The following is a 576,716-nucleotide window of genomic DNA, read 5'->3' as shown; positions in this document are numbered from 1 at the left end:
TATTTGAGCTACCACCAATTCTTAAAGTCTCCTTCTATAGACTTATCAGGGACTGTGGATGGTCCTATAGGAATGGCCACTGGGTCAGCGATATCCTCCTCGCCACTTGATAAACAGGGCTCCCCCAAAGTACCTTCCTCCTCCTCACCTGAAGAAGATTAATAGTTGAGCTTCTTCTTCAGTCTAGGGTGTCGCACTTGAGTCTTCTTTTTGGAGAGCAGATACGGTCTGCCTCGAAAGGAAACCACTGTGACCCTACACAGGGAAAACCACGGTGGCCCCTCTCCGCGACAGCCAATAGTATGAGGAGAAAAAGCCACCAGGCACAAAAACCCTCGATGCCGATGTAACTGGACAGTGGAAGACAGTCCGTTAGCGAAGTCCAAGCCGGGAGGAATACAGATATCCGGAGGAGAATACAATGGAAGTGAGAGGAATGCAGGCGAACAGCAACGGTAACAGATGCGGAAGGAGCGAAAATCACAGGGAGAACCAGGAGAAAACCAGCCGAAGGAAGGCAGGTAAGACGGGAAACAGGAGAGGAAAAGGGCGACTGGAAGGGAGCAGAGAGGGGCGAAACAGGTCGCAAAGAAGTAGAACTGGGAGCGCTATAGCAACACGGGAAAGCACAGTTGCAACGCGCTGAGCCGGCGATATATCACTATACTGAATAGTGATATACTCAGGCGGTGGCCATGATGGAAAAAGACTAGACCGCAGATACTCGTTTCCGAGAAAACATGGCGGAACAGTCTAATGGTGTCGGAGTCTCCATCGCCGCCAAATTCGCCAGGCGCCTGTGGTCATGACAAGACTACTGTATTATTCCAACTAGGATGAAGAAATGGAAAAGCCACAACAAATCCACAATATCTGATTGTTAGTAATAGTTTTAGTATGCCATTTGGTGCAACCAATTCTTCAGCTAAAATCTCACCAATTACACAGACTATCCAATATTCATGACTGATTTGCCTTTCTTTTGAACAAATAGTGAACAACAGACTTAAAAGGAACATAAATAGCATAGGATCTGTCCTTTTCACCATTTTCAGTATCCTGAGGATTGATTGTCTGCAACGGCTGTCAGCAAGGTCTAAGAAAAAGAAAGCAGGCTTAGGTGTTCCTCATTGTATGTGCTCCATGCCTTGTGACTTTTGCTAATCAGCACAGTGCAGCTCATGCAGTCTGCTCTGGCCTGCTTTGTGCTCTCTCTGCAGAGCAGTTCAGGCTACTAGATTGGGAAGGCAGAGAGCGCCCAGCATGGTGCTGTGCCTGCATAGGGCCATACTTATCTGTCACTGGTGCGTGGCCAGGGAGGATCGAGGTGGCGATGTAGTCCCAAGCGGGTTTGCCCCTACAGTCTGGTAGCTCAGAATACTGCATCTGCTTGGGAGAGAGTTTCGAGCACAAGCAATGTGTGAGGAAAAGTTGTGCACGCATGCGCGTTGTTGCCGGGTAACTCCCGTTGTCAGTGTAGTGAAGGATTGAGGTTTCCTTTGGGTGCAGAGATTCTCAAGTTCTTGTGTGTGTCCTGCCAGCCTTCTGCACCTGCATAGCAGGCAAATATAGCTTCTAGTGCTTTTCTAGACAGCCCTGCCCACATCCTTGCTACCACATGAACTATTTCTGCTCCTGTCCTGCTGTTCCAGACAAAGGGCCTCATTACAAGTTTGGAGGTAGCCATGCCGCTATTTGCGGCATGGCTGCCTCCAAAATCGGGTCCGGGCCTGGGTTCCTTGAATGAAGAATTACTGGGCCATTCCAACCTTGGAGGACCCGGTAATTCCTCATTCAATTTGCCCATCCCCATTCCCATTTGAGCCCCCATAGAGTTCAATGGGAATGTGGAGGGAGCTAACAACAGGCCCATTAATAACGGGCCCTTTGTTAGCTCCCCGGTCCTTTAGCGGCTCCCGCTAAGGGACCTTGTAATGCAGCGGTAAGGAGTTAATGGCACCGGCATCCTTACTGGCGCCGTTAACCCCTTACCACCGACCTCGTAATGAGGCCCAAAGAGGCCCAAAGAGTATTAAATGCTAGAACTGCAGAAAAACTACCACTGTATGCAAAGCAAGCCACATGAAGTTACAGATGCATTTTCAGAGTGCACGCTCAGCCAGAGAGGTGGCTCTGAGCATTATGTGTTACACAACTCAATGGTACATTTGAAGGGCTGATGGGATATGAGTCCAGATCTGATGTCAAACACAGATCCTGGTAGGAGATGAGATAGTACTTTGAGCAATAGATCCAAGAACAATGTGAAATACTGACCCACATTCTATGAGTGGAAATCTGCCCTTGTCAATTTCAAGATTTACAATACATGCTTGGCATTGTCTATTGACTGGGCCAAAGTCAGGGGAACAGGCGAGTGGACAACACCCACCTACTGTTTTCAGAGAGCTCACAATGACACCCCGTAGACCTCCCTTGGTGTTTGAGGATTATTTTTTTTTAACTTGCTCTCTGTAAATAATGTAATGTAATGTAATGTAATGTTTTTGACTTACTCCTGAACTGAAGCCAGGATTTCAATTAACATGGTCTGGATTTGGGTGTAAACACTCATCCACTTATCGACTTGAAGGTTCCTCATCATCTGTGAAATATTTCATTAGGGCTTTGACACATTTTCTGGTCTACCAGGTGCACATACACTTTCATAGGCACATTACAGGAAACTGTTAGGTCATTTTTGATCAGGTGTTCACAATTAATCTTGTAAGTTGCAAATAGGGGTGTCCGGAAGTTCCTCTTTGACTCAGTATTTGGCTGCACTTTGGTTGAAATACAGGCATTCGGCTTCAGATTAATACTTCCTGGTTTCCTGACTTGATGCCTAAGTTCATTGAGGCAGGTGCAGGCTTCCTCAGTCTCCTTTCTATGATTAGCTATCTCCTCTCAGTTTGAGAGAACACAGCCAATCATGGATGGCAGAAACATAAGAAAACAGCAAAAAGGCTGCCAGACTGCTGTCAGGGCTCAATGGCCGAGATGGGAGATAAGTAGTTGGGAACAGAGCTCCTTAGCTTCTTATTTCAAGCGGAGCGGAGCAGAGCGAGTAAGACCCTTTTCCTTCTCTTTCCCTTCCATTTGTTATTTGTTACATTTTGTATAAATGTGGTCCAGTGTGGAGCTGACGAGAGAGGCCGGTGACCCACAAAATAGTTTATGGGGCCGGCAAGGTCACAGACCTTTTTTATAAAAAAGTGCCATCTTCCTGGTTCGTGGGGAAAAGACCCAGCGACCCATGTTTCACATGGGTGAAAAAAACAAAACAATAAGGTAGCTGCCCTGTCAAGGCCCAATGACCTCCAAAATTGTTGTATGGGGGTTACGAATTGATAATAAAGTTTCTAACAGGGGTTGCGAGGACTTCTTCTTGTGGCCCTAACCACATTATTGTATTAAAAAAGATATTTATCGGGTTGCCAGGGCAGGGCCCAGCAGATAGCACAATTGTTGTTGGAGGGGGATCCTCGCCAGGTCAAATTGTTAAGTCTCTTATTACAAACAGAATCTATAGGAGCAAACAAAGAGTTCTTGATGTTATTGTTAGACTTCATCTCAACACATTCATGTTTTGAATATAATGGCACATATTATAACCAATTCTTTGGTACGGCCATGGGAGCCATCATGGTACCAGTGTATGCTAACAGCTTCATGTTCGATTTCGAAACCACTTACATTACTGGCAATCCACAATGGAGGGATCAATTTAAGAAGTTGATACGTTATATTGATGACGTTTTTGGAGTATGGTCAGATAGCCATGACGAACTTGATAACTTTCTGGTCTTTTTGAACAACATTGACAGCCGCCTGCAGTTCACCACGGACGTAGGCAACGCGAATGTGCATTATCTGCATGTACAGATCATCATTACAGACTTGAAGATTTCCACGACAGTGTATACTAAACCTACAGACAGAAACAATCTGCTTCACAGGATGAGTTTTCACCCACCCAGCATCCTACGGAATGTATCTTTTGGACAAATGTTGCATATTAAAAGAATCGTAAGTGATCCAGTAGAATGCGACATTGAATTAAATTAATTGCATAAGAAACTAAAGGAAAGAGGCTATCCGGGGGAAGACCTCCAAATAGTAAGAGAAAAGACAGGCATGCGTGACTGTACACAATTGTTAATCACAAAACAAAAACAGGAGAGTCCTGATTTGGTCTTCGTCACCAAGTTCTCCACACAGAGTCGGCAAATCAAAGACAGCATTCTTAAAAGATGGAGTGTGTTACAGAATGATAATAGAACCAAGTAACTGTTTGCTAACCCCCCTGTGTTTGCTTATCAAAAAAGTAACAAATTATGGAACCTGCTAGTCGACACGCACAACAAAATGAAGGGACAAGCAGAGAATACCTGATAAACATCCGGGCACATATCCGTGCATGAGTTGTGGAACCTGCAACAATATAATTAAAGGACCATTTATATCCCATCCTCGGACAGGAGAGCAGATTAAGTTGAAATATCATGCGACATGTCTGTCAGAGAATGTTATATATGCCATAAAGTGTCCTTGTGTCCAGTACTATGTGGGAGAAACAGCACGCAAAGTACGCGTTCGCATCAATGAACATAAATCTTGTATCAGACTCTATAACAGAACAACATCAGTAGCGAGATATTTTCATGACAATGGACACACAGTCGCCCAGCTCAAATTTGCAGTTTTGGAGGTTATACCAATCAAGGGTCCAAGCAACAACATGAAGAAACTGAGAGCCCAAAAAGAGGCACAGTGGATAGAAAGAATGGGGTCCATTGCTCCAGAAGGGATGAACGAGGAGCTAGATTTGAGTTGTTTTTCATGAATCGCCTAACCGGTTTACTGATGGTTTGTTCACGTGACATTGTGAAACTCGGATGCACAAGTATTACATTTTTTATGAGACCATTTTTTTATGAAATGTACGTCTGGTTTTCAAGGTTTATTGTTTTTTGTGTTTTATGGAATTTAGTGTATTTGTGTATTGTTTTTCTATATATATATATACATATTTTGATATGTATCATAGCCGTTTTGGTATATAGGTTTTTTTGCTTACTTTTTTTCTGAGTTATTTTCCATTTGCCCTTGTCTAGCTTCTTTGCATTTATTTTTGAACAACCTACACTGAGTGGTAATCATGTGTCCTATAGACATTTGGTTCCGTAGACTCCTGATGTTTCAACATACTTAGCAGTAATCACATATAGTTTTCGAATGGTTAAATGAATTGGCACAGCATTGTACTTATTTCATAGACTAAAACAAATTTTTAAAACTTAGGTGACTCTATTTACCTTCGTATCATTCCAATATGGCTGCCTAACTAGCTCCATGAAAATAAACTAGTTTACCTGTTCCAAAATGGCCGCCACGTACCAAGCAACGGTTGCCTAGGTGACTGGCTGCTGCTACAACACTTTTATAGGGACACTGTCATGCACGCGCGCGAAAGCGTTCGGCACCGGCGAAGTAATGCAAGTCAATTTTTATGTAAGTTTGCACTTATCATGACACGCACGGTTTAACTTCTTTTATGATGATACATGTCTGCTTACATACACGCGGTTGATCTCTCTACAGAGACCTCAGCCGATCGTGGATTTATCCCGCGGGTTGGACCGTTGGTGAACGTACAAGTCAGTTTCAGCATTCACGCTAATTGAAGGTTAGTGACACTGTCTCAGTATATTGATTAGAGGCATTATGAAACTGCAGAGACGTATGTTAACATGATTTCTATTACACTGATTTTTTTTTTGTTCATTTTTTTGATTTTGTTGTTTATTTTCTTTTCTGTTTTCTATTCTTTGTTATTTTTTATTGATTTTTTTATTTGTTTATGTGTGATCTCCTTCTGCATCCACGATAATGTTTTTCTTGCTATATCATATGGCGATTTTATTAATAATCCATTACTGATGGTATCTTCATTTGGTGTTCATTATGTAATGACTTTTGTGACCAATGATTGTATGAATAGGTGGGATGAAACAAGGGTTTCGACCCGAAATGCATAGGCCATACATGTGATTAGTTCTGCCGAAACAATTTGATTTAAAGATTGGTGTATTTTGCAAATAGAACTTTATTAATTAAAACTTTGGAAAAAGAAAATAATTTGGCATTACATTTACTTGAACTATACCACTTAATAGTGGCATAAGGGTGTGCAGTCCGCACCGCTGGCCACACGGCCAAGGTCTCTTTACCAAATTGTTAAGTCTCCCACTGTCAGAAATGGTGTTTCATTTTATTGGTTCTTAATTTTTATAATGTGCCTCATGCCCGTAGGCATCAGGGTGCCCATAAAACAAAACAAAAAACAGGGGAAGCATAGCAGTCAGTAGGGAGATGGGAGTAGTGGAGAGAGGGAAACAACAGTTTAATCTGGTTCCGTGGTAAACAGACAGATCTTAATGGATCTTTTAAACTCTGCCAGGGATGGGGACATCCTGATGGTGAGGGGGGTGGCAATCCTTTCCCTGGGTGCTTGTGCCTAAGCTGGCTTTGCCAAATTTAGCCCGTTTGAAACATGGCTGAGCCAATGTGTGATATTAACTAGAGTCTAATGTACGCTTGGGCTGCTTAGTAATCAGCTAATCAATCAGGCATTGGCGAGCTAACGTGGTCGAGCATTTATACATTAGAGAAAGTACTTTGTGAAGGAGCCTCTGCGTGACGGGTAGCCAATGCAGAGTCTTTCTGGACGGGGTCTCGTGGTTACGTTTAGATAGACCAAAGATACCTCTAATCGCACCATTTTGTGTAGTTTGAAGATGGTGTAGAAGTACCAATGAAAAGACTATTACAATAGTCAAGCCGAGAGTTCACTAAGGCAGTTGCAAGTCGGGCTCCATTATTGAGAGTCAAGTAGGCCCTTATTTTGTGTAATAGCTTGGCCACATATCCATAGGAGGAGCATATGTGTGAGGCCTGTTGCTTCATAGATAACTCTGTATCCAGGAGTACCCCTAGTGTTTTTACACATCCAGCCACGTGGATCTTGTTATCCATAAAAATTAAGTGTTTATACAGTGGGTCTAGTTTCTTAAGCTGAGAGTCTGATGTGATGATGAGGAGCTTGGTCTTATCGCCGTTATGGTCTGAGGGAGTTTAATACCATCCAGGATTTAATTGCATAGTATACTTTATTCAGTGCTTTGGAGTCTTCTACATAGTTACCTGATAGCTCCAGGAGGATCTAAGTGTCTTCAGCTTAGTTAGTGTATTGGACAACCAGGCTATCCAGGAGGTCAAGTAAGGGCCCGATATAAATGTTAAACAACGTAGGCTATAGGCATGATCCTTGTGGGACTCCATTGGTGGTGATGATAGGGAGGGCCTGAGCATTCTCAACAGATACTCTTGACATTCTTGGGCCCAAGAAAGATACACTCCATTGGGAAGACTTCTCAGAGCAGAGTGCAAAGCCTTTCAATCTTTCTTACAGGTGATTGTGGTCAATGAGATCAAATGTCTCTGAGAGGCCCAACAGCATCAACAATGCTGGGTGACCCCTTTCAACAATTCCTGTAATGTTGGACTTAAGATCTATTAAGGCAGTTTATGTCCCATTTTTCAAAAAAGGTAGCAGGCGCCCTTCTCCAGAAAGAACATGGCATGACAACCTGTTTTTTCCCACTTTGAGAGTTCACAGCCATAGATATTCTGTCCCATGCCTTGCTCTGAATCCAGACTGATGGGTCCCTAAAATCTTATTGCCTTCAAAGCATTCCTGTAGCTGTAAATACGCAACTCTATCTAGAATTTTATTGTATGTTGGTTATTGGTCATCAATTTCTTGCCAAAGAGGGGTCCAAGGAACTTATCTGTAATAAGGGCGTGATCCAAGCTTCCTTTAGGGACGATGTAATTATATCATCCCTAAAGGAGATGTTCACCAACTTGATGATCCATGGGACGAGAACATCTAAAGAATCTTTCAGGAAGTTAGCTGGGCATTTATCCCCCAGACATGAGGTAGGTTTAAGATGAGAGACTACGACAAGGATTTTAGCCGCAGTGCATTGTTGAAAATCAAGTTTTGGTGGTGTAGAATTAGGGTTAAGAGTGGTTGGGGTGTGTGAGACTTCAATCTTGGTGCAAGTGTTTTGTAAGCTAAGTTGCCAATTGGCAATTGGCCATTCGTGGCCGCTGATTTTTTTGACCAGCTTGCTCTGCACCTCCTTACACCACGCTGCATCCCTGATGATTGAAGGAAACATAGAAGTTTTGTTCTCAAATTCTTTAAGAATTTTGAAGATTTCACTTGAGCTGGATCTTGCATTTTAGATTCTTGCATTGCAGGTCTGAAATTTTGCCTCAGTAATAGCGTTCTTAACAATGTGCGCTGATTCCTTATACTTGCTCAGGATTTAAGGGCTGGGGTTCCTATGGCTGGTGTTCTTACGCCACTCCCGTTCTATTGCCCTTTTTTTGTTTTCTAGCTTATAAATTGCTGTCATCGAATCAGGAGTTTTTTATGTTGTCGGATTTGACCTTTTTGTTTTTTCAGATGCTAGCATCTCAATAGTAGAGGTGATGGCGTGCTAGAGGAGCAATGCCAAGTCAGAAGAGTCATCAACGGATTCCAGGGGATCCGATTTAGTCAAGGTTGTGGAAAGTTTGATTGCTGTAATGTTTTAGAAGTTCCTGCATTTTCTTTCTGTTCTTAGCTGTTTATCTAGCCTTGCTAGTGCAGTAGGTAAAGGTTCTATGGCATTGACCATGACATGGACTGACCAAGGACATGCAAGTATGGCTATAGATTTGCTTTGAAGATTATCAGCCTGATTCATGGAAATATTTGTGTGAAAAACGGTGATCTGCACGCCTTTCTGCCGGAAAATCCCTATACTTCAAACAGGGATTTTCGGGCAGAAAGGCAAGCAAATCTACGTTTTTCACGCAAATAATTCCATGAATCAAGCTGCACGTGTTAATATACAGTCAAGGATATTACCTACACTGTGGGTCTTTTCCCCGACTAGTTTGATGAAGCCAATGGCCTTGATGGATGAAAGTAGCGAGAAAGTCTGAGTATCTCGCTTATCCTTTGCCCAGAGATTGAAGTCCCCTATAACGATCACTGGAGTTTGGGGGTTGGTTATGTTGTTAAGGAGGTCAAGGATCTGCTCTTCAAACTGGGGCAAATTCTTTGGTGGTTTATAGAGAATAAGAATATTCAAGGATGAGTTAGCATTAACTTTAATTTGTATTAAGAGGCTTTCACAACCCTCAAGGATGGAGGAGTTAATTATATGGGAGTCCAGATGCTCTTTCGCAATGAGTAACACCCCTCCACCTCTCTGTCCAAGGCGGTATTTTCTGAATATTCGAACCATGCACCTTTTCAAAGTATTTTCTTGATTCTGTGTGTACTGTGGAGTACATCTTGCAAACGTTTTTTTTAAATGTTTGGGGGCATAACCTTACATCTTATTAAAGTATTCTCTTAACATTTTTTAAGAACAACCGTACACTGGCTGAATGTTGATTCAAAGCCTGTGTAATATTGACCTTTTCCAGGAACTGTTCAGCAGTGGCTTTTGCCCGTGTCAAAGGCAATTTTGTTTTCTTTTATAATGTTTGGAGTGAAACCGTAAACATATTTTTGAAAACGTTTTTAAACCTTTTTGCCAGTTAAACCACGAATTGTTTCAAAGTGTTTCCTTTTATAATGTGTGGACTGTTAATTACATCTTCAGCCTTTTAGGAGTATAACCATACACCTCATCAAAGTATTTTCCTAATGGTTTCTTAGTATTTTGAAGTGAAACCTTACAGTGGCTGAATGCTGATTCAAAGCCAGTCTTGATTAGACCCTTTCCATAAACTGTTCAGTTGTGTGACTTTTGCTTTACATTTTATTTTGGGCACCGTGGATTTTTCAGTGTGTGCCAACATCCCTGAAGGATTGCTAAAGCCCCGCCCCAGACGGCACCCCAGGAAAAGCTCCAATACCCCAAGTACCTCTAGTGGAAGCTCCAGGGTTTTTGTTGTCATCGTGTGCAGGAACAAGGAAACGATGGCCCTCTTTTGGATAGCTCACAGTCAAGCTTGTTGACAGTTCAAAAGCTGTGGGTGCAGTGTGCCCAGCAATTTTATCTCATGGGTCAGCAAACTAAAAACAGTGTGGCAAATCTGCATTAACAAACCACTGCGTGCAAAGCAGCCAAATGACTTTGCAGAGTGCGAATGGAAAAAGAAGCAGTCGCAGGGAACACCCATTGCACCCCAAGTGACAGCAAGAAAAGCAAAATGTCATTTGCCCAGCTTACCATCCAACACTGCAAAGAAATGAAAAACCTGGTCTCAGGACATGCCCTCTGCACATGCTTTGCAGCAGAGCAATGGTGAAGTGCTTGCATTAGACCTGAACCCTTCTTCTATTGTAGAAGATATAGCCATGGTGCGTTTAGTCAATAGGCTGGAGCTGTGTTACAAACTGCAATTCTGAAATCATGTTTCCACTCGTTTAAACTCTGACATTTACCAAAATATGTGCCATAAAATTGAGTTTGACTGGCCACTAGCTGGCTAGCAACATGGGAAGGCATGGTGTTTTTCTTAAGTGCAAAGTATTTGATGGAAGCCATTCTGGGGCCAAGATAGGATAGCGTTCCAGGAAATGCTCCTGAAATTGGAAATTGCCCATTCCTAAATGCATGTTGTTGTGCAAGACAATTGTGTTTATTAAGGAACAAGAGATTGCGTTCACTTGCTTTACACATAAACCACTAACATGTGAAACCTGTGGGAAATTACAGTTAATGAATACCAGGGGCCAGATTACAGAAATTTTGCACCGGTGCAAGTGCAAAGTTGCACGGTATTGGCACTAGGGCAAAGTTTGCTCTATTTTTAAATACACTGGGGCACATTTGAAAACTGTTGCACCATGACAAGTGCATTTTGACATATTAAAAGCACCAGGGCTAAAATTGCCCTAGTGAAAAAAAGAACATTTTTTGATGCATTTGTGCATCAGGGCAAAGTTTGCCCTAGTGCTAATACCATTCTGTATTAGCACTAGGGCAAACTTTGCTTGGTGCAAAAATGCAGTAGAAATGTATCTTTTTTGCAGTAGGGCAATGTTTGCTCTGATGCTTTTAATATGCCAAACTGCCCTTGTCATGGTGCAGTAGTTTTCTAGTGTGTGGCTACAAGCACTGCCGTCATTTCTAAAGAAAGACTTGGCCAAAGTCCTCACTGACTTATGGACCACCAGTCCCTATGACGGGGGGCTTCTGAAGGGAATAGGAGCAGTAAAGATAAAACTTAAGCCCAGAGCCATTCTACCAAGAGCCAAGCAATACCAGATGAGGGCATTTATGAGACAATTGCGGCCCCAGTGAAGCAAGGCATTCTAATACCATCAGAGTCACCGTGCCTCACAGCAGTGTACCGTGAAAAATACATGGTATTTTTTACAAGATTTGAGCCCTTTGAACCACATTGTCGAGGCAGAATTTCCACTAGTCCTGAACCAAGTGACAATTTTATGTAGCATTCCACAGAAGCTACCCACTTCACGGTTATAGACTTGAATAATGCCTTCTTCACTATACCACTCCATCCAGACTCACACAATTTGACTTCATTTCTAAATAGAAATAAGAAGTGGAAACACATTTGTCTTCCACAAGGGTACTGAAAATCCATGTCCATATTCAACAGGTACCTCAAAAATGGGCTTAGGCAATGTACAGTTAGAAAGTGTTGTTATACAATACGTAGACGACATATTGATCTGTAGCAAAACAGAAACACTATGTAGAAATGATTCCGTGTGCATGTTGACTGTACTAGCAAAGAAGGAGGACAAGGTGATAAGTCCAAACTACAATATTGCTAGAAGGAAGTGTTATATACTGGGCAATTGATATCGCAAAACGGGTGGTAAGTGACACCAGAAAGAACAGAGGCAATTCGCAAGACCCCAAAACCCATGACCATAAGACAAATGAAGCAGTTTCTATATCTCTGCAATTACTGCAGAACATGGGTATTTGACGACAGCACATACACCAGACCCTTGTTAAGCACACTGAAAGATGCACAGAGAGGGGAATGTTCATTACAGTGGACAGAAAAAATGACCGATGCCTTGAGGAGCTGAAGATTGCAATATGCACAGCTCCAGTGTTAGGAATCCCAGATTAGCAGGATTATTTTGACCTATTCTCGCATTTTAACAGAGTGGTAATGACCGCAGAATTGACACAGAAAACAACCATGGGGCACAGACCATTAGCATATTACAGCGGGAAACTAGTCCCAGTTATGACAGGACACTACTCTTGTGAGCAGGCACTAGTTGCACCGCATTTGCAGTGGAGAAATCAGCGAGTATTGCCATGGGATGCAAGACCACTCTTTTTCTGTATCATGCTCTCTTCACAATAGTAGAGTGACTTAAAAGTACGTTGAAAACACAAAGATCTTTGGGATATGAGGTGATACTGTTAAATACAGCTATCAAGGTAGTGAGGTGCCGACTTGTGAACCTGGCAACATTTGTCAGCAAACTCATAGAAGAAGATGACTAAGTACATGACTGTGCCACAAACATAGAAACCCATGACGACATCCCAAAGGTAAAGGAGAACAAACTTGAGGGGGGAGAAGTTCTTTATATTGACGGGTTGTCAACAATAAACCAGACAATTTGAGAAAGACATAAGAGTACGGCAATAGTGAAGCTAAAGGAGGATGGGACAAGCGAGGTGGTAGTAAGCACACATTAATCGTCACATTTTGCAGCACAAGCTGCGGAACTAGTATCTCTAATACTGGCGCTGGAGCGAAGCAAGAATACGGAAGTGACAGCATATTCAGATTCAGCCTACCAAATGTCTGCAGCGCATTCTGGGCTATCACGCTGGCTAAGGAGGGGCTTCCGATGTGCTGACGGGTTACCAGTGCAGCAGGCGCTTTTATTGGCAGACTGATAGAAGCTCTCCAATTTCCAATGCGCATAGTGGTCACGAAATGCCAGGCCACACAAAGGGGGAGGATCCCGTCTCCAGGAGCAACGAGGCAGCATACGCAGAAAGCAAAGTGCTCAGAATATTTTGATGACATCACAGACGCATAACTATGTACGCACAATTGTGTTGAAGGAAGTGTGCAACACATTACCAGTGATCCAAATAAAGGAATTGCAGGGAGCTGCACCAGAGGAGGAAAGGGAATTATGGTTGAGATGGGGGTGCTCTATATCTCTCTCGACAGATGCCCAATGGCGGCAGGAAAACAAAAGGAAGGTAGTGATGCCATTACCATTGTTACACACAGCACTGACACAACTACATCATCCTACCCATATGGGGAAGGATGCACTTGCTGCTCAAATTGGAAAAGATTGGTTCTGTCCAAGTCTGGTGGAACATGTGGCAGAATGTATGACCAATTGCATAATCTGTAAGAGTTTCACTGCAGTCCATACATTGAAAGTAGTGAGAGGAACCATACCTCATCCACTGGGCCCATTCCAACATCTCCATATCGATTATGTAGACATGCTTCAAGTATGCCAGGGCAACCGCACATGATAGTGTTTGTGTTCACATTTTCCTGATGCTGGTCCCTGCTCCCATCCTGATGCCATTTGAGCGGCAACATTTCTGGTTAGAGAAATGTTCCCACAATGCGGTACGTGTGTTGTCCTGTGATCTGACAGCAGTCCTCAATTCACCAATGAGATGTTGCAGTACATCACCATTTGCTAGGAATCCAACACAAATTCTCCTATGCATACCACCCGCAGGCAAACGTGGGTGTGAGCACCTCAATGGATAAAAGCTGGCTACACTGTTTGCCGTTAGCTCTGTTTGCATTGTGCAACAAACCAGGGTCCAACCACCATTTAACCCCACATGAGGTGGTAACTGGGCGGTGCATGCAACTACCCCTGGCTCCTCCCACTAGGGCATTGACAGATGCGGAAAACATGTCTGATGTATTGGGACAGGAAATGTATTAGTACACTGCTGCCTTGATGGCTAGTGCCTCTTTTGTTTCTCGCCAATTGTAGGCACAACGGGATAGGCCCAAAGGAAAGAAAGCAACAATACAGAAACAAATGAGGAACGACTAAAAGCACCAAAACTTTATCCTGGCGACACTGTCCTCTTACGCGATTTTATGAGGATGTGGTATAAACCCAGATTCCCGGGACCCCATCAGGTTGAAGAAGTAACTGATTGCGCTATAAAGATAAGGGTTAAAAAAGCATTGAATATCCCTGTGGACATCAAGCCCTGTCCAGCAGCGGCCCCTCACAGCGATGACAGTGTTAGGCGGAAACCTGTGCAGTTCCCTCTGGGACCACTGCAAAAGATTTAGGACTACAGGTGTTGCGATGAACCCACTTGGTAGCAGTCTGTACCACACAGATTCAATTGGTAGCTGTGGCTGAGCAGTCAGACTTCTCTCAAGAAAAGTTGGTCAGTATAGGGAGTATACAAGATAGGGTAATCCTTCGCAGCAAAACGAGTAAACACGCAACCAGGCTTTAGTATAAAGATAGTAAGTTATTTATTAATAACAGAACGTCTACGAAAAATACTAAAGTGAACCACGGCAAACAAATCAAAATACAATTACTCTGCAGAATGGAATAAAGCTCAACCCCCCGAAACACAATATCGACAACTCTAGGTTCTACGGCACCACTTATTTTCAGACAGAGGTGTATACCTCAACCCAGATGACACTCGAATATTTAGTGAGGAAGGGAGAGAAGAGAAAGGCAGGTAATGAAGTCAACACGGTTCGTACTGAAGCGGGTAAAAATGCAAGGCAAGAAGGCATTAATCACACTAGATCATACAGTTCGGCGGCCAGGCCCACTCGGTGAGAGGCAAGGCACGATGTCCTGGAAAGTCTCTACGGATGATGCACTCAAGTCTTGTTTAGCAAATTGGTTAGCGACAGGTTGAACCAGTTCAGAACAAAGAGTGAATAAAGCTTGGAGGCAACCCAACGGAACGGAGAGGAATCAGATACCTCACACGAACCGATCGAAAAGGGAAGCCAGGCGGTTACGGTACCTTGTTGTGGAAGACAGCTCCGACGGGGGCAGTTGTTCCTGGTGGTGGATGCACGACGGGTCTTGGCCAAGAGAAGAGATGCTCTCGTCGTCGAAGAGAAGATGTCCGGTGCACCACCAGGGAAGAAACCAGCCGCGGAGTGCTTCGTCACAAGGCACCACCTTTCGATCACGGTGCAGGAGTAGTGGCTATCCGGTTGCCGGGTGCTCTGCACGGGCAATTCGACCACTGCGTCCTGGGCGACCAAAAAGCACAAAGAAGAAGAAGACTGGTTGTCCCCACCAGCCAGGGAAAGAGACTCTCCGGCAGGGAGATCTCTTCTGTCGTCGGGAGATTGTGAGACGATTCCGCAGGGCTTCACCGGAGGTGTTGTCGTGCAGGTCGACTCAGCGTTACCCTCGTCGGATTCTTTAGGTCCAGTGGCGACTTCCTGAAGATCCAGTCCCAAAGCCCTGCTTTTATGCAGACGTCCCCCATTCATTCAGCCTAGCTTGTCAATCAACACATGCTAAGTGGTGAGCGGGAAGGCTCACCACCTGGGCCAATCACTTCAGAGTGCGACCTGAGTTGGCAAGGCAACTCGGTCCAGGGTGTCTAAACCCCCCCCACACCCCTGAGGTAACCCAGACAGAATGGCACCACTTTGGAGGGTCTCTGTCCAGAGGCCCGCCAAAAGTGGAACAAAGGGCTCAACCTTTGGTTTAGGAGTCACAGAGGAAAACACAGACGCCATTTTACAACCCGAGTTCTGGCAGAAAATACCGCTCGATAAACCTATTTAAGATAAGTAGATCGGTGGTACGTTGGAGATTAACGAAAAACAGTATTAATCTTCAACAATGGGACGGATCCCATAGGGTTATGCTCGGGGTCGAACATAACAAGTAGTTTCCACTGCCACCAGCCAAAACTCGACGAGGAGGGACGGGACAGTGCCCCCTCGAGTAACAGATCCAGGAGTAATCGAATTACCCCTACTAGCACGTCCACAATAAGATGGTTGGTACTAGTTCTGTTAGCAAATTTAGTTCTAGTAAAGCCAATGGTGACTTTACATGCCCGGAGAGACGGTAGTCAGTCCCCGGGTATGGAGTCTATGGTGGGGGGACCAGCTAGGGTGCCCCCGTGTCACGACACGTAAGGTGCGGGGTGACACACATAGAAAAACTTATGAGACCCTATGGAGTAAAAGACCCCATAGCCCATCGAACACATTGACAATTCAAAGGAATTCCACACATACATGTCCAAGAGTGAGAGGAAAAGGGTCACACTCTTGGCAGGATGGAAAAAACAAACTCCAGAAATCCAGCAAAGCTGCTGGGGGACTCACTAGGTTAGGAAATTCAGCCTAAACAGAGAATTCTCCCTAACACTCGCCCCCCCCAGACTAAGGGACAGGAGGATTTAATCCACTCCTGGATGAATCTCATACCTCTAGTCGATGATATACATCCTAGAGAGACCATCAGCATTTTGGTGGTGACACCCTGACCTGTGCTCAATGGTGAAATCGAACCCTTGCAGGCAGATCGACCATCTCAGTAGTTTTGGGTTTTCCCCTTTCATTTGCATTAACCATCTCAAGGGTTGGTGGTCAGTCTGAATAACAAAAGTAGAACCATACAAGTACGGCCTAAACTTCTTCAGAGCCCACACGATAGCAAAGCATTCTCTTTCGATTGTTGCCCACCTTGTTTCAGGATCCTTCAGCTTGCGGCTGATGTAGCAAATGGGGTGCTCCCTACCTTTCCCATCCAGTTGACTGAGTACGGCACCTATCCCTACATTGGAAGCGTCTGTCTGCACAATGAAGTGTTGGCGGTAATCAGGAGCTCTGAGTACTGGGGCTTGGCAAAGAGCCTTTTTCAGGTTTTCAAAAGCCTGATTGCACTCCTCGTTCCATTTAACCTTTTTAGGGAATTTGGGCGAGGAGATGACATTCAGTGGAGAAGCTATGGTCCCATAGTTCTCTATGAAATTCCTGTAATACCCGGTGAGGCCTAGGAAGGCTCTCACCTGAGTCTGAGTAGTCGGTGTTGTCCAATTTTGCACAGCTTCAATCTTACTGAGCAAAGGCCTTATTTCTCCACCGCCTACCTCATGCCCAAGGTAGACTACCTTACTCTGTCCAATTTGGCATTTACTCGCCTTTATGGTCAGATTGGCTCGTCCAAGAGCCTGCAAAACATCTCTCAGGTGGGTTACATGTTCGTCCCAGGAATTGCTGAACACTGCTATGTCATCCAAGTATGCCATGCAGAAGTCCTCCATCCCGGTTAGAACCTGGTTTACCATCCGTTGAAACGTAGCAGGTGCATTTTTTAGTCCGAAAGGCATTACCGTAAACTGGTATAAACCAACGGGCGTAGAAAATGCAGTTTTCTCCTTGGCATGGTTGGTCAGGGCTATTTGCCAATAGCCTGACGTCAAGTCAAATGTGCTGAGGAACTTGGCGGCGCCAAGTTTATCCACCAACTCATCTGTTCTTGGCAAAGGATGGGCATCAGTCGTGGTGACTGCGTTAAGAGCTCTATAATCCACGCAGAATCTAAGTTCTTTAGATCCGGCCTTTGGTACTAACACAACTGGGCTAGACCATGGACTAGTAGAGGGCTCTATTACCCCGAGATCAAGCATCTTGCTGACCTCACCTTTGATGTGGGTTCTTACGTTTTCTGACATGCGATATCCTCTGCTTTTGACAGGCAGACAGTCACCAGTGAGTATCTCGTGCTGGCCCCAAGGGGTCAAGCCTGGTGAGAGCGAGAACAGAGAGGCAAACTGATTCAACATAGACTTGCACTCTTCTTGTTGCTCGGGTGTCAGATTGGAGGAGAGATTTACTCCTTCAATGTTTTCATCTAAAGGTAAGCCTCTGAGGAGATCCGGAAGAGTTTCACTCTCTTCTTCTTCCTCGGCTGATGCTAGAAGCAACGCTCCTACGTCAGGTCGTGAGACATACGCTTTAAGTCGGTTGGTGTGAAAGACTGTTGGAGTCTCCTTGGGGTTGCCCAAGTCCACCAGATAGTTAACCTCACCGAGCTTACCCACTACTCGGTAGGATCCCATCCATTTATCTTGCAAGGCCCTCTGCCTTGTGGGGATCATAACAAGAACAAGCTGGTTTTGAGCGAACTCAACCATGTTAGCCTTTTGATCGTGCCAGTGCTTGACCAATGCTTGTCCAGCTTTCAAGTTATCGCTTGCTTCTGTCATCAGGTGCGACATTCTCCTCCGGAGACCTATCACGTAGTCAGTGAGTGGAAGCGCCCCCAAGTTAGCACGATCCTCCCCGCAATGGGAGACAATAATGGACACTCCCGTAATGGGAATAAGGCCAAGACAGAGTGCGGGTGAGCGTAAGTGGGAGTTTATCCAAAGAATATGGCATGCAAAGAACTCTGCAACCTCCGAGAGCGCTCTGCCTGACAATCGCAAAGGCAGGCGTATTTCTAATACAAAAAACGTCATCAGAACCTACACACTATAGGGGGCACAAGTTAATTGGGATTGGGTGGCGTCGACTAACTATAGGTGTTGCTGCAGCATGGTTGGTCCGGGTGAGATGTCGTCACTGGTCAGCCTCGTGGGTTGGGTTGGGCCTGGCAGGCCGGCTCGAGGTCATCCGGGCGGTGTTGGTACGCTGGGGCAGCCTGTGACAAAGATGAATGCCTTCCCTGACTTAGGTACCCTAGATCATGCACATTGCAGTTACTTGAAACCCCATATCTAACTTCTACAGTAAATCTTTCAATCAATACAACACAGGAGGAATGCACCTTGTGAGGGGTCTGGTGGTCATCTGTTGGATTTACCGGGGTTCTGACGTCTGGTATTTCAGGTCGAGGGGCTAGGCTCTGGGGGCTTGTGCCGGGTGGTACATGTTTTATTACTACGTTAGAAGCTACTATGAAGGGGGCTCTGTGTCTTGTCCCATTGTCGGGGGTCTCCTTGGGGTGGTCTGGGGGATTGTGGGATTTACGAGAGGGTGCTGGTAGATCAGTGGATTCAAACGTAAGTTTTATTATCGTGCTGTAAATAACACAGGTGGCGGCCGGTGGCCTTGGATGCTGTGTTGGGGCCTCTGACTCTCTGGAGTAGTTCCAGCTTGGCCGGGGGAGGTGGGGGAGCACGGCACAGGCCTTAGCTTTTTTCTACTTGGCAGGCTTCGTAGGGCGGGAGGGAGAATGGCCTTGCATATATTCACAAAAGGTATTTTCCTCGTGTGTTGCCTGATTCTGAATACAAAACTTTTATATCATTTGTCTTCTTTAAACTATCATACCATACATATATACTTCGAGTTCATTAATCATTTCGTTACCTAACATTATATTCACTACAGTACATGAGGTAGTTCTAGGTTATGGCCTACAGAGATTGATACTCGCCGCTTGGGGTGATTAAGAAAACATATACGAGTTCAAGTTTCTTCATAAAATTGAGAGAACACTTATACAGATAAAGGTTATACGTTTTGTCGGCATCTTTCTCTGTAGTTATAGCAGCATTAGTCCAGACCTGGGGTGACATCATATAACGTTACATCTTTATGGTTGATTCATAGTTTACAAAATCTGTTTAAACAGAGGTAGTTCGTCAATACCAATACTTGAATTATTTTCTACTTTCTTCAGAAAGTGATGCTTCAGCTTTTTACCCGTCACCCCGGCCTCGCGGACCAGGTCATGCGAGGTGCAATATTACAATGTGAACGATAAAATGTTACAGTGTTAGCATCTCGGGTTAGCTCATACCCGACTTTCTCATGGGAACGCGCTCGCAGCGGATCTACCAGGGCTGCGGCGGCAGGGATACTTGGAAAGCTCTCCAAAGGTGGGGGCCGTGCTACAGCGCGCTGAACTCACGCCATCTTTGCTGGGCAAGAAGGCTTCTAGGCCTATCTAAACGTTAGTGTGAGTGTATGATGGATATGTGGGGGCAATGTCATCGGTGGGCAAGCCCTCCTCCACCTGGGCTCAGGTGGCATGGGGGGACGCTCGGCGAGCCAGGGTCCTCACCTGGGGAGAAGGATGCAGGAGAGGGGGGCCTTTAAGGCCTGTCCTCCCTTACATTTCCCCCCTTTCGTTACTAAAGTAACGAATTCTTCAGGTCGTCCAACCTTCTGCACTCTTGTTCCTCTACTATCGCGTCATCCCATGCAGGTGTTCCCTTGATGGGCATCCATGCCCTACACACCCCCCTTAAGCTCTCTCCTCTTCTGGCATATTCGTCTGGTGTGCACGTTAAATATATACAGTCACCACTTTCCTCCAAATCTACCCTAACCTCTGTGTACCATTCTAATTCCACGTTTCGGGGCTCCTTGATAGTGGTATGCCATAGCTTGTCTACTATGTCCTTGTCACGGTACATAGGTACTAACCGGTACTGGGGGGTGTTATCTATCCCTGTCTGCACATATACTTCTTGTGTTGCCCTCATTGTACCACCAGAGTTGCCCATTGTCACCATCATCATTGCGCCGTTAGGGACCACATTTGCACAACACCGGAGGCCCAACTGGCACAGGCAGAACGCCACGAGGAGGAACACCACAGTTGGTACCAGAAATTTCATTGTTATTCCAAGCCAAGAGGGAACCCAGGAGAAGATATTGTCGAACCACGTGCTGGCTTCTGCTCCACCTTCCATCTTCATCTTCTCTCCCAGATTGTGTACTGCTTCGATCACGTGGGATAAGGAACCATTTTCCGCGTCTTCAGAAGGTACGAAAGTGCAGCAGGCACTTCCTATTTTTCGGCAAACACCTCCGTCAATCGCTGTCAGTAGGTCCAGAACATACCTGTTCTGCATGGTCATCAGGCGTAGAGCTCGCAGTTCTACTTTTATTATGTTAAACCCTTCTTCAGTGTCATTGGCTAACTGAATCAGTTCCCACCGTGTTATCTGGAGCCATTTTGCATTCGCCCTTGCTTGGACACTTGAAATTAGCGAGGCAAAGAATGTTTCTACAGAGCTGAACAGTCGGTACCTGTCTGGGATCTGTGCCAATAAATCAGACGAGGCTTGAGATATGTAATTTGATGCCCGTTTGTTCCGTGATAGCTCTTCTCCCTTCTCTCCGGAGGACAGGACATAGAGGCGTGATGTTGCAGTGGGAGGAACCACACCCTGGTGCATGTTCCCTGGCATCCTTTTATTTTCGTCAACGTGGCTTTCTGGAATCACCATTAGGGCCGAGTGCAGAGTGGCCATGGAGCAGCTGCCGCTCCATGCCTGGGAAGGTGCAAGTAGGCCTGGTTCCCACATACCCAGTATGTGTCCATCAATGCGGCTGTTCCTTTTCTCATCTCTGGGATGGTGAGGGTTTTGTTGCAGTTTTTATTCGTCCCTATTGCCACTTTTCCTTCTCCCTTAAAACATAGTTCGTTCTTGATCTCACTTTGTAGCTTGAAGGGCTTTTCCATTGCTGTTACCCATGTCAGTTTGGAAATGTGCTCCTTCCATACTGGTGTGCATGTTTCTTCCATCCATCGCAGTTTGGCTGGTTGGACACCTCTCAGTGCTTCCGCTTTGCACAGTACTTCTTCATATTTCCATTTGTTTTCAGAAAACAGTGTCCCTTGTATCGCAAAAAATGGTTCTTTGAGACATACCACTCCAGCTGCTTTTGGGTAGCACGTTTTTTCAGTCTGTATAATCTTGAAAGTGACGTCGTGTGCCTGGAAGGTGTTTTTTATACGGCATAGAGTGAGATGAAGGAGACACTGGGCATCTATAATGGGCAATTCTCTGGGCAACAACACTTTAGGTGTGCCTGATGCATGGGGAATGAGCGAGCAGACATAACAACTCTCATTTGTAGTTTGTTTGGCTGTGGCACTCATATCAGCATACCATTTATTTGCTTGGTGGGGGTGCCGAGGATCTTCCATTTTATCTAACCCTAACCCATAGTACTCGTCATACCCCCTCCTGCTTGTCTCTCTTCTCCACCTACTATCCTTGCTTCTCCTTCGTCTGCTGTTTTTGATAGAAGAAAAAATGGGCCCCCCTTCCTCCTTCCCACCCCCCTTGTCAAGTTTCTGATATGTTTCCTTATGTTCTTTAATAGTTATAATATTCCCATCTTCCTCAATAAACAACAAGTCACTTTCTTCTGATGGGGTGGGGAGGGTGTTGGGGCCGTTATATAGTTCAGGTATGGACATTGTGTTATTTTCCATTTCTGTTTGTATACCTCTTGGATCTGACAGGGCGACAGTTGGTGGTTCAGTGTAATAACCCCATACAAAGTGTGATCCATCCCACACCAGAAAATCACCTTCTTTAAAATTTACAGTTGTGGTTGCATTGCTCCCAGGAGCTCGGGTGATGTTACTCCCCCCTCCCCCCTCGGTCATCTCGAAAGAGATGAACGCTATAAACCAATATGTTACCAGACAAAACATTGATAGGAAGAACACAATAACACAAATTGACAATCCACATTCATATGAATATGTAAGTCTATCTATTAACATTTCTTTAATTCTAAGAAATCTATTAGTTGCAGGCTGCCCATTAGATGCCATGGTAATTCCTGTTTGAGATACAAAAGTACATTAAGTACAGACATGTAAACATTTCCAACGTTGGAAGCTCTTTTTTTTTTTTTTTTTTCATAAAACATGGACGTGGGTGGGGGAAGGGTTTGTTTCCACAGACACGGGTATTTACAATCAATACTTTTAGATCATTGTATATTACATAGAAAAACGTCTTCAAAAGAAAGAGATATTTCAAAAAATGAGAGAACAAAAAAAACCCATTCAATTAAAAGAGCAAAAATATATTCTTTTTTTTTTTTTTTTTTTTTCGTACGAATGCCATGTCATCAGTTGCATTCATTGTCAATCGCTGCACATACAGAAAATCACCTTCACTCATTCTGCACAACTCCACTGTCCGCTGTTGCCTGTGCCTCGTCCTGCGCCTCACCTTCCACGGCGCTATAGGCTCTACGCACGTCTGTCAAATGCACCCAGTATTTTAGGCCCTTCACCTTGACTGCCGTGGGCGTGCAAAACACTACCTCATAAGGGCCATGGAAACGTGGCGCATTCCACCTTCGCACAAAACTTCTGACATATATAAAGTCACCGGGCATTAGCTGTAATGGTTTGTCAGGCAGTGTTACTAATTCTGTTGTATTCCCCTCCTCTCTTGTAGAGGGGGGGCTAGTTGCTTCGCTATTATGCGCGCTGCCCTTGTTAGTTTTTTCAAGTACTCTGTGAACTCCTCTCCCAATACCGCTGCACTTCTGTGTGCATCAGAACGTTCACGGAGAGGCGAATGTGTTGTGTTCATTCTCCTTCCCGTGACGATCTCATGCGGGGACAAATGGTGGTCTTTACTTGGCTGATTGCGCAATTCGAACAGGGCCAGAGGTAGGCAGTACATCCAGGTCTTTTTGAGGGAAAAACATAATTTTGACAATCTGCCTTTTAACAGGCCGTTCATCTTTTCCACTACGCCATTACTTTGAGGATGATAAATCGAACATAATTTGTGCTTTATTCCCAATAACGTAGTCACTTCTTTGAATAGTTCATTGACAAAATGTGTGCCGTTGTCTGAGCGAATGACTTCGCAAATTCCCCAGCGCGGGAATACTTCCCGCACTAGGAACTTTGCGGCGCCCTTCGCATCAGGGCGTGCACAGGGACCTGCCTCCACCCACCTCGAAAATGGACATACAACCACAATCATGTAGCGAGCCCCATTACATCGTTCTCCCATGTCTACATAATCAATGTGGAGCTCTCTGAATGGGCCATTTGGTTTTGGTATCGTACCTCTTAGTGTGCGCAATGTCATACCTGAGTTATAAATTTGACATGTTGTGCATTCCAATGCCAACCTTGTTATGTGTTCCTGGAGGCAAGGTGCAAACCAATCTTCTTGTATCTCTGCCATTATGTGCTGTTTTGTGTTATGTGCGGGAAAGTGTAGTTGTTGAAACGCTGTTTCTAACAATGTAACTGGCATCACCGCTTTTCCTGAACTTTCTTGTCGCCACAATAAATCAGTCGGCGATTTGCTGCATCCCCTCTTAGTCCACAGCAATTTTTCTTCTGCACTAGCTCCCTCTTGCAGCTCTATTATTTCCTGTGTGGGCATCATGTTGTATCCTGTGGGGACCTCGTGGCTTGTTGTGTGGTGCAATATGTACTCTCCTACTTCACCTTTCTGCAAATATGAAGCGTCTTTGGCAGCGGCGTCTGCTGCCGCGTTCCCTAAAGATATAAAATCTGTATTTGTGGTGTGGGCTTGGCATTTTACGATGGCTACTGCCGTGGGGTCTTGCAGGGCCTCAATCAGTTCTTTCAATAATTCTGCATGCTGAACCGGTGTTCCATCTGCTCGTCGAAACCCTCTCCGCCCCCACCGTGCCAGCCCGCCGTGTACTGTTGTTGTCATGTATGCTGAGTCTGTATATATTGTCACTGCACACCCCTTGGCGGCATGCAATGCTTCTATTAGCGCTATTAGTTCTGCTGCTTGGGCTGAATAGTGTGATGGGAGGCGGTGTTGCACTAGTGTCTCGTATTCATCTTCCTCTAATCGTACAACTGCCATACCCACATGTTTCTCTCCTGTCTCCATGTCTATTGATGCTGACCCGTCCACGAAATACACCTCTCCCTCGTTCAGGGCATTCTCAAAAACCACCTGGTCCTGACCTTCGTCACCTGTGTGCGTTGCGCAGTTGTGGTTTTGCATGTCTTCTATAGTGCATGCCTCTGTGATGAATGTGGCTGGGTTCACTGTTTTACATCTCACTATATGGATGTTTGCGCTCGACAATATTATTTCATATGCTGTGGCGCGTTGTGTTGTCAATGTGCTCTTTGATCGCTCTAATATTGCAAAGAGTGAGTGTTCCACAAAAAGTGTCACAGAACAGCCCATTACTATCGTGGCACTTTTCTCAATAGCGAACGCAGCTGCAGCTAGGGATTGCTCGCACGCGAAATGCCTTGCATTACTGCGTCTAGGGTGCCACTATAGTAAGCCAGTGGCTTGTGCCCTAACGATGTTTTTTGTGTCAGTACTGCTGTCATCAGTGTTCCTTTGCAGTGTGAAAATAAGAAGAATTCGCGCCCATAATCTGGATTCGCAAGTACTGGAGCGCTTGATATCAGTTCTTTCAGTGAGTTAAATGATGTGTTCATTTCTTCTGTCCATTCTACGTGTTTGTTTACCTGCTGGGCCTCTTTTAGTGCCTGTAATAAGGGCCTTGTGTATGCTGCATAATCCAATATCCATGCACGGCAGTAGTTGCACATACCCAGAAATTTCTGCATCTCTTTTACTGTTTTGGGCTCCCCAACTGCTCTAATCGCCTGTGCCCTGTCTGGTATGATCCGCTTACCATCCTTTGATATCAGCTGTCCCAAGTATAGGACCTCTGTCAGACAGTATTGTAACTTCCCCTTGTCCACCTTGTACCCTTTATTGGCCAATAATGTCAGGAGTGTTATTGAGTCCTTTCTACACTCCTCCTCAGTTTGTGCACAAACCAATAAATCATCAACGTACTGAATCACCGTGCTTTCTACAGGCAAATTCCCCAGATCTTCATGTAGTATCCTGTTGAATATGCTTGGGCTCTCGCAATATCCTTGCGGTAGTCTGCAATGTTCGAACCTCCTCCCCCCTAGTGTAAACGCTGTTAAGTACCTGCTTTCTTCTGCTAAGGGAATCGAGAAAAATGCATTTTTCAAGTCAATGACCGTGAAGTGGGACGCTGTTTTTGGAATATTGCATAGTATTGTCGCCGGGTTCGGCACTAAAGGGAACTCCTTCTGAATCACATCATTGAGTGGGCGTAAATCTTGTATCATCCTCCAGGAACCTCCCTTCGCCTTTTTAATCGGGTAAATGCATGTGTTACATGGGGAGTTTGAGGGCACTATTATTCCTTGCGCTAGCAGTGCATCTATTGTCTCTCTGATCCCTTCTTCTGCTTCGCGTGACAATGGATATTGTTTTACCCGGGGTAGAATTGCTCCCGGTTTCAGTTTTATTACCACAGGCTGAACCCCATGTAATAACCCCACATCATGGGGGCCATTTGTCCATATGTTAGTGGGTACTAACCTCATGTCCTCATCAAAAAATGTATGTGGCGCTCCTACTACCGCCATCAATTCAACTTTAGTTTTTCTCGCTGTAACTACAATGTCGCACGGCATTGCTAGTTCCATCACTATTTCGCCATCTGTCTCAGTGTCAGAAAATAGCTCCTCGTCCGATAGCTCCCGCAGTGGGATATTTGCATTTGTACACAGTACTGTCCGCCACTCACATCCTTCCATATCAACTCCAATCACACATATTCTGTTTGCTGACACGTGTACTGCGTGTAAATCCAATGATAGCACTGACCCGGGAGCAGTGTCGGGGCTCACTATGGGGCGGAAAAGGAATTCGGCTGGGATCCTCCAATCCGTCCTTTTTAGTTCTGGTACTATGAGAGCCAATGTTCTCATGCCCTCAACAAACATCTCCTCGTTTCTTGGTAACCCTCTGATCTCTTGCATGATTGTGTGGCCGTGTATTACTGCTAGTACGCGGAGGGGACATATGCCTGGTGTTGAACATACGATACCGCTTTCTGTGAATGATATTGTCATATTTAGTTTGCCTAAGAGATCCCTCCCCAGCAAATTAATGGGAGAGCGTTCATAGTACAGTAAGGGTGCTTTCACTGTTTTACCCCCCACTGTCACATCCAATGCTTCTGTGTAAGGAACTTCAATTACAGCCCCAGAGAACCCCTGCGTCTCTAACGTTCTATTAGATAACGGGAACCGGCCCTCTCTAATACATGATTTCTCCGCTCCCGAATCCACCATGAATATGAATTGCTTGTCTCCTATCTGCGCTCCTATCAATGGTTCCTCTGATGCATTGTGGGTCGTAGATAGTACTGGACACGCAAGTGTTCTCTGTGGGCTGTCCTATGCGGGGTGTCTCATTGCCCCCCCTTGATCAAAAATGTTCCCCGAAACTACCGACACCCCGCTATAAGGTGCGGGGGCAGGCGCTCCATTAGCTACTGTGGCGAAAGTGTTCCCTGGCGTGTATTGCATATTGTCATTATTCTGTGGGTGGTTTTGTGTTCTGTACTGATGTCCGTGTAGTTGTGCGTTACTTCTTTGCCCTGCATTTTCTGGTTGCTGGTATTGTCCCATGGGGAGGCCGTATGGGCTTCCTGGGTGGGGGTGACCGTACTGCTCTGTCTCCTGGAACCCGTTGTTTTGTCCGCTCCTGCACTCCCTTGAGTAATGCCCCCATCTCCCACAATTCCAGCAGCTCCCCTGTGGACCTCTGGGACCCTGCCACCCATTTCCTCCCATTCCTCCATACCCTTGTCCTCCTCTTCGGCCCCTGTACCCACCTCTTCCCCCTCTTGGGGCCCACTCTTGCCGCGCCAGACCTCCGTTCTGCTCTTGCTCGTTCCACTGTCGCTGGCCTTGTCCGGCCCAATTAGCTGCTATTCTCCCTTGTATTGCTATCTGCCCCTCCTCTCCTTCATCTCCCTCCCTCATGAGTGGGAGTCCGGCTACCGCTGCTGCAACCTTCACTAACTTTGACTGTACCAACTTCGCTTCGTCTGCCAACCTTTTCTGTGCTACTTCCCTCTCTCTTTCTTTGATTCTTTTGCAATGGTGCACTATTATGCTTTGGATCTCCGGCCACCCCTTCGCCTCAACCCCTGCTATTTTGTCGAGCGCCTTCTGCACCTCTTTTGGGAGCCCTCTCTTGATGATAAAGTAAAACAGAGACGTTGACTGATGCCAGGGCGTGCCCGTTTCCGCTCTCCACATCTCCTGCACCCGGAGAATGTAATCCATAGCATCCTCCCCGTCATTCATTGTACATTGCATTACTGACTGTAAATCAGGGGTATCTGGGAACGTCTCCCGCAGTGCGTCCCACACCCTTGCTCGCACTGTATTAAAAGAAGCCCCGTCATGGCGATCACAATTCAACGCCACGCCTGGGAAACCAGCCTTAGCCCATACTCTGTCCGCTTGATCTCCTACTGCGGATACTAGTAGGCTTTTCACATCACCTACTGCCAACGGTATGCCGGCGGTATGTTTCTCAAATGCATATATCCACTTGCTCGCCCCTCCTGACAACGGGGGCAATAATTTCATTAAATTAGCCTTGTCCATCTGGGCCCACGGTATATAGTTTGGTCTCCCCCCCCCTCTGTGTATCAATGGAAGTTGTAACTTCCCTTTTGCAGTTGCACCCTCCCCTACCTTAGTCGCTGCTGACTCCAATGACGCCATCTTTCCCACTCTATTTCTTAATCGTCCCATCCATTCATCCTCTATAGTCCCTAGCGAACATGCACCGTCCATCTCCTCGCTTTCCCCTCCTACTGCCATACTCAACCTATCATTCTCATCCAACCCTCCTCTGACATCGCACAACAAGTCCTCTCTGATCCCTCTATCTCGTGATACATCACCAATGCTCCCTTCTACTGCTCCTACCTCTATTATTCGTGTCGGCTCTTCCTCAATTCTGAACAGTATTTCCCCCTTTTTCCATCCTTCCTCAATTTGTCTACTTTCGCTTGACGCTCTAGACGTGTGTCCTGATTGTGTAGGGGCGCACGCTGTACGCTCACATATGTCTTTTATTCTTGAGAGTTCATCCCTTGCCACAAAAAGCCTCGACTCTAAGTCACTCGTTAGCTTTTCTATATTCACCCTCTGTGTGCTTCCCTGGGCGCGCTCTCTAGTGCTTTCGTATGGCGGGGGGGCTGTTGGTCTCGGTGGTGTAACAGTTGTGGGGGGAGGCACATAAGTAGGGTCGCTATATCCTGCTGCGGGGACTGGTTTGTTCAATATTGGGTACAAGCTAATCACCTCCGTAGGTTGTTCTGTATTTAGCTGGTCCTTTTCCCCCCTTGGAATCATGAGTGGGTTGTCTGTTGTGGGCGGCAGATCGACAGTTGGTGCCGGATCTTTGGGTGGGGGTACTTCCTCAAACAATCTCCAGAGGTCTAATACCTCCTTCCTGTTTTGCCATTGTTTTCCCTTATACTTGAGGCTAATGCATGCTCGTACCATATCAAGAACGCTTTTGTCAAAAGATCCTCCCTCTGGCCAAATCTGGGGCAATCCCTCCCCTTTCAATTCTGTTACCCATTGATCGTGATATTTATTTATTCGTTCAGCGTACCCCGGTAAGCTCTTACAAATATGCGACAAGGGAGTTTCCGCCCCCATATTCTAAATCACTAGCAACGACCGTGTCCACCTTCTTTACTTTTAGTTAGGTGTAGATATATATTTATCTATATCTTTATGGCACAGACAAGAGCGGACGTCTCACCGATATCACCCAAAGTTGTTCACTGCACAAATGCTTTCTTACTTACCACGACTCATCCCCTTCCCATTCACATACACTCTCATGTAATTTCACTTACAACCAAGCAACTACTAGTTATGGCCAACACTCTCTAGCACCCCCTCGCGGTCATCCGTTCGTCTCCACTACTCGCACGGTGCGCGCACCCCTCACAATACTTTCTCACTCACACCTCTTCTTTTTTCCTCCCTTTCCTCCCTGGCCAGCTGTCCCTGTTTTTCTGCTAAGCTTACTGTGTTCACGTCTGTACGTGCCACTACTTAATCCCACTCCTAAAAAAGTGCTCCCTATTTTATAGTTCTTCTACAAGTATGTCTACCTTATACCCTTTTCACGTTCACCCCTTGCCCCGTGGACTGGAAAAAAGAAATAGAAAGAGTAGCAATCACTAACAGTATCCTAAGTGTCTCCCTTTGCCAGACACCAATAACTTATTTTTTACTTCTTCATATATTCCCAGTACTAGTCTAGATAGTACTATGCGGAGCCGCCTTCCACCCCCTTTCGGAGCTAGGTTTCCGTCACTTCTACCTCACTTACTTCTTACTCCTAATGGCCATATGCAAAGAAAAGATAAAGAAAGTTTTAAGACCTGTCTTTAGTAGACTCCCGTAATTCTCTCCCCTACCTGCCCACGTTCTCCTATTCACAAGTTCCCCTCCCTCCCCCTTTATGATCGCTCGCACTCGGTACTCACGTGCCCGTCTTGAACCGATAGTCTCCGAAACTGGGTCCGTCCAGGCGGTGTTGCCTTTCTGCTCAACAGTCAGCCCCGGCTCCGGCGAGCGGTACTCAAAGGGGATTTTGCAACCGGGATCCCGTACCACATCTAGTTTGAGTGCGCACTTCTAAGCGTACCGGTCGCCGTTGGCGGGTAGCTTCCCGGAGCCGGCTCACCGTGCGTTTCCCTTTCTGACCGGAGATTCTCGTGCCAAAAGGGGGTCGTTAAAAGGAGTTCAGGAAAAATAAATTTGGAAATATCACGCTATCGGGGTCACCACTGAGTGGAAGCGCCCCCAAGTTAGCACGATCCTCCCCGCAATGGGAGACAATAATGGACACTCCCGTAATGGGAATAAGGCCAAGACAGAGTGCGGGTGAGCGTAAGTGGGAGTTTATCCAAAGAATATGGCATGCAAAGAACTCTGCAACCTCCGAGAGCGCTCTGCCTGACAATCGCAAAGGCAGGCGTATTTCTAATACAAAAAACGTCATCAGAACCTACACACTATAGGGGGCACAAGTTAATTGGGATTGGGTGGCGTCGACTAACTATAGGTGTTGCTGCAGCATGGTTGGTCCGGGTGAGATGTCGTCACTGGTCAGCCTCGTGGGTTGGGTTGGGCCTGGCAGGCCGGCTCGAGGTCATCCGGGCGGTGTTGGTACGCTGGGGCAGCCTGTGACAAAGATGAATGCCTTCCCTGACTTAGGTACCCTAGATCATGCACATTGCAGTTACTTGAAACCCCATATCTAACTTCTACAGTAAATCTTTCAATCAATACAACACAGGAGGAATGCACCTTGTGAGGGGTCTGGTGGTCATCTGTTGGATTTACCGGGGTTCTGACGTCTGGTATTTCAGGTCGAGGGGCTAGGCTCTGGGGGCTTGTGCCGGGTGGTACATGTTTTATTACTACGTTAGAAGCTACTATGAAGGGGGCTCTGTGTCTTGTCCCATTGTCGGGGGTCTCCTTGGGGTGGTCTGGGGGATTGTGGGATTTACGAGAGGGTGCTGGTAGATCAGTGGATTCAAACGTAAGTTTTATTATCGTGCTGTAAATAACACAGGTGGCGGCCGGTGGCCTTGGATGCTGTGTTGGGGCCTCTGACTCTCTGGAGTAGTTCCAGCTTGGCCGGGGGAGGTGGGGGAGCACGGCACAGGCCTTAGCTTTTTTCTACTTGGCAGGCTTCGTAGGGCGGGAGGGAGAATGGCCTTGCATATATTCACAAAAGGTATTTTCCTCGTGTGTTGCCTGATTCTGAATACAAAACTTTTATATCATTTGTCTTCTTTAAACTATCATACCATACATATATACTTCGAGTTCATTAATCATTTCGTTACCTAACATTATATTCACTACAGTACATGAGGTAGTTCTAGGTTATGGCCTACAGAGATTGATACTCGCCGCTTGGGGTGATTAAGAAAACATATACGAGTTCAAGTTTCTTCATAAAATTGAGAGAACACTTATACAGATAAAGGTTATACGTTTTGTCGGCATCTTTCTCTGTAGTTATAGCAGCATTAGTCCAGACCTGGGGTGACATCATATAACGTTACATCTTTATGGTTGATTCATAGTTTACAAAATCTGTTTAAACAGAGGTAGTTCGTCAATACCAATACTTGAATTATTTTCTACTTTCTTCAGAAAGTGATGCTTCAGCTTTTTCCCCGTCACCCCGGCCTCGCGGACCAGGTCATGCGAGGTGCAATATTACAATGTGAACGATAAAATGTTACAGTGTTAGCATCTCGGGTTAGCTCATACCCGACTTTCTCATGGGAACGCGCTCGCAGCGGATCTACCAGGGCTGCGGCGGCAGGGATACTTGGAAAGCTCTCCAAAGGTGGGGGCCGTGCTACAGCGCGCTGAACTCACGCCATCTTTGCTGGGCAAGAAGGCTTCTAGGCCTATCTAAACGTTAGTGTGAGTGTATGATGGATATGTGGGGGCAATGTCATCGGTGGGCAAGCCCTCCTCCACCTGGGCTCAGGTGGCATGGGGGGACGCTCGGCGAGCCAGGGTCCTCACCTGGGGAGAAGGATGCAGGAGAGGGGGGCCTTTAAGGCCTGTCCTCCCCTACATCAGTCACTCTGACTGGCTTGGGGGAAGGAGCACTCTCCAACCCCTCCTTAATCAGGGCCAATGGACCTCTGACGGGATGACCATAGAGCAGTTCGAAGGGAGAGTAGCCTACTCCCTCCTGAGGGACTTCTCTATAAGCAAAAAGAAGGCATGGCAATAGAAGGTCCCACTTACGCTTAAGGGGTTCTTCTAGAGCACCTATCATGCTCTTCATGGTTCGGTTGAACCGTTCTACCAACCCATTGGTTTGTGGGTGGTAAGCCGTTGAGAACTTGTAAGTTACCCCGCAGGTTTTCCACATGGCTTTCATGTAGTGGGACATAAAATTTGACCCCCTGTCGGAGATAACTTCCTTAGGAAATCCGACCCTAGTAAAAATACCAAGGAGGGCCTTAGCCACAGCCGGAGCTGTAACAGTCCTCATAGGAATTGCCTCAGGATACCTAGTAGCATGGTCTACTACAACAAGTATAAACCTGTTGCCTGAGGAGGTTGGAGGATCAAGGGGACCAACGATATCAATCCCTACTCTCTCAAATGGGACTCCCACAACGGGAAGAGGCACTAACGGTGCCACATTCTTGGACCCAACCTTACCAGAGATCTGGCAGGTATGGCAGCTTCTGCAGTGTTTTTCTACTTCGGCCCCCATTTTTGGCCAATAGAAGTAGAGTGAGAGCCTTTCCTTAGTCTTCTTGAAACTCAAGTGACCAGCCAAAGGAATCTCGTGGGCTAACTGCAAGAACTGTGGTCTGTTCTCTTGGGGTACTACAAGGCGTTTGTAGTCTCCAGGTGTAGACTCGGTCGGTTCACTATAGAAGAGGCCATCTTCCCAGTGCAACCTATGTTTCCCAGGCTCTTGCCCTTCAGCCTGAGTTACTGCCTGACGGCGAAGACCTTCCAGAGTTGGACATTCTCTCTGTCCCTTACTGAAGTCTGCCCTGCTGGGTCCACCTTCTGCCAGTAACGACTGCAGCTCAGGATGGTCAACAGGATCCAGATCTCCAATGAGTTCCTGGCCTTCCATTAGCTCTTCTTCAGAGTCTAATTCTACCATACAGGGTTGTACTTCCCCCTCAGCCTCAGCTGGAGGTGGAGTTACGGGTGTGACGTTGGACAACCGCGGGGAAGTCCGTGTCGGCTGCATCGGAATGTGGGCTGTTGGTTTCGGTTTAGAAGTTTTAGGTTTCCCTTTGACTTCTGTGTTCCTAGAGACAGCGGCCGCCATTTCCAATGGAGCAGGAGTGATTTCTTTCTTCATCATCTCCCCGAGAGTACCGCGCAGGGTCCTCTCTCTTGCAGGTCTGGTTAGCTCCTGTAACCGTTTACTAGGAGGTCTGGGAGTATGCGATACAACTCCGAGAGTTTTCAAATCGTTACCCAACAGTACGCGTCCTGGTACCTCACTCTGTATGCTGACAGGTATCTTTACAGTCATGTCGTTACACTGGATGAGAACTGGTAATTGGGGAAGCATCTGCACAGGCCCTCCAGCTAACTTGGTGAGGCGTTTGGGTGCCTTAGCAACATCCTCAGCCTGAAAAAACGATTTATCCACCACAGTTATGCTGGCCCCAGTGTCCCTAATGGCAGGCGTCTCCTGACCATTCACCTGGACACTGTCCTTATAATACTCTTTAGTATTATCGGGGATAGAATTATAGACATCTAAATTCTGTTGTTCCCACAACCCCAGAGATACTAAAGAAACGCTGGCTGAGACTCCAATGGGTTCGTCAGCTAGCAGTAGAAAGTTTCCACTTGCCATTTGGACTTCCTCCTCTGGAGCGAAGGCTAAGGAGACAAGCTGGACCCCTGAAGGTTTACCCTTACATCTGGGATCTCCTTTCACGTGATCAGTCGAGCCACAAACAAAGCATTTCCCGAATGCTTTCTGGAATGGTGGCTTGTTCTGACCTCCTTCCGGTTTGGCACCAGAAGACACACTATTCTGTTGTGGTTTTCCCGGTGGCTTACCCTTCTGGTTTTGTTTGGGGCCCTCTTTGGAATGTGAGTTATTCGAATTCTCCTTTGAGTCTTTTTTAGGCTGTTTTCCCTCGTCCTTTTTCTGAGTTACCCCAGAATCCTTGTGAGTAGCCCTGTTGGCAACCCACAAGTCAGCAGCCTTAGCTAGAGCCCTGGAATCTAATTCCTTTGAATCAGCCAAGTGCTGTCTGAGCTCAGGAGAACAGGCATCATAAATCGACTCCAACATAAAAAGATTTCGCATACCCTCGTAAGTGTCAACTTTGTAACCCTTAATCCATCCCTCTAAGTTTTTCAACCCTTCACTCACCCAGGTAGCCCAAGGGGTACCATCATGCTTTTTGAGGGTTCTAAACCTCTTAAGATACTGGGAAGGGGTCTTCCCGAATCTAGCTATCAAAGCTAGTTTCACACTTTCGTAATCCGTCTTATCCACCTCCCCCAATTCCATTACCACATCAGTCGCAACAGGAGGAAGCCTAGAGAACAACCAGGGAAGCAACGCATTCCCGGTGATGTCCTGGAGCCCATGATTGTATTCAAACAGTTTCAACCAATCCAACACATCCAATCTCGGTTCGTACATACCCACTAATTCCTTCGGCATCCGGGGTCTTTTGGGACTGGAGCTCCTAGAGGAACCAGAGGAGAGAGAAGCATTTTCCATAGACAACTTTTTCATTTGTAACTCATGATTAAGCTCTATTTCCCTGAGTCTTAACTCAGCTTGCCTCTGCTCAGCCTGGGCATTCATTCGTTTGAACTCGAGCTCTTGGTTTCGTTCAGATTGAGCCAAGAACCGTTTATATTCTAATTCGAGCTTCATTTTTTCAAGTTCAAAATAAGCAGGGTTACTTGTGGGACCTGGTATTGGCCCCGTAGGCACAGTTGGTAAGGCAGGTAGAGGAACAGGTGAGACAGTTTCGTTAGCCTCGCCGTCCTCGTCAGCCTCTTCATCGCTATCATCAGAATTACGATTCAGATCAACACCATTACTGTTATCTACAGTTGCTGGAGAGTTTGGTTCCTCTGAACCAGTACCCAGACTTTGGTTCGCCAGCAATCTCTCTATCAGTTCTAACTTCTTGCCTTTTACAGGAAGATTCTCTTGTCTACAGAGAGCTCGCAGACTCTCAGTATTTTTATCCGACAAAGACTCTTGGCTGTAAATTTCCATTGTAGACATGTTTTTTGAAAGTTGCTTTTGTAAAGTTTTGTGGTTAGTCGTCCTACAGCGTCGAAAAACACTCTAAACTGTATACTCGATACTAATCCCACCGCTGTACACCAGTGTTAGGCGGAAACCTGTGCAGTTCCCTCTGGGACCACTGCAAAAGATTTAGGACTACAGGTGTTGCGATGAACCCACTTGGTAGCAGTCTGTACCACATAGATTCAATTGGTAGCTGTGGCTGAGCAGTCAGACTTCTCTCAAGAAAAGTTGGTCAGTATAGGGAGTATAAAAGATAGGGTAATCCTTCGCAGCAAAACGAGTAAACACGCAACCAGGCTTTAGTATAAAGATAGTAAGTTATTTATTAATAACAGAACCTCTACGAAAAATACTAAAGTGAACCACGGCAAACAAATCAAAATACAATTACTCTGCAGAATGGAATAAAGCTCAACCCCCCGAAACACAATATCGACAACTCTAGGTTCTACGGCACCACTTATTTTCAGACAGAGGTGTATACCTCAACCCAGATGACACTCGAATATTTAGTGAGGAAGGGAGAGAAGAGAAAGGCAGGTAATGAAGTCAACACGGTTCGTACTGAAGCGGGTAAAAATGCAAGGCAAGAAGGCATTAATCACACTAGATCATACAGTTCGGCGGCCAGGCCCACTCGGTGAGAGGCAAGGCACGATGTCCTGGAAAGTCTCTACGGATGATGCACTCAAGTCTTGTTTAGCAAATTGGTTAGCGACAGGTTGAACCAGTTCAGAACAAAGAGTGAATAAAGCTTGGAGGCAACCCAACGGAACGGAGAGGAATCAGATACCTCACACGAACCGATCGAAAAGGGAAGCCAGGCGGTTACGGTACCTTGTTGTGGAAGACAGCTCCGACGGGGGCAGTTGTTCCTGGTGGTGGATGCACGACGGGTCTTGGCCAAGAGAAGAGATGCTCTCGTCGTCGAAGAGAAGATGTCCGGTGCACCACCAGGGAAGAAACCAGCCGCGGAGTGCTTCGTCACAAGGCACCACCTTTCGATCACGGTGCAGGAGTAGTGGCTATCCGGTTGCCGGGTGCTCTGCACGGGCAATTCGACCACTGCGTCCTGGGCGACCAAAAAGCACAAAGAAGAAGAAGACTGGTTGTCCCCACCAGCCAGGGAAAGAGACTCTCCGGCAGGGAGATCTCTTCTGTCGTCGGGAGATTGTGAGACGATTCCGCAGGGCTTCACCGGAGGTGTTGTCGTGCAGGTCGACTCAGCGTTACCCTCGTCGGATTCTTTAGGTCCAGTGGCGACTTCCTGAAGATCCAGTCCCAAAGCTCTGCTTTTATGCAGACGTCCCCCATTCATTCAGCCTAGCTTGTCAATCAACACATGCTAAGTGGTGAGCGGGAAGGCTCACCACCTGGGCCAATCACTTCAGAGTGCGACCTGAGTTGGCAAGGCAACTCGATCCAGGGTGTCTAAACCCCCTCCCACACCCCTGAGGTAACCCAGACAGAATGGCACCACTTTGGAGGGTCTCTGTCCAGAGGCCCGCCAAAAGTGGAACAAAGGGCTCAACCTTTGGTTTAGGAGTCACAGAGAAAAACACAGACGCCATTTTACAACCCGAGTTCTGGCAGAAAATACCACTCGATAAACCTATTTAAGATAAGTAGATCGGTGGTACGTTGGAGATTAACGAAAAACAGTATTAATCTTCAACAATGGGACGGATCCCATAGGGTTATGCTCGGGGTCGAACATAACAAGTAGTTTCCACTGCCACCAGCCAAAACTCGACGAGGAGGGACGGGACAGTGCCCCCTCGAGTAACAGATCCAGGAGTAATCGAATTACCCCTACTAGCACGTCCACAATAAGATGGTTGGTACTAGTTCTGTTAGCAAATTTAGGTCTAGTAAAGCCAATGGTGACTTTACATGCCCGGGGAGACGGTAGTCAGTCCCCGGGTATGGAGTCTATGGTGGGGGGACCAGCTAGGGTGCCCCCGTGTCACGACACGTAAGGTGCGGGGTGACACACATAGAAAAACTTATGAGACCCTATGGAGTAAAAGACCCCATAGCCCATCGAACACATTGACAATTCAAAGGAATTCCACACATACATGTCCAAGAGTGAGAGGAAAAGGGTCACACTCTTGGCAGGATGGAAAAAACAAACTCCAGAAATCCAGCAAAGCTGCTGGGGGACTCACTAGGTTAGGAAATTCAGCCTAAACAGAGAATTCTCCCTAACAGACAGCAAAAGGGCTAACGTTCCATAAGAGGGAGAGCAAAAAGATCACTGAGGAGCATCCAGCCCAGCAGAGATCAACCCATGACTACTCGCTCCCATGTAAGAGAGATAGGAAAAGGAATTCCTACATATCCAGAGTGAGGATACAGTGTTTGTTCATTTTCTTTTCACACAGTGACAGTGTTCATCATGAAAGTAGCAACTGTTATCCCTCCATTGTCCCATGCTTCCCAAAGACCCTCCCCACGCGACCTTCCAAGGCCAATTTGTCCTCTATGTTAGGAGATCCAACCATGTAAGAAGACCCTCTCCCAGTTCTTGAAGTACTTGGTGACTCTAGAATACGCATTGTGTGGGAACAGTAATTCTTGATTGCCGTAGAACAACATTGCAACCGTACAGCTTAAAATAATAAGTACTAACAACAAAAGAATGCATTTTTTTGTGCATTTCAGGCAGTTCGTCAATATCTTCAAAGCTACACAAAGTTCTGAAGTGGAGTAAGTAATGAATGCCATTATTAAAAGTGTGATAATGCCGACTTGAGTCTTCTTTTCGCTTGGTATTTTTGCCCTTATTTTTGATGTAGATAATAAAGCTGTGACCCCTACTAATGCTACCCCAATTCCGGCAGGTGTGGCTACCATGTCAGGTTGGGAGATAAGCACTGCCAGACCAGTAAGGAGAGGTAGAAGAAGTGTTGAGTATCCAATAACATGTGGTACAAGCACATGACTAAAGTAGATAAACAGGTCACTGGAGAGATGCTGTGTCTGCTCTCTCATCCCCTATGCCATGAATGCCTCCAGAACATGTGTAGCAACAGAAATACCAACAGCAAGAGAACACAGCACAGTGCCTTATGTACCTATCAATGTTTACCACCCGAGGAAGGTTTGTAGGGAAAATGGCAACCTTGAGATGGATGTCTAAAGCAACATTTCCCTATGAAGACAGCTATATCAAAACACTAGACATGATGGACAGTAATTTGAAAGTAAAATGACAAGTCACACTGGGGAGACATGCACATGTGAAGCTAGCATATTGATATGTGGCCACATTCACATGGCAACAATTCATTTCACATCTCAATACAAATGATGGAGTGACCCAAATGTATCCAGCAGGCAGGGCCATGGATAGGGCACCTGGCCACATGTGTCTGTAGTACCATTGGCACATCTCCATCCAACCACATCTACCAAAATGCACCGCTGACAGTCTAACATGAAACCATAAAACACACGCATGCACCCGTTGCTGAGGATCAATCAGCAATGCAGTTGCTCCGAACCCCAACACTTGTCATGATGACATACCATGTATGGCCACTCATCTACTGGCCTGGCAGATCACAATGTCATACCAGATAGCCAAATGCACACAATTGCCATTAGCACACATTGAAACACATGCGTTAGTCTCAGCTGCTGAGTGGGGATGATGGAATCATCATAAACAAATGAACAATGGATAGAGGAGGTGAGCATGAATGTACCTGACATGCCCGCAACATCTCAATCTGTCCACTGTTCCTGTCTGAGGCCTTGCTGACAGCATCTCACAGAGCATGCAGATGAGTATACTTTGTCACCAAGATCTGACAGAGCTCATCCCTAGAAACACACACTTTAAAGCCCTCAACCTCTAATTCTCTTTGGAAATTATTCAATAGGTGTTTTTATGGAGCAATTTATCTCATCAAAGCATCAGTAAAGGTGAGACACCTATATGTAAAGGAGTGTCTAACCTTCCTATTGCAACAGGTCAAAAACCATTTAATTATTCTGTTTATTCAATACATAATAAATAACACATAATAAAGGCATCAGAAAGTGACCTGTATTTCACAAAGTGTCCAGTGCATCCCACCACAAAAGTGACGTGTCCTTTTGCAAAATGCAGCAATAAGCAATACATATCATGCACAAACAGCCCAAAAGTTGGGATTTCACAATCAATTCCTTACAGTAAAAACATACATAAACACAGTTTCACACTATCTATTGCAATCTTTCTATCAGAGCTATTGATCTGGATTGTATGTAAGAGACATGTTCTGTACTGCTTAACAACTTCACATGGATTTATTATTTTGCAACCATATCAATGAGGGTGCTCATATTTATACCCAATATGTTTTGTTCCTTATATGTTTTAAATTCACAATTAGGAACTTCGGTGGAATTATACGTATAACAATCTCTACGGCCTGTGACCCCATTCAATCTTTCAGTCATTCAGAGCACAAATGGTTGTATACGCTTCGTTTTCCTTAACCGGTGCTTCACGTCTGCAGAGTTTAGCTGAGTCAACTGCGAATATGTTTCCTTAATTCCAATTCAACAATCTTCATATATTTCATTTTCTGTTATTGGATTTCTTTCCAACACAACCTATATCATAGAGAGATACACAGTAACTAGTTAACTGCTGTTCTAAAGTCTATTAACAGTTACCTCTTAGTAATTAAAGTAAATGTCGAGCTGCTTACTACTTTCTCTATGTGGTTATTATGCAGCAAGTCTAGTGAAGATAAGTTTCATCTGCACGTAACCCTACAAACAAACATATCCACACATTACTCGTTCGCCCTATAGGCTCATTGGAAGTTAGTCCAATCTGACCAAGAAATCACTCAATGTCCATAACATATAGGGCCTCATTATGCGGTAGGTGGTAAGGGATTATCCCTTACCACCCTATTCCGAGGTCCCTTAGAAGGTCCCTTTCTCAACGCCTGGTTTTACCAGGCGTTATGGATGGGACCCGTTAAGGGACTTCATAGCTAATAACGGTACCGCAAATTGCAGTACCGTTATTAGCTCCATCCCCATTCCCATTGAGCTCTATGAGGGCTCGAATGGGAATGGGGAATGGTTCCCTATTTCGGGTACCCGGACCCGGAATGCTTATTGCACCATGGCTACCTCCTGCTGCGTAATGAGGCCCATAGACTTACTCATCATGAGTACAGTGTCTTATGCGCTCTGAGTGACGCCACAACATTTGCTTCATATGGTCTACAAATGTGAGGCAACATTCATCATATTGAAAAACCACCCACTGGCATCTGAAATATACAGAGCACAGTAGGTGTGGCATTAGTGGTATCCTGTCATATCTCCTCTAGTTTATCAACGGTCAACACCATCACGGCACATGTCACAAAACAAATTATAATTGCCAATGCTTACTTTGATCAGATTTTGTCTTATGGACCAACAATTGCTTCACAGTAGTTTATGACAACCCACGTCCACCATACAGGTTATGATCCCAGCTGGGTCTGACCAAAACTAGGCATGTAGCCCATATTCATAACGCACCCTTCTATATGGATACAATTTGTATAAAGCGCTCCTATAGGATGTTTAAAATCCCCAAAGTTCTTACTTTTTTGTTCCACAGCGTGGTGCTTTCTTGTCATTCTACACTGCACAGGCTTTCTGACAGCCGCCATTCCGCTGCCAAACCTTATGTGGAGAACAGCTAAGGATGCTGCCCTGTGCATCACGTAGGTGTACGCGGGCTCACCCGTATAGTCATTGCAGCCTTCACTGGCTGTCATATTGTAATGTGGTATTCGCCCACTCATGACACACTTATGGTCACTCTACCCTCCACTATTCGATCCCTTATACGGGTACAAACAATGTAGTATTATGTAAAGTGAAATTCATCCCCTACATAGTGCAACACTAATTATTAGAACTCATTCATACAATGGGTTATTAAGGTGCCACATCACACTCTTAACACTCTACTTGCGCAGTTCCTAGAGACAAGGCTGCTTGTGAGGTCTTACTACCTGGGTGTACTCTGTACATCACATCCTCTCTCGGATGTATAAATAAGGGGGCAGTAGTAGTCACTAGTCTTTAGTCTTTAAAATCATCACTGGGTAATCAAAAGAACAATCAGAAATTACCCTAAATCTGATGTCACAGGGGGTTCTATAACAATAAAGACATTTCATAGTACTCAGTGTTCACTTGTGTCATACATATCAAAATGATCCCTGTGTAGACAACTTCTTCTTATCATTCTCTTTATTATTCATCAGGGTAATCTTCATAAATACTCTCCAACGTACATCTTTAGCTTTATGGTCAGCTGCTATAAAGTGTTCTACCATAGGGGCGGTCAACGCTTTATTCTGTATGCAGCTTTTGTGCTCACCTATACATACTTTTAATTTACGTTTAGTTTTCCCTATATACAATTGTGTGCAAGGGCACCAGATCGCATAAATAACCATGGCAGTATTACAGTTGGTAAATAATCTCTGTTGCCACAGGTTCCTTAAGCCAATATCAACCTCTTTGCTTCTCGTAGTTTGTGAACAACAACTACATTTTCCACACAAGCTGTGGCCTATAGGTCTCTCCATCCTCCATTGTTGGTCTTTCAAGTTTTTACCCCTGCAATATACACATCTGGGTTGTTTCAAAGGGCATAAACCCCCATTCAATACATGCCAAAATTTTTTTGATGATCTTACTGATCTGGTTTGATAACAGGTTATAAGTGCTCACAAACATAATGTTTTCATCTCCATAAGTTTTGCTTTTGGACCCTAACAATGCTTCTCTATGATTATTGGATTCACGTTTGGAGGATTTGTTTATTAACTTTTTCGGTATCCCCAATACAACAAGTTCTTACTTAGTGTCTGGGCCTCATCATTGAATTCCAATTTGTTGTGCTATTTCGTTTAAGCCATAGAAATTGACCATTTTCTCTTGTATGTCTGGGATGGAAACTTAAATACAGTAGGAGTGAGTTCCTATTGGTTGTTTTGTGGAAAGGTTTTACTTTCAATCATTTTTCACTTGTATCTGCAAATATTGTCAAATCCAAAAAATGAATAGCAGTTTTGTCATAGCTCGAAGTGCATTTCAAAAATGGATTTTGATTATTCCACCACTTCAAGAATGCATCCAAACTCAATATATCTCTGTGCCAAATCAACAGGACGTCATCAATAAAAAATTTCCACAATTTAATATGATGTTTGTATGGATTCATAGCTGCAAAGATTTTACTTTTTTCTAGTTCTTTAACATGCAAGTTGGCCAGTGTAGTGGTCACTGCAAAGACCATTGCTGTTCTGTGCTGGGGGTCGCCTTGTAAAACTCACAAAAATATTACAAAAGTAATCAAAAAGGAGTGTATGCTGGTGCAAGCAGTAATGCAGTTTTATTCAGGGAGCCTGGGGCAGCTGGGACAGCAAATTCAAACAGAGCGTGGAACAGAACTGCTTGTAAAGGCACTGCCAAAGAAATGCCCCTAAAGTCAGAACCTTTTTACAATGCAAAGTAATTAGTATTCATACCCATGTGACATGATAAAATCTCCCCACACAAAGCTGATTGCACTTTGAACCCTCATAGAAAAACATACATTGCGATCGATAATTGGGTCCACAATCCTTCCCACACTGCCCTCAATTACAGCTTGTGAAATCACAAACCACCCCCAATTCCCACAGCGTAAATTTAAATCATTGAAACATTTGAGAAGACCAGCAGAACTTTAATAAACTGCGTGGTAGCCTCATCCAGATTCTCATGAGAATTGCTTTCCACCATGACACCAGCAGAGTCTTCAACCACAGGCATACTGCTGTAGAAATGTTGTATATCGAGGACACTCTAACCCTTTTCTCAGGGAAAATGTTCTACGGGGAAATTTGAAACAGCTGTGGTTCTTTTCGGCTCCATTTGAAAATCGCATTTCGTAAATGATTTTGAATTATAAACTGGTCATGTTTTACTTATTCATTAGCGGAACCTGTGAGCTCTAATCTGTGACCTCAAACAATAACAGCCACTGTGTACTTCACTCAGCATTGGCCTGGGATCACAGACTCTGCAGTAAATCATCAGCCACAGCAGCCTTTGCCGTACCTAAAACATTAACACACATTTTTGACAAAATCAAGCTTTTAAGGCATATTTACTGTGTTTCGTTCTACCACTAAGTTTGATTTCACTTACCTTTGCCCCAGTACTTATGGATTCATTTTATTAAGTATTTAAGTTCACAGACATCAGAAAGAGCCCACTCCCCTTTTACAGTGCTACTCTCACAGCTGATAAGTGCATTCCTTCATACTGTGCTGAACTTGAGGTTTTATTACATTATTCCCCCCTTTCATTAATGTATTAATAACTAAATCTTTGTGGGCCTCACGTTCCTTTTTTAGCAACTTCATATTTATGTATCCAAATATTTTCCAATGATGTCATGTCTCCCCTATCTCCTCCCAACCATTCACTCCCTGGACCAGCCTTTAGACATTGAATCCAGAATTTTTTCAACATCTGCAGCCTGTGTTAAAACCCATCCACCAGGATCCTCCTCTTCATCTTTCCCCATTTTTTTATTCCTACTCTTCATCTAAAAACTGTTTTTGTCAACACTAAATGGTAACATCGACTGTCTTTTTGCTTGTTAAAACATACTTTAAGAATGTTCTTAATAAAGCAGAAGGTGATGAGAATGAGCACCAACACTGGGACAGTCACTCAAAACAGTCCAGAATGCCAGATGCGTACCCATGTGAAGATGCTGTCCATCCAGTCTTTTACTTGCACTCCATTAACCCTTCTTGTCATCTTTCACTTTAGTGTCTGTATCCTTGTATTGCTGCACTTAGAGTTCCATTAGAGGCATCACTGTCAGATATCATGGTGTAGCAGTTTGTCCCAAGCTTAATGGAAATACCTCCTTCAATGACTGTGAGGAGGTCCAGCACAAATTGATTCTGAAGGGCCACTAACCGCAGAGCCCTCATATCCTCCTTAATTGTGTTTAAACTTCTTGCTGTTGAGTTTTCCAGTTGCAATAATGTGTATCTGCTTAGCTGCAGCCATTTCAAATGTGGTGCAGTCTGTACTCCTGGAAACAACAGTGAAGTAAAAAAGTAGCAGCTTTAGAGAATAAATTATACTCATCCCAGATACCAGCTTAGTTTTGGTGCTCTTTTTTGAGAAATAATTATTTTCACGTTTTCTCCTTCTCATGAGTTTTTGTTGCTCTTTGCTGCACCACTTTTCCCTGCAGTGCAATCTTCATGGCAGTGCTATTTCAAGGAACCAATAATGCAGGCTGTGTAAGTTGACAAGAGTGCACAATCCACTCCAGTCAGGCAGAAGCTGGACCTATGCATTGAATCCACTGGCCCACCATAAATCCATTATTGCCGCTGTTCCCTGCATCAGCACTGCATTCTTCAGCACCTTAGCGAATAAGTCCCCAGGAAAATGGAACTACTTGACCTGAAACACAAAGGAAATCATGTAAATCTCCTTATATCGACTGTTTGATGTTTTTCATGTAACCAGGTTAAGGCTTACATATATTTTCCCTAAATTGCTCGGCAGCTGTCATTGGGCCTCATTACACGGTAGGCGGTAAGGGTTTACCGGTACCGGTATTTTACCGGTAGCGGTAAATCCTTACCACCTTACTACGAGGTCCCTTTGCGGGTTGGGGAATTTAACGCCTGCTTTTTGCAGGCGTTAAAAACCAACCCGCAAAGTGACCAGTGCAGCTAATTACGGTACCGCAGTTTGCGGTACCGTAATTAGCGCCTTCCCCATTCCCATTGAGCCCTATGTGGCAAAAATGGGAATGGGGAAGGGCAATTGGTGGAAGGGGGAATTACCGCCCCGCCAACCTTGGAATGGGTTGGTGGGTCGGTAATCAGGAATCAAATTATGATCTCCTCCAGGGGTATTTCTTTCCACCAAGGCGGTGCCGGTATTTTACCAGCATGAACCATGGCACTAATAGCGCCATGGTTCTCCGCCCACCGTGTAATGAGGCCCATTGACTTTAGCCACCACATTTTGTTCCAAACCCACCAGTCCCTCAGGCTGCCATTGCATTATTCCCCCGCACGTGTCCCCATATCATACTTCTCCCTCCATACTCATCAGTGGCCTTGTGTAACCCCAGGCAATACTTTGTCCTTCTTTAGTTGTGCACTTCAATCTTGTATGGTCTCTTATTTGTAACTCCCCTTCTTCAGGACCTGCTGTTGTGTATTCTATTACCTGGTATCACATTTTCTTTATATCTGTCATTTTTGTTAATTTCACAAAATGATCTTCAAATACCTGTTCCCCTTCATCCACCCACTCAACTGTAAACATTTTTAATTGAAATAGACTTCTAGTTTTGCATAGGGACAGGTGCATCTGGCATCCTGCTTCATCAGAAGACACTCCCTGGGGCAACAAAATCTCCTGTGCTCCTACTATTTGTGGAATGAGAGAGCAGACGTGGCATGTGCCATTTACTCACTCTCTCTCCCCACATTCATCATTTAATCATATCAGAGAGGACCAGCTTATCCATTTGTGTTTCACCTTTTTTTTAAAGTCAAATATAACAAAGCTATTAATCCTACACTAAAACATATTAACATCATTAAGGTAAAAAAACGGAAGAGCTCCACGACAGTGAAAAGTTATTTTTCATTGCTACACAGTTTCCATTAAAAATGTTATCATCACTCTCTTTTGCCTTTTTTTTTGTAAGTATGGATAGCTGTAAAAAATGGAAAGAAAACTAAGAAATGCTAACCTTTACGTTGTGCCTTGAGAAGCAGGGCTCTTGTCTTTGTGAATGTCGGTGATGTGGACTCATCCTCGCTATCCTACGAGCTTGACAGCAGTTGGTGTTGAATAGATGACGGTATGTGAGCCAGTCAAGCACTCATCTTTCCTCATTCTTACGTGGTTCTGAAGAAGGACGTGGTCACCCGGATGAAGAGGTGATGCTTGTGGGAAATGTCATTTTGGATCACTTGGTTGTCCAGATTTGTTTTTAGGCCTCCTCTGCAGGGAGATATATTAAAAGGACTTTGTAAGTTCTTTGAGGTACATATGAAATTCCCCCACCCCAGAATAGCAGAGGTAGACCGAGCATCAAAGATAGTACACGACAGTGGAATTGGCGCATGCATCCTCTCTCCTACAACAATCTAATGAGGAGTCAAATTATGATCTCCTCCAGGGGTATTTCTTAGTGAAAACAAAACAAAAGGCAAGCAGTGCACCCATGATTTTTCAAGCGTTTGTGTAAGCTTAGCCAATCAAATCTTAAGCAGTCCATTAATCTTTTCTACCAAACCATTGGCTTGAGGATGGTAAACTGTACATAGTTCTATCCCCAGGAGTGTTTTGATTGCCTTTATTAAATCATTAGCAGAGTGCTGCCAATTATCAGAACACATTTTATCTGGAATCTCCCACCTGAGGAACACCTCCCTCACCAGAAATGTAGGCACAGTGTGGGCATCATTCTGGGCACAGGGACCTTCCTCAAGACAGCGCGAGAATGTACACACAACTACAACAGTCACTTGTAAGAAATACCTCTTTCTTGCATATCAACATAATCGATATGCAAGGGCTGGAAGAGGCCTTCTGGTGGCGGCCAGCTCTCAATGTGTGACCTGTCAGAAACCTCTGCCAGGTCATACACTTATTTACATACTCATTAACATATTCTAACAGCTTTGGCACAAACCAGTCTTCACTTATACTTGCAGCCACATGCTCTATTGATTTATTTGGCATAACAACCGTTCCTGTGTTATCATGTTGCCAAACCAGGTCAGTTGGGGACAGAGAACATCGTCTCCTCTTCCACATCTCCCTTTCAGCATCTGATGCTTCTCCCTGCCACTCAGTTATCTGCAATATTGGGGTTGCATTAACACTTTCTGGTAATGCATCTTTTTCTTTGCTTACTTTCAATATTGTTATTAGGGGTATCTTTCTTTCTTCCCAGGGAACAGCATATGCTATCCCTCTGGCATATATGCTGCTTCCTTTGCTTCTCTGTCTGCTCTTTCATTTCCTAGTGATAGAACATCTTGCCCTCCTGTATAGGCATTGCACTTTATTAATGCTGACTCTACTGGGAGTGGTAACATTTCCAATAGTGTACTCAGTAATGCTGCATGTTTAACGGGAGTACCATCACTTCTTTTAAAACCTCTCCTTTCCCATGATGCTAATCCTGAGTGCACTGAAGAGGTGAGATAGGTAGAGTCAGAGAATATGTTCACTGCTTGGCCCTCTGACATGTTTAGTGCTTCAATCAAGCCTAATAGTCCCCTGCTTGTGCAGAGTTACGGTTTGGCAGTCGTGTCTGTGAGTATACTATCAATTACTCCCCTTTGTTTGCTCCTTGTCTGTGCTCTACCACTGTGCAACCTGAATGCCTTTGCCCCATAGTCTAGTCAATGCTGGAACTTCATCAATGAAAGTCATGCCCTCCCTTCTACCACTTCTTTCTTAACTAGGTGGTTACCTCCGCTCCTGTCGGTGCATGCTTTGCAGTCATGTACATAATCCCCTTCTTCTTTTAGCTCTGCAATGAACTTTGCTGGGTGTATTGTCCTGCACCTCACCACTTCTATTGCTGGGTTGGTTAGTATTACCTTATACACTGAAGACATTTGAGTTGTCACTGTTGATTTTGTTTTCTCCATTATGGCAGCTTTCTCAATAGTGAATTCAGCAGCACCAAGTGCCTTCTCACATGGTAAATGTCCTTAAATTATTGCATCATGTGACCCACTGCAATGTGCAAGTAGCTTCTGTGCATCTCCCTTTTTCTGTGTCAATACTGCTGACCTTGCCTTTCCATCTAAATGTGAGAAATGTGTCTTTGTAATCAGGAGTTGCTAACACTAGTGCATGTGCTAATTGATGTTTTAGCTCATCAAAGCTTTCACCAATTTCAGCTGTCCATTTTATGTGGGCTTTGTTTTTCTGTGCTTCTTTTAGTGCTTGTAACCATGGTCTAGTGTACGTTGAGTAATCAAAAACCCAGGCTCTGCAATAGTTGCACAAGCCCAAAAACAACTGCATCTCTTTCACTGTTTTTGGTCGTAGGGTCTTGCATATGGCATCTAGTCTTTCCGGTGTGATTTTTCTCCCATCTGCTCACACAATCTGACCCAAGTACACCACCTCTTTTTGACAGTATTGTAATTTCTCTCTGTCCACGTTGTATCCTTTGTCTGCTAGCAAAGTCAGTAGTGTCACTCAGTCCCTTCTGCACTCCTCTTCTGTCGGGCTGCTCTCCAGTAAGTCATCTATGTACTCTATCACTGTTCTAGCAACCTGCAAATTGCTCAAGTCAATTTGTATTACTCTGTTGAAGATGCTTGCCCCTACGAGGTTCCCCTGAGGCATTCTGGTATGTTTGAAATGGGCCCTGAAATATATGTAAAGGTGGTAAAATAACACTAATCTGGGTGTAGTGCAATGGAGAAAAAGGTGTTCTTTAAATCAACTCCTCTGAAATAGTGTTCCTTCGCGGGATTGTTACAAAAGATTGTCGAGGGTTTGGGGAACAATGAATATTCTGCCTCAGTAATGTCATTTAATGATCGTAAATCCTGAATGAAATGCCACGCCCCTCCCTTTGCCTTCTTAATCGGATAGGTAGCTGTTTTATAAGGTGCTGAGCTCACCTGTCTTGTGCCTTGCTGCCATAGGGCATGCAGTGTCTCATTTATGCCCTTGTCTGCTTCTTGAGAAAGTGGGTACTGCTTTACTTGTGGCAATAGTCTCCTTCTTTCCATTTGTATGTGTACTGCCCTGACCCCTTTAAGTATTCCTTCATCATGGAGTCCTTTTGTCCACAAATCTTTGGGCACCTTTTCCAAATCTTACTGCAAATATTGTGCTTTCTTTTATGTTATCCGGGTCATCTGGGGGTCTGCCTTTTATTTTATATGGACTGGACAAGATATGCTTAGTTCGAAAACTACCTCCCCCTCTTCATTGGCCCTCATTACGACCCTGGCGGAATTCGGAAAACGATGGCGGAAATGCAATACCGCCATCGAATAGCGCTCGGTGCGACTATGACCCGTCACCGCAAAGTACGATGCCATTAGCGACACCGTAGTGAACGCCAACGCTAACTGCACCAAGCACGCGCGCGCGCGCCATGCCAAACCGTAAACACCACCATGGCGCAACGGTACGCCAATTCCGACCCCAGCGGACATGTACCTAACGCCATCAAGCATGGCGGAATGCACCATTCCGCCATGGTGAGAAGTACGGCATCGCGAATCAACCGTAAACGGCCCCACTGACTGCCCGTACACCGCTCCCTGCCCACAAAGTACAACTCCCCGTAGGTGCAACGAAGCCACAATGCAACCAGTGAAATGCACAAGTCACCCATGCATGCCAACGAACAAATGAACCTCAAGAGGGGCCAATGGGAGCTGCAGGGCACAGATGGCACGAATACAGAAGCCATCCCAATGGACATGACCACAGTCCCCCACCAAGAAACGCACGCAAACACAGGCACCTGTGACCAGCAATATTCAGAAAATCACAACATTCCACCAGTCCACCTGGCTGACCGGCATCTGTCACACAAAACCCAATCCCCCGCCCCTGAGCATGACAACATTCAAACTGTCATATTGGCAGCCCCCATCCCTGACCTCACGGGCTTCGTAGGCAAACGCGCCCAGTACAGGACCACGCAACAAAACTCCGAAGCTGGAACCCAATGCAGATCCCCTCACAATACATCGCTCCCCAAATAGGAATATGCCACATCACTTGCAAAGAAGAACGCTACACGGCCCATATCAGAATAGAATTTTAATGCACATCAATATCACCAAGCCCATACAGCCATCAGGCCATGAACTCCAAAACACATTTCATCATTGTGGGCTGCATCCGCAAGAAATGACCAGCCACTACTTGTGTGACGCCCTGTTCCCTCATGGTACACAGAGCCACATTCACGTACGAAAAGGCAACATGGAAGCGCACAGAACCGCAGGGCCGTCCCAATGGGGAGGCACTAGTCCAGCTGAAAGGCCGAAATGTTGCTCCGAGCCACCAGTACTGCGTAAGGGCATGTGGCCCATTGGCGATCGTCCCATAAGATCGTAATGCTGCTCCACTGATTAACACGAAGCAGCAGGTGTCGGGAGTAAAACCCATCTGCAGGAGTGGCATACAGATGGCAGTGGCAAAAGGGGAGGAGATACCTGTCAACCAAAAGAAAAGAAACAGAATAGAATGGCCATCAGAACTACATTCGAACAACTCACTTCAATGATCACACTAGATCCACAGCCATATGCATGCAAGCCCACTCCAAAGGATCATCACCACCCCAAAACCACTTGCGAATCATAACTATCTATATCGAGGTGAAAACACCATCACAAACGAGTGTACCTGTGCATGCGTCTGTGAAAACAGAATCCTTCAGATGGGATTGGTAACGTGCATGGACACAAGTGTCTGAAGGCGCGTCGAGACAGGGAGGGCTCAACAAGGCCAGATAGACGATGGTCCCACTATGGCAGCCCTGCATCACATAGCGCAGGGGGGGCGGACAGATCCCAAGAAGCCCTGTACATGGCAAACTCTGTATCAAATCACCTGCCCATGCATCCATTCATCATTCCCTCATCCCGTAATGAAAACGCCTGGATATTTACTCACATAACATTAGAAATATCCATTGAGTCTGTGCGTTATGCAGCCTGCAAAATCCACAGTGCCCCAGCACGTAATTCCAGTCTAGTGAAGTAACATGTATTTGGGAACGTCCTGCCTTATCGTCCACTACGCAATTGCGCATCCCATACTATTCATATCAATCATAGCATTCTCGCCATGGCCCCTGTCCCAAGGACATTGAACAATAGAACGTTATATTTGCAGTCAGACCTGTGGGCATCTCCTCGCCGCTAGCTGAAAACCGAAAGCGCCGCCCTTCGAATTCCTCATTTGCAACATCACGTCGAAGAGGCATCTGTGGCCGTTTGAAAACACTAATTAATCCATCGAGTGCGGCTGTGTGTGAAAATGGCAACTGCCTTCACCCACGAATGGGACGCCCCGCCCGTCGTTGCAACTCGGTACAGTGATGAATGAGGGCCCACCGTTACTCGAGTACTACGTTCCACTGACCCTTCACAACTCTGTTCGCGACTGCACAGATAGTATGTGAAACAATGGGACCACAGCAGAATGAACATATCAACCAATGTTACACGGCCATCGGGTACAAATACAAGATTGCAATAGCAAGATGCCATTCCACGAATTGCAGCGTTGTGCGCGGGACGTGCTCGGCCAAAGGGGAGAGCAGTTTGCACAGGTGGAATGAATCACCACAGGTGGAGGCCATTCAGCCTGGAAACACATAAATTGCACAGCCAGTCTCCTCCCACAACCACACCGAAATGCTACCGGCAGGACTCGCGATGTTGGCCCTGGGGGACCTGATAGCACTGCAAGTACTCCAACTCCAAGAAGAAGACGAACACCAACTACAACCGGCCGCACGGAGGAGACGCAGGAGGAGGAGGAGGCCAAGGCAGGGCCAGCAAGGGCCGCCAGCACAGCCACTACCACCACGCAGGCAGCCCGCAATCCCACGCCTCCGAGCACATCCGTTCAACCTCACTGATGAGCAGATCCACACCCTCTACCGTCTGGACCGGGACACCATAACCGCCATTGTGGACATGACACAGGCTGACCTTGTCAGCATGATAGATAGCCCAACCGCCATCCCACCCCTACTGAAGGTGGTGTCTGTACTCCACTTCCTGGCCACAGGCACCTATCAGCACACAGTCGGACAGTTGCATGGCATTTCTCAGCCACTGTTCTCACGGACACTATTGCAAGTGCTCGATGCCCTCCTGAAGCACGCAGACGACTACATCTCCCTACCACGCTCGGAGCTGGAAATTACCAACACAAAAGTGGGATTCCATGCACTTGCCGGCATACCGGGTTGCATTGGTGCCATCGACTGCACCCATGTGGAATTGGTCGTCCCACATGCCATGGAGGCCCAGTACCGCAACCGAAAACAATTTCATTCTCTGAATGTACAAATGGTGTGTGACTCCAACAGGATCATTACACATTGTTGTGCCCGATTCCCTGGATCAACCCATGATTCTATGGTCTTGAGGAACTCTACAATACCACGCTACATGGAGCGACATGCAGGGAACAGATCCTGGCTACTCGGTGAGTCTCATTTCATGCATGATGATGTGGGGTATGTGATTCGGCAATGACCTGGCAGGAAGGGGGCGGGGGGGGGGTGTGCGTACGTAGCAATGGCATTCCACATCATACGTTTATCGTCCACATACAGGTGATGCTGGATATCCACTGAAGAGATGGCTCCTCACACCAGTCCGGAACCCACGGGACCAGCATGAGGAGGACTACAACCATGCCCACTCACGTACCCGTGTAGTCATTGAACAGGCATTCGGCCTACTGAAGGGTCGTTTCCGCTGCCTCAGCAGGTCTGGCGGGGCACTCCTGTACCGCCATGTGAAGGTTGCAAAGATGGTGATGGCATGTGTCATGCTCCACAACATGTGCGTACGTAGAAATGTGCCCATGCCCCCTGACGCAGAACTGCAAGCACCTGAAGATGGTCATGATGAGGGTGGGGATGTGGCAGCACCTCAAGGAGTCTGCGAGGCCCCGGAGGCCCGTGACATTCGTCAGCATCTCATTGATGTATGCTTCTAGCACTCACGCCTGGTGGCTGATACATGGACACGGGACTCGTGGCACTGTGTGTGTCTGGGACATGCACAATATGGACTGTACGCCTATGATGGCCTAGTACACAAAGATCAATGTCCACACATCTCATTGGTTGATCGTGCACTTTTTATGGCATATGTGATATCATGTTGTACACCCTATCGACCCGCCACCCAAGTGAGCCCAACACACCCCCTCCACCCTCCCACCTCCCCCCCGAACACCAGTGTCCAAAGATGCTCATCGTCAGTGGGCAGTCGCTATTGCAAGCCCCCTCTGCGGGTATCAGGGGCACCCCTGCCTGTGGAGCACAGGTTCCTCCCAGATCTACGTTGGGGGCTGCCCTGGACGGAACTTGCAACGGATGATGTCTCTGCCTGCTCACGTCCATGCATGTCCCTAAGGGTTTGCGAGAGCTCAGTGAGCACACGGCGCACTGCGGCAAGTTCACCACATACGTCTTTGGACGTCGCATGCAGTTCCCCCCTCAGGCTCTCGGTGCTTCTCTCCATTTGGACTCTCAGGCTCTCGGTGCTACTCTCCATTTGTGCCCTTAGTGTCTCTGTACCTCTCTCCATTTCTGCCCTAAGTGTCTCAGTTGATGTTTCTATGTCTGCCTTAGTGCCCCCACATTCATCGGCATGGTCCTTGAGGAGCGTGGCCAGTTGCTGCTGTTGCACTATTAACTGGTCGAGGGACTGTTGCCTCTGCTGGGCCATGGCCATTTGCGGGGGTGTCACAGAGGGGCTGTTGTCCTCATGTTGCCCTGCCACAGGGCTTGTGGGGGATGGCCAGTCGTCGTCTTGTGGGTGCCCCTGCGTGGTATCCTCATGTAGTACGGGATGGAACAGACAGGGGGATTGGGACAGGTCATGGATGGATCTGACTTCGACATCCCCGTCTTCTGTGTCGGAGCATGCTGCCATCAATGGGGTGTCACCTATGGTGCTGCTGCCACCGGAGGCAGTGCCTTCTGTGGCATCCGTTGGGGGGACCTGTGGTGGTGGTGTTGTGGGCATGCTGGCTGCTGGGGTGCCTGTTGATGTTCCCTCCTCTGTGCTGCCACCTGATTTGTGCTGCTGCCGTGTCTTGATGCGTGCAGCTGAGGTGGAGGGTCTTTGGCCGTTGGTCTTGGCCCTCTTTGCAGGTGTGCTGGTAGGGGTGTCCTGCAGCTCGTCGTTTGGATCGGACCCTGTGGTGGAGTAAAGGAGGGCGAGGGTTATTGGTGGGTCTGTGGGAATTGGAATGGCATTGTATCACATGCATTGGGGTGGTACCTGAGGGTGATTTGGGTCGGGGCCTTGGAGGTGCTTCCATTTGTGTGTGGAGTGAGGGTGCAGTTGTTTGGCAGCCTGCAGTTAGGGTGTGCCTGCTGCACGTGTAGTGCGTGTTTTAGGGGTTTTTAATTATTTATGTATTTATTGTGGGTTTTAACGTGCGCTATCAGGACGATGTGTGTGGACGTTCTCCTGGACATGTGTTTCTGTTGCACTATGGGGACACATGGTGCTTCACATGGATGGACTTTGTGGTTTTGGCATTGTTTCATTGGGCCCACCTACCTGATTCTTCGGATGTCTGCACTCCTTTCTCCATCCCTCCGACTCCCTCTATGCTCTCCATTCCGATGGTGGAGGCACAGATTTCTTCCCAGGGGGTCAGCTTGATGGGTGATTCCGACCCTCCCCCGGTGGCTGTGGCAATGTTGCGGTTGGCAGAGAGTATGCTGCGGACGCGTATCCGCAGGTCGTCCCATCGCTTACGGCATTGCTGTGGGGTGCGGGGTGCGGTCCCCACCGCACTTACCCGCTGTGCCACCAGAGCCCATATGGCCTTCTTGTTTGCGAGTGCCGTCCTGGTCATTTGCGTGGAGAAGACGACGGCAGCATTCTCCTGGAGGGTCTCTGTTAGCACGGTGAGTTCCTCACGGGAGAAGTGGACCTGTCGCTTGCGGTCGCACGCTTTCTTCGCTACTTTTCCCATTTTTCTTGGTTTCGCTAGGGTGGATGACGGGTTGGGTTGTGTCTCAGGGTAGTGATTTTAGTGGTTGTGTGGTTTTAGTGGTTTTATAGGTGTACGGCGGGTTGTTTCCCGTTCCGGGCCCGTGTTTTAACTTCCGTTTCCGTATATTTCCGGTCACCGTACTTTACGGTAGGCGCACACTTCGGTGTCCGCTGTGATGGGTGGCGGTATTGCACCTAGGGCGCCGTACGGCGGCGGTGTGGGCCGTTTTGGGTTCATTTCCGCCATCGCGGACTTTGCACTTCCGCCATGCCGTGGTGCTCGTGCCCGATGGGTCGGAATGGGCCGCACTTTGCTCCTTCTTGCAATGGCGGAAACGCTATTTACGCTGTGGCGGTCCGGTCAGTCACTTTCCGCCAGGGTCGTAATGAGGGCCATTGTCTTTTATTGCAAACAACTCTGTATCACTTACTCCTGTCAATGTCAATGTGAGGTCAATACATAATATTGAATGCCATTCCATGTTGTTCTCATCAGTGGCAACTGGTATAACCATGTCTTTTCGTACCACTACTTACTCCAAGTACATTAGAGTGTGTGTGCCTGAGCTAACTGAGAACGGATACTGAGGCCTGAACAAGAATTTGTTGGACAGCCAGAATACCTTCCATTAAATCCCTTGTGTAAGGAACTCATGGTGGCAACAGTAAGGACAGACAAAGTGATCACAGTTCAAGGGTGTTTATTAAACTTTATAGGTAGATTGGAAAAATGTCTTATCTAAACCTAAACCTAAGATGGGAGCAAGCTACGACTATTAAATAATAATAAGGCAGTCCTAGTGGTGTCTTATCAAATAAAAGGGGCCAACTAAATACAAAAAGAGTGTGGATAGGGTTCACAAGAAAGAAAGAAGAGTTCACAAATGATAAGTCAGGATGTTACATCCAGGGGTCTCCCTTCCCACATTTTGAACATGGGACAGAGCAGGACTTCTGATCACAGCACACTCTCAGGCTTTCCCAGCACAAGTCCACAGTTCCGTTCTCAGGTATCAGGATCTTCAGTGGTTAAGTCTCTTTTCTACAAAAAAGTATCTTGCCTCTGTGTACCTGATGTGTTCAAAATAACAAAACAAAGGTTTCTCTTCCATTCACCCCTGAGTCCCCCTCTTCCGGGCTCAAACCCTTCTCGAATTGCAGCCTCCCTCCGTCGGGTTCACTACTGCTTTTATTCGGAATATATCTTGTATCGCGTTTCGTTGGGTGATGGTTTTCACCCTTGGGTCCCCCTCTTCTGGGCTCAGACCCTTCTTGAATGTTAGCCTCCCTCCGTCGGCTTCACTACGGGTTCTATTAAAAAGATTTCCCATGTTGCATTCACAAGTCTCAATGTATTTTTAAACAATCCACTGTGGACATCCCTCCATCGGGTTCTCTCTGCCAGGATCTCTGAGGTAGAAAATCTCTGAAAGGGGGGTGGAGATTCCTGTAAGAGAGTAGAGAAGATGGGGAAGTCCCGCCGCATAATAACTTCTTCGGGGAGCGTGGTTATTATGGATGATAATATTTCACAGGATTCGCCTCGGATTTTAATGTGTACTGGTATTTTAGGGTATACTTCACTGTCTCCATGTACACATGTCAATCTAACTAGGGCTGCGTTGTCTAGGTCTTTTGTTGTAACTAAATCAACCTGTATAGTGGTTTGCTTACTACCTGAGTTGATCAAGGCCCTTACTTGCCTTCTAGTCACCCAAGCCTTTTCATATGTGAACTCAGTAGGAGTTTTGCACAAACAAATGCTAATGGTCTCTAGCTCTTCCTCTGGTTCTTCCCTTTCTTCGCCCTTCAAACAGCCTCTTTCAATAGGTTCGTCTTTTATATTCTTTGGACATAGTATGGCTAGATGCCCTGTTTCTCTACAGGAACACAGACCAGAGGAGGTGGTCTGCTTCCTTTTAATGCCTTCTTTCGACATTCATCCTTAGCCTTCGGATCAGTTTTCCTGATTTCTACTCTCTCTCGGTATCCTTCCTTGATCCTATGTAAGGCCCCTTGTTTAGCTACTCCCGGAGGTTGAGTCAATGGATGGGCTTATGTTCCTTCCATTCTTCCCATTAATGGGCCAAATGAAAGTGTTTATCTTCATCCGAGTGGTTTTGTCCAGTCTCAATGGCCATGGCTAGGGTAGGTCAATTTAACTGAAGAACAGTTTTTTGCAAAAAAGGGGGTAAGGAGTTTGAAAATTGTTCTAAGGTAATCTTCTCTGTCAGTTCTTCTAAAGACTTGTTATTAATCCATAGGGCTACCGTGTTTTTAACACATTCACCTAGCTCTAAAGGAGTTTCTCCCGGGTTCAACCTAATGGCCCTTAATTTCTGCTGATAGAAATTAGACGTCTGCCACACTCTTTTTAACAACCCTTCCTTGATGGATAGAAAGGTGGCCCCCTGTGCAAGGTTAAGTAGTTGATAGGAAGTTTGGGGTTCGCCTTTCAACAAGGGAATCAAATAGAATCTTTCAAGGTTCTCTTCCCGTCCCAGTTGTTCGAGAATGCATTCGAAGTTTAGAAAAACATTTTGTAGATCTTCACCTTCAAGATATGGTTAAAGTATGCCCTGTGGTAATAAGGGGCTCGCTTTTAATTCAATTAGTCTATTTACATTTTCTTGTAGTCTATTTTCGGCCCGTAACTGATGGGCCATTAATTGGGCGATGGCATTGGCTAGGTCGGCCATTTCTTACGGGGGTGTAAGGGTTCCTTCTGTGGTGTCCGAATCAGAGAAGAAACAACTCTCAATTCCTTCAGATAAGGTTTCAAAATCTTCGCAATCCTCTGATTCTGAGTCTGTCGAAGGAGTGGACTGGGGTAAATTAATTTTTTTCCCTGATGATCCCGCAATGGATAAGGACTGGGTACCATGAAAATAATGGGCTCAGAGCCAGGGAGATTCAGAGCGCTAGATCTCATAAAAGAATACACAGGTCGAACTTTTAGGATTGTTAGGACCCAAGGCTGTATGTTGTAATGGGAGATAGGAAGGGTGTCTAGCAACACTTGTGTTTTAAAGAACAAATACTGTTGGCACCTCTTTCAGTGTGGATATGCGGTCAGAATCTAGGAGATCAACTATTTTACACTCCCCTTCCGGTGGTACCACAATTATTAACATGGGTTTCAATTTGTATCAGTTGAATCATATCCCACTGCTGATACCATATGTAAGGAACTCATGGTGGCAACAGTAAAGAAAGACACACGTGATCACAGTTGAAGGGTCTGCATTAAACTGTATAGGTAGGTTGGAAAAATGCCTAGTCTAAACCTAAATCTAAGATAGCAGCAAGCTACGATCATTAAATAATAATAAGGCAGTCCTAGTGGAATCTTGTCAAATGAAAGGGGCCTATACTAAATAAAAAGTATTGCTAATCCTTACAACTAAATACAAAAAGAATGTGGTATTGGGTTCACAAGAAAGAAAGAAAGAAAGAAAGAAAGAAAGAAAGAAAGAAAGAAAGAAAGAAAGAAAGAAAGAAAGAAAGAAAGAAAGAAAGAAAGAAAGAAAGAAAGAAAGAAGTGTTCACACATGATAAGTCAGGATGTTGTAGCCGGGGTAGACCTTCCCCATGTTTTGAGCACGGGAAAAGGCGGGACTCAAGAGCACAGCACACTCTCAGGCTTTCCCAGCATGAGGCTACAGTTCCATTGTCTGGTATCAGGATCTTCGGTGGTTGAGTCTCTTTCTACACAAAAGTCTCTTGCCTCTGTGGTCCTGATGTGTTCAAAATAACAAAACAATGTTTCTCTTCCGTATGTAGGTTCAGTGATAGCTTTCACCTCTGGGTCCGCCTCTTCTGGGCTCAAAACCTTTGTTCCTTCTACTTTATCACGATACAGGATTTTTCTCTTAGCTTTCCATTTACTTGCTGGTCAAACACTTTCGACTGTACATGGGGTTTTACTCGACGCTTGTATGACCACTTTAACCATTTCCTTGCAGCTCTCCAAAGGCCTTCTGGTATCAGTAGTTGCAACAATAAGGGGGATCAGCCAGAGTCTTTTGAGTGAGCACCCACGTGGCGCCAGACCCCTCTGCAGTTCGTTTTCCCCTGTGGTGTTAACAGTTCTTCAACTTCCCTTAATTTGCCATTTGTGACTTTCGCTCAACACAAGTCGGTTTCTTAACAGTTCTCCCTTCGACTCACCTGCTGTGATGAACCGCTTGGCTTTTCTTGTCTCTGGAGTCAAGGATGGTACCACGCTATCAAGCTAAAGTGGGAGAATGGAAGACCAGGCTCCCGCCCTTCCCCTCTCGCGCTTGGCCTAGAGGATCACGGCCTAGACACCCGCCACGAGAGGAGTTTGCCTATCTACCAGACGACCAAATACCCTGGTACAGGAACATACGGATGTGCCCATCTACCTGCCCAGCAGCCCGCCCTGTCCATGCCGACACCTGCGGCACGGATCAACTCGACTAAACCTACATGTCGTTAGAGATGCCATGACGACCTAGCCAACGGTCAGCACACCTGTGCAAATATACACACCGGACACTCCCACACCAATCCACACGAAGAATATACTCAGTGCTATGACGTAGGCGACAGACATACTCATGAACGTGCATATTTATTATTTTCCACATAGGCTCTCAAAATGCAGAAACGCAAGACACATCATGAACTTATCTAAAAAGGCTTGCTCACGCTTCTTCTAAGAACCATGTACCATAATGAAGAATATAACGGAGACACGATACTGAGGATAGAGCAATATGATATCGTAACTTAAAGCGCTCTGCATCAAACGGTTCCACCTATGCACCAGGCCCAAGTAGGCCGTAAGCAAAAGCTTCCATGAACATTGAATGAGCAAGAACTGGGTTGCTGACCCTGCAGAATGAGCCCGGCGAAAGCACACCGCCAAGGGCACGATGTTGCAATCTCACACGCTGCAAGCCAACGCCAAGGTCGCACCTGCAAGATAAACCAGGCACACAGTAGGAAAAACAATATTAATTATGTTGAATTTTGCCTCAAACACGGTCCCACCTCACGTGACAGAGCCAAACCTGACAAGATGCCAAGCCCAGGAGGAAGGACACGCCTGAATCCCACGTTTCAAGACACAGGCAGATACAATTAAAAGACTCATTGGACATCTGCAACAGTGGGAGTAGTCGACCTCCGAACATATGAATAAATCCTCACATTGTTTACACCTACCCATATTAAAACATTGTTGCAAATTATAGGTGCACCGCGAGCTGGGAACAGCGATAGTCCCAGACTGGGAGGCTCGCGAGCGGACCAATTAGAACATGGGGTTCTTATCACTGACGCCATTAACATTGACCAATCCTCAGAGGTCTTCATGTAACAATTTTCATGTATCAAATTGAAGGGACAGCTCAGGTATACCACCTGACTAACCCTCAACCACTAACACCGTTCTCTATATGTGCGCTATACTAACCCTACCACTCGAGAAACCAATCCAGAGTGGAGATAGGTTTTTTGCTAAACTTTCCAAGTGACGCAAGTAGCGCGTCATACTAAGGTAAAAAGGGCCTGCGAGCACCACGATTGTGTGTGTGTCAGGACGGACGCGTACGCTCCTTGACCCATCCCTGCCGTTTGTCTAATAAACAGCAGAGTCACCTTGCTTCTTGTGTGTGTCTCATACTCTATCTCTTTTGGGATATACGGGAGGAGTTGGGGCCTCCCTGCCCGGAGGTCTGCGGACGGCCCGGCCGACCCCGGCAGAATTTCCCCCCGACAAAGCGTCTCTCCCCATCCTGGTTATCATCGAAGGAAGGCACCATACACCATTGACATCTGCTACAGCACACATCAGCTATTGTTCGCAGTCTTATGATTCCTTCTATGAAGGGTTCACAGGTCTGGGTCGAAAAGGCCAAGGCTGCTTCTCTCCTTATGGCCCCTTTGGTTCTCAACACTTTTCTCCTCCTCCTGAACTGCAGTCCAGGTATAGCTCTATTGTCGTGTGGTCTGCCTTGCTCGTAGCGTGCTCTCGTGCTCTACCTTTTATCCCTGTGGGGAGGGGAAAGGGCTGTCAGGTGTGTGTGTGGTTATTATTAATTGCCTGACTCTGCCTGACTCTTGTGTTTGGACATGTCAGGTAAACAGCTCTGGTGTTAGTCCATTGTCTTTCATAGTGTAAGAAAGTGTTTGTGTCAAAAAAAGGGGGGGTCGGGTTTCTGAATATATTATGTAGTAAGATGGGGAAAAGGAGTTATGAAAAAGGAGATACTGCATCTAACCCGTCGGTGTCCCACTTCCACTCCCCGAGGACACCCCATCCATGTGATACTTCTGCATTGGTCCACCCCCAGGAAATTGATCCAATAGCGATGACCATGTCCTGGCCACCTGGATGACAGATCCACAGGGACTAGTGAGACACCTTCAGGTTTCTCACACTGGCAACCAACCCAACAACATGTGTACCCCATCCACAAACACTTCTATGCGTGTGGGTAACCCTCTCATTGTGCTGTGTGCATAGTATGCCTGAATCAGTACTGCCACCTGAGCTGGTTTCATTCCCGGTGTGGTGCACACCAACCCATTCTCTTTCAATTTGCTGAGTAGGTCCCTCCCCAGAATATTGATGGGTGTGTCTCTTGAATGCAGTAATGGTGCTACAATATGCTGTGTCCCTGTTGTCAGTGGTAAATCATTTGTCAGAGGAACTTTCAAAATTGTCCCGAAAAGCCTTGTCTGTCCAACCTTTTGTTATATAATGGAAATCCTTCTTCCTTGATGCATGATTTGGTTGCACCAATATCTATAAGAAAGGCAAATCCCCTCTGTCCTATCTGAACTCCTACCTCCGGTTCCTCCATAAGGACTTCAGTTACTGCTAGCACAGGACACACTTGCACTCCCTGTGGTTACCCCTATCGGGAAAATGTGTTCACGGATGAGGCAAATGGGTTTACGCCCCCAACATTGTCACTCCTGTGTATTGGAATATGGTATTCTGTCCCAGTATTGTTACCCCTTCTGGTTTCTGTGTCTGCGCTGGTGCCTGAAGTACGCTCACTGTACCTTGAGTTCCTGTCATTTCCCCCCCTTGTACCTGCACTTGTGTCTGTGTGGGCACACCCTGTGTTTGTGCGGGCTGTATCTGTAGTTGCTGCAGCTGTGGCATTACCTGCTCCTGTTGAGGAGTCTGATGCATGCATGTCTGCTGTTGCCGCCCTGCCTGTGCAATAAAAGGGCATGTTTGTGAAAAATGTCCCTGATACTGTCACATGTACCCATTACCTCTGCCTGTCTGCATAACCCCTGGCTGCTGCTGCTGCAAGTTTATGAATTTGGGTTGCTGCTGCATTTGTACCATTCCCCACTGCTGATTGGGTGGCACCTGAGTGTGACCTCCCGGCTGCATTACGGCAGCCACTGGAAGCCCTCCTTGCTGTGCTTTTGGAACAGCAACTGGCCCTTTGAGTACTGCTCCCTCCATATGTATCTTCGCCAGTTTTTTCTAAACAAATTATTTTTTCAGCCTTGGTTGCATTATCGACTGTCTACTTATACTTCTTCTGCTTCCTTTTGTAATAGTGTAGAATTGTTGTCTGTATCTTAGGCCAACCCTTTGCCTCAATTCCCACTATCTTTTCTAAAGAGACCTGCTCCTCTGCAGGAAACCCCCTCAATAAAATGTGGTAAAACAAAGGTATTTGTTTGTCCCATGACTGTTAATTTTCCTACATTCACATTCTTTTATGGGTCATATGTATTCTGCGGGATCCTCATCAGGCTTCATTTTATGAGCCAATATGAAACTCCTGTGTGACATGCCTGGATACTGCTCCCTTAGTGCCTTCAAAACATGTGGTTGACAGTTGTTGAAGGGTGCTCCATCGTGTATATTAGAGTTTAGATGTACTCCAGCGTATCCAGACTGTTGCCATATTTTGTCACTTCTCTCCCTGACCAATGCTGCCAATAAACTTGTTATATCTCTTATGGCCAATGGGATTCCTGCTATCTCTTTTTCAAAAACATAAATCCACTTGCTCGCCCCTGCCATTAATGAAGGTAAACTGTAAACCAAATTGTACCTGTCCATTGTCTGCCATGGTATGTAATGAACCTCGCCCCTCAGTTTCTGTAAAAGGGGCATGTGTGTGCGTGATCTGCATTTATTGCCACTCTGTGGTCTTTTTGCTACTTCTATTCTGGTTTTCCTACTTCAAAGCCTATTTCCCCAGTCACCCAATGATTCTTCTCTTTCCTCCTCTTCTTTCTCATCTCTTCTCCTTTCCTGTCTCCTGCCGTCAAATTGTGTGTATCTGTTTTGTCATCCCCCTGATCACTATCAGCACTGTCTATTGGGTCTGACATGATGTGCCTTTCTTCTGCTAAATACGTTTTGCTATTGTCCCTCTCCTGTCTCCAATTGTCAATTTTAAATTGTAAGCGTCCCGTTGTCCACCCCTGTTCATTGGCTCCCTTCTCATGTTCCTTTCCTTTCTCCTCTATTTCCCTTTCCATTGCTTTTTCTCCTTCCTTAAACACACTGTTAATTTGTTGCTGTGCGCCCTTTTTATTTCATTTAAATATTTCCTCCTCCATTTCTCGTCCTTGAAAATAATGCTTGTGTCACTCTCCTCTTTCTTTTTATGTGTCACTTCCTTGTTTTGATACACTCGTTTAGTATTCGTATACCCAGCAACTGGTTTAATCAATTTGTATATCGTATAAGGAGGGGGCTGTGCACTTCCCTGTTCCTCCTCCTCTTTCCCTTTTTCTGTCTCTTTTTCTTTTCTTCATACAACTTCCAAAGCCCTAAGATATCCTGTCTCTTTTTAAGCTTTGCCTCTTTGTGTGTAGCTACCAAATATGATTATATAATTTCCGTAATGTCTTTATCGAATGTTCCCTCTCTGGCCCATTCTTTATAACACTTTGCCACTGTATCGTGTACCCACTCAAAATGTTACTTTGATATTTTATTGCGATATTGGGGTAATTTCCTGCACATGTGATTAAAGGGAGCATCCATCCAATAGGACGTCATAGTCTCCGCCTTAGACCTTTCTATTGAAATATTCTTCTCTACCTTCCTCTCCAAACAATCCCACTCGCTCAATTATTATACTTACCACTTAGCTAGATCGCCCTAGTTTCACTCACTCAGACCTCCTCGGCAGGCCCCGCCCTTTCACATCTTGCACACAATGCTTGCAAACAATGGACTTCTCCTCAGGGCGGTCTTGTCATATTGTATTAGTACAGAAATGGCCTTCTCCCCAGGCACACCACGTTAACAATGAGGTGCTGTGTTAGTATGTTAGAAAAAGCGGTTACTTCTCCTCTCTCTCAACTGCATCAGTTACTCGTGCTATGTAGCAAACTGTTTTTTTTGGCTCTGACTCTTCCGTTCTTTCCACAACAACATAGAACAAACACTATGGTCACTTTCCTCAACACTACAAAACAAAACTGCTGCTACTCACAAACACGTGCGTGCATATACCCCAAAAGAAATAAAATGATGCAACTATGCCAATTGCCAGCACTCAGCACAACTCTCATCTAACAAGGTCCGCCACTTACTACACAACGCTCTGCTCTAGAGCAGATGTGCCACCGTCTACCTGCTCCCTATCGAAATAGCAGACCTAACATCTAAGACTACTACAGTACATCGCCCTCTCCACCACTAATGAGGGGGCGTCCTATACACCATAAAAATAGTCCATCCTGTCCTTAGCACTTTCATGCACGGGTACACTCACATATCCGTTTAGGAGATTCTTCACTTCTCTCGACTTTGGAGTCTCCCTTTGAAGGCTTGCACTTCAGTCAGAGTGAAGGCAACGCTGGATAAGGTGGACCTTTGGTTCGATATTATATGATATGATTTTTTATTTAGATTGTGCCCGTACACAAGTGTTTCAGGGCGCAATGAGGCAAGGGAGAGGTACAAGGGAGGAACAAAACAATGATCTTGCTAGGCCCAGTGACATTGAGAACGAGTAAGTGCACGGTAGAGGGAGGGGGAAGTGAAAGTGCAAGAGGCAGGGGAGGAGTGGAACGTGCTAAACATGTGATCAACAACAACAGGTTGTGCGGCCAGCAGGTGCAAATGCAAGAATAAGGAGCAGACCACTGGTGTGCAGCTGGGTGAGCAGGGATCTGGGCCCGACATTAGAGAGTAGCCAGGTGCCCGGTGCTCTCTTCCTCTCCTCTGTAGACAGACCAGCAGAGGAGAGGAAGGGAGAAGGCAGAAGCAAAGAGGAAGGTCTTGAGCTGCTTCCGGAACCGAAGATGGTTCTCTTTAAGTTTCAGAGAGTCAGGGAGGCTGTTCCAGAGGGAGGTCCCAGCCGAAGAAAGAATTCAACCCCCAAATCGTTGCTTAGAGAAGAGGCTGACCCTGAGGGAGTGGGAGGTGGTACAGGGAAGAGCTCGAGTAGGAAGGTATTTCCGAAGGGAGAGTTGAAGGTATTGCGGACCCAGGCCCCAGAAGGCCTTGTGGACAATGCAAAGGGTCTTGCACGTAATCCTTGCAGCTAGAGGGAGCCAGTGAAGAGATTTCAGGGCTGGAGAGATACGATCCCTGGGCTTGAGGCCAAGGACAAGTCTCGCAGTCCTGTTCTGGATGAGTTGCAGAGGGCGGAGAGTAGAAGCAGGCAAATTTAGGAAGAGGCTGTTGCAGTAGCCCAGCCTAGTGAGAACCAGAGCTCTAGAGATGTGAGGTTCTCGGCGAAGAAGAGGAAAAGAAGAATACCTCTGAAGAGGAGCAGTTGATAATTTGACTTTTTAGAGACATCAGAGATGTGTGGAGAAAAAGAAAGCCTCTAGTCAATTATGACCCTGAGGTTCTTAGCCACACAGGTGGGTGCAGGAAGAGGGTCGAAAGGAGGCTGGCCAGAGAGTGACAGGAAAGGGAGGTGCAGGAGTGCCGATGAGGAGGATCTCTGTCTTACTACCTGAAAATGAGCTGACTGTCATCCGAATAGCACTGAAAATTGGAGCAGAGAGCAGCAATGCAGTTCGCGTGGGGTGCCATGTATTGGTTTAAAAGCCAGGGAGAGAATTTAGACCCCTGGGCAACACCACATGTGGCGAGTGAGATAGAGAAAAGGAAGGACCCAAGTTGGAACTGGGCAAGTCGGTTGGAGAGGAAGGAGGTCATCCAGGCCAGGGCCTGATCAGTGATACCCAGATTATCATGGAGGCGGTTGAGCAGGATGGCATGGTTGACCGTATCAAAGGCAGAAGAGAGATCGAGTAGGATGAGGACAGAGGGGAGATTAGAATCGAGGTTGGAGAGGAGGTTTTCACAGATGCCAGGAGAGAAGTTTCCATGCTTCTGGCTGCTCTGAAGCCAGACTGATGGTCATGGAGACAACCAACAGAATCAGTGTGAAGATTAAGCTGGGAGATGGTTGGCCTTTCCAGGAGTTTGCCCAGGAAAGGTGTGATAGAGATCAGGTGATAGTTAGCAGGGCAGGAGGGGTCGGCAGGGGATTTCTTTAGAAGATGGTGTACAAGAGAGTGCTTCAGTGGGGAGGGGAATGCTCCACTGGTGAAGGAGTGGTTGCAGAAGTCAGCCAGGGCAGGAGCGAGGGTGACAATATAGTCCTTGGTGGTTTTGGATGAACAGGGAAGAACCTGTTTTGATGAGACTTTCAAAGATCGGACTTGTCTGGAAATCTTGTCAGGGGAGAACAGAGGAAAGGAAGAGAAAGAGGGAGGTGGATGCAGGGGAGCTGGAGGAAGTGGAGAGGGAAGAAGGAAGATAAGGAGAGGACGAGAGGGTGGACAGGATATCCTGGGTTTTAGAGATAAAATGAGAGGCCAAGGCCATGCAGAGGGCCTGGGAGGGTTAGGGGAAGTAGAGACTATAGCAGGATTGGCTAGCTCCTTGCAGATTTTACAGAGTTTGTCCGAGTTGTTAGATGCTGCAGATTTGATCTCTTTGTACTGACCAACAGACAGTGTCCTGCACTCCTCCCCGAGTACGGCTGGAATTCTCACTCTTCGGTCAAACAGCAGAAATATCTCGCTGGGTCCAGATGCAGCTGCGACAGCAAATTCAAACAGATCGCAGAACGGAACTGCATAAACAGATGCTGTCAAAGGAACGTCCCTAAAGTCAGAACCTTTATACAATGCAAAGTTATTAGCACTCGTACTCATGCGACAAGAAAGAATCTCCCCACACAAAGCTGATTGTACTTCGCACTTTGAACCCTCAAAGAAAAACATACATCGCGATCAATAACTGGGTCCACAAACCTTCCCACACCCTCAATTACAGCTTGTGCTGTCGCAATCCACCCCCAATTCCCACAGCACAAGGTTAAGTCATTGAAACATTTGAGACGACCAGCAGAACATTAATAAACTGCCCTTGTCACCTCATCCTGATTCACATGAGAATTGCTTTCCACCATGACAGCACCAGTCTTGAACCACAGACATACTGCTGTACAAATGTTGCATATCAGGGACACTCTAACCCTTTTCCCAGTGAAAATGATCTATGGGGCAATTTGAAACCGATGTGGTTCTTTTCTGCTCCATTAGAAAATTGCTTTCATAAATTATTTTGAATAATAAAATGTTCATGTTTTACTTATTCGTTGGTGGCTCTCACCGCTGGCCTGGGATCGCAGACTCTGCACTAAATCACCAGCCACAGCAACCTTTGCTGCACCTAAAATGTTAACACACGTTTTCTGCAAAAGCAAGCTTTTAAGGCCTATTTTCTGTGTGTTCTACCACTAATGTTGATTATACTTACCTATGCCCCAGTGTTTATGGATTAGTTTTATTAAGCATTTCATTTTACAGACATCAGAAAGAGCCACCTCCCCTTTTACAGTGCTACTCCCGCAGCTGATAAGTGCGTTCCTTCATAACACGCTGAAATTGAATTTGTATTACAGTGCCATGAATTTGGCAGAATAATTTGCTGTTATATACAAAATATTTCTGTCATTTACATCTCCGTACACCAGAGAATGAAGCAGTTAGGGTTTTGGCCACCCTATCGTTTCCTGAGTAAGACGTTTTCTACCAGGTTTAATGTCGCTTCCTGTGGGATTTTTGTGTACAATGAAATAATGTCCAAATCTACTAACAGTTCCACATCTTCATTAAAGGGATTATCTTCAATGATTCGGATAACTTCAGTGGTATCCTGTATGTATGCCTGCATTTCATTAACATATAGGTTTGAAAAAGGTCAGCACATTTTTCCAGAAGTTCTAAAATGGACCCTCTACCCGATACTATTGGTATTCTGTGGAGTTTTACTAGAGTTTTATTAATTTTTGACTAAGTGTAACATTTAGGGATGTTAGAATTGGTAGTAATGCAGCATTCTGCCTCCTGTTTTAATATAGACTGTCGTTCTTGGGAATTCTCAATCTTGTTGGTACTATTGTGAGTCTTTCAGTAGGATCATTAAGGATTTATTGGCGATTACATTCTTCTATATAGTCTTGCCTATTGAGAATCAATATTGTGCCCCCCTTTTCTGCTTTTCTGAGGATTATATCCTTATTAGATTTGAGGGAATAGATAGCCTGACATTCCTGTGAGGTAGTGTTGTGGAAAACCTGTTTTTTATTGTTGTTTTCCAACCTATTGATTTCCGCAAATATTCTTTTTCTAAATACTATAGCTTCTGCAGTGTAGCTGGCCATAGGTGGACACAAGGTGGAAGACCTATGAAACCCACTCAGGTTTCCAAACTTTCAAATGTAGGGTTCATAAAATATTGCTTCAAATGTATTTTGTGGAACAGTTGTTGAAGTTCTGTTTTCATTTCGAAGCTGCTATACTTTTGGGACAAAACAAAACCCTTTTTCTAATAAAGTAATTTTGTCTTGAGTAGGGGAGTATGTTGATAGATTGATTAGCAAGTTGTTCTACTCCAAGTATGTCTTGGCTCGACGTCGCAGTCTCAGTCCAGCCTGTCTTGGTGTCTCCCTTAAAAACGGCCTGTGTGCTAAGTCTGCCCCGAAGGCTTCTCATCCCTACACCTGTCCACTACACCGATGTGTGTACCATCACATACTTGCAGCGTCTACATGAGGCTGCATCCCAATTAACAATTGCGCAACACACATGCCTTGAAAAGATGTGACTTGCTCAATTCATGCATCCCTGTGCAGGACACACAAACGCTGTGGTAAATTACACCCTCTGAGTACCCACCAGCAGCTTAGATCCGTGCCTGCAGGTCAAGGACCTGGACATGGATGGCTAGGTTTATCCTCTCCAGGATCCAGAGGTGAAGGGGTGACACCTGATGGCGGCCTGCTGAGTGCACTTCCACGGAAGCACCTGCCTCGAAGGCTGCCTTTGCCTGGCTCTGAATCCTGAGGTTATCCCAGCACTCCTTAGCATGGTCCATAGTACGGCCTGCCACCCTCTCTGCTGCCACCCCTGCTACATATATGCAGCGGTGATGTCTGCCTAGATTCTTTGATGCCCATACATCCCAAACTGCTTCTGCAGATCGAAGTGGGCATCATAATGGGCCAGGCCCTGGTTACCCAAGATGCCAACTTCTGCAGCAGTGAAGTTGACAGCCCTCAGCCTCAACATGGAGGTGCTGGTCAATGTTCAGGGCATGGCTCCCCTTGAGGCTGGTAGGGTGAAGGTGTGCTCTGATGATGTGTGGTGTGGAGCTGTGGCAGTGATTCTAAAGAGTGGAAGTCCTAATATGGCAGATGAGGTGGTCACAGAGACTGACAGGTCAGTCACAGGAGAACAGGCTCAAAGGGAATACCAGGCACTCCAAGGCAGTGCTAGCAACCATTGAGACACTACCAGGCAGCAAAAGATGTTGAGGCAAGATATGGCACCAGGCAGAAGTGGCATTAAGAAACATGTGTCCTCCGTACATGTACAAGGCAGCAGTATAAAAATCAGATGAAGGGTCCTATGTGCATAATTTATGCACCACACGCAGCATCCCTACTCGTGTAACTCTGTCAATGACGTGCCCTCCCTTCCGTGTGCAGAGGTGGTGATATTTAGGGGGTGCAACATCCATTTCCTGGTGTGCGCAGAGGCAGAGATTCTTAGAGGGTGCAACGAGGAACTTGAGCCAAAATTCGTTGGTACCTTACCATGAACCTGCTTGCACCATGAGTGGGATGGCTCTGTGGTGAGCGAGAGGATGAGGACTGGGAAGAGGGGAGAAGAAGTGTCCACCTGCTAGATGTGGTGGGGAGCCTACAGGTGCCCCTTTACTATCAAGGGCCACTAAGCGAAGGAGGGGCCAGCCAGCAGATCAGAAACAGGCATCACCCCATGAAGAGGCACAGTTGAAGGAGAAGAGGCCACCAATGAAGAGATGCTTTACAGATGAGGATCTGACAATCCTCACTTATTGCATTGATGAACATTTTGATGACCTGTACTCTTGGGCTGGCTGTGCCCTTTTTGTGACCCAGTGGTAGAGCATGTGGAAGGAGGACAGAGATCACAGAAATGCCTGTGTTGTTAAGATGAGCACTACAGAAGAGGTTTGCAAGAGGATGGGGGACCACATGCGATGGACCAAGGAGAAGCTTGGCAGAAATGTGGCCTCTGACCATGTTACTGGAGTTGGATCACAACATGTGGATGAGTTGACTCCATTTGAAGAGGTGTCCAGTGGACTCATGTGTAGTGAGCAGGTGGTTGGTGTGGGAGGCATGGACAACTATACAGCCTCATCAGATAGGTGCCATGTGTGCATGCCATGTATGCCTCAATCTTCACATGATATGCTGTCAAATATGGTACAGTGATGCTTCCATGGCCACTTCCATCACTTGTGCATCCTACAAGGTGGATGCTTGAACTCTGTGCAGTTGACATTGATCTCACATTGATCTCACAGCACAGTATTCATATTGTTTAACAATGACTATACACCTATTTGTGGCAATGGCATGCAAGACACATGCCACTGACACACTCACAGTGTCGTGCATTGTGAACACAAACTCTGACTCACATGGAACGACACCAAGCAGTGGATGATGTCAGAGTTATCCATGCTCCGGCCCTGGAAGCCAGTGGACATGGTTGAGTGACAATGTCAGTGCAAAGTCGAATGATGGTGTGTTCCAGGCAGGTGTTGCAGTGGTTGGCCAATAGATGCTTGAGTGATTTTCATTCTACATGTGGGCTGTCAATTCTTCAGTGGTGATGCAACACGGGTCATATCCTTGTTGCACTCTCCTCACACATTTTTGCAATGTATGGGAGCATGTGTAACCACAAATCTGGCCTTGGGAAATGTGGGTAAAGGGGGTATGGGGATTTTGGCTACACAAATGCCTGAATGCAGGTTTGGTCAGCAGGAGTAGTTGTGATACTCGCATATATTGAAATTAGGCATGGTTGAAGTAGAGTAGGGGTTCCACAATGGAACAGAGACCTCCATCCATCTACAGTTAGACCTTCCACTCTCATACATGTCTGTATGTATGCATGGTCGCCTACTCCTCCAATCCATGGCATGATGCAGAGCCCAATTTCACTGACATTATTGAACGTGCCATTGGATATCAGTCACATGTACCTTACATATGTCAGAGTGCCTAGTTTCAATGTGTCATGTATGTGCGGCTGGCCCTGTGTGTGTATGGATTAGAATTCATATATGCATGTGCAGTCAGTTAGGTAGGCCTCTAAATATTGATGTCTGACTTTATGCAGATGAGGACGCAGCAGATGAGGAAGTGGAGGAGCAGGAGGAGGAGGAGGCGTATGAGGCTCAACCATCCACCAGTGCAGCCCGGGTGTTGTGCCTGGTAAGAATCCCCTTGTGTTGCAGGCCAACATCAGTAGGTCTGCCTACTCTTCAGATGTTGCTGCCAAATATGATGTGGAGGAAATACTGAGGGCCATGGTGGAGGGTACATCACTGAGTAGTACAGATGCCATGGAGCTCCTTGAGGCTGCTGAGTTGGAAGAGAAGAGCCAGGAGACCCTGGGCCTGGCATTGGGAAGCCCTGCGTCAATGGGTGCTTCATTGTCTACAAGTTTGCCTTCACCCATCATGGAGCCAGCAGCGAAGGTTGGTGTCAGTCAGAAGGTGGTAGACCACCAGCCAATTACGGGTCACCATGAATTATGACTCTTTGGCCACTCGCGACATCCATCCCCAGGACTTTGTAACAATTCGGGCACTCATGCATGCATCCCTCTCACGTGTAGCGTAACCAATGAGGACCAGGTTTTGGCATTGTATGGTCAGAATCCACCACCCCAGGATCCACCACAGGATGGGGGTTCAAGATGAAACACGTATGTGGTGCCATTGGCCAGGTCCCCACACACAACACTGCTCTTGTCACAAACACCCCTTCGTCATGCACCCTGGTATCCATGAGCCCATGGAGGGAGCATGTATTTTTGCTAATTTCTTTTTACCTCCCAGCCCCTCCGCTTTCCCCTTTACAGGGTCAGCATGTTTTTGTGCTTGTTTTATTGTTTTTACCCCTGTCCAAGGTCGACTGTTTTTAATTTTTAACCTGTTTCACGGTGGCCTGTGCCTGATTCTTTCCCCCGTCGGAGGTGGACTGTTATGTTTTTTACCCCCATCGAAGGTGCACTTTATTTGTTTTTTTCCCCTGTCCAAGGTGGACTATATTTTATGTTTGTGCTCTTCCAGGGTGGAATGTATTATTTTTGGTGTCCTCGTGTCAGGGTAATTGTGCTCACGAGGGTAGTGAGTCTAGTGCTCATGGTAGTGGGCACAATTCCAGACTGGGGGAAGGTACATGCGGCCATGCTCCCTGGACTGATGTGGTGCTCTGGTCTGCTACAGCTTGCCTTATGCAGGTGAACATTCCATTAAACATTGATGTATGTATGTGCAGTCTGTCAGACATAATCTTTTAGCTGGTCCAAACAAATGTCTGATGTTATTTCAGGTATGTTGCCTCATCCAGTGCCTGCACTCCCTGACAGGAACCCTGTTAGGACAGTTTTTCTGAAGTCCAACTAAGGGCTTAGTAAAACCATTCAACTGAGGCAGTACAAGACTCCACTCTCAGTATAAGGCTGTACCACCTGAGTATATGGAAGCGTAGACAGAGCAGCCAGGCTTATCTTAGGAGGGAGAGAGGGCTGTTGAATCAGTACAAATGAAATTGTCATACAAATGATGCAAAGAAACACTGAAACACTTTGTATTGTAAAAATAAAGGATTTATTAAATGCAGGTAGGCCCAGATAACTCTAGGGGTAAGTAAGTACTAGCACATTATATGAAATCACAATATAAAAACACAACACTATACTTGAAAGTACACAGACCCAAGTATAGACCTTATTTGAAGTACCTAACAGTAGTTCTAAGGAAGTCAAAACCTTTTCATACATATTTAGTATAGGTCAAGCCTATTCTTGGGAAGTAAAAACCAATGGCTACTTTTTACAATTACAGTCAGTAATGCAAGGGCAGTAGACCCTTCCAGTTGTATAATGATTCTCGGCACAAATCACGTAATCAGTCAACTGGACAATATACTTTTGATGAATAGTGAAACACTTATTCTAGGTGCAGTAAAGACCTATAACTACTTTTGTCATAACACACAGTTATACTATGTGAGTAAAACCTAAGGATGTAATATACAATTACAGGTGCTTTTGAAATCAGGGAACCCCAGATTGAGGTAAGCAGTAACTCTTGTAACTTATTTTGGATGGCACACAGCTAACACAAGTAAAACCCACATACTTTGTTTAACCTCACAATGGAGGGGGAAAGTAAACCCCAATGGTACACTTTACTGAATAGTTATTATAGGGAGGCAAAAACCTAATGCAGACTTATTAAGGACAGGCTAGCAGCAAGTCAGGGAAGCAAGACCCAGTTGGGGGGCACTCATGCAATTATCCTCAAAGGACTAATCTGGTGATATCAACACTTTACTTTTGGGAAGAGGCACAACCTAATCAAAGGAGAATAAAATACCTTCACATATACTTTGTATTAGTCTGGCAAAACAGTTGCTAAGGAAGAAAAGATGTTAACCATACTTTTAAGAATAGTGCATCACACATTTAAGATCTTTAAGAACTTTTGTAACTGTTCACTCTTAGAATTACAGTTACCAACCAACTCTTTACAAGTAAGTAACCTTGAAACACGTATTTTCTTTTCTAGGCAGAAGTCACAATCCCTTGACAGTCTTTCCCTTATTCTTGGAGCATGAGTGTTCTCAGTGGCAGAAGGGGGGTCAGTAGGACTAGTGACCAACAGGCAGTGTCAGAATTGGTTCTTTAGTAGCAAAAGTCAGAATTCCTTAGGACAACTGGGCAAACAGGTAAGTACTTCACTTTGGAGTTAGAAGATGGTCCAGGGGCTACGCAGAAGAAACCCTTGCAGGATTCTAGCAGTGGGGCTCGGTGTACTGGACGAGGGACCTCCCAATCACAGAAAACAACACTTAACTACAGAGAAATCCTAACAGGCTTAAGGTAAGTACATATCCAAGCCATCACAGTACCTCAGCATTGAAGAAGCGTTTGCAGCAGGAGAACTTCAGGGTCTACAGCCAAATACCCGGTCAATGGATTCCTTGTTGTGGAGACTGAAAACAAGAACACAGGAGGGACTTTGCAGCAGGGATCGATGAAGAAGGCTCTAGGCAAGGTTCCCCTTGTGGATGAATGTGGTTCTGCAGATTTGGCGCCTTTTCAGGGAGCACAGAAGAAGACAGAAAGTTGTGGTTGAATTCTCATCGTTTTAAAGGTCCAGCAAACTGGTGAGGGGACTTTTTGGACTCCATTAGTGTCTCTGGAGAACCACTACAATGCCTACAAAGTTTCAGCAAGATTTGGAATTGAGAAGACCATGCATCGCACAATGGCTTGAGATCCCACAGTATTGGGGTATTCCAACAACGCAAGCTCTCAGCAATGCGTGGGATGACTCAAAATGCAGGTCTTCTTGAGTCTAGTAGGTTTCACCAGGCTCTGCATCAGAGTCATCGTTTTCGGAGTCCACAGGTGAATTGGAAGGAAGGGCTACAGCAGGCTCCGGTTACACAGCAGTCTTTCCGGTCGCTGGAAATTGTCTCAGCCACTTTTCCTTCATTGTCATCTTTGGTTTAATTTCCAGTGGTTGACATATCTTCAGCTTCCAGGTTTGCAGTATTTATAAGGAATTACAGCACAACCTCTGCATTCTCTCCCCGCATTTTACAAGAAGGGGCGGTCTGGTTGTCCAATCAGGACAGCCAGCCCCCCACTGGGATTTGTCCCATTCAAGAAAGCTGTAAGACAAAGGACTGGGGAGTTTTGGATGCCTCCCTCACTTCCTGCTCTTACAGACAGACTGGAGCCTGGGCAGGGAGTCCAGGGGACTCCCGCTGAAGATAAAAATCACACGAAGGAATTTCCCACCATGAATGTCAGGGGAAGGAACAAGAAATGGCAATAAATGTTAAAATGGCAAAAAAGAAGACAGGGGCAATTTCGGTAAAAATGGACACCCTTAAGTCCCTTTACTGCAGCTGTGAACACAGCCCGCGGTAAAGGTGCACCAGATTAATACAAGGTATCACTGCCACGAGCCATCGAATGTAAGCTTGTCCTTTAACAGAATTGTTACAGTTTTAGTGTGAAAGGGGATACATTGTGTCTCCCCAGCACTACACATAAGGTGGGGTGTGCTGGTTTCACTAAATAAAATGTAAAAGGGATCCAAAGATCCTTTCTACCCTTGGGAACTGTAGTTCACTGAAGGTTAGCACAAGAAAGTTAAAAGGGGAGCCCCTAGGTCAACCCAGCAACAACAGGCACTTATTGTCAATACGTTGTTAAAGAGGATAACTTTAAAAAGACACTATGCAGAGTCTTAAAAATGATACCCATAAAAAGAGTTAAAGATTATGAGAGTGTGGAAAAAAGTTCCCACTCACTGAGGTGTTATGGAAAAATATCCCACTTGTACAGCAAAAAGTTCTGAGGTTGACCCAGGAAAGAAAGATTTATTTGTTCTGTGCACATCTTACCTAACAACCCTCCAGCACCCTAGTTGCACCCATTCCCATCAGCTTTACACTGGATCTCTTAGCGCCAATGTGGATGCCCAGTGTTAGGTGGAGGTGACAAAGGATTCACAGCACAACAGCTGTACCACCAAGTAAGGTTGTGCACTGTCATTCATTTTCATGGCTGGTGACATATGCACCCCAATTGTGGCATGATATGGCACACATAGGGTTTGCAATGGATGATGTGATATGGTGATGATTGGGTGATCATCACTGTCATTGAAGATGTGAGTTGTCCTACATTATTGTGGGTGTGCATGTCTCCTTGATCAGCTAAGCATGTGCTTTGGGTTAGTGGGTGCACATCTGTGATTTGCTGTTTGGACTCAGTCTCCTCAGGATGTTACTGTGTATATGTTTTTGGTGAGGGCTGATGCAGTAGCTTCATTTTTAGTGTGGCATTACATTTGCACTCATGTCATGTCGGCCTTGCATGCCATCTCCAGACAGGTGTCATGTCAAGTAGCCACTTCATGATTAGGGGTGTACTGGACTATTGGGAACTCTGATAACTTCATTGTAGAACTCTGCATCATGTGCCTCTTTTGTGTGGTGTTTTCACATTTTCTCATGGGCATAGGGTTGGCCTTTTTCATAGAAGTGTGATATGGGTCCAGCTTGAGTATTTTTTCCAGGGCCTCTTTTGGTTCCCTGTCCACCCCTATCAATGTTGCATAGGCATGCTAAACACCTGACTGTTACAATCCACATAGATGGATGATCCAGTTGACAAGTATGCATGTGAGTCATTTGTGTAGTATGTGGTGCATTGATGGTGAGATGAGTGTGTCGAGGCCGACAAGTCTTCCTAATGTGTCATGTGTAATGTTGGTAATGTGTTTCCATTTATTTGGTCAGGAGTTGTTGATGGAAAGGGGTGTGTTACCTTGTCTGTATTTACCAGTTTGTGTATCCTGTGATTGGCTACTTTGCTTTCTGGATTTTCTGGAGGGCATCTTCATGATTGGACAAGGTACATGTTGAGGGTTTCAGAGACATGTATGCGGAGGGGTGGGTGGGCAGATGTGGATTTTCCCCTTTGCAGGGGCATGAATATGGCAGCAGCAGTGGTGCGGAGGGACACATCATTAAGATTCCAGTCAGGTGAGCACTTCTTTGCACTAGATACATACCACTCAGGGGAGCACATAGTTTTAGGACATTGTGCTTGGTGCTGGCTTTACTTTGTTTTGCTTTTTGGATCTCTGACATGGTAACACTTTATTCCACTTGTAAGGACTGTGGCAGCGGCAGTAGTTTGTGCACTCCATGTGATGGATATCATTGGGGTGGAAGTGTACTTTTCATGTCATGGGATGCACATAGTTTGCCATTCGAGAGGGTGTTGTTATGGGCAAGCTGGGTGATCCTGATTGCATCATTGCAAACCATCAGGGATGTGGCTTTACTGTGTGTGTTCCAGGAGGGTTGGTATTCCTGAGAAATAGGATTGTAATACCTGGTTGCTTGTGTTCTGTTCCTGTGCCTGTTGGCCTGATAAGGGAATGGGTTGTGGATGTGAATGAGGGCAGAAGCCTTCCTGCACCTCTACTTCTATGCCACAAGGTGTGACAATATTATGCAGGACACAACATGCAACAATGAATGATTTTGCATACTACAGTGGTGCATATAGCAATACACCACCTGAGTGGCCAAGGGAGTGGAAGTGTGACTTTAGCACTCCAAATGTGCAAACCGTTATGGCCCTAGTGTTACATCTTCTTATCAGCGCTGGTCCCTGTGGCATCGCGGCCGCCTTTGCCATTCATTGTTGGTTTCTTCCCCCAAGATGGCTGACAATTGGCCCAGGCGCTCTTGGATGGATTGTGCAGCTTATGGACGTACGTTTCTGACGTCTTGTGCTGATCATGTGACCACATATAATGATCGCATTTCCGACAGTCAGTGCGTCGCTACTCTTAGGAAAGACGCTTCGTAAATTACTGATTCTAGGTGTTCAATATCCTTTCTCTTTATTGTTCTTCATTCTAATCCTCTCTCTCTCTCTTGCTGTGAATTAGATCTGCGCAACCCTGTCTCCAGCATTTAGCCGTCCTGAGCGCCTATCCAACTTCTCTCACGACAGACTCGCCTCTGATGTCTACCTTATTCCCATACGGACTGACTTCTCCGCCATCTACCAGCACCTTTCATTTGGCTCCCAACCCGCCAAACCTAATCTCTTCTTCGGCTTCGGACCTACTGAATGATACTTTTCATTCTTCTTCCATTTCAGATTGGGGCTTGTAGGTACCTTAGAACAGTCCGTCCACATTCCCATCTCTTTATCTTGCTTGGCATTAACTTTTCCCTTAGGTTTGCTAGGAGCCCTTCTGCTCTTATCGACTTCCCATAGATCTTACCTGTTACTGTTTCTCGGTAGGTCCACTTCCGATTGCACTTCTTTCTTTCCCCAAAACTTGCTACTTTCACTCACTTACCTGTTGTCTTATCTTCTCAGTAAAGCTCATTCGCTGGAACGGTCCCGGGAACAACGCAACTCATCATTCCGAACCCGGGGATTAGCACCGGCATTTCACGTCAACCAGGTTCCAAAGTCCTCCAGATCCTCCGACACATCAGGGTTTTCTTCCCCAGAGGGTTTCCCTGGGAACACTGCCTTCCCTCAGTCTGTAAGATTCCCTATTCAGGCGGAGGGAGGTAGAATTATCAGGGAAATCTTCTACATCTGCAATCTAAAGTCACTGCTGTCAGACCAGGTTAGTCTGTTTCTATATCTGCAATACCAAATATATTCATTGATTGTGTTTTACGATATCAACCGTAGTCAGAGTTAACACCTAGTGGCTATCTGTGCAGAGTTGTAGTGCGCCTCACCTGGGGTGGCTGGATTCCTGATCAGTGCCAATGGGAATGTTGACAGCAGGTAGCCATTCTCCCATCTAGAGGAGGAAATGGTTGTTAATTGCATGTATTGTCATTTCTTGTGTTTCTGTGTGTCAGATGACTGCTTGTGTGTGCGTGATAGTTGATACTCATCCACCGGTCAGGTGTTTTTCGAAGGCTTCAGATGCAAAGGCCTGGTATATGGGGGAATGCCGGAAGATGCAACTGTCATGCGTGCGTCCCTGGTAATTGGAATTGACAAGCATGAAGTGTCCTCCTTTGCCATCACATATCACCTGCACATTTCCTGTTGCAATATATGTGCTCAGTCTCTCGGGGGGTTGCAGTGCTACGTGGGTGCAGTCAATGGCTTCCAGAACCCGGGGAAAGTATGCAAATGCACAGAATTCCTAGCACACTCACTGTCTTGCCTGTAGTGTGCATGCCATGTGTATGTACTTATGCACGCATGCTAGAATGCAGCACTAGGCCTGGTGGAGGCACCTTGATTGTGTGGGCTGTGATACTCCGCCCACAATGGCTGTGGTTTGCTGGAATGATCCTGTGGCCAGGAAGTGTAGGGCTGACAGCACTGTGACCAGAGGTGGCACAGCCTTTGAGCAAATGGTGGGTGATACCAGGTCTTTCTCCCATTCCCTAACCAGGTCTTGAATGACATGGGGAGGGAAGCGGGATCTTCCATGCACCTCCTCATCTGGTATCCTGAATAATGTTGTTTTTGGATGGAATGTTCTGGGCTTCCTCCTCATCCTTCTCCTTTGATGTAATCCTATCAGTGTTAGCAATGCAGCATCTGGTATTGTGGCAGTCTATGTTCATTGGGATTGCATTGCAGGTTTATGCATGAAATTTCATTGTGCTTTGCGATGTGCAATGGGTGGAGGTAAGATCGCGAGATGTGCGTTCTCCTTTGGACTCCAGATATTTGCACAATAGTTTCTGTGAATAGGGTTTCCTTAGCGCTTGTTGGGGCATTTCTGTCGTGTTGTATGGTACCTCCATCCCCACGCCCATGTTCTTCCTCATTTTCCTCCTTGAATGGGGACTTTGCATTTTCCGACCCGTATTTAGTTCTTTGTGATGGCGCTTCCCTACTGCTGCGTTCTGTGTTGAACAAAGCGCTCCTGCACAGCGCAAAGTGAGAAGGACCTGCTCAAAGTCTGATCTGAGAATTGAAAATTGTATTTTTAGGTGCTGCAAACTCTATTTTTTCAGCACAAAGTCACTTTGCACCACACAAACGTTTTTGTAAATGAGGCCGCTATGTTTTCAATAAAAATTTTGCATAAAAAACTTGGCTCCGCAGGAATACCTGGACCAACTATTCAGTATTTGGCTGAACAGTAAATTCACTATTTGGTTCACCCCTAGTTGCAAATGCGCATTTATCGTGTATACTTTTATTGATTGGGAAAGACCTGCAGAGTGAAATGTGAATTTTTCACATTCACATATGCTTACTGTGATGTCACTTGTCATTACATACACATATTTTTTTTTAATTAGTACTTGTGCCCTGCTATTGGCACGTGCAATCTTTTTTTTCACATTATGTATATTTATGTTATTTTGAAAAGGGAAGACTTTTTAATGCCAACATCATCTTTGAATTAAGATGTTGCAGTCGCTTGGGCTCATTACATGTTTACTGATCCGGAAATAAGGTGCCGGTAATAACGTATACCGGCACCATTCCGGACTGGCAAACTACAAGTATGCTGGTAGGAGCTGTGATCAACCAGCAGGCCTGACCTGCAGGTAGCTCAGGCCCCTACCGGCACACAATTGATACAAAAACCAGCACCGATACTACCAGTGCGTGTGATTGCGGCATCCACATCCCATGGAGTCCTTTCAAACTCTATGGGAATGGGGATTTACCGGCATCTCCGCCTCCTGTAATATCCTGATAATACTGGGTGGTGGGGATGGTACGGTAGTCCCCTGGTATCCTGCTGGAATTACCGGCGGGATACCGGGGGACATGTAATGAGCCCCTCTGTCTTGGTTTGCCTTTTTGCCTGCCTCCATCTGTTCTGTCTCTTCACAGAGCTAAGTCACGCACTGATGATTCACAGCATTTGTAGACTGTACGCTGCAGGACAAAACATGTCTTGCCCCATAACTGTTTTCTGGTCCTTTCTGAATGTGATAAAATATTTAGAGCACAAACAGATTTGAGAAGCTGATGTACGTCATTCAGCGAGTCAAGTCATGTCCACGGTGCTTTGTTGCGTGAAAGAAAAGTCATGTCGGAGTCTTTGATCGTTACCAGACTGTGACACAATAAAAAAAACTGTCAGATTTGGGAGCTCATCCTTTCCCAAGCAGCCCTCAGACAGATTTCTTGTGATTCCGCTACTGATAGCATGAAACTAGGTACAAAGCAGAAATAATATGCAATTGCTGCAAATGAGCATTTCATTTTACATTGCTTTGGTTTGACATTGTAATGTACTGTTATGTTAGATTCTTATTTTTATATAGCAGTTTGCCACTATTCCTAGGGCGCACTGGTATAGGGTGACACGACGTCCCGGTTTTGTGGGCACTTTCCCGCAGTATGGTGCTCTGTCCCCCTTTCTGTAGATAATTTTTCCGTTAGAAAATCCAACGGTTTCGGTTTTTGGTTATAGGTCTTCATAGCTGACAGGCAGGAATGAACCATCTAACACAGAACATTTTATGCGTTTTGCGAATTAAGATAGTAGCAGTTTGTGATAAATGAATTATGATATGTGTTTATTCCACCAGTAAAATGTTAACCTCATTCTCCTCCAGCCGCTACTGAAGTGTTGTGCCTTGACAGCCACTTTCAAGACTTAGGGGGTCATTACGAGTTTGGGGGCAGCCATGGTGCTAATGGCACCATGGCTGCCTCCAAACCCGTGTCCGGGTCCGTGGTGTCGGAATGCGGACTTACCTGGACATTCCGACCTTTGCGGACCCAGTAAGACCCCATTTCGAAAACTATTCTCCATTCCCATTCGAGCCCCCATAGGGCTCAACGGGAATGGGGAAGGAGCTAATAACGGGCCCGCAAACAGCGGGCCCGTTGTTAGCTCCTTGGTCCATTAATGGGTCCTGCTAAGGGCGGCTGGTAAAACCAGCCGGCCCTAGTGGGACCCGCAAAGGGACATCGGAATGCGGCGGTAGGGGGTTAACGGCACCGGCCTCCTTACCGGTGCCGTTAACCCCTTACCGCCGCACTCGGAATGAAGCCCTTAGTCCTACTTTTATGTTAGATGCCCTGCCCCGGTTTTTTACTTTTTAAATCTGGTCACCCTGCACTGGTATCTAGGTGCTGCAAGCAGAAGGCAGGTACGTGGGAACAGAGGCAGCCAAGCAAAGCTGTTAGGTCTGATCCCGTAAAGCAGACCAGAGCAACTGTTTCCCTTCGTGGAGGTGATTGTACACCACGTGTGTGGTATGTGCTGCAATTTTCTAAGGCCTGTGTCCATTGCCCGAGTGTGGGTTGGGGTGCAGCATGCGTGCAGGGTCTCAGAAGACGTAGCAGGTTTCTGAGGACGTAGGCGTGGGGGTTACAGTCCAAGAGGGCTGTTCGTTAATGTGTAGGCAGTAGGTTTGTGTAGTGCCGGATGCGGTTAAACTAGTTGGCAGCAGATAGGTTGCAAGAGGTATCGTCCATCTATCTTGATCAAGGTGTGACAGTGAGAGTTTGACGTTGATCACAACATGCATCGTTATGTCACATAATATAGTTGCACTGCACAGCTATGTTGCGGCTTGCTAGCAGTCAATGCTGGGCCTTTTAACAAAATTAGATTGTATACCTGACAAAATAGTGAGTGAGAATGAATTGTGCTGATCACTTTCCTCCGTCACAATGTTTTTGCCTCTCCACATGCTCATATTAACTTCACTTTTCCTTTCTAGTCATTCCTGGCAAAGCAGTCAGTGCGTTATTTTATCACCGAGTGAGGGTTGTCTGCATTGTGTCCAGATCTCAGACAGCACCATTCCTTCTTATGGTAGTTTCTTGTGGAGTGCTCTTTTCTCTTCCTGGAAGAGCACAGGCCTCTACAAGCCTCCAGGTCTTCTGCGCCACTTCCTGTTTGGCTGCACTCTCGGGAGCTCCACGCGGGTGCTTTGTTTCTGTTTGTGTTTCACTTGACATTCTGGGAGCACCACACAGCCGGAAAGAATGCTGGCCTTGCTAAGCCACAATGGCGCCATTTACAGCTTTGTAAATCAAGAAATCCTGGGACTGGGAGGAAGCCCCACATTTTCCCAGGCACAAATACACAACAGAAAGTGAGCACAACACTCGAATGCTTTGTTTCGTGTCCCAACCTAGGGGAACACGTCTTTGTGAATTTTCCCTTCATAATTCAGTTGTCCATTCAAGGCCTGGCAGAGGGTTCTTCAGTTGTGCCCAAAAGGCAGATCTGAGGGCGTTAGTGGGAACGTTTCATCAGCTACGGTACAATCGTGAAGTACTGCTTGCTGCACACGTCCTGGCCCTGCAATATCGAGAGCTTCTGAACCGCATGCATTATGCTCTGGGCTATTGTTTCCAAGGATTTGCATATCAATTACGCAAATCACGTCACGCGAACCATGGAACACCAAGTACTTAAGTCACACAAAGGAATGGTTATTTTTTCAAGGATGATGCATTTTCTACAAACAAACCCACGTCAAAACCTCAGAACTGCGCCACCTGGGAACCACTAACTTACTTTATAAGAACACGATGCTACACTGAAGGACACTTTAGACACTGAGTGGATATAGGCATTTTACCGTCTTACAAAACATCGATTGAAATGATTAGTCTTTTTTGCTAACGCTGATATCTGTGTATGGTATGCAAAGGACTGGTCTCACACCTGAAGTTTTTTTTTTTTACCTTTTACCCGTTTGAACTCGAGGCACTAATAAGTGCCTTTAAGATGGGATCATAGTGCCGCCCAATATTATCAGCACGTGGAAACTGCATGGCCGTGGAGAAGGGGATATCTCCAAGGGACGACATTTCAGCAAAATGCCAGGGGTAGTGGAAGTGACATCACGCCACCCTTGACATCTGATGACATCACAGGAAGTGATGTCATTTGATCCCACCCCTAAATGTTATTTATGCCTTGACAAAATAGGAAGTGGCATCACATAGCATTGCACCTGAGTACACTACGAAAAATATGTTTACTATATCAGTATAATATGATATACATTTCATACAAAAATGGATTGCCATATGTACGGTAAGATCAGTGTGCCTAGGCCCATATTACCAAATTACTGTGAATGCAAGCAGACACCCATGGCCAAATGATAATGATGTGTTATTATATAGCACGTATGCTTAAGCGCTTTATATGGAACAAATATACATACACAATCACCCAACCGGTGTTGGTACTCATTTATCGACCTCAGAAGGATGAAAGGCTGGGTTGAGGTGTTTAAGAACAGACTCAATCAGTGACTCAACCCCTGAAGTGTACCTGAAATAAACCTTTAATGAGTTTAGCAATTATTGTACAGAATTCCAGAAAGACAAATGATGTGTTATTCCTATTCTTTCTTATTTATGATCACTGTTGAAAGTGTTAGACGTGTGGAACCCGTTATTTTATTTTAAAAAGGCCTGAACAAGAAAGTCAGCCAGTCCTGAAGAAAAGAGCCACATGGAGCTGGCCACAGGAGCTTGCAATAATAAAAAAAAAAAAGTTTTTTTTTTCTTTTTTTTCCAAGGGTAGCAAGGAAGATCACAGGGGTAGTAAGGAAGATCTCAGGGGTCGCAGTTGCAACCCGTGGCGACCCCTAAATGACGTCCCTGATATATCCATCCGATCTTAACATCAGTGTCTAAATTACCAATAATTATAAAAATCTCACACTTTCATGAAGTGTTTCCTGTTGGATTTGTCTGGCCTTTCAGTGAAGCAACACATGTTATTACTTCCCAATGTAAAGGTACTTATTTAACAGTGGTCCAAGTGGGAGGGGGGGGCAGTTGGGAGAGGTGCTGCTCTATGTTTTTTAATTGTATTTTACTGTTCCTATACTTTTATTGTATAAATAAACTGTTCCGAAATGGTTTCCCTTTAAAATATAAGTTTAGGAAGAAATTGAAACTTGCATATCAGTGCACTGCACTAAATATTCCCTTAAACATTAGGTGCATTTGTTTAGGGGGTTTGTATTGCGCATGGGAGGAGATGTGGCAGTCGGGTTTGTGGGGAGCAGGACAGGCCATCAGGGAGTATAGTTCCACTAGTCTTTTTGTACACTTCAACTACTATACATAAAAGCATGAAGGTTAGAGTGGGCTTTGGGCCTCATTACGACCCAGGCGTTAACCATGGTTGACGCCGGTAATTTACCGATTCCACCATGGTGAATGGCGGAATTACCTCCCCAAGGTTTGCGGGGTGGTAATTTCCCATTCACCATTGGCCCTTCCCCATTCCCATTTTTGGCCCCATAGGGCTCAATGGAAATGGGGAAGGTGGTAGTTACGGTACCGCAAATTGTGGTACCGTAATTACCTCCGAGGTCCCTTTGCGGGTCCAATCCTTAACGGCTGGTAAAACCAGCCGTTAAGGTAGGGACCCGCAAAGGGACCTCGTAATTAGGCGGTAAGGGGTTAACGGCGCCGCCACCTTTTACGGCGCCGTTAACCACTTACCGCCTGGGTCATAATGAGCCACTTTGTCTGGATTCACTATTGCGCTTTTTAAACTTAATGCACATCTGCAGGACAAACTATGAACTTGCCGAAATATCTTCTAAGCATACAGGAACCGATTCATGGAAATTCACACAGAAATCCTGCAAGGGCCACGCGCCGAAAAGGGCACGGTGCAAAGAAAGTAAAATGCACACTCTGCGTATTCATGGAATCTACAGCGCAAAGTAACCGTATTTGCAAGTCGTGCACGGAATGCCCTGACACGCCCACACGCAAAGCATAAACAGCCAGAACAGCTACCTTTGCATGCTCCACAGGCGCGAATACACGCACCCTTCAAACAGTTTGTACGGTCCCCCATAAGAACGCCTGCGACTCGGGGATCCTGCGCATGATCCCCCGTAACTGTATCCCGCACCCCGACAACATGCATATGAAAAATCGTAACTCAGCAATAACTCGGGAAATCTGCATGTGTACCCCCGTAAAACGTTCCTGCATCCTGATATACTGCTTACATGCACCCCTAAATTACATTGGAACCCCAATTGAGCACACCCACCCCCAAATATGACATGAAACATCACCTGCACGCTGCAAATCCTATGTGCTAGTGTATTTATGCCTGCCTTTGGGTAGTGAATCGTATGAAGTACTTGTGTGGCCATTTCCCAGCTCTGAGGTTGCGCAATCGAATCCATGAATATGTCTCATGCTGCACAATTGTGGGCGTGCGAAGGACTGCCTGCAGGACCTCCCTCCGAAAGCCCAGTTTTTTGCAAGTTCTTCCCAATTTTTGTGTTCTGCGCCATTCCCAGCCCACTGCGCAAGCCACACCCATGCTCTGCTTGGAGACTCACGCAAGTCCCTAGATGGCACGCACAGACGTGCTGAGCCAGCGCAAACTCCACGCAAGTCCAGGAAAAGTACTGCGCATTCGATCCCATGAGTACCATTTTTTCTGCACTGATAATTCCATGAATCAGGCCCACAGTATTTATTACTGCCAATTGTGAATAAAAGAAATTATATTACTCCAACTCTGTTGTACAATATCTATTTTCATTGCAATTGTGTATACCATTCTTTTAATTTTTAAATAGTTTTGTGTAAACTTTATTTAACACAAATCTGGTTCTGCCATAATCTTGCCTTGATAACGACTTAGGTCTAAACACATGTCGGCTTGAATAGGCATTTATGGAATGGAATTTGAGATGTGAACTTGATGGATTTTTCAACTTTGGAATTATATAATTAATGTTTTAATTGAATCCATTAAAGTTCATTCTCTCTCTCTCTCTCTCTCTCTCTCTCTCTCTCTTTATATATATATATATATATATATATATATATATATATATATTACATGGCCACGGTAGTGGCCATGTAGTTATGGTTAAGTTGCTGTTTCCATAGGAAGAGCACTTTTTGGGTGGCTTATAACTTTGCTCTCCCTGGGCGGATCCTCACCAAACTTTGCAAAAAAAGTATTCGGGTCACTCTGAATTTTTTTGCAAGGTTTGGTGAGGATTCGTCCAGGGGGGGCAAAGTTATCGGGGGGGGTCCCAAAACTTTTTTTTTTCCCTTAGACTGAATGAGAAAATAATTATGCTCGCGCCTACAGCCCAAACCGCTGGACGGATTTCCACCAAATTTGGACCAGGAGCAGCAGCTTGGTCCCAAAAGCGTGCTTTTGCAAATTTGGTGAAAATCCGTCCAGTAGTTTTTTTTAAAATGACCAAAAAGTAGGTAAAAAAAAATTAGTGATATCTGTGTTCGGTTCGCGGACACACTTCCCTGTTCGCTCCGCGGACAGTGTCCTGATTGGCCAATCGTCTTGGTGATGTTCGCGGACATGCAACGTGTTCGCTGATTGGACGCCGTGGAGCGTGAAGCGCGTCAGACTTTTCGGTAGCGCCCGCAATCTTGGATTCGCGGACGTCCGCGGACAGCGCGGTGAAACTTTGTTCAAAATGTGTATTTAGTAGAGTGTGTTGGTGTGTAGGAGTGTTTGGGGAGGGTGGGAGTGTATGAGATAGGATGAAAGTTGTGTTTTTTATGTGTTAGACGTTCTTTTTGTGTTCGATTTGTTTGCGGACATCACAGGTGTTCTGAAATGTTCTAAATAAACTGACTGGGGGGTGTTCTAAGGACTCAATATGTGTCCGTTTTGTTCGCAAGCAAAGTGAAACTGTTCTAAGAACACTCGCGGTGTCTGGGGAGTGTTCTTAGGGGGTGTCCTGAGGACGCTGTCCGTATTGTTCTCTGTCAAGTTGAATGTGTTCTAAGAACACCCGCGGTGTCCTGAAATGTTCGCAAATAAACAAAATGGGGGTGTTCTGAAGATGTTTTTGAGAACACTCCCGGTGTCCTGGAATGTTCGTAGGGGTTGTCTTTAGGACGCTGTACGTATTGTTCGTTGTTAAGTTGAAAGTGTTCTAAGAACTATTGCGTTGTTCTGAAATGTTCGTAGGGTGTGTCCTGAAAATGGTGTCCGTATTGTTCGCTGGCAAGTTCAAAGTGTTCTAAGAACACTCACATTGTTCGTGGACATTAAATGTTTCCCATAGATCATAGTTGAAATGTTTGACTCTATGGATGTGATATGCTGCGGTGGTTGTTGCCAGGGCAAAGAGTCTTGGGTGCATGGCCATTTGGCCATGCACCCAAGACTGTATGCCCTGGCAACAACCACCGCAGCATATCACATTCATATTTGCTTATAACTTTGGGTGAAAAAAAAATGTATAAGGAACAAAGGTATTAGATACTATGGATGTGATATGCTGCTATGGTTGTCCTTATTATTGTATACTTACTGTTTGGTCTAGTAATGGGAGTCCATGTTTTTCTTCTTCATTTCTGTGATAAAAGAAAATAGCATGTTAGTATTAGTATTTTGTAATGACTTATTACTTTGTATAAGCAATATACTTTTATTTTTTTTCGACCCTCATATTTAGTAGAGTACAAATCAGAGTACTGTGCAATTTGCTCAGTTTCTTTATTTGTTGCTAAAATCATTGGGTCTGTGGGAGAAAAAAAAATCCATGTTGGATTAAACAAAAACCTTTTTCTGTTATGCTACAGTTTATTTGTTTGTTTGTTTTCAGTGTTCACTTGTTGTTTCTGGCTAATGCTTTATACTTTGCTTTGTTGTATTTTTTTTGGAGCAGTAACAGATTCTTCATTTGTTTTGATATTATAAAATTTTGGAGCAGTTAGATACCAATTGGCGTATTCTAACTGTCTATTTTTTTAATATATTTTAGTGGTTTTGATTTATCTATTTGGATATTGTTAAATTTTGGGACAGTTAGATACCAATTGGCGTATTCTAACTGTGTATTTTCTGGCCTAATTTAGTGGTATTCATTTATCTGATTAGTTGTTGTAGAATCTTTGAGCTGTTAGATAGCTTTTAGAGTATTCTAACAGTTTATATTATTTTAACACAAAATTATAATTTTGGGACAGTTAGATACCAATTGGCTTATTCTAACTGTGTATTTTTTGGTCTAATTTAGTGGTATTCATTTATCTGATTAGTTGTTGTAGAATCTTTGAGCAGTTAGATAGCTTTTGGAGTATTCTAACAGTTTATATTTTTTAAACACAAATTTACTTAAAGGTTTAAATAAAGTTTATTTATCAAATTTTGGTTTTAAGAACATCAAATAAGCGTTTGTAAGATTTGCTGGTAATCTCTGCTTTAGAGTAATGGTACTATCATTACATTCAAACCATCCACATTTCTTTTTTATATATGCCGTGTAGTGCCCTGAATTGTTTGTGGCTCCTGCGTGGTAGATTATACCTATTGTTGTGAAGGTTTTCTTACCAAGTGATATTTGACTATGTGTGAATCCAGTCAGCTTGCAATTGTTTTTGGTACCATCTGCATTGTAACGTAGAAGCATTAGTATTACGTATTTACTATGTGTTTGTATTACTAACGTGGAGCGATTATCTGAATTGCAGGTAGAGCATAATCTACCATGGTTTGCATTTTGTACAAGTTGCTGAAATGGAATGGATTCACAATTTGGTATTGATATATATATATGAAGCGTTCATTGGGAATTTCTTCTTGTGTCACATTGTTGCACAGAGTGCATGTATGTTTCCACATGTATGAAATCTGGAAGATTTCCTTTATAGGTATGTTTTTGTTTTCCAGTACTTGTAGTAAGTACATTAAACATTCTTGTGGATCTTCCTGTGAGTTTATACTGAATTTCACCATTCCAGCACAGTAGTCCAATTGTTGCCTTATTCCATAAACACTATATGTGTTGTCAGGATTGTTTTTTGCGTTTCTATGAAGTACTAACATTTGCATACACAATGGGTCTCTAAAGTGTAATTGGTGGTAATTGAAATAGAATATTCATTGCTACATTTGCATAGCAACTTACACCAACTATATTTGCGAATTTAAATGGTCCAGGTAGTTCTGTATCTAACTGCTTTTTTTGGAGTTTGTCTTCCTTCTTTAAAGAAGTACCTGGTTTACTTTCTCTAATTGATTCTTTTTTGTTTGTGGTACTTGATGAAGTATTAGTTTCTTTTACTCTCTTTGGAGGATTTGCAGTGACGTCCTGTTGCATTTCTGTTTGATTTAGTTTTCTTTTACAACGTTTTAGTTTTTGTGGAACAGAATATGTGTTTAGATGGGTAGTGTATAGTGAGCGAAGTCTATTATATTCTAAAATGCAAGGAATATCAGCGTTTACTTTACTTGCATCAAAGTTGATTAGAAATAGACCGTCAAATGTACGTAAGCGTGATATGAACTTGCTACGTAGCTCATGCCTTCTTTAAAGACTGTGTTACCAATATCTATCATTGCTTTGTCTAGGGTAAGACCTTGTGATTTATGAATCGTGACCGCGTATGCAAGAGTTAGAGAAAATTGTTCTCTGCGTACATACATATCTTTGAAGAGAAGGAATTTAGTTGTTGAGCGTCCTATCCGTTTTACTTCTGAAAGTTTGTCAAAGAGTATATTGACAAACTGAATTTTGTTGTCACATGGGTATGTTTGAAAGCCAACAACTGTACCCAGTGCTCCATTAACTAGTCCTTGGTCCACGTCAAGGTTACGTTTAAGCATTACTCTGCAATTTAAGGATAATTTTAACATCTTTTCTAAGCCTGCTGTGTTTGAGATTGATTTTTCTAAATTATTTAGTCTTGTTGTGGCTTGGTCACACATGGGTAGTGTCATACCATGTACATCTAGTTTATCTGTGGCGCTAATTTCCATTATTGGTTGCATTTCTTTACTTAACATTATTTCATTGAATTTGAGACAGCTTGCAAGAGTTGGCATTAAGGCCATACAATTGACATTTTTGTGGGCTAATTGTTCCATAACATCTGTAGCACATGCATTATCGCCATAAAGTGCATTAATGTGCCGGGTTTTCAATGTTGCTTCTGCTTCTTTAGAAAGTATACCAACTCTCAAACTTTTTAAAATGTTGGCATAAGTTAGATCTGCAGATTGGCACATGTTTTCTGTTAATTCTCTGTATTGGAAATGTTGCCAAAGGTTGACATTTCCAATGCTGCCAACAGTTTTACGGCAGAGTTTGTGTCCTAATGTTTTAAAAATAGGTTCACCTTTTACTGGTGTTAATTGAAGCAGATCTCCAAAAACAATAATGTGTTTTCCTGCAAAGAGCTCTTCATAGTCTGTTTTTAGTACTTCTTGTAATCTGAGGTGGATCAAAGCTAACATCAGGTTGGAGACCATGCTCACTTCATCTATCAGTAGCATTTTCATTTGTTTCAATACTCTGCGTAATTCCATTGCAGCTTCTGCAAAAAGTTTGTAATAGTCTAATTTGTTCTGGTGTTCTACTGGTAATAGTAGTAATCGGTGTAATGTAACACCACCTATGTTGTAGGCAGCTAAACCTGTGGGGGCAGTGACAACAGCTGACAGATTGTTGTTTGTCAATTGTTGAAGGAACTTACTAATGATTTTGATTAGGAATGTTTTGCCAGAACCAGCTTCACCACTGACGTACAGTGGTGTAGGTTTTCTAATTATGGCAGGAACATTCTTTATTTTCATGTTTTACACCATGTGCAATTTGTTTTGTTACTTCTTGAAAAATGCTACTTTGCTCATTGTTTAGTTTTGATTGTAGTATAGTAAGTCTTCCTTATCTTCATACTGACACATGGTGTTTTCTACTTCTATCATAGCTAATTCTGCCTCATTTGTTATTAGTGGTTCTCCCAGTGGTTCTTGGCTTCCTGTTACAGAAGGTTGACTACTGTCAGGAGTATCCTTATCTAGTTGGGCTTGGAGTTCTTCTTCATGTTGCTGTTCATTGTGCAACATTGTTGTGTACTGTGTAAAGTTTACATCAGTTATAGTGCTTTCATTTGCTTTGAAAGCATCCTCATATGAGTCATAGTTATCTAGTAATTGTTCTTCTTTTCTCCATGGTTTGAAGAGTTGCAGCAGGGACATGTAATATATTTCTTTATGTTGAGGAGTCTTCAATGAAAATTTGATATCATTAATTACATTTGGTTTAGTGAGTTTAACTAAGCTGCCTTCACAGTCTGTCACTCTATATTTACCTTTTTTTTTCATCAGGTTTCATATTATTTTTGTATGTGTAGTTTTGGGCTATTTGGTATAGACACATGTTTTCCAAAGTATTACTTCTGTTTGGGTAGTATGTGTCCAATAAATTGTTTTTCAAAATGTCTTGGCTGTTGGGATCATGTTTGGCTATTGTTTCTATATCTTCATATGATTTTAGAACTCTTTTTCTAGATTTAACTGGACCAAGACTTAGCCATACTATATCTTCAGATTTACCATACAATGAAGTACCAGTTAAACGATCAGCTGCTTCATAAGATCCACATTCTCTATGGGTGAGCATTTTTATGCCCAAGCTGTATAATTTCTGAGATACTGTTTTATCTGATGACAGGTCATTCCAGAGGTCTTGGAGCTCTGTCTTTTCTGCTTTAGTTAAGTATGCTGTGACAGATCGTGCAACTGCAGTAGAATTGTCTGCAATGTACTGCACATCTATGTTTGCATTCCATAAGTGGGCAATGATTGCATTATAATCATTGATATATTTTTCTTCTTCTTTTCTTTATATGTAATATGTATTTTTAGGTGACTTACCTTTAACACTATGGCCCTCATTACGACCCTGGCGGAAAGTGACTGACCGGACCGCCACAGCGTAAATAGCGTTTCCGCCATTGCACGATGGAGCAAAGTGCGGCCCATTCCGACCCATCGGGCACGAGCACCACGGCATGGCGGAAGTGCAAAGTCCGCGATGGCGGAAATGACCCCAAAACGGCCCACACCGCCGCCGTACGGCGCCCTAGGTGCAATACCGCCACCCATTTTAGCGGACACCGCAGTGAGCGCCAACCGGAAAGTACGGTGACCGGAAATATACGGAAACGGAAGTAAAAACATGGGCCCGCCGTACACCTATAAAACCACAAAATCCACACAACCACTAAAAACACTACCCTGAGACACACCCGTCATCCACCCTAGCGAAACCAAGAAAAATGGGAAAAGTAGCGAAGAAAGCGTGCGACCGCAAGCGGCAGGTCCACTTCTCCCGTGAGGAACTCACCGTGCTAACAGAGACCCTCCAGGAGAATGCCGCCGCCGTCTTCTCCACGCAAATGACCAGGACGGCACTTGCGAACAAGAAGGCCATATGGGCTCTGGTGGCACAGCGGGTAAGTGCGGTGGGGACCGCACCCCGAAACCCACAGCAATGCAGAAAGCGATGGGACGACCTGCGGATACGCGTCCGTAGCATACTTTCTCCCAACCGCAACATTGCCACAGCCACCGGGGGAGGATCGGAATCACCCATCAAGTTGACCCCCTGGGAAGAAATCTGTGCCTCCACCATTGGAATGGAGAGCATAGAGGGAGTCGGAGGGATGGAGAAAGGAGTGCAGACATCCGAAGAATCAGGTAGGTGGCCCAAATGAAACAAAGCTAAATCCACAATGTCCAATCATGTGAAGTACCATGTGTCCACATAGTGCAACAGAAACACATGTCCAGGAGAACGTCCACACACATTGGCCTGATAGCGCACTTTAAAACTCACAATAAATACATAAATAATTAAAAACCCCAAAAACACCCACTACACGTGCAGCAGGCACACCCTAACTGCAGGCTGCCAAACAACTGCACCCTCACTCCACACACAAATGAAAGCACCTCCAAGGCCCCGACCCAAATCACCCTCAGGTACCACCCCAATGCATGTGATACAATGCCATTCCAATTCCCACAGACCCATTAATAACCCTCGCCCTCCTTTACTCCACCACAGGGTCGGATCCAAACGACGAGCTTCAGGACACCCCTACCAGCACACCTGCAAAGAGGGCCAAGACCAACGGCCAAAGACCCTCCACCTCAGCTGCACGCATCAAGACACGGCAGCAGCACAAATCAGGTGGCAGCACAGAGGAGGGAACATCAACAGGCACCCCAGCAGCCAGCATGCCCACAACAGCAGCACCACAGGTCCCCCCAATGGATGCCACAGAAGGCACTGCCTCTGGTGGCAGCAGCACCATAGGTGACACCCCATTGATGGCAGCATGCTCCGACACAGAAGACGGGGATGTCGAAGTCAGATCCATCCATGACCTGTCCCAATCCCCCTGTCTGTCCCATCCCGTACAACCTGAGGATACCACGCAGGGGCACCCACAAGACGACGACTGGCCATCCCCCACTAGCCCTGTGGCAGGGCAACATGAGGCGAACAGCCACTCTGTGACACCACCGCAAATGGCCATGGCCCAGCAGAGGCAACAGTCCCTCGACCAGTTAATCGTGCAACAGCAGCAACTGGCCACGCTCCTCAAGGACCATGCCGATGAATGTGGGGGCACTAAGGCAGACATAGAAACATCAACTGAGACACTTAGGGCAGAAATGGAGAGAAGTACAGAGACACTAAGGGCACAAATGGAGAGTAGCACCGAGTGCCTGAGAGTCCAAATGGAGAGTAGCACCGAGAGCCTGAGAGTCCAAATGGAGAGAAGCACCGAGAGCCTGAGAGTCCAAATGGAGAGAAGCACCGAGAGCCTGAGGGGGGAACTGCATGCGACGTCCAAAGACGTATGTGCCGAACTTGCCGCAGTGCGCCGTGTGCTCACTGAGCTCTCACAAACCCTTAGGGACATGCATGGACGTGAGCAGGCAGAGACATCATCCGTTGCAAGTTCCGTCCAGGGCAGCCCCCAACGTAGATCTGGGAGCAACCTGCGCTCCACAGGCAGGGGTGCCCCTGATACCCGCAGAGGGGGCTTGCAATAGCGACTGCCCACTGACAATGAGCATCTTTGGACACTGGTGTTCGGGGGGGAGGTAGGAGGGTGGAGGGGGTGTGTTGGGCTCACTTGGGTGGCGGGTCGATAGGGTGTATAACATGATATCACATATGCCATAAACAATGCACGATCAACCAATGAGATGTGTGGACAATGATCTTTGTGTACTAGGCCATCATAGGCGTACAGTCCATATTGTGCATGTACCAGACACACACAGTGCCACGAGTACCGTGTCCATGTATCAGCCACCAGGCGTGAGTGCTAGAAGCATGCATCAATGAGATGCTGACGAATGTCACGGCCCTCCTTTGCCTTGCAGACTCCTTGAGGTGCTGCCACATCCCCACCCTCATCATGACCATCTTCAGGTGCTTGCAGTTCTGCGTCAGGGGGCATGGGCACATTTCTACGTACGCACATGTTGTGGAGCATGACACATGCCATGACCATCTTTGCAACCTTCTCATGGCGGTACAGGAGTGCCCCGCCAGACCTGCTGAGGCAGCGGAAATGAGTCTTCAGTAGGCCGAATGCCTGTTCAATGACTACACGGGTACGTGAGTGGGCATGGTTGTAGTCCTCCTCATGCTGGTCCCGTGGGTTCCGGACTGGTGTGAGGAGCCATCTCTTCAGTGGATATCCAGCATCACCTGTATGTGGACGATAAACGTATAATGTGGAATGCCATTGCTACGTACGCACACCCCCCCCCTTCCTGCCAGGTCATTGCCGAATCACATACCCCACATCATCATGCATGGAATGAGACTCACCGAGTAGCCAGGATCTGTTCCCTGCGTGTCGCTCCATGTAGCGTGGTATTGTAGAGTTCCTCAAGACCATAGAATCATGGGTTGATCCAGGGAATCGGGCACAACAATGTGTAATGATCCTGTTGGAGTCACACACCATTTGTACATTCAGAGAATGAAATTGTTTTCGGTTGCGGTACTGGGCCTCCATGGCATGTGGGACGACCAATTCCACATGGGTGCAGTCGATGGAACCAAGGCAACCCGGTATGCCGGCAAGTGCATGGAATCCCACTTTTGTGTTGGTAATTTCCTGCTCCGAGTGTGGTAGAAAGATGTAGTCGTCTGCGTGCTGCAGAAGGGCATCGAGCACTTGCAATAGTGTCCGTGAGAACAGTGGCTGAGAAATGCCATGCAACTGTCTGACTGTGTGCTGGTAGGTGCCTGTGGCCAGGAAGTGGAGTACAGACACCACCTTCAGTAGGGGTGGGATGGCGGTTGGGCTATCTATCATGCTGACAAGGTCAGCCTGTGTCATGTCCACAATGGCGGCTATGGTGTCCCGGTCCAAACGGTAGAGGGTGTGGATCTGCTCATCAGTGAGGTTGAACGGATGTGCTCGGAGGCGTGGGATTGTGGGCTGCCTGCGTGGTGGTAGTGGCTGTGCTGCCGGCCCTTGCTGGCCCTGCCTTGGCCTCCTCCTCCTCCTGCTTCTCCTCCGTGCGGCCGGTTGTAGTTGGTGTTCGTCTTCTTCTTGGAGTTGGAGTACTTGCAGTGCTATCAGGTCCCCCAGGGCCAACATCGCGAGTCCTGCCGGTAGCATTTCGGAGTGGGTGTGGTTGTGGGAGGAGACTGGGTGTGCAATTTATGTGTTTTCAGGCTGTATGGCCTCCACCTGTGGTGATTCATTCCACCTGTGCAAGCTGCTCTCCCCTTTGGCCGAGCACGTCCCGCACACAACGCTGCAATTCGAGGAATGGCATCTTGCTATTGCAATCATGTATTTGTACCCGATGGCCGTGTAACATTGGTTGATATGTTCATTCGGCTATGGTCCCATTGTTTCACATAAAATCTTTGCAGTCGCGAACAGACTTGTGAAGGGTCAGTGGAACCTAGTACTCGAGTAACGGTGGGCCCTCATGCATCACTGTACCGAGTTGCACCGACGGGCGGGGCGTCCCATTTGTGAGTGAAGGCAGTTGCCATTTTCACACACAGCCGCACTAGATGGATTAATTTGTGATTTCAAGCAGCGACAGATGCCTTTTCGACGTGATGTTGCAAATGAGGAATTCGAAGGGCTGCGCTTTCGGTTATCAGCTAGCGGCGAGGAGATGCCCACAGGTCTGACTGCAAATATAACGTTCTATTGTTCAATGTCCTTGAGACAGGGGCCATGGCGAGGATGCAATGATTGATATGAATAGTTTGGGATGCGCAATAGCGACGTGGGCGATGAGGCCGGACGTTCCCAAATACATGTTACTTCACAACACTGGAATTACGGGCTGGGGCACTGTGGATTTTGCAGGCTGCATAACGCACAGACTCAATGGATATTTCTAATGTTATGTGAGTAAATATTCAGGCGTTTTTATACCGGGATGAGGGAATGATGAATGGATGCATGGGCAGATGATTTGATACAGAGTTTGCCATGTACAGGGCTCCTTGGAATCTGTCCGCCTCCCCTGCGCTATGTGATGCAGGGCTGCCATAGTGGGACCATCGTCTATCTGGCCTTGTTGAGCCCTCCCTGTCTCGACGCGCCTTCAGACACTTGTGTCCATGCACGTTAACAATCCCATCAGATGGATTCTGTTTTCACAGACGCATGCACAGGTACACTCGTTTGTGATGGTGTTTACACCTCGATATAGATAGTTATGAGTCGCAAGTGGTTTTGGGGTGGTGATGATCCTTTGGAGTGGGCTAGCATGCATATGGCTGTGGATTTAGTGTGATCATTGAAGTGAGTTGTTCGAATGTAGTTCTGATGGCCATTCTGTTCTTTTTCTTTTCTTTTGGTTGACAGGTATCTCCTCCCCTTTTGCCACTGCCATCTGTATGCCACTTCTGCAGATGGCTTTTACTCCCGACACCTGCTGCTTCGTGTTAATCAGTGGAGCAGCATTACGATCTTATGGGACGATCGCCAATGGGCCACATGCCCTTACGCAGTACTAGTGGCTCGGAGCAACATTTCGGCCTTTCAGCTGGACTAGTGCCTCCCCATTGGGACGGCCCTGCGGTTCTGTGCGCTTCCATGTTGCCTTTTCGTACGTGAATGTGGCTCTGTGTACCATGATGGAACAGGGCGTCACACAAGTAGTAGCTGGTCATTTCTTGCGGATGCAGCCCACAATGGTGGAATGTGTTTTGGAGTTCATGGCCTAATGGCTGTATGGGCTTGGTGATTTTGTTGTGCATTAAATTTCTATTCTGATATGGGCCGTGTAGCGTTCTTCTTTGCAAGTGATGTGGCATATTCCTATTTGGGGAGCGATGTATTGTGAGGTGATCTGCTTTGGGTTCCAGCTTCGGAGTATAGTTGCGTGGTACTGTGCTGGGCGCGTTTGCCTACGAAGCCCAGTGAGGTCAGGGATGAGGGCTGCCAATATGACTGTTTGAATGATGTCATGCTCAGGGGCGGGGGATTAGGTTTTGTGTAACAGATGCCGGTCAGCCAGGTGGATTGGTGGAATGATGTGATTTTCGGAATATTGCTGGTCACAGGTGCCTGTGTTTGCGTGCATTTCTTGGTGGGGGACTGTGGTCATGTCCATTGGAATGGCTTCTGTATTCGTGCCATCTGTGCCCTGCAGCTCCCATTGGCCCCTCTTGTGATTCTTTTGTTCGTTGGCATGCATGGGTGACTTGTACATTTCACTGGTTGCATTGTGGCTTCATTGCACCTACGGGGAGTTGTACTATGTGGGCAGGGAGCGGTGTACAGGCACTCAGTGGGGCCGTTTACGGTTGATTCGCGATGCCGTACTTCTCACCATGGCGGAATGGTACTTTCCGCCGTGCTTGATGGCGTTAGGTACATGTCCGCTAGGGTCGGAATTCGCGTACCCTTGCGCCATGGTGGTATTTACGGTTTGGCATGGCGCGCGCGCGTACTTGGTGCAGTTAGCATTGGCGTTCACTACGGTGTCGCTAATGGCATCGTACTTTGCGGTGACGGGTCATAGTCGCACCGAGCGCTATTCGATGGCGGTGTTGCATTTCCGCCATCGTTTTTCGATTTCCGCCAGGGTCGTAATGAGGCCCTATGTCTAACTGAAGACATGAGGTTGTTTACTTGACCTGTATTTGTAACTGGTCTAGGGAAACCGAATCGGCATTTGGTGTAGTATTTGCCTTTGTTTTTGTATTTGCGACGACAATATTTTCCACATTTGTGTCTTTGAAATTGTAAAATTTGTGCATGAAGATCACTATTTGTGGCTTCTGATGGAATTTCACAAGTGACATATTTTTCAATAAACTGTAAAACAGTGGCATCACTGTCTTGACCAAATTTAGGAGCATCTTTAATCCATAAAAGCATGTGGATATGTGGTGCTCCTCTGGCTTGGTATTCTTTTCTCCAAAAGAAGTGTTGCACTTCTCCAAGGGGAGGAACAGTTTTATTACAAATAAAATGTAGCATAGCAATGAAGCGATGGTGAAAATATCTTGAAACATTAACAGGATCCAAAGAACAAAGTTCTCCAGGTGTTAGAATATCTATGTTTGTTTTGTTTTTATTTGATATGCGTAGGAAATCATGTAAATCTTCCCATGCATATTCTGCACAACTTAATGTAACAAACCAAGTGGGTGGGCCAAGGTTTCTGATCATACAACGTACATCTCCATGACGTCGAAACCAGTACTCTTTAGTACCACGCATATTTGCTAATAGATTTGTAATATTTGATTGTAAAACCTCATCCTTTTGTTGCACTTTCTCTAATAATTGTGTAGCTGTCATATTTTGAAAGTGTGATCCTGATTTTAATATGTGTGCAACTCCGTAACATAAAGTTGCTAGTTCACTTTCAAAGAGTAGGTGGAATATGTATTCCACATTTTGTCTAAATCTGGGATCTTCAGAATACATCTGTAATGAGCGGTATTCTGAAGCTGATATTTGAATAGGTCTATCATCATACCTTCCTCCTTTGCCAGTAGGAAAGAGTAGAGGAAAAGCACGTGCTTCTATAGTTTTTTCCCATATACTGATTGGCGCTCCTTTTGTTTGACGCATTTGGTAAGTTTCAAGTACATCTTGTACGGTGTCATTACAGTGCAAAGGATGAATTGTATAATGGTCTAAAGTATTTGATATTGTAGCAGGATCTAGTAGCTCAAATTGACCAGCTTCTTGTGTTTCTTGAATTATTTCAGTTGTATCTTTCAAGTTTTCTTCAATATTAATTTCTTTGTAATATTCATTATTCTCTTTAAGATATTGGAAGGCTTGTCCAACTTTATATAAACCTACCAGCTGTTGACATATTTTTTTGTCTTTTGTAGATACTCCATTTACTAATATAATTAAAGATTGCTGCATTGGACGTTGCACTCCTAGAGTATGCACATTTTCTTTTAAATTTAATGGTAAATAAACTACTTTTCCACGAATGCCTTTTACCAATTCAGAGGGAGGTAATTTTGCTGTTTTTGGTTGAAGGCGTATTATTGCTTGAAATGGGTGTACTGTTTGAATTATGATGCTCTCATATAAATTAAGTTGTTGTAGAGGTTTTGGTACTGGGTATAATTCCAAATTATTTGTGATAGAACGTGAAGGAGTTTGGTTGTTGTCAAGTTTTGTAGTGCAATAACTGCAAAGTATTAAGGGCTCGGTTATTTCATATTTGTTTTCTGCTATAAGGTAGAGAGCTAATTCAAACCATTTAGAATCTTCATTGTCTTCTATTTTGTATGATAGGTCCACAGTTTTTGTGTTACTTTTATAAAAAATTCTACGGCAACATACACATACATGGTTTGGTACTTCAGCTGATGTACTTTTAAATTTTAGTATTTCTTTTTTGTATGTGTTTAGCAAAAGGTTGCCATGTGTAGAATTGTTGCTTAATTGGTTTAAAGCTATTTCATTCTGTAAATGGCTTTCACTTCCAAAATATTTTTTCTGGATATAGTGAATTTCTTCAAGTAGGTCTTTTGCTGTACCATGTAGAAGGATGTTATTTAACTTTGCTAGTGCTAAAGCAGGACTTTTAGCATAGTAGTTTATAGACTAGATTTCTTATAGTTGAATGATGTGTTGATATCCTTTTGATATCATGGAAAGTGGTTTTACAAGTAGGTCCTGTAATGCAGGCCAATGAATGTCCTTGTAGTCCTGTGTACTTGCGCACTGGACAGGTATCTATATTTTGCAGTAATTTAATTTTGATTTTGTCTTTGCTTTTTACATATTTATTGATGAATTGGCGTGAAGATTTGAAACATTGTTTGGGAATATTACACATTGACGTGCATGGCCATTTGTACACTAGACGTTCTTATTCAGTTGAATGGAGGGGTAATTCTAAGTTTTCAGGGCATATTTTTGTAAGAAGTACTTCTTGTTCCATTATGGTTTTATTCACTTTTTCATAACCTCGACCACTGCTATGTATGGCAATTGTATTTGTTTGCTTTTGTTTGTACACTTCTTCATTAAAATATGGTTCTGTGCTTGTAGTGTGATTCCATTCACCTCCGCTGATACTTTCTTTCTGTTGATATTTCGCTTATTAAGAAGTCTTTTTTGTAATTTAGTTATTAGTTTTGTTAGTGGTTTCATTTTGTTTAACTGTAAAATAAATCAATTTCTTTTGAGAAGAATTGCACTGTCCATCAATGCTTCTAAGATTAATTTCCTATGATAGGTTTTAAGCTTTGAACCTGATTTCTCTCCTGTTTTTATAATATTTTGAAGGACTTTGTGACGGTATATTTTGGCTAAAATACTTTTCTTGGTATGCTTACTTTGCACTATATTAAAATTTGAAGAAGTGGTTTTATCTGTACTGATAGCTGATTTTCTGTTAATTGTTTTTTGGTTTGTTTTACATTTTGATAGAGGAAGCGAAGTTGTTGTACTTGAAACTTCTTGTGTTTCACTAAATGATTGTATTTGCTGTTTTGTTTCAACTTTTTTTACAAATTCTGCTAGAGATGGATGCTTATGTTGGACACGTTTATTTTCATTTGCTCTACTTTTGCGTTGCTTTCTACAGACTTGACTTTTGGTAGGCATTCTTTAGGGTCTGTTGAAAAAAATAAAGAAGATATGGGTTGGGGTGTTCTGGAATGTATGTGTGCTGTGTGCATGAGTGTTTGAGTAAGATGATAAAGATGTATGTAATGGTGTGTGATTGTGCATTGGGAACTAAAACTAGTAGGGATAGGTATTCTTGAATTTATGTGTTACTAAACTGGGGTTCAGATGACAAAAAAAGTAAGCTAGTGGTGCGGAAAAGTACAAATAGTAAATCTAATGTATACAATTAAAACAGTTGTTTGTTCTATAATATGAAAATTGTAGTGGTTCAGTTGGGTAATTTGTGTGTCCAAAAATAGAAATTTGTGGGCCATTCTGGCTGTAAATCGCTGTTTAAGACATGGACATTTTTGGACAAAATGGTACAAAATCTCTATTTTTAGAAACCGAAATAGCTCGTATTAACGTTATAGTATATTTGATTAATAATACAAATATTATGGTGATATTTTACTTACTTTTTTTTTAAATTAACAGGTAACTTCTTAGTTTTTCTTTCTTCTTCGAATTCAGCTGCTTCTTTTCAGGAAACTGGTCTTCACTGCAATTGTAAAAGCTTCAAATTAGTAACTTTGTTTGTATAGAGCACTGTTTTTAATTTAATATTGTTTTTGTTAATTGAAATCCTCAGTGCCTTCTTTAAAACCATTAAACTAATTTATTTACATAAGATACATTGCATCAGTTCAGTACATATGATATGTTCTTAATGAACAAATTGTATTGAATGACTAACTGTAGCAAAAAAAAATATCTTTACTATGTCTTGTGAAATTTATAATATATTAGTGAATACCACTATTTCTGTAAGTAAACTGTTCTAGGTAATAGCGCATCAATGTCATGTCTAATTTAAAGTAATTAAGTAAATAAATAAATAAAAACAAAAAATATGAAATTGTATAAGTATTTTTATAAAGGTTTAAACATAGATTGTGTTTGCATGCAATTTTGTTTGAATATAAGTAGTCTATATATTTCATTTAAAAAATGTTAGTTTAACATTATTTGAGTGTGTGTGTATAAAGAAAGTAAATAGTATAAAGGTTTATAAGTGATAGTTGATTTTAGGAAATTGAAAAAAGTACAGTAAATTAATTTTACAGATTTTACAAGGTAAAAGTGTGTTTGAAAATGTGTTCATCTACTATACAGAAAATATGCATACCTGAAGTTTGTGTTCATGCATATGGATATGCATGGAGCTGCAAGTAGAAATCTTGAAGACTTGTACAGTATTTCTGGTAGATGCTGCTTGCCAATGATATGACACTTGTACTCAGAGAGATTCAGAGTACATTTGCAGTGCTGATCTATGATGATGCAGTTAGATGTAAAGGTCTTGAATGTGATTGGTGCATGGTCATGTGATTTTTGAGGTACATCCAATGAGGGAATGGCAGAGAGAGTGTAGTGGAAATGGTAGAAGGGCTGTTCATGTTACGATATGTCCGCGGACATGGCGGTAGTTCGCGGACATCGGGAGTTACATCCGGGGATTTTTGGGTTCAGAAGTCATGCAAATGAGAATAAGCACTGAAAGGGATTGGTCAGGAAAGTTTGGTGGGTGTGTTGTGCCAGGAGAGATTTTCTCAGATACTCTTTTTGCTGAGAGAACAAAAGATAGCTATGGCTGTGTGTTTCAGAAAACAGATTGTTTGGATTTTAAGAGATTCGTGGATACATTGGTTGAAGGTGCATGCAGAAAGCTGTGGAGTAGCTTTAGATCTTGGATTCCCACATGTGGAAGTACACTGGCATGGAGTACGTGGAATGAAGTGGTTGGACTTGCTACCTCTCTGTGCTACTTTGGAGACAGAGCAACATCCAGACATAATTGTAATTCATTGTGGAGGGAACAGTTTGGGACTTGTGACTAGAATATTTTTGCAATTTGCTATGAAAGAAGGACTTAGGAAGGTTATGGACATGTTTCCTAATTCTCAAGTGATATTTTCACTGATTGCGCAGAGACAAATGTGGCTTCGTTCTTCTTCATTTGGTCCACAAATGGAAAAAGCAAGGCGCAATGTTAATAAGGCTGTTTGTGCCTTTCTAAGAGATTTTGGCATGTCCTCTTTTCACAATGAAAATATTATGTTTTGTAGTACATACATTTTTCGCAGAGATGGAGTCCATCTTACTTATGCTGGCAATCAGATTTTTCTGAGAAATGTACAAAATGCATTGCAACCTTTTTTGGAATTACAACAACGATTTTGAAGTAGATGTTAAGCATTTACAATTTTTGACTTACAAACACCACCCAAAGGCTCTTTTCAGAGCCCCCACTTCCTTCCAGAGAAAATTACAATGTTTGTGATGGAGTAGCAACCCAATTTTTTTAATGTTCGCGAACTGTCCGCGGACTTCTAAAAAATACAAAGAGCCCTGCTTCATTTATTTTCACTTCTATTTTTTAACTGGGAAAAGCGGCTCTGAAAAGAGCCTTATTTTTTTTTTATTTTTGTAATTTTGTATTTTTTTTGGTTTTTCAGACACGACACACTAGGAGAGGAGGGTAAAGGAGGGTAAAGGGGGGGACACCAACCACAGGGATAAGAAAGGGCGAGCTGAGAGAGGGAGAGGAAGATGTAGAGTGGGTTTTATTTGGGTAGTGAGCAGGTCTTCTCGTGCTCTGAGACAATAGTCTCAAAAGCACTGCGAAGTTGCTCCCCCCTACAGAGTACTGTGTCACAGTACATACATACAACTGTGACCCTCGAAAGGTAAGGGTCATCAGCATTCTGTATGGCCTGTGAGGCAGCTTGAGGAAGACGCTGTCCCACAGAGGTGGTCCTTGTGGTGACAGGATCAGAAACAGAGGATGAAGTAGAGGAAATCAACCTGCTACGTTCTTCGCAAGGTACAACCCTGCAAATAGCCCCAGAGTGACATGACCTCAGGTGTCGCTTCATAGTAGTGGTCCCAAAGCTGTACTTACCGTGCTTCCCGTGACTGAGTATCATTTTGCACTCATTGCAGGTAACACGGTTCGCACGAGCCTTAGGAACATTACCATGAATGGTAAATAAATGCCACACCCAAGACTCACGCCTAGTGCGGGTAGTAGGGTTTTCCTCTACCTCATTCTGATCATCCTCTTCTTCCTCCTCCGCATCCTCACTCCTGTTCCCCTCTTCAGGCCCTTGGGGAGGTGGTGGTGGAGGGGGTGGGGGTGGTGCTGAAGCAGGTGCAGCACCAAGTGGCAGTTCAGCAGCCAAGGATGCCATCTCGATGATGGTGTAGTCTGCAGGTGGCAGCAAAAATCACTGTGTTCTGAAGAATAGCCAGAAACACAATGAGAATAAGCTCTTGGGCGTGGTCTTTTATAGGGGTGCTTGTGCGCGGTTCGCGGACATGCGCACTGTCCACGGACAGATCAAACACAAAAAAAGGATTGGAAAGTTTCAAAAGGTATATAGAAACTCAAGATTGCTATGTGGGACTTGTGCCATGGTGAGATTTTATTGAAAAATATTATGGGTTAACTGAAAATGTACTTTTAAATTGTTCGGGGACACGAACAGTGTCCGCATTTCAGGACACACGAAGAGCGTGGGCGCGGTCATATGATCCGTTCGCGAACTAGTCTGCGAAGGAAACGCTTGTCCGCAGGACACCAAGTGCACGGAGATTGGTTAGCGCATGCGCATTGATGTCCTACGGATACTGTTCGGGTTTTGAAGTAATTAAAAGTGCGTCACACATGAAACGAACATTTCAGGACACCGCGTGTGTTCTTAGAACAGTTTAAACTTGGTAGCGAACAGTAAGGACAGATATAGTGTTCTTCAGGACACGTGTAATTTCGTTTATGTACGAACATTTCAGGACAACAATTGTGTTCTTAGAACAGTTTCAATTGGGTAGCGAACACTACAAACAGGTATAGTGTTCTTCAGGACACCTCCATTTTCATTTACGTACGAACATTTCAGGACACCAATAGTGTTCTTAGAACAGTTTGAACTTGCTAGCGAACAGTACCGGACAGGTATAGTGTTCTTTAGGACACTTTAATTTTTGTTTGTTTACGAACAATTCAGGACACCGCGTGTGTTCTTAGTACAGTTTCATGTTGCTAGCGAACACCACGAACAGTTGTACTGTTGTTCAGGACACATCATTTTCATTTATTTACGAACATTTCAGGACACCAATTGTGTTCTTAGGACAGTTTTAAGTTGATAGCGAACATTACAGACAGATATAGTGTTCTTTAGAACACTTTAATTTTTGTTTCTTTACGAACATTTCAGGACACCACGTGTGTTCTTAGAACAGTTTCAACTTGCTAGCGAACAGTACGAACAGGTGTGGTGTTCTTCAGGACACCTCCATTTTCGTTTATGTACGAACATTTCAGAACACTCGCACTGTCCGCGGACACTTTTATTGTTTTTTTTAAAAAAAAACGGAAACTATTCACAATACAATATAAAAATTTAACTTTACTTAACATATATTAATAATTTATGACAGAGAAGGTGAGGCAGAAACAGAAACAAAAACAGGAGAATTTGGGGTTTCAACATGATTGGTATTAGGTGAAGAAGGGATGGAAGACTCATCAAAACGTTTTGGATTATGGAGAGTGTTTGGGGATAATTGACTGGGATATGGTGAGGAGGGACAAGTACATGTGGGGCAATGGTACGAGGTTTTTGGTTTGAAATGATTTTCTACAAAAGTTTTAAAATTATTAAAATTAGCCAACAATACATCCATTTTTTCTTCTATATTGTGAAGACTGTTATCCATAACAGGGTTTTCTGAAGTTTTTTCTATTTTGGTATGCTCTGTACAAAAAAATAATATATATGTTAAATGTATATAAAAAAAATAATAAATAAATGGTTCATATTATAAAGTGTCTACCATTAGGTTCACTATCTTGTGACATTTCTTCATGTGGGAAATTGTCCTCTAGCCATTCCAGAGTACTAGACATTTCTGTGAGAAAAAAAAAAAGATAATATATTTTTCAATCTAATACAGAAAGTTTATAAATATATGAGTAAAATGAAGTACACTTACTATTTCTGGTAAGATAAGTCCTATGTATTCAGTGGGTCTGGTCTTGTTCTCAGTTCTGTTGTGCCTGTGAGGTAATTATGTTGGAAGCCAATTTATCTTCTTGTGGTATATTCCATTTCAGAACATATTGTATTTAAATGAATGGTTAGTGTGTTACATATATGGGTTACATTTCTTATGTATTACTATATATAATGTGTTTGTGTGCTGCTTTTTGAATTTGTTAAATGTTCCTATATTATGATATAACAATCAAACATACCCCCCAACCCCCCCCACAGTTTTTAGGTAGTGGTAGGTACTGTTCTCCGAACATGTCCGCGAACATTAAATAAGTTTGCGGACATCAAGTTCATAAGAAGAGATCTAGTCAGTTCCATATGACATGTATATAAAGTCAAAGTCATTATTGTTAAGTTGCGCTACTAAAAACCTATGAAATTCAGTGAAGGGACGTTATGGTTCCAAGTAAAACCGAAAAAACCCTTGAAATTCGCCAGTTATGGTAAGCTAAGCAACTATAACCCGCGCCACCACCGTGCACTGCTAAGTCTAACACCCAGGACATCAATGCTGTAGCATTAGCTAATTCTGAGAATGTAACTGTTGCTAGTTTTGAAGATGCTGCAGCATTAGCTAATTCTGAGAATGTAACTGTTGCTATTTTTGAAGGTGCTGAAGAATTAGCTAATTCTGAGAATGTAACTGTTGCTAGTTTTGAAGGTGAGACTAATACGGCCATCTCAGCCATTGTTAACATTTTAGAAAACCTAGCTAATGCAGCAGTTAAACCTGTCGACTCATCTATTCATTCCCCAACTATTCACCGGGGCAAGCTTTCACCGCATCTGCAGGAAGACACTTAGGTGGTGGTGAATGAGAGGATTGTGGGGTGTGTACAAACGGGTATTATATCTGCTACCCATAGTGACACAATGAGTGAGTTTGATGCATTGATGACTGCTTTGCAGGGGAATGGGGTACAATTTAGTACCAGGCAGCTGCCCCAGGAGTTTTCAGATTATACGTCTAATAGCTGTTATATATCCCTTAATGCGCTTCTTAAGGATGCAGGCATTGTTAATATTTTCAGTGAAAGAGGTGCATGTATCTATACTACTGACACTCAAGATTCTGGTGTCATTAATATTGTCTCTGTTGATGCTCATAAGGTGGTATGAACAACTATGGGGAGGGGTACATTGCTGATGTTATTAATATTGCTTCTGTTGATGCACAAGAGGGTGGTATGGTCGTGGATGGGGTGGGGTACAATGCTGGTGGTATTACTATTGCCTCTGTTGATGCACAAGAGTGGGTATGTACAATTATGGGGAGCAGTATATTGCTGATGTTATTAATATTGCAAATGACCAGGCGGAAAGTGCCCAACCTCAGGCCGATGCTCTCTCTGAGCTTGAATCAACATCATATATTAGCGACAATATAGCCATTAAAACACATTCTACCAAACCCACACCAACCCTGGCTAGTGATACTGTTGGTACAACTGAACAGCAGGGTTATGTGACAGTGCCTGTATTTGATGTTCAACAGACGGGGGTTAGTAATATGGACAGTGAAACAGGTGTATGTATGATTGCCAATGCAAAAAATCTGAATGGTGGTGGTCATGATGCAGGGACGGGTCACAATGTTTGTGTCATTAATATTTCAATTGACATCGGCACTAGCGTTACTATCTTAGACAATGCTGAGGGTGAATAAGGGTATACAAGTGTTATTAAAAAGAATACAAATAAAAAAGAAAATGTTGGCCATTGTCAAATGTTTAAAACCATACTGCAAAAAGAAAGTGACTGTGCATTCTGTGGCTTGGGGGGTGGCTCGGGGTGCTTTTGAAGATATGGAAGGGGCAGTTTGTAAGCTAATAAAATATTTGATGGTTGATACTGCCGCTTTATTGGCAGGGGATTGTAAGTCAACCATAGGGGTGCAGAACGATATTACGGTAGCCAATGGAGCAGTTGTTGAATCCAACATGCCAGTCACAGGGTTGTCTTATAATGCATCTTGTGAAACATCCACAGGGATGTGGCCTGACACCACACTAGACACGTCTCTGCAGGTTGAACACAGTAGACTAACCCTCGAGCCACACATAGGGCCTCATCACAACCCAGGCGTTAAGGGTTTAACGGCGCCGTCGGCGCCGTTAATCCTTAACGCCTGATTACCATTTTAACGCCTGCTTTTAGAAGGCGTTAAAATGCAAGGCGCTAACCCGCCTTGGTGCTAATTACGGCACCGTAATTTACGGTGCTGTAATTAGCGCCTTCCCCACTCCCATTATGCCCTATGGGGCAAAAATGGGAATGGGGAAGGGTAAATGGGGAATGGGGATTTACCGCCCCACTCACCTTGGAATGGGGCGGTAAATCCGCCATCCACCATGGTGTAAACAGAGTTTACACCATGGTGGTAAAGTAGGGAACTTACCACCTGGGTTGTAATGAGGATTTGAAAAATTAAACCACAACTGATATCGCACAGAGACCTGTTGTTTCTAGTACAGCCACCCCCATTACCTCCTTCCCCGGGCCTGGCCCTGTTATCAAACATACCAGGTGAGCGCAAAGACTTGTGACTAGTAACTAACAACCCCCTTCAAACCATTATTATTAGAAATTATTAGAAATTTAGAAAACTGAAATCAAAGAACAAGCACACAACCCCTGTACCCCAAAGGCACTGGTGAAATTAAAAATATTGGTATTGTCACAGATGAGGTGATTGTCCAAAGCGGGGGTGGGTATCTGTTTCAGTGGTGCCCCAAAGACACAGCACAAAACTTAAAATGGTGCAGAGCACAAGCTCAGATCTAAAAATCTTCAGTCTTCAAAAAGACCTGCTTCGTTATATCTAAACGCGATCAGCCTAGCACGCCACAGGCACCAACCTCCCAGGCACTGATTGCCCCAGTTTATTTGGAAAGGTTGAGAAATTATCAAAGAAGTTATAAAATATGCTCAGCCATGGAGCATTAAGAGGAATTTAGATTTGTGAACATGGACAACTTGCGCTCCCTGGGGCACAGACCAATGGTCATAACAGATGCTGTGGAAACACCAGTGAGTCAGACATTGGAAACTGTCAGCCCCAATTATTTTGTTTAAAAGAATCGAGACTGAGGGTTTAAGTCAGTGAGTCAGTAAAGCTTTATTCAGACAATTTGCCTTCAGCACTCACATTCAGCATTAAAATTAAGGGTCTACCGAATAGTAGATTTAGGTATTCGGCCGAACACCGAATAGTTCGATACGTATCTCCATCCATCCGAATACGGAGCCAAATAGTTGCTTTTTTAATAAATAAAGCTATGTAGACAAGAAAAACACTTTGTAAATTAAAAACACACTTTACGATATGTATATCTGTTCTTTATTCCATTTAGTTTCTTTGTTGTCTATGAAAGATGTGTGTGTAAACCATTATCAGAAAAGCAACTGTTTAATAATAGCAGTGTTTGTATTTGTGTGCATTCATAGGTTTCACTTGTTGGGCAGAGCCCTTGTAACTAAGACTAGCCCATAAGTATAATAGTCATGTATGCAATCACTGTGAGGGGCAACTGGGATGTGTCTACTTGTACTTTCAAATGTTCCTTTTGGCCCTGCCCATCTTTAGAGTTCTGGGTCCAGCAAGAAACTGAAACACAAAAGGTGTGATTACATCCATTAGCACCCTGCTGCCTGATAAAGTGCTGTCTAACAGAAAACATTCAGACTCAAGCCATGCTTTCCACTTGTGGTACTGTGTGTGGATGAGGCATTTGAAAAATGTCTTTTCATTAAGATACATTTACTTTTTTTCTTTTTTGGGTATGGTATGTGTGTGGAGTTTTGGGGCATGGTAAACAACAACAGATAAAAATATATAGGGAATGCTGAGTCCTCCATGGTTCTCGGCTGACCATATAGGGAAGTGACAGGGCTGATTTTCAGATCTTTAATTGGCATGTGCATGTTGATTGTAATTATTTGTTTCACTTGTACATCCATTTGGTCCAATGTTTCTACATTTTAATCTCCTCTTCTTTGATATTATATGGCATTTATAACACACCTGTACACAAGTGTTTCTAGGCGCAACAAGACAAGGAGGGGGAAACAAAGGGAGGACAAAACAACAATCTTACTAGGCCTTGTGTCATTCAGATTGCGCAAGTGCAGGGAAGAGGGATATTAATAACAGAAATATCCCTCTTTTTTATCTCTCTAGGGTTAGGAGGAATATTTCAGGTGCTGCAGACGTGGGCATTTTTGTTAAAAAAAGAGATCTGTGTACGTTAGTATCATCAGCCACTTTTGCTAATTTTAAGCGAACTCATTTTGGCAACATGAGGAAGTTGGAGCCATCTTACATTCTTTATAACCTTGTTTAAAGATGTGAAGGCAGGCACTCTGTTGCCAGTCTTTAGCTTCTCCTCCTAACACACGTTTTCATGACTTCATCAATCTTCAGGAAGGCTGAGTTTCTGTGTTTTTTCAGGTGGGTCGGCATTTCTGTTTCAGGTGTAACAAATGAATCCAGTCACCTGCCAGCAAAATCAAGTGCGAAAAATACAAGTACCAGAATCCTCAGAGCTAATTAACTTGTCACACCTGAAACAGAAATGCAGACCCGCCTGAAAAAAACAAAGAAACTCAGCCTCCCTGAAGATTGATGAAGTCATGAAAACTTGCGCCTGGGTACAAATTAGACTATCAATATTGTACAACAATAAGACAATGGGCCTTATTACGAGTCACCCGGTTTGGAGATAACGGTGGCGGTAAAGCGTTGTTTCCGGACCGGGTGATCTCGAGTTGTGCAGGCAGGCGGTGTCATTCCCTCCAGGTCTGACCTGGCGGGTTTAACCCCACCCGTCTGCAGGTGGACGTGGAAACACCGGCACCATCAGGAGATGGTGCCGGTGTTTCCACTTCCCTATTCCCATGGAGTCCTGTGGGACTCCATGGGAATGGGGATTTACCGAATTCTGCCTCCGGAATTCCGGGGTCACCGTGGTTGTAATGCCCCGATGATTCTGGGAATCAGGGAGGCGGAATGGTAATATGAGTCCGGCAGTAACCTGCTGGAATTTCCAGCACGGTTACCACCGGACTCATAATGAGGCCCATCTTCTGTTTAAGTTTAACCTTCAACCTATACTGGAAGTGTTGGGCAGGAAATTGGGTATCACCAAAGATGAACGATATTGTAGACTATGTGGAATCATAACCATAGAAACTGCTAAACACTTGTGCTACTGTGAAAGCCTTCATTTAATGAGAGTAAAATATGTGAAAGCTTATAATAATAGTTTTGAGGTAGCAAATATGCACAGATTATAGAAAATTGTATTGCAAGAGAATGATCTAAATGCTGTTTACCATATGATGACATTTTATGAAAAGATTTTAACGCTAGTAATGGAACTGTCTATGGACACATTGTTTTAAAGTTGTTATCATGAATACTTGTATTATTGTTAGTACTCTGGTGATGATATGTTTTTGAGCAATGTTCTAATTTGTGGAAATGTGTTAATATGTATAATGGTGTTTATATGTAAAGCCTAACTGGCTGAATACATATTCTTAAATAAATAAATAAATAAATATTCGTTGCAGCATTCACAACTGCTCATGCCTGCTTGAAGCTGTATGCTGTGATGGAACAATTGCAAGAACAATTGCAAGAACGTTTTCTGTACCACAATACCATTATTTTTGTCAGCTGCCCTAGCAATGTCAACCTGCCCACTAGTGATTTTGTAGGGGATCTAACTTCGGAGTTAGCACCTGATGAATACATTTTAGAGTTTGCATCTGTGGGACCTAAAATATACGCCTATCGCAAATCTCTAGGAACTGTCAATATGAAAGTAAAAGGTATCACATGGAATGTAAACAACACTGTTGCAAAAAATGTTGACAGTTTGAAAGATCTGGTAAAAGAAGACGTGTGTAACAACCCTGTGTCGATCGTCATTACACATCCGGGCATAGTGTTACTCTACAAAAGATGCTCAGTGTTGTGTTTAATAAACAAACTTTGGTACCAGGTGGATTGACACACCCTGATGGTTATTAACAATGTTGCTGTTAATCTCTTACCCACCCCCTCACTATTTCACAGCGCCTCTGCCATCTATACCTTTAAATCATCTAGGTCACACAGGCCTTGACCCATCCTAGCTGAATGTCTGAGAGTTGGTTGTTTGAATCTGCATGTTTATTTTGTATTTTGCATTAAATGTTTTTCTCTATGCATTGTACTGTGCATAACAGGTCTTTCTTTCCTTTCTATATTAAATGTGCCTTTTTTATATAAATAAAATGTGTTCCTTTCATAAAATGGTCTGGCTCTTTATTACGCAGTCCTAGTTGTTATGTATAATGATACCCATGTTTTGATGATTTAATAAAAAAGTTATTTTTTTCATAACTGTAGCACTAGACTGCGGTGGGAACCAACGATCCAAAATTTGCTTAAGAAACAGTTTCAATGTTTTTAATCACACACTGTAAGTTAAGTCACAGAGTAGAACTTTGTTGTTGTTCCAGATGTTGACTTTTTTTATTTTCACAGGTGATGCTACAAACTCTTAACACGCTTTGACTAATATGTTTCCAACAACTTTCTTCCTGGACACGTTTGACCCATAAACGCTCAGCATAAATACATAATTAGGTGTTATAAACAACACATTTTTATTAACAATTAAAACAGCCATTTTTATTCTGATTTTCTTCACAATAGTTTGGTTTGTCAGATTTGCATAGCGATCCTTTCAGCTGCAAATTATGCAGTATCAGAAATGACTTCATACAATACACAGACGGTCTTTCACTGCATCGATAAGCAAACATACACAACATCGCAATGGGTAACAAAAAGGTATAAAGTTCCCTGTTAACCTGCCACTGTCCTTTAATGCATCTGAAACTCTGTTGCATGTTGGTCACCTTCAGTCGCAATGAGGGCCCCATCGGCGACCTTAAATCGCCAAAGCCTCCATTTCAGTGTTTTTGCCAGTAAGTAAAAATGTGTATTGGTTCGTGCCCGTGAGAGTGCGTTTTAACCACTTCAAATTTAAAGAATGGAGAGCTGCATCACCAATTTCACAAGGTCTACCCAAAAGACCTTCCATGAATGAGCAGAGTATTGGATTGGAAATGGTGATTTGCGCTCTGCCTGCTTAGAGTATGGGTTCAAAATATTAATGACAGTAAAATAATATCTTCACAATTCTTCTTTCTTAAATGATTTATTCTAATATGGTCCATATTGGAATACTTGTGAAGATATTATTTTACTGTCATATTAATATTTTCTAAACCATACTCAAAGGAGGCGCAGCGCGAATCACCATTTCCAATCCAATACTCTGTTTTTGCCAGTAGTTGTCCATTAGCAGATAGATGTTGTTGGAGCATATGTTTGTGATAAATAAAAGATTGTTACATTCCCGTCTGAATATCTCCACTGGTGCTAAAAGATAACACAACAGCCTTGGACATATAGTACTCAAATGCTCTTTAAGTAAATCCAGCAATAATTGTTGTACACACCCAACGGTGGGTTTCACATTAAATTGATTGCTTTCCGGCAGATGTTTATTTTTTATTTGCTTTAAATAAGCGCAAATACATATGAAAACATCTACAGTCTCATTCCTCGTAGGTCAGTTGACAGCACCCCATGCACGTTTGCTCTACCATGCTGTTTTTGATATACTTTGTCCCCCCACTTTCAAACTGTTTTCTCAACAATACTTATAACACACATTAGACAACTCTGCCTAAACTGCTAATTTTCAGAAGGGGATTATTTGTTGATTGTATAGCCCGCAATGTTTTAGACATGCATTGTTCAGTCCCTACACCAAACCTTAGCTGTTTTATGGACTGTATCACTTGCATAATTTCTGCAAGTTGTTTAGGGCTCAATATGTGACATTTTATATGTAGCAAATTACCTGTGTAAGATATTTCCAAACATTTGTGAGCATCCTGCCATGGGTGACCATTTTGTGCCCTGTCCACTATCTGTATAAATGTTGTTTTAAACATGTTTTCAGCACAATGGCCGTAAAACCTTGAATGGGTATAATATCAATCCATGTCACAGAATTTGTGAGCATGTCATCTTTAATGCTTTCAGTCTCCATTAGCGAAACACAGACCTTATACAGGCAATTATCGTGATCTCCCAGATTTTCAATTTGGTTTGAATGGCAAACACAGTAAATATTGACAGACTACAGCTTAGTTCTCTTCACCACCATCCACGTTATCAATTACAGGCTGTAAATAAAACAAAAATGCATAGTTTTAACTGCAGTTAGTTCTTATGCCCTACAGAATACAAACAATTGCTTTAAAATATACCCACCGGATAACAAGCCATCCAAAAGCCAAAGCAAATGAATCTGCATTTTGCCCGCGGCCAAGTGAAATGGATTTACCCCCCAACGACATGGCCACATCCACCTGCAGAGCCATAGATTCATATCTACTTTCTTCAGAGCATGCATTGGCCACAAATGGTCACCCAGTCACCACTGTTTCCTGAATATCTCACCCAATAGCCCATTTAAAGCTGAAAGACCACCTGTGTTTTCCATCACTACAGCAAAACTATATATCTGGTTTGTATCCCCCCGCCCTCATCATAGTCTTAGAACAAGCCCAAACCTGCTTATAGCTTGATCATTTTATATATAAAAAAGATATACATTGTGGCCCATGCCCTTTAAATTATAACATCATCGTGTCATCTTTGCTCTCTATAAAATGTATATCTGCTTCCTATCGCATTAAAGGGCAAACCCACTTTGACGTCATTGCTGCATAATGCCGCAAAATGCTACGTACACAGTCTGTGTCTTCAGAGCCCACTCCGTCCTCCATAGTCGACCAAGCAGCACTGTCACTGGCTGCTCCCATCTTTCTATACATTTGATATTAAAAAATATCAAACATTTTTGCTCGCATCTTTCTATACATTTGATATTAAAAAGATATCAAACATTTTTTTATACCTTTTTCAGATAACATATATATTTTATATCAAATTGATATTAAATCATACCTGCTTCTTATCAACTATACATTTTCTATCAAATCAATATCAACACAATTTGATATCCCTTTATATAAAATGTATATTAAGTTATTATCAAAACACTATCAAAAGGGAGTGGGGCTGAAGACAACAAGAGGGCATGGCCACCTTTCAAAATTAAGGTGATGTGAAAGGGGGCCCCATTAACTACTCGAATGTCTTAGAGCCCTATCCATCAGGAGATCTAAATATATGGAATATGTGTATTTACTCTTTAGTGTTTCACTTTACAGAGGAATAAACACTAATTTAATGTTCCTCCAGAGCAACAATCCCACCCCACAATATGGGGCAAAGAACAGGCTGTTTTAACCTGAATGTTTTGCTTCATTTAAAATAATAATTCAAGGAATTAAAAGTGGTCCTCTAATTAAAAGCTCTGCAGAAATCACCCACAATCTATAAATGAATGCAGTCAGTTTGTCTACAGAAAGGAAAAAAAAAACAATCTGTCGTTATCTCACTAACCTTTTCATTGAAATTCACACAAGCATCCATACATAAGTGAACTAATACAAATTAGTTAACATTTCTCATAATGGAGGCACATAAACTGAAAAAGTTTGATTTTGTTTTTATGAGACAACCAATCTACAGAATGGAATTATTGTTAGAAGCACAACAATTTAGTTAGTGTTCTCTGAAAACCTTAGCACGCATTGTCATCAGAGACACATTCTGCTTTGCTTTAGTTCATCAATTCTTGGACTGATTCAAATATGAAATGTTGGACTTTATCTGTGACAAACTATTGGTTCATAGCTTGTGCAGCAATAGTATTTGGCATATGTTGTATTGTTGGATTGGTTGCAAATAATTGTAATGGTTTGGATTTCCCTGTAATTGTGTTTTTTGTAATGGTCAGAGAGCAGGTCCTAACTATTTTTGAAGAATCAAGTTCATCCTTAAGGCATCCCTGTTCAATTTTGTCATTAAGGAATTGATTTCAATTACTTTATTGACTATTGCAGCATCAATCAAAATATTTGCCATTCTACATTTCAATTTGAGATGTTGAAGGCCAGCAGAGATCCCAAATTACAGGACAAACCCCTAGTGTTTCAATTGTATTTATAAATCACACAGCACATGCATGTTTTACTGTATTGCCCATTCAATGATATAGCTTTTAAAAATTGTTCCCCTAAACACGTTTAATTGCTACCTAGGTTTTAATAAATTTTTTTGTAAAATTGTCTAAATAATCTGGAGTCAAATTACTCACTTTTACTTTCTCTTTCAGAGGCCCAGGACAGAAATGGAAACCAACCGGCTTTCAACAGCTCAACCTGGTCATCTCTTCTTAGTCTGTGCACCAGCTCCCAAAATCAATCTCAAATAATCTGGTTCTGCATTAGGGAAGGCCTCTGCAATATTTCTAATGTGGGAAAAGACCCTTTTAAGGAGATGCCCCCATTAGTACCTCTAGTTGTTATACAAATCTACTACTCTCATGTTGGATGGTGCCTCTTGCTCCTTTCTTTTCCCAAGCAAGTGTATTCTGTGCTGGTTTGAGTTTAAGTACCCTTGAGCATGCAGGTTCATTTATTGAATGTTAATTTATTGAATAATGATCTACATGAACAAGTGCCATTGAAAATAATTATATATTCATATTTGTAGGATTGCTCTGAATCAAGAGACATCATTTATATTTGTGTAAAGTCAGGCGTGATGGAGTTATTCAAATATGCACATTATGCATACATTTTATGATTGAACCTATCATTGTATGTGATTCTTATTTTTTCTGCTGAATTTGAATCTGTATTTGGTTTTCAAAGCAGATAAATGGTTCTGAAACTACAGTTGATACTGTATTTCCAATTGGCATCTGTCCACCATCAATTAAAGCAGATAATACTATACATCAGATCTATTGGAACTTGGTGTTTGTCCATGTGTGTGTTTGCGAGGGGTGGTTGTGTCCCTCTTGCATTAACAGAAACATATGTCATGAGCAACTTTTGATTGAATACATTATAATTGTAATAACCTGCCTAATTGCACAGCTGGACAATCTTCATGCAGCTTAATACTCCCCAAGGTCGGAAGTGAGATGCATGTGTAATCATCTGCCTCTTTGAAGTTGTACTCAATGTTTAACAAGACATGCATCAATTGATTGCTAGGGTGGCCTTTCAAATTAGTTTACAAAAATAAGAGCATAAAAACCTGACCCTGGAATTTATGTTTACTAGTTTTATTGTATTTACGATGGCCAGGCATTACTTTAGATATACACAGAAAATCTGCATATGTCTCATATATTGATTTAAGTAGTATGTAATTGGGTCTAGAAATTCCTGCTTTGTTCAAGAACCTTATTAATGGTTGTTTTGCCAGGCATGTATATTTTGGATCATTTTAAGTTCATGCCTTGTGATGTAACCTCATGTAATATGCTGTTCCATGAAACAGAATTGTCGAAAACCCAAAATATAAGTATATTACTTTAGTAGTAGTTCCCTTACCACAAATATAGAACATGTCATGTAGGAGGACAACTAAAACACTACTTAACATGACCCTGCATGAAGCAAAGTAATTAAAGCTGTGTCTCTAGCATAAATGCAAGCAAATCCTGTATTGAGTTAAAATTGAAAATAGACTGGTTATTTATGGCGGACACTCACTAGAGCAACTATTAATGTATAATATTTTCTGCGAAATGTCCTGATAAAATAGTATTTTAAATATATGGGTTATTCATGTTGAAATTATGAGTTGTTTTGAAGGGAAAAATTGTTGTTGTTTCATGAGAATTTTACAGACCCAGCAATTTTACTTGATTTCATGCCATGTTTTTCGCAGATGCTCTTGCCCTCCCACCCCCCTTTAATTGTTGTGCCATTTGTTTGTCCACCTTTTAATATTTTAGTGTATTTGTTTCTTCTGGTATTTGTATTTATTGTCTTTGGTATGAAGCTGAAATAATAACTCAGATTATTTTAATTGTGATGTTGTACGTTGTCTCTTGAACAGCTAGAAAAAGAGTCAACATTCAGATTCAAGAAGCAGGATCTGAAAGTCGCTCCTGGATGTTGAGGATCATTCTCTGACCAGGAGTTATTCATCTGACCCAGGAGCTGTTAGAGTCCCACAAAATGTTTCTTAGGATGGTGTACGCATTAAACATTTGTTGAAAAAAAGATCTGCAGAAGATCAAAAGATTTGTGGTGATTATATAAGGTAAGCCTATAAAGTAACTGAAATATACTAGATTCCAAGATGTTTTCTACAGGGACTACAGGACTAAAGCCAAAGTCTATCGCAGGGGTCATTCAATCATATTTAAAAGGACCTCAGGAGGATGAATGGTTGAGTTATACGGGCTATGATTCCAACCTGAGACCATAGATTATACAGACATCAAACCTCTGCATCTAGCGCAGTAACCCACTATGAAATTTCATTATTTAATATAATATGTTTCACATTGGTTGATGTCTCAGTGTACTCCTTGACATTCCTATTGACATGCATTAGACTTAATGTATATTTTGGAGAGTCACAGAAAGGAAAAAGGCCACTTATGGCTAAGTGTGTTTTACAGCAGCTCGAATGTTTTTTCCAGAAAAGAACACTGCTCTAAACAAACTGATTTATACAAGGTTATAAACAAAATGACTAACAAAAGGTTAGTCAACTTCATCAATAGCCTCCGTTTAATGTTACAGTGCAAGGTCTCGTTAAGGCCGTCCAGATGAAATTGCAGGCATAGTTTGTAACTGATTTGTAATTGGCATTATCTGTACCTTACCACACTCAAATAATATAAACGTCAAAGTGCAAGTGGAGATATTTGCAAGCAAAATCCACATTGCTACTTTTAAAAAACTGTATTCTGCATTTAGTGCTATAGTCTACTCAAACTTTACCATACACAATAGGACTTCTTGTAATTCTTATTTGGGTGGCCTTGTGTAACATTTTTTTATAATGCAATTTTACAGCCTCTAGGTGTTGCAAGAAACGACGTTGTTAGGCCCTATAATAGAATGGGCCTCATTCCGAGTATGGCGGTAAGGGATAGCGGCCACCGGTAACGAGACCGGTGGCGGTAATCCCTTACCGCCATACTCCGAGTTCCCTCTGCGCCCTCGCCCTTAACGCCTGCTTTGAGCAGGTGTTAAAGTCGAGGGCGCAAAGGGGCCTCCAAGCCAATAACGGTGACCGTAATGAACGGTCACCGTTATTTGCATCTTCCCCATTCCCATTGAGCCCTATGGGGGCTCATTTGGGAATGGGGAAGAGCCTTGGTGAATGGGGAATTACCGCCCCGCCAACCTTGGAATGGGGCGGTGATTCCGCCATCCACCAAGGCGCTGCCGTTCCGGGTACGGTGTCAACCAAGGCGTTAATAGCGCCATTGGTTAGCGCCGTACTCGGAATGAGGCCCAATGGCTTTAATAGAAATATCGTGTTGTCATTGTTTTCCTGTAAGAAAATGAGTGAAACTGACTCAGCTTTCTTTCAAAGGCAGGGCTGAATGAAAAGCATTTTAAATTATACAAACATTTAAAATGCTATAAAGGAAAGTGTCACTTGTGCACAAGATGTACATATTTTCTTGGTGTGTGATGCTTTTAAGAATGATTCTGGTGGCACACTTGCTTTGGTTAACTTAGAAATAACCTGTGTCCTAGCTCATGGCTGAGGCGGACAAGGGTGATTTATGTATTTTCCCAAGAGGCCAATTCAGCAGGAGCAAGTGTCTTCATTGGACTTTCAAAGTGATTACCCAGACCACTCTTACCTCTGCCAGGAGCTAAATAGTGCCCAGTGCCCCTCAATTTCAATCCCTGTAGAAGAAATAAGCCAGTAGGGGCAGGAGGAATAAACAAAAAGCAAAGGCACCAGAACAGATATCCATCAAGGATAACTTAGTTATCAATCTTTCGAGAAGAGCATTGAGCAGTGCAGCAACAAATATCTTACAGAAAAGGTTGAACTTTGCTTCTTCACATTGGAATTCTCTATTCAAATCCAACATTAAACTCTTTAAATGTATTCTTAAAATTAAACTCAAATTTGTTTTTGCTACTCTGGACACTTAAGAACATGAGATTCTGTATAGAAACGATATGGAGTATCTCAGTTGAGTGTTAGGTAGGAATTGGTGCTGTCACTCTGTGTGAGACTACACAACATTATCTGCTTGGTATTAGACAACCCACCTTTTGGTTTAGGTTTGTACTACACAAGTTGGTAGTGTGACTGAGTAGCCAGGCCTATCTCAAGAGGGGTAAATGTGAGCTGTAGAGCTGTACAAATATAATCCACAAATACAAGTAGCCAAGTAACAATTACACTCAAGGTTTCAGTTATAAATATTTATTTATTTAATAAACACCAATTTTTAAATAAGCATTCTTCAATAAGGCAATTCGTTGTAACAATGTAAATATACTTTAACATTACTTTTCAGAATCAAAACAAGTTGGTGGATAATATTTGGATATACTTCTTACACAGTTCCTACACCCAGAGATGACTTCAATCATAAGGACAGTAATGGCATTTATATATCACACTAGTACACTTCTCAAATTCTCAGGTTGTAGAAAGGAAAGGTTAGGTAAGGAAAAAGGTTAGACAGTTTCTCAGTATATGTGAGGACAACTACATCCTCCAATGAAGTATAGATAAGCCTTTCCCAGCAGTAACAGTATACAACAAGCTAACACATATAAGGGACAAACAGTATCAAAGTCAATGGATTAGAAGCGTGCCTTTAGGGAACAAGGACAACCAAAAGTAATTTGGGACATGTTCTATGGATCTGATATACTTTTTGGATCAAAGTTAGAGAGTCTTAGAAACATCACTTGTAGGGTCACACGCTATTAAGCCTGTGAGAAGAGAGTTGGAATCAACTCGTAAAAGGTAAGCCAATGCAATTCCCAAGTAAGAAGAGCGTGGCTAAAGGCAATAAGGTAAGTACCGCAAGCCTAAACAGTGCCTCTCGTTAGAAGAAGACTGGTCGAGCTGGATTCTGTCTTGCTACAGCCATGCAGACCCTTATTTCTGAGCCTCAGACGGGGGGATAAGAAGGAGGACGTCTGGAGGGCTCCTGCGGCGGTACTTGGGAGGTCATCAGCAGCTACGGGCTCTTTTCAATTCAGCAGCTCTTTGCGGTTTCAGCGCTTAGCAAACAGCACTTATTTGGATCTCGGACACCAGTTGGACTCTCTTTGCTCTCCATCAGCCCTGCACTCTGGTGAGGGGACTCTGGGATCTGGAGGTCCTGCTTCGGGATGGTCTTTCGGAGTCTCCTGGAGATTCAGGTCACATTTGTTCTGCAGCAGACGTTGCACAGCAACAGAAAAGCACAGCAAGTCGGGGATGGTGGTACAGTGGAGTTTGTCTCGGCGTTAGTTGGTCCCACTAACCCAAGGGGAGAAGTTGTTCCGTCTGAAGTTTTGTCTGTCAAGGTGAAAAAGAAGTGCAGCGCAGCAGGGCTTCACTGGGCAAGTCAATGGTCCAGGAGGTTGCAGCAAGCTTTGTTCATGGTTTCTATGTGGGGTGTTTCTCCCAGTGGACGATTCTGCCTCTAGTCCCAAATCCCTCGCCTTTTACTTAAATGCATCCTTATTACACACTACACTAGTGGGACGTAGTTTTCTCATAGTTTTAAATTCTGCACTTATTTGATCAGACAATCTTTGTGACTTTCATTGTTTTACTTGTCCATATCATTACATATGAAAAACTGTATTTGTTTGGCGTATCTAGATATTGTACAAGATGCAAATGGAAACAGTGAAGTGGTTCTATTGGAGGTTTGGTGAGTTTTGGTGAGTTTGGGGTTCTTTACATGGGTGTGGAATAAGTGTCAGTAGGAGTGATAGTCTGTATGGTTAAGTTCAATAAATGAGTGGGTACTGAAAATGGAGGGAGTCCACAGTGCAGGCAGGAAGGGAGACTGTGGGGAGCATGCAGACTGCTGAGAAAGGGTGAGGCATGATTTGTTGGGAAAAATAGAGGGACAGAGTTAACTGTGGCAAAATGGGCAATTGAAGAGAAAGTGAAATATCCAGACATGGGGATTACAAAGCCTTTGGGAACACACTTCATGCCACATATAAAGAGGATTAAGAAAGTGTTTGTGGACATATATAGCTCTTACATTGGGAAGGAAGAAGAGAAAAAGAGAATGAGTTTGATGACAGGCCAAATGTCCCAGTGACAATTGAGAACTGAACATTAGCATTTCTGATGTGTACTAGTGTGGTTTCAAACTAAATATCAGATGTTGTTTTGAAAATACATGTATGTAATATGGAAGACAGAAATTGAATGTATTTAGAGTGACTTTTGTATGATAGCACAAGGAATTTCATAAAAGGAATAAAGGATGAAGAGACTGTCATATGGGGCAAGTAGGGTATGGATTTAGAATTGATGGATGACACCAACTCACCCGGCTCCATTGTTGCACATAGCTAGTGGCATTCAGCTACCTTACCAGCCCATTCTTAGGAGGTAGGTTGTGTTTGCCGATTACAGCAGATGTGTACAATTATTTAATGAAAGAGTTTGTAGAGGGGAGCTGGTAGCAGGGACTCCTACACCAATGAGGTACAGGTTTTACTAATGTTTCTTCAATTTTTGCCAGCCATGGATTCAGTGAGGTTGTGTGGAAAACAATTTCATGAAGATATTCGGTTGGGTGGAAAGTGCTTGAAACGGTTGCAATGAGCTGGGAATTTGAGGACAGATAAGGAAAGACCAGAGCTGTTGAGGACAAAGATGGAAAGGAAAATGTGCAGATGAATATAGCAGGCTGTTTTGGGTGTAAGTGCTGCTGTTAGCAGGATTAAAGGGAGGAGGATAGGGAGTTCATCCATACCTTTTCATGGCACAATTGGCAGCTGATGAAAGTCTGGATCTCTCAGGAGGCCTACACCATGGTGTATGCTAACAATGACCTAGTGGTGTCAATGGATCAGAGTTATGGGAAAAGTGGCAATACCAATGTGAAGGAGGCATTCCCATTCTTGGTGATTTATCGTGAGGATGTTTGGTTACGATGCACACAACTGTAAGGGTGCGGAAGTAAGACTCTGGTAGACAGGGCTCTTGATTTGGTTTGGTTTATTTATTTGTATTGCACTCCTTGCCTCTTGGTGGTTAGCATAATCTTTTAATAAAAGTAAAAATGAAAATTCAACTCTATCTTGCCTTAGCTCTTTGAGGGGCATTCATGCCTCAACCAATATTACTAATGCTATAGAAAAGATGTCCAAAAAGAAAGAGTCCACTGTCCAGAGTCAGAATCCTAGCTCTGTCCCTCACACTCTATGTTAAACTAAATAAAAGTAGATCTTCTCAGTCCAGAGAAATGACTCTCTCTGGTTTTCTCAAGTATTTGGGAGAATGTCTCCCATTCCCAGCCTTCCCCATACTTCGTGTACAGTTCATCAACTGGTGGGGGGATGTCTCCCTTCCCTAGCTTTAGGCTTACAACACAGTTCAGCAGTTGGTGGGCAGATGTCTCCTTTTCTTTAACCAGCCCTTCCCAGGCTTATTCTCTGTATTTGGGGTCCCAGACCCTGATTGGCAGACCTGGTTTCCTTCTACCAGGCACTGCAATGAAGAAGAGTGGCTTTGATATTCCTCTAAACTGTGATGGGTTCCGGGCCCTCGTTGGTAGTCATCGCTTTGTTCTTCGAAGCACTACAAAGAAGAAGAGTGGCCTGGATACTTTTCCAGGATGTGGTGGGTCCCTGACCCTGGTTGGTAGTTGTGATGAATCAATGATAATTTCTCCCAGAAATCAGAGGTTGGCTTGGTCTCTGCGCACTTCAAATACAATTGCTGATTGGATGTTCAAAAAACTGTGGTGCGTCATAATTTTTTGAAATGGTAGCCACCTTAGATACACGGACAGCTGTCACTGTCTATAGACAAAGCAGTATGAAAAACATCTAGAATTAAATTTGGGCTTATTTTGAGGCCAAAAGAGGGCCAGGAAATTGAGGGTAGTGAGAAAAGATTGGATTGATAGGGAGCTTTTTTGTAGGTGAAAAAAAGCTTTGCAGGTGCCACCAAGTCAGCGGTCAATTTTACTGTCCGTGAATGTCATTAGGAATGGGGAGGTTCAGGGGGAGTCTTTTTATTTGCAGATGTATTGTACATACTTTGTACATGGTTTAATTCTATTGTGGTGCTTGTGGCCACCGGCCATGGCCATAGTAATATGTGTATAGTAATTAAAAGTACTGTAGTGGGAGCATACAGCATTTGTAATATTGTCGACTGATATAATTGAAGTGTATGTGGCATTTATGATCGTAGAAGAATTGCTGATGGTGCTTATGGAATCTGTATTTGTGTCATGGTGAAGATAAAAAATAGGATAATACTGGGTATGGTTACTTAGTTGCATATGATCATTAAGGTGGAATCGCTTCTTCTTTTTCTGTGAGAAAAACAGTATAATTTGTTAAAGAAGATAGTTCAAAATCTGTAATTGCATACAATTGTACATATAAATTTACTTTGTTCACCGTCATAAATAGTACATTCTATGTACTATGTTTGGTGCAACATGAGTGTGTGGTACACTGTTGTTGTATTGACATGAAATAATCATTGGGTCTCTGGGGAAAAAAACTACTCTAATTACATATAGTTGTTGGTATTTACATAGTTTTAAAGACTGTACATGTTACAGATCACTTGTGTGTTGTAGCATGGATATAATATTTGAGTGTAAGTATGATAGGATGTTTGCTTGAAGTGTGTTGTAATTAAGGTATATTTAAATTAGGTAGATACTCATTGGTGTATCCTAACTATATTGGACTTGACAAGACGTTTTACTGTAACAATAAGTGTGATGGCATGAAGTGTATTACAATGAAAAGTATTTTTTAAAGTAGTTAGATACCCCGCTGGTGTATTCTGACTGTCTTGGATTTTAAAATACTTTTGTAGTATTATGGATGTAGTTAGATATCCATTGGCACATTCTAACCATGTATTGTACTATACTTTTGTGAAGGAATACTAAGTAAGCATTTGTTAGATTTGCTTGTAGCCTATGTTTTGGAGTCGTGGAAGTGCTGTTACATTCAAACCAACCACTTATTTTTTGACATATGCAGCATAGTGGCCTGAAGTGGTTGTGGCACCAGTGTGGTAGATTATACCTACTGTTGTGAAGGTGCTCTTGACAAGACATACTTCCCTGTGTGTAAAGCTAGTGAGCTTACAGTTATGTTTGGTACCATTTGCATTGTACCTTACATTGTACCTGTACATTGTGCATTGTATTTGTATGCTGGAATGATTGAATTGCAAAAAGGGCATAATATGCCATGATTGGCATTCTGCAGAAGCTGGTGAAATGGAATGGATTCACAATTTGATATGGACATACACAAATAGTTCATTATGGGTGTGATCTTGTGAAACATGGTTGCAGAGAGTGCATGTATATTTCCCTGTGTATGACATCTGGAAGATTTCATTTATCAGGATGTTTTTGGTTTCTAGTACTTGTAGTAATTAGATTAGGAATTCTTATGGATACTCGCACCTTGAAATACTTGTGTATGGGGGTGCTACAAATAACATTCCATATCATATCATGTCATACTCCTGTGAGTTTATGGTGAATTTTACCATTCCTGTACAGTAGTCCAATTCTTGCCTTATAACTGAGACACAGGGCGTCATTACGAGTTTGGAGGTAGCCATGCCCTTAATAAGGGCAAGGTTACCCCCAGACCTGGGTCTGGGTTCCCTGAATGGGGAAATACCGGGCCATTCCGACCTTGGAGGGCCCGGTATTTCCCCATTCAGGAAACCCAGACCCGGGCCAACCCCATTCCCATTTGATCCCCCATTGGGCTCAATGGGAATGGGGAGCATGCTAACAACGGGCCCATTAATGACAGGCCCATTGTTAGCATGCTGGGCTGCTCGCGGGAACCGCTAAGGATGACTGGTACAACCAGGCATCCTGAGCGGGTCCCACGCGCGGACCACGTAATGGGGCGGTAAGAGGTTAACGGCTCCGGCGCCTTTACCGGCACCGTTAATCCCTTACCACCCTCCTCATAATGAGGCCCAGTAAGTGGTGTCAGGATTATTTGTGGTATTTCTATGAAGGATGAGCATTTGCAAACACAACTGGTGAGAGCCGTTTAAGTAAATGCTGTGAACAATTGGTGGCAATTGGAAGAGAAGATTGATTGCTGCATTTGCATAGCAATTTACACCAGTTGTGTTGCTGAATTTAAATGGACCAGAGAGTTGTGCCTCTGTATTCTTTGATGGGCCTGCATTTGCTTTCTGAGAAGATACATGCGTCTCTCTGTCTTCTGATGGACGTGCAGTTGTTTTTGGACTAGAGAGTTTTGTGGTTTTATTATTTGATGGAGCAGCAGTTGTTCTTTGTTTTTTCATCAGTATTGCTGGGAGATCATTTTGAGGTACATGATACATATCTAGATGGGGTGTGCAGTGCACATAGCCTGTTGTATTCTAGTATGCACTGATTGTCAGCATTGACTTTGCATCAAAATTAACTAAGAATAGACCATTGAGTGTACAGAGACATGAAAGTGCTACGTAACTCATACCTTCTTTGGAGACTGTGCTGCCATTGTGAATCAATGTGTGATCTAGGGTTAGACCTTGTGATTTGTTAATAGTGACAGGATATGCAAGAGATAGAGTGAATTGTTCTTTGCATACCTACATGTCTTTGAAAAGAAGCAAACGTGCTATTGTGCCAACTATTTTGTTAACTTTGGCAAGCTTTTCAAAGTGGATGGTGACAAACTGATAGCTGTCATGTGTCGATGTTTGGAAGCCAACAATTGTACCAATTGCTCCATTGACTAAACCGTGCTCCATGTCAAGGTTATGTTTGAGAATTACTCTGCAGTTAAGCCACATAGTTAATACTTTTTTTTGCTGTGCTCTGTAGCTAATTTATTAGTTTAATTTAATATACTCATAGCCTTACGGCTTTGTATATACATGACACACACATAAAAATAGACATTAACACTTCATGAACAATACATTTAAAAAAATCACCTTCACCAAAATGTCCTGGGGAACATATATAGTAGTGTACGACATCCAATGAACAGAGTTAAAAGGTAGATACAGTCTAAATACAACTTAAACCAGTCATTCACAACCATACGACAATTCATCTAAAATAACTATACACTTCAAATAAGATTTTACCATACAAAATATCGAATTTGGGTAATTAGCCACCATGAATTTAGACCAACACAAAATGCTGTATTAGCGCAATCAATGTTGCTATTATAAGATTTGACAAAACGTTTGCATATAGACTTTAGACTCACACAGTGGGAAATTATGTGTTCCAATAATTCCATTGTGTTCTCGCTGCATAAGCGGCACAATCGCTCAGCTCCAGCTAAGCCAACCCTTGCACCTTTAATCTCAAGGACATCACAGTCATTGCATTTTAGGAGTAAGTACTATCTAATAATACTACAACTGGGATATATCATGATGTATTTTGGTTTACTTGTACAAGCCATTCGATACTGAATAAAAGGTCCACTGTTGGTATTAGTAGAGAGCTCCATACAATTATTCTCATAACTAAAATCACTCAATTTATGTTTGGCAGTATATAGGTCTAGGCTTAGGGCCAACTAGCAACTGGTTGTATAAAACTAGAATTTTTCCTATAGTGCCCATGGTAGTACATCTATCAAGACTCAAAAGGGCCTTTACATAACATACCATTATTGTGCCATTATCTAAATTCTACAATTTTTCAAGACACATGACTGTTCTAGAGATAAACTCAGATTGTATCGTATTCATGTCAAATTCTAAGTACAAAAATTCCACAGATACATTTTGAGGCAACCTAAATGGTTCATGAAGGATTTTAGCTTTACATTTTCTCAATTCCTCTGTATAAATATGGCCCCATATCTCTATATCATAGGTCAGTATCGGTAATATTTTGGCAGTATACGAAATTACATTTGTAAAGACTGAATAACCCCAATCTATTCCAATGACAGAGCTTATGGCATTGACAGTTTTCATACATTTCATTTTCATTTCTGCCAAGTGCATATTCCACTTCAGTTTTTCGTCAAGATATACTCAAAGGTATTTGTATGATTTCACATGTTCAAATTGAGAGCCATTCAAAGACCATACAATACTTTTGTTCTGTTTACGTTTCCCTGAGAACAACATGATCTTACTATTCTATATGTTGACTTTAAGACTGTTATTTTCAGCATAAATTCTCAATGCATCAATCATAATTTGTAGCCCTTTATGTGTGTGGTCCAGCAAGAGCAGGTCATCTGCATAAGTCAGCCAACTCATGAGTCTCGGAAGGATAGCTCAGGGGGCAAAATGCTTACCGTGGAAGCAAGACGACAAGGAGCAACACAGGTTCTATCATCAGGTCTGCACTTAAAAACCTCTGGGTATTAAGCATGTTATAAATAACCTATCATATCATATCATATCATATCATATCATAGTTTGACTACCCACTTTCACTGGACAACAATTAAAATGTGTTAATACTTTTTCTAATCCACCTGTGTTGGAGATACATCTTTCTAAGCTATTTAGTCGTGCTGTTGCTTGTTGACACATAGGGAGTGTCATGCTGCACCCTTCTAGTCTGTCTGTGAAGCTGATATGTAGTATGGGTTGCATTTATTTTTTCAACCTTATATCATTGATTACAGCTCGCTAGGATTGGCATTAAGAACATGCATTTTATATTTTGTTGAGTTAAATGTTCCATGACATCAGGGGCAGATGTGTTTTGCCCCTATATCTCATGGATTAGTCTAGTTATTAAAATTGATTTTGCATCTTTTGCATCTTTAGTAAGCTGAGCATATCTAATGCCTTTTAAAATGCTAGCATAGGCGAGATCTGCAGACTGACACATGTTTTGAGTTAGTTCTCTGTAGCAAAAATGTTGCCAGAGATTTATATTTCCAATGTTGCTGAGTGTGTTAAGGCATTGTTTGTGTCCTAATGTTTTGAAAATAGGTTGACCTTTTACTGATGTTGACTGTAGGAGGTCTCCGAAAACAATAATGTGTTTTCCTCCAGACAGTTCTTCATTGTCGGTTTTTAGGACTTTTTGCATTCTGAGATGAATTAAAGCCAACATGAGCATGTACATTTTTTCATTTATTTATTTTGTATTTGTAAGGCGCTTATAGATCAAGTAAATTGTGTTTCAAAGTGCCCACAGAGCAACAGGGAGGGATCATGGGAATGAAAGCAAAGAAAACAATAAAAGATAGAGGTGGACCTGCTAGGCCTTGTGAGCATTCAGAACGTGCAAGTGCATCAGAGAGAGAGAAGGGATGAGGGGGTGGGAGGTAAATGCTAGGTGTACCCAGTGGGATGTGCTATGGAGTGAGCAGCTGTTAAGTGCATAGGGGGGAGTATTCACCTGCCAATAAATAGATAAGTGCAGGCCTGTGGTGGTATAGGCCAGTGGGTACCGAGGCACGACCTGGGAGCAGGCGGAGGCTGAAGGCGATTGCGTGCTTGAGTCCAGGACCCAAGAGGATACATAAGAGCCCTTGTCACCAATCTCAGCAACTCTGAAGATTAGCAGGGAGGAAGGGAAGGAGGAGGTGAAAACTAAAGTCTTGAGTAGCTTTAGGAATTTGAGGAGCTCCTGCTCAAGACGAAGGGGAAGGGGGAGGCTGTTCAATAGGAGGGAGCCTGCTGAGGAAAGAGATTGGCCACCCATTCTCTGTTTAGCAAAGCGCTTGACACAGAGTGTTGGTGCCGGAGGAATATAAAGATCTGGGGGAGAGGATTTGGTGAGAGCAAGTTGAGGGTAGCATGGTCGCCGGACAAAGACAGTCTTATGGATGATGCAAAGGGATTTGAATTTGATCCTTGCAGCAACCGGGAGCCAGTGGAGAGTTTTTAGGGCTGGAGAGAACCATAAGTCTTGCAGTCCTGTTCTGGATTAGCTGGAGACGAAGAGGGTAGATTAAGGACAAGCCTATTGCAGTAGTCTACCCTAGAGCAAACCAAGGCTCTAGAAACATTGAGCTTCTGGGGGAATGTGAGGAAAGGAAGAATTCCTTTGTGGAGGTAGAGTTGAACATGAATGTGAAAGAGGAAGGAAAGAGAGGAGTCGAAGATGACTCCAAGGTTTCTGGCTTCAGATGAAGAAGAAGGGGGAGAACCCATAGAGGCCAGAGTGAAGGGAAGAAAGAGGGAGCAGGAGTCCCAACAGGAAGGATCTCAGTCAATTGAGGAGAGGGTCAGAGGAAAGTTTGAAGAAGAGTTGTGTGTCATCCGCTTAACACTGGAAGTTGGGGGAGAAGGTAGAAATGAGGTTTGCAATCGGAGCAAGATAGTTGTGAAAGGGTGGAGCCCTGAGGGAGGCCACCGGTCGAGATAGAGGTAGTCAAGGAGAATGAGCACAGAATAACCTGGTATGGGCAGTCAGGGAGGAAGGATGTCCGCCAGTCCAGTGCCCACACTGAGATACCTAGGGTATCATGGAGCCGTTTTGTGAGGATGGAGTGGTTTACTGTTTCAAATGCAGAGGAGAGATCAAGTAGGATGAGAACAGCTGGAGAGTTGGAGTCAAGAGATGCAAGCAGTTCCTCATGAGTGTTCAGAAGAGCAGTTTCCGTGGCCTCTGGATGCCCAGAATTCAGAATGATGGTCGCAGAGGCAACCAGCAAGGTCAGTGTGCTTGGTTAGTTGGGGGGAGAACAGATTCTCCAAGAGTTCCCAAGGAAGGGAGTGATAGATATAGGGCAGTAGGTGGCAGGACAAGAAGTGTATGCAGAAGGTTCTTTCAGGACATGGCGCACAAGGGAGAGCTTGAGGGAGGAGGGAAACGATCCAGTAGCAAAACAGAGGTTGCAGAAATCAGCAAATTCAGGGGCAACAGAGCCAATATTGTCCTTAATGGTTCTGGAGGAGCAGGGGAGACCTGTTTGGAGGAGACCTTGCTGGAGTGGACAACTCTGGTCAAAGGGTACCCAAGATGTTCCATGTTTTTGCAGTGTAGTTTGTGGCCAGTGTTTTGCAGAGGTCCTTGGAAGGAAAAGATGAGGAGGAGACTGCAGAAGGGTTGGCTAGTTCCTTGCAGATTTGAAAGAGTTCAGCCGTGTTGTTGAATGCACCAGAGATGCGAGCCTGGATGTGGGCCCTTTTCTTGGTGCAGATGGAAAGTCTGTAATGCCTTTGGAGCAGGCGACATGCCAGTTTGTCAGTGGGTGAGCCCGAGGTCTCCCACATCCATTCTGCAGCTCTTCACTTGTGTTTCTGGGGTGCACGTTCAGAGTCGTTCCAGGTGTTACGCTTGGAGGCATGTTTCAGGTGGTGTCATGATCTCTGCTTCCAAAAGATCAGGACTTGCCCGACTCCCTTGGAAGCAGACCCATAACCCCGGTTCCGAGTGCCAGCCAGTCCCAATTGGGACCTTTTGGACCCTGTCCTGGCGCCAGTGGCACCAGGCTCATAAAGATGCCCAGTCCCAGCGCTGGAAGCGCCGGGCTCATAATGCTTGGGTGGACTTACCTGCAGCAGACCATGCTGCTTACTTACCTGCCAGTTGAACCCCTGATCCTCTTCTGTTTGGGACTACTTTTCCTGTTGGGTGGGGCAGGAGCCACTCCCTAGGTTCAGAACACTGGAACTCTTCTGGAAAGCAGGAACTCTTTTCTTAGGCGTGGCTGTGGAAGGAGACACCTAAGCACTACAGGAGGCTATTTAAACCACACCCGATGGATGAATCTTGCTTTGCGTTATTCTGCATTCTCTGCAGCAGAACGCTCATCGTGTCTTCTGCTTCTGATCCTGGGCCTAAGGGAACAAAGGCTTACCATCCTGGAATCCAGTCTTCAGCAGCACCTGTAAAGACAAAGAAAGAACAGGTTAGCACTACGGTCTTCAGTGGCAGCGCATCTCTTAACTGGTCCATCGGCTGTCACCAACACCTCGCGCTGCATTCCGGCATCTGAAAGACAAAGGCTTACCTACTCTTCGCATGCTCCGGAGGTCTTCGCACTGCATTCCGGCATCTGAAAGACAAAGAGGCCGATTCATGGAATAATTAGCGCGGCGCAAGTGGGCAAAAACGTGCGAATCGCAGTGGAATAGCAAAAATCGCAGTGCAAGTGAGAAAATCGCACGAAAAGCAGCGCACGTCGATTCATGGAAGGCCGTGCGCGAGAAAACCAGCGGATGTGCGAAAAAAAAGTGCGCGGCGCACGTTGGCGCACGTTGGCGCACAGGCCATCTAACAGCGTGCGCCAGGTCACAGCGAAAATCGCACAGGCCACAGCGAAATTCGCACATAGCGCGGCGCACGCAATAAAAGTAGGCGGAACACGGGCGTAACACTCGGAATGGGGAACAACTTGCCAAAACGTGGGCGTCACGGGGGAAGTACAGGGCACAAGTGCGCGGAACGCCCACACGCTCGCCTACAACACGTATTCATGGAATAGAATAGGGGAAAAAAGCGCACGCTCAAACCAGCGCACAGGCACAAACACGACCGCCACAAGAAAGGAGGCGGTAGCGTCTCTGCGGCTGTAAGAAATGTGCGCCAAAAGGTGCGCCAACAAATAGCACCTATATACTGCCATGATGAATGTCCCATACTGTGGCCCTCCAGGAAAAATGACGTGCAAAGGGGTACCCACAAACACAGACACCCGCTGACAAAAAATACGTGTGCATGTATACCGGGGTGCGCGGGAAGTGTCACACGCGATTTGCAGGGTACGTGCATCACAGGGGTTCGCGTGAAGTAATTCACGCGATCGGGCCTGGGGGAGCGGGCTACGTGTATTACAGGGGTTCGCGTGAAGTTCCTCACGCGATCGGGCCTGGGGGAGCGGGCTACGTGTATTACAGGGGTTCGCGTGAAGTTCCTCACGCGATCGGGCCTGGGGGAGCGGGCTACGTGTATTACAGGGGTTCGCGTGAAGTTCCTCACGCGATCGGGCCTGGGGGAGCGGGCTACGTGTATTACAGAGGTTCGCGTGAAGTTCCTCACGCGATCGGGCCTGGGGGAGCGGGCTACGTGTATTTCAGGGGTTCGCGTGAAGTTCCTCACGCGATCGGGCCTGGGGGAGCGGGCTACGTGTATTACAGGGGTTCGCGTGAAGTTCCTCACACGATCGGGTCTGGGGGAGCGGGCTACGTGTATTTCAGGGGTTCGCGTGAAGTTCCACACGCGAATAGCCTGGGCGCGTGAATTTGAGGGGTGCGCGGGGAGTTCCTCACGCGATCGGGCCTGGGGGAGCGGGCTACGTGTATTACAGGGGTTTGCGGGAAGTTCCACACGCGAATAGCCTGGGCGCGTGAATTTGAGGGGTGCGCGGGAAGTTCCACACGCGAATAGCCTGTGCGCGTGTATTTCAGGGGTGCGCGGGAAGTTCCACACGCGAATAGCCTGGGCGCGTGTATTTCAGGGGTTCGCGGGAAGTTCCACATGCGAATAGCCTGGGCGCGTGAATTTGAGGGGTGCGCGGGAAGTTCCACACGCGAATAGCCTGGGCGCGTGTATTTCAGGGGTTCGCGGGAAGTTCCACACGCGAATAGCCTGGGCGCGTGTATTTCAGGGGTGCGCGGGAAGTTCCACACGCGAATAGCCTGGGCGCGTGTATTTCAGGGGTTCGCGGGAAGTTCCACACGCGAATAGCCTGGGCGCGTGAATTTGAGGGGTGCGCGGGAAGTTCCACACGCGAATAGCCTGGGCGCGTGTATTTCAGGGGTTCGCGGGAAGTTCCACACGCGAATAGCCTGGGCGCGTGTATTTCAGGGGTGCGCGGGAAGTTCCACACGCGAATAGCCTGGGCGCGTGTATTTCAGGGGTGCGCGGGAAGTTCCACACGCGAATAGCCTGGGCGCGTGTATTTCAGGGGTGCGCGGGAAGTTCCACACGCGAATAGCCTGGGCGCGTGTATTTCAGGGGTGCGCGGGAAGTTCCACACGCGAATAGCCTGGGCGCGTGTATTTCAGGGGTTCGCGGGAAGTTCCACATGTGATTTGACAGTGTGGCTCCTCCCAGGTGTACCCTGTACACCCTCCACGGCCCCTGCAGGCAGCCCACACCACAGGGGACTACCCTGCATCCCTGGTCATGTCCCGCAGGCAGCCCACCCAACATGGGCATGCCCCCCAGCAAAGGCACATGTCTCCTTGAACTAATGAACACCAACACATGTCCCCTTGCACCCCCACCCCCCAGCACTGTGGGGCACATGCCAGCAGTCCCCCACCCATGTCCAACTCATGTCCCCCACCACCCCCACCCCCCAGCACTGTGGGGCACCTGCCAGCAGGCCCCCACCCATGTCCAACTCATGTCTCCCACCACCCCCAAACCCCAGCCACCAGGGGCACCCTCCACCAGGGCCCCACTCATGTCTCCCACCACCCCCACCCCCCAGCACTGTGGGGCACCTGCCAGCAGGCCCCCACCCATGTCCAACTCATGTCTCCCACCACCCCCACCCCCCAGCACTGTGGGGCACCTGCCAGCAGGCCCCCACCCATGTCCAACTCATGTCTCCCACCACCCCCAAACCCCAGCCACCAGGGGCACCCTCCACCAGGCCCCCACTCATGTCACCCACCACCCCCACACCCCAGCAGTGCAGGGTCACCCTCCACCAGGGCCCCACTCATGTCTCCCACCACCCCCACACCCCAGCAGTGCAGGGTCACCCTCCACCAGGCCCCCACTCATGTCTACCACCACCCCCACCCCCCAGCCACCAGGATCACCCTCCACCAGGCCCCCACTCATGTCACCCACCACCCCCACACCCCAGCAGTGCAGGGTCACCCTCCACCAGTGCCCCACTCATGTCTCCCACCACCCCCACCCCCAGCACTGTGGGGCACCTGCCAGCAGGCCCCCACCCATGTCCAACTCATGTCTCCCACCACCCCCACCCCCCAGCACTGTGGGGCACCTGCCAGCAGGCCCCCACCCATGTCCAATCCATGCCCCCCTGCACCTGGGTCCCAACATTCCCCAATCATGTCCGTAATGCCCATCCTCCCCTGCCAAAAGGCCCAACCAACTATCACACCCACCCACATATCAAAGGCAATTACATGTTACACCCCCAATGTAAATAATGCAATTTAACACATGTCTGTCACACACAATGGCTGCAAGTGAATGACAAAACACCCAACATGACATGCCTGAAAGCAATGAGATGATACGACACATTGAAGATTAAAAAAATAATATGTATTGAACAGCAAATAAGAAAAAACACAAAGCAAATCAAACAAAACAAGATGAATGTCCAAGAAAAAATTATGAAAAATTAAAATAAGCCAATCAAGAAGATCATCCTGGGTCCATGAGCCCTACCAAATTAAACCTAACTGACTACTAACTAAAAAGGGAACTATATACAAAAAAGTGGTGCATTGTCCAATCGCAACCAAAAAAAAATTCAAAAAAACAAAGGACACCTAACCCTAACTATACAACTATATACAAAGGCAGCGGGCTATTCGGACGGCTCACTGGTTGTTGTCATGGGCCAGGGCATCCTCGAACTCCTGGTCAATGGCTTGGAGGCGGGCATGTTCCCTGGCCCCGAGGTCCCGCAGGGATAACGCAGTGTCAAGCTCAAACTCCCTGCGAAGACCCTCGAGGCACTCAGCCCGCCTCAGCGCCCTCCGCATGGAGTCCTCCGCCCTGACCATCGTGAGCCGTTCCTCCTCTGCCCGCTGCCGCTCCGCACCTATCCGCTGGCACAACCTCTCCCACATGGAAGCCACTCCCATTCCAGGGTTCTCCTGCCCTCCGGCCGATGCCTGCACCCCTGATGTTAATGGCCCCGAGCCATGATGCCTCCCACGTTGAGCCTGCTGCTGCCTCCGACGCAACTGCCTGTGCCAGCACGACGGCATCCAGGCTGATGGAAACCACCGACGCCGTCGTGCACGTGCCCTGCCCGATGATGCCGTCACATCCTCCATCTGCTGGGGTCCAGTTGCTCTGGTGTCCACCCCTGCTGGATCTCTGACTCCCGACTGTGGCAGGGATGGGATCCCCACCGAGCTGGCTGCATTGGTCGGGGCAGGTCCACAGGGGGCCCTGGTGGCATCTGGGCTGGAAGACGGCAAGGAGAACGACTGGTGGATAGCCTGCACAGAGGAGGAGAGGGCCGCCACATTGGCCAACACATGCAGGAAACCCCCGAACATGGCCGATCCCAATTGGGCCACGTCGGCACGGTGCACTTCGTGATGACGTGCGTGCTCCTCCCGGGAAGCACACACGGCATCACGAATCACAGCCGTGCGCAACGCGACCCCAATCAGGACCTTCTCCGCACGGCCAGGGGTTCCCACGTCCGCAGGTGGAGGGGAGTCAGGTGACATGGACATCCCCTCTACCTGCGGACAGGCCTGGGACGGGGCATCCCTGCTGGTGCATGGTGGTGCACTCACAGGGTCAGGGACAGCGACATGCACAGGCCCCTCCACGGTGACCTGTGCTGCCTCCTGCCCCTGGCCCTGGACTGCACCACTTGCACCAGCAGGGATGCCCCCACCAGGCCCCATGTGTGCCCCAGTGGCGGCCTCCTCCTCCTCTGTGCAAACCACCAACCTGGATGGCTCCTCACCGTCTCCCACCGTAGCAGGCCCCTTCCGCTGCAGCCGTGGGGGCATCCCCGCCGCCTTGCTCCACAGCGCCGTCTCCGCCCTCTTCTTCACTAGCCGCTGCGTAGAGGGAGACAAAGAACACAAGCATCAGGGCACTGTACAATGGTCCCCTAGACAGGAAGCAATAGCAGATGAGCACCACTGTCAAAGTACACTTCCATCATGTCCCTCCACAACACAAGGGCCAGTCCAGGCAAAACACACACAGTAACAGGCATGGTGCATGCCATGGACATTTCCATGCATGTCCAATGGACTCTTGAAACATTCAATGATATGTAACTCACATGCATCATGCCTCATGCCCATCACATGCACACACTTCACCTCAGTCACATCCATCTGGCCCCAAACACACCAAACACAGCGGATACAAGGGTAATTTTGCTGCTTTACTGAATCTCTGCATTGTCACACCCATGTGTCATGCATCCATGGCATGCACAAGTCACAGACACGCAGGTCAGGCACACAGACATGGCTACCATATATGTACCTGGCATCAGCACCCATCCCTCACCCCCACCCATGTTCAGGTACAGAGACTGGCATGCTCTCATGTTCATAATCTGATTAGGGCTCCCCATGCGGCATTTCAACACATGCAACAACCATGTGCATCACACATCACTGGTCGCACATGCATTACCATGATGTCCCTGCACACATACATGCATACATGGGCTATGGCACACATACAGGCAAGTATCATAGAACCAGCACACCGCAACATGCCCTGTCTCACACAGTAATGCATGGACACTTACCGCTCAACTCCAGACGGGCCTCCCTCTCAAGGATCTGGGCGCGGAGCGCTGGGCGTACGCGTTCCAGGACCCTCATCTGGATGGTACTCATGCGGCCCCGGCCCCCCTCCACGAGGCGCCGGGCCTTCACAAGGGTCCTGGACCTCAAGTCCTCCCAGCGCTTCTTGATCTTCAGGACGTCGCGGGTTGCCACCCCCTCCGCGTTGATGGCAACCACACAGTCGGCCCAGATCCTCTGCCGTCCTTCCTTGCTGGCGCGGGACGATCCAAAGAGGGCATCATACTGCCCCAGGACATGCTCCACCCGGACACCAACTTCGGTGACAGTGAAGCTGGTGCCCCTCTGCCCCTCTGGCCTGGGGTTGCCACTGGTGCCAGATGTGGAAGTGCCCCGACATGGCAACCCCAGAGGCAGGTGTGGGTGGGCAACTGGGTCCTGGGGCTGGGCTGTGGAGCGATGTAATACCAGTCGGGAGTCTTCAGTTCCAGCAGGGGTGGACACAGCAACTGGACCCCTGCAGATGGCTGATGTGCAGGCACCAAATGGCAGGGCACGGTGGCAGCAGGCAGGCAGGCAGGCAGGCAGCAGCAGATGGCACGTGGGAGGCTGCTCGGGGCACTGGGGGGCAGTAACTCGGCCTTCTGGGCAGGAGCGTGGGCTTCCGTGTGTTTTCGCGTGGCCAGCTTGATACGGAGTGATTTGGCACGTGAAAATCCTGCACGTCAGCGTGAAATCCGAGGAAAGGCCCTTAGCGCGTAAGCGCGTCAGCACGCATCCGCGATTCTATTGGACCAGAGTCCCTCAGCGCGTAAGCGTGTCTGTGACGTGACCCGCACGGGTGTTCCCCACTCAGGACGTGATGACGGGGCACACGTGGAGATACTGCACGTCAGAGTGTCATCGCGTGTAATTGGACAAAAGTGCGCGTACACGCGATTGGCCTATGTACGTGTATTTAATGGGTGCGCGGCCACTTACACACGCAAGTACGTCAGCGAACCTGTATCCCGTGGTGCGTGTGAATTTCCACACGCTATTGGACTGGGAACAGGATTCCAGGGCTGCGCGGGTCACACGCTGTATCCCGTGGTGCGTGTGAATTTCCACACGCTATTGGACTGGGAACAGGATTCCAGGGCTGCGCGGGTCACACGCTCGCCTAGAACACGCGCTAAGCATAAATTGCGGACTTTAACAATAACAAGCTCAGACGCCAGGATGAACATACCGTTCCTAGCAGCAGTGGCAGTGGGCTACCAAAGGAGGAGGAGGAGGATAGTCAGGGCCAGAATATTCACACCCAGAACCAGCCTTTTCGGGATGCCTGATGACCAGGTGTATGGGAGGTACAGGTTTCCACCACACATCATACTGGACCTGGTGAGTGAGTGGGAGGATGACCTCACATCACCCACCCTGTGCTCCCAAGCACTCAGCCCCCTGGAGAAGGTCCTCAATGTACTGCACTTCTTAGCCACTGGATCATTTCAGCGGACAAGTGCCATAGTGGGTGGGGTGTCACAGGCCACCCAGTCACGCTGCCTACACCAGGTCTTGAACATCATGACTGCACGCCCATCAGTCCGCAGGCACATATACCTGCCCAGAACACCTGCAGAAAGGCATGCTGCCGCCCTGGATTTTTACGCAGTGGCACGATTCCCCAAAGTGCTAGGTGCCATCGACTGCACCCATGTGGCTCTACGTCCCCCCAGGGCATCTGAGCACATCTATAGGAACCGCAAGCACTGGCATTCCATCAACGTGCAGGTAGCATGTAATGCCAAGGGAATCATCACCTCAGTATATGCCAACTATCCCGGCTCCACCCACGACAGCTTCATTTACCGAATGTCCACCCTAAGCCGGGACCTAGAAGCTGGGCGGCATGGCGATACATGGCTGCTTGGTGAGTATGTATGCCACTGCACATGCATGCATGTTGGATACTGAGCAAGGTCACAACCTCACCAATGATACCAATCCCCACCTCCACAGGGGACAGTGCCTACCCTCTCAGCCCCCACATGATGACGCCAATTCGGAACCCCACCACGCCACCCCAGGTAAGATTTAACACAGCCCACATTACAACCAGGGGCATAGTGGAGCGCACATTCGGAGTGCTGAAGTCACGCTTTCGCTCCCTTGACCGTTCTGGCGGGCAGCTGTTATACGCTCCCCCAGTAGTGTGCAGGATCATAGTGGCAGCATGTGTCCTGCACAACATTGCAACACGCCGGGGCCTGGCCGTGGACATGGTGGTGGCCCCACATCCCCAACCACATGCACAGCCGCTGCGCATGGGAGGGGAAAGGGCACGGGGGGAGGCAGCCCGTACACAGCTAGTGGCTAATTACTTCACATAGAAATCACACCCCTGTGGAGTGCACACTGCCCTGGCACATTCCATCTGACAATCAATGATGACTCAACCTGACACTGATCCTGAATGTGTGGAGAATGAACCGGGAATTCCATGTCAGCCTGAGATTGTTCACCTGGAAGTGTCACAATGTGTGCATCCCTACCCACACAGACACCACCAATGCAGTTTTGTGAAGTTACACATTGAAGCAGCTAAAATGAATACCCACTTGCAAAATGCAACAAGAGGACAGTGCCATGTCAGCCAACCCAACCCCAGCACTGCCACACGACACACCGTGCCATGTCATGCTAATTGCAGGTAAACAAAGTAATCCCCACAACATGACATCACTCTCACTATGTACAGTGGCACTATTAGAAACCTGCAACACCTGAAATGCTCACAGCAATGCCGGACCAACAACATACTTGAGCACGTAGTACCATTAACATGACATCAAAAATGTTACATATTAGTAGTCTCACCACCTGGAAATGCCTGCACTCCCACCACTACCAACTGTGCAGTGTTGGCGCCATGTAGAGTTGTAGGTGCACTGCTGCCAACATGGTCCCCATCGCCAGACTAGAGGTCCTTGTGTGGACTTGAGGAAGGGACCTGCAAATTGGGAGGTAGACACAGAAGAAGAGTTACACATCAATGCAACATGCAGTGTACAACACAACAGCAATATGCACTATGAATGTATACACAGTATTGACTACAGACTGGCCACACAGCTCATGGGAGTCCAACGTCACTGTGTAATTCACTGTCACTTGGGCACACCCTTTGCAAGCCCATGGAAACGGGAAGCAGGAGGGGTGTGTGTGACTCAAACCCAAGCATCTGAACCAAATACATTACAAGCCTGCATGTGCCCAGCCACAATGCAGCGTATGCCCACAGGAACCACGGAAGCCAACAGATCGGAGCCAACAGATCGGAGCCAACAGATCGGAGCCAACAGATCGGAGCCAACAGATCGGAGCCAACAGATCGTCCCAAAAAAATTGGGAATAAAAGAAATCAAAATAAAAATAAAAATAAGAAACAATCAAAAATGGCCATTGATGGGCCCGGGGGGGTTGGGGAGGCCACCCAGGAGGTCCGAGGACAGGATGCACACCAGAACCCACCTGCGTGGATCCTGGGAAGATAAAACACCTCCATGGGCTCATGGCCCACACGGCTACCCTATTGTGGGAGTGTCACTGCTGTCGCTATTATCACCCTGTGCAGCTGCATCCGGAGGTGGTTGCACTATGGGAGGCAGCCCACGCAAGGCCCTAGTCTGCTCCTCCATGGCTGCAAGCATGCGGGTGTGGTAGGTCTGGTTCTGGAGGATGAGTGTGCGGAGGTCCCCATGCAACAACTCACGGGATGCCCGGACCTCCGCCCTCGTTGCCTGCATCTCAGCTGAGAGCGTACGGGTGAGACGCTCCAGCTGCTGTTCTGTCCTTTGGTGTGTTGAAGCCTCAAGCTCAACAAGAGTCGTCCTGAGGTGTAGGAGCTCCTGCCTCAGGGCTTCCCTGTGGCCCTGGGACTCAATGGAGATGGCCTCCTGCAGAGTCGCCAGTGCCGCCCGCCTGTCCCTGTTGGACCCCAACATGTCCTCCCTGTGTGACTGGCAGATGGAGTCGGTTGCCTGCTCTAGTCGCTCCATCAGCCTTTCTGGGGGGACAATGGAAGTGGCCACCCTATCCATGGCCTGAGCCATCATCTCGGATGATGCAGCCTGTTGGGTAGCCATACCGTAAATGGATTGCTCCCATGCGGTATTGCCGGGTGGCGTACGGCCACCACGTCGGCGGGCACCACACCTGTCTGGGGCAAGGCGAACTGCGCCTTGCTGTGCCGGCACTGCCTGAGGCTGCAGGACTGCATTCCCCCTCTGATCTGCTGGCCCAGGAACAGGATCAGATGTCGCGGAGTGTGACCCTGCATCCGTAACCACCGAAGGCGTAGCTGCCAACACTGACATCCCCATGGAGGGTACTGACCCTGGTGCAGGTGGGTGAGACAGAACAGAATCCCTCCCTGGAACTCTCACCAACGACGGCACGTAGGTCTCATCCGAATCAACACCTGAGTACAGCTCGGGGGAGGTGCAGCCAGAGACACCCCTTGAGAGCACGACCTGCAGCACTTGTGGGTTCTCCCCCACCACCACACCACGTCCCTCACTGGTGGTTGGTCGGCCCTGGGACACCTCCTGGGTCTGCACCATCTCCACAACCCCAGCAGTATCAGGTGCGTCTTCCCCTGCAAAGACATGAAAACAAAGTAATGGAAACAGGCATTAGCACCATGGCACACATTGAGGGCTGAGAAGCAAGAGAACCAGTACTTGATTGACACATGTCCCACATGACTAAAACCCTCCCATGCATGCACCCTCACTGCGTATGAAGTGCAGGCAAATGGCACACACTGATGACACCAAGATGGAAGATGAACAAATTTTCTGCATGCTGCCTGGCAGTGGCATCACACATTGGCCTGTGATTGGCAGGTGAAACACACATGCCATCACACAGATGGCATGTACCATTGCTATTGAGTGAAGATGGAGAGGAGGGCAGCACCTATTCATTCAGTCCAGTTCCCGCATGTAATAGCTTTTCTGATTCTAACAGGTCAGATTTTTCACCTGGAGCTGCCAGTCTGAAATGGTCAAATAGCACAGGGACATGTGTGTACAAATGATATCCAGGTAACAAAGTCACTCCACTTTACCATACCCATGTCAGACATGTGACTAGTGGACAGCGACATGCCTAGTGAAAGTGGTGGAATGCAAACAAACTGACTGAATGAACAGTGAAAAATAAGCAAATATGTTGTGTCAAGGTGACACTTCAAGGGCAACTGGCGTGCAGTTGTGCTAGATGTCTACTGTTGGCAGAAGGGATACTGCTATGGCCAAATGCAGCTGCGCAGGAAGTATTGCATGAAGCACATGGCTGACCCATACGACTGAGGCGCACACACTCTCACCTGGCACCCAAACAGAAGCCCTCACACACACACCATGCACATGTATGACACACACATGCATGTGCACTCACCGGACAATGCCTCGTAATCAGCCAGATCTCCCACGCCTTGGATCTGTTCCTCCGTGACGTAGGTCCCAGTGACTGACTCATGTGGAGTGAGTTCCATGTCTACTACTGGAGACCCACCTCCAGTCACTAGAGTTGCGGCATGACTTGAGGCCAGCTTACTCTTTGCCCTGCGCTTTAGGTCATTCCAGCGCTTATAGCAATCATTGGCTGTGCGCCTCACGATTCCAAGGGCACTTACGATGTCCGCAACGGTCTGCCAGTGTGCCTGGCGTTGTGCAGGTGTGGTCTTGGATCCTGCAACAATGACCATCTCGTTGTCATGTCCGGACACATACTCGACAAGTGCATTCAGTTCGTCATCCGTGAAGCTGGGCTTCCTGGACGGGCCGGACTGTGTAGCCGTGTCTGGGGCATCAGCCTGTGCCGGACGAGCACTCTTCCTCTTCCGCTTGGAAGGTGGTGGTGATCCTGAGTGTCCTGCGCCGCTCTGGACACTAGGGGCAGGAGCCCTGGTGGACTCTGTATCAGGAGTGTGGGATTGCACACTCAGCATGGGAGTTGGTGCAGGCATTGGCTCTAGTGTGATGGTGTCAGGGGGAATGTCAGCAGCATGGACTAGGACCGACACTGTCCTAGCTGGGTGTGTGAGGGCTGGGGTGGATGGAGCCGCAGCTGCCCCTGCAGCCACTCCGCCCTGCCTCCTTGGTGCAGCAGATGACCTTGCTGCCCCAGATCCACGTGGCATGATGGCATCAACGTGCACCAGCGCACGTGTCGTAGCCCTGCTGACCTGAAAGTCAGCCATGGAGTCAGCCAGGTCTGGTGCCACAATGGGCTGGTCCAACAAGGGCTGAGCATGGATGGTGTCAGCCACTTCAGCCTCAACGGGAGGGGGGGAGGGGGGGAGGGGGGGGATGATGGGTGCCCTTGACTGGTCCTCCACACATGGGGGGACAGGCTCACCCTGCAAGTTACGACCACGTCCCCTACCGGATCCACCACGGCCACCACTTGTGGCTCTTCCACCTTTGCCACCCTTACGGAATCCTTGCCTCCCAGCCATGGCACTGATATTAATGTGCGTATGGGAGTGGCTGTAGACAATTGTCCTGGGCAATTGGGGGTCAAAGGGTTTGGGTACCAGATGGTAATTGTACCCTAGTGCTCTAGCACGGCTGATTGTAACCCCTGGGGAAAGATGACGGGTCACGCAACGCACAGGAGGCCCAAAAAAGGGAGATGACGTGCACGCAACCCCTCCTAGACCACGTGTGCAGAAAGAAAAACCTGCACTACGCTGTGGCACCCAGTAACACAAGAATGAACGTATGCGTGTCACACGCAGCCTAGAATGACCTCTGAAGGGGTAGGCTACACACGGGGCAAGCACAGAAGTTGGATACGTGCGTGACTCACCGTCTGCCAGGTAAAAGAGCGTGAAGAATGAGCGCGTTTGGCTGGCTAAACCCCTGCCAAAAGAAGATGTGTACGCTGTCTGAGAAGACAGGACAACAGTAGAAGGAGACACTGTTTGAGGGAACAGGCCCAGGTAAACCAGTAAAAGAGAAAAAAGAGAAAAAGCTGTCAGAGGTAACAGGGAATACGAACTGGAAACGCCGTGAAGTAAATCGCGTGTGAACCGACAAGAAGTACAGAATTCACCCACTCGCTCTCCACGAAAAGCACGTACAAGGAAATGGTGTTCTACATGTACCTTATATACAGGCCCACACGTACAGCGTCACTTACGCGGCGTGTACGTTCACCAATCACACGCTTTGTCACTTCTGCGTGTAGATCCATTTTCACCATTCACACGCTTTGTCACTTCTGCGTGTAGATCCATTTTCACCAATCACACGCTTTGTCACTTCTACGTGTACATCCATTTTCACCAATCACACGCTTTGTCACTTCTACGTGTACATCCATTTTCACCAATCACACGCTTTGACACTGGGACGTGTCACGCAACAATTTCCTGCACGTGCAGGTGACTATAGGCGCGCATATGCTGTTGACGGGTTTACGCGCTAAGGGCCTTTGCTGACGTGTGGGATTTCACTACCTATCAGGCTGTCCACGCGTTCACACACAAGAGACCACGCTCCTGGCCAGGAGGCCAAATTACTGCCCCCCAGAGCCCTGAGCACGCTCCCACCTGCCATCTGCTGCTGCCTGACTGCCTGCTGGCCACGTGTCCCACAGTGCTGGTGGGTGGGGGTGTTGGGAGACATGGGTGGGGGCCTGGTGGAGGGTGCCCCTGCACTGGTGGGGGTGGTGGGAGACATGGGTGGGGGCTTGGTGGAGAGTGCCCCTGGTGGCGGGGGGGTGGGGGTGGTGGGAGACATGGGTGGGGGCCTGGTGGAGGCTGCCCCTGGTGGCGGGAGGGTGGGGGTGGTGGGAGACATGAGTGGGGGCCTGGTGGAGGCTGCCCCTGCACTGCTGGGGGGTGGGGGTGCAGGGGGACATGAGCAGGTGTGCAGGGTAGTCCCCTGTTTTGTAGGCTGCCTGCAGGGGCCGTGGAGGGTGTACAGGGAACACCTGTGAGGACCCACCCAGCCTAATCGCGTGTGATGATTCCCACGCACCCCTGTAATACACGTACCCTGGCCAATCGCGTGTTAAACTTCCCGCGTACCCCTGTAATACACGTACCCTGGCTAATCGCGTGTTAAACTTCCCGCGTACCCCTGTAATACACTTACCCTGGCTAATCGCATGTTAAACTTCCCGCGTACCCCTGTAATACACGTACCCTGCCTAATCGCGTGTTAAACTTCCCGCGTACCCCTGTAATACACGTACCCTGGGCAATCGCGTGTTACACTTCCCGCGTACCCCTGTAATACACGTACCCTGGCTAATCGCGTGTATAACTTCCCGCGTACCCCTGTAATACACGTACCCTGGCCAATCGCGTGTTAAACTTCCCGCGTACCCCTGTAATACACGTACCCTGGCCAATCGCGTGTTAAACTTCCCGCGTACCCCTGTGATACACGTACCCTGGCTAATCGCGTGTATGACTTCACGCGTACCCCTGTAATACACGTACCCTGGCCAATCGCGTGTTAAACTTCCCGCGTACCCCTGTAATACACGTACCCTGGCCAATCGCGTGTTAAACTTCCCGCGTACCCCTGTAATACACTTACCCTGGCTAATCGCGTGTTAAACTTCCCGCGTACCCCTGTAATACACGTACCCTGCCTAATCGCGTGTTAAACTTCCCGCGTACCCCTGTAATACACGTACCCTGGGCAATCGCGTGTTACACTTCCCGCGTACCCCTGTAATACACGTACCCTGGCTGATCGCGTGTATAACTTCCCGCGTACCCCTGTAATACACGTACCCTGGCCAATCGCGTGTTAAACTTCCCGCGTACCCCTGTAATACACGTACCCTGGCCAATCGCGTGTTAAACTTCCCGCGTACCCCTGTAATACACTTACCCTGGCTAATCGCGTGTTAAACTTCCCGCGTACCCCTGTAATACACTTACCCTGGCTAATCGCGTGTTAAACTTCCCGCGTACCCCTGTAATACACGTACCCTGGCCAATCGCGTGTTAAACTTCCCGCGTACCCCTGTAATACACGTACCCTGGCTAATCGCGTGTATGACTTCACGTGTACCCCTGATATGCACGTTACCCGCTTTGCGTTCCTTGTTTGGCAGCCCTGTAAACTGGTCCAGGGTTAGCGCAGCCCTTTGCGATGATTTAGCGATTTTGATGGCTTTTCCTTGCGCGAGGGCGTTCTTGGGGGCGTTACTGGCGCTGCTGCAGGGTCGCTGCGATACTCTGCGCCACGGCTGGTTTGGGAGCATGAAATCCATGAATACGCTGTGCGCGGAAATCGGTTTTAGCGCACGTGCCTGGCGCAGTCAATCGCACGCGGACACTCTGCGCCAGCCGCTTGCGACACTTTTCAGCGAAATTCTATGAATTACCCTGAAAAGCTTACCAGCTCTTCGCACGCTCCGGAGGCCTTCGGCGCTGCATTCCGCATCTGAAAGACAAAAGAAGGTGCGTTTAAAGACATTGGGCAACTTTATTACTCACGTGCCATTACTCCTTCCCACGCCGAATCCAGTGGGTATACCAGCACCCTTCAGCTTCTCTAAAGCTCCGAACTTGTACCTGCAAGATAAAAGGGACAGTTAGTGCGCATCGTGAAGCAGGCTACAAGCGCTTACTTACGTGCTTCCAGGCGCTTCTATTCCTCACGCGGGTTCGATCCTCAACTCTCATCAGCCCGCCATCCGCCATCGCCGGAACCCTGCAAAACAAGAGATATCATTACAAAAGACTTTTAAGACATTTGAAGTGCCCAGAACTTACCGTTCGTGCAGTTAACGACGGACAGCAGTCCTCTGAGGTCAAGAGGCTCCAGTGAAGAAACTGGTTACGGCACCCTGCCCCGAGGCAGATGGAGAGCTCGGCGTCCACTTACCTAAGGTGAGGGTGTTAACCTTTGGGGTTCTACAGGAGAAGAGAAAGGGAAGAGGAGAGAGGCACCCAATAACCCCAGTTCATTAATCCCATATTTTCTAATTGCAGACATCTTACTCTTCGAGTCAGACATACAGTGCACAGAGGTCCAGCCCAAAGAGCCAACCGTGTGTTACACATCACCTTTGAAGATACGGCATTCACCCAGTCAAGACCGGCGCCTCTGCGGGAATCAGGTGAGCGTTACAGGTGGATTCTCATGACTGGGGCAAGAATGTAAAAGTTGTTGGTATTGGCAAGATGGAAGTTTCTGAGAGCAGTGTCAGAGGTAGAGTCTGTAGTGGGAAGATGAAGGTAGATGAAAGGCAGCGGCTGACACTCGCTCCATTGGAAAGATGTTTAGGAACAAGGTTGGCAAGGTTGGGGAGGTGCAGTCAGAGGGCTGAGAGGACCCAGGTGAGATTAGAGTAGAGAGTGGCTTGACCACGAGAGTGCGGTGAGAGTGAAAGATCGGTGTGGATGGAGGCATCAAGAGGGTGTCCATCTGAGTGGGTAGGACCAGAAGGGAGAATGGAGAGGGAGAGCCAGGTGCAAAGGTCACAGAAGAGAGGAGTCAAGGTGGATGTTGAAATCGGCCAGTAGAAGCGGTTTAGAGCTGGTTGTGAGGAGAGAGGAGGAGAAATCAGCCCATTCAGAGAAGAACAGGTTGGTAGAGTCAGGTGGTCTCTAATTGGTGGCAATGGTTACAGAGGAAGCAGGAGAAATGATCAGCTTGCAATAACTTTTTTTTAAGGAAGAGTCAGGCTTGGTGGGTATGAGGGAAGAAAGGACCCACTCAAGGAAGATCAGAAAAACCCCACCGTCAGTACAGTTATGGAGAGGTTTTGAGATGATCTTATAGCCATCAGGAAGAAGGGCGTCAAAAGCAGTGACTAAACTGGCATTGAAGCATGTCTCGGTAAGAGCCAGGATATCAAAGTCAATGGCCCTCATTACGAGGTTGGCAGAATGGGTTTACCGGCACCGGTAATGGTGCCGGTGGCGGTAAACCCATTCCGCCCTATTACGAGGTCTCCTCGCAGGACCCACAATGAGCGCCTGGTAAAACCAGGCATCCTTACCGGGTCCCACAAGGAGACCAGGGAGCTAACTACGGGCCCATGGTTAGCTCCTTCCCCATTCCCATTGAGCCCTATTGGGGCCCGAATGGCAATGGGGATGGACTGGGCCCGGGTTCCTCGGACGAGGAATTGCCGGGTCCGCCAAGGTTGGGATGGCCCGGTAAGTCCTCATTTGAGGAACTCGGGCCCGGTATGCGGTATGGAGGCAACCATGCTGCTAAATGCAGCATGGTTACCTCCAACCTAGTAATGAGGGCCAATGTCTTCAAGGAGGAGGCAGATGTCGGCAGAGTGTTTGATGGCAGAACGAGCATTGAGCGTGGCTAGATGCAGGAGCTCTCCACCTTTGGAGGTTTTCTGAGGCAGAGTACAGGGGGTGGTACACTGGCCAGAAGGGTGGGACAGAGAGAGCGGAAGAAGGAGTAGCAGGTAAGGGAAGTAAGTTAATGAGGGATGGCAGGCACTGGTCAAAGAGAAGGAGTTTGTGTTGAGGACCCTGAACCAAGATAGTGCCAGTGCGATAATCAGTAATGGTACACCTGGATAATGCAAAGCCTGTCAAGAGTACTTCCCATTTATTGCCACCATTAATGGGTGAGGATGTGAGAGGAGAGAGAGTAGAGATAGGATGAGGAGTCCAGAGATACAGGAAGGGGACAGAAAAGAGTATATCAGTGAAAATCTGTTTGGAAGGTGCACTAACATAGGTGTCTGCAATTGACAGGCCAGGGTAAGTGGTTAGGATTACTTTTTTAAGCTTTTACCTTCCAGACATTGTGAGAGATGGCCATATACGTAAAGGGTGTTTGTCCTGGCAGGCAAGGAGCTATAAAGCTCAATCTCTCTTCATATTATTTCAAGGTTGTCTCTATGGTACAGGAATCCAAGAGAATTGTGGATAGCCTCCAGTGGGAGTGTATATTTACCACCCGGTTGGTATCCTACCGCAGGGTCCTTGTTAAATAAATTAAGGAACTCCTAAATATGTGTTCAATATTTACACATCTCTCACTGTCTATAGAAAACATTCCTTGAAGTCCAAGGTTACAACTACGTTTAATTCAATTAGAGCATTTAAAAAACAAGATAGATTTGTTTTTTATTGTGAGATATGGAACATAGGTGATGGTGTAGCAGTTAGAGAAAATAGGGGAGATGGTGAGTGCTATAGGGGCGGTGGAGGATAGTTGGATGAAAGAGGAGAAGCAGAGAAGCTGCACTGCACAGTCTGAGCATAACTCACCGGGCAGCTTAGTTGCCACGGGAAGCAAGATAACAGATGCACTGGGAATACTTTCGTAATGCAGATGGGTGCAAAGATGTTCAAAACACACACCTGGCTACGAAATTGCAAAAGGAGACACAATGCAGTGCAATGGGATGCATAGATGTTCAAAACACACACCTGACTTCCAAATTTGCTAAAGGAGACACAATGCATTGCCATGGGGTTCAAATATCTCTAAGACATACACCTGGCTATGAAATAGCAAAAGGAGACACAATGCAGTGCAATGGGGTGCAAAGATGTACAAAACACACACCTAGCTTCGAAATTGCAAAGGGAAACACACAAGTCATGAAGTAAGAATACGTGAGATAAAGTAAGGCAATGAAGGCAGATTGGTATAAGCACACCTTGGTTCAACCATCGTTATAGATGGTGGAGGGGCGATGAACAAAGTCCAGCCATCACTCACAGGTATTCAGAATTGAGTATAGAGTTGCAGAGGCCGACGTTCGTGGCATAACTGGCAGGCATCCTGGGGACTCTTCCATGATTTGTTGCAGGGATGAAAGGAGGAGGGGGCCTTATGCGCCCTCCTAGGGCTGGACAGGCACAGGCAGGGCCTTAGTTGCAGGCCTTTCGGTGCTTGGGGCAGGCTTAGCCGTCTGCCGGCTTCCGATTGGTTGGAAGTAGTGCACAGGGGCCAATCAGTGCCAATGAATAGGGCGGCCATGATGCCCTAAGGTAATCACTGCCTTGCGCTGCAATGCATGCGTTCCTCCTGAAGTTTGCTGGGCTAAACAGACTTGCTGGCACCCGTGACACGTGAAGTGGCCGATGTACAAATGTGGATATTGCACACCGTTGAACAAGCAAAGCACAGGTGTGCCCCAAGCCAAGCCCAAGAGGCTCATCTAAATTCTTGGCTCCCCTGCCATAGCGGGTTCAGATGCTGGGAAGGCGAGGAGAGGTCTGCGCTGCACCCGCCATGCTTGCAGTCTTGATGGAGAGGGCCTGGCTGTCATGATGCCCACTCCCGGGGAGCCGGTTCAAGCCCTACGTCCCCGAAAGCGAACATCCAGTCCCCAAGGAAGGACCCAGCAACCCCATATAGGGGCCCTTTGGACAGTGTCCTGGCGCCTATGGCGCCAGGCTCATAAAAGACATCAGTCCTGGCGCCATAGGCGCCAGGCTCATTATGGGAGTGCTTGGGTGCACTTAGCTGATGCAGACCATGCTGCAGGATCCCGGCCTCCTTGAGGCCTGAAAGGAACTACTTTACCTGTGGGACTAATTTACCACCCGGGCGTGGTCGGGGAAGGGTACATACCTGATTGGAGGAAGGATACATACCTGGAACTTCTTCCAAGGCTATTTAAACCCCACCCGAACAGCCACACGTGCTTCGCGTTGTTTTGCATCTAGCAGCTGGACGCTCACCGTGTCTGCTCCTGCATCCTGACTTCTGCCACGCCTGCCAGCATCCTGGATCACCTGCAGAGGAAGAGAAGAAGAGAACAGAAGAAGGAAAAGTCCTTACCTGCTAAAGCCGCATCCCGGAGACATCTCGCCGACAATCCTGAAAAGGAAGACTTTTATTTAAAAGCTCATTGTGTCGATCGCTGCAGCGCCGCATTCCACTCACCTTTACAGGGCGCCTCCATGTTCAGCAGCGATCATCCGGATTCACAGTCACGCCCCAGCACCTAGGGAGAAAAAGACCAGAACAAAAGGTGAGAGAGAGAAGGGAATAAGGAAAGCTAAATCTCCATGTTAAGACTTACCTGTTGATTCATTCCCTCTTCATTTCGGGTTCGCGCCGCATCCTGGCATTTACGGACCCCGGCCCCTAAGGGGAAAAAGAGACATCAGCATTAATGAGCGAATGAAAAGACATTACCAAAAAACGCTCTTTAAAGACTTACCTGATTTCTACAAGGATTTCACCTCTCATCTCGGGTCGGTGCCTGTTCCCCGGCATTCCGTACCCCGGCACCTATGGGGAAAAGACACTAGCATTAGTACATTAATAGTAAACTACCTGGAAGCCAAGCAAGTTTGGTTCTCACCAATCCGAAAATCCAGTGAAGTAACTGGATACCAACGCGCCCCTGCATCAGAAGCAGGATGGAGAGCTCGTCCTTCCAGACCCTAAGGTGAGACGCTACGAGGAATCACATAAGGGTTTCGAGGAGGGTGAGAGGGGAAAGTGGGAGGCCGATTGCATTACCCCGCAGACAGTTAATCCCCTATTTTCGCCTACAGAAGGATACTTCTGCAAGCCAGACAAGCCAGATTTGGGGGCCCGGTCCAGTCCGTCTTCCGAACCCTGCGCATCACCTTAGAAGAGGTCACAGCAGCGCGAACCAGGCCAGCGCCTCCGTGGGAGTCAGGTGAGCGTTACAGAACGCGAAGCCTTCCTACAAATTCCCACCGAGTCGCTATGGAAAGTTCTGAGACTGATCAGTTGGCCCGAATACTGGGGGAATTACGGGCCGAAGTACATGTCGCTCGTCAAGAGACTAATGCCCTCAGGAGGGAATTAATAATATCAAAGGAAAGAACTGATGACCTGGCCAGACAGCTTTTGCAAGGTCAAGCTGGGCAAACTCCTCTACCCGGTTCCGGAGGGAACCCCGCTCCTGTGGTTTCCAGTAACCCTGTGCAGATTAATCTACCTGGAAACATGCTGCTGGCCCCACCCGAACGCTTTGCTGGGGACCCCAAATGATTCGCCGTATTCATGAATCAGTGTTGTTTGCACTTCCTATGCAGACCTGGGGCCTTCCCTAATGATCAGACCAAGGTAGCCTTTGTATTGTCATATCTCAGCGGCTGGGCTGCCGATTGGTCAGTTCCACTGGTTATTCAAGATGACCCGATTCTCCGTGATTTTCAAAGGTTTCAAGCAAGCATGGAAAGGTTATTTGCTCGACACTCTCAGGGGCAGGCTCTGGATGACGAACTTCTATCCCTGCGACAGGGCAATCAGGACCTCCTATCCTACATTGCAACCTTTAATAGACTAATTGTGGAAACGGGATGGCCAGAGGATAAAAGAGTCACGTTGTTTTATCGAGGCCTACGCGGAGAACTTAAAGATGTCTTGGCCCAAGTTGTAAATCCGCCCCAAGAATGCACAGAGTATATAGACTTAGTGGTCCAAATGGATCACAGACTTCAAAACAGAAAAGCAGATCGGTCCAGGTTTGAGACCCGGGTGTTGGTCAAGACCCATGCTAATCCCAAGGGAGTTGATGTCTCTGAGCCTATGCAAATTGGAGGGGTTAAAGGACCCTTAACTCAAAAGGAACGTGAAAGGAGGCGGCAGTTAAAATTATGTCTTTATTGTGGGAATTCTGGACACTTTCTACGAGATTGCCCGGCAAAACCGCCCCGAAAGGCGGTAGGAGCCGCTGATAAAAACCATGAAGACTCTGTTTCGGGAAACGACTCCACCCGACAAGTGTAGGGGTCCGCTTGCCGAGCTTGAAAACTAACTCTTAGACCTCGCATTTCATTGTGCCAATGGTTCTCGTAGATCCAGAACAGCGAAAGCGGGTGCATGCAATAAAGGCATACATCGATAGTGGGGCTATTGGAAACTATGTGGATCGTGAATTGGTCTCTAGGATTAACCTCCCTCTCCGTCCTAAAACAAGCAAAGATGTCATCACCACAGTCGATGGAACTGAAATTGCCTCTGGACCGGTAACACATTCCACTACTGAGGTGACTCTTATTGGTCCCGACGGCCATCGGGAGGGTGTTGTGTTTGATGTAATCAAGGCTCCACACTTTCAGGTTATTCTTGGAATCCCTTGGTTAGAGACACATAATCCTCGAATTGATTGGCGAGCTAAGAGAATAACCTTCCCGGATTGTACACAAACCTGCTACCCAGAAAACCTGAAGATTAATCTAGCATCTGTAACCTCTGCCTCCATGCAACTACCTCCGGAATACCAAGACTTTCAGGACGTCTTCCAAAAGGAACAGGCCAACACATTACCTCCTCACAGATCGTGCGATTGCCAAATCGATCTGGTGCCCGGTGCACAACCCCCTTGTAGCAGGATTTATGCCCTTACCGAACCTGAGAATCTGCATTTGAGACAATATTTGGATCAATACCTAGCTAATGGTTTTATTCGCCCGTCAAAGTCCCCGGCATCCTCGGCTTTGTTCTTCGTGCCCAAAAAAGAAGGCGACCTTAGAACTTGTATCGATTACCGCGCATTGAACCAGATAACGGTTAAAAATCGTTATCCTCTGCCTCTGATCCCTGAACTCCTTGACCAGGTGAAGGACGCTTGCATATACACCAAGTTAGATCTCCGGGGGGCTTATCATCTGGTACGAGTTAAAGAAGGCGACGAATGGAAAACTGCCTTCCGTACTAAATACGGATTATTCGAGTACCAGGTGATGCCTTTCGGATTGTGTAACGCGCCGGCTGTCTTCCAATACTTCATGAATGATGTCCTTCGGGAACTCATCTATGTTTGTGTTGTCGTATATATCGATGACATTCTGGTGTACTCCTCTTCGGAATCTGATCACAGAAAACACGTCAGGGCAGTACTAGAAAAACTGCGCCAACACAAACTATTTGCTAAATTGGAGAAATGTGTTTTCCATACCACAGAAGTCGAGTTTCTAGGTTTCATCCTGACACCCAAAGGAGTCCGAATGGACTCAAGAAAAGTGGATGCCATCCTCAGATGGCCATCACCTAGCTCTGTAAAAGGGGTTCAAAGCATGCTCGGCTTTGCCAATTACTATCGCAGGTTTATCCCGGAATTTTCATGCGTGGTACAACCCATTACTGCACTCTTGAGGAAAAATAAACGTTTTGAATGGTCTGAAGAAGCCGAGCAGGCCTTTCAGGATTTAAAAGCTAAGTTTACCTCCGCACCTATATTGAAACACCCGCGTCCAGATCTCCCTTATGTCGTCGAGACTGACGCATCCAGCCTAGCCATGGGAGCTGTCCTGTCCCAAAGAGATCCCGAAACCAACCAACTGCATCCCGTAGCATTTTGGTCCAGAAAATTCTCGGCACCCGAGGTTAATTATGCAATCACGGACAAAGAACTGTTAGCCATTAAGTCCGCTTTTAAAGCCTGGCGGCATTATCTGCTTGGCGCTCGACATACCATCACAGTGATCACTGATCACCGGAATTTACAGTATTTGAAAACCGCCAAGGCTCAGTCATCACGGCAGCTCCGATGGGCTTTGATTTTCAATGAATTTGATTTTGTGATTACCTATCGACCTGGCTGCAAGAATGGCAAATCAGACGCCTTATCCCGAATTGCAATGGGAGAATCTGATACAAACTCAGAACCAGTACCAATAATTCCCGAACAGAGGATTCTAGGCATGACTTCGTTACAGACGCTTGAAGACATTCAAGTCAGAGTGAAACAACTCCTCGACCCTACAACCTTGCAGGATTGGATACAAAAGGGATCAGACTTTACCATAGATAATGGTTTACCTTATTTCCAAGTACGCTTATTCCTGCCACATAAGGAATTACACAAACTAGTTATTTCCGGTTATCATGATACTTTAATAGAGGGACACCCCGGTATTGCCAAGACAGAGGAAAAGGTGAAACGACAATTTTGGTGGCCCTCTTGGCGAAAAGATGTTAAATCTTTTGTGATGTCCTGTGGTGTTTGCGCCCAAAATAAAAGTCAAAAGAAAAGACCAGCCGGTCTCCTTCAACCTCTAGACATACCGCCAGCACCCTGGCACACCCTATCAATGGATTTTATTACGGACCTGCCTCCTTGTTCTGGGTACAATACTATTCTGGTAATTGTGGATTTGTTTTCCAAAATGGCCCACTTTATTCCTTTGAAAGGTTTACCTTCAGTTTCTGTCCTAGCCAAAGAATTCCTCGAAAATATTGTTCGGCTACATGGATTCCCATCTATACAAATCTCTGACCGGGGAAGCCAATTCATTTCCCACTTCTGGCGCAAATGTTGTCAAATGGCGCAGATCGACGTAAGATTATCGACCAGTCACCACCCTCAGACCGATGGTCAGACCGAGAGGACAAATCAGACCCTTGAGCAGTACTTACGGTGTATGTTACAGCAATCTGAAAGCAACTGGAAAGACATTCTTTGGATAGCCAAATACGCATATAATAATTCGGTACACTCTGGAACTGGCCACAGTCCTTTTTATACTTTGTTTGGGCATCACCCTCGAACCTCAAACCTTGACTCACCTCAGAACCTCGGAATGCCTGCAGTAGAACATCTGCATTCTACAATTACCCAAGCCTTCAAAGAGGCAACTACGCATTTACAACAAGCCAAGAGAAAATACAAGGAGAATGCTGATCTACATCGGAGTGAAGCACCTCCGTATCAGATTGGGTATCAAGTGTGGTTAGCTACCAGACATTAACCACTCAAAGGGCCTCGAACTTTTAAACCAAAATATCTGGGACCTTATTCTATTACAGCAATAATTAACCCAGTGGCTGTTAAACTTGATTTACCAGCTAGTATGCGAATTCACCCTGTTTTTCATGTGTCACTTCTGAAACCAGTGGTACCCGGAACCCGACTACTCAAACCTCCAGAACCTATTCTAATAGATGGGGAGCCCGAATTCGAAGTGAAAAACATTTTAGACTCAAAAATGTTTAGGTCAAAACTGTTCTACCTAATTGATTGGAAGGGGTACGGACCTCAGGAGAGGTCGTGGGAACCCAGCGACCATGTGCATGTACCTCGATTAGTCAGGAAATTCCACCGACTCTTCCCAGACAAACCAAAACCCCCGGAGGGAACAACCTTGGGAGGGGCCTTGGGGGGGAGTGCTGTCATGATGCCCGCTCCCGGGGAGCCGGTTCAAGCCCTGCGTCCCCGAAAGCGGACATCCAGTCCCCAAGGAAGGACCCAGCAACCCCATATAGGGGCCCTTTGGACAGTGTCCTGGCGCCTATGGCGCCAGGCTCATAAAAGACATCAGTCCTGGCACCATAGGCACCAGGCTCATTATGGGAGAGCTTGGGTGCACTTACCTGATGCAGACCATGCTGCAGGATCCCGGCCTCCTTGAGGCCTGAAAGGAACTACTTTACCTGTGGGACTAATTTACCATCCGGGCGTGGTCGGGGAAGGATACATACCTGATTGGAGGAAGGATACATACCTGGAACTTCTTCCAAGGCTATTTAAACCCCACCCGAACAGTCACACGTGCTTCACATTGTTCTGCATCTAGCAGCTGGACGCTCACTGTGTCTGCTCCTGCATCCTGACTTCTGCCACGCCTGCCAGCATCCTGGATCACCTGCAAAGGAAGAGAAGAAGAGAACAGAAGAAGGAAAAGTCCTTACCTGCTATCTCGCCGACAATCCTGAAAAGGAAGACTTTTATTTAAAAGCTCATTGCGTCGATCGCTGCAGCGCCGCATTCCACTCACCTTTACTGGGCGCCTCCATGTTCAGCAGCGATCATCCGGATTCGCAGTCACGCCCCAGCGCCTAGGGAGAAAAAGACCAGAACAAAAGGTGAGAGAGAGAAGGGAATAAGGAAAGCTAAATCTCCATGTTAAGACTTACCTGTTGATTCATTCCCTCTTCATTTCGGGTTCGCGCCGCATCCTGGCATTTCCGGCCCCCGGCCCCTAATGGGAAAAAGAGACATCAGCGTTAATGAGCGAATGAAAAGACATTACCAAAAAACGCTCATTAAAGACTTACCTGATTTCTACAAGGATTTCACCTCTCATCTCGGGTCGGTGCCTGTTCCCCGGCATTCCGTACCCCGGCCCCTATGGGGAAAAAGACACTAGCATTAGTACATTAATGCATGGCCACAAGGGGAACCTCTTATCAAAAAAACTACCTGGAAGCCAAGCAAGTTTGGTTCTCACCAATCCGAAAATCCAGTGATGTAACTGGATACCAACGCGCCCCTGCATCAGAAGCAGGATGGAGAGCTCATCCTTCCAGACCCTAAGGTGAGACGCTACGAGGAATCACAGAAGGGTTTCGAGGAGAGTGAGAGGGGAAAGTGGGAGGCCGATTGCATTACCCCGCAGACAGTTAATCCCCTATTTTCGCCTACAGAAGGATACTTCTGCGAGCCAGACAAGCCAGATATGGGGGCCCGGTCTAGTCCGTCTTCCGAACCCTGCGCATCACCTTAGAAGAGGTCACAGCAGCGAACCAGGCCAGCGCCTCCGTGGGAGTCAGGTGAGCATTACACTGGCACAGACAGGGCTTTAGATCGGGACTTCGGTGCTGGGGGTCGGATTAGTCACCTGCCGGCTTTCGATTGGCTGGATGTAGTGTGCAGGGGCCAATCAGTGCAAAGGTGACTTGATCTTCATTTCATGGGAACCCTTGGAGGCACTCCGGTGCCAATGAAGAGGACAGCCATGTTGCTGTAAGGAAATCACTGTCTTGCACTGCAATGCGCATGTTCGTCCTGCAGTTTTCTGCGTTAAACAGCCTTGTTGGCAGCCCTTGGTCACGTGAAGCAGACAATGTACAAATGTGGATATTGCACACCATGGAACTAGAAAAGCACAAGTGTGTGCCCCAAGAAGCTCACCTAAATGTGTGAGTCTAGAAATTACCCTCCCATAGCATAGGCGATGTATTTTGCTGACTGAAAACCAACCACATCATGTATTTAGCATTGGTAGTACAGACTCATGAGCATGACCAGACAGTGTCCATTTTGTAGGAATACAATTCGCCATTTTGATTAATCTTGCTTCTTGCTTTCTGTTCAAACTGCTTTGCTGTAAGCGTATTCTATTCTGTTGTTGCTCATGAAATAGAGCAAGGCCACAAGATACATGTTGAAACACAACGCAGGCAACCCAGACAGTAATGCCCGGTCTCCTCCCTCACAAGTCCTTGGAAGTAAGCAACAAGGCATTCAATCACTACGCAGGTGCCAGCTAGTCTCGCTGATGCGGTAGAAATGGTAGGAACAAACAATTAACGACTTGAATTATGCTCTCTTTCACGGCCCCCCTTCACTGAGCCCTGTAGAGCGAGTTGACCCCTAGAACACGAATAGAAACTGGAAGATAGAGAAGCCTGGAATGTGTCGCTCCCATGCACGCAGCTTGCTTGAAAAAACAAGGGCAGTATGTTCCCTAAAACAAAGAATCATGACTGCAAGTCCACAAATTTCAAACTGTTGCTAAATAAATGTCTGAAGGTGTCATATTTGTCACAATTGTCAATCATCAAATCAATTATGAAAGGAAGTACATTATGGGCGGTATTGAATAAGTCATTGCTGATAATAGGATGTTTTTTCTGTATATATGTAACTGTTGTAGAATGCTCGCTCTCTTCCGTACCTCGGGGTCTGGAGACACACGTTGCGGGGCGTGAGACCCAGTTGGCCAACGGAGACTATTTGCTTTGCAATAAACCCTAGATTTTGGGAATTGAACCTCATGTCTGGTGTATCAGTTTGTGTGTGGTGATTGTGCCTTGTTTCCATACGCGAGGGCCCCCTTGGGCCCTCATCAAAATGGCGCCTGAATAGGGACCCTCACCCACTTGTTCCATCGTATACATTGTAATATAAAGAAGGCGAGAGGAGAAAACGAAGCGAGGACGAGACGGTCGAGCCGGGGTCAAGAGGTGTTTGGGGTGCCCCTGTGAAAGTGATGAGAGACTCCTTTGCAGATCTGTACAGAGCTGATCCCTGATCGACATGTCCGGCCAGAGAACAAGGAGGCGAGGGTCCCGAAATGAGGCAGAGTGAGCCAAGATACGCAGACACGCCGATTTTTGGTTGCATCAGTACACGGACGAATTGCGTCTTGAAAGACGATTTGGTTGATCAGGTGAGTCGTTCCGCGATTCTAAATAACCATGATATTGGTTGAAAGTTGGTTTTGCAAAATCAAATGCCCAGGGTAAGGTTAATTAACTAAGGGTAAGGTTAAAACATGCCTGGGGTATTGTCTTCCTGCCTGGTGGGATTTTTCTACTGCGATAGACAATTTTTGGAAACTGGCCAGGTCACGACACCCATGGGGTCGCCAGCATATGAGATGTATGTGAAGTATGGTGTAGAGGCAATAATGTTTTGTGAAATTTGGCATAGGCAAACCAGACACGAAGAAGATTTACAATGGCCAAAACACGTGAGTTATGAGATTGCGAGGATAGATTATTTGGAAAAGGTATTGCTGTGAAAGAAAGCACGCCCTGCGGCATTTGACATCATTAGAGACTGGAGGAAAGAAGCTATGCTTCATTGGAAAAACAGGGAGAAAAATGCGCACAGGCACAAGTCAAGAACAGAGAGAGTGAAGGAGCAGGATGAAAAGGAGTGGGATGATAATTTAAGAAAGTCAGAGAGATGTGGTCAGTTGGGAGTAGACAAAATATATCCTCAACAAGAATTGCATTCATCAGATGAGCTAATTAATAAAATATTAACTGAGAAGAGACAAGAGCGCCCAAAAGGAGGGGGTTAATAGAATTGCACCAGCGCCCATTTCTCAACACCCTTCAGTTGCCCAGCCCATCCCTGCTGCTCAGATCCCAGTGCAGCCGCAGATCATACAGCAAGCAGCGCCACGGCCCGCAACTCCAGTGCCGCAGCAGCCACTCCCCATTCCCGTTGTCCCATCCGCACCTCCCTCTCAAGACATTCCCCTTCCCCCTGCGCCCATTGAACTTGAATTAACTGTAAGAAGAGAAGACGATACAGGAGTTGAAGAACAGGCAGAGATGTATATAAATGGAAATGAGGAGACATCAACGCTGGATTCGATGTATGATTTCAGAAAGACTGGTGAAAAACAAGTACTGTTCGAATGCATGGGAGAATATTTAATGGAGAGATGGAAACATTCATTGGAATGGTACCACTGCAGAAGTTGCGGGATTTGAATGCGTTGACACAATGCAGAGAGAGAGATGTAGAAATAAAGGAACATGTGGACAGGCTTTTTGAATTTAAAAATGAACTTGATGATGCATATGCTGAAATGTTTGCCATATAAGAAGGGATAAGAAAGAGGCGGTACCATATGTGCAGCAGCGATTTCTTCCGCCGTCAAGACAGGCTAGTGAAAAATTGAAAATATATATATGAGAGGCGCTAAAATGGATTACAGATCCTAGTGTTTCCACGATGGAAGTGCACGAAATATTTTATCAATACCCATTTCCTATGAAGAGAAAAGCATTGCAGGTGATGCTTGAATATTTGCAAGATAGAGATATAGAAAATGAACAAGCTAGCCCCCCCCGAATTGATGGCAATATATAAAAGAGCAATAGACCGCGGAACGGGAGAAACAGCCTTATCACTTGATTTGGCAATAGTTTTGCATATGAGGGAGGGAGGGGGTAAAGTAAGTGCAGTATTTCCGATGAGGGAAGTCCCACCTACTTTTGTGCCAAAAGTAGAAAATCCTGCAACAGCCAATCAACCAGCACAAGTAACGGAGCACATTATACAGCACAGTATGTACATGTCCCATTCTGCAGACAATAGGTGAATAATATAAAACGAACGGTTCCTGATTTGAGGAAGAATCTGGCGGGATTCTATCAGGAAATAGAGTCCTATTTGAGATCGTCCATTTTTACTATGAATGACATAGACTTAATATTCCCAGTAAATGTGCCAGCAGACATATGGAAGCAAATAAGGAAAGTGAATGATGAGGATGCCTACAGTGCCGCATGGGAAAATCTAGTGATAGAGGATAAGGATAGAAAAGCAGGTGAGAAACCATCGCCAAATATGGCAGCGCTACCAGGACGAATAATACAAAAACTGAAGGAAATAGTTCCAGAAAAAAGAATTGTATGGGACATATTAACTGCATGTGTTCAAAACAAAGATGAGTTATCTACAGATTATTTCAATAGATTTGAGGAAGTGTTTACAGATTTTAGTGGACAGGATGTAAGCACGGAGGCAGGTAAAAAACTATTTGTTGATAAGTATGTGAGAGGATTAATACCTCCAATTCAAAACTTAATAATGACATTGGAAAGTGCACGGCAAGCAAAATCATTGAGTGAAGTATTGCATATGGCCCAGTATTATGAAAATAGGGTGAATACAGAGAAAGAGAAAGAGGCAAAGGATAGGGTAAATTTGAAAACGAGGGTGTTACTTCAGCAGGTAGCGGGACATAATAGAGGAAGAGCAAATACACAAGGGAGGAGTAATTCTAACATGCATGGAGGGCCTTTGGGATTAAATCAGTGTGTATATTGTAGAGAAGAGGGTCATTGGCGAGCGCAATGTCCACACTTGCAAAATAGGAATGGGTATGGTCAGAGAAGACCGCACAGGGGACACCCGGGAACAAATGGACAGAGTAGAAATAATAATATGCAGCAACACCAGAATAATCAAGGAAATGGCACTCAGAATCAGAGCCAAGATCAGAGTCAGATTCCTTAAAACCAAAATCAGAGTGAGCGAAATAAAGGCAGGAGCGGAATTTTTTTGACACACAACCCAATACATATTATTGTGGCGATTATGCATCGGATGATGTGTTGTTTCCTCAAAAGGATAGCCCAAGACAGGGGTCGAAAACCAGTGTCTATTCCCGTGAATCAAAAAAGGACCCTATGTAGAAATGAAAGTCGGGAATAGAGAGCACAGCTTTCTCGTAGACACAGGTGCGCAGAAGTGTTCAATAGACCACTACTTAGTTCTGGAAATACTGCTGTCAAGGCAAAGTAATATTTCAGTAGGGTTCGCAGGTACGCCAGTAATCAATCCAGTGTCCCAATCAGTACCAGTAACATTAGGTCCATTTACTGAATATTGCCCATTTCTCTTAACAGAAAAGTGTGGGGAAAATCTTTTAGGATTAAACTTGTTAAATAAACTTAGTGCAGTAATCCATTGCACTCCTGATGGAGTGTTCTTGACAATATCGCCACAGAATTTACGAGTATCTGAGTTCCTGTCCAAACCTTTGTCGGGGGAGTTGAGTGAAGTACCAGCTGGTATATGGGCGATAAATGACAATGATGTGGGATGCTTAAAGATAGAACCAGTAAAAATTGTTTTGAAGGAGGGAGTAACATTGCCACGTATTCCTCAATACAAGATTTCAATGGAGGGAGAGAAAGCATTGAAAACTATTGTTTCAGATTTGGTCAAATTGAAGGTAATTGAAGAAATTACAATTAGCACATGTAACAGCCCCATTCTCCCGGTGTATAAGAAAGGAGGGAATGAGATACCGAATCGTTTCATAATTGATCTGCGCGCATTTTACAAAGTGGTTGATCCTCAATTCCCATTGGTCCCAGACATTACCACGATTTTGACAATGATACCTGCCTCGGCAAAATATTTTAGCGTGATAGACCTTAAACATGCTTTTTTCAGAATCCCAGTACACAAAGATTGCAGATACTTGTTTGCTTTCACATTAGGAGGGTGGTCATTCACATTCACGCGCAGTCCACAAGGTTATACAGAGAGTCCGAGTATTTATAGCAGGGCATTGAAAGAACAGTTAGATATGATAGAACTACCGGCAGGCTGTGTATTGTTGCAATAAATAGATGATTTATTAATTTCTGCTGATACAGAGGAGATTTGTGAAAAGAGTACTGTCTTGTTGTTGTCACACTTAGCAGAGCATGGCCATAAAGCAAGTTATAAGAAATTCCAATATTGTCGAAACGAGGTGGCTTATTTGGGCTACCTACTTTCTAGAGAGGGGAGAAGACTGACACCAGAAAGGATAGAAAGTATCTCTGGTATGCCTATTCCAAAATTGGAGAAAGGAGTCAGAGCCATAATAGGCATAGCTTCATATTGCCGGCAGTGGATAGTAAACTTCGCGATGATTGTGAAACCAATGGTGGCAGTGACAAAAAAGAATGCTGTGATGTTTTTGCAATGGAATGAAGAATGCCAGAGAGCATTTGATCTGCTCAAAACTGCATTGTGCTCCGCCCCCTATTTTGGGCACACCAAACTATGAAAACATTTTCAGATTATTTGTGCATGAGAATGAAGGCTGCGCGTTGGCTGTTTTGACACAGGAACAAGGTGCAAGAAATAGACCATGCAGCTATTTTTCTTCCGCGCTGGACCCTGTCGCTTGTGCATTACCGCGTTGTTTGCGGGCTGTTGCAGCAGCTGCTGCGTCAGTGAAACAAACTGAAGGAATGGTGCTGGGGAGTGCCATAGACGTTCTATTAAATAGAACGCAGACGCAGACACAACACCTCACGTCCGCTAGATTGAATAGATACGAAATTGTCCTATTTGCACCACACATTCAAATTATGAGGTGTAGCGCTTTAAATCCTGCAGAATTAATGCCGCTGCCCAATGAAGAATTAGGTGAGAATAAATCACTTCCCCATGATTGTTTAATGGTTACTGAGGAAGAAACGAAAGGAAGAATTGATTTAACAGACACCCACAGAAAGAGCCAGATAGAGAACTGTTTTGTGACAGCTCCTGTTTCAAATTACTTGATGGCACATCAACTGCTGCCTATGCTAATACGACACAAAAAAGTATTGTAGAAAGTAAAAGAATCCCCTACAACTCCGTACAAGCCGGGGAGATAATAGTATTAACCAAAGCATGTGAAATTTCAGAAAATTTGAGTGTAAACATATATACTGACAGCCAATACGCCTTTGGGGTTGTACATAACTTTGGCTGACTCTGTGCTGAGAGGGGTTTCTTGACATTGCATGGAACCAGGATACAACATGGCCCTTTGATTGTACGATAGCTGTCTGCACTTACGTGTCCAAAGCGCCTAGCAATAGTGAAATGCGAGGCGCATAAGAAAGTAACATGTAAAGTGGGAGAGGGAAATGCATTTGCAGACAGGATTGAGAAACAAACTGCCACTGATTTGAGTACCAAGATGTTAACAGTTCAATCAGAAGAAGTGCCTTGTATGATAGAGAATGGAATTGCCACTGTCAAAGAGATGCAGGTAGAAACAACTGCTGAGGAAATACAAGAATGGGCTGAGGGCTCTGCAGAACTAAATCTAGAAGGTTGCTGGGTGGACAAGAAAAGTAGAAATTGGATGCTGCCTAACTCCTATGTAACCACAATGGTCACAAATGCCCACAGTCCCACTCACATTTGTGCAAAGAAAATAGTTCAGCACTTAGCCACAGTATGGCAGAACACACACATAAAGAAAAATGCAAAAAGACTGGAACAGAATTGCATAACGTGTCTGCAACACAATGTTGGAAAAGGAACAGCTACTCCAACAGGTAGCTTTGGCCCCCCTCTATGCCATTTGAGGTCATCCATTTTGATTTTATAGAGATGGAAAGGTGTCAGAACTTAAAATACATCCTAGTGGTTATGTGTGCATTCAGTAAGTGGGTAGAAGCATATCCATTGAAGGACTGTACTGCCATGAGCACTGCAAAGGTGATGTTAAAGGAGTACTTTTCACGGTTTGGCTTGCCCCGGGTCATATGGTCAGACAATGGTCCGCATTTTGTGGGTGCAGTGGTATTACAGATTTGTGCTGGTCTCCAGATTGACAAACGATTCCATTGCGCCAGACATCCCGTGAGTGCCGGCCTTATTGAGCACCAAAACGGCGTATTGAAAGCCAAAATTAGCTAAATCTGTGCGGGGAATAAGATATGTTGGACAGATGCATTGCCCCTAGCGTTATTGTGCATACGCACATCTGTGCAGGCAAGGACTGGGCTCTCCCGTATGAAATTGTAATGGGGAGACCTGCAAATGTTTGGTGTGTGCCGCAGATGAGGCGATTAAATGAGATCGAGTACCCTGTGCTTAGTACGTACTGTGACCTGTTAATACAAAAATTGAGTTTGATTCATCAGCAGGTGCAGGAGGCTCTTCCCATCAGATACACTGGCCCGGGGCATTCTCTGCAGCCAGGCGACTAGATCCTGGTGAAAATTTTTGAAACGAAATCATCGCACCCAGGTGGCGTGGACCCTACCAGGTACTTTTGGCAACACAAACCGCAGTCCCTGTGGATGGTAGGAAGGCGTGGATACATGCCACGCATACGAAGAAAGTCCCATCATCCTTGAAAGAACTGCCTGAGCCAGACGACCAGAGAGAGGCAGCTGCTTCTGTAATGAAGGAAATTGTTGCCAGTTCTTTGCTGTAAAATTTGTCTGACCCTGAAACAAAGCCTGGAAAGATTGCTATAAAGGAGAAAGAGCTAAGAGTGCCGCAACATTGCCCAGCAGAATCTGCATCACTGCTGGCTGACACGAAGCCTGCATCGACACTTTGGTGCCCACCACTTATCGTTGCGCCACAGGCTGACTCTGAGCCTGAGTCTGGAAGTGCACCCGCACTATTAATTGATCACACAGTACCAGGAGCAAGGCGGTATAATTTACGGCCTCGAAACAAGGAGTGATCAAATCTTCGTTTTATTGATCTTTGTTGCCTCTGTTTCCCATCACGGATGAAGTGGGAACCGGAGGCCTAGGGGAGAGAGGCGTGGGGGTTGTGCAAGTCGGACAGCTCAGGAACGCGGGTCCCTGGTGCTATCTTTAAAACTCCATGGGCCTCATTACGACCCTGGCGGAGTGGGTTTACGCCAGCGTTATTCGCGGCGGACCCGTCCGCCCTACTACGAGTTGCCGTAGCGCCATGGAGCGTTTTCCGCCTGGTTTTTCCGGGCGGAGAAATCCATGGCGCTACGGGACCTTGTTGTTAATTACGCCACCGTATTTTACGGTGGCGTAATTAACGCCTTCCCCACTCCCATTATACCCTATGGGGCAAAAATGGGAATGGGGAAGGGTAAAATGGGGAATGGGGATTTACCGCCCCGCCAAGGTCGGAATGGGGCGGTAAATCCGCCAACCCCCATGGCGCTATCGGCAGCTTTCCGCCGTGCTCCATGGTGCATTTTGCACTGCGATTTCCGCCAGGGTCGTAATGAGGGCCCATGTGTAGATCACCCCTCACGGACAAGAGGGGCTCATATGGTACGAAGGCAATTGATAACTTCTCTGGAGTTCTTTGAGCAAATGTGCAGAAGCACGATAATCTTGTCCCAACGTATAGCAATCCTGGCTAATGAGAACTGGCAAAACACTTTCTTGACATTCCTGAACTTGTTAACGTTTGAACAAGTGCAACGGTAAGAGATATTCACGACAAACATTGTTGGCGAAGAAGGACCACGAGAGAAAATGCCTGCACCAGCTTTTGCCCCCCCCCCCCCGCACCGCTGCTGATAATGAGTTAACTTTAGAGACTGTAATGTTACAGAAAAAACATTGCTGGAAAAATTGTATGCTGATCTTAAAAATAGTCGTGTGTGTTATGAGTATATTAGCACCGATAATGACAGTACTGGTACTATGGTATTTAGAAGAAATGCACTCATTAGAAGTGTTCTTACCTATTAGAAATATTTCTGCCATTGAAAGCCCGGTCCACAAAATTTCCTATACTTTGTCCCCAATGGAAGAGAGACACAGGGAAGGATATGGAAATAAAACATTACTCTTGATAATTAATATGACACACTCAATTCTGAGAAAAAACAATTGTGTGGTGTGTGCTCACTTACCACAGCATGGTGGTAAGGAAATAGGTTGGTATGTGCAGCCATTGCCATTGAATTCTGCATATTACGCATCCTTAAGTGCATTGTACTATGGGAAATGGAATAAGAGTGAAACGGGTCAATTAGATAAAACAAATATGGATGAATTCGAGGAGGTTGTAATAAAACCTGTAGGTTGCTCTATATTTAGCAAAGCAAGATTGATAAGACCAGCAGTTACACCACAAGATAGATTATATGTGCCATATAAATCATCTGTAATCACGTTTCATATGAACCTAGAAGAAAATAAAGATACAGTGCCCCCCTCCTATGCAGTAAATTACAGTCCACGCTTTGTTCCATTTTGTTTAAAGAAAAAAGGCTCCTATTCAGTAGGGACATACACTAGGTGTATGAACATTGCAATCCTTGAGAGGGAGGAAGAACCAGTGTATATAGGTGACCCTGTCTATTCATATGTGGAGAAAAAGCTTATCCCTGTTGCCTAGAAATTGGGGAGGTACTTGTTATTTGGGGATTCTGTTTACAGGGGTGTTTATTTCAAAAACAGCCGACATAGCCAAACTATCTAGATCAAGACCACGACGAGACGAGGAGGGAGGATTAATTGCAGAAGACATAGCAAAATCATGTATACCATTTTGGGGCCAAGCAATAAAACAACTGTCCAGAATATTAGAGAAAATGATAAATGGGACCACGGACATATTATACAACATGACATTGGAGGAAAAAGGGATTATATTGATGACACTCCAAAATAGGATGGCTCTTGACATAATTTTGGCTGATCGTGGGGGAGTTTGCAAAATCGTGGGATCATCGTGTTGCGTATTTGTAAGTGACTCATCGCCTACGATTTTTGAAGCGATAAAAAAGTTGCACGTTTTGAGCGCCGACCTCCATCCCCCAGAAGGTAGTTGGAAATTAAACATAAGCTCCTGGTTTTCAGAAATATTACGCTCACGGGGATGGAAACTAGTTGCAATCCTAGTACCAGTGCTAGGAATATTTATGACATGTTGTTGTTGCATACACTGTTTACCAATAATTTGCACTGAAATAAATGAGGAGTGCGTACATATAGTAACACAAAAAAAATCTCCTGAGTTGGATACTAAAATGAATCATAAAATGAAGACAGTGAAAGAATTCATGTCAATCAATTATTGATGACAATGATGACGATTATAGTAGTATGCAAAGTTTGGAATCAGATACTTGGTCAGAAGAGGATGCAATGTTTGGATGATGCGTTTGGCTTACGGCCAAGAGGAGGGTTTGTGAGTCTAGAAATTACCCTCCCATAGCATAGGCGATGTATTTTGTTGGCTGAAAACCAACCACATCATGTATTTAGCATTGGTAGTACAGGCTCATGAGCAAGACCAGACAACGTCCATTTTGTAGGAATAGAATTCGCCATTTTGATTAATATTGCTTCTTGCTTTCTGTTCAAACTGCTTTGCTGTAAGCGTATTCTATTTCGTTGTTGCTCATGCAATAGAGCAAGGCCACAAGATACATGTTGAAACACAACGCAGGCAACCCAGACAGTAATGCCCGGTCTCCTCCCTCACAAGTCCTTGGAAGTAAGCAACAAGGCATTTAATCACTACGCAGGTGCCAGCTAGTCTCGCTGATGCGGTAGAAATGGTAGGAGCGAACCATTAATGGCTTGAATTATGCTCTCTTTTACGGCCCCCCTTCACTGAGCCCTGTAGAGTGAGTTGACCCCTAGCACACGAATAGTAACTGGAAGATAGTGAGGCCTGGAATGTGTCTCTCCCCTGCACGCAGCTTGCTTGAAGGAACAAGGGCAGTATGTTCCCTAAAACAAAGAATCGTGCCTGCAAGCCCGCAAATTGCAAACTGTTGCTAAATGAATGTCTGAAGGTGTCATATTCGTCACAATTGTCAATCATCAAATCAATTATGAAAGGAAGTACGTTATGGGCGGTATTGAATATGTCATTGCTGATAATAAGATGTTTTTTCTGTATATATGTAACTGTTGTAGAATGCTCGCTCTCTTGCGTCCCTCGGGGTCTGGAGACACATGTTGTGGGGCGCGAGACCCAGTTGGCCAACTGAGACTATTTGCTTTGCAATAAACCCTAGATTTTGGGAATTGAACCTTGTGTCTGGAATATCAGTTCATGTGTGGTGATTGTGCCTTGTTTCCATAAGCGAGGGTCCCCTAGGGGCCCCATCAAATGCTTGACTCCCCTGCCGGAGCGGGTTCAGACGCTGGGAGGGTGGGGAGAGGTCTGCGCCATACCCAACATGCTCCCAGTATTGATGAAGAAGTAACCTTGCTTACTTCATCTATCAGGAGCACTTTCATTTGTTTCAGAATTCTGCATACTCTAGTAGCAGCTTCTACTTATAATTTGTAGTATTCAAATGTGTTTGGTGTTCTACTGTGAAGAGCAGTAATTGGTGTATAGTTACACCTATGTTGTAAGCAGTTAAACATGTGGGGGCTGTTACAACAGCTGAAAGGTTGTTGTTTATTAAGTGTTGTAGAAATGTGATGATTATTTTTATTATGAATGTTTAGCCAGAACCAGTTTCCTCACTTGCATACAGGAGCAGAGGTTTCTAATGTTTACAACTACCTGGTTTAGTTTCATGTTTAAAATCATGTTCAATTTCTTCAGTGCCTTCTAGATAAGCGATGAGTTGTTCATCAATTAGCTGTGATTTGAGCACTGACAAGTCTTGGTCGGATTGTTTAAATTGATACATGTATTATCTACCTCACTCATATTTATTTTTGCTTTATTTAGAATGAGTGGTTCTCCAAGTGTTTCTTGGCTTCCTGTAAGAGAAGATTGACAGCTTCAGGAGTGTCTTTATCTAGTAGAGCTTCAATTGCTTCTTCTTGTTGGCATTCATTGTGCAACATGTGTTTGTATTGTTTCAAATTGACATTTGTTATGCTGCTTTCATGTTCATTGAATGCAGCTTCAAGTGAGCCATGGTAACCTAATAATTCTTCTTCTTTTCTCCAAAATTTAAACAGTTGTAGTAAGGCCATGTAATGAAGTGTTCTATGTTGCAGAGGTTTAAATGATAATTTTATATGATTAATTAGGCTGGGTTTGGTAGGTTTTACTAGGTTTCCCTCACAAGTTGAGACTGTTTGTCAGCTGTCTCATCTGGTGTCATATAGTTTTTGTAGGAGTAGTTTTGGCTTGTTTCACACAGGCACATATTTTCCAAAGCAGTACATCTGTTGGGGTAGTATGCATTAATGAAATAGTTTTTTTAAATGTTCTCGCTGTTGGGACCATTTATGGCTATTGTTTCTATCTCTTGGTAGGATTTTAGTACTCTTTTTTAGTGATGAAGCAGGACCATCGTTTAGCCTGACTATGTTTTCATATTTCCCAGATAAGTGTCTACCTGTTAAACGGTCTGCAGCTTATTAGCACCCACATTCTCTATGGGAGCAAATTATTATACTGAAGCTGTACAATTTGTGTGACAGTGTTTTGTGAGATGATATGTCATCCCAGAGTACTTTTAGCTCTGTTTTCTCGGCTTTGGTGAGAAAGGCTGTGACATATCTTGCAACTGCAGTGGAATTGTCTGCAATGTATTGTATGTCTATATTTGCATTCCACAAGAGGGCAATGATTGCATTATATTTATGTTCTTGGATGCTTCGTCCCTTTTAACGTAGTATTTTTTTAGGGGATGCAGCTTTTACACTGTGTCTAACAGAAGACATCACACAAACTGGTCTAGGGAAACAAAAGTGACATTTAGTATAGTATTTACCTTTGATTTAATATCTATGTCAGCAGTATTTGCCACATGCCAGAGGTAATTAATTTTTGAATAAATTGTAAAACAGTGGAATCACTGTCATGGCCAGATTTAGGAATATCTTTTATCCGAAAAAGCATGTGGATGTGCGGTGCTCCTCTGAATTCATATTGTTTTCTCCAAAAGAAGTGTTCCACTTCTCTGAGTGGAGGGGTAGTTTTATTGCAGATGAAGTGCAGCATGGCAATGAGGCAATGGTGAAAGTACCTTGATATATTGAAAGAGTCAAGAGAACAGAGTTCTCCTATTGTTTTTATATCTGTTCCCTCTTTAAATTATTTGCAGTTCATAAGAAGTCGTGCAATTCATCCTATTCATATTCTGCACAACTTAAAGTAACATACCATGTGTGTGGGCCTAGGTTCCTTAGCATACAAAGTACATCACTGTGACAATGGAACCAGTATTATTGTGTATCATGCATGTTTGCTAAGAGATGTGTGATACCTGACTGCAATATTTGTCTTTTACCTTTAGAAGCAGTTGGGTAGCAGACATGTTTACAAAATTAGAGCCTGTTTTTACTGTGTGTGCAACTCCATAACATAGTGTTACTAGTTCACTTTCAAACAGGAGGTTGAACATGTATTCTACTTTTTGTCTGAAACTGGAGTCTTCAGAATACATTGTTAAAGAGTGATATTCTGATGCAGTAATTTGTGTGGATCTTTCATCGTATCTTCGTCGTTTTCATGAAGGAAAGAGTAGAGGAAAAGAACATGCTTCTACACTTTTCTCCCATATGCTTATTGGGGGTCCTTTGGTTCGACAAATTTGATATGTTTCTAATGCATCCGCTATGGTGTCTTTCTAGTGTAGTGGGTGAATTGTATACTGGTCTACAATGTTGGCTGCAGTAACTGGATCTACACATTCAAATATGCCAGTTTGTGGTGATTTTTGAATTATTTGGGTGCTTTCTCTTAAGTTTTCCTCTATGTTTATATCTTTGGACTTTTGTTTCTTAGTCCCCTCCTTCTTTTCTTTATCTATACTTCTTTCCATTTCAACCGCCTACGGTACTTTTCTACTTCTACCTTTCTGTCTCTTTATATGCCTTCCTCCGTCTTGCTTTATTTCCAAGCGGCACCCAGGGTGATTTCTAAGGTTTACTCGGCTTCCTAATTTTGTCTATTTCCACTCGCGGTCGCGGAGCCGCTTTCGCTTACTCTGTGTTAGCGGTTCGGCTTCGGACACACCGGGTGACATTTATACTCAGGTAGGTAGCTTTCCTAGACACTGCCTTTCCGATTATACTTTCCTTCCGTTCCGAGATTCCACACTTATCTTCTGTGTTCTTTAGATCCCTCTTCCCTGGAGGTGCGTATCGCACTTGTCTTTCTCTTCCTTTTCTTTAAACCTTCTTCGTACTCTGCTGAACTGGTTGCCAAAGACCCCTGCCATCTATTGCCATGCCAACAGGCGAAACATTGATTGCTGTATCGAGGAACGGTATTAAGAAGGTCGACTATCATTCTTTCCGCATTCATTATGCAAGGAGTATATCCATTGGACAACCAGGGTTTTTTCTGCTAAGGCTTTTTCCCTGGAATTTGGGGTTTGGCTCCTCGGAGTCCCCCTTAGGCAGGTTTTTCCCTTCCTGCCAAGGTGGCCTCTGGGGAAGCCAGACCCTACTTACGCGAAAAGAAGAAGAAACCCATCAAAGAAAAGCCGACAACCGACCACAAGAAGCCTAAGAAGAAGCCTGCTGCAAATTCTTCCAAGGACTTACCATCTGAAGGCTCAGGTGAGGAGGAGGTTGGAGAGGAGAGTGCCTTATCTGACAACTATTGAGGGGACAGTTATTTTGTATTTATTTGATGTTGTTAGATATAAAGCTAATTGGAACCATTGGGATTCCTCATTGTCTCTATTTTGTAGGCCATATCTACTATTGTTGTGTTCTTTTTATAAAATGTTATGTGACAACAGACACATACTATGTCTGGTATTTCAACAAATCTGTTTTGAAACGTAGCTATTTCTGTTTGTATGTGTTTATAAGGAGGATTTCCCAATTTTTTTCTAAAGTTACTTACTGAAATGTTCAAAGTCAACTTTAATTACAAAATATTTACTTTGGATACACTCTATTTCTCAAAGGAGTTATTTGACTGTTTCTTGTAGGACAATGCTATTTAAATTGTGCAGTTCTAGAGCAGGAGATTTTACATAGAACAGTCTATGCACAACATTTCAAATAGAGGAATGGTGTGTTGCAAACATTTTGATGTAGTGAAAGCAGTTCCTGAAATGCAGGCTAATGAATGTCCTTGCAGTCCAATTTGGATGTGCACTGGTCAGGAATCCATGGTTTGTAAAGTTTGTATTCTACTTTTCTCTTTTAGTTTCTGTTACACACTATCAAAGTTGGTCGTGGTGGCAAAGCAGGAGGATAGGAAGAGCCGCACATAACGCTATTCTATCTCTTCCCAAAGTGACAGTCCCTACTTCAGAAAGCGACGGTCTAGTTGTTTCGCGTACGACGGATTCACTCACATCGGTTCTTTCCTCCTAAAACACACAGACACCTCCCTCGGTCGTTATTCATCTCCACCGATCTCTCGGATAGAGAGGTTTTTCCAGCAGCAGTGAGTAATCCTATACTCCGACTACTCTTTAGCCATTTACCACTCACACGCTTAACCATCCTGCTGTCCTCTTTCTTTGTCCTCTTAGTTCCTCTGTTCTGATAAGAGCAAACTGATTCTTCAAATTGCCAGAAGCACCCCAGAACACTCTTTCCTCACTAAGGACTTAAGCCTTGATACACGGTACATTTCCCCGCTTACTTGCAAACCTCGCTCCTCACTATAGCTTCCTGTATTGACGCTCACCTGTCTCTCTCTTTCTAATAGAAAGGTCATCGACCCTCCCTGCGTTACAGACCGATTAGAGGAATCCTTTCCGACTCGACACTTCCTTCCGAAGAGTTCCAGCTATCCAGGGTTTTCTTCCCCAGGAGGGTTTCCCTGGGGATTCCGCTTCCCTCCTCACTGAGATTCCCTGCAGGGAGAGAGGGAGCGGGGCATCCACGGGAGATTTTCCGATATCTGCCTGTTGCCTCGATTGTGAACCGCAATTGCCCAGGTTAGTGAACTCAATCATTGAATACTGTACAAGTCGCCAGAGTTGACAGATAGCGACGCCCTCTTTTTGGGTTTCACTGCCGGGGGTGACGGCGGTTTGCCATGGAGCAACAGATGCACCAACTCATGGCTGCAATGCAGGCCATGTCTTTAGAAATGCAGACCCTAAGACAAGAGAATGCTCAGTTAAAACAACAGGTTAGCCGGTCTTTCTCTGAAACCCCTCCGTCAACATTCCACACAGAGAAGTTTGACGGGAACCCGCTTAAGCTGAAAGAGTTCCTTGACAGTTGTACCATCCAGTTTACATTCAAACCCAGATTCTTTCCCACTGAAAAGGATACGGTGGGATTTTTGGTTTCCCACTTATCGGGCCCAGCCTTAGCATGGGCTACTCCGTTAGTAACTTCGGGAAATGTCATTCTGGACTCCTACACTGCCTACACTAACAGCCTGAAGACCATGTTTGGTCGAAAAGAAATCTCAGTATCCATTCAGGAAAGGTTACTTGACTTGAAACAGGGGTCTAAAGACCTCATCTCTTACATCACACTCTTTAAACAGTTGTCCTCTGAAACAGGATGGCCCGGATGATGGTCTTATCACATTATTTCGGCGAGGGCTGTCAGAGGAACTCAAAGACGAAGTTTCAAAGATTCCTAGACCAGCAAATTTGGCTGAAATGATTTCTATCACAATGCAGATGGATTACTGTTTACAAGAACGTCATCAGGAGAGGAAGAAGGGTAAGGGCCTTCGTACTCAGGTAGAGTTTTTTCCCGGAAGTACAAAGACGCTCTCTACTGAAGAACCTATGCAGATTGGGACCATGAAGGGCCCTTTATCCAGCACAGAAAGGGAGAGGAGAAAGACATTAGGACTTTGTATGTATTGTGGTTCCTCTAGACACATGCTAAGAGACTGTCCTCTTGTTCCCCCTCGTAGAACCTCATCTCAGGGTTCGGGAAACGCCAAAACCCTACCGTAGGGGGAACCACGGTAGGAGTTTTTAAGCAGGGTTCCCCTTCTACTGAACGTTCCCCAGACATAGGGCTATTGGACCAACCTATGGTTGTGGTTTCTTTGACAATAACCCTCTCGGCTACCGTTTTAAGGGATGTTGCTCCACTTATTGATTGCGGGGCAGCTGGGAACTTTTTGGATGATGAATGGGCCACCAAAAAAGGATCCCCAAAGTAGCCAAACCCCTAGTCACACCTATTCAGGGGGTTGATGGAACGCCACTTGGCTCAGGTCCCATCCGGGAACAAACGGTACCCTTAAATTGTTCGGTGAGGACACACTGGGAAATCCTAGAATTTGATCTCATTAAGACAGCTCATTTTCCGGTTATCTTGGGTCTCCCATGGTTGCGATTACATAATCCCTTCATCAACTGGTCGGCTGGGACTCTCTTTTTAGGTTCAGAATGCTGGATCTCTCATTGTTTGTCCCATACTGCCATAGGGTTACATATCCATCAGAAATGGATAGGTGTCAAAGAGTCCCGTCTATTAGCCACATCAAAGGGATCCCTGAATGTCACCAAAAATATATGTCAGTCTTCTCTACACCCAAATTTCCAACCCTTCCACCTCATCGCAGAGATGACTGTCACATCGATCTGTTAACTGATCAACCAATAACCTTCGGGCGCATGTATGTACTGTCCCAAAAGGAAAAGGCCGCTCTGAAGGAATACCTTCAACAAAACATTAAAAATTGACTAATTTCTGAATCCAATTCACCCGCGGGAGCATCATTGTTTTTCATTCCAAAGAAAGACTCAGACGAATTACGACCTTGTATAGATTACCGCGGTCTAAACAGGATCACCATTCCAGATAAATACCCCATGCCATTGATTCCCGATATCTTGGAAGCAGTTCAAGGGGCCTCATTCTACACTATTATTCGACCTTCGAGGAGCCTAACATCTCAATAGAATTACTCTCGGAGATGAATGGAAAACAGCGTTCCGTACCCCTTTTGGCCACTGTCAATATCACGTCATGCCGTTTGGCCTGGTCAACGCTCCGGCTGTGTTTCAACGGTTCATGGACCATCTTTTCGCAGATATTCTCCTTCATTTTGTCATAATATATCTTGATGACATCTTAATATTCTCAAAGGACAAGGAAGAACACATCCGTCATGTCAATATTGTATTAGCACGCCTTCTGGAAAATCAACTGTATTGCAAAGCTGAAAAATGTGAATTGCATCAAACCCAAGTCACATATTTAGGGTTTGTTCTATCTCCCCAGGGGATTGCTATGGATCCTAGAAAGGTGTCTTCTGTGTTGGATTGGCCTCCACCAACCTCCATCAAAGAAATCCAAAGATTTCTGGGTTTCACAAATTTCTATCGTAAATTCATCCCAAGTTTCTCTGAAACTGTCCTACCTATAACGAAGCTGCTAAAAAAGGGAGTCCCCTTTGATTGGGATGAGGAAGCCCAGAAGGCCTTTGACAAGCCAAAACGTCTTTTCACTTTGGCTGCCATATTGGCCATCCCAGATCAAGAAAAACCATTCATTTTGGAAACGGATGCATCCCATCATGCATTAGGGGCTGTCTTACTCCAAAAAGACGATCAGGGAGAAGAAAGACCGGTAGCCTATCTATCCAAGACCTTCAATCCATCAGAAAGGAATTATTCTGTGCTGGAGAATGGAGACATCTGCTATTGGGAACAAAATTCCCGGTTGAAGTGCGTACGGATCACCAAAATCTCAAAGTGTTGCAGCAAGCTCATACAACGAACAGCAGACAAGTGAGATGGGCCCATTTTTTTCTGACGTACAGAATAGAGTTTACTTACCTCCCGGGAAATCGAAATCTCTGTGCAGATGCCCTTTCACGCAAGGATTTCTCCAATAACAGATTCACTCCAGAACCCCTGTTTGCAAAGGCAAGATTTGTCCCCCAGGGAAACCCTCCTGGGGAATAAAACCCTGAATCGAGGTGGCTCTTCGGAACGGTGAGTAGCAGCTTGGACAGTCCCTCTAGGCGAGCTGGAGTGCGAAGAGGATTGGAAACCTTTCCGGGGAACAATATACAACAGTGTGAAGGGTGGATTTATAGTCGGAGACAGACTAGTGCTAAAATAATATTTATTTTTGGCTTAAGGCAGCAGATGCTGAAAGAAAAACTGTTAAGTCATCCCGGTTATCTTCACCGGTATCTTGTCCTCCTGTAATACAACGGCGTTGGGCCTGGCTTGGTCCTATCTCGAGCCGCTGTCCGGATAGGCCCACCACTCTGGTTCGCTCTCCTCTCTCCTCCCCGTGTCCTGTGTAATGAGAACCACCCATTAGTCATCCTGGTCGCTCTTTTATCACAGCCGGAGGTATCAAGCCCCCACCAATCCCTGAGGGTTTGAGTTAGCCCCCTTTTTATTGGTTCCTGGGACATGGTCCCACCTCTCTTAAGGGTTGCCATCCCAGTGTGTTGCTCTTCCCGATCCCCTGGTGGTGGAGGGCGGTGGTGTTGGCCCCGTTCCCCTGCTGGTGGAGGGTGGTGGTGTTGGCCATGCGGTTGTGGCCGCGACGCGTAGGGACGCGTCCTGAGGCTGGGCCCTCCCCCCCTGCAACGTGCAGCTCCAGCAGCGTCATGAGCAGCACGGGACCAGCGAGCCGGGCGCTGCTCCCCCGTGTCCCGGCGCCGTCGTGAACACTGCTCCCCACCCCCCGGACTGGGGCGAACAGGTGAGTGACGAGCGGCCCCGCCGCGGCTGCACATAGCGGCTTCCTCTGCGGCCCCGCCGGGTCCACCCGTAGCGGCTTTAGTCGCGCGGCTAGCCTCCGCGGGTTTTCCTTTCCCCTCTCTGGCCGCGGACTCGGCAGCGCCTCCCGACTCGTGTGGGCCGGCTTCACGCCGCGGCCGCCGCGGCACCATCCGAGGCGCTGCTGCTTCACACATCCCCACCCCAATCCCAGGCCATTCGGGCCAGGGTGAACACCTAGACAGATAGTCAGCCACCAGCTGAAACCTGGCAGGTCTGTGCAATGTGACGAAATCAAATGGCTGAAGGGAGAGAAACCAGCGGAGGACCCTCTGGTTCGTGTCCTTATGTTGGGCCAGCCACTGGAGGGGTGCATGGTCGGTGTACAGAGTGAACCGGCGACCCAACAGATAGTACCGGAGCGAGTCAACAGCCCACTTGATGGCCAAACACTCCTTCTCAATGGTTGAGTAAGCCGCTTCATGGGGTAACAATTTCCGACTGATGAAGCACACCGGTTGCAGGCCCTCCCCATTCTTCTGCGATAACACAGCTCCCAGGCCCTGGTTTGAGGCGTCCGTTTGTAAAAAGAAATGTTTCTGGAAGTCCGGGCAACAGAGGACCGGGTTGGACGTGATCCTTTGTTTTAGGTGTGCTATGGCGTTCAAGGCCTTCGGGTCGTTGGTCAGGTTGGGATTCCCCTTGAGTCTCAATGCGTCCGTTAAGGGAGCGGCTATCGAGGAGAAGTCAGGGATAAATCTTCTGTAATACCCGATCAATCCCAGGAAAGCTCGTATTTGTTTCCTGTTGGTAGGAGTCGGTATATCTTGGATAGCCTGTGTTTTGGACAACTGCGGTTTCAGCACTCCCCCACCCACTATGTGGCCCAGATATTTGGTTTCGTTGGTTCCCATCGTGGTCTTCCTGGGGTTGATATGTAGGCCTGCCTTCTGTAATTCAGCCACTACTTGTTCCAGATGGTTCAGATGCGATTCCCAGGATTGGCTGTATACCACAATATCGTCCAGGTAGGCAGCGGCGTATCCAGTATGTGGTCTCAGTATGATGTCCATCAATCTCTGGAATGTGGCGGGAGCCCCGTGGAGACCAAAGGGTAGGACTTTATACTGATATAAGCCTCGTGGGGTGGAAAAGGCAGTTTTCTCCCTGTCCTGGGAGCGAAGGGGTATTTGCCAATAGCCCTTGGTTAAATCGAGAGTGCTTAAGAAACAGGCTGCTCCAAGGCCCTCCAGGAGTTCGTCCATCCGAGGCATCGGATAGGCTTCGTATCGGGACACCGCGTTCAATTGTCTGTAGTCCATACAGAAACGAACCGAGCCATCCGGCTTAGGGACAAGCACTATGGGTGATGACCAAACGCTGACCGAAGGCTCGATGATGTCCATCCTTAGCATCTCGTCCACTTCGGAATTGATGATGGTTCGCCTGGCTTCGGGTATCCGGTAGGGTCTAAGCCTCACAGGTGGTCCGGGATCTGTTTTGATGACATGCTCAAGCACATCTGTTCTTCCAGGTAATGCGGAAAAGGCGTCAGCATAAGGGGACAACCGGTTCCTGATGTCCGTCTTCATTTCGAGGGTAAGGGTGTCTCCCCAATTGACTGAATCTAGGGTATCAGGAACGGTGTTCGGGATCTCGTCCGGTTTGGCTTCCTCTATGCATACAAAGGCGCCCAGAAGAGGCTCATTCCATTTTTTTAGAAGGTTGATATGATAGACCTTTTCAGGGGTGGTACGATCAGGCTGGTGTACCCGGTAGGTTACTGGGCTTAGTACTTCCGTGACCTTGTACGGCCCTCTCCATCTAGCCAACAGTTTATTGGTGCTAGTGGGCAGGAGTACCAATACCTGGTCCCCTGGGTTAAAGGTTCTCATACGGCTCCCCTTGTTATAGTTTCTTTCTTGTGTTGTCTGTGCACGTCCAAGGTTATCTTGGGCCAGGGTACGAAGTGCGGTTAGGTGTTCCTTTAATTCCTCTGTATACTCGGTTAAAGACACTTCTTCTGTGGTTTCCCATTCCTCTTTAACCAGGTCTAGTATTGTTCGAGGTTGTCTCCCAAACAAGAGCTCGAAGGGAGAAAAACCGGTGGACGACTGGGGGGTGTCTCTTAACACCATTAACACTAGGGGAATCACCCGATCCCAGTTTTTTCCGTCTGGTCCCGTCACCCTTCTTAACATCTTCTTGATTGTTTGATTATAACGTTCTACCAGCCCATCAGTCTGGGGATGATATACTGAGGTTCTCAACTGGTTGATCTGGAACTGTCCACATACTTGTTTTAAGAGGGTCGACATAAAATTGGTCCCCTGGTCGGTGATTATCTCGGAGGGAATCCCTACTCGGGCAAAGAATGGAATTAGCTGGTCGCATAACAACCGGGCCGATGTTCCCTTTAGGGGAAAGGCCTCGGGGTATCGAGTGGCGTAGTCGACTACGACCAGTAAGTATCTATAACCACGGCTGGCTGGTTCCAGGGGCCCCACTATGTCCATGCCGATCCTCTGGAATGGGATTGAAATGAGGGGCATTTTCTGTAGTGGTGCCCTTGCGGGTAGAACCCCGCTAGTCAATTGGCAGGTGGGGCAGTTCTTGCAGTGTTGGGCAACCTCCCCATATATGCCGGGCCAGTAAAACCTCTTTAGTAGGTTTTGTTGGGTTTTAAGAGAGGCCATGTGACCTCCACAGGGATGGTTGTGGGCCAATTGTATCACTATAAGTCGATGGCTCTTTGGTAGCACCAGTTGTTCCTTCATGGCGTCGTCGTCACCCTTATACCTTCGGTATAGGAGACCTTGTCGCAGTAGAAACCCTGGGCCTCTGGCGATGTTGGGTTCCCCTTCCCGGGCGGCCCTTTCTCTGGCCACTCGTAGGGTGGGGTCAGTTAGGGTCTCCCCCCTTATGGTGTCTTCGTTGTCTTCTAGCTTCCAGTCGATAGGCCGGGTCATATAACTGGCCTGACACCATGCCATCCGGGTCCTCCTCTTTCGCCCGGGTGGGGGTTCCTGGGAGACGGGGTCGGTTCCTGTAACATCGGATTTGGACGGGGACTGCCCCTCCCTGGCATCCCTTAATGTCTGACCGAAACCGGGGAGGTCGGTCCCAATTACCACCGGGGTTGGGAGACAAGGTAGGACGGCAACCCTCAAGGGAGAGGAGGTTTCATTCAAGTCAATTACTACATCCTTCATCAGATAACATTTGGTGTCCCCATGAATGCATCGGATAGGTACGGTTACATTAGGTAAGCAGGGAGCGTTACTCACAGTTGGTGATATGGCGGTCTGCCTGCTGCCGCTGTCCAAAAGGGCACGTGATGGTCGGCCGTCGACTCGAACGTCCACCACATATGGTCCTGGGACACCGTTCTCGTCTATCGGGGTCAGATAGCCGATGTCCATGGGTTCGACTGTTCTTCTCCTGGGACAAAACCGGGCTATGTGGCCCCACTCGTTGCACTCATAGCACTGCGGTTGCTTGTAACCAGAGGTCGGTGCTGGGGCCTTCTCCTCGTTTCCTGGTCTCTTGTCTTCGGGTCTCCTGTTGTTCTCATCGGGAGGTCTCCATCTTATGGGTAAGGCTCGGTTACCCCTAATCATATGGGGGTCGGATATCGGGATGGCGGTGCGGGCCGATACCCCTGTAGCTGGTAGTCGGAAGTGGCCTGCCTTCTGGTATGCCGATGCAATATCCACGGCTTTGGTCAGGGTGGGTTGATGGTGTTGCCTAACCCATTTCTGCATCTGGCCGGGCAGGGCTTCGATGAATTGTTCCAGAATGATTTTATCGATTAGGGGTTGGTTAGCGGGGTTTGGAGCCGACAACCACTTCTCTGCTAGGTCCTTTATCCTATAGTACAGCTGGCGTGGATTCTCCCCGGTCCTGAGCCTGGTTTCCCTCAGTCGGATCCGGTAGGCCTCGTCGTCCAGGCCCAAGCGGTCTAGTACGGCAGCCTTGATCTCCCCGTACGGCGTGTTGCCGTTGGGGTTTACCGCCTGATAGGCGCCCTGCATCACCCCGGACAGTAGGGGGGCGACGTACTGACCCCACCGGTCAGGAGGCCACTGTGCGTTTCTGGCTATACGTTCAAAACTCGTAAAGAAGAAGGCGGGATCCTCTCCGTCCTTATACTTTTGTAGGAGGGCCGAGGGCACCAGTGGTTGGTTTCTAGTGCTGGCCACTGCATCGGTGAGACGGGACATGGCCTCATGCTGGTTGTCCTGTGCGGTGGTCAATATAGAGCCTTGCAGCTGTATGGCTTGTTGAAAGGCTTGCCGATCCGCAGCTGCTTGTTGGGACTGCAGTTGTAGCATCTGTTGCAATTGTTGTTGGCCCTCAGACAAGGTCTTTATCAATGACTCCATCGCGCTGTCTAAAATCCCACCTTCGTCGCCAGTGTGAAGGGTGGATTTATAGTCGGAGACAGAATAGTGCTAAAATAATATTTATTTTTGGCTTAAGGCAGCAGATGCTGAAAGAAAAACTGTTAAGTCCTCCCGGTTATCTTCACCGGTATCTTGTCCTCCTGTAATACAACGGCGTTGGGCCTGGCTTGGTCCTATCTCGAGCCGCTGTCCGGATAGGCCCACCACTCTGGTTCGCTCTCCTCTCTCCTCCCCGTGTCCTGTGTAATGAGAACCACCCATTAGTCATCCTGGTCGCTCTTTTATCACAGCCGGAGGTATCAAGCCCCCACCAATCCCTGAGGGTTTGAGTTAGCCCCCTTTTTATTGGTTCCTGGGACATGGTCCCACCTCTCTTAAGGGTTGCCATCCCAGTGTGTTGCTCTTCCCGATCCCCTGGTGGTGGAGGGCGGTGGTGTTGGCCCCGTTCCCCTGCTGGTGGAGGGCGGTGGTGTTGGCCATGCGGTTGTGGCCGCGACGCGTAGGGACGCGTCCTGAGGCTGGGCCCTCCCCCCCTGCAACGTGCAGCTCCAGCAGCGTCATGAGCAGCACGGGACCAGCGAGCCGGGCGCTGCTCCCCCGTGTCCCGGCGCCGTCGTGAACACTGCTCCCCACCCCCCGGACTGGGGCGAACAGGTGAGTGACGAGCGGCCCCGCCGCGGCTGCACATAGCGGCTTCCTCTGCGGCCCCGCCGGGTCCACCCGTAGCGGCTTTAGTCGCGCGGCTAGCCTCCGCGGGTTTTCCTTTCCCCTCTCTGGCCGCGGACTCGGCAGCGCCTCCCGACTCGTGTGGGCCGGCTTCACGCCGCGGCCGCCGCGGCACCATCCGAGGCGCTGCTGCTTCACAAACAGGTAATATGCCAGGTAGTAAGGAGTGAAAGAACAAGAGATGGATATGGAAGGGAAATGTACGTGATATTCAAAATGTAATTCTCAATGGGATGAGGACGTTCTTGGCAGTATCCGAATGGCTGGAAGCCATAGAACTGTGGTGCTGAATGAACGGAATAGAAAGGGAATGAATGTTAGTAATGGGAGGATAGAATGAGCTAAAGAGGACTCTGAGTTTAAGGGACTTACAGACACGGGCGAAACTCCTAGCTGGAAATATATGGTGGAAATGGGATACGGCCTGAGAGTAAGCCTGTATGTATGAGAGGCGGAAAGACAAGAGTAAAGATTAGATTTTAGAGGAGAATGCAAGCTAGCAATAGCGGAAGGAGGAAACCTAGTGGCAAATTTACAGAGCGTCTGTATGGACAGTAGCGACGCGTATGCTACTAACACTTCCTTCCTTATCAGGAGTCACGTGAGTAGACGCAGGAACGTAAGATGTGCGTGGAACAACTAGAGTGCGGTCTTCCTCACAAGGAACCGTCACTTTGGGAGCCTGCGTTATAACGCTATGTGCCGTTCTTCCTAATCTCCTTCTTTGCCACAATGACCAACGCTGATAATCTGTAACACTATGCCCCATTCTCAGGGGAGGAGAACCCGGCTTTCCGGGGTGGAAGCGATAGAATTTTCTCACCAATTTGGGGGCATGGGCCCCTGAAGCATCTTCCCACATTCTTTCTGAAGGTGAGTATCCTTTCCAATCAATCAAAAACTGAGGGTGAACCTGTCTGTATCTTGAACCTCAGATGTTGGCCACTTCATATTCCGAACCTGTCTCAGTGTTCACTGGCGGGGATGTGACAGATGAGTTCTAGCAAAGCCGTCTGGAACGGATAACTTAATCTGTGAGACATGAAAAACCGGGTGAATTCGAGACCAGGAAGGAGGTAGCACTAATCGCACCGCTGATGCTCCTACTAGGGAGAGGATCTTAAAAGGTCCAAAAAATCTAGGAGACAATTTGGAAGGAACCAGATGTTTGGGGAGAAAACGAGAAGATAACCAAACCAAGTCTCCCTTCTGAAGTGGAGGTATCTTTCTGCGATGACGATCAGCATATCGCTTAGCCCGATCCTTGGCTGCTGTCAAAGGTTGGCGAGCCAAACAGTGACCTTTCTGAATGTCGCAAACCATGCGGTCGACTCCCGGGCATTGTGAAGAAGGAGGCGAGATGGAGGGTAAAAAGGATGGGTGATAACCATAGGAGCAGTACAACGGGGTTGATATCAATGCAGAATGATATGCATTGTTGTATGAAAATTCTGCTAGTGGAAGTAACTCCTTCCAATTATCTTGAGCTGCGGATACAAAGCACCGAAAATATCCTTCTAATGTTTAGTTTAAACGCTCAGTTTGACCATTGGTCTGCGGGTGATATCCGGAACTGAGAGACCTCTTTATTCGCAATTCCCGACACAGATATTTCCAAAAATTAGAAGTGTATTGGGACCCACGATCTGAAACGATAGCATCTGGAAGTCCATGCTTGGAGAAGATTTCTGTCAAGAACACCTTTGCCATCTGTTCTGCACCAGAAATCTTGGTGAGAGGAGTAAAGTGGGCCAATTTAGTAAGGTAGTCGATGGTTACCATAATAGTGGTGTGTTGGGACGAAAGAGGGAGATCAACAATAAAATCCGTAGAAATAAATTTCCAAGGTTGATCCGGGATAGGCATACGGGATAGTAAGTCGTAAGATGGAACAAGAGGAGTCTTGGACTGTTGACACACCACACAGGCGGAAAAATAATCACGGACGTCAGATCTTACTGTAGGCCACCAGAAATGTCTAGAGATGAGTTCCAAGGTGTTTCGATAGCCACGATGTCCAGCCGCTTTGGAGTCATGGCACATCTTTAGTACCTCCTTTTGTAAAGGAGCTGAAGGAATCAGGACTTGAGCTTTATGGAAGTAACAGCCTTGTGTCAATTTAAGCAGATGTTGGCTCGCTATTTCTTCACATGCCTGTCGGTTCTGTGACGTTGCCAGTTTCAGCTCCTGAAGAAAGTTGGTTGTCATTGCAACAAATCTAGCTTTTGAAAATAAAGGTTCTGGAGTGAATCGATGAGGAGAGAAATCTTTACGTGAAAGGGCATCTGCACGGAGGTTTCTGTTTCCCGGGAGGTATGTAAACTCAATTCTGAATGGCAAGAAAAAATGGGCCCATCTCGCTTGTCTGCTGTTGGTAGTATGTTTTTGCTGTAGTACTTTGAGATTCTGGTGATCCGTGCGTACTTCGACCGGGTATCGTGTTCCCAATAGAAAATGCCTCCACTCTTCAAAGGCTCTTTTAATAGCCAATAATTCCTTTTCAATGACTGGATAATTCTCTTCTGACTGATTAAACGTCTTGGAGAGATATGCTACTGGTTTCTCATCTCCCTGTTCGTCCCTTTGCAGTAAAACCGCTCCCAATGCATGATGTGAAGCATCTGTCTCCACAATAAAAGGTTGATCTTGATCCGGGGTAGACAGTACCTCAGCGGTAGTAAAAAGGAGTTTTAGCCTTTCAAAGGCTTTCTGTGCCTCTTCTTCCCAATCGAAGATAACCCCTTTCTTTAGGAGCCTTGTGATGGGTCGAACAGTTTCAGAGAAACAGGGGATACATTTGCGATAGAAGTTTGTGAAACCCAGGAATCTCTGGATTTCTTTGATGGACGATGGAGGAGGCTAATCCAAAACTGATTATACCTTTCTAGGATCCATTGAAATCCCTTGTGGAGAGAGGACAAACCCTAAATATGTTACTTGACTTTGATGGAATTTGCATTTTTCTGGCTTGCAGTAAAGCTGGTTCTCTTGAAGGTGAGCTAACACGAGATTGACATGATGGATGTGTTCTTCTTTGTCCTTAGAAAAGATCAAAATATCATCGAGATATATGATGACAAAGTGAAGAAAGATATGTGCGAATAAATGGTCCATAAATCTTTGAAAGATTGCCGGTGCGTTGACCAGTCCAAAAGCCATAACATGATACTGGTAGTGTCCGAAAGGGTTTCGAAAAGCTGTTTTCCACTCATCCCCAGGGGTAATTCTAATAAGATGATAGGCTCCTCTGAGGTCCAGTTTAGTATAGAATGAGGCTCCTCGAACAGCCTCCAGGATATCAGGAATCAATGGCATGGGATACTTGTCTGGAATAGTAATCCTGTTTAAGCCGCAATAATCTATGCAGGGTCATAATTCTTCCGAATCTTTTTTCGGGATAAAGAACAATGAAGCTCCAGCAGGAGAAGTGGATTCTGAAATTAGACCATTTTGGATATTTTGCTGAAGGTACTCCTTCAGAGCTGCTTTTTCTTTCTGGGAAAGCACATTCATGCGCCCGAATGGGATTGGCTGATCGGGCATTAGATCGATGTGGCAGTCATCTCTATGATGTGGTGGAAGAGTGGGAAATTTGGGAGTGGAGAAAACTAAATGATAGAGCTGATGGCATTCAGGAATCCTACTGATGTGGCTAATAAACGGAACTTCTGGCAACTTTCCATCTCCGACGGGATATGTACTCCTACTGAAGAACTGGACAAGCAATGAGAGGTGCAGTATTCGGAACCCAAAAAGAGAGTACTTGCTGACCAATTGATGAAAGGATTATGTAATCTCAACCACGGTAATCCCATGATTACGGGGAAATGGGCCGTTCTGATAAGGTCGAATTCCATGGTTTCCTGGTGAGTCTTAACCTGAACATTTAAAGGTACAGTCTGTTCTCGAATGGGACCCGAACTCAAAGGAGTTCCGTCAACACCTTGAATAGGAGTTACCAATGGTTTGGCAACTCTAGGGATCCCTTTACTGGATGCCCATTCATCATCCAAGAAGTTCCCCACTGCCCCACAATCGATGAGTGCAGGTACATTCTTTAGGATAGAATTTGGGAGGGTTATTGTCAAAAAAATCACGACCATGGGTTGGTCAACCAACCCAGGTTCAGAGGAAGATTTGTTGTTAGTAGGGGAACCCTGTCTAAACACTCCTACCGTGGTTCCCCCTACGGTAGGGATTTGGCATTTCCCGAAACCTGGGATTGCTTCCTACGAGGTGGTACTAAAAGATAGTCTCTTAGAATGTGTACAGATGATCCGCAATACATACACAGTCCTAAATTCTTTCTCCTCTCCCTTTCTGTGCTAGATAAGGGACCTTTCATAGCCCCAATCTGCATGGGCTCTTCCGTAGAAATAGGTTAAGTATTTCCGGGAAGAAACTCCAAATGAGCTTGAGGACTCTTACTCTTCTTCCTTTCCTGATGGCGTTCTTGCACCCGGTATTCTATCTGCATGGTAATTGAGATCATTTCTGCCAAATTTGTTGGTCTAGGAATCTTTGAGACCTCATCCTTGAGCTCTTCAGATAGTCCTCTCCTAAATAAAGTGATCAGACCATCATCCGGCCAACCCGTCTCAGAGGACAATTGTTTAAAGAGCGTGTTATAAGAGATAAGATCCTTAGATCCCTGTCTCAAATCTAGTAGTCTTTCTTGTAAAGATACCGAAATTTCTTTTCGGCCAAACATGGTTTTCAAACTGTTTATGAAAGCAGGATAGGAATCAAGAATAACATTTCCTGACGTAACCAAAGGGGTAGCCCATGCTAATGCTGGACCCGATAAATGGGAGATCACAAATCCCACCTTATCTTTCTCTGTGGGAAAGAATCTGGGCTTAAACGTAAACTGAATAGTACAGCCTTCCAGAAACTCTTTCAGTTTAAGCGGGTTCCCGTCAAACTTTACTGTGTGAAAAGTTGACAGTGGAGTTTCAGAAAAGGCACAACCTATCTGCTGTTTTAAATGTGCATTGTCTTGTCTTAGGGTCTGCATCTCTAACGATATGGACTGCATTGCAGCCATGAGTTGTTGCATCTGTTGTTCCATAGCTAATCGCCGTCTGCCCCGGTAACAATAGCAATGGCGTTGATATCTGTTATTTGAGGAAAAATCAAAGACTTAAATATTCACTAACCTGCGCAGACAGAGACTTACACTGGAGGCAAGAGGCAGGAACTGAGGATTCCCCCGTGGGAATCCTGCTCTCTCTCACTCCCCGGATTGAAAATCAGAGAGGAGGGAGGCAAAATCCCCAGGGAAACCCTCCTAGGGAATAAAACCCTGAATCGAGGTGGCTCTTCGGAACGGTGAGTAGCAGCTTGGACGGTCCCTCTAGGCGAGCTGGAGTGCGAAGAGGATTGGAAATCTTTCCGGGGAACAATATAAGACAGGTAAATGCCAGGTAGGAAGGAGTGAAAGAACAAGAGATGGCTATGGAGGGGAAACGTACGTGATATTCAGAATGTAATTCTCAATGGGATGAGGACGTTCTTGGGAGTATCCGAATGGCTTGAAGCCATAGAACTGTGGTGCTGAATGAACGGAATAGAAAGGGAATGAATGTTAGTAATGGGGGGATAGAATGAGCTAAAGAGGACTCTGAGTTTAAGGGACTTACAGACACGGGCGAAACTCCTAGCTGGAAATCTATGGTGGAAACGGGATACGGCCTGAGAGTAAGCCTGTATGTATGAGAGGCGGAAAGACAAGAGTAAAGATTAGATTTTAGAGGAGAATGCAAGCTAGCAATATCGGAAGGAGGAAACCTAGTGGCGAACTTACGGACCGTCTGTATGAACAGTAGCAACGCGTATGCTACTAGCACATCCTTCCTTATCAGGAGTCACATGAGTAGACGCAGGAACATAAGATGTGCGTGGAACAACTAGACCACGGTCTTCCTCACAAGGAACCGTCACTTTGGGAGCCTGTGTTATAACGCTATGTGCCGTTCTTCCTAATCTCCTTCTTTGCCACAATGACCAATGCTGCTAATGTGTAACAGTAGGATGCGAAGAGTGTTCTTTCTTTGTTAGCTGTCTTTGTCAATCTTCTTTTTTCCTGCAATTGTAAAAGAAAGTGAGTGGGATGTGGTAATGGTGAAGAACTTTTAGCAAGATAAGTTATTTATTAAGGTAAAGGGAGTTATTGGGAAAAAGTTAATACATTTCTGTTAGTGGTGGTAGTAAAAATGTTAACTATGTTGTTAGAACAATTGGACTATGACTAGTGCTGTTTGGGACATTATAAGGAACAGGTACAAAATGGGTGTGTAAAAAAGATGGTTATTTTTTGTGCTGGCTATTTTAATAAGAGAAGTGCTGTGTTTGTGGTGCAATGTATCTGTAATGTGTTGCACTGTTTTTAAAGAATTGGGAAACTGTGGCCTAGTGGTAATGCAATGGCAGTTTGTAGTTGGAGCAGTGCTTGGTGTCTTATAGTAGTGGTAGGAAAAGAACGGTACTTTATAGATTTAGTGAAGTGCTTTATGTAGATATTTTGACAGTGTACACATATGTGTGAGCAGGTGGAAAATGATGGTAATATAAAGGAGGTAATGTGAAAGTTTGGAAAGTATGACATTTATATGGAATGAAAAATTGAAAGTTAAGTGTGTTTAAAAATTATTCTTTTTAGAACATTTTGTTAAAAGTTAAAAATGTACAATAGCTCAGTTTGTGCTTCTTTTTAAAAGAAAGGAAAAGCAGATACAAAAGATGTGTAGAACATTTTCAAGTGGCACTTGGTGTGTGGAAGTTTAATATGTTGGCAGTACATGTATGTAAATGTCACTTGATGTGACCAGGTGCAAAATGCTGCAATACATACATTTGACATAGTGGTTAAAAAAGAGAATATGATTATTGAGAAGCTTTTTACAGGCTTAGTTGCAATAACTCTGTATATATATATTTGGGAAAGTGTTGAAAATATACTTAAACAATATAAGCATACCTGTGCTATGTCTTGTTAGATGCAGATGTTGTTGAATCTGCAAGTAGAAATCTTGCAGAGTTTCACAGTAATTTGTTATGCAGGTGGCTGTGAGTAGCAGGAGATATGTACTCTGAGAGTTCAAGAGTACATCTGAAGTGTTGAACTGAGATGACAGGATTGTATGTAGAGTTTTTGGATGTGATTGTGGGGTGGATGTTTAATTGTTTGAAAGCAGCCAATATGGGAGTGTTACAAACATAAAAGTAAAATGGGTAGAAGGGCTGCCCTTTGCCACTGTGTCTTTGGATACTGCAGTAGTACGCAGACACCCACAAGTGCCATCTAGGTCTTTTAAGGATGACAGTCATGGAAAGGGTACTGCGGGGACCGCAGTCATGAGGTCCGCATACTTTGGGGGATAAGCCAATCGGGTATTGTGGGTGTGGTGTGCAGGATGATGGGGTAGCAAGAGTTATCTCTGTTGTGTGCAGTGAAGATGGATATGAATATGTCTTTGAACAAGCAGACTTTCGGGTTGGTGGGAAATTCTTGGATCTATTGGTTAAAGGTGTACTGTGAACAGTGTGGATTAACTGTGAATCTTGGATTTCAAGAATTTGAAGTTTCCTGGTATGGAGTTCGAGAAATGAAGTGAGTGGAATTGCTTCCATTTTGCTGCGCTTTGCATATGGTTACTTTGAATCATCTAGACATCATTGTAGTTTACTCTTGAGGAAACAGTTTGGGATATTTCACCATAATTTCCTTACAGTTTGAAATGAAGGATACATCTGCAAAATTAATAGAATGGTTTCCACAAATGTGGAAACATTCTGTTTATTTTGTCGACAAATCAAAAAAGCAAGGTGCAATGTAAAAAAAGCTATATGTGCTTTTTTGCAGCATTTTGGAATGGCATTTTTTCTAAATGAAAATATCAAGTTTGATGTTGTGAATATTTTTCAAAGAGATGGAGTACATTTGACTGATGCTGGAAGGTGAAAATGTGTTTGTGGGTTTGTGGCTTGACAATGTGTTGTTCCTTATACAATTCCACACCGTATTCCCACACCATTTCACCAATTTGCAACGCTTTTTGCACAGTCAACCATTAGGAAACTCCAGACATTACTGGCTTCATGTTATTTGGACACCCTACCCCTTTCCATGGATTTCAGCAAAAGTCTCTGCGTTTGTGGCTTTGTATATGTTCCCTATACAATTGTACACCATTTCACCAATCTGCACCAAATGTTACAAAGTTACCTGTTAGGCTCCTCTGGATATTCCTGGCTACATGACATCTGGAAACCTCACTCCTTTCCCTGGATTTCAGCAAAAGTGCAAATGTGAGTGGGTGTTTCTGAGTTTGTGGCTTCGTGTATGTTCCCGCACCATTTCACCAATATGCACGGCATTTTGCACAGTCACCCATTAGGACCCTGCAGACATAACTAGCTACATCACATTTGGATATCACCCCCCTGTCTACGGATTTCAGCAAAAGTGAAAATGTGTGTGCAGGTTTGTGGCTTCACGTATGTTCCCTATGCAATTCCACACGTTTCACCAATCTGCACCAAATTCTGCACAGTGACCTGTTAGGCCCATCCAGACATTACTTTCTACATGGCATTCGAACACCACACCCCTTTCTCTAGATTTCAGCAAAAGTCACAATGTGTTTGTGGGTTTGTGGCTTGACAATGTGTTGTTCCTTATACAATTCCACACCGTTTGACCAATCTGCACCAAATAGTGCACTATTATCTGTTCCTATGGGGGAATGGAAGCCCGGGAAATTCTGGGTATAGCAGCTAGAGTATATATATATATATATATATTCAGTGAAAACACTTTGTTAAAAGGGACGTTATGGTTAAGTTGCGCTACTTTTTGGTCAACATTATAAGAATCGCTCCTACAGAGTTTTCATGAAAAGTAAATGCACATGTGATGTCATCAGTGATGTCATCAATTACATTTGTGATGTCATCTTTGCTGTCCTGCGTGTTAGGGTTAGCAGTGCACGGTGGCACGAGTTATGGTTGCTTATCTTACCATAACTGCCCAATTTCAGGGGTTTTTCGGTTTTACTTTGAACCATAACGTCCCTTTAACAAAGTTTTTTTACTGAATTTGATAGGTTTTTAGTAGCTCAACTTAACTCTAACGTCCCTTTTAACAAAGTTTTTTCACTGAATTTCATAGGTTTTTAGTAGCGCAACTTAACCATAACGTCCCTTTTAACAACGTTTTTTCACTGAATTTCATAGGTTTTTAGTAGTGCAACTTAACTATAACGTCCCTTTAATAAAGTTTCTTTACTGAATTTCATAGGTTTTTAGTAGCACAACTTAACCATAACGTCCCTTTAACAAAGTTTTTTTTACTGAATTTCATAGTTTTTTATTAGCACAACTTAACAATAATAACTTTGACTTTATGTACATGTAATATGGAACATACTGAACCCTTTCTACTGAATTTGATGGTCCGCGGACATGTTCGGACAACAGTACCAGCACCTAAAACCTCTGGGGGGGGTATATGTAATTGTTATATCATAACATAGGAACATTTAACAAATTCACAGAGCAGCACACATAAAAAGTATATGTAGTAATACTTAAGAAATATAACCCATATATGTAATACACTAACGATTCATTTAAATACAATATGTTCTAAAATGGAATATACCAAAAGAAGCTAATGTGGCTTCCAACATAATTACCTCACAGACACTCCACAACTAACAGCAAGACCAGACGTATAGACTACTGATTACATATCTTACCAGAAATAGTAAGTGCATGTGTAGTACTCTGGACTGGCTAGAGGAGCATTTCCCACGAGACGAAATGTTAGAAGATAGTCCACCTAATGGTACACACTTTACTATATAAACCAATTAATACATATTATTTTGTATACATTCAACATATATTTTTTTTTTACAGACCCTACAAAAATTGCAACTTCCAAAGAAAAAGAAGCGGTGGATAACACTCTTGAACACATTACCCACAAAATGGACCAATTTATGGCAAAATTTACGGATTTAAAGAACTTTGTGGAAGATCACCTAAAACCACCAACAACATACCATTGTCCCACCTGTACTTGTCCCCCCTCACCATATCCCATTCATTTAACCCCAAACTCTCTCCATGGACCACAACGTTTTGATGAGATTTCCATCCCTTCTTCACCTGATCCCACTTATATTGAAAACCCTAATTCTCCTGTTTTTGTTTCCGTTTCTGCCCTACCTTCTCAGTCATAAATTGCTTATATATGTTAAAGAAAGTCACTTTTTTATATTGTGTTGTAATTACTTTCAGTTCTTTGTGGTAAAACCAATTTAGGTGTCCACGGACAGCGCGGTTGTTCGGAAATGTTTGTAAATAAATGAAAATGTAAGTGTCTTGAGGACACTATATCTGTCTGTAATGTTCTCATGCAAGTTGAAAATGTTCTAAGAACACTCGTAGTGTCCTGAAATGTTCGTAAATAAACGAAAATGGAGGTATCTTTAAGAACACTATGCCTGTTCGTAGTGTTCGCTAGCAAGTTGAAACTGTTCTAAGAACACTCGTGGTGTCCTGAATTGTTCGTAAATAAACGAAAATGGAGGTGTGCTTGAGACGCTATGTCTGTCCGTATTGTGCACAAGTAAATTAAACTGTGCTTAGAACAAACGGCTGTCCGTAACTGTTCGTTTTACGTGTGACGCACTTTTAATTAGTTCAGGACCCGAACACTGTCTGTAGAACATCAACACGCATGCGCTTAACAATGTCCATACATTGGGTGTCCTGTGGACGGCTGCTACCTTAGCGAACATGCTCATGAAACAATCATGTGACCGTGCCCACGCTGATCACTTGTTCTGAATGCGGACACTGTTCCTGTCCCCAAACACTTTAAAAGTACATTTCCAAGTAATCCACAATATTTCTCATTAAAAACTCACATACCACAAATCCCACATACTAATCCTAAATTTCCACATAGTTTTTGTGACTTTTTTAACCTTTTTTGGTGTTCGATCTGTCTTGCGGACGGCATGCATGTCCGCGAACTGCGCACAAGCACCCCTATAAAAGACCACGCCCTAGAGCTCATTCTCATTGTGTTTCTGGCTATTCTACAGAGCACAGAGATTTTTGCTGCAACCTGCAGATTTCCATCTTCAACCTGATGGCTTCTGTGTCTCCACTGCTGCCACCTGGTGCTGTATCTGCCTCAGCACCACCCCCACCCCCTCCACCACCACCACCTTCCCAAGGGCCTGAAGAGGGGAACAGGAGTTAGGATACAGTGGAGGAAGAAGAGGATGACGAGAATGAGGTAGAGAAAAACCCTACTACCCGCCCTCGGCGTGATTCTTGGGTGTGGCGGTTGTTTACCGTTCATGGGAATGGTCCTAAGGCTCGTGCGAACCGTGTCGCCTGCAATGAGAACAAAATGGTACTCAGTCGCGGGAGGCATGGTTCGTATAGCTTTGGGACTACGACCATGAAGCGACACCTGAACTCATTCCACACTGGGGCCATTCGAAGAACCTAGTAGGTTGATTGCCTCTACTTCATCCTCCGTTTCTGATCCTGTCACCACAAGAAACACCTCTCTGGGACAGCGTCTTCCTCAAGCTGTCTCACAGGCCATACAGAATTCTGATGACCCTTACCTTTCGAGGGTCACAGTTGTATGTATGTACTGTGACACAGTACTCTGCAGGGGGGAGCGACTTCGCAGTGCTTTTGAGACTATCGTCTCAGAGCACGAGAAGACCTGCTCACTACCCAAATAAAACCCACTCTACATCTTCCTCTCTCAGCTCGCCCTTTCTTATCCCTGTGGTTGGTGTCCCCCCCTTTACCCTCCTTTCCCCTCCTCTCCTAGTGTGTCGTGTGTAAAAAACCAAAATAAATACAAAATAACAAAAATCAAAAAAAAAATAAGGCTCTTTTCAGAGCCGTCTTTCTCACTTAAAAAACAGAAGTAAAGATAAATAACGCTGGGCCCTATTTCTTGAAAGTCCACGGACAGTTCGCGAACATAAATAAATTGGGATGCTACCCTATTGTAACAATTGCAACAATTGTAACAATTGCATTTTTCTCTGGGAGGAAGTGGTTGCTCTGAAAAGAGCCTTTGGGAGGTGTTTGTATGTCAAAAATTATAAATACTTAACACCTACTTCGAAATGCATGCTGCATTTCTAAAAAAGGTTGCAATGCATTTTGTACATTTCTCAGAAAAATCTGATTGCCAGCATAGGTAAGATGGACACCATCTCTGCGAAAAATGTATGTACTACGGAACATAATATTTTCATTGTGAAAAGAGGACATGCCAAAATCACTTAGGAAGGCACAAACAGCCTTATTGACATTACGCCTTGCTTTCTCCATTTGTGGACCACATAAGAAAGAACGAAGCCACCATTGTCTCTGCGCAATCCGTGAAAAAATTACTTTGGAGTTTGGAAACATGTCCATGATCTTCTGAAGTCCTTCTTTCATTGCAAATTGCAAAGAAATTCCAGACACATGTCCTAAACTGTTCCCTCCACAATGAATTACAATTATTTCTGGATGTTCCTCTATCTTCAAAGTTGCACAGAGAGGTAGCAAGTCCAGCCACTTCATTCCACGGACTCCATGCCAGTGTACTTCCACATGTGGGAATCCAAGATCTATAGATATTCCACAGCTTTCTGCATGCACCTTCAACCAATGTATCCACGAGTCTCCCAAAATCCACACAATCTGTTTTTTAAAACACTGAGCCATAGCTATCTGTTCTTCTCTCAGCAAAAATAATATCTGAGAAAACCTCTCCTAGCACAACACACTCACTAAACTTTACTGACCAATCCCTTGCTACATTCAATCTCATTTGCATGCCTCCACACCCCAAATTCCCTGGATGTAATACGCAGTGTCCTAGAACTACCGCCATGTCCGCAAACATATCGTAACATGGACAGCCCTTCTACCATTTCCACTTCACTCTCTGTGCCATTCCCTCATTGGATGTAGCTAAGAAATCACATGACCATCCACCAATCAAATCCAAGACCTCTACATGTAACTGCATCATCATAGATCAGCACTGCAAATGTACGGTGAATCTCTCGGACTACAAGTCTCATACCATTGGCAAGCACGATCTACGAGAAATACCAGACACGTCTCCAAGATTTCTACTTGCAGCTTCGTCCATATCCATATGCATGAACACAAACTACAGGTATGCATATTTTCTATACAGTACATGAACACATTTTCTAACCAACTTTTACCTTGTATAATCTGTAAAATGAATCTACAATCATTTTTTCATTCTCCTAAAATGAACTGTGACTTACAAACCTCTATACCGTTTAATTTCTTCGTACACACACACACACGCAAATAATGTTAAACTAACATTTTTGAAATAAAATATATAGACTACATATGATCAAACAAAATTACATGCACACTCCATCATCAAATCTCAAAAAATAATATTTGTACAAACACATACTTGGTTTTAATTTTTTTAGTTTATATAATTACTTACATTTATATAGGACAAGCAGGCTATGACATTGACTCCCTCTTACGTGGAAAAGCAGGCTATCACATGGACTCACTATTACGTGGAAAAGCTTAGTTACAGGAATAGTGGTATACAGTGGTACATTATGATTTTGACAAGCCATAGTAAATATATTTTCTTTCCTACAGTTAGTCATAAAATAGTTTTAATGGTTTTGAGGAAGGTGCTGGGCATTTCAATTTAAAAAATCTATGGGCCTCATTACATGGAAGGCGGTAATGGTTAACGGCCACCGTTAATGGTAACGGTGACCGTTAACCATTACTGCCTTACTACGAGGTCCCTTAGCGGGTTGGTGCTTTAATGCCTGCTTTTTGCAGGCGTTAAAAACCAACCCGCTAAGGGACCTCGGAGCTAATTACGGCACCGCAAAATTGCGGTGCCGTAATTAGCGCCTTCCCCATTCCCATAGAGCCCTATGGGGCAGAAATGGGAATGGGGAAGGGCAATGGCGGAAGGGGGATTTACCGCCCCTCCAACCTTGGAATGGGGCGGTAAATCCCCTTTCTGCCAAGGCGGTGCCGGTATTTTACCGATATGAGCCATGGCGCTAATACCGCCATGGCTCACCGCCTTCCGTGTAATGAGGCCCAATGTCTAAATTAAAAACAGTGCTATATACAAACCAAATTACTAATTTCTTTCTTTTACAATTGCAGTGAAGACCATTCTCCTGAAAATAAGCAGCCGAATTTGAATTACAAAGAACAACTAAGAAGCAAACTGCTCATTTTAGAAAAATAGTAAGTAGATTCTTACCATAATATTTGAATTATTACTCAAACGCACTCTAATGTTAATTCATGCTACTTCTGTGCCTAAAAATAGAGATTCTGCACCATTCTGACCAAAAATCCTCCCGTCTTAAACAGTGATTTACTGGCAGAATGGCCCACAAATTCCTATTTCTCGGCACGCAAATTACCCAACTCAGCCACTAGAATTTAGATGTTGTAGAAGAAACAACTGTTTTAATTGTATAGCTTTAGATATACTATTTAAACTTCTCCACACCACTGGCTTACTTTTTTCTGTCATCTGAACCCCAGTTTATTAACACATTAATTCAAGAATACCCATCCGTAGTAGTTGTACTTCCCAATGCACAATCACACACCATTACATACATCTTTATCATCTCACGCAAACCCTCATGCACACAACACACATGCATTGCAGAACACCCCAACCCATACCTTCTGTATTTTTTTCAACAGAACCAAAAGCATGCCTACCAAAAAGCAACTCCTTAGAAAGGAACGCAGAAGTAGAGCAAATGAAAAGAAAAGTCTCCAACGTAAACATCCATCTACAGCAGAATTTATAAAAAAAAGTTGAAATACAACAGCTAATACAGTCATGTAGTGAAACAGGAGAAGTTTCTACTACAAAAACTTTGCCTCCTCTATCAAAAAGTAAAACAACCTAAAAAACAATTAACAGAAAATCAACTATCACTACAAATAAAACTTCTTCTATAAATCTTGATATAGTACAAAGTAAGCATACCAAGAAAAGTATTTTAGCCAAAATGTTCCGTCACAAAGTCCTTCAAAATTTTATAAAAACAGCAGAGAAACCAGGTTCAACACTTCAAACCTATCGTAGGAAAGTAATCTTAGAAGCGTTGATAGACAGTGCACTTCTTCTCAAAAGAAAGTTATTTATTTCAGTGTTAAACAGAATGAAACCACTAACAAAACTAATAACTAAATTACAAAAAAGACTTCTCAATTAACGAAATGTCAAGAGAAATAACTTCTTAAATATCTGTGGAGGTGAATGGAGTCACACTACAAGCACAGAACCATACTTTAATGAAGAAGCCTACAAATAAAAGCAAACAAATACAATTGTCATACACAGCAGTGGTCGAGGTTATGAAAAAGTTAATAATACCATAATGGAACAAGAAGTACTCCTTACAAAAATATGCCCTGAAAACGTAGATTTACCCCTCCATTCAACTGAATCAGAACATCTAGTGTACAAATGGCCATGCACGTAAATGTGTAACATTCCCAAAAAAAATGTTCAAGTCTTTACGCCAATTCCTCAATCAATATGTGAAAAGCAAAGACAAAATCAAAATTAAACTACTGCAAAATATGGATGCTTGTCCAGTACGCAAGTACACAGGACTACAAGGACATTCATTGGCCTGCATTACAGGACCTACTTGCAGAACACCCTTCCATGATATCAAAAGGATATCAACACATCATGCAAGTATAAGAAATCTAGTTTATAAACTGTACTATGCTAAAAGTCCTGCTTTAGCACTAGCCAATTTAAATAACATTCTTCTACAAGGTACAGCAAAAGACCTACTAGAAGAAATCGACTATATCCAGACAAAATATTTTGGAAGTGAAACCCACTTACAAGATGAATTAGCTGTAAACCAACTTCCAAACAAATCTGCACATGGCAACCTTTAACTACACACATACAAAAAAGAAATACTTAAATTTGAAAGTACTTCAGCTGAAGTACCAAACCATGTGTGTGTATGTTGCCGCAGAACTTTTTATAAAAGTAACACAAAAACTGTAGACCTATCATACAAAATAGAAGACAATGAAGATTCTATGTGAGTAATTAATAGAATTTAGCGCACAAGTGGCGCACGCGGCTGGCGCACAGTGTGCGCGTGCGAATCCCTGCGCCAGCCGCGTGCGCTAAAATCCATTTCCGCGCACAGCGTATTCATGGATTCCAGCTACCAAAACCAGCCGTGGCGCACAGTGGCGCAGCGACCCTTCAGCAGCGCCAGTTACGCCCCCAAGAAAGCCTGTCACGCAGGGAAAAGCCATCAAAATCTCCAATGCAACGCAAAGGGCTGCGCTAACCCTGTACCAGCACTCAAGTGGGCTACGTGTATCACTGGGGTGCGCGGGAAGTACCTCACGTCATTTCAGCTGGGTACGTGTATTTCAGGGGTGCGCTGGAAGTTCCACACACGATTCCATCAGGGTACGTGTACATCAGGGGTGCGCGGGAAGTTTCACATGTGAATTCAGCAGGGTACGTGTATATCAGGGGTGCGCGGGAAGTTCCACACGCAAATGTCCTGGCTATGTGTATTTCGGGGTGCGCGGGAAGTTTCACACGTGATATCAGCAGGGTACGTGTATTCCAGGGGTGCGCTGGAAGTTCCACACGCGAATGTCCTAGCTACGTGTATCTTGGGGAGCGCGGGAAGTTTCACACGTTATATCAGCAGGGTACGTGTATATCAGGGGTGAGCGGGAAGTTCCACACGCAAATGTCCTGGCTATGTGTATTTCGGGGTGCGCGGGAAGTTTCACACGCGATATCAGCAGGGTACGTGTATTCCAGGGGTGCACTGGAAGTTCCACACGCGAATGTCCTGGCTACGTGTATTTCGGGGTGAGCGGGAAGTTTCACACGCGACATCAGCAGGGTACGTGTATTCCAGGGGTGCGCGGGAAGTATCACACGCGATTCCATCAGGGTACGTGTATTCCAGGGGTGCACGGGAAGTATCACATGCAAAATCAGCAGGGTACGTGTATTTCAGGGCAGGGGTGCGCGGGAAGTATCACACGCAATTCCATCAGGGTACGTGTATTACAGGGGTGCGCGGGGAGCACAACACGTGAATTGCACGTGTGGGTCCTCCCAGGTGTTCCCTCTACACCCTCCACGGCCCCTGCAGGTGGCCCACACCACAGGGGCCTACCCTGCACATGTCCTGCAGGCACCCCATCCACCATGGCCATGCCCCCCAGCCAACCCACATGTCACCTTGCACTACTGCCCACCAACGCATGTCCCCCTGCACCCCCAGCCACCAGGGGCAGCCTCCACCAGTCCCCCACCCATGTCTCCCATCACCCCCACCCCCCAGCCACCAGGGGCAGCCTCCACCAGGCCCCCACTCATGTCCCCTATCACCCTCACCCCCCAGCAGTGCAGGGGCAGCCTCCACCAGGCCCCCACCCATGTCTACCACCACCCCCACCCCCCAGCAGTGCAGGGGCAGCCTCCACCAGGCCCCCACTCATGTCTCCCATCACCCCCAACCCCCAGCCACCAGGGGCAGCCTCCACCAGGCCCCCACCCATGTCTACCACCACCCCCACCCCCCAGCACTGTGGGGCACCTGCCAGCAGGCCCCCACTCATGTCCAACTCATGTTCCCCTGCACCCCCACCCCCCAGCACTGTGGTGCACCCTCCACCAGGCCCCCACCCATATCTCCCATCACCCCCACCCCCCAGCCACCAGGGGCAGCATCCACCAGGCCCCCACCCATGTCCCCTATCACCCCCACCCCCCAGCAGTGCAGGGGCAGCCTCCACCAGGCCCGCACCCATGTCTACCACCACCCCCACCCCCCAGTAGTGCAGGGGCAGCCTCCACCAGGCCCCCACTCATGTATCCCATCACCCCCACCCCCCAGCCACCAGGGGCGGCCTCCACCAGGCCCCCACTCATGTCCCCTATCACCCCCACCCCCCAGCAGTGCAGGGGCAGCCTCCACCAGGCCCCAACCCATGTCTACCACCACCCCCACCCCCCAGCACTGTGGGGCACCTGCCAGCAGGCCCCCACTCATGTCCAACTCATGTTCCCCTGCACCCCCACCCCCCAGCACTGTGGTGCACCCTCGACCAGGCCCCCACCCATGTTTCCAGTCACCCCCACCCCCAGCCACCAGGGGCAGCCTCCACCAGGCCCCCACTCATGTCCCCTATCATCCCCACCCCTCAGAAGTGCAGGGGTAGCCTCCACCAGGCCCCCACCCATGACTACCACCACCCCCAGCACTGTGGGGCACCTGCCAGCAGGCCCCCCCTCATGTCCAACTCATGTTCCCCTGCACCCCCACGCCCCAGCACTGTGGTGCACCCTCCACCAGGCCCCCACCCATGTCTCCCATCACCCCCACCCCCAGCCACCAGGGGCAGCCTCACCAGGCCCCCACTCATGTCCCCTATCACCCCCAGCCCCCAGCATTGCAGGGGCAGCCTCCACCAGGCCCCCACCCATGTCTACCACCCCCCCACCCTCCAGCAGTGCAGGGGCAGCCTCCACCAGGCCCCCACTCATGTCTCCCATCACCCCCACACCCCAGCACTGTGGGGCATCTGCCAGCAGGCCCCAACTCATGTCCAACTCATGTTCCCCTGCACCCCCACCCCCCAGCACTGTGGTGCACCCTCCACCAGGCCCCAACTCATGTTCCCCTGCACCCCCACCCCCCAGCACTGTGGGGCACCTGCCAGCAGGCCCCAACTCATGTCCAACTCATGTTCCCCTGCACCCCCACCCCCCAGCACTGTGGTGCACCCTCCACCAGGCCCCAACTCATGTTCCCCTGCACCCCCACCACCCAGCACTGTGGGGCACCTGCCAGCAGGCCCCAACTCATGTCCAACTCATGTTCCCCTGCACCCCCACCCCCCAGCACTGTGGTGCACCCTCCACCAGGCCCCAACTCATGTTCCCCTCCACCCCCACCCCCCAGCACTGTGGGGCACCTGCCAGCAGGCCCCAACTCATGTCCAACTCATGTTCCCCTGCACCCCCACCCCCCAGCACTGTGGTGCACCCTCCACCAGGCCCCAACTCATGTTCCCCAGCCAACATGTCATCACAATCTAGATCCCTGGTCCCTATGGTCAGCCTCCAAATGCAAAACACCCACCCGAGTATTGCATCCACCCACTTAGAAATGGCAATAACATGATAGAACACCAATTGCAAGTTTGGAAACGAACACATGTCCCTCACATACACCCAATGGATGTCAGTGAATCTCAAAACCCATATCATGATATGCATGAAACCAATGAGATTATACTACACATTGAAGTTTGATCAAAAAATATGTATTAAAGGAAACATAAATTGAATCAAAAATAAACAAACAGAAATGGGAATGTAAAAAAATGAAAAGAAGCATGTCCGTGAAAAAATGCAAAACCAAAAATCATAATCCAAAGGAATGGTGTCCAAAGTCACAGTCCACAGAAGAAAATCCAATGGAAAATCATAATTGAAAGCCATTGCTCCATGGGTAAATTGTAAAATAAAAAGAAAATCCAACAGTGAACTATGTACAGATGAACAATCCAGGGTCCATTATCCCAACAAAAGAAATGAAACCTATCTAACAACACTAACTAATAAAAAAAAACTATATACAAAAATGTGGCCCATTGTCCAAAAGGTCCAAAATAAAATGCAAAAACAAAGGAAACCTAACACTAACTACAGAACTATGTACAAGGACAGTGGGCTAGTCCGATGGCTCACTTTTGGATGTCCCGGGCCAGGGCATCATCGAACTCCTGCTCAATGTCCCAGAGGCAGTCCTCCTCCATGGCCCCGAGGGTCCGCAGGGCCGTCGACGTGTCCACCTCCAACCCCCTGCGGATTGCCTCGAGGCACTCGGCCCGCCTCAGGGCCCTCCGCATGAAGTTCTCCGCCCTGACCATCGTGAGCCGTGCCTCTTCTGCCCGCTGCCGCTCTGCATCTATGGCGTGGCCCAACCGCTGCCACACGGAAGACACTTTCTGTCCTAGGTCCTCCTGCCCTCCGGCCGATGCCTGCCCCTCCGATGTCGAAGGCCCCGAGCCTTCATGGCTCCCACCACGTTGCTGCTGCTGCTGTGCCTCTGCCCGTGCACTGCCTCCTGCTTCCTGCACATCCTCCGCTGGCTGGGGTGCATTCCTTGATGTGGCCACCCCTGCTGGACGTCCGACTCCCGGCTGTGGCAGGGATGCCTCCTCCACCAGCCTGGCCGCACCATCAGAGGCAGCTCTACAGGGCACCCAGGTGACTGGTGGGTGGGAAGATGGCACGGAGGACGACTGGCGCATAGGGGGTTCAGTTGAGGAGGGGGTCGCAGCAAGCCCCATCAAACGGAGGAATCCGGCCTGGGTGACCTGTCCCAGTAGGCCAACGCGGTCAATGAGCCATTCGAGATGACGTGCAGTCTCCTCATGAAAAGACTGCAGGTCACCTCGCATGGCCCGTTGACGCAACGCCACACCAGTCAGGACAGGCTCAACCCGGACCCGGATAGCCACGTCCGCAGGCACAGGAAGGCCAGTTGTCGTGAGCTCATCCCCTGCCTGAAAACGGGTCTGGACGTAGGCATCCCTGCTGGTGCAAGATGATGCAGGGACAGGATCAGGGACAGGATTGCACACGGCACCTCCGCGGTGGCCTGTGCTGCCTCCTGTCCCTGGTCCTGCACTGCACCACTACCACCAGTGGAATCCCCACCTCCAGACCCCATCTCTGTTGCTGGCACAGCCTCCTCCTCCACCAAACCCCCCACCAACCTGGATGACTCCGTGCCATCTTCCCCCATTGGGCCATGTGGGGTCCCAGCTGCCCCTTCTGCTGCCGAGGAGTCCAACTCCAACCTCTGCCTCTTGGACCTCCCCCCGGTAGCTGCGGCCTGGGACGCGGCACCGGACTCCTCACTCCCCAAAGAGATCACAACATGGGAGGGGAGCCGGGCCTTGCGTCTCCGGCTGGCGGTGGGATCCCCGCCGCTGTGCTCCACAGCACCTTCTCCGCCCTCTACATCAGTTGACATTGCAGACAGGGAGAAATAAAACACATGCATCAGGCACTGTACAATGGACACATACACACATGACAGTTGTACATAGTGGCATTGGCAAACCTCAGACATGCCATCACAATCCCCAACACACATGTCATTTCAAATCGCACACATGAGCCATACCACAGCCATGTCGCAACTGCTAGCACCATTCATACACATACAACAGCATGAGCAGGCAAAGCTGAGCCAGACATCACATGCAACACAGGAAGTGCACTACACATGTACACACACCACCACACTTGCATGCATGTGTACACCTCTGCCAAGTGTCGCAGTGTTCAGATGGGCATCCATGTCGCATCTGCCAATCAGGCTTCCACATCCCGCTGTCACATGCATTCATGTTGCATCACTGTTGCACCCTTGTCAAATACACACAAATGCACATGTACACAGTGCTGATACATGCAGCTGAAAACAACATACATGCATGACATCACGAACATGTCTACTTACATACACATTCATCCAAACATGTGTGCCCACACAACTGCATTTGGCATGCAAGCCTACACACACAAGCACCATCCATGTCTCACACATTACAGCCCTCGCATGTGTTAGCCTCACGGCCCTGTACACCCCCACCCATACTCGACACCATGCAAACAGATGTGCAACCGGCACACTACTGAAACATCACCACACGCACAGCTCACAATCAGGATGCATGTACACTTACCGCTTGACTCCAGATGGGTCTGCCTCTCAAGGACCTGGACGTGGAGTGCTGGGGATATGCGTTTCAGGACCCTCATCTGATTTTCCGACAAGTGGCCCCGGCGCCCCTTAGCATCCGCTGCCTTCAAGAGGCGCCGGGCCTTGTTCAGGGTCCTGGACCTGAAGTCCTCCCAGCGCTTCTTGACATGTTGTAAGTCGCGGACTGCCACCCCCTCTGTGTTGATGGCAGTCACGATGTCAGTCCAGATCCGAGTCCGTCCTTCCTTGTCGGCGCGGGAACTTCTGAAGAGGGCATCATACTGCCCCAGGATTTGCTCCAACAGGACACCAACTTCCCTGGCACTGAAGCTGTGCCCCTCTGCCTCTCTGGCCGGGGGTTGTCAGTGGTGCCAGATGTTGCAGTGCCCGACATGACAACCCCAGAGGCAGGAGTGGGTGGGCAACTGGGTCCTGGGGCTGGGCTGTGGAGCGATGGAATCCCAGTCGGGAGTCTTCGGTTCCAGCAGGGGTGGTCACAGGAACAGCACCCCTGGCTGATGTGCAGGCAGCAAATGGCAGGGCACGTGGGCAGCAGGCAGTCAAGCAGCAGCAGATGGCAGGTGGGAGCGTGCTCAGGGCTCTGGGGGGCAGTAATTCGGCCTTCTGGGCAGGAGCGTGGTCTTCCGTGTGCTTACTCGTGGCCAGCTTGATACAGAGTGATTTGGCACGTGAAAATTCTGCACATCAGCGTGTAATTCGAGGAAAGGCCCTTAGCGCGTAAGCGCGTCTGCACGCATACGCAATTTCATTGGACAGAAGGCCCCTCAAGCGCAAGCGCCCCTGTGACGTGACGCGCACAGGCGTGCATGGGCATTTCAGCGCGTGTGAAAAACTGCACGTCCGCGTGTAATCCGAGGAAAGGGCCCATGTGCGTAAGTGCCGTGACGCGCGCGGGCGTTTCCCTCACCACGGGTTAAAGGTGAGCGGGCCCACCAGTTCGCTGTACGTGCCTTTCGTGGAGACCGATGTGTGTTGCTGCTTCCTGTTGTTTCGCGCGCCATCACAACTTCACAGCTATCAAGGACGTATCTCTTCTTTTGGCGGGGGTATTGGCTACGCGTGTTTTTCTGCATCGTGCTAGTTAGACGGTGAGTCGCACACGCTCTTTTTCCCACTGCGGGTGCCCCTGTGTATCGTACCCATTTTCGATGTCATAGTAACCTGCGTGTCCCACGCGTACGCGTTATTCATGTTACTGGGTGCCACTGCGTACTGCGGGAGGTTGAATCCACGCACGTAGGCTGCAGGGTTGCGTGCACGTTTTACTGAGGTTTTGGGGTGCCTGAGCATTGCATGACCCGTCACTACATTACCGGGGTCACATACATCCTTGCAGGTGCAGGGGGGCTGTTAACATCTTGTTTCCCACCCACTTCACCCCAATTGCCCAGGTCAATTGTGTTGTACACCTCCCATTGGCACCACTCCATCTGTGCCGGCACTACTACATCTGTGCCATGGTTGGGAGGCCACCAAAGGTGAGGGGCGCCTCAGCTGGGCGTCCTCCTCGTGGTGGGCGTGGTCGGGGACGTGGCCGTGGTGACCAAGGAGTAGGGGGACTCCCGGGTGTCCAGGGCGGCCACAGAGGGGAAGAGGCAGGGGTGCGCCACTTGAGCACAATGTTGTGCCATGTGTCGGTGCAGTCATGCCACCACCCCCTGTGGTTCCGGGGGATGCAGCTTCTGCATCTGGCACTGGCGCCCGTGTGACCCGGCAGTCCGTTCCATCGACTGCCACGGGCCCAAGGGTAGTGGTAGCTGCAGGTGCAGCGGTGGACACCGCCACCCAGGCTCAGGGTCTGCCAACGCAGGCTGCATTGGTACTTGAGGAGCCCTTGGTAGATCTCCAACAGGCCAGGAGGGAAACCATAGGGGCAGGCCGGGCTGCTCAGACAAAGACACGTGTCCCTGGGGCAGTCATGTCATCTGCTGCCCCGAACAGTCGGGTGTTGGCGAGTGCAGGGGCAGATCCACCCAACAACACCCCGGTTGTGAGTCTGCCAACCAGGACCGTTGTGGTCAATGACCCTGCCACAGCTGATGTTGCTGCGCAGGGTCCATTAGTGGGCACCCAGCTGCCATTGACACAAGTCAGGCCTTTGGTTGTCCCTCCACCTGCCACTCCCTTGGCTCAATCCACCGAACGCACTGGCCATACTGGTCAGGACGGCATTAGCCAGCCAGGGTCTGCGCCACAGTCCAAGAGGAGGAAGGTTGCACCTGCAGCACAGGCTGGGACCCCACACACAGCCACGACCTCCTGCATGTCGAGGAAGAAGCCTTTCTGTAAGCAGGAACTGGACTTCCTCATGGACTACGTGCGGGGCCACAGCCGTGACATGCTAGTGGGTGCCAATAGTCAGACTACGGCTGCCCAACGTGACACCCACTGGAAGCCTGTTGCGGAACATGTCAGTTCATTTGGCCATGAGGTGCGCACGGCGCAAGAGTGCAAAAAGCGTTGGAATGACATCAAACGCAGCACTAAGGCTAAGCGTGCCTCTAATTACAACTTGACTCTGGTGACTGGCGGTGGGCCTGCACCAGAGGAGGAAGAGCTCACTCTGCATGAGGCACTCGTTGCAGAGTTCATACCACCTGAATTGGTCGAAGGAGTGGGAGAGATGCTGGACTTTGATGCCCAGTCCAGTGAGTGTTGATGCGTGTTTGTTGAGGACGTGTGTGTTTCACTTGTGGGGTGTGTTGTGCATGATTGCCACTACATGTGACGTGTACATGGTTCTGATGTGTAAGTAATGCAATGCTTCCGTCATGCATGTCTCCTCTGCCTGCATGCGGGGACTCCATGTAGGCATGCTCCCTTGCCCCTCCTCCGCCACTCTGCACCCCAGTTCCACCTTTGCACTGGTGTTCTTCAATCTTGCCAATGTGTACTTTCTTGTTCATGCGTCCTGTGTAGATGCTAACTTCCAGCGTAGAATCTGCCAGACATATACCGTGTGGTACAGCCTTAGTACTTGATGCAGGGTATCTCACTTGTACTGTGCATAGGTCAGATGTCCCGCAGGGACATGAGTGCCCATTCATGCTCCATGTGCATTGCACGCATGCCCCTACGTGTCCTTGACTGGATGATCACTGTAATACAAGTCCTTGGTTACATACATTGCCTGCCATCTCATCAGCCTTCCCATGTCAACTGTGGCTCAGTCCTGCGTTGCACACATGTTTAGGGTCTGACAATCTGTGTGGCTCACAGGCCTCAGCCTGTTCAATGGCCAATGACTCTGTCCAACTGTTGTTGTGTCTTCTTCACACATGGGCGGAATCCAGAGTTTTCATCATGTGTCCTGCTTACTGTCCCAGCATCATTTGCAGTGTTGTCACTTGAATCACATTAAGCTGTTGATGCCAGTCAACACTGCCTGTCAATACACAGGTGTATGGTCAGCCTTTTGATACCATGCTAGGCATCCCTGCTTTGGTACTGGGGTAGAGGGGTGCTTGGCTTCTAGATATGGTACACATTGAATGCACAATGCACGTGATGTCTGAATTTGACATTGCACTGCCTTCACATTTCCTGGCACACACCATGGAGTCCTTGTACAAGTAGGTAGTGAGTGGCGTACACATTTTCTGCACTGCATAGACCCACTTCCACGAAACTGCCACCTTTCAACAGGTCTGATCACAGAAGCAATGCAAAGTTGACCCAGCATGCATGCCAGGTTATATGTTGTGTGTCACATGTCTGCCTGATGCGTTTGCTGTCGTCACATGTCTGCCTGATGCGTTTGCTGTCGGTGTGTGTGTGTTGTGTGCTTCTGACATGTGTAGTGACCTTTTTTCTCTATATTTTTCAGGTGATGACGCAATGGAGGCGGAGGATGGTGTTGTCGTGCCAGACATAGGGTTGGTACCACTACATCAACCCGGCACTAGTGGGGGTCGTGGGGTGGTAGGCCACGACAACCCCCAAATGCTACAGTCCATCTTGTCTCTGGCTGCCTATGAGTCCAGCATTGATGACGACTCTGACGTCCATGTTGAGTTGGATGAGCATCAAGTCCTTGTATCAGGGGTGAGTGATTCTGATGTGGACACTCCTCTGTCTGCGACACCTGCACTGAGGGATCAGACAGTCTGGTTCCTCCGCCCGTGGTGGATCGGGTCGCAAGGTCACCCTCCACACCAGTCACTGATGTGCCTGGGACATCACGTCGACGGGGGCATGTAGTCGTGCAGCCGCAGGCGGTGCCAACACAGCGAGGACCCCCGGTCCTTGGGTCCCGCAGGGGTCAAGCCGGGCAACGCGGTCGCCGAGCGCAACCGCAGTATACTGAGTGGGAGCAAGACATGACTGCCAATTCAGAACGGCAGGGGGCAGCAATGGAGAACATCGCTGAGAGCATGGAGCGTGTGGCCCGATCTGTGCTCCCCCCTGCTAGGCAGGTGCTTCTCCAGCAGCAGGCGGCACGGTCCACGGGCCGCTCGCTCAGGCTGGGCATGGCGACCTCAGACAGGGCACGCCAGGCTGAAATGTAGTCTCTTTGTCAAGCAATTGCTGCTCACGCAGAGGCGCACATGGATGCCCTGAGGAAGGAGTATGCTTGCCTCAGATCCACTCTGGGTGTCCTTATGATGTCCCAGAGGCAGCGGGCAGAGGAGAGGTTTGCACAGCTTGAGCGTATGATCTCGGCTGAGCTACAGGCTTGCCGGGAGGTGCAGCGGTTGTCCAGCCAGGCCTTGCAGGAGGAACTCCGTGTTACACGTGCTACCTTGCAAGATGAAGCATGTGTATCACGTGAGGTTCTGCATGCAGACCTACGTCACATCGGCACACAGAACCAGGCTCACCCGTCTGGCAGACTTGCTGCCGACGAGGGGCAAGCTGCGGCTAGGCGTGGCCAGGCTACTGTGCCACGTCCTCCTTTCCAGGATGAGCCAGATTCGGACGACCATCTATCTCCCACATAGGTCGGGCTGTGCAGGCGTTGAGCCCATGGAGGTTTTTTTTTTGGCTCAGCATCATCGCATGTGGATGTTGAGCAGCACCCTGTACCTCCCCCCTCCTGGGTGCCTCCCCTCCCCCCCGGGTCGTATGTGGCCATTTTTGATTTTTCTTTTAGTTTAGTTAGTTAAGTTTCTGTTTGATAGTTAGTTTAATTAGGTAATGTAGGTTTTCCATAGTTAGTGTAATTAGTTAATATAGTTTAAAATTGCTTGTCTATTGTGCTTTCATGTGACGGTGCGGTGCTTTGTGGCTTTTGAAGGCATCCACTGTCTGTTCCAGCTAGGCCCTTCAGGCTTGTCTTGTGTATGTGTTTGCTGCTTGGGGTCCTTGACTCACATATGCCACTCCTGCCTCCCTTATCCATGGGCTCGCAAGGATGGTTCGTTGTCACAACCTTTTAAACAAGGGCTTTGGACTGTCATATCAGTGGCATGTCTGGTGCTGTGTGACTTGTGTTTACACCCCTAGTGGGGATGATTTTGGTGTTATTGTCCACTGTTCAGCTTTTGCTAGATGGGGTGTTTCATGATTAATGTGTACATTCATTGCTATGCATTGTGTATTATGTTTCTTATCTTTACTGTACACGTGCTTGTTGCAATTCATGCTGTAGATAGTGTTCCACACTTTGGATGTGAAAGACGGACTGATGGTGTGATTTATGATGTGACTCTCTGACATGGTCAAGTAATGAGATGCCTGAAGAGACACACACAGATGACTTTGAAGCATTAATCATGTGTTTCATGCTCTTTCTGCAGGGGGATGAGCCTCTAGAGCTCCTTTGCCAGCAGACATGGCCCATTGGACGACGGAATTCTGGACATGTTTGTTGGTGCCCACATGCACATGTGTGCACAAGCAGAGGCACAGGGATTGCAGACCTACATCCTAGAACTGCTGACGTGTTCCAAGGAACTCCAGGCAAGGTGAGCAGCACAGGGGGGGCACAACACAGCAAAGCTTGCACCAGGCGGGTTGCACATGTAGGCTTAGTCACAGCACTGAGGGTGAGCTTGGACGAATATTGGTGTTGAAGCACATAATGCAGCTCAGATGTGTTGGTGGACTGATGGCTGTTGATTGTAAGGTTGTCTGGGACACCTGCAGGGGCAGTGGCACATACCCTCCGGTACACCAAGGTCCATCGAGGCACTTGTATCAACCATGTAGCCTTCCGACACATGGAAAGGGGCAGCTCACAGGGACATACAGCAAGGGACATACTCGGGTGCAGTGCATTTCATTTCCATGTACATTATGATAAATGCACTGTCAACTTTGTTTCGGTCATGGTGGTACACAACTTGCTCTGAAGTCATGGCTTGCTATATGGGTATGTCTGCTTACCCAGGGAACATTGCATGTTGTGTGAATTGTGACACATTGGTGTTCCATTTGCCACGCACCCACCGGCAGATGACTTACTGCATTGACTGTGTATGACCCATCACAGGGGTAATGTTATATATGGGTATGAAACATCTACACCAGATTGTCTGTTTGTAGAGTAGTTTGTTGCTATGGGGCATGTTTGGTGGTGTGTTTTTGTGTAATTGGCACGTACAGGTTGTTGACTGTGGCTCTCTTTGCAGCATTGCAGTGCTCCTGTAACCGGACCTGAGAGTGCGCAGGCAGGAGGCCAGCACTCAAAACCAGAGCTAAGTGTCTTGTTGTTTCTCTTTCACACTGCTCTGCATAGGCTTGCTGGGGGGTGCACTAATGCATGGATGAATGTGTAATTCAATTTGGTATGTTTTTTCCCCCTAATCACCCGGAATCCTATGCAATTTTGATCCCTGTACCCTCTACCCGGTGTTCCTGCTTCCCGTACCTATCCAAGCAACGTTCCCTAACCCTCTTTCCCCGCTGGGGTTGCGGATGCCTGTGTAAGCCCCAAACTTGCAGGCGCCAAAACCCTAGAGGGGGTGGTTGGTTCGTGCCACTCCTAAGCCTGGACTACAGAAGACCATGACAATGATGTCCAAGTTTGTTTGGATTGTTTATGTGTTCATGCAGGTAGTACATTTTCGTGCATTCCCTACTTTCATGTGTCATTCCTCCTCCCCTCTCCTGCCACTCATTCTAGTTATCCAGTGTGCCAACACCTATCCCGACTGCATATCCCTGAACCTCCTTCCCCACCAGGGTCTCAGGAGCCTGTGTGAGTTTGACCTTGCAGGCACCCGGGACACGGTGGGGGTGGTTGTTTCGTGACACTCCCGCGCCTGTACACGGGACCTGTGACAGTACACATCCGTTCATGGTGCATCATTCTATGTTATGTACCACACATGGTTCACATCCTGTTGTGACATTGTTTTACTCTGCTACCTTGGTTGTTGCATCATTGTGGTAGTACTTGGCCTTTGTGAGGTACTGCTACATAAAGTCATCTACTGGAGGGTGTTCTGGTTCGTTTTTATGCCTTGGATTTTGTGATTTTGGAAATGAGTGTGGATTCTGAGGGTGCAGGCACCATTTTACACACAAGGTGGGAGATGGTGACGAAGGGTAAAGGTGATCCTGTGGCCAGGTGGAATTGAGGGTTGAAGGCTCCATGACCCAGGTGCAGTTGTTCAGTGGGTCATGGTCATTTGTGAGGGAGGGGGGGTTGTTGTTGATAGTTTCCTTGCCCTGCAGTGTGATGGGAACCCTGACATTGTAATGGTGGTATCCTATGTACATGTTGTGTTCTGCTGATCAATGCCTGTTCATGTGTTGTGTTTACCTTTCAGGTGCAAGGGGATAGTTGTGGTTTGACATGCTGGGGTGTACACATGGTGAATGTTCACATGTGATGTGTAGAGAACACTGATGATTACTTGATTGCACATGCATATGTTGAGTGCATGTCCTTGCTGACCCACACACTTGCACTCTGATGCACTACATGTACTACCAACCTTGCATATCCACGTGTACACTGTTTGCCTTCTGGTGCCCACTGTGTCTCTGCAGCACATGTTCTGTGACCAATTATGGATCCTGTACATGCCTAATTTGCTTTTTGATGTGGTCTGTCGCTTAGATGTGATGCTCAGGGTGTGCATCACACACAATGGCTGTTCACTGTGCTGTGCGCTGAGCAGTGTGTTGCAGGAGTAGGACACAGCAATTAGAAGCTGCAGTGTTGATTTTGCAATGCACAATGTACATGTAGACAGGCATTCATTGTTATGTTACGTCTACAACTCTTGTAATGCATTTGGAAATGACTTATTTTGGGTGGGAGGTTGTTGGTCAGTCATTTCATCTGATTCCAGGTCAGGCATCATTGTCTGATGCCACTGTACATTTTGGACATGGCAATGTGTACCTTATTGTTACTGTGTTGGTGTATGGGTATTGCTTGCCATGTCATGTTGTGGTTTGGGAGGGATTGAGTGACATAACAGTGATGGCCATGGTCTGTTTTGCAGGTGTGTGTGATTCACACCTTGCATGTCAGGGTCATCTGCTTCTCAAAGCAACTAGCTGGGGGTATATCTCTCTCCGCGGCAGGGCCCTCCCTCTGGAACAGCCTTCCTGCCTCACTGGAACTTGAGGAGAACCATCTCTGGTTCGGGAAGTACCTCAAGACCTTCCTCTTTGCTTCTGCTTTCTCTCTGCCTCTCCCTTGCAAAATTCTTCACTGGAACTGCACTGGATCTGCAACTGGGCCACTCTCACTGACCTCGGTCCCTGGCCCAGCCACTCTCCACTTGCACTGCCTCTCTGGCAACCCCTGCACTGCGGTACTGTCTCTCTATCCCTACAGACCCCCCTTCCCAGCACTTGTCTGCACTTACCTTTGCATTTGCCACCAGATGGATTATGTATTTGTCTTTTGGTCTACTTACCCTGTACTGCACTCCCCCCCACCCTTCCCCTTGCACTTTTCCCTTCCCCCTACCCCTGCACTTGCACAATCTAAATGACACCTGGCCTAGTAGTACCGTTGTCTGTCTTCCCTTGTTCCCCCCTCCCTGCCTCATCGCACCTTGAAATACTTGTGTATAGGCCATATCATGTCATGTGATATGTGTGCCTTTTGGTCACACAGGATAGCTTGTGTTTAAGTAGCTAGGGATGCAGACAATGTGGCACTTCCATGGCAACTATCTCAGGGTGGTAGGGTTGTGACAGTTGACTGTCTCTTTGTCATCATCGATTGTCACCTGGTATGTGCCAGGCCTGTGTGCACTCCGCAGGGGTGGGAGTTTAGGTGAAAAATGCGGCCACAAGCTGGATCCGGGCTTCCTCGCCACGTGCCCTGTCCCCTCCCCTGGGCAGCGCCTGTGCCTGTGGTTGGGGATGTGGGGGCACCACCATGTCCACCGGGACGCCCTGCCGTGTTGCAACATTGTGCAGGACACATGCTGCCACAATGATCCTGCACACTACTGGTGGTGCATAGAGTAGCTGCCCGCCAGAGCGGTCAAGGGAGCGGAAACGTGACTTGAGCACTCCGAATGTGCGCTCCACTATGGCCCTGGTTGCAATATGGGCGGCGTTGTATCTTACCTGGGGTGGTGTGGTGGGGTTCCGGATTGGCGTCATCATGTGGTTGCTCAGAGGGTAGGCACTGTCCCCTGGGGAGGTGTAAATGGTTGTGATTATTAGGGTTTGTTTATATGTGTGTGTGCGTGTGACATGCATGCATGTGCAAGGGCATTTGTACTCACCTAGGAGCCATATGTTGCCATGCTGCCCAGCTTCCAGGGCCCGGCTCAGGGCGGACATTCTGTATATGAAACTGTCATGGGTGGAGCCAGGGTAGTTTGCATAGACAGAGGTGATGATTCCCTTTGCATCGCATACCACCTATACATTGATGGAATGCCAGTGTTTGCGGTTTCGGTAGATGTGCTCAGTGGCCCTAGGTGGACGTAGGGCCACATGGGTGCAATCTATGGCACCGAGCACTTTGGGGCAGTGTGCCACCCTGAAAAAATCCAGGACAACGGCCTGCCTTTCTGCGGGTGTTCTGGGCATGTATATGTGCCTGCGGACTGAGGGGCGCGCTGTCATGATAGCCAGTACTTGGTGTAGGCAGCGTGACTGCGTGGCCTGTGAGAACCCCCCACTATGGCAGTAGTCTGCTGAAATGACCCAGTGGCCAAAAAATGCAGGACATTGAGCAGCTTCTCCAAGGGGCTCAATGCTTGGGAGCAAAGGGTGGGGGATGTAAGGTCATCTTCCCACTCCCTGACCAGGTCTAGGATGATGTGGGGTGGAAACCTATACCTGCCATAGACCTGGTCGTCAGGCATCCCAAAAAGGCTTGTCCGTGGTGCGAAAATGCGTGCCCTGGCTATTCTCCTCCTCCTGCGGTGTCCCACGATCAGTGCTGCGACAAATGGGGCATTCATCGTAGCTGTTTATACGTGTTTGTTGTTTGCACGCACTTTTATACTGTGCGCAGGGACGCTTCCGCCTGCCTTCGTGTGGCGGACGCGTTGAGGCCTGTGTGCGTCTTTTGCCGTGTGCGGGTTTCCCGTATTCGAATACATGAATACGGGTTGTTTGCGTGCGTGTGGGCGTTCCGTGTAGTTCCCTGCAGTACTTCCCCAGTTACGCCTTCTTTTTCACGCGTTATTCCCCATTCCGCGTGTTACGCCCACTGTTCCGCCCACTTTGGTTGTGTGCGCCGCACTATGTGCGCTTTTGCTGTGCGCGTAGCGCACGCCGTGTATACCTGCGTGCGCCATGGCTAGATTGGGCACACGGACAGCGGGAAACACGAGCAGCGTCTTCCTTGAATCGCACAAGTGCGCGTGCGCTGCGTTTCTCGCGCTTGCGCTACCTTGCGCCTGCTTGTGCTGGGATTTTCGGCGCACGTTTGCTCCATGAATCGACCCCTATACGGTTTGAATTAGCTCTCTACCTTATAGCAGAAAACAAATACGAAATAACTGACCCCATAATACTTTGCAGTTTCTGCACTACAAAACTTGACAACAACCAAACTCCTTCACGTGCTATCACAAATAACTTGGAATTATATCCACTACCAAAACCCCTTCAACAACTTAATTTATGTGAGAGCATCATAATTCAAACAGTGCACCCATTTCAAGCAATAATACGCCTTCAACCAAAAACTGCAAAATTAATTCCCTCTGAATTAGTAAAAGGTATTTGTGGAAAAGTTGTGCATTTACCATTAGATCTAAAAGAAAATGTGCACAGTGTAGGAGTGCAACATCCAATGCAGCAATCTTTAATTATCTTGGTAAATGGAGTACCTACAAAAGGCAAAATAATTTGGCAACAACTGGTAGATTTACATAAAGTTAGAGAAGCCCAGCAATATCTTAAAGAGAATAATGAATATTACAAAGAAATTAATATTGAAGAAAACTTGAAAGATACAACTGAAATAATTCAAGAGACACAAGAAGCTGGTCAATTTGAGCTCCTAGATCCTGCAACAATATCAAACACTTTAGACCATTATACAATTCATCCATTGCACTCAAATGACACCATAGTAGATGCACTGGAAACGTAACAAATGCGTCAAAGAAAAGGATCACCAATCAGCATATGGGAAAAAAGTATAGAAGCACGTGCTTTTCCTCTGCTCTTTCCTACTGGCAAAGGAGGAAGATACGATGATAGACCTATTCAAATATCATCATCAGAATATCGCTCATTACGAATGTATTCTGAAGATCCCAGATTTCGACAAAATGTGGAATACATATTCCACCTACTCTTTGAAAGTGAACTCGCAACTTTATGTTACGGAGTTGCACACATATTAAAATCAGGATCACACTTTCAAAATATGACAGCTACACAATTATTACAAAAAGTTCAACAAAAAGATGAGGTTTTACAAGCAAATCTTACAAATCTATTAGCAAATATGCGTGGTACTAAAGAGTACTGGTTTCGACGTCATGGAGATGTACGTTGTATGATCAGAAACCTTGGCCCACCCACTTGGTTTGTTACATTAAGTTGTGCAGAATACGCATGGGAAGATTTACATGCTTTCCTACGCATATCAAACGAAAACAAAACAAACATAGATATACTAACACCTGGAGAACTTTGTTCACGGGATCCTGTTAATGATTCAAGATATTTTCACCATCGCTTCATTGCTATGCTACATGTTATTTGTAACAAAACTTTTCCTCCCCTTGGAGAAGTGCAACACTTCTTTTGGAGAAAAGAGTACCAAGCCAGAGGAGCACCACATGTCCACATGCTTTTATGGATTAAAGATGCTCTTACATTTGGTCAAGACAGTGATGGCACTGTTTTACAGTTTATTGAAAAATATGTCACTTGTGAAATTCCATCAGAATCCGCAAATAGTGATCTTCATGCAAAAATTTTACAATTCCAAAGACACAAATGTGGCAAATATTGTTGTCACAAATACAAAAACAAAGGGAAATACTACACCAAATGCCGATTTGGTTTCCCTAGACCAGTTACAAATACAGGTCAAGTGAACAACCTCATGTCTTCCGTTAGACATAGTGTTAAAGGTAAGTCATCTAAAAATACATATTGCATAAAAAGAAAAGAAGAAGAAAAATATATCAATGATTATAATGCAATCATTGCTCATTTATGGAATGCAAACATAGACGTGCACTACATTGCAGACAATTCTACTACAGTTGCACGATATGTCACAGCATACTTAACCAAATCAGAAAAGACAGAGGTCCAAGACCTCTGGAATGACCTGTCATCAGATAAAACAGTGTCTCAGAAATTATACAGCTTAGGCATAAAAATGTTGTCCCATAGAGAATGTGGATCCTATGAAGCAGCTGATCGATTAACTGGTACTGCATTGTATGGTAAATCTGCAAATATAGTATGGCTACGTTTTGGTCCAGCTAAATCTAGAAAAAGAGTTCTAAAATCATACGAAGATATAGAAACAATAGCCAAACAAGATCCCAACAGCCAAGACATTTTAAAAAACAATGTATTAGACACATACTACCCAAACAGGAGTACCACTTTGGAAACCATGAACCTATACCACATAGCCCAAAACTACACATACAAAAATAATATAAAACCTCATGAACAAAACCGTAAATACAAAGTGACAAACTGTGAAGGCAGCTTAGTAAAACTCACCAAAGGAAATTTAATTAATCATATCAAATTGTCGACTCCTCAACATAAAGAAGTATATTACATGTCCCTGCTACAACTCTTTAAACCATGGAGAAAAGAAGAAGAAATACTAGATAACTATGACTCATATGAAGACGCTTTCAAAGCAAATGAAAGCAGTATAACTGATGCAAACTTTGCACAGTACAAAACAATGTTGCACAATGAACAGCAACACGAAGAAGAACTCCAGGCCCAACTAGATAAGGACACTCCTGACAGTAGTCAACCTTCTATCACAGGAAGCCAAGAACCACTGGGAGACCCACTAATAACAAATGAGGCAGAAATACCTATGATAGAAGTAGAAAACACCATGTGTCAGTATGAAGAAAAAGAAAACTTAACTATACTACAATCAAAGCTAAACAATGAGCAACATAGCATTTTTCAAGAAGTAACAAAAGACATTGCACATGGTGTACAACATGAAAACAAAGAATGCTCCTGTCAAAATTACAAACCTATACTATTGTATGTCAGTGGTGAAGCTGGTTCTGGCAAAACATTCCTAATCAAAATCATCAGTAAGTTCCTTCAACAATTGACAAACAACAAACTGTCAGCTGTTGTCACTGCCCCCACAGCTTTAGCTGCCTACAACGTAGGTGGTGTCACTTTACACCGATTACTACTCCTGCCAGTAGAACACCAAAACAAATTAGATTATTACAAACGTTCTGCAGAAGCTGCATTGGAACTATGCAGAGTATTGAAACAAATGAAAATGCTACTAATAGATGAAGTGAGCATGGTGTCCAACCTAATGTTGGCTACAAGAAGTACTCAAAACAAACTATGAAGAGTTCTTTGCAGGAAAACACATTATTGTTTTCGTAGATCTTCTTCAATTGACACCAGTAAAATGTGAGCCTATTTTTGAAACATTAGGACACAAACTCTGCTGTAAAACTGTTGGCAGCATTGGACATGTCAACCTTTGGCAACATTTCCAATACAGAGAATTAACAGAAAACATGCGCCAATCTGCAGATCTCACTTATGCCAACATCTTAAAAAGTATCAGAGTTGGTATACTTTCTAAAGAAGCAGAAGCAATATTGAAAACCCGGCACATTCATGCACTTTATGGTGATAATGCATGTGTTACAGATGTTATGGAACAATTAGCCCACAAAAATGTCAATTGTATGGCCTAATGCCAACTCTTGCAAGCTGTTTCAAATTCAATTAAATAATGTTAAGTAAAGAAATGCAACCAATAATGGAAATTAGCGCCACAGACAAACTAGATGTACATGGAATGACACTACCCATGTGTGACAAAGCCACAACAAGACTAAATAGTTTAGAACAATCAATCTCAAACACAGCAGGCTTGGAAAAGATATTACAATTATCCTTAAATTGCAGAGTAATGCTGAAACGTAACCTTGACGTGGACCAAGGAGCAGTATTGGTTAAACAATCTGCCACTTCATAGGTGCCACATTCTCTATGGGAGAGCATTTTTATGCCTAGGCTGTACAATTTCTGAAATAGTGTTTTGTCTGATGATAGGTCATCCCAGAGGTCTTGAAGCTCTGTTATTCTGCTTTTGTTAAGTAGGCTGTAACATATCGTGCAACCGCAGTGGAATTGTCTGCAATGTACTGCACATCTATGTTTGCATTCCATAAAAGAGCAATGATTGCATTGTAATCATTGATATATTGTGATTCGTCTGTTCTTTTTATGTAATACGTGTTCTTAGGTGATTTACCTTTAACACTATGTCGAACTGAAGACATGAAGTTGTTCACTTCACCTGTTTCTGTAACCGGTCTAGGGAAACCAAACCGGCATTTGGTGTAGCATTTCCCTTTGTTTTTGTATTTGCGATGACAATATTTGCCACATTTGTGTCTTTGAAATTGCAAAATCTGCCCATGCAGGTCACTATGTGTCTGTTGTGAAGGGATTTCACAAGTGACATATTTTTGGATGAACTGCAAAACAGTGGCATCAGTGTCGTGACCAAATTTAGGTGCACCTTTGATCCATAAAAGCATGTGAATATGTTGTGCTCCTCTCGTTTGGTATTTTCTCCAAAAGAAGTGTTGCACTTCTCCGAGGGGAGGAACAGTTTTATTGCAAATAAAGTGTAGCATAGCAATGAAACGATCATGGAAATATCTTGACACATTAACTGGATCTAGAGAGCAAAGTTCTCCAGGTGTTAATAAATGTATGTTGGTTTTGTTGTTGTTTGATATGTGTAGGAACTCATGTAAATCTTCCCATGCATATTCTGAACAACTTAGTGTAACAAACCAAGTCAGTGGTCCAAGGTTTCTGATCATACAACGTACGTCTCCATGCCATCGGAACCAGTATTCTATCGTACCACGCATGTTTGCAAACAAATTTGTTATACTTGATTGTAAAACCTCAACTTTTTCTTGTACTTTTTGTATTATTTGCATAGCTGACATATTTTGAAAGTGGGTTCCAGATTTCAAAATGTGTGCTACTCCGTAACATAGGGTTGCTAGTTCACTTTCAAAGAGTAGATGGAATATGTATTCCACATTTTGTCTAAACCTGGGATCTTGCGAATACATTCGTAATGAGGGGTATTCTGATGCCGTAATCTGAGTGGGTCTATCATCGTATTTTCCACCTTTGCCAGTAGGAAATAGCAGTGGAAAAGCACATGCTTCTATACTTTTTTCCCTTATGCTCATTGGTGACCCTCTGGTTTGTCGCATTTGGTAAGTTTCTAGTGCATCATCTATGCTTTCATTGGAATGCAATGGATGAATTGTGTACTGGTCCAAAAGGGTGGATACTGCAGCAGGATCCAGAAGTTCAAATTGTCCAGTTTCTGATCACTCTTCAATTATTTCAGTTGTTTCCCTTAAGCTTTCTTCAATATTCATTTCCTTGTACGCAAGTCCACCAGTTGTTGCCAAATTCTTTTGTCTTTTGTTGGTACACCATTTACCAAGACAATTAAAGAATATTCTATTGAATGTTGCACTTCTAGAGTGTGTACATTTTCTGTTAGATCTAATGGCAAATAAACTACTTTGCCACGAATGCCTTTCACCAATTCAGAGTGAGGTAATTTTGCTGTTTTTGGGTGAAGGCGTATAATTGCTTGAAATGGGTGAACTGTTTCAATTATGATGCTCTCATAGACATTGAGTTGTTGCAGGGTTTTTGCTAGTGGGAACAATTCCAAATTATTTGTGATAGCACGTGAAGGAGTTTGGTTGTTGTCTAGTTTTGTAGTGCAGTAACTGCAACATATTAGGGGTTCACTTATTTGATATTTGTTTTCGGCTAAAAGGTAGAGAGCTAATTCAAACCATTTGGAATCTTCATTGTCTTCTATTTTGTATGCTATGTCTATATTTTTTGTGTTCCTTTTGTAAAACGTTCTGCGGCAACACATACACACATGGTTTGGTATTTCAGCCGATGCACTTTTAAATTTTAGTATTTCTTTTTTGTATGTGTGTAATAGAAGATTGCTATGTGCAGAATTGTTGGTAGTCTGTGTAACGCTCACCTGACTCCCACGGGGGCGCTGGCCTGGTTCGCGCTGCTGTGACCTCGTCTAAGGTGATGCGCAGGGTTCGGAAGACGGACTGGACCGGGCCCCAGATCTGGCTTGTCTGACTCGCAGAAGTATCTTTCTGTAGGTGAGAATAGGGGGTTAACTGTCTGCGGGGTAATGCAATCGGCCTCCCACTTACCCCTCTCACCCTCCTCAAAACCCTTCTGTGCTTCCCCGTAGCGTCTCACCTAAGGGTCTGGAAGGACGAGCTCTCCATCCTGCTTCTGATGCAGGGGCGCGTTGGTATCCAGTTACGTCACTGGATTTTCGGATGGGTGAGAACCAAACTTGCTTGGCTTCCAGGTAAGTTTTTCTATAAGTGGTTCCCCTTGTGTCCATGCATTAATGTTCTAATGCTAGTGTCTTTTTCCCCATAGGGGCTGGGGTACGGAATGCCGGGGAACAGGCACCGACCCGAGGTGAGCAGTGAAATCCTTGTGGAAATCAGGTAAGTCTTTAATGAGTGTTTTGGTAATGTCTTTTCATTCACTCATTAACGCTGATGTCTTTTTCCCCCTAGGGTCCGGGGTCCGAAAATGCCTGGATGCGGCGCGGACCCGAAATGAAAAGGGAATGACCCAACAGGTAAGTCTTGACATGGAGTTTTAGCTTCCCTTTTCCCTTCTTTCTCTCACCTTTGTTCTTGTCTTTTTCTCCCTAGGCGCGGGGGCGCGACTGCGAATCCGGATGGTCGCTGCTGAACATGGAGGCGCCCTGTAAACGTGAGTAGAATGCGGTGCTGCAGCGATCGATGCGATGTGCTTTTAAAAATAAATGTCTTCCTTTTCAGGATTGTCAGCGAAATGTCTCTGGGATGCAGATTTAGCAGGTGAGGCCTTTTCCTTCTTCTGTTCTCTTGTTCCCTTCCTTTGCAGGTGATTCAGGATGCTGGCAGGTGTGGCAGAAGTCAAGATGCAGGAGCAGACACAGTGAGCGTCCAGCTGCTAGATGCAGAACAATGCGAAGCATGTGTGGCTGATCGGGTGTGGTTTAAATAGCTTTGGAAGAAGTTCCTAGAATGTGTCCTTCCTCCAATCAGGTATGTATCCTTCCCTGACCACGCCCGGGTGGTAAATGAGTCCCACAGGTAAAGTAGTTCCTTTCAGGCCTCAAGGAGTCCGGGGTTCTGCAGCATGGTCTGCACAGGTAAGTGCACCCAAACACTTTCATAATGAGCCTGGCGCCTATGGCGCCAGGACTGACGTTTTCTATGAGCCTGGCGCCATAGGCGCCCGGACGCTGTCCAAAGGGCCCCTATAAGGGGTTGCTGGGACCTTCCTCGGGGACTTGATGTCCGCTCTCGGGGACGCAGGGCATGAGCCGGCTCCCCGGGAGCGGGCATCGTGACAGTCTGTTCTAAAACTATTGCATTTTGTAAGTGGCTTTCACTTCCAAAATATTTTCTCTGGATACGGTCAATTTCTTCTTGTAGGTATTTGGGTGGACCATGCAGAAGAGTGTTATTTAAATTGGTTAATTCTGAAGCTGGAATTTTAGCACAGTATATTTTATACACTAGATTTCTTTCATTTGAATGATGTATTGATATCCTTTTGATATCATGGAAGGTGCTTTTGCAAATAGGTCCAGAAATGTAGGCTAATGAATGTCCTTGTAGTCCTGTGTATTTGCGCACTGGACAGATATCCATCTTTTGCAGCACTTTAATATTAATTGTGTCTTTACCTTTCACATACTGATTGAGGAACTGATGTAAAAATTTGAAAGATTTGTTAGGAATGGCACACATTGACGTGCACGGCCATTTGTATACTGGACGGTCTGGTTCAGTCTAATGGAGAGGTCATTCTGAGTTTTCAGGGGATACTTTTTTAAGCAGTGATTCTTGTTCCATGATGCTATTATTGATTTTTTCATATCCTCGTCCACTGCTATGGATGGCAATTGTGTTTGTTTGATTTTGTTTGTATGCTTCTTCATTAAAATATGGTTCTGTGGTTGTTGTGTGACTCCATTCACCTCCACAAATACGTAAGAAGTTATTTTTGTTCACATTCTGTTTATTGATAAGTTTCTTTTGTAGTTTGGTACTTAGTTTTGTTTGTTGTAGGTTTCATCCTATTTAACACTAATATAAACAACTTCCTTTTGAGAAGGATTGCACTGTCCACAAGAGCTTGTAGGATTAATTGTCTACAGTAGGTTTTAAGGGTTGAGGATGATTTCGGTCCTCTTCTTATTAGATTCTGAAGTACTCTGTGGCGAAACATTTTTGCTAAAATACTTTTTTTACTATAAGTTCTTGTTACTATATCAGTTTAATAGGAGCATTGTTAGCAGTACTGGTAGCCAATTTTTTGTGAAGAGTTTTGTGTTTTGTGCCACATTTTGTTAGAGGAGGTAAAGTTTCGGTAGTTGAAGCTTCCTTTGTTTCGCTAAATGACTGTATTAGCTGTTTTCTTCCAACGTTCTCTACAGAACTCTGCTACAGATGGATGTTTAGTTTTGACACTTATTTTTATTTGCTCTACTTCTGCGTTCCTTTCTATGGGCTTGCTTTTTGGTAGGCATTCTTTGGGGTCTGTTGAAAAAAAGAAGGCATGGTTTGGTATGTTGTACAATGTATGTGTGCTGTGTGCATGCGTGCATGAGTTTGATGGGGAAGCTCTTTGTGGTGGTGTGTGAAAGTGCATTAGCCTTTTACAATGATTTGGGAAGGCTATTTTTCTGTTGGTATACTACTACAATGTGCTTCAGATGAGAGTACAAAGTGGGCCAGTGATGAGGAGAAGCATTAATAGTAAATGTAGTGGCATACAATTGAAACTGCTATTTGTTTTCTAGTACTAACATTCTAAGGGTTCTGTATGTTATTTGAGTTCCAAACACACGGATTTGTGAGCCATTCTTCCTGTTATTCTTTGTTTAATAAATGGGGATTTGTGAGTAGAATGGTTCAGAAATCACTGTTTGTTTTGGTGCACAAATAAAATACATAACCCACACAGTCTGTTTGAGGAATAGATAGAATATAAAGGTAGTACTGCACTTACTATTTTTTGCAGAATAACCAGGTTTCTTCGGATATGTCGTTTGCAGTGGAGATGCTGTTGATTTTCAGGAGAGTAGTCTTCACTGCGATTGTAAAAAGAAGAAGTCAGTAACTTTCTGTATTTAAAGCAGTGATGTTACTGTACACGTTAATTTTGCATCTTTCGCCACAGTATTCTCCTTTCATATTTCAACACAGTGCATGTGTGCATTTCACTTCACTATGTGCACGTGCTTCAGAAATGAGTAACATTTTTTGGCCATGAAAGTGCCTTGTTTCTTTTAAGCTGTGTTATCTATAGCAGAGAGGTTTGTAAGCAATAGGTCATTATAGTAGATGGGAAAGATTTCTGTACTTTCATATTATAAGTGCGATTTTGAAAGATCGGGAGACCCTCAGAGGGAGATGTCACCACAGCAATCGGGAGTGTTTTGTTTTTCTCATACAATCGCATTGTAAGTAGCAGTTATGTAGATGGTACACAGTAAAAAATTGTGCCATTTTCTAATGGAAAATCGAGTTTCGCGCTAAATAGGGAGGCTTGTAACGTATGTATAGGTAGTGTGGTTTGTCAATGAAAAATCTGACTTCTTGCACTTAAAGGGGGAGCGTTGGTATGTAGTGGCTATGCAGATTTAGTGGCATTCATTTGTTTAAATTAAATCATATGGGTTGCACATGTTCTCTGATTAAAATATGCATACCTGTACTTTATATGCATGCATGTGCGCATGCATGGAGCTGTACATAGAAATCCGTGACACTTGCACAGTAGTTTTTGAAGTAGGTGCTTTGAAATGATATGTGACTTGCATTCAGAGTGATCAATAGTACATTTGAAGTGCGAAATTTTGATGACAGAGTTAGATGTAGGGATGTTGAATGTGACTGGTGGATGGTTGTGTGAGTGCTTAGCTGTGTCCAATGAGGGAATGTATCCGTGATATGGAAAGGGTAGAAGGACTGGCTAAAAGTTACGTGCCACACATAGACAACGCTTGTCCGTGGGTAAGGCGTGTCACATACAGGTTTCTACAGAAAATCCAGCATCAGCCAATCAGATGTTTACATTGCTCTTTTGTGTCAAAAGACGGTGCATATACTAAAGATGGCAGAGGTGCAGAGGGTCAGGGTTTTGGTCCTTGGAGATATTTTTGTCCAGGGTTTACAGCCCTATGCCGAAATTAGGCATGTGGCACACCATTTTGATGTGAGAGGAGTGGAGGTGGTGTGGAGCACTGAGACTGATCGCAATGTTGCAGCAATTCTTCAAGTTTGCACGGAGATGCGTACGATGACCACTCCTCATGTGGTACTTTTGCACTATGGTGCTTGCCATTTGGGCTACGTGAGTTCACGTACTTTGTTGGAAGATTTGGAACAGTTGGTTCAAGCAGTCCTGAACATCTTTACAACTGCGAAATTATTTTTTTCTGGGTTACTCCCTAGAGGAAAATGGAACAACAGTTATGTTTTCTGTCCGGATCAAAGTATTGGGAGGTGTAACATCAATCGCGGCATGCATGCTTTTATGTTACGAGCTGCTATGTTTTTCTGCAGCTACGAGAACATTGTTCCCAGTAATGCAGCTTATTTTGAAGCAGATGGTGTTGCGTTATCTTCTTTGGGAAATGCCATGTTGTTTTGGAATGTAAGGCTTGCTTTGGAGAAGGTTCTGTAATGGTTGTAGGAGTAAAGTAAGAACAAACAATATTTTTTAAAAACAAAATAACAGGTGTCTGTAAGACAGAGCCCACCTTAAAGGGGAAAAGGGGAATAATATTTAAATGTACAGTCGTCATGCTCTGATCCTGTACGTGTCTGCGAACATGGTGGTAGTTAGCAGGCGGCGTCTATTACCAACGGGGATTCTGGGGTGGAGACGCATGCAGATGAGAATGTGCGAAGGGTGGGATTGGTCAGTAAAGTTCAGTGGGTGTGTTATGTATGGAGAAATTTAGTGATAACGTCTTTTCCCTGACAGGAGACCAGACAGCCATGGCTCTGTGTGCTCGAAAACAGATTATCTGGATTTTGGGAGACTCATGGATACATTGGTTGAAAGTGCATGCAGAAAGTTGCGGTCTATGTGCAGATCTTGGATTTCCTCATGTGGAAGTGCACTGGCATGGCGTGCGTGGAATGAGGTGGCTGGACTTGGTACCTCTCTGTGCAACTTTACAGACAGAGTATCATCCTGATATACTTATCATTTATTGCAGAGGAAACAGTTTAGGCCATGTCTCTGGAATTTCTTTGCAATTTGCAATGAAGGACGGACTTGCAAAGGTCATGGACATGTTTCCAAATTGCCAAATAGTTTTTTCCCGTATTGCACAAAGACAAATATGGCTGCTTTCTTCTGCATTTGGTCCACAAATGGAGAAAGCGAAAGCGCAATGTGAATAAGGCTGTTTGTGCCTTTCAAAGAGATGTTGGCATGTCCTCATTCCACAATGAAAACATTTTGTTTCGCAGCTCTTTCATTTTTCGCAGAGATGGAGTCCATCTCAAATATGCTGGCAATCAGATTTTCTTCGCAATGTACAAAATGCATTGTGACTTTTTTTGGAATCATAGTCACGTATTTGGCAATGCGTTTTTTCCAACCTACAGTTTTTGAAGCACACACACAACCCCACCGAAAGGCTCTTTTCAGAGCCACACTTACTCCCAGCGAAAAGCCCATTGGTTTTGCTACGCTTGCACCCTCCATGTTTGTCTGTCCTACGACTGTCCGCTGACTTTTCCAAAAATGCGAGGGAGCCTACAACGGTCACTTGATAGTTCTGTTGTTAAACTGAGAAAGGCGGCTCTGAAAAGAGCCATTTTTGTCATTTTTGCTATTTTCCACTTTATTGCTTTTGAGGACACGGCACACTAGGAGAGGCTGGCAAAGGAGGGTAAGGGAGTGACACCAACCATGGGGATAAGAAGAGGCAAGTGGAGAGAGGAAGATATAGGGTGGGCTTCACTTAGGTAGGGAGCAGTTCTTCTGGTGCTCCATGACCGTAGCCTCAAAAGCACTTTGAAGACTCTCACCCTGCAGAGTACTGCGTCACAGTACACACACAATATTGTGACCCTTGAAGGGTAAGGTAAGGGTCACTAGCATCGTGAATGGCTTGTGATGCAGCTGGAGGGATGCACTCCCCCACAGAAGTGTCTCTTGTGGTGAGAGGATCGGACACGGAGGATGCTGTGGAGGAACTCAATCTACTAAGTTCTTCACATGGCACCACCTTGCGAATGTCCGCACTGTGGAACAAAGTTAGGTGTCGCTTCATGGTTGTCGTACCACAGCTGTCCGCACCAGGTCTCCCGTGACTCAGCACCAACTGGCACTGGTTACACTTGACCAGGTTCACACGTGCTTTCGGTACACTCCCAAAAACGGAAAACAAGCGCCACACCCAGGACTCCTGGCGAGTGTTTGTAGTGCAGAATTTCTCCACCTCATTCTCTTCTTCCTCAATCTCTACATCCTCACCCGTATATCCCTCTGCAGGCCCTTGATGAGGTGGTGGCGGTGGAGGGTTTGGGGGTGGTGCTGAGGCTAATGAAGCAACAGTAGCCACGGATGCAATAAGGATTAGTTGTCTGATGCTCGCTACAGCAGTAAAGGCAGCACAACTCAATCTGCTATATCCAGATGCACAATGAAGATGAGCTCGGGGGTGGGGCCATTTAAAGGGGTGGAGGGGTGCGCCTCCTGACCATATTGAACACTCAAAAGAGCTGCAAAAAGTCTAAATGACACGTTCACAGGTAGAGCTATTGTATGGGACATAAGAAATGGTGATTTTATACTGTAAAATAATTTCCCATTTATGTATAAGTTCTTTCGTAATGTTGCAGAGGCAGACAAACTGCGCAAATTAGTACACATGCTCAGCGTGGGTGCGGTCACATGATGATGTCCTGAACACATCCGCGCGGGAATTGCATGCCCGCTGGACAGCAAATGCAGACTAACAAACGAGCGCATGCGCGCAAGTGTTCTACGGACAGTGTTCGGGTCCTGAAACTAATTAAAAGAGCAACACAAGTGAGACGGACAGTTAGGGACAGGCGCTCTGTTTGCAGTACTTATGGGTGTACTTCGCATGTGCGTACATGATCTGATGACTCTACGGACAGGTCCAGTGTCCTTAGGACACCTCCATTTTGTTTGACTACAAACATGACAACAACTGCGTCTGTTCTATGAACGGTTCCATCTTGGCTGCAGATGATATGGACAGGCCTAGTGTCCTTAGGACACTTCCATTTTGCTCATTTACAGACATCCCGGACCTGGTGTGTTCTAGGAACATGTTTTATCTTGTTTGTGAGCGGTACAGAGATGTATAATGTCCTTAGGATGCCCCATTCTGTTCATTTACGCACAACTTGTACAGATGGTACGTTCAAAGATCAGTTCCATCTTGGTTGGCATTGGTACGGGTAGGTGTATTGCCGTTAGAACATCCATATTCTATTGCTTACGGCTAGCTCAAACAGAGTTACAAAGCTTCAGTATGACTGGATTCATTTCTGTGGTTTGATTTGCAAAGAGATATCTAAACCACCTAAACTTGTCCACTAATTTCATAGGTATCATATTACATTCACATTGTTCAACTATCTTTCTTGCACTTGATTACTACAATCCTTAACCACAAAAAGAGCCTGTATAATTGATAGATAAGTGCATGTTTGCTTATTTGAGTGAGTGCTTGAGTGTGTGAGTGCATGTATAAATCTGTCAGTGAGTTTGGGAGGGATACAAATAAGAAGAGGAGTGTTGGGTGGAAGGAGGGCTTTCATAATGTATGAAGAACAGTTTCCTGTTCTGTGTAAGTGAGAGGGAACATTAGCGATTAAATGAGCTTATGTGTGGGTGAGTGACTTAATGTTTATGATATCAACATTGTAGCAAAGTTGTCACAATACAATGAAACATGCAGCGAAATACAGGCTCAACGTGGATTGCTCCCCTCTAACAGTGATACTAACTTGCAGACATGTTTGGATTTTTTATGATAATTAAAATAAACACAGTTTATTCGATGTGGGACTTGCAGGGTATGACCTGATTGAATGCAGTGCTGTCTATTAAAGAATACTAGGTCACAATTATAGTTTAGACTAAAAAGCAGGTAATACATGTAAAACAGACAATACAAAGTAAATACAAAATTCAGCATTTACGTCTCTCTAAGAAAACCAAACCTTGCTATGCTTGGAGGCTTTAATAAAAGAAAAATACATCTTGCCTATACTGCTATATATAAATAAAGCGATAATGCAAATGTATTTACACATTTAGAATGCTCATTGCTGAGCAAAAATAGTATCTCATTATAGATCCACATATTATCCGATTTATATTATGAGTAAAACAGTTTTAATTTCACATTCTTATGTTGCATGGGACAGAGTGTACTTGTTATGCTGAATTGGCATTCGATGAACAATAAGGCACTTGAAACTACGTGTTCAAGCAGAAACAACAGAGCTGAAGGAGGACTGGGTCCAAATGGATTTACTAACTGAGCCAGAAAGGGATCCGGACAGACAACACCTAACCTTATCCCACATATCTGTATAGAAGTAGATGAACTGGGTATCTAGTGCCTATCCAGTTTGAACAATTTGGTAACACCATAACCAATCCTGGGCTGAGAAATGTTCCTCTGCCTTTTGTGACAGCGCCGTTGATCCAGTCCTGTCAAGGATGGGAGGGAGCCCGACCCCAACAACCATGAGTGCCAGAGAATGGGCCTCATTAGGAGTTTGGAGGTAACAATAGCGCTATTAGCGCCATGGCTGCCTCCAAATCCTCACCGACTCCGCCCTGGTGAATGGAGCTATTACCGCCCCATTCCAAGGTTGGCGGGGGCGGTAATTCCCCATTCACCAGGGCCCTTCCTCATTCCCATTTGAGCCCCCATAGGGCTCAATGGGAATGGGGAAAGCGCTAATAATGGTACCGCAAATTGCGGTACCGTTATTAGCACCAAAGTCCCTTTGCGGGTCCCGTCCTTAACGCCTGGTAAAGCCAGGCATTGAGGGAGGACCCGCAAAGGGAACTCGTAATAGGGCGGTAAGGGATTACCAGTACCAGTGCCCTTACTGGTACCGGTTATCCCTTACCTCGTAATGAGGCCCAATGTGTAGACAGGCCTCCTCCCACCATCTCCCTACCTGCCATGACGGTACCATGGCAGGACCTGGTGTCATGCTGCATAGCATCCTCGCAAGAAAAACCACAGACAAGAAAAGAAGAGTCAGTTCACCAAGAGAAATGTACTAATGCAGCAAAGCCATGTAGGAAAGGGGTGGGGCTTAATGCCCTTATGTAATATCTGAAGCCCTCCCCTGTCACACCCCTTGAAAGCAAGGAAAGCCATTGGTAGGGTATGTGGCCAATCCAGAGAGGGGGAGGGATATATAAGACAGAGCTTGGGAGTTGTTTTGTGTGGGCTGTAGTGGGGTGAGTACCGGCAGCAGAGGAGGATGAACAAGACACCAGAGGAGTGGAGAACAACTGGAGTGCAGTGGATATTGTTAAGGAAAAGGTCTGTGGAGTGTCTGTGTGATAGAGAGAGGAGTATAAGCAATAGAGGTAGAGTAGGAGTGGTGGAGTGGGGTAGTAGTGTCAGTGGCAGTAATGGTTGGGAGTAAAGTTGGTAGGTGGTGGGAGTGGCCAGCGCAGGACGCCATATCCTTGTGGGTCTATACTAGTGAGAGAGGGGTGCAGGACACCTTATCCCTGAGTAACTGGGTAGGTATTAGAGGCAGGTAGTGGTAGTAGCAGAGTGAGAATCATAGTCATGTTAGTAGCATGAGGAACAACAGCGGGTGGGAAAAATGAGTTAGTATTAGATGAACAGTAGCAGTTGGAGAAGTAGAGTGCGAGGAAAGATGAGAAGGCGGAAAAGAGGTAGAGGAGTATTTGGAGATATAGCTGGTAGTAAGAAAGGAGTGGGATAGGAAGTAAGAAAGAAGGGTCGAGCTGTAAAGACAGAGTGTGAGATTGGAGGGACCATGAAGCAGAGGGAGAAGAACAGTTAGCTTCAGTAAAGAAAAGGGTCAGGAGTGAGAGGCTGTAAAAGGTGTGAGTGTGACGCTGAGTGAAAGAAGGCACCATTCCCTATTCCTGGAGAGACTAACCAATGATAGGAGAGTGAAAATTCGAAATTCCCTAGGGAGACAGATAGCCAGCATCAGTCACATTTAGAAGAACAGATAGGTGTTACTGATCAGTAGTGAATATCAGCCTGGTAGGGACGGCTGGGGCTCAGAGGTGGGTGCCAAACCCGGGAAATTGAGAGAGGAAAGGGCCGGCCCAAGCACCAAAGTTCCCATTCCTTTAGACTCTGAACAACCTGAAGAGGAAAGGAAACCATCCATTCTGATAAGTTTAATAAACACTCTTGAAACTTGACTTTAGGAGTCAGTGTGGTTCTTTGTGGCAGCCCATCTGTCACACTTTCCAATTCTTCATGGTTTTCTGGAGGGGTCTGTTTTCGGCCCTCTACTGTCTCCAATCTATAAATCCCCTCTATCTGCTATTGTTTCATCCGTTGGTCTTTCCTCCCACTTCGATGATTCACAAATCTTCGTCTCCCTTTCCTCTTTCTCTGACACAGTTCATCTTACCGTCTGTCCCTGTCTTCTGGCAAACCAATCGTGGACACATGCCAACTTCCTGCAACCCAAGCCCTGCAAAACTGAGACTTTTTCTCACATCATCTATCTTCCCTCCCTATCTTCCACCTTCTTCCATTGTCTTTACCCCCTCACATTTTCCCCTTTCCACTTCCTCCTGTAACCTGGGTGCCTTTGATGTCTCCCTTTCCTTCAAACAGCGCAACTCAGTACTGTCCGCTCATGCCGCTATCACTCCTTTAATATCCATAACACTTGCCATTTTATCTTGTTCCAAGCCACTAAACTGCTCATCTCTACTCTTGTCCTTTCCCGCTTTGATTACTGTTCTGCTTTGCTTGTCTAAATTCCCACCTATCATCTCGCTCCCCTGTGTTCTATCATTAATTCCTCTATTCACAAACTCTGCTGCCTTTCTCCTCGTACCTCTACCTCACCCACCGTATGATCTATAGCCTGCTTACCCTCAATCCCACATTCTCTTTCACTTCCTCTGCATCATATTCTAGCACATACAATGCCTTGCCCCCATTAAATGTCTTCTTTCCTGTCTATCTTTGTCCATTCTGCTCTTTTTGTTCTCAAACCAACACTTGGTTGGCATTCCCAGACCCCCTTGTGCTTCCTCCCACTTACGTCCCCTTGCACTCCTGGCCTCATATTTGATAATCTGGTCTCTGATTGGGACACATTTAGTAAAGGAACCTCGTTGCTTAATATGGTGGGAAAACAAAGAAACAAGGTGCCTCAGCCATCACATGCAACAGGCATGCTTGTTGCCACAGCAACAGCCTGGCTGCTCTGTACACTTTATGTTCTGAGCTCTGTCGCATTTCTTTGGCTACAGGCTGGTTCTGAAGTGTCATCACATGCATCACAATTACATATGTCAGGGCTAGTTACAGAGCTATTTTTCGGAGCCAACTATCAGATAAACATCTGCATTACTCTGCAACTTTGCTAGCTAATTTGTATGCCTATGAAAACTATCAGAACAATATCTGCATTAAACCATAATTGGGGTCTGCAACTTTTGGTTATCAAGATGGTTTGGACTACAGCACCTCAATGCCCCTTCCAGCATAGTCAATGGTGAGGGATCATGTGAGCCATAGTGCACAACTGGAGAGCCCCATGTTGCAAAACCCTGAACTGAAACTCGTGAGTGCTACATCATCAATAATAGGCATTGGCCCTCATTAGGACCTTTGCGGAGGACCATGGTGCAATTTGCACCATGGTCCATGGCGCAAAGCTGCCAACTCCGCCAAGGTGGTTGGCGGACTTACCGCCCCATGCCGACCTTGGCGGGGCGGTAAGTCCCCAATCCCCATTTTACCCTTCCCCATTCTCATTCTTGCCCCATAGGGTATAATGGGAGTGGGGAAGGCGTTAATTACGCCACCGTAAATTACGGTGGCGTAATTAACAACAAGTCCCGTAGCGCCATGGATTTTTCCGCCTGCAAAAAGCAGGCGTAAAAATTCATCCATGGCGCTACGGGAACTCGTAGTCTGGCGGAGAGGTACGCCATGCACTACGCCGGCGTAAAACCCTCTCCGCCAGGGTCCTAATGAGGGCCATTGTCTTTTTGACAAACATTATCTCCATTTCATCCTTCTCTTATAATAATATCTATAGACCTGAGTCACCATTTAACCATTTTGTATGTATTTTTATTTGTATTTATTTGAAGAACAGGGATGTCTTTTGCAATCAGAAATGACTTCCAATAACACATGTATTGATGGTAGAGGCATTATCATTGAGGGTGCCTGTATAATAGCCAGACGAGAACAAGTGATTAGCCAGTTTGAGGGTGTAAACAAGTGGAACATTTGCCAAGGGAAAAACAAAATGAACAGAACATAAAATATGTAAGAATACAGGTGACATACAAAGGTAACATGAACCTAACGAGGCAAGTGATCAACCTAAAGATGAGCAGTATTTAATTATATACAAATTACATTATTAAGCATCTCTGGAAGCAGTGATGGAGTCAGGTAGGAAGGAAAGGGTTGAGGGCAGGTGAAGTTTCCCTTTACCAAGTAAGTGAAGTGTAAGCCAAACTTTGAAGAGATCAATAGTTGAGCTGGCTTTGATTTTAATGGGCAGTGTGCTCCAGTGGGGCGGGATGAGTAAGGAGGAAAAGCAAAAGTGAGATGAGGCACAGGAAAGGTATGGGACAGTGAGGTTGAGTGCAGAGGAGGATCAGAGGCAACACGATGGTGAGTAAACTTTAGATATAGCCACATAGTTACTGGGGTGCAGGACCATTGATAGCTTTGGAGACTATGAGAAGGAAATTGAAAGGAATGTGGTTGTGCGTGGAGACCCAACTAGCATGTTGTCAGTAGCTAGAAGTGGATCTGGGTTGGTTGTAAAGAGTGAAAGTAGCACTTTGTCTAAAGGGAGGAAAGAGTAGCGAGGAAGGCCAAGGACCAGGTTTGAGCAGTAGTCAAGTTTTCTGAGCATGAGAGTGGAGATTAGAGTTTTGGTAGAGTGGTTTGTAAGAAAAGGATTCCATGTCTGAAGTTTTTTGAGGAGGTTAATATTAGCAGGAGTAGTGAAGAATTTCTGCAGTCATAGGTCGCTATCAAAGAGGATATCAAGATTGTGAGCCTTGGGTGAGGGAGGAAGAAGGTCAGGCGGGAAGAAGAGGGGAGGGCAGGGATGTGCACCAGAAGGCTGAGAACGGTGATGCAAATGTGAGAATGTGCTAGCATGACAGTGCTGCTCAAAATGGAGTTATAAGTGCACCATGAAAGTCATAGAAAGCATAGTCGATGGAAGAGGCATTAATAGGGGAAGGAGACACAGGAGAGTTCCTCACATAATGAAGGTAAGGATCAAGAGAATCCTGCCTACAATTTACTCATAGTCATTGAAGAGGGAAGATGAGGAGTAGAAGTGGAAGAATCAAGTTATTTAATTGAACAATGGAGTGACCAGACAGAGAGGCATACATGGAGAGGTGAGAGAAGGAGAATTAATTAGAGAGAAAGACAAGGTCAAGAAAGTTCTCACTGGAGTGGGTAGTCTGGTCATGGAGTGAGTAGAGAGAATGGTCAGAAAGAAGGGAGTTAAGTTCAAGGCAGGCCGCTGCAGAGGGCTGCAGAGGGGTTGGTGAGGATCAAAATCCCTCAGCATGATGATGGGGATGTCGGTAGGAAGTTAATCTGGGAAGAAGGAGTTGAAAGGACCATGGAGTGGATATAGAACCAGAACAGTGGGAGGAGTAAGAGGAAGGAGTTAACTAGTGGCATATAGAAAAGATGAAACCCTTATGCCAAATGGGAGCAGAGGGCGCAGAGGGTCAGGGTTGCGTGATTTATTGATAAGAAACCCCACACTGATGTCCTACCTAACAGGTCAGGGAGAGTGGGAGAAGATAAATGAATCAGTGTGGGGAGGAGCTATGTAGCAGAGTCATAAGGGGAGATCCAGTTTTCTCTGAAAGCAAGAAGTTAAAGTTGAGGGTGTTAAGAGTTGAAGTGGTTTGTGATGTAGGATGATGTGACGCAGAGGGATTGTGCATTCCATAGGCCAAGAGAAAGAGGATAGGAGGTGGAGGAGCAGGTGTTGTGTGGTGGGCAAAGGTGATAGATGAGGTTAGAGTTCCTGGCGGCACAGGTGCATCTTATTTGACAGGTGCTGTTGCAGGGGGGAATGATAGAGATGTGGAGGCTGGAGAGTGATGCAAATGTTACACTAAGTTGAGGCTGACGTTTATGATAGAAAGGAAGGGGAGACCTGAGTAGAAGGGGGACTCTGGGAGAGGCAGGATGCATAATGAAGGGTAGACAAAATAGGGGAGTGGAGGCTATGCTGAAAGGTGCAGCCTAAGAGAGGGAGAGGATAGGTGGGTGAAGGCAAAGGGAAGGGGTGGGTGGTTTTCTGAGAAAAGGTAGGTTTAAGTACTGAGTTAGGCTAGGATGTGGCTATAGGTAACCAAAGGACAGTTAAAAAGCCCAAAATGGCAATGTTCTGTGGTCCTGTGGAGTAACTAAAGCTCTGCTTTTTATGGATAGTCAATGGGTGGAAGGATCCTTAAGCGTGGAGGCAGATCTCAGGAAAAAGGAAACATCCTGGCTTGAACAGGGAATGTAGCCCTAGGCCCTTTTCCGCCCTTACAGGCCCAAACAGGGAGCTACCCTTTGCTTTTTGGGCCATGGCTGCAGATGACAACACCTGATGCTCAGGTGAGACTGAATAATGGAGGTATTGTGTCACAAGAGCCATCATAGTCGTCCACATGTCTGCCTCACTTGCAAGCAGACTCCTCGGTACTGTAGTCCCAGGGAGCTTTGTTTTGGTGGCAACTGCCTAAGATTGTGCAAAGGGTCCTCTGGCGAAGCGGAATGTGGCCAATGAAAATAAATCACTTCCCTGAACCCTGGCTGTGATCTCGCACTGAGCCTATGTGATCAATCAGTGCAACACAAAACTCAGGCAAAAACACCTCACTCTCTAAAATGATTCCCTCTGATTCCAAAAGGTTCCTTCCATACAGCCAGATTGTCCATATTCATGACAATCCGACCCTGCATGAACACAAGCCGTGTATTAGAAATTTATAGTAAGGCATTCTCGAAAAAATAGATATTCATTTTTAGGCAACGCAGCGTAGAGTGTTTTTTTTAAATAAGTTATGCATGTACAATTATCGGTGCATTATTCCTACCACTTTCACATTATGCGACACACACTGAAACGCAGACATACACAAGCACACCAACACACTCCCTCGCCCCCATGCCCGTACACCGGAAGCTTGAAAACTCTCCATGTCAACTGAAATTCGTCAAGAAAATCAGGGTTTGGTTGGGACTCCGGTTTTCGCTTTTTCTTCTGCTTTTTCTCAATTTTTTTTAGAATTTTACTGAGCAGCAGTATCCCGCAGTATCAGTTGTTGTGGTTCATTTTCTCTGACCTAAGCAGTTCCATTTGGAAAGTTTGCTGGGCACACACATTTTCTGTAATGATTAAACCCAAAGCCTTAAATGAAGCACAGGAGTTTTAATAGGTATCCTGAGAACACCGCTGCCTGCCCACTCGCATGCCCGTGCCTGGCTGCTGCCTGATAAACGCTCAGCCTTTAAGATACCTCTTATTAGCATGCCCGTATATTTCCACCTAACACAGTCACCCAAGGGTGATTGCTATCTGTTAATTGAATTCAGTGCCAGCCACTGAGTTTTTGTGTGTCTGCCATTATAATTTGGAGGGCTGTGGCCTCATTTTCTATTTACAAGTTTCTGTGATAAAAGTGAATTCTTAAAAAAAAAAATGCAGATGCCTGGAGAGTGGCAGGGCTATTCACTCCGCTGCCCGTTTGCCCACAGTGGACACACTTAATTTTGTCACGTTTTTAGCCTTTAAAAACTATTATGCACTCACAAGATTGGTACTGCAGACATTATCTGAGCAGCACTGGGTAAGTTATTTCTGCATTACCTATGTTGCAACACGTCACTGACTCACTGCTTACAGATAGCAGAATAATTGTTCAAGTTCATTTATATACAATTAGAAGTTCTGTTTTAAAACAGTTTTATTTTGGATTTTTTAAAACAGTATTTACAGGGACATTGTATACATGTCAGCGTGTGTTCACTCCTTCGTTGGATGGTTGATTTAGGGCTGAGGCAAAGTAAGCCTGAGATGATGCTCACTTTCGAGACTTGGTTGACCTGGATAACATTGATCTTCCTTCGTGGGATAGTTCAGTGGGTTGAGCATCTGCCCAAAAACTAGCTGGTCACAGGCAGTGGAGGCTAGTGATTTTTTTAATTGCAGGGGCATAAATGTTTCCCACCAAATATGCACACACTTTGCAATTGCTTTTGATTGTGTAACTCATGAAAACATCCAATAGATGCAAGTCACGAACGGTGCACAGAAGCATTTTGATGCCCTTTCCCACAAAATATATATGCCACAATAAAAACATTTTCATGCCGGCTGTGCGCCCATACAGCTCCATGCTGGCTGCACCAATAATCTGCCAGCTTTCTCAGATTAGAACATGTTCTTATTTAAGGTAGGCCCCAAAAATCAGTATTGAAAAAATAGTCCAATGAGCTAATAAAGTGCATGAAAGCAAGAAAAACAAACATCATTAAATGGCAATTTATATAAAGATAAGTGGAGTTCTTACACAATGTTTCAAGATGCATGTAAATTCAGATTCACTTATTGGACAGTCTCGGTTGTGCTAAAGGTGATTCTATACAATGCCTAGCCCTATTGGCCCATCGTATCCTTTGTGACCATTCTAATGACTACCTCATGGTACTGACCTCATGCTGGGGTCATCTAGTTTCACACAGTTTGGATTGGACAGTTGGCATGTTAAATTGTTCACATACAACTTGGTTGCTTATTGGCTATGTATCTTTGAACATTCTGGGGTAGGTCGCTTCCATCATAATTAGCCAATCGTATTGTGAGGTGTACACAGTTTGGCAACAAAAAAGAACACTTCACATCCTTTCTCAAGGGACTCAAAGGTTGGCACTGGCTTACCGTTCTCGCCCCTGTGACTGTTCAATGAACAGCTAATATTATGACTTCTAGTTGGAAACATGTTACTCTTCTACTTCCTTTCTCATGATGAGTCTGCATGACTTCATGGGGCATGTTTCTTGGCCACTTGCTCCGGGTTCATGTGCATGTCTACATAGTGTATTGGTGCATGCGTGAATGTGAATGGCCCTATTACTTATGAATACCTATAATTTTGGGGATGTCAGGAATGAATTTGTATTACCTAATATATTCCCTATTAGGTGCATGGTCCGCTTGGCTTCTCTTGGTCTTAAATACTGATCTCTTCCTTGGCTGGGTTGCTGACGTTGTTCTGTATTTGAAATTCCACTCCTATGTGAATGTTTTCCTACAGGTTGCAGCATGTGTCTTCTCCCTAATCAACTTGTCTATTGAATCCTTCTGTTCACTTCCATATTCTCTGCTGCTGTGACTTCGTCATGCTAGTTTCTAAAGCACTGAACAGGCATATTCCTTGTTACATGTTTCATTTACTCCAGGCCTGGGGACCTGATGCACTTCTGCTTCTAGCCCATCCCCTGTGAATCTCTTACACCCTTCTTCATGTGCTCTTTGCAAAGTTGAAACACCTAATTAAGTCACTGCTACTCATTCAGAGCCTGGGAATGAACATTGCCTCTGTGACCTGACCAATCGCAGTGTGATTTTACACCCTGTCGGGGGCTCAGGGCTAGAGACCTCACACGTGTGTCTCTCTAGCACAGAGGTCTTCAAACTGTGGGGCGCGCTCTCCAGGGGGGTGCAGCCGCATCCCATGGAGGGTGGCAGAGCCCAGCATGAAATGTTAGAAGAAAAATATAAATATATTTGTATTTTTAGATTGGAGAACATGGGATGGGGTGGCTGACAGTTGCAAATGGATATTCATTCATTTAGTCATAGACTGTTTGAATAGAACACCATTTTTTTGTTGTTAAAATGCAAGCAAATTGTGATATTTAAAGACTATTTATTCAGCAACAATGGTCAAAACTATTAGCTGCATAGTGAAGTAACTCATGACACTGGCCCACATTGGCCAGAAAAAATGCCCCTTTTTGACTGGCCTAGACTAGCATTTACCATTTTTGGTACGGACATCGCCCTATTGCCCTATAAGCAAGTCTGAGCCTGGCGTCCAGTGGACCCCTCATCCTTTATGGAGGAGCTGAGGAGCCAGCCCACTGAAACACTGAGTATTCCCTCAGCTGTTTTTTCCAGCTGATGGAGTGCTCCTGGGCTGGCTGAACTGTCAAAGGGAAACACTGTTTCCCTTTGACAGTTCAGTTCCCCAGCTGCCCATGCTCACTGAGCCATGCAACGCTGGGGCTGTTTTTCGTCGCTAGTCTTGCATAGCTCATTGAAAATGCTGGCTGGATTACTGCATGTCTGTAAATGTGACGGGGAGCTCCTGCGCCTCCTCGCACATACGGACAGAGTAACCTGGAATGTGGGGCATTTTAGCACCTATGCACAGGGCCATGCAGAAGGTAGGTTTATGTTCATTTATTTTTTATTTAAATATGTGTATGGATGCATGTATACTTGTGTTATGAGTGATTGTATGGTAATGGCTGCTCGTATGAATGATAGAGTGATTGCTTTGTGAATATGTGTGTGTGTGTGTGTGTGTGTGTGTGGGTGTGTGTGCACTTTAATGGCAATTGAGGTGACCATTGGGTTTGCGGTGTCTTGTACGGCTGTTTGGTTGTTGCTTTCAGGAAGTAGGGGAGCATGACAGGTGAGTGTTAACATCTATGTTAGTGGAGTGATGTTATGGATTTCTTGTATTGCTTTACCCAAATTATGCTTTTCCTTCTTTATATATAAGAGTTTACTGTAGACTTGGGACAGCTCAAATTGGAGCCACCTATCAAGTTGAAAATATTGCATTAGGTCCTTATTTTTCTTCCTAAGCATTTTCGTGACGCGGTTTTTGCCTCACTGGTTGTGAGTGGCCTTGATAATTGCAACTCATTGTATCTGGCTCTGCCTTTGTATTTAATTCCTCGTCTATAGCGACTGCAAAATCTGGCAGCTCGAGTCGCCACTGCGTATGTTAGGCAGAATTATATGCAGTGCCTTTTGGGAACACCACACACAATTAAGACTACAAGTGACAGTACAAATTCAACTTTGGTACAAGCCTGTACTACTCAGTAAAGTGGTAGCAATGGCTGAGGAGCCAGACTTATCTCAAGAGCAAGTGAGCAGTATCAATAGTTACACAAAGGACAGCAATTACTATGATTCAAACAAACACTGACTCAAGGTTTCTGAGTAAAAGAATATACATTTATTTACACATCAGTTATAAAACATTTCACTAAAGTAAAGCAGTGGAAAAATCACACTCTTGATAAACTACACCACACCCAATAGATTCTGGACAAGTTAGGTTCAAAATGAAGTGTGAGCAAAATGGCACTCCAGCAATTTAAAAGGGAGGTAAAGACAAAGTTTAGGCAATAATTGAACTACACCAACAAGTAAATAAGCCGAGCAATCTAGAAAAAGGAACTACAGTGAAGAAATCAGATTCAAACAAGGCCTGGCCCAAAGTCAAAGTCAGAGGGCCTCATTACGAGTCACCCAGTATGGAAATAACGGTGGCGGAAAACCCGCCGCCACCGTTGTTTCCATACCGGGTGATCTCGAGTCCTGCAGGCGGAGGTGCCATTCCCACCAGGTCTGACCTGGCAGGTTTAACACCGCCCGCCTGCAGGCGGACATGGAAACACCGGCACCATCACGAGATGGTGCCTTTGTTTCCATGGTCCCCATTCCCATTGAGTCCTATGGGACTCAATGGGAATGGGGACTTACCGAATTCCGCCTCTGGAATTCCCGGGTCACTGGGGTTGTAATGCCCCGGTAATTCCGGGAATCATGGAGGTGGAATGGTAATACAAGTCCAGTGGTAACCGAGCGGGAAAAACAGGCAGGTTACCGCCAGATTCGTAATGAGGCCCAGAGTCTTTTGCTCAAGATCACACAGTTCAGGGTACTTTGCGGTTAAGTATTTGCTAAGAGTTTGAGACGAAGTTGGTCAGCAGAAAAGTTAGTTTAAAGAATGGAGAAGGACAAGCCCTCGGATTGGCAAAAGGTTTCACACCCTTTTACCGTGGCTGAACGAAACGGACAACTGGATTTAAACCGTACCTTAAACAAAGAAGAAGGCTGTAGCTAAGTGGGACATTCCTGGCAGGTCCTGCAGGCTCACGGTTCCTGAAGCGACTGTCAGACTGACACGAAGTAGGAAGACTGGAGGGTCCTGCACTGCCCAGGGAAGAAACCAGCAGCAGAGCAAAGCAACAAATAAAAGGTGCGCTCCTTTAAATGCAAGGTCCTTTCCTCCTGGCTATTCGGTTCACCGTAGCTCTGTACAGCAAATTTGACCAGAGAAGGGAGACCTGACGAGCAGTTTGGCAAACTGGTTGTTCCCACCAGCTCAAGGGGAGAAGATTCCTTGAAGATCTTCCCTGTCATTGAAGTATGAAGAGGACCTGCAGCAGGGCTTGACCGGGTGGTTCAGTCATTGTAGGGGTCCTCTTCTGTCAGCTCCTCTTCGGTTCTTTCGTTGCAGTGGTGACTCTGCCTTTCCAGACACGGAGACCTGCTTTTTAGGCCGTTCTCCACCATTCACACAGCCTGGCTGTCAATCACACAGCAGGGTGGCTGCCCCGCCGGGACAGTCACCACAGCCAATCAGATCAGAGTGCGATATGGGTCTCCAAGGAGACCCTGTGCAGGGAGTCCTAAACCCCTCCCTTACATCCTTTCCTCCCCAGACATAAAGACGCCTAAGGAGGGCTTCTGTGTAGAAGCCCGCGAAAGGACGGTGAACAAAGGAACCAAACCTGGTTTGGCACGCAGAGAAAAACACGAGAAATACTTTTACAAAAAGAAATGGTGAATAAACCCAGTCGAATCTGTATAAAAACGTATATGGTCTAGCGAGTTTAAGTTTGAGGCTACCAAGATAGCCTAAAACAATACCAGTGCTTTTTAAGATAATCGCGGTAGGAAAAATAGGGTAGTTACCACTGTCACCAGCCAAGTATTAAAGAAAAGGGAGTGAAACAATGTTCCAAGAGAAACAGACAAAAAGGGATAAGTAGTAACTCTTTCCAGAACTCTATTTATGATAGTTTGTACTGGGTCTGTGAGTTTTAAAAGAGACTAATAAAATCAATGGCAGCTTTATATGTTCTGCGAGACAGTAGTCAGCCCCAGAAAATGGAGTCAGAGTTCGGAAGACAAAAAGACAACCCTGCGCCACTGCACTGAAGGTGCTGTGTAACACACAGTAAAAAGATGATGCCTATGGAGTGGGTGAGGCTCCACAGTCTATGAACACAAAAAATGTTAAACACACACAGCAAAAAACATGTAAGAGTGAGAAAAAAGGCTCACACTCTTACCAGGTGAAACAAATAAATCCTAGAAATCCAGCAAAGCTGTTGAGGGACTCAGTAGGTAAGGGAAATTAGCCATTCTGGAGAACTCTCCCTAACAGCGTCTCCTTATGGTACGCATCTTACGCCCATTTTGCGCACTATTCATTGGCTCCCAGTGAGGAAACACATTCAGTTCTCTGTGAGGTTCATTGGGCTGTTTATGTTCAGGAAGCGGAATTACTTTGAGCCAAATTTCAGGTTTATGTCCCTAGCCGGGCATTTTGTTTGCATGATGGCTTTCTCCTTGTTGTCCCACAGTATAAACTTGTTAAAACTGGCGACTGCGCTTTGTCAGTAGGGGCCACCAAGCTGTGGGTCTCTTCGCCATGCGATCTTAGAGTCCTTGATAACCATCTTTTGTTCAGGCGTGTGTTAAAAACTCTTTTACTTTAGTCGCCTCCTTGCATCACCTCTTTAATCAGATAACTAGTGCCAAGATGCCTCAGGTGAATGTACGCTTTAGAAATGTAATAACATAGCATAACATAACATCACTTGTGCCCTGATAAAATCCATTCCAATGGTTGGTGTTAGGCTCACTAATGACATCGTTCCCACCAGTGCTAGAGTTTCCTACAAACATGACAGTCTTTTTCCAAACGCGCTTGTAATTATGAGACTACTATAGCAGGCACCAGTGCACATCATCAATCCTGCTTTTGCAGTTGTGTGTCAAGTTTGGTCTGCAACCTTCTTTGATATCATTAAGTGATTGTCAGTTTGAATAGGTTAGAAAGAGCTTGCTTCAAAAGGTGGGAAATGAGGCATTTGGGGGATGTAGATCACACACATTCACCGTTAACACTGCCATGGTGCAATTTGAACCCTTGGTACTTCTCAGAGTCTCCGAGAGACTTACCGGGAACCATCACATCTGGCAGTGTGACAATGTTTACCATCAGAAAGAAGGCTGGGGTTGCACTTGTGCAGATACTATCAGTGTGGCTGGCGTAATGCTGACGGTATATGTGCAAACACCTGTCACACTGATGATTGAGTGGTGCCTGTTGCACCCCCTTAAGAGTAGTACTGACCTCCCACACACACATTGAACAGAGTATCAAGTTCACCTGATAATATCTAAGCATTTTTTGTTGTTGTTAATAGACGCAAGTACCCCCCTTTGCAAATAGCACACAGTCAGTCTGAGGGAAGACACGTAAACCAGTTTCGTGCTCTATATCTAATAGGAGCCCTGACGGAGGCTCAGTTTGAGGCCCTCACATAAATACCTTGCTCAACTTTTTATAACAATTATAATGTAGTTTGGTGTCGAAACTAAGGTACATATCCTCACATTTATATATAAATCTGAATGTATGTATGTGTGTGTGTATGTGTATTTGTCTGCCTATACAAATCCACAACGTTGAACCCACGTCTAGCAAATTTTGCATGTATTCCTCTTTTGTCTGGGGCAAGAGCGTAGTGTATGGTTGGATGCACAAATCTTATATGCAAAAACATTTTTTGGTTGTGTGTATGTATGTTTGTCCAGCTATACAAATCCACACAGTTGAACCCACTGCTACCACATTTTGCATGGATTCCTCATTTGTCTGGGGCAAGATTCTAGTGCATATAGACCCTCATTTTCTAATGCTCACCCCGATTCACTACAGTAGGTACTAGAAGGAGGCAACATTTGAAAAAGTGTCTGGAGCAAAATGTTTGATGTGTTGGTTATTCCTTTGAAATGTATTACTACTGTATACAGTTTGAAAATATTTTTTAAAGCATTTTTAAAGGGAATTATCATGTCACATCAAATATGAGAAACTGCAAGGTTACAGTTTTCTTAAGTTCATTCACGAGAAGAGTGTGCAACCAATAAACTTTTCTTGGACATTTTATGAAATGTGCTGAAGCCATTGAGTGACTGAAACATGGCGCACAAAAAACACACATCACTTGGAAAAGCTCCATCTGATGCAAAGCAAAAATATATATAAAGAGCTTCTGAAACACAACAACAGACAGCAGCATGACTTGACGACCAGAGGACAAGAGCAACGTTTTCCAGGGCAAATGAGATGCCAGAGAAAACTGAAGCAAGACTTGCTGACATGAGGACAAGAGCAACATCCTCCAGGGCACGTGAGGCACCACTTGATCAGGACACGGGCAACACCGGGTACCCCAGGTAGTAACATATATTCGCAAGTGTGTAAACATCTTTAAACCTATTTATTACACATTTCTTCATTATGAAATCCAAAATGAAAAGCACATTTTGCAATTTGTGTCTGCAGTATATAAAAGCCTGCATTTTAACCTACAGTTTTATAAGCAATGTGGTATGACCACAGCGGGGGGTACAAATATCCAGATATCATACACACAGGAGCTCTATTTTTCATTTTACTCTCCCAGATTAATTTCTGCATCCCATACCATGTTCAAACGTAACAGTCAATCTAACTGAACACCTTCATCATGCTGAGAAAGATTATCTGCAATTTCAGTGAGTACTGAAGATGGTGACAATTTGCAAACACTTTGCCTTCTTGCCTGAGCCAATTGACCATTCGAGTTAGGAAACAAAAAGGGAAACAGAAAGCATTTTGCATGTTTTACTATTCTCAAAAGCAAATACATGCCTGTGCAAATAATATTGTGCATTTAGTTGATGCAGAGCATGCATCAATTTTTTTCTGCGCCATATCTTCCCGGCCAGGTGCATGGAAAGTGCCAAGCAGATATTTACATTTAGAGGCACTTCTTTACGATGCAATAACTGTCTATCTTTTCATGATATGAATTTCCACCCATAAAATAGTGGCTGAAATACAAAAAGGCCTTTCCAACTGAAATGTGCACCAGGCATTGGTGGTTGTGTACCCTCAACCATTCACCCACTTGCAAGGAGACAATGGCTATGACGGCATAGGGTGGGGACCAGATAGGCAACGGAAACTGGACTGCATAACACGTCCCCTCCCAGCCCAGCCCTCCTACTTAATCAATAGGGTCACATACATGAATGACCTATGGCCACAAGATTTCTTCAAATAAGTAGGTTTTGTCACTTTTGTCCTTCAAAATCTATGACTGGATACTCGATTTCTCTATTCATTAGCTAGGAATTGAAATGCAGAACTATAAAAATCACTGCTGCCATTTAACTAATTCATATTTGAACAGAAAAGCATTCATTGTATACAAATCTACATTTTCTAAAAAGAAATCAAAGGATACAAAATACATTTAGGGCCTGATTTGCAAACGTGTTTTACAATGACACAATCCCATGGAAAAACGGTTTCTAAATCGGGCTCTTAAGATCCATTTGTTGCTGGATTAGCAAGAGGCCGAGGTTCCAGTTTCAATAATATGTGTAACAAAGCCTTCGGTCTCTCTGTACTGTTTAACAATCCAAACCTTGCTTCCCATCCATCAAAAGATAGGTCAATCTTGGATGCATAATTTAGAATTACATTAATAAGATCTATGGCTATGGCCTGTGACATTTTATTGATAATATGTAATGCACTCAAGAATCTAGTTCAGCTGATTTTAATCCATAAATGAATCTCTTTGTGGTGAGTAGGCGGCATTTTAAGAAATATAACTATCTAGGAGATTCATAACATTTGAATACCAGGATTAAACTGAATGTCGGTGGAGTTTGACTCTGCAGCATAGTTTAGCTATTGTGGCACAGTGCAGGTGCCATATTACACAAGCTGCATGAAGCACAGACCTTTTGCACAGTTCTCCAGTGTGTGTTATTACCATTTGGGAGTTTAGTCCTGGCTCTATGTTTAGGGGTTGGATATGTTTCCCATATAGACGATGCAGGGTTTGATCGTTTTCCATCTGCTCACATAGTGGGGGTAAAGCTCTCAGGCGGTGAGTGAAAAAAATATAGGGTAATACAGGTATCACATGAAATGAAAGCAAATTCCACAAAATGGCACTTTTCATAACGCTGTAAGGTTAAGTCATTTTAGAATGTTCAGTGTGATGTTATGTAAAACGTAGACAAGCCAACGTTATTTGTTGGATGTGTTTTTTCCCCACTCAAAGGGTCAGCGTCATCAAGGACTATGCTATGCGGGTCTCTGGGCTCCTGTGACATAGATGCTAACCGCAGGTGGCTCTGAAAGCCAAAAGAGTATCTGGAAGCTACTGACATTGTAAGAGCTGGTGTATGCTGGAGAACTTTCCGATCCAGAAGAGGTGCACAGCATTGACTTTATTTTCCCTTGAAAATCTATTTGATTTTTCTTAAGATGCTCAAACATCCTCCTATGAATTTCATTACCCTTACATGGATTATGTTATGTTATGGGATATTGTTAAGCACCCATACACTTAAGGCAAGTCCCTTTTTGCGCACACTCCAGAATGAGGGCAACCCTCTACGGAAATAGGCCAGGAAATAGTGTTGCAAGGATAACAAGGTTTAATTGTACAGAATGCAAATATCACCAAAGTACTCTGCTGCTCGAGAGCGCTCTGACTTGTCCTGATACAAACAAGAGCTTAAAAGCCCAAACAATTTCTTCACATACATTACTAACTGGTGCCACTGATTAGTTGAACCTTACACTTGGGCCTGCTTCATAGGGATGCCAAGCTTCAATTAGTTGGTTCTTTCCCATTGATCAGGGTCCACATCGGTCAGCTGGCCTCATCCTTGTAGTGAAGGTTGGGTACACATATACTACATTGTTTCTTTTTAAACTAAACATGCTGAGCCTGGTTACTATAACATTATGGCATGCACCTTGGCATCCCGGGAAGAGGTGACAGGGGGAAGGGAGCATAAAATACAGTCACGCTGACCCACACATTCAGGGCTTCATTGATACCGCAGTTCCTGCACTCAAGGTCTCCACCTGGGTTTTTGATCTTTAATGTATCCCTCCCTGTACCTTGTGTTACAAGAGATGTGTTTTCATGCTCAAAGAAATACAGCCGTGCATGCTTAGATATTCTGTGGACTTGTGGATTTGTGTTAGGACGGGAGGGTTGCTTGCTTATCAGGGAATGCAAAGGTGTGGAGGTGGGGTCAGTGGGGTGGGGCTGGCTCCGGACTGACTGGGTGGGAGTTAGAGGCCTGCTGGCAGTTTAGTGGAGATGAATGGATGCATCACAGATCCTGGAGTTGTCTCACGCTCTTGCAGGGCACATTCCTCTTAAAGATACTAAATGTTTGTAACAGTGAAGGGACAAGGGGGAAGTGAACTTCCGTGAGAACTGGCTCCGAGGAGTCCTGGCATACTGGGTTCATGGAGTTTAGCGGGTGCGGCTCAATGATACAAGCCTGTGCTTTTTGGCCTGCTATGAAATTGAGTTCAGTTCTATGTTCTCTAGTGCCACCCAGCTACTATTAGTGTTACATGGCTTCTATATTGTGTTTTAGGGTGTGGTCCCCCCCTTGTACACTACATCACTTCATATGGGGTCCAGCTCACATGAACTCACCTAGGGTGGTGGGATATACTCATTTCCATCCCAACATTCCCCCTTTAATTACTTCTACAGTAACAAATTCTCCTCCCCCATATTTACACTCAGTTGTGCGCCTTTCCACTTCGTCCCATGCTGGAATCGGCATCCAAGCTCTACACACGTGTCGTCAACTCTCTCCCCTTTGTAACTGCTGTTCAGGAGTAAATGTCATATAGATAAACCCTCCTCTGCCCGCCAGATCCACCCATACCTCGTTATAATTTTCTGGGTCTGGAGGAGGAACAATGGTTGTCTGATAAAAGTTATCAGCTACATCTCCATAGGAATTGGCACCATTTGAATGGGGTGGTCATTTTGATCAGTCTGTATTTTATTTATTTATTTATTTATTTTTCATTCATTACAGCGCACTAAACCCTCAGGTATCAAGGCGCTAGTTACAGAAAGTGCATACATAGTACAAGGATTTGCAGGTAAGCAGGCTGGAGAAAAAGTACTCCTCATGTAACGGGAAGCTGCATCAGCTAGCAAACAAGGTCATGATAGGTACAGCTATGCATACTAGAAAAGCTAACCCTCATGTTGTGGGGAGCTACATTAGTTAGCATACAGGGTCATGATAGGCACAATTATGCATATTAGGAAACACTACTCCCCAATTTGCGGAGAGCAACATCAGTTAGCATACAGGGTCATGATAGGTACGATTATGCATATTAGGAAAAGCTACTGCTCATGTTGTGGAGAGCTACATCAGTTAGCATACAGGGTCATGATAGGTACATTAATGCATATTAGGAAAAGCTACTTGTCTTGTTGCGCGTAGATTCATCAGTTAGCATATAGGGTCATGATAGGTACAACAGTAAAATATTGCAGAAGTGCAAGGTCCGAATGGAAGTGATATGAAGCAGTGGAGAGGCTACCCAGATGTGCAAAGGGGTTACTTCAGGTCAAAAAGAGAACAAGCATGACAAACTTGGTGAAGCTACACATTCTGGGAAAGTTGCACCTGGGGATAGGGGATACTTCAGAAGTGCAGGTCAACAGAATGAGTGCATGACTAAAGGAAATACGGTAAATGCATCGACTAGTGAAGCGACCGGATTGCGAATATATACAGGCATACGAAAGCAGTGTGTGAACTGAGAGAGTGATCTGGATGTACAGATCAGCGAATTGCAGCTTGAATCGGATAATGCAGCAAGTCGTGTATGAGGTGGTAGTGATAAGAATGGTGGAGCAAGGCTTCAATAGGGTGGTGAGGTACCATCCAAATATGAGGCCCACAATCGGTCCTTAATGTAGTGATTTGGCACAGGAGTTTGTTTAGTGGCACAGTAGGTGGGACAGCAGAGAGAGCAGGGAGGGCGGGATGAATCAGATCAGGGTGCCGGGGAAGCCATCCATGCGGCGAGGCTAGGATCAGCTTTGTTTGTTTGTTTGTTTTATTATTTATATAGCGCACCAGACCCAAGGGTATTCGGGCGCGAAGGCAGCAAGAGGGTTGTTCAGCTTAGGTTACAGGTTGTAGATTGGACATAGTGGTACAGCTATGGTTACAATGCTGTAGACAAGGAGTCACAGAAATATATACAGTAAGTTTACAAGAATACAGGTGTAACATATAAATAAAGCAGGTCAAATATACAAAATATACATGAGATCCCAGATGACATTGGGGTGAAGTTAGGCATCATGTTCTTTTAGCAGTTGAATCAGACTGGATCTGAATTGCTGGTAGGGGAGATCTTCCCTTAGAGCAGGGGGAAGGGAGTTCCAATATTGTGCTGCTTTAACAGCGAAGGTGCTCCCACCAGATTTAGTGAGTTTGAATCTGGGTACTAGTAACAGGTTGGAGTTGGCTTTTCTTGAGGGGCGAGAGGCTGTTTGTCTGGTGAATCTGTCTATAAGGTATTGTGGGGCTGCTTGGTTAAGGCATTTGTGTGTAAGGCATGCTGTTTTGAGGAGGATTTTGTCTTTAGTGGAAAGCCAGTTAGTAGATCTCCTGAGGTCTGATATATGGGCGTTTTTAGGGAAGTTTAGGGTGGCTCTAAGAGCATTATTTTGAAGAGTCTGTATTTTGGCGGTGATGTATTTGTTGCTACCTACGTAGAGGGCGTTGCAGTAATCAAGTTTCGACAGGATTAGTGCTCTTGCTAGTATGACGCAGTTATTAGGAGAGAGGAAGGGCTTGGCTGCTCTGATTAACTTGCAGGTGTAGGAAGTGGCTGTGGCCATGGCCCTCACTTGTTTACCAAAGGTGAGCGTGGAGTCTATATAGAAGCCGAGGGTTTTAACTACTTTGGCCACCGTGATGGTGTTGTTGTCAATTATGAAGGAATCATAGTTGGGACCTAGTTTTTTGATGTTAGAGGAGGTGCCTAGAATAAGGAGTTCAGTTTTGTCATCATTCAGGCATAGACCGTGGGAGGCCATCCATGCCTGGATGATGAGGTAGATTCTGTTCACAAAGGCCAAATCCTTGTCATAATCTCCTGTCAACGGGATGAGGATCTGTGTATCATCCGCTTAGTTAGTGTAGGTGATACCTAGATCGTCTAGATCATCGAAAAGGGGCTTTGTGAAAATATTGTAAAGGGTAGGGGATACACATGATCCTTGGGGTACGCAGCATGAAATAGGTGCGGGGTCTGCAGCTGCTAGAGGAGAGAAGACTCGCATTGTCCTGTTATCTAAGAAGGACTGGATCCATGCAACCGCTTCATGGGAGAAGCAGGCTGCTGTGACCAGGTGATTGCAAAGTATTGCATGGTCTACCAGGTCGAATGCGGCAGAGAGGTCAAGGAGTAGTAGGAGTGCGGTCGTACCTTTATCTCTTGTTGTATCTATGTGGGCCTTAAGGTCTAGGAGTGCAGTCTCAGTCCCATGCTGTGGTCTGAAGCCGGACTATCGAGCTCCGAGGAGATGCTTTAGTTCTAGGTGGTGCTGAATTTGTAGGTAAGCTACTTTGTCTAGGATTTTCAGTAGGAACGGCACGCTGGTTATGGGGCGGTAGTTGGTTGGGATGGAGGGGTCCAAGGTTTGCTTTTTGAGGAGGGGGAGGACCCAGGATTGTTTCAAGTTGCTGGGTATGGTACCTGATGTGAAAGAAGCATTTATGAGTTTAGTAATGAAGGGTGAGAGTTCACGGGCGGCGTCTTTTATGATTTGGGCTGGACATCGAAGATATCTGCGGCACAGAGGTGTGAGAGAAAAGCGGATTATCGCACAAGGGCCCCTCTCTGCAGATGTATCTCTGCCTCTTTTGTATCACGAGGTACCATAGTATTCCCAATAATAACCATCATCATCGCGCTATTAGGCACAGCTTTGGTACACATTGGAGACCCAGTTGACACGTGCAGAAGATCACCAGGGTAACCACGATGATAAGGACCATCATTTTCACCAATATTCCAAGCCATGATGGGACTCAGCTGAAGGCTTCTTCTTGGACCCCAGATTCTTTCTTCATTTTCACCCCTAGTTCATGTACTGCTGCAATGACGTGTGACAATGGGCCTCGTTACGAGGCTGCCGGCCATGGAATGAACGGTGCCGGTAAGGTACCAGCACTGTTCATTCCGGGCCACCACATTACGAGTTTGCTCGCGGGTGGCGGTATGCACGTCTGGGCCAGACCAGACGTGCATACCGCCACCCGCGAGCAGACCAGGATGCTAACAACAGACCCGTCATTAACGGGTTTGTTGTTAGCATCCTCCCCATTCCCATTGAGCCTTATGGGGGCTGGATTTTAATGGGGATGTACTGGGTCCGTGTACCGAGAAAAGGGAATTACCGGGCCTGCAAAAGTCGGAATGGCCCAGTAATTCCCTTTTTTTGGGACCCGGACACGAGTTTGGAGGCAGCCATGCCGCTAAGAACTGCATGGCTACCTCCAAACTCGTAATGAGGCCCAATGTCCCATTTTCAGAGTCTTTAGTAGGTACAAATGTGCAACATGAACTCCCACTTTTTTTGCAACACCTCCCTCTATGGCTGTCAGGAGATCTAATACGTAGCGGTACTGGACTGTCATTAGTCTGAGGGCCTTAGTTCCACCTTTATGACATTGAATGCATGCTCTGTATCATTAGCCATCTGGATCAGCTCTCATCAAACTATCTGGGGCCATTTTGCATTGGCCCTTGTCTGGATGCAGGGTTCTAAGGATGCACAAAATGTCTCTGCTGAATTGTAGTGCTTATATTCTTCAGGTTTTTGTGCAAGCAGTACAGACAAGTCATTGGATATGTAATTCAATGCTTTTTTCCTTCTATGTAGTTGGTCATAGGGCTCGTTTTCAGGGAGGATGTGAAGGTTTGGTGGTGACACTGTGTGTCGAGCTTCTATGGTTGGGGGTATGGTGGGAGCTTTGAGTAGGAGTCTCCCCTTCAGGGGCTCTTCTGGTACTATCAGCAGGGCAGAGTGCAGCATTGCTAGCAAACAGTAGCCCCTCCAAGAAGGCGGGAGGTGCAAGTGCGCTTGCTGGCCGCAACTCCAATAATAATACATCAGCGTGGCTGTACCTTTCTTGAGGTCGGGTGCTATGACAGTTGGGTTGCATTGTTCGGGTTGACCCGACAGCCACTGTCCCTTTGCTGAAAAAACAAAGTGTGTATGATTTCTGTTGGTGCACTTTTACTGGTCTCTCCAGGGCCACAATCCTAGTTAGCGTTGTGATATGTTCTGCCCATGATTGCTTGCATGTTTGCTCCACGAGTGTTGCAATTTTCTCAGACAGCCTTAGAAGTCTTTTGGCCCTGCAAGCATGTGTTGTTTCTTGACACTCATTGTTGACAAATATCGCGCCTTCAATTGCTAGATGAGGTTCTTTGAGCTAGTTGGGGTTATGGGAAATCGTTTTGCATTTTCAGGGGTCAGGTTTGATGACTTCTGGATGAACGTTGCATGCATGGAAAGTGCCTTTGCCTACATAGCACAAGATGAATTAAGCATTGGGTGTCTATCATGGGTACTTGTTGCAGAACTAAGACCCTGGGTGCCCCAGCTGCGTGCGTTATTAAGGAACAAATGTAGCAACTCCCATTAGTCGTTCGTCATCCCATTGCACTGATGTCGGAGTACCAACTGTTCAAGTGTTCAGGATGACGAATATTTTCCACTGCATCTAGTCCTAAGCGATGATAAGCATCACATTTACGTTGGCGTGCTTGCCATTTCTTTCTGCTACTGCAGGCCTTTTCATTATTGTACTTCTACTGCTAGTAATATTTACATTATTGCACAAAGAGTTGTTTTCCTTTGGCATTAGCATTTGAAATATTTTACTATTACATATAGGGGTTTGGCAGCACTTTTCCACTGCAGCTGCTGATGTTGTCTATTGACTGCTAATCTTATAATGCAGATGTTTGTTCCTGATATTGGACTTATAATCTGCATTTGACATATTAGCTTTGATGATGTTCTGATTTAAATCTTTAAAAAAAACTATTGCTATTGAGGGCAGACTACTGGAAAATTGTTTGTTTCAAGAAGCTAGTTTTTAACATGTAAAAGTGAGCTGGAAAAGTCTGCCTTTGGCCAGGAGCCATACAAGTTCAATCTGATCACCTGTGCTAGTCAGTATGTACATGGGGTAATTGGGGAGAGGGCTAATGATGAGGTTTATTTATGTGTGAAAATTACTAAAAACAGAAATCTGGGGGTCTATATACAACTGCCAACACATTGGTATCTAATGACTAAAGGAGTGTCACTACTTCTGTAACTGGAAAATCATAGAATCTGGCATTATGCAGTATATCTTCAATAGCCACTCCAACAGCTGCAATTATAAAAATCAAGTAGAAACTGCAACACAGTTAAGCCACAGAAGCTGTCCCTCTCGACTACATCGTTACTCAATGCCTAGCTCGTCTACCATCCCCCTGGGCCCACTCATGCCTTCGAAAAGGATATCATTCAGCTCATCTTTTCTAACGCAAAACCCAAATCTCAAACCATCTTGATAGGTGAGTTCAACCTAGGATTGAAAGACCCACTAGACTCCAATACACTATCCCTGGCCAACACAATATCAGCACTAGGCTTCGAGCAAAGAATCCAGAACGACACACACTCGAAAGGGCATACTCTCAACTGGCTTGCAGATTTCATCTACAAGGCCACCATTCTATCGAACTCTCCCTGCCTCCGCACTGATCACCATCTGATCACCTTCAACTTAAATACCATGATCAGCCCAACCCTCCCTCCTACTGTTGCCCCAGAGGCTTCCTCAAGGAACAAAAAGAACATCACTGCCAACAACCTGCTTCCTCTTCTACAACCCATCATAGCATCCCCCATGAACAATAAAGACGGCCCCACCTTGACTACTCTTTACAACAACACTATGCTGTCTGCTATCAACAAAATAGCACTGCTCGTGCTTCGCAAATTAAAAACACCTGTCCACCTGAATGCGTGGTTCACCCCCGAGTTAGAAATGCTTAGACTAACAAAAAGAAAAGCAGAAAACTAACTGCATACAAAATTCTCTTCGACACTGCTTCCAGGGATAAACAAAAAAAAAAGTCTTGCTCACCAAACGGAAGCTTTATAATTACAGAATAGCCAAAGCAAACTCTAACACCAAGGAACTCTTCTTAATTCTTAGAGAACTAGAAACTCCTATCCCACCACTTGAAAGCTGTAACAAAGACGAGGACTGGACTATGCTTCTTCTACTAGACCTCTCTGCTGCATTTGATCTGGTGGACTACAACATTCTATGTGAGCATCCAACATCAGCAGCTAACTTCTCCCCGACGCTACTCGCTGGATTAATTCCTTCCTCAGTGACAGAACGATGAAAGTCTTCTCCCCCAAAGCCGAAGAAGCCCCACCCCAGTCACCTGTGGAGTGCCACAAGGCTCCTGTGTGGCCCCCACCTTGTATAACCTTTTCACTAAACCTCTGTTTGACCGCCTCAACAACTTGAGTGTCATCTATACCAACTACGTAGATAACACCCAGGTTCTCATACCCATCACTGGAGACTACAACACCGACACGGCCACCCTCAACACTATATACCGATCCATCCAAGACTGGATGGCACATCACGGTCTATGTTTAAATGACGACAAGACTGAGTTGCTTATAGTCAGCTCTCAACTTAAAATCGACAAACTTAACCACCTCTTCAAGTCATTCATCAGTGATGGACACACCATTAAAGTCGACAATGAGGTTAAAACGCTGGGCTTTTATCTAAACTTCTCACTCAACCTCAACAAACAAGTAAATGCCACCACGTCAGCCACCGCCTACATATGCAGATTCATCAGCGCCTGCAGAAAATTCCTCACACCAGACAGTTGTCTCACGCTTGCCAGAGCACTAGTCCTCACACGCCTCGACTATTTCAACATGCTATACGCTGGGACGAAGACTCAGAACTTCTGCAATCTACAGGTCCTACAAAATAATGCTCTAAGGGCTGCACTTAGCATCCCCAGTTCTGCACACATCTCACACATTAGATCCCAACAGCACTGGGGTCCAATACAGGAACGTATTATGTTCAAATCACTCTCCCTCACACACAGATGCATCCACCAGCTGGTCCCAGCCTACCTGTCCAACTGCATCACGCCGACACTATGTTCTAGACTATCTGCACCGCCTAGCCACTCCCTGATTTAAGCTTCTAAAGGCAGGCTGCAGCAGCTTCCCCACGTTCGCTAACAAACTCTGTAACTCACTGCCTCCCACACTCAGAGCTCAAGTCTCATTCTGGTCATTTAGGAAACAACTAAAAACAAACCTCGTTAACCAAAGTCCAAGTAATCAGACCTCCCCATAGGACCGGAAAACACTGCATGCTAATTTGTATGTTATCTTGTTGTCACCATTGCCATGCTAACTGTCAATCTCTTACCCTGTCTGTGTCTGTTTTGTACATCCTTTGTAACCATTGTAACCTTATTTGTTGTAAGAAAGCACCCAGATGCCTTTGGGTTTGGCGTGCTATATAAATGTCTAAATAAATAAGCAGAGAAGCAGTGCAGAAAATATGTATTCTGAGCAAAACAGGGAATTAACTTACAAAGAACTTAAAGAAAATACCAAGGACACTGAGACTATTTCTCAATATTAGGGCATGTGAATATGGGACAATGGAGCACTAAAAAGAGTGTAAAATGGAACAGTAAATCCCAAATAAAAGGAATCAAAAAGATGAAAAAGAAAATGAAAAATTAGAACTGAGTCAAAGTTCTGTAATTAAGAATCTAATTGCATCATTTCCTTCTGTAGCGAAGACACTCACTATATGGGCACATAAAGGGCAGATAAGTCACTGCAATGCAGAAACTGCGGCAATGCTCACTGGACAACAGCAGGAAAACAGGGCATACAATAAAAAGGAAGTAGAGGGAAAGAGTTCATGAAAACTACAAGTCTTAGGAAACATTCATTAACAAAGAACTGTGTTTGGCAATACCAGATACAACAACAAACGCAGGCTGAATAATGGATAAGAAATGTAAATACCAAATTGACTAGAAGAATAAACGAATAAAAGAAAATCAAACTGAAAACCTAAGAACTGAAAGAAATTGAATGTTTGGAAGATTAAAAACAATGAAGCTGCATTGTTGAGTGCCCAGCAGTGGCACAAAAAAAGACCTATGAGGATGTCACAACAAAAACAGCACCAAAAAGCAGTAAAGGAACTTGAGAATGCTCGGCAACCTGCCATCTTAAAATGGAAAAGTGTCTCGCCAAAGAGCAATTTGTTGGGGAATAAGGAGTGAAGACAATATGGGAGCATCTGCTGCATGATTGGAGGATGTAGCTCACCTCTAGGTTTCCATGACCATGGGCAGTTCAGTCAGAATAATGTATATGCTATCAGAGACTCCTCAAAAATTACTTTTGCTGAAGGGTCTGGAGACAAATATTGAAGCAAGCGAAGCAGTAGGAAACAAGATAGAAGCTGAAAACGAATTACATGCAGTAAAAGGAGTGAGGGCCTTTAACAAAACACAATAGTGATGATCATTTCCTGTGCATCATGCCAGGATGCTGTGTGGGTATAACAGGCTCTGGGGCAGTAAAGGGGTCAATGGCCAATTGAACTGGGATGATATGTCAATCCTGGACCATGAGGGTAGATACAGTTTAGTCATGTGCACTACAAAGTGCAAGTTACACATCTCAGGCAGCATTCCCAAAAGATTCTTTTGAAATCCAATTGGTTTTAGCAGGTGCAAAAAAGTGGTGCATTCTTTAGGAGTCAATGGGCCTCATTATAACCCTGGCGCTCCCGTAATGAAGGGGGCCGGTACGGGACCAGCCCCCTTCATTACGGGAGCGCCGATTACGAGGTTTCCTTTGCGGGACCCGGATCAGACGTTACCAGACGTCTTTTCCAGGTCCCGCGAGGGGAAGAGGGAGGTTATAACGGGCCACTTGTAATGTGCCCGTTATTACCTCCCTCCCCATTCCCATTGAGCCCTATGGGGGCTCAAATGGGAATGGAGAATGGTTCTTGCAAGGAGTAATTACCGGGTCCTCCTATGTCGAATGACCCGGTAAGTCCCCATTGCAGGAACACGGTAATGGAGCCTGGTTTGGAGGCAGCCATGGTGCTAATAGCACCATGGCTGCCTCCAAACTCGTAATGAGGCCCAATTGGTTTTATTGGCTTATAACCCAGTGGATTTTGGAGGTGGAGTGCAAATAAAGTGTGAAGACAGACATAAAGGTGTTACAACTTAGTAAAATATACAAAATAGATCACGATAGGGAAAATTATCATAAGTACGACTTACACATGACTTATATAGGACTATATAAACATAATATGCAGGACCTATACTTATATAGGAATATATGCAGGACTTCAACTTGTAAAGGAGTAAAAAGCGAAAGAGCTGTTTAAAACATTAAAGAATGCATGGTAGTGGAATGGAAATGTATATTAAAAGAGGAGGTGACTGTGAAAAAACTTTGAGATAAAATAAACTGCATTAAAATCCTTGGTTCTTTTACAGAATGTCACAGCTACAGCATTCTGTCTAATCCCTCTCTGGCGAAACAGTGGCAGGAAGTAGCATTTCCTCAAGCCTGAGTACCCGGGGCAAAATAATAGGAAATTACTAATCCATTCACAAACTTTACAGCAGATATTTAGGGGATTAGACCATTTTGCAGTAAAAGCAGCCACCTTTAGGGTGCTGGTACGCAGTTGAAGGTATAGTGTTCGGGCATAGCACAGTGCCATGCAATCTAAGTAGGTCTCCGACCCCTCTTCCTGTTTAGCCATTAAATAGAAGGATCCGTTTACAGAGTGGCACATGGCCTTTTCCTACTTCTTCTGTTCACCTATTTACACTTCATATTAACCAGTTCCCTGGAAATGGGTAGTAACACCGCAGCACTAGACCAAAAAAGGGTCAGGTCCAGATCCTCCAAACATTTGCGTGTAAACTTAAACCAAGGGAGAGGATCTGAGCCAGAGAAATTCTGCAAGCTTATTAGTGCTTCTTTATATTTTTTGCAAGTCCTGGTGTCCTCCATAATCTGGACCAGTATGTCAGGGGCTTGTTTGCTTAAACCTCAGAAATAGGTTGTATTCCCAATGGAGCCTATCCATTGGGGTGCCCTTTGGTTGCATAAGTAGGGCCCTCAGGAATGTGTTATCAGCCACATTAAGCGGAACATATTCACAGTGGCCCTATAATTCGGCTCCATACGAAGTTGCTCCCTAGGCTTGGGCCCTATACAGTTTTAAGGCAGGGGAGATATACCAATTCATAACAAGAAATATTACAATAAATACTTACATAATACATAAGTACAGTGAAAAAAATGATTTCTTTTGTTAGAGAAAAAGTGCGTAATCAAATGAATTTCTGTTTATGTGTTTTTAGTGTATGCAACTTGAAGTATGCTTTTAAAGTGCTATCCCTGTCTTGGGCCTTTCCTGCAGCTAATTGTAATTTATTATTGTTGAAATACACATTTTGTTTGCCTGGAAGATGAACTCAAAGTCTTACTGTTGTATGCGTAAGGCAACAGCTCGCTCTAGCAGAGATAATAGGCAAAATGGGCAGACTGGCTTCAGAAAAAACATACATCTATCCTTTTAATATGTAGTATTATCATTATAATTATGCTATTATTATTATTAATAATATTTATTTATTTTATGGTGCCACACGCCCATAGCCGTCAGGGCATACACAACCACATAAGTGGCAGGCCAGAGACAAAACCGAACATTAGAAAAACAGTGATTGGAGTATGTTTTAATTGCTCTCTTGAAAGGGGTCAGAGAGAGCACGACCTGAAGGAAGGATGGTAGACAATTCCACAGGCTCTAGGGGCATAAACTTCAAAGCTAGTGCCACAGAATTATTGAATCTTAAAACGTGGCTGGATGATCTTCATGGCCTTATTAGAGTGCAAAGACCTTGTCGGTGTAACAGGCTTCAGTCGATCCTTCAAGTATCTAGGTACCATGCCTGATTGATATTACTAGGTCAGTGAGAGGAGTGTGTGAGAGATCCTGTGTTCAACAGTCAACCAATGCAAGGAACGTCTAGCAGACGTGACATGATCCTGCTTAGAAAAGCCACAGATGGCCATCACTGCTCCAATCTGGATGGTTTGAGAACATGCAGGTTCGTTTGGGTCGTACCTGCCAGCAAATATTTACAATAATCCAATCTTGAGTTAACAAGAGCTGTAGCTACAACAGATCTTTTTCCTTAGAGAGGAAAGGTTTAATCTGTTTCAGCAGCCTTGCAACATATGTGCATGATGCACGTAATTGGGAGATGTGTACCTCAATTGAGTGCTGGGACTCAACATACACCCCAAGGTTCTTTACATGTTTTGCCACAGTGATGGTGCAGTCAGCAATTGTAAAATGGCTATATCATGAGTCCACTTTTTTCTGTCAGTTTTGTTATCATTAAAAGATAGAGAATTTATGGCCATCCATGATTGAAATGATGAATACTTTCTATTGATGGACTCTGCTTCTCAAGAGTAGTCTCCCAATAGCTCAAGAAGGATATGTGTTTCATCAGCGTACTTTGTATTCCGCACGCCTAAACTATCCAAAAGATCAAATAGGTCTGGTATTTATATTAAAAGGTGTAGGTGAGAGGCAAGATCCCTGAGGCATACTGCTGGAGGTGGAACTTGGCTGTGCTTGAAAATTGCCTATTGCCACTATAGAGGAGCAGGGATTCAAGAAATATCTTATCCAAGCAACAGTGCTTTTACAACATGTCATTTCTTCTAGTCTGTTGGCAAGGATTGCATTGTCTTGTTGGAGGTTGTCTTTGGGGCTATTACCTGATTAAGCGGTATTTTAGTATTGTGGTATTTTGGTGGTAAATTGGCCTTACCTCATTTTGGGTGGTAGTTTTAGTGGTATCTTATTTTTGTGGTAATTTTAGTGGTATCTTATTTTTGTGATAATTTTAGTGGTGAGTATACCTTCATTAATACAGCCCTGTGATAAGACAAACATACCCTCTTTATAAATATGATACACTTCGGGCTGACTGTGGACAACCCTAGGTTTAGTACATTTTTAGAGAACCGATTAAGAACATAAATATTGTCACTTTTTGCATGTAGCTTGTGTCACTGGTTTTTATACACCAGAGACCTATGCTCCTGTGAGAGCACTCTGCTCACTCTTTTAGCATGCAGGGTGAAGCACACTCATACACACACCCAAACCATCTAGCTTACCTATATATATTTTCCTTTTTTTCCAACATTGCTTCATGTGGTAAATAAGGCAGTGAAAATGTTGTCACTGTGACATAAACACCAGAATCTCCCAGTTTCTTGTTCCCCCTGAAATAGTGAAAAGGCCTGACATTCCATCCAGATTAAACAGGAACCTCCCGCACTCAGATGAAGGATTTAGGGAAATATGCTGTAATGTAGCTAGATCTCCCAGTTAATATGAAATTATGCATTAACCTTGAGTAAAAGGGATTTGCAGCTCAGAGTAGGATCAAAACCCTATCGAAAAAAAATGGTGCCAAGTATCTGGTCTGAATGTCATCAAAAGACCTAGTAGATGCAATTGCCACTTCAAAGACCCTCCCGAGTTCAATAGAAATCAGTGGTGTAAAAGACTTGTGAGCTAGACTCACTTATATGTTTAGAGGGACACATTAATGAGTTTACTAATTAGCCTCTTAGCACTAGGATTGCTATGGAAATGCACTCCAATTATGTATATTGGCAGAACCACCCATTGCATGGAGGTTAAAAAAGGCAAGATCCCTCTTGCAATACCCACACACACGTTAGATATAAGACACAAAACGGGCTAGGGAAGATAAGCAGGGGTTTGCACTTCCATTAGCTGACCTTTGGCAGGCACCGCTATACTGCATGAACCTAGACTCGTTCTTCAATGCCTGCATGTTGCTCACATTGCCTTTGAAAAACCTGGTTGCGGAAGGGTCAGGGTCTCTCAGACCAAGCTCTTAAACTATACAATTTAGAGGAGAGAGTGGAACACCCATCCACCCTATTGAAGGAGAAAATCCCCTCATAGTGAAAGGTTTACAGTGGGCTTGTGTGAAAGGCAAATGTGTATCAGAACCAAATCACATTGGGCCAGTACTTGGCCAATCAGGATTAGAAATCAGTTACTTTTTTATTTTACTTTTATTATTAGCTTTTGGTTTAAAAAAGAAAATAAACCTTACAGCTGTTTATCATACCAGTATACGAGTCAAAAACATAAGCATACAGAAATACACTTGAAAACAAATTCATGTAAAGAAAAATGAATCCGCAACTTCAGAGGGGGTCTTGCCCCCCTTAATGAATTCTATGAAAAAGATTATGAAATCAAGAAAGCAATATATAATTAAATGCTTTGGCTGGGTTACTTTTTGTCCAATATCGAAAACACTTCCCTCAGGAATGCCAATAAAGGCTGTGTTAACGAAATGTGTTTGCCTTGGAGCAAAACAGCCCACCATTCCTCCACGGTCAGCGTAGTATATTGCAAAAAAGAAAATTCCCAGCCACCTTACTGTTTGCTGATTTAACTCTAGGTAAACTAATGTCAGATGGAACATTGTTTCCCGTTGTCCTTTCCATAGTCTTCATTTATAATTTCTGAGACTCTTTGCTTTTCTTACTTCTGTGATTTCTCGAGTGGGCATGAAGTTCAGTTGGAAGCGCAAAAATTGTCTTCTCAAATGTGCGCTTGGGAATTTTCCAAATATCGTAATGGTTTCCCTCTGGGTCTATGCTCCAACCCCTTATGACCATAGAGATTCAGTTATCTCACCTTTTCCCTGGTGTTGATCCAGTCTTGATCAAATAGATTACGTGTTACCTTGGCCGGATTACTCATGAAGGTCTCTTCTGAGGAGCTCAAGTCATACACAGTCTTTAATCAGGCATTTTCCACGCCAATAGTGCCATTGCCGTATTCTGTTGTAAAGCTTTATTTATCACTTAAAAACCGTCCTCTGGTGTTCCCAAAAGGCACTTTCAAAAGAAGGCTAAAGTTTTGTATTGGGTAACTGAATATAAAGAGACCAAACCCAATTCTTCTCTTATTAATTGGGTATGGAAGCATGTTGGCAGTGCGAGTACCTGTCTCCAAAATATACTTTCCAATTTCGGCCATATCGAAGCTGGTAAAAAAAAATGAGGTCCCTGATCCATATGTGATTATTGGGGCCACTTTCATTGTGTAAAAGTCAATCACAGGACGAATTGTAAATTTGCAGTGCTTGCGTTGAATTAAATGTGCTTGCGAGGCCAGGTTTCTGATCTTGCTTCTTAAGCTGACCTCACAAGGTGCATCCACTGCACTATTGTTTACACATACTCCTAGGTAGATGATATTAGGAACTTCCATGATCTTTGCTCCATTTAGGTACAGCCCTGTTTTTTAGGGATCTTTTCACCAATTTTTCCCCCATTGTAAAAATTCTTGATTTTGCCATGTTTACTTTTAATCCATTCTTATCAACACAGATAGCCAGGCATTTAGCTGTCTTTGCAGCCCCACTTGCATCTGATGCAAAAGGCTTAGTTTGTCCGCATAAAGCAGACGTCCCACCGTTTCTACGGCTATTCTTGGGGAAAAGATTCTAATGTCATCTAATGCATTGGATATGTCTGAAATAAAATGATTGAACATTAGCCGGGCCAGTGCACACCACTGTTTCAGCCCTTTAGATGTTTTTATGGGGTCTGACCGGTGACTGCTTTAGTCTAGCCTCACTTGTTTGTTTGTTTTATTATTTATAATGCGTGTCAGACCTGAGGGTATCAGGGCGCAGAGAGAGACAAGGATATTTTCAGCTTTGTTACAGTGCTGTACAAGTATATACAATAATATATGTAATAGTTTTCAGCTTGGTTACAGTGCTGTTACAAGTACATACAATAAGGATTTAGTCAATAGGTGTATACAACAAGGATAAAAGTCAACACGTTTAGAAAAGTCAAAAGGTCAAAAACATTGAGAAATTATATATAAACAGAAAATATGGTCGACAAGAGTAGCAGAATGTTGTGGCAGAACTTAGAAGATGTATACAGGAGTTAGAGGTGGGCTATCAGGCAGTATGTTGCAAAGAGGCATCATTATGTACAGTGTGGGATAATAGAGTGGGGCCGGTAGGGGCACTTGTGATTTAGCAGTGATTTTCTTTAATCCAGTTAATTATATAGTGTCTGAAGTGCGGGTATGTCTGGTCTACCCTTAAGGCAGGGGGTAGGGAGTTCCACAGCTGAGGGAAGCTACACCCTCCAGTTTTGTAAGCGTTGAAACCTAGGTATGGTCAGGAGGTTAGTTTTGGCAGTTCTTGTTGGACGGTTGGATGATTGTCTCTTGAATCTTTCTATAAGCTAGCATGGGGCGGCATTGTTTAGGCACTTATGTGTGAGCGAGGCCGTTTTAAGCAGGATTTTGTCATTGGTGGTGAGCCAGTTGTTCATTCTCTGTGTCTCTGAGATGTGAACTTTTTTTGCTATACCTAGCGCTGCTCTAAGCGCGTTGTTTTGTAGGATCTGGATTTTTTTTTACTAATGTGCTTGTTGGCTCCCAGATATAGGGACTTGCAATAGACCAGTTTCGATAGTATTAGGGCTCTGGCCAAGGTAATGCAGCTGTACGTGGAGAGAAAGGGCTTGGTGGCTCTGATTTGCTTACAGGTGGAAGCAGTGGCGGAGGCCATGGAGTTGACCTGTTTGGTGAAGAAGAGGGTGGCGCCTAAGTAGAAGCCCAATGTTTTAACTTCTTTAGCAACTTTGATGGTATTGCCATCAATGTTAAAGGTGGTGTATTTTTGTCCGAGTTTATTAAGATTGGGGGTATTGCAGAGGATGATGAGCTCAGCTTTGTCATCATTCAGGCATAGACCGTGAGTGGCCATTCAAGTCTGGATGATGAGGTACACCCTATTCACCAACTCCAAATCCTTGTTGTAATCTCCCTTCAGCGGTATGAGGATCTGGGTATCAACTGCATAGTTAGTGTACACGATACCAAGACCATCAAGATCGTTGACAAGGGGCTTAGTGAATATTTTGTACATGGTAAATTAGTAAATTAGTGTTCGTGTATAATGCAGTGGGAGCTTCTCTCATGTCCTTCGGGCAATTCCATCCTTTCAACTTCTTCCAGAGTTTGGCTCTTTCTATGGTATCAAACGCCTGGGTGAGATCGATTGAGGATAGGTATACTTTTCCCTTCCCCTTCAATTTCACTCTTGATTTTATTAGATTGCTTAGAAACAGGTTTAGGGAAGTCCCTATGCCTTTCTCGAATCCCACTTGCCATTTGTCATACCGGCCCTTATTCTCTTTCCAGATGTTAAGGGCCTTCAGAACCAGCGCACCAAAAATCTTACCCATTACATCTAGAAGGGCGATAGGCTTATAGTTGCATGGATTAGACCTATCACCCTTCTTAAATATGTAGTGGTCTGCTATTAGAGCCGCTCTATCATCGAAGCAATAAATGTTCAGATCTCCACAAATTAAGATACTCAAATTGCCCTTGACTCCATGGCTTCCTCATTTAAATACAAGACTGCTTTTACAAAACCCTCAGCAGTTGACGTGGCAACATTCCTGTATGAATTCTGGATAAGGAGGTTCTTCTGATCTTGTTTATCCATAGGCCCTGAACAAACTAATAATGCTTGTATCAAGGGTGAAGGACAATATTCCCTAATTACATGGACATTTGTGGTGAATTTTAATGCCAAGCATATGCCCGCCATAGGACGGCCGCTCCGCCCCTTAGTAGCTGGATTTAAATAAACTGAGTAACTTTCGAATAGTGTTACGTCTCACAGACATGTCTCCTGGAAATATATAATATCATACTCCTCGAATCTTAGATCTCCGACTCCAAAGAGGTGACAAAGCCTCGAGTATTCCTTGAGACTGAAAACGTTGCTTGTCCTGACCCTCTGACTGAGCATCTAACCCTGGTTTTGATCGCTATGTTGAAAAGTTCTCCCCAGTAAGGGCTCCAGCCAGCCAAGACCAATTTTCCTCCTTACTTCCAACATTCATAGCATCTTTACATTGAGTTCTAGGCTTCCATTTTCTCTGGTTCTCCACTGTAATTCGAAAGCTCATATTTTTTGTCGTGGATATCTAGATACCATATATCTTGGGCACTCCGACCCACCTTCTTATTACTTTTTGATATTTTCGGCCATGTTCGCTTTGATCTTCTGGGCCTACTATCCACGGGTGTAACACAGTATCTGTCTTTGGATTTATCCCTAGACTTAACTTCTCCGTCATAATTGGATAATGCAAAGCCCATGGGTAATAATCTTCCAGCCGCTTGCATCAGCACATTCTTCTTCCCCTGGGTAGCCACATAAATGATCACTTTGACCAGTCTTCCTCCTCTGAAAACTCAATTAGGTGAAAATTGCTCGATACAATGCCTCTGAGCACTGGGATGCAGTGCAGAAGACGTAAGATGTTTGCCCTATTTAAACCGAAATCGGCCCTTCTCAGAAAGATTAATTCCAACAGTAAACAATATGTACTAGTATCCTTTTCTTCATGGGACTTGCGTCCTACAGTGTACAAATTCCACCCTTCATTATCAGGGAGTCTGGATCCATCTTTGTTCTTTATAGACTGATTATGAATCTTTGCTCTTTTCTCCTACAAGGTCTGAAATGTGCCAATGTTTCTTTTTAAACTGTTTTTAATTTTCAGAGGAACAAATTGAGAAATCAATTCTTCCTCCCTCATGGTGACCCCCTGTTTTCTTTTTTTAGCTGGTATAATTGATTGTTTTGGAATTTGTCTTTTTGAACCATTTGGAATTTTTAGGGGAACACATTGTCTGATGTGATCTTCTTCTTCGTTATCCCTCTCTCCGGATGCCCCTGTTTTCTTTTTTCCACCCATGTAACCGGATGTTTTTGTATTTGAATAGTTTTCTATTTAGAGGTTCTTTGATCTGGCTTGATGGTACGGCCACAGTTAGTATACACTCATCATCGTCTGATTCACTATAATCTTCATTTCCATCTTCCCTACCCTGCTGCCTGGGTCCCCTCATATCACGATCTGGTCCAGATTCTTCACCCTCTAATTGTGTAGGTAGATAAATCCATAAGGTCCTCCATCTGATCTTGCTGCTTTATTTCCTTAGGTGATGATTAAAGTTGGGCTGGATAACCTCCTGGTCTTTTAACCCATTCTCAACCCTTTGTCTTTCTGAGGGGCATAGATCTGCCATTTCCACTTGTCTTGATGCAGCCCCTCTCACTAAAGTGGTTGTATGGCTTACCAAATAGAGCGAGCTCTGAACTTTGGAGGGTAGTTTCAATTTACTATGTTATATATTATCCTTTTTATCTTGTTTCTGGGGAGGTATTTGGGAGGTATTGGGGCTGCGTCTCTGGCCTCCTCAGATGGCCCCTGTCATTTTTTTTTAGCCTGAACATCCCCTTCTGCGTTGGAGGTATCACGACTCACCAATAGTGGCTCCTTCACAGAGTCCCCTAGCGGAGCAGACAACCAATTCTTATCACTTGCAGATTTTTGAGTCGAGTCAACCGCCTTTGTCACCTGATATAACCCAATTATAGTTGGCATGACTCGAGGGTCTTTACCCTCAGCTTGACTGATACTTTCATATGAGTCTCTCCAAGTCAGCTCTTCTTTTATTCTTTTCTTGGATAATCGGAGCAATTATATTATGCAGAATTCCTGTAATCAGTTCCGTATTCTTCTCCAGATTTTTTTGAATTGTTGTAACGAAGCCTTCTAGAAAAAACATCTTTGAATGCAGCATGGCTAAGATAATAGATTGGTCTCTATTCTGATCATTTAATGTCTCATGCAATTTCATGTAGGGCATTAGCCTTAGGGTTGGAGCTGCTATTAACTCTGCGTCGATGACAGGTTTTTTTCTTGGTCTGCTCATCGATTTGGGCCATTTCCATGGCAATTAGGAGATCCTCATCCGAGGGTGGTACATCTGATTCTCCATGGAACTCCTCAATAATGATTTTAGTCAAGGTCCGGGGCTCCTCCATGGGCATATTTTGTTTAAACGGCTCATCCAGACTGGATTGGTGGGCCTCCCCACACCCCCACCTCCAGTCTTAGGAGTCTGGTCTATGGGGCCTTCGTGTTTATTAATGGCAAATTAATTTTTTGGTTTAGCCGTCAGTTCTGCACTGTGGGTAGCTTTCAAGTGCACTTGGGACTCAGCTTCTGGCTGTGCGGTCTTATTATCAGCCTTCCGGAAATAAAATCTCTGTTTGGAGAGTAACATTTCGGAAGTAAGGGAGGGAGGCTTCCACTGTGTTTTACTTGTGGAATATGCTAATTTATTTTACAGCTGGTCGAAAACTGGAGTTGGAATTTCCAAATCTATACACCACTGGGGTAGGTTCTGTGGGTGGCACACGCAGTGTCTCCTGAGTCTTACCACGCTTCCTCCCCCTGTGTGTTTATTCTTAGTGGGCTTGAAGCTCCAACGATGTCCTCCTGGGTCACTTTGACCTGGTTCGCCCTTGATTTAACCCTAATATCATTAGGACAACGGTCCAGTAATGTGTGCCCCCTTCACACCTCTAGTTCAGGCCCCTATGATGGCTCCACCACTGTGCCTCTCTCCCCTCCTTTTGCATGATCCTTTCCCAGGGAAAATGACTACACCTCCACACTCTTGGTCCTGCGTGCAGGATCCTCCTGCATAATAGAGGAGATTTCAGGTACATTTTCCAAGCTTCCAGCTTTCTTTTTGTGGCTGTCGGAGTTCTGTGAACGGTCTGGCCAGCACAGGACGTCTTAACTACTCACATCCCCTGTGCATCAACAACCAGAGCTGAAAGCCAGGTTCAAGAGGAGTCCCTAATATCCCTGCTTGGCAATCAACTTCTCCGACGTTTCATGCAAGGGTTATCCCCCATGATCCACAGCTTCAATGAACGGCTTCCTATCCGTTTCTTCGGCTAGTACTTGAAACTGATTAACTGACCCGCTTCTGTTGACACTGCCGGGATCACAGGGAGAAACGCCTGCAGTCTCCCGGCAGTGCTCGCAGCACCCATAGCAGCACCTGGGGCCAACAGAAACTTGCAATTTGCAGTTTTTCAAGCTTTCATCCGCAAGCTGCAAGCTAGTATCACAGCTCCGTCAATGGAATATCAGTATCGATTTTAGTAGTCTCTCGAGGTTAAGTTTTATACTCATGGTTTTGTGAACTAGACTGGCCTCAGGTTGAAAAGGAATATAATATTGCAGCAGTCGTTCATCCAGTAGGCATTGGCGCTGGTGCTCCTTGCGAGCCGCAAACTTCCAACTGCAACACTTAGCTTCCACTTTGCACCCGCTTCGCAGCACAGATGTGTTTTAGCAGGGAGCTGGGGTTGGAGCCCATCCACTCTCACAGTGTCCCCAGAGGCATTGAGAGAAAGCATCGCTTGATGTTTTTTCTAACGCTGTGAATGTTCTTTCACTTCGACATGTTCTAAGTCAATAGCACACAAATAGCAGGACAACAAGGCGGGCCACTGCCAACTGCAACACTTAGCTTCCACTAATCAGTTTCTACTCATCTTGAAAGTGTGTGCCACTCTGCTTATGTAAGACAGTATGAGAATAAATAGGTAAACATGTATTCCATGAGAGGCGAACCAAATCAGCTGTCCCAGATGAAGATACCTAGAAATGACATAGCAAAAGGCGTGTAAGTTCACATAGGTCTATTGATGTGGGATCACACCACTATATATATATATATTATATACTTGAGTCCAGGTTCCTTCCCACTTCTAAGCGCTGTAATTATGGATATATGTGTTGCCCAATTTGTATGGCATTCACTTTATCGACCACAGGTAGGTGGAAGGGCTGTGCCAGCCCTGCTGGGATTCAAAATTGCGATGGGCAGTGTGCCCCATGTCAGAAGGTGCACTTAATGAGTGAGCTTCCCATCCTATCCAACATGCTTGGGTTTTTTCCCAGGCATCCGACATTTGCCAAAACAAAGGCATAAAAAGAGATGACATCAGTGCTTATTCGAACTCGAATTTTTGGAACCCCAATGGTAGGCCCAGAGAAGGGTTCACTGTGTATATGTTGGCGCCAAAAGTATACACATTTTACAAACCAGGCCCCGTATTGCTTTGTCTTTCTAAGTGAACAGCTTATTCAATTTGGGACCAAGTAGCAATACTGATGGTTTAAATGTCATGGCTGCCTCCTAATATTTCCCCATAAGAATTAAAAGCCTTGGTTTTAAAGCTGACAATGTTTACTTATAACTAGGAGGTCATCGATATTTAAAAAAACGAAAATAAAAGTCATTAAGTAGTGCATGTCATACAAATATTCTGCTTTAAAGGTAACGTATAGCGTATCCATTGGGTGCCCGGTACTATCACAGGTCATGTATACACCATGATTTTGACCAGTCGAGTTGCAGGAGTCTCTGTTGGCCTCGATTCTGGAAGGAGAACTCAGTCATGAATGGTCCATAATGACTTTAAGGCTGAGTGTGACTCTGAAGAGAAGACCATAGACAGGTGACAACTATCGTAGTCAACCCATGGGAGAAGCAGAAGGAAGGCGGGAAGTGAACCAGGTCAAGGCTGCACATGAGGTCTAGATGCAATGCTGTCTGGGCTAATTAGGCTGTATGTCAAACCAGATAAATGTACTTATTGAAGATTGGCCTACTTGTACGGTATTTATATACTTTAAATGTGCTGTCAAAGTTATAAGTAATGGAATGGTCGACACCTGGAGTGGTTAGAAAAACTGGCCTTTTATAATGGGCCTTATTTTGAACGCAGCCAAATTATTTCCATCCCTCGTACCTGAAAACAGAAACGGAGAGTATTATTAAAAAATTGCAGCTACGTTAAACATAGCTATTCTGCTATGGCTACACTGCTCATATTGTCTTGCATATGTTGACAATCTACACTGCCTTGACATTTTTGTTCAAAACCTGCAAATAGGAACAAATGCAGCATGCTAGATTGCAAGGGTGACTTTTTTTCTTTCTTATTGCTGGCCATCGAGGTTAGTTACATAGGTATCACTCTCACTTTGTGTTAATGCGTTAACAAGGGCTGAAAAAGGGCGGGGGTAACGGTCTGGCAGCCCGAGTTATATATACCCGCATTGCTCAGGCCTATAACGAGGGCTCCAGGCCGTTAGCCCCATTCCAGGCTTTGGAACAGGGTATTAATGCTGTTACCACGCTGGTTACAAAAGCAGCACGGGACGCCACAAATGGCAGACTGCGGTGGGGGATGCAGCCTGACGCTTCCTGGGTTGAGATTAGCCATTTCAGCCTGTGTTTCATGGAACCTGAGTGTCTGCTCCCCCCGCCCTGGGTGCTAATAGTACATACAACCTACACATGCTTTAAATTATAAAAGGTGATCTCATTTAATTTTACAGTGTGTGACATTAAATGTAAGATTGACAAAAACAAAGTTGGGAAAACATTTGCATTTCTGTGAGTCCTTTCAGATGTAATTCAAGGACCACCCTCAAAGGCAGATTAGTTGTGTAAGGATTGTGCTGATGCTGAGCTAGTACCAACGAAGGCTATCAGAATTGCATGTGATTGTTTTTGGGCTACCACATGTTACAGGCGGCCCAAACACTTATGATGAGTGTCTCTCAGTCCCCTTTTCAGGACTAGCTACTCAAAGCAGCCATTTGGTCTAGAAGAGCAGAGATTAGCAGCTCCATAGCAAGCTAGAGATGCTGATGTTACATCACTGACAGGGTACTTTGAGGATTCACAGTTGGTGCTGTCAGGTTCTTTGCTCCGATTAGGGTTAGGAGCTTCAGCAATTTCGGGACGGGTGCATGAGGTTAATTCTGCATTTGCGTCAGCTGCAGATGACTCTTTTGATAAGCGAGCAGCTTTGGGTTGCAGGAGACAGTTTGTCAGAAGATCGGTGACATGGAAGACCATTCTGGTCTGTCTGGTGGAGACACAGCTAGAATGGTGGATGGGTGCAAGTGGGCACGAGAGACGTCAAGCCAGATGAGGGATGGGAGTCAGTATGTGGGACAGAGAAGCAAAGTATGTTCATTGGAGTTAATCTTTGGGCAGCTGCATCTATCAGGCTCTGTAAAGCTACCATTGCGCCTCGTTGCTGGCTTTCTCAACTCTTTGTGATCAGTATCAGTCTCCTGATTGTATCCAGGGGGTACAGGTGTCAAGGCCTGTGAAACTACTTCTCCCACTGAGTTGATGGGCATGACAATTGCCCCTTGTGTCACTCTGCTAGAAGGAAATACAATGTCCACTTTTGCCAGATAGAGCATTGACATTAGGAGTTTCATGGTAGGTTTCAGCTTCAAGAAGCACTTCTTTACAATTGCTATGCAGGTTTACATGTTCCCTGTGAATGGTTGTACCCGAATGTTCTATGAGCTACTGAGGCACACCCTACTCGCATTTGTTAGATTCCAAAATAATGCACTATGCCACATTTAGCATGTGCAGGGTTTTTACAGAGTGAATTCTCCAGGTGTGGGTTCAACAGTGGATATCTACAACTTTCACAAAATGGTCTCCTTATCTGATCATGGCCACTGTAGACCTGAAACTACAAGGCCAGCAATCGTATGACAATATATGGCCATATCAGTGTGAAATACAAACACTACCATATGGACGATGTTTGGCTAGAGGACTCAAGACTAGAGTTTACATGGTGGTTGCCTGTACGTGTACATCATTGGTTCAGTAAAGAAATGCTGTGTAAACATGAATACATTCTGCCCTAACCATTGGAGCCCAACATCCACCAGTCCACAGCTTTTCACATAGGGAACATGGAGTTAATTGTGGACCCTAATTCTGCATATTTGTATTGTGGTTTCACTCGAGAGTACAACGTGTGCTGTTAGGCAAAGTTTGTATGCAGTACCCTTTAGGACCACTACAGGTGTAAGCAAAACCAATCTTTGGTATCAGTCTGTACAACACAGTTTTGGTAGCGTTGCTGAGCAGCCAGGCTTATCTCAAGAGGGGAATGTGAGCTGTAATGATTTTACACACAGGTCTAGAATTACAAGTATTCAAACAAACTCTTACACTCAAGGTTTCTTGGTAACACACTTATTAATTTATTTCACAGTCAGTTATAAAACATTCACTAGAAGGAGGCAATCTATATCACACAAAAATATACTTCAGTACTTCACACTATCAGGTTCTTAGACATTTAGACTACTTTGAAGGAGGGGCAAAATGGCATTCAGAGCATTTGAAGTAGGAGCAAAAAGGCATAGGTTAATAAAAAGAAGATTACAGTTACTCTTAAACAGTGCAAATAGTTTGAGTTCACCAGAGGAGTCAACTCAATGCAAAAGATTAGGCCAAAGTCAATGGGCTAAAGTCTTGTATAGGATAGAGCAGTTATGGTTGTTAAATGGAAAAGTCTTTGCCATAGTTCTCATGAGTAGTTTGTAAAAGAATGATTCATATGTTGGGTCACAAGCTGACTAGACCTGACTAGGCCTGCAAGTTGCCAAGGTTTCAAGCACTTTCGCAGTGAGAGGTAAGTTGTCTTGGTCACGTTTTCACAGTACCTTACAATGAAGAAAAAGATGCAGCTGAAGACATCTATTCCTGGAAGTTCCTGCAGATCTCGCTGTTCCTGAGCCTCAGTCATGGGGACAAGAGGGAGGACGTCGGGGAACTCTTGCACTACACTGGGACTGGTCGCAAAGCTGGAAAATGGCAAATCTTCAATTCCGGTAGCTGTAGTCAGGCACACAAACTGGTGTCCCTCTCCCTGGTTATTCGGTTTCCTGCAGCACTCCAAGGAAAATACAAACAGCTCCGAGAATGATATCCAGGTGGCTTAGTGTCGAGTTTATTGGTCCCACCAACACAATGCCCAGACGTGGGTCCCGAGTCTGCCGGGCCTAGAGACCCAAGCTACTCCTCACTGATGACGCCCAACAAGGCTGAAACATGTCTGGGGATGCTTGTGGTCTCGTGCAGAAGGGATGTGACCTAGCAGTTCGGGCTGGACTGCCCCTTTTGGGGTAGGACCAAGCCTGATTTGCATATGGTTTTTCCCCTTCTGTAATGGCTTGGCAGGCTGAAAAACGATGGTCTGGAGGGTTGCCCAGAGCTTTGCCAGTGGTTTTTGATTTATTCAAAACCTTCCAGCCATCACCTTTCTGTTTTGCTAAAGTCACCCCGAGTGGGACGGGTATGCCCAGACGTGGGTCCCGAGTCTGCCGGGCCTAGAGACCCAAGCTACTCCTCACTGATGACGCCCAACAAGGCTGAAACATGTCTGGGGATGCTTGTGGTCTCGTGCAGAAGCGATGTGACCTAGCAGTTCGGGCTGGACTGCCCCTTTTGGGGTAGGACCAAGCCTGATTTGCATATGGTTTTTCCCCTTCTGTAATGGCTTGGCAGGCTGAAAAACGATGGTCTGGAGGGTTGCCCAGAGCTTTGCCAGTGGTTTTTGATTTATTCAAAACCTTCCAGCCATCACCTTTCTGTTTTGCTAAAGTCACCCCGAGTGGGACGGGTATGCCCAGACGTGGGTCCCGAGTCTGCCGGGCCTAGAGACCCAAGCTACTCCTCACTGATGACGCCCAACAAGGCTGAAACATGTCTGGGGATGCTTGTGGTCTCGTGCAGAAGGGATGTGACCTAGCAGTTCGGGCTGGACTGCCCCTTTTGGGGTAGGACCAAGCCTGATTTGCATATGGTTTTTCCCCTTCTGTAATGCCTTGGCAGGCTGAAAAACGATGGTCTGGAGGGTTGCCCAGAGCTTTGCCAGTGGTTTTTGATTTATTCAAAACCTTCCAGCCATCACCTTTCTGTTTTGCTAAAGTCACCCCGAGTGGGACGGGTATGCCCAGACGTGGGTCCCGAGTCTGCCGGGCCTAGAGACCCAAGCTACTCCTCACTGATGACGCCCAACAAGGCTGAAACATGTCTGGGGATGCTTGTGGTCTCGTGCAGAAGGGATGTGACCTAGCAGTTCGGGCTGGACTGCCCCTTTTGGGGTAGGACCAAGCCTGATTTGCATATGGTTTTTCCCCTTCTGTAATGGCTTGGCAGGCTGAAAAACGATGGTCTGGAGGGTTGCCCAGAGCTTTGCCAGTGGTTTTTGATTTATTCAAAACCTTCCAGCCATCACCTTTCTGTTTTGCTTGCCGGACAGTCAGCCAGCCAATCACAGTAGAGTGCATTTGGGTCTCCAAGGAGACTAAGCACAGGGAGTTTTGGGCACCTCCCTCACTTCCTGCCCACCCCAGACACTATGGCGCCAGAGGCGTTCTTCAGTCCTGAAGCCTGCTAAAGGCATAGGAACAAAGGCAACAAACATGGTTTGGCACGCAGATACAAAGAGGGTCATTACGAGTCGGGCAGTAAGGGATACTGGGCAACGGTAAGGAGACCGGTGCCGGTAATCCCTTACTGCCCAATTCTGATGTCCCTTGGAGGGAACCGTAAGGAACGTGTGGTCTGCCCACACATCCCTTACGGGTCCCGCTAAGGGACTAGGGCGCTAATAACGGGGTTGCCATTCGTTAGCCCGTTATTATCTCCCTCCCCATTCCCATTGAGCCCTATATGGGCTCAATGGGAATGGCATTTTCAATGGGGATTTACCGGTCCCGCCAGGGTCGGACTACACTGGTAAGTCCCCATTGAACGAGACCGGACACGGGCACGTTATGGGAGGCAGCATGGTGGTTTATCCCAGAGAAGGTATTTAAACCTTGGGACAGCCTAAAAGGCTTCCCTGTGTCACTGCACTGAGGGTGCTGTGTGACACAAATTAAAAAATTATGTCTATGGAGTTGTCTAAAACTCCATAATCAAAAAACACAAGAGTAAAACACACATCACAATACATGAGAGAGTGGGAAAAAAGGCTCACACTCTCTCCAGGTAAATAAAAATCAAGTCTTCAAAATCCACCAAAGTTGCTGGGGGTCTCTAAGGTGAAGGGAATTAGCACATCTATGAGAATTCTCCCTAACATGTGCCAAACTAGGTTATCTGTCACCCCTCTTAAATAGTAAAGTCAACACCAATTTTCACTGTATTTTTAGCTCCCTTTTTTTTAAACATACTTTCAAACTTCATTTCAATTCCAAAGAACTAGAAATGATTGCTAGCAAAGTCACACCCAGGCTACATCAAGTTCTAGTAAACAAAAAAAAAACATTCTTCAGGACAGTAAAAGGTGCTGACCATTCATACGATGAGCCTTATTTAATATGTAGTCAAATATGTCTGATAATGCCAAAAAAAGAGCAAAGTAAATGTGCCTGGTGTTTTGGGCCCACGTCATCAACGTGTCATCGTCTAAATCAGTATTGTTGTTTTTCCTCCAGATCCCTAAATATTTCCTTAGGATCAAAGGTCATGGTAGTAGGCCAGCAGTGACATTCAATGCTAAAGATTTTGATGAAGCGTGGACCTCTACAACTAGTGAAACCCTAGAACTATTTGAGTATTTGCTTCTCATCAAACCTTTGTTGGACTGACCAAATGAAGTCTCAAAAAGTGTTGATGGGATAGATTGTGTGGTTCTTTTGCAAAAACATGGAAGGAGATTGGTTATGACAGCCTCTAAATAGTTTGAAGCAAAATCCAAGTCCAGGGATAACCTTGGTAGACAGAAGCCATTTATCAAAGTAAATAAGGCTCTTGCAAATGGTATTATACACAGACAAACAAGGACGTCTTGGATCAGAGATGGGTTGTTATGTAATGTAGACATTTTGTGGGTCTAGAGTTGGCAAACAGATAAATCCACACTTTGGCATGGATCAGTGACAGAGGTAGCACGCTGTCCTCAAAAAGCGAACATAAAGCAATTAGGAAACAGAAATGAAAATTTGACAGATGTGTCTGAGCAATCCCAGTAATACCTGCCGGGTTCAATGCCATCAAATGCCTAGGAATATGTGAAGTCCACTCTAACATTTGATAAAAAGGGAAGAAAGATGGTGCAACTCTCTTGCTAAAACATTTCTCCAAGGATTTCCACACGTTGGGGTTTTGGTAGGATTCCCATCTTATACAGATTTTATGCAAAAAAAAGGGACAGGACTTCAATCTCAAAGCTGAGGCTGGCCCAATTGTCTCTGTTGCAATATAGAGCTAATTTGACGAATTGCCATCAGCATTCAATGATATGCCCACGTGGCAGACCAATGAAAGAAGACAGAATTAACATTCCATTGTTCTTCATATCACACATCGAGTTGCAGAAAACTGGATTATCCTGATATTTGGAGGGACTCACATTTCTTTTAAATTCACCCAACCAATTAGCCATGTACACAAAACAGGCTCTGAGGATTAGACAAGGTAAATCATCTTAATGTGAGTAATCCCAGGAGACAAGTGAATTTTGGTAATGTATTGATGATATTTTATTTTGTGTAGTAGTACATTTTAGCCATAGATATGTATTTGAAATGTAGGAATCCAATCACATGATTTTTATTTAGGCAGTTGTTTCCTGTCCTTAAAATGAGATGTTGCTTGCCACCAATGCTTGCCAAATCAGCAATTATTTTGAAAACATCCGATTCCTATAAAGATTTGTCAGAGAACATTAACATAACAGCAGGAATGAGAGGTTGAAAATTGGCTGCCTTTGATATAGGAGTCAGAAGTTAAGCGGGATAATGAATACACAAAATACACTCTAGAGTTTTTCTTTGTTTATAATTACACTGAAAGGATATATGAGTAATTGGAATGTTTTATGTTTTCATGCTTATAGCATTCATGTATAGGACAGAGAGTATTTTCTAAGGCTTTCTTAATATATTTTGTATGTTATGCTTGGATCTGTGGACATTTTTGTAATAATGATGAAGTGTTGATTGTAATTTCATGACAGTTGCCAAAATAAATTGAAACTGACTAAAGTATTTCTATATCCTGAAAAGCCACTTGATAGTATTCATAAAACAAGCACTGGCAAAACAATAGTTTGGGCATCTGCGGTTGTTTATTGCATTTTACATGTGTAGGTAAGAATGCAGTTAAAACGTGTACTACTTACCCAAGCCCTTCAAACATGTCTGTAAGTTAGAGTTTGCGAATAGATATAGTAGTAAGGTCTCTTCAATGCGATGTACAACAGTCTTAATTACTGTGTGATTCTGGTTCAGCACACACACATTTGCATACATGTTTGGAACTGTCAAGGTAAACACTGTTCATGTTTTGGTGATCTATGGTGGTGGGGTAGGAGTAAGCAGAGATGGACTGATTTGAGCTGATGTATGAGGCAATAGATAGGGGTGAGCATGGCAGAAATCGATGAACTTGAATGACTGTGGGTAGACATGGGTGAACTAGGGTGGGTGTGTTGGTGGAGATAGGCAGGGATTAGGTAGGGTGAGTTGGTTCATGGTTGGTATGATAGGGTGGTGGCTGATGGTGAGATCAGAAAAGGGGGTTATCAGTGGAGTGAGGTAGTGTGGGGTGGTGTGGGATAGAGTGGGCGTGGTGGGATTGGTGGGTTGGAGGGGAGGAGTTGGTTGGTGGGAGTAGACAGTATTATCGCACAGAAGAGTGAGGTAAGGCAGGTGAGCAGAGGGGAGTGAGTTATGAATGAAGGTTAACAGTGGAAGAAGAGAAGAGCCAAGCAGCATGGTACCTCCTTGCGATCCTCTGGAAAGTCAAGACTTTTATCCCTGTTCCAGTTTCAGAACAGTTGTTCAAGGCCTGGTCATCTTCCACCTGGATGATGTCAAAGCTTTATGCGTAGTACTACCAAATGTGACATAGGCCACTCTGGAGGCCATCAGCATGCTGCAGTACACCATATCTCAGCACGAAGACAATGTAACCATACCATCACAATCTTCATATAGATGCACTAGCTACCCCTTCAAGCATGCATTACATTAAAAATTGCCTGTGTCCCCGCCAAAACAGTCATAACTATAACACCACTGTACGAGGATGAGAAATAACCATCTCAGAAAGTTGTAGGGTATTTTATGAAGATTTGGGGACTGACGGTATTTTCTTACCGCCGAAAAATAACTTAGCAACAATCACTCCTTGTATTCAGATTGGGCCATGTACAACAATAATACAGTGGACATGCATTATTTCAGCACACAGACATGCGTATTTGGTATGCGTGGTTGGTATGCGTGGTTGGTGGTATTTTGGTGAGCATAATTCCCTTGTTTTATGTGTGGCCCCAATATCCAGAACCCCTTATTTTTGTTTAGATGTTTCGTGTAATCACTAGAGAGACCTCAGGCTTGCATTTCAGGAACACCATATTTTCATTTTTAGTGTGCCACCATGGGCAATTTCTCTCTGTCTTATCTACGGCAGCGAGCTATCATGTGGTATTTTCACTATCTTATATACGGTAGTAAACTATGTCCCGGGCCTCCCTTTTTGCTGACTCATAGACCTCCGACAAACTACAACACACACAGTTAGTTATAATTGCTCATACTGAATTACATTGTGCACACGGCTGCAGCAAATTTGACGTTTAGCTACCTTGAAAATGACAATTGCACTGTCTAAACATCTCCCCACATTATCAGCACTGTATTGGTAAATATAAAACACACCACCCGTCTGCTTTCAAATATTTTTGTGTATTATAAAAGTTGCATTTAAACACAATCTCACTCTTTACAGAAATAAATAAAATAGCACAGTAACAGCATTGTCTGTGATACACTGAAAAGAGAGTGGCAGAGACAAGAACTCAATTTGCAACATTAAACATGTGAGTAAAGCACAGGAATCTCCTTTCCTACACTGACTGAATATTCTCATACACACTCAGCCCCCACACTTCTGTAATTACCTTATCTGTTCAGCATGAGTTTTCTTCAGCTGTTCTCTTTCTGAATTTGGCTCCCTTGAAGATTATCCCCAGTGAAAACAAGCGTCTTTCGTTCTCAAACCGGGGTTATTGCCTGGAATTCTCAGCTTTTGCAGCAGGAATGCTTCAGCCAGGAAACAGGTCCTTCTCCCAGCTCTGCCAAATCTCGATTGTCCTCCCCCTCTCCTCAAGCTCCCCCAGCAAAACTCTAATCACTGCCTCTAGCATGATACTTGCTATGACGCTGCTCCAATCAGAATCAATCATGCCATCTCCTCCCTCACTACACAATGGCTCATTTCTACAGTAACCATTTGTAACCACTGATTTCCTGTTCCTTCGAGCCCTTTGCTTCCTGTAGTTATGCGGACAGAGCAGCAGAAAAAAAGAAAAAAAATGAATGTGCGTTTAAAAGTTCACTTTCAGAGTAGGCCTAATTCTGCATTGGAGACACATTTTTATTAGTGGGTTATGTTAAATGCAGTTTTATTAGTCAGGTTAGTTATTAATAAGGTTAGTTATTAATTTCCAAATGTGTCTCTTGTACCATAGGCATTTCAAGTGAAAAATAGTGTGCATTTTTGAATGTGCACATGTGCTTTTAACTGTAAAAATAGATTTGCATCTTATATGTTAAAATCGTTTTTGACTGAATAGCCTGTCTTTACTTATATGTCCATGTTAATCTGGCAACACATATAGCAATGCACCACACCAATGTGGTGGTGCTGCATCAAAAAAAAAAAAAATTGCTACCTGTGCAGTAGTGCTGTACTCTGTGCTGTAACACGCCAAATATCCTTACAAAGTCCATGCACCACTAGAAGCCATATTTCCAGGCTTGAAAAAAAGAACTGCAAAAGGGAAAGCAACAGGAAAGAGGCCTTTTACTACATGAACTCCGTGGAAAAGGTTACCAAAGCAGATGAGACTAGCCACCACCATCCTGTACTACAGGAAAGACCTGAATAACCTACTCTTTAAAGACGATTTCAGCAATCACTGATCCCTCCACTCAACCCTTTCGCACCTCTGGAGCCCCCTTCACTGATCCTCCTACCCAATCAAGCTCCTCTGCTACCCCTCCACCATCTGTGTATCTCCTGGGTACATTCCCTTTGCACAGTGTTCAGTTAACTTCCCAGCTAGACTTGCACTTTACAAATCCCATACATATTGAAGAGAGTGTTCCAACCCCCTCTCTGGGCTTCTGGCATGCCTGGATCAGGGAAGGCTGCTGGTGATGAAGCAGGAGGTCAGGCAGAGACTCAGGCTAAATTTCAAAGTCATCTTTATATTTCACAACACACCAGGAGACAGCAGAAGGCATACACCAGGAACACCACCAACAATCAACCTGAGCTCTGAATTCAGCTTTTTTTATACTGTTCCAAAGCTGGTGTAATTTTAAAATTAATACACACAACATTTCTATTGGTCCTTATAATTAAAGACAAGCACTCATGTGCCTGTAATTTGCTGGCTTGACTGCCACTCACAGGCCCCTATGACATCAATTGGCATACAGGCTAATTTCAGTTTTGTGAGAAGCTCTTGACCTTTAATATGAAACCTTTGATGTCTAGAGACAGACTAGACAATTGTGGCAGACTTCTCGAGGTCTTTTTGTCAGGCAGCACCATGCTTTCCTGTCAAAGGATTCCAAGTATGGGCAGCAGCTATGTGCACTGCACATGAACCCAGTACACTTGCTGCTTTATTAACAGCTATCTGCTCTAATTGCTATCTTCCTGGTCCATCACTGTCCGAATTGTTACCAAGAAGTACAGACATTAAGTCCCATCCATGTCCTAGTTCAGGGAACTTTTAATGAACTGCTATGAGATAATTATTTAATTGACTTGCAAGATTCCACCATTTTAGAATCTGCCTGACCATGTCTTATTCTGAATGCCTGGTTCTTACAAAATGGTTGCCCAATCTAATTTTGTTCAGAACTTAGTTCTTGTTCAGTTCTAAGCCTATATTTTTGATACATAACAATCTTGTGATCTGGAGAGAAAGCGCTGTGCTTGAGAATATTGATAGACAATAATTTAGAAATTGTAAGGCAACATATATTGTGTCTGGAAAATATTTAATAATTCGTCATTGAAGGCCATGCTGTGCCAACACGTGTTTCGACCACTTAGGTCCTTATCAAGGCGTGGCCTGCATATTATGGATCCAGTCAAGGTGGATGGGTCAAGATCAGATTGAAAAACACATGTTGTTATAAATATATATGAACAATGCACATTAACATATTGTTAGATCAAACATGATTAAGGAAAATACAATAATCAAGTGATCCATTAGTATGTGGCAAAATTGAAAACATAAATCTTCATAAGACAAAATCACAAAACAGAATCACAAATATTGCAACAGAAACAAATGATGAATCAAGTGAACAAGAAAAAAGAGACAAAGAAAGAAAAAAGAGAAAACAGAAACAAAAGACAACTCATTAGAAACAACTGTCCTGCTGACATGTTCATATAATATGCTATATGTGTCAGTCCTAAAAAAAATGGACAACTCCATTCACCGGCATACTACAGATGTCTTAAGTGTTGTGTCCAAAGTGAAAGCATGAACAATGCGTGCACATAGGGTAACTACATGACTACGCAAAAAAATAACCTAAGAAGGGGAGAGCCAAAAAGGGGGGTTATGGAGCACAAATTGAAATGATGCCATTAGTGATCATGCTGTCCTCATCACCCCAATGTGAGAAGCAAAGTCCATATCTAGATTTCCCAGATGTCAGATGTTTATAGCAACGTTTGTTTTTCGGTCGGATCTTGACCCATCCACCTTGACTGGATCCATAATATGCAGGCCCGCCTTGATAAGGACCTAAGTGGTTGAAACACATGTTGGCACAGTACAGGCCTTCAATGATGAATTATACATTTTTCTCAGACACAACATATGTTGCCTTAAAATTTCTAAATTAGTGTCTATCAATATTCTCAAGGACAGTGCTTTCTCTACGGATCACAAGATTGTTATGTGTCATTCTATTTATAGGTCAGGGGTGACCTACGATCCAATGAGATAGCAGCAGTCCTTTCTTAACTGTTAGAGTAGGAGGAACTATTATCTGCACTGAGCGCTCTGATGCCCGGTTACCCATACACAGTTGTTTCATATATTTTTAATAACTATGATACATATGTGCTACCCAACATGCCCTCCACTGCACAAGTCATTCTGACCCCAAAAATATATGTTGCCCTATAATGTACTTGTTTTGACCTATAAGGCACTACAATTCTGTTTTTCGCAATACTGGAATTATTGATCAACCCGACAAGTTATCTACATTCACTTTGAGGGGGTGGGGTCTAACACATTTAGCATCACCTCTACAATATATACATCCAGGGGTGAGAAAGTGTGGGTGTGTATGGTGTAGAGATGGTTGAATAAGAGTGGCTTTGGATACAGGTGTGAGGAAGGGTTAGTAGTCATATGGAGGAGTGAGGCAGTGTTGGTGGATGGGGCAGGAGTGGGGTGAGGAAGAGGGTGTTGGGAAGAGGACAGTGAGGAAGAGTGGTTGGGAGTATAAGGGTGTGAGGAAGGGTGGGTTGGGGTAGAGGAGTTTGGATGGTTGTTTAGGCTAGGGAGTGATAAAGTATGGTGCATGGATGAAAGGAGTTAGGTGGTAAAGAGGAGTGGAAAGGGTTGGTGAAGGTAGAGAAGGGTGGAACAGTGGTGGAGATGGGTGTGTGTGGATGGAGTGGGGACTTGATAGGTATAAGGGTAGATTTGGGCAAGGAGTAGAGAGGGAGTGTGGGATAGAGTGAGGGTAGCAGGGAATAGAATGTGTGTTGTGAATGGTAGAATGGGGTTGGCGTTAGAGGAGGGTGGGTTAAAAAGAGGTGTTTGGAGTGGGGCAGGAGGTATAGTGGTGCAGTAGGGTGGAGTGGTGGGCTGGGTGGACTGGAGTGGTGGATAGGTGTGGGGTAGTGCATGGAGTATTGTTGGGGTATTGTTGGGGTAGTGTATTGTGGTGGTGACAGTGGTTTTATGGAATGCAGGGTGGTGTTAAGTGGGAATGTAGAGTGGTGATATGAAATTGTGTGGTGGTGCAAAATGGTGATGTGAAGTGGTGGTGTGGTGGTATGATAGTATTGAGTTGTGGTGTCAGGGTGTGGCAGCATGGAGTTGTGGTGCTGTAGGGACATGGGGTGTAGTAGTGGAGTAGAGATGCACGGGGTGATGGGGAGTGATGGTGAATAATGTTGGTGTTAAATGGTGGTGTGGATTTTGGTAATGGTGTGCTATGAGTCTTTGATGTGGAGGTGTGTTTGTAGTGGTGGGATGGTGTGGTGCTGTAGTTCAGTTATGTGGGAAAGTGTCATGGCAGTGTGTGGATGGTGATGTGGGCTGGCATTGGCTGGGGTGAATTAAGTTAGCTGACAGGTAGACAACCAAAACAAGCAAAGTGTCATATTCCATAGAAGGAGATGGTCATTGTGGCGCCGTTGGTCCCAATCACGGGTGGCGGCCATTTTTTATTCCAAGATGGCGGCGCCGTCCGAGGGAGGTGTTCCAGTCTTGCAAGAGTTGCGGGCTGTGGAGGCTCCTCCTCCTCAGCAGAGATCCGGATATCTTGCGGCAGGCACAACGCTCGAGTGCGTTGCTACTCTTCCCAGTCAGCGCTTCGTAAGTTCGTCCCTAGGCTTACCACTATTTGTATTCTCATTTACTTCTTACTAAACCTTCTTCTGTCTCTGTTTGTATAGAAGCCTTCTTGTTGCACTCCAAAGACAGAGATTCCGCTTCCTAAACTCTATTTACGAGTTCAAGTGCTGATCAAAACAGATCCCTCTCCTTTCTTCGACAACCGCTTCCATTCACACCAGGTTGGACCGTTTACACACCTTGATTCGAGTCAGCTGTTTCACTCATTTCCCAGCCGCATTGTTCATAAGGCTTTTGCTTCGATTCAAATCTGCTGCCAGGTACCCTTCTCTCCTTCTCTTCTCGTTATTTAGAACTACCTGCCCGCCCTTCCTCTCTTCTAGTCTCCTCACGTTTCCTTTTATATATATTAGGCTCCCGAAGTTACATCGCGTTATCCACGAGTCATCACGCTCAACGTTCCACAGATGAAATCCGGACAGATGCAATCTTGAGGCAATATAGATCTCTATCCTCTTTATACTGGTAACTATTAGGCTACTGACATCCGCTCCTACTCTGTGTTAAGCACATACTTACCTTTCTCTAATCTGTGCCTTTCTTATTTTTCTTTACGGAACCTGCATCCAGTCACCTGGAAATGTGTTAAAGACTTGCCCTTACCTGCTCACAGAGAAGACTTCCAACAACTGAGGCGGACAGGGTTTTCTTCCCCAGAGGGTTTCCCTGGGGAGTTCACTCCTTCCTGGTGTAAACTATCACGGGATAGGAGGGGATTCCCCCGGGGGGGCTTCTCAAATTCCACCCGTCCAGGCTACAGGATCAGGTCAGTGGGTGCATGTTTATAGGGAAACATAATTATAACTGGAAACGAAAGAAACTGAACAGAATTATTACAGTTAGCAACGCCCAAGAAAGAAAATATACATATAGAGATTATCTTAGTCTCTTTTTTCTTTTTTACTTCCATTCGGTTTCCAGGCATAATTGTTCTTCCCCTTACGCTCACACTGAGATGGATCCGGCTCAACAACAGCAATTATTGGCGGCGGTCCAGTCACTAACGGCCGAAGTCCAGGCACTTAAACAAGAGAATGCAGTGTTACGGCAACACATGGGGAGGTCCCCTAGTTGTTCCGAGCTACCTCCTAGACCTTTACCAGGGGGACGCTTTGATGGAGACCCGCATAAGCTGAGAGAGTTTTTAGAATCTTGCACAGTGCAGTTTACGTTTAAGACGGCATTCTTTCACACTGATAGGGATAAGGTGGGACACATGATTGCTCACCTTACCGGTCCCGCTCTAGCCTGGGCTACCCCTTTAGTCACTTCAAATAATCCAATATTAGATTCATATCCCGCCTTTGTGAATAGTCTTAAGACCATGTTCGGGAGGCAGGAGGTCACAGTATCAGCTCAAGAACAACTATTGGACTTCCGTCAGGGTTCTTTGGATCTCTTGGTGTATATTACCCGTTTCAAACAATTAGCGGCAGGCACGGCTTGGGCAGATGACGCCTTGATTACGCTTTTTAGACGGGGCTTGAATGAGGAACTAAAGGATGAGGTCTCTAGAGTTCCTCGCCCCCCTAATTTGGCCGAATTAATATCCATGGTTATGCAGATGGACTATAGAATTTTGGAAAGACGTCAGGAAAAAAGACGGCAAAAGAATTTTAGGTCTCAGCCTGAAAGGTCAGTGAACTCCCCTCAGGGACACTTATCTGACGAACCAATGCAAATAGGAGCTGCTCGGGGTCCTTTGTCCACTGTGGAGCGGCTTCGACGTCGCACCTTAGGGCTATGTATGTACTGTGGTTCCAAGGAGCATTCTTTACAAAATTGTCCGATAATTCTCTCCCGGAAGCAGGGAAACGCTCGAACCCGACCGTCAGGGGAACCGCGGTTAGGGAATCAGTGAGCGGTTCCCCTTCTTCCTCCATTTCATCCAATGGTACTGACGTCCCTGACACCTCTATGTTGGTTCTAAAGGTTACTTTTTCTTGTGATTCTTTGGGTTTGGTTGAGGTTCCCGCATTGGTGGACTGCGGGGCAGCAGGCAACTTTATTGATGACGTTTGGGCGACCCAATTTAGAATTCCCCGTTCTTCCAAATCTATGGCTATTCCCGTTGAATCAGTTGATGGGAGTCCGTTGGTCTCAGGTCCCATTAAGGAGCAGACAGTTCCTTTACAGATGTCTATAGGTAATCATAGGGAAACCATCACGTTAGACATTATCCGGACTGCCCATTATCCGGTGATATTGGGTTTACCTTGGCTTAGAGTGCACAACCCCTACATCAATTGGTCAGCGGGAACATTTTTTCTGGGTTCTGTTCACTGTCAAGCTCATTGTTTTATTTGTGGTACTGGTGAACTACTTTCTGCCTCGTCACGCGAAGGAGAAGGATTAAGAACCACTGTGCTAAATCAGATTCAGGGGATTCCTGAACCTTATCAATCTTTCCATAAAGTATTTTCTAATACTGAATATGCTGAACTGCCACCTCATCGCAGGGATGATTGTGCCATTGATCTACTTCCGGACCTCCCTATCCCATTTGGTCGCTTGTACGTGCTATCCGCAAGAGAAAAGGAGGTTCTTAAAGAGTATCTTCGCAAGAACATGCACAATGGTCTCATTGCCGAATCCACCTCCCCTGCGGGGGCTTCCTTATTTTTTATTCCCAAAAAAGACTCTGCTGAACTCCGACCTTACATAGACTTTCGCGGATTGAACAGGATTACGGTTCCTGATCGTTATCCAATGCCCCTAATAGCTGACATCCTTGAAGCCATAAAAGGAGCCAGGATTTTTACCAAGCTAGATCTGCGAGGAGCCTACCATCTCATCCGCATCAAATCAGGTGATGAATGGAAGACGGCTTTTCGGACGCCATTTGGTCATTATGAGTATCGCGTGATGCCTTTTGGATTATCCAATGCTCCGGCAGTTTTTCAGCGCTTTATGGACCATTTATTCTCTGACATTCTCCTGCATTCAGTTATTGTATATCTCGATGATATTTTGGTTTTTTCTAATACTCCCACTGAACACATTGGTCATGTTACGGATGTTCTACAGCGCCTTCTAGACAATCATTTGTTCTGTAAGCTGGACAAGTGTGAGTTTCATCAAGACAGTGTGGCATATTTGGGCTTCATTCTATCCGCTCAGGGGGTTTCTATGGATCCCCGGAAAGTTTCTGCTATCCGAGACTGGGCTTCTCCAAATTGCGTGAAGGATATCCAACGTTTCCTGGGGTTTGCCAACTTCTATCAGCGATTTATTCCCAGATTCTCTGAGATCATCTTACCGTTAACGGCTCTCCTCAAGAAAGGGGTTCCATTCCATTGGTCCAAACAAGCAGAAGAAGCTTTCACCTCCCTGAAAGACTGTTTCATGACCGGGCCTATTCTACTCTCTCCTGATCAGGGAAAACGATTTATTGTAGAATCGGATGCCTCCCACTTTGCCCTTGGAGCTATCCTTCTTCAAGAAGATGATCAGGGGGTGGAGTGTCCCGTGGCGTATATGTCCAAGACCCTTTCTCCTTCAGAACTGAACTATACGGTCCTTGAGAAGGAGTTACTTGCCATCAAACGGGCTTTTGAGGAATGGCGACATTTACTGCTAGGAGCCCAATTTCCGGTTGAGGTTCGGACTGACCACCACAATCTTCGAGCCCTTCAGAATGCACAAACTCGCAATAGCAGACAAGCCCGTTGGGCTCATTTTTTCTCTCCATATGAGATCGTCTTTACTTTCATTCCTGGCAAAAGTAATCTAAAGGCTGATGCCTTATCTAGGAAGGAATCTACTGAGTGGGCTCATTTCCGGCCCGAACCTTTATTTCCCAATGCTCGTTTTGTGCATGTGATATCCAGTTTTCTTCAGTCCGTAGCAAGAGCTACATCCGTTTTCCAACAGGCTAACCCTGACCTGTTTCGGGCCTTGGGACTCACGGTATTTCAAGACTGTGCTTACCGATATCAGAAACTGTTTTTACCCTCAGCGGAACTCCAAAAATCTGTTCTTACAATGTGTCATGACTCACTCATAGCTGGTCATCGAGGAGTCAACAATACTGTGGAACTGGTCCGTCGCAACTTTTGGTGGCCTAGTCTTGTGGAAGATGTTAAACAATATGTGGCTGCCTGTACCGTCTGTTTACAATCAAAGGCACCTCGAGGTTCCCCCTTAGGTCTACTCACGAGAATGCCCGTGCCGATTCGTCCATGGCAGATCATTTCCACGGACTTTGTAGTGGACCTTCCTAATTCAGCAGGATGTACGACCATTATGGTCACTATTGACTATTTCACTAAAATGGCCCACTTCGTGGTCTTGCCTCGAGTACCTACCTCAGCACAGATGGCAAGGATCTTTATTACTCATATCTTTTCTGTTCATGGCTTGCCGGATACTATCGTTTCGGACAGAGGTCCCCAGTACACGTCTAGATATTGGCAGCAACTGTGCAAAATGCTTGGTGTTACCCGCGCCTTGAGCTCGGGTTTCCATCCGCAAACCAATGGACAAACGGAACGATTGAATCAGACCCTTGAGGGCTACCTTAGATGCTATGTTTCAGCATCTCAAGACAATTGGACGGAGTTATTGTCGTTGGCCGAATTTGCTTATAATAATGCGCATCACACATCCTTGGGATCCAGTCCTTTTCACTGTTCCTATGGATTCCATCCTACCTGCTTCCCTGTGGAGGTGTCGTCTGCGTCTTCTTTCCCGGATGTAGTCTGTCTGCTGCAGGATATCCAGCAGGGTCACCAGAAGGCTCTATCTTCTCTTCAGAACGCTCAGGAACGAATCAAACGTTTTGCTGATCGCAGACGCTCTCCAGCTCCGGTTTTTGCACCCGGGGACAGGGTGTGGTTGGCCTCTCGTTTTCTTCCTCGACACCTGGTGCCTTCTAAACTTTCTCCTAAGTATTTTGGTCCGTTTCCTGTGCTTCAACGTCTGGGGGAGGCAGCCTATCGTCTACGTCTTCCTCCTTCTTGGTCCAGGATTCACCCGGTATTTCATGTTTCTCAGCTTAAACAGGACGTGGCGGATCGCTTTTCCCGTCATCGGTTGGCTCATCCTCCTCCTGTTTCGACTCCTTCGGGGCCGGAGTTTGAAGTTGCCGGCATTTGCGATTCCCGTTACCACCGGGGCCGTCTTCAGTACTTGGTGGATTGGCGGGGGTATTCGCCGGCTGAACGGTCCTGGGAACCGGCTTCTGCCGTTCATGCTCCACAACTGGTTCGCCGCTTTCATCGTTCTCATCCAGGCAAACCGGGTACGTCAGCCCTTTGGAGGGGGCATACTGTCATATTCCATAGAAGGAGATGGTCATTGTGGCGCCGTTGGTCCCAATCACGGGTGGCGGCCATTTTTTATTCCAAGATGGCGCCGCCGTCCGAGGGAGGTGTTCCAGTCTTGCAAGAGTTGCGGGCTGTGGAGGCTCCTCCTCCTCAGCAGAGATCCGGATATCTTGCGGCAGGCACAACGCTCGAGTGCGTTGCTACTCTTCCCAGTCAGCGCTTCGTAAGTTCGTCCCTAGGCTTACCACTATTTGTATTCTCATTTACTTCTTACTAAACCTTCTTCTGTCTCTGTTTGTATAGAAGCCTTCTTGTTGCACTCCAAAGACAGAGATTCCGCTTCCTAAACTCTATTTACGAGTTCAAGTGCTGATCAAAACAGATCCCTCTCCTTTCTTCGACAACCGCTTCCATTCACACCAGGTTGGACCGTTTACACACCTTGATTCGAGTCAGCTGTTTCACTCATTTCCCAGCCGCATTGTTCATAAGGCTTTTGCTTCGATTCAAATCTGCTGCCAGGTACCCTTCTCTCCTTCTCTTCTCGTTATTTAGAACTACCTGCCCGCCCTTCCTCTCTTCTAGTCTCCTCACGTTTCCTTTTATATATATTAGGCTCCCGAAGTTACATCGCGTTATCCACGAGTCATCACTCTCAACGTTCCACAGATGAAATCCGGACAGATGCAATCTTGAGGCAATATAGATCTCTATCCTCTTTATACTGGTAACTATTAGGCTACTGACATCCGCTCCTACTCTGTGTTAAGCACATACTTACCTTTCTCTAATCTGTGCCTTTCTTATTTTTCTTTACGGAACCTGCATCCAGTCACCTGGAAATGTGTTAAAGACTTGCCCTTACCTGCTCACAGAGAAGACTTCCAACAACTGAGGCGGACAGGGTTTTCTTCCCCAGAGGGTTTCCCTGGGGAGTTCACTCCTTCCTGGTGAAAACTATCACGGGATAGGAGGGGATTCCCCCGGGGGGGCTTCTCAAATTCCACCCGTCCAGGCTACAGGATCAGGTCAGTGGGTGCATGTTTATAGGGAAACATAATTATAACTGGAAACGAAAGAAACTGAACAGAATTATTACACAAAGTCGGCTGTGTGCCTCTGCTAGTAGATAGTGAGAGGAAGAGGGGTTGAGGAGTTGTTGGGATTTGGATTGGGGGTGCCACAAAAAATAAATTTAGCAGGTGCTGCCCCGCACCAATAGTGCTGTTACTGCAGAAAAATAAAACAGCCAGTGTCTTTTCTGGGGCTGCCCTTTTTTTACCACATTGCAGAATTACTCAGGATTGTGGGGATGGGTAAAGAAGGCAATTCTGGAGGGTCCTTGCCTGTACCGAAGCTAGGGGTGCAGGTGGTCCATCTGTATAATAGCAGACAAAGGAGGAAAATAAAATCACTGCACAGGCCTCGCCTTACATGAAAGCTCCAACAAGCAGATTCATGTTTGTATGCATGATTAATACAACGTTAATGTATTTGAATAGGGGCGGTCTGGGCTTGAGCCAATATAGAGCGCTCAGGGCTGTTACCGACCCACTTTGCCCCAGTACAGGGCCCTTATTGCTATTATATGCCCTCAGGCTTTTGTCCAGGGGTGCTGATAGGTCTTTTTTTTAAGGAAATCGACGATGCATATTGCACTTCCCCGATTTCAATTAAAAATACTAGAAAGCAAGGACATCCGTCATTTTACTATTTCTGAGGCCTTGTGGGAACAGAGAGAGGAGACACCGGTGGACAGGTGAGAGCGGGCCTGTGGTCCAAGTCGGCGGCGGGATGTGAGGGACTGTGGAGTGGCAAAAGAGGGAGAAAGGTAGTGTGGATAAAGGAATTGGGGTTCCGGAGCACCGCTGAAAAGGTAGTGCCGCTCCCCCAGACTCCAATGTCATCTCCAAGGTTGCTACTCAAAAGCTACATCTGTTCAAAATGTCTGCCATTCGGTAAAAGACAAGTGCCCATATTTTGGGAATACACCACACAATTGACAAATGTCTTTTGATTTTAACTAAAAACGTAGGTTCTGATTACCAAAGTTTTCTTTGTGTCTTCCTATCCATTACATGGCGTAGCTAATGAATTTTAGTTCAAACGTGCAAGAGATGGGAGGACCGCCGCTGGGCGCTTTGATTGTTGTTGCTGACAACAAATGCGCAGACATTCCTTATATTGTCTCCCCTTGTACTCTTCCAGATATTCGGTACTCATTGAGTGTTGCGGCAGATAGCATACACAACAGGAAGCACATTCGATATATCGCTCCTTGATTGCAAAAAATATCACAAAATCATCTAGGATGTATTCAAATAACCTTCATGGCAACGTTCCCATGTCCAATCGAGAGGCATCAGCCACGTTATGTTTTTTTCTTTGAATTGTGGAACCTGTGGTCCTGGATTTATAATGGGGAAATCAAATTCGACAACGAAAAGAAAAGACCCAGACATGGACTGTATCACCCGAATGAAGTAGGACATGTTGGCATGTAGGAAATAATGAAGCGCTTGCTGAAACACTGTCCTTAACTGCAGTGCATTCCCTAATTAACCTTTTTCAAATTAAGCTAATAAAGGGAGCCTGGGTAAAGGATACGCTTGCAGTTCCTGCTCAAAGGTTTGGCTAGAGTTACATTAGCGGCCCTGTTTATTTCCCTGATTTCAAGGCATTTCAACGGAGCGTGGTGGAAAAATGCCAACCCTGAAGAAACACACTGTTAGGGTGTCATCAAGTGACTAATGTTCTATTGCATTTTAAGACAGCTGTTTGCTTATACAATGTGTTAGTGAGCAAAGTTCAGCAAATACAAATTGTTTATCAAGCTGCTCCACATCCAATGCTAGAAACACATTGTTTTCAAGCAAGCTGACAATGATTAAACATGCAATTATTACATTTCACAAAGGTTAGCCAGAAAATAAATTAATTATGAACTGAGGCACACCAACAAAAAACCTGAAGCAGGTTGCATTGGAATGTGCAGAGCAGGGGCGAGGGGGTACTTTCATTAGTGTTGCAAGAGAAAGTGATATTTCTCATGTGTGACCTTCTTAATGCTAACTGAAAGACAGTGGATTACATTTTCAGACACAAGCAAAACCACCCGAGTGCTCCTGTGATGTATTAGTCAGCCATGTCACAGACCAAGCTCCAAAATGCAGAGCATCCTTTATTCTTCTGTGCAATTCAATGGGAAACGCTACATGAATGGCATGACCATGTGATACACTAAAACAATGCACAGTTTATGCAAATGTGATGTGCAGCGCCTAGGTCCATCTGTTCCCGTATACAGAAGACCGAGGCCCAGAAAGTGAAACAGCCCTCGAGTATGAGTTCTTTATAAGCACACAGAACACACATACTTTACCTCACAATGGAGTATCACTCAAAATGTAAAATGATCTATTATGCATCCAGCAAAAGAGGCACAAGCAAAAGAGACAGTTGCTATCTAGGGACCCATGCTGCTAAGGTGTGTGTTGTTCGTCAGAAAGAGTGGCTCAGGCACTGACTTCAAGAGTGTGACACAACCAGGGGCTCGGAAATCCAAAACAAAGAAAGAACTGCTCACTGCATCCAGCTGAATATAGGATGCATTTAAAATAATCCATAATGGCCAATGTATGTTATGTGGCACAGGCCAAAATTGAAAACACCAATTGACACACACATTTGCTCCTCATTTATATGGGTGATATGCCAGTCTATTCACGTAATAGCACTTATCATGCTTGCTTTACCATAGATGCTCAGTAAGAAATGCCATACCATAGTGATACCATAGTGATACTGCTGGCTGAAATCAGTGCCGTGTGCCCGGCACAAACATAAGAACACACACATTTAAACAACAATTATTCATGCGTTCACACCCACATTCACTCAGCATTCACTCGCTCATTCACACGCGCAGCCATACACCATACACTCGCTCATGCACATGCACACCAAGCCACCCATACTTCATACAGTCTCATTCACACATGCATGCATACACACATCCAATACATTCATAAATAGTTATTTCCTTACCTTCAGACCCAGTCTGAACTCTTCACTGCCTTCCACAAAGTCCCTTCTGTTCCCACGTGACAAGAACAGGGACCAGGAAGCATAGAGCTCTTCCAGGTACCTGCACATGTGCTGAGGAACCAGAGTGCTCCATCTACAATGCCCCAGGCCTTTGAAATGTGGGGGGAGATGCAGGAGCGCCCCTATGAACATGCAGACATTCTGTTCACCAGCCTGCATCCCCAATAGGCAATGCAAGGCTGGGGAACCAATATCCCCACTCCCTTGCATGGTCCATTGGAAATGTGCGCTGTGGAACATAAACTGTCAAAAGGGGCAAGCAGCTGAGGGAGTGCTGAGGGTTTACACAGGGGTGTCTTGGCTCATCCAGAATGGGCGCCGCACTGGCACGTCGGTTCCCTGTGCCCGTTTTCGACGAGCCACGCCTTGATGAGTCTTGACAAGAAAGAAATATAACAATGCCCACAATTAATTTTCCTAGAGAAATAAACAAAAGCTGAACACACCCAGAAGTAAAGGCAAAACTGTTAAATATGCAATGGAGTATGACCCCCAAGACAACACATACATTATGATGCCCAAAAGGTCATTCCTGTGCTATTAACAACCATGCTAAAATTGGCTGAAAAGGGAACAGAGGAAAAAAGAGAGTTAGGGATACAGTGCATAAAATGAAACAATAGCACCCATCAGCAAAGCAAGAGTCACTTCTAGTGCAGGTACATCAGGAACAAGCTAGTGAAATGGTGGCCTATTGAACACAAGGCATGCAACAACTTTCCCTAGTGAACTAGATCGTTCAGGCATTTTTCAGTTTTTGGAGTCCTTGGGAAATGTTACATAACTGTGCACCCCTGTGCTCAGAACCCAATGTTTTGACCATGGATATTTTTCAATCTAGTAGTTAACCCATGAGATGGAAGACGCCCATCTTGAGCAGACAATGACGCCATTGGGCCCGTCACAATATGTTGAAAAGGAGATAAACGAAGATAAATCGGAGATCCATGCCATGGTGGCGAGGCAGCGGGGGTGTCTTGGGAAGAGTAACTCCTGAGAAAAAGGTGGCTTCTACCAAGTTGCTGAAGAGGGAGAGGTGGGTTTCCACGAGGCTACAGCAAAACAACAACTGTAAAGTTAGAAGTGAAACAAGAACACTGGGCCAGGTAGGGATCTTGGAGAGAAAGCAACAATCTCCAAAAAAGTTGAATCATGCCATCACTTCAAGTGACTGAGCACTTTTGTTTGTGCGACTGAAAAAAGAAGAGGGCAAGAGAGAAAATAAAGCCTGAGTGCAAAGAAAGCAAATCTTGCACACGTGCACATTCAGTGGAATAGTACTGCACTCCTGCATAAACAAAAGGAAAACCTTACTGTGGAATTTTAACAAGTGCACCACAATCATGATAGATCACTACAAATGCAGCAAGACATGTGATCCTCTCCGCAGGACTGAAATACGTGTAATTCAGACTTGAGACCAGCACTGAAATGAAAAAGGCATTCACTGCAAAGCAGATGGATTGGTATCTCTTACAGATATGACATCAACTCTAAAAGCTGAACATGACTGTATCGGTGGTCAGTCATAATGTAGAATGCAATAATGTAGAAAGTCAAAATGTCGATTTTTTTTTTTAGAAAACAATAATGTCGAAAAACAATAATGTCAAATTTTTTCTACATTTTTTAGAATGTTTTCGGAAAAAATAAATAAATATATATATAATTAAAATGTTTTGAGTATGAGGGGTGAGAGGGTGGTGGTGGGGTCGGGGGGTTTCCGGGGGGTGTTGGGTGAGGGGTGTTGGGAGGGGGGACCCCCCCCTAGTAAATGATACTCTTCTTGTTTATTTATTCATTGATAGTGCTAACTGACATTTTTTTTGACATTTTGTTTCCTAAAAATTGACACTTTTCATTATATGTATAGGTTTTAGACATTATTGTTTTCTACATTTTTTTTTCTACATTTTTGTAAGTCGACATTTTTTTTTCTACATTATGACTATAAACCGACTGTATCATTGCAATGGATGATAGACAAAGATTTGAATATTGAAAGTTGATGCTGGCTTCTTGGCTAATATAAGTATAAATCAAACAGTGCATCACAGTTCAGCTATGAAGGATTGCGTTAGCTACATGACTAAAACAAATGGTACTCACACCAGAGTGCACCAATACTGAAAGGCGACCAAAACTGCAGGCATGTGAGGTGTTCCCTTTGTACAGGTCTGAAAAACATCACTATAATCATGAAAGGCGTCCTATACTGCAGGAAGAGGAAAGGACCTCACAAAGGACACCACCTCTGCAATACCGAAAGACTGCCTCATAAATGCTCCCCTCACATAGGACATTAAAACTGCACTACAGAAAGGTAACCGTGGGAGTGCGCAGCTGAGTGTGCTGCTGTTTCGCTGTTGCCGTGGACGTTGAATGGCGGTTATGGTTTCGTTAGTTTGTGACAGCTGACTTTGAATTATGCACAGCAGGCTGCGCTGCATAACTTTTGACCAACTGATGAAGCGGATTGGTACAAGGAAGAAATATGTTTTCAGACCTGTGAGCTTGACCGTCAAAGTCATGAGTTAACTATATTTGTATTCACTGACCGTAACTATCATAGAGTAAAACCAATCGTGGTGGGGGTGCAGGCGGCGAACAGACATTTTGATCATTATTATTCGGAGACATTAACACATTGATCTTAATTTAAGGATAATCTCTGCTGAGTATGCCTCCAATGGGAAGAAAATATCAACTATGCTGCAGCTCGATGCGTGCTGCGTGTAGCAGAGCGTTCAAAGGAGACACAGTTATATGAAAATCCCAGGCAGCAGAATGCTGGGAAAAGGCGGTGCAGTTGGGATTATTAACTGTGAATGACAAGAGAGGTTTATCGGAAATGTCTCTGAATAAAATAACTGATTATCTCAGAGTGGTAGTTCATAATGTCGAAGGTCACAGTCACAAAGAGAAGATTATGGAATATGAATAAACTAATGAATTAAGGAATCCTGATTCACAGAGTACTCTCCCCATTGATAACAGCTCTTTACTAAAGCTCTGGCTTGGATTACAGAATGTCTCATCCAATATAAGGGAAACACATTGTGCCGACCTCAAAATTGGTGAGGTAGCCAGTATACCTGATACGATGGTTAAACTGTCTAAATCACCTGACTTGGTTAAGATTGCTGAAAGTGTTTGTGCATCTTCACCGGCCCTTAGCCCTTCCTTCTCACATGAATCATGTGAAGAGGAGGTGCACAGAGAACCTGCAATGCCTATTATGATCAAAGCTAGATTGACATGTGTAATAATCTCCATCCTGAACAGGACATAATGAAGGAGGGGTTGTTGTCAGATATGTCATCCATTGAACCCCTGGTAGAAATTGGAGATCAGTGCATTGCAATAAAGACACAAAGCACATATGATAAGGTGTGTAATAATAAAGATCTGGACCAAGACAAAGAGATTGAAATGGATGGTATATGGCGAATTTGGCTAAGGATATAGGGCCTCATCACGAGTTTGGCAGTAATGCCGGCGGTATTACCGCCAGCGCTATTAGCGCAAACCCCCTGGCGCTATTAGCGCCGGATCACAGGTTTGGCCGAACGGTTAGTGCCCATTCCCCATTGGGCCCATTTGGGAATTTCCCATTCCCCATTGGGCCCAATGGGGAGCTTTCATGCTATTACCGCCGGCGGATTTCCCGCCGGCAGTATTAGCGCCGAAAATCAACACAATTGTGGCGGATTTGCCCCCAGCTCAGAGCTGGGGGGAAATCCGCCAAGGCCGTGATTTGGTGGACCCTTAAATGCGGTGGTAATAGCGTTACCGCCGCATTTACAGGTTACCGCCAAACTTGTGATGAGGCCCATAGTCTTGGAATCACCTGAGGTTGAATGGAGGAATTACTGTAAAAGGGGGTGAGATAAGGCTAAAAGACTGTTTCAAAAGCATTGTGTCATATATGAAGACACAAATGGATTACCATCTAAGGTTTGTCAATTGTTGTCAAATACTGAGGCTAGTGATGTTATCTGGCTAAAAACAGCATCTCAATTTGAATTGAGAAAAAATCACATATTGCCTACTCAAATGATACTTTTCACTAAGCCATGACCTTTAATTAATGAGGGAAGTAAAAGGTTGTGTAACCCGCAAAATCTTGAATCATGATTAGGAATGAAAACTGGTGTGAACATAATTCAGTCTGGAGACAAAGAGAATGAGAGGGATATACATGGATTAGTAGTTGAGGATGAGGAAGAATATCCAACATATGTTTCACCCATTAATAATCTACAGATGGAGTTTACATCCTCCACTGTAAACTAAGGTCTGAGGATTAGGGTGGAAGATGAGTGGGGAACCAAATATCTGGCAGAAAAAAAATCAGAATTTTGGAACCAGTTGGTACTAAGGTAGTCCCTTCCTTAATCGTAACAATGTACTGACTATTCTTCACATCATTGATGAACTTAGCGTCATTACTACGAAGGATATTAAATTGGTGGAAGTTCTGGAATCTGTTCTGTACAATATCTGGGTATTGCTCCATATGGTAACACCCATACTGCTGGAGATGCTTATGAGTCATGCTAATGAATTGAAGGCCATTGGGTCCATTGTGGCGAGACAACAAGACGTGGCTCAGAGGAAATGGAGCATGTCAAAGAGTAAGGCTGTCACATCTACTATTATACCTCAGGTGGATATTGATATGGTTGTAGGAAGTGTTTGGGCTGCTATGGGCAACATTTACATATAGGCCAACAATTCTTGGAGGAAGATCCTATGGACTCGGCTGCATGAATTTTTAGGCAGAATCCTGTGCAGTGCCCTTAGGTCACAATTAAGACTACAGGGGAAATACAAGTTTTACCTTTGGTACAAGCATGTACTACTATGTCAGAGTGGTAGCAGTGGCGGAGCAGCCAGGCTTATCTCAAGAGTATATGAGCAGTAGCAGAGATTACACAAATAGACCACAATTACTGTGACTCAAGCAAACACTGACTCAAGGTTTCAGGTAGAAAAATATAAGTACATTTATTTTTAAAACATTTGTTATAAACACGACACTTCTATTAAATTTAAAACCACACGAAAAATATACTACAACTAACCAATTCACTTTGTACAGGACGTCTCAAGGTAAGTACCCTGTGTTTGAATGGACCGGTGTTATCAACAAAACACGTGAATACAATTGCGATACCTTTTTGACAGTTCGGTCTACTGAATAAACGCGTATCCGTAACATGAAATGCTACCAGGGGAAAAACACACTTAGCACCTGAGATACCCAGAGGGAGTTGGAGGCAAAAATCACAGGAAATATTATAGTTAGGCAGACAGAATCGAGAATCACTCGTTGACAGGAGTGCAAGAGTCAGAGGGCCAGAGCCAGGTTCAAGTGACACCGGGGCCTGTTGTCGAGGATCACACAGTCAGACAGTTCACGATTCAACGTAGTCAAGAGTACTTTGATATTGTCAATGTACATAAGCAAAAGTTATAAGAAGGAGGGAAGACAAGGGCAAGCCTTGGAGATGAAGAAAAGGGGTTCACCCTGTTTCCTCAAGCAGAACACAGTACCTTATTCCAATAGTGTAGCTGGTGCCCTGGCAGTTGTTCCTGATGGTTTCCCGCAGACCCATGGTTCCAGGAGCTTCGAGGTGAAAGAGGACATCTGAAGGGGTCTGCACCACCCAGGGATGAGGCCGGCAGCAGCGACAGTGAATAAAAGGTGTGCTCCTTAAAAACAGGAGAGGCTCTTCAAATGGCTATCCAGACCACTACGGCAATGTGTAGCGAATTCAACCAAGGAAGAGGATCCTCTGGCTGTGGATGATGAGCTGGTTATCCCCACCAAGCTCAAGGGAAGAAGACTCCTGACTGGATCTTCTCTGGTTGACGAAGGGTAGATAGCTCAGGACTGCAGCAGGACTTCACCAGGATGGGATGGTTGCAGCAGTCGTCGTTCTCTCTCTGCTTCTCTTCAGTTCCTTGTAGTTCCAGGGGCGACTCTGACTTCTAGCCCAAGAGACCTGTCTTTTATACGCAAAACCCCCATTCACACAGCCTTGCTGTTAAACACCCAGCAGGGGGGTTGTCCAGCCTGGACAACCACCTCAGCCAATCATGGCAAAGTGTGACTATGGTTTCCTAGGATACCATGTGCAGGGGGTGACTACATCCATCCCTCACATTCAGCCCATCTAGACACCTAGGCGCCAAGGGGAGGGCTTCTCTGCAGAAGCCTGCCAAAAGACGGTGAACAAAGAAGACAAAGCTGGTTTGCCACGCAAAGTAAAACACAAGAAGGACTTTAACAAAAAGAAATGGCGAATAAACCCGACTGGAACCAGGAGAAAGACAATTTGGTCAAGCGGCTTTATGTTCGAGGCTAATATAATAGCCTAAAACAATACAACGTTTATCTAATATAATCGCGGTAGAAAAGTTAGGGTAGATACCACTGCCATCAGCCAAGTCCAAATGTTAAAAGAGTAAAACAATGCACTAAGAGGTACAGATACAAAGGGATACAAAGTAACCCTTTCCAGTACTCCATGGAAGATGGGGTGTACTGGATCTCTGGTAGATTGACTAAGTAAAGTTAATGGCAACTTTACCCTTTTCTCGGGGACATTAGTCAACCTCAGAAATGGAGTCGGTGGGAAGTTTCAAAGACAACCCTGTGCCACTACACTGAAGGCGCTGTGTGACACACAGCAGAAGGGGGCTACTGAAGTGGTGTACTCCAGAGTCCACAATCACAAAAACAGAGGAAATACACATGGCAAAAAACAGGTAAAAGTGGGGGAAAAGCTCACACTCTTACCAAGTGGAAAAAAATAAACTCCAGAAGTCCAGCAAAGCTGCTGGGGGACTCACTAGGTGAGGGAAATTAGCCATCAATGAGAATTCTCCCTAACATGAATGTACTCAGTAATGAATCCAAATATTAGATGCCTTAGCCGGAATACCAGAGGATATGCTTCATTTACAAGGAATAACAAGGTCTGGGTATTTTGCTCTCCACTGACATATTTTTTTTTTTGCAAGAGACTTTGATGTTTTCGCATTTCTGGTTAGATGGTTATAATATATATCAGAGAAAGGCCAGACATTGTGGGTTGGAAGACCATCTAGTGGCATGATCTTTGGTATCAAGCATCATGTTCCTCAGGAAGATTATGACTGTGGTATTGAAAATCCTAATATTCTTGGGGGTTACTATCTCCCTCATGGTTATTAAATAGACTAATAAGATCATTGTTATGAATGTGTATAATCCTCCTAGAGATATTATGTCTGATGAAATTATGGCCAAGGTTGAAATGCTAATAGATAAATGAACATTAGACAATATTGAAGGAAGATATATACTTGTGCGAGATCTTAATTTCCAGAGATTCACAGATAAGAATATTGTGGTTTACAATATATCTAGGTGTTTGTAAAATCAGCATGGAGTCACTTTGGGGGTTCCCAGTAAAGAGGAGTGATTTAGCGTGTCTGCAAATTGGTTGACTGATTTCTACATTTGATTTAAGTCAACCTATTAATCAGATTGGTAGAGCCCAATCCCTGTTTTATACTTGGTACAATGGTGATTAGCATTCATAGTTGGGCTATTTTCTGGTGTCTAATGTAATGCATGACTTCTTGTGTGCACTTAGACATTTTTACACGCACCTTAGTGATCATGTTCTGTTTTACTTTGATTTAAGAGAGAAATGCAAAATAGTGTTTAAACAGGTTAAACGGTAGTTATATTTTTGGGCTATGGCTAATTGAGTTTGTTGGTCTGAATTTAATATAATTATTATGTTTTAAGTAAGTTCTTAAGAGATTGATTCTCCAGTTTCAAGTATATTTATCAATATGAAACTTTGATATAGAGTGATTTACAGTGTGCTACCAATAGACAGAAATATATATTTATTAAAAGGTGATCATAAGTGTTTTAATAATATTGCCATAGTTAAGCAAACGATTGCTTAAGAAAACCATAAAAATGATAACAAGGGAAGATAACACTGCTCTGCAGAAAGAGCGTACTGTTATAAGACTTATGACCAGGAATTCAAATTGGCTTAAAATACATAAGGAAAATGTTAACAATATACACTGGGTATTGATGTTTAGAACCCTCTGAGCTAAGGATTCAAAAATATGTTTGGTTCTGGTTAAGCAGTATCTTGCCCAGAATAACTAAAGAGATAAACCCTATTGCTGAACATCTTTGGGTAAAGCATATATATGGGAAGTGTTATAAGCAATACACAGAAAGGGTAAGAGTAGTCATTATGATTACTACTTCCTAGTAAATGCTCTTAGTTTTTCTAGTGAAGACATAGAAATGGCAATTAATAGAATGAAACCATCTAGGGCTCCCAGCCTGATGGATTAGCTAAAGTTCTCATCAAGAAAGATAAGACTATATGGACTGATATTCATAATTTGAGGCTGCTGAAAAAACATGAAAAGTATCTATTAGTTGGACTAAATCTATTTTAATACCCATTTATAAAAAAAAGTTCCTTATGATAACCCTGAAAAAGAATGATTATTACCTATGATTGACTTCATTACAAAAAAATAATGATTGGATCAAGAGTGAAAACATTCTGGAAAACCATCGGGCAAGCAGTGTCTTTGGAAATGTGCTGGAACAACCATTAACCTTTGGGTGTTACATTTTTTGATGAGGAAAGCCCTTGCTATAAAGGGAATGGTGTTGTATATAGTGTTTGTTGATTATGAAAATGTCTTTGATACTGTAGACTGACTAATAGGGAGTGTGGGGATTGAATCAGGTGACATTACACTTTATCAAATCACTCTAGAAGACACTTAGTGCAGTTATGGATGGATCAGGAGGGAAGCCTTAGCCCAAAGTTAAAAGTAATATAGGACTTAAAGAAGGATGTATCTTGTCTCCCACATTATTTCATCTTTATGTTGTGGTTCTTAAGAGTGGCATGAATGAATGCAATAACCTCCCCCATTGCATTGGTTCCCATCACGTGAGCTGTCTGATGTATGCTAATGCATACATCAATACATTTTGATACTGTCATGTCTGCACCCACATCACCCGCCCACCAAGCTCCTTGCATTGCCCGTTCCCACTCACGTACCTGACGGCGGCGGCAGCGGCTCGCCAGAAAACGGGGTTTCCCAGCTGGCAAACCAGGGTCTTTATGGCTTTTTCTTCATTGGCACCTGCCGTGGCGTTTTCCCCATGGCTATCGGCATTACACGGACGCGCGGAGCTCCCCACGTCACGTAGTCAGGAAGAAGCCTCTGTTTACATTGCGGGTCACGTGACGTTCAGCTCGCGGTCTCATGACCCGCGTCATGTGACCGTGCTTCGCATTCAAATAGAGCAGGAGAACACGGAAGAAATGCTTCACAGCTGATTCTTCGGAGCTCTGTTTGGCGTCGTGAACTCTCTTGGATTTCCTGATACTCATGACCACGGAACGTTTCACGGACTGTCTTTGTTTTTCCCCTGGATTCCTCCATACCAACCTGTCTTCTGGAATTCGACCTTTTGCACTGCTACTTGGACTGAAACTGGACTCCCTTGGCTTTGTCATTTTCCTTTCTCTCGACCTTGGTTTGTGTACTGGACTGCCTAAGGATCAACCACGCTGTTCTGCGCAGCGACTCAGGTGCTTCCCAGAGTGCTACCAGATCTCTATCAGCCTGCTGCTGCCGCCGGCTAATTAGAAGCTCCTGCTTCACTTTTCTACTCAGACTGCCCCTCCATCTCCATTAGGTAAGCCCCTGGTTCTAACCTTGATCATCCTGTGTACCTCTCATTTGTCACTGTGTGTAACATAACCATTCCTTGCTTTACAGTGGTCGAGGGGTTCTTACATTGTTCCCGGTTCCAAGCTGACAGCACTCTACACCTGTGGCCTCAAAGATTGCATGGGTAGTGGTTTCACTTCTTCTCGTGTGGTACTTGGGGACGCAGGTTCCATATATCTGCACAACCATCAAGACAGAATAGACTGTGAAGCCTTACTGGTCATCCAGATCATGGATACCTCAGATGGGGACCCCGTGGCAGCTTTAATGAAAGCAGTCACAGCCCTTAGGACAGATATGGCTGCTGCCACTACCGCAATTCACCACCACCTCGACACTCTGCAAAGTGCCCGCCACCCCTTACCCACAGATTCCGAGTTCGGGGATGCCACACCCCAAGACCCGGTTCCTCCCACACCTCCGCCTACGCCAGCTACTCTTGTGGTTCTCCCAACTCCTTTCCCTCTTGCCGCTCCAGAAAGATACCAGGGCGATCCTAGAAAGTATCACACATTCCTTAATCAGTATAAACTCCATTTGTTGTGCCGGCCCCAAGCATTCCCTGACTCCGTCACCAAAGCGGCCTTTCTGCTCTCCCATTTGTCAGGTGTGGCAGCCACTTGGGCAAATCCTTTGCTTGAAAGCGATCACCCTGCCCTCTATGACTTCAATCTCTTAGTAAGCGAGATGGCCTAAGTATTTGATACTAGGTACAAGGCACAGTCCCGAGACTTAGAGCTATTAGAACTCACTCAGGGCAGGCAGACACTCATCGAATACATAACCCGGTTCAACCAACTGTCCTCCGAGACTTCATGGCCCGAGAACAAAAAGGCAGTTGTGTTTTACAAAGGTCTATTTAGTGCCTTGAAAGACGCCCTGTCGGTTGTACCAACTCTGCCCGCAGTTTACTCTGACCTGGTTGATCTGACTCTGCAGGTAGACGCCCAGAGAACTGAGCGCAGGGCGGAAATCGATCCTTCTCATCATCAGACCTCCCCTTCACCAGAGACAACCAGTGAACCCATGCAAATAAGGGGAATCAGTAGCCCCATAACTCATGCTGAACGGGAACGGAGAAGAAACGATAATGCCTGTTTCTACTGCGGTCTCAACGGCCATTATGTCAAGGAGTGTCCACGCCATCCAAAAAACAGGAATTCGGTTTTTCAGAACACTCGCCCTTGAGATCGGGGGTAAGGGCGGGTCCTTCTCAAAATCCCTCTGAGGCCGCTATTGGGCCTATCAGACCTGTGGTGGTCCATGCTCTGTTGAAACCCACCAGGGATTGTATACATTCAGTACACATAGTGATCGACTGTGGGCTACTGGTTGCTTCATAGACATTACGCTAGCCAACACACTAAATCTACCGTTGATAAAGAAAAAATACCCAGAACCAGTACAGGCTGTGGATGGTACTTCCCTTGATTCTGGCCCAATCAAACAACAAACCGCCCCCTCAGAGGTGGTGATTCAGGGTACCCACAAGGAGACACTGTCCTTCGATCTAATCTCCACACTACAATTTGGGATCATTCTAGGCATTCCCTGGCTGAGGCAACACAACCTGTTAATTAACTGGGGTACAGATCAAGTCTTCTTTGAGTCTGAGGTCTGTCAGCATTACTGCCTGGTAGAGTCTGACGTGGTATCCAATCCTGCAAGTGCCCTCGGCGGGATAACTTCCTTACCCATTGAAGAGAACAAATCCACATCTACCATTCCTCATACGGTGGGAGAGGTCCTAGCTGGTATTCCCTCTGCATACCATGACTTCCAGACTGTGTTTGATAAAGCGTCAGCAGAAGGCCTTCCGCCGCACCGACCTTATGACTGCCCCATTGACCTAGTCCCTGATGCCTCAGTCCCAAAGAGTCGGATTTATTCACTAACACAGTCAGAAGAACAGGCCTTAAAAGAGTACATCCAACAGGCTTTGTGGCTGGGTCATATCCGCCCCTCTACCTCACCTGCAGCAAGCCCTATATTTTTCGTCCAAAAGAAGGGTGGGACTTTCGCCCTTGCGTGGACTATAGCAACTAAATGGCATCACCATTAAGAACCGGTACCCAATCTCTCTCATCTCCACGTTATTAGATAAACTAACGCATGCTTCTATTTATACCAAACTGGATCTCCGGGGGGCATACAATTTGATCCACATGCGCAGTGGGGATGAGTGGAAAACGGCTTTCTGTTCCTGACAGGGGTTGTTCGAATATACAGTGATGCCATTTGGCCTATGTAACGCCCCAGCTACGTTCCAACGATTCATAAACAACATATTCAGCGACATTCTGGACGTCTATGTGGTGGTATACCTGGATGACATCCTGGTATTTTCCCCTTCTTTGGAGGAACATATCGCTCATGTTAGGGAAGTATTGTCTCGCCTCAAAAGGAACGCTTTGTTTGCAAAACCAGAAAAGTTTCTGTTCCACACTAAATAAGTCGACTTCTTGGACTTTCACATATCGCCTGGGGGTTTGTCCATGAATCAATCGAAGATCTGCGCTATCACGGATTGGCCTGCTCCGGTGAACCTGAAACAATTACAGTCGTTTTTGGGTTTCGCTAACTTTTTCTGGCGATTTATCACTGGTTTCTCCTCTATCGTTGCCCCGCTCACTGCCCTGACCAGCCCTCATGTCCCTTTTCATTGGTCTATAAAACAGCAGGCAGCATTCGATTCCCTCAAGACAATGTTCACCGCGGCCTCAGTCCTCCAACACCCTGATCCAGAACTCCCATTGATTTTGGAGGCGGATGCTTCATCCTTTGCATTAAGTGCAGTGCTTTCCCAGCCTTGCCCAACGACCGGTCATCTCCATCCAGTAGCATACCATTCACGTAAATTCACGTCAACAGAAACGCATTATACGGTCACGGAGAAGGAGCTCCTGGCCATTAAAGACGCACTGGAAATCAGACTGTAGTGTACTCGGATCACAAGAACTTGCAAGATCTCGCCTCACTCAAATGTATGAACAGTCGGCAAGTACGTTGGCATCTGTTCTTTGCATCGTATGATTTTGTGATCAAGCACAGGCCCAGGGTGGTTCATGGGAAAGCGGATGCCCTGTCTTGTTCCCCAGGAGGCAAATCCCTCCCATCTTTTCCTGACACCTTGTTAGAGAGGGGCCATGTTGCCTGTGCCTGTACGTCGTCACAACCCATGTTGTCCACCATACGCCAGTGAGTTTCACAACATCCACACACATTGACAGAATGGGACCCGGTTTTTCAAGATGGGTTGCCTTTCGTACAAGGGAAACTTTTTCTCCCTACAACCGAGACGCACAATCAAGCACTGGAGTGGTCTCATGACGCGACCATCGACGGTCACCCAGGACAACATTGCACCCTAGACCTGCTTAAACGCTGGTGCTGGAGGCTGTCGATGAAACGCGACATGGAGAATTATGTGAACACCTGTTCAGTGTGCGCTCAGTGCAAGTCACGCAGAGGTCGCCCATTGGGACTACTCCAACCACTACCTATTCACCCAAGAACCTGGGATACGGTCTCGATGGATCTGATCACTGACCTACCTCGTACGCAGGGGTTTGACACCATCTGGGTGGTGGTAGATTCCTACACTAAGATGGCCCACTTTGTACCATGTACAGGAATACCCTCTGCTCCCACATTGGCTAGGCTTTTCTTTAAGTCAGTATTCTGTCTCTTTGGGTTACCAAAGGTCTTGGTATCGGATCGCGGTACACAGTTTACGTCCCATTTCTGGCAGGCCCTTACCAAGCTACTCGACATTGATGCTCGGTTCTCCTCTGCCTACCATCCGGAGACTGATGGGCAGACGGAAAGGGTGAACCAGGCTTTGGAGCAATACTTGCACTGTCTGACCCTCCAATATCAGGGTACATGGCTCAATTTACTGCACCTTGGAGAGTTTGCTTACAACAATACCCTATATTCATCCACCGGTTTTTCACCCTTCAACTCCCTTTATGGCCAGCATCCCCGCACCCTTCCTCTCCCGGATTTTGCTTCATCCAACAGCCCTGCTGCAACTGCTTGTGCTCGCAATCTGATCACGCTCATTGCCCAGACTCTTGTCCACCTATGTGAAGGGCAGGCTTCGATGAAGGCTGCTGCTGATAGGAAGCGGGTGTCGGCGCCTACCTATCGGGTGGGGGATAGGGTATGGTTATCGTCACACCACTTGCACATTCCGGGTTGCCGTAAATTGCTCCCTCGATTTGTTGGTCCCTATTGGGTTGCCAAGATTCTGAACCCTGTGGCCCTGCGCCTTGCGATTCCCTCACATTGACGGATCCATCCTGTGTTTCATACCTCGCTGCTTAAGCCCTGCCCACTGTCCCACTCGTATTGTTTCCCCTCCTGCCCCTGTTTCTGTATCATCTCCTGATGTGTTTGAGATTAGTGCCATTCTGGGTTCTAGCATCCATAGGGGTAGCCTGCAGTATCTTGTGGACTGGTTGGGTTACGGTCCTGAGGACCGCTCATGGTTCCCTCCCGGGATGTTAATACTCCACGGTTGGTTGCCCGCTTTCATCTCGATCACCCATCGAGCCCATGGGGTCGTGGGCCTTTGGGGGGGGCTCTGTCATGTTTGCACCCAAATCACCCGCCCACTAAGCTCCTTGCATTGCCCGTTCCCACTCACATATCCGACGGTGGCGGTAGCGGCTCGCCAGAAAATGGGGTATCCCAGCTGGTAAACCAGGGTCTTTGTGTCCTTTTCTTCATTGGCACCTGCTGTGGCATTTTCCCCATGGCTATCGGCATTACACGGGCGCGCAGAGCTCCCCGCGTCTCGTGGTCAGTAAGCAGCCTCTGTTTACATCACGAGTCACGTGACGTTTAGCTTGCGGTCTCGTGACCCGCGTCATGTGACCGTGCTTCGCATTCAAATAGAACAGGAGAACGCAGAAGAAACACTTCACAGCTGATTCTTCAGAGCTCTGTTTGGCGTCTTGAACTCTCTTGGATTTCCTGATACTCACGGACTGCCTTTGTTTTTCCCCTGGATTCCTCCATACCAACCTGTCTTCTGGAATTCAACCTTCTGCACTGCTACCTGGACTGAAACTGGACTCCCTTGGCTTTGTCATTTTCCTGGCTCTCGACCTTGGGTTGTGTACTGGACTGCCTAAGGATTAACCACGCTGTTCTGCGCAGCGACTCAGGTGCTTCCCAGAGTGCTACCAGATCTCTATCAGACTGCTGCTGCCGCCGGCTAATTAAAAACTCCTACTTCACTTTTCTACTCAGACTGCCCCTCCATCTCCATTAGGTAAGCCCCTGGTTCTAACCTTGATCATCTTGTGTACCTCACATTTGTCACTGTGTGTAACATAACCATTCCTTGCTTTACAGTGGCCGAGGGGTTCTTCCGGCGTTCCAGGTTCCAGGCTGACGGCACTCTACACCTGTGGCCTCAAAGATTGCACGGGTAGTGGTTTCACCTCTTCTCGTGTGGTACTTGGGGGCGGAGGTTCCATATATCTGCATGACCATCAAGACAGAACAGATACACATTTTTTCAAATCGATTTTTCTCTGGACAATCTTTTTCTGTTTTTCTATGGATGCAATTTAACCTTTGTGGAAGGATATAGATACTTTTTGCGGGAAATAGGTTTCAATATTACATATCCTATCAACCTGGGATTTGCTATTAAGGAAATTAAACAAAAGGCCGATGTCTGGGACAGAAATAATAATATGGTCACTCTTGGTCTAAGAAGGAAGTACTGCGACTATGTAAAACAAGATTTCCAGTTAAGGTTCCATTCAATTATATTACTAAAGAATATAATGTGGAGATTAAATGATTTGTGATTAATATAAGATTAGAGCAACTTCCAACTTCCAGTAGGATGGGAGCATGGATTAAGATACCCAATGAAAACAGATGGTATCACATTTATAAGATAGATAACTGCTATACACCTCTTTATGGCTTGCTCTTAAGTTGCCTTAAGTTAATTGATATATACAAAAAAGGGATATTGCAGTACTTTGGATATTTATTATTATATTTAGTTCTATAATGAACGTTTACAAATCAATTCATAAATACACAATTAATTCAATCAATTAATAATACAATTCAACATATCAAATTCACAATCATACCTAAAGTCTTACAATCAAACATACAGAAACATAAGACATATACATTACAACTTAATACAAGTCCATTAAATTGACACAAAATTGATACTAAAATGCAATTTTCAAATAAAATCAATAATACAATATCACTCATCTGTGCAAATTGTCAACATTATTAAAGTACAGCAAGCCCTTGCATCAATAAAAGATAAAAGGACTGTCAACTGGAGTATAAAAAAAGACATTAGCCATTTTATCTTTCAATTCCCATTTCCAAGTTTGCTTCTGATATAAAACCAAACTCTATAAAATGCAATGTGTAACCTTTCACATTCAGTATTTAAACAGTAAAACCAAAACTCAATAGATTTAATCAAATTGTATTCATGAATAAAATGGCCAAGCAATGTCATATAAATATGCCCCGTTTTAGGGCATTCAGTGAAAACATGCAGCACAGTCTCAGAGTATTCCAAGATCGCAAAGATTCTACAAAACCTGTCCTCCCTGGAGAGCTTCCATTGCCCACCTCAAACAGATCTAATAGGGAGTTGGTTGGTGCAAAGAAGCAGTCTAAATCTTTGCACTTCGACGTCAGGGCTTCGGAGAAAACATCATTGAGGTTTCATGAACCTGTTGTTTACCAATGAAACTTGATCCTAAATTCAGAGGAATTGGAGATGGTCATAAGTTTTCACACAATCCCACTTGTTTAAACGTCGACTGAGAGCTCCTTTCAGCTTTGTTACATTAGAACAACGTTGACAGTCAGGTTCCCAGTTTAAATTTAGGAAGGTTTGTGGATCAGCTCAATATTGGACGAATCGGAAATGTTTTCAATTTCCGAAAGAATGCTCCTCTCTGCTTGACAGCCATAGATTTCAGAGACAGTAGGCTAAGTGCTACACGAATATACTCTATGGAGTTTGAGGGAGGGAGTCGCAAAACCCATCTCCAGAAGAATCCTTCAAGCACATTTAAGGACTCAAGATCTCGCATTTCGTGTCCCCCAAGGCCATACAAAACAACTGGGTAAAACCATTGACGGTAAAGAACAAGTATACCATCCAGGGAGAATCCTGCATGATGATACATAAATCTCTGTACCAACAAAGATATATGTTTTGCTTTTAATTTTCTACTAGAAACCAATTCATGGTAGCCTTTGCATTCAGACATTTCCACACCCAGATATTTATATCACTGGATGTATTTGATTTGACCCACTCCAGAAATCAATGGGAATTTTTTAATACGTCGCGCAGTGACTAATCTAAATTTTGTTTTTTTCAGATTAATGGATAATCTGTGTTCCTCAGCGTAACATGCAAGGGCAGTCCACATGGATCTCATCCCACTTATTATCTGGTCACACAACACAAGGTTGTGGGCGTATAACATGGCTGCCACACACATTGGCCGATTTTAGATGGACAATTAGCGTATGCGCTAAGTCTGGATGGAAGGTCAGATTCATAGAGATTGAATAGCAGGATGGCCAATAAACATCCCTGCTTAACCCCTCGATAACCCATTGTCACCAAGCCTAATCTGAGCTGTGGTGCCAGAGTGAAGAGCCACCAAGATCTCAAGTATCCATTCGGGACAACTGAGAATCTGAAGTTTCTTCCGAAGAAGCAAACAAATCACTTGATCAAAAGCGGCTCGAAAGTCAATAAAGGAAATATATACTGATGGGCCATGTTTAAGTTTAACCCGAGCCATTACAGCGTCTAGCAAACAGATGTTATGAGTGGTGCTGTATCCTTTTCTGAAACCGGCTTGGTAATCGTTGAAGATGTTATGTTCCATGACCCATGCTTGTAAGTAAACTAACAAGAATCCGGAAAAGACCTTGCCCCTATTGTCCAAAAGGGACAATAGGCAGTCATTTTCAGTTAAGAGATGATTACCAGCTTTGAATATTGGGATATAAATAGTTTTTTTTTCCAGGAATCTGGAATTCATCTTTCCCTACAGATTTTAGAATAAAGGTCACATAATATAATGGCCCAAATTTCCTTATTTCTTTTCAATGTAGATGTTGAGAGACTATTTTGCCCTGGAGCTTGTGAATTGTTTAATTTAGTTAGGTGAGTGACCATGTCATCAGATTCGAAAATTATTGCCCACTCAACACTAAAAAGCGGAACTGATGAAGCATCCAAATCATTACACAACATTTTTGTTTCAATATATGAATACCAGACTTTCTGAGAAATAGGATTAATAATATTTCTAGTAGTAGGAGGTCTCGCTTGATCAAGGATATGCCACACTTCTTTTGTGTTTTGACTATTAAGCACTGAAATCATCCTTTGCCAATTAGATGTCAAGCTTAATTGTTCCTTTTGAATTAGCCAATGTTTACAGCAATTTTTCAGTTTTCGTCGTTCAGCCACTAATTCAGGACCACTACAGGTGTCCCTGTTCAGCATGCAGAGAGAAATTTGCAATGATCTCTTTTGTCTTTGTATTTCAATATGGAATGGGCGGATATGATTCTTAATAGAAAGGGTCATTTTTTTTAGCACAGCACAGCCGTTGAAGTTATCAAGCACCAACCTGCTTAGCCATGATTCAATTTCATTACAAATTTGAAGACTCAGAGATGGTACACAGATGTAGTTTTCGACATAATTTATTAACATTACGTTCAGACCATTTAACCTGGTTGCCATCCTAATTGGGCACCATGTCACGGGTAGCATATTGGTGTTGCAACGATGTACTAAATTCGTTACACAAACATAGGGTTGCATGATCACTAAATACATTCTTGGAAATATATATATATTTTTGTGATATTAATTAATAGAGAATTTCCACATAGGTGATAAAGATTGGCCTCTTTTTGGCCACATTTCCAGATAGTTTTCACAGGTGTGTCCCTCGAAGTGCGACCATTTAGAATCACCAAACTATAAAGTTCCAGGAATCTAAGCCATCGAATAGCTTTGGGATTAACCGTTTTCTGTAGCAATGCACAATCCTGTCTAATCTCAGAATAGAATTCATTGGTGGAATGCTCTCCACGCCTGGCATTCAAATCACCTTCCATTAATATCATATCCAAGTCGGCATTTATAAGCCAACTAGAAATAATCGAATCAATATATTCCTGGATGATATCAGTCATAAGAACACCAGGTGGATCATATACATTTATAATGAGCAGGCGCTGCCTACAGTGTCCTACATTAATGGTGATCTCGACAGCCAGCACATGCTCACATACTTTGGCTAGCAGCACCAAAGAAGAGATATATTCATGCTTAACCCCTATCAGAAGCCCACCAAATGGGGGCACCCTTTTGGACCTTTCTTTGTAAAGGACTGGTATACAACTTACCCATCTATCAAGAACTGGTCCGTCAACCATGTTTTCTGTAAACAAGAAAACGGCAGAATTACACAACATATTATAAGACTGAGTTTTGTGGACAAAATGCACATGACCTCAATTGTTCCAGCAAGTGAAAATTAAATTCAATTTCTGTAATTTCTCAAATCCGGGGATCAATCTTTTCAGCGATTGTAAACCTTTAATATCATTACAATCGTCATTAGAACCTTTAGGACACCCTTTAGTGGGGGGGAGGCAATAGAAGAACGTGTTCAGTGGTCGTAGCACTTAAACTTTGGTGTCAAGGGACAGACTTTATCCAGTTCATATCCCAAAAACTCCAAAGAATCAGAATGATTCCTGATGAGTGCTGGTGTCATAGGTAGTGTGCAATGGACAATGGTAAGCCCACCCGCACTATTGCCATCTGGAGCAATAAGATCAAAGTTACAAAAATGTAGTATCCTAAAGGAGGGGATTTTGGAGAACATTTTCAGTAAATTAAACATAGTAATATAGTTATTTTCCCTGTTTCATCTTTATATTTAACAGTCAAAATACAGGGCTCTAAAGAACCTCCCAACAGATGTTTATCTTTTTTTTTTGTAAATATTTATTTTAAACAGACAGGATAAAATGATACAAAACTTGATCAATCACGACATATGGTACAAAAGCAATACAGTTGGTTGCTCTTCCCTCCCCTCCCCCTGGTCTTAATGTTCCTCTACCTGTCCCAGCTGCGAATTATCGTCCCGTAAAGTTCTCCTGGCTAATTGGGGCTTGTATGTCAGGGCTGGATAATTCTGATCAAAGTCTAGGATCGGGCCCCAGATGTTCTCGAAGCGATGTAGGCGGCCTGCCCCAGCAGCCGTCACCTTCTCCGCGATTAAGATGTCCCAAATTTTAATCCACCAAAAAGGCATTAGTGGTCCTTCTGCGGTTTTCCAAGTGCGAGCTAATACATTTTTGCCTGCCAGTAGACATTGGGACAGTAGTTTGGCCATAGGGCCAGATCTAGGGTAGATCCCGGGGACCGGGGCTCCCAGGAGGATGGGCTCGGGCTCCAGGGGAAGTCGTACCTGAGTGATGTCTGCGATTGTTGCTAGGCATTGTTTCCAAAAGGTCTGGGCCCTCGGGCAGGACCACCACATATGAAAGACAGACCCTACTTGGCCGCATTGCCTCCAACAGTTCGGGTTAAGTGTGGGGTTCATATGGTGTAGTTTTAGGGGAGGATAATACCAGCGAATAAGGATTTTGTAGGCTCCCTCTCTGTTCGTAATGCAAGATGAAGAAGTGTACGCCCGCGACCAAATGTCAACCCATAGCTGGTCCTCGATTGGGTGGCCTAGGTCCACCTCCCATTGGGCCATGTACCGGGTTTTAGAGGTTAGGAAGTCATTTTGGAGGCGTTTGTATAGAGTGGAGATTCTCCCCCTGGTTGGGAGGTAATTTAGGGTCAGTTCAATAGCCGTGGGAGGGCGGGTGGCGACTTGGCGGGTCTGTGGATGGGAGCACCAGTGGCGCAGCTGAATGTACGTAAATCTATCCTGTTCCTGAAGTTGGAAGAGTTCTTTAAAACGCCCAAAGGTGCAGGGTTGTCCCCCTTCGAATAGTTGCCCCAGGGTCTCCAGGCCTCCCGCAATCCAGGATCTGAAGTTCCAGGTGGACCAGCCAGGGGAGAAAGCTGGGTTCAGGAACACCGGGGAGAAAGGGCTGAGTCCCACTGGGGTTTTCTTTTGTTTCAGCGCTTTATCCCAGACAGCAATAGTGTGTTTGGTGGTCATCAGGAGGTTCTGCCACTGTCGGCGCTCGGAGGGATTGATGTGTGGGAGAAAACGTAGCGGGAGCGGTAGTTGCGCCTGTTCGAGGTCCACCCATCTCGGGCGGTTGGTAAGTATCTGCCATGATTGGATGCAGGCGAGTTGGGCCGCCATCTGATATTTTTGTAGATCTGGAACTCCGAGGCCACCCAGTCTAGCATTGCCCAGCATCGTGGACCTAGGGATTCTGGGCTTCCTCCCTTTCCAGATAAACCGTGACATTTTCCTTTGTAGATTCTGAAGAGCAGGTGCCGGAATTGGTACTGGAAGCGAAGCGCAGGCATATAGGAGCCTTGGTAGCAAGTTCATTTTACAGGCCGTGATGCGGCCCATCAGTGAGATCTCTTGTACCGCCCACCGCATTAAGTCTGCCTCGAGGTCCGTGAACAGTGGGAGAAAGTTTGCTCGATAGACTTCCCCAGGGTCAGCTGGGATCGGGACACCCAAATAACTGATGCTCTTAGTCGTCCATTGTATCGGACATAATGGGGCCAGAGCCTCCCGGACCTCTCGGGACAGGCCCACCCCCATGGCAGCTGACTTCCGGAAGTTGATAGCAAAGCCTGTGACCTTTCCATAGCTCTCTATCTCAGCTAGGGCCTGAGGGAGGGAAGTACGAGGTTCCGTGATGGTTAGTAGGACGTCGTCTGCGTAGAGGGCCAGTTTATGGTGTGTTGTATTCGATTGGAAGCCCTTAATCGCCGGGTTTCGCCTGATCCGTTGGGCGAATGGTTCCATAATTAGTGCGAAAAGCAGTGGCGATAACGGACAGCCCTGTCTGGTTCCACAGGTCAAGTCGATAGGGGGGGAGAGGATGCCATTGACTCTGAGAAGGGTCTTGGGCTCTGTATAGTTAGCCAAAGTCATGGCGCAGAACTCTGGACCAAAGCCAAAGGCCTCGAGAGTAAGCCTCATGAAGTTCCAGTCCACCTTGTCAAAGGCCTTAACTGCATCCAGGGCCAGAAGCACCAGCTCTCGGGAGTCTCGGGAGGCAAGTTCCACCAGGTTCAGAGCTCTACGAATGTTATCAGCGGTAGAGCGGTGTGTGATGAAGCCACTCTGGTCGGCGTCGATTATCTCTGGCAAAATCCGGGACAGGCGGGTCGCTAAAATTTTGGAGTATATGTTGGCATCTATATTGAGCAAAGCAATCGGTCTGTAGGACGCAGGATTCTTCGGGTCACCGCCAGGTTTGGGCAGCAAAACTGTGATTGATTCTTGCATCGACGGGGTTATAGTGCCTGTGTTCCTGAATGAATTAAACAGCTGTACCAGAGGTGGCAGAAGTTGAGGTTTGAAGACTTTATAAAACTTCGTCGTATAGCCGTCTGAGCCTGGGGCTCGGGATTTAAGGGATTTTATCGCCTCATCGACTTCCTCATCAGTGATTGGAGCTTCCAACGAGTCCCGAGCTGCGTTTTCCAGTCGGGGGAGCGCCGCCCTTTGCAAGTATTCCCTCTGTTCTTTGACGTCTCGGGCCGGGGCGGTCATTACCTGGGTCAGGTGGGTCGATGCGATTTGAAGCTTGTCGTGATCCGAGTATTGAGTCTTGCCCTGCTGATCCCGAAGGCCCACAATTGTGTTATTCCTTCTTGTCTTGGCAAGTTTAGCCACCAGTAGCTTGTTTGCTTTGTTGTTTTTGGCATAGTAGAACTGTTTAGCCTTTGTCATTTGATGGGCGGTATGTTCAGCATAGTGTGCTTCAATTTTCTTTTTTGCTATTCGGAGAGCTCGCTGCGTTTTAGGGGTCCAGCCCTTCTCCTTATGGATCCTCTCCGCCCTCTCAAGTTCTTCTTCAAGGCCCTGACGAATCTGTCGTTTATGCCTATGATAGGCCACCCCTTTGGCAATCAGTTCTCCCCGCACCACTGCCTTCATTGCATCCCAGTTGTTGGCTAAGGAGGTATCTCCGCTAGAGTTTTCTTTAAAGAAGTTGTTGATCGTGGTTGCGATTGCGTCTCTGAGTGGCATCTCATTAAGGATGGGATCAAATAGAGTCCATCTACGCCGCTGGGGATCCGGAGGTCCCTGGACTCGGATTTCCAAGGTTACCGGGGCGTGGTCGGATAGGATTCTGGAGCCTATAGTTACCTCTTCAGTGAAAGCGAAGATCTGCGGAGATATCAGTAGAAGATCTATCCTAGAGAATGTCCGGTGAACATAAGAATAGAAGGAGAAGTCTTTTTCAGATGGGTGGAGTACCCTCCATGAGTCCACCACCCCTAGGGTTCTAAATAATCGCAAGAGGGCTAAAGCCGTAGTGAAGTCCCCGGCGGAGGGTGGATGCGATTTGTCTTTTACGGGGTCTGGGACCCCATTAAAGTCCCCACCGATCACTATCTGGCCCTCCAGAAAGGGAGAGAGGGTTGCGGTTAGCAAATCATAGAAGGGTGCTTGGCCAGAGTTCGGTGCGTACACGGAGACCAAGGAGAACAGCTGTCCCGCTAGCAGGCATTTCACTGCTATGTAGCGTCCCTCCGGGCAGCTTATGGAGTCCAGAATCTGGGGATTCAGCCCCCTCCGGAACAGGATTGCTGTACCGCCCCGCTTGGAGCTTCCAGATGCAAAGAGTTGCTTTGGAAAGTCGCGAGAGTGTAGGCGGCTGAAGTCTGCCGGGAGCAGGTGAGTTTCCTGTAGCATGGCCACATCGGCAAAGTCATTCTGAAGTTTTTGTAGAATTGATTTGCGTTTAGACGGTGAGTTCAATCCCCTGACGTTCAGAGAGACAAACTTCCAGAACTGCTGGTCCGGGGCGGGACCCGGGGTCGCTGATGAGACTTGTGGAGGGGGGGGGAGCTACTGAAGAATCAGCCATTATGTCGTGGGAGATGTGACCATCTGTCATCCTGCTTTTGGGGTTTTTGCTCGGACCGCCAACGGGAAGTCCGAGGTTTAACTGGGGGAGGGGGACCCGTTATGGGGTCAGGCCCTCCCCTGGCCAACGGGGCCGTATAACAGAGCATAGCCAACATGGCTAAAGGTATAAATAGTCTGAGTGAAATGCTCCAAGGACTCATAGGTGGAATGTACCTTGGAGCTGGGCATGGGCCGTGGGGGAAGCCCGCTGCATCGGGGATGGAGATCATCCATGTTTTCAAAGGTGGCGGTCGGCTCCACAGCGCCGGGTTCACTAAGCCGGGTATCAGGGCGCAGAAGAGTCCCTTGTGGGGTCGCTCCGGGTCATTTCCTCCTCCTAAATCTCGGAACCTTCGACCATGTGTTTTGCGTGGGCCTAGGGGAGGCTATAGGGTCCGGGTCAGCCGCCGCTTCAGTGGCCTGTTGGGACGAGGTGTTAGCGGAGTCCGGATGCAATATACTTTCAGCATCGCCCAGATGTTTGATCCTACGCATGGTACCCTTATAGGAGAATTGCAAAGCTGTGGGAAAGAGCCATCTGTAGCGAATTTTTTGGGCTTGGAGGAAGGTGGTTAGTGGGCGAAGGGCTCGCCTTTTCTGAATGGTCAACGGAGATAGGTCTTGATAGATCTGAAGGGGGGTCCCCTGGAAGGTGATTTCATCGTTGGAGCGACTTATTGCCGATATGGCTTCCTTTGTCGTAAAGAAATGCACCCTGGTGATAACATCAGGCGGGCCGTCTGACTCCACTCCACGACGGGGATTTAGCCTGTGAGTGCGATCCAGTAGCAATAGTGAGTCCTCCAGATCGGGGAGAAGAGATTGAAAGAAAAGGCCAACATATTCGGCTAGCCCTTGGTCTGGGACTGATGTGGGAACCCCCCGAATGCGGAGGTTGTTGCGCCGGGCTCTGTTCTCCATGTCCTCCTGCTTATATTCCAGGATTTCGTACTTGTCCTGCAGAAGCCCAACGGAACGCTGGATCTCAGTCAGGGAGGAGGCGTGGTCCTGGGCGCGATCCTCAATCTCTCCCACTCTCTGTTCCACCTCCGAAACCCTTTTATCAGTATTTTCCAACTTGGCAGTAAGCTCAGACATACATGATCGAAATTCGGTTTTAATGTCAACCATGAATTCACGGATATCCTCCTTGGTCGCTAGAGGTCCCTTGTTGTCCAGGGATTCTCGTGAGATGGAGGGGGGATTGTCCAGTTTCTTCGCTTTGTCGGCTGACATTAGCATTGTTGCTATGTCTGAGGACTTGGTGGATTTCGATTGCTTAGACATCGTGTGGTCTGACAGGAGTGGGTTAACTGCTGAAGGTGGCTCAGTCGCAGTGGTGGCGATAGTTTGAGGCCTCTCAGAGGGTTGGGATAAGGGTCCCGATGTCTTGGTTGGACTTTGGTTAGCGAAGGAGACTTCAGTGCGAGTGAAGAGGAAGAGGGTTGCTGTGTTGTCCCGGTCTCCCTGGTACCAAGTCGGACAAGGGGAGGGTGAATGTGGGCCGGGGCGCCCCAGGAATCAGCGGGGAGACGAGAGGGAGCGATTTTAATACTGGAGCACACCAGACCAGGGTAGTCTTTTGGGGTGGAGGGTGAGGACCCAGATCGCCACGGGTGTTAGCGAGACTGTTGGTGGTGGTGGTGGCCGTAGAGGGACTATTTCAAGGCGGATTGCTCAGTAAAGAGGGCGACAGAGCATGGCGCCGCTGACCGGAGCCACGAGCCAGTGGGTCCACTCCCGCAGAGGTGTCGGGGGCAGTAAGGTGTTGCAGCCTCCTCACAGTTGAAGGCAGGGGTGCACCCCTGAGAACTCTCCGGCTTCGGCCCCCTCTTCTGGAGTGGAGGCGGAGGGATACAGGAGAGGGCGAGAGCAGGGAGGCTGCGGCTGCGTGTCGTGTGTTGGGTTGGCTGCAGGGTTCTATCCCCCCTGGGGATGTCCGGGGAGGTGGGCCAAAACTGAGGAGGCCCGGGGCCCGGGGCACCTACCGCGCCCTCCGCCGTCCGTGCTCCTCCGAGAGCACTACCCGAAGCGCCGCCGGGAGTATCAGCTGGAGCATAGACGTGTGGCTTGGGTCCCTCCGATCATGTGAGGCGAGAGACGCATGGGTCTAGATCGATTCAAGGGTTCACAGGGGGAGCTCCGATGAAGAGGCCACGTCTCGGTCGTTGTCGCTGGGTCCCGTCCGCCATCTTGGATTACGCGGCGGAGGGGCCGCGGGATAAGGAGAGCCCGATTATCTTCATCTTGGCGATTCTGGGTTCCAGCAGCACGCCAGCAGGGCTCCAAACCCTCTCACACCCTCTCATCTAGTTGGGTTCGGAAACCGCAGCATGGGAGCCTCAGAAAGCTGAGATGCAGCGGGCGTTCCACGGAGGCCATCACGGGAGCGACTGCATAGCCAGCGCTCCAGGCCACGCCCCCCAACAGATGTTTATCTTAAGCAGATGACTGACCCGTGATATTAATTTTTTAGGTAGTGATCAAGGTTGGTGAAATATTTATTCTAGAGAAAACCATGTTTTAAATGCAAATGTGTTTTATATGTGGCATGTAATTACGTCTAAGATTAATGGATTGTAGATTGATTTTATGACTCTAATATGTAATTTATAGGTATGATATGATAGGTTATTATAACGCACTTAATTACCCCTGTTGCTGCGTGTCGACTTGCTTCCAAGGCAAGCACATTGCCGCTGAGCCATCCCCCCGAACTGGTGATACGAACTGGTGATACGAACTGGTGATACGATTATACAATGAAAATTGAATATGAAAAATGTTTAACCTTTTATTAATAATGTGATTATGTATGACTTGCGCAGTGTTTGCAAAGTTTTGATGTAACCAGAAAAACACTTTAATAAAAAATAATAAAATACAGAAAGGTAAGCCTCAATGCATTGCCAAAAAACAGTGCACCTCACACGTGGCTCCAGTTCAGTACTTAAAATGCACCCTCAACCTAACAGGAGGCGGCGTTTGTAATAATTAAAGGTGCGAGTAGACTAAGCCATTTCAGCTAAACTGCCAGCTATAGCACAATGTCACGCAGTAGCCATTCCAAAATGAGCTCAAACGCATGCATTCTGACGCAGATCATCTTCTGTATTATAACAGGGCAGTGCTATTTTATACATAGCTTTGGCAATCCAAGATTGGCAGTTCTCAAAGATGCAGACAGACACAAGTGTATTTCTGTCTATTTAAGTATTATTCGTGTGATCGTGTCTGACATCGTTCTGATGTCTGAAATGGGATGCGTCTTGAAAAAATGAACTGTTAAGGTAGGGTTGGAATGCATGAAAAGTCCTTCTACTTGAAATGTAAGAGTACAATGAGCTGTTTGAGGTAACAATCCACACATGGCACATTCAGTAGCCACCCCCGAAAGCGCAATGCATTGTGGACATGGGTGTAATTTTATGGGGGGATGGGGGGACAGGGGTGTTTGCCCGCCCCAACTTTCATGGCACACCATTTTGTCCCCATTAATTTGGCTGGGGCACCTTTTCTTCAGAGGTCATGCCCCACCAACATTTTCAGAAAAGTTACCCCACTGATTGTGGATATGAAAATTAGATTAAGTACATGAATCTTGCGCCAAAAAATTGTCTTATAGGGCAGCAGTGTTTTGTACATCGCTTTATCAAGTGTGATATGCCAGCTGAAATTACCTATTCTACTGATAAAAGGAAGACGAGAATGTGCAAGGCTGTATGACTTTGCAACTGTATTATATGAGCCTGTCCTACACAAAGCAAATACCAATGTAAGTTACAATAAATGTACATAGAAATTTTAAGACACACAATTGCTGATGCTCGTTTGAAATGTAATGCATCAAAGCAGGGTAATCAAACTTACAGTGACTCTTCTTAACAAGAAGAGAAAATATTGAAAATAGAAATGCGTCCTTAGATATATCAAGAGACATCCATGTGCAATTGACTTAAAAAGAGGGGGAACAGTGTCTGACCCGAAATCAGATAACACTGAAGACAATCTTGAACTATCATAAAGTAAATTATGGAACAGTGGATAGATTTAAGGGTATGGTAAAATAAACGCTGGTGGCACAGTGCAACACATTTTGTAAAAGGTCGCATTTTAAACATCTGCTTGTGTGACAACGTTTCCTGCCAAATTTTGGGAACTAACAGTTGTGTGTTCCAAATGGCAGGATACCACCAGAAGCCCACGCTTTCCGGGGTCAGAGAAGGTGTAAGGGGATCAGCAGACAACCCACCATTGTTGCCAGCACCAGTCTAGTTGCAGTCACAGGAGCACCCACAGCACCCCCAACCATACTTAAGGGGGGTGGCAACACACCCCTTTTGGACAACGTTGTCCCACCCTACTAGCCAAATCCAAATGTTCACCATACAAATCAAGTTTTTTCCTATTAAGGGGATGAACTTGCAGCATTCTAGATGCAGAGGAACGGTTCTATGTGATGTTGTGAAGTAGAGGGCGCCTGCCCCTTTAAGTGAAAATGAAACCAGGACTAGAGAGGGGAGGGGCGGGAGGAAGGGAGGGGAAGAGGAGAGGAAGCTCAGTTACTGTTGAAATAAAGATGAGGGCAGACGTATCCAGTGTCCGTGGTATTATTGTGTAGAGGGGCCTAGACCGCCCATTACAACTTGCGACGAGCATGTACACCCGACCGACAGAGGTGGCCCGCAGTGTGAACCCCAGCCACAGCAGGGAAGGAGGGTTGACGGAGGTGACACGACACTGGCCGTGGACAGAGGCAGGAGTAGCGGTGAGGAGGGCCGCCAGCAATGGAGAACGGTGGACCAGCACTAGCCGCAGCCCAAAGGAGCAAGCCGGCGCGCAGGAGAAGGAGCATGCCGGCATGCAGAAGAAGCCCGGCAACGCTGCCCAGGAGGACTTTGAAGAAAGAGGAGGAGTCCAGAGTTCCTTAGACCCCAGAAGCAGCAGTCCGGAGAGCGGGAAGGAAGGAGCCTGCAACACCACCGAGCCGGCAGGAGAAGAGGACCTTCGGAATGAAGCAGAGGTGTTCCAGAACAAAGCAGAGACGTTTCAAGTCATCCGGAGCCCGGGAGAAGCGGTCCGGAAAGCAGGAGGAGCCACACAGAGAAGCAGCACATGCAGAAGAGGTACGGAGACAGCAGGAGGGCGGGGAAGAGCAAATGATACACGCCCACACCAAGAACCCACTAGAAAGCAGGATCAAACCATATAAGCCACGAGGAAAGGACAATCCAATGCAACATAAGTCTACTAGAAAAAGAGGATTATAAGAGTGCCCACAAGAGAAGGGCAGATCGGTGGCAGTGGATGATAAATCCACTAGAAAGCAAGGATCAAAATACAAAAACCGCAAGGAAAGGACAATCCAGTGCAACATAAATCCACTAGAAAACAAGGATTACAAGAGTGCCCGCAAGAGAAAGTCAGATCAGTGGCAGATGAACCCACTAGAAAACTAGGATCAATACATATGAGACGCAAGGAAGGCCAATCCAGTGGCCCACAAGTCCACTAGAAAATGAGGATTATCAGACTGAGTACAAGGGAAGGGCACCTTGTAAGCAGTGGCTAATAAATCCACCAGAAAGCGAGGATCACCAAGAAGACATAAAGAAGGCGAGCCACAAAATGAAGACAGACCACCACGCCACAGCCAACCCAGAGGTACGTGCGTGAAGTCAGAGATCAAGAAAGAGTGAACCAAAGCAAACATGGCTCAATCAGGGGGTGCAGCCGCAGATGGAGCCATACCAGCCGCCGCAGGGATAACACCCACCAACCCAATATCATTTCTATGCAGGCCGAGTCACTTTGAACTTGAGCCTCAAGAAAACCAAGGCCAGAGGTGGCAAGAATGGATGGATGAATTCAAAGAATTCATGAGAGGCATCGGAAATCAAGACGCACCGAAAAAACTAGACATCTTCACCAACTTAGTAGGCAAAGACATCAAAAGTGTAATCAAAACCATCCCGGCCCAAGAAAGGACAACATACCCACTTCTAATCACCGCAATAAACGGACACCTAGTAGTGGTACCAAACAGAGACTATGAGCGGTACACCTTTAACCAGTGCACCCAGGCACCCCATGAAACGATAGGCTAATTCATCCTACTCTTTCAAAGGAAAATAACATATTGTGACTTTGCAAACTTTAACGATAATGAAGCCATCCGACTGAGGGTAATAGAGGGGTGTTTATCATCCCAATTCAGGAAACACCTGTTGAAGAAACCCCTTCCCCTACAAGAGATAGCAGAACTGAACACAGTAACGGCCGTCACCATCAACCCACAAGGGCAATGCTGCCAATTCGGCACGTCATCCCGACAAGACTCATGGAACCAGACACATTGAGCCAAACCGGAAAGACCGTGTTATCGCTGCGGGGTCGAATTTGCCCTCAAAGGACAGTGCCCGGCAATCGGCCAGATGTGTATGAGATGCGGCCTTGAAAACCATTTTAAAAGCATGTATCACGAAAGGATGCTACTACTACCTGCATACAGGCCACCGAAACAGATGACAATGAACAGACGATATGAACCAGCCAGGACATTCAGCCCAAGACCATACCCCGAAAGGGACAACTCCAGAAGCAATGCCTCCAGGAACATGGCACACCCCTGATTTATCAGAGCGGTGATGAACCTACAAATGGAACCAACAAATGAAACATATAACGACCTAGAACAGATCTACCAAGCACAACCCATACCCGATGAAGATCCAAGAAAGGAATTCAACACCTGAGACCCCTATGAGAACCCCCAGTAGAAGAACATCTGCTAGGGGCGGACCAATACCAGGAATAGGACCGGTACAGCAGAGAGTACGTCCGGCTCATATCCGAATCGTCCGATGACAGCACAGCACCTCGAGTAACAGTACAATTAGGAGGGCTAGACACTCTGTTTCTCATTGGCACTTGGGCAACAGTCAACGTAATGAATCAAAAGACATACCAGGCGATAGCCGAAGCGTATCCCCTGCGGCCATCTCAGGCACACATTTTCCAATGGGGCACAACCCCCCCCTTGACGTCCAAGGGCCAATTCCTGTGTGACCTAGCACACAGAGGCGCCTGCCCCTTTAAACGAAAATGAAACCAGGACTAGAGGGGAAGGGGGCGGGAGGAAAGGAGGGGAGTGGGGTGGAAGGTCAGTTACTGTTGAAAAAAAGATGAGTGCAGACGTATCCAGTGTCCGTGGTATTATTGTGTGGAGGGGCCTAGACCGCCCATAACATGTGATTTTACCCAAATACTTTTATTTAAGGCATTTTTTACCGAAATAAATGTACCAAAAAAATACAGCATTTCTTTTTAAACATTTTTTTATATTTCCCCACTTTTGAAAACCGCAACCAACCCACAGCAGACCTGTTTTATCCCCTTACCGCCCCAAATATATAATTTAAACAAAAAATTGGTATTTCTTCAGTAAATTTGAATCGGTAAAACATGCCTCGAATAAAACGTTTTCTGTAAAATCACTGGATGCCCACAGGGAACGTTTTAGAAACGTTTCCTTCCTTAAAGCTATCACCGAGGAAATCAGTGAAATCAATGAATGAGGCCAGCAAGTTTTGCTGGATGGCTGCAACCACATACCAGTTTCTGCTGATGCCTGTGAATGCAAACACAAGAAAAGTTTGCAAGACCACCCAAAATGTAATGTTGTCTGTGGCACCTCTACAAAGACAAAGTTGCATATAAGAAACATGTCACAGAAAAGATAACTTAAGGGCATGTCCCATGCACAGAGACAACCGGACCAATATAGCGTTGTAGGGAATACAATATACTCAGTTTCCCACAGTAAATGCTTGCTAACAGCCATATACATGTCCTCTGCTTACCTACGTTTCCCAGGGCTTGTGATTCACACACTGGAAAGGAAGAATGACACAGTTAAAAACAGGTCATGCCTCAGAAGGGAGCTGATGAGAAAACCACATGTTCGAGGCCACTGTAGAACACAAAATGGTGGCAGATCTTAAAATCACCCCAGGCAGCCCTACACCTTTTGGCCCCCATTACCCAATGCAAATGGGCCAATCAGTGGTTAGGACAGAAAAACGTACACAGCTGCAATCCTTAAGCACCAGCTTAGGAGATATGAGACCACAGTATAAAATACAATTCCCTCGGTTGAAGGTGGTGGGGGATTCTTTGGGGAAGAACTGGAGGAGGTTGTTCAGGTGAAAATGGAGAGCAAGAGGTTTGTTTGGGCCGATCAGCGGTAGAAGGAGATTGAATCAATAAAGGAGGAGGAGGAGCATTACCATCTAGAAGGGGAGTTATTGGGGAGGAGAGTTACCACATTGAGGGAGATGTATTGAAGGAGGAGGAGAGTAACGATCGGGAGGATGTCTTACTGCAGGAGAAGACGACTTACCATCTGGAGGGAGAGGTATTGAAGGACAAAGAGTCCTACTATCTGAAAAGAGAGTTGTTGGAGCAGGAGAGGGGCTTTGAGTGTGGAAGAATCGACTAACACTAGTAATGAAACGAGAAGAGTATGCCAAGCAGGCTAGAGGGTGGCATGCCATTAGTCACCCTGAGAAGGAAGGAGGAGACCAGGCAGCCACTTAGCCAAACAGTCTATCAAGGTTCCAGCAGGACAAATCAGCATAGGGAAGTTATTAAAGGTGGGTGGAGAAACTTGAAAGTGCGACCTAGCAGGAGAACAGGAAGCTTTGACAGGCATTGTGAGGTGTTGAACATCTTAAAGATCAGGAGCCTAGAGTTTGGGGACCCAGAGGCACACAAGCAAGCTACAGCAACCCATGCAAGGCAGACTATTGTGGCAAAAGCTTTTCCTCTCTCTGGAACTACTGGAGAGGAGCGCAAGAATGTTTGAGTTCAGATTTTCTATTCCGTGTTCGAGCAGATTACAGATTTAAGAGGATGCAGGAATATCCTAACCCACAACCCAGAGGCAAATGTCAGGGTACCTCATTGGGGAGCAGCCAATATGAGCCCATTAACTCTGACAGAGAAATCTACGTTATTTTCTATTGTGACAAAATATCCACTTGGGAAGCCCCTTGCAACATTTCTTGTATGATAAACCTTGTTTTTGTACTCACACCCTTGTGTCAGTATTGTATGCCTTTCACTCAAGACATCCTGTGGCATCTGTGTGCATATATTGAGGATGCAAGTACATGCAGTTACAAAGAGTAAAACACCCACAAAATGTTAAAAGAAAAGTAGAACAAAAATAATATAATATTTGATAAAAAGTAGTAGGATCTAGAATAAATGTACATTCCATAAACGTTTTGGAAATATTTGATCATGTAATACCAACCTTAAATGGCAAAATATTGAATTTAGGAAGGATTTGGAAGTTAGAAAAATGGCTAACCGGTAATGACGTTATTTGTGCAAAGAGAAATGAAAGGCGTCAGAACAATAGATGATAGCTTGAATTGCAATTTGTCTAGAAATAAAAACTGTATGTATGTAACTTAATTTTGGCTTGGAGCCATAACAGTTTCGCAACACAATAGGCCTCATTACGAGTTTGGAGGCAGCCATGCCCTTAATAAGGGCATGGCTGCCTCCGAACTCGAGTCTGTGTCTGTGGTCCCTGAATGGGGAAATATCAGGCCATTCTGACTATGGAGGGCCCGGTATTTTACCATTCAGTGAACCCAACCCGGACCATCCCCATTCCCATTTGAGCCCCCATAGGGCTCAATGGGAATGGGGAGGGAGCTAACAATGGGCCTGTTAATAACGGGCCCGTTGTTACCTCCCTGGCCTCCTCGTGGAACCCACAAAGGACATCTGGTCTGACCAGATGTCCAGAGCGGGTCCCTCAAGGGGACCTCGTAATAGGGCGGAATGGGTTTAACGGCACCGGCAGCTCTACCGGCGCCGTTAAACCCATTCCGCCAGGGTCGTAATGAGGCCAATGTATCCAACACAAGACAAACCGATAACAGTCCTTGGCACAGATAATCAATCGTAAGAGGGAATAGTCTTGTGATCCAGTGTCAACATAGAACAGTAAAATAACTTTTCATCTAGGTAATTCCACAGCAACCATTGGTGTCCATTGACAAAGGAGGCCCTGCAGACCTAACCCCCATTGGGACAGCATTTGCTCCTGATAATACAGGCTCCTGCAGCATTTGTCCCCAGATGTATGGGCCCAGTGCTATTGCACTATTGACTGCAGAATTATACAACCTATTGGTTCTCAATATGTCCCCAGCAACTTTGGAGTCACAGAGCATTAGCTTGACACAGTTAGAAGCATCCTCCCCCTTTTAAGAAGACCTAGTGCAGCCTTCACTCTGCTCCCAAGTTACACAATAACAATCTCTCACGGTTCGGAGCCAATGTAAGCATTTATTCAGGAGTGCTTCCCTGGGTTCGTACCGCCTAAGAGGTTAGTTTGGGTACACCATGCAAAAAAAAAAAAAATGGTCCAGAGTAAGGAGGGCCTAATATTTTTGTTAGATATGTTTGACAACTCTTGGGCCCGCACATAAGTTGCCTTCACAGGTATCCTGTTTACTCTGAGGGTCCTAGCCACCTGGGATCCACGGGTCAGCCTAGGCGAAAACAGTGCAGCACGTCGCAGAGTCTCAGTCCTATCAGAGCCGGTTGGAGATGGTTAGTAGGGAATTCCTATGATACTTGCATTGTCAGATTTTGTTCTATTCCCGCCATGGGGCCCACTGTCTCCCTTGCTTGTTTCGGGGAATTGGGTGCCTGGACCAAAGAACCAACCTACCTCACATCTTGTTGCTTTTTTAAAACCCTTCTCACACCACCCTGTTTCATCGATTGATCCCCCACTTCTACTCTCTTTCCAACTGCTTCCACAAGGGACCGAAGCAGATTTGGTATTGACAAGAGTTCAGGTAAAACCAACCTGCAGCTGTAACAGAAGTCCTAAGCCTCGAGGGCCTCAATGCCCCCTCCCCCTCTTTTATCTGGGGTAGCACAAGCCATTTCCTTAATGTTAGATGGCGAGCTGAGTGGGGTAACTGGCAAAACTGCATTGATTACCACAGGTGTGCAAGTCCGTGTCCCCGCGGGCTCACTTCCCATACTAGAGAGCAGGTGGTCATTACAGATGGTAAAATGATCCCCCGCCCGCTGGGTGGCGAGGTTGTATTCTGAGCCAGAATGCAATTGCCTTCCCACCGCCCTGTCATTAGAGAGGAAGCAGCAGGGGTTTTGTTTTGCTTATAGACGGGGAGCAGGGGGCGGGGATTGGATTTAAAGCAGTCGAGTCGGAATCACTTTGGAGATCCCATGGGGACAATTGTTGTGACTGCTGGACTTGTAATTCCGACCATGCTTACCCCAGAAGTTCAAACTCAGGATCAGCAGCTTTCAGGCTAGTTGGAATAATACGGTGTTTGACTGGCAAAGTAGAAATTGACCCATCGGAGCCTTTAGTGTGAATATCAGTGTCAATGTCAATAAGTCTCCCTTCCCCATAGAGCGAAATGTTTAGGGTGCTAGATGCGCCCAAAAACTGATGGATTTCACTGAACAGTAAATGGGCATTCCAAAAGTAGCCAGAAACCATTGGATTGACAGTGTCATCGGGCCCAGAGTAGTTGGATTTAGAACTTGCTTTTTCCTTTTAGTAGATAACATTTTCCATTTGGACCACAGTTCAAGCCCTAATCCCAGGCCAAGCCCAGGTCCAAATACAGGGAGCAAAGGGGAAAGAGTAGAAGACTCCACAAATTCCCGCCAAGTTCCTGGGCAAGAGGTGCTGTCAGGGTAGCTGGCGATAGAAGTCAGGGACAAAAGCCCAAAGCATGATGCCCAAAAATACAAATAAGCGAGCTGCGCGAGGTAAAAAATGCCTCAACCCTGTGACGTTTTCAATCTTTCGGTTGTATCCAGTACAATAGAACTGTTATTAAACTGTGATGGATCCAACATCAAGCGTTACCTTCCTTATTGGGCGGTGTTAATCCTGAGGTGAGGACAAAGCACATCAACCGATGGTGGACAGAACCTTCATTATTCAATGCTGGTATGTAAGGGCAGTAGCTGGATACCCCCTGACGGACCCGCAAAAACCCTGCAGGATGCTCACACCCAGACCCTTGACCCCTCCGGGCATCACACTGGCAAGGGGTGCCGGTGGGATTTGCGCAGGCAGAAGGTGAGAGGAGTGAGCAACAAGGAGCCAGCAAAAGCAAAGTAGGAGTCTAGGAAGTGCTGCAGGATGCTAACACCCACACCCTTGACCCCCACGGCTTCAACCTGGCAGGGGTGACGGTGGGATTTGAGCAAGTGGGAGGAGCCAGCAACCAGGAGCCAGACACAGCAAAGTAGGAGTCCAGAAAGTGCTGCAGGACGCTAACACCAGCTCCCTTGACCCACACAGGCTTCACCCTGGTGAGGGCCCGGTGGAATTTGAGCAGGCAGCAGGAGGGAGGAGCCAGCAACCAGGAGCCAGCAACAGCAAAGTAAGAGTCCAGGAAGTGCTGTGGGATGCTAACACCCACACCCTTGAACCTGCAGGCTTTACCTTTGCGAGGGTGGGATTAGAACAGACAGCAGGCAACAGGTGGGAGGAGCGAGTAACCAGGAGCCAGCAACAGCAAAGTAGGAGTCCATGGACTGCAGGACACTAACACCCACACCCTTGCCCACTGCGGTCTTCACCCTGGTGGGGGTCGGAGGGATTTCAGCAGGCAGCAGGTGGGAGGAGCGAGCAACCAGGAGCCAGCCACAGCAAAGTAGGAGTCCAGGAAGTGCTGTGGGCTGCTAATACCCACACTCTTAACCCCCGGAGGCTTCACCCTTGTAGGGGGGTGGTGGCCATAGCTGTCAAGCTTTACTTTGATATATGTATTTGTCTGGACTGTTGTATCTCTCCTTTTTTTTAATATTGATTCTTGACATTTTTTTTTGTATTTCATTTACTCCACAGTCCGTTAAGGCCTTTGAAGAAGAGGAATCAGCCCTCGAAACGCATCGCCATAAAGAAAGGACTTACGCATGTTTCCGCTTTGCCTCTGTACGTAGTGTATGTATATACAACTTTTTCTTGGTCCGTAAACTTAAGAATACGATCTATTTAAAAAAAAACTCTCTGGACATGTCATTCTTGAATGAATGGTTATATTCAAATATGAATACATTCCCTAATACTTGTTACCTGCTGTGATCAGCATTTCACAGTGTGCAGGGGACTGGAGGATTCGAATGTTGAATCGTCTTTTCTGGCCATTTTCAAAGGGATATTAGAAGAAGAACAGCACATTTAAGGGGCGACTGGTAGGAGGGAAAATGCTGGAAACCTGAACCCCTTCAAAATATTGGGGAAAGGTGCGCTTGCCCAGCACTAATGCTTTCATTGTTTTTCAATATTGCGGGAAGTACAATTAAGCATTAGGAGCATTAATGCTGTTGTGGTAAACTGCAAACATGCAGGTTACACAAAAAATGTGCATTCTTTACAAAGCAGGATAAATGAAGGTGGCTTCCAAGGATGCAGAGAATGTGGTAAGAAATGATGTCTTCGTGCACTGGGCATTCTCCTGCTGATACCATTAGATGAAGGTAAATGCAATTGCAAGTAGTTCTTTCGTCTGTATTCATAAGCTGTTTTTGCAAGATGTAAAAAGTGTCATCGGTGAACATCTCTGATGACCTCCATCATACTTCCCTATTAGCATCCCCCACATTGTTCCAGTCAAGCGAGGGTAATGCACAAATTGCTTCGTCCATCATCTGTGTGAAACTTTGTGAATCAGCACCCACGTGTATAATAAGAATGCACACCACTGTAGCTGCTGCCTTTGCTTTTCATCCCGAGTGAAGCACTGACTCTCTTGTGGACATCATCTCATGGATCATTTATATGTTCTGCTATGTAAGGAAGGGTCATGGGTAAAGTGTTAGGGGTTAGGTTGAAGGTTTAGCAACAAGGGCTGTGTGGTTAGGGGTGCAGGGCTAGGGGGACAGGTGTTTGAGTGGGGGGTGAAGGTTGAAAGGGTACGGTGTAGTAGTGAAGAGTTAGCGGTGACAGTGAAGGCGTGTTAGGGCTAAAGGGTGTGGATTAATGTGTCTAAGGCTATGGGTGGAGGGTTATCGTATACCATCAGGGGATATGATGAAGGCTTATCAACAAGGGTTTAGAGTTAGATTTAATGGATATGGGTGAAGGACTAGAATTGACTTGCTCTATCTATGTGGATGGTTACATTACAAGGATTAAAGGCTGGAATTATAGTTCTGCAGCCAGGTGTAGTCAATTAGTAGTGAAATGTTATGGGTGCTGGTCATGGGTACTATTTAGTAGTGAGGGGTGTTGGATTGACGAATGGTTAGGAGTTAAGGGCTACATGTGGTGTAGGGATAGGGTATGACAAGTAGGAGGTGACATAGTGGGTGCTAGGGTAAATGATTATTGGTTAAGACTTAATATTCAGTGGCAAGGGTTGAAGCACTAGATGGGGATGGATAAGGAACTATGATGAAAGATTAGCAGTGAGTGGCCAACTGTTGACATGCAGGGCAGGGTGAAAGACTGAGGTGGAGGGGTGAGAGGTAATAGATCAGGGTAAAGTGTAAGTGGTGAGGGGCTGAATTTGAAGGGTTAACACACAGAAGCAAAATATTAGAGGCAAAAGAATAGAGGTGATGGGTAAGGGTAAGAGAAGCATTGTAGTAGGTAAGAGGTAAAGGCGTATTCTAGGAGTAGAGGTCTAAAGTTAAAGGGCTAGTTTTTATTGCATGTCAAGGGTTAGGGTGAGGTGCCAGTGTTAAGGTGTTGGTGTGAACGGTTATCAGGTGAACGTTTAGGGATGATCGGTAAGGGTTTTAAGGTTGGGCGAGTGTGTTAGGGTGAAGCGTTAGGGATGTAAGATTAAGCTTTAAGGTTAAAGGTTTAGAGTTTAGGGTTAAGGGGGAAATGTTGCTGCAACATATGGGGGGCTAGGAGAAAAGGTTAAGGTGGGTAGACATGGAGATTTGTGAGCGAGGTGATGGGTGAGAGTAAGAGATGCCTTGTAGTAGGTAAAGAGGTAAGGGCATATTCTAGGACTAAAGGTCTAAAGTTAAAGGTCTAGTTTTTATTGCATGTCAAAGGTTAGGGTGAGGTGTTAGTGTTAAGGTGTTGGTTTGAATGGTTAGCGGGTGAACGTTTAGGGATGAACAGTAAGGGGTTTAAGGTTGGGCAATTGTGTTAGGGTGAAGTGTTAGGGATGTAAGATTAAGATTTAAGGTTAAAGGTTTAGAGTTTAGGGTTAAGGGGTGAAATGTTGCTGTAACATGTGGGGGAATGGGAGAAAAGGTTAAGGTGGGTAGACATGGAGATTTGTGAGCGGTGGGTCATGGGATAGACATATAATGTTCATGGTGAATGATTAGGGGCAAGAGATAATGGGGGAGGGTCAGCATTTGTAAATTAGAGGAAAGGCTAATCATAATGGGAAAGCTGTGAAGGTTTAAGGGTGAAGTGTGGCCGCCAGAGTTAATGGACTAGGGGTGAAGGATTGTGATGAAGGATAATTGGTTGAAGGTTAGAAGTGACAGGTTAGGGTAAGGGTCTAGGGGTTTAGCTGTAAAAAACAACATTAACATACTTGATGTAAAAATCCCTACATGAAATCAACTCAAGATAAATCATTTACAGTGGTGGCTTGTCCATAATGGGCATCAGGACAACGACCCTCCAGCGATTTTAGATGAGCCAGGCCAGCCCAGTGAAAACACAGAGTGCTCCCTCAGCTGCAGCTGGCAGCTGAGAGAGTGCTCCTGGTCTGGCATTAACTTCTCAAAGCAAACATGGTTTCCCTTTCAGAGTTTCTGTGTTCCAGTGTGCATGTCAAATAAGCCATGCAAATCCAGGGGTGTTTGGCCCCCCAAGCTTTGCCTGGTCCTTTGTAGATGCAGGCTGTTTAACGGCAAGTCTGAGTATGTGTATGGGGCCCTTCTGTGCCTCCTCATACAAGGAGCTCTCTTGCACTTCTGAGAATGTTCTCCCAGTGTCATTGTTCCTGTTTCTTGCTGTCCAGGAGGGAAACAGGTCTTCAAGGCAGGCAGTGTGAAGACCGACGAGCAGACTCTGAACTGGAGCTGAAGGTACGAAAAAAAGGTTTTAATTATGCATGTGTGTGTATGAGTGTATGCCTGAGCTTGTGCCTATTAGAACATGTGAGAATGAGGGAGTGTATGGTGTATGGTTGGCTCATGTGTGAATGAGCGAGTGAGTGATGCATGTCTGTGTTTGTGAATTAACAAGTCACTGTTGTATGTATGTTCGATTGAATGCTGTGTATGCATGTGTGTGTGTGCTGATGTTTTATGCCTATGAAAAAATGATTAATATCTCTGCAGCAGTACAACAATGTGTGCAATTGAGTAACTCACTGACTGGCAAATCCCCTTTGTGAGATAAATACAAATGTTTCTAGGTATAGGCATTTGGCAAAATGTTTTTCTTTACTAACTAGAATCCAGTGATGTAAACCCACCAATGGAAGGTTATGAGAGAACTGCTAGAAACCTAACCAAACCCACAAAGAAGTTTCAGCAGAAGCCATACACTTAAAGGTGAGTTCAATACAGGTTACTTAAAATAATATTAGCAGACGCTGCAGTCAATCCGGTTGCACGGATTGTAAACTGCATAGCACAATCCATGCCTACATTCTGAGCAACCTGGAGGCTGCTTGCTACTGCCTGTCATCCCCCCCACATTCTGTTCCTTCCCTTCCCCTCACCTCCTCCACCTCCCCATCCCTCCTGTCTCCATCCCTTGATCACCCACTCTTGTCCACCCCAATTACCATATTCCTCTGACCGTGGCACCCACCCATCTGCTGCCATGGAAAGAGAAAAAGAGCTCTGCACGGTGCCCCACCTTCCAGCTCCACAGTGTCCATCTTGGGTAAGCATTTTTATTCAATGAATGAGATGTCACAAGTATATCCTGTTAATCAAACAAAATAGATTGCTGTCAGCACCCCAGATTTCCGAATTAAAAAACCCAGGGGGCTAATAGCAATAAAACCCAACCCGGCAGGACGGATCGGGTGCTAATGGCACCTTGGCCCATTGTTAAGGCCCTTGATGCTCTCGGCCTTATAAATTGTGCCACATATATGGTTTTATTGCTATAATATATACAGTAGAACTAGATATGAAACTCATGGGCCTCTAAGCCCACATGCATAACCAGTTTAAGATCAAGAGATGTCCCCACGGTACAACGTGTTTACATCGGCAGGCTTATTTTAGCAGTTTTTTGCTAAAAATATTCACCCGAAAAAACTAATTGAAAAATGTGGGTGGGGGTAAGGGGATATAAGAGGTAGGAAGTGTGGGGAATACGGACTATACAATAGGGAAGGGGGTTGGGGTGAACCCCTCCAAATAAAAACAAATAATTTGATGAGTTTTGTCACCCAATAATATTCAGCAAAAAACTTCACGAAAAACAACCTGGCAATCTAAGAACATAGAACTGGCTCCAAATATTACAAATATACGTTTCTTATTTGCTCATAGTGAATGATTTTGTGTCACCTTGTGGAGCAAAAACTATTGTTTAAGGCAGGGACAGATGGCAAAGATATGTGGGGTGTCCCCATCCCTAACTGTGTATTTTCTGCCCTTTTAGTCTGTTGAATGGTGAACATTCTGTGTGCAGCTAGCTCCACATTTCCAATACTTTTCAGAATAGTCTTTGTTTTGGTCTTTTGTGTTTGTTTGAAGGGTGTGCTGTGAGAAACCTGAAAGTATTATCCTACCAACTCCCCCGGGATCTTCCATTCAGGGCCAGGGAAGGGCCATCACTTTTCGATACTGGCATTGGGGTTGGACAAGCGAGGGAAGATCACCTGAGTGGAGGGTCACGGGGCATTGGGAGAAGAATGCCTAAAGGTGAGACATGGTATTCCCACTTTCCCAATGGTACATCAGCACACTCTCCCTCTGAATCTATGGGGTATTTTCAGTCTCATCCCATCTCCACCTCCCCATTTCCAACATGTACTGGGAAGAGGAAGTGACAACTGAGAGTTTGAGAGATTACCCGTGGGAAAAGTACTGTGAAGAGGAAGATGAATGGAGAGGCCTACATTCTACCACTAATGTGTCCCCTTGATAGAGTCAGGCAGGGTTATGCACTTGACACTAACCATCCACACCTGACTCCAATTGACCCTCAATTAGGGTATACAAGATGAAGTTCTGCCAGGGTAAATGAGCAAGCTGGGGTTGCTGGGTGGATTGTGGAAGCCAGGGAACAGGAGGCTGCAGCTGAAGGAGCCCAGAGGATCCAGAGCAGCACGAGACTCTGGCATGCTGACCCGGTGTGTCAGAGGGGTTGCAGCATCGCGAGATAGCCATGTCTCCATGGAGCCGGAAAGGGCAAAGCTGTGACCTATTGGCCGTATCCAGGCCAGTGCTCATTCCCCTGGGATGAATGCTGGTCCCAGGGGTGCCTAAGGGGCAGGTGGTGAGACCCTGATTTCGACACACACATCCAGAGGAAACTTCCCACCAGTAACGCGCTCCTCAGTGATTTTCATGACAGAGAGAGAGAAACTCAGTAGCGTGCCCATGGCTGGAGAGGGAGAAGTAGCAGTGGAAGATGCAAGCCCTGAAAATTGAGTAAGTAAGAGAAAAATGGTGTGCAAGCAGCGTGAAAGCAGAAACAGTAAGTTGTGAACATAAAAAAAAAAGAGACAGTGCGAGCGGCCCGATAGAAAGAAGGAAAGACGTCTAATCCCTACTGACCTTGTCCTTATACCAACCCCAGGAAATGACATCAGGTTGACACAGGTTATACCTGAGTCTGAGGGTCAGAAGGGAGGGGGGCATTTTGATTTCTAAAGAAAGGACTGTACACAGAGGAGACTACTTCAGAGGGGCTGCCATGAACACAACTAGTGGTTCCCGGAAGTTACAAACAGGTAGTGCTCGAGATCTCCCCCTTACACCTTGCAGGAGGATATCTGGGTCAGGTTAAAACCCACTCACATTGAGCCAGCACATTCTACTGGCCAGGGATACATGTTGGCACTAAAAATGTCATTCAGACCTGTGAACTATGTCAGCATACCAGCACTCCCGGACCACCACCAGCCCGTTTAAATCCATTACCCATCATCGAATTACCATTCCCGAGGATCGGGATGGATATTATTCGGCCCCTTGAAAAATCTAAATTGGGTAATACATACGTGCTATTAATACTATATTATGCCACCTGATACCCTGAGAAATTTTCCCTGCAGAATAATACCACCCAGCAGATACTAAAATATTTGCTCCCCTTCTTCTCTCGGGTGGGATTTCCTAAAGAAATGTTATCTGACCAGGGTACCACCTTGATGAGTAAGTTCATGGGGGAGATAAAAGTGCTACTTCATTTAACTACCTCGAGGACGTCCGTATATCATCCCCAAACAGATGGATTAGTTGAATGGTTTAACAAGACCCATGAGACCATGGTTAGGAAATTAGTTGATGAAGACGGGACCAACTGGGATCATTTTATTCAGTGGACCTTGTTTGACATAAGAAAAACTTCTCAGGCCTTCACTGGTGTCTCATCCTTCAAACTACTCTATCAGCGAGAATCCAGAGATGTTTTGGATATACTCCGAGAGACATGGAAGGAAAGAGAAAAAGAACAATACAACTCTTCCAGACAGCCTCCAGGTTAAAAGAACATATGACTGCTGCCCGATTCCTGGTACAAGGCCACCTTGGTAGAGCCCAAATTCAACAAACATCATCTTATGACAAAAAAGTCTCTCTTAGATCATTTTCCATTGGGCAAACAGTCCTTGTGCTTCTCTGTACCTCAGACAACAAACTTATTTCTAAATGGTATGTGCCATAGGACGGATAGGAAAAGACAAGGTCATGTAATTATAAAATCGCCCAAACATACCGTTGCTAGAAGAGAGCAGTCTACTAATGCAAACCTGTTGAAGGAGTGGAAGGAGAACATTTCTGAGGGCCCGATTCTCATGTAGGTGTTAAGTACTGAAAAGATGTTAAAAGGCTTAACAACCTTTTCGGGACTTAAGACCTATTCTGAAGTTGGCGCATTCTTCCGAAGTCAGAAGGAATGCGCCACTTTCAGAATACATGTGGTGGTTGCTAGGATGGGTTGGAAACCAACCTAGCAACCGCCACATTCGTAAACTGGCTTTTTGGAAGCCTATTCTTGTGGCACTGCTCCAGTTTAATATGTGCGCTAAACCAGCGCACATTTACGGTACCCTTATGGTGCCATTAAACTGGAGGAATGCACCAGTGTAAATGGAAGTGCTCATACAACCGTGTTGTATATGGACACTTTCATGTACACCAAAGCAAGCAGCTTCAACGTAGAGCAAGTAGAGAAAAGGCTCCAGACCAATATAATTGATCTATCTACAAGTCCCTGGTCCTGTCCCATTGTTCTAGTCGAACAACCAGACAAGAGTTGGAGATTTTGTATATAGTTTAGGAAGGTGAACAACATCTCAGGCTTTGATGTCTACCCAATGCCTCGTATCAATAATTCTATCAATAAATTGGGTAGTGTCAACCCTAGATCTAACTAAAGGTTATTGGGAAGTCCCACTGCATGGACCAGATAAAGAAAAAACAACGTTTGCCACCCGAAAGGTCTGCATCAGTTTTAGGTCTTACACTTTGGGCTACATGGTGCCCCAGCAACCTTTAAAAGGCTAATGGATAAGATTCTCCAGCCTTACTCAGAATTTTGCGGGGCATACATTGAAAAAATTGTAATCATCAGTAAAACTTGGGAAGACCATCTGTACCATTTGTGTACTGTAGTAAGAGCCTTAAGAGAAGCAGGACTACTGTCCAACCCATGAAATGCTAATTTGCCAAATCTGATGTTAACTATCTGGGGTTTTTTGTCAGAAATGTCAGTGTTCAACCTAAAGAGGAAAAGGTTAGAGCTGTCCTTAAATCACCTATAACGAAGACCAAAACGTATTTAAGATATTTCCTAGGGTTATTGGATATTCAGTGACACAACTTGATGTTATGTTTAAGTTGCACTAATAAAAACCTATGAAATTCAGTGAAAAGACTTTGTTAAAGGGTCGGTATGGTTACAAGTAAAACCAAACACAAAAACAGAAATTCACCAGTTATGGTTAGCTAAGCAACCATAACTCGTGCCACCACCGTATACTGCTAAGACTCACCTAGGACATCAAAGTTGATATCATAAATGTCATTGATGTCATCATTGATGACATCACATATCTAGGACACTTGTTTTTATTCACTGACATATCTATGCCAGGTGGTTTTATTCACCGACAGTCAGAATATGAAAATTCAAAAGGTGCTATATATCCGAGGAAGCCCGTCTTGGGTGAAACGAGTTATTGTGTGCTCATGTGTGCACTCTCTGTTGTCCATCCATAAATGAATAAAATACTTTTTCCATGGTGAATATGCAGTCTGGCGTGATTCATGGAATGAAGATGGAGGAGTGCCACCGTGAACTGTCAAATTGCAGTTCGGTTTGTTATATAAATATATTTAATACAAATCTTTGTTAAAGGGATGTTATGGTTAAGTTGCGCTACTGAAAATATATGAAATTCAGTGAAAAAACGTTGTTAAAGGGACGTTATGGATACAAGTAAAACCAAAAAACCCTTGAAATTCACCAGTTATGCAACCATAACTCGCACCACCACTGTGCACTGCTAAGAATAACACCCATGACATCAAAGATGACATCACAAATATGATTGATGACATCAGTGATGGCACCTCATGCATAAGCCTTTACATTATTTTCGGACCCCCCTGTAATTTTGCCCACATCTTGACAAAATCCCACCAAACTTCGTACAAACATTTATATATAGATCTGTTATCAGTTTGCCAAATTAGTTGTAGATTCCTCAAATGGCACCTCATTTGTGAGCCTTTTCATTATTTTGCTACCCCACCCCTCTAATTTTGCCCCCTCTTCACAGAATCCCACCAAACTTTACAAACTCATTCGGAAGTCGGTCGGTAATAAAATTGCAAAATTTCATGCAGTTTCATTAAAGAAGTACTCCGCTCAAAAATATTATTGTCCCAAGCATTCGGGCATGTGTATTTAAGCATACGTTGATCGATCCTAAAAACCTTTCCTACGCACCTTACCGTGGTTTTCCTCACTTTTACATATGCAAAATCAGGCAGCAGGGCGTGGCCATTTTGTGCTAATCCTATGCGTTGCCGCATTGCCCTAACTTTAAGTGCCCTTTCCGCACTGAAGCATAGCCCCCACCTCTGAAGCTGACATCCCCATTCCTAGCGATATTGTCCGCCTATATCCATGACACAGCGTAGCCAATCTGTGCAGCATAGCCAAACGCAGGAAATCATCACTAACGTCTAGACGTCAGGTGACGCAGAACCCAGAATATCAACACACATCCTTTCACAGCACATCGCATCCCAATTCTGAATACAAAACACTATCTTTAAATGAAACCACAATACTCTGCAATTTACAATGTGCTTTTATTTGAAAATAAACGCTCCGAGAACAGTCTTTCTTTGCTCTCGATACACAAATGTTTATTGTGAGTGTGATGCTGGAAATGCATCGGAGGGACAGGTTCTCCGTATCCTTGTCCTTTACTACTTTTTATCGTGTGTTCTGTCGTGTTTTCCGCGCAGGAGTCCATGTGGGACTCCTGGCGGTGCAGCTCTCTCTCTTTTGGTTTGGTGAACGGACCCGTGGGATACCCTTATGGCACCCATAGCTGGGTGTGCAACCCTGTGCCCCTAGTGTTTGTTGTTGGGCACCTGTGGGTGGCCCGCAGAGCAGGGTATGGGCTGGTGGCAGCTCCATGCTGAATTTGACAGGTGCGCGGAGTATTCTCCATTTTGGGATACCCCGGCCCTGCCATTGGGATCAGTTGATTCCGGATGGAAAACAAAATGGCCCCTGTGGCCTCTTGCTTTCTATTACCCATTACTTTGTTTTCCCAAAGTCCTGGGAAGCCCTGACTCTGTCCCTTCCCCCTGACTGGCTGTTGGATGGAAGTGCCATATATGGTGTTGTTGTGAAGGCCCAGCCAGAATAGCTGGAGCCTGCCTGGTGATGTATGTTGTGGGTACCTCCTGTGAGTGGGACCTGGGTGAATAGAGTGTGTGACGAATATGCATTCTGTGTTGTGGATGTCTAGTATCTGGTGGTTGACACAATGACTGAGACAGCCATGCCCGAAACCAGTATGAATGCAGCTTAGAGTGTTGAATGGCTCGGTACTTGTCCCAATACACATAACTTGTTGTGAGTGTCTGGAGAGAAGTGAATGGCCTGAGTACCTCGTGTGCCTGGTTGGCTGCCTGCCTGCATGAATGCCCTTAGTCGTTATTGGATGCCTGAGTGTGACCCAGCGGAATGAATGGGAGATCAACAGTATATCTGGGGACCTCTCACTGCTAGGAATCGTGTTCAGAAGCTGAAGTCCACTACGATGAGTAACTGGAGTAACTGAAGCTTGACCTTGAAGCCCTGCTGGACGAGAAGGATTGCTGTTGCTCTCCTTCACAATCTGAAAGCTGCTGTGCCTCCAATGACTGACCCAGAGAGGACCTAGTAAGGCGCCCTCTTCCCGAGCTACGAGGGACCACCGTGCACCAGCTGATCTTTACCAAAGCTCCCTGGTAGACAGACCTTCACCAGGCTGCTGACCCGAGACGGCGACTGCCGCAGAATCTCAAAGAGAAGCACCCGGACTGTTGTCCGCCACTGTCGACGACGCCCATTGCCGACCAGAGCCGCTGTGCTCCCGTTTGCCTAAGAACTTCATTTGATCATCGGACGCTCTCGTCTGCATGGTCGTCCGCTTTATCCCGCTGGAGAAGGCCCGACCGTCGACGTGCCGAGGAGCATCCACCGGTGGGTTTCTCGCCACCTAAAGACCACAGAGACGCAGACGACTCAACGCCCTTGCTGGGCCACAGTTCTTCATCATCTCTTTGCTGTCCAGAACTATCGTCACCGAGGTGCCCCGCACACCACTTCCTTGCAGGACGACAACGCTCTGTCGTCGACGAGCACCGCTAGGAACGAAGCTGCCACTTTGCTGCCGTAGTTCAACCTGTTCTCTGTTGGACGTTCGACGACCCGTGACTCCTGCCTTAAAGGGAGGGGACTCAAGAAGGGCAGTCGATTCCCCGACACCGGACACCGAATTCCTCGACGCCTCTCGACGATCTGTGGCTCCTGCTTTAAAGGGAGTCACTCAAGAAGGATTGGTCGACACATCTTCGGAGAACTCTACTCCACAAGGTACATTGGGGGGTAAAACCTTAATGGGAAGAAATAAGACTATTGAACAATATATGGACTGGGCTTGTGCTATATATCTTTATTTACAGGTTGCCCAGGTGGGGGGTTCTCCACACAGAACTGTGCCTAGCAGTAGGGGTCAGAATTCTGCCTATTGTTTCAACCATCTTGCGTTCCTTCCTATCTCTATTGCTGGTTTCCTCGTTATTGATCTGTGTGACATTTTAACCGTACAGTTGATGCACTTTAAGGAGATTCGATAACATTGGTGGTACCACTTTAGAATTGTATATATTTATCATTGTTGACTTCCGAGTACAAAGTGCGTTATTGTGATCGTGTACATACCTTTGAATATTAATTATATAAAGACTGTGTTTTCAGTAATACAGTGTGTGGACATTCCTTTGTGGGGGTTCGGGGACTACACTGTACTTAAGAACCAGCCTGCATCACCTCCTGAGAAGCTAGGTCTTGATTGCTCGTCCATTGCTACCTTATAGAGAATCTTGGCTGGGCTCTTCTGTGCCTCTCCTCTACCATATAGAGAGCAGAAGTACAGACACCCCCTACCAGTCTTTACAGTGAGTCACACAGTGTTCATTTGGCTATAAACTCATTGGATGGAGGCACTGTGATTTGAAAGGCACCGGCATCAGCTTGTTGCTACACCATCATAAACGATGTTAAGGTACTCCTTATTGCCGGTACTCCGAAAGTGCATATGGGCCGGGGCGATCATCCCAAAATAGCGTTATGGTAATCCAACCATTGAGGTGTATCATCAACTGCCGTCTGAAGAAGCCATCAATTGGTATCTGGACATTATAACATTTGCAGTAGGGCAGGATGTGACTGTGTAGAAAACATAACAGAAATGTGTCTCGGTAGACATTCTTAAATCTATTCCAATCGATCCATTACTTATGCACCGTCTGAAAAGTAAGGATGAACACAAACGAGAAACAGTGCAAACACACAGAAAACAATGTGCAATGTTGGAGTCAACAATGTGATTGAGAGGTTAGCGCTATGCAGGGTGTTTAGCTCCCAAATGGAGGACGATGCAGAAGTTGACAGAAGAATTTGAATAACACATAAACAGCATTTTAACATAACATTAGCCTAGAATTGGGCTTTGGTGGAACCTGTGTGAACACAGACATGGACTACATGCATTTCGGTGTTGGACTGCCCATGTGCCATGGGACAAATACAAGTACACACCAGTTGCTTCTGAGTCTCCTCACCAATTGGCAAAACCAACAAGCCATTGCTGTGTTAGCCTGCCATCCATGCCGGTCATAAAATAAAAACTTGACTCCGTAATAATCAGCATTTCCATTCTCTTGGCGTAACGCGGAGTGTATGTTCAGATCAACGATTTTTCATCAAATGAAATGAAATATTACTTTGTCTAGTTTTCAAATGCTGACCTTTATCATGTGTGACATTTTTGCATACCTCCCCCATTCCTTTCCTTTCCTTACAAAAACTTCCTTTATTTCCAAGGACAGAAAACAATAGGGGCTTATGCCTTGCTTGCTTTTCGTAAATGGAAGTGACAAATTAGCTCGGCAGGACGCGAGGGAGTAGGCAGCTCAAGGCATTGACCTTGAGGCCCACGGCCTCGATTCTCGCATGCACCACTGTATCATTAGGAATATTTAGGAAAAACAAACAAATTGTTAGCTTGCATACACCAATACCGTGTGAAATTTCCAGAGATTTACGCATTTTATGAAAACACTCGGAATTCATAATCCACCTGTCAGCATTTTGTATTTTGGGGACCTTGCGCCTTCAGACCCTAACCTTGCACCACCTCAAAATCACCTCCCACATACCTAATATGGAGTGCTCAAACAGGCACCTCTTGCAAAATAAATAGACAAACAGGGTACATCTGGAAAGACATTTTTTGTACGGTTTATTTGGACAAATGGTATGAGTATGCAAGTCCAACACAGTCAAAATCAGATCTTTCATGAAATCGAATTCCATTTCCTGGTATATTAGCTTGACCACCCACTTTTGGTTCGTTTTCCAAATGCCATTTCATATCGAAGTATCCCAAATTTGACAGCAGTTCTAGATTGTTGTCTGCCTATGTTCTCGTTATATGCTAATAACGCAAGTAGTGTGCGAGATTCCATACCCTCTATACTGAAATGCAATCTCTTGGGCCAGTACTTTAGGCACATATTGCAAAACATCTCCAAATCTCCTGTGTGACAGAATTCTGTGAGTCCCTTCAGATCTCTTGTTAGAGTTTTATCAAACACAATCATCTCAAGAGCGTTGTGTGCAGGTGAAGATGGAACCAACCACTTTTTCTTGCGTTCCTGCTCCTCCGTTAAAGTTCCATGTTCACATTTGTGAAAATGTTGGTTTTCTGTCCATGAGTGAACGTTGGAGCAGTGGTGCATCAATGAGCGCCAAAAGTTTCCAACTGCTTTTCACCTACCCTGTAATGCTGAGTTATGCGCAACCTTCTCAGGACAGTTAGCGGACTTTCACAGTGACAAACACCTGTTTTTTTGCTTCTTGCAGCCATGTCCCATCCGACCCTCATCACCCCTCACCTCCTCACAGATTATTTGATAAGTTTCACTAGTGCAATGTTGTGTTTTTTAATATGGTTTACTGCAATGTCCGCGAAAACCGGTCACTTTCCTTTTGAGGTTCCCTTGTGAAGCAATTCAGTCCAAGCCCATAGAAGAAGGGTATGCGAGAAACGTGAAGGTATTCTCCTACCATCTCCCCAGGGATCTTCCATTCAGGTGGCCAGGGAAGGGCCATCGCTTTTGGATTCCAAACCTGAGGGTGGGCGAGCAAGGGAGGATCACAAGAGTGGAGGGTCACAGGGGATTGGGAGGAGAATGCCTAAATGTGAAACATGGTATTCCCCCTTTCCCAATGGTACACCAGCACACTCTCCTTTAGCCTTCATGGGCTATTTTCAGTCTCATCACATCTCCCCCTCCCCATTTCCAACATATACTGGGACGAGGAAGAGACAACTGAGAGTTAGAGAGATTACCCATGTGAAAAGTACTGTGAAGAGGATGATGAATGGAGAGGCCTACATTCTACCACTAACATGTCCCTTTAATAGAGTCAGGCAGGGGCAGGCAATGGACACTAACCATACACACTGTACTCCAACTGTCCCTCAATTTAGGAATAAATGGTGGAGTTCTGCCAGAGTAAATTAGCGAGCTGTGGTTGCCGGATGGGTCATGGATGCCATGGATTCACTGGCTGCAGCTGAAGGAGCCCGGAGCATCCAGGAGGAGAACAGGATGCCAGGACACTGACCCAGTGTGTCAGAGGGGTTGCAGCATGGCGAGCAAGCTGTGTCTCCATGGAGCTGGATTGGGGAAAGCTGTGACCATATCCAGGCCAGTGATCATTCCCCTGAGACGTGTGCTGGTGACAGGGGTATGTGAAGGGCAGGTGGTGAGACCATGACCTCAACATACACATCCCGGGGAAACTGCCCGCCAGCGCTGGGCTATTCAGTGAGTTTCATGAGAGAGAAAAACTCAGTAGCATGCGGGTGGCTGGGGCAGGAGCAGTAGCAGCTGAAGGTGCAAGCAGCATGATAATTGAAAACAAAAGAAAGTAAGATTAAAATGGTCTGCGAGCAGCGCAAAAGCAGGAAAAGTAAAAAAAGTATGTTTTGAAGGACTGAAGGAAAAGAGAGGGTGCGAGCAACCGGAAAGAAAGAAGGAAAAGTGAGAAAGGTGCAAGCAGCACAAAGAGAACAGAGAGAAGGTGTGCAAAAGCACAACAAGGTAAAGGAAGTGTAAGAGGCACAGCAAGGAAACCAAAGTGTGCAAGAAGCACAGCAATACAAAGGAAGTGTGCAAGAGGCACCAAAAGGCAGAAGGTGGCAAAAAATGTTTCAAGAGGCACGGAAGGACAAAAGGTGAAGAAGGAAAGTGTGCAAGAGGCAAAGAGAGGCAAAAGGTGCCAGATGGAAAACAAAGCATGGAAAGAGAGGGGCCAGAAATCAGAGTGGTCACGCATGGGGAGGAGCAAAAGCCATGCGTTCTCAAAAGTCTCTGATACTGCCCCGGAGTTGAACAAAGAAGGTGTACAGCGCTACTTGATAGAAGGTGGAAAAAAGGGGAGCTACACTGAGAGTGAAGTGGGAGAGCAATCCTCCAAAGTGAAGGAAAGGGTGTTGCAACCTCACCAGAAAGAATTGTGCTTTGAGAGGTACATTCTGACAAGGTGACATTTTTGTGTTTTTTGTTTGTGAACTTTTAAATAAAGTTTTTGAGGCAAGAGTAGTTTACGCTTGGGGAAGGTAACCCTGAGAGGCCTAAAAGCAACTGTGACTCTTCGTTTTGGGACCAGAGGATCAGACCTTAGGGAAGGGAACACCAAGAGATCCAGGGACTTTGTGAAATGTATTCTCCTGCTACAAGAGACCTAATTGGAAGATTCCAATGGCACCCCTTTTTGCATTGAGCTATTTCTAAAGTGGCAGAACTAAACGTCACGATAAGGCTACCTGAAACCAGCTTTTGCTTACATTTCTTTTTGAACCATCATTTTTCTTTAAGAAGACCTAACATCACATTTGTTTTAAGAGTGAGGGCAAGCCTAGGTTTGGACACAGACAGACTTTGGTTTTCGACTTACGGACATTGACGTCCCTTAGAAGCATTGTTTAGGGAGGGAACTATCCCATTAGAGTTAAGGCCAGATATGCATTACAGCAACCCTACAAAGTTTTATAATGATGGTTTTCAAAGTGTTACTTTTGAGTCTGTGTCTCTCTTGATACCATGCCTCCCTCACAGTGCCTAGTTTGTGTGATGTTTTTTCTGCCCTTTAGTCATGGTAAGACGAATTTACTTGCTTGTGTGTTAGTGATTGTCTTTTGAAATTTAGTTATTGCTCTGACAGTACATTTTTTCGGGATCCATTACATGACAAATCTGTGCAATATGTTAATCAAAATATGGAAAGAAAAGGATTAAGTGTCTGGAGTACATTATTGGGGCATACATGTATTGCAGTATATCATTGGGTCTTTGAAACTTTGTTGAAATCTTATGCCATGATTAAATTCCCAGGTATTGCGCATTCGGATTTACCAAGTGTATGTGTGCTGTAGAATTGTAAATCAAGGTAAGAGAAACATTTGTAGAATTAACAACACTTGCCTCTATTCTCTGTGATATGTTGCTTCCACTTTAGTAATGCTGGCAGTCTTTTTAATAGGAAAAAGAAAACAGTGGTGTGTGCAATAGTAGGGAAGTATTTCCTTAGGCAGGTCCCTTTTCGGTGATATGATCCCGATTTACTACTATTAAATAAAAATTATGTGATGATTGTCCCTTTTGTCAGGCTGCCATTTTTTTGGTGAGAAAACTTGATATGAAGGCACTCTATGGCCAGTATTGTTCTTTTTTGCAAATAAAAAACGTAAGTGATGGTTTGTTGTAGGCTACATCTACCTGACTTTAGACTGGATGGGGCATTGCTTAAGAAAGAACTGTTAGTCAAAGTGGTGTGCTGAAGAAAGAAATGTTATTCAAAGTGCCATTCCCCCTTTATCATTTTCAACATGTTTATCCATTGAAGCACATTGTTCTATTAAATAGTGTAGAAGTTTCCACTTGCCTTTCTGTTTCATTTGTAGAGAGAATGTTATGTTTTAGGTCCTGCCATGATGATTTGATCCAAAACTGTGTTGTTATTAAATGTTTAAACTTAAGTTTTATTTTAATTAATAGAGGATCTTAACTGAGATGTTTTATTTAATCACATTTTTCTTAGTGCAATGGCAAGAGTTATTGAACACTCATATTTATCCACTTTTGAAGATGAAAAGGCTGAGTTTTTCCTGAGCATTATTTGAACCTGTTGTGTGGGTGGACCTCGGATCTCCACAACCCAAAACAGGCCCACATCTTAAGAGTGCACATTTGTTTGTAAAGTAAGGTTATTGTACAAATGGTCACGAGGGGCCAGATGATGCCCTAGAGTCAAATTAACAAGATTCTCCTTGAGCCACACAAAGATCTCACATTGTATGCATTTTGAAACATTTAACACACTACCACATACTTCATTACAAATTCATCCCCCCAAACATGATTAGTCGACCCTATACAAAAAAATCTAATCCCCTTTAGCTCCCACACTCTTATGGGATAAATGTTTTTGACCACCATCCCCTTTTAACATACATTTGCATCATCTCATATTTACGGCATGTCCGTTCTAGGGATCCGTCTGTAGTATATCATGGTATCATCATATGGTTACATATTGACAACAATCCTAATTTACTAACAAATAGTCAGGGGCCTCTTATCCCAGTTGTGATGCACATGGCTTTACCAAGGATACTTCAACAATATAAGGAGTTGAAGAAACAAACAAGTTTCCTTTGAACTGGCGATAAGTATCTTATCCACCCAGACTTTTAGGCCTCCAGATTTTATGCTTATCTATACGACTACCATTTCAGCAAACATCTTCTCTGGCCACATCCTGGTTATTCCTGAAAACCTGATCGAAAACCCATAATCAATTTTTTCACTCTGCCTTTAAGCACCCCCTTGCACTGGGTTTATAACCCAGGCCTGAACTGACCCTACCAGATATCCGGACTTCCGTGGACAATGAATAACAGGGCCCCATGTACTTAAAAGATACATCTCCTTTCATAATAGTACCAAGTAATAAAACCTAATCCTCACCGTAGCTGACCATTTGATATTATCCCAGCTGCCCGCTGCCTTCCCCCAATCTCATTTAACCAGCTTTCCCGGTCACACAGAGTTTATCTTGCCATCTTAGTTTCCTGGAGCCTGCACAATCCCTAGCTATGAGGGGACTTGCAGCATACATATATGTGTATTCACCACGTACCCCCTGAACCCTAACTTTCCCAAACACATTTCCCTGAAGACCCCATGTATGCATGTCTGTGCATGTTTGTGCAACACTACCCCATCACCTCACAGTGGTTTCTCCATCTGCAAATTTCCTTTCTCGTGTGCGCATATGAAACTCCTCAGCGCCCATCTTTAAAGCGCTATGTGGCACATCACACACCTACATTGTGTTTTTATTTTATCGGTAGATTTGACATTATGTTGCTGAGTGAGTGTGAATCTAAAATGTATTAACTATACACAACGTAACACTAATAGTAACACTTATCCCATTCTCCTTAACTACACTAGATACATGCTAAATCGCAACATCGGACCAACATCGCCGTCACCCCAGTCACCAAAATGTCATGCACAAAGTGAACCCCTATTTCCCATTGGGACCTTTATCGACCACCCCAACCTTGTGAACTAAGGACTCCACAAACAAGTCGGATTCCTGTATGTTAACCCATAATTGGTGTACTGCAAAGTGCATGCTATGTCCACTTTTGCCAATAAAATTACTTTGAATTAAATCAAATCATTGACGCAATTTCCATGCAATAGATGAAACTCCTCAAAACTCTTTGAAAATATTTGATGGGTTTTGAGCTTCTTTTTGGAAAGTTTGAGAATGCTTAATCAAGTCAATACAAGGCAAGTGATGGTACTACCATGCCATACAAGTGGAACAACTGGGAAATGGTAAGGGTACCAGGGCCTTTGATGTCAGTCCCTGATCTCTGGTATAACAAAGATTTTTGCATGGAGAAGTCTCTCAATGGGATTCAGCCCATCTCTAGAGATTAGAGCAGTTATGTTTGACGTTTCATTTGGCCTGTTTATCAGACCTCTGTGAGAAGTGATCTTCCAAATTGCAAGTTATTCAAATATTCAAAATCAGAGATTATGTGGAACGAAAGTCTTTGGGTCCAGCTAACACTAAACACATGTGTAATAGAGGCTCGATCAGTGTGTGTATATATATATATTGTGAACTCTTTAGACAGTGCCCTTAGGGTGATCACCATAAAGAGTTAGGAAAATGGGCAATGATCGTACTGTTGAAATTAGGATGCAACATAGACCAAAACCTTGCTCTTTGGTTTGCATCCCCACTTTACACCATCTCAATTACCAAGCCACTTGAATTATCTTATTATACTGCCCATTAGTTAAGTAGCGTTTAACCTACAACAATCTTTAATAGTCCTAAAGGTGGCAAGGTGTCTGCTAGTTTGGGTTATATAGTTTGCACATGTTCATGGTTAAGGGAATTTGGAAGGTTGCTTTTGCAAAATAAAGTGTGCCTTGGAGCTATGATTTGAGGCTTGTAGTTTTATGCATCTATCTATTGATGGTAGAGTTGAATGTCCTCAACCCTCCTACCTATTTTAAGAATGTTACTGTTGCATACTTGATCAGATTATTGCAACTTTACAATGTTTCTTAAGTGCCCTTTCATGTTGTTGACACCTTGTCTTAGTTAAGCTTGTACTGGGTATGGTCTAAGATTTTTCTTTGATATTCCCCCTTTACTTCACCAAAAACACTTTTTCCACACTTATCTCTTCAGCATTCATTTTGTCCGACATTTATTTCTTCAGGCATTTACTTCTTGCCTTTGCTTCATCGTCATTTTCACATTGTTACGGTGGCAATGGATATGGTAGGGTCAGCTGTGAGATTAGAGTTGGGGTTAGGGGAAGAATATGGTTTTGAAAAGAAAGGGACTAGAGGCGGTCTCCTGTCTGTGATGCTGAAGTGAATGATAGAAGAACTGAAAGACTTTACAAGTAAAACAATTAAGAGTTAAAATTGACAAAGTTAATGTACGTTGAATTGAATGCTGAAGAAGCAAAGATATACATCCTTTTTCTTTACGTCATCTTCCTTTTTGGTTTTGGCTCTGCCAAGCACCATCCTATGGCAAAACCATTGCTACAGAGAAGGAAAGAGAAGGGCTTTAGGGAAGCAGAATATCTGATTGACATGGCAACTGGTAGTACATCTTCAGATGCATAGGATGAACCATTGATTGTTCATTTTGGTTTGGATTCTGCCACATATACTGATGATGGCTTGTTTTAAAAAATGGAGGGCAACCAGGAATTTCAATAGTTCAAGTTCAAGCTGAAGTTGCAGGGATGTGCATGGTTTATTTTCCTGCATCTCTGCATTTACAATATTCAGTTGCATAACTTCTTATTGAGCAACCTCACTATGCCCTTTATTTCCCCTCTCATGTCCTGGCTTCCTGCCTGAATTGGAGGAGATGAGCTGCACTGAATCTATGGCATGCATCAGTGTTTCACAGCACAGATTCATTGGTGCACCCCTTCAATCGATACTCACCATCCCTCTGCATAGGCCCACCTCTACTCATGGCCCCACATATGTGATCTTCACATCCTGAGGATTTCTTCCATTGTAAATATTGGGTCATCAATGGAGGGAAAAAGGAGAGGATGTCATTACAATGATAAGTTACAAAAGAAAATAGTATTCGTGTATGTTGTGAATGCAATGTATGTGTGTGTGTGCGTGAGTTAATCTGTGTTTGCATGTGTGCATACCAGCCTTTGGACGACTTTGTGTGCAGCTTGAGCGTGTCTGTGTGTTTATGTGAGTCTGATTGGGGGTGGGAATCTTTGGCTTCTGTGTACGTGAAGGGTAAGAGCACAGGCCACTGAAATAGTGCATGGAAAACAATGATCAAGCAGGAACAATCTATCCAGAAATAGATGTGTTTCTTCCACCATGGAAGATACAAAAGATATGAATACCAAAAGTCAATCACATCATGTTTACTTCTAAGGTAGCACAAGCCATAAACTGTACCCCCAGAACTAGTAACCCAACAGGTTCACTGCACAACATGCTTGCACCAGCTAAACCCAGAATGCAACATCTGAAACCTAAGGTATACTGCTTGTCCATTGATGCTCCAAGGAAAATCAAAGTTGTATTAATAGATTAAGATAGGGTAGTGCTGTTTACAAGAAAGAGCATTTCGTCAGTATACTTCGAACTGACCTGCGCCTAGCCAGGGGACTAATAGTGTTGCAGAGAGTCTGGAAGAGTGCTGACAGCACTGAGAGGTGGCACCATTTTGAACGCTGTTGTTGGTGTGCAAACATTTCATGAGGCAATACACGTCGGCTAAAAATACTACGGTCAGGCATGAAGTGCCAGGTAGAGTGCAGAAGAGTGCTGGCAGCACTGATGACAGGCCTGCACAGAGGTAGGGTAGTTGTGGTTACATTCTGCATCTAGAGTTACACAACCCGTTGAGTTGGTGAGAGAAACTCTTTAATGTATGAGCTACGTAGTAGAGCTATGCCAATGGAGACACAGAAACATTCTTCTGATCTGCTTGACCAGGCTTGTGCATTCCCCTTCCAGCCTCCCCTCCAGAGGCTGTAATATTTTCTACTAGTGGCTTGCCGGACTTGGCAGCGGAAATACAATCTACTAGTGGGTTGTATGAACTGAGGAAATTGAGTAAATCGAACAAATTGGGCAAACAACAACAAATATGACATCATTTTTCAACACGATTGACAAAGAAAATGCTGACCTGGCAACAACTATAGCGAGAAGGCTGTCTGTGTCTGACTCAAAGCTATTGAACCTAAGTTTGAGCGAACAGCAGGTGGAGGAAGATGGAGGGGGTAGAGACTCTTGTCCAAACTCCCCATCAACCATGTCTGATTATGAAACAGAAAATAACTTTAGCTCACTGGACTCCACTCATATATCTATTAGGAGGGGAGGATATATTCAATCCTAAGGCAGTTTCACCCATCGGGTGTTCACCAAGTGCGCTCTGTATTGCATGCCTTGAACTATGTGCTATCTTCTTTTGTCATATTATATGAAAATATTCAGATGAAGGCAAAACTCCACTGAGTCATTTCAGAGACAATGTTTCAACAACCTGACAATATTGCGAAAGTTAATGAACTTTGTGTCCAGATTAAATTCTCTTCCAAACAGGACAGAGACATTCAGGTTTGTCTGGATAGGCTGAACCCAGCCGATTCTGAGGAATCCTTAAATGTGCAAGATGTGCAAGATATGCAAACAGACATTATTGCTTCTGATGATTTGATGATTGATCCTCCACTAGTGGATGAGATCTCTATAAACTCTGATTGTGAGAGGGCTCCAACGAGCATACAAATGTCAAAAGTGGCAAAGAAGGGTAAAAAAGCAGGGATAAGCTCTAGTAAACAAAAGAAAATGTAAAAACAAAGCACAATAATAGGTGTGCCTCAACGACATTTCTGAGAAATGTTCTGATTCCCCCCCCCGTCTGGATCAGTGATTGGAATCCCCCCAAAGCAGTTGAAGGGCGGTTTATTAAAAATCACTGCCTGTGTGACGGTCGTTACACGAAACAAGGACATGTCACAGTGCTACCCACTAGCCGAGATACCAAAGATACTGGAGATACCTGAAGAGGATTGTAATATCCTGCATAACACCAAGTCAAACCAATGATCTGGATCTATGAACATTGAAACTGTATCAATTTTTGGAAAAAGGTAAACACAGCAAAGTAACAGTGGACTTATCAGGGGGGTATATATGAGTTAGTGAATAGGATCACTCTGATTCTGATGGACATGAAGAATTACTTCGGATTATTGTTTATAACTGTGAATTGGCAAACCTCAGGAGCTTATGTATTTGGGGAGTTAAGAATTCTTCTCATATAATTTCTTTCAATTATTTCCCTAACTAATGCACTTCTATATTTGTTCACTCCATTTCTTTCAACAGGCATTAGGGAAATATATAATGAGGCAACATGACTAACTACTGGAATTTCAATAGGAACAGTTGTGTACATATGGTTTTGATGACGTGTTAAGGACTAGGAATATATATACATAAAATACTAGGGAAGTTACAAATGATATGTGTCTATCTATGTATTTGATGATACACAATGACTTAGCCAAAGAAGCCAAGACAAAGACAGAGGTGATGGTGAAACAGTATGCACAAGTTACAAAGAGATTATTGTTGGCAAAGGTTGGCAAAGGTTTAGTAAATACATGGTGATACTTTAGAACACATGTGTATGGACAAATGTAAATGTGCATAAGTCCAATTGGTATATGATGTAATAATAGACAATTGGATACAATTAAGTATTAAACTTTGAAATTATGGACAGTCTGTCCTTGAATGGATTTGTACCTTCATCAATTGGATCTTCGAACTGAGCGCCCAGTGTTGGTTGACAAATAATTTAGAGTCCACATATGCAGAGGTTGTCAAATATAATGCAGAGATGGTGAAAAATTGTACACAATTGCAGAATGATCTTGGGGTAATCCTCCAGGGTCAGCATAACGAGCAACATGAATTGTTATGTTCAGTCCTGCAAGGGACTAGAACTCAAAATGGTTGGTTCCTTCATTTGTGAAACCCGGCATAGCAGCCGCAGTTGCACATGAATTAAGTGTTGAACAACAGCAAGTTAACTTCAATCAGTAATTAAAAATTACAAGATCATCAATTCTCTCCTCTGGTGTGAGTGGTGGATTGCAGGGGAACCCAAAACAGGTTTTTAACGTCCTTAGATGCGCAGCATCCTCAGACTGCTGGGGTGGTTCCTTGGATGGTTGTACACACTCTGACAAACACATGTCATGGGAGTTATCATAGAAAAATGCACAAATGACTCCCATGATAGGAACAACTATGGAGAACAGACTGCCCCTGGCATACATTTTTGAAGAGGAGCAACTGTAGTCATGAACCGGAAGAATATTATTTTGTTATTCTCTGAGGTGTCCAATTTGAGGGCAATTTCTACTAAATCCATTGCCAAGATAGAGTTTATCGATGACAACACAGTAGACATGGTTACTCTGGACCTAAAGTCCAAGATTGTCTATGATATCATGCTTAAAGAATCCAACCTGATGAGGCAACCTGGGTATGATATAATTCTGTATTCACCACAGAGGATGATGGGACCCTGCTTAATTTAAACCATGTAGATCCCCATCCAAAGGATATCATAATAGCCATGTAGGAGCAAGAGCTGCAGCAAGAAGTCAGTTTGATCTGGGGTGACATTTCTTCTAAACCAATGGAGAAGGACTCAACTTGGCTGTCTGTTACATTTTCTCCGTGAAACGTTGGGGTCAACTCCCCCGCGGCTTTCCTATGAAGAAAAGTGGACTCATGGGCTCCCCTCTGGAACCGATACAGGTTGCCATAGCGCTTGTTTACACACCTGCGTGTACTGCGTCAGCTGACACCTTTCAGGCGTGAGGAACGCGTACCAAAACCATGCCCCCCTGTACTTTAAAAGCACTGCTACTCGTACAGCTCATTGCTGCTAATTGTAGCATTACTTTCCTTGCGGTTAGGCTTTGTATCCCTTCTGAAATCCAGTCAGTACTTTAATTGATCTCCTGGTTCCCTACGCTCGGCTATTCTCTTTGGACTGTATTTCGGATACTTGTTATTGTTGTTATTGTTATTTTGCATTTATATAGCGCCTTATATACCATTGGTATGGTCTGAAGGCGCTGGTAGGTTGAACGCCCTTGGGAACCGAAGTTCAGATCAGTAGAGAGAGTAGAGCGAGTCAAAAGGTGCATGTGAGCACCGGGTATGTGTGCAGCTCGTGCACTATCCATGTAATAGCTGCTTCATTAGCGGTAGGTGTGGTGGTTGAGAGATCAGGAGTATGTGTTCGTTCTGGCAGGATTTATCCAGACCGGATGTGACTGCGTTAGGCCTGAGGAGAACGCCTGGCTGGTGGGTGAGTAACCAGCAGTGTTTACTTAGAATGGTGTGGAGTGAGCGGCGGAATGTTGGTATGAGAACAGTTATACCGAATGGTGTCATAGTATCTCTGTGTTCTAGTTGAGTGGTGATGTAAAGGAGAGAGTGAGCGTGGTGGTGAGATATGATGGGTTATGTGCTCTTTCAGACGTTCTCTGCATTCCAAACCCTACTATATATGTCACGTAATTCTATGCGCTCCAGTCCGTTCCATGCACTCCTATCCACTCCATGCACTCCTATCCACTCTATGCATCCCAGTCAGCTCCATACACTCCGGTCCGCTCCGTGTATTCATGTTTTCTAGCACACCCTGCGTGTTTGAGTCCGCACTGCGCGCTCCAGTCCGCCATGCATACACCAGTCAGCCTTATCCACTCATCAGCCCTACACATGCACTCTTGTCTGCCCCACACATGCACTCTTGTCTGCCCCACGCATGTACTCCTGTCTGCCCAACGCATGTACTCCTGTCTGCCCCACGCATGTCCTCCTGTCTGCCCCACGCATGGACACCTGCCTGCCCCACGTATGAATTCCTAAGCGCACTTCACCCCCTCTACATGCAGGCACCCCCTTCTACGTGCATGCATCCCCTCTATGTGCACTCATCCCCTCTACACGCACTCACCGCCTCTACACGCACTCACCCCCTCTACGCACTCACCCCCTCTACGCACTCATCCCCTCTACGCACTCATCCCCTCTACGCACTCATCCTTAGGCACTCCCGCTTTTCACGCATTCAGCAGCATTATCCTGTTCTATAGATTCATCTCTTCACTCATCAGTTCTATACACTCATCCGCTCTATCCGTTCTATCCACTCTGTCAGCTCTGTCCGCTCTATTCACTCTGTCCGCTCATCCGCTCTATCCGCTCATCCGCTCTGTCTACTCATCCTCTCTGTACATTTTATCCGCTCAACCGCTCTAACCACTTAATCGGTCTTCCGTTGTATCCACTCATCCACTCAATCCATTCTATCCACTCTATCCACTCAATCGCTCAATCTACTCATCCTCTTTGTACACTTTATCCGCTCAAACGGTCTATCCATTCGTCTGCTCAACCGCTGTATCCACCCATCCACTCCTCCGTTCTATTCACTTATCCACGCTGTCCACTCATCCGCTCATGCGCTCTGCGCTCATCCGCTCTATCGATTCATCCGCTCTATCTACTCATCCGCTCTATCTACTCATCCACTCTATCCACTCATCTGCTCATCCACTCATCCAGTCTATCTACTCATCCGTTCTATCCACTCTATCCACTCATCCGCCCTATCTACTCATCCGCTCTAACTACATATCTCAACCATTCTATCCACTCGTCCACTCATCCACTTATCCGCTCTATCCACTCATCTACTCATCCGTTTTATCCATTCATCCACCCATCCGTTCAATCCACCCATCCGCTCTATCCACCCATCCGCTCTATCCACCCATCCGCTCTATCCACCCATCTGCTCTATCCATTAATCTGCTCTATCCACTCATCCGCTCTATCACACACTCTCTGCACTTCCATATTCATCCGTCATCCACATTCATGTGCTCTACATACTCATCCACTCCATATACTCATCTGTTCTACACATTTATCTGGTTTACGCTCATCCGTTCTGGACATTCCTCTGTTTTACGTACTCTTGTGTTCTACTCGCTTTTCTGTATCTGCGCACTGATCCGCGCTACACGCTCGCAGTCCAGCCGCTCTACACACTCATCCACTCACCATGTTTATCCTTTCTATACACTCATCCGATCTACATATTCATTCGATTTCCACATTCATTTGAACTATATAGGTATCTGCTCTTCCACTCATGCATTCGTCCACTCAGCACATTCATTTGTTCCACCTGTTTCATCCCTTCTAACTAATTAATCCACTTATCTGCTCTATCCACTCATCCACTTAACTACTCATCCGCTCTATCCATTCATCCACCCATCCGCTCTATCTACCCATCCGCTCTATCCACCCATCCGCTCTATCCACCCATCCGCTCTATCCATTCATCCGCTCTATCCACTCATCCGCTCTATCCACTCATCCACTCAACCGCTCTATCCATTCATCCGTTATATTCGCTCTATCCACTCATCTGCTCTATCCACTCATCCGCTCACTCATTCATCCGCTCTATTCATTCATCCACTCTATCTGCTCTATGCACTCATCCACTCTATCCACTCATCCGCTCTATCCACTCATCCGCTCTATCCACTCGTCCGCTCTATCCACTCATCCGCACTATCCACTCATCCGCTCTATCCACTCATCCGCTCTAGCCACTCATCCGCTCTAGCCACTCATCCGCTCTATCCATTCATCCGCTCTATCCACTCATCCACTCTATCGACTCATCTGCTCTATCCACTCATCCGCTCTGTACATTCATCTGCTCCAGCGATCTACACACTCTCTGCACTTCCATATTCATCCGTTATCAACATTCCTGTGCTCTACATACTCATCCGCTCCATATACTCATCTGTTCTACACATTTATCTGGTTTACGCTCATCCGTTCTGGACATTCATCTGTTTTACGTACTTGTGTGTTCTACTCGCTTTTCTGTATCTGCGTACTCATCCGCGCTACACGCTCGTCAGTTCTATATATCCAGCCGCTCTACACACTCATCCACTCACCATGTTTATCCTTTCTATACACTCATCCGATCTACATAATCATTCGATATCCACATTCATTTGAACTATATAGGTATCTGCTCTTCCACTCATGCATTCTTCCACTCAGCGCATTCATTTGTTCCACCTGTTTCATCCCTTCTAGCTAATTCACCCACTCCATTCACTTCATTCACTCCACATGCATTCTGTCCATTTCCGGAGTTTGAGTCTCTTTACTGTTTCCGTATGTTTTACTCTTATTAGCCATTATACTGCAATGATCTACTTTATTCGCTTAATTCTGGTTGTCCTTCTAGTTTATATTAGGGTTATTAGCTGTCAGTTTCTCGCATTAGGTGGTTTGATGGATTGGCGTCATTGAGTTGGTGTTGGTCTGTTTGGGTTAGTTTGGTACGGGTTGGTTTTAGGGGAAGAGGCAGGTTTTCAGTAGTTTGCGGAAAGGCATCAAATCCTCAGTTAGGCGGATGTGGGTTGGGAGTGAGTTCCTTAGTGTGGGGGCCAAGGCTGAGAATGATGATCCACCTAACCTACTTGATTTTGTCTTCGGTATGACTAGGAGGCTGGCTGAGCTTGATCTTAGGGTACGAGTGGGGTGGTAGGGTTTTAGCTTGTTTTGAGGATATTGAGGTCTGGTTTTCTGCAGTGCTCAATGGGAGATGCACAAGGTTTTGAAAGTCACCCTTCGAGCTACTGGAGGTATAGGGGGTTTGCGTAGTCCAGTCTAGATATAACGATTGATTGGACCGCGGAGAGATTGTTGGGAAAGGATAGATATGGAAAAATGCGCCTAAGGGTTTTAAGGTGGTAGTGGCAGGACTTTGAGACATTGTTGACTTGGCGCGAGAGTGTTAGGTCTGAGTCAAGGGTGCATCTAAGATTTTTCACTGATTTGGAGGGGGTCGGTGAATTGCCCATGGCGGATGGCCAGGGTAGTGGGTGCGGAAGAAGTTCGGCGTTGCCACATACCATGATTTCCGTTTTGGAGGGGTTTAACAAGAGGTGGCTTTGGGTCATCCAGAGTTCTATGTCAAGGAGGCAGGAGGCCAGGTCAGGAGTTGGGTTTTGAGTTCAGGAGTTTTAGAATTAGTTGAGTGTCGCCAGCGTAGTTGTAGCACAGGATGTTGTGTGAATTAATTATTGGCGGGAGGGTGATCAAGTGGAGATTGAACAGGCGGGCAGATAGGCATGCTCCTTGTGGGACTCCCGTGTCGACTGGTGGGGCTTGGGAGGTATAGGTGGAGAGTATCATTATTTGGTACCGATCTTTGAGGAATGAAGCTATCTATTTAAGAGCAGTTCCACAAATTCCTAGGGAGTGGAGGCAGTTTAGGAGGATTGAGTGATTGATTGTGTCAAAGGCGGCGGATGGGTCAAGGAGGATTAGTGCTGCGCATCCCGCGGAGTCTGCCGTCATTTTAAGGTCATCCCAAATTGAGGTGAAGGTGGTTTCAGTTCCGTGACAGGCTCTGAAACCTGATTGAGCGGGGTCTAGGAGACTGTTGGTTTCGACAAAGGCATTTAGTTGGGAGTAGGCGGTTTGGTCAATGAGTTTGTCAAGGAATCTGGTGTTTGAGATGGGGCGGTAGTTTTTGTGCTCGAGATGGTCGAACAAAGGTTTTTTAATTAGAGCTTTGACATGAACCGTTTTGAATGCGTCGGGAAAGATACCAGAGCAAAGGGAGGCATTTATGATGGATCTTGCGTGTTCTCCTGCTCAGGTTAAAGCGATAATTTCTTTGTGGGTTGTGGCTGGGCAAGGGTCCAGTGGCGAGCCAGATGGTTTGCGGGCAGAGAGAAGTTTGAGAAATTGCTGTGGTGATATTGGACTAAAGGATTCGAACGTTGGTTGCGTATTGGTCGCAGCTGGTGGTCCATCCAGTATGCGGGGAGAATTGCTTGGTGGATGTAAGAGAGCCAGTTTGGTGGCTAGAATATTTGTTCTTTCGAGAGCCGTGGTGTAAAAGTGGAGGGAGAGTGAGTCGCACAGTGATTGTGAGGGAGTCGGGACGGTCGTTTTGCAGGCCGGATTGGTGAATTCAGAGATCATTTTATGGAGTTCTTTTCTTGGGTTTTTGCAGTTTCGGATTCGGGAGTTGTAGTGGGCTTTTTTTGCTTTCCGGATTTCGGCCTTGTAGTGATAAAGGTGCCGGGCCATGGTGGCCTTGCTCTCCTGGGTTTTAGCTTTCTGCCATTTACATTCTAGGTATTTATATAGTTGTTTGGTGATCTTCAACTCAGGCGGGAACCAACTGGGGAAGAGGCCACGGCGGGTTGATGGTTTGCAAGGGGGTGTGAGCCGCATCAGAGATGCGTTGAGGCATGAGTCAAAGGCGTCAGGGGTTAGTTGTTTGTTGAGTTGGCTGGTAGGTGGTGGAGATTGGAGGAGTGCGTCGGCTAGATCCGGGACGATTATTAGTTTTTTCCAGCAGTTGCATAGATTCGGAGGTTCAGATTCGAGTACGGGAAGGGCACGGGTGAGTGAATGGCGAATGAGAGAATGAAGTGATCGGACCAGAGGATAGGGGTGGGGGGGTTTAAATGAATCACAGTGTTGGAACTAAAGATTGCGTCAAGAGTGTGTCCTTTATAGTGAGTCGGGCCGTTTATGTGGGGTTGGAGGTTAATTGCGTCCAAACTGTCAACCAGAGAGTGTGTCGTAGGGTAGGTGGGGATGTCGAGCCATATGTTGAAGTCTCCAAGAAGGGTGAGGTTGGGATGGTTTAGTTGAAGGGTGGCAATACAGTCGCAGAGGTTGTTTGCGAATTGTCTATCGTAGCCAGGTCGCCTGTAGATTTTTAGGAAGCTGTGTGAGAAAGACGGGGTGAGGGAAAGTTTACCAAGGAGGGATTCGCAGGAAGGAATAGAAGGTTGGTTGTCGATGATTGAGGCGTGGAAGAGAGACTTGCAGACAAATGCTACTCCTCCTCCTCTGGAGGGACGGTTCAGTGGGATGAGGGAGTAGTCATGGGGAAGGCTTCACTAGCGATTGAAGCAAAGTCGTCAGAGAACCAAGTCTTGGTGATGAAAACCAGGTCCGGTTTGTCAGAGGCGAGGAGGTCGAAGATGCAGTGTCTGTTTTTTGCTACGGATCGTGCATTAAATAGGATGCAGTTCACATTGGTAGGTGAGGTTGGTCTTGGAACGGAAGAGGGTGGTGGCGGAGAGAGTGGAGACTGGGAAGTGAGAGGGGTTGGGGGTGATGCTCGATGGGAATAGTGGGGGAGCAGAGAGATTGGCGGGCTTTGGGCGGGATTGGGTAGCTGCGTGTTTTAGGATGATCGGGTTTGGTTCGGGGGATTTGACGGTGGGGTGTGGTAGGTTAGGAGTTTCAGTTGCAGATGATGAGAAATCACGGGGGAAGGAGGTGATTGCAGGAATGAGGTGGTGGGTCGAGATAGGGGAGGTGAGGAGTGCTGAGAGATTGAGGGGGACCAGGTACGTTTCTTATTTAGTTTCTTTGTGGCGATTGGAGTGTGAGAGAGGGTAGGGGATCAGAGGGAGAGAGGGGTGCAGCTTCAGTTCTCGCTAGGGCTAGGCATGCAGTTTTTAGGGAGGGGAAAGGGTGCGGTCGGTGGGGGGCGGTGGCGGGGTTTGTGGGCAAGGCGGGGGGTTGACGATTGCAGGGCGGGGTGTGCCTGTTATGATAGTGAGGGGAGCGGGCATGGATAACATTGGTTGGTCGGTGGTGGGGTTCGGGGGAGGAGTCTTAGGGTGGTTGGCACGCCATCGTGCCCCTCTGGCTTGGTGTTTGGAGAGGGGAATGGTAGGGAATGCAAAGGGGGGAGGGATGATTTGGGCAGGGGGGACGGGAGGGCAGGCAGATCGGGAAGTGGGGACGGTCCACGGTGGTCGTTTCCGACAAACTCTGGTGGGGTGGGTGTACTCATGCTTGGTAGAAGCTTTAGGTGGATTCTAGGAGGGTTTTCTAATCGTAGTTCTAAATTCAGTGGGGGCACGCTTTTAGGCTTTCTAATTGTAGTTCTAAATTCAGTCGGGGCTTTCTAATTTTAGTTCCAAAGTCAGTGGGGGCACGCTTTTAGGCACTCTTCTAAGTTCGATTTGCATAGGGGTGATATTGGACTATTAGGTATTATTAGGCACACTTCTAGATTCAACTATACACAGAGATGATATTAGGTTGTTAGGTACTATTAGGTACACTTGTAAATTCAACAGCACACACAGCACACTTCTAAATTCAACTTCAAGTGCCCTCTAAAATCAACTTTCACAGAGAGTCTATTGGGCACACGTCTAAATTCAACTATGCACAGAGGTGTTACAGGGCACACATTTAAATTCAGCTTCTAATGCACTTCTAAGTTGAACTTTCACAGAGCGACTGTTGGGCACACTTCTAAGTTCAATGAGCGACTGTTGGGCACACCTCTAAATTCAGAAGAGATGGTATTAGGTCTACCTCTAGATTTAATTTTGTATAGTGATATTACTAGGTCTATCTATAGATTGAAGATTCAAAATGTATTTATTTATTTATTTTTTTTTTTTTTAGATGCGATGTTAGACTATTAGGCACACTTCTCTCAATTCGACTTTATACAGGCAGCGTATTAGGCATGATTCTAAAATCAACTTTATACAGAGAGGTTGTTAGGGAGATTAGTCTATTCAACCAGGCATGGTATCAGACTAATAGGATATTGGGCCCACTTCCAATTTAACATTCACAGCGGGGCAATTGGGAAACTTCTAGGTTCACAGAGGTTATTTGGCGCGCTTCTAGTTCACTTCTAACGCACTTCTAAATTCAACTTTCACAGAGGTTATTGGGCACACTTCTAAGTTCAACTTCTAGTGCACTTCTAAATTCAACTTTCACAGAGAGTTTAGTGGGTGTACTTTTAAATTCAGCTTTCACAGAGAGGCTATTGGTTATACTTCTACATTCGGCTTTCACAGAGATGCTATTGGGCACACTTCTAAATTCAATTTTGCACAGAGGTGTTACAGGTGACACATTCTAAATACACAGAGGGCTATTGGGCTCACTTCTGAATACAACTTTCAGTGAGCGGCTATTGGGAACACTTCTAAGTTCAACTTTGCCACACAGTGGCGTAATTGAGACACTTCTAAATTACAGCTTTCAGTCGGGAACACTTCTAAGTTCAACTTTCGCAGAGGAGTAATTGAGACACTTCTAAATTCACAGAGTGGTTATTGAGTGCACTTCTAAATTCAACTTCTAATGCACTTCAGAATTAACTTTCAGAGAGAGTCTTTTGGGCCCAATTTAAAAATTCAACTTCTAATGCACTCCTAAATTCAACTTTTGCAGAGAGTCTATTGGGCACACTTTTAAGAATTCAACTTCAAGATCCACTTCTAAATTCAACTTTCACATGGAGTCTATTGAGCGCACTTCTAGCTTCAGCTTTCACAGAGAGGCTATTGGTTACACTTCTACATTCAACTTTCACAGAGAGGCTATTGGGCACACTTCTAGCTTCAGCTTTCACAGAGATGCTATTGGGTACACTTTTAAATTTGGCTTCTAAATGCACATCTAAATTCAACTGTAACATAGAGTCTATTAAGTACACTTTTAAATTCAGCTTTGCAAAAGGGTGTTATAGGGCACACTTCTAAAATCACAGAAGGGCTATTGGGCACACTTCTAATATTACTTTCATTGAGCGGTAATTTGCCACACTTCTAAGTTCAACCTAGCACAGAGGTGTTACCGGGCACACTTCTAAATTCACAGAGGGGCTATTGGGCCCGCTGCTAAGTTTAACTTTCACAGCGGAGCAGTTGGGACACTTCTAAATTCAGCTTCTAAATGCACTTCTAAGTCCAACTTTCACCTAAAAGCTATTGAGCACACTTCTAAATTCAACATCAAGTGCACCTCTAAATTCAACTTTAACTGAGAGTCTATTGAGCACACTTCTAAATTCAACTTTGCACAGAGGTGTTATAGGGCACACATTTAAATTCAGCTTTTAATGTACTTCTAAATTCAACTTTCACAGAGGGGCAGTTGGGACACTTCTAAATTCAGCTTCTAAATGCACTTCTAGGTCCAACTTTCACCTAAAAGCTATTGAGCACAATTCTAAATTTAACTTCAAGTGCACCTCTAAATTCAACTTTAACTGAGAGTCTATTGAGCACACTGCTAAATTCAAATTTGGTTTTGTTTACGCACGCTCCATTACAGACCCGGACTCCTTCACGGACTGCCTGCCTTTCTCCTCAGTGACTTCCTGCTGCCACGGCTCACTAAGGTACGCTATTGGTTGTCCTCTGCTCTCGCCCACTGTCTCCTTGTTATTATCTGAGCCCACTCCAGAACACCTCAACTGCTCATTTGGGAAATACCTGGCAGCGCCATTTACTTCTGAACTGACCCAGGCAAGAGAACCCCTCTCTGCTGGGTTCCAACGTTAGCTTCTATTTTCCTGTCGGAATTGATTGCTGCATCTTTTGGGACCACGGCATTCTTCAGTGAAACCCTCTCCAAGTGCATATTGTGACGCTTTCCTGTACATGCACCAACCCGTCACTAGTGCGACCCACGTGCCGCTCCGGTTACTTTCCTGTACTAACCTCCCTTTTTTTATTTTATCCTTTCGTTGTTTCCCTCCACTTGGACTTCATTCATTCCTGCCAACTCTCCCTTCAGGTCTGTGTCTGAATTACTTATCCATTTTTGGGAAGGTCTAGTTAACTATATTGATGTGTAGGGTAATAGTTCTATTTCTTCTTGTAGGTGCATTCCTATAGCAGGTTCCACTCCTCAATCCCTGCCTAGGTACTCCTTTAGTACTATTGTTTTCTTACCATCCTTCCATATTTTGACTCTTCTAACCATCTTTGTATTCCTTTGCAGCATTGGTTTGGCAGTGTGTGGTCTCCCCGCTCTTTTAGGCGATTGGCAACCCTGCCTGTTCAGGTTGAAACAGCAGAGAGGCACATCGTGGAAAAGAGCCCCTCTTTTGAGGAAGCCTGAATCTTAGAATTCAGGGGTGTCGGGATACCAGAGGCTGACTCGTGAATTTCTGTGTAAACTGCCGTCTCCAAGGTCGCCTATCTACAGGCAGTGATCGATTTACAGAGCAGTGAGTAACACTGTCACAACCATTAAGCTCGAGTGCACAGTAGGATCTATTCATCAAATCCTTTAGCAAATCGTTAAATCGTGTCTCCTGGAACTCCGATGGACATAAAAATCTTTTTAGGAAGGCAGATTTGGGTAAACCTTGACATCCCATGAGATTATTCTTCTCCAGGAAGCTTGGTTGACAAGTAGTCCAGAGATTAATGGTTATTCTATTGCTTTCCATAGCAGGGGTTATCACCAATCCAGTGGTTTGATATCTGCAGTGAAATGTTCCCCTTCACTGACTATGAAAATGTCTTATGATATACACCTCGGTGTCTTGGGTAATTATTTGGAAATTAATTTTGTGGGTGTATGCATGAATATTTTGATTTTTAACATCTACTGGCATAAGTATGTGGCATCTTTACAACCCGTTTTTAACATTTTACAAAGCTTTGTGGAGCGTTCGACCTCTCACTATAAGAGGGTTCATATAATTATTGCTGGTGATTTTAATTCTACCTCAGTACCCAGGTGCAATATGGGTTTGCAGACACATTTTTGGAGACCATCTAATATCATATCCCAGAAGGTGCTTGATGGGAGGCAATGGTTGATCAGTTCAACCATGCTTGGGATGAAAGGGTTGAATGGCAACCTCTTGTACTATATGTCTATGCATCTAACATGGCATAGCAGGGAATTGGAATCCGTTATAGGCTATGTATTTGATGATCATTTATTGGGCCTCATTCTTAGTCTGGTGGTAGCCGTGCCATAAAAACCCAGCAGGCTGACGCCAGACCTGGAATTAATTACCGCCTCAGGACTTGCCAGATTTACCGGGGCATTACAGCTCCGGTGGTCCGGTAATTCCGGAGGCGGAATAACGTTACTCCCCATTCCCATGGAGTCCTAGGACTCCATGGGAATGGGGACAATGGAAACACTGGCACCGTAATTAACGGTGCCAGTGTTTCCATTTCTGTCTGCAGGCGGGTGGCGTTACTCTCTCTATGTCAGACCTGGCGGGAGTAACACCACCCGCCTGCAGAACTCGTAGTTTGCCGGTCTGGAACTAACGGTGGTGGCGGGTTTACCACCATCGTTGTTTCCAGACCGGCAGGGTCATAATGAGCCCCAGAGTTGAATCAATGTTAGCAATTGAGTTTACTGGAGACATCAGTGAGTGACCACCGTTTGGTGACGGTTGAATTTAGTATCTGCATTAAAGGTGACTCAGGCATGCTCCCGATTGAGGTGTTGGTAAACCTAAGGAGAAATAGAGTTAAATCGAATGGCCATTGGATGTTATCTTTTAACAATAAAAAACATTAATTTCTGGGATATACAAGATACATCTGGAGATTGCAGACATTTAATAAAGAATCCTTTCATGCTTTCATTGATGAGACAATTAAGGATCAGTCTTGCTTGAAACAGGGCCCAAAGTTGTCTAGAGTAAAATCAAATATTAATGTGCATACATTCGACCTACGGGTTAAGGATTGAAAAACTGAGTTGAGAAAGGAATTGTGTATTTTGAAGAAGTTCCATCTTGATTTGATTTCCCGCATTCTGGCCATCAAAAAAGCCACACAGGCATAACGTAATTGCAAAAAGACAGTGAATTTATGTTATGAAAAACTTAGGAAAAGGGATATTTCCAACTTTTGAAAATTCATAAATAATATGGGGCAAGTCAGGCATTATCGCAGGCTGATATGATTTCGGAGGTCCTGTGGGTTTGCTGTTTTGAGGGCAAATATGGTACAAAGGGTATGTGTAAAACAACCAGCAGACAGAAAATTCATGGTGTTCATGGTGTTGGCATGTGGTGCATGGAATTTAGTAATGAAGATATCTTGGCTATAATACAAAGGGCTAGCTCTTCTAGAGATATGGGCCCTAACTTACTGTCAAACTCCCTTTTTAAAGTGGCACCAGAAAACAATGGACAGCGATTCTGGATATTATTTTGAGCACATTTTGAGGTCAGAATGTGTCCCACAATCTTGGTGTGAGGAATTCGACCTTCCACACAGGGAGTGTCTGCTCGCCTGGACTTTTTTTTTGTGGAAATTAAGGTGAATGATGTGAGATCAACCTCTGAAAATGGGTGAGGCCGTTCCGTACACATTTTCCTACACAGCCTACAGGCTCCGTCCTTCAGGGTCATGTTCAGCTGGAATGTGACAGCCATGTCTACATCAAAGCATCTCAAGAAGGGAGACGGCAACACCTTCCTATGGCCATGGGCAGCCTAATTAAAATATCAAAGGCTCCCTCCATGGTTCTGCCTTCCTATTGTCTAAACTGCTGGTGGCAGCACATACTAATAGGAGATAATTGGAACAAGCCTGTGTCAGGCTTGATCGCAGAATGGACAAGAGGAAGTCAGGACTCGCACCTCTTGGATATGCAAATTGACAACTTGAAGTTGGTTACCACCCCTCTGTATGAAGGACATTGGATGGCATGTCTGGGTACACTATTTACCATAGCCAAGCTCTGCAGAGCGGACCCCTTTCAGAATGACGAAGTATGTCATTTGAGGGAGACAGAAGTCTGTTCTCACCATAAAATTCAAGGGAGACCTGCGCTTTGATCAAGAGCCACAGAAGGCTCAGTAAACCAGAGAGACACTTTAATCTACAGACAGGAAGATGGGTGGGACTTAGGAGTACATGTTGTCACCTCTTATCTTTCCTGTTGCAAAGCACTTTGGTCCTGACCTCACGCATAACAGAAGATTTTTGGTAAGGGACCCAGCATTTGGGTTCATTAAGGTAGGTTTATCCTGCACCAATCACTGTGGCCAATTTGGCTTTAAAAGAGGGCTGAGCTCCTTACTCAGCAGGTTATCTGGTGACTTTGAAAGGAGTAAGAAGAAGGACTCATTTGGACCCTGGCTGAAGGTACAGTCTGCTTTACATCTTTGGCCATTGAAGGAAGGCCAAGATCTCCAAGGGGGAAGCAAGATTGCTCACCTAAATATCTCCCAAAGAATAGGGGGAGATACTGGACTCTGAGGGCCAATGTAGCAGCTCCAGAACCAGTACCCAGCCAGCACACAGCATGCCCTGCTAGGTTCTATCAGCAAACTTCCTAGGTGGGAAGTGTCAGAGAGTAGCTAAACAAAGGACACGACTATTGCCTGCAAACACTTTCCTCACCTTTGGGCTGTCCGCCTTATAGGACAACACAAGCCCTGCGAAGAAGCTAGGATTGCCACAACAATCATCAACCAGCGTCCATCTTTTAAGGGCATTTTTGTGGCAGTCGAGCCCTTGAACCGCGGCCTGCTGCACCACTGACGGTTGTCACACTGCAGTCACTAAAATCGTCTGTGACACCACGACCAGCATTCCAGATCTGCCAACCATCACAGAGACAGCGATTCTTGACCCCAAGCCGCTGTGTAGGCCAGCCTGCAGCTGTACGAACTGCTTGACACCTGATGCTGCAGCTGTCTCCCACCTTGAACTCTGTCAAAGAAGCTGGAAAGCATCCTGGTGCCGACTCGACCCTGTCGAGCATCAAGAACATCTCACGCACCAGGTACATTGTGGTTCTGTCCCCCTGATCCTTCTCCGAAGGCACCTCGTGACATTGACGACCCCTTGCTCCCTTGGTGCTGAAACCAAATAACCATGAACAGTTAAGACGGATTGCTTTTCAGGCTACCCTCCTGTCAGTATCCAGAGGGCATCCCTTTCCTTTGTGTAACTGTCTGTCCTCTGTGTTCCTTTATAGGGTGGGTTGTATTTTGTAGTGTGCTCGAACTGTCTGTTGTAATAATAATAAAGTAGATATTTTATACAACCTTGACTGGACAGTCCCCTTCATCATTGGGTAATAATTGTATTTTTGCTGTGTTGCAACTAACACTGATTCACCACCTTGCGGAGCTAAATGCATCCGTCCACGTTACCAAAATTGGACAAGGAGGTTTATAATTTACTTGTGTTTCCAATCAATTCAGATCCCTTCTGGTGCACTAGAGGTGTGGGGCTGATTGATGGTTTAGAAAGCGATATTCCTCCCTGGACCACTGGTGCCCCAGACGTTGAATCTTCACACTTGGCAAACATTGGGCCTCATTACATTACATAAAACCGGCAGGCTGCCGCCAAACATGCAATTTTTCCAGCCCAGCCGGACCTGGTAATTGCCCTTTCGCGGGCACCAGAATTAAATGCTCCCATTTCCCATTGGAGCCCCATAGGGATCAATGGGAATGGGGAGGTCGGAGCACTGGCACCGTTCAGAATGGTGCCGGTGCATCAGATATGCTCTGCTCGCGGGTGCCATTCCGCCCGCCAGGTCAGACCTGGTGGGAGAAAAGTCACCCGCAAGCAGAACTCGTAGTTTGCCGGTCTGGTAACTACGGTACCAGCAAGTTTACCGGTACCATAGTTACCAGACCGGCAAACTTGTAATGAGGCCCATTGTGTGTAATCCCGATTCATAAAAAGGTCCTGAACCCGGACCCAAAAAATGATATACCCAGTATGCTGATGGATGCCGATAGCAACATTTTTCCATCCTTACCACTTACATACTTGGAAGAATGGGCTATGAAAAAGGGGATTATAAAAAAATACCAAACAGGTTTTTGTAAATTTCATGGTACCTCATTGAATGCTTTTTCTTTTGTTTTTCCTGAAAGACCTAACCTGGTGTAAAAAATAAGAGTCAATTTGTGTGGGTTCAATAGAACTCACTGCTGCATTTGATCTTTTGGATCAGGACCTCCTATGCATTAAATTAGCAAGGTGGGAAAGCCCGGAGGCTCTGTTGAAGATTTTGATTAGACTCCACTAGAACTATTTTATTCAAGGAGACTAGATTTTGATGATGATTTATGCAGAAGAATTAAGACTAAGTTAGGTCTGAGTCAGGGGTGCTTCTTGGCACCCTGCTTCTTTAACTTGTTTGTTCCCAATTCAGAGGAAGCATTGATAACGACTGCTTTTATTCTGCCTAAATTGGGAGATTTTAAATATACCTGTATTTCTTATGCAGATAATTTTCTGCTCTTTGATTGTACTCACATATGTTTATAGATAATGATTGCTCCATTTGCCATTCACGCGAAGGCCATCAGATTGCAAATTAACCCTGCTAAAACAAACATTTTGCAATATACAGCTTGTAAGCAGACAGTTAATTTTAAATGGAATGTGACTAATAGCTGCCTCAAGCATTTGGACAATTTAGTGTACTTAGGTTTTCCGATAATTAGTAAGCCTGTAAAGCATAAAATACTGGAGTTTCAAAGAGTTGTTGTAAAGGTCCAGCTTCAACGCTGCTAAAGGGGGCACACACACCAGTTGAGCAAGTAACATGGTGATGTCAAGGATAATGTCGTAGGTGGAGTCGGGGTGCGGGCGTCATTGAACGGGGCGCTGCTTGCATAAGGTGACACCAAAGCATTTGCAGTGCTAGAAGACCCATGGTGGAACACAATGAGGGGTGGATGTGGTGGCGACTGTATGGGATAGTCGTATAGAGCAGGCACAGGGTGCGGGTGCAAGATCTCATAGAGGTCTTATGGTAAGGTCGCTTTTTGAGAAATATGTGAACAGTAGAGAAGCCACTGGGCCTCATTATAATGTTGGCGGTACAGTGTGAATGGTGCCAGTAAGGCACTGGCACAGTTCATACTGTACCACCAAATTATGAGTTCTGCTTGCGGGTGCCTGACAACCAGCCAGGTCTGACCTGGAGGCTGTGCGGCACCCGCGAACATAACTTGTAATTTCACCAGCACCATTATCAACGGTGCCGATGCATCCATGCTCCCCATGGAGCTCCGACAATACCTCAACCCGCGAATGGGCAATTACCGGCCGATTCAACTCGTAATGGACCGGTAATTACCCATTTGTGGGTGGTGGTGCCGGTAGCGAGTTTGGCGGTTGCTGTGCCTGTAAAACAGGCACGCCTACCTCCAAGCTCGTAACGCAGCCCATTTTGTTTGTAGGCCCACATTCAGAAAGCATTTCTCGCAGACTGCTCATAAGCAAAGAGCTGCAGGCCTGTGACAAGCAATATGTATTTTGAGAGAAATCAGCAGAAACAGTGTGCTGAATTATTGCATGGCTCAAGTTTCCCAGGAGAGCGCAGCCACAACAAAGTCACTCTAAGAGATAATTCCGAGGCCAATGAGCTATCGACCTGGGTGCATGAGGAGAATTGGAAGGGAACTAGAAATTAAATGCAGTTAATTAAACTCCAGCCAAGGTGAGGTATCGTTTTTTCAGACTACACTTGGCAGCAAAGTGTGAGAAGGGAGCTGGGGGGCCAGAGCATTGTGGTGGGGGTTTACAGGGTGCAGGACGGGGATCAAATTAGGGGAGAGAGGTTTTGGTGTCCCTACGGTGCAACATTGTACAGTGTCCTTGCTGATCTCTGTGGGGCATACCATTGGTCCGATTCACTGTGAATGACTCTGCCTTTCCATCTCAAGCCATTTTGTACATTGGACATTTGTAACCAGTTGCAAGTGAGTGTTTTGACTAATCAGCACAATCATTTAATTGAGAGGTTGTATGCCCCCTCTGGAAGACTTTCTTACCAGGCGTCTATAAGTGCAATTCTGAACAATTTAAGGCGGGAGGAACGCAAACAAATTGAAGATGCATTCATGATAGTGACAGTGCATTTAGTCAGCACTAATAGGGGGCTGGGGAGAAGGGAAACTTGGATGCTTGTGACTTACCGTGCTAGCAGTTTATGAAGCAACCTTGAGATATATGAGGGTTTTTCCCTGATGATGGGACTAGATGTCTCAAAAATCATACGACTTGTTTTAACATAAACCCTCATTTAGTAATTTGTATTGTATTGTAATAACCAGATTTGATTGTGAACCATAAGATGTGGGCAAGAGATTTGTCTTTTGTTAGGTAGAACTATATGCAGTACCCTTTGGGAATACCACACACAATTAACACTACAAGTGACAGCACAAATTCACCTTTGGTACAAGCCTGTACTACACAGTAAAGTGGTAGCGATGACTGAGCAGCCAGACTTATCTCAAGAGTAAAGTGAGCAGTACCAATAGTTACACAAAGGACAGAAAATACTATGATTCAAACAAACACTGACTCAAGCTTTCTGAGTAAAAGATTATACATTTATTTACACATCAGTTATAAAACATTTCACTATTATCAAGCAGTTGAAAAATCACAATCTTAATACACTACACCACACCCAATACATTCTGGACAAGTTAGGCTCAAAATGAAGTGTGAGCAAAATGGCACTCCAGTGATTTAGAAGGGAGGGAAAAGACAAAGTTAGACAACAATTGAGCAGCACCAACAAGTAAGTAAGCAGGGCAATCTAGAAAAAGGTATGGCGTGTGTGGAGGCGCACTCTGTGTTAAATACTTTCTTCTTAGAATAAGATCAATTCCTATAGTTAATACTGACTCTGATATTCTATTTTCCATGGACGCAACGAGTTTATATACCAACATCACGCACCAAGCCGGACTAGAAGCTGTGGAATGGATGTTACTCAATACAACAGAACCAGTAAAAAGTGACCATCTTTTCATTTTGAAACTCCTGACGATTGTACTCAACAACAATTTTGTCTCTTTCCAAGATAGATATTTTGTTCAAATATCAGGTACGTCAATGGGGGTCATGATGGCCCCAAGTTATGCAAATATCTACATGTCCTACTTGGAAGAAACACGAGTAATCAACAACCCAAGATGGAAAGACAAACTAAAATTCCTTACAAGATTAATTGATGACCTATTCGGTGTTTGGAATGGAGAGGAAGAAGAGCTTTTAGAGTTCTTTGATTTCATGAACAACTTAGCCCCACACATTAAATTCACACACAAATATAGCCTGACCACTATGGAGTTTTTAGATGTCCAAAAACACATTGGAAACAACGATTTTCACAAAAGAAACAGACAGGGACAGTCTCCTTTTGGCCACAAGCTTTCACCCCAGGAATACAGTGTCTAGTATCCCATTAAGTCAGTTTTTGAGGTACACACGTATCATCTCGGAGGAAGATGAGTATGAATCAAAATCAAGTGAACTAAGACAAAAATTCATCAAGAGAGGATATAATGAGGTAATACTGAATAAACTTGCAACAACAGTTAAGAATATCATGAGACAAGAATCACTTACCACAAAAGAAAAGAACACAAAGACAGATTTGATATATGTGACCACGTACTCTCAGCAAAGTAGTACGATAAAGAAAATAATCAAGAAGAATTGGGAAACATTATCCCAGGATGCCACATTGGCTAAATTATTTCCATCTCCTCCACTATTCGCCTACAACAAAAGTAGATCATTGAAAGATCATCTGATCAAATCTGACTTCAGCCATCGATACTGCACAACAAAAGAAATATACAGAGGGACCATACCGTGCAACAATTGTAGTTCCTGCAACAATGTGATGAAAGGCAAGTCGATTAATCATCCTCATACCGGTCAGAGTATTTTACTGAAACAAACCTCAATTTGTGACACTAAGAATGTCATATATAGCATAAAATGCCCATGCAGACTATATTATATTGGATTAACAACCAGAAAAAGCAAAAAATCTAATATTCAGAATCATTCAGTGAAATCTCCAGTAGCACAACACTTCGATGCTGCCAAGCACTCTATTGCACAAATACAGTTTGTCATTCTAGAACATGTAAAATTACCCAAAAGAGGAGGTAACATCACCAAGTTGTTACAACAAAGGGAAATATTCTGGATTGAGAAACTTGATACAATGAATCCCAGAGGGATGAATTTAGATTGGGATCTGAATTGCTATCTATAGTCATTTTCTTAAAATGTGAAATGGACAGTGATTGCTTGTCAAATGAAATGTGATGACATTTTTATACGCAGATTTCTTGTGAGCCATGAACTAGAGACCACACAAGTGCTCAAATAATAGTGCTATGAGTATTTTGAATGCATAGGGATACACTTTCCATTAATTAGAATTGAGAATGCGGTATAACCGGTATATGTATCCTAAAGATTATAGAGTCACGTGAAGTATCTGAAATAAGTTCACACACCTGCATCAAGCAATATAACCAAAAATCTGATTAATAATGGGTGAAAAAACAAAGAACAAAATAGGTAGGTTGGTTATATATTACCCATTCCTATAATTTGAAATCTAAATTTAGAATCCAATAACGCCTCAACACAAGACAGCATTACTATGCTTAGAGTTACAGAACCATCGTTGATAAGTTACATCTGGACTGGTTTAAATATATTGAAAAGTTTCTAGCATACATGCTAGTTGATATACCTATTGACAGATAGGTAATATCAATGTAAACAACACCACGGTTCTTCCAACATGGCGCCCAAATTGGCCCGAGTTAGAACTGATTTAAACTACTCTACGACAAGCAGCCGTGGTTGTCAGGCGACACCCTTTGCAGCGCGTCGGACGAGGAATTCACAGGGAGCGAAGTTCAGCAGCACGTACACCGGCTATGAGCAGGTAAGAATAGTCCCTCGCGTATGATCGCGCCTGTAACATTGAGCACAGATGCCCAAAGTAGCATTTTTAGCTTAGTACTAATCCAAAACTCATTATTATAGATTTACGAGAGAAGTAGAAATTGGGAAGGACCCAGTAAAAGCCGTTCGAAAAAGCCCGTCATTTACCAACTTCGGTTATCTTGGAGTAAGCAAGCAACCGTGTACACACGATCAAGGTAGGAAACATGTGAAAAGGTGAATAGTCATTAGAATCTTTGATAACTGCATCCAGTACGTTTTCTAAGATCTACCCCTGATGTTTTTTTCAGGGTTTCCCGATATGTAAACAATATATGAGACAGTGGCAGTGACCCACAGACTCAACTACTTTAACAGTGGTGAGTTAAAAATGCAATTCTGTAAAATATGGATCGCTTTTGAGACTCACATACATCAGATGATGAGCAGGGGGACCCAGCGCTTAGCATAGCGACTGTTCCCTCTGCACACCACCGCCCCATTTACTGACGATCACTTAATGGTGACACACATTTCATTTTTTATTATTACAGCTTTGGAAATTTACCCTGTCTGGGCAGCAAGCTTTTCACTTGATACACATTCTAAAGGTTAGTTCATTAGTTTTGAGCTAGTAAAAGAGTAATTCTTAGTTTTCAAAAAAATACAAATTAAAATAATTTGAATATATTTCAATTTATGTTTTACAGAAAAGAATCCAATACTCTTTAAAACCTGAAGAAGGGCATTAATTGCCCAAAACACGTAGTTTAGAAGATAGGCAACTACATTTGGAAACCTATCAAGATTATTGGATCACGTGAACCATTAACAGTTTGTAACACATGAGAAAAATATGTGAAATAAATATGTATTGTCAAAAAAATATATATGAGTGAATCATATTTTTGTTTGTGATATATAACTTGAATCAATGAAACATTAATGATAATATGAAAATAAATGTCTTTTACGATTATAAAGATGATTAATATGAATTAACATGCACCAATTGAATGATGAACCACTAGGTTTTTGGCAATTGCAAAAGAACCCGGAGCAAAATTTTTTTGCCTTATGTTGTGCCTCAGTTTGTACAACAAGGTTTTCGTTGTACCATTTCTTTTCACAATCTAGAAAAAGAAACTACAGTGAGGAAATCAAATCAAGAGGCCTAGGCCAAAGTCAATGGACCAAAGTCTTTGCAGAGGATCACAGTTCAGGGTAGTTTGCGGTTAAGTCTTTGCCAAGAGTTCAGAATGAAGTTGGTCAGAGGAAATGTTACTTTAAAGAATAGAGAAGGACAAACCCTTGGATTGGCGAAAGATTTCACACACTTTCACCGCAGCTGGACGAAACAAACAACCGTGTTAGCACAGTACCTCTAGAGGAGAGGAATGCTGTAGCTGAGGTGTTGCTGGCAGGTCCTGCAGGCTCACGGTTCCTGCAGCGACTGTCGGACTGACAAGAAGGAGGAAGACTTGAGGGTCCTGCACTGCCCAGGGAAGAAACCAGCAGCGGAGCAAAGCGACAAATAAAAGGTGCGCTCCTTAAAACCCAAGTAGGGTCCGATCCTCTTGGCTATCCGGTTCACTGTAGCTGTGCACAGCGAATTCGACCAGAGGAGGGAGGCCTGGCTTGCAGTTTGGCGAACTGGTTGTTCGCACCAGCTCAATGGGAGAAGATTCCTTGCATATCTTCCCTGTCCATCGAAGTTTGGAGATTCAGACCCACAGCAAGGCTTCACCGGGAGGTTCAGTCGTGGTAGAGGTTGTCTTCTGTCAGCTTCTCTTCGGTTCTCTCGATCCAGTGGCAACTGTGCCTTCTCAGTCCCAGAGACCTGCTTTTTATGCAGTAATCCCCCATTCACACAGCCTGGCTGTCAATCACACAGCAGGGTGGCTGTCCTGGTGGGACAGTCACATAGCCAATCAAACAGGAGTGCGACTTGGTTTACCAAGGGAACCCATGGCAGGGTTCCTAAAACCCCTCCCTCGCATCCTGCCTACCCAGACTTTCAGGCGCCTAAGGAGGGCTTCTGTGCAGAAGCCTGCTAAAGGTCAGCGAAGAAAGGGACCAAACCTGGTTTGGCACGCAGAGTAAAACACGAGAAAGACCTTTACAAAAAGAAATGTCAAATAAACCCAGCCGGAACCAAATAAAAACATATATGGTCCAGCGGGTTTAGGTTTGAGGCTACTAAAATAGCCTAAAACAATACCAAGGCTATTTAAAATAACTGTGGTAGAAAAAATAGGGTAGATATCACTGCCACCAGCCAAATCTTATAGAAAAGGGAACAAAACAATGTTCCATGACAGATAGACAAAAAGGGATATCTATTAACCCTTTCCAGTACTCTATGTAAGATAGTTTGTACTGGGTCTGTGGTTTTAAAATACTAATATAGTCAGTAACAACTTTACATGTTCTGGGAGACAGTAGTCAGTCCCAGAAAATGGAGTATGAGTTGGGAAGTCTAAAAAGACAACCCTGTGTCACTGCACTGAAGGTGCTGTGTAACACACAGTAAAAATATGATGCCTATGGAGTAGGTGAGGCTCCACAGTCTATGAACACAAAAATGTTAAACACACACAGCAGAACACATCTAAGAGTGGGAAAAAAGGCTCACACTCTTGCCAGGTGAAAAAAATCAATCCTAAAAATTCAGCAAAGCTGCTGAGGGACTCAGTAGGTAAGGGAAATTAGCCATTTTGGAGAATTCTCCCTAACATCTTTGACAACAATTATTGGTTGTTTTTGGTTTTGGTCTGATGAGGGTTTTATCATAGACAGTGATTAAATAAGAATCAGGAGCGCTGAGACTCCGGACATTTAATCAAGTTTTTGGGAGTTACGGAACTAATTGATGAATGTGTTCGATGCATTGTGTGTATACAAACAACCCATGTTTTTTATGATGGGAATGTTCTGATTAAAATAATTCTAACTTTGTGATGTTTATACAGTTATTGTGTGATATTTTTTAAACACAAGTAGGTCCAGTGGGCCACACCAGATGAGTGTGCAGGGAGGGTTCTGGACAGTCTCTGGACAGACTTCTTTAGTGTGTTTATTGCTTAGGGACTTGGAAGTCGGTCCAATTTCTACTACCAGCACCTCCTTAATGAATTAAATAATTATAACATAATTTAGCTAATTTTGAACTATTTAAATAGTGAGTGCATTCCCCTCACTCAAGTATCTATATAAGGTTTGTAACATCACAAGGATGTTATTGTAACTGGGCCTCATTATGAGTTAGCCGGTCCGAATTTAACGGTGTCTTTAAAACCGTACAGGCACCATTTTCAGGAGTGGCTAACTCGAGTAGGGGAACCACGTGTGGTTCCTTAGGATCTTTTTCGTGTTGTCAATCCCTCTGTGGCCCTCGTGTGCTAACACCACTAGTGTTTTCTGTAGGTCTTTCAGGGCTACTAGTCTGTTTCTATGTAGTAGTATGTCTTGGTAAGTGGCCACTAGTTCCGAGTGTATCTTGGCTAGGCGGTTTAAGTATTTCTTGTCCGTCCCCTCGCCTCTGTTTCTTCTTTTCTTCTTTCTTGCATTGTCCGTCCCCTCGCCTCCGTTTCTTCTTTCTTGCAATTCTCTCCATTTGTTTGTGCGGGTGAGATGAATAGCAGTCCTGATCGTGGGGTCAGCTTTGCTCCTGGCCGCAAAGACTGCTGTCGAGATGGTCGGTGGTATGGCATTGGAGGACAGGTATGAGATGTATTCTTCTGCCTCGTGTACCATGGAGTTGTCACTTCTCGCCAGTGGGTGTCTTGACAAGTAGTCGGCTGGGTTGGCTTCCCCTCCTGGTTTGTGGATGATTTCATAGTCATATTCTTGTAGTCTTATCCGCCAGCATTATATTCGGGGGGGGGCATTTTTGTTTTCGGGTTCCGAAATAACGAGAGTAGTGCCTGGTGGTTCGTGACCAGGGTAAACCTTCGGCCAATTATGAAATGGTGGAACTTTTCATAGGCCCATATGGCCGGAAGGCTTTCTCGCTCCGCCTGTGAGTAAGCCTTCTCAGGCCACTACTGCATTTCTCGTGTTGTCCTTGGTGTCGATTTGGGCTAGGATGGCTCCCAGGCTGACTGGGCTGGTGTCTATTGTGATGACAGTGTGCCATTCAGGGTAGAAGTATGCCAGCTGACGATGGTTGGCGAGACTCTCTTTTATGGTCAGAAAAGCCGCCTGGCATTGTGTGTCCCAGTTGAAGAGTTTGTCCTTCTTGAGGAGGGCCCAGAGTGGGTCGTGATCATGGCATAGTTTTGGAGGTAGTGTGCGCAGTATCCTGCCATCCCTAGGAATGATCGTATCTCCACTGTCGTCGTGGGGCTTGAAGATCGATGATCGCTTTTATCTTATCTGGGTCCGCCTTTATGCCCTTGTCTGAGAATATGTGTCCAAATAATCTGAGGCTGGTTTGTTGATATCACGTTTGGGCCCGTTCAGAGTTAGGCCAGCGTCTTGAAGGATCTTGAAGACTGCCATGAGTGCCTTGTCATGTTGTTCTTGGCACTTCCCAAAGATCAGGATGTCATCACTGTAGTTTAGGGTGTTTACTTCAGCTGATATTAGTCGTCTGAGTGTCTCTTGGAAAATTTCTGTGGCAGAAGATATGCCAAAGTTGAGGCGTTTATACTTGAATAGTCCTTCATGTGTTGCAAAGGTGGTGATTGGCCTGGAAGCTGGATCTATGATGAGTTGGTGATAGCCCTGATTGAGTTCTAGTTTTGAAAAGTGTGTTGCTTGGTTCAGTCTGATGAGCATGTCCGCCAGGCTTGGTCCGGGATGCTTCTTTCTTTGGATGGCGGTGTTGGGGATGCATATATCGACGCATATGCGTAATCGTCCATTGTCTTTGGGCACAAATACGATGGGGAATACCCATGGTGTCGGTCCTTCCGCTTTCTCAATGATGTCACTGAGGAGTACGAGTTGGAGTTCTTTCGATACTTGGGCCTGCAGGTGAAAGCCCACTTTGCAGGTGTTCTGTGGTACTGGTGTGACTGTGGGATCAATGTGCAGTTGAATGACGGAGGCTTTAAGCATTCCTACCCCTTGAAATAGTTTGGGGATTAAGTTTTGAGGGCCTCTTTGGTGAGGGGACGGCAAGTTATTGCCATAATGTCAGCTGAGGAGGCATCGTCCTATTGAGGGACTCTGTATGACGTGTAGTATGGTGGTTGTTGTGAGGTCTCTGTGAGTCAAATCACATTGAAACTGTCCTTTGGACATCATGGGTAGTGCTGCTCCCCACTGGAAAATGTGGGTTCTTGATTGTTGCAGGGGGTAGAGGGCTGCTATCTCGTAGTATAGTTCCTCGTTCATGATGTTAACCGTTGCTCCAGTGTCAACAACAAATGTATTCCTGTTGTTCCCCATTTGTATTGTGACCTTGGGGGCTGGTGTGTCTTTAATGTCAGCGCTGAGGAGCCGGACATATTCCCTGTCATATTCATATTGTAGGTACTGGGGTTGTTGTACCTCTTCTTGAATATATCTCGGTGGAGAGTTGTTGTATGGGTCGTAGTCCAGGGGAAATGGTTGAGTGTGGGTTTCTTGTTCTTGTGGTGGCGGGCGTTCCCTTGTGTAGGCTCTCTCTGGGGTGGCCATTTGCATTTGGTTATAGTGGTGGAAGTCATACAGTTCGTGAGCCTTCCTGTCGGGTTCAATTTGTGGAGGAGATCCTGCATCTGCCGCTGCTTGTGCTAGGTCAGTCATGATTGGACCCTGAGTGGTGCGTCACGGGGCCTGGAGGCTCTGTGGTAGGGTGGGGCTTTTAGCAGTATTCAAATGGTGGCTCCGACATTTGCTTGTCCCAGTAGGAGGTTCCTATTCATTGCACGTTCTAACATTTGTGGCCCAGCAGGATTTGGTGGTGGTAAATTGGGTCCCAGGCCTTGTAGTTGGAAAAGGCTTGTGTGCCCCTTTTATTTTGCTGGTGTGCCTGCCCTTGTCTTGTATCCTCGTATCTCCTGGTCACGTTGGTGAGCACGGCTGATTAATGATATTCTCTGGCGTTGTGAAGTTATTCTCATTATGTTTCCTTTCAATGCGTGATTCTGTGAGGCGTGATGATACGCACTGGCATGTTAATGTCGCCCTCTTTTCCTTGCGCTCTGGCGTGATGGAGTGATTCTCACTATTTGTTTCCCTTTGATGTGTAAGTCTTAGAAGTGTAATGATACGCGCTGGCGTTTGTGTGGGAGTCTCGCTGTGTTTTGCAGCCGTGCTTGGCCTTGGCGGGGCGTGGAGTCAATACTTGGCTTTGTGCTTGTGTTCGCTGGCTGGCGTAGTCCCACTGCTTTCCCCTGTTGGTGCTCCATACTTGCTGTTGGTCCCGCTATCCAGCGGCGTTCCTTTTCGGCTACTGGGCTTGCAGTCCAGCGTCGGTCCCGCTCCTGCTGCTGGGCTCACGGTCTGGCGGCAACCTCTTTTCTTGCTGCTGGGCTCGTGGTCCGGTGACGTCTCGCTGCTGCTGCAGGGTCCTCGTTCCTGCTGCATCACCTCACACTGCTGGGCTTATTGCTGCGGGCGGCGGGCCCCCTCTGCTGCGGTCGGGTAACCGCGTCACTACCTAAGAGCCAGGGTTACCGGAATCTTTGTTTTCCTGCAGGGCTAGTGGGCCCTCCCTGCTGCACGCCTGGGACGGCGGCGTAGCCACCAGTTGTTGTTCCACTTCGTACTCGTTGGCTATTCACACATAGCAAGGCCGAATGACGACAGGAGCCATTATCTGTTTCAACCTTTCTTTATTCCTTCATTCTCCCAACCGCCTTGCCCCCCCCTTCCGCCCTCTTCCTGCTCTGGTGTATTTTCTCTCTTAAAGGGGCCTCGTCCCTTTATTCAGTTACAACAGACATTATAAGGATGTCAAAGAATTAGACACATGGAAACATTTGACAATAGTCTGAAGGTCTATGGCTAGAACGGTCGTTTTAACTCTGTTCGAAGACAGCTGTTGCTGTGTTGTTACCTTTTGAATGCAACTGTGATTGTATTTTGACAATTTGATAAAATATGTATTATGTATTTTACTTTGAAATCTATTGTAAAGGTTGAAACGTTTTAACCATGTACAATAATAAAAAACAAAACAAACATGTCTGCCTTGCTGAGATGCAGACCCGTGCCTGTGTTCTGAGCTATGTTCGAAGGATTCCTGGGAAATGCATGTACAGGAGAGCAGGAGTGAGGTGCCTTTTTCTCAGTACTCTGCCATAGCTGCCGCTGTGTCTCATTAAGTGCATTCCCAAATGCTTGACGTGAAAGCTAACGGCAGATGCGCCAGTGAACAGTGTTATGCTTTATCCCCATGTGAGTGTACCACAGAGAAGAGGCTACATGGGCTCCAGGATTGCCGTTAATTGCTCCGCTCAACTGCTCCCTGTCCCCGTGCCAAACCTTTGTAAGTAAATGAGCATTTTTGGTCCCCTCCCTTCTTCTCTCAGGCTGCTGCAGGTGTTCAATACACTTTACCTGCAATAAAGTGCTTTGGGGCTGCTACAGCTAAGCCTCTACTTCTGTCCCTCAGATGTGCACCATTTTCCCTCAGATGTATCAGAGGGTTGTACCCTCCTGGCTTTGTTCTGTGTTTGATCTGAAGGTCGCAGGTTCGAATCTGGCAGCGCCACCTCAGCATTTCATCCTTCCGAGGTTGATAAATAAGTACCAATTTCGATTGGGTAATCTATGTCCTATATAAAGTGCTGTATAAAAAAAGTATTATTATTTCCTGTGCTCCTTCCCTCCTAGAATGTGGGTGCCTGTTATGCCCCACCCCTTTCCCTCAGTGCACTTCCAAGGAAAGAGCAGGGAAAGGCTGTCCATATAATTGAGGTTTATGCCTCATGTGATTGTGTCCTTATATTTACTTTGGCTGTGCCTGATCAACCTTTTATGCCAATCAGGGGCCAGATTACAGAAACTTTGCACCAGTGCAAGGGCAAAATGTGCACGGTATAGGCACTAGGGCAAAGTTTGCCCTATTTTTTAAAAACACTTGGACATATTAGAAAACTATTGCACAATGACAAGTGCAGTTTGTGATGGTATAAGCACCAGGGCAAAAATTGCCCTTTGGCAAAAAATATACATTTTCACTCCACTACTGCACCAGTGCAAATTTGCCCTAGTGCTAATACGGAATGGCATTAGCACTAGGGCAAACTTTGCCCTGGTGAAAAAACACACCGGCAATGCATCTTTATTGCACTATGGCATTGTTTTCCCTGTTGCTTTTACCATGCCAAACTGCACTTGTCATGGTGAAATAGTTTTCTAATATGTCCACGTGTTTTTAAAAATAGGGCAAACTTTGCCCTATTGCAAATACCGTGCAAATTTAGCACTTGCACTGGTGAAAAGTTTCTGTAATCTGGCATTGATGCTTTATCATGCACACATGTTTAAATTCCCAGCACTGCTTTGGAGATAGTAAGCCAACACTTTTCGAGTGTTGCATGGAGGGGGAATTGTATGTACACTGACTTCTCAAATCACCATGAAGGGTTTCACTTCCTTTTAAAACAGCCATTCTTGTTAGTACAGAAATAGGTTTATATTGTGACTGAAGCATGTATGCCACTGTTTAGTAGCTCCCTTATCCAGCCATCACGCTCTACAGTAAGTGACTGTATTAAATCTATGGCAAAGTGCTTACCACCACTTGTTCTGTTCCATCTCATTTTAGTGCATTTGTCGAGTGGAGTCGAGGCGTGGGGCAGACATGTCTACCTCCATTTCCGGTTCCGCCAGACGAATGCTGGTGCCTTGCAGCCAGCATGATTTTCAAGCTGGGGGAAATGCCATGGAATCCAATGGAACCATCCTGAAATTACCACCTCGTACCACAAGGCAACTTCCATAGGAATACTAGTGAATGCTTCCCGAAATTACACTTTTCCACCACTGTAGTGTAAAAGTGAAAAGCAAAGAGGAAAGTGCAACTAGACTTGGTCCCATCAGTGGATTTTACGTTTACAATGAAAATGACTACCTGCTTAAAAAATAAAATAAAAAAAAGATGTGCTGATAATGATATTATTTTTACTTGCTCATTCTAGCGACCTTGAGAGAGGGAAAGGCAGAGTCGCCCCACAAGATTTTAATCTGCAGGTTAGACTGCTCACTCCAACATGCACTTAGTCCGCTGAACTGTCCTCCCAGTCCTAAGCACTTGTTGACAGCTTTGGACAGGGCTTTTGCATGAGGCACGTGCTGCTGTGGAGGAATCTCTGTGCTAGTTTCGTCTTTCCATGTCAGGAGCTATGGCTGCAATGATCTGGGTCAGGGTCGCTATTCCAAAGCCTCACTTCATACCCAGCCTATTAGCTTACTACACTAAATAAAAGGAATTGTGAAGGTCAGGAATATAGCCTTTATCTGAATAAAAAACCACACCATTCCCCCTCACTACTCCATCCCATTCTACGGTACCGCACATCAATCTACTTAACTCCAGCCCACACCACTCCAACTGACACCGCTCTACTTTAGAGTAGTCCAAACAAGTCCACACCACAACACTGCATACCACGCCACCTCAAACCCTCATACCATTCCAGGCCACACCACTCTCTATACACCACTCCACCCCACTCCTCCTAAACCCCCTCCACACCATTCCACACATTTTTGCAAAACTCTGCACTCAGCACTCCACCATACACCACCGCATCCCACTCCATACCACTTCAACTCACACCGCTCCACCACATTCCATCGCCAACAACAACCCACAACAATACTCTCCAGATCATCAAACCCCAGTCCACAACACTGCACAGTACTCCACCACACAACAGTCCATTACCACACTACCCCGCCCGACTCCACACCACCCTACCAAACCCTACTCAACTCCACCCTACAGAAATCTACATCTCTATAGCCATCGTTCTCCACAGCACCCCACACAACTCCAGACCATTCAACAACCCTTAATGTTATGTTATGTCAACCGATTTATAAAGCACACTTCCACCAAAGGTATCTTCGTGCTAAATATCCAACAGGCATAGATGACAGCGAAAAACTAAAGAGCTAAAACAAAAAGGTTTTTAAAGCATGTCTAAATACTAGATCATTTGTGGTGAACCTGAGCAATTGTGGGATAGAATTCCACAATTTAACAGCAGCAACTAAGGCCCTCATTACGACCCAGGCGGTAAGTTACCGCCTGGGCCGTGACTTTACCACCGACCTTGGCGGGGCGGTAAGTCCCCAATCCCCATTTACCCTTCCCCATTCCCATTTTTGCCCCATAGGGCATAATGGGAGTGGGGAAGGCGTTAATTACGCCACCGTAAATTACGGTGGCGTAATTAACTCCATGGTCCCTTAGCGCCATGGATTTTAACACCTGCTAAAAGCAGGTGTTAAGTCCGCCATGGCGCTAAGGGACCTCGTACTCAGGCGGTAAGGGTCGGCGCTGTTTACGGTGCCGTAAACCCCTTACCGCCTGAGTTGTAATGAGGGCCTAAGAAAGCTTGGTCAGCAGTTCTGGACTGTCTGTACCGAGGAAACTGAATTAGGCATCTATCCTGAGAACAGAGATGTCGACCCGGAATGTTCAGCTGACTCTTAACTTGCAGATATTCTGCACCCTGACCGTAAAATGCTTGGTGCACAATACAGAGTGACTTAAAGGCAACCAGCCTCTTGACTGCAAGCAAGCCAGTGCAGCTTCCGAAGCACCAGCGAGATGTGAGATCCATAGGGGGAACCAGTAGCCACTCTTGCCCCAAGATTCGGCAAAAGTTGCAGACGATGAATAAGGCATTGGGGTTGAGCTACATTGAGTGAATTACAATAATCAACCTGGCAACACCTTCAATGACGCCATGACTGGAGCATGTGCATCACACCATGCTGCAATTACCTCAGCAGTATCTTTCTGAATGAAGCGACACACACGGTGAGCCTTGCTTTTTCCACCTCACCTTGGCCTCGGCATCGGCTCCATTCCAAGTTGTGGGCGCATCCCCCGTTAATGAGAATGGGTCCTGCTCTGCCCCGGTCCTGCCTTTACACATGGTGGATCGGCCAGCCCCTGTTTATGTTGAGCCTCTCAAAGGGAGACGGACGGCAAATCCAGCCCCCTTCAAAGGACCACTTTTAAGGTCTGTTACCCCTCTCTGGGCCTGTCCAGACTCAGCACAATCTCTGGTCCTTCTTTGCTGCCCAAATCCCCAGCCTTCCATTATACATCCCATAACCGTTCGGAGTGGCATTCAAACTCCAGCAAGGGAATCATTCTGTAAGCCGGGACACATGCCATGTCCTGCTTCGTCCTACAAGGCAAGGCTAGTTATGCCTCTCTTGATCTCTTCAGCCAGGCCTACTTTTCCAAAGTGATTTCCTAGCCCACTGCCCCATCTCCAACCTCTCCCCTAGTGCCAGCCCGCCCGGAATCGCTGCCGCTAACACCAGCCCAACTCCTTGCCACCCTCTTCAAGCTGTCTGCATTAGCTAAAACCCCAGCCCATACCACTCAACTCTACCTCCCAGCACTCACCCCATTCCTGCTGCCAACCCAACCTTTCCTGCACCTTGCAACACTCTCAGTGTGTAGTCGGTCCCTCACCTTGACTGGCGCTAACCCGCCCATGCCACTGTCACAAACCAAAGCATTCCTCCCACTGTACTCACCCTACCGTTCACCTAACCTGTTTCTAGATTCAGCATTGCCACATCAGCCTTGGACAGTACAACCCCCGGTAAACTCCACGTGGAGCAGCGTGACCAATGCTCAGCACAGAGTAATCATGACCATACCTCCTGTTTGGCCCAAAAACAGCTCCTCACACCACACTACACACCAACTCCTCCCCCCTTCCACCCTGTTCATACGGCCAGCTCTGCCCTTTCAGCCTACCATGGCCCATTCCAATGTGTGTCCTTTGTTGTGTATTCTGGACCCCGATTAGTGTGGAGTCAACATACCTAAACCAACCACACAAGCCAACCGCCTCCCTCCTCCCACTTTGGTCCTACAGTCAGCTCTGCCTGATCAGCCACTTGAGCATTCCCTGCCACTGAATACACTGCTGAATCTCCCGCAAAATGACAACCTCCATCCTACCTCTCTTGTACAGCCCAGACACACTCAGCCCGTCATCAACAAAACAGATCTTCTGAATACCCCTCAGGCCCTTGCCTTTGTTTACTAAGTCTGCAGAAACTACGAGCTAGAACTTCTAATTCTCCACCATCACTGCCAGGCCTTAGTTATCCCATCAGGGGGGAGGCCAGTTGCATTAGACTAACATTCCACATCCTCCCACATGCTCTCTTCCCTATATGCTCCATGTATCCAATGACCATTTAATCACAGTCCCACTGCTTCCAAGCAAGCAGACTGTACTACTAAATTGTGCTTTGATAAATGTAGGCTCACTTGGATCTCACACCATAGAGGCCCATCACCTCCTCATAGACCTCCACCGGGACCTTCTCGCCATCACTGAATCCTGGCTCCACAATGCCTCCCACCTTATACTCTCACTAGCCATTCTGCCAAATTATTCAATTTTTAGAGGCAACCGCACTAACTCCCCATGATGGGGTGTTGTTCTTATTGCCAAATCCCACCTACACATCAGCCCTATCCCCACACCACCTATGGCCAGCTATGAAATACTGCTCCTTAAACGTACCATCAAACCCCAGTCCACTTACAATCTTCTACTCATATACCAGCAACAAAACCCCATAGCCATCCACAGTCCAGCATCCCTCGCCTGGTAAGCCTATCCCTAAATTCATTATACTGGCTGACCTCGATTGGGCTTCAATGATCCTGCTGACCTTAGAGCAATGGCACTTGTTCAACTAACTAGATGGAATTAGCTTCAGTCAACTGTTCTCCTCCCCTACAGGCACTAAAGGCAACATTCTAGATTGAATCCTGACCCCCAAAACCACTATTACTATTATCTCCTCCATCAGTCCTTTTACCCTGGACTGGCCACTTCTCAATAAAGTTTGAACTCTCTCATTCTGAACCTCTACCCACCACTCCACCCCATACTAATCAGCAACATCCATAAGCTCAAACTCAAATTACACAAAACCACTCTCCAACCTCTGCGCTCTCCACAATTACAAGCTAACAAATGCCCTCAAGACTTATCGAACATCCACCACTAGAGTCTTCTCCACACTATGGACCTGCAGGCCCCACTAAAAACTAAAATACCTAAACATCTAAATCTCTGATGGGCTTGTCTTTCTCTGCAGAAGAAAAAGAGCCTTAGAACATCTGTGTAGGAACCATGCCACCCCTGCCAACTGTAACAACGTTGCCAACAAACTAAGAACTATATAAAAAAAAACTATGATCTCTCAAAAAGCCCACTATTATAACTCTAGAATCTCCAATGCCATTGCTAATGCCACAGAATTATTCTCTATTTTGAGAGAGCTAGAAAACCCAATCCCCTCCAGCACCTTGACTCAATCTGACAAAGCTTATTCATGCCGCTCTAGCTGACAAAATTGACACTCTGTGCAATAAAATCAATGCTCAAAAAACACAACTGGCAACCAAACTCCCAACTTTGCATAACATGGTGACTCCAGCCATCCCCCCCTTACTGCGCTGGACACCCCATTTTACCTTTACCCAAGTATCCCAAGAGCCTACAATCAAAACCATTCAATCTCTGAAACCATCCCACTGTAAAGGAGATACGTGCCCTGCTCACAATGTTAAACTATGTGCTACCTCCCTGACACCCATAATCACGGAATTCGTCAACACCTCCTTTGCATCCAACATGGTCCCTCTCAGCATCAAAGCAGCTTGGGTCACCCTGCTCCAAAAGAAACATTGACTCTACCTGACCCTGCCCACCAACTCCCACCATCTCACTACCGTCCCTTTCTTGCTTAAATAACTGGACCAGATATCATACCCCCAAGTCCAAGGATACATTAAACATCACCACCTCCTAGAGGTCAGCAAATTCGGCTTCTTCCCAAAGCACAGCACCGAGACAGCATTGCTTGACCCGAAATTAACCTAGACAACACCAGGGATTCATGCAACTTTGCCATTCTCCTCCTTCTAGACCTCTCTGCATCCTTTGACCGAGTGGACTGTGATATTCGTTGTCATCACCTCAGTCTGCAAGTTCACTTCTCATCAGATGCAATCTCCTGGATAAAATCCTTCTAAAGCAATCGCACCTCGAGAGTCTTCATTGGAGACTCAGTTTCAGATCCCATCTCTGTCCCATTAGGCATCCCCCAAGACTCCTGTCTCATACCAACCCTCTACAATATCTACACCAAGCCCCTTGTTTGCCATCTTGACTCCCTTGTCATCACCTACACCAACTTGGCTGATGACATGCAAATCCTCATCCCCATTACTGGCAAACACACCGATGATACTGTCAACATCATCACGGTATATAGTACCAAACGTACTTTTCCATAATGGTGACAAAACAGAACTGCTCATTGTGTGCTCCCCCATCTTGATATGGCCTCTGTAGGATATTTTGTCTTATTGGGGTAAATTTGGGGTTTGGCAATATTTTCTTACCGTCAAAATAAGAGCTGTAGTTTGGTGGAAAGTTAGCCTTGCATTTAGATTGGGTTTGGCCTCATATTATTTTAGTGACCATACCTTGTTATCTTATATTGGGAATCTAGTGATATATTGTTTGCTGTATTTAGTGGTGAGCATAGTTTTCTTCCCTATATTATAACCCCATCATAAAACAAAACCTTCCTTTCTATTAGAGTACCTCCCAGTGGTCTTTAGAGAGCCTTGGACCTATGCATGTGATAGAAACCCAACAATTTTATATAGTGCGCCACCTATAGGTTGTGTCCGGTATCACTGGCTTATTTACATCCAGTGATCTATGTCATAAAGTATTACTGGCTCATGGACGTCCAGAAATCTATATTTCATCTCAGATTACCTCCCATCATCATGCAATGAACCCACACACACACACTAAACTGCTTTATCACTGAATATTATTAGCTTCTTTTGGATTGTTGTTTCATCTGCAGTGGTAAATTGACAAACGCACTACTGAACAAAATGAATCTCCCCTGTATATTTATACATAAATTCACAGATGCAAAAATGACACTAAACCATTTGTTTTTATATATTCTCATTATATTATATGCAAATACAATTCACAATCCTTAGTTCTTACCATGAATACATTGCATCTTCATCTGGAATACAAAAGAAAAAGAAACAGAACAAACAAGCCTTTTAAAACGTGGGTTAATGTACCCACATTCTGAACATGACAAAATAAAGGTGCAGGGATTTCCTATCCTGTCTACACTGTACTACAGCTCAGTCATCCATGCAACATTACACAGTGACCTCACTTGTACATATCTTCTTACCAAAAGTGTTTATTTGAAGTCCCCCACACGACCTTGTTTCACTCGCCTCACAAAGACAGGCCCTGTAATCTTGTTTGGGGAGCACAGCGAGATAATTTTCTCAAGCCAGCGCTCAATGAACCCTCGGAACTCCGTCTGTCTTCACAGCCCAGTCTCAACTAACTTCCCTCCTCCGTTTTTGCCATTGGCAAAACTCGGATCATTTCCATTTTGACGTGACATATCTTCAGACACTTTCCTCCATTCAGGTTAAAAGCATGTTTTCAGTACCACCCTTCAGTTTTATAACAATGAGCTCCTTGCTCTCTGAGCAACTGTTTCAATTTATTTCATGCCGCCTCTTCCTCTCTTCTTTCTGCAAACTAACACAGAAAGAGAGAAAAAAAATGCCAGTGTTCATTTAAAAACGAATTATAGCAGTGCTACCAAAATATGTATTTCCCCCTCATTTTGTACATGAGACTAGATTATAATGTTAGGGTGTTAGAATTAGTGTTTAGTAAATGTTAATTAAGTTAGTCAGTTGCGTATATTCTAATGTAGTTTTCATGCATGAGGTATCCACAAAAATGGTGCACTTCATTGTTTGGCCTGGCAGCACTAAGTTTCTATGTGTATATTTAATCATCTGCAGTTTCAAGCTGGGCTTAGCTGTGTTATAAATTCTGTACCTTGCATGCCACCAACTACATATTCAAATGTCATACTGTGTGTGCCATATTACTGCTGGCAACAACAACAAAAAAAATGCCATCATATTTAGTAAAATGCTACATATACTCTTACACCTCCTCCTCATTTCCCATTAACAGTTCTGTCCTTCCCATCCTGAAACATGTTAAAACTATGACTGTCTATCTGGATGCAGAACTGTCCATGAGTAAACACATCAACGCCTTGCCCTCTTCCACGGCCTACACTTCTAAGCTAATTTCCCTTGGTAGACAATTCCTTTCCCAGAGCAACTGCCTCTCGCTCTCAAGAGTCATCATCATCATCAGCAAATTGGACTACTGCAATGTACTCCTCAAGGGCACCTTTTCATCAAACCTAGCCATGGTTCAACTCCTACAAAATAAAGCCCTGCATGCGCCAATGGTCCTGTGTCACTCTGACCACATCTCTGCAATAAGATGAGAGTGTCACTGGCTACCCATCAAATCCTGCATTGACTTTAAAACGTTGTCCATTACTCACAACTGCATTTGCAAAGAAGCCCCTCCCTATCTGCACAACAACATTGCTCTGAAACAACATGTGGGCTCATTGCATTCCTCTGAAAACCTTACTCTGCTCACACTGTGCTTCAAAAACAAGAGAGGAGGAGGTGTTAGCTTCTGTGTCACTGCACCTTCGCTTTTCAACCAACTTCCTCCTAACATCAGAATGAACGCTCCTACCCAACCTTACAAATCTTGTGAAAACCCTGCTCATCAACAAATATGATTGTCTTTTATTTATATATGACTATTGTTCAGCTCTGTTCGCCACTGTTCTCCCTACTGTACAAACACTGTAATACCTTTGGGTTTGGGCGTTAGATAAATGTGATAAATAAATAAAAGAAGTGCTGCGGGGAGAAAGGGCAATACATTCTGCAAGATTTTCAGGTGAAAATACCCAGACTGGTATATAGAACTGATTTGGGCTTCCATAAAAAGGGAAGAGGTGAGCTTCACACCCAAATCCTTCAGCATGGATGCTGGAGCAGGAAGAGGACCAAAAGATGAAGGCCTGATGTCTTCAGGGAGGTGGTGGAAGAAGGACCAACCACCAAGCTTTCCGACTTGTCCTCATTCAATTTCAGCCAATTCTCCCCCATCCACCACCGCACAGACTCCAAGCTCGCCATAAGCTGAGAAGAGTTATCTGATTCCTTCATCCCACACCGCTCCACACTACTCCACGCCACCATACACTACCCGACCCATGTAGTCTACACCACTCCATGCCACAACCCACTACAGCAACTCACAACACAGACCACCCCTTCACACACCATTACACCTTATAAATCCCAACTCCACACCACACCACACCACTCCACACCACCAACCCCACCCAACATCACTCCACACCAGTCTACACCACACCACACCACATCACTCTAATCCACCCAGCTCTAAATCCATCCCATCTCACTTAACTCCATCCCACTGTGCCCCACACAACCCCACATCATTCCACACCACTTTATGCCATAAAACCTTACATCACTCCACACTTCACTCCAGGTGATCCCACCTCATCCTACTCCACATGCGTGTCATGAATAAATGGCAAGTGGCATTTACTCAATTTGCACTGCAGCATGTGCAAACAAGGCGAAGGGGGGATTTTGCCTGGTTTTCACCTAATGTTGGCACTTCATAGAGCAAATTATTCAAATTGCATAGATGGGACCTGTTTGTGTGTAAGTGCAATTTACCCAAACATTAAACATGCACTCCAAAGGGGGTTTTAAGGCATTTGAAGGCGAAATAGGGGCACACAAAGTATGTTCATTTCCACTGGGCATTCCTTCTCTTCCTTCCAATGCCTACTGATTTTACACAGGCATGGGATCTCCATGCAGTCGTCAATACATTGATTTGTATGGAATCTGCGTGCATGCAGCACATGCTAAAAGTAGGCGGTTTCTGTAGTGTGAGCTGGAGGGGGCTTTCACGAGAATTGCAAAATGGGGAATAAAATTAAATGGTAAAGGTGATATTGTTAGTTTTCAGTCTTTAGCTTTGCAGTCTGTATTGTACAAGTTGAACATTGCATTCCGGAGACCCAAGAGCACGTAAGTTCTAAGGTTTGCATGCATGCAATTTGCGCTTTTTACAAAGCGATCTGTAGAGTTGCTGTGACTCGGCCTTAGCTGTTAGCCTCCAGCTCTAGGCCATCGGGACACTGTGTTATATGGGAAGATGTCTTTCTTTTTACAATCCTTCGAATAGCATTCAGTGAAACGTTTGCCCTCCTTTCATTCTTCTTCCATTAAATGCTGATTTGATCTTCTAAACATTTCAGGAAATGCTCGCTTGCACTTTGCTTGTGCCATAAACATTGAAAGGGAACATTTACTGGGAACTGCAGTATCTCTGTGGGGGTTGTACTTTATAAACCTAAGTGCCATCGTTCCTTTAAATGTTTTGAGCTTTCCTGAGCAATAGAATTCTAGTACTTTCATGAGTACTTGAAAGCAACTGAGAAGGGTGACCTCTATAAATATCTTCTGTTGGGAAAATATAGTACTTAGCCACAAACTGAAGGACAAATAAAGCATCATTACTGTTCATACTACATGTGAAATATAAGTAAGCATGATAATAAGACAAGGGATTACACCTTTTTGGAGTGTCCTTCAAATTTAAAACCTTGATTGAAACTGCATATGACTGTTTTTGCCTTTCACCTGTGCTGCCTTGCAACAGCTGGAGCATCTGTGGGCGGGCGCCCTGGGGTTTGGATGGCCTGATTGCCCAGTGGTTCAGTTGTGAACACAAAGAAAGACAAAGAGACATTTGGGTAGATTTTCAAACTTTTACATTTTTGGCACAAATGATGAAATGCGCTACCTCATCATTTTGGCCAAAAAAGGATCAGCACTATCCTGAAAGGTCATTTGAATGTTCTCATCATAGACAAGCACATTCAAATCCCCTCTTCTTCAGCCTTTGCATTTGCGCAAATCAGGGGGCATTTCTGCGTATTTTAAAGGACATCCCTTATCCAGAAACAGAATGCGCTTTAAAATTAGTAGAAAAACAAGAGACCCCCGTGAACCATTTGGAACAGGTGCAGGGGGACGCGCAATTCATGACAGGGTCAATCCTGACGTTGTCTTGCATTATTGTAAGTGGAACAACAGTGGTATGAACTGCTGCTCCCTGACTCGGCTTCCATCCCAGAAGCAGGGTTAGAATGCATTTCTTTTTGTTTTGTTTTTAGCATTTCACAATGACAGGCAAGTTCTCTGCACTTTTCTCATTTGCGTTCTTTGTTGAGAATCTGCCCTGATAGGACTGGACCAGCGCATGCATGAACCTGCCGCTTTTATCCAAAAAGCATGATAATGCAAGTGGTATCATCATTTAAACATGTGACAATACAACAATCAGGTGCTGTCACTCACAACTTGTGTTCTTTTTAGAGGTGTTCCAGCTGTCGTAACAGGTGTGGACTGGAAACCAAAGAGGCCCTGAAAATAATTTTCAAAGCGGCCGCACATTACACACTTTCAGCAGGCTCAACCCTTTTCCAATGCGAGCATTTGAAAATTCAATAGGTTCCCACACCCAAGAGGCCCAGGGGCGCAGAGGCCTACTAGGAAACCTCCAGAGTGCCCTATCGGCCAGTCCACCCTTAAAAAAACAATGAATAGTCCTAAGGTGGGAGACCTCTGCGGACTTCCTTTAGTCTGTGTTGCTGCACACCTGCTTTGCCCTGCTGCTGGACAGTCTATTGCTGACCAGGGTGCAGGGATGTCATTTAGCAGACATCAGGGGTCGCAACTGCGCCCCCCAAGGTTGCCCTTGCTACCTTTAAAAAAAAAATACAAAAAATATATATATTTTGCATTGAACTCCTGGGCTGTGGCCAGTGCCATGTGGCTCGATTTATATTGAGGCCTCGTAAAAATACAGGGGGATTCACAAGTGTAACACTTTGAGCAGTGATCCAAAAAAACGAAAAGAACAGTTATAACACATAATTTGTCTTTCTGGAATTCTATACAATAATTGCTAGACTCATTAAAGAGGTGAAAGGTCATGTTCTATCGCTGGCCATGATGTCACTTCAGGGTGGGGTCAAATGACATCATGCCCTGTGATGTTGTTAGAGGTCAAGGGTCATGTGATGTCACTTACGCTACCATTGGCATTTTGGTGAAATGACGTCCCTGCCAGGGTGCCTGGGACATATGACATTGGAACCCTCAAGTTGTTGTTTTTGGATGCCTAGACATCACTACTACTGAAACTGGGTAGGAGCACTAATTCATACTGTCAGCAGTACTGGGGACACGTCATGAACACGAAGAGTGCTAAACGCTTTTTCCGTTGTGCCTTCAGGTCCAAGAGAGAGAGACAGGTCTGTGGAACGGCTGGAAAGGCTTGCTGTTACTTTAAACATTGCTTTGGCAATACTGTGTGTCAAATAGATGTGCCCCTGTATACATGGCAAAGAGAAACTGCATGTTGTACCCAATGCAGGAAAAATACTCCACCACCAACGCAGAAGATGTGCCCAACAAACTGCAAGCTTCAGTCAGCAGGTTTTGAATTTTGAACAAATATCAGTGCCCCTGGGAATCCTCTTTCTGTGCCTGCTCAGCTATGTTTTGCTCTTCGACGTTGCAGTCTTTTTTCCATGCTCCCCATGCACGCAGCACTAGCCTCTGGTGCTTGGAATGCAGGATATGGGTGGCTAGTGTCGTCACACGGACGTGGTGGGGCGGGACATGCTATGTCACGATGCTGCACAATTTCCTTTTCTAAGGATGAATGAACTCTGCGACCGTTAAATTAATAAACTTCTTAGAACTGTGTTAGTACTTTACATTATCAAGGCCTCATCACCTGGTAAACGGGGTGATGGGGTCTTGGAGAATGTCTACCAGGGGTGGACTGGCCTATAGGGAACTCTGGAGATTTCCCGGTGGGCCTCTGCACCCTGGGCCTCTTTTGTGTGGTATTTCCTTATTTTGTCATAGGAAAAGTATTGGACTTGCTGAAAATGTGTCATATGGGGCCACTTTGAACATTATTTCCAGGGCCTCTTTTGGTCCCCAGTAATTATTTCCAGGGCCTCTTTTAGTTCCCAGTCCACCCCTGATGTCTACACTGCTAGGGTTGGTATCTATCACCATCCTGCTGGCCTGACTCTTTGCCTCGTGGTGTGACTAATGTAACTTTCATTGTCTCCTGTGGGGCAGTTTCATTCTAAGGGGTGTGTGTGTGTGTGTGCGCGTGCATGTGTGTTTGACTCTTACGAGCCTACACATGATGATGGTTAAGTGCCCCTGTGGCCTGTGTATCATGTGCTTTGTGAAAATGTTAATTGGTTTTGTACAATGTCACTCTACTCATGTTCCGCTTCTCCCCACCTTCAACGACATTGTGCAACACCTTCTGCACTCATAACAGCTTGCTTACAATTTAGGAGGTCGTTTTCTTGCCCTAACGTCTGACCTTTAGCCACTCACATGCATGCGGGCAGCTGATGGCTCTAAGCCATCATTCACTATTAATTTAACTTTAAGCTTCTGTACTTTCTCTTTTGTGATGTCAATTTGCCCAGCGGTGGCACCACATTGGAATTAGATGGGCTGGGCAACCATGCATCATTTGAACCTTGTGGTGGCGATGCTGTAGCATTGACTGTCAACGCATGAGCTGTAAGCACTCTCTAGACGGCTTGATGAGCATCCAGTTTGGTAGTTTGAAGTTTGAAGTTTAGTTTATTTGTAAAACGCAGCCAGGCCCCTGGGCAACCAGGCGCATATTCTTAGATACAGGTTACAGTATATACAATATACACAAATTGCAATTTACAAATTATAATACAAGTACATTATAATGTATATACACAGGTGAGATATATTACAAGTCGGTAGCAAATCTTAAGTGAAGGAGCTTCATGAACAGCCAAGATTTGGTATCATTCTTGAAAGTTAGGAACAAAGGCTCAGTTCTGATGGAGGTAGGCAGAGAGTTCCAGAGTTTTGAAGCTAGGACAGGGAAGCTCACACCACCCGCTTTTTGAAGTTTAAATCTAGGCAGGATTAGGCTGTGAGTTTGAGCTGATCTAGTGGGTCGAGAGGAGGTGTGGAGTGTAAGACGAGAGGAGAGGTAAGGTGGGGCATTGTTGTCCAAGCATTTATGAGTCAAGGCTAGTGTTTTCATGGCAATTCTTTGTTTTCCCGGGAGCGAACCGTAGATCAGCTCTGACGTTAGAAATATGAGACCGTCTGGGGATATTGAGAGCTGCCCTTATGGCATTATTTTGGATAGTTTGCAGTTTATTCAGGTTAGACTGGCTAGTCCCCAAGTAGAGGGCACTGCAGTAATCGATTTTGGACATAATGAGTGTTCTTGCAAGGGTAATGCAGTTATGAGGGTTCAGAAAAGGTCTGCAGGCAGTGATGAGTTTGCAAGTATAGGCCGATGCCGACCTTACTGCATTTGTTTGTCTGTTCAGGGAAAGGGTGGAGTCCAGATAGACGCGTGGCAGGTTTTAGTATCATTAGAGACCTTGATGTCATTACCGTCAATGATGAAAGACTTGTAGGCTTGGTCTAATTTATTGAGACGTTGAGTTGATCCTAGTAATAGGAGCTCTGTCTTGTCATCATTAAGGCATAGTTCGTGTTGCACCATCCAGGCCCGGATGACCAGATAGACATCATTCAAGGATTTGGTATCGGCTGTGTAATCACCAGTGATGGGAAGGAGTATCTGGGTGTCATCTGCATAGTTGGTATAGGAGACACCCAGATAATCGAGCACATCAAAAGGGGTTTGGTGAACACGTTGTAGAGCGTGGGCAATACACATGAGCCTTGAGGGCCGCTGCAGTGAATAGGAGAGGGGTCTGCCGATGCTGTGGGTGAGAAGACCCGCATGGACCTGTTGCTAAGGAAGGAGTGGATACAGGCATTGGCAGAGTCTGAGAAGTGGGCCGCTGATTTAAGTTGTTGGCAAAGTATTTGGTGGTTAACCAAGTCGAATGCCGCGGAGAGGTCAAGGAGAAGGAGTAACGCTAACTTCCCATTGTCCTTTAGTGTCTCCATCTGAGTTCTCAAATCAATCAGAGCTGTTTCAGTGCCATGTTCGGGGCGGAAGCCTGATTGTCTTAGCCCCAGGAGATTGTTGGATTCAAGGTAGTCTTGGATCTGCAGGTATGCTGCACGATCTAGGATCTTGAGCAGGAACGGGACAGTAGTGATCGGTCTAAAGTTGGTCGGTATGTTGGGGTCAAGGGATGGTGTTTTAAGTAATGGGATCACCCAGGCATCCTTGAGGTTGTCAGGGACAATACCCGTTTTGAAGGAGGCGTTTATGAAGGCTGTGATAAAGGGGACTAGGTAATGAGAGGCTTTCAAGGCTCATTACAAAACTGATTGACTCAGTCAACTTGCCCATTTGTCAATGTACTGTAGAGTGCCATTTTGGATCCAATGGTGAATCTGCTCTGAAGAAAGTGAGACATTTCCCTAGATGTGATTGGTCCCCATAGTCTGCAACCAGAAATGAGGGGCATCCTTCCTTGTGAAAAATGGAATTGATGACAGTGATGGTGGAAAATGTGGTGATGTACTGGTGGAAATAGGCTTCATTCCATTGGGCTGTATATTCTGTAAACATAACTACAGTACATACCCCTGCTCTATAGGCATTAAGTCAATGGAGCCTATAAAGTTGATGCCAATCATTTCCCCAACTTTCCCAATCCATTTTATACCCGTCTCCATGGGTGCATGCAAGTGGAGGCACATTTCACCCTCAACACAGAACGCACAGGATGTGACATGGTGGTCCTCATTGCCATCCATATCTGGACACCAGTACTTCCCGCTGAGCCAGTGCCTATTGAGCATGATGCCTATGTGTCCATCATTGACTAATGGTATCAGCTGAGTGGGATGAATGGAATTCTTGGAAACACTGATCTCAACTAATGGAAACTTTAATGTCATTGTTACTCTATGAAAAGTCAAAGCACAGGGCCAGCAGGCCTCAGAGTGAACTTATTTCACTACCTTTTCTTCAGTGGTGGTCCCTAACATTAAGGATCTGTTTGATTAACTGATCTCTACTGGGGCAGTGATTTACTGTTCTGGATGCCATGATAACAGTAATGTCATATTAAGTAGGGATTCAATGTCACCCTAACATTATAGCACTAACCTGGTCTATTGTCAGTGTACAGCATGTGCAAGTATAGGTGCATCCTGGCTGGCTAAACCCCTACACTTCTTGATAGATGCCAGGAAGTATTTGCAAAGGAATGAGTGTCCTTTGCTCTCTCCTCATCCAGGGAATGTCCTGCCATTGCCCCAGATGCTGAGATCCTATTTGATAGGGTGGGTTAGCAATTCCTGTGGATGATAATGGGTTGTACGATTTTGGCCCTTGCACATCTCTCCAAGTTTGAGTGTCTTTGTAAATAGTGTTATGTCTGCATATTTTCCTCATAGAAGAGATCCCTGACATGAATGCTTGTAATCCCCCTTACTCTTTGTTCTCACTCTTGACTGATTCCTGGAGGGGTTTAGGAGGACTTAGCAGTGCAGTGCGAGTGTGCTTGTCTGGGATGTTAACATTAACATGTCTGCATGCACAGAGTACATTTTGATTCATTAGTACACTTGATGGACACATAAATGGATTATTTTACGGTGTCGTGTTATTAATTTAACAAAGGTAATTTCCCTAAACATTCACTGCATTAAAGATACTTAAAAAATGTGGCACATTCACAACATTAAACATTTAGATATTCCATGTACTAATAGTATAATTTTTATGGCAGCCACCATAATTTCAATAAGCTGTTCAAAGTACAAAGCTAACTGACTCATGCTCCCTATTACACTTGCCTTTCTTGGCTTGTATGGACACTATAAAGATGAAGCTGTTCCCCATTGTACTGGACTCCCTGTTGATATTTCAGGCAAAATGGCCATGTCAGTTTTAAGCAGTGGTTGAAAGGCTCTTTTTTTACTTTCCTGTGCGGTAAGCAAAGGAAAGGAATCTATATATTTTGGTTAAAAGATTCAGTGGAAAGAGGAGCTAGACTTTACCAAAGCAATAGCTTGGCATGGAGGATTAAATATGGTTATTAATCGTTTGATCCTGTTTGATTCACTCTGTTTGAGTCGAACTAGAAGAAGCCATTATGGCCCCCTTACCCGGGAGTTATTTTTCAGAGTGCCTAGAAGAAGGATAGTTCAGTGTTTTGAACCAATAGTAGCTGTTGGGGAGGGGATGAGGTGATGGTTTAGCACTGGAAGGGGAATTCATGTTAGGCTCTCTTAGGCAACGATGTTGGTCCACTGTTTTCTGGAGGTCATGGATGGAAACCTAGGTGTGGACAATTAATCAGTCATATAATGGAGGTAGATATAGTTCATTCCATTAGGAAGGCATAGCATTGGTCTGGGAGGAAGACATTTTCTGAGATATTGACAACTACTAAATACTTTGCTCACCACCGGATTCTTCTCTGTTTCTCTCGAAGTAAAGCATGGCGAAGCATGAGGAGGTTGCTAAGAACCCCTGGATGACATCTATTGCATGACTCCTGCTGGTTTTCTTCTGCTGGTGTCATTTAAACACGTGCTTGGTGCATGCCTTTATCACCCTACCAAATAGAGTACCATGTTAATGTATATACCAATATAATATAGTAGTGCCCTAGACATATGTGGAGCATTAAAGGATATGTAGCAGCCTTTTAAATGCATGACTGATGGTACGAGTGGGCTTAGCTTGATGTGCTAGGTAACTGAAGGTATAATACATATGAATCTAAATGTCATTATTCTAACCTAAAACAACAGCAATTAGGCATTACCTCCTGACTTAGGATGCTCTTTAAAATAATGTACTTTGATATGGCATGATATATATGTGGGTTAACAATGTGATATGCCCCGAGCAGTTATTACTGCTGTTATGATTGCAGATGTGCTTATGGAAATTGATTCTACTATGTTATATTCTGTACATGTATTGATAAGCTCAGAACTCTTGCTGTACAGAATTGACATGTCCAATTTTATTTGGTCAAATAAAACACAATATGGGTATGTGATTTGCCTATATCTGCTATTGAAACTATACTCTACTAGGGTTAGCTGACAATTGTACTATACCACAAACTGATACGTCCACCTGAATAATACAAGATAGATCACTATGAAATGAGTTTTGTGGCAGTTTTACTGTATCTTATTATCTATTCTTAAGTCTGTGTGGTAAAGGTCAACATAGTCAGTTGTATGTTTCTAATACATTTTCCTTTATGCAATGTTTTTTTAAACTTGCGGATCATTATTTTACTTATTGGTCAAGGTTAAGACCTAATAAAAATGAATGAATTCACAATATCGTCACAGAAAGAGTCACGAATATTCAATCTAAGTGCCTTGTTCCTAATATATTTGTTTTTCCTATTCGCTTCCACTTCTTAGTCATGCTATTGCCATTGTCATGTCATGGACACAGATCAACAGGCAAGACCAGGCATGGTATATGGGTTTAAAGATTTAGTTTTTCTTAACGATTGCTGTAAAAAAAAAAAAAAATGATTATTTAATGACATGGACAGAACTCCAACCTAAAGTCACCTTCCAAACGGTCACTGTAGGCTGAATCTATCTGTCTTTTTCCCACAAATTATTTTTTTTAAAAATTCAGAAATAATTAACAGTCCCTACAACTCTGTTCTCCCTGGAAAAGTCAGGATGGTTTCTGTTTCCTTACTCCACCGTAATCTAATCAAACCTGGTAGTTGCATTCTCTGTCTCTAGCGAGTAACCATTTGCATTTACTTAATTCTAGATCAATGAAAATAAAACGTTTATGCTGTTTAATGTCTCTTTACAAGAATCACAAATGTTTGGAGAACATCCATGTCACTGCCAGTCTCTAGGAGTCTCTCTCCAACAGTTCTCCAATTTTTCTCCTGTTCATGGTAGAATATGACCACTACCGGTTGGTCCCTTGCAGGTTCTGTAGACATTGCTGGATTTCTGCCACAATTTACTGGTGGAATTACTGTTTCATTTTTACGACAGCGACAACTGGGTTGTTCTGTACCTTTTTTTACAGATGCGATTAATAGGACCTTATCACCTCTGTTTCATAGGGTCCTAATTTTCACGCTCTGCCCAACTTTTGCATATCAACCTTTGCTTCAAAACTCCTCAACACCATGTCAGAAGTTTATTTCACCCCCCACCTGAACGCCCTTCAAATTGTAATCTAATTTCTACTGCCTGCCCTGAGCTAAGCATGCCCTCTTTTTCCTCCCCACCCTCTCTAGCTAACACCTTGCTTGCCATTTGTGCTTTCTCTGATTGTTCAAGCTACTTCTGATGCCTTCCTTCTATCACCACTTAATATCCCCATCTACTACTACCTGATTTTTTCCTCCTGTCACCTCCTGATGTCCTCCTCCAGTGACCCTGGCATATCTCCATCCTACCATAGCATGATGCCACCATCCTACCATTACCCAATGTGCCACCCTTTTGTCTTCTTCCAGCCACTACCTGATGTCTTCCTCCTACCACCTCCTGATGTCTCATCTGCTATCCCATGTCGCTTAAAAAACTTCCCCCTACCTCACTGAATTGCCACCTATCTCCAAACTCCTGCCACATCCTCCTTCTCCCAACACTCACACCTCCCCATACTGCAATGTATTCATTATACTCCAGCTGAACTTCCTCTCGGATGAGTTTGTTTTTTCACCCAAAATGCAATTTTAATTGAGAATACCCATTGCAATCGGGATTTGTGAAGGATGCTGGGACAGCCCCAAATATCTTGTTGTTAAGCATCTTAAAAAGCAAGATTCGCAAAGGAAGTCCTAAAATCCATTTGGCATTTGTTGACCTGGTCCAGGCCTTCGACCAGGTCAACCGGGAAATCTTATGGGAAAAATGAAGAGCAAAACGCTGCCCGGAAGGCATTTTGGCACCCATTACAGCTCTTCAACAAAATACCTCCGTAAGGGTATGCTTAAATCGAGAAGGGCTCCTTTCAGAACAAATTCACATGGCCAGAGGAGTAAAGCAAGGGTGTCCCCTTGCCCCGACGCTATTCAACGCATACCTGTGGGATATTAAAGATGGAGAACTAGTGATCCGCTCATTTCCACCAACAGTAGGAAGATCTAAGATCTCGAGACTACTCTATGCGGACGCCATCGTTTTACTGGATTATACACCGATTGGCCTGCAGCGTCAATTAAACGAGCTGGCAGTTTACATAAAGAAGAACAACTTGAAAATTAAAAAAACCAAAACTAAAGTAATGACCATGGAAAAACATAACATCCATACCGAAACATTCAGTTGGACCCTGGAAGGGGAGAAGATCGAACAGGTGAGGGAATTCAAGTACCTAGAGGTGATCCCTAGCAACAACAGACAAGAATGTCCAATGCAAAAACATCTTTTGGAAAGAACGAAAAAGCTGGCAAGTCAGGCCAAAGCGATAGACGGAAGATTCTGTCAATTCACAACAATCCCCTTGATACAATTTTACAAGGGCAAAGTGGTTCCTTCCCTAATCTATGGCACAGATGCTATGCTGATGATTCCGCGCAAATTCTGGAAGTGCATTGAAGGGCTCTTCTGGCGAAGTACATTGAACCTACCAGCGTCATCGCCTGTTTCAACGATACGTCAAGAACTGGGCTTACAATCATTAGAGTCGATGGTGGTAAGAAACACAATAATGCTACACAGAAAGATTATAATTTCCAATTGCCCAAATGTAGCGACTATTATTCGCACTGAACTTGAAGACCAAAGAAGCAACTTGTTGACGATCTGGGTGAAAGAAAATCTAAAAATCCTAGAGGAGATAGAAAGCTCTGAGGAAGAACTGTTACAAAATCCAGACAAAGTCAAACAAAAACTGTGGGAACGAGACTGGATCCAGACAACATCTCTAGAAAATAGAAGTAAACTAATAGAACACCAGCCACCAACAACAAGGAAGATAAACGATATGTCGAATTATCTAAAAAAGTTTCCGAACAGACGGCTGAGAAATGTGTTTATGCGATTCCGAATGAATCTCCTGCTAACAAAAGAAATCAGAGATATAAGGAAAACAGTTGCCGTTTTTGCAAAAAGAAGGATCAAATTGAGACATTGCGACATTTGCTACTGACATGCACAAACTTGACGAATCTGAGAAGCAGACATCTAGCACACATACTCAAAGAGCCGACCATATGTGGAGAAGAGGACTGGTGGAATAGATTAATAGAGGGAGACAACACCTCTTATGTGATTGCAGTTTCGCAATTCTTTGTGAACTTGAAACTTGAAGATCCCGAATGAGGCCAGATCGAGAGTCCTTACTTTTCCACCAGACGGGAAGGGAGACATTTCCCAAGTCTACAATTAGCTCAGTGCTAAGGATCATTCCTTTTTCTTACCTCTGCTTTCATCCTCATCTTTTTATTTCCTAAAGTTGAAATGGACATAAAAAAACTGGAAAGGATGGGAAATGTTCGTTTTTTATTTTGTAAAATTTAATCAAGTAAATAAAAAAAATAAAAAAATAAATGGAGAATTTTGACATAACAAAAACTCAAGTATCGATGAAAGATGCATGCTCAAAGATGTGCCATACTTATCTGGGTTCTGTAAAGGAGAAGAGGAGGGTTACCAGAGGAGTAGGAAGAGTGTAGAAACTTCAGCAGAGGCAGGAGGTGGATTATCAACACTTGGGGAGTTTGCTTTTTGTCCCCCTTTCCTTTCCATGTATGAAGTGTAGTCTGTGAATCGCTGGCAGTGTTGAGTGATCCATTAGGAGTAGGTACTTGAGACTGTTAGGTTTAGGAAGAGGGTCCGCATCTGCTTCTCCCAGCTGATGTTGTTGGGGGCCACTATACTGCACAACTTTCAGCCAGTCTTGGGTATGTTAGTGTTGTCCTTTTGGACTTTTAGATGCAGAGTATCACATATCGTGGTGTGAACAAAAAGCTGTAAAAAGAAATGCAAACAGACAAAGGAGGAGCTTGCAGAATAAATAGTTGGTAGTTGCTTCTGGGGAGCTCAAGGTTGCAGTTCTTGATGGCAGTTGCTGCCTGCACTTGCTAGGGGTCTGTAGCGGTGTAATTGATGCATATACCTCTCCTCTGTGATCTGTCTGTCTGTGGGTTCTAGCGTGTAGGTACTTTATGCATTTTATTTGTTCTGATTTTGTAAGTTGTTCCATTGATATGATATGATAGTTTATTTATAATGCACTTAATACCCAGAGGTTTCTAAGCATGGACCCGGGGATCGAACCTGTGTTTCTCCGTGTCGTCTTGTTTCCAAGGTGAGCAGGTTGCCGCTGAGCTATCCTCCTGAGCCATTGTTCTAAGAAGGTTGGTTTTGTGCCATTGAGGCAGGAGATAAGTCTTTCTTCCAATTCTATTTTTGCTACTTCGTGCGTCCATTCTTCCATGGTGACTTGACCTGTTTGTCTTCAGTGTCTACAAATATATTGCTTTACTCATGTTAGAATTAAGCAGAGCTACTTATATTGCACCGATCAAGCTTTCTGGGCTGGATAAGTCACGTAGGAGAGTAATTTGTTTGGGTGGGATTACAGAGGTGCCTCATGAGCTGTTTATCATTGAGAAGCTCTCTGACCAGTACTTTGGTAGGTGTGAGCATGACCATAGTATGTGTGATATTTTAGCTCCTCTTCCAGTGCATCGCCAGCATTCATCTGATTCGCCTTGCTTTATTTTGCAAAGTCTTGCCGGAGTCCAGTGCCAGTGGTAAATCAGTTTAATCGAAACACATTTAAACCCAGCCTTCCTGAGACCTGATTTGCCTTGGACCAGTATTTGTGGCCAGTGCTTCTCTCTATATGTGCAGTCTAGCGCTTTCTTCCATTTTTGTTTCAGGTTCTCTGCTATTCTTGCGTTATACGTTGTTTCAACGATCATAGCATAGCAGACAGATTTTATCCTTCTGTCATTTCCCGATTTGGGTTTGCCTGGGGGACGCTCACCAATCTTGACATAGACCATGCAGCAGTCACTTGTATACAACTTCTCAGATGGAGATATCGCTACTGGTGGTTGTTGCACATGTTGAGTTTCATTTGCAGCTGTTTGAATGTCATAATCTCCTGTGCCCCTGTGTCTCTCTCTGATTGTCCATATTACACTTTCTGCCTAGTTTTTCCAGATGAGCATGTGTGTGGCTATTCTAAGGCCACCAGAGGGGTGCTTCCAAGTGTGTATAAGGGTCTATTCATATTAGCTTGTGTGCTTACCCCCCAGCTGCGTGTAGAATGAGGTTGGAAGAGGTACATGCTAGGATGAGGTTGGAAGTGTGCTTTGTCTTCCCAAGTAGTGGCCTACAGATTAGGATGGTGTCTGGCATGTTGCTTTCCAAGCCATTCCATGTTGTCTTATATTTGGCTATGGGGAGGAAGGTTGTGTAGGGAGAAATATACAGTGCCAGGCTGTATAGCTCCATATGCTATGCTGCCTGGCCTCTTGAACTGTTCGTGTGGAGTTTGACTTTACTGATCCTGAGTCTGAGTGGTTCCCATATGAAGGTTTTGATTCTCTTCATCACCGACTTGAGTAATGCCGGTCTTGTGTCATCGTTAGGGGTGGGCAAATGTCTCAATTCTGCTCCGTGTCAAAATGAACAGATTCGAGGCAAAATTCGGCCGTTCCACCACATTTGCTGGTCATTTGGGACTTTTTCCCACCGAAAATGTTGCTTTTTTGATATTCCTTTAAGAATAAAGACATTTCGGATGGTTTGCTCCAAAAATGTCAGGTTTACCCTGAAACTTTGCTTTTTTGCACCTCGAGTAAAAACAAAAATGTGAAATTTCACTCTGGAGTGTGTAGGGTATGTCACAGTCAGCCAAACAGGACCTTGCTCCAATTTGTTGATTTGTTTAATTAGGCTTACCTAACCCAGTCTTCAAAGTTGTGCTGATCAATGCCTAGGAACTTTGATTCCGGAAATCCTTAGAGAATAGCTATCTCTGCTTCATATGGTTTATTCCAGATAGAGAATTTCAGTTTGATCTTAGCACATACCTCTAAGTCACAATGTGCACAAGTGACGAGAACCAATCTACATGTATTCACTAGACATGAATGGACAGTGGTCTAGTGAATTCCAAAATTCAGACGTGCCATTATCTCTTGTCTCCCCAGAAAGATTGATTCTCAGTATCTTTTGCCTAGCTTTCTTAGGACCAAGTATCTCTGTTTTATCTAGTGTCTCAAAGTCTTTGCATTCTAGCCCAAACCACGAGTCCTGGTGGACTTTGTTGTTTTATCTGGTATGCAACAGCTCATGTCCATGCGGTCTGGCTGTGAAATGGTTCCAAATGAACAAGCCATGTCGCTGGATTTTCCAGTTGCACTTGATCATTGGATTGTCGGCACCAATGGCTGTTGGCTTCTTTTCTTTTCCTATGCCTGATGGTTGTCTCAGTGGCAATGTCCAATTTGAAAGCCATGCTCCAGGGTTGTCTGTGGGCAAGTGGTAATTCCCACCCTTTGTATTGAGTTGTTATCCTGCTCTTCTCATTTGCGGTTCTAAGTATACTGGCCTTCTGACAAGACCTTTAAACTGACAGCAGCACTATCTTTCTGCTAAGTGATGGGGATAAGTGAAAGTGATCATGGATCTTCCCCATACTGTCCCTGGGACCATCATTCATTAGCTTGGGGAGGTCATACACCGCTAAGGTTGTCCCAGTAGATCTCCACAGAATAAGGGAGATGACTTTGTTACTCTTTTTTAACACACACTTAAGTCTTGACTCCTCTCGGGGGCCATTCAGTGCAATTTCTTTCTCAGAATCATTCCCCAGAGTAACCATACCAAGGAACCACTGTCTGATATAGGTGAGCTTTTTAAATAAACACAAACACAATCTCCTGCTCCAAAGGAAGCCCTGGTTTAAAATCCCACCCTCATTTAAATGTGCCCATATTTCTATCCAGCTTTCTTTCCTAGAGAACCTGGCCCTTTGTTGCTGCTCGGGCTCAGGGAAGAAAATAGAAGGTTTTTGCACACCGTGGGTCTTTTTACGAGTTGGGCACAAAGGAATTACCGGCACCGGTAAGGACACCGGTGCCGGTAATCCCTTTGCGCCCTATTCCAAGTTCCTTTAGCGGGTCCCTTCCTTAACGCCTGGTCTGACCAGGTGTTAAGGACGGGACCAGTTAAGGGACTTTAGAGCTAATAACAGTACCGCAAATTGCGGTACCGTTATTAGCTACTTCCCCATTCCCATTGAGCCCTATGGGGGCTGAAATGGGAATGGGGAATGTTTTTTTCAATGGGGATTTACCTGTCCCACCAAGGTCGGAATGGACTGGTAAGTCCCCATTGAACCAGGTCTGACTCTGTACCGGTATGGGAGGTAGTCATGGCGCATATAGCACCATGATTACCTCCATACTCTGAATGAGGCCCCGTGTTTAATTGGGCATGGGTTCTACATACCTTGGCACACCTTGACACCGTTGTAAGCTCAGAAGTCTGACTGCTGCTAAGCAATAGCCAGGCTTGCTGTTCTGAAGCACTTTGCACACAAGCCTACGGCTATTTATTGAGGTTTACCATTAAATGATCGAATTTAAAAATTCTAAAGGTGAAATGACTGAAATAAAATGTTTTAATAATGCGGGGAGAGCCCCCCCCCCCGGATCCTCCCTTAACCCCCTACCTTAAATAATATGCTTGCCCCACCGCACACATATAAAATATAAGAAAGACCCAACATTTAGAAATAAATCGGTAAAACGATGTGGTAATTTTTTCTTCGTTTTTTAAAATTGTTCATTTATAGGGATACCGTTTCTTTACATAAATAAATAAGGAAATAACAACAAAATGAGTTTGTTTGCTTGCTTTTTAGGGAGCTGTTGTAAAAATTGGCAGATTTGGATTCCTATCATATGTTGTTGAATGACTATTGAAGTAAGTAGAAGGGCTGTGTTTTCTTGGGGATGGGTTAAATATGCCCCATATCACCATGCAGTGAGTGCATTCCAGACGTGCCGCCTGGCGCAGCGAACAACTCTTCTCCAGTTATCTCGCCTTTTGGCTCTGCGCCCCACAGTACAGTTGAGTCCCACAATAAATTTGGTCCAATTGTACACGTAGCTCCTCCAACTTTTCCTTCTGATTCCTCCCTGAGCACCTATCTATCCCTCGCTATCATCCCAACAATCTATCAGACTTTGCTCCTCCCTACCACTGCTGAATCTTCTCTCATACCCCTTCTTTGCATCTCTGATAGGAAAAAGCGCTTTGATTCCATGAATTATAGCAATAGGCACTATGCAAATGCAAGATAACGTAACAAAACATGACACTCTGGCAGGCTCACAAGTTTTACCAATGCAGAGCCAATGACATGCTTTGTGCCCTTAAGTACTCTGCCCAGAAACACAAGCCTTCCTAGGGTGTTGGTGATAAAAATCCTTTTGGTAAGCATGACGTTACCGAAGAAACCACCCTAATAGATCTCAGCTCTTTTGCTCGTTTTTCATGGAGCTGCTCCAAAATGGGCACGTTTAGGATTTATGAAATACATCCCCTCTCAAATGTTGTTGGGGGCCCTAGGAAAGAAAACAGAAGGACTTTGCTACCTGTGTTTTCCTGGCAGGGCTGCAACATGTTCAGGCACACCATGACAAGTCTGACCAATGCGGAACCAATGACATGATTTGTTCCCTTAAGCTCCCGTAAGCTCTTTGCACAGAAGCCCGCGCCTAATCTTTAGTCAACTAATAATAGAACAACTCCATTTATTGGAAGCCACCAGTTGTTTAAAATGATAAGCCATCACTCCTCCAACAAAAAGTACTGAAATGTTGCTTCCTCTGGCCATCAGAGTTAACACGTCTTAATTAATGGAGGGATGGCACCTGTCAATGAAAGGAAACAGCACTTTGCCCTGGGGCAGAGTAAAGGAAGGGTGTGAGTGGTTGAGTCCCTTGCCTTTCAAGACCCAGGACCATGGGCTACGAAAGAGCACCGATTTACATCTTCAAATCAGTTACTCCCCGAGAGTAGAAGAAGACTTCAAACCCAGAAAAGTGTGCCTGGAGCAGAGAGAGAGTGTGTGTGTAAGTGTGGTGTGTTTCTTTGTGTGCATGTTGCAGTGTTTATGTGTGTGTGTGCGCGCACCTGTGTGTGTGTGACATGCTACCTTTGTGGTGTTGTTTCTCCTGGGTTGCATCGTTTTTTGTTTGGGATTCCTTGCAATGGCTTGTTTTGCTATATACCTGCAATGTGCTCCATTATCTATGCCATGACCAGTTTTGAAGTGCTACACTCAGTTAGATTTGGTATGCTACACTACACTGTGTTATGTTATGCTATGCCATGTCATGTTTTAAGCTGTAGAAACATGTTATGTAATATCTTGTTCTGCTGTGATCCATTTGTTTCTTTTTTTCCCAAAGCTAAATGCATGTCAACTAGAATGTACCTGAGTGCTACTGTGTGTACTCATTCCACGCCTTTGGGAGAGTGGGGTTGGGGGGTGGATATGATGTTGGTTTCCCTTTATACTAGTTGGATAGGACATGTCATATTATGTTGAGGGTTCATTATACAATTTTACTTTAAATGTAAATTTTCATGCACCTTTGAAGCTACCATAAGGCAGCAGGTAGCAACCTCCTAAACATGTAAAAAAAAATAAAAAAAAGAAAGAAAGAAAAACCAGATGGGTAGACTAGGAAATCTAATCTGTCAACTAGATCATACACTTCTGTTTTGACCTACCATTGCATGATGCACTCTATTAACAGGACATGTTAACTGCAGGCTATTCAAAGGCAGGAATGTGTAAATTAAATCCCAATATGCACCCAGCCTAGGAGGATGCTTGCCTCACACACACCAATATAACATCTACCTTAAAGGCCCTAACAGGACTCAGCAACCTCCAGGAAAGTCACACTGGGACTTCTGCTTTCAATGAAGCTGTGGTTTGAAATCACATCCTCAGATAAATGTGCCAATATTTCCTCCAGTTTTCCCATCAATGCAATGGGGCCGTTTGGGGTTCAGGGGTGTCATTAGAGGGGGTTGGTTTCTTGTGCATGGTTTCTACATTTGTTGGCTCACTTTGACACTGTGGAAGGGCCATAGACAGACATGCTGTTTCTAAACACTTTGTGCACAAGCCTCGGGTTTTGACAACCATAACATAAATAAATGAGAAAACCAAATAAAATTAGTTTTTATGTGTTCACTGTTCAAGGAGCTGTTGCAAAAATGGGCAAACTCACATTTCCGTCATACAGCCCTTCCAAATGTTTTTGGGGCAATATCGAAGTAATTGCAAAGGCTTTGCCTCCTGTGTTTTCTTGGGCATGGTTTCAACATTGCCCAGCTCACCACGCAGTGGGTAAATTCCAGACATACCGCCTGGCGTAGCGCTCAACACTACTCCATCTATCTCTTCTTTTGGCACTGTGCCCCATAGAATACAGTGGAGTCCCGTGGTAAATTTGGTCCAATTGTACGCATAGCTCTTCGTCCTTTTCCTTCTCATGCCTTCCCTAGTACATTATCTATCCGTCATCCTCATCCCAAATATCTACCCAATTTTGCTCCTCCCTACCACTACTGAATGTTCTATCATACTTCTCTTTTCCATCTCTGACAAGCAAAAGAGCTTCAGCACCATGAACCCGGGCAATAGGCACTATGCAACGTCAATATAACATAGACAAAGGCATGCTGACAAGGAAAACCTATATGTGTTTTGATACCTGCACACCTAACAAGGGCCGGTGTGTCCATTTGTCCGATTTGGGATGTGTTTCCCAACATCGTCTCTCAAACTGAAACTATGTTTTTGAATGGTTCAGTGTTTAATGTACATTCCATCGTTATGCGTAGAAATGATCGAATTGAGAAAATCGAATGGAGAAATGACTGCCTGTTTTTAACGGTTTTGTTAGGAATTTGGGGAAATTGAACTACAATATAGGTGTGGGGTATTGGTAATAGTTAAGATAGGGCTAAAGGGGGGTCTACAGCCGCATTTAAAAATAAAATAAAATAAAAAAGTAATTCCTCCATTCGATTTTTTCATGGACAACCCATTCCATCACTACCACTCCCTCCCGGAACTTACCTCAGTCAGTCAGTCAATTTTATTTTACTAAAAGTACAAAATAAATCAAAAGAACATGACAACAAGTCATACTGTAGGGCACAACACCATGAAAAGCAAACAAAGGTAAATGTGGTTACTTACAACATTGTTATTATGAATATATGATTAGTATTAGAATCTTCTTGCAAAGTTAAAAGTAATGTAAAATGAAATGCATGCCATTATTCATGTTTCATTTTATATGCTCCAGAGATTGTTGAAGAATTATCAACAGTGAAGAAGACATGCCTTTGCCTCGTTTGTCAATAAGATTCAAGAGAGCTGCATGCTTTTGGAAAAACCTTGTGCATTTAGAAGTGAAAGAATAATGTCTGTCTTTCTAGCTTTCACGGCATCACTACATATTGTGGGGGAAAATAAGTGCATGATTGAACGTATGTCATTGCACAATTTAAAGATTGACATTCAGGCCAACTAGACTACTTGTTGAACTGTCTTCACAGACTAAACAATTATGTAGCCAGGCTCTTGCTGAGATTGGAAAGAGAGGAGCACGGCACCCTGGCCTGACAGACCCACTCACTCTGTTGTATATGGAACCTGAGAGGATGACCTTAAATGAGGTACGACATTAAGGGTCAGAGGGAAATCGCACCAGGAAGGAGGGAGGAAGAGGAGGGGCTACTAGAGCCCAGACACAGAATGTTGTAGAGGGAATAGTGTGAAGTCAAGTTTATGAGTGGCTCAGTCCTCCTTATTTGATTCCTGCCTTTTGGTAGCCCAGAGCATCGCTCTGTCCTGGCTGTGCACTCTGTGATCCCTGTGGTTAGGGACACAAGAACTGATGATGAGGGAGAGAAAGCTCCCACATTTCCCACACGCTAAAAGCAAAACAAAAATGATTAATTTAACTGACAGCTATACGGCAGTGTTTGCCACACAAGACAGTGTCACCACAGGTTGGCATGTCTGACCCACCCATGCCCAAAGGCACCCCGCCTCTGTCGCTGCACCAAGCAGCAAACGGCACCCCGCTGCTCGAGCACTCAAATGGCTATCCATGGCACAGCAGCAATCCAGGCAATCTGCCGATTTTCAAGCCGCTGCCGCCCACTCCAGATGGCTATCCACCACCATCCCAGGCAACAGCTGCTGACACCTCGCCAGGACAACATGAAAAACAAGACTGCAGCAGATGAAGTGGAAAAGAGAACCTACAGACGAGATATGCAGTGCTCCACCAGACAAGGTGATTGCGCATTCGCCCTGACACAACACACAAAGTGCCAGAAGACGCCTCCACCATCTTCCATCATCCTAGGCACGTCTGTTGCTGTGCACCAGCTAACAAGAGCTTGTCCCACCCTCCACCCTCAAAGGCTATATAACAAAGGTCCTCAAATCCAGAGGGTCTGCAAGAGCCCAGAAGACCTTACACAACATCTAGCGAGTCCAACACATGCCTATCCACTCCAGCTGGAGCAGGTCCTCCATGAGCAAGGATAGGAGCAACGGCCATGCTAACTCCATACATACAACAGTTATTCCACTGACTACTATCAGCCCCAAACCGCTGGACTACCTGTGACATCACACCCAAAGGTTGCCATCCTCTCTCAAGAAAAAAAGAGAAGTCTAAGTCCAAACACTCGAAAAGGGACACTACATGTGTACCCATTAGAGGAGCACCCACTAAGTGCAGTGGCCATCCTCAACACAACCAGCTGATCCATCACCAGAATAGAGTCCATAGTGCGTATGGCAAGTCTGTTTTCCCTCAAAGTACAAAATAAATCTACTTTTACGAAAGAAACGTCTGCTTTCCTCGAGAAAACAAAGCACCTCCACTTTGCCCCATTTTCCAACGACACTCCGCTATTTCCTCATCCGACACTCCGCTGTCCATCAAATACAGCAATACACTGTTTCCACCTCCAGCACTCTGCCATCTTGTCAACACAGAAGTCCTCTGTTTCCGCCTCTAGTACTCTGCAGTCCAGCCAACATAGCAGTCCATTTTTTCTACCTCTGGCACTCCGCCATCCAGCAAACACAGCAGTCCACTGTTCTGCTTCTGTGGCACTCTGCCATCGAGCGAACACAGCTGTCTGCTGTTTCCGCCTGAGTAGCACCCCACTGTCCAGCCAATACAGCATTCTTCTGTTCCATCTGAGTGAAACCTCTGCCCTCCAGATAACAGCAGTCGGCTGTTCCAGCTGAGAAAAACAAAGGTAACGTTTGCCAAGCAGAGTATGAAGAACGTGAGTTGGTACTAATGAATGCAAATCTTTTGAAAGAGTTTGCTGAAACAACGGGCCATGAGGAGACACGTGGACAGCTAATTAAGGGCAGTTCTGCACTTAGCGAATTTACATGGCAAACTAAATGGTTCAATCATTCAAACAAGACAAGGAGAAAACTATAAGTATTACGGAATGCAGTGGTCGAAGTGTACGAAAGGAAGTAGTGGAGCTATGTTCCTTGCTGGTCTGCCCCCCCACTCTACACAAATCCCATCGCTGCGCCCCCTCCCACACAATCCAAACACCCTTGCTATTTATGGGAATTTGCAGTGCAGTGCACTGAAGTGCAAGCTTCAACTTCTTCCTACATTTTTATTTTAAAACGAAACCATTCCAGAACGGCTTCTTTTTAAAATAAAATTATAGGAATGGTGAAACTTTCAGCTTATTCCCTATTAATGTATCTAAAACCCAATTTTTAGATACATTAATAGGGAATAAGCTGAAAGTAGGAAGGCAATGGAATCAAAGTCGCAGTTGGTTACACATGTTTGATCCTTTGAAGAAGTACTGTACTATGACTCGCTTATGGTGGTTCTACTTGTGTTGTTTTAGTACTTTGTATGTGTTTTATGTACTATGATCATTTTTATGATTGTGTTTTTTAAAAAAATATGTTAATTGATGATTAATAAAATTTGTGATAATCTTTGAAATGTTCCACTTGATGTGGGAAGAGTGAAGGGTGACACTAGAATAATAAATAGGATTTATTTTTTGTATGTAGGAAAAATAATGTCTACAGAAGGAAGAAAAGCTCTCTAAAGGTGATGGGCAGATTTATCAGGCCAGTGAAGAAGAGCTGTCCACTCCCGTTTGTGTTGAACGCAGTTGAAGATCCAAGCAACACCCAAGAATGGAAAGCAAAGGGAAAGAAATGGCCAAACCATGTACACAATTACCTACTGGCAAAAGAGAAAGTGGGTACAAGTGTACAGTAAACATAATTAAACCTATTCCTGTTACAAAGCAGCCAAGAACACCAGCAGAAGCTACTAGAACCAAGAAAGAATATAGGCAAAATAAACCAGCTAAAGGGAGAGATGAAGCTCCACCTATCCAGGAACCAAAGGTGGAACCATTTTTGGTGGTCACGAAGAAACATGACATGACATTTTTCACTGTGGAGACAAAAACAGAAGAGAAAGGTAGTGTGAGTGCCAAGGAAGAAGCTGCTGCCGGAAAGGAGCAGATCACACAAGTAACAAAGGAACGAATGGAGAAGAAACAGAAGAGCAGCATGGTCGAACATAAAGTAAGAGAATACAGGTGCACATGAAGAAAAGAGCAGGGAATGTTGCAGAACATGGTGCACGACAGTAGTCGAAGTGAGTGGGAACGGTCGGGAGCGGTGTTCCACTACTTTTATGTTTTACTTTTTAAGAGCTCCACTATTTTTTGCGACCGTACTCACCATCCCGAAACTGTTCTTTGTGAAGTTAAAGCATATTTCTCCACTTTACCACCGGATATCAGTTATAGGCAAAGTTAAATCTGTTTCAACTCAATTGGCTGTCAGCATGGCTGCAACCTTTGAAAAATGTGTTGCACGTTGCTCCCTTCCTTGCTACAGTATCCGCCGCCAGAGTCAGAGTTCCACTACTTTTTTGATACACTTCTGCCACTTGTGCACGTCAGCATCCAAGAAGACCAGCAGTCGCAATGGAAGTTCCAGCAAGTATGTGAGCAACTGGAGGATCAGATTGCCCACCTCAAGCAGGAGACCGGTATACTAGGAGATGTTGTAAGTATCCCATGAGAAAGAGGGAAAGGTTACAGTGACAGAAGATGTCCTGCAGGTGGAAATGTGTAAAGCAGTAAAGACAGAGGAGTTTCGCAACAAGCATAAAATGACATCAAGGGCTACTAAACGTAATGGCCAAGAAGGAACAAGAAATATTCAGTCCCCAGAGTGAAGCAGATTTGTTGAAGGGTATGCGGGAGCGACAGAGGACAAACAATTATGACGTGGAAATGGGAAGATGGGAAACCATGAAAGGATTGGTTTCAACTGGGAAACGACCAACGCTGCAAAGGTGAATGAATAACATGTGCATACCATTGAGAATGAAACCAAAGAAATGGTGCAGACACTGTCCCTTTGCATTATTCTTCCTTCCAGCGTGAGACATAGTGAGTGGCTACAAGAGTTTGGAAGGCTGACAGAAGTGTGGCTGAAAGAATATTCTATGTCAGAAAGGGTTCATGAATTGGTACAGAGGTTTCAGTGGAGAGTGGAAACTGAAGAAGCACTAACAAACTGAAGCCCAAGATGAACACTGCGAAGACCCAGAGAGACTATTAGAAGAAACATGATCCTCACAAAGGATAATAGGCAGGGGGGAGATGTTCCATATGGAACGTGAGAGGACTACCTTAAATGAGGTATGACCTTAAGGGTCAGAGGGAACCCGCACGGGGAAGCAGGGAGGAGGAGGAGGGGCTACTAGAGCCCAGACACAGAATGTTCTAGAGTAAATAAAGGGAAGTCCAGTTTACGTTTGGGTCCTTCCTCCTTATTTTCTTCCCGCCATTTGTAATTCCTGTCCACTCCGTGATCTCTGTCATTAAAGACACAACACACTCCAAGTCAAATGCAACACCCATGAAGAAATAGACAGCATGGGCCCAGAAGACACTGCCATAACATCTGCACACTACATGACAGGCAGGGCACTTCAGTACTGCAAGGCGGCTACTCAAATTCAGATACTTCAACTGGAAAAGCCAGGAATGAGTTTCCTTTGAAGTCAAAGTCAAAAATTTAGGGAACTCCAAACCCACTCTGCTCTATAAAAGACCACCTTACCTTTCCAATAATGCTTAACATCATTGCTGTTCACTGGGCCGTAAGTAGAACAACATCTCAGATCTGTGTCTTCTGACCATGTCACAGACTCACATGGATCAGACTCGACAGCACATAACTTTAATTCATTATCATTCTCACTGTAGTGCATTGGTGGTAATTTTATTTATTTGTTTAAATACAGGGAAGAACAATACTATTTTGATCACAAAAGAGTGTGCAATAGATATGATGTCAGATTTGACAGGAAGCCGTGAGAATCTTACAGTGAGGTGAGTTTGAGTGGCATTCTAACCAGGTTGTGGAGGTGAGAAAATGGAACAGTGACTGGGAGCAATACATGGGTGGACTTACATAGATCAAGGACAATCAACATTGGACAATTTTTAAGTGCAGGTAGGCAGTACAGCCAACTATGGTAAAGATGCCCCCATGCTAGATGAAGTGCTAGAGTGAAGGCAGTGAAAGTGAGGGACAAAGGCAGCTTGCAGGCGAGGGAACAATGTTAGCTTAAAAGCAGTAGGCTTTCAATTTGACTTTGAACACATCAAAGTGGACTGTTTCTCTGATATCCGGGGACTGAAAAGAGAAAGAGAGGAAGTGAGAGGAAGCAAAGAGAGGGTGGGGTGCCTCAAAGGTAGTCGAGGAGTGGAGATTATGAGCAGGCTTGTAGAGTTGGTCAGAGGAAAATAGATATTGTGGTGTCTTTCCATTGATAGATATGCAATCCAGGAGAAGACATTTAAATCTGACCCTGTTTAGCTTCGTCAGCCATCCAGCGTAGTGATGGTAAGAGAAAGTAGTATGTAGTGAGGGAATCCACGAAGAGTCCTGGTAGCAAAATTAATTATCTTATCTAGAGGACATGAAGCATATTTCTGGAGACCAAAGACGATGCTGGAACCGTAGTGCAGTTTAGAGAAGACAAGAGGTTAAGAGGTGCTTGGCGGTGTTAAAAGGAAGGAGGTTCCTGATTTTCCAAATATTTAGGATGGTATAAACTGGGTTAAATCTTGTCTGGATATTTTAAAGCCAGACTTGATCCATATGATTTCAGATTTCTCTGTTATTAAAGTCAGTCAAGTGAATATAATGACAAATGATTTAAAGATTGCAGCACCTGTTGCACCTTTTATAAATCTGTTTACAAATCAGAAAAATCACCAGCTGAATCTGATAGTTTAAAGTGTGTGCAGTTAAACTCACCCCATTTGTCCCTGTAGGAAGTTTTGAACTTTGATAATCCCACAACATCAAGGAGGTAATACTTGTGGTCATGTAAGTGTTTGCTAAGGATAAATCCACAGGTTCCACTTGCCTTTTGGCTGACTTTTACAGGACATTTGTATGGATGCTAGCAACCACACTTTTGTAGCTCCTCAGTTACAAAATACTGTAGTGTGAGTCTAGGAGTCATTTTTGGAAGGGTCAACAATTGCTTTCCCGGAGCTGGTGAAAGACCCCACTGTGATAAACACTATAGCCCTGTATCATTAAATAACTATCCAAGTACACAGAAAGGTAGGGATCCCTGTATTCCAGATTCTGCGAAGAAAAATGGCAACAAGCTATTGAATTGTTTTTCTTACATGAACTGTAAATACAATGGGGGTCATTTCGATCCTGGCAGTAGGGATGCCGGTGCCATTAACCCCCTACTGCCCTATTACGAGGTCCCTTAGCGGGTCCCTCTAAGGGTGGCTGGTTTTACCAGCCGCCCTTAGCAGGAGCCGCTAAGGGACCAGGGAGCAAATAACGGGCCCGCTATTAGCGTGCCTGTTATTAGCTCCCTCCCCATTCACCCTATGGGGGTTCAAATGGGAATGGGGATTGTTTTTTTTGAATGGGGACTTACAGGGTCCTCCTAGGTTGGAATGACCTGTTAAGTCCCCATTCAAGGAACCCGGACCCAGACCGATTTTGGAGCCAGCCATGGTGCTAATAGCAACCATTGCTACCTCCAAACTCGGAATGACCCCCAATGTGTTATTTTTGACTAAACATTTACACTTTTTTGCCAATTCATTGTTCCAGATTTAAAATGTCAGCTTTTTCTCATTAAAGCACTATGACATTGAGATATTTTTCAAACTGTACTTGTTAGGAATAATAAGATGCTTACATTATTGGTTTCAACCGATCAGGTGGGTTCTGCAGGCAGTTGATTAGCCCCTGACAGCGGCAGAATACTGTCTAATATTAATTGCTGGCTAATAGCAGTTATCTCAATTCATGCTGAAAAAACCTTTGATCGGGTGGAGTGGAGATATCGGATGATGATCCTGGGCTGAGTGCCATGATGTGTGAGTTGATTAGAGTGCTTAACTCTGAATCGAAATCCACGGTCATGGTTAAACGAAACTACTCCCATAGCTTTTGGTATACAAAAAGGTTGTACCTCATCCTCCCTTCTATACATCCTGAGCCTGGAGCCCTTCCTCAAGCATATCAGAGGTTACCCCCAGGTCTGGGACATTGATGTTTGGAAGCATCAGGTCAAACCCCTGGTTTATGCAAATGTTGTGTTGCTTTATGTCATAATTCTGACTGTTCAGTTCCACCTTGTTGTCCTTAAAGTAAGAATATGGAATGTTTTCAGGATACAGGAATAATTGGGATACAACTCAAAGCCTTCCCTTGAATAAATTATATAACCAAACATCAAAGAGCAATACAGGCAACTTCAATTCTCTTTGCAAAATTAGAGGATATAATAGTAGTCACACAGTTTCTTCCTACTCTGGAGGACACAGATATTTTAAAATGAAACAGTTTACAAAATACTTGCACACACATATCAGCGGGTGGTCTTCCCTGTTTCTATTAGGGTGGGGGTAACTGTAATCCAAAAAGATAGCCATCACGTACATGTGCTAGGCATTATTTAGGTAAAAGTTTAGATTATATTTTATACTCTCCTAAACCTGGATTAATTTGGGAATTATGTTGAGAGGTAAAGGTGCAAGTATAGCATGTTTCCCAGTGATTAAAGAATGTCACTGTGTGTTTAAATGATCCCTCCCTGTCACGGACATGGGTAGAGTAAGAATAGGTGCTTCCTCTCCTCTAGAGGGCTCTTCTCTTCTACCAATTCCTAGGCCCTCCAGCAATAATGTTATTTTCTTCTATATACATACATTGAAAGGGGTTTGGTGTGGTGTCTATCTGTGGACTCCACACAAGCTTTCACGTGGTGGTACAATGTTCATCCAACAGTAGAGGGTCTTCCAGAAGCCTAAAGCCAACAACACCTAGTGGATTGGGATTTCAACTGGAGAGGATTCCTGCATTTGGACCACCATTTAGTCTGTCATTTGTCATTGAGGGACCATTTTGTAGGCAGCCAGCTCCCTGATTGGCCCTTCCATGCCATGGATTGAAAGCATCCATATCTGGCTTCTGCTAGCCTTCCCCTTTAAAAGAGTATATTTCTCAGTTAATTCCAGAAGCCAAAAGCTCAACAACACCTACACACTCCCTTTTAGCAATTTAGTGCTTTGAAGAAGCCTGTGTTTGGACAACCCTTTTGCTTGGCTTTTGTCTTTGAGTGAGCATCTTAGATGCAGGAAGCCCCCATATTAGCCCTTGCAGTCCATGTGATTTCAAGCTTGTAGATCCAGTTTTTACTAACATTTACTTGTAAAGCATCGAGTTTCTCAGTGCATCCAGGGACATAATTTCACAACAATGCCAAGGGTGGCGGACGTGACATCACACAACCTTTGACCTTTGATGACATCACAGAAAGTGATGTATTTTGACCCCACCCCAAGTGACATCACAGGAAGTGATGGCACACAACCTTTCACCCCCTTGACAAAATAGGAAGTGGCATCACATAGCATTGTTCCTAAGTACACTTCGAAAAATATGGATACGATATCTTTGTATTTATATTTCATACAAGAATGGATCACCATATGTATCATTAATATCAATGCTCATAGGTCCAAATTACCAAATTACTGTGAATCTAAGCAGATGTCCACGGCCAAATGATAATGATGTGTTATTTTACAGCACTTACACGTAAGCGTTTTATATGGAACAAATATACATACAATAACACCTAACCTCTGTTGGTACTCAACCCACTGAACTATCTTACCGCCTGTAGCTATCTTACCAGCTATAGTAAAATGATAAATTACTTGTCTGAATGTTCTCAAAGTTAGAAAACAAATTACACTCTATAGTGGATACCCTTAAACTGGTAACAGATTTAACAGCAAGCCAGTTCATCTGCAGGTCTGTTGCAAAGTTGGCCACATGTCAGGCCTACTTCAGAGGTTGGCAAAAAGCATACGATTGGGAGGGTTCATACCTGTGTATTAAAGAATGTAGAGTAGCACGGGGACACCAGGGCACTCACACAGCATCCCGTACTTTGGGCACTCGTTACCTCATTCATGCAAACAAACATCACAAACAGCATGCCAGGGATACAGGAATAATAGACTCATTACAACAAAGCATTCATAGCGACACAATGAAATCAAGGACCACTTTATGTGCTACACTGTACACAAGCTTTTAAGAAGAGGGATTTTGTCAAGTGACCAAGGACACTGAGATGGAATGTCTTGTGATGATCGTAATAAAGACATCGGCAGAAAACAACATGCCAAACCTTCACTTTAAATTGCCTTAAAGCTCTGAAGAGTTGCAAACCAAGTTAAACTGCTTTCCCCTTGTCCAATCCCATATAACAGTTAAAGAAACCGAAGAGTTGTGGACAGGCATTGGGCTTCTCCTGTTTCTGTTTAAAAAAAAACAAAAATGTTATATAAGGGTAGCAAGGGAGACTACAGGGGTGGCAGCCTCGACCCCTGGCAACCACCAAATGACATCCATGAGTTCATCCCATAAGCCAGAGGTCTGCACTAAGCATCACTAAAAGCTGCTCACTCATTGGTGGAGTTAGAGCTCAGTAGAAGACGATCACTAAATGTGGACCGCCATTGTGACTGGCATTTTTCGAGCCAATGTCCCCTCAGGCATCCCGCTGTCTGGCATACTTAGCAAAGAACTGCAAAGGACTAAATAGACAGGGGCAAGTTATGCTTGATAGGTCCTAGGGCCACTCATCCCGCCTTATTCTTCCCTATCACCCCTTCATCATTGTTTTCCTTCAATACAAATCTACCAGGTGAGTCCCGTTTCTTAAATCTGCAATAACTGTTATGAACTTTCACCAATGCATATACCAACTGCACTTTGTGAAGTGCATTCCTTGGACATCTAGCACTGCATCATTTCTTTACTTGCGTATCTTTGTTGCCTATGGCCATGCAATTTCTTAAATCACACTTCTTTATTGCCCAGAAACCTCTGATTTCTTAAATTGCATTTCTTGGTTGCCGAAGACCCAGTGATTTCTTAAATTGCAATTCTTGGCTGCTTCGGTCCTACCTGCCTGCGATTTACTAACCAGCTTTTCCTGCTAACTTAGGGACCACTGATTTCCTAAATTGCAGTTTCTGTTTGCCTGTTATATCTTAAATTGCATTTCTTGGTCACCTAGCACTCCATGATTTCCTAAAAATGCATTTCTTGGTGTACGGTGGGCCCAACAAATGATCGCTAAAAAACAATCCAAAGGGTCAATAACGAGTGCACTGAAAACTGAAAACTCATTCGACACACCCACATTAGGTAACATTTATCCAATACAGGTTAATCCCATATTTCCTAGTGGATATCCCCTATACAGAAATCTAAACATCACCTACATTGTAGTACCTCATTCGTCAATTAAGTATCAGTGAAGACATCAGTACAGCCCCCTGTGAATAACCTAATTGTGCAGTCAGCAAAAAATACGTTGTTCTGATTGGTCCATTACATTGAGGTAACTTGTTGATGTACTCTTTGGTAACACCTTTTGCCACTCCGTGTTGAAACATGTCGCTTTTCTAGTACATCCTTCCCTAGCTTTCTTGGAAAGCAGATGGCTTTACAAAAATACAGCCAAGACACTGCACATGGGGATTCATTTCTCTGATGTATTTGCTCTAATTAGCTTGACACCTGTACTTTTAATGGACCCGCCACTTCTCAATGGGGGCAGTATAACCACAACCTAGTTCAACACCTTGGCAACGTCTAAACACCAGGCCTTATTCTCAGTAACATTTGCCCTTCACAGCTTCTGCACTGATCTAAACATCAGGAACAAAACTGATATAATGCACTCCATTCCCAGCTCCTGTGGTCTGCTCGCCCTTGCACAATCAACTACTATCTGTGTAGTGCTTTCCCCCTTCCTCCAGGGGACTTGGCCAGAGCCACGCTTGGCGGCATCAGAGGGCTGGCCGTATGCCTGTAGGGCCAGCCCCCTCAGGAATCCCCCAATGGAGGGGCAGATCCTTTCTGCTTTCCGGGGCGGGGGCAAATTGATGGTCTGGTCCCATTTTTCCAACCCTGGGAAACAGTAAGGAGCACTAAACACTGACTTGGGGGAAAGAGGAATACAATCTAACTAAATTAACAGAACAGAAGCTTCAAGATGTGGCATGATACTCTAACTGTAATAAGCTACAAATTCTAATGGGGCTTAATTTAAAAAAGCAAAGCTTTTGCTAACGTGACCGAAATCCCTTATGTTGCTAAAACAGCAACATCTATCCATCTTAATGTTTATTCTATGTGGCATTTCAGCCACCCTTTCACCATCTACCAAAGCAGCACATTCTGAGTTCTGCTAAATGCAAACAAACAGACAAAGCACAACTTAATTCACTAATGCTAGCTACAAAGCCCTTAAGTATCCTAGGCTTATGCTCCTTCTTTCACCATGTGATTTTTTCTGAGGTGTGTTAAGGCTTACTACAAGTAGCACTACAAATTGCACGTAAGGAGAACTGCTAATCCAAATAGCGAAAATGCTGATACTATATGACTAGTTCTCCTAGCTAATAAAATGTGTCCAGCCTGAACCTCCCTCCAAGTTGGGACGTTGCACTTGCATACCAACATTTGTATCACCGGACCCTGTGATTTCTCACAGTGCACACTTAGAATCCTGTCATTTCAAAATTGCATTTCCTGGTTGCCTTAAATACTTGATTCATTAAATAGACGTTTTGGTCACATGGGATCCTGTGATTTCTTAAATTGCATGTTTTGAATGCCTTGGACCCTGTGATTTATAAAATCCCATGCAATAATCAATTGGAACCCCATCATTGCTTAAATTGCATTTCTTGGTCACCTATGACCCTGGGATTTCTCCACCTGCATTTCTTGGTCTCATAGGACTCCATTGATTATCTAAAGTATCGGTTACCTTGGACCCTGTGATTTATTGAAGTGTATTTCTTGGTTGTCTAGGATATTGTCACTTCTTAAATTACAATTTTTGATCACCAAGGACCCTGGGATTTCTGAAATTGCATTTCATGGTCATGTATGACCCTGTCACACCCCTAATGCCCTCCCTGTGAATTGATTCCTTCTGTGATCCTACAATTCAAGTCCTGAGGACGAAAGAGCGAGACGTGGCTGTTTCGCTGTTATACGGAGCAGCTTATTCTGTGGACGTTTACTATACCTCGCAGAAAGTGACATTTGGTGCGGTTTCCCAAATCCGTGTGCAGCCTCAGTGTGTGTAAGAACTGGCTGTAAACACACTGCAACAAACGGACTAAAAAGGAGACCTGCAACTTTAACCAAATCTGTGAGTGCAGCTGGATTGTCACAAGCATCTGACTACAAAGCCACGCCTCCAATGCCCTTGCGGCGTAAGCCCTGACGACGAAAGGGCGAGACGTGGCTTTTTCGCTGTTTGGCGACATGGCGCCTGCGCACTGTGGAAAAGACTTGCATGGGGTCAGGCAAACACAAGTAAGTCTAGGCAGAAGCACATAAATGTGTGCTGCAAACAACCTACATAACGCACTTTTACAAATCTTCTGAGACCTCAGCAATGTGAGACCTGTTCTGGGAAAACACTGTTCCTTCAGAGCTCTCCCTGCTCCTACCCGTCCCACATCCGTAAGCACGCCGAGACTTGGACGTTGTGCCTTTGACTGGCGGGACAGACAAACCCAGTTACCCTATAACGACCACCAAAAGTAAGTGGTGTAAAAGTAGTGTAATATTATCGGCAAATGAGGAGCTGCACGACGACGAAGACACCGCAGGGGGAAAACCAGACAGACATCGGGACTATGGCAACACCTGGTATCAGGACACGATTACAGGTGAGGCAACGCTTTAACTCACTCCCAGAGGTGGAGGTGGTCCCCGGTCCTAACCTGTTATCATCCGTGAAAGAAACACTGGTATTAATACAGTCCAGTGTGCCCTTTAACATAAGGAAAAGGAAAAGTAATTCCGTGGGGGCTGAGGTGGGCCAGACACACGGCCGAGACTGGAAACCAAATGAACATCGATATCCAGACAAATGATGAGGAGGCAGTTCCTCCATCTACTGTCAGTCCAAGGGATGTGGTAGATTCGACACCGAGGACACCAAGTATATAGGACCAGCCTACAACTCACTGAAGTACCAGAGGGCACAAAATGGGGATCGAAGTAGTACCAGTCCCAGAGTTCCCAAATAATAAAGAAGCTGAAACTGGGCATGGGCAGGAAAAGAGCGAGGACAACCTTATGGCCCACTTGGGCGATCAGGATCGAGAATTACTGCCTCAAAGCTTGCCAGGTCAACCGGAGAAAGAAAACAGCGAAGAAAATAACATCCCTTCAAAGGGAACCATTAACAGAGAGGAAAATGGTCTTAGTGCTATGGATAAAATTGATGATAGCTCCCCACTGGTGTCAATAATCTTGATAGAGGGTGAAACAGAAAATCTGGTTGGGGGTACCCAAAAGGCTGACTAAACTTCTCCAAGACTCCACTGAGGAAATAGGGGAGACTTTTGAAAACAGTTCAGCTCACTGGTGAAATACGATGAGGCCCCTCAAATTGAAACGATCGATCCTGCTAAATAAATGTTTAAGTGGGAATTAGCAATCATGGAACAATTTCGCACGCTGATAGAATCGGACGATGGAACATGGAAAGATGATGGTTCCAGGGACCCCGCTGACTTGGAGCAAATAGACGCTGCCCGTGCAGAATTGCTGAGGGCGGCCACAATTCAACCAGGAATGACAGTACAACACCATCAAATGGGAATAAAACCACCCCTATTAAAAACAAGACTGCAAGGAGGTACAAAAGGGGAAGAAAAAAACAGAGAGGAAAAGGGTGAAGAGTGTGAATCACCCAGCAATGAAGAAAATCCTGAAGTAAACAAAAACTTGGCTAGCAACGAAAGAAGATTGGCCCCCAAGGAACGAACTTACACCGCTTGGGAGAACAGTGAAAGCGTCATCTCGCCAAAGGTATACACAAGTAACTCTAGGCTAGCAGATAAAATAATGCAGGATATTACAGCCCTAACGGGAAAAATTGCAAGAGAGAAAAGAAAAGGCCTATCATTCATAAAAAATATTATCGCTGCATTAGACATGGAGCAAGTACCCGTGGTTTACATGGAGGAAAAAGGTGAGAAATTCAGATTGGCTCAGTGTTACATTAACACAACATTCTACTAAACCAAACAAGCCCCCCCAGTAACCACGACGCATACGAAAGCAGCCACATCGAAAGAGGCACTAGTTTATCTAATCAGTGACTCTTGTAGAAAAGAAAGAGATAAAGACGCAGGTCACATTCAAAGTGTAATCATGGCGTCCTTAGCCATTTCCATTGCTCCATTCCTCAAACTTTATGAGGCGGTGAATGATTCCCTCCAGGAGGTAGCCCGGACACCTTTTTACATCAAAGAGCAGATTACTGCTATGGAAGGTTCCTTGAAAAGATTGGAAATTAGAATGGACAAAGAATCAGAGTTAACAAATATCTGGCAGAATCCCCTCCGTGATTTAGCAAGAAAAGATTCAAACGACAAATCACTACTGATGGACGCAGTACTTGATGACTGCAAATGGATGAGGAACCTCTGCAAACCAGACATCCTCAAAAGTACTCAGGCAAATGAGACGAAACCAGGAAAGGGCCCAATGAAACTAAGACTCAGGATGGCAACAAAACTGAAAGAAGTAGGATCAAGTAGTAGCTTGCCCCCGATCCTACAGGTAGAGAAGAGAGGTGAGTCTCCACCTAAACCAAACTTCTCAATTTTTGCTGGTGCAAACATGCCGGCCTCTAACCCAATACAGGACTTACAAAAGGATGAACAACCGGGGGACAAGGAGTCGAAAAAGGGAAACAAGTCAAAGAACCAAGCGGCAAAGCAGAAAGCTAATGGTTCAAGAGCCTTCCTGAGAAATAAAAGAACACCACGAGAAGGGAAAGTCTGCAATGTGCAAAGAAACCCAGGAGAGAAATTAATTTTAGCGATACCACACCGACATCAGAAATCATTGAAATACATCTTTTAGGCTGGCCCTATGCCTGTAGGGCCAGCCCCCTCAGGAATCCCCCAATGGAGGGGGGGATACCACACCAACCTCAGAAATCATTGAAATAAATCATACCGGGGAAACTGAACCAGAGCAGGAGGAATGGTCAGTTGGAGAGTCCAATGCCTGTCTAAGTGACCTTATAGAAATCATGGAAAAAAATCGATGAAGAATGGGATAACATCACTTTATTGGATTGGCAAGATATTGAAGAAAAGGAAAAGGTGTCAGCGTTCCCACACTCTTTGCTAGTTTGCTGTGTATTCCCCTCCTCCTCACCTGAATCAGATCCCTCCTGTTGTAGTTCTTGTAGTCTCTTCTCCCAAATACTCCTTTTTTTATAGGCGGGTTAGGCTTGCCATGGAACAAAGCCACCGTGGGAGTTGTTGCCAACGACCCAGGGGCCCCTTCCCGGAATAGCTGGGAAAAAGGGGAAAAAGCACTAGGCACAAAAAACCCCTTGCAGGGGTATCCAGAGAAAGGTCTTCAAGACGGGCCCGTGAAAACTGGAGTAGTAGGAGGACTGACGCGTAGGAATACGCAACAGCGCGTGCAATAGAGGGCGAAGGAAACCTCAATTTGAAGCACATGATCGAGGGGTAAAGAGACAAACAAGTGGAGAGAATGGCGAAAAGGTTCGAGGGAAGGGAGAGGAAAGGGGAGCAAACAAATGAGGGGAGAGCCTGAGGGAAGGAGGGAGAGAGCGAGCGGAAGAGCCGCACCAAGCGCGAAAGCAGAGAAAAAGGGGGAGAGGAGAAGCCGCAGAAGCGGGGAAAAAGGGGGCAGAGAGAGTAGCGTACCAACATACGTGAAGGGAAATTACACTAGCGAAGCCTCCCAAAGAGGAAAGACAGAAACGCCGAGCCAAGCGTTGCAACGCACTGTCCGCCGGAAGGGGGAGGAGAAAAAACCATCCGGCGGCAGCGCCGCAACAAGACCGTTACAGTGCACCGTTGAAAGACGTGACGGTACTAGTAATGGCGAGTCAGTCATGACAAAAGGTCCTTCCATTGGTCCGTCCCCAAGATACATCGGCACGAAAAAGTCCCAGAAGAAAATCCAGCGTGGTGGAGACAGCCCCAGTAAATTGGAGTTTAAACTGCAAGGACTCTCCAAATGAAAAGGTAAGCTGCAGTTGGAAACACCCAACTCACCACAAAAGACTGCTGTAAGCGCTGGGACGACTTGCGGCTCAGAGTAAGGAACATCCTCTCCGTCAACAGGAGCCAGGCAATGGCACAGGAGGAGGTGCCAGCTCACCCATCAAGCTGACCCCATGGGAGGACATCTGCGCCAGCATGATTGGAATGGAGGGGATAGAAGGTGAACATGGAGTGTGGCGCTGCAACATCGGCCGATGGAGGTGAGTGTCCTAAGAAAACACTGTAATGCAGAGTCTGATGAAAGTCAACCAATATGTCAGACCAAAGAGGCAAGCCATGGCCCAAAACACACACACTCCCAGAAAAGTAGCTGGACGCATCACAGACACATGCAGATGCCTGCAGCAAGGCAATGCCGTACCTGACATATACCACACAAAGATGTAAATACCATAAGTCACACAGCATGCAAGCCCCAACAAATATGCATGTCACATAGCATAGGTCTTGGCCAACATGAGTGACCCCGACGTATGCCTGCATAACCCACCCATGTATCAAACAACGTGATCATCCAAACTCAAATGCCCATTACCCTCGATTGTGTGGATGATCAATTGTCCAAATGTATGTATGATGCCTATCAAAACATCACTCATCCCATCCCTCTCTTCGACCCCCACAGGCTCTGACCATGACAGCGATGGCCAGGACTCAACCCCCACGAAGACCACACCCCGGAAGAGGTCCCGGGATGACACCACCTGCCCTTCCACCTCGAAGGGCCAACCCAGGGGCTGCCGTGCACCACCAGTCAAGACACCCCAGGTTGCCAGTGCACCGGTGCTGCCAAGGGCCATAGAGGCGGAAGTGCCAACACCCATTGCCCAGCCTGAGGAATCAGCCGAGGCACCACACTCGGAGGAGTCAAGTTTGGCAGAGGAGGTGGCAGCCACAGCACCCCAGGCTGTGGAGGAGCCACAGGATGAGGTATGGGTGCCCGTTGAGGATGATTCCTCAGAACTGCCCCGCACGCCAAAGGTCTGGTCAATGACCACATGGTAAGGGTGTGGGATCGATTGTAGTCCTCTTCATGCCTGTTCTTTGTGTTTCGGACAGGGCTGATGAGCCATGGCACCAAGGAATAGCCACTGTCACCTGCATGGGAGGCATGGAAAGCTATATGTCAGTCGATTGATGATGGACAGCTGTACTAGTCACACATGTTGGCAGATTATCGTTGGTCACATGCACATGTCCCTGGTTGTATGCACGCCATTTGTATGCCCTCAAAGTGTCCTGTCCCATGGAACAATGGTGTGGGTTGCACCCTGTAGATGATACACGGTGTGCTCTGCCGTCTTGTAGCTCATGCATTGTGTACGCATACAGCTGTGTTTGTGTAAATTTAGTGATGTTGTGTGTTCTGTAGGATTTTCTGATGGGGAGCGTTGGCAGTAGGCTCTGCAATGTTAGGCATTCTGCGCTGATTTTTCCCATGGTGACATGCAGCATTCCTGTGGTTGATCCGGGATATTGGGCAAAACAATTTGTGATGATCTTGCTTGCGTCGCCTTCCATCTGCACCTGTTTGTAGTGGTATTGCTTGCGATTGCGGTAAACCACCTCCATGGCATGGAGGCCACCTTTTGTATCAAGAATCTCCTGGGTAGGGATATGTATTCCGTTGAGTGCTTGAGGAGGGCATCCAGCACTTGCTTCAGGATGTGAGTGAATAAGGGTGGTGATATGCCATGTATGTACCCCACTGTGTGCTGGTAGGTGGCTGTAGAAAGGAAGTGGAGCACCAACACTACCTTCAGTAGAAGGGGGGTGGCGGTGTGTATTTCAATGAGGCTGACAATCTTGTATCATGTCCACGATGGCGTTGATGGTGTCCCGGTCCAGACGGTACAGGGTGTGGTTGTGCTCCGGGGTTGGGTTGGAGGGACTGGCTCTGATGTTTGGGATTGGGGGCTGCATGCGTGGTTACGCTGGCTGCACTGGTGGACTATGCTGGGCCTGTCTCACCCTCCTTCACCTGCTGTGTCTCCTCTGTGATGCCTGCTGTTGGTGTTGGTGTTGTTGCTGGTGTTGCAATACATGCATGTCCTCCTGCTGAAGTGTTGATGATACTATTGGATTGATCGTGGTGTGGAAAGGGGTGTGGTGTGTGGGTGTGCTCCTTTTGGTCAGGCCCAGACTCCATTTCCTTTACCTGTGCTGATGGTGTGCACCTGTGGCAGTTGGAAACACTGCACATGGCATTTTACGGTTGGTCAGAGATGCCGGTATTTACGGCATGCCGGAATCCACTTTTTTTTTTTTTTAACTTTGGTTTTATTAGTAGTTTTTAGAAGGAAAAAACAAACGGCAACGCTGGGAGCGTCGTTATCATCACTTTTAACATTGACATAAAACCCCCAGGTTCCCTCCCCTCCTCCCCCCCACCCCAACTCCTCCCCTCCCCCCAGATCAGAGTCACTTCGAAAGTCGGACAGCTGGGGCTGCCATCGTAGCTCATTGTACGTTGCCACAGAGGTATGCTATGCTCTCACGTCCAAATTGGCTGGATGAGATCCGCTGTCTCCCGGGTCCTGGGCTACTCCTACATCCTTGGTTGAAGCATTCCAAACCTACCCCCCGCCAACTCGCAAGAGTGTTCTCATGTTGTCAGTGGGGGTCCCAACCCCATGCCCCATAGACCCCATACCAGTTAACCTGAAAGGAGCCCAGTTCATTATTTACCATGGCCGTCAGTTTATCCATTAAGAACATGTTTTTGAGTTTCTTAAGCCAGTCTTCTTTGGATGGGGTCTCTGGGCTCTTCCACCTTTGTGCAAGGGCCACTCTACCCGCCCGTAACATCGTCTCCCACATTCTTGGGTACCTATACAGTTCAGTGTCCTCCGGGGGGAGGCCCAGCAACATCGTTAGGGGGTTGAGTGGGATTAGTTCCTCGGTGACCTCGGCCATCCACCCCCGTACTTTCTCCCAGAACTCCTGCACCTTGGGGCAGGACCACCACATATGCCCCCTCGACCCCACTTGGCCACAGCCCCTTGGACACCTGGGGGACACTCCCGAAAACATCCTGGACAGTTTCAACGGGTCCCTGTGCCAGCCCTGTAAGATTTTGAAGTTGTGCTCCATGTCCGATGTAAATAGGTTCCCATGGAATGCTATCTTAAAGACTTTGGACCACGCCTCCTCTGTAAGTGGTTCTCCCGCCAGGTCATCCCAAAACCCTCGGAACCCTCTTCTCCCCTCCAAGTTAACGGTGTTCAGTATTCGGTACATTTTGGAGACCGCCCCCTTCCTTGATGTGGCCGTGTCCAGAAATTTTTCGAAGGGGGTCAGCTGTCTCCGTAGGTTCTGGCCCCATGATTGGTCGCAAAGGATGCCTTTCAGGCGCAGATATTCAAAGATTGAAAGGGACTCCCGCCCCAGTGCGTCTCGCAGGGCCTCGTATTCGAGGAACTCGCCCTCTTTGAACAGTTGTCCCGCCCATTCCAGACCCCCGTCCGACCAGGACTGGGCACTCCTGAGACCTCTGCTACCTAGTTTGAGCGGGTGGCCCCAAAGCGATGACATTGGAGAGGGCCATGTCGTGAGGTATGAGGTTGTGGGTCCCTCTTTCCAGAGTGTCCAAAGTATTCCCAGGGTTGGGTGGGCTTTCAGTTTGCTAGGGATGAGTCTGCGCGGCAGCCACAGGAGGTCGCGCACTTTCAGAGGGTGGGCATCCATATCCTCAAGGTATGACCAGTAGGTGCCCATCCCCTCCTTCATGTGCTCCAGCAAGACCCGCAGCTGGGCGGCCCGGTAGTAAAGGAGGAAATCCGGTAGCCCGAACCCGCCCTCCTCTCTGGGTAGTGTTAGAGTGGCCTTTCCTATCCTCGGGGCCCGCCCTTGCCATATAAACTCGCGGATTGCTTTTTGTAGATCGCGGAGCAGCTGGGTGGGGACCTCCGTTGGGAGTGCGGTGAATAAATATAGTAATCTCGGCAGAACGTTCATCTTTATCGCTGTCATGCGCCCATACCAGGACAGAATCATACCACCCCATCTCCTCAGATCTGACGTAACCCCCGCCAAGGTAGGCCCATAGTTCACCGGGGCCAGTCTTGAGAGATCTCTGGTCAGGGTTACCCCCAGGTACCTGATGGAATCCTTCCCCACCGCAATCCCCGCACACCTGTCCCGGGGGTCCAACCTCGGGTCCTGGACCCTCATGGGTAGGAGCTTTGATTTTGCTGCATTTATTTTTAGTCCCGAGAACTGCCCGAAGGCTGTCATCAGACGCAGTAGGGGGGGGAGCGAAGAGCTGGGCTCCACCAAGTACGCTAGGATGTCGTCAGTGAACAGGGAGAGCTTGAACTCTACTTCTCCCCTTTTGATCCTTTTGATGTCGGGGTGGGCCCGGACCGCTATGGCCAGAGGTTCCATCGTCAAGACGTATATTAACGGAGAGAGTGGGCACCCCTGTCGTGTTCCCCTCGTGAGGGGGAATGAGTCAGAGAGTTCCCCGTTCACCTGCACTCTCGCTGTTGGGGCTTCATAGAGGGCGGAGACCCAGGTCCTGACGTGAGGCCCGAAGCCCATTCGACGGAGGAGGAGTTGCATGTACCTCCACTCGACCCTGTCGAATGCCTTCTCGGAGTCCAAGGAAAGCAAACTAGCCTCTAGGTCTGATTCCTGGGCATAGTGGATTAGGTCAATAGTCTTCCTGATATTATCTGAGCCCTGCCTGCCCTTCACGAACCCCACTTGATCCCTGTGTACTAATTTGGGCATTATCCCCTCTAACCGTGTACCCATCACCTTGGCTAGGATCTTCACATCTATATTTAAGAGGGAGATCGGGCGGTAGGAGGAGCAGTCAGTGGGGTCCTTTCCTTCCTTGGGCAGTACCACTATGATGGCTCTCATCATCGTTTCCGGCAGGGTGCCCCCCTCCAGTACTGCATTGAACACCCTCGCCAGGTGTGTGGCCAAAATAGACCGGAACCTCTTATAGAAGAGTACTGAGAACCCATCTTCCCCCGGGGACGTTCCCGCCTTCATCCCACCGATTGCATTCTCCACCTCCTCCTCTGTGACCCCTCCCTCTAGACCTTCTGCCATTTCGCCTGTCAGGGACGGGATCTGAATGGAGTCCAGGAACTCCTCAATCTGAGTGTCTTCCCCGGCATATTCTGACGAATATAGTTGTTCATAGTAGCGTCGGAAAGCCGCTCCTATGACTGGGGTGCTATGGTCTAGTGAGCCCTGTTCGTTTCTGATCGCCCTCACCATTCTGCTTCGCTGGACCTCTCTGAGTTTCCAGGCCAGGATTTTATCGGCTCTATCCCCCTTCTCATAGTATTTTTGTTTCACTAGCTGGAGGTTGCGCTCAGTTTTATGCAACAAGAGATCTTTCAATTGAAATTTGTAATTTTCTAGGGCCGTGATCTGTTCCATAGCCAAGGGTGCCTCCGGGGGGCCTCCCGGCTGGATCTGTGCGATCTTTTCCCTAAGGGATTTTTCTTGGGCCTCCCTTTCCCTTTTTTTCTGAGCCCCCATTCTTATGAGAACCCCGCGTAAGGTCGCCTTGAAGGCGTCCCACAGCACGTGCGCACCCACCTCGCCATTGTCGTTCAGCTTAAAGTATTCCACAATGGCGTCCTGCACTTCCTGCACCAGGACGTCGTCCTTCAGCAGGGAGTCGTTGCACTTCCATCGCCCTTTTCTGCCACCTCGCCATTCCCCTATAATGGTGGTACGGACCAGGTCATGGTCGGACCAGGGGACCGGGTCAACCTCATAGCCAGAGACATATGGGCGCAGGGACTCGTCTACCAGGATGTAGTCTATACGGGAGTATGATGTGTGGATTGCAGAATAGTATGTGAAGGAGGGGTGTTCTGCCCTAGGGGTCGGGATGGTGTCCACTAGGCCCAGCTCTGTGTTCGCCCTTTGGAAGGAGCGGGCCATCATTTCGTCTGCAGCCCTGGTGGGTTGGGATTCCAAGCGTTTCCTATCAATTTTCGGGTCCAGGACCATGTTAAAGTCCCCCCCCACCACCATTAGCCCGCGTACGAATAGTTTCAGTCTGTCCTTCACTCCCTCCCAAAATTGCGCCTGGCCTTCATTGGGGCTGTACACAACTGCAAGTGTTAAAGGGGAGCCCCGCAGGGAGCCCCTCGTCGGCAGGAATCGTCCCTCTGGGTCTTTCCGTGAGGCTTCTACTTCAAAGCCAATGTCCCTCGCTAGCACTATGGCCACCCCCCTTTTCTTGGTCTTGTGGGAGGCGCTGAGGACTTCTCCAATCCCCCCCCCTCGTAGCTTTGGTTCTTTCCCCTTCGCCCAGTGCGTCTCCTGAAGGAAAAGCACGTCTAGTTTAGCCCTCCTGAACTCCCTGCAGACCAGGGATCTTTTGGTGGGGGTGTTCAGTCCCCTCACATTGAGGGAGCCCACGCCCAGGGTAGGCAGATCCTCAGCCATTTTCTAAGAATAACCAGCTACCGGATAGCTGACTCGTGGCACTTTCCTTGTCCGGCTCATTTCGTGTTGTCCTCTGATCTCCCATTTCCCTTCCCCCCCTCCCCCCCAGGTGGTCCTGTAACCTTTCCCCAACTGACCCCTGGTCCCCCCTGTGAACGTAACAATATCAACAAACCCCCTACCCCCCTCCCCCCACCCCGGCGTCCAGCCAAATAGTTCTACCATTGTTGGTAACTGGCCGGACCACCAGCCTACCGCCTCCTGCTGGGTGAATATCCAAATTAGAGCCTCCATGAGCCCCCCCTACCCCCTCTCCCCCCCCTCAATGTAACTCTCATACTTGCTGTTCCGGGAGGATCCACAAAAGTTCGGACCCCATGGTCCTGGAGCCCGGCCTGTCTGCAGGCCGGAACAGATGGTAAGTCCCCGTGATGAATTCTTTACACAGTTCCCCCGAAGCTGATGACGCCTGCCGTGAGATGCCTCAGCTCCCTTCCTCGCCCGGGTCCGACAGTCCCGCTCCACCCTGGCCGGGATCCGTGTCATTCCTGTCCGTCGATGGGGATGGAGGGTTCAATTTTTTAAATTTCCGTGGGCCAGTCTTTTTTCTCCTCTCTCCTCGCGCTCTGGCTTCATCCGCGGCGAACCCGGAGGGTTCCCTTCGCGGGGTCGGGTCCGTTGTGTATTCCTGTATTGCTCCCCTTATATCTTCCTCTGTAATCAGGTTCACTCGTTGGCCTTCGTATTCGAACATGAGGGAGAAGGGGAACCCCCATCTGTAGCGTACCCCCTTTGTTTTCAGCATCTGGGTCAGTGGGCGGCACATCCTCCGTTTGGCCAGCGTGTATGATGAGAGGTCCTGGAAGATGGCCACCTGAGCGTTGTTATAGGTTATCTCCCTGGATTTCCTGGCCTCCTCTAGGACCTTCGCTTTTTCAGTGTAGTAGTGGAAGCGGACCAGAATTGACCGGGGGCCCCCAGCTCTTCCCCCCGCTCTATGGATCCGATCAAACGTCGGTTCGGTTGTCATCTCATCCGAGAAGAGGAGGGTAATGATGTCCCTCACCACCCTGGTTAAGTCTCTTTCCGTCTCCCCCTCCGACTCCGGCACCCCGAAAATTCTGAGGTTGTTCCTCCGCTCTCTATTTTCAAAGTCGTCCATTTGTCTTGCCCTCTCCTCATCTCTCTTTTCCAGGGCCGTTAGTCTCAGGGCCGTGTCCAGCTCCTGGGTCACTGCTGAGGACTGGTTGGACTCTAGTTGTGACAGTCTATCCTCGACTTTGTCCACTCTGCGGTCCATGTTTTCCATTTTTTGGGCGATGTCTGCCCGCATGTCCCTGATCTCCTGCAAGACCGAGGCAAAGCCCTTTTCCATGGTGAGGGTGGGCAGGGGTGGGGTCTCGGAATGAGACATGCCGGCCCGTTGGTCTGGGTCGCTGTTCTCCCTGCTGGTGCCTTGGTAGCGGTACTCCTGGAGGGTATGGCGCCAACTCATTCGGTCCTCCTGCTTCTCCCCTCCGCTGATGCATCCCTAGGGGCAAGGGACAGAGCCCGGTCGGGGAACGCGCTCTCTCACCTTCTGGTGTGGCCCTCTGTGGGGGGCCTCTCGTGGGCGGGCACTCGCCCCACCGACCTCTGGTGGGGGCCTCACACCCCCTCCCCCCCTTGTGTCCTCTGTCTTTGGTGGCAGTTCTTAGGGTGGGGGGGAGCGGCTATGGTCGTCCAATCGCGGTTTGTTGGGGGGCTCTCAGGCGCGACTCCTTCAGCGAGAGCCCCCAGGCGGGCACTCGCCCTGGGGTTGAGCCCAGGGGCCTCCACCTAAGAAAGTGATGGGCTCGAGGGTACTCTCCTCCAAAAGATTTGTGTCCCCTCCAGGGCTGGGGGCGTTTCCCCCCGCGTCTTCCTGACCTTTTTTTTTTTTTTTTTTTCCCCACTTCACTTTTCTTAATTTTTTTTTTTTTTTTTTTTTTTTTTTTTGGGGGGGCTCGCGAGAGGGGGGCGGGGCCGACTCGCCCCTCCGAGCCCACCGATGCGTCCCGCAGCTGGTCCCCCGGGGTCCTTGAGGGTTGCGTGGGGGCTGGGATGGGCTTCCCCCACCTACCTCGGCGCCGAGTTCGGGAGCGCGGGCAGGCCGCCTCTCCCTACGCGGGTCGCGGCCCGCGTTTCTCCCAGCTCCTCAGCGGGGGACTTCCCCTCCGCGACGGCTCCTCGGCAGGGTGCTATGGGGGTGTCGCCGGCGGGTCTTCTGCCGGGGCGCCGGCGCGCTCCGTGTTCGGGGGGGTGAGGGGATCGCGCGCGCCTCCGAATACAGGCCGCCGCTTCCCCTCTCGATGGATGCGATGCTGCCTGGAGCTCCCCGGGGCTCCTCCCCTCGGGCCGCGGAGCTCGTTCTCGGGCCCCCGGGGGTCCCCAGATGCCGCTCCTTCGCCTCGGGGGGCACCCGAGGTTCACGGGCCCCGTGAGCCGTAGATCTCTCGTGGGGGGGTCGCGGGGGGGGGCTCAATCCCTCTTCGTGTCCCAGTTACGGCGGGAGCGGCGTGTTCAGGCTGCCATTGCCTGTGCGCCCCCTGGTGGCCTCCGGAATCCACTTTTAACGTCTTCATGATGCCGGTATTTGCATGTCCGCTTCACTTGTGATCTCCTCCAGTTTACGGCATGCCGCTATTGCCGGTATGATGGCCTGCGTGCCCGCGACCATGCCGCTATTAGAGGCACCATTATTTACGGTGCCGCTAATATCGGTTTGGATAGGTCCATCTGTCAATTCAGTCAATTTCCTTCAGCCAGGACCAACTGCCCATGTGGCCGAGCCTGGTCCACCATATGCCCTGAGTCTAAGCTAGCCCAGCTGTGTCCCACATATGTCTGCAGACAAGGTCCATGGACCCCACTTTGTGCATGCAATGTCATCTGTGGTGTCTTGCTGTGTGACGCACATGTGACATGTGGGCTTGAGGGGCTCCTCTGTGCTGGTATCGAGGCAACAATCCAGGTGTGTTACATCAGGTCTGCCTTCTGTGGGAGTGGCAAGACAAGGCCAGTAGTTGAAGGGCCAGGCAGGACGTGGGATCTGGTAGGTGTCCCAGGGAAGTGCTAGTGAGGCTGTATAAGGCAGTAGAGGACCCGAGGCCTCTCTGGAGGGTACTGCTCTGGGCTGTCAATGGTATAGCCCCAGGTCTGCACATTGTGGCCCCACACTCCTGGTGTGCCATTGTGCAGGCCATGGCTGTCAAGTTTCCCTGTTCCATGCGTGACTCCATGTGACCGTCCTGTTTTTATCCTTTCCTTCTCTGCATGTCTATTTGAGCGGACAAGGTCACATTGCAAGCCATGCAATGGTGTTACTGAGACATGTGCCCAGATGCAGTTCCCATGGCCCTGTCTGCATGTTTAACTTGGGTAACTTTGGCATTGGTGTTGTAACATGTGATGATTTCTTGAAATGTGTATGTGGCCACACGTCAATATACTGTGTTGACATGTGCATGTCTCATGATTGTTAATCATCTTTGGGCCTACACTTGTGTGCCAGTATTCATGCTGATTGCATGGGCATGTATGTGTGTCGCAGTTTCTGGTTGTCTTGTTCTGAATTCATGGTACTGTTAATGCTGTGTATAAAACACAAGCATTGTCAATGTTGACTGATGTCTATGCCACCGCAGCTTCCATGCCACCTCCCACCATGTCCCCCTGTGCACCTGTCATCACTGCTCTGTATGGATGTGCCCATGTATCTGGTTGAGGGGGAAGCCCCTTCACCAGCAGCAGAGGTGGTCACTGAGCCTGCACAGGAGCCCACCCAGGAACAGGCAATCTTGGAACACCATGCACTTCAGGGCAGTGCAGGTGCCATACTCCCCTGACGACCACTGTAATGTCGTCAGAGGGAGTCCATCCCTACGGCACTCACTCCTAGGCAGCAGCAGATGGTGGATGTAAGGAGGCGCATTTTACAGGGCATTGCCACCTAGAGGAGGCAAAGTGGCGCACAGGTGGCACAACTGAGTCAGGGGGTCCTGATCTAGATGGCCAATCTGATGTTGGCTTGTGATGCAGCAGGAGGTGCATAGGTGGCGGGCAAGGGATGCAGCCATTTGGAGGGCCAGGGCTGAGGCAGATGAGAGCAGGACAAGGGGACAAGAGAATGAGGATGTTGTTGGTGAAGTCGGCCCTGGTGGAAGCCCTATCCGACATACTATCAACTAGCCTGCTGCCAGTGTACCTAGTTTCACAGTGTTAGGTTTCCTTTTTGACTTCTATTTATTTTTATCCATGGGCATTTTTGCCATCCACTTATTTATGTGAAAATATGTTTAATACATTTTTCATGTTATTTATACCACACTTGTTGCAGTCTTTGTCCATGCGCTCTTATAGTTTTTCCATGCACTCCAAGTGAATGGGTCCTATTACAGTCTTGTGGGTTGGGGCCTCACAGTGTGTGTAATGTTATTACTGTGATGTTTGCTGGATAACATGTGTGCATGCTCCTTGTGTGTGATGGATGTAACATCCATGCTTGATGTACATGGGTGGGCTCTTGTAGATGTGGGGAGGTGAAGTGTTTTTGGATTAAAGTTTTTGATAGGTTTGCAATGCACATGTGTTGCTTGCATACTTGTGTGCTTTGAAATACAGGTGTGCTGTTCAATTGTTCAGATTGTAGTTGATATGTGTGTGATAGTCGTAAGTGATGGTTGACTTTGTACTCCATTAGTGAATGTGTTCATGTGTGTTTGTTGCTGTTGTGTGTCTTGTCAGTGCTTGACATGCTGGCATTCTTTAATTGACTTGGACATGTGCAAATGCATTTCACATGTAGGAGTAGGGCCATAAGACCGCCTTAGGTGGCAATGGGTGTTTATCTGATTGCATTCCTTGTGCAGGGTCACTGTTTGTTTAGTGTTGGTGTGTTTGTGTTGTTCGAGTGATGTTTTTTGGTGTGTGTGTGCAATGGTGTGCAAACAGATTTGGTTGTGGTGATGTGTGAGATATGTAGTGATGGTGTTTGGGGTCTCTCGTTGGGGATGGATACTCAATTGTTCATGTGTATTGCCACATGCCCCGGTTGCTTAAGTTGTGTGTTGCAACTGGTGACAGCTCATTCTCCTCTGCGCTTTGATATTAATATTGATATTTTATTTCTATCGCGCTCGCACACACGTGTTTCACATTGGCTACTGGCGTTTGAGTTTATTGTGTTACTTTCAGTGTTACGTTGGCACTTGCTTGTCAATGTGCAAATGCCGACACTTCTTTCACACATGCACTCAATGAGGGATTGGTTTATCCCTCCCAAGAAACAGCCACCCCTCCACCCAAATCTGCAATCATACACTACCTGCTCTCAATTCATGCATCACCTTTGCCACTGGAATGCAGCTGAGTGCTATGATTTATTATACACTCTAGCTGGACACATTATTGGTCTACTTGACTTGCACATTCTCGACAGCCTTCACATCACCCATCCACAGGACTGTAATGCTTGGGTTACTGGCATAAACGTTGTCACCTTTACGTACCTAACTACCTTTTTACCGGCTGAAATGTACACAGGCATTATTAATGACTCAGACCAATTAGTGATTCCTAAGACTTGGGTCCTCCAGGGCACTCTGCTACGGAATTGTGAGGCCATTGCAATGTCAGAACAACACTATACAAATGCCATATTGCTTTGAATTGCTTTACCATGTGACATGTACATGGAGTGATGGAAGTGTAGGTGGTGCACCAGTAAGCTGTCCTGTTGATGTGCAGCTGAGTGTGGTGTAAAAGGGATTCTTTGAAGAAGCTACAGTCCTGGATTCAACATCAGTGCTTGTGTTGGTGGAGGATATGTGGCAGGTGTACTTCATGGTGGAGGCAACCCTGAGAAGTTACAGTAGGTTTTTACTCCACATTTGACTGATAGGTGTGCGGACAAGCAGGTGGCTGCCTGGTGTTAGGGCGGAGTTGAGTGGGGGTAGTGGGAGATGTCAGGACTTGAGGGGGCTGCCAGGGGTGATGGGCGGAGGTGAGTGGGGGTAGTGGGAGGTGTCAGGACTTGAGGGGGCTGCCAGGGGTGATGGGTGGAGGTGAGTAGCCATAGTGGGAGGTGTCAGGATTTAAGGGGTCTGCCAGGAGTGATGGGTGGAGATGAGTGGGGGTAGTGCAGAGTAGGGAGTACTTGCAGGGGGCTGCCTGGGGTTGATGGGTGGAGGTGAGTGGGGGTAGTGGGAGTTGTCAGAACTTAAGGTGATTGCCAGGGTCATGGGTGGATGTGAGTGGGGGTAGTGGGAGTAGGGTGGACTAGCAGAGGGCTGCCTGGGGTTGGGCAGAACTGAGAGTGGGTAGCAGGATGTGTCAGGACTTGAGGGGGCTGCCAGGGGTGATGGGCAGAGAGAGGGGGTAGTTTGAGGTGTCAGGAGATTAGGGGGCTGCTATGACTTAGAGATGACCATCCACAGTTTCTCTCAGATACGGGTGGACTGTCAGGAGTTACAACACTGGTATTGTTTGCCCCCTCCTCACCTGAGGATGTAGATTATGCCTCAGAGAATTCTTCTGTAGAATCTTTCTTCTTTCTCCTTCTGTGAAGACCAGTTTCTTTCTTCCCTTTTCTTCCTTTCTGGTAGAGGTGGGGCAGGCTCCCCTGGAGGGCACTTTACGCCTGTGGGCTACTTGCCCAGAAGTGGGGACTCCAGGAAGCCTGCCCCCATTTCAGGGAAAAGCCGAGGCAAAAGCCTTGAGGAGTCACAGGTGGGTGGTGATTCAGCGATGTCCCGAAATCCAAGTTGGTTGATATGTTCTTTTGTGGACTGCGTTTCCCAGAAAGCACCAATGCAGTGAGAATGGTACAGAGCCAAAGTAAGCAGGTAAAGTAGGAAGGTAGGGAAAGATACTGGAAGACGGGAACAAAATCCATCTCAAAACAAAACAGGACTTGGCGAGCGCGGGCAAGGAAAGGAGAAAGTGACCGGAGCAAGGTCCGTTAGCAAGCAAGGATAGAATGCGAGTCGCGAGGACCGCGAGGAGTGAAAGCATTCGCAAAATGGCAGGGGCAAAGAGAGAGAGAAAATGTAAGCACAAAGAGGACAGGAGTGTACCCAGGAGCACACACACATGAGCGTTAACTCACCCGAACAGAAGGGTTGCAACGCCAAGTTCCACATCCTCAGCTGTGTGAAATAAGCTGGCGGCGGCCATGTTGGAAACAACTAGACCACATGCCGCGCTTTCGGAGAACACATGGTGGCAACTCCTGGAGTCTTCCAATAATCCCAAATCCTCCACGGTCGGATCATTACAGTAGGGCCCCTTTTCAGAGGCACCCCCCCCTTGTTTTGCCAGGATGCAGTCTGTGGAATTGCCAGATAAATCGAGGTGCTTTAATGTTTCTGAGAGGTTCCCATGATCATTCTTTGATTGGAAACCCTTACAAAATACTTAGTATTCCAGCCTGCCCTTCTTGTATGTGGAATCTAGCTGTCGCGACACTTCATATTCCTCTGAGATGTCATTCGATGCACATTGAGTGTTCTTGATGCGTCTGGAATGCGGGTCTGTTTGATAAGCTTTGAGAAGGGAAGTGTGAAAAACAGGATGAATCCTTCTCAAGTTATGGGATAGTTGTAGATGAAAGGCTACTGGGTTGATCTTCTCCTGTATCGTGAAAGGACCAATGTAATGCAGTTAGAATTTCCCAGGATGAACCCACCTCGGTAAGAATTTGGTGGATAACCATACTTTCGTACACGTTTCCCAGGAGGGGTTTGGTCTTCTCTTTTTGTATGCACAATTCTTGTAATTCTGTTGGCTTGCTTGTAGATTGATTGGGTTTCCTTGTGTACTTTTCTAAGAGAGTAAAGAAGTTGATCCACTGTGGGAATCTTGGTAGAAAGCGGACCAGACAACGGAATGTGTTGTGGGTGGAAACCATAGGTACAAAAAAAAGGAATTATACCTGTGGCAGTGTGTTTAGCGTTATTATAAGTAAATTCCACTATGGGTAGTAGACCATACCAATCACTTTGTTCATGGTTACAGAAGCATCTGATGTACTGCTCTAAGGTTGCGTTTAAGTGCTCAGTTTGGCCATTGATTTCTGGATGGAAACCCGAAGAGAGTGCCCGATATATTTCCAGATGTTTACAGATAATGGTACAAAATGTTGAGGTAATATGACTTCCCCTGTCAGATACAATGGTATTTGGGAGTCCATGCAATCAAACCACATCTCTTATAAATACTTCTGCAGTGACAGATCCTGTGGATGTACCGTTCAAGGTTGAAAAATTTGCTAATTTGCTGAAGGAGTCTATCAACACCATTATAGCCGTATGACCCTGTGAAGGAGGTAGATCCACAAAAAAGTCCATCAACATATGCTGCCAAGGTCCTTTTGGTGGTGGTTCTTGTTGGAGCAGACCTAATGGTCTGGCACTAGGGTACTTACTCTGTGCACATGTGGGACAGGAAGAAATGTATTCTTTAACATCCTTCGACATGGTAGGCCACCAGAAATGGCGTGAAGACAATTCTAGGGTAGCCGACTGTCCCTTGGGCCCCGCTGTGGGTAGGTTGTGACACCAGGCCATGGCTTGTGCTTGTAGTACTTTAGTGGGTAGGAACAACCTGTCTTCTCTGAAGAGGAGTCCTTCTTTGCTGACCAGAGGTGTAGTGGCATGATGAATCCGTAGGGTCTTGCTAGCTTCTTGTACTTTATGAAGGAATGTGTTAATCTCTCCTATGAACCTCTTTCCAGCCAATAACTTCTCCATTCCCACGTAACGTCCGGTATCGTCTCCTAGGCTGTGGGATAAGGCATCTGCGAGTTGATTGTCTCTCCCTGGTAAATAGGTGATCTCAAAGTTAAATTAGGAGAAAAAAATAAGCCCACCAGGCGTGTCTGTAATTTCTGCATTCCATTTGTAGTAATACTTTGTGATTCCTATGATCTGTGCGAACTTGAAACAGGAAAGAAGCCCCTTGAAGGAGATGTCTCCATTCCTTGCATGATTGTCTGATGGCTAGGAGTTCTTTTTCCAGCACTGAATAGTTTATTTCACTGGGATTGAGGGTTCGGAAGTAGTATGAGATTGGGTGTTCCAGATCGTCTTCTTTGTTCTAAAGCAGAGCGGCTCCGATGGGACCTCCAGATGCATCTGTCTCCACTACAAAAGGAAGCGATTGGTCTGGTTGCCTGAGTATAGGAGCTGACACAAAGGGCATCTTTAGTAGTTGGAGGGCCTCGTCTGACTGTTGGTCCCATACAAACTTCACTCTTTTCTTGAGTAATGCTGTAATGTTAAGTACAATCTCTGAAAAATTGGAGATGAACTTTCTGTAAAAGTTTGAAAGTCCCAAGAACCTCTGTATGTCCTTTACAGAAGTACTTACTGGCCATTGGGTAATTGCTTTGGTCTTTCCTGGGTCCATCTGGATTTAGTTTGTTGAAAGTATGAATGCTAGATAGGGAGCCGTGGAGGTTTCAAATACACATTTCTCGGGTTTAGCCAGAAGATGATGTTGACAAATTCTACTGAGCACTTCAGTGACATGTCCACGGTGTTCCTTTAGGGTGGATGAAAAGACCAAAATGTCATCTAAATAGACAACAACGGAAGAAAACAGCAAGTCTGCAAATATCTTGTCCAAAAACCGCTGTAATTGTGCTGGGGTGTTTACTAAACCAAAAGGCATGACTGTGTATTCACAATTACCCAGAGGGGTATGGAAGGCTGTTTCCCATTCATCTCCTTCTTGTATGCAAGGAAGTGGTAGGCACATCTGAGGTCCAGTTTAGTAAATCAACGGCTCCTTGTACTGCTTCTATGATGTCTTTCCTGAGAGGCATGGGATATCTATCCCTAATGGTCTGACTGTTTAGACACCTGTAGTCAATGCACAGTCTTAATTCTGTGGTTCCCTTGTTAGAGATAAAGAAGAGAGATGCTCCGGCAGAGGAAGTGGACTCTCGAATTAAACCATTCTTGATGTTGATCTCCAGATAAATTCTCAGTGCTTCTTTCTCAGGTAGCGACAGAGGAAATATCCTTCCAAAAGGAACAACCGTGTCTGGTATAAGTTCAATATTACAATCTTCTTTGCAATGTGGAGGGAGTTCTCTGGGTTGTACATCCATAAAGACGTCTGAGAAAGCCTGGTATTGGGTTTGTATGGAGTTAATTACAATGTTGGATAGTGGTGTCTTCATCCCAGCCTTGGGTTTCTCATCTGTGGTTTCCACTGAAAGTAGGCAATGCCGAAGACAATACTGGGACTGAAAACATACCCTATTGTGTTCCCAATTTATGTACGGGTTGTGTCCCCTGAGCCAAGGGATACAAAAATTGACAGGAAAATGAGCCACTCGTATCAGATCAAAAGATAGTACTTCATGGTGGGAGTCCAAGTGCACTGATAATTCCTGAGTTTCTTGTATGATGGGACCTGACTTCAAGGGTGTACCATCAACTCCTTCAACCGGTACATGTCTGTTTTTTTCTGTCTGGGGATGCTGTGTTCCTGGGCCCAAGCATCATCTACAAAATTGCCTGCAGCTCCGCAATTTAACATTGCCAAGCAGTCTATGTTGCTACCCCCTGGCCATTTTAGAGACACCTTGAACACCATGAGCTGGCAGACTAGATCTGGAATGGTTGACTGCATCACATAAGGGGGACTATTGGCTTTAACCCCTTCCTTGTCCCTGTTCAGGGTCGGGGTTTGTCATTTCCCTGTCTCCTCGGGTGTACTTAAGGGCAGTACCAGAGAAGATGATTCTCCGATCTGTTGTACATACATAAGCCAAGATCCTTGCGCCTCTTACGTTCTGTAGCGGAAAGTGGACCTCTCGCTGAACCTATCTGCATTGGTTCTTCTGTGGTTGCTTTCTCTGAGGCTGAAGATATGTTAGGCACAAAAGAGGAACTGAATATTGGTCTTCTCTTTTCAGTCTTTCTTTCTTAAAGTCAAAATTCGATCTGTAGTGACAGAGCTACGAGTTCCTGAAATGCAGTGGGTCTGGCTACTATCGCACGCTCATCTTTTATTTCTTTATGTATTCCGCATCTAAACAGTGTTTGTTGCAACGAGTCAGGCCAACCTGCTTCTTTAGCTGTCTTCTGGAATCCAGACACAAACGTCTGTACGTCTGTTGATCCCTGGCAGAGGTCAAGCAGGCTTTCATAGGTCGATTGTAGTACTTCAGGTCTCTCAAACCTGTTCCGGAACTGTTGTATGAAAGATCCATAGTCATTAAGAGACAGGTCTGCATTTTTGTCTAAAGGAGTGGCCCATGTCAACGCATTTCCCACCAGGTTGGATATAAGGAAACTGACCTTTGCTCTGTCGGCTTCATAGGCCTTGGGACGGAAGGTATAATAAATCACACAAGCATCCAAAAACTCTTTTAATTTCCAAGGGTTGCCATCGTATTTGCCATAGGGTAGTGACAAAGGAGGGATATCGCATCTTTGTTCATCTCTTCCTGGTATCTGTTGTCTGAGAGCTGTGTTGTCAGCTCGTAATGTCTGTATTTCCCTTGTATGGCCTTCACCAGTTCTTGATATTGTTCCAAGCTCGCCATAGTGATATGTGGGTGTTGCAAACTTTCAGATATGGGTGTACTGTCAGGAGTTACCACAATGGTATTGTTTGCCCCCTCCTCACCTGAGGATGTAGATGATGCCTCAGAAGATTCTTCTGTAGAATCTTTCTTCTTTCTCCTTCTGTGAAGACCAGTTTCTTTCTTTCCTTGTCTGGAAGATGGGAACGAAGTCTGTCTCAAAACAAAAGAGGACTGGAGACCGCTGGTAGTGCGGGCAACGAAAGTAGAAAGTAACTGGAACGAGATCCGTCAGCAAGCAAGGATAGAATGCGACAGGGGCAAACAGAGAGAGCAAATGTAAGCACACCCGAACAGAAGGGTTGTAACACAAAGTTCTGCTTCCTCAGCTGTGTGAAATAAGCTGGCGGCAGCCATGTTGGAAACAACTAGACCACTCGCCACGATTTCGGAGAACACGTGGTGGCAAGTGCAGGGAGTCTCCCAACGATCCCAAATCCTCCAGGTCTTGACAGTTTCCCTGTGGTGCTGCCTTGTCTTAACTGTGATGGTCTGCAGTTTTTCTGGGGTGCTGCTTTCAGTTATGGGAGACTGTCCGCAGTTTCACCAGGGTGCTGACTTGAGTTACGGAGGACGATACACAGTTTTGCCAGGGTGCTGGATGGTGGTGTAGAGGCAGGTGCAAAGGTTGTTTGTTGGTTCTAGTTTTTGTTTGCATGGAGGCGTGTTGTGGCCATGTTATGGGCGATCCAGGTCCAACTCGTTGATTTTGCTGTGGGTTACTTTTAGCTTTGGAAACCACGAATCAACAAACAGCGCTAAACTTTTTGCACGTGGAGGTAGGCGCAGTGTTCTTTATGGCGCAAAGTTGTTTGTGTAGACTTAGCACTTTTTCTATGAATTTGGCCAGAGTTTCATGGCCTCTAACATTGATGCATAGCACCAACGTGCCACTGCTGATAATCCAGTGTTAAGTCAGTGGGGCCAAGTAGCGGCACCAGTAACTGATTGTGGTGGTAAATCGCCAGATGAACTGCCAATTTACTGCAAAACTCATAATGATACTGAGGAAGCCAAGATGCATTCCCAAGATGCGTGAACACACCGATAATAAATCTTGTCTTTATATTTTCTGTTATCTGTGCTTATTCAGATGCCAAAAAACAACCCTTCTAAAACACAAGAAATTACAGGGTCACAGATTAAAAAAATTGGGCAGATTATCAAATGGTGACTTAAAAGTCCTGTAGGCGCAGATGCCTGGAATTAATAATTGCATTAATCGTATAGAAATTAGACTGAGCAATTTCTAACAAATGAAAAAAACGGAAAACTGAGTGTGAGGCAGCTATTAAAAACAGGAAAACATCGGCAGCATTTAAACATTTCAGCAATCCCCTTTTATGACGAAATGTGTCATATAAAGCACAGTAAACCATTATACTTAATTTCAACAACTTCACAATACATTCATGCACATATAAATATATTTTAAAAATGAATTTCCGAATGCAGTTTTGTTTTGATATTCCAGGGTAAACTGTTTGTAGTGTCCCTATTGTATTTTGTGTGATGCTAATTCACCCTTAAAGACTACAGTTTGGGTAATTACCACGGGATTATTGCTCTCCACTAATTTATGGCCCATGGCGAAGCTGAGAGCCGTACATTGGGGAAGTGCCATCGTCTTAAGCGATAATGAGCCATCCCAAGGTTATTAATGCTATTAGCACTGTGGTTTCAGCTCACGAGACAAGGGCAATGTTCTGAAAGCAATACATCGGAAGGCAGCACTGTATTTAAAAGGTTCCATGTACTAAAGTCCTCGCAAAAATGTCTCCTGACAAAAAAGTATCAGTATTTTGCAGAGACATTATTACATTAAACATGCGGGGGACACCCCCACAACCCCTGATTTTTTTTTACAAGGTGTGCAGGGGTCATCGCTGGATCCCATCCCCATGCATAATTTCACCATACATAATGTCGCCAATGGCTTTTCCCAGCAACACTATGTATGGGGGCATTATTACCTGATACCATTTAAAATGTGTTGCAACTCCTAAGCATTTCTGAAACCCTGAAATGGGAAGCGCCATATTGGAAGAGCTCTGTGCATTGAACCCACTGCCAACTGGAGGAAATAACAGACGAAAAGGGAGACTGTGTGCACATAGACACCTACACACAAACATACACAAACTCACACACGCACAGGCAAACACAAACACTCCCGGAAACACATGCATGACACATGACTTACTGTCAGTTTTGTGGTTTGTGCCCCAAGGGTTTTGCTAAAGGGTGGCTTCTATGTACAACTCAGTGCTCCAAAAGCCACAGTGGAAAGAGGGCAGTGATGGGGTTCTCAAACAAGGAAGTGAGAAGGAGCACAGGGCAGTGAGGATGAACACGCATTGCAAAAAGTGTATTCACTCTACCTGATCTGTCAGCTGTTTCAATACTGCAGGGCTCCTCTATCTCACATTTCTGTCGCACTTCTGGCACCCCTCCTTTTTCGATCTATTCAGTCAATATTGAAAATACAGAGAGTGGTGGTGGAGTGAGAAAGATGACCAACTGCCTTCATTTAACACAGACATTTGTTTCTGAATGTTCGAAATACTGTCTTTATGGGTAGCCTGTTGAAGAAGGCAGGCTGTGTTGGCATGCGTCGAGGCACGGTGATCTTGAATGGGGCAGTTTCACAAGCACTAAAGAATGGGCCAGTGTAGAGTGTGCAGTAAACCTCAGAACCTCGGATGCAGATATGACATGGCAGGAGGGAATTCAAGCCTAACCTTTAGGAAAGGGAAAGCACCAGAGGCTAGGAGACTCTCATGGTTTGAAATTGGCATATAAGGTAACATAAATGCATTAAAAGAGTAGAAGACCAACATGCCAAATACATTTATTCTTAACAGATCAAGTTGGACATTCTATGTACTCCAGAGCAGAGCTTTTCGAAAAGGGGTCATATGGTTTCAGGTATGCAGAAAGGTGGTGCAGTGGGCTTCTCTAGCTGAAAGCCATTGGTGGGCATTTATTGGGGAGCTCCCAACATGCATTATTGTGAAGCATTTAATTTAGAAATGCTGTGATAAGAAAAACATGCAGTCATTTACATTCTCCATGTATTTGTGGTACACAACCAGTAATGGAAGGAATGCTCAGTTTCCTTGTCTTCAAATGGTTTATTTTTATATTTAAAAAGTTCTATTTTAAATTATGCTACATTACACATTCTACAAATTTACTTCAACTATTGTTCCTTGTTTGCTGTTATGTATTTCCCCTCACCCTAGATAAAAAACATACTGATTACTTCTTTGATCATTAGCAAAAACATGAGGGTTATCGTTTTTCTATCAATTAAATATTGGAAAGCATTTCTGAGTGAAGCTTGAGTTCAGTTGTTGAGCACCCCTCTGGAAACCCAACCAAGAAGAAGAGGATTCAAATTGATTGAAATTTGCCCTAATGTCTGGAACTGATGGACCCTACTGTTAGTGTCCATTAGAAGGAATTAAGTTACTTTTCTGAAGGCAGACCACAGCACATTAAAGTATTTGTGAGAACGTTTTCATATTGAAGATCTTCCCGTTATCAGGTAGGGAGCTGCCACTTAGCAGATGTAGGCTTTTTTAATGTAGACCCAAACATATATTTCAATTTAAACACAAAATAGATAGCATATGTTGTTCCCATTAAGAAATAACACAACTACATTTCCAATTTATTTATTTATTTATTTATATTTATATAGCGCGCAAGCAGCCCAGGGGCATTGAGGCGCTGTTACTTGCAATAACTTAGTTACATGGTACACATGATAGCGATTGTTGACACATTATGAATACTACAAGAAATCATACTGTTGTTACAAATATTGCATTTGGTCGTATATTACAACATATATGATAAGTATTCATGCTGATGTGTCGGTCCTTATGTGAAGAGGGTAGTTTTCAGTGTTTTGCGGAAGGTGGTGAGGGAGTCCTCACCACGGATAGTGGGAGGTAGGGCATTCCAGTGAGTGGGCGCGAGGTAGGGGAAGCTGGATCCACCCGCTTTTACTCTTTTTACTAGTGGCACAGAGAGCATGTTGGTGTACGGTGATCTGGTTGGCCTGGTAGTGGAGACAGGGTGGATCCTTTGAGAGAGGTATGCTGGAGCAGTGAAGTGAATGAACTTGTGGGTCAGTGTTAGGGCTTTGAATATGATCCTTTCCTTTATTGGGAGCCAGTGGGCTAGTTTTCTGGCTTCAGAGATGTGTTCTCTTTTAGCAATGCCTTGGGCTGCCCGGAGAGCATTGTTCTGTATTACTTGTAGTCTCTCTAAGTTTTTGTTGGAGGTTCCTAGAAAGAGTACACTGCAGTAGTCTAACCTGGAGCCGGTGATGGCTCTGGCTATGTTGGTGCAGTTCTCTTTGGAGAGAAAGGGTCTGATTGCGTTGATAAGTTTGACATGATATGCAGCTGCGGATGCTATTGCGTTGACTTGTCTATCCATGGATAGGCTGGAGTCCAGGTAGACTCCCAGAGTTTTGACAGAATCGGAGACCGGGATTTTAATGGAGTCAATGGTGAAGTGGCTGAATTGGGCATCTAGATTTTTTAGCGTGTCGGGGGAACCTACCAGGAGGAGTTCCGTCTTGTCAGAGTTGAGGCATAGTCCGTTGTCTGCCATCCAGGCTTAGATGGTGTTGTAGAGGTTGTTGAGGGTCAGGGAGTCGGTGTCATAGTTACCTGTGAGAGTGAGGAGGATCTGGGTGTCGTCGGCGTAGTTGGTGTATGAGATGCCCATAGCGTTGTGGATGAGGAAAAGGGGTCGTGTGAAGATGTTGTACAGGGTGGGGGAGAGACAGGAACCTTGGGGTACACCACAAAGTATAATGGTTGGTGATGCGGCGCTAGATCAGAGAATACTTGCATGGTTCTGTCAATGATTCCGACCTTAATTTCATGTCAAGTTATATTAACTGTGTCATTCGATGTGTGTGTACAAATGAATCTGGGGGGATGATAGAACAAAAGTATTGCTTAAACAGACACCAGCAATTCATTTTCTCACATTTATTGTTCTACCAAGTTGACCATGACAATGCACAATTAATTCATCATGTTTGATGTCAAGATTTGTCATTGACCATCCTAATAGGCCATGAGTAGTTGAAGGGGTCCTATTTTGCACAAGTTAAAATGTTGACAGGTGGTCATTCCATATGCTTCCTGTCGTAGTCCTCCCTATTTTGATGTGCTTTGATATCAACTTAATAAACATTTGATATAAAAAGTATATAAAAAATGTTTGATATCGATTTTATGTCGAATGTATATTGGATATAAAGTGTTTTCTAGTTTATATCAGTTTTGATATAAAGTGAATATAAATTGTATAAAAAATCTATATATAATTGGGAGCGGCCCTCAACAATGTTGCTCAGTCAAGCGTCGATAGCGAAGTGAGCTCTGAAGACACAGACCGTAAATCTAGGGTTTTGCAGAGTGATGCGTTCATGACGTTCCGCCCCGTTGAGATAGGAAGCGAAAAATGTTATTAAGCAATTTTTATATATTTTTTATATAAACATTTATATAAAAACTAATATAAACACATTTTTGGATATAAATAGTAATATAAAAATAATAATAAAACATATTTTTATATAACATTTTAAATAAAACAATATGACAAAATCTGATATAGAAATGTATATACAAATAATGTAAAAAGTCCAGTTTTATACATAGAAATCTATATAAAAATTAATATTATTTTGATATAAAATATAACAAAAAAATTCTATAAACTTCCCTATCAATTTTGTTATAAAAATGTATATCAATCTAGTATGACCTGGCTTTCAAACAGAGTGTAAATAATAAAAAGCAGTTTGCTTTGTAAGTAAAATGTGCTTATCAGAGCCTGTACAAAAGTTAAAACGGTTGGCTTTGAAGTAAATTGTGTTCCCCAGACACGGTGCAAAGTATTCCATTGACAATCCGGCAACCTACGTGTGGCCCTCTGCCACTATGCAACCCAAAAAACAGCTGCAAAGCAACACTGCTAGGGGTATTTATCTACGACAAGGCCTGGGGAATCCCATGAATGTGATGACACATAGACAGGTGTTCTAGCTGCATCAGCAGAAAACACAGATGGTCTTTATATTTAGCTTGCCACAATACCGGAAGTTCTGTGTCAAGTGTATAAACACACCACCCATGAAAATACACACAGCATTGTTTAATTTTAGATGTTGCCATAAGGATATAGGAAGCTAACTATTCACAATATATGGTGCCACTCTGTAATTCTTGCCAAGTTTGCAGTAAATGGGTGTGTGTTGATAAGAAAAAGTGTGACCAGGCCAGGGAAACAGCTTGGACCCAGGAAACAGCTAAAATTAGATTTGTTATAAACCCAGTACATGCGTTCAGGAAACCTGTATGATATGATACAACATTAAAGTTTCACCCTTTAAAAGGGATTCTCTGACTCAAGCAGAGGTACTGTCAACCAAAGTATCGGAACCGCAGCCTAATGATCCCCTGCAGTGTCAACTAATTGACCTGGGACACTTGATTGCAGCTCTGCCTGGAGAGGGCTTGCTTTTCAGGTGGATTTGATTGTGGGTCTGTAAACACTGGGAGAACCCCCTGCAAAGCCTGCTGATTGGAAACTGGCTCTGCTGTTTATTCAGAGTTTATTTCAACAATCACAAAAAGGTGAGTTTGGGGGGTATTTCAATACGTTAATGTATTTTTTTTTTGGTTTGCACAATTCATGCAATTTTATTCAAGCATTGATAATGCTTTTTATTACTGTATTTAACGATAGGCAGGCCCTTTGTGAGACAGCCCATGAGGCAGGTCATGAGGCAAGTCCTTTTTGAGACAAGCCATGAGGAAGTCCATGAGGTTGGCTCTTTTTGAGACAGGCTGTGAATTTTTAAACTAAACAGCTATGTGCTTGTAATGACATGTTTGAAAATGTATAGTTTACTTAGAATATTCTGTGGTATTGCATGTCAGCCAGGATTTTGCATAGCTGTTGGTCGTGCCAGATTCTATTTCTATGTGTGGAGCTTGTGTTATAGACCTCTTTTTCAGATTTTGACTACAGCACTTGTGGATAAGTTGAACATGTGTGTCGAGGGTTTTGCAAGTGTTTATGGTCTGCTACACAATCATTCAGACACATGCACAATCATTCAGACACTCACAAAATCAGTCAGACACTCAACCCTGTAATGTGAAACATGCCAGAGTCATTTGCAACCAGTCGCACAAGTAGACAAAGGACTTCTGATGCCTCTGATTGCCACATACTGCTACAGTTGACATGTATACCCAGTGGGGGAAAATAATCTCTGAAGGTATTTGCACTGAATTAACATGAAAAATAGCTGAAACAGCTAACTCATTTGGAAAGAGTCATGCCAGAGCTGTGGATGTGTGATCATTATGTGGGGCTGCTGCCAGACGGTGTTAAGAGAAGTTTTATTTTTGTTAATGCACACCCCTGCAAATGTATATTCACAGACAGTGCCCGTCATGAATTCAGAGTCATTTTTATAATCACAACATTGAAAACAAAGCGTAAAGACTATGAAAGCTTCTAAAATAGCTGCTATGTGCTGTACCATCCCTTTCAGAAACAAAATTACACCCAAAAGTATGCACACAATGTAACTCTTTTTGGCAATGGTTGCTGTACAAATCATCACTATGTTTAATAAATAAAACATTGGCTTTACTGTAGTACATGGCATCACTCGGCCTATCACCCTATAGTCAGTGCTAAAAGAGTTGTATACTTTAAGACTATAGGTTAGTGCTCATTTAGTTTTTGCACAACACTCTCACTAGCTTAATAAAAGTGTGTCACCATGACCTTGACCACCTGTACTCATTAGACCAGCTCAAGGTTTTGCATCTGTGATAAAAAGATTATGATATATTTTATCGTGTTTGCTTTCTATGGCTGGAAAGTTTTAGAAAAAAAGTCCTGGCTCTCATTGTGGACATGCCCCAAAACCATAGCTCACACATCCTAGGAGTTATACCTGATGTTGTTGGCTAATGCACACCATGATGAAAATGAACAGCACTCGATATATTGATTAAGTATTTCTGCTGTTAACTAATTCACAAAGTTGGCCAAATCTGAGCAGATTAATGTATATATAAACAAAGTGATGGCAGCAATGAGCCTCCAAAGTAGGGCATCGCTGTTTCAACTACCCCCCCCCCCTATGCAAGGAATAAGCGAGTCAATCTGTCCATCATCTACACAGCGTGTAGTCTACTTTGTACTCTGGTCAGGTGGCAAAAGATGAATTTAGCATACTACAGGGATAAAAAGCCCCTCTATCTTGACTTCTAAACTGTGTTAATGAGATATTTATATGAAAATCAAGTTGTTCCACTCAACTGAAATGTTCAAGCCCCGATTAACCATGAAAGATAGTGAGCTAAAGACTCTCGTTAAGTCTCTCGTAACCGGGACTAATGTCCGACAGAGGGACTCCCTGGACCCCCTTGTATTTTGGCATCACTTTGGGTCTCACCCTAAGTTACTAGGGGAATCCAGAGGTTGACCCCTTCCTCATTATTCTTAGAGAGGCACAGCCCCACCCTACTGAAGAGATCCAACCAGACTGTAACAAGTATCTGGGATTGCTGTTGGTACGCTTGTTCAGAGGAGAATTGCAATTTAGGTGCTGGACTTCCTCAGGTCAGGACAAAGACTGTTACATTTTAGATATTTCTCCTCTGTGAAAGATAGTGAGCTAAAGACTCTGGGTAAGTCTCTCGTAACTGGGACTAATGTCCAGCAGAGGCACTCCCAGGACCCCACTGGTTTTTGGCATATGTAAGTAACTTTGGGTCTCACCCTAAATTACTAGGGGAATCCAGACGTGGACCCCTTGCTCACTATTCTTAGAGAGGCACAGCTCCACCCTACTGATGAGGTCCAACTAAACCGAAACAGGTGTCTGGGATTGCTGTTGGTACTCTTGTTCAGGGGAGGATTGATTAGCATTTCGGTGCTGGACTGCCCCAGGGCAGGACAAATACTGATATGATTTAGATATTTCTCCTCTGTGGAAGATAGTGAGCTAAAGACTCTGGGTAAGTCTCTTGTAACCAGGACTAGTGTCCAGCATAGGGACTCCCAGGACCCCCTTCTTTTTTGTATATTTAAGTAAATTTGGGTCTCACGCTAAGTTACTAGGGGAATCCAGACGTGGACCCCTTGCTCATTATTCTTAGAGAGGCACAGCTCCACCCTACTGATGAGGTCAAAAAAGACCAAAACACGTCTGTGGGGTTGCTGTTGGTACTCTTGTTCAGAGAAGAATTGCTTAGCATAAAGTGCTGGGCTGAACCAGGGCAGGACAAAGGCTGATATGTTTGAGATATTTCTCCTCTGTGAAAGATAGTGAGCTAAAGACTCTGGGTAAGTCTCTCAAAACCGGGACTAATGTCTAGTAAAGGAACTCCGAGGACCCCCTTGTTTTTTGCATATTTAAGTAACTTTGGGTCTCATCCTAAATTATTAGGGGAATCCAGACGTGGACCCCTTGCTCACTATTCTTAGAGAGGAATAGCTCCACCCTACTGATGAGGTCTGACAAGGCTGAAACAAGTGTCTGGGGTTGCTGTTGGTACTCTTGTTCAGAGGAGAATTGCTTAGCACATCGGTGCTGGACTGCCCCTGGGCAGGACAAAGACTGATATGTTTTAGATATTTCTCCTCTGTGAAAGATAGTGAGCTAAAGACTCTGTGTAAGTCTCTTGTAACCAGGACGAATGTCCGGCAGAGGGACTCTCAGGACCCCCCTTGTTTTTTGCATATTTAAGTAACTTTGGGTCTCACTCTAAGTTACAAGGGGAATCCGGAGGTGGACCCCTTGCTCACTATTCCTAGAGATGCACAGCTCCACCCTACTGATGAGTTCCAACCAGACTGAAACACATGTCGGGGGTTACTGTTGGTACTCTTGTTCAGAAGAGAATTGCTTAGCATTTTGGTGCTGGACTGCCCCATGGCCGCACAAAGATTGATATGTTTTAGATATTTCTCCTCTGTGAAAGATAGTGAGCTAAAGACTCTGGGTAAGTCCCAGCAGAAGGACTCCCAGGATCCCCCTTGTTTTTTGTATATTTAAGTAACTTTGGGTCTCACCCTAAATTATGAGGGTAATCCAGACCTGGACACCTTGCTCATTATTCTTAGAGAGGCACAGCTCCACCCTACTGATGAGGTCCAACAAGTCGGAAACAAGTGTCTGGGGTTGCTTTTGGTCAAAAAGATCCTCTCCTGCCGAACTGAATTACGCAGTTACAGATAAGGAACTATTAATAATCAGAGATGCTCTCAAAGAGTGGAGGCAATACTTGCTAGGTGCCAAACACACCCTTACAATCATACCCGACCATCGGAATCTGCAATACTTGCACTCCGCTGAAGCTCAGTCGTCCCGACAGCTTTGCTGGGCTCTATTTCTAGCTGAGTACGATTTTGTAATCACTTAACGGCCTGGAGTCAAGAACAGCAAAGCAGATGCTTTGTCGCTCATCGGTAAAGGCGAAGACGCTTATGTTATTCCAAATCCAGTAGATATCATCCCTGGCCATAAGACACTGGGATTGGGCGGGTTTGTCAACTCACCTTTAGAAAGGTTGAAGAAGAGAAATGAATGCAGTTTTCTGTTCAGGATGGCTTGCGATATTACCAGGAACGCCTCTATCTTCCCACACGCCACCTGCAGGAACACGTAATCGCCAGTTACCACAGTTCCCCTCTGGAGGGTCATCCAGCAGTATGAAAGACCATGGAAAAAGTCAAAAGTTCATATTGGTGGCCAGCCTGGTGAGATAACATCACCAAATTCATGTGGAACCTGCGCTCAAAATAAAGCAACAAGACAGAAGCCAGCTGGTCTGTTACATCCACTTGCACTACCACCCACTCCCTGGCACACCATCTCCATGGATTTCATCACGGATCTGCCACCTAGCTAAGGGTACAATAACATATTGGTTGTAGTCAACCTTTTTTCCAAGATGGCTCATTTCGTGGAACTGAAAGGGGTTCCCTAAGCCCCAACATTAGCTCAGGTTTTCCTGAACTGCATAGTGAAACTGCACGGGTTCCCATCTGTGGTGATATCGGATAGAGGCAGTCAATTCATGTCACGATTCTGGAAAAAAATGTGTACCCTAGCTGGAGTGAAAATTCACCTGTCCACTAGTCACCAACTCAAACTGATGGACAGACATAACGTACAAATCAAACCCTAGAGCAATACCTCTATTGCCTCCTAAATCAGACAGACCAAGCTTGGGTGGAGATCCTGTGGATGGCAGAATATGCTTATAACAACTCGGTGCACTCTTCCACACAGCTGAGCCCATTTTACAATTCATACGTCAGAACCCACGCACCTCAGTATATGACCCACCAGAAACAATTGAAATGCCAGCAGTCAAAACCTTACATGAACACATTACCCAAGCCATGAAAAGGGCTATCGAACATTTAAAGGTGGCCAAAGAAACGCATAAGAAGCATGCCGATTGTCACTTTAGAGAAGCCCCTAATTACAAAGTTGGTGATTCAATATGGTTAGCCACAAAATATATTGCACTAAGAGGACCCAGAAAATTCCAGCCCAAGTTCTTAGGACCATTCACTTTCGATGCGAAGGTTACACCGTGGCCATGAGACAGACTCTACCACCCCATATACGCATACACCCGGTTTTCCAGTAGCTGGGGAAGAACCTGAATATGAAGTCAAAAGCATTAAGCGAAGACTATATTATCTAGTGGAGTGGAAAGGGTATGGGCCGCAAGGCAGGTCCTGGGAACCCAGTGGAAACATCCATGCCCCCCGACTGCTGAACAAGTTCCATCGAGATAACCCTGCCAAGCCAGGACCGGCAGGCACATCCTTAGGAGGGGCCTTGAGGGGGAAAACTGTCATGGGTACTGGACCTCCAGCTGGGTATTCCTCCTTTCTAGCCCTTAAAGGGGCTTTTCATAGACATATAGGGGCTGTGTGGGTTGGGGCCTAGAGTGCTAGACACTCTCAGCAGTTCAAACACCCTAATATCCACTCCCATTTAGGGTAAACCTAGCAGAAGCAATCTTATTTTAGGTACTTCCTGCCCATCCAACATGGAACTATAATGCCATGCCAGTATTGTACAGTGCGTTCTAGTCTCTGAGCGTGGTTGCCCTTATAAGTCACGGCCAGAGACAAGCTTGTGCTTTGCGTGGTTTCTGGAGCTGTGAGCAACATGTTCACCGCAGCTCCGGAACCTGCCTCTGGAGGAGAAAGAACAACAGCGTTATTACTCGCTTCACAAACCCGCTATAGAAAGACACTTACCAGATCTCAGCTCTACTGCGATCCGAACCGCTGACATCGATGTTCTTCCTCAACTCTGCAACTCCAGCATCTGCAGGATAACAGAAGGGGAACACCAGTGAGTCTGATGCCAAATATAAAGATAAGAGAGGCACAGCACAAGGGGAAGCGCAGCACAAAGAGAAACTCAGCGCACCAGCGAATCACTCACTCCACGTTCCATCCAGACAGCGGTAAGGATTCGCCCGACAACAGAACCATGGCGAGCACTCCCAGCGCTCTCTAGCCTACAGCAACTCGCCAGTCCCGCTGCAGCATACATCAGGAACATCTGCAGAAGGGAGAGAAAGAAAAGCATAAAAGCCTTGCTAAGAGACTCCTGACCCCTGGACTACCACTACAGCGGAAGAACCCCTAGCCAAACATAACTTGGGACAGGCTGCTGACAACACAAGCAGCCATTGAACTTACCTACAAACTAAGGCAGCAGCTAACAACACAAGCAGCAGAATTTACCTATAAACTAAGGCAGCAGCTGACAACACAACCAGCAGAACTAACCTGTAAACTAAGGGTCCAGTGAAGTAACTGCACCAAAAGACTCAGCGTCCCTGCATCATACAGGATGGAGAGCTCACCAAATCAGCTATAAAGGTCCATCCTCTAACTGGCCCGAGACCCATTGCCCAGAGCAGGAGGGGGCACCAGAAGGATCCATCGCTCCTGCAGAGTACCCCGGTGAGCGTGACAGATAATGAGTTGTTTGAGAATAATGACAAAGATGGGTAGATAATATTAGAGATTTGTATCCCCTGCAACATAATGATACAGTACTGAAGGGTGCAGTGCCCCCTGATGGCAGTATTAACCCCACCCATATTTTTTGACGAAGACTTACAACATGTGCCTTCACAGTTGTGTACTACAATCCACATGATGTAGGATTACTGAAAGACATGACCACTGTGCATATAACACTGAAGCAAGGTGTGGTGCTGCCCAGAGTAAGACAATATCCATTATCGAAGGAGGCAGAGGGGGGAAAGACAATACAGGGCCCACTGGACCAGGGGATCATTGTGCCATCAACATCACTGTGTAAAACAGTGAGAGACCCTGTCAAGAAATTAACAGTAGGCAATTGAGGAATGATCCAGGACTTGTACCCCCTCAATGATGTGGTAGAGAAAGAATTTCCAGTTGTCCCGAATCCTGCAGCAATATTATGCAGCATCCCCAAAGACGCCACATACTTCACTGTAGTGGGCTTGAAAAATACAGTTTTCTCGATTCCACTTCATCCTGAGTCAAGGTACGGCACAGCATTTATACAGTGCCTGATGCAGTTCTGACATACTAGGTTACCTCAGGGATACTGTGAGAGCCTGAGCATATTCAGGTGTCTAGCACGATTATGCAGTACGTGGGCGATTTGCTAATGTGTAGTGACAGTGAATAGCACTGCCGAAGGGATTCTATTACACTCTTACAATTGATGGCTTATAAGGGTTACAAGGTTGCAAGGCTAAGTTGCAATACTGCCAACAGGAGGTTTTCTATCTGGGGCAATTCACATCAGTTAATGGTAAAAGAATACTCCCAGATAGAGCCGCGGCAGTGCATGCCATCCCGAGACACGTCTCAGTTAAAGAAATGCAGAAGTTTCTGAGCCTTTGCAACTACTCTAGGGCATGGATCCTATATTGCATGGCATACACAAGGCCACTTTTGCAGGCCTTTAGGGAAGCACAAAAACAAAGGACCACAAGTTACAGTGGACAGAAAACTTGATCAAACAGTTTGATGATTTAAAAGAAGTCTTTCGTCCAGCAGCCATACTGGCCACCACAGACTACAAGCAGGAATTTTACTTATTTTCACATTCAGATGGCCAGCTTAAGACAGCAGTACTGACACAGAAGAGCAATATGGGTCATAAACCATTGGCCTATTGTAGCATCACTCTGGATGCTGTGATAAAGCCTTAGCAGCTTCTGCTTTCACAATAGGGAAATGTTCTACAATTGTAATGGGGTGCTCAGCCATGTTGTAAGTGGAACATTCTTTGGTTGTCATTCTAGAAAGGTCAACATCTACTCTGAGTACACAAAGAGCTTCAGTCTATGAGATTATAATTTCTAAACCCCATATTCATGTGGTAACATGTAAAATAGTGAATCCTGCCACCTTCCTAACAGACATGTCTACTACAGAGGACTTAACGGTGCACTACTGTGCCACATACAAGGGGGAGGACAACAACATTCCCAAAGCAAGGCCTATCTGCACAGTGTCAGAGGGTAAGATACTTTTCTATGGCAGGTCTTCCACAATTGACCAGGAGTGTGCGCAAGACATACAGGGGCAATGGTGGTACGAATAGAGGAATGGAAGTACAAGACGATGGTCATGAAAAGGTTGCCCATACATTATTCTGCAGAGGCAGTGGAACTAATAACGCTTATTGAAGCTTTGAGAGCGTCTCAAGGGTACCATGTCACAATATATTCGGAATCAGCATATGTAACAACAACTGTGCATGCTGTTCTATCCTGCTGGTCTATCCTGCTGGAAGAGGAGGGAGTTTCAGAGGGCGGATGCAGAAATGTTAGAAGTACTGATATAAGCATTATTCCAGCCATCTGTTGTGGCATCGTCAAGTATGCCACCAACACTAATGGGACAGACAAAATATCAATAGGGAATGCAGCCGTCGAGGAAGCAGCCACAATGGTGGTGTAGCTGCCAAATGAAATGCCCATTGAATACACTGTGACTGTCACACCCACAAGCGCCTTACACAGCATTGACCATCTCTCAGATTATCGAGCTACAAGGAACAAAAAAGAATTGTGGTTAATGAGAAGCTGCAAGCAATCCCCAACAGACCTGTTATGGAGGCAAGAGAGCGCTGGGAAGAACTTAATGCCCAAGGAGCTGCTAGCAGTAGACTTTTAACAGTTATATTACCCATCCCACAGTATGAAGCAGCACATAGTAGCAGATATACAGGAAGATTGGTTAATACAAAATATTCAGGAGAGTATCACAGAAATGGTCATACATTGCACCAAATGTCAAAGTTTCAGTACAGATATGACCCTACAGATCTGATGGGGCACCTTGCCGTGCACTTTTTGGCTGTTCCGTGAATTACAGAGAGATTATGCTGACATGGGTGAGCATTATAATGGCTCTAGGTACCTCATAGTAGTGTTTTTTCCATTTTCAAAGTGGGTGGAAGCAGGGCCGTGTGCACACCTGGATGCCAATGTGCTGATAGGTTTTCAGTATGCAAGTTTTTCCCTCGATGGGGTGTGTGTTAGGTTTGAAGGTCAGACAATGGCACACATGTTTTCAATGCATTGTTTCTGCACATCACAGCACTACTTGCTATCAAGAACCGGATGTGTTCGATTTACCACCCACAGGCCAACGACATTGTGGAGAAAATAAACATAATTCTTTAAAGCAAGTTATTCAAACTGTGTCCAACATTGAAGAAGAACTGGGTGCACTGTTTGAACCTGGCCCTCTTCAGTTTACGCATGCAGTCCAACAAAGAACACCATTTGTCAGTTCACGAAGTGGTCACTGGTTGGTGTATGCACACCCCCATGCCCCCTGTAAGAAGAGCTTCAGACGCACAAAGATGATTTGACCACATTAACTAGGGAAATGAAATATGTCTCCAGATAGATTGCAGCTCCCAGGATTATGACGACAGAGATACCGGACATGGCGACTACTACAGCAAAAGAAACCAAGCATATGACCACACAACCGCTGCTGCCTGGTGACTTCGTATATGGCCGTAATTTAATGCTCAGGTGGAAAAACCCTCAGTTCCACAGACCATACGAAGTGGTGTTTTGAACAGTGAAAGTTAAAGGGTTACGCTATTGGGGCCACCTCTCCAACATTTGTAGAGCACCTCCAGATAATACATTGGTAAACCAGTTATTCTGAAAATGGAGGGGTAGCAATACCTGTACCCCATGTACTTCACGGGCCTGTCCAGGCCCGATATGTGTGCGGTGGCACACGCCAGTGGCGGGCCAAAGCTCGGCTACCAGCTATATATCTTTCATTTTTCAGGAACTCTTTCTTCCTTTCTTTCTCTTGTTCTTTCTTTCTCTCTCTCTCTCTCTCTCTCTCTCTCTCTCTCTCTCTCTCTCTCTCTCTCTCTTTCTCTCTCTTTCTCTCTCTCTCCCTCTCTCTCTTTCTATTTCTCTATCACTCAATCTCTCTCTCTTTTTTTTTTCTTTCTCTGTGTAAAAAGTATGTCTTGTACGTCTCTCCTTTTATTTGTCTTGTGTATCTGTGTTTTCATTTCAGGAAAGAAGAAGATGGATGTGCATAATGTAAATAATTTGTTAAGTAGGCAGGCACCTGAGGTGTAGATGCACAAATGAGAGAATATGGACCTATGTTCACTTCGAGGCTTGGTCTGATACAGTGGCTGAAGGAGTGTGGGACATGCACTTTCACTTTTCAGATTATCCTGATTTAGGATAATAGCAGATTAGGGAAAGGGGTTCCTCTGTATTCTGCCCCTCTTGGGTTAAGGGGCACCCGAGAGTGTGACAAGATTGCTGTTTGGGCTGCCTACTATCTTCCATTCCAAGACTACAAGACGTTTCTCCTATTGTGTTCTACTGTCTCTCCTTGGACTTATATATATCTACTGATTGTGGTTTTATGCTGCAACAATTTTGCAACTTTTGAACCCTTAGAACTGATACGTGGGCTGGAATTATATCAGTTAAGCTGGAGCCGCATGCACCCAGAGCCGCACACACACCCGAGAGTGCGACCAGAGGCTGTTTGGCTGTTCAACAGTCCGGGGATGAGGGAGAGGCGCAACACTCTATAGAATCCTTCATACTTTTATTCATTCAGTGTAAATGGGCTTTGGCTCTATTGATTGTTAAAATGTCATACGCATATACTTTGAAATCAACTATGCTACATATCCCAAAACAAGTAACTCATGAAGATATGAAAAGAAAAGAGGTAATCCTCGCTCTCCAGTGACCAATGAAGGGGATGCCAAAGGCATCTATATCAGATTTGGCACAGGAGCATGTTATGAGTTTAATATCAGATATCAGGGGATATTGGATACAAACATTGGTGGACACAGCCATTAACGCACCACCTATGTCAGCTATTCTCATAGATGATTTACAACACGATCAGGATACAGACATTTTTACAGAACCTCTGATATACTTTGATTAAATTCCAGATTCAGGATTATTGGCTTATTGGGTGAAGGAAGGTGATCAAGGGTTACCTACTCTATCTTTGGCTTTGACACCTGCAACAAATCATGATGTCATCTCAATAGAAGAAGGGTTCCAGGAGCCAAGAGATAGGTTGATTGAGGTAGACACTCCTTTACCCTGATTAACCGTTACCCCAGCAGTGCAAGTGCATTTTGGGCAAGATCAAGAAAGGGGTTATCTCCAGCCAAATGGGCAAAGATTTCCATACTCCTCCAACTCTCCCAACACATTGGACGGCACATTGTCAACTATTCAGGAATCTAGCCCACTTGAAATCTTGAAGAACGATTATCTTCAGACACATGCTTCTCTATGATCATTAAGTGAAATTGTGTTAGTCCAGGACTCGTAGGTGCCAGACACACACACTCCACAAGTGTTGAATCTTTCTGGGTCCCCGATTTTATATGCTGACTCAATAGATTCTTCTTCTAAATCCTCAATTTCATTTGTAAATCCAATACTGAGACGATCATTGAGTTTGGCATCTAAGGTTACCTCCATGCTGGAGGTCACACTAACAGCACTGAAGACATACACCAACTCATCAGACCAATACTGGAGGAAGCGATACCTGAAAAACTAATTAGTGCTAAGGAATACGACTTCCTGAACCCAAAAACACAGAGAAAACCAGCATTTTATGCATTGCCTAAGGTGCATAAGAGTAAGACATGAAGAGGTTGCTACAACGGTGAGACTCAGACCGCAGGAGAATGCCACGGCTGCGAGACAACGCTAGTACTAGTGCTCCCCCGGCAAGGTTCCTCTTGTAATGAACGGGAAGTTTTCTCGTACCCCGCAGTACCAGCAGGATACAAACGCGCACAGCGCCAACCCCCACAAAGGATCTCCATAGTGATTGTTGCTATCGCGCTGAGACGCAGACAACACAAGGCTATCTCGACCATTTCTTGCTGCCTCTGAACTTACCCTGCCAGTACTACCATATGATATTAACTTATGGCAAGATTGGAGCCTGTCACTATCCCAGCAGGATCATACGCACACGGTGCACTCCTGCTCGGATACATCAGCCACACTGGTATACCCACCGTCCGACAGAGTTTCCTACATATGAGACTACCATTTACTCGACCAGACCACGTTGAGTGTGACCGAGCCATCCTAGCGAATGAATAGGAAGGACACACCCTGCTCCTACTGCCATTACTCAAGATTGGCCTCACCCTCTACATACACTGGCAAAGGGGAAGGAAACTAAGAAATACACACTCCAATTTGTAGCCCATTCCCAACATCTGCACACACAATAAAACCAGGGTTCCACTCCAGATGAATGTTCCGGACTTTTGCCCTCTAGAACTGAAACATGTTGAGAATATATACTGTGTCATGTACAACACAGTGAGAGATTAAATCAATGCAATGAATCAAAATTGTTTATGCAAAATAAACTATGTTTTCTTAGATATAGGGAAAACTAGGAACTAACAAATTGTACAATCTTTGATCATTGGGATACCCTGGCAACAGAAGTGGCAGTGGTTTTTTTTGTCTATTTGTTATGCAAATAAATATATTTTTATGCGATTTTAAATTATGATTTGCACAATGATGAATGTGTTAATACGTTATGATTAAAATGGTTTTAAACGACTGGAAGTAGCTCCCCTTTCAGTGTTCTTTTGCTCCTAACCTCTCAGACACACGTCTATCTCCTTTATTTCTTCATATCTAACCCCTTCCCGGACTAGATAGAGGCCGCACTTTGACATTTGTTTGAGAAGTGTACCCCCGGGGTTCCTCCAGTATTTTGAGGCAAAAGGGTAAGACACCACCCCCCCCGGGAAGACCTATTGTGTCAGGGATACCTAATGCAATAGACTGCACCTACCCATTATGCATAACTATCAGGCAGTTAAAGATGGCGCTCAGGTGAAACCAATGGAAGCAAAGAGCACGGCATCCAGTGAGTCGCGGTTTAGCGAATGCGCATACGTTAGGAAGAAAAGATAAACAAATGGGCGGAGTGGTTGCATTTAGACTCGCAGACCGATCCGAATAGGAGTCAGAGATGGTGGTGTCCCTAAAATACGAATATATGAGGTAAGCAAAATACTTGTATTAACTTTATCTTGGGACAGAAAAACGAGTCATGCAGCACCAAGGCGCTCGCATTATCCATCCAAGAACGGAGTGCAGAATATGACCGCGAGACGCAACTAGGGGCACATACACTTACCGTTAACCTTTCAAACTATCCTGCAAACTGAAATATATATATATTTATATGATCTAGTTAAGAACCATGTTCTAACGAGCATAGCTCACAAAAGAAATAACACTGGACACCATAAGTAATGAACAAAATGGGCTGTATTCTCTTGCCAAACATCCGAGGAGTTCACCATTATTTTATGAACACTCTAGGTATCATGGAATGCCGTCAAGTAAGGCATCTGATAGAAGAATAAAACAGACCTGACCTGCTCCAATAACAGACAAAAGAAATTGAAGCCAGAAACCATAAAGAGCAGCGTAAGCAATCTTAACCTCCTCATGTTATACACAATGAAGTGTTTAAGTTAACAGAGAGACATTGGCAGCAATACTAAAGTATGTCATCTATCTCTCCTCACACCCCGTACCCCATTATCTCGCCTCTGCAGGTGAGGAACCATATGGAAAACACATGTTCTGCTTGAAACTAACCCATAAACCCATAAACAGCATAGAAATACATGCTGTAGATAGCCCTGAAGAAAGTGCTTTACTTATAACAGACCAGTGAAACCGGTAGGCTTTACCCGACCTCGCTCAAAAAAACTGACCAGTGATATAGCGAGAGGCCAGAAATAATAAAAGATTCTTCCAGAATTTTTAGTAAGAACACAGATTATATTATTCACGAACCAAACACAGAAAAAGCCTAGAGTAAAGGAACACTTTCTGTGCAATAGATGGGGTTGTATTCAGATATATGTAGAGATATTTTCTCTAGAATTCTCTGACATCACATACTCTGAGCTTTGTGTTATCCCACCAACAATACACAAAACTAACAGCACTTTTATGGAATGTTGTTTTACATTTCTGCCAAAAAAAGAAGCCTAATAAAAAATATACACATTCATTTGGCAGGCAGATGACACATGCCTCGATGAGGACAACATGTGCCCTTTAAAAAAACCATACAAGTTACTTCTACAGTGTGTATAATAGTCTAGCGATAGGGCAAGTCCTCTCTGCACTATCCCCTCACCCTAGAGAAGCGGAGCAACCAGCGCAACCTAGGGATAGCAATACAAAAGGGCTTAGTTCAGAGTGTTTGAAGGGCAAGGAAGACTAGGGCTCAATTTGGAGAAAAAATACAAATTTTGTAGTAATTTAACCTGAGACTTTGTTGTGTGAAAAAAAGAGAATGATCAATAACAAGCAGGAAGGTCTGTATGGAGCTGACATTAGACATAAGGCAGTGACTGCTGCCGCGTGGGGCTTCATGATACCTACAAATGATGGTACATTTCTGTATCTCCTTATTATTATTTATTATAAACAAAAGGTGGCACCCACATTGATCTATGGAGCAGAGACGAAACTCACGGTTGTTGGCTCTGATTGGAATAGACTAAAGGGCATGTTTTGGATGAGAGTTTTGACCCTCCATCAAGCCTGTCAATTCACATTATTCAGTTTGAACTGGGGTTATTATCTCTGGGAATAAAATCTAGTGGAGAGCCTTGGCATTCTTCAGAAAATGTATTTGAGGTCGTAATTGCAACAATGGAAAGCAGATTGCCTAGAAACTCTGAGATCAGTGGATATTTTGTTAAAAATACTGTTGTCTGCTCCCGATCGAGCAAATCAGAAATTATTGTTCTTCGATTGGAGAACAACATGAGATTTGTGCATTTCTTATACATTATTTAAGAATTGCCAATTTGGAATAAAGCATCTGAACTAAATTCCATTGTATTTGATGAAATTCCCTTGTTGTAAATATCTATCTTGGTTTTCAATCTTTCGCTTTAATTTATGGCAAACAAAAGAAGATTTGGGTATAAGGTTGAATTGGTCATTAGGGCAGAAAGGTTGTCACTTTTGTCAAAACAAGAATGAATTAGAATCATTGAGACATATAGTTGTTTCCTGTCCTGAATTATGTTTTTGCTTAAATATTTTCAGGATTATATCATTTGAACAGTAGACAAATTATGGGCAATTGGTTTTAGCGGTCAGCACATCTCCTTAATTTTAGCAACCATTAGAATTCTATTGGGCTAAATATTTTTTAGTAACAGATGTATGAATTGTGGGGGCATTATTACATTGTGTGGGGTATGAGTGGAAAGAATTAATCATTATGATAAGGATCTTGTTTAGTAGGAGGCTAACCTAGCTCTTGAGAGCATTTTAATCATTGTTCATCCTCTTTGCAAAATTATTAATTTTATAACTTGTATGAGATAAAAATATGCTATTTTTCATTGATGTTTTATCTGCATTGAAAGGGGTTGACATCTATTCAGCTGAAACAATAATTAAAACGAAAATGCATCCCCGCTCAAAGATTACAAAATCATGGTGGAAGACCATTGTCTCTAATTTAAGAACTACACAGTGGGCCTCATTACGAGTGTGGCGGTCCGGAAACAAGGGTGCCCTCACCCTGGTTCCGGACCGCCACTCTACAAGTCTGCCAGCCGGGGTTGTTATTGAAATTGTTTATTGATATCGCGCTTAATACCGAGAGGTCTCCAAGTGTGGACCCGGGGATCGAACCTGTGTTGCTCCGTGTTGTCTTGCTTCCAAGGCGAGCGTGTTGCCCCTGAGCTAACCTCCCGAGACCCATCCCGGGTTGCAGACCGTTAAAAGTGGTGCCAGTGCTTCGGAGTCCCCATTCCAGTGGACTCCTATGGGACTACACAGGACTGGTAACTTTCCAAATCCCCCGTCTGACATTCCACTCGGCCAAGACTTGTAATGTTCCAGCGCACCGGGAATCAGGCGGATGCAGTGTTTCATGGTCGGCGGCCAACCGCTGATAGCATCGTCGAGTTACAGCCGACCATGTAATGAGGCCCAGTATCTCCATGAGGGTGAAGTCTTAAGCTAGTTGCAGTTTATCCATCCATTTAAAGAGGCTCACTACCCAGCTCAAATCAATCTTTCTACTACAATAACCCCCTGTTGTGGTTCCCGACAGGATGAGACTTCTACAGATGGTTGTCCTGCTGCTTCCCAAATGTATGAGATAATTGTTGATGGTAAGTAAATTAATTGGAACAGATGTTACTCAAGATGTATCATGTTGACAAGGTGCAGATAATTCCATGACCCACTTTGTGAAATTATTTTATCAAGCCCTCAAAAGTCTCCTTGCCCTCTAATCTCATCCAGTCCATGCACATGATCGCTAACAGGGTGCCTGTCATCGCCCCCAGCAGGATCAAAAGGTGGAACATCGAGAGACTGATTGTTTATGCTGTTGAAAAGGGGATATGCTGGATTTAGGCAAATGACGGTCCTCTGTTCAAAATGTATAAAAATGTCCAGGTGACATTTGTGCCAAATATTTGGGGTGTCTATCATGCAAGCCTAGGCTTCTTACTGCTGATGATTTTGGAACCAACTGTAGAGGAGCAGCTAAATGCCTCTACCGTAAATCCTGCCCGTATTCTGCCTATATGTTGGAAGCTGGAAATTGCTATATGCACAACACGGATAATGATCTTGATACCACAAAAGTTCTTGGAATCCATTGAGAAGGCCCTATAAAATGTACCCCCAGAGAGATGACAGCCTTTTACGGGAGGTCCCTGAAGAAGTGTGAAGCTGTGAACGCAAGAGGATGGTGACGTCACAAGAAATGAAAGTGACGGCCTGAGAAGGATGATCGAAGAAGAGAATGCATAGACCTTATGGAACCTGATGACGAAATAAGGAATCGAGTAACAGCTTTTGTGCAAAATGAAGATTGCACGTACGAAGAACACTAAAGAAAATATAAGTCGCTTTATATCTGTACAGATGCTGCAACGCAAGTAGACTAAGTAATCATGAAGGCTGGCTATACTTAGTGAATAGAATGCATGCGATGCTGCCCATATATATCTATATGTATAGAGTCTGGATATTCGATGTCGCAACTTTAGTAAGCCAGGGCCCGTGAAAGAGAAGGGCTGAAAGTGTGGCACAATAGAAAAAACAACTGAAAATCATGGAAGGATCGAGAAGGCTGTCTGGCCAAGTGTCAAGGGTTGGGGCAGCCAAGAACTAGTTATCTATTCAAGGAGATACACAGAATGTGAGAAACAAGGCAAGCCCCTGTTAAGGTGCAATTGAAAGACATCATGAGTGCCAGGTTTTAGTCATTTAATATCATTAAATGCTAAGAAAGGAGCTCAAACGCGGTCTCCCGTCAAGTAGGATGGATGGAAATAGAAAATGGGCAAGTTGCATCGAGACTTGAAGATAAGAACATGCTTGCACTTCCTTCTATTCTCATAAGCAGTGATACTTTGCAAGGCCGAATTCAAAGACATTTCTAATGGCAGACAGCATGTGTGATGATGGATGATGGGCTAATTGGGTGGGGAGGCATGGTCAAGTCCACCCTCAAGAACCTAGGGTACCAGTTTACCTGATGCTAGCTAGTTGAATATTCCAGAAGTGTATACGAGTTACAACCAATTATAGAGGGCCATGTATTGAAAAGCCCTATAGTTTGAGAGCCAATGGTGTGTCGTGTATCTAACAAATATTTGAGTATGACTTGCACTAGGGGTGGGCATAAGTTGTCCACCTGACTGTAGAGACCAAACTACAACCCATCCCTATATAGAAAGTATACCTAGATGTACCTGGTAGACCTATTGCAATCCCAAGTAGGTTTTCTTAGTTTGCCATGTAGTATGACATCATGAATGATGAGTTTTTGCTATATAAGGATGTTTTTTATATGATGCTTTGAGAGCATGCTATGAGACATCCGTTGATATCCGTTGTACTCCCCGTTTTAGACAATTAACAATACAACATCTTTTGTTTGCCAACTTTCAGAGTCAGTCTGGTTATTGGTGTGAGAGCTATTCTGCCCCCATATCCATGTAATGAAGCGCTTCCTCATTTAAAAGGACCTAATGGTTCACCAAAAATATGTGTTTGCCCACAATACAACTAGAAAGAGGGTATTTAAGTAATCTCCTGATTGTTATCACATTAAAAGTTATGTTATACCACTGGAAAAAGCAGCTGGAATGTCAGTGGTGAAATATTGTCTACTCGGCCAACAAACTAGTCATTTGCCTTCGGAAAGGCCACTGCTCTCTCAAAACATGTTATATTGTGGCAGTTGTTTTAGATTGATTGTCAACTGGGCTGTTTCATAACTGCTCCCCTCTTAGGTATTCCCTAATAATTGAAGAGGGGAAGTTACAAGGCTCCCCCTGTTCAGGGAGCCAAACACACTAGTGAATCCTCCCTTTAAACGATGCCTACTCCCACTGCTTAGACCACATAATACCCTTGTTGATAGACAGTTGTGGCCTCTTCCAACCAACTTGTTTGTCATTGTCTTTGTGATCTCCCCCAAGCTGTTTTTCTCTGTACGATGGTGTTTCTCAGTAACCACCAATTCAGTCAAAATTATCAGTGTTCTTCTTGTCCAATTGAGCGATACATTCTTATTAATTTGTATTCTTCTTAATTATTATTGGACAACACTCTCAGATGTTATGTTATGGTATATGGCATTTGTATAGTGCCTACTTCCATTGGTATGGCCCGAAGCGCTGGGGGAAAAATGCCCTTCGAAGGAACATAGTCTGTGATCTGAGATGTGAAGGAAGGATTATTAAAATGCATGTCAAAATATTTAGCCAGCACGAAGGTAGATTGGGACTGGCTAGATCGCTAATAGCTACCCATAGATATCAGATGAGAGGATGGGTGTTGTCACAGATTGTCAGGGGAGTAGACAAGTCAAGAAGACTATGTGAACAGCTGGACAACTGGTGGAACGGGTACCGTCCTACCCCCCTAAGTGCTTTAGAGTGAGGCAAGGTGTATTTGAAGCACTATGATGGGCCAGGGGGAGTGGGGTTAGTGGGTGAGGGCATGGCAAAACAACCACTTCCCAATATAAAGGAGCCCTCTTCAAAATAATCAAATATAGTCAAATCACATAGTGTAGCACAGGGCATTAGCAACATTGCTATTTTGCATAGGATGTTAGTAATCATAGGTAAAAGATAAGGCCACTGCAGTGAATGCAGCATTGCATGCACTAGGAACAAATTGCAAGAAGAGGGAAATCTCCAGGAATGCCCGAGCCTCCATGAGGACAGCAAACAACCCCAACCGCCACAACGCCTATTCATTGTTCTAACAGTGTTGCAAAGATGTGTTTTTTACCCAAGAGGAATGTGCCCTACAAGGCCGTGATCACAGACCAGCGCCTGGTGTGCATGTTATCTCACACTAGCCAAAGTATGACCCGGCCATCCCTAGGCAACCCTGAGTAATAGCCCATGTAACTGACTAAACTTTAAGATCCCTGAATTCCATGGCACCAGGTGCATTTTGACCACCAACCCCAAAGTAACAAGTCCTGAAATGTTCACAGGGAATGGACAGTGCACAGCGTTGAGTGATAATAGTAGATTTGTATTGCGAGGTGCTGGGAGCGATACATTATAGTTCAAAACGAGGGTGGAGACCTTGGGGCTGGACGACGTGGACGGGAGTGTGTGAAATGAGTGTGTGAAGGTTACAGTGCCCCAGAACCTCCTTCTTGCCCGTCTTAAGGGCAGACAGTTTCACAGTACAGTAATAAAGTAGCATTGTGTTAGGAGTGCAAATGATTGGTTCTTTGACCTTTGCATGAGAAGAAGATGATTATTGTAGCACCCACGTGATGGAAGACCGACGGACTGGGCTGGAACCAATGACCTGGCATCTCTTGTGGAGCAGGCATATCATGTATAGGCACACACCAACCAGCCCCGCAGGTTTCTACTGTATATGTCGCGTCATCAGTGACAATGTTTTTCTTTATAAGATTTTGCTTGTACTACCTTTCTGCAGAACATTCTTAGCAATAGAGTTCTTTTCTGTTGGGCTCATCAGATTAAAACTTGTTATCCTCACAAGCTCTAATTGGGCCTTTCTTCCCTAGCGGTTTGTATTCTCTCTGGTGTGAGCGTTCAGAGACTTTGACTTCACCAAATTATTTCGTCAGACTCAGCTGCAGTCTATTGGAGGTGCTGATGTGTGTTTGGGTGGGTGAACTCGAGAAGTGTGTATTGCAGATGTCTGGAGGTGGGTGGGACGCACCCCAGGGGGGATACAGCATTGTTTGGCTAATAAAACAGCGTTGAGACTCAAGGCCGCAAAAATAAGGCCTCGGTCACCCTGGTGCGAGAAAATTCAAGTGTGCCCAACCACAATGATAGTAAAAGTCACTGCTGAAAACCCCCACCTGTCAGGCTCCTGGCAGGGGAGTTGCAGGTGTGGTAATAAACCGCTGAGAAGAAGCGCAAACTGCAAAATCGTGCCTGGCGCACTCTAGGAGGATGACATGTGGGTGCGAATGCAGAGAAGCAGCCAAGCGCTAAACGAGAAGCCGAAATTGGACTGTGAGTAGAAGACGTAATGTGGTGGAACACATAACTAGTGAGTGTAAAAAATTCGAACAAACACAGGAAGCTCTGTGGGAACAAAATGCAATGTGGTCAGGGACGTCATTTAGGGGTCGCCAAAGGTCGCAACTGCGAACTCTGAGTTCTCCCTTGCGACTTCTAAAAAAAAAACGAAAAAAACGTTTTTTTCTCTTTTTTTTGTAATGCAAGCTCCTGGGCTGTGGCCAGCACCATGTGGTTCTTTACTTCTGTAGTGGCTGGCTTTCTTGTACAGGCCCCTTAAAAAAAAGAAGAAAAATAAAAACATGAGTGCCACAAGTCTAACACTTTCCGCACTGATCCTAAATAAGAAATAATAGGAATACCAAATAATGTGTCTTTCTGGAACTCTATACAATAATTGCTAGACTCATTAAAGGTTTATTTCAGGCACACTTCAGGGGGTGAGTCACTGATTTAGTCTGTTCTTAAACACAAACACCTCAACTCAGCCTTTCATCCTTCTGAGGTCGATAAATGAGTACCAACACAGGTTGGGTGATATTGGGTGTATATTTTTTTTTATATAAAGCACTTATAATAACACATCATTATCATTTGGTCATGGACGTCTGCTTGCATTCACAGTAATTTGGTAATATGGGCCTATACACACTGATCTTAATGATACATAAGGCGATCCATTCTTGTATGAAATGTACATCACATTATAGTGATATCGTAACCATATTTTTCGTAGTGTACAATGCTATGTGATGCCACTTCCTGTTTTGTCAACGGGTGAAAGGTTGTGTTCCATCGCTTCCCGCGATATCACTTTGGGGTGGGGTCAAATGACATCACTTCCTGTGATGTCATCAATGGGGGGGGTCAAGGGTCGTGTGATGTCACTTGCGCTACCCCTGGCATTTTGGTGAAATGACGTACCTGAATGTGGTATGACACAACAATGGGGAGATTAAAAAATGCAAGCTCAACCCCAGAGGCACTGAGAAGGAAACTTTATGTGGTGGAACACAAAACTAGCGCGCTTCGAAAAAGCAAACCCAACCCAAGAAGCACTCTGGGTAGAAAATGCAATTTGGCGTAACACAACACAATGTTAATGTGCATTAACTATTTACTTTGCTATCAAATATAATTAGTAATTGCAGTCACCTTCAGTTCTGTTTTTATGCTTTCTCTCAATTCCATGTGTATTTAGTGTTATTGTTAGTTAGTTGTTTACAGGGTACACTTGTATTGAACTTCAGAACCTAGCGGCTGATTGGTAACTTGACTGTCCCCTTTGGCAAACATCACTTCATGCACCTTTGTTTCTGTGACAGATTCCTTACATTGTAGTACGTTGTAACACTTAACTATTCACTGCGATGGATTCAATTCCCTCTATTGTACACCACCATAAACTATGACTTGTCATGTACGTTTTTAAAATTAAATTCAATCATTTAATTCTAAAATTAACTAGCACTACATTGTATGCGACAAGAGCAACACACGTCGCAGTGCCCACATTATGAAAGGTAATGCCTTCTTGTCGACTTTAAATATCATACCAAAAAGTAGGGTTCGGTTCTTTAGGTGGGCTTGTGTTGTGAATCAGATAACAACAGTAATTCATTTCTGTTGGGTGACTCTCATACCAACACATAACGCCATCAGCTTTTGTTCTATAATGGTCTATTCTAAAGTCTTGCTCCTCCCATTTTAGAGCCAAAGGAATGGATGAAAAAGAAATAACTTTGAAAAAGCCAGAGATTTAAGCTTTTTTTCAGTTTCTCCCTGATATTAATGTGAGCTCTCCAGGCTACATGGGAGTTAATAACATGAGAATTGTGTGGGTTCTGCCAAATTCACGAGAGTTGCCTATGTAAGAATAACACAGGTTTTTTCTGCTATTTGAGATATGCCAAAATAATATTTTTTTAGGTTGTTAACCCTAGACGGACATAACATTTTTTTTTATTGCCCCTCTACTATAGAATAGCTAAAACTGCTAATATTTCCCAGGATCTCAATAATACATGAAAGCTGTATTCTTCATAAAGACACTATTCACCTTTCCTTCCAACTCTTTAGAGGAGGGCTGTTAGGGTCATGTGAAAGCAGCTGAACTTCCAGCGAATTTTTGACTTCCTTGTATTCCAAGTACCCCTGCTAACCACCATTCTGCAATGCAGCAATATAGGCAAACTGCTTTTGCATAACAGAGCAGCTGATCATACCTGCTACTCACGTATGTATATACAAATGACCTTAAGATAAGGGTTGGTTCGTCTGCACAGTCTAGTGCAATAGCTCGTACTACAAGATACTGTGTGAGAAGGGGGAGCCAACACATGTCTGATAGGTGCAGTCTGTGACACTGGCTGTGGTTGGGCCTCTTTATTATGTTGCCACACTTTATATCATAAAGGGGACTGACCTGAATCGCCAGACATGCTGGCCAATTCTTCATCCACCCCACTCGAAGAGGGTACCATAGCAGCAGGGGGTGGGTGTCGAAGGGGGTGTTCAGTTTTTTTTCACCCGGATGCAGTTATGCATTGCAATCTGGTCTGATAAAGTTGACTCTTGGTTCAAAACTTTCATCTGTGCACTCCTTTGGCGAGGACTTCCCCTAAGTCTGAGGTAAGTACAGCCACAACATTAGGAGCCCACTGTTTTTTGTTTGGGGCAATACCCCTTCATGTGTCCTACCCTCTGTAGACCTTGAGTAAATTTCAGGAAACAATAAAGAGACACACAAATTGCAAGAAAACACATTTTTAATGCTAATGCAATGATGGACTGGAGGTCCGCGGGTCTGGTGAGACCCCCCAGACTGATAGCTCTCGACACACCCACATCAAAGAGTAATAATTAAAGGTGACTACCACAAAATTAGAATAAAATAATACATATATTCTAGACATTAGGTGTAACTTTGTTCTAATCATCCTATTGGCTCCTGCCTACATTAAACCTAAGTAAGCATAAATTGTCCTATTATAATTGGTTAGTACATTGTCCTATTCTAATTCGTTACTACAATAACAAGTTACATTTGGATGTGCATCGTAACACAGATGATCTAATCATGAGGAGTCAGTAAAAAGAGCAAAATCTGCTCCCCATCCCAACAAACTAGATAAAATGACATTTTCTCCTATGCAACCAGACAACTTGGCACCCTCAAGCTATTCCCAAAACCTTCTCACTCTCACATTAAACGCATGTCCTTCCAGCTATCATGTACCGGTCTGAATATGCCAAGGACACAAACTGTTATTTCACGGTGTCCTCCATTATCTGGGGAAGGATTCATGAGAAAGTATAATTGAGGCTTGACTCTCTGGACAAACAAATTCATACTTTGTGTCACCGTCACCCTGCCACGTACTCAGCAGCGTTCAAAGGCTCTCTAGAGTGCAGTAGAAATGAACCCCTAATTGAACAAAAATAGCAAATGCATTCATTGCAATAATGTTCACCAGGCTTTGACTTAATTTACTATCCAAAAGGTACATTCTTGAACAATTACTCATATTTGCACTGCCAGCAATCCAGCCACATACTTGGCAACCTGAAAAGGTTCTCAAGGGTGCTGCAGAAATTAAATGAAATTCAATAAATGGCAGAAACGTTCACTACAGTAATGCTCACAAGGCTTATGCTCAATTTCACCAGCCACAAAGGCTAGGCCCAATTCAAAAACGTTTCTGAAAAACCCACTAAAATAATATTCACATAGTTTGGATTTCTTTCCACTTTTAGGGCATTGGTCATACCGGTTTACATTTCCCCTTTTAGCTGATCTATCAACTACACCACTGCTCTCTTTCATCTTGTCAAAGGGAGTTTTCGGTACCCATGATTTAAAAACATGTTGCAAATCCCCTCTCTACTCTTCTGGGAACAATGGCAAAAAGCAACTATCTCCATCACCTGTGGGATCAATACATGTTTCAAAATCCTTTTCTGGATCATTAGGGCATTCTTTTGAAAGCCATGCAAGGCTTGTCCTTGCGAGAGAATTCTTCAGTTTAGGAGTGGGCATTTTTCATCATGGGGTTATTGTCTCTGGGCTGTATTGTGACAGTGATCATGGGCATTATTTTAACCATCAATCTTTTGCAACATCCTATAAGCAGTTGATACGTGCAAAAAGCAGAACAATAATAGGTATCAATACTTTGAGAGGATTGCTCATCCATGAGGGCACCCATGAGAAAATTCATGTGAACCAGTCATCATCCTGCACCCCATCCTCCTTCTCCATGGTGGTGCACAGGGTGTGTAACGCATGTATTGCTTGCGTGCGACTGACATTGTCCGCATCTTTAGAACATATGAACATGCAGCTAGAAGTCCCCTTTTTGGCACCAACACCATCCCCTATGGTGGTAATGAGATCTAGCACATAAAAGTTCTGCAAGGTGGTTAGTCTCATGGCCCAAAGTTCTTGTGAACAGCATTCAACCCATGCTCTGTTTCATTGGCCATTTGAATGAGCTCTCACTTTGCTAATTGCAGCCATTTGGCATTGTTTACCGCGTGCACCCCTGGAGCAAAGACTGAGGCAAAAAATAATTTCTGCTTAGCTGAATAGAATGTATTCTTCTAGTATCTCCTGTAACCTATTAATGGATTCTCGAGACAGTTTCTGCAGAAGCGGTGATGCAGGTTTAAATATTGGAAAACTCACTTGTGCAATAAGTACATGGGCTTGGTCATTGGTTGCTTGCAGATTGCAGTGATATTAACATCAGGTACCACCAGGACGGGAGCCTGCAGTGTTGGCAGGGAACAAAGACCTGTCCAGGGTGGTGGCAATTGGTGTATGCCAGACTGCCACACACCCAGTATAGGTCCATGAGAGCAGCGGTTCCCCCTCAATATCAGAAAGATCGACAGTTCTACTGCAGTTTAAATTCACTCCCACAAACATGCTGTCATTGCTTCTAAAACAAGGAGAACTGTGTGAGTTGCTTAACTTTAGTAGGGGGTTTATAATGATCAATCCAGGTCAGACTTTTCATGTACTTGCTCCACATGATAGAACAAGTAACATTTATTTTTAGAACCACGTTCTTGGGGAGCCCAAACATTCCCCTTGTCCTGCATCCAATCAACCCTTCGACCCAATCGCTGTTATAGAAGACAACGCTTTTATCTGTAAGTTAGGCCTGCACCCACAATGAGACCTGCTCCTACCTCTATCATTGGAACAATGAGATGTATGCGATACCCTGAAAACAAACTCATTCTTCTTTACTTGCTTTTCCATACAGTCAGTCCTTTGCATCTCGCCTCTTCTTTTATGCCTAATTTTGATATCACTCGAAACTATGTCCACTGTTGCCATCTTTGACTCAACATAATTGTTGTCATATACTATTGGGTTAACCTCCACTCACTGGATCTGAACCCTATGTCCCTGAGCAGTGCCTCTCACTCTGCATAAAGCTAAATGAACTAGACCACTTGCTACCTGTGGTGACATCTCTTGAGGTAAAAACAACTTAGGCGTGGATGCTGCATAAGGAATCAATGAACAGACTAAACTATTTCACCAATGCTTTCATGTGTTGATACCAAATGTTATCCTCTGCATCATGATGTACATCATTAGATCTACCTGGGCTGACTCTTGGATTCTAGACATGAAAACTTTACCCCTCTCTAGCCGTTCAATGTGTTTGGAAACTCTACTACTCCTTGGTAAATCAATAGTTTCAGCATTAGAACCATTATAACCAGCAACATCCCGGGGGAGCAAAAACAGAACAACTTAAACATAAGAAAACACAAAATGCAAAAAAGAAGAACAGGATAAGACATATAGGGCTTCATTGCAAGTTTGGAGGTAGCCATGCCCTTAACAAGGGCATGGCTACTTCCAAAGTCGTGTCCGGGTCAGTCGTCCCAGAACGGGGAAATACCGGGCCATTCCGACTTTGGAGGGCCCAGTATTTCCCCATTCAGGGAACCCGGACCATCCCCATTCCCATTTGAGCCCCCCTAGGGGCAGCGCAAAGAGAGCAAGAGGTAAAAGATGCAACCATGATTTCTTTAGTGTGTCACATAACTTTGCAATCCTTTGTTTTAGTAAACCGTTGAGTTATACTAAACAAACAACATACTTCTTTAAACAGATAATTAAAAAAATGTGTGCTGCTGTCAGATCTGATGATTCTCACAAATCCCCCATTGGGCAAACACAGTGAGCACCTAAAGGTACTGATCAATGGAGGACGGGACTGATTCTCTTTAAGATTGATAGTGAAATTGTTGAAGATCCCCAAATCTCTGGAACTCAGGGGGCACCAGGTGTTAAGGACTGACCATGAGTTACATGTGAAGAATCACAGAATACAGATGAAGACAAGGGTCCAGCAGATTGATTCATTAAGTGTAGAGGGAGACCAGGAGGAGGACGACAATGACGGTGGGTGTGAGAGGCCTCCGAGGGGGTGATATCATTGACTTGCAGGTTTCGTCTGTGGTTCAGTCAGATGGCGCTAGCCAAAATGAAGAAGTGGGTGAGAGTCACCTGCTCTAAACTGTGGGTACACAGTTTTTTTTTGTTGCAGAAAGGACCGGGGGGACCTCATTGTGTGCCCTAGACTCGCATGGACTGAGTGAATCTAAAACACATTCTGTCCTCCCAGCAAGAGTTGGCAAGTGTATTTATGCCATTAGAAAACATACAGCAGGCATCACTTTGGCTGTGGGAGACATGTAAAGGTTGTTTGCTTCCCTGCTAGGGGAGCAGGCAGACGAGGTATGGTATAAGGTGGGCTATAAAAGAATAAAATTAAACAATACTGCTCCCAATGGTGCCCAATTTAATAACTGTTGATCGCAAGTATGGAAAGTTTTGAGAGACATGAACCCCGATGTGCACTCTATCATGGGCCGCACAATGAAGGTAGATAAAGACCACACAATTTATATGCAGCTGATACAAGATATGTGGCGGTTAGAGACAGGGGAGGCATGGGACAAGAATATTACCATTTTCTATGATATGTGCACAAGGGACTCCCCTTAGAACTAGAATCAGACTTAAATAAGCTCTTTAGACTAGAAGCAAAGTCATGGCCAGAGATCCTGGCACACATAAGACATTATTGTTGGCAGAAACACGAGAAGGAGAAGGTTATGGATTGGGCAGAGCAAATGCAGAGGCAGAATCAAAATCATGGAAGGTGTGATAAAAAATGTCACTAGGGAGTGGCAATCTTAACATGGCCCCCAGAAGGGATGTGTAGTGAGGCCTACAGATTTTAGAAGGGAAATGGGAGGTTTTCTGAAAAGAGGAGGTAGGATTCAAGAGCACAAGACCCCGGCTAGGACTGCAGTGTTGGTCCTGTGGGAAGATGGGTCATTTTTCACGAAAATGCAGGAGCAGGCCAACGACACCATTTAACTATAATGTCCGACATTCAACCCACAGACCCATATCGACCCTTTATGCCCCAACCCTGATTGCTCATGCCTCAGGTCCCACACAGCAACAATTGCAGCCTTTGGCACCAATTTCAGCCAGCTGTCTACCCAGCCAGTGGGATAAGAACTTCTTGTCAAAGAGCACAGTAACTCACTACATGGGGGCAAGTTTATTGTAGGCAATCCTTTCCCGCTCCCAGGAACAAACATTCCACCACAATAGGACAGCCTATGGGGTGCCCGGTACTATCAGTATCTACCTTCATAGAAAAGGTGTCCCAATTGGGAGCGAAGATTGGGGATCGAACATTCCTTTTTTTTATCGACATGGGAGCTACCAAATCCTGCATTAAGGAGGGGACGTTCCTGATGTCGAACAAAACAATGGACATGTAAGAGTTTTGTGGGGCTATTACATTGATTCTTTTCACTGAAAATGTACCTGTCAACAAAGGCACACAAGAACTATTAGTCCCTTTGTTGTATTCACGAGACACCCCAGTCAATCTCCTGGGCAGGGACATCAGGAGTAAACCGAATATGACTATTTCATTTTCCAAGGAGGACATAGTGTGTTCCACACTCGACTTGTACCACACTAGGGCTGCTGTGGTAATACAAGCACTTTGTGGACATAGTGCATTGAGAAGCGTACCACTCCATCCAGGCTTGTTCCTCTATGGGATAACTATCTTGTATGGTCTGGTGCCAGGGATTTGTGACAAAATGTTGCGCATACCCACCAAAATATCTGTTAAAACAGCTGTCCAACAGGAACGGGCACCAGGTACCACCATCACAGTCTGGGTGAGGATGATACAAAAAAGGTAGCAGGCGCCCCTCTCTCGAAAGAACAAGGCATGATAACCTGTTCAGTGGTTATTAACCACATTGAGAGTTCGCAGCCATTGCTTTTTGCTTACTGTACCTTCACAGATGGGAAATATCCATTTGCATATCAGTCTTTGTCCCGCCCACAAGGGCAGCCCAGCACCGAAATGCTATGGCAATTCCTCTCTGAACAAGAGTACCATCAGCAACCCCATACACGTGTTTCAGCCTTGTTGGGCATCATCAGTGAGGTGAAGCTGAGCCTCTCTAAGCACAGTGAGCAGGGAGTCCATGTCTGGTTGCCCCCAGGTAATCTAGGGTGACCAACCCCAAGTTCCTTTCAAAAATACAAAAAAGGTAGCAGGCGCCCCTCTCTCGAAAGAACAGGGCATGATAACCTGTTCAGTGGTTATTAACCACATTGAGAGTTCGCAGCCATTGCTTTTTGCTCACTGTACCTTCACAGACGGGAAATATCCATTTGCATATCAGTCTTTGCCCCACCCACAAGGGCAGACCAGCACCGAAATGCTATGGCAATTCCTCTCTGAACAAGAGTACCATCAGCAACCCCATACACGTATTTCAGCCTTGTTGGGCATCATCAGTGAGGTGAAGCTGAGCCTCTCTAAGCACAGTGAGCAGGGAGTCCACGTCTGGTTGCCCCCAGGTAACCTAGGGTGACCAACCCCAAGTTCCTTTCAAAAATACAAAAAAGGTAGCAGGCGCCCCTCTCTCGAAAGAACAAGGCATGATAACCTGTTCAGTGGCTATTATCCACATTGAGAGTTCGCAGCCATTGCTTTTTGCTTACTGTACCTTCACAGATGGGAAATATCCATTTGCATATCAGTCTTTGTCCCGCCCACAAGGGCAGCCCAGCACCGCAATGCTATGGCAATTCCTCTCTGAACAAGAGTACCATCAGCAACCCCATACACGTGTTTCAGCCTTGTTGGGCATCATCAGTGAGGTGAATCTGAGCCTCTCTAAGCACAGTGAGCAGGGAGTCCATGGCTGGTTGCCCCCAGGTAATCTAGGGTGACCAACCCCAAGTTCCTTTCAAAAATACAAAAAAGGTAGCAGGCGCCCCTCTCTCGAAAGAACAAGGCATGATAACCTGTTCAGTGGTTATTAACCACATTGAGAGTTCGCAGCCATTGCTTTTTGCTCACTGTACCTTCACAGATGGGAAATATCCATTTGCATATCAGTCTTTGTCCCGCTCACAAGGGCAGTCCAGCAAAGAAATGCTATGGCAATTCCTCTCTGAACAAGAGTACCATCAGCAACCCCATACACGTGTTTCAGCCTTGTTGGGCATCACCAGTGAGGTGAAGCTGAGCCTCTCTAAGCACAGTGAGCAGGGACTCCACATCTGGTTGCCCCCAGGTAATCTAGGGTGACCAACCCCAAGTTCCTTTTAAAAATACAAAAAAGGTAGCAGGCGCCCCTCTCTCGAAAGAACAAGGCATGATAACCTGCTCAGTGGTTATTAACCACATTGAGAGTTCGCAGCCATTGCTTTTTGCTCACTGTACCTTCACAGATGGGAAATATCCATTTGCATATCAGTCTTTGTCCCGCCCACAAGGGCAGTCCAGCACCGAAATGCTATGGCAATGCCTCTCTGAACAAGAGTACCATCAGCAACCCCATACACATGTTTCAGCCTTGTTGGGCATCATCAGTGAGGTGAAGCTGAGCCTCTCTAAGCACAGTGAGCAGGGAGTCCACGTCTGGCTGCCCCCAGGTAACCTAGGGTGACCAACCCCAAGTTCCTTTCAAAAATACAAAAAAGGTAGCAGGCTCCCCTCTCTCGAAAGAACAAGGCATGATAACCTGTTCAGTGGTTATTAACCACATTGAGAGTTTGCAGCCATCCATTTGCATATCAGTCTTTGTCCCGCCCACAAGGGCAGCCCAGCACCGAAATGCTATGGCAATTCCTCTCTGAACAAGAGTACCATCAGCAACCCCATACACGTGTTTCAGCCTTGTTGGGCATCATCAGTGAGGTGAAGCTGAGCCTCTCTAAGCACAGTGAGCAGGGAGTCCACGTCTGGTTGCCCCCAGGTAACCTAGGGTGACCAACCCCAAGTTCCTTTCAAAAATACAAAAAAGGTAGCAGGCGCCCCTCTCTCGAAAGAACAAGGCATGATAACCTGTTCAGTGGTTATTATCCACATTGAGAGTTCGCAGCCATTGCTTTTTGCTCACTGTACCTTCACAGATGGGAAATAATCATTTGCATATCAGTCTTTGTCCCGCCCACAAGGGTAGCCCAGCACCGAAATGCTGTGGCAATTCCTCTCTGAACAAGAGTACCATCAGCAACACCATATACATGTTTCAGCCTTGTTGGGCATCATCAGTGAGGTGATCTTGAATGGTGCACAGTCTTATGCATTGACCCAACACAGCGACTAAGGGATTTGTTCGACAAGCAGCTGTTCAGGGACACTGAAGAGGGAGAGATAGTATTCCAAATCTCTATACCCTGTTTAGTAATGGTGGAAAATGAAGTGGTACCTCACACCCTGTTCCTTACTCTAACATTACCATCACACTTGCAAGAAGATTTAGAAAGGGTGCCCAGTCATTTGTGGAACAGTGGTCCACGCAATGCACAACTACTGAATGGAAGGGCAGTTTGCATTCAACTGAAACCAAGATCAGTTTTGCCCTGTGTGAAACAGTATCCCATGTCAAACAAGGCAGAGGAGGGATTCAATTCAACCATTGTGGCCTTATGACAGCAGGGCATAATTCAGCCATCTGAGTCACCATGTAACACATCTATTTATTCTGTAAAAAAAAGCAAAGATGTCAACTTGTAGGATAGTTGAGGACTTGCACCCATTGAACAATATTGTAGTGGCAGAGTTTCCAGGCGAACCAAACCTCACCACCATCCTCTGCAATATCCCCATGGAAGCCACTTACCTGCATTCTTCTCTATCCCATTACACCCTGAGTTTCAACCCCTTAGAGCGTTCACCTACAGAGACCAAAGGTTCCAAAACACTTGTTTGCCCCAAGGATACTGTAAATTCCCCACCATTTCTGATAGGGTGTTACAATTGGATTTAGGGAATTTACAAGTACAAAGCACAGACATCCATTATGTGGACAACCCCCTGGTTTGCAGTACGACAGAAGAACTATGTAAGAAGGACCAGGATAAACTACAGTATTGTCAGCAAGAAGTTGTGTACGTAGGGCAGATGATATAATCGGCAGGTAGGACAATGATCCCGGAAAGGGCTGAAAGACACCACAGCCTACCATGGTCAAGTAAATGCAGCAGATTTTGGGTTTATGTAACTATCAACAAGCATGGATAATTGACTATTCAATCTATACCAAACCCCTACTGCGAGGGCTGAAGCAAGTGCAGAAAGCAAAGGGGCCCATTATCTGGATGGGCACGATGGTTGAATCGTTTCAGGAGCTTAAAAGAGCAATTAGCAGTGCCCCTGTTCAGGCCACACCAGATTATAAAAACATGTATTTCTGTGCTCGAACTCTGCTGGTCATGTGATGACGGCTATCCTTACAAAGATGACTTCATTGGGACATAAGACTCTGGCTTATGACAATGGTCTCCTGGACACAGTCATCAGAGACACTTCCCATGCAAGGAGGCTATATCAGCCGCTTCATTTTCCATACAGAAACCATCTACCATTAACATGGGGTGCCCTGTCACCCTTTACGAGGAGCATGCAGGCTTCTGCAATCCTAGAAAAGTCAAAATCTACTTTTACCACTAAACGAGCATCATGGTATGAGGTCATACTGCCAAATCCCTCTATAGACATAGTGACGTGCGACACTGTTAATCCAGCAACTTCTATTGCAGAACAAGTACAGGCAAGTGACATAGTACATGATTGTGCTATACATGAAGACACCATGGATGGAAGTACCCGCATTAGGGAGGATGCCCTCAAAGAAGGGAAGGTGCTCTTCATTGACGGTTCATCGACTATGAATCAGATCACGAGGGCCAGGTGCACAGGGGCAGCAGTAGTGTGTCTTGATTCAGGGGATTACCACGTTTTAGCTAAGGTACAACTGCTTAATGACAGCCTTACAACGATCGCAATTGTGCTCCACTACCATTTACTCAGATTCAATTTACATCACATCCAAGGTACATTCCGGCCTGTACAGATGGCAAAGGCGAGGGTTTAAAAAATCAGATGGTATGCCCGTGCAGCATGCCACAATCCTCTCCCGGTTGATAGATGCATTAGTGCTCCCTGCAGCAGTTGTGTCAGTAAAATGCACAGTTCATACAAACAACAAAGACCCAATTTTCTCTAGCAAACGCGGAGCAGACTAAGCAGCCAATGATGCAGCATATTTATTCATTTATTTATGTATTTATTTATTTATGCATTGAGTATTTATAAAGCGCCTATACAGCAAATGTTGTTTCATGGCGCCACAAGAAAAAGAAGGAGGGGTGCAAAAACAATAACAGTCCTGCTAAGCCTTGTGTCAACGTATCGTGCAAATGCAGTAACAAGAAGTGAAAGAGGAAGGGACGTGAGGAGGGAGGGACATGAAAGCGTCAGTCATGGCGGAAGGGATAATGCTAGGGTGGGAGGGAAGTGTGGGGCAGAGCGTGACATGCAACTATAGGGGGCAGGAGGAGGGGAAGAGGAAGGCCCCATGTCCTGGGCAAGTGCAACATGGAGGGCAGGTGGGCAAGTGCCACGGGCTGCCACGGTGGGGACCACATGCTAAGTGCAAGAACGGAGGTGGACCAGACTCAGTAGGGACTCACACCATGCCAGACTAGTCAGGGTAAGGGGGCCCAGAAAGGAAAGTGCAGGTTAGGGTGGGTTCCGGGGTAGACTGTTGAAGGATGGCCTGGTACCCTGTTGGACTCAGAAGGGACCAGGCAGCTGGTCGAATGGCAGAGGGGACATTAGCAAGGGAGGGGCAGAGGGAAGGATGAAGAGAAAGGAGAGTCTTGAGAAGCTTGCAGAACTCAAGGAGATCCAGCTAAAGCCTGAGAAAGGCAGGGGGGCTATTCCAGAGTGAGGCTCCTGTTGAAGAGAGGGATCTACACCCCACTCTCCAGTTGGAAAAGCCTCTGATCTGCACAGAGTTGGAGCTAGAAGACTGAAGGGCTCTAGCACGGAGGTATTTAGGGAGAGAGAGTTGGATGTAGCAGAGACCCAGGCCCGAGAAAGCCTTGTTGATGATGCAGAGGGTCTTGAACGTGTTCCTCGTGGCCAATAGGAGCCAGTGTAGAGATCTTAGGGCTGGAGAGATGCAATCCCTAAGCTTGAGGCCAAGGATAAATATTGCAGTCCTATGCTGGATTAGTTGAAGGGGGCAAAGGGAGGATAAAAGAACATCTGAATTATCTGAATTTTCTGAATTATCATTACAGCTCATAGAGATTTCAGTTCCCTATAACATTCTTCCTCTGACTCAGCTTATCGAACTGCAAGCACAGGGTACCCAGCAGGAAAAATAATTATGGACAAAGAAGGGGTGTTCTCTTTCCCCCACTGACCTCATATGGAGACAGATCATTTCAGGAAAACCAGTTATAGCCAAAATGTTACTCACTGTTGCTCTCGAGCAGTTGCAATTTTCATATCCAACTGTATTGCCAAAGATATACCACTGGTCGTACCATTAAAACGCTTAAGGCAGCATTGCCCCGCTGTTCGGGCCCTTTTCGACACCTAAACATTGACTATGTGGACATGGTTAACAGGTGCAGTAACTTCAGTTATGTAATTGTTGTAGTTTGCCCATTTTTATGATGGATCATATCAGATACCTGTGTTAACGCTGATGCCAAATGTGCCGCTAGATGTCTGGTGCAGGAATGTTTTCCCGGTGGAGGATTTTTGACATTCTCAGATCTAATAACGGCACGCATTTGTGCAGTAAAATATGTTTAAAGAAATATTGGGTATAAAATACAATATTTGTTCTATTTGTTACCCATAGGCCAACGGTATAGTCGTATGCATGAATAGTTTGTTAAAACAAACATTTGCAAAGTTATGTGATACACATAAGAAGTTGTGGTTGGACTGTTTGCCTCTCGCTCTGTTTGCACTGCAAAAGTATCTGGGTTCTGACCATCACCTTACCCCGCATGAAATAATCACAGGCAGGACGTTGCATACCCCTCTCACACCTGCACGCACAGCCTCAGGTTCACTCACCTTAATTTTAAGGGGTGAGTTCCATGGGTACCTAAGGGAGCTAAGAAAATCTGTCACGCTAATATCTCACCAGGTCGGACCCCAACGCTAAGATCATGATCCACCTGTGACTGACTCACCACCACACAGAAAGAGTCATCATAGCTTCAACAACCACAGCTCTTCCAAGACAACTGCATTTTTATCAAATTCTACGTCCGACAGTGAAAAGACGCTAAATTCGAGAGACCGTTCGAGGTAGTCTATGCTGCTCCCACACCATCAAAGTCTCTGACAGGAAACAATGGATCCACCTCAGTGACGTTCACAAGGACAAGAGTTCCCTCACCCCACTCCGCCAGCAGGAGGAAGAAGAGAGGGGTGTACCAATGGGAGTATATCTTTGACTTTTTTATATACATTAACATTTATGACTTCTTTACATGAACAAATCGGTTTGAGTTTTATGCATTTTTTAGGATTGTTTCTATTTTTGAAAGAATTAAACTTATTTGAATTATATGTATGAAAACTGCACTGTGTCAATTTTTTCAGGACTGACGGTGTGAGGACAATCTTGAGCACCCGACTACTGTAGCTGAGAGGGATGTTGTGTTAAATTGTACACCTCTCTCCTTTGTTTATAGATATATGTGGTCTGCCCCTGACCGTGTAGACAGGTTGTTTTTTTAGGGGGCATTGTTTCAGCCTTTTTTGAGATATGGAGAATTTGAACTGCAATGGCCCTGATATTAAAAAGGGTACCACTGCCCCATGGACCTATAGTGGTGGTGGACTGGTGTACACACAACTGCCGCCATCCTGGGGAGGTGTCTGCTCCATGGTATCCTTGCTTTAGAATCAGTTGACAAGCTACATGAAATACTAGAGGAATATAAATTGTTCAGTCAAGCAGCAATAATGTTTTCCTCGGTTTTTGCTCCAGGGGTGTAAGCGGCAAACAATGACAAGTAGTTGCAAATATCAAGGTGAGACCTCATTCAATTGGTCAATGAGACAGAAAATTGAGTTAATATTGTTAGGGAAGATCTTCGGGCCATAAGACTAACCCATCTTGCAGAATCGCTTGGTACTTGATCTCATATTACTGCCTTGGTATGGGGGTTTGCGCTAAACTAGGCACTTATTGCTGCATGGTCATACCTTCCAATGATATGGAAAATGGCAGCCTCACGCAAACAATACAGGAATTACACAACATACGCATCCCCATGAAGAAGGAGAGTGGGGTCCACAATGATGACTGGCTCACATTGATTTTCTCAGCTGCTCTCATGGATGAGCAATCTCCTCTGAGTATTGATGTCTATTATCATTTTGCTCTTTGTTCTTTTTTGCACGTGCCGACTGCTCATAGAATGTTGCAAAAGACCAATGGTTAAAGTAATGCCCATGATGACACTCACAATACAGCCCATTCACAATATTCCCTTGATGAAAAATACCCACATCAAAACTGAGGCATGGTCTCGTAAGGACAAGCATCGCATGGTTTGATTTGAAGGCCCCATTGGCCCAGAGGGAACACTGTTTGAATGCCTTAATGATCCAGAAAATTATTCTGAGACATATGTTGATCCCACAGGGGATGGGGATTGTTGCTTTTTGCTATGCAGCCTAGAAGCGTGTACAGGGGATTTGTGATATGTCTCCAAAATGTGGGTACCGAAAACCCCCTTTGACAAGATGAAAGAGAATGGTGGTGTAGTTGATAAATCAACTAGAAGGGGTAATGTAAACGTGTATGCCAAATGTCCTGAACGTAAAAAGAAATGCAGGCTGTGTGAATATTAATGAAGTGAGAATTTGTGCCATTTTATTGGATTGAGCGTAGGCCTTGTGAACAGTGCTAAAGTTAATGTTCCTGCCATTTATTAAATTGGATTAAATCTCTACAGCATCCAAGAGAACCTTTCAGGTTGCCAAGTACATGGCAGGTTGGCTGGCTGCTCAAATATGAGTAATTATACCTCCATTGTATTTTCCCAAGGAAACCATTTCCCAGAAACCGAGTATTGTAAGAAATAACCATGTGTGTCCTTATGTGCAGACTGGTAGGTGATATTTGCAAGGACATGCTGTAATGTGGAGAAGCAGCAAGGCTTGGGAATAGTGTGGGTTGCCAAAATGTATGGGTGCAAGGTAGGGAGTTTTCTTTTACTGTATCTAGTTTGTTGCTGTGAGGGAAAGATGTTTCTCTACTGCAATGGGTTGCACATAGAGTTTAACACATTGTTGAAGTAGCCAATGAGGCTAGTCCAATTTCTGTTGTACTTTGTCTGTATAGGCAGGGACCAGTAGGAGGGTTAGAATGTATTTACACCTTAAATCTAGAAGATATTCTAATATATTCAAATTTTGTATATTTGTCTTCAAAAACTGTAGCCCAATGTGGGAGGGTCGTCGAGTTTTCAGTCTTTGTGATCTCACAAGACCTGCTGACCTTCCGGCCATCATTGCATTTGCAATAAAACTGTGTTTTCTTGCAACTTGTGCATCTCTTTATTGATTCCTGAAAATCACTGCAGGTTTTCACCACCTACAACTCTGCAGACTATACACAACTCATCATCACGATAGCCCCAACCCAAGACCCAAACAACATCCTCAACAAATGCCTCACTGATACATATTTGGATGATAACAAACAGCCTTAAGCTAAACCCAACCAAAATAGAAAAAATTATCTCACCCCCAGGGGATAACACAACAGAGACACAACTGAACTGGCCACCTGGCATGGGAACTGTTAGAGATCTTCTGGACTATATTTTTAGTATCTTGTGGTACAGTGGGATATTTCTTTTAGTGGTGAGACTAACTTCAGAAAATTGTCTAATAATTATTTTACAGGGTCACTAATGGTAAGCAATTACTGGACTCAGTACACTCTTATCTGCTCATGGTATCTTATGTACAATACCACTCTGTTATGCCCTTTTGGCAGTGATTCATAATATAAACCATGCACATGAAATAGAAAACATTCATTCAGCCTCTCAGAGTAAAACAATGTTCAGTGACTAACTTTGCTTTGATATTTTTACTGCATGTTCTGCATTGCTCTGCATGCCAACCAACTGTAACTGGGTGCATAATAAATACACTGAGACTAAGTCACCTTTTTTTGAATTGTTATTCTTTATCAGAAGCTAGAAATATGCAAGATACGCAGAATTACATGTGCATCCATGCTGTAATTCAAACATAAGCAACGTTTTTCCTGCTATGGATTTCAACACTCTATTTGCGATAATGTCCAGGATTCTGCCAACATTGGCCTTGAATTTTACAACAAAATTGGCAGAACACAGCATCTGACACTGAGTTTTATCGCAGAAAATCTTGAGAAATGTGAACACAGTTTTACATACACGTTTAACATGTTATTATGCAGTGCCTAAAAATGAAATGACTTATTCACTCTACACTACATAATATAAAGTATCCACTTAGCACGCTCCTCAATTACTGTATAATTACCTAGATTCAGCTGGCGATATTCCCTGACTCAGCCTGGAATTAACCCACAAAGCCCTTCCCCAGACTTTGTGCTTGCCACACTACCCAGGTTCAACCACAGATAAGGAGGTTCGAGACTGCAACTCTTCTGATTGCCAACCTAAGGAAGAGACAGACTGCACAGAAGACAGTCAGCCGGCAGCACTGCCGGCAAAAACACAGGTGACTCAGTCTGCCCAAGAACTCTCTCCCAGTCCTTCTGCACCGCAGCCAGCGAGTGAGTGAATGGCCCATCCCTTTCTGCCTCAAGCCTTTTTCTAAAACCTCATCTGTCATTCAAACCACCTCCCTTTTTGTCATTCAGCCAATCCAAGAATGTTCTGACCATGTCCAGAGCGCTTAGGAGTGGAAATAAATAGCTACATCTCAGTGCCTTTTTCCTGCTCTGAAGTTTGTTTAAACAATGCAATGTCTTTAGCAGAGCGGATCTCACATTCCACACTTCTGTTTGTCACATCCCCATCTGGACAAAACGCAGCATTAAGCCTGCACATTTAGTTAATTTTCTTTCCCAACTACCATGCATTTCCATTCATCTGCACCACGTTTATATCATGGACTGGTTTGCACTAAATGTTATTATGGGAATATGTTATATGATAAAAGAATAAGATAAATGAGTGTGTTAGTTTCATGTTAGTATTATTTTTAATGCAACTCATCCCACAAGTGTGGTATCATGGAGCAAAGTGATCATTTTCTAGCATGTGTTCTGTGCATTCCCAACATTGGCATCTATTAGATTCACCCCGAGTCTTATACTGTTGAGTCACACATATGTGTCTCACACCCTTGGCCCTATTTAAAATTCAGACCTTTGCTAAAATGTGGATGATGAAATGTGGAGCAACCTTGTTGAAATTCAGAATCTGGAAATTACATTTCCCTACAGAACCCAACCAGAATCCTCTGCCATGATAAAACATCTTGGAATACTCAGGGACAACAAACTCACTAGAACCACAATTACATGCTACAGCAAATAAATGCTTCTACCTCCTGTGACTAATTAGAGGGATCCTCCCCTACCTCTCCTTCCCACACAGAACCTTTGCAATCATCTCCTCAGTACTATCAAGAATTGACTAGGCAAACAGTCTCCCTTAGAATGCAGAACGACTCACTAAAACACTCCAAGGCATCCAAAATTCTGAACAAATGAATCTCCTGACAATAAACAGAAGAGACTACAGCACACAAGCCTTGTGAAGCCTACAATGGGTAGCATTAAGAAATGTCTTAACTTCAAAGACCTCTGCATTGCCCAAAAATCACTGCACAGACAAGGAGCCTGATTTCTCCAAGCCAAGATCGATTGCTACCAACCAGGAAGAAACCTAAGATCAAGCAACAACCTCCAAATCAAAATGAAACATCGTGAAAAAAAGGAAATTCGCAGGAACCACATTCCCACGTCTAATTTTCAATCTATTCAACCCAATCCCCAAAGAGATAAGAATGACAGAAGACCATCTCGCCTTCAGATAATTAAAGAAAACATGGTTATTGAACTCGCAGTGATTTGCATAAAATGGGCACTGCGAGCAATATCACTGGGGAACTGAGACAATCAAATAACAGTATGGATTCTGGAACCAACAATAAAACAAACATGCAGTGCCAACTACTAACCATCTCAGCTTCTTACTCCTCTACAGCATACCCCATACATACCTCACATGAACTAATGGGCCAGTCTCAACTCACACCAACACACAACCCACACATCTGCTCTAAGAACCAACTGCTGCAAACACTCAACCTAGTCACTGGATGTTGCTCTTCCGGATACAATAACCCTAGCGCGCACCATTCAAACACACTAAGAAAACGTACTCGCACAGATGCCAGTGGTTCTACAAGCACCAACAGAAAACCACAACCTCTATCCTATGACCTCTTTTCCTTCACTAACCTACCCAACCCACTTTGTTACACAGCAATGTAAGTGCCTGGAGACCATGCAAATGGTAACGTGTGCAGTATAAGTCAGCTTAACATAACATAATATAACTTACTCAACAATTTGTTTTATATTGGATGAGTGCCTGGGGAGAAGATTAGGAGGTGGACTGCTCTTTCACAAGAGAGTCAGCTGACAGGTGAAGACAGAGCCTGAGGAGGAGGGGCAAACTGAGGTTGAGACCAAGTATGTGGTGGTGGAGACATTGCTTGAGGCAGGGAAGATGATGATTGTGGAGGGGAAGATGGTGGTTGAGGATGTGGAGAAAGCAGTTGAGAATGGGTCGATTGAGCATGAGGAGGAGGGGATGCAGCACGGGGAGGGGGAGGATGTGGCTGCAGTTCTGGTTGAGGCACAATTACTCCACGAGTACTTGCCAAAAGTGGGAAAGCACCTTGACCTTGGAGTTGGTGGGGAGGAAGAGGCACCAAATAAGCAGCAGGGAGAAACAGCAATATACGTGCAGGCAGATGAATACAAGAGATGAGAGGAGGTGGTGGTACTGCAGGCGACCAAAGAGCACCAGCTAGAGGTCTCAGAGATGGTCTCCCATCAGATGGCTGAGCAGGAAGCGCCTGAGCCTTTTCTGCATTGCCTCCCTGTGTGATAGTGCAAGAGGGATGAGTCTAGCCTCAAGAGGGTGAAATGAAGCTACATTAGAAGACATACAACACATGACATCAGTACCCATCAGGTCATGGGTGTGGAGTTCCTTCAGGTAGTCAGAGGATGTAACTTTCAGAAGGGAGGAAGCCAGTATAATATGCGACCTATGGTGATGGTGGATTTCAAGGTGTGGTGTCTGTTGAGCAGAGCAGGTGAGACCAAGTGAAGAGGAATGCAGTAACATAGTGCCTTTTCTTTCCTGACCTCTTTCATCACTTTGAGCTTGATGATAAAGTAGTGGGGGATGCCAAGGAAAGACACATGCTCCCACACCATCCTTCCCTCGTTTACATGTCTGTGCAAGAGGGTAGCAAAGAAGGGGTCATAGTACACTTGGAGACATTCTAAAGAAAGGCTTTAGTGAATACACTGGTTGGTAAAGCCAAGCAAATTGAGGTAGAACCACCCGTGTGTGACTCGAAGAGTGGCTGCACTGGCTAGTTGATCAAAATCAGTGCTTTGATGAGCACGGGCTTTAGCGCTATATAAAAAAGTAAGATACCACTAAATAAAGTAATTTTAGGCAGATCCTTTTCTAAATCCTCTGTTGGTCTTAAAAAGCCTGAATAAGTCAATAATATAACACTATTCAGAGGATGTTGTGCTGTGTCCCTGGTTGGGAGAGAAAAATAAATGGATTCAGAACTTCTCATTTGTGAGTGCGTACTAGGGCTTAGAGAGTGTCTCCACTCGTTAGTAGAGCCAAACACATTGAGGGTAATGGATAAAGGAAAAGCTACAAATATACCCAACATTACACCAAGGTGTGTCACGCGCTCCACTAGCTGCTCTCGTAAACCCACACCACTTACCTACTGGAACTTGGAGACTGTATCCTTGGTGTTGCGGGCACATGCGCCTTCATCTGCGGTCCTTGGGGGGCATTCAGGGACAGGAGCCACCGGCAGTGAATTCCTTTGTGATGTCACAGTCACACAGGATGCTTCCAGGTTTGCAGCCCCAACGCGCTGATGTCACGATGTGGCGTTATGCCTTGGGGTCAGCTGATCAGAAGCAGCGTCGAGTTTCCATGGATACCGTTGATGCCGAAACTCGCATTCCAAACTATAAACAGCAGGCTTGCACTCAGAACAGTGTGTCTTAATGTTCCCACAGTCCTGGTCAGCATTTTGTCGCTCTTGTGGTTGCTCTTGTTCATCTACCCTGTTTCTGTGCAGCTCCTTGCTTGATTCCTCCTGCATTCCCTGTTCTTCCTGCTGTTTCCTGAACCATGTTCCTGCTTTGGGTCCTCTGCCCTCCCTGGTCCTGCTCTTTTCCTTCCTTGTCCTCTTTCTTTACCATCCTTTGTCAGGGAGCGGCTCCTCTGACATATTCTTTTGGACCACATACTCCTTCCGGCTCAGTGGCACCATTGTGGTTCCACTGCTCTACACCTTGTTAAATCGCTGCGAGGAGACTATAGCTGTGGTGTGGGGAATCAGTCCCCAATCTAGCCCTAGTAATCAAATTGCTTGTGATGGAAGGGGGCCGAGTCTGCAGCCTGCACTGACCCCGGATCATCCTGGACGACTCAGGAACCAGTGCCTCCTAGAAAAAAGGAGGGAACCCATCACCACAAGTACCCAGTAAGTCATGTCCTAGTGACCAAGCCCTTGACAGGTTACAAATATGTGATATTTTGTGATAACCCAAAAGCCACAACAACAGTAGACTAGTACATGTGTGCATTCTGTGAGGACTTCAAACAAAGATAATATTCCAACAGGGCTTCTGAACGTCTGTGAATCAACAAAACTCTCTGGGTTAGTTCTGCATGATAGTGTTGCAGATATTCCGTTAATCTGCAGCTGAATGGTGGTCAGAGGTTGCTCAGTCCCACGATGATGCGGTTCCATGTGGGTCCAAAGGGAAATGGATCCAAATAGGTACTATGAGCACTGGGATTTCCTCACACAACACTATTCTGGCATATATGATAAGTAGCCAGATGAGCATGTGCTTCTACAACATAAAATAACTCAACACTTGATTTTCTAGGAGTTATGCTACAGACCCACAACTCCTTCTTATGTGTGTCTGCTCTGTGTACATTGCAGTGGCTACTCTGGGGATGCAGTTTACAGAGGTGACAGTGTTTTTATGTGACTGACTGCAAAGTTGTACAACCACTAACATTTATGTTTGTTTTGTCTGGCAGTTTTTGCTAAATAATAATGGCTACACACGAGTGCACTACGTTTGTTTTCTCTGTGCAGTGCTTGCATTTTACAATTGATATGTCTCTTGGTCTCCCTCGCTATCTGTTACACAATCAAATTTCATTTCTTAGTCTCACTCTTTAATGGCGGGATGAAACATGATCTTTGTCACTGAGTTCGTTGTCTTCTGTTTCCAAGGAAATCAGAGGTGGGTACATCTCAGAAATCACCTTCTTTTCCTCATCTGAATATTGCGCTCATTGTGGCTGGACTGATGTCATATTCTATCCCTCTTTCCCTTAGTTGGTGAGTATTCAACCTTCCCATCTCCTCCTGAACTTCATCCTTATATGTGCCCAAAGGTGCTGAATGCACAATTACATTTCATCCCAATGCACCAGATTCTTAAGAGCTAGATACCCCTATTATTTGCAGAGCGAGAGATCTGTGGCTACCTATTGACTAGCATGGCCAACATACAGACCCATGTACTATAAAGATATCTGCAACACAAGCAACTGCTGCTATAACATGAAAAACACTGTACCCTAGAAGTTTTGAGTCCAACAGTTGATTCAGACATGTTAATTTAATTCACACTTGCCTTACTAATTGTAAGTGGTTTCTCTGTGCTTGTGCCTTCTCATCCGCCTAACAAATGCATTTCCGGCTGTAGGTAGTTTGGCCGTCTCCTCCACCTGCAAAAGCAATGTGGTGTCCTCAGTGCTTTGGAGTACTCCTAAACCTACTAAACGCATGTGGGGTCCTCAGTGCTTTGGAGTACTCCTAAACCTACTAAACGCATGTGGGGTTCTCAGTGCTTTGGAGTACTCCTAAACCTACTAAACGCATGTGGGGTTCTCAGTGCTTTGGAGTACTCCTAAACCTACTAAACGCATGTGGGGTTCTCAGTGCTTTGGCTTTCTACTCACAGTAAATGTCAATGGGGTTATCAGTAATTGATCCTTCTCCTACACATGCAAAATGCATGTTGGCTCTCAGTGCGTTTGCCTTATCATCTGCCTAGAACATGTAAGTGAAGCCTTCATCTGATACTTTTTAATATATTGATCATTTATTTAAAAATAATGTCCATAAAAGTTCTCTGTAATATCATAATCAGTGATGCGGCACCCTAGGACACTAGCACATTTAAAATGTTAAAAGGGAGCAGAAAAGGAATGTGTTTAATTTATTTTTAAATCTTACATTACAAGGTCACTAAACAGTGGTTCTGATAACGAATTCCATAATTGTACAACTCATCTGATGTTAAGTTAAATCTTGGTGGGGTGACAGTTGTAATAAAAAGATGAGCGCATAGGCTTAGTTGGTCTGTGAAATTGAATCCTTGCAATCAATTAGTTGGGTGCCATTTGGTGCAAATAATCGGAGACCATCGTGGCCACTTCATATTTTATTCTGGCTTCGACTGGAAGCTTATGTTACTGATAAAGGATTGGGGATACAAGATCTCTACGATGCAGTACTATTTTTTAGGCATATTTTTGGAGATGGTGTAGTGTCTGGATAAGAGTTTGAGGGCACCCATATAGATCTCATTGGCAGAATTGAGCTTAACCCCAATGATTGCTCTCAACATGAGATTGCCAACATGTCTATTACTAAGATAATGGTTGGCTAGTCTAAACAGTGTGGTGTAATAGCTTGTACTACAAACTACTGCGCATGTCAGAGGAGGCACATTTGAATTTGAATAAAGCAATACTCCGTACCTTGGACAGTATTCGAATAGGTTTTGATGCAAATACCATGGAGAATTAAATAGTATTTCCGGCCCTTTATAAAACGTTTTGTATATCAAAGTACGCTCAATTGTAATACTGCTCAAAATAAGCCAATCTGTCTGATTCCAATGTTTAATTGTTCTGAAGACAGTTGAAAGATGCTCACTGTCATGCCGAATATCACGATTCTGCTTGAATCATCATGAATGAGGAAGAAATCCGCATAGCAGTGAAAGCCTAACTTCAGTGTCTCCAGGGGATTATTGAAGAGATTAAAGTATGCATTTACCATTAGACGAGATGAAGCAGAGCCCTGAGGAGCCCCAAAATGTATTGGGGTGGGCTCTGAAGTATATCCTTCTACGGGATCACTCTGAAAGGATTTGATTTGAAACACAATACTGCTTTATGCAGCAGCCTCGCAACAGAACACATTCTGTATGTTGAGGGTCTCAAGTACTGCAGACAAATCCAGTATAATGAGTAAAGATATTTCATGATTCGAAATTCCTCAAGAGCATCAGCGAGAGCCCTTTTTATACCTATGCCTGGCAGAAACCTGGCTGACGTTTCTCTAATAGGCCGTGACTTTTGATTTAAGATTCAAGCTGCATTGTGCCTGTTTTCTGTAGGTTTTTTAAACGAAATGTCTATATAGGTCAATAGGTAGAGTGATGTTTTCTTCCACAGCGGGGCAGTCCATAACTATTTAAAAACAGAGGGACTAAAGCCTTCATTCAAAGTATTGTTAATTAATGAAGTTAAACATTGTAAAACGCCTTTCCCCCATTGCTTAATGATATAAGATGTGCATGGCCTTCCTGGGAATTAAGTAGAATGTATTTTGTTGATTAGGTTTCAACATTTTTTGTACAATCATTCCGGAAGTCAAATATGGGAATTTTCTGCATTGATTACTCATTCAGTTTCATAGAAAAGTCACCAAACAATTTGTGATTTTTAATAGAAGATCTGATTATGATGTTTTTTTCTACTTGGCCTACAAAATGCATGGGGATTGTACCGCTCATCAACCCATAATTCACGCCACTACCCACCCACAAATCATGTGCTCCTAAACCCCCTCAAAGGTAATTCCAACCCAATTCCCTAACTTTACCTAGGGACAATTATTGATTTCATTCTACTTTAAAATAAGTACACTAGATAACGTTCACAGTTGCACGTTTCTACTCAACTGTCTTTATGTATGGATGAGGTCAAACCCAGTAAAACTTAAATATCTTGAATCTGCAATGTTCAACCTGTGGGAAGCTATGAACATGTGATAGGTTCGAGTTTTACCTGAACCATTGTGCCTATGTTTAATCATCTACTGCCTCCTGCTCATCCTCCTTCTATGCATGGTTGTGGTTCACTTCCTGTCCACCATCTCTTTCTTTTCCTGTAGCACACCTGGAGACTCAATTGAGACCTACTCACACACCACTAGAGGGATCTCCCTCAAGGACTCCATTTCACCGTTTGGTTCCTCAACCTTTTCCAGATCCTCTTCTCCCTGTTCCTTTGCTTCACTTACGGGTTCACCACCGTTATTGTCTACACAGGTTTCCACATCTATTTCCCCAGACAAGGTGTCAGCCAGAAATCTATACTGATTGTACAGAACCACATGTCTCCCGGCATTCTCCACCGCCCACTCATTTCAAGAAGATATGCTCCCATAGCAAAGCACCTGTTCCTTTTCTTTATTCATGGTAACAGTCATGATGGGCACTAAGGTGTTTTAAAAGGGATTTACAAGTATTTCATAAGAGGTTTTAACAAAGGGATTTTTTTAAAATTCTTGTGTGGGTGCAAGAAAGAAAGGTGAGGGGAATGTATTAAAAGCAAATCATAAAAGATTTCACAAAGGGTTTCTTTCAGACAGAAGGGGAATCAGACTTTAAGGCATTTCGCAAAACAAGTACATTACAACATATAATGCCCACAAATTAGGGGATACAGTTCTGCTATTTCTACTGTGGGCATGGTACAACAGCAAATTCAAAACATTGGTCGTAGGGCATCTGAGTGCTATCACCTTCCACACCCAACTAGAGGGCCTGGGTGAATCCACAAAGGGTTTCCACATAAGGGCAGCCTTAAGAGGGAGGGGCAGAGCCAGGCCGGTTCACAAAGACATCAGACCAGACAGCCTATCCAATTTAGATTGTTAAGGATTATGTATCTTGATGGGGAGTGGTGTGTTAGTCGACATATGAATGCTTATTTTTTTTGGCATGCTTTCCATTGGCATTCTTTGAGGCATCAGCAAGATGTATCAAGAGCATGAACAGACACAGAGCTGAAGACAATAACAAGGAGAATGTGGTTATCAACAAGGGCATTGCAGTTTAAGACGGTAAAAGCAACATCTTTAGAATGGACAAGCTGTACCAATGGCCATATTAATACCATATTAATATCAGAAAATACAATTAATTATCTTCTACAAGACTTTAAATTAAAAGAAAAACGAAATACACCCCCTGCACTGTGCTGTGTGCCTGTCTGCATTCTACCATCCATTGGCTTCAGTTGAGGGCCATCCTCTCCATCATGGCCGCCGCTTTATTTGTAGGCGCTGGAGTGCCTGCCTTGGGGTCGAAAGCCCTGCTGTGATTGTGCCCCGCTTTCATCAGGAGAGCCGGGAGCCGGTAGTCGAAACCGGCCTGCCTCTCAAGACCTGATTCTAAGGCCCCTGCCTGGGCCTGTCTGGGCCGAGGAGTACCTGGAGGGCCCCCTTCCCCGCCTCAAGCTATGTCTCGGCCTCCAGACTAATTACTACTTCCCCATGTTATTGTATTCATGGACATCTGTGCACCTTGCATATCTGCAAGTGAGTTATGGCTGAATTCCTCCATTGACCTCTCCTGAACCTTTTACTGTGCCTTGACACTCTACCTTCCTTGCCACAACTATCCCCCCGCATGGTGCCTCTTTTTAAAAGAAAACGTTTTAGGTGTGTTCTCTTTTTCATCTGTGAACCATTGCATTGTGTTTCCTTTAAAAAAAAAAAAAAACTCGATTTTAGGTGTGTATAAACTTTCATCTGTGAACCTCTTGTCTTGTAATTCTATTCATTTTGGGTTTGCATGTATGCTTTTGTGACTACATCTACTAAGCCACTTGGTGAGTTTAGCTATAACTGTGCACTGCAGCCACTCTTCTTTCATTCCTTGGCTAACCTCTGCTGCCCCTATGGCTCTCTCCATCTCTCCTATTTCCTGTAACTGCTACACTATCACCTATCCCCACTCTCTCTCGAAGTCCGGTAGAAAAAAGCACAAAAACAGTGATTGCAAACCCTGGACTTCCCATTACAGACACCTATGTCAGCGCTTCTTCTAGAGAGGATTTCACTGATATCCGCTTATCCTCTTCTCTGACCCCTCTTCAGATCTATGGACCCCCCATCTCATCTCCACTCTCTCCTTCCTAATCCTCTACCATTAACAGTGGCACCAAGTGGGAAGTCCTCCTGGCTGGCTTCTAATCCTCACGTTACTTCGTTAATGTCTATCACACAGGCACCATCCTAGTTCAGGGTCCACAACCCAACCCCCTTCTCTTTGACCGGATCCTGCCTTCTCTTATTAACTTCCTTCTCCTGCATCTCCCCCTTCTACTCTCTCTCCCTCGTCTGATTGGTGTACCACGCACATGTGTACCACCTCAGAAAACCTTCAAAAGCCCAGACCTCCTCCACCTGGCAACTCTTAATACGCTCTCAGCCAAGAAAAACTCCACTGACATCTGCTTCCTTCTTGAAGACATTGACCTCAACATTCTCGCTCTTACTGGGACTTGGTTCAATGCCAGCTCAGTCACTGCTTTTGACTCCCTCCTCCCTGACGGCTCCAAGATCATCTCCAAGCCTCAAGCTCACCGCACTGGGGCGGGGGGGGTTGCCTTAATCTTCCCTGAGTGGGTTCCTGCTTCCATCTTACCCACCCAGCTGTACTCTTCCTTTGAGAGCCTGGTTTGCAAGTTGGTCATCTCTCCCATCTCCACCCCGACCATTGTTACCATTGTTGCCATATACCGGCCTCCAGGTGCCACCACCCTGTTCCTCTGTGAATGGGCTGATTTCTGCTCTTCCTTACTTTCATCCACCTCCAACCTCCTCTTCCTCCTGGGTGATTTCAACATCCAACTGGTCTCCCCTGGCTCTACATCCATCCTCTTCACTGACCTCTCTCTGCACCTCACTTTCCCTCTCCATTCTCCCTTCTGGGCCCACCCACTCAGCTGGACACATTCTGGATGCACTCTTACACTCTGGCCTCTCTATCTCCCCCTACTAATCACCCCTCTTTCCTTGTCAGACCATTCTCTCCTCTCATCCCACCTTGGTCCCTTTGGCCCCCTAACCGCACGCCCAAAAGACCTGCCAACCTCATTCGCTAACATCTGCACGATGAAACGAGTGTCAGCTGCTGCCTTCACTTCCACCTTCATCCCCCTACCTCTAATTCTACATCTGACTCTGCCCTCATCACCAATACTCTTGACATTCTTGCTTCCTCCTCTCATCCTTCTCCCCTGACACACCTGAAGAAGTTACCAGAGTTATCCACTTCATTAAGGTCTCTTCTAAACAGGTTCCCCTTGCTCATCCAGGACCATCGAGGATAACATTGGCTCTCTAGCCCCTGCAGTCGCTGATTTCAGCAATCACTCTTTTGACACTGGATCTTTCCCCTGCTCCCTTAAGAACTCTCTTGTGCACCCATTCCTTAAAAAACCTTCAGCAGACCCTACCTGCCCTGCCAACTACTGCTCTATTTCCATCAACCCTTCCTGGGGAAGCTGCTGGAAAAGATGGCATTTCCCCAACACAACTCAAACACCAAACTTGTTGGTGGTCTCCATGGCCATCAATCTGGATTCCGAGCATCCAGAGACACAGAAATTGCTCTTCTGAACACATGTGAAAAACTGGTTGCATCTCTGGACTCCAACTCCCCACCTGTCCTCATCCTTCTCAACCTCTCCTCTGCCTTTGACACAGTCAACCATTCCATCCTCATACAAAGGCTCCACGATACACTTGGTTTCTCAGAATGGGCACTGGACTGGCTGACATACTTCCTTACTGACTGCTCTTCCCAAGTCCTCGTGGGCACCTTCTCCTCCCCTACTTCCTTCTCCACCTGTGATGTCCCCCAGCGTTCTATCATCTGCCCTTGGCGCTTTAACATCTACCTTCTTGCATGCCTCATCTACTCCTTCTCCTCCAACTTCAAGTGTTATGCAGATGACACACAGCTCTTTTTCAAACTTCTTGCTGACCTTCTTGCACCCTCCATCATCCCTGACTGCCTATCTGCCATCCAGTCCTGGTGCACCTCCAACGATCTTTGCATCAACGCCTGTAAAACTGAGATCCTTCCCATCTGGACCCCTGCTCCCTCTTTCTTCCTTTCACTCTGACCTTCCTCCTTGGGCTCTCCTGCTGCTCCTTCTTCTGAAGCCAAAAGATTTGGCATCATCTTCGACTCCGCTCTCTCCTTCCTCCCTCACACTCAGGACATTGCCAAGAAGTCCCACTTTCAGCTCTTCCTTCTCAAAGGAATTCTCCCTTTTCTCACTTTCCTCCAGAGTCTCAATGTTACCCAAGCCATGGTTCTCTCTAGGCTTGACTATTACAATAGTCTCCTCCTGAATCTACCTTCTTCCACTCTGCGACTCCTCCAACTAATCCAGAATAGGGCATCAAGATTTATCTGTGGCCTTAAGCCCAGGGATCTCATCTCTCCTGCCCTACAAATTCTTCACTGGCTCATGGTTGCTGCATGGGATCAAATTCAAATCTCTCTGCATCATCCACAAGGCTGTCTAGGTCCGGGGACCACACTATCTTCAACTTTATGGGTCATTACGACCCAGGCGTTAACCATGGCGCTATTAGTGCCATGGTTGACGCCAGTATTTTAACGATTGCGTCATGGTGGATTGCGGAATTACCGCCCAATTCCAAGGTTTGCGGGGCAGTAATTCCCCATTCACCATTGGCCCTTCCCCATTCCCATTTTTGCCCCCATAGGCCTCAATGGGAATGGGGAAGGCGGTAATTACAGTACCTCAAATTGCGGTACTGTAATTACCTCCAAGGTCCCTTTGCGGGTCCAATCCTTAACGGCTGGTCAAAACCAGCCGTTAAGGTAGGGACCCGCAAAGGGACCTCGTAATTAGGCGGTAAGGGGTTAACGGGGCCGCAACCTTTTACTGCGCCGATAACCCCTTACCGCCTGGTTCGTAATGAGGCACTTTATCTTACTAAATACTCTCCCTCTAGACCACTATGTTCCTCTGCCACCAACTCTGTGTATAAAGCATTTTGCTAAACAGACGGTAGGTGGTTGTTTGCTTTCCTCAGCTGGCTCCCTCCTATGGAACAGCCTCCCCCTCTCTGTGCCTTGAGAAGTGCTTTCTTAAATTCCGGAATCTCCTTAAGAGTTTCCTCTTTACCTCCTCCTTCCCTTCCACTCTCCTCTGCTAATCCCACAGTTGCTGTGATTGGTGTCTGGTGACTTCATGCATCCTCGGGCCCCTGACCTATCACACCTAATTGGTCCAGCTCCTGTCTACCCTCAGCACTTGCACTGGCATACCCTCCGACCTGGAGGTTGGCACTTACACCGAACATGGCTCTGGCATGTAGCACTCAAGAATCATAGCACTTCATCTGTGGCTTACCCATGAGCTCAGACTCCCCAGCACTTACCCCCTCTGCCCTCTTCCTTGCTACACTTGCACGTTATACTCACAGGGCATAGTAGGTTCGTCCTTTTTCCTTATTCCTCCCACTGCTCTTAAATATTGGGTTTTGTAATGTGTTTCACTCACTTGTTCCCTTCCTTCACCCTGTGGGACTCTGAAACAGCGTTTTACTTGCTTTATAAGGGCTTAACAATCAAACAATAAATACACAGTAAACTCCACACTCCTTCCTCATAGTTGAGGACAACACTGCACAGAGTGAGGGACTGGAGAAGAATGAGATACAAACCAAAGGAAGATGAGGATCACAAAGGTTCAAGTTGTATATCAGACATGGAGTGGTGCAACTGTGCTCAGGGTCCAGCCAGTAAATTGCAGAATCAGAGGGATGTAGGGGCAGCGTAGCGGCAGCGTAGACACAGGGGATATCAGAAGAAAGAGCAATGGTAGAAAAGAGGCGGAAATAGCAACTTAGAAAAATATAACACTGCTGGGGGTCTTCAAGTTCCAAATCCTTATAAACATAGCCCACCGCTGGTTAACACATTGTAGAGGAGCAGTCAAATGCCTCTGCAGTATGTCCCGCCCCTATTCTGCCTATATGTTGGAAACTGGAAATTGCGACATGTGCAAAGCCAGTAATGGTACCTATATGGCAAAGAGCCTTTGAGCTAAAGTATCCACTGGGAAAACCTTACACGATGTATCCCATAAGAGATGACGGTCTCCTGAGGGATGTTCCCGAAGTAGTATGTAGATGTGAAAAAGAGATGCTGGTGACATCACAAGTGATGAGAGTGACATACTGAGATGGATGGCCAAAGAAGAGAATGCACAGACAATATAGAATCTGATGGCAAAGTAAAGAATCAAGAACACTTTCATGAGCGGAATGAAGATTGTGTGTGCGAAGAAGCACTGTAGAATATGCAAGTCATTTAATAACTGTACAGATGCCTTAACGTGAGTAGACTAAGTAACCATAAGGCTGGCTATACATATTGAATAGATTCTGAACATTCAATGCTATAATTTTAGTAAGCTCAACCCGTGGAGAAAAGACGATTGATAGCTGAGTGTGTGTTACAGAAAAGGATAAGGCAAAATCAACTAAACAACAGTCAGGTTGAGGTTTACCAGAACGTGGTGGCACTCGGGCCAATTGGATTTGAACTGTGACACTATACAAATCATTAGTGGCTGCAGGGCAGTGGGACTGTATAGGCACCTCCAACCTATAAGTAATAGACAGCAAAACCAAGAAAGGTTGAGCTCCACTAAGTATGTTGCGCTGCTAGACTCCCCAAATTTCAAAAGAACTGCCGATACGATGACACATTGTGATCCAACAAAAACAGAAACACGCAAAAGAATAAGCCAAGCCTCAAAGATAGACCAAAGAAAGACTGCTTGGCCTAGTGTAAAAGGCTAAAACCAGCCAAAACTGGTTATCAGTCCTTGAAGAACAGTGAATGTGAAACACTAAGGCATCACTTGTTAAGTTACAAAGAGAGAACACCATGAGAGCCACGTTTCTTCATTTAAGACAATTAAATGCTATAAAATGGGCTGATTCACAGTCTCTGATCAACTGGTTCCAGAAGGGTAAAAGCATGCCAACCAATTGCAGATGGCCTCATAACGAAGGGCCTTATAGTTTGATAGTCAATGAAGTGCTGTATAGCTAATAACTGTTGCAGATGACTTCCACTAAGGGCATGAGTTGCCCACGTGACTGTAGAGACCCGATCACAATTCTATCCCATATAGAAAGTATACTTAGGTACTCCCCTTAGTCCTATCACATTCCTGCGAAGGTTTTTGTAGTTTGCCACATAGTATGAAGTCACATATGACAAGTTTTTGCTATAAAAGTAATATTTGTCATGACATGTATTGAGATTGTGCTGTGTGCTGTCCGTTGATGTGCATTGTACTCCCTGTTTTAGACAATTGATATTAAAACAGACATTTTGTCAACTTCCTGAGTCAGTCTTCTTCTTGGGTGTGAGAGTTACTCTCCATCCCATCCATCATACGATGTGTTACCTTAATTAAAAAGACCACAAAAAGTACAACAAGAACTGGGAAGAAAACAATGGTATGTGGATGAAATACTACAAGAACAAGAAAGTGAAATTAGTACAATAGAAGGAATTTGGAAGGGGCAGAAAATTCAAAGTAAAGAAGGGAAAGGGGTAGACAATAAGAGGGCGAAACAATAGAGATACTAACCGGGGTGGATAAACAGAGAAAGGGGAAGGCTCAAAGGGTGAACTGAGAGAAGTAGAAGAGGCATCCTCAAAAAGGTCTGTGCTTGGAACATTTAGCCGAGCAGACTATGGGATAGGGATAACAGGGATAGCGTTCAGATGTTGAGAATAGCTATTAGACTGGGGGGCAATAGCTACAAGTAGACGGCCATGGGGAAGGGGCTTTTCAGTAAAGAGGGAAGTTAAATGGGTTTAGATTTGGCAGAATCAGAAGGGGGCAGCAATGTAGCCATTATATCATGGGGGCAGTACCTCTGCTATTAGGGATCACAGGAGTCCAGAAACACAAACATTGAAAATCGGGGAATGGCTAGAATGAACAGGGAAACGCATGAAAATAAATGTAAACAAGGGTTAGAGAGGGATGGAGAGGTAGACAGAGGGGTTGATCCTACTGGCACTGCAGGGTCTGTAAACCACAACAAGAGCCGAATTGTGAGGCACCAGTGGAGAAAGATAACGCCTCCTTAATTTCAGCATGGTTCAGCCATTTTACTTTTCCACCTTATTAAATTGTCGTCACTCTATATTTGCAGAAGGTAAATTAATTCCTGGTAGGTGGGATTCAGGGAGGGGGTAGCGTATCGCCTGTGGATGGCCCAGGGAATGTGTTGCGGGACGGCACAATTGTGGGCTGTCAATGCTACGATTCTGTGTATCTTTTTTGTCAATTTCACCTAGCCCTATTGGACTTTGCCAACGTCCCTGGAATGCGTGCTTGTTTAAGCTTGCCAGATTCCAGCATGTGGAGCTGCTATTGTGTTAGCCCGCATTATCTAGGCTCGCATTCTCAGTGCATACAGTGAATTTAGATGTTAGTAAATGTTCTTAATGCTCTTTCCATTGAATGGAACCACCACAGTTATATATCAGCATGCATTTGGCCTGAAATCTCTGAAGACGAGTCACATCAGTAGATGCTTGTACAATAGACTCCAACATAGAGGTACTTGTATTTGACAATCAGCGCGCTGTCAGGTGGCAACGCATGTTTGAATAGCCTCATCTTTGCCCATTGGCTTTATTCACAGTTTGCCGTGTTCAGAAGCAAGTTGAGGCGTGACACCAATGTCACGGAGTGATACACTCTTCAGTTCAAACACTATGGCCTGCAAGGCTTCGCTTCTGTGCTCACTCTTGCATTCAACAGCAGCAGCCCGTTTGAAATACCTTCTACATGTACAAAGCATCGTTTATTGTCATTGTCCCACACAGAAAGAGGCGTTGTAGAGGAGCGGAAAGTATGGTCCTTCTGTAGTAAGGTGCCCCCCACAAGGACAGGCTAACAGTCGCTGTGAATAGTGCACGACTCGTTTCAAGTGGCCGCCTTGCCATTTCTTCAATGGACAAACCTACAGTTTGTTAAAGATGGTACAGCTACGTGTTGTCCCTTTGCAGCACAATTAACTTATATTGTTTTGCTATTGCTGTAACCCAGCACAAGGCAGCAGTCTGTGCCTGTCACAAGCAGATTCTATATCATGCTGGCTGCATGTAAGCATGTGAATCCAATGACACCAGAAACTCTTGGAAGACACACACATTCAATAACAATCATACAGTAAAGAATTGTGACCTAATGCAATTTGTCATTCCCTGTCGTGGGGAAGATTTGCTTCAAAGAGGTTTTTATCGTATCACATTATTTTTCTCACTAATCATTTTCGTATAATATTATTTTTGTTAAATTATGCACTGTTTTGAAAGATGCTCAGCTAATACACAATGGGTGAATCTTAATGATTGGTGGCATATATTATGCTTTTCTATGACCATTCACTTCTTTCTGTATAAATTCATATTGCGCAGTCATATCAAGAGAGGCGCTGGATCATACTTTGTGGAAGGGACCCGTCTGGGGTCAGGTGATGTGCGCTGGCTAAGACTGTCGACTTGCACATGGAGTCCAGAAAAGTTACAGACTGGTGTTATGAGGAAGATGATGATCCTAGTCACGGTTCAGTGGTAGCTTTCCAGAAGGATCCAGGTCAGGTGATAAATGAGTGAGAGACATCTGCAACTGGGACGGGCTTGTGCACCTTGCATAATGAACTGGATGGAGGCCTCCTCCTGTGGACTGGTCATCGTGTTTCTGAGTCAGAGACCTTAAAAGTTGGAGGTCTCATGGGTAGGTCAGGTTGCTATGGGATTATTCCAGAACAGTATACATGCAGCTCTGTTGATTGTATGGCAACACATTGAAGCTGTCTCTGTCTTTGCTATTCTCTAAGAATGATTGTGTGAGCTCTATTTCTGCAACACTGCACTTGGCCGAATATTGTCCTAGTGCAAATGTGTATGTCTTCAGCACTTTTTTTGCACCACAGCAAATTTGGCATGTAAAGTTGCTCCACACTGGTGCAATGTTTTCGTAATATGGGTTCTGGTCAAGTCAGGATAGGACTAGCAGCTGTAATGCTGACTTTGACTCTGCAGAAATCCACTACAAGCTAAAGGCAATCCACGAGTGAAGCATTATCATGCTAAGGGTTCGCCAAGCAACTCTGAGCCGCATACTTAGAATTTCTCTAAAATGGATCTTTGCCAGGGAATATGCTGGAAAGTCAGGGAGAAGTAACAGGTTTTGAGTATTGTTAATGTTAATGTTAAAGAACATTTGTACCGCGCACTATCACCACCAAAGTGGTCTCCTGGCGCACTGGCGGCTCTGAAAAAGGGGAGGAGAGGGTGTGGGTTAGTGGGAATAGGCTGTAAAAGTGCAAGAGAGCAGTGATGGGCTGTTGGCAACCTCAGCCCGGTGGGTCCGTTGGCTGGGCTTGGGGTGTTTTATGGTCCGTAGTCGTCGTGTGCTGTTGTGCAAGTCTATGGGCCTCATTCCGACTCAGACGTTAAGGGGTTTACGGCGCTGTAAACGGCGCCGACCCTTAACGCCTGATTACAAGGTTCCCTTTGCGGGATGGCTGTTTAACGCCTGCTTTTTGCAGGCGTTAAAAGCCATGCCGCAAAGTGACCTTGGCGATAATTACGGCACCGTAATTTACGGTGCCGTAATTATCGCCTTTCCTCATTCCCATTATGCCCTATGGGGCAAAAATGGGAATGGGGAAGGGGCCATTATGCCCTATGGGGCAAAAATGGGAATGGGGAAGGGGCCATTGGTGAATGGGGAATTACCGCCCCACTCACCTTGGAATGGGGCGGTAATTCCGCCATCCACCATGGCGGAATTGCAACCTTAGCGGCATGGACCATGGTGCTAATAGCACCATGGTCCTCCGCCAAGGTTGTAATGAGGCCCTATGTGTGGTTTGTTTTGTTGTTGCATTGTTGTGAAGTTTGTGCGGATTGCTGCGTTTTAGGCTTGTGGTTGTGTTTGGTTATAATTTGAGAGGTGTATGCAGAGGGATGGAATTGTTAGTTGGTTGGTTAGTTGGCATTGCTGTCCTTGCAATTGTGAGATTCCATCTAGGTGTGGCACATGCTAATAGTCACATTTCTATCTAGATGCGACGCAATCTAGGTTCAGAATTCTAAGTGTATTCCAAATCCATGCTAGTTTGGTTGCCAACCTTGATACTTATACATTTGTCGCCCGCATATTTAACAGTTAAAAGCAAAGTAATCATGTTACAGTCATGTCATATTTTATCATCAGGTGCAGTGACAATTGTTTTAAATGTACATGGAGATCAGTGGCGTAACACAAAATGTGGGGGCCCCCCTGCGAGCCATGCTGAGGGGGCCCCCCAACTCGGCAACAAATCACGGGTTGCGCCACACTCTGGGCCGGCCTAGACTGTCACGCTTGCACAATACGCATGAACGTGCTGCTGAAGGGGTATGCCGCACACTGCACTAGGAAAAAGATATAAATATGTGTTTTAATGCAGTATACAGCACACGTTCTGAGATAAATTGGCTATAAAGCCAGAGTGTTTGCAATTGTTTTGTAGGGTAACACAATCCAATACATGAAAGTCACCAACAGTGCACAGGAACATTAATGCTTCCAACTGGCTGCACAATGTAGACCAGTGTAAACACGTAATAACATTATAGTACAGAATGCCAGGCCACATTTAGACATACCTAGACTGTTTTCAGCAAAATGCCAGTCAAAGCAATAACACTCATCAAGAAGAGAGCACACAATAAAGCATGTGTCTCCATGGCCTCGAACAACACGGCCAAACTCTTTAAAATCTGCAAGGAACTGGTGAATCCTGTTGTGGTTGTGGGATGTATTTACCCATGCATCCGGGCCCTACCTCAAAACTGTGCAGTACTGGCATTGAAAACATCATAATGGCCAGAGCTCCCCAGAAAATGCACAGGAAAATCCCATTTTGCCTATATTGTGAGTTCAGAGATGCAATGCTGATTGCCAAAAGCAAACCCATACTGTTGGGAATTCATTTTTCTTGAATGTCAAATATGGCAAAATCATGGGCACAGAATTACTTTACTGCAGAAACACACCAATGCCATGTCCTGAACATGGACAATCTACTCCATATAATATCACTTGCTGAAAGGAATCAATCTAAAAAAAAAAAAATCCCAAGGATGGATGCAGTAACCACAAAATCCTGATGGTGGCGCTGGCGGTCTAAACTCTGACAGGAGAACTGAGTGCAGTAGCTGACAAAGGGATTTGACTTAGCTGACTTCAAAGGCTGCATTTTAATTAAAAATTAGCCACATGCTGTTCCCAGAGGCCTGAAGCCTGGGAAACCCTCTCACCTCCAGAGTTTCACACCAGGAGTTAGAATTTCACATGACCTCTTGATTGATAGAAGGCAGACTGGCTGGGAGCTTCTCAGAGACCACACAAAGGACCCTTTCCTCTGAAAGGAATATGTTAATTCTGAATGTTTAATGTCAACAAAGCCCTGCCAGCCAGCAGAGATCTGTGACTGACCCACCCAAGTCTTGGAGGCGGACCTCAACACTCTGAGGACTGAATTGAAAGTAAAATATATAGTTTACAAAAACACTGATAACTCTTTGTAATCAAATGACAGAAATGTATAACTTTGAGAGCTTTACTTTAAAAAATGTACCTTTAATTCAAGCCCAAACTCGAATTTGTGTGATGTTCTGGGGCAAAACCCCATTGTTTATTAATATTACAGACTCCCTGTTTCAGCTAGACAAACGAAAATGCATTGGTATGTGGGTAGATATGTGAGGAACAGTTGTATAAAATTTAATGAAGATCCAATGTTGTTCAGCACATGAAAAAGTGCTAGAAGTTGCCATTTTTGAATGCAAGCTCCTAGAAACAGCAGATTTGGACAGAGACATGGCCAAATTCAGCCACACCATGCATATGTAATTTCAAGCAACTGTGTAACTGTGAAATATGTCTTTTATTATCAAACATAGAATGTGTGCAATCTGACAGAGGAGTGTCCTATCTGCAAGCCATAAAATGACATCCCTCTGACTCACAGTTCATTCCCCAATCAAATAAGAAATGGAAGTTTGACCAATTAGAAGCTGAGAGAGAGGTAGGGTCAGTGATGCTAGAACACACCCACATTCTAAACACATAAAAGCAGACAGACAGGACAGATAGGGACATTCAATTCCATTTGCTGCAACGCGCTCTGCCGGACCATACAACATCCAGAGATCCAGACTTCAAATTCATAAACCTCCAGAGAGCCAAACTAGAGACTTCAATCTATCCAGAACTAGAGACCAGACCAGAGGGAGAAAGCAGTGCTGTACCCAGAGAGAAAGCAGTGCTGTGCCCAGAGAGAGACCCGAGCCCAGTCCAAAACCCTGACCAGATCCATGGCGAGGCCCATTTCACTCAAGAATATAGTGTGAGTACCTAGAAAACTGTGCAGAACCAATCTCTTAGTTAAAATAATATAATTCAATCTATTTAATCTAAGTAGAACTGCCTCCTAACTGTCACCTGTCATTTGTAAAGCTGTCACTTGTCATTTTCTAGTCGCAAGCTGCACTTGTCGTTTTGAACTTTAAAATTTCAAATCTGAAAAACGACCTTCACAAAATCGCTCATATCTCCGCAACCGTTTGTGCTAGAGACTTGCAATAACTTTTATTTGAAAGCTTAGAATCTTAGCTTTGAATCGCACCTAGAACCGCATTCCCCTTATAGTTTTACCGCAATCGCGGAACACGCATCCGCGAATTTTGCCGCGATTTGCAAATTTCTTCACATGTAAAAACTGCTGCTGCTTGCCTTCCATTTGCCAGAAATTCGTTTAACCTGCTAACTATCCCTGCCCCATTGCTAGTGTGAGCCTGGACTAATATTAACTAGATACCACTCACCCTGAACCTCTGAAAGGGAATTAAAAAGCATTTCCAGCATATTTCTCATCCATTGCTAGCACATATCAAAGCATTTGGGCCTGTGTTTTCAAAACTCCTATCTGTGTTTTAAACTTCTGTTGTCTAAGCTTGGGGGGGATTGAACTGATTACATTGATTGCATTTCTGAGAACTGTGTGCTTTCCTCCCATTCCCTTGCATTGCATAAAGAGGGGGGGAGTGAATAGCCAGAGAAAAGTGATTACATTGTTTTGCTGAAATCATATCAAGTTGTTTTCTATACTGCATTTCATTCATTCAACCTTGCATTTCCTTGAACCCTATAAAGCATTCTCTACCACATTATACTTCTGTACCTATTTACCAGTGTGCTACCTTATCCATTTCATCTCAACTCCTTAGTAATTATAAAGAAGTGTGCTAGTGCCAGATTCTCTGTTGTTAATCTGTATCATCTCAGATTAAGTGTGATATTCAATTATTAATTTATTATAAAGTGTCATATATATATCTATTGTTTAAATTATCAAATAAACCCTTTTAACTTGCAAAACAGAACTACTTCTTGGCTCAGTGGGGTCAGGGGGATTCCAAGAGAGGGCTGTTATATAGGGGTAGTCATCCAGAACGCATGAACTGGACCTAAAGATATATCAATAAGGGTTTTCATTCAGTATTATAGACTAGGCGTTGACTTAGCTGTAGTGTTGAATTGAATCCTCTTACATGGTCTAAACCTCTTCTGTTCCCTCCCATGCCCTCTGTACAGCTCTGGCCTCTCATTTCTCTGCTAAATCTCAGGACATCCTGTCCTCTATGTCCTCTTCCTCTCTCGGCCCATTTTGGCGATCTCTTCACTCCTCCTCCTTTTTCCTCTTTCTCTCAGACAACACCTGACGAGGTTTCTAGACAAGTCCGATCTATGAAAGTGTCGTCCAAACAGGTGCCTCGTATATAAGTACTGGGACGAGGAAGAATAGGGCTAGGAGTAAGCAAGGCATTAAACACAAGTTTGTTTGTTTGTTTGTTTATTCATTTGTTAAGCGCACCAGACTCGTAAGTAAAAGGGCGCAATGACAAGGAAATGCAAGGCTTACATGATTACACAGGTTACAGACAGGATATATACAATATGAACAATAGGACTGTGGCTAGTTTGCATGAATGCGGGAAATATACAATATGAACAATAGGGCTGTGGCAGTATAGTATGATTACAGGATATATACAATATGAACAATAGGGCTGGATCAAAGGTGCGTGCACTAGGATATAAAACTTATATGAGTACACATGCATGGGCAGCAGTATTTACATAAAGAGAGAGTATAGCAAGGTATACTGTTTCTTGATTGCAGGATAGTGTCCTCAGGGAAGGGTGAAGGGTAACTAAGGATTGGTGGCAGTGATATGGTTGGTCAGCTCTTAACTCCTGGGGCAGTGAGTTCCAGCTTCTGGCTGCCTTAACAGTGAAGCTGTTGCCCCCGATGGTAGTCAGTTTGTATTTGGGGATATTTAGGCAGTTAGTGTTCCCCATTCTAGTGGGTCTGAGAGAAGTTCTTCTCTGAAGTTTGTCTATGAGGTAACTGGGGGCCGCGTTGTTCAAAGCTTTGTGTGTCAGAGAGAGTGTTTTTAGAAGTATTTTATTGGATGTGGAGAGCCATTTGTGTTGATGTCTCAAGGCAGAGATGTGGGTTTTCTTATTTATGCCAAGGGCTGCTCTTAAGGCATTATTCTGTAGCGTTTGGAGTTTATTAGTGGTGGATTTGTTAGCCCCAATGTAAAGGGCATTGCAATAGTCGATTCTAGAGAGTATAAGAGCTCTAGCCAGGATCAGACAGCTATAGTCAGAGAGGAATGGTTTACCAGCTCTAAGAAGTTTGCATGTGTAAGCCGTAGACGAGGTAAGGGATTTGACCTGTTTGTCAAAGGATAGTGTGGAGTCCAAGTAGAATCCCAGGGTTTTTACTTCCTTGGAGACTTTAATGGTGTTGCCGTCAATATTGAAGGAAGAGTAATCTTGACCTAGTTTTTTAATATTGGCCTGCGAACCCAATATTATTAGTTCAGTCTTATCATCGTTCAAGCATAGGCCGTGTGTGGCCATCCATGCTTGGATGATAAGGTAAATTTTGTTCACTAGGCCCGTGTCCGCACTGTAATCCCCAGAAAGTGGTAGGAGAATCTGAGTATCATCTGCATAGTTAGTGTAGGTGACACCCAGCTGGTCCAGATCGTCGAACAATGGCTTAGTGAAGATGTTATATAGGGTGGGCGAGACGCAGGATCCTTGCGGAACGCCGCATAGGATGGGTGTAGGCTCGGCAGATGCTGAGGAGGAGAAGACTCTCATGGTCCTCTCACTCAGGAAGGACTCGATCCACTTGATAGCGTCCGTGGAGAAGTGAGCTGCAGAGTCAAGGTGCCGACATAAGACCTTGTGGTTGACCAGGTCGAAAGCAGCGGAAAGGTCGAGTAGGAGCAGGAGTACCGTCCTTCCTTTGTCTCTCAGTTCGTCTATCTGGGACTTAAGGTCGATTAAGGCAGTCTCAGTTCTGTGCATTGGACGGAAGCCGGATTGTCTGTTGCCCAGGAGTTTGTGCAGTTCTAAATGCTTCTGTATTTGAGTGTAGGCGGCTTTATCCAGTATTTTTAGTAAAAATGGGACCGTGGTAATAGGTCGATAGTTAGTGGGAATGAGGGGATCAAGTGTCTGTTTCTTGAGGAGTGGTAGCACCCAGGATTGCTTGAGGTTGGCAGGTATAGTACCTGTAGCAAAAGAGGCATTTATCAGTTTGGTTATAAATGGGGAGAGTTCTCTAGCAGCGTCTTTTATTAGCTGTGCAGGGCAGATGTCCCCTTTACAGTTTGAGGGTTTTAAAGATAGGATGATTTTTTCTACCTCTAGGATGGACATTTTTGAGAAGTGGAATGTGGCATTGTGTGCCGGTGGTGGCTCATTGGGCTGGAGAATGTTAGGCAGGTGCTGTAAGTTTAGAGCCTTCTTTTTTAATTGGATTTTGTTCTGAAGTGTATCGATTTTATGCTCTAAGGCTTGTTGTATGTCAGTACACCAGGATTTGTCCTTGGTGCAGACGTCCGGGGTAGCAATAGGGGACTCTAGTTCTTTGAGTATGCAGGAGAGTTCCTTCATGCTCGAGTTTGAGCTAGCAATGCGTTGGTCATATGAGTTACGTTTTGCTTGGCAGATTTCCTTTTTGTAGAGTGAGGAGAGTACAGTTAATTTGGCTTTATTCTCGCTAGATGGGCATCGTCTCCAGTTTGTTTCACTTTTGTTCTTTAGGGTGCGAAGGTCTTTGAGTTGTGGGGTGAACCATTTGTTTAGGTGGGCTATGGGTTTGCTCGGTCTGAGTTTGATAGGAGCAATTTTATCCAGAGTGGTAAGCATAATATTATTGAATTCCTGAACTAGGCCGCTGGGGTCGAGATTATCAGACAGTGTATTGAGAGTAGGCAGTATGGCGGGGATGATTTTTTCTACCGTAATACTTTTATTACTTCTGGTTAGGCATGGTGGCGCTCGTGGTCGGACCAGTGGAGTGGGTCTGACAGTGGATAAGAGAAAGGAGATCAAAGAATGATCTGTCCATGCTAAAGGCAGGATGGATGTGATAGTGGCAGAGCAGTTGAGGTCGGCTACCCAGTCCAGTATTCTCCCTTTTATGTGGGTGGGTGTAGAGACTTTTTGAGTAAGTCCTAGTGCTTTGATCGTATTGGCTATTTCTGTGGCATTTTTGTCTGTTTGGTCGTTGAATCCTAAGTTGAAATCGCCTAATATAAGTAGTTGGGTGGAGGGTTTCAGGTTGTTCATGATTATATTATGCAAGTCTTCCTCGAAGGTACCAAGAGGGCCAGGTGGTCTGTATATGAGGTGTATGGTAATGGATTGTGACTCATTAATCTGCATTTTGGCGGTGAGGGATTCGCATGATTGTAGAGATTGGGTGGGGGCTAGTCTGAGACCAAGAGCCGTTTTAGAGATGATAGCGATGCCGCCTCCTCGTGTATTATCACGGTCTTGTCTGAGAATGGTGTAGTCGTCTGGGACTGCTAACATGAGGGTAGGTCCTGCTGCAGTATGGAGCCACGTTTCCGTGATTGCGAGAAAATCCAGGTTCCCTTCTGTGATTAAGTCGGCAATATCCGTAGCGTGAGCGACTAGTGATCTAGCATTAAGGAGCGCTCCCTTGAGAGGGGGGTCCTCGGGAGTTTTGTTGACTCGGATGGGTTTGTCAGTGGTAGTGCAAGCTTTGGGATGGAGGTTATTAAGCTGGAGGGTGTTCTCATTCGAGGTAAATGTTTGAGTAGGCCGTTTGGGATGGCTAGGCATTCGTGAGCTAGGTTTGTAATTGGTTTTGAGGTTGGAGGCCGGAAGGGTTCTTCTCAATGGTTCATGTAATTTGGTTAGTCTTGCGCGGAGTCTGTTGTTTCTATTAGGAGTGGTACAAGGAAGGGAGGCATATAGTATTGTTTCTTGGGCCTTGCAGAATGTGGGGGGCTTAAGTTGCATATCGTTAGTAGTGAGTTGGCTTAAGTTTGAAGTAGGTATTGGTGACTGAGTAATGTGGATGTGACTGCTGAGGACCGATTGTGTGAATGTAGCCATGATGCAGAGGGCTAATGCTAGGTGTGGCATCCTTCCAGTTCTAGGAGAGAGCTGTCTAATGGCGACCATAGGGCACAATACAGGGCACAATATAGGTTAAATGTGGTCTATTGGCGACCATAAGGCACAACACAGGGCACAATATAGGTTAAATGTGGTCTATTGGCGACCATAAGGCACAACACAGGGCACAATATAGGTTAAATGTGGTCTATTGGCGACCATAAGGCACAACACAGGGTTCAGCATAGGTTAAATGTGGTCTAATGGCGACCATAGGCACAACACAGGGTTCAGCATAGGTTAAATGTGGTCTAATGGCGACCATAGGGCACAACACAGGGCACAATATAGGTTAAATGTGGTCTATTGGCGACCATAAGGCACAGCACAGGGTTCAGCATAGGTTAAATGTGGTCTAATGGCGACCATAGGGCACAATATAGGTTAAATGTGGTCTAATGGCGACCATAGGGCACAATATAGGTTAAATGTGGTCTATTGGCGACCATAGGGCACAACACAGGGTTCAGCATAGGTTAAATGTGGTCTATTGGCGACCATAAGGCACAACACAGGAAGTATCACGATAACAGAAATAAGTAGTAGCGCAACACCATTGAGTTGACTGGGCTTCAGCACTACCCCCCCTGACATTTTGGGCTATATTGACTCAACTTGGCTAACCTTTAGAGCAGTTGCCAGACCGAACAGGACACAGATTTTAAACGGCACCTGGTTTTTGCTGCTAACAAGAACCCACCAATTACCAACGTAAAGCATTTCACTGTTAGTACCTGCATTCAAATGCCACATTGTTTAGGCGATTGAAATCGTGATGTGGGTTTAGTACTTGCATGCCAGGGGAGTGATTGGAAGGGTAGAGAGGGAACAGGAGACTTATAGGAGAGAGTTAACTGCTTGTAACATTGAATCTGCACTAGAATAGTCTCATTAAAATGCGTAAATAATTTGGATGCGCCCACACAAATAAGTTTCCCCCTCCCCACCGCATGTGAAGTTAGCGCCTCTCCCAACATTTGAAGGGTTAGCTCCCCGAAATGAAGGTTTTCTTGTGCCCCTGTACACAAGCACACACACCATTCACCTTATACACACCCAGTCATCCACACATTTAAGTGTGCACCCTTTCACCATACACTCACACAGGTAGCCACCTATACATTTATGTGTGCACCCTTTCACCATGCAGGCACACCCCCACAGCCACCCATACATTTAAGTGGCACCCTTTCACCATACACACACAGGCAGCCGGCTATACATTTGAGTGTGCACCCTTTCACCATAGACTCATACACGCACACCTCATGGAGTTGAGGGGGGGCTCTATTACTTAAAAAAGAAATTGGGGCTCATTACGGGTCCAGCGGTAACCGTACCGGTGCTACCGGCGGGTTGCCGCCAGACCCATAAAAAATTACTATGGCCTGACTTCCCGGTGCCACCGTGCACTTATCAGATATACCTTTTCTGGCCAACTTTCACCTGCCACTTGCTGGTTGCACTAACATGGTTTTATCGCACTTATTTATTTATTTATTTTATTTAATATTAATTCTGTTTTCTCTCCTCTGCTCCGCACTTTCCTCCTTTTCCCTTTTGCATACACTTGTGCTTTCTTAGATGTCACTGGGCCTAGTAAGATTGCTGTTTTATTTTTTGTTCTCCTTTGTTCCCCTCCCATTTTTGCCTGGTCGCGCTCTGAAACACTTGTGTATGAGCGCAATATAAATAAAATATAATTTGATTTCACTGTCAGATATCCACGAGGTCTATTCCCAAAACACAGACTACCAAGATGATATACAAGAAGATATACAACTCAGCCTACTCGAGAACTAGTTAGTGAAGGAGTCACCCCAACTCCTAGAATCCTAAGTCCAGTGGATTCAAAAGTGCCAATGGACAAAGTAGTGAAAAGTTATTGATGCAAATGTGAATGACGTCTCCACCGGACCCCCTTAAGTTTGGTGATGTGAGAAAGCTCAGCCTTCTGGCGAACTAGTAAGGGAAGGAGCCACACCCCCTCCTAGAATTCTAAGTCCAGTAAACGCCAACGTTCCAATGCACAACACTGTGTGAATTTACCCATGCAAGTGAATATGCCGTTGCCACACCCCACCAGCCACTAAGCTTTTATGATGTGACAAAGCACTAGCAGGACTAGATGAGGTGAGTCCAGAATCTAATTGCCACACATTGCAATGAATGCCTTAGCCCAGTGGTGGCTTCCGATCACCAACCCTTGAAATGCAGCCTTGAGTGTCACAAGCCTTAACAATCATCAATGCAGGCAGCTGCAGGTAAAGATGAGCACCGAACATTGAACATAACATGCATTAAAGTGAGGCCATGGTATGCTGTGCCCTGAGTTAGAGTAGGCAGCATTCTGATTACAATCATACCCACATGCACACAACTGTGCCTACACACACATATACGTGATCAAATACACAAGGGTTGTCACTGCTTTACATGCCCTGTGCAATTTTCCACTTGGGTTCATGCTTATGGTGGGAACAATGTTATGGAAACCATCTTGTGCTGGGAATATAGCATCACTAGAGTGCAGAAGCAGGGATGCATCTGGACAGTGTATGTGCACCTTCAGAAGTGCATTGCAATGTGTCATCATGATCATCTACCTCAGCAGTCACAATTGAGTGTGCGCATGGTGGATACCGGAAAAGTGGCCCACCAGGATGTGCTTTGCTTCATGTCATTACAGCACATGCCTAGGTACCATATCAGGTACTAACAAACAGCAATACAAAAGCACAGTTCATGGGAACCAAGCATCCCCTATCAGGTGTCAATGCATTAATATAAAAGTAGCACGCTCTGCAGACCACTCTGAATTATAGAGCCTAAACCACCAGTACAACAAGGTAGACACTGCAAGGCCCAAGGGGGGCGGGGGTGCAGAGTGGGCAGGATATCAGAATCCTAAAGGCTTCTCCTTCTGCACAAGGTGAAACCAAGGGGAAAACAAATACATGGTAATAGCAGTGTTATATTATACCATAGTAGCCTTTTAATGACTCCTTCCAGCTACAAAATAATCATCTACATTGGTTGGGATCTCAGGCTTCCGTAGAATTTTGGCAATAGTATGTCATACCAGCTCCGTTTGCTACTATGCATCATGATAAGTGCACATACATTGCCATATTGTCTGCTGCAAAGTAAACAACCTACCTACTGGCCGACAAGGGGTCATGTAGAAAGGTCTGTTTATCCCCATATTTAAAATGCATGGAAATTAGCCAACCGCCCTTACAACTTTTAAGTCAGTGTTTTGAAGAAAGAAAATGTACCGTAAGAACTTGTGGGTCGTTTTAGTGGGGACACGACTGGCACATCCAAAGGGGACTCCATTTGCAAAAGGGATTGTCTGTCAGAGATACCAAGGGATGCAAACAACAAGTGGGGTCCTGGTAGTCTCTGTCAGAATCCTGGTAGTTGAACCCAAAGTGTAGCCAAAGAGTTCTTCCTACCAATGTACTCCTCTGAATGGAACACACATGAAAAGGAGTCAATTAAGTGGATGATAGAACACAGTACGAAACCCAGGAAATGTAATGGAACAAAAGAACACGGTCACTTGAATGTACTGGTTTTAAACAATATGAATCAAGACCGAAAACAGAAGTTCCAACCTGTACAGAAATGGTTTCTTCTCTATGTAAGGGATGTTGCCTCTATAGGTAAGGAAGGTATGTAAGGAGGTCTGTGATACACCTCCAGGTAACACCTATAAGACAGACCACACTGCTGTAATATGGGCTAAATACATGGGCTGCAGTATCTGGTATACAGATGGGAGACTTACCGCATGTGAAAAACAGTCGACTCGAAGTCCGGGGAATGCACCCAGTGTATTCCACCATACTGGACCTAACCACAACGGCATGCGGACGCCTTAGTGGTAGAGTCTCTAGTTCCAGATACCACCTGTCACAACAGAACAAGGACGCTTAATGACAACAAGCGCCAGGGGTGGAAGTCTCTAGTCTGTGCACAGGGTTTGACAGAAATACACTTGGGGCGCAACAAGGGATATAGTCCAATGCCCCAAATTAATCCAGTGAACTGTCTGAGTCAGCGTTGAGCTGGGGACTTCAAGAGAGAAAACAGGAAAAAGTTGAGCAGTCCGTGGATGTGGTCTGGGTGGAGGCCGTGCGGGTGAAGAAAGTAGCAAAACAACGAGAACAAGAATGAGCAGGGTCCGTAAGTGTTCCAAGGTTTGTTTTCCGTGAAGGCAAAGACAATGGCAAAATCAGCAGGAATGTGCTGAATGTGCAGGAGTCCCTAAGCGTTCCGAGGGTCATTTCAGGTATTCACAAGGGTCGAGGTACAAAGGGGCTGGACAAGAGGAGTACTGTTGGCGTAAGCAAGAAGCAGATAATAACGTAACACAAGATTTGCACGAGAAGCCAAGCAGCGATTCCTTTGGAATCAGAAGCAGCAGCACCTGGAAACCGGAAGCCTAAGTAGCTCTCCTGTGAGCCTTCCTGACTCTGCCTCTCGTGCAGAGCGTGTTGTAGTGGGTGTGTAAAGGAAGCCATAATCGCTATGGAAACCCCCAACCGTAACGCCCTTGAGGCTGGGAGCATTTGGAAATAGGAGACTTTGGGGACACAGCAAAAGACCAAACATGTGACAGCTTGTACAGATGCCTGGCTACCGGACGACACAATATGGGAGCTGCTGAGGAGAAAAGAACACGCTCCTGAGGTCGCTTTTTGTACGCAGCCTGTGTCCTAATCCTGACAGTCTCTCTGCCGGACACTAGTCCCAGTTACGAGAGCCTTACCCAGATTCTTTAGCTCACTATTTTTCACAGAAGAAAAATATCCAAAACATTTCAGTCTTTGTCCTGCTCTTGGGCAGTCCAGCACCGAAATACTAGGCAATTCTCCTCTGAATAAGAGTACCAACAGCAACCCCAGACCCGTGTTTCGCTCTGGTTGGACCTCATCAGTAGGGTGAAGCTGTACCTATCTAAAATTAGTGTGCAGGTGGTCCACGTCTGGATTACCCTAGTAACTTAAGGTGAGACCCAAAGTTAATGAAATTATGCAAAACTCACGGGGGGTACTGGGAGTCCCTTTGCCGGACATTAGTCCTGGTTACAAGAGCCTTACCCAGATTCTTTAGCTCACCATATTTTACAGAGGAGAAATATCCAAAACATATCAGTTTTTGTCCTATCCTGGGGCAGTCCAGCACTGTAATGCGAAGCAATTCTCCTCTGAACAAGAGTACCAGATTCTTTAGCTCACCATATTTTACAGAGGAGAAATATCCAAAACATATCAGTCTTTGTCCTATCCTGGGGCAGTCCAGCACTGTAATGCGAAGCAATTCTCCTCTGAACAAGAGTACCATCAGCAACCCCAGACACGTGTTTCCCTCTGGTTGGACCATATCAGTGGGGTGAAGCTGTACCTATCTAAGAATAGCGTGCAAGGGGTACACATCTGGAATCCCCTAGTGACTTAGGGTGAGACTGCAAAGTTAATGAAACTATGCAAAATGCAAGGGGGGTCCTGGGAGTCTCTCTGCCGGACATTAGACCTGGTTACTAGAGCCTTACCCAGATTCTTTAGAGCACTATCTTTCACAGAGGAGAAATATCCAAAACACATCAGTCTGTCCGGCCCTGGGGCAGTCCAGCACCAAAATGCTAGACAATTTTCCTCTAAACAAGAATACCAACAGCAACCCCGACACGTGTTTTGGTCTGGTTGGACTTCATCAGTGGGGTGGAGCTGTGTCTCTCTAAGAATAGTGTGCAAGGGGTCCACGTCTGTATTCCTCTAGTAACTTAGAGTGAGACCCAAAGTTAATTAAATTATGCAAAACACAAGTGGGGTCCTGCGAGTGCCTCTGCCGGATATTAGTCCCGTTTACGAGAGCCTTACCCAGATTATTTAGCTCACTATCTTTCACAGAGGAGAAATATCCTAAACATATCTGTCTTTGTCCAGCCCTGCAGCAGTCCAGCACTGTAATGTTAGGAAATTCTCCTCTGAACAAGAGTACCATCAGCAACCCCAGACACGTGTTTCATCAGTAGGGTGAAGCTCTGCCTATCTAATAATTGTGTGCAAGAGAACCACGTCTGGATTCCCCTAGTAACTTAGGGTGAGACCCAGAGTTACTTAAATTATGCAAAGGGATCCATACATTTGGCTACAGAGTGTAAACTGTACATTGGTCTTTCTTGTTTATGCCTAACAGCCCATCATTGACAATACATCAATTGTGTATGCGTGAATGCCGGCAACAAAATTATAACTCACAATCACTACTTTCAAGAATACAATACATGTAGACCAGATTAAAATTGCCACATATGTGCGCCACATAGGTTTTCAGAGAAGACCACTAAGGGGAACAGTGATTGGGAGGTGTCACTATTACCTTTGTGAAAGCCTCTAAACATCCCCTTGGATTCAAAGAGTCTACGCTGGCCACTCAATGGAACTTTGATTTGGATTTAGTACATTTTAATTCATGAGCACTGACATTGTCACAGCAAAAACAATCGTAGGTAGATCTACCATATGAACAGCCAACAAAATGTTGCCATTAAGCCAGAATGGACCATTTCAACTGTCAAATAACTATGCTGACACATGTTTTGCACACACGCCCTCCATCAAGGCAAAAAATTAGTGATCTGACCAGCATTCACATATTATACAGATATTTACGCATGGTCCCAAAATTCTAAAATGTTTTAAAAAATGTAAAATGAATCAACAAACATCTCACAAACTCAGGGAGAAGAGACTGGGCCCTAGAGTTGGAACACTCCTGCGCTAAGCTCTGGTTATTTTGTGTTGCTAAAGATATTGGTGCAAGGTCACAGGTTTTGTTGAGGTGAAGACCACACCTCTTTGTATGATTGGGAAAAGGGAGTCCTGGCTACCTTGCAATTTTGGATTTTCGGAAAAGTAGATTTTCCATGCTCTTTGTGGTTTAAACAGTGCAGATTTATTTAATATTTTAGTGTGGACTAATAATCCTAGTAGTGGTCAGCCGACATGTGTTTCGACCTTGTGGGTCTTTATCAAGGCTGATATTTAAAAATCACACACATATCCAGCAGTTTGTTTGATATGAGTCACAATTGTGAAAGTGACAAATGTATGCAGTGCGTGAAACAGTAGTTGGTGTGCAAAAAGAGTACATCCATTGTGCATGCAATTATTTCATTGTATACATTTCAAACATTAGGGGCACAATGATAATGTTATACATGGTATTTGCAATAGTTGTTTTTACATAATCATTGGACAAGGCCAAGGAAGAAGAAGGAGAAGAAGAGCGGAGGAAGAAGGGAGAACAGATCCGGGTTAGATTGGTTTGAATGACACGTGTAACGGTAGAACCAGTATATGGGTGTTTTGTCTTACCTAATGGTTAATTGGTGGGTCTGGCCCCAGATGGGGTCCCGTTTGTGGTCTGTGCAGGTCCTGTGTGTTCACAGCTTGGGTCCTCGGTGGGCCTGTTGTAATGGAATGATCAGTAGTGGTGAGTTAGGATCTACGCCGTGGTGGGATTTCTCTGTGTTATGGTGCACGTGAGGTGTTGGTTGCTTGTACATGTTTAGTCCAGGTGCATGTGTTAGCGGTAGCATCTCTGCCGTGCTGGAACTCAGAGACAGTGGATATGCTTGGACTAAAGGTTTTTTGTGGCGCAGTGTATTTTGTGACTAAATGGCTAGTGCCCTAATTATATCTGATCTGTTGCTCGTGCAGCAATTGTAGGTTCTATTCGTGTTGAACCTTGATATCTTGATCCATGTTGGGACACTCGTGCATTTGGCAAGGAGTCTCACATAGTGCTATATTCTATTGGCCATCTGTATGGTGGCGCAATTAGTAGTGCATTGGGGCATTGTGCGGGTGACACGTTTATTTGGATGGAGGCTGGGTGCCTCATGCAGGATTGATGCCTTATTTGGGAACGCTAACCAACATGGAGGGGGTCCATGTGATGGGCTAAATTATAATGCATAGGGCGGGTATTAGGCGTTGTGCGGGTGAACCCATTGTATTTTAATGGAGGCCGGGCGCCTCCATGTATCAGGTCAGGGTGTGCAGGATGGTGTCATGCCAGCTATTAAGAGCAGGTAAAGAGCACTGGTCATATGATCAGTGTTGGCGAAGTGGTCAGTGCGGTGATGGCATTCAGGCTTCTCTTCGTGTCTGCCTATATCGGGAGCTTGTATTTTAACTTGGTGGGGTGGGTCCTACTCCGAGTGCTGTATGCATCTTAGCGGTGCTGGCCTAGCGTGCGGAGGCATTTAGTTCATATTAATCGTTGCTTATCTATATTTGGAAGTATCGGTGGAGCTGTTGCTTCATCTGTTTCTGCGGGGCTCTGCCCTATGGCTGTGCTTGTTTCTAACAAACTGCTGGATATTGGTGTAATTTTTAAATATCAGCCTTGATGAAGACGCACAAGGTCGAAACACATGTCAGCAGACCACTACTAAGACTATGAGTCCACACTAAAATATTAAATACATCTGAACTGTTTAAACCGCAAAGAGTGTGAGCCACAAATCCAAAATTGCAAGGTAGCCAGGACCCCATTTTCCCAATATCACAAAGTCAGTCTAAATAATGTACTTAATTGATATAGATTATATGGTGGCGATAGCCGCTTTATGGTTAAAGTGAGTCGGTGACACATAGGAACCTCTCAAAATCCTATTGTTAATACATTTTGATTCGAGTAATGGATTTCACAGAAATTCAGAAAGTGCTTAAAAGTCTGCAGGCCATCCCCGTTTCGTAAAGATTTGTAAAAAAATAGCGACTTTTTAAGCATCACATTTATGTTTCTCCAAAAGTGCCAACTACTTCCCATTCATTTTCCCATAGACAAAAAAGGTCAATTGTTTCCGGTGAACACAGCCCAAACCGCTGGACAGATTTGGACCAGGTCTGAAACAACTTTGGCATGAAGCGTTCAAAAGTGTGCTTTGCTTGGTTTGGGGTTATTCTGTGCAGTAGTTAATTAAATATTTGACAGCAAAGGAGGTGCCCCCTTCTCCCCAAAAAATATAGAAATCTCCCATGGTGGATTGCAGGATCATGGTTTTCAGAAATGAAATAACCACCATCTTGTTTTTCGCTTGATGTGAGAGATATTCACGTTTGTAGCCGAGGTTATGGGAAAATGAAAAACAGTAAAAAGCTATTTTCAGGTTAAAAACATACAAAATGCCATCAGGGTAGAGGTGGGGGGATGGCTAGAGAGCACTGAGTGAAATGTTGGGAGTTGGAGCAGTCCAGGGACCAAGTTTGCTTGGCAAAGCTTTCTGTAGCCTCGGCCATCGTCACCATCTGAAAGCAAACTGTGTTACAGGGAGTCGGGCAGGGGAGGTGAGGAGGCTGTCTTGGGAGTGGGGGGAGCTAGCATAGATAAGGGGTTACTTGGTGATGGCCGGGGGCAGGGAAGCCATTTTGGTGATGTTCAAGGCTATAAAACACTACAGATAACCGCTGGCATCAGTAGTTTGCTACCAACGGTCACATTGTTTTACCCTTTTCCGTGCTGCTTAAATGTGGTTAGATGGGGTTTTGCGATGTATTACAACAGTCACCAAGAGACCAGCCATATAACAAGGGGCTTGTAGCACGCTGCTTAACCAAAGTGTGTGCCCCTCTGCAAATCATTTAATCAAACAGGGCATTCACTAAAAACATTGGGCATTCTCAAACCCTGCAATATTTTATACATAATAAAACAAAAATATATTTTTACAGCTACAGTGACATTGAGGGTGAAAAATCACTGGTGACTTGGGTCTCCCATCCATGCGGTAACAAGGAAGGACTGTACTTAGCTTTAAGGTGAGAAAAAGGCCTGTCCCTGCGGGCCATGGTGCCTTATAAGTGAAGCAATATTACAAGACCACTTAGGGCAACATGGCCTGAGGGGGCTGGCCCCTTCCTCACTTTTAAGCTAAGCAGTACTGTGCGTATTTTCATGGATACGAGATTTTTATTTTCGCTATGGGTGTAGGAAGTAACTCGGCAATAGCTATCCATGCTGCCGGTCATTTTTTTTCCAATTTCCGTGCTGCTTAACTGTGGTTAATTGGTGTCGTGGGATGTATCACAACAGTCACCACGAGACAGGCCATAAAACAGAGAGCTTGGAGCACGGGACAGGACATTTCTGCACGGCCAGTTAGGTGCACACCATTATGGCATGACTACTTTGCCACAGGTCTCGTTTGGACATGCCCAGTTAGACTCAGCTAGTTGGGCGGAAGGACATATTGGAGCAAGGATGTTTTGGCACGAGAGGTCGCAATTGGAGTGGCATGAACCTGCAGGCACTTTGCATTTTGTACCTCTCGGCGCACTGATGTTTTGGCGTGAGAGGTTGCAATTGGCATGAACCGGCTGGTACTTTGTATCTTGTAATATGATTAAACGTGAAAAACATTTATTTACTGCAACATTATAAAACAGGATGGGAAATGTATTACACCGTCGTTGCAGAATTGAACATCTGTTAAACATGAAAAACATTTATGCACTGCAACATTATAAAACAGAATGGAACATGTATTACACCAAATCTGGCCAACTTATAAAACTGAAAACACAAAATAAAAACACATTTGTGCTGAACGTTGGCTTCAAAAATCCTGACCTGCAGGAGTTCAAGATGCAGCACTTAACCATTATGCTACAATGATATTATTGTTTGTTGGGTCACAAGTTTTATACTTAGCCTTTTACAATTGGAAAATTAAATTGTAGGCTAAGTATGAAATGTATTGTGGCATAGTGGTTGAATGCTAATACTTGAACCCTGGCAGATCAAGGATCAAGACTTTCTAAACATCTTTATTTAAAATAGTATAGTTTGGCAAACACTGTGTATTTTGGACTTTGTAGTCTAGCAGGCATGCCTTTGATCCATGTGGCCTCTTTCATGGAAATGTTCACCCAATCACTGTATGATTTTAAGAAGGCCTTTTGAGTTGCACTACCAATGTGTTAATAATGGCTGCGCGTCATCCATTGCACGTGAGCCAGCACAAACTGAAATTTCTTTGCACCTCAAGGGAGGGGCTTGCCACACAGTACCATTGTTCCCTTAATATTTTGCGCTACTTTTAGACTTTGAAAACGGCGGGGACAAGTAGACATCAGTCCTCTTCAACCCCTTATTCTCACTTCCCCAGCTGAAAAAGCATAGTTGACTTACCCCTCCTCTGATTCTACACTACGTACCTCCTCCTTCCTTAACTTACAGATCCCCTGCTGCCATTCAACCCAAGCAAATAAAGGTGCAGGAGAAATTATGAACATAGTCATGTTACATGTCTTGTATATATTGTTATATGCCTCATGTCCCTTGTTATTTGGAAGGTGATCATTCAGATTTCCTTTTTACTTTGCAATTTGCGACTTGTAGTACAGGTCACTTGATGGACAAAACAGAACTACAAGTCACAAAATGCAAAACAAAAAACAAGAACTGGATGGGCATCTTCCGAATTACATGGATACATGAACACCCACACACACTGACACTGAAAACTCACACACGACGTGTCACAATGCTGACATACATACTTGGGTGCACACGCATGCACACACTCTATCCCTTGCCTTCATGGAGCAAATGCACACTGCACGGACAATCCCTGACAGACTACTTCACACCTTGTACACGCACACACACTCACATTGAACACACACATATTGCATGCACATCCTCTCAGATGACATGCACACACTCACACCATAGATTCCCCCTTACACTGCACCTATATTCAAAAAGAGTACTACAACGTCTCTGGACAACATCATAAAACAGAACAAAAAATATTTAAACATATCACATTTATGCTGAACTCTGCCATCAGAGAACCTTGAAGGAATTTGAGAAACAGCATTTAACCATTATGGTACAATGATGTTATTTTTTGGAGTTTCACAAGTTTCATACCTAGACTTTTATCATTGAACTTATCACATCAAAGGCTAAGGGCCTGATTCATGGAATAATGGCCGGTTCAAAGTAAATTTGCATGGGTGAAAAGTGACTTTACACTGCTGACACAAACCCTGATTCATGGAACTGTGCAAAGTGTATTTTTGCCATGCAACGTCCGGGCAAAGTCATTTTGAACTGCAAAAATGACTATGTGCTGACTTTGCCCAGAATTTGCACTGTAAAAATACACTTTGCATGGTTCCATGAATCAGGGTTTGTGTCAGCAGTGGAAAGTCACTTTTCAGCAGTGCAAATTCACTTTAAACTGGGCAAATATTCCATGCATCGGGCCCGAAGTGTGAAAGAAACACCAAGCTATTGTGGCTTAGTGGTTAAATGCTAGGCCTTGAACTCTGGCAGACCAAATTGGCCTGTTCAATATGATGGTGCCGAAAAGGGGTCTACTGCTTGGAGCACGCTGCTTAACCAAAGTGTGTGCTCCATGGCAAATCATTTAATCTCACTGCGCATTGCTTAAAAACATTGCAAGTTCTCAAAGCCGGCAATCCAAACGCCAGGGCTAGTGGTCTGTTAGCATTTTAAAATAGACGATGGCTATACCCACTGACCATGGCCGAAGACCATGCTAGTGGTCTGGAAGCATTGTAAAATCTACGGAATAATGAACCCCTAAAATTCAAGGAAAAAACTTTAGTTTCAGGGACGTTAAGGTGAGAACTTAATGCAACAAAATCCCTGAAATTCAGCTAAAGCCACCTTGACTTGGCGCACCCAATTGCACAGTCTATGACAACAAAGATGACATCACAGAGCACATCACTGATGACATCACTAATTACATTACAACAGTAACTTACATTAAGAATGGCCTTCAGCCATGATCAATGTGCATGGCCAAATATATTTTATCACATGAATGGGTACTAGTCATGGCCTTCAGTTATGGACAGCGGTAACAACCTTCAACCATGTGCACTGAATATTTTAAAGGGTACTAGTCATGGCCTTCAGTTATGGACAGTGGTCACAACTTTCAATCATGTGCACTGAATATTTTAAAACACTAACAAGGTATCAACCATAGATTTTGGCCTTTACCAGTGGATACAGATTTCAACCATGTCCACTGTATATTATATACACTGATTATGCTCTAGCCATGGAGTTTAGCACAATACTGGCCACTGGCCACAATTTTTGGCTATACACACTATGGGCCTCATTACGACCCAGGCGTTAACCATGGCGCTATTAGCGCCATGGTTGACGCCGGTAATTTACCGATTCCGCCATGGTAAATGGCGGAATTACCGCCCCATTCCAAGGTTGGCGGGCGGTAATTCCGCATTCACCATTGGCCCTTCCCCATTCCCATTTTTGCCCCCATAGGGCTCCATGGAAATGGGGAAGGCGGTAGTTACGGTACTGCAAATTGCGGTACTGTAATTACCTCAGAGGTCCCTTTGCGGGTCCAATCCTTAACGTCTTGTAAAACCAGCCGTTAAGGTAGGGGCCCGCAAAGGGACCTCGTAATTAGGCGGTAAGGGGTTAACGGTGCCGCCACCTTTTACGGCGCCGTTAACCCCTTACCGCCAGGGTCATAATGAGGCCCTATACATTCTAATATATAAATGGTCCTCTGCCATAGCCTTTGACCATGAGCAGTTTGTACATCTTTTGGCCATGTCCATTGTATATTTTAAAATAATAAAATGCAATAAGCAATGGCCTTCAGCCGGGCCAACTGTGTATTATACATCACTAACCAGCCACTAGCTACGGCCTTTGGCAGTGCCCACTGTGTATTATATACAAAAACCAGCTACTAGCCATGGTCTTCAACACAATACTAGCCAGTGGCCATGGCATTTGGCTGTGCAGACTATATATTCTAACATATTAATGGGCACTAGATATGGCTTTTAGCCACGGCCACTGACTACAGCTTTCATTGTTGCCCACTGTATATTTTAATACAATGATGGGCTACTAGGCATGTCTTTTAACCATGCACATTGGTATTTTTTAACACTAACTGATCACTAGCTGTGGCCTTTGATACTGGCTAGTAACACCGCCCTTTGTCATGGCCAAGTCCAATGTATTTAGTGTTGTCACCAGTGATGGCATCAGTGATGTGATTTGTAATATCATCAGTGTTCTCATACAACATGTAATTAGCGATGTCATCAGTGATGTGATCTGTGATGTCATCATTGTGTTCATAAGCTACACAACAGGGGCGCAAAGTTAAGGTGGCTTTAACTGAATTTCAGGTTTTTTTGGCATTAAGTTCTCACCTTAACGTCTCTGCAACTAACGTTTTTTCCATGAATATATGTATATATATATATATATATTGTTGTAAATTCCATAATTAATAAGTCATGTGTAGTTGACAACCTTCTAGTATGGACCTTTGTTTTCACTCTAAGGTATAGTTGCCAATCCAAGTTCAAATGTATCCTTAATTGATTGTTAGTGACAATTCGTTCATCCTCTGTTAGCTTTGGACAATTGTCATTTATTTTTAATAGCACGTGATACTCTATAAATATTAGTCCAGTCATTAGTTTGTGTGGAAAGTCCTGATAACAAATTCGTCAAAATCCCTTGATGAGGAAGTTAAGTTCACAGCTTATTAGCTGAAGCACTCTTTTGCCAGGTACTTCCTTCCTGGGTAGTTTTCATCCCGGAAACATATTATACACCATGTTCTGCCTGACACAAGACCTATTCAGCTAATAATCTATGAACTGAATTTTCTGGCCTAAACTGGCAAAGCCAGAGCATATGAACGACCATCAGATGCAGTGGTAATGGCACTCTTTGTCACTGAAGTTCAATTGTTTTCCCTGGTTCTACTATTACATTCCTTGGCTTGGTTATCCTGTGCTTTTGCGCGTGCATTGCATTGCTAGATTATGCACACACTACCAGTTTCTGCATAATACCTTCATCGACGTGATCAATGTGTGATAAACACTAATGTGACACTCTGAATCTCAGTGAGCCACCCCCTACACTTTTATTTCTTTCTTACTCATTATTGACATGTCTTGAAGACATTATATTGCACTGCTCCACGTTCTCCAGGGGTTGACACTTGATGCAAACCACACTTCAGAAGAGCAATGTTTAGGCATAACAAATGTGTGATATTGGCCTTTTTTAAGGGTTTGGTCGTCATTCCATGGAAATGACTGCCAAACAAGTTTACCATTATCGCTCTGGTTTCTGTGGATTTACCTAGGTATTAAAAGTGTGGTAACGGCAGTGTTAGTAGCCATTTTTGAAATGCATAGGGCTCCATGGAGATTTCGTGGGATTTGCTGCAACAGTATTTCAGCCACTAATTTTTGTTTTGGAGGTCACAAATGTTGATAATATATCCACTATTCACATCTTAGTTCGGTACTCGACTGAGTGGAACATTAGTTGTAATGGAATAATTGCCAATTTCCCACCATGTTTACTTGCACCACTGAGCTCACAATGAGGCTATCTTCTGTCCTGTAGTGTAAGACCTGAAAGAAATCGCCAAGATGGTTCCAGATGCATAGTGCTGAACTGTGCTGTTTTTAAGCACATATGTGCTTTTACAAGATTCATAACCAGAGCATTGGTAGTGTAGAGGACTGGGACTTTGAAAAACAGGATCAGCTATGTGAACTACATTCAAACATCTTTACCAGTGATCTACGTTTGAAAGTGTGAACTGGTATCTCATTAAAACACAATGATTGATTGAAACATGCTAAACAGATTGGCAAAGGAAAAGTAAAACAAAATGTATAAAATAGGTGACCATTACAGGAATCAATAAAAGGGAGCAGCCATGGGTGGGAAGTCCAAATATAGCCAGCAGTTCCCTCCTTTGTTATGTTCTTGATTGCAAGCAGGGTAGGAAATGGACCAGAAGAAGACTAGGCTGTGCTCTGGCAAAGTTTGTCTTGCCAGAGTGTCGCTCCACCCTGAGGCCCAAATGCACTGGGCCTTGTCTTTCCCAGCAGTCCACAAAATCTGCTGCTGAGCTTGACCACTCCAGTGAAGACAACAATGCAGAAGGAAGCATTCTCATAGCTGCAGAGGAGCTGTGAGTCAATGGAGCAGAAACAAAAGGAAGGCATAGGAACCAAGATATCAGGCCTGGGTAAGCGCGTACCTGCAACACTTAGTGGAAATTACAACAGCAAGCTAATTAATTCATCGAACTGTCCTTCACTAACAAGGATTGCAACCAGCTAATGGGAAAATCCCAAAGGTGGGTAATGACTAGGATGGAAAGGCCAATGTAAGGCCTGCCTTCACTTAATCAGGAGCCTGTGAACCAGACATCCAGATTGATTCTCTAAGGAAGCGACCCAGAAACTTAAAGCCAGTTTTCCTGTTCAGGCTGTCAGATTAGGAGAATTCAGTTTCCTGGGCAAGCTTGGCAGTCTGGTCAAGTTGTGCATGCTTAAAGAACTGAACAGGCAGACAAAATAATAGTCCTGAGAAACTTGAACAGACGTGAATGACTTACAGGTGAGCTGGACAATATAACTCACCTACAAGAGCTGGACACTATATTCCCTGATTCAGTGAACAGGATGTACTACCTTCCCTTATGGATTATTAATCATGAGTTGTGCTCTATATCGCTGCTTCTTTGATTTGTGCAAAGGCCCAAGCTAGGTTTTATAGCCCTTTAACTGTGATTCTGGCAATTAATCAGCTATATGCTATATCCTTAAGATTATTTCTTAGAAATATTAAGTGGTCAGGGTGTATCCCTTTGATTGGCTTTGTAATTATTGCTTTTGACCCCCCCCCCCCCCAAGACTTGCGTCTAAATCTTGGGATCTATTTGGGCAATCAACTGACACAATTGATTGTCTAAAAAAATTGCATTAATGAAACATGTTAACATTTACGAACAACGCTAACCGTGCTTGATACCGTAGGGCTACTAATGCCCTGAGTGTATTAATACATTTAACATTATAGCCTCTCCTCTGTCCTCTAAACTAACACACTTTTTGTCATACATACATTTCAATATGTCTTTATTTCCTTCCAAACTTTCCTCTCCTGCCTGGTAGTTAACTGTCCTCCCTCCCCCTAAGTGACTCTCCTCCTGAAGGATTGGCTGTACTAGCTAATCTGTACTGAGAGATCCAAAGCCATCCTTAATTTTCCAAAACTGTGTACGAACCCAAACTTAACCATAGACAACTAACAAAACCTTTAAAAAACAGCCGACTGACGCTTTAATAAGCAACAAAACAATGTGAATAGCATTGTCCCCGAATGCCTAGACCTGTCACACGTAACAACTGAACACCTGAACGTATTCTCAAACATTATCCTCATAAGAAAAGTAACATAAACCTTAATATGTATAAGGACATTTTGAAAAAAGATGTACTTCCCTGTAAACTAACAGCCTAAATCCCTGCAGTATTTTGCAAGCATTGTGCTCAAATGACTTTATAAGACAATCTCAGACCTCGGTGCCCGGATTGCACCACTGACAAAACACTGTGTGGGAGACTCTGATGCCTCACTCCACCGGAACTCCCTTGTGCAAAATTGCTTCAATCAAATGGACAAAATTGATTGGTTGATAAAGGTCACTATAATGTGAAAAATAAAGGTCACAAACAATGGTATTCTGGCTTGCTGCCATGTACAGGCTAATGTTATACAAACTGGACTCAAGAAAAACTCTCCATTGATGAAGTTTCCCAGTCCGGTGCAGTACATCCTTACGATTCCACCCACCACTTACTCTCCGCAAACTCCAACAGGCTGACAATACATCTGTAATGTATGTTTGTTTCTCTCAGAAGCTAAATTAACCTCATCTTGTCTATACACCCCACATGCTACCTTCTTTATGTTTGCATGCTCAAGTTTGTCCAACTTCCACCTATTGCAGAAAGTAGCCATGTCTATATTGATTTTTACTCATTTTTCGATTGCTCAGACTTCCCTCATTGCTCTATGTTCCATTAAAAAAGAAACAAATCATATTGTCTGTATCAGTGATTTATTTGCCATTGCTACCTTGCACTTGGTGGAACACCAATGTCATTTTCTCCCAAATGCGTAGCTAGTAGTCTCACCACTGCATGTTCCTTTTTGAATTCACAAAACATTGGGCATAGCCGCCAAATGGTGGCCCCAGACCTGGCCACCTCACTATCCTGTCCTGGAAGCTCAACCTCAGTTGTTTCTGTACGGTCTTGATTCTACATGTTTCCCTGACGACTTCACTATTGCAGATCCATATTTTTAAAACTGAATTTTCTGTCTCAAAGCCAATGTCTGCACATGACGACAATAACACCAGATCCAGGGATTGATAGGGGGAGGGGGGGGGTGAAAAAGGATGGTCGAATTGTTAGAGGTGAAAGTAAAAACACATCATGAATGTACTTTACTGAGTGGTTGAAGTGTGTGAAAAGAAGCTGTGGAACTATGTACCCTGCTGGCCTGCCCCCGCTACCCACAAACCCATTTGCCATGCCCCCTCCAAGGCACAATCCAAACCCCCAAACACACCTGCTGTTTAAGGAATGTTCAGTGCAGTGCATTAAGGTTTGTTTGTTTGTTTTACTACTTGTATTGCGTACCAGACCCGAGGGTATCAGGGCGCATTGCATAAGACAACTTGCTTGGTTATAGAAAGTAAATTTACATAGGTACATTTACATAATACAAGGTATACAATCCAGGATAAGATGATGTTGCATAGTCAGGATACAGATAAAATACTATATACAATTATGGTAACACGTTGTTATGTGCAAGGGTAAAGCAGGAGGTGGAATGGAGTAATATGCCAGATTGCTGATCCGAGTCTTTGAGCCAGTTTATGAGGTGGTGCCGGAATTGTGGGTAAGATTGATCTTCTCGCAGGGGAGGGGGTAAGGAGTTCCACAGTGGGCTGCCTTAACCAGCAAACTGCATCCCCCAACTCTGGAGAGTTTAAATCTTGGGACCAAGAGGCAATTGCTGTTCGATAATCTAGAAGGTCTTATAGAGGTTTTTCTAATGATTCTCTCAGTAAGGTAGTAGGGCGCTGCATTGTTTAGACATTTGTATGTGAGAGAAGCCACTTTCAACTGGTTTTTATCCTGTGTGGATAGCCAGTTGTTTAATTTTCTTGTTTCAGAGATATGATCTCTCATGGAGATACCGAGTGCAGCTCTGAGAGCATTGTTCTGGAGGAGCTGGATTTTCTTGATAATTTCCTTGTTAGCCTCGAAGTAGAGAGAGTTACAGTAAAACAGCTTCGACAGAACAAGAGCTCTTGCCAAGGTAATGCAACTGTTGTTGAACAGGAAGGGTTTACCTGCTCTGATTAATTTACAAGTATATGCTGTGGCGGATGCCATTGCATTAACCTGTTTCTTGAAGGAGAGGATTGAGTCCAAAGTGAAAGTTTAAACTTCTTCCTACATTTTTATATTAAAATTAAACCATTCCACAACGGTTTCTTATTAATATAAAAGTATAGGAACTGTAACACTTTGGGCCTCATTACACGGAAGGCGGTAATGGTTAACGGCCACCGTTAATGGAAACGGTGACCGTTAACCATTACCGCCTTACTACGAGGTCCCTTAGCGGGTTGGTGCTTTAACGCCTGCTTTTTGCAGGCGTTAAAAACCAACCCGCTAAGGGACCTCGGAGCTAATTACGGCACCGCAAAATTGCGGTGCCGTAATTAGCGCCTTCCCCATTCCCATAGAGCCCTATGGGGCAGAAGTGGGAATGGGGAAGGGCAATGGCGGAAGGGGGATTTACCGCCCCACCAACCTTGGAATGGGGCAGTAAATCCCCTTTCCGCCAAGGCGGTGCCGGTAATTTACCGGCATGGTCCAGGGTGCTAATAGCACCCTGGATCACCGCCTTCCGTGTAATGAGGCCCTTTGTTTTTTAAAGTAAAGGAACACCACTCACAACAGCTCCCGCCCCCTTCAATCACTGACTTTTCTTTAAAAATGACCCTTACCTTTTATTTATTTTCGGTCCTCTGGTTTGACATAACTTTTGAATGCTCTTCAGCTCCACCTCCCCAATTGTTTAACCCCATCCTCCTCACTGTTGCCTCAATTCTATAAGGTCGAAACTGCAGTGTTCTTGGGAAGGAAGATTCCAGTGTTAGAGAGCCCACTAAGGGAACTAGACGAAAGCAGACCATCAATAAACAGCAGGTATCTAAAAAATGCACAGAACACGTTTTGCTCTAACCCCTGAAAGGTTATTCATGTCATAAGAAGGCAACTAATTTAATTGGCTATGGAATGCTGCCAGGTCTCCGGAAGTGATAAGGACAGAATTATACCACAAACCCAATATGACTAAAATAAGCACAGACCCAGCACATGAACCAGTCCAAAGGGAATCCTTTAGGTGGACTTAAATTGTGCATTGGCCTGATGAAGGCCATGACATGATTGCATAGTCGTTCAGAGTAACTATCTGATCCACAATATTGCCAAACTGCAGTGTGTCAACATTTGTGCATATGTATTGCATTATATGCAGTGTTCATTGCAATACCAAATGTATGATGTATGGCAGGGGTGCAAAGTAACATGTGTGGCCGTGTGAGAGAGAGAGAGGTGGCCAGGCACCTTCAGCCTGCTTGGATGCTTACAAATGTTGAAAAGCTATCATATGTATTATATACTCCTGCTTTTTAATGTACATGATTGTTGCTGTGTTTTATGAGAGTGCAAACTATTCCCACTTTTTCAGACTTGCACAAGTGTCCAATAGGCTCATTGTGAGGTATGCTTTTTAGTAATGTTCATTAAGTTTCATTAATAAAATGCAACGTAAACAGACCTTTGTATCATTATATTATTGGAAGAAGGAATAGTTTGGAGGTAAAGTAAATGTACAACCCGATTGTCATTTTTCCCCATCATGTTTTGATTAGCAATTAGTGTTTGCTGTGCATACATATGTAAAAACACTGACAAAGTATCAATTCAGTACTGATTTGGATACATTGCTATCAAATATCTTTAGTGTTATTAAATGTAGCCATAGGTCCATATTCAAATTACGGCAACCAACTCCTTCATCCTCTCCCATTCTTCCTCTAAATCCCTCAGCATAATGCATTCACACTAGCCCTCAGAAACCCCCCTGGGCTTTCCTAATAACATACATATATTTCAAAATAGCTAACATGCTCTTCAGGTATTTGTCACAACAGACACTTGACTCAATCAAGAAGGCTTACGGCAGTTATCTCTCTTCTATCTTTAATACATCTATCTCATGCTACACTGAATGAGTTCAATATTCCCAAATGCTGTGTGGAATTCACAATTGATGTTTGACATGTGCTTTTAGGAAAGTGTGTCTGAGTTAAACATTTCAGAATTATGAAAAATAAGCATGACTAATGCATTTACTTGATAAATGAAATTATATTCATTATCAATGACTAGTATAAGATATTAATTATTACTAGCCGCACTATCAGATTCATTGTCTGACTGCCTGTACTTTCACATTTGCTGTGTCTAGCTAAGAATACTCATAATATGCGTTATATGACTATGTTCCCAAGAAGGAAAACTTTATGTACCATATAGTTATCTTTCCTCACCTGCACCCCAGATCTCCTGCCATATCTAATTTTTCTTCGTTGAATTCTCAATTTGTAACAAGTTAAAGATTTCCACAAACTCTCCTTTCCGTTGCTTCTTTTTCATACTCTCCATGAGGTTATTTCCGAAATGTTTTGTGATAACCATATATGGTTGTCTCTTCTCATTTCATTCCACCGCTTCCACCTTAGCTTCCTCACACAGTCATCTGCTGTCTTATGATCACTATTCTTGTCCACCTCCGGGTTCAACTCACTCATTTCATGTTTTCCCTGCTTATCAACTAAAAAATAGCTCCCTCGCTATCCCGATATTCCCTTTCTGCCCATCCTCCTCCAGACTGGCACTCCATCTTCACTTTATCCATCTCTAGGTACTCTGCTTACATCCCATGTCACTCTACTTTTCCTAGTTCCAAGCAACATGCTCACTCCATAAGATCTCTCAATGAATTGCTGCAAAAGAAATCAAGATACAATAATTATTTGGAAGTTCCCGTCCTCTCCTTCTTTGTATTAGACACTGTCCTTCATTGACAACCCTTTAATTTCTCCTAGTTTCCTCAATTTGCTCCTTGCGCAATTTCCTTTCCTCCCAGACATGTATTGTTTTGTTCTGGTGACCAAACATCTTTATCTCTCCATACCCGCTCCATGTTTTCCTTTTAAGAAGTTCAACTGGAGGCATGCACCATTATCTGCAATGCCATCCTTCATATACTTCGAAAGCTATTCTTGTAATTTTATGGACCACTTTTGTCCCTTTGTTTGTCCCAATTATGGTGGCTACACAGTACCGTTCCAAACATAAAACCTTTCTTCCTCCTGGTGGGTGGGCTGTCCCAGGGAAATTCATATCGTTTTGCATTCCACTATGGTTCCTATTCAACACACCTTTCCACAGGTCATTCTAAAATGAGATATTATTATATCTTTGTATGCCAGAGTTTGTTGTACCAAACCCACAAACATCTGTCCATTCTTCATATTCATATGTTTGCTTTCTCTCCTTTTTCACACACCCACCCTGAGCGATCCTTTGCCGAGTTCCCCCATCCATGCCTCCCTTTCCTGCATCCTGAAACCTCACCCTTTTGACTATGCCCTCTTGACCACTTTCATCCTCCCAAAATTGTCAGCCCTTCTGGGCCCCCATCACTTATTCTTCACTCAGTTTAACGCCTCTTATACCCTCTTCTTTCTGTTGTCCCATCCCTATCTTTCACCTCATTCCCCTTTGTATAACCCTATTTCGGCTGGTTTGAGCCCTTTTTAATTAACTGCTTCATCCTACACTCAGAGGTTTGCTTTCCAGTTTAATTTCCACTTTATAGTCTCTGCTTGCTCATCAACTTCAAACCTTACTTCCTCTGCCTCACAAACAGCCTGGAACCTGCCCTGCCCAAATGTACTTTATTTTGTCTTCTGATAGATCTTGCAAGCTGCAAATCTTACACTTCCATTTCACCCTCTCACCCCAATTCTCCCGTTTCTATTGAAATGGCACTCTACACCTCAACCTTCAAGGGTGTAGTTTCACTTTTCATTACTACCTTCATGACCTACTTCCCTTCATCTTCCTCTTTCTACACTATCAGTTCTTTATCTGACATCCTTTCCCCTTCTCTGAATGGGTTTCTTACATTAGACTCTCATGAGTGTGACCTCTCTTTCCTTTTACCTTTCTCTATAACCAAGTGACTACGCAGGACACGTCCACTACTTGCTTCACTGCACACCTAACTAACTATCTGGCCTTTCTTGCTGGACAGAACTGTCCACAATACTACTCCCCTCAATTTTGTATTTTCATTCCAAAATCCCTCTATTCCCTTTCACTTTTTTTCTTTGAATACCTCTCTGTTGCACAATACTCTTCTATTCAATCTCCCTATGAGCACATTGGTTTTGGGGAGATGAAGGTGGACATGACACCCCTATCTCTCGCCCCCTCACCTCCATCATATTGGAACAGTAGGAAAAGAGCCCTAAGTGGGACACCAGGTATTATACCAACACTGCATCAAGCGTATGAGAGACAATATGCACTCAGACATCGAAGAGCTATAAGTGAAATCGAACAAGGGCAGAGTGACATGATGAGGGAAAGACACGAAGACGCACTGAAGCTATATGCAAATACTAAAAGAATAAAGATGTAACTGAAGTAATAATAGAAACATGTTATCAAAGACTAAAAAATCATTGGCACCAAAGAAATAAGTGAGGAGAGATTAAGTGAATGTACATACGCAGAAACGCAAGGTGTTTGAGACATATAAAAGCTTGCTGCAGAAGAAAGCATAAAATGGCTAAGGCAGCCATTAAAAAAAGATGAACACCAGACTCATGTTTAAACCAATCAAGCTACCTCTGAAACAGACCAGGGCTGCAGAATCCGAAGATGCTGGAAGAACAACTTTGTGTGAGGAATACAGAGGAGTCTATTGGCCTGGGATCAGGAATGCTACATCAAGGAATAATTGAAGGGGAGTCAAGAGGATAAGAGGATAAGCCATGTATGTAAAGCATATTTTTCTCAGATTAAGTGAAGAAGAAAACATCTGCAAGCGTCAAGTATTGGACAATCAAAGATGTGAAAAACCTATGCAAGATGGAGTGTGCAAGTGTCCAGAGGCCTAGAAGAGTAATGACACCCAGCCGAATGCAATCAATAGCAGTAAATAAAAGGTCAAAATGGAGAAAATTGTGGTCTCCTCACACGTGATTCAGAAGTCAAAAACAAGGGCTATTCATTAAGCTCTAGACGAAGATAATGGTGTACTTACACTCCCTTAAAAGTCCCAGAACAGAGAGCAGGCTGCAAGGTCAACTATAAAGAAGCAGCCTTGGCTTGAGGCCTGACCAATGAGAGACGATGGATTAATTGGGCAAGTGGGTAGCAGTCTGACGTTGCTCTCTGCACCTTAGTTTTGTTTTGCTTACGTACTGCTAACAAGCCGAAAGTCCAAGGTTGGGAGAAAATGCCAACCAATCAGAGGGTCTATACAATGTTGCACAGGCCAAATTGCTGCTGTTATTCTGCTTTTCTCTGTATTATACGTATTTAGAGTTAGCTCGAGGTGTGCCTACCACATAAGGGCCATCCAGTAATATTACTAATATTAATATGATATATAGGCACATAGGTTCCCTTTACCAATCCATCCTTTCAATAGGTTGTACAGTTTGCCACGTAGGTTGATGTCATAGCTAATGCATGTCCAGGTATTAATCTATTGTGTGATCAAAATTGAAGTGTGAGTGCATGGACTACAGTTTGTGTTTTTCCAGTTTGCCCTACTTTGTTTGATGCTATACTTTGAGTCTGTCCGGTAATTTGGGTCTGAGATCATCATTGTTAATTACACCTAGCACATGAGATGCTTCACGGTGCTAGAGTACAGTTGCCCTGCCAAAGGGTGGAGAACAGGGTGCACAGAAGATGCCTAGTGGTTAGGGTGCCTGCTCTATTCTTCTTTCACTACACCATAAACATGTGCAGGAACTGTCCTTCCTTTCCTAATCTAATCCTCTAATAACTCTGATTGCTGCCTCTATCTCCACATCTTACACTTCTTTTCTCATGTCTTCCCTCCCCTTAATACTGTCATTAAATTATGTCTGCCTCTCTCCTTCAGCTGGCTGAATACATCACTTCTTTTCAAATAAATGTGTAACATATCCCCTTGTATATGTTCACAATATGTTCTAATGTCTTTTAGACACACGCTTCCATTCTCTAAACAAACCTTCATTTCATAATCTCTTTAATTCATACTCTATATTTCTGGTTCCCAAAATGTATTAAAAAATAAGCTGTTTGCAATGCTTTATCTGGCAATTCCCCAACAGACACCTTTGGAAAAGCTTCGCTCCACCTGGTCCCACTACCCACAATGGCACACTATCAGCAGAGCTGTTCTACTCCTCAATGGCTCGACATGTGCCCCCAAAATTATAGTCTGCTCCCCTGGTGCCCCTCTAATCTTCACCTCCTTTTCACCGCAATTCCCTCCTAGCCACACTCAAGTGTCTCCACTCCAGATCAGCATGTTACCCTTCCTAGTGCATTCCTAAGCAGGTGTGTTGGAAGAAACTCCCCTCCACATCAACCCTCTCTTTTTCTAAAGGGTAATGAACCTGCTCAAGCGAGGGAGCACGTCACATACATATAAAGACAAAGAGAAAACATAACTAAGCTCAGATACCGTGTGCTACCTTCCACCTATAACAATATTTCAGATACAACTTAATGGGCTTCTGGACATGCTCTCAAGAGTTCCTTTCAACACCAACCCTCCAGATGGCAAAGCAGCAGTGCCGACTTGTTGTCCCGAGTATGGGCATCATCCAGCATCAACTCAGCTCAGCTGCAGTTAAAGGGATCAGGAATAAAGTGGACCCCTGTTGAAACCTTCAGTCAAGAATGATTGGAGACAAGAAGAAAGGTGACAGCTAGATGTTAAGTGCATCTCCCTCATGGAGAGATTTCAAATGCCATAGATAGATAAGATCAAATCAAAAGCAGAAAGATCGCTGCAGACTATTTCAAAACGGAGCAATGGTGGAGTCGCTAAAACATTTTGGGGTCGATTCATGGAATTAATGTGCGCCGAAAATTCCCGTGCACAGGTGCCAAAGCGTGCGATTTGCAGTAAAAGTGCGAAAATCGCAGTGCAAGTGCGAAAATCGCAGGGAAACCAGCGCACAGCGATTCATGGAAGTCCGTGCGCGAGAAAAACATTGGATGTGCGCTGAAAAAGTGCGCCGCGCACGCCGGCGCACAGGTCATCCAACAGCGTGCGCCACGGCCACTGCGAAATCGCACATAGCGCGGCGCACATCACAAAAGTAGGGGGAACACGGGGGGGAACACTCGGAGTGGGGAACAACGCGTGAAAACATGGGCGTCACGGGGAAAGTACAGGAGGCAAGTGTGCGGAACGCCCACACGCTCGCCTACAACCCGTATTCATGGAATCAAATAGGGCAAACGAGCGCATGGTGAAAGACGCGCACAGGGCCAAACAAGTACGCTAACAAAAAGCACCCATATACAGCCATGATGAATGGTCCATACAGTGGCCCTCTAGGACAAATGAGGTGCAAAGGGGTACCGACAAACACGGACACCCGCTGTGTGAAAAATAGCGTGTGCGTGTGTTTCTGGGTGCGCGGGAAGTTCCACACGCGATTGGCCTGGGTACGTGTACTTCGGGGTGCGTGGGAAGTTCCACACGCGATTGGCCTGGGTACGTGTACTTCGGGATGCGCAGGAAGTTCTGCACGCGATTGGCCTGGGTACGTGTACTTCGGGTGCGCGGGAAGATTCACACGTGATTTCAGCAGGGTACGTGTATTTCAGTGGTGCCGGGGAATGCTACACGTGATTTGGCCATGTGGGTCCTCCCAGGTGTTCCCTCTACACCCTCCACGGCCCCTGCAGGCAGCCCACACCACAGGGGACTACCCTGCACCCCTGCTCATGTCCCACAGGCAACCCATCCACCATGGCCATGCCCCCTAGCCAAACCACATGTCACCTTGCACTACTGATCACCAACACATGTCTCCTAGCACCCCCACCCCCCAGCATCCAGGGGCACCCTCCACCAGGCCCCCACTCATGTCACCCATCACCGCCACCAACCAAGCAGTGCAGGGCACCCTCCACCAGGCCCCCACACATGTCTCCCACCACCCCCACCCCCCAGCACTGCAGGGGCACCCTCCACCAGGCCCCCACTCATGTCTCCCATCACCCCCACCTCCCAGCAGTGCAGGGCACCCTCCACCAGGCCCCCACACATGTCTCCCATCACCCCCACCCCACAGCATCCAGGGGCACCCTCCACCAGGCCCCCACTCATGTCCCCCTGCACCCCCACCCCCCAGCATCCAGGGGCACCCTCCACCAGGCCCCCACACATGTCTACCACCACCCCCACCCACCAGCAGTGCAGGGGCACCCTCCACCAGGCCCCCACTCATGTCCCCCTGAACCCCCACCCCCCAGCATCCAGGGGCACCCTCCACCAGGCCCGCACTCATGTCTCCCACCACCCCCACCCCCCAGCAGTGCAGGGGCAGCCTCCACCAGGCCCCCACTCATGTCTCCCACCACCCCCACCCCCCAGCAGTGCAGGGGCAGCCTCCGCCAGGCCCCCACTCATGTCTCCCACCACTCCCACCCCCCAGCATCCAGGGGCACCCTCCACCAGGCCCCCACTCATGTCCACCTGCACCCCCACCCCCCCATCATCCAGGGGCACCCTCCACCAGGCCCCCAATCATGTCTCCCCTCACCCCCACCCACCAGCAGTGCTGGGCACCCTCCACCAGGCCCCCACTCATGTCTCCCACCACCCCCACCCCCCAGTATCCAGGGGCACCCTCCACCAGGCCCCCACTCATGTCACACATCACCCCCACCCCCCCGCAGTGCAGGGCACCCTCCACCAGGCCCCCACTCATGTCCAATTCATGTCTCCCTGCACCCCCACCCACCAGCATCCAGGGGCACCCTCCACCAGGCCCCCACTCATGTCACCCACCACCCCCACCCCCCAGCAGTGCAGGGGCAGCCTCCACCAGGCCCCCACTCATGTCTCCCATCACAACGGCCCCCAGCAGTTCAGGGGCACCCTCCACCAGGCCCCCACTCATGTCTCCCACCACCCCCACCCCACAGCAGTGCAGGGGCAGGCCCCCACTCATGTCCAACTCATGTCCCCCAGCACCCCCACCCACCAGCATCCAGGGGCACCCTCCACAAGGCCCCCACACATGTCCCCTGGACCCCCACTCCCCAGCATCCAGGGGCACCATCCACCAGGCCCCCACTCATGTCTCCCACCACCCCCACCCCCCAGGAGTGCAGGGGCAGCCTCCACCAGGCCCCCACTCATGTCCAACTCATGTCCAACAGCACCCCCACCCCCCAGCATCCAGGGTCACCCTCCAACAGGCCCCCACTCATGTCTCCCACCACCCCACCCCCCAGCATCCAGGGGCACCCTCCACCAGGCCCCACACATGTCTCCCACCACCCCCACCCCCCAGCAGTGCAGGGGCACCCTCCACCAGGCCCCCACCCATGTCCCGCTGCACCCCCACCCCCCAGCATCCAGGGGCACTCTCCACCAGGCCCCCACTCATGTCTCCCACCACCCCCACCCCCCAGCAGTGCAGGGGCAGCCTCCACCAGGCCCCCACTCATGTCTCCCACCACCCCCACCCCCCAGCAGTGCAGGGGCAGCCTCCACCAGGCCCCGACTCATGTCTCCCACCACCCCCACCCCCAGCATCCAGGGGCACCCTCCACCAGGCCCCCACTCATGTCCACCTGCACCACCCCCACCCCACAGCAGTGCAGGGGCAGGCCCCCACTCATGTCCAACTCATGTCCCCCAGCACCCCCACCCACCAGCATCCAGGGACACCCTCCACAAGGCCCCCACACATGTCCCCTGGACCCCCACTCCCCAGCATCCAGGGGCACCCTCCACCAGGCCCCCACTCATGTCTCCCACCACCCCCACCCCCCAGGAGTGCAGGGGCAGCCTCCACCAGGCCCCCACTCATGTCCAACTCATGTCCACCAGCACCCCCACCCCCCAGCATCCAGGGGCACCCTCCAACAGGCCCCCACTCATGTCTCCCACCACCCCACCCCCCAGCATCCAGGGGCACCCTCCACCAGGCCCCACACATGTCTCCCACCACCCCCACCCCCCAGCAGTGCAGGGGCACCCTCCACCAGGCCCCCACCCATGTCCCGCTGCACCCCCACCCCCCAGCATCCAGGGGCACTCTCCACCAGGCCCCCACTCATGTCTCCCACCACCCCCACCCCCCAGCAGTGCAGGGGCAGCCTCCACCAGGCCCCCACTCATGTCTCCCACCACCCCCACCCCCCAGCAGTGCAGGGGCAGCCTCCACCAGGCCCCGACTCATGTCTCCCACCACCCCCACCCCCAGCATCCAGGGGCACCCTCCACCAGGCCCCCACTCATGTCCACCTGCACCCCCACTCCCCAGCATCCAGGGGCACCCTCCACCAGGCCCCCACTCATGTCTCCCATCACCCCCACCCCCCAGCAGTGCAGGGCACCCTCCACCAGGCCCCCACTCATGTCTCCCACCACCCCCACCCCCCAGCATCCAGGGGCACCCTCCACCAGGCCCCCATTCATGTCACCCATCACCCCCACCCCCGAGCAGTGCAGGGCACCCTCCACCAGGCCCCCACTCATGTCCAACTCATGTCTCCCTGCACCCCCACCCACCAGCATCCAGGGGTACCCTCCACCAGGCCCTACTCATGTCTCCCACCACCCCACCCCCCAGCAGTGCAGGGACAGCCTCCACCAGGCCCACACTCATGTCTCCCACCACCCCCACCCCCCAGCATCCAGGGGCACCCTCCACCAGGGCCCCACTCATGTCTCCCACCACCCCCACCCCCCAGCATCCAGGGGCACCCTCCACCAGGCCCCCACACATGTCTCCCACCACCCCCACCCCCCAGCAGTGCAGGGGCACACTCCACCAGGCCCCCACTCACGTCCCCCTGCACCCCCACCCCCCAGCATCCAGGGGCACCCTCCACCAGGCCCCCACTCATGTCCCCCGCCACCCCTACCCCCCAGCAGTGCAGGGGCAGCCTCCACCAGGCCCCCACTCATGTCTCCCACCACCCCCACGCCCCAGTAGTGCAGGGGCAGCCTCCACCAGGCCCCCACACATGTCTCCCACCACCCCCACCCCCCAGCAGTGCAGGGGCACACTCCACCAGGCCCCCACTCACGTCCCCCTGCACCCCCACCCCCCAGCATCCAGGGGCACCCTCCACCAGGCCCCCACTCATGTCCCCCGCCACCCCCACCCCCCAGCAGTGCAGGGGCACCCTCCACCAGGCCCCCACTCATGTCTCCCACCACCCCCACCCCCCAGCATCCAGGGGCACCCTCCATCAGGCCCCCATTCATGTCACCCATCACCCCCACCCCCGAGCAGTGCAGGGCACCCTCCACCAGGCCCCCACTCATGTCCAACTCATGTCTCCCTGCACCCCCACACACCAGCATCCAGGGGCACCCTCCACCAGGCCCCCACTCATGTCTCCCACCACCCCACCCCCCAGCAGTGCAGGGGCAGCCTCCACCAGGCCCACACTCATGTCTCCCATCACCCCACCCCCCAGCAGTGCAGGGGCACACTCCACCAGGCCTCCACTCATGTCTCCCACCACCCCCACCCCCCAGCAGTGCAGGGGAAGCCTCCACCAGGCCCCCACTCATGTCCAACTCATGTCCCCCAGCACCCCCACCCACCAGCATCCAGGGGCACCCTCCACCAGGCCCCCACTCATGTCTCCCACCACCCCCACCCCCCAGCAGTGCTTGGGCACCCTCCACCAGGCCCCCACTCATGTCTCCCACCACCCCCGCCCCCCGGCAGTGCAGGGGCAGCCTCCACCAGGCCCCCACTCATGTACAACTCATGTCCCCCAGCACCCCCACCCCCCAGGATCCAGGGGCACCCTCCACCAGGCCCCCACTCATGTCCCCCTGCACCCCCACCCTCCAGCATCCAGGGGCACCCTCCACCAGGCCCCCACTCATGTCTCCCATCACCCCCACCCACCAGCAGTGCAGGGCACCCTCCACCAGGCCCCCACTCATGTCTCCCACCACCCCCACCCCCCAGCAGTGCAGGGGCACCCTCCACCAGGCCCCCACTCATGTCTCCCACCACCCCCGCCCCCCGGCAGTGCAGGGGCAGCCTCCACCAGGCCCCCACTCATGTACAACTCATGTCCCCCAGCACCCCCACCCCCCAGGATCCAGGGGCACCCTCCACCAGGCCCCCACTCATGTCCCCCTGCACCCCCACCCTCCAGCATCCAGGGGCACCCTCCACCAGGCCCCCACTCATGTCTCCCATCACCCCCACCCACCAGCAGTGCAGGGCACCCTCCACCAGGCCCCCACTCATGTGCCCCACCACCCCCACCCCCCAGCATCCAGGGGCACCCTCCACCAGGCCCCCACCCATGCCTCCCATCACCCCCACCCCCCAGCAGTGCAGGGCACCCTCCACCAGGCCCCCACTCATGTCCCCCAGCACCCCCACCCCCCAGCATCCAGGGGCACCCTCAACCAGGCCCCCACTCATGTCCACCTGCACCCCCACCCCCCCAGCATCCAGGGGCACCCTCCACCAGCCCCCACTCATGTCTCCCATCACCCCACCCCCCAGCAGTGCAGGGCACCCTCCACCAGGCCCCCACTCATGTCTCCCACCACCCCACCTCCCAGTATCCAGGGGCACCCTCCACCAGGCCCCCACTCATGTCACCCATCACCCCCACCCCCCGCAGTGCAGGGCACCCTCCACCAGGCCCCCACTCAAGTCCAACTCATGTCTCCCTGCACCCCCACCCACCAGCATCCAGGGGCACCCTCCACCGGCCCCCACTCAATGTCACCCACCACCCCCACCCCCCAGCAGTGCAGGGGCAGCCTCCACCAGGCCCCCACTCATGTCTCCCATCACCCCCAGCCCCCAGCAGTGCAGGGGCACCCTCCACCAGACCCCCACTCATGTCTCCCACCACACCCACCCCCCAGCAGTGCAGGGACAGCCTCCACCAGGCCCCCACTCATGTCCAACTCATGTCCCCCAACACCCCCACCCACCATCATCCAGGGGCACCCTCCACCAGGCCCCCACACATGTCCCCTGCACCCCCACTCAACAGCATCCAGGGGCACCCTCCACCAGGCCCCCACTCATGTCTCCCACCACCCCCACCCCCCAGCAGTGCAGGGACAGCCTCCACCAGGCCCCCACTCATGTCCAACTCATGTCCCCCAGCACCCCCAGCATACAGGGGCACCCTCCACCAGGCCCCCACTCATGTCTCCCACCACCCCCACCCCCCAGCATCCAGGGGCACCCTCCACCAGGCCCCCACACATGTCTCCCACCACCCCCACCGCCCAGCAGTGCAGGGGCACCCTCCACCAGGCCCCCACTCATGTCCCCCTGCACCCCCTGCCCCCAGCATCCAGGGGCACCCTCCACCAGGCCCCCACTCATGTCCACCTGCACCCCCACTCCCCAGCATCCAGGGGCACCCTCCACCAGGCCCCCACTCATGTCTCCCATCACCCCCACCCCCCAGCAGTGCAGGGCACCCTCCACCAGGCCCCACTCATGTCTCCCACCACCCCTACCCCCCAGCATCCAGGGGCACCCTCCACCAGGCCCCCACTCATGTCACCCATCACCCCCACCCCCCAGCAGTGCAGAGAACCCTCCACCAAGCCCCCACTCATGTCCAACTCATGTCTCCCTGCACCCCCACCCACCAGCATCCAGGGGCACCCTCCACCAGGCCCCCACACATATCCCCCTGCACCCCCACCCCCCAGCATCCAGGGGCACCCTCCACCAGGCCCCCACTCATGTCCCCCACCACCCCCACCCCCAGCAGTGCATTGGCACCTTCCACCAGGCCCCCACCCATGTCTCCCACCACCCCCACCCTCCAGCAGTGCACGGGCAGCCTCCACCAGGCCCCCACTCATGTACAACTCATGTCCCCCAGCACCCCCACCCCCCGGAATCCAGGGGCACCCTCCACCAGGCCCCCACTCATGTCTCCCACCACCCCCACCCCCCAGCAGTGCAGGGGCAGCCTCCACCAGGCCCCCACTCATGTCCAACTCATGTCCCCCAGCATCCCCACCCACCAGCATCCAGGGGCACCCTCCACCAGGCCCCCACTCATGTCTCCCACCACCCCCACCGCCTAGCATCCAGGGGCACCCTCCACCAGGCCCCCACATATGTCTCCCACCACCCCCACCCCCCAGCAGTGCAGGGGCAGCCTCCACCAGACCCCCACTCATGTCTCCCACCACCCCCACCCCCCAGCAGTGCAGGGGCAGCCTCCACCAGGCCCCCACTCATGTCTCCCACCACCCCCACCCCCCAGCATCCAGGGGCACCCTCCACCAGGCCCCCACTCATGTCCACCTGCACCCCCACCCCCCAGCATCCAGGAGCACCCTCCACCAGGCCCCCACTCATGTCTCCCATCACCCCCACCCCCCAGCAGTGCAGGGCACCCTCCACCAGGCACCCACTCATGTCTCCCACCACCCCCACCCCTCAGAATCCAGGGGCACCCTCCACCAGGCCCCCACTCATGTCACCCATCACCCCCACCCCCCAGCAGTGCAGGGCACCCTCCACCAGGCCCCCACTCATGTCCAACTCATGTCTCCCTGCACCCCCACCCACCAGCATCCAGGGGCACCCTCCACCAGGCCCCCACTCATGTCTCCCACCACCCCCACCCCCCAGCAGTGCAGGGGCAGCCTCCACCAGGCCCCCACTCATGTCTCCCATCACCCCCACCCCCCAGCATTGCAGGGGCACCCTCCACCAAGCCCCCACTCATGTCTCCCACCACCCCCACCCCCCCAGCAGTGCAGGGGCAGCCTCCACCAGGCCCCCACTCATGTCCAACTCCTGTCCCCCAGCACCCGCACCCACCAGCATCCAGGGGCACCCTCCACCAGGCCCCCACACATGTCCCCCTGCACCCCCACCCCCTAGCATCCATGGGCATCCTGCACCAGGCCCCCACTCATGTCTCCCACCACCCCCACCCCTCAGCAGTGCAGGGGCACCCTCCACCAGGCTCCCACTCATGTCTCCCACCACCCCCACCCCCCAGCAGTGCAGGGGCAGCCTCCACCAGGCCCCCACTCATGTCCAACTCATGTCCGCCAGCACCCCCACCTCCCAGCATCCAGGGGCACCTTCCACCAGGCCCCCACTCATGTCTCCCACCACCCCCACCCCCCAGCAGTGCAGGGGCACCCTCCACCAGGCCCCCACACATGTCCCCCAGCACCCCCACCCACCAGCATCCAGGGGCACCCTCAACCAGGCCCCCACTCATGTCTCCCACCACCCCCACCCCCCAGCATCCAGGGGCACCCTCCACCAGGCACCCACTCATGTCACCCATCACCCCCACCTCCCAGCAGTGCAGGGCACCCTCCACCAGGCCCCCACTCATGTCTCCCACCACCCCCACCCCCAGCATCCAGGGGCACCCTCCACCAGGCCCCACCTTATGTCCCCCTGCACCCCCACCCCCAGCATCCAGGGGCACCCTCCACCAGGCCCCCACTCATATCTCCCACCATCTCCACCCCCCAGCATCCAGGGGCACACTCCACCAGGCCCCCACTCATGTCTCCCACCACCCCCACCCCTCAGCAGTGCAAGGGCAGCCTCCACCAGGCCCCCACTCATGTCTCCCACCACCCCCACCCCCCAGCATCCAGGGGCACCCTCCACCAGGCCCCCACTCATGTCCCCCTGCACCCCCACCCCCCAGCATCCAGGGGCACCCTCCACCAGGCCCCCACTCATGTCCCCCTGCAACCCCACCCCCCAGCATCCAGGGGAACCCTCCACCAGGCCCCCACTCATGTCTCCCATCACACCCACCCCCCAGCAGTGCAGGGGCAGCCTCCACCAGGCCCCCAATATGTCTCCCTCCACCCCCACCCCCCAGCATCCAGGGGCACCCTCCACCAGGCCCCCACTCATGTCCCCCTGCACCCCCACCTCCCAGCATCCAGGGGCACCCTCCACCAGGCCCCCACTCTTGGCCCCCTGCACCCCCACCCTCCAGCATCCAGGGCCACCCTCCACCAGGCCCCCTCTCATGTCTCCCATCACCCCCACCCACCAGCAGTGCAGGGCACCCTCCACCAGGCCCCCACTCATGTCTCCCACCACCCCCACCCCCCAGCATCCAGGGGCACCCTCCACCAGGCCCCCACCCATGCCTCCCATCACCCCCACCCCCCAAAAGTGCAGGGCACCCTCCACCAGGCCCCCACTCATGTCTCCCACCACCCCCACCCTCCAGCATCCAGGGGCACCCTCCACCAGGCCCCCACTCATGTCTCCCACCACCCCCACCCTCCAGCATCCAGGGGCACCCTCCACCAGGCCCCCACTCATGTCCCCCTGCACCCCCACCTCCCAGCATCCAGGGGCACCCTCCACCAGGCCCCACTCATGTCCCCCTGCACCCCCACCCTCCAGCATCCAGGGCCACCCTCCACCAGGCCCCCACTCATGTCTCCCATCACCCCCACCCACCAGCAGTGCAGGGCACCCTCCACCAGGCCCCCACTCATGTCTCCCACCACCCCCACCCCCCAACATCCAGGGGCACCCTCCACCAGGCCCCCACCCATGCCTCCCATCACCCCCACCACCCAACAGTGCAGGGCACCCTCCACCAGGCCCCCACTCATGTCTCCCACCACCCCCACCCCCCAGCAGTGCAGGGGCAGCCTCCACCAGGCCCCCACTCATGTCTCCCACCACCCCCACCCCCAGCATCTAGGGGCACCCTCCACCAGGCCCCAACTCATGTCCCCCTGCACCCCCACCCCCCAGCATCCAGGGGCACCCTCCACCAGGCCCCCACTCATGTCCCCCTGCACCCCCACCCCCCAGCATCCAGGGGCACCCTCCACCAGGCCCTCACTCATGTCTCCCATCACCCCCACCCCCCAGCAGTGCAGGGCACCCTCCACCAGGCCCCCACTCATGTCTCCCACCATCCCCACCCCCTAGCATCTAGGGGCACCCTTCACCAGGCCCCCACTCATGTCACCCATCACCCCCACCCCCCAGCAGTGCAGGGCACCCTCCACCAGGCCCCCACTCATGTCCAACTCATGTCTCCCTGCACCCCCACCCACCAGCATCCAGGGGCACCCTCCACCAGGCCCCCACTCATGTCTCCCACCACCCCCACCCCCCAGCAGTGCAGGGGCAGCCTCCACCAGGCCCCCACTCATGTCTCCCATCACCCCCACCCTCCAACAGTGCAGGGGCACCCTCCACCAAGCCCCCACACATGTCTCCCACCACCCCCACCCCCCCAGCAGTGCAGGGGCAGCCTCCACCAGGCCCCCACACATGTCCCCCTGCACCCCCACCCCCTATCATCCATGGGCATCCTGCACCAGGCCCCCACTCATGTCTCCCACCACCCCCACCCCCCAGCAGTGCAGGGGCACCCTCCACCAGGCTCCCACTCATGTCTCCCACCACCCCCACCCCCCAGCAGTGCAGGGGCAGCCTCCACCAGGCCCCCACTCATGTCCAACTCATGTCCGCCAGCACCCCCACCTCCCAGCATCCAGGGGCACCTTCCACCAGGCCCCCACTCATGTCTCCCACCACCCCCACCCCCCAGCAGTGCAGGGGCACCCTCCACCAGGCCCCCACACATGTCCCCCAGCACCCCCACCCACCAGCATCCAGGGGCACCCTCAACCAGGCCCCCACTCATGTCTCCCACCACCCCCACCCCCCAGCATCCAGAGGCACCCTCCACCAGGCACCCACTCATGTCACCCATCACCCCCACCTCCCAGCAGTGCAGGGCACCCTCCACCAGGCCCCCACTCATGTCTCCCACCACCCCCACCCCCAGCATCCAGGGGCACCCTCCACCAGGCCCCCACTCATGTCTCCCACCATCTCCACCCCCCAGCATCCAGGGGCACACTCCACCAGGCCCCCACTCATGTCTCCCACCACCCCCACCCCTCAGCAGTGCAAGGGCAGCCTCCACCAGGCCCCCACTCATGTCTCCCACCACCCCCACCCCCCAGCATCCAGGGGCACCCTCCACCAGGCCCCCACTCATGTGCCCCTGCACCCCCACCCCCCAGCATCCAGGGGCACCCTCCACCAGGCCCCCACTCATGTCCCCCTGCAACCCCACCCCCCAGCATCCAGGGGCACCCTCCACCAGGCCCCCACTCATGTCTCCCACCACCCCCACCCCCCAGCAGTGCAGGGGCACCCTCCACCAGGCCCCCACACATGTCCCCCAGCACCCCCACCCACCAGCATCCAGGGGCACCCTCAACCAGGCCCCCACTCATGTCTCCCACCACCCCCACCCCCCAGCATCCAGAGGCACCCTCCACCAGGCACCCACTCATGTCACCCATCACCCCCACCTCCCAGCAGTGCAGGGCACCCTCCACCAGGCCCCCACTCATGTCTCCCACCACCCCCACCCCCAGCATCCAGGGGCACCCTCCACCAGGCCCCCACTCATGTCTCCCACCATCTCCACCCCCCAGCATCCAGGGGCACACTCCACCAGGCCCCCACTCATGTCTCCCACCACCCCCACCCCTCAGCAGTGCACGGGCAGCCTCCACCAGGCCCCCACTCATGTCTCCCACCACCCCCACCCCCCAGCATCCAGGGGCACCCTCCACCAGGCCCCCACTCATGTGCCCCTGCACCCCCACCCCCCAGCATCCAGGGGCACCCTCCACCAGGCCCCCACTCATGTCCCCCTGCAACCCCACCCCCCAGCATCCAGGGGCACCCTCCACCAGGCCCCCACTCATGTCTCCCATCACACCCACCCCCCAGCAGTGCAGGGGCAGCCTCCACCAGGCCCCCAATCATGTCTCCCTCCACCCCCACCCCCCAGCATCCAGGGGCACCCTCCACCAGGCCCCCACTCATGTCCCCCTGCACCCCCACCTCCCAGCATCCAGGGGCACCCTCCACCAGGCCCCCACTCATGGCCCCCTGCACCCCCACCCTCCAGCATCAAGGGCCACCCTCCACCAGGCCCCCTCTCATGTCTCCCTGCACCCCCACCCCCTAGCATCCATGGGCATCCTGTACCAGGCCCCCACTCATGTCTCCCACCACCCCCACCCCCCAGCAGTGCAGGGGCACCCTCCACCAGGCTCCCACTCATGTCTCCCACCACCCCCACCCCCAAGCAGTGCAGGGGCAGCCTCCACCAGGCCCCCACTCATGTCCAACTCATGTCCGCCAGCACCCCCACCTCCCAGCATCCAGGGGCACCTTCCACCAGGCCCCCACTCATGTCTCCCACCACCCCCACCCCCCAGCAGTGCAGGGGCACCCTCCACCAGGCCCCCACACATGTCCCCCAGCACCCCCACCCACCAGCATCCAGGGGCACCCTCAACCAGGCCCCCACTCATGTCTCCCACCACCCCCACCCCCCAGCATCCAGGGGCACCCTCCACCAGGCCCCCACTCATGGCCCCCTGCACCCCCACCCTCCAGCATCCAGGGCCACCCTCCACCAGGCCCCCACACATGTCCCCCTGCACCCCCACCCCCTAGCATCCATGGGCATCCTGCACCAGGCCCCCACTCATGTCTCCCACCACCCCCACCCCCCAGCAGTGCAGGGGCAGCCTCCACCAGGCCCCCACTCATGTCTCCCACCACCCCCACCCCCAGCATCTAGGGGCACCCTCCACCAGGCCCCAACTCATGTCCCCCTGCACCCCCACCCCCCAGCATCCAGGGGCACCCTCCACAAGGCCCCCACTCATGTCCAACTCATGTCCGCCAGCACCCCCACCTCCCAGCATCCAGGGGCACCTTCCACCAGGCCCCCACTCATGTCTCCCACCACCCCCACCCCCCAGCAGTGCAGGGGCACCCTCCACCAGGCCCCCACACATGTCCCCCAGCACCCCCACCCACCAGCATCCAGGGGCACCCTCAACCAGGCCCCCACTCATGTCTCCCACCACCCCCACCCCCCAGCATCCAGGGGCACCCTCCACCAGGCCCCCACTCATGGCCCCCTGCACCCCCACCCTCCAGCATCCAGGGCCACCCTCCACCAGGCCCCCACACATGTCCCCCTGCACCCCCACCCCCTAGCATCCATGGGCATCCTGCACCAGGCCCCCACTCATGTCTCCCACCACCCCCACCCCCCAGCAGTGCAGGGGCAGCCTCCACCAGGCCCCCACTCATGTCTCCCACCACCCCCACCCCCAGCATCTAGGGGCACCCTCCACCAGGCCCCAACTCATGTCCCCCTGCACCCCCACCCCCCAGCATCCAGGGGCACCCTCCACCAGGCCCCCACTCATGTCCCCCTGCACCCCCACCCCCCAGCATCCAGGGGCACCCTCCACCAGGCCCTCACTCATGTCTCCCATCACCCCCACCCCCCAGCAGTGCAGGGCACCCTCCACCAGGCCCCCACTCATGTCTCCCACCATCCCCACCCCCTAGCATCTAGGGGCACCCTTCACCAGGCCCCCACTCATGTCACCCATCACCCCCACTCCCCAGCAGTGCAGGGCACCCTCCACCAGGCCCCCACTCATGTCCAACTCATGTCTCCCTGCAACCCCACCCCCAGCATCCAGGGGCAGCCTCCACCATGCCCACACTCATGTCTCCCACCACCCCCACACCCCAGCAGTGCAGGGGCAACCTCCACCAGGCCACCACTCATGTCTCCCATCACCCCCACCCCCCAGCAGTGCAGGGGCACACTCCACCAGGCCCCCACTCATGTCTCCCACCACCCCCACCCCCCAGCAGTGCAGGGGTAGCCTCCACCAGGCCCCCTCTCATGTCCACCTCATGTCCCCCAGCACCCCCACCCACCAGCATCCAGGGGCACCCTCCACCAGGCCCCCACACATATCCCCCTGTACACCCACGCCCCAGCATCCAGGGGCACCCTCCACCAGGCCCACACTCATGTCTCCCATCACCCCCACCCCCCAGCAGTGCAGGGGCACCCTCCACCAGGCCCCCACTCATGTCTCCCACCACCCCCAACCCCCAGCAGTGCCGGGGCAGCCTCCACCAGACCCCCACACATGTCTCCCACCACCCCCAATCCCCAGAATCCAGGGGCACCCTCCACCAGGCCCCCACTCATGTCCCCCTGCAACCCCACCCCCCAGCATCCAGGGGCACCCTCCACCAGGCCCCCACTCATGTCTCCCATCACCCCCAACCCCCAGCAGTGCAGGGCACCCTCCACCAGGACCCCACTCATGTCTCCCACCACACCCACCCCCCAGCATCCAGGGGCACCCTCCACCAGTCCCCACTCATGTCACCCACCACCCCCAGCCGTGCGATTTGCCTGGGTACATGTATTCCTGGGGTGCGTGGGTAGTCTCCCATGCGATACCATCAGGGTACGTGTATTATGGGTCCGCGTGAACTTCCACACGCGATACCAGCAGGCTACGTGTATTACGCAGTTCGCGGGAAGTTCCACACGCGATTGCCCTGGGTACGTGTATTTCGGGGTGCGTGTGAAGTTTCACACGCGATTTTGCAGGGTACGTGTATTTCGGTGTGCGCGTGAACTTCCACACGCGACTGGGCCTGTGAGAGTGGGGTACGTGTATTCCAGGGGTGGGCGGGAATATTTACTCGCGACTGGGCCTGGGAGAGCGTGTTACGTGTATTCCTGGGGTGGGCGGGAAGATTCACACGTTCGCCTACAACGCGCCAAAAAATAAATGGTCCAATCCTGAAACACGTACGCCAGCATGAAGCAGGCGTACGTCGACCCACGCAGCATAAATGTGCGCACAAGCAATAAACAAGCTCAGACGCCAGGATGAATATATCGTTCCTAGCAGCAGTGGCCGTGGGTTACCAAAGGAGGAGGAGGAGGATAGTGAGTGCCCGAATTTTCACTCCCAGAACCAGCCTTTTTGGGATGCCTGATGACCAGGTGTATGGGAGGTACAGGTTTCCACCACACATAATACTGGACCTGGTCAGTGAGTGGGAGGATGACCTCACATCACCCACCCTGTGCTCCCAAGCACTCAGCCCCCTGGAGAAGGTCCTCAATGTACTGCACTTCTTGGCCACATGATCATTTCAGCGGACAAGTGCCATAGTGGGTGGGGTGTAACAGGCCACGCAGTCACGCTGCCTACACCAGGTCTTGAACATCATCACTGCACGCCCATCAGTCCGTAGGCGCATATACCTGCCCAGGACACCTGCAGAAAGGCAGGCTGCCGCCCTTGATTTCTACGGTGTGGCACAATTCCCCAAAGTGCTAGGTGCCATTGACTGCACCCATGTGGCACTACGTCCCCCCTGGGCATCTGAGCACATCTATAGGAACCGCAAGCACTGGCATTCCATCAACGTGCAGGTAGTATGTAATGCCAAGGGAATCATCACGTCAGTATAATGCCAACTATCCAGGGTCCACCCACGACAGCTTCATTTACCGAATGTCTACCCTAAGCCGGGACCTAGAAGCTGGGCGGCATGGCGATACCTGGCTGCTTGGTGTGTATGAATGCCACTGCACATGCATGCATGTCAGATGCAGAGTTATGTCACTACCCCACTAATGATACCCATCACCTCCTCACCAGGGGACAGTGCCTACCCTCTGAGCACCCACATGATGACACCAATTCGGAAACCCCATCACGCCTCCCGAGGTAAGATACAACACCGCCCATATTGCAACCCGGGGCATAGTGGAGCGCACATTCGGAGTGCTCAATTCACGCTTTCGCTCCCTTGACTGTTCTGGTGGGCAGCTGTTATATGCGCCCCCAGTAGTGTGCAGGATCATAGTGGCAGCATGTGTCCTGCACAATGTTGCAACACGCCGGGGCCTCGCTGTGGACATGGTGGTGTCGCCACAACCCCAACCACATGCACGCCCGCTGCGCATGGGAGGGGAAAGGGCACGGGGTGAGGCAGCCCGTACGCACTGGTGGCTAATTACTTCACATAGAAATCACACCCCTGTGGAGTGCACACAGCCCTGGCACATACCATCTGATAAGCAATGATGACTCGACCTGACAATTATGACAAACAAAGGGACTGTCAACTGTCAGAACCATAGCAGCCTGAGATTGTTAATGTGGAAGTGTCACAATGTGTGCATCCCTACCTACACAAACACCACCAATGCAGTGTCGTCAAAAGACACACTTCCATGCAGCAGAAATGAATACCCACTTGCAAAATACTACATGAGAACAGTGCCATGTCACCCAACCCCTCCCCGGCACGGCCACACAACACACCATGGCATGTCATGCAATATGAGAGCAAACAAATTGATCCCCACAACATGCCCCAAGTGTCACCAACTACAGTGTCCCTAATGGAAACATGGCCACACATGAAATGCTCACAGTAATGCAGGACCTACAACACACATTACCAAATACTTACCAAGAATACCAATCACCTACACAACCTCCAACCTACCTTAAACATGACATTACAGACTTAAAAAATTGGTAGCCTCACTACCTGATGATGCCAGCACTTCAAACACTTCCAAGTTTACGTTGTTAGCGCCACGCAAGTGTGTAGATGCACTGCTTACAACATGGACTCCAGTTCCAAGGTGGACCGCCTTGTGAAGACATGAGAAATGGACCTGCAAATTAGGAGGATGAGATGGATGCAGAGGCACATATCAATACACCATGCAGTGTACAATACAACAACAATATGCACTATGAAGTTATACACAGTATTGACTACAGACTCCCCACACATCGAATGGGAGTCCAACGTCACAATGTACGTCAATGTCATCTGGGCACACCCTTTGCAAGCCCATGGAAACAGGAAGCAGGAGGGGTGTGTGTCACACAAACCCAAGCATCTGAACCAAATTCATGACAAGCCTGCATGTGCCCAGCCACAATACAGCGTATGCCCACGGGAGCCACACAAGGCAACACACTGTCCAAAAAAAAATATATATATCAAAAATGCCCATTAATGGGCCCGGGGGGGGTGGGTGGGGGAGGCCACCCAGGAGGTCCGAGGACAGGGTGCACACCAAAACCCACCTGTGTGGATCTTGCGAAAAAAAAACACCTCCATGGGCTCATGGCCTACACGGCTACCCTATTGTGAGAGAATAACTGCTGTCACTCTCCTCACCCTCTGCAGCTGCATCAGGAGGTGGTGGCACTGTGGGAGGCAGCCCACGCAAAGCCCTAGTCTGTTCCTCCATGGCAGCAAGCATGCGGGTGTGGTAGGTCTCGTTCTGGAGGATAATTGTGCGTAGGTCCCCATGCAACAACTCACGGGATGCCCGGACCTCCGCCCTAGTTGCCTGCATCTGAGCTGAGAGCGTACATGTGAGACGCTCCAGCTGCTGTTCTGTCCTTCTGTTTGTTGAAGCCTCAAGCTTAACAAGAGTCGTCCTGAGGTGAAGGAGTTCCACCCTCAGGGCTTCCCTATGCCCCTGGGACTCTATGGAAATGGCTTCCCGCAGAGTCGCCAGTGCCGCCCGCCTGTCCCTGTCGGACACCAACATGTCCTCCCTGTGTGACTGGCAGATGGAGTGTGTTGCCTGCTGTAGTCGCTCCATCAGGGGGGGGCAATGGAAGTGGCCACCCTATCCATGGCCTGAGCCATCATCTCTGATGATGCTGCCTGTTGGATTGCCATACCGTATATGGATTGCTCCCATGCGGTATTGCCAGGTGGCGTACGGCCACCACGTCGGCGGGCACCACACCTGTCTGGGGCAAGGCGAACTGCGCCTTGCTGTGCCGGCACTGCCTGAGGCTGCAGGACTGCATTCCCCCTCTGATCTGCTGGCCCAGGAACAGGATCAGATGTTGCGGAGTGTGACCCTGCATCCGTAACCACCAAAGGCGTACCTGCCAACACTGACATCCCCGTTGAGGGTTCTAACCCTGGTGCAGGTGGGTCGGACAGAACAGAATCCCTCCCAGGAACACTCACCTGCGACGGCACATAGGTCTCATCATCCGAATCGACACCTGAATACAGCTCGGGGAGGTGCAGCCAGAGACACCCCTTGAGAGCATGACCTGCAGCAGTTGTGGGTTCTCACCCACCACCACACCATGTGCCTCACTGGTGGTCGGTCTGGTCTGAGACCTCTCCTGGGTCTGCACCATCTCCACAACCCCAGCAGTATCAAGTGCGTCATCCCCTGCAAAGACATAAAAGAAAACAAATGGAAACAGGCATTACTACTATGGCACACAATTAGGGCTGAGAGGCTACAGAAACAGTACTTGATTGACACATGTCCCACATGACTAAAACCCTCCCATGCATGCTCCTTCACTGCGTGTGAAGGGTAGGCAGATGGCACACATTGATGACACCAAGATGGAAGATGAACACATTTGCTGCATGCTGCCTAGCAGTGGCATCACACATTGGCCAGTGATTGGCAGGTCAAATACACATGCCATCACACAGATGGCATGTACCCTAGCCATAAAGTGAAGAGGGAGAGGAGGGCACCAATTGTTCATTCAGTCCAGTTTGCTCATGAAATTGATTTTTTCATTGAAATGGTTCAAATGTTTAACCTGGAGCTGCCAGTCCAAAATGGTCCTATAGCACAGGGACATGTCTAAACAAATCATGTCCAGGAAACAAAGCCAGTCCACTGTACCATAGCCATGTCAGACATGTGACAATAGGACTGAGAAATGCCGAGTAAAAGTGGTGGTATGCAAACAATCTGCCTGAATAAACAGAGGAAAATAAGCAACAATGTTGTGGCAAGATGACACTTCAAGGGCAACTGGCGTGGTGTTGGGCTGGATGTCTAATGTTGGCAGAAGGGATACTGCTATACCCAAATGCTGGTGCGCAGAATGTATTGGATGAGGCACATGGGTGACCCAAACCACTCAGGCTCACACACCCTCAGCTGGCACCAAAACAGAAGCCCTCCCACACACACCATGCACATGGATGACACACACATGCATGTGCACTCACCGGACAATGCCTCGCAATCTGCCAGTTCTCCCATGCCTTGGATCTGTTCCTCCGTGACGTAGGTCCCAGCAACCTGCTCATGTGGAGTGAGTTCTATGTCCTCTGCTGTAGACCCACCTCCAGTCACTAGAGTTGCGACATGACTTGAGGCAAGCTTATTCTTTGCCCTGCGCTTCAGGTCATTCCAGCGCTTGTGGCATTCAGCAGCTGTGCGCCTCACGATTCCAAGGGCACTTATGATGTCCGCGATGGTCTGCCAGTGTGCCTGACGTTGTGCAGGTGTGGTCTTGGATCCTGCAACAATCACCATTTCGTGGTCATGTGCGGACACATACTCTACAAGTGCATTCAGTTCGGCCTCATTGAAGCTGGGTTTCCTTGACGGGCCGGACTGTGTAGCCGTGTCTGGGGCATCAGCCTCTACTGGACGAGCACTCTTCCTCTTACGCTTGGAAGGTGGTGGGGATCCTGAGTGTCCTATGCCTCTCTGGACACTAGGGGCAGGAGCCCCGGAGGACTCTGTACTAGGAGTGTGGGATTGCACATTCAGCATGGGAGTTGGTGCAGGCATTAGCTGAAATGTGATGGTGTCAGGGGGAATGTCAGCATGATGGACTTGGACCGACACTGTCCTGGCTAGGTGTGTGAGAGGTGGGGTGGATGGAGCCGCAGCTGCCCCTGCAACCTCCCCAGCCTGCCTATGCGGGGCAGCAGATGACCTAGCTGCCCCTGATCCACGTGGCCTGATGACAGCAACGTGCACCGGCGCACGTGGCCTAGACCTGCTGACCTGGAAGTCACCCTGTGCCAGGTCTGGTTCCACAGTGGGCTGTTCCAACAAGGGCTGAGCATGGATGGTGTCAGCCACGTTACCCTCAACCAGGGGGGTGGCATGGGTGTCCCTGACTGCTCCTCCACACATGGGGGGCTAGGGACACCCTGCAAGTCACGGCCACATCCCCTACCGGATCCACCACGGCCACCACTGGGGCTTGGCCACCTTTGCCACCCTTACGGCTTGTTCGCCTCCCAGCCATGGCACTGATGTTATTGTGCGTATGGGAGTCGATGTGAACTATTGTCCTGGGCAATTGGGGGTCAAAGGGGTTGGGTACCAGATGGTAATCATACCCTAGTGCTCTAGCAAGGCTGTATGTCACCCCTGGGGAAAGATGACGGGTCACACAACGCACAGGCAAACCCAAAAAAGGGAAGTAAGGTGCAAGCAAAACCTTCCTAGACCACGTGTGTGGAAAAATAAACCTGCACTACGCTGTGGCACCCAGAAACACAAGAATGAACGCATGCGTGTCACACGCAGCCTAGAATGACCTCTGAAGGGGTATGCGACACACGGGGCAAGCACAGATGTTAAATACGTGTGCGACTCACCGTCTGCCAGGAACAAAAGCGTGAAAAATATGCGCGTGTGCGCGTTGGCAACACCCCCGCCAAAAGAAGAATTGTACGCTGTCTGAGGAGACAGGACAACAGTAGAAGGGAACGCTGTTTGAGGAAACAGGCCCTGGAAAAAGAGGAAAAGAGAAAAAGCTGTCAGAGGTAACAGGGAGTACGAACTTGAAACGCTGTGAAGTAAATCGCGTGTGAACGGACAAGAAGTACAGATTTCACCCACTCGCTCTCCACAAAAAGCACGTACAAGGAAATGGCGTTCTACACGTACCTTTGATACACACGTCACAGACGCGCATACGCGATGAGGCCATTTCCACCAATTACACGCTTTGAAACTCGGACGTGTATCTTTTTTTTTACACACGCCATTCTCTACGGCCATGCGCGTGATGTCATAGCTGCGCATGGGGGCCTTTGGGCCAATGAAATCGCGTATGCGTGCAGACGCGCTTACACGGTAAGGGCCTTTCCTCGAATTACACGCAGACGTGCAGGATTTTCATGTGGCAAATCACTCCGTATCAAACTGGCCACGCGTAAGCACACGGAAGACCACGCTCCTGCCCAGAAAGCCGATTTACTGCCCCCCAGAGCCCCGAGCACGCTCCCACCTGCCATATGCTGCTGCCTGACTGCCTGCTGCCCACGTGCCCTGCCATTTGCTGCCTGAACATCAGCCAGGGGTACTGTGTAACGCTCACCTGATTCCCGCAGAGGCGCCGGTCTTGACTGGGTGAATGCCGTATCTTCAAAGGTGATGTGTAACACACGGTTGGCTCTTTGGGCTGGACCTCTGTGCACTGTATGTCTGACTCGAAGAGTAAGATGTCTGCAGATTGAAAATATGGGATTAATGAACTGGGGTTATTGGGTGCCTCTCTCCTCTTCCCTTTCTCTTCTCCTGTAGAACCCCAAGGGTTAACACCCTCACCTTAGGCAAGTGAACGCCGAGCTCTCCATCTGCCTCGGGGCAGGGTGCCGTAACCGGTTTCTTCACTGGATAAGGGGGCAGGCCTCTTGACCTCAGAGGACTGCTGTCCGTCGTTAACTGCACGAACGGTAAGTTCTGGGCACTTCAAATGTCTTAAAAGTCTTTTGTAATGATATCTCTTGTTTTGCAGGGTTCCGGCGATGGCGGATGGCAGGCTGATGAGTGTTGAGGATCGAACCCGCGTGAGGAATAGAAGCGCCTGGAAGCACATAAGTAAGCGCTTGTTGCCTGCTTCACGATGCGCACTAACTGTCCCTTTTATCTTGCAGGTACAAGTTCGGAGCTTTAGTGAAGCTGAAGGGTGCTGGAATACCCACTGGATTCGGCGTGGGAAGGAGTAATGGCACGTGAGTAATAAAGTTGCCCAATGTCTTGAAACGCACCTTCTTTTGTCTTTCAGATACGGGATGCAGCGCCGAAGGCCTCCGGAGCGTGCGAAGAGCTGGTAAGCTTTTGTCTTTCAGATGCCGGAATGCAGTGCGAAGACCTCCGGAACATGCGAAGAGTAGGTAAGCCTTTGTCTTTCAGATGCCGGAATGCAGCGCGAGGCGTTGGTGACAGCCGATGGACCAGGTAAGAGATACGCTGCCACTGAAGACCGTAGTGCTAACCTGTTCTTTCTTTGTCTTTACAGGTGCTGCTGGAGACTGGATTCCAGGATGGTAAGCCTTTGTTCCCTTAGGCCCAGGATCAGAAGCAGAAGACACGATGAGCGTTCTGCTGCAGAGAATGCAGAATAACGCAAAGCAAGATTCATCCATCGGGTGTGGTTTAAATAGCCTCCTGTAGTGCTTAGGTGTCTCCTTCCACAGCCACGCCTAGGTAAGAAAAGAGTTCCTGCTTTCCAGAAGAGTTCCAGTGTTCTGAACCTAGGGAGTGGCTCCTGCCCCACCCAACAGGAAAAGTAGTCCCAAACAGAAGAGGATCAGGGGTTCAACTGGCAGGTAAGTAAGCAGCATGGTCTGCTGCAGGTAAGTCCACCCAAGCATTATGAAGACGGCGCTTCCAGCGCTGGGACTGGGCATCTTTATGAGCCTGGTGCCACTGGCGCCAGGACAGGGTCCAAAAGGTCCCAATTGGGACTGGCTGGCACTCGGAACCGGGGTTATGGGTCTGCTTCCAAGGGAGTCGGGCAAGTCCTGATCTTGTGGAAGCAGAGATCATGACATACTGTTGCTGTGACCACCCCTGCTGGAACCGAAGACTCCCGACTGGGATTCCATCGCTCCACAGCCCAGCCCCAGGACCCAGTTGCCCACCCACTCCTGCCTCTGGGGTTGTCATGTCGGGCACTGCAACATCTGGCACCATTGACAACCCCCGGCCAGAGAGGCAGAGGGGCACCAGCTTCAGTGCCAGGGAAGTTGGTGTCCTGGTGGAGCAAGTCCTGGGGCAGTATGATGCCCTCTTCGGAAGTGTGCACGCCGGCAAGGAAGGACGGACTCGGATCTGGATGGACATCGTGACTGCCATCAACACGGAGGGGGTGGCAGTCCGCAACTTCCAACATGTCAAGAAGTGCTGGGAGGACTTCAGGTCCAGGACCCTGAACAAGGCCCGGCGCCTCTTGAAGGCAGCGGATGCTAAGGGGCACCGGGGCCACTTGTCGGAAGATCAGATGAGGGTCCTGGAACGCATATCTCCAGCGCTCCACATACAGGTCCTTGATAGGCAGACCCGTCTGGAGTCGAGCGGTAAGTGTACCTGCATCATGATTGTAAGCTGTGCATGTGGTGATGTGCCAGTAGTGTGCCGGTTGCACATCTGTTTGTATGGGGCCGAGTATGGGTGGGGGTGTACAGGGCCGTGAGGCTAACACATGCGAGGGCTGTCATGTGTGAGACATGGATGGTGCTTGTGTGTGTAGGCTTGCATGCCAAATGCAGTTGTGTGGGCCCACATGTTTGGATGAATGTGTATGTAAGTAGGCATGTTCGTGATGTCACGCATGTATGTTGTTTTCAGCTGCATGTATCAGCACTGTGTACATGGGCATGTGTGTGTATTTGACAAGGGTGCAACAGTGATGCAACATGGATGCATGTGACAGCGGGATGTGGAAGCCTGATTGGCAGATGTGACATGGATGCCCATCTGAACACTGCGACAGTTGGCTGAGGTGTACACATGCATGCAAGTGTTGTGGTGTGCGTGCATGTGTAGTGCACTCCCTGTGTTGCATGTGATGTCTGGCTCACCCTTGCCTGCTCATGCTGTTGTATGTGTATGGATGGTGCTGGCAGTTGCAATGTGGCTGTGGTATGGCTCATGTGTTGAAGTTGAAATGACATGTGTATTGCCGATTGTGATGCCATGTCTGAGGTTTGCCAATGCCACTCATGTGCAACTGTCATGTGTGTATGTGTCCATTGTGCAGTGCCCTGATGCCTGTGTTTTATTTCTCCCTGTCTGCAGCGTCCACTGATGAAGAGGGCAGAGAAGGTGCTGTGGAGCACAGCGGCGGGGATCGCACCGCCAGCCGGAGACGCAAGGCCCGGCTCCCCTCCCAGGTTGTGATCTCGTCGGGGAGTGAGGAGTCCGGTGCCGTGTCCCAGGCCGCAGCTGCCGGGGGGAGGTCCAAGAGGCGGAGGTCGGAGTTGGACTCCTCGGCAGCAGAAGGGGCAGCTGGGACCCCAAAGGGCCCAACGGGGAAGATGGCACGGAGTCATCCAGGTTGGTGGGGGGTTTGGTGGAGGAGGAGGCCGTGCAAGCAACAGAGACGGGGTCTGGAGGTGGGGATTCCACTGGTGCTAGTGGTGCAGTGCAGGACCAGGGACAGGAGGCAGCACAGGTCACCGCGGAGGTGCCTGTGTGCAATCCTGTCCCTGATCCTGTCACTGCATCATCTTGCACCAGCAGGGATGCCTACGTCCAGACCTGTTTTCAGGCAGGGGATGAGCTCACGACAACTGGCCTTCCTCTGCCTGCGGACGTGGCTATACAGGTCCGGGTTGAGCCTGTCCTGACTGGTGTGGCGTTGCGTCAACGGGCCATGCGAGGTGACCTGCAGTCTTTTCATGAGGAGACTGCACGTCATCTCGAATGGCTCGTTGACCGCGTCGGCCTACTGGGACAGGTCACCCAGGCCGGATTCCTCCGTTTGATGGGGCTTGCTACGACCCCCTCCTCAACTGAACTCCCTATGCGCCAGTCGTCCTCTGTGCAATCTTCCCACCCATGAGTCACCTGGGTGCCCTGTGGAGCTGCCTCTGACGGTGCGGCCAGGCTGGTGGAGGAGGCATCCCTGCCACAGTCGGGAGTCGGACGTCGAGCAGGGGTGGCCACATCAATGACTGCACCCCAGCCAGCGGAGGATGTGCAGGCAGCAGGAGGTAGTGCACGGGCAGAGGCACAGCAGCAGCAGCAACGTGGTGGGAGCCATGATGGCTCGGGGCCTTCGACATCGTAGGGGCAGGCATCGGCCGGAGGGCAGGAGGACCCAGCACGGGAAGTGTCTTCTGTGTGGCAGCAGTTGGGCCACGCCATAGATGCGGAGCGGCAGCGGGCGGAAGAGGCACGGCTCACGATGGTCAGGGCGGAGAACTCCATGTGGAGGGCCCTGAGGTGGGCCGAGTGCCTCGAGGCAATCCGCAGGGAGTTTGGGGTGAACATGTGGACGGCCCTGCGGACCCTCGGGGCCATGGAGGAGGACCGCCTCCGGGACATTGAGCAGGAGTTCGATGATGCCCTGGCCCGGAACATCCCGAAGTGAGCCGTCGGACTAGCCCGCTGCCCTTGTAAATAGTTCCGTAGTTAGTGTTAGGTTTCCTTTGGTTTTGCATTTTTTTTGGAACTTTTGGACAATGGGCCACATTTTTGTATATATATATATTTTTTTAGGTAGTGTTATTAGATAGGTTTCATTTCTTCGGTTGGGATCATGGACCCTGGATTGTTTATCTGTATATAGTTGACTTTATAATTTTCATTTTTTTTATGATTTACCCTTTGGATTATGATTTGTGGTTTTGCATTATTTCACGGACCTGCTGGTTTATTTTTTTAATTTCCATTATTGTTTGTTTATTTTTGATTCAATTTATGTTGCTTTTAATACATATTTTTTCTTCAAACTTCAATGTGTAGTATCATCTCATTGGTTTCATGCATATCATGATATGGGTTTTGACATTCACTGACACCCATTGGGTGTATGTGAGGGACATGTGTTCTTTTCCAAACTTGCAATTGGGGTTCTATCATGTTTTTGCCATTTCTAAGTGGGTGGATGCAATACTCAGGTGGGTGTTTGGCATTTGGAGGCTGACCATAAGGGCCAGGGATCTAGATTGTGATGACATGTTGGCTGGGGGACATGAGTGGGGGCCTGGTGGAGGGTGCCCTGCACTGCTGGGGGGTGGGGGTGGTGGGAGACATGCGTGGGGGCCTGTTGGAGGGTGCCCTGCACTGCGGGGGGGTGGTGGGAGACATGAGTGGGGGCCTGGTGGAGGGTGCCCTGCACTTCTGGGGGGAGGGGGTGATGGGAGACATGAGTGGGGGCCTGGTGGAGGGTGCCCCCTGGATGCTGGGAGGTGGGGGTGATGGGAGACATGAGTTGGACATGAGTGGGGGCCTGGTGGAGGGTGCCCTGCACTGCTGGGGGTGGGGGTGATGGGAGACATGAGTGGGGGCCTGGTGGAGGGTTCCCCTTGATGCTGGGGGGTGGGGGTGATGGGAGACACGCGTTGGACATGAGTGGGGGCCTGGTGGAGGGTGCCCTGCACTGCTGGGGGGTGGGGGTGGTGGGAGACATGAGTGGGGGCCTGGTGGAGGCTGCCCCTGCACTGCTGGGGGTGGGGGTAGTGGGAGGGTGCCCCTGCACTGCTGGGGGGTGGGGGTGATGGGAGGCATGAGTGGGGGCCTGGTGGAGGGTGCCCCTGGATGCCGGGGGGGTGGGGGGGTCGGAGGCATGAGTGGGGGCCTGGTGGAGGCTGCCCCTGCACTGCTGGGGGGTGGGGTGGTGGGGGACATGAGTGGGGGCCTGGTGGAGGGTGCCCCTGCACTGCTGGGGGGTGGGGCTGATGGGAGACATGAGTGGGGGCCTGGTGGAGGCTGCCCCTGCACTGCTGGGGGGTGGGGGTGGTGGGGGACATGAGTGGGGGCATGGTGAAGGGTGCCCCTGCACTGCTGGGGGGGTGGGGGTGATGGGAGACATGAGTGGGTGCCTGTTGGAGGCTGCCCCTGCACTGCTGGGGGTGGGGGTGGTGGGGGACATGAGTGGGAGCCTGGTGGAGGGTGCTCTGCACTGCTGGGGGGTGGGGGTGATGGGAGACACAAATTGGACATGAGTGGGGGCCTGGTGGAGGGTGCCCTGCACTGCTGGGGGGTGGGGTGGTGGGAGACATGAGTGGGGGCCTGGTGGAGGCTGCCCTGCACTGCTGGGGGGTGGGGGTGGTGGGAGACATGAGTGGGCGCCTGGTGGAGGGTGCCCCTGGATGCCGGGAGGTGGGGTGGTGGGAGACATGAGTGGGGGCCTGGTGGAGGGTGCCCCTGGATGCTGTGCGGTGGGGGTGATGGGAGACATGAATTGGACATGAGTGGGGGCCTGGTGGAGGGTGCCCTGCACTGCTGGGGGGTGGGGTGGTGGGAGACATGAGTGGGGGCCTGGTGGAGGCTGCCCCTGCACTGCTGGGGGGTGGGGGTGGTGGGGGACATGAGTGGGGGCCTGGTGGAGGGTTCCCATTGACTGCTGGGGGTGGGGTGATGGGAGACATGAGTGGGGGCCTGGTGGAGGCTGCCCCTGCACTGCTGTGGGTGGGGGTGGTGGGAGACATGAGTGGGGGCCTGGTGGAGGCTGCCCCTGCACTGCTGGGAGGTGGGGGTGATGGGAGACATGAGTGGGGGCCTGGTGGAGGGTGCTCCTGGATGCTGGGGGGTGGGGGTGCAGGGAGACATGAGTTGGACATGAGTGGGGGCCTGGTGGAGGGTGCCCTGCAGTGCTGTGGGGTGGGGGTGGTGGGAGACATGAGTGGGGGCCTGGTGGAGGCTGCCCCTGCATTGCTGGGGGGTGGGGGTGATGGGAGACATGAGTGGGGGCCTGGTGGAGGGTGCCCCTGGATGCTGTGGGGTGGGGGTGATGGGAGACATGAATTGGACATGAGTGGGGGCCTGGTGGAGGGTGCCCTGCACTGCTGGGGGGTGGGGGTGATGGGAGACATGAGTGGGGGCCTGGTGGAGGCTGCCCCTGCACTGCTGGGGGCTGGGGGTGGTGGTGGACATGAGTGGGGGCCTGGTGGAGGGTGCCCCCGGATGCTGGGGGGTGGGGGTGGTGGGAGACATGAGTGGATGCCTGGTGGAGGGTGCCCCTTCACTGCTGGGGGGTGGGGGTGATGGGAAACATGAGTGGGGGCCTGGTGGAGGCTGCCCCTGCACTGCTGGGGGCTGGGGGTGATGGGAAACATGAGTGGGGGCCTGGTGGAGGGTGCCCCTGGATGCTGGGGGGTGGGGGTGGTGGGAGACATGAGTGGATGCCTGGTGGAGGGTGCCCCTTCACTGCTGGGGGGTGGGGGTGATGGGAAACATGAGTGGGGGCCTGGTGGAGGCTGCCCCTGCACTGATGGGGGCTGGGGGTGATGGAAAACATGAGTGGGGGCCTGGTGGAGGGTGCCCCTGGATGCTGGGGGGTGGGGGTGGTGGGAGACATGAGTGGATGCCTGGTGGAGGGTGCCCCTTCACTGCTGGGGGGTGGGGGTGATGGGAAACATGAGTGGGGGCCTGGTGGAGGCTGCCCCTGCACTGCTGGGGGTGGGGGTGGTGGGAGACATGAGTGGGGGCCTGGTGGAGGCTGCCCCTGCACTGCTGGGGGTTGGGGGTGGTGGGAGACATGAGTGGGGGCCTGGTGGAGGCTGCCCCTGCACTGCTGGGGGGTGGGGGTGGTGGGAGACATGAGTGGGGGCCTGGTGGAGGGTGCCCCTTCACTGCTGGGGGGTGGGGGTGATGGGAGACATGAGTGGGGGCCTGGTGGAGGATGCCCCTGCACTGCTGTGGGTGGGGGTGGTGGGAGACATGAGTGGGGGCCTGGTGGAGGCTGCCCCTGCACTGCTAGGGGGTGGGGGTGATGGGAGACATGAGTGGGGGCCTGGTGGAGGGTGCCCCTGGATGCTGGGTGGTGGGGGTGCAGGGAGACATGAGTTGGACATGATTTGGGGCCTGGTGGAGGGTGCCCTGCAGTGCTGTGGGGTGGGGGTGGTGGGAGACATGAGTGGGGGCCTGGTGGAGGCTGCCCCTGCACTGCTGGGGGGTGGGGGTGATGGGAGACATGAGTGGGGGCCTGGTGGAGGGTGCCCCTGGATGCTGTGGAGTGGGGGTGATGGGAGACATGAATTGGACTTGAGTGGGGGACTGGTGGAGGGTGCCCTGCACTGCTGGGGGGTGGGGGTGGTCGGAGACATGAGTGGGGGCCTGGTGGAGGCTGCCCCTTCACTGCTGGGGGGTGGGGGTGGTGGGGGACATGAGTGGGGGCCTGGTGGAGGGTGCCCCTGGATGCTGGGGCGTGGGGGTGGTGGGAGACATGAGTGGATGCCTGGTGGAAGGTGCCCCTTCACTGCTGTGGGGTGGGGATGATGGGAAACATGAGTGGGGGCCTGGTGGAGGCTGCCCCTGCACTGCTGGGGGAGGGGGTGGTGGGAGACATGAGTGGGGGCCTGGTGGGGGCTGCCCCTGCACTGCTGGGGGCTGGGGGTGATGGGAGACATGAGTGGGGGCCTGGTGGAGGGTGCCCCTGGATTCTGGGGGGTGGGGGTGCAGGGAGACATGAGTTGGACATGAGTGGGGGCCTGACGGAGGGTGCCCTGCAGTGCTGTGGGGTGGGGGTGATGGGAGACATGAGTGGGGGCCTGTTGGAGGCTGCCCCTGCACTGCTGGGGGTGGGGGTGGTGGGAGACATGAGTGGGGGCCTGGTGGAGGCTGCCCCTGCACTGCTGGTGGGTGTGGGTGAAGGCAGACATGAGTGGGGGCCTGTTGGAGGCTGCCCCTGCACTGCTGGGCGTGTGGGTGGTGGGGGACATGAGTGGGAACCTGGTGGAGGGTGCCCCTGCACTGCTGGGGGGTGGGGGTGTTGGGAGACATGAGTGGGGGCCTAGTGGAGGCTGCCCCTGCACTGCTGGGGGGTGGGGGTGGTGGGGGACATGAGCGGGGGCCTGGTGGAGGGTGCCCCTGCACTGCTGGGGGGTGGGGGTGATGGGAGACATGAGTGGGGGCATGGTGGAGGGTGCCCCTGGATGCTGTGGGGTGGGGGTGATGGGGGACATGAATTGGACATGAGTGGGGGCCTGGTGGAGGGTGCCCTGCACTGCTGGGGGGTGGGGGTGGTGGGAGACATGAGTGGGGGCCTGGTGGAGGCTGCCCCTGCACTG

This window comes from Ambystoma mexicanum, chromosome 4q, assembly GCF_040938575.1.
Source record: "Ambystoma mexicanum isolate Mex_15411 chromosome 4q, UKY_AmexF1_1, whole genome shotgun sequence".
Taxonomy (NCBI): domain Eukaryota; kingdom Metazoa; phylum Chordata; class Amphibia; order Caudata; family Ambystomatidae; genus Ambystoma; species Ambystoma mexicanum.
This window is presented reverse-complemented; position numbering follows the sequence as displayed.